Raw genomic sequence first — 543,571 nt, 5'->3', positions numbered from 1 at the left:
GAAGGGAAGGCTTGGTTGGTAGCGTCGGCCGATCGACTTATGCTCCAGCGGATACGAAGACAGAGCCTGCTCAGCTTGAGGCGGGGGGGAGGCAAGACTTGAGGCTACCTTTTGCATCCCGAAACTTTGCGTCAAAGCAAGAACTGGGGCGACGGGGGATGAGAATACCAAGTGGCCGAGCATAGCAACGGTCGGCGGACAGCTGGCTCTGATACGGGCTGGCTGCGCTTAGGTCAGGGATTCTCACGTCGAATCCGAAACACTTTCGTTGCAGCTCCTGTTGCTCCCGCTGCAAAGCGGGGATGTGAGATGATGGGAGGTGATGGGATGAATGCGTTGGTGGAAGCATGAGGAATCTGGTTTCTTTCTACACCTTGTTCATGGGTAGGTCGTCTAGCACCACGTACCAGGGACTGGGAGGCCTTTCTAATCTGCACCTCGGCCGGGGTTGCGCTTATCTGGGTAAATTGTCATTATTTTTGGCCTCGCGGAGCCGGCCAAGCAGAAATATCCATGCTTGCGGTAAGTACAAGGAGGTACGAATATCCAGTAGCGGGAAATACATGTACAAACCTTGTCATGAAGTGGGAGGTTTTCTCCGTCCTTCTGTGGACCAACGTTACTCATTGCACCCGTTCCAACCGACATCACTCCCTCCACAGACCTGCACATAGTGAATCATTATCAGTACAGAAAGATCACTGGACAACGTAAGGTATTGCTCAAGACGCCTTACCTACCAATGTAGTAGGTGTACTGACCGATCCCCATGATGGGAGCCCAGCCGACCCTTGTCCAGCCGACTTCGAGCAATCTCAACCTCCTCCTCAACCGTGTCGGGAATCCTTCACATCATTCTTTACTTCAACCTTGCCGCATGTCCCGTGACCCATCCACGAAGCATGCGAGGCACGATACGTATCTGTAGAAAAGTTGAGTCGTCGTCTTGTTCGTTGCTGAGGCAGTCTGGCAAGCCGACGGCATGACCCCTGTCCCCAAGCGGGGCGGAGGTCGACGAAAGCCATGGGCAAATGCACCTGGCACGTTACGCACTCTTCCCCCTCTCAGCGTTCATTTGTGAATGTGAAAACCCCTTGCCACCTTGTAGGCCGTTTGATGGCAGAGCATATTGGTTTGCAACATCTCTCAGGAATAGGCTGATTGATGATCAACCATTCTTTCCGTGAGCGTCTACAGCAACTGTAGAGCCTGTTTTCTCTCGATTTTCCGTGTTAGGAAATTGGACCAATGGGCTGCGGTGTATAACGGCTATGCTCGTCGTCGTGGTAGCTCATATATAATGTATATACAAAGTAGCATACGAAGCAGGGAGGCGAGTTCGAGGGTTACCTATAGAGGTCAACGCAGAAGTGAAAATTGTACCTGTAATGCTTGGAGGGTTGTACTCGAGTGCAGCTATGCCTGTGGCATCTCGTTGAACCGCGTGGCAGGAGAATTCTGGAGACGCGTTGGGCCTTGAGCTAGGGGAGCTATGGAACCTGCTGGACTTTCGGGGAAGAGAGCATTAGGGATTCCTGGACAAATCGGTATGATAGCGATGGAGTTCTTCGGACAAAGATTTTAAGCGCCTCCAGATCCGTGATTGCTTCTTGGCAGACGTTAGAAAATGACGGATGGTATCCATTATTTTGAAGATGGTGTCGAAAGGAAGAAGCTAGGTACTTTGCAGAAATAATATATGTCTTGCCGGTTGCTAAAGAGCGGCGAAGGCGAGAATGGCAGGAGCAGATAATGGCTTAGGCAGGCGCCAATGTGCAATCGCATAGGCCTTTTATTCCTGGATTGTCGGCGTATTTACACTCTCCAGATCTCCAGATGCGCTCTATCCTCGACAGCATGAGATTTCGACCATGTGTCATTGCCACACAAGCGACTAATATAATCTTGAATGCTTGGACCTAGTTGTCCTGGAAAGTTCTTCTGCTCGTTGCAGTTCCTTGCTAACAGCAACAACAACTCGACAAGATGTGCATACGTGATGAGCAAAATAATACGCGAAATGGTGCCCAGTACCTCCTTCTCTGTGCGCACTGTACAGGAGAAAACCGCTAGCGATCGATAACGCGCAACGTGACCACCCAAGCATGATTCCCGACCTGGGATCAAAGTTGGGGTCAAATCATCATCGTCGTCGTCCTTCGGGAGTTCATTGCACACCCCGACTTAGACCACTGTCATGTGCGGCTTCCAGTCTTCCTCAAACAACTGACTGATGAAATAGAAATCGTTCTCGCAGGCGCCCGAGTCCCATAACTGCCTCCATGCTTGTCCTGCATCACATCATGCATTCGTTAGCGCTGGCCCGCGCGAGCCCGAGAATCCGGTCGAACTGAATGGACTCGAGACTCACGATTTTGACCGCTGACATATCGGGTGGCGTGGACAAATTGGATCTCATCGTCACTCAAGTCGGCCAGTAGCCGCAGATCCCTATCGTTGCATTGGTCTGAAAATGGGTAGTAGCCCTTGTTGCAATAATGGAAGTGTGCCAGCAAGATGTTGGCCCCTTCCAAGTTGGCGACGGCCAGTATCAGCTCTCATGCTTGGACATAAGCCTTAGAGGGTTTGACGTACCCGTGTGATACTCTTGAACCTTATCCTCCCGCGCAAAGCGACGCTGTCACGGTGCGGTATCGGTTAGTCGCACTCAACGGTCCAGAGTCGGCCTTGGAGGCCTCGCCTATACACTCACCTTCATACCATGCTTGCGAGCATACCCAGCATCGTGAGCTGTGATCAGTGACGTATTGTGCAGCAAGATAAAGGTCACCAGATACGCCACAAACCACGTGCTCTGCTTGTTCTTGAGAACCATCTTCTGCAGACCGTCGAGAACCTCTCGTCGAAGTTTGGATTGAATATGATGGATCAGCACGAGGTCTAATTGTGCACCCAGTACGGGAGGGATCGGAATCTTGCCGCTGTGTGGGCTTGTCGTGTCCAAGATGGTGCCGGGCATTCCTAGCGTTTCGTTCCCGACGATGAAGCTCGAAGTGGTCGAGAGCCGAATAGATACCCACAACGTCAGCGTTTGGCGGAGTAGCCAAGAGGCATCTGCTGGCACGAACGCGTCCATCATTCGTCTCACAGCCCAGAAATAAGTCTTGCGCAACAGTCCACCTGCCGAGTCCTGCAGGACGTTCTCGAGTGTGTCGGTCATGATGTCGTGCATATGTGCCGTGTAGGCTGATGTTGTTCTATTCAAGTCGATCAAGGCGTATGGAGGTATCGTCACAGATCTTCTCATCCCCTTGTAATCCCAGGTACGGGTGAGCTTGTCGCCGACCTGGGGAACAAATTGCCGGACTTGAAGCTCGATGTGTTTCTTCGAGCAACTGCTGGATACGTGGATTACTTTGACCTCGTTCGACTCCCACTGTTGGATAGGGTCTGTAATGCTTGTCTTCCATCGACTAGTCCATTCGTACCCGGGAACTTGACCAGGCTTGTAAAGCTTTACGTCCGTGAGCTTGTACCTCAGACACGGCACGCGCACTGCCTTCGTACTCACCGCATTCGTGCAAGTCAGACATTTGCCTCCAGGATTTGTGGGATCGGATTCGCACTAGAATAACTGATTAGAGAGAATCGGTGGTGGTGGTAGAGGTTTGATTGCGCATCGTCGAAGCACCCTGGAAAACATACTCGGATACGCTGAATCCTGCATCGAATGCATGAGCCTGTCCTTCTCGTTTGTGCTGTTTGCTCACGCAGCTTTATATCTTTAAAAGGACCTCTCTTGCCGGCACGCTGATGAGGGAACATAATGTCAAACTGGGATGTTTCATGTTGCGCCAAGGCAGCTCCTGGCAAGTCTCCGAATCTTGTGGGATGCAGCATGCTGAGATGAGAGTCGCCTGCATTGAATGGCATTTCGCGAAAATGAATATCGAAAATATCAGTCGGGCTACCGAGTGGTTGTATTTGGCTTTCATGGTTCCAATATCCCGCACGAAATTCTGCAGACTCTTGGCCAATGTAGTTATTGCCGTAGCGTCCTGGGACGGGGTTTGCATGTTGGATCATTGCATCATCGACAAGGCCTGGCTGCCAGGACTGATCCAGATTGTCTTCCGCTGAGAGGCTACTAGGGGGCTGGAACGAGGGAAACGTCTGGTATTGAAAAGTACCGTATTCAAAATTATCCAGCAATGCCAGGTCGCCCCCTCCGACGTGTGACAGCATGGATGGCTGCTTCTCGGTAGCATAAGGTTTGCTCGGATCATTTGCCAGTATTAGTTCATTGGGAAGCGTCGTGTATTCTGAAAGCTATGTCAATGGTTCAAGCTACTGGATATCGAGTTCCAGCGGTCATGCGAGATCACGACATTGGTAAAACATGGGGGAAAACGTACCGCTTGATGGCGCCCAGCCGAACCCGGGGCAGCCGCACAGAAAGCGACCGAGAGTCGTCACCTGGTCAGTAAGTGGGAATCCTATACATTCTGATGACTGCGTGTCTGGGTCCGGCCAGTTTTGTGACATCCGTGACAGGCCATTGTCGAGCTGGGTCAATGGCTCCTCATTTGCAGACATATCGTGGCCGCTTTCTTGATACGAGACACTCGTGTGAGGTATTCGGTCACCGTTGTCCATCTTTCGTCTTTTGTTCGAAGAATATGTCAGCTGAGAGTCGTGCTGGGTCTGAAACTCAGAAGAAAGCAGGCTCGTCGACGAGACTTGGCATGGCACAAGTTGTTCCAACGGCGTGTTCACCAAGGGAATCAAGGACTGAAATAGAAGCTCGTCTTCCTCCGTCGAGGAGTAGGACCAAGGCCTCTTGTGAGGCGAAAATTGGTAAGGTTCCTAGAATACTGCGAGTCAACAAGAGTCTAATGGTGGACGAAATTGGCTCGGAGACTGGGTTGCAGAGGTGGGCATGAATTCCTGTGCTACTTGCGAGGCGGCCGTGCACTCCTGCGTCAACGCACCTTGACGAGTGGGCTTACGGATAGGAGGGGAGCGAGGCAGTAAAGAGAGGTTTGGAAGGAAGGAGTCTGGACGTTTCTTACGATGCAACTTGCCAAGTGTTGGGGTGAAAGGAGCATCTCTTACCATGACGGCCCGGGAAGCGAGGCCGAGGTGGACAACATATGCCTTTCAACACCAGTACAGGGCAAGGGCCAAGGTACTGGCACGTGTGACAAGGTGACGAGAGCTATCGAAGATATACATGGGACAAGGGGCAGGTAGAGGCCGCAAGGTTGGAAGATGGATGAGGACGAGCGGCTGGGGAACCGGGGGAAGGGTTGCCAACAAGACGCACAAGGATCCACCCGAATCAGTGCTGGGATCGACTCAGCCATCCGACTGCTCATTCACCAAGGTGGAGTGAGCTAGAGTGTGCCGTGGGCAGGCGGCGGCCAGAACAGGAGACATTTGCTTCTGGTGCGATGGCGGACGATTTCACAGCATCGATCGCCTGCGTCGGAGCCCGGAGAGACTGGCGGAGGTTGAGGCAGAGAGCTATTGTTGGATGTCAGCATGGATCCGAAACGCCGGCCGGTTGGTGAAATCGCTCACCAGCCGACGCGAATGCTGCCAGGGGATCGGAGAGGCCCTCTATTTGTTTTATAATTATTTTTGCGCTGCGTCAACGAAAGGCGCCTTGTATGGTTCCAGGTCAAGAACTCTGTGGAGGCGGTACTTCTGCGGCGGAAGGGCAGCACATGGCAGGTGCCTAACTCTGGGGTCGCTGATATGCATGCAGTGGCTGGCCCTCGAAATCGTCAAGAGAGCAAGGACGGCTTGGTGAGGCCATCAGTGAGGCCAAAGGCATGACGGAGACATGAAATGTTCAGATCAGACTGGGCGATGCCTCCAGGGTGATGGGAGAGGCAGCCGTCAGCAGCTGTGAGCGGGCTCCTGGTTTTTGCCTGTCGGCTTCGTTGAACCACAAGCTGAAAGACGCACGCTCGAAGCTGGCCCTTTGCGCCAATTTCCAAGATGAAATCAAGTATTTAATTTTCTTCGGTCTGATTTCACACTTCCGTACAATTTTTCGCCAACTATTGGTGCAGGCATTTCACCTCGAGTGACCGACTGCCAGTCGATAAACACAGTGGTAAGTTTCGTCCAGTTGGATTGGGTACCCATGCACATCCATGCCCAACGGCAATGGCGGTGAGGCTCCAATATCGTCCATATTTCCGCACATTGCATGTCCTATGCGCTGTCATTGCAGTTCACGGTCATGGTCACCATGATATGAACCGCTCGTTGCACCGCCGTACACTGGTCGAAGACGGCAGAGCCATGCACGACACAGACACGGTGGCGCAGATGAGAAATCGGGACTGCCATGGTCCCCCGCCACGTAGAAAAATCATGCCCTTGACCGTAAGGATTATTGTTCAGCTTTGTTGCTGCGATGGTACATGTGCTGCCCTGGGCGTCACTCAATGTTCCCTGCTCGTGTATGCTCCTACAAGTCGGCATTATCCAATCGTCCTCCCGCCTATGAAACCTTGGGTCAGCCGGCCATCAATGAGATATAGTCACGGGAAAGCCAATCGTATCCTTGCCGGTGTACGAATACTGAGGTGTAATCAACGCTGTGAGACTGTACGAGACCGGTGAGCGAGAACTATCGGCATGCCTGCGCATGCCACCCAACAAAGTGCAAGTGCATGTTCTGCATGATTGCGTCTGGTGAGGCAATCGAGGTCCAGCCGCCCTTACGTGGCTCATGAGACTCGGTGACCAGCCAGGGTGGGAACGCGGTACGACCGCGCCGCAATCATGCTGGACACATTCAGAGGCGTACAACGCAACCTTGGTCTTTCTCCACTTCGCCAGTCTGCTGGTCGCTCAAGTATCATAGAGTAACCCAACTAGACTAGACAGTCGATTTCGAGTGGCTTCTCGGTGTGTTTAAGTGCTGACAGTGATAGGATCGGCCTTCACTGGACGGCTTACTGCTCATGTGCTCACTCCACGGCTTCCGTTTCCACAACCTGCCCAAGGAATGCACGATGATGTCGTCCGAGCTGTATTTTATCTTTGCGTTTACTCGTACGAGACCCTTGTCCGAGGTTGATTCGAATTCGAACCCTTCCAGCTGACACACTGAGGCGAGCCTGGGCGGATCTGGGCTTGCGGGAAATCGCGTTTGGATTGTGTTTCTTGCCTCCGGCTGGGCCATGTTGAAGTTGATTGTGTTCTTATAATATACATGATGAGCCGGGTGCCTGTAGGATGTAGATTCACCGCATGGAGAGGCATTTTGCACCGTGCAAGAGGTCTGGTCTCAGTCCATCCGAAAGGTGGTGGGGACCTTCTATTGAAGTCGAATCCTTTCCTCCTTCCCTAGGGGGACGGTACCAGAGAACAACTGCTAGTTGTCGACCCTACCTAGGTCTAGAGTTTCTTGCTTCTTCATATCCTCATATAGAGTGAGTCTTCGTACCTTGTTTCCTCCCTCAATGCCACTCACAAGCGGCAGTCAGTCCGTTGGGATGCAGGAAGCATACATGTACAGTTCACTCACAACGTGCGCAATCAATCCACACAAATAAATTTGTCCTACTCGAAATCTGTCTTGCGTTTGTTAGCCCAAAAATCCCGACTATCGGCTCCTCATCTCACGTTCTAAACGTCGAACAGCCAAGGTTACTTCACAGCAGACTCTCGCTCCAGCAACCCAGTCGCCTCAGGCGCCTTCGACAACGATCACAGTCCTATCCGAGGCGGCAGCTACTTGTTCGGACCTATTCTCGCCGACCTCCAGTCGTTCTTGGGGGGGGGGCCATTGTGTCTGGTGCCGTCATGGCATGACCATGTTGCATCTTGAACTTCCGCCTTTATAGATGGCCGACAGTTGCGAGCCCGCCCTTGATTGTTTCCGCCGCTGCGCCTAGTCTTTAATTTGAACCCTTGGAAGCGATATTTTCTGGCAGTTGCAAGGCTGGTCATCGTCCATGACCCCTGCCCACGTCGAAATTTCTTCTGGCCACTTTCGAGGTTCCGTAGTCGATACTACCACTTAAGACACGCCCTTTGCGCAGAAAATCGACACGCACTAAAAGCTGGAAACCCTCCGTTGCAATATCACTTACGATTTGATAACAATTACTTTGCACACGCCTGGCACTACTGATACGGCGTTGCGGGCTTGTCTCCTGTTCCGGGACCGAGCAAATGCGTAACTTCAGGAACGTTTCGTCAGTCAGCGCTCGGAAGATGATTATACGCTTGGGACAATGTTCGGGTTCCTCTCCCAAAATACAGACTCCTCGTCGCCTTCACTCCGAGCATTTCGTCACCAGTTCACCAAATCGCGGTCTGGGATTCGGCGGGGAAATGTGAAGGAACAAGGCTTCAGCTTCTCTCCCAAGACGTTTACAGCCTTGCACTGCTCCAAATTGACGGGCAAGACATATTACTTCGCTGTCTTCGAAATATCATTTGTTGTTGAGTGTTTCCTTTCCGTTCAGCTCATTATACTTCGAACACTGCTGGTGCTCATCATACCAACGGTTTCTGGTACGGAGTACCATGTGGCCAGGTTCAGGGGAGCAAGCTCAACCAAAGGAACGCAGCTATTCTCATGGCTAGATGATTTTCGTCGTGCAGTCCAGCGCAGCTTTGCGGCATGTTCGAGAATAATGTTTGGCGCTGGAACTGGCAGGTTGCACGACATCAGGTGGGCAAATGGCGGGCTGCACGATGTGCTTTGCGCAATCTGAACAGGGCTCTATGACGTTGTCAGTCTTACTAGTCATTTCAAAAGCGAGAGCCCACGCACTTTTGAGCAGGACGCACAGCATGAAGATGGCCACGCCTCACTAGCGAATTGATGAGGAAAAAAACATACAACGTTCAGCGTGGTCCGTACAGCACGAGGACTTGGCGAGAAGCTACAAGCGAAAATCTCACGACCTGTTTCCCTCCAGGAGCCCTTGACTTCAGGCATCTTCGCTATATGCTAGTATAGCAGGATCATGGTGCACGGCAGATGCAACCGCTTAAGCCTGACGATTCAGGTGGCACCATGTCACTTCTGGCCGGAGACTCGAGAGTCGGTCAGTACATTTTAAGTGGCCAAGACATCTGGTTATAGACTGGATGTGCGATGCGATGTGATGCGATGCGACGACATCCAGGGTCGTTGCATCGCCCAATCAAGGAGTCCATCAATCATGTGATTAATCATTATCAACAAACGAATCGAACAAGTCAGGCAATGTCTCTCAGATTGCTTGCGAATCACATCCGGGCCAATGCCCAACGCGAGGCCCCCAATTCACTTTGCCTCGGTCTCGGCTCATGGAATCGCTCATCCTGCTCAGCACAACCAAAATCGAGCTCGACTCATTCGCCTGCCGCCTTTCATTCTCATCAAGGCATGTATCGCGCTTGCGCAGAGTATCGATACTCAATAAATATCGGAAATCCTTTTGGACACTTCCATCCTCCTCTCAAAAGCTCCGTCCGCCGGCAAGTGCTGACTTGCTGATATTCTCTGTGGTTTACCCCGATCCGGGCACAATATCCAATACATCGTTCGACCGTTGATCAACGACGCCATGGAATTGAACCAGCAGTCCATTCATGATGTCATTCATCCCACGGCGGCATTCTCTACCGTGTTGCCTCACAACAACGAGGGCAAACACTCTCCGCCGCCGTCGCCCATTCCGTGGAGTAATTCTTGGCTAAATCCAAAGAACCGCATCGACAGCCTTGATCCTCCTGCCAATCCTCTTTGGCGCATTGACGGCTGCACTGCTTTTGGTACTCAGATCTATGCACTTCCCCTCTTCCTCGATCCCATTCGGCCCTACCGAGTTGATGTGTTCATTCCAGAGCCCGCCACGCTCTCTGGAAACCTTCGCGAGGTTCTCGGACTTGATGCCGCCTTCTACACGCGGGAGTCGTCCCGAATTTCACATCTTGGCATCGTACCTCATGTTCTCCGCATTCTGCAGCACTGGACGTCGACTTTGGACGAGCCGTTGCAGTTATACGAGGGCCTTCCATTTGGATCCAGGATCGTCTTCCACAGCCTGTCGGAAAATATTGCCGACACTCGCATCACCATCGCTCCGACATACTACCTAGAACGTCAGATGCTGTCCTTGACGTCTTTGCAGACGTTTTGGAACGATGTGGTTGATTTTCCACCCGCCGTCGACATTGACGACCTGGAATATGTGGCACAACTGCATGATAGTGTTTGCTCCGTCAGGTTCCAAGGAAAGAGCTTCATATTCAAGGCCATCACCAGCTACACCAAATACCTCTATCACGAACTGAGGCAGCTGCTCATCATGCCGCATCATCCTAACATCATTTCGCCACCCGTTCACTTGGTCACCAAAAAATGCAGCTTCGGCAGCAAGGTTGCCGTCGTGGGCTTCACCTTGGAGAATCACACCCACGGCAGCCTGCGAGATCTCATCCCTTTCCTCCAACTACATGGGCAGGTGTCTCTGTTTGACAAAGTAAAATGGTCTGTCCAACTGGCTGCTGCGCTGGCACATCTTCGCCAAAGTTCACGAATATTTTATCCCGACCTGCGACTCGACAACATCGTGCTTTCCAGGTCATGGGATGCCATTATGATAGATTTCGAGCAGCGCGGTGTTTGGTGCGAGTTTGCCGCCCCCGAGGTCAACGCCATCGACTACGTGCGCCTTCTCGCCATGGATGACGAGATAAATCCGAAAATTCGGGCCATCTATGCCGATATCATGACGGAGATTCTCCCTGGCTGGCAGGAGATGACCGAGGGAGAAGATTACACATGGCCCACCGAAGGTTACAACATTCCATGGTTGTGCCTCACCGAAACTGAGCGAGAAGCTTGCGAGGTCTACATGCTTGGACGGGTACTCTGGTGTATATTTGAGGCAAAGAGCGCTCCTCAGAGAGCGTCGGTTTGGCTGTCGTACCGCTGGGAGCCACTCGTTGAGTTCCCTTCATATACGACGACACCCCAACCTATTAGGGAGCTCATTGACTGGTGCACCAGGGGCCGGCAACCTGGGCTGAGCAAATACATTGTCCGAGAGAACGACAAGCTCGTAATACGCAGTCTCGAGAATACGGGCAAGTCGACAGCGCATGAGGTGCTGGAGACGGCGCGTCACTGGTGGGCTCAAGAGATTCAGGCTTCAGAGTCTTGGATTAAGAAAAGGGCGGAGGGCATGTCAAAAGGCGACTGGAACGAGAATTACTACGAACGTCCTAGCCTTCTGGAGGTTCACCAGGCACTCATGGTGTTTCAGACCACCAACACGGATTGAGGAGGCATAACCAGGACCAACACCATAGGATACTCCCACGATGACAAAATTCAAATGCGCGTACTTGAAACCCATACAAATACGTGGCATAATTTACCATCCGATAAGGTTAAGAAAAGTATAATGACAGTTTTAGACTTGACAAAAGTGTCAAAATAAGCCGGTGCGTCTCCTGTACCCAGGTATCCATTCAGTCTGCTCAGTGTAGCACAGCTGAGCACGAGAACATGTGCAAGTAGACGGAGGACAAAGTGGAGAGGCTGCCAGCCTACTCAAAGGGATGTGATGTCACTTCAACGGCTATTACTTTGTACTTAGGTGAAGTCGTAGATGGGTTGGGGCAAAGCGAATCTCGCCGATTCGAAAGTATCACTTCCCGTTTTCCTCCACGTCTTTTTCTGTCGTCGGCTCCTCTTCCAAACTCCCAAAGTGTTAATCGCTCTCTTCTTGAGGGATATTATCACCGACGCACGATAGGCACCGCGTCCGGGAGCGGCAGGTAGGGGAGGCCAACAAGGGCACACGATGATATCAATGTCAACAAGGCAATACACCAACTTTAACGGCAAGAGGCTCTGTGATGCGTTCGGTCTGCACTATTTACCTCACGTTTGAGTCAATGCGTCATAGGCATACGAAATTAGCTTCCAGGACCCAAACTCAAACGCCCAATCGCCGCGGTGGCCGTGAGCGAATATCTACGCGTGCAGTAGCATGCTTCGGATACTGCCGCCAGCATATTATCTCCGACAGGGCCGACTCTTTACGGGAATCTTTCCGGATCCATCTTGCATCCCATCGCCCTCCATGTCCCCATTGTCACGCATGTCGGGCGGAAGGTCCCCGTCATTCGGTCCGTCATATCACACCGATCTCGCCGTCAAGGATTGGTGAGGAAAGCTGTGTTGTGATTGCAAAAGTACCACAGTCATAGGAAGAGCAACTCTCTGGAATCAGGACTATCTCATGCAATAGGCCAATATTCCTTCCGCCCAAACCAGCGCATGGCCACGCCTAGAAAAAAAAAGGTCAACTCATAGTGACTTGCTGTCTCGTCATTTATCGACAAGACATATCATCCCCAGCTCAGCTCCATCTATACCCTCCATCGCATTCCATAAGCGGTATCTTGGTCGAGGCCTTCCGCAGCTACATGGTCGCGCGCGCTAGAACCATCGAGACGAAGAACCAACCCCGAAGACGGCTGCTTCATAGGCAGAAAATGACAGATGTGGGCACTCAAAATAGAATTTAGGCGCATACTGGAAGGGCAGTTCGCATGCAATTGAGGAAGCGGACTGTGCGCCCGCTGACGTGTTCCTTCATCCTGCTGGCCGGCGCCGTGACCTGTCGAAAGATCGTCTTCGGGTGCGATGAAGCGGTCCTGGATGACTTCGAAAACCGGCCTGCGGGCGAACATGACGTATCTTGCAGGCTGTTCACAGGCCGGTCTGATTGTCAATCGATGCCGTGCTGCTTCTTGAGTTGAGCTAAAGACTCGCGACGAGCCTCAAGGTCCTCTTTTGACTTGGCCATCTTGTCAGGTTGATGATACAGAACTAAAAGGTCCGTCAGAACAGTCCGTATGGATGGAATTATCCCATCATGTCAACGTACCAACAAGGTAGCGGTTCTGGAAGTTGAAGCCGTTGAGCTTGTCGCATGCCTGCTTAGCATCCATCACGTCCTCGTACACCACAAAGGCCGTTCCCTTGGTCGAAGTAGAGATGCCCTGGCGAACTTGACTACGGCGAGGGTAAGTATTGATCGTTGATTGGAGAATGACGATGACAACACGAAGCGTACCGAATTGGGCCGAATTTTCCAAAGAGGTCAAACAACTCCTCTGGAGTGACGTTGTAGCTAGATCCATCGCCATTAGGCTCGACGTTGACTTGCGTTTTCAGACACTCGAGGCTGATTTACCTCAAGTTCTTGACGAACAGAGCTCTGCAGACTTCGTTAGCAGGGATGGTCAGGTAACGGAGATGACGGGAGACAGCTCGGGCATCGAGGACGAATTATTGCAACGCAGGCGGCTGTGGACATACCGGTTGACATCGGGGGCAAGTTTCCCGCCACGACTACTCATCTCTTGGATGATTTCAGTGACGATTATCAGGATCGGTTGGTGGGAGGCGGTGACGACGTCGTGGTCGAGGACGGACAGGTTTGAACGGAACGGAGACGCCTGTGGAATGGATTGGATTTGGGGAGATAGACCGGTGCTACACGTGACCACAGTTGGTTGCGCACTGGCAGCAGTTAGTACAGCTGGTTGGTCCGTTGGGCGGCGGCTCATAAGAAGTGGGGGGCGAGATAGCTGCAAGGTCGAAAATATTACGTAACCCAACCTACGCAATACCATGGTGCGTACTCCGTAGTATTACTTGCACCAAATTGGCCTGTTCATGGCGGCAAACTCCATGGTCATTTCAGCACGGTCGTGGGAGGTCGTGGGCATGAATCGCCAAAGTTCGATCGCACATACTTACGCAGCCTACTGTGTTGTTTGGATCCTACCGCAAGGCTGTTTCGTCACGCTTTGGTATCTGGTGATGGTTTAGCCACCTCCACAAGCACGCGACGCCGTGTGTTGCTGGGTAATCCGTGATATCCCCGTATCTCGCGCATCACGGCACGGGTTCAGTCTCCACTGCCGACGGCAACGCCCTCACGTCACGATGCACGACAGCCTCTCAGCCTTGGAAGAGTCCCATCCTATGCATACGGAGCCTCCGCCGCAATGACCACCTCATATGGTGAGGCTATCCTTTCCGTGTTTGAGGTGTGGGAGGAAAGCAGAGCTTTTCTGGCCGACTTGATCGAGTCCAGGATAGCAGATGACGACGAAATTCAAGCGCTCCTTGACAAGAGCTTGCTCGCAGGGGCTGAGGATTGGCATTTTATGATTCATTGTGCGTCGTCGATGCAATTCGTACACGGCCATGATCCGTGCAGCCACGATGGCACCGACGTGGCCGCCTATCTCTGGAACATCTTCTTGGCCGTCGATCGCAACGGTCCCGCAAAATCAGCACCTTGGGAGGAAACAGACAGACTCATCGCACGAGCCAAAGCATTGGAGAGCGAAGCAGCGTTCTTTCGGCCGTACCCTTCCGCGTCCGGGTGCCTGGAGGTTAATACTTCACCTGGTTCATCCAAACCGCGTTCGGCGGGCACGGTATCGCATTACTGGTCGGACCGATATGAAGATCACTCAGATCCCGAGACGGCAGTGCGTTGCTTGCTCTCTTCCCAAGCTTGCCACCTGCCCCCGCGGGACGCCTCTTATTCAGAACTTTCGAATCGGCAGCTGCCTCAGGCTCCAAACCACACAAGCGAACGCTCGTATCACGGCTCACTTGGACCCGTCCCTGCAGTTCGGCTAAAGAATTTGGTCGTTTCTCCTTACTTCTCGACGGCAACGTCGACGAAGAAGACTGACACCTCTACGCGGCCCCCGCCTGGTACGGTATCCTCACTTCAATTTCCCCCACTGACTGCCTCCCATTTTGGCCTGCTCCAGGAACAAGTTGCACATGAACCCTTCTGGCTGCTCATTGCCGTCACCTTTCTCATCAAGACCAAAGGCAAGCATGCCATACCGATCTTCCACCAGGTCAGGAAGCGATTTCCCACTCCCCACCAACTGGCCGATCCAGGCAACGCCGAGGAGCTCTCGAACATGATTCACCATTTGGGGCTCTCCGTTATTCGTGTCAAATATCTGCAAAAGTACGCCAAAGCCTTTGTGGAAAACCCACCGCGGGTCGGTGTTCGATACAAAGTCAGAAATTACGACAGGCGGGATATATCTCTACTGCCCGACACCGTCGACGGCTCTTCGGACGTAGTCAACACCGATAGCCTTGCTACATTCAGTCAGTGCGACGGAGACGCTGAAGCGTGGGAAATCGGCCACATGACACAAGGAAAGTATACCATCGACAGCTGGCGGATATTTTGCCGTGATGAGTTCCTCGGGCGAGCCAGCGATTGGAATGGCAAAGGCAGAGAAGCCGAGTTTCAACCAGAATGGATGAGAGTTATGCCGCTGGACAAAGAGCTTCGTGCGTATCTGCGATGGATGTGGATGCGGGAAGGCTGGGAGTGGGATCCGATGACAGGAGAAAGAAAGGTGCTACGAGAAGCGACGAGGAGAGCTGCGGATGAGGGCCGAGTTGTGTACGACGATACTGGAGGGCTACGGATAGTAGGTACGTCGAGTGACGTAGAGAAACCCGCCAATGAGGGGTGATGAGAATGCTGTGGGCATGTAGGATTTGTGTCAAGAGAGTGTTGTATACTCGGATATGGACGAGCGAGCATGCGGTCTCTTGGGTGGGTATGTGGCACACATTTTGCAATTTGTTGCAGAAGTCGAGATTCGGCGTGTTCGCAATTGTCAGCCCTCGGCCGACGCAACATGCCAAGGGGTTTTGAGAATTGGCATCGGTCCAGAATGCCCTTCTTGCTTCCACGATAATAAGCCTATCCAACATGCTCGGTACCAGCTGCCGTTGTACCCTCCTCGTTGAAGGAATGCGCATGGTCATTTTTGACTGCAGAGTCCAGCCCGCAGTAATTCGAGCGTGTGGTTTGCTGACCTTGCATGCATCTCAGTTGTATCGCCAAATATTGCGAGGAGTGCACGTATTCTATTCGAATAATATTCATCATGGAGTCTGCTGCAGATGAATTGCTCGGCTACATGTGCGAGAAACCTGGCTCAAGCTGGATTCGCCCATGGCAGCCTGTTCTGATGGCGCGTGATGACTTTGGCCAATATGTTACGATCAAGTCCGCTGGCGGGTCACTGCCACAATGATGATTCATTCTCTCGCCGCAAGAATTTGTCTCCTTGACAGAGCTCGTTCCCACAGAGAATGTCGGTGCGCTTGGTTTGCCATGGCCGAGAATGGAGCTTGGTATGGAGAAAGCGGTTCTTGGGTTCGATCGCACGTGCAGCGTGATGATCTGAAAAGGCAGACGGTGATTCATACACTAAGTACAGTACTCCGTACATGTACTAAAGTATACAAGTACAAGTAAGTACTTACAGTAAGTACTTAAGTAAGTGCGGATACGGAGTACGGAGTATTAAGTACTTACAGTAATTAAATATTGTTCCCGCTCACAAGCACGGGTACGAGCCCCTTAGGTGAAGGGTCACAAGAAAGGTGGGTACTGGCGTGAATGTCACGGGACTAGTAAAGGACACAGTTACAGAATACCTGCCTACCGACCTAGCTACTTGTACCTAACCTACCTACCTACCTAAGCTGCTGCCAGCCACCGCTCACCATCGGTAACTAAAGTACCGTAAATCCGCAAGTGATCCTTGGGCCCATCCAGCCAGGTCGAATTTTCTCGAATTTCCAAACACCTCCCTCCCTGGTGTCGTCCACTCGTACCTGCTCCTCTTCATCTCTTCCGCTCGGCATTATTACACTACGTTGCCTGTCGACAACACCCGCCCCAGGACGAAATCCTTATCCACTCGTTGCAGCCTCGGGCCAGTTCCTCCTCGCAGCCCCTGCAGCGGTTCCCTCCCTGCCCCGTCATTGTGTAGTCAGCGACCCCAACGTCGTCCCTACAAGAACCTTCATTCTTCCACGGCCAGCAGGCACAATAGCGTCCACGGCAGCGCCGCGAAGCAAGCAAAAGAATACAGTCGGACAGCATGTCGCATCGTGGTCCATCCGGGTACGGCCTAAGCGGTGGCGGTCCTGCTCCGTATGGCCCTGTGCCGTCGGAACAGTCTGGCAGCATGCTCGATCAGGTTCGGGCCTACACGAGCAAGTTTGAGGATAAACTGGACAGCCTCAGCGAGCCCATCAAACCGTGAGTGCCACCAAGTCTTGGTCTCGCTCATCGGTGCCACCCTACATGCCCATTGCCCCCCCCTCACCCTAACTCGAATTCGCTGACTCCTGGCTCCTCCTCCCCAGCCATCTCCCCGCCATTGGCCGATTCTTGATTGTCGTTACCTTCCTGGAAGACGCTCTTCGCATCATGACGCAATGGAGCGACCAGCTCGTATATCTCCGTGACTACCGACACAGTAAGGCCTCACGCGTGTGGGTGGATCGGCCTCTCTGCTAACATGTATCCGTCAGTTCCCGGCGGCATCACGCACCTGTTTCTGATGGTCAACGTCATTGCCATGATCTCTTGCTCCGTCCTCGTCATCATCAGAAAGCATTCGGACCATGCCGTCGCCGGCCTCATGGGTGTCGTCGTCACCCAAGCCCTTGGCTATGGTCTCATCTTTGACCTAAATTTCTTCCTTCGAAATCTGTCCGTCATCGGTGGCCTGCTCATGGTCCTGTCCGACTCGTGGGTTCGCAAATCGAAGGCGTTTGCGGGACTGCCCCAGATCGACGAAAAGGACCGAAAGATGTATTTCCAGCTGGCCGGCCGTGTTCTCCTCATCTTCCTCTTTATTGGATTCGTCTTCAGCGGCCGGTGGTCCATCTGGCGCGTCATCGTCTCTCTCTTGGGTGCTGGTGCCTGCGTCATGGTCGTCGTAGGTTTCAAGGCCAAGTTTAGCGCCACTCTTCTGGTTGTCATTCTCAGCATTTTCAACATCCTGGTCAACAACTTCTGGACCGTAAGTATCGACGGCACCCTTCACCTGCGCGACTGTGCTAACCGCCGTCCAGCTGCACGAGCATCATCCCCATAAGGACTTTGCCAAGTACGATTTCTTCCAGATTCTCTCCATTGTCGGTGGACTCTTGCTCCTCGTCAACAGCGGCCCAGGCCAGTTCAGCATCGACGAGAAGAAGAAGGTCTACTAGGACTCACGAGAGACCCCGGCCTGGCTTCCAGGTGTGAGATGTACGCCGATGATACAGAATTCGAACTCGGCCTCTTGACATGGCAGCGATTGTATCAGGCATCAGTATGGAAGACTTCTCACAGAACATGATGACCAAGACACCCTCGACGAATTGTCAATATTTGGCGCATATATAGAAAATCTGTTTGAATGGCGAGGGTGGGGAGAAGGCCAAGGGAGAATGACTAGTTCCCTTTCAGGTTAACCGAGGCCCGTATCGGAACTTTGGTGCCGAGTGATGTTGTGCAAGTGGAAATGAGCTGTGGACATGATAGTCTTGGCAGAGAAGCGCAATCTCTCCACGGAGTACGGCACTGCAGTATAGGCAATGACGGTACGGAGTACGGAGTAAGTAAGTGCTTGCACCTACTTGTACAGTACAGTACACCTACATTTACAGAGTTCTGTAAGTACATGTAAGCACTCGTACATGACTTGACCCTTCCAGATAACCCACCGTAAGAGAAAAAATTGTAACAAGCTTGTTGACGGCAACTTGGCATTGAAAGAGTAAGTACAGTAATAATAGTGGATGTCAAGGTCAGAAATGCTCAGTCAATCATCCGAACACGCGTGAGGTTCGGTCTGCAGGTTTCCATCACGTAATGATCAAATGCATCGCGAAGGGGCATATCTTGCAGTGCGACGTTGATGGTTACGAATTTGCACAAGCAACTAATGCAAACACTGCCAACTCGGCATGTACAACCGACAAGCAAGTAATACAGCACAGGTGACAGTTTCATTAGCCAGGTTTCTGGATCATGCATTGGAGTTTTCAACAAGGCGTTTGGATGAAGACATACATACCCGAGGGGAACAAAGAACTCGATTTCTTGTTGGGGCTCCTTTCCAGTTTTTTCAGTCAAAACTCGTGACCATCCAGTAGCAGGAACTGCTTACGACAGCGGCGACTCGACGCCCAGGGCAAATCCAACTTCCTCTCTGAACCAAATGGAGAGAGCATACGGACATGAATCTGCGTTATGCAATGTTCATACCGCAAGGATGGCGACTATGATGCTCGAGAATACGACAGCACCCGATGAAGCACGGGGACTACGGTGCGATTCTGCACTGGAGATGTGTCATACTCCGTCGAGCCGACAGGGCACGACAAAGATGAAGCAGCTCGAGAACAACTGGCTCTGAGATGAACGTTGAAATGCAACACGTGCATTCTTTCTGCAAGAACACATGTACATGCCTACACACCTTCGCTTGCCCTCCGTCGCCCCAAGCAACCCTTAGTATCCCTTACACCCAGGCCCACGCATTACCCAATGCCGGCTTCGAAAAGAAAAATGGTGAACAAAGTAGGTGGAAAGAATAAAAGCAGCAATGCACAATACACCATATCCGATCCTTGGTTTCTGCCGCGCTCAAAACCCAGCCTGTCACGCCTCCATCCGTGCCGTCGCAACAAGGTTAGTTGAGAAAAAGGACAAGAGTCATGAGCACACACACGCTCATCAAGACAGCCCACAGCAAACCGCTAGCGTCGCGAACCTGGATTGAACGCCCCTCCCAGTTATATATGCCAAAGTCGTACGTGAATCGTCAGTGTCGTCACAACGTGCCCACGCACGCCGTCGCCGCGGGATCACCTGCTGCCGAGGTAGCTAGGTCGAAGTAAGTGGAGGAGGAGATTGCGGAGAATGCGGTGATCCCGGTGTCGGTAGCCTGGCCGTCATCGATAGTTTCGGAGAGGGCTGGTGCCCTACGATCCAGACACCTTCCGCGCTGTCGAAGCTGCCGTGGCCGACACTGCCAAGCTGGCACTCCCGACACGGCCACTGGTCTTCCGGACGCCGGCCGAGTCTTTCGTCCTCAGGGGTGACTCGGGCCCCGTTCGCTTGCCGGTGCGCACCTTTGTCAGAACGCCTGGTGTGCTCGCGATGCGTTCCGATTGCTTTGTTTTGATGGAGCCGATGTTTTCGGCGTCTCGCGAGGAGTCGTTGTCAATTATGTACGAGGTTGACGTCGTCTGGCTGACGGAGCGCATCTTGCCACTCCGTCCGGGCGATTGGGATGGCCTCCGATGGCTCCGCATACGGAGGTGGATCTCCTCATCCGACTCGGGCCCCTGCGTGTGCCGCTGCATGGTGACGATCTCGGTTTCGGTCTGGACGCCCGTCTCCTCCTCGACCGTGGTCTGGTGAGAGACGGATCGGTGGTATGGGTGGTGGCGATCCGGCCGGGTCGTCTTCCGCGGCTGGCCAGGTGTCGGGGCGGGAAGATAGTCGTCGTGATTGCCAACATTGCTGCGCTCGTGGTCCACCTCGCTCAGAGGCGTGCGGTTCGAGGGGCTGCGGTTGGGGGGCGTCGACGTTTGGCCGTTGCGAAGCGTCGTCTTCTGCATGGCGCGGATGGGCGTGCTGGGCAGCTGACTGGTGGCCGCCAGCTCGCGGCGCAGCCGGCGCTCGACGCGCTCCTCGATCCACCACTCCCGGAAGGTGCCCTGATTCAGACGCAACCAGTGCTGCTGGGGGCCGACCACCATGCCCGGGCGCATGAAGCGCATGAAGGAGATGACCTCGTCGGCGGCGAAGCCGTGGCGGTAGATGAGGTAGGCGCCGATGAGGCAGCCCGTCCGGCCGAGACCAGCCTTGCAGTGGACGGCGATGCCCTTTTTCTTCACCGTGATGGTTTCGTGCGCGAGGCGGATGAACTTGCGAACCGTGGTCAAGGGAGGGCAGGTGCCGTCATCGAAGATCATGTCAAGATGCTGGATGCCGAGGGCCTCAAAGTAGGAAGCCGAGTAGAGCTGCGAGTTGAGGCGGACGACGAGCCCGATGTCCTTGTCGACAAAGTGGCGCAAGACATTCTTGAAGGGCTGCGGGAGCGTAGGGTGGTCATCGACGGCGTTCAGGTCCCGAGGGAGCATCGCATACTGGTCCGATCCCTCGGCGATCTTCGTCACGGGGCTGTGCTGGGGCGAGGCGAAGGCGAGGAAGTGAGGCGTGATCCAGTTGAAGTCGCCGTGCTCGACGCGCTCGTATCGCTCGTACATTTCGAGGTCAAAGTTGTCGAGGTCGCAGCACTTTTCCTCCTTGGCCTTCCAGACGCCGTACACGACGTCCTGGACGGTGATGCCATAGTCGGCCTGGCTGTAGCCGGCGTCCCGGAAGGGCATCAGGGGGGGGTCGACCTGGGCGATGGGCGCCAGGGCGAGGTGCGGCGGCCAGTTCTGGATGAGGACCATGTAGCAGGCCAGCATGCAGGCAGCATTCGCGCGACCTAGATCGAGGGCAGTCGAGCGTCAGCAAGGGATCCGTTCTCTTTCGCTAGCCGGCGCGCGACTCGGCGACTCACTCCTCGGGTCGGCGGCGCTCCAGAAGACGACGGGCCGATCCTTGTTCTCCTTTGCGCTCAGGATGTCATGGAAGCGGATGGCGAAGCGGTAGAGGTGACCGATGTGGAGCGGACCAAAGTCATGGTGAAAGGCGTTGTACAGGAGGGTGTCGTCGACGGTGAAGTAGCAGGGCGGCACGCGGCTCTTGGTCGCATCCGCCGCCCGCTGCGACCGCTTCCTCGGCGAGATGGGAGACTCCGCGGTGGGGAAGAGCGTTTCGGACGTCGGAGGGTGGACGTAGGCGGCGAGATAGAGCCGGTCTGCGACGGGTAGCTGTCAGCATCGGGCCCGGGTCGGTCACGCGGCCGGCGACGGTGGGCGCCAACGGGTCGAGAAGTCGAACGGGTAGGTTCTCGAGCCTGACCGGCGATGCCACCGGAGTTCCAGCTGATGCTGGGGGGAGATTGCAGGAGGTGTCGATGGGGAAGAGGCGGCCTACCTGGGATGTACTCGATGACCCGGCCCATGTTCTGCGAGTGCCGCGAGGCAGGAGCCATTGTCCGAGTTCTCGACGGCTTCGCAGCGCAGAAACAGACTCGGCGCTAGCTGTGGACTTGCCTCGGTCGGCCTCCGGGACGCAGGGTCGCAGAGACGCAGACGCAGGGAGGGCGAGGGCGAGGGCGAGAGCGAGAGGGTCGGACAAAGCAAAGCTGAGTCGGACGAGCAGCGGCCAGGTGGCAGAGGAAACCAAGGGAGCAGAGCGGCGGCGGAAGGTGATGACGAGTGGACCGTCGGACAGGCGCTGCGTCGGTCGTCAGCATGTTTTTGTACGGAGATGGAGATTTGGGGGGAGCCAAGCTGTGTTATTTTCCTGCCAAGCTGTCGCACCCCGGCTCACAACAGCGCAGCCGGTCGACCAGTGAGGTGAGTGAGAGAGCGGTGCAGCACTAGTGCACTGTGCAAGCATGCTTGTGCTCTGGTGGGTCTCTGACGTTGCCGGAGCAACCCGTCCGCCCCATCCGCCGCCCCCTCCCCTCCCCACACAACCTGCATCGAGGCGGCAACCGGCCAAGGGACAGCAAGGCTGGCAATCCACAGCCTCGTTGGCCGCCCGTCGGCAACGGCCACCGCCACCCACGCACGCTGCTGTAGCACCTGTGGCTTGCGCGCCCGCCGAGCCAACGCCACCCGGCACCTTACCACATGCTAGTGCGGGCCTACCCTACGGTACTTGTACTTGGATTTACAGCACGAGGACCAGGCACGACATGTACGGAGTACATTCACATAACATGTGTACAGTACTGTACGGAGTAATAATGTGTACTGTACGGATCAATGCTGTGTACTTACTGTACGGAGTAATGCTGTGTACTGTACGGAGTAATAATGTGTACTGTACTGTACGGAGTAATGCTGTGTAATGTACTCCGTACTTGCTCCGTACTCCGCTGTACAGTGTAAAGTACTTGTACTGTACTTAGATGCAGTAACTAGCCTCGTCTCTCCCCTCCGTCCCGCACACATACTTACTCCTGCGAGCACACCGCCGCATTACGACAGGCCCGATTTCATCAGCATTCCTCCCGCCGAGTCGCGCCCCGATTGTTCGTCGCCTCCCAGCGATGCCTCGGCGACCGACATGATGCCCACCGCAACCTCCATCCTCGACGACGCCGCCGTCGGCCAGTTCCCCTGCTCCCTGTAGGTTGCATTCCTCTGCTCCCACCACCTCCCTCTCCTCCGCCCTCACGTCGCCCGGCAGCGTCTCGCCTCGGCCGTGGCCAACACCGCCAACGGCTTTTTTTTTCTAATCAAGCCATAGAACGCTGCGAGTCCCCCTGCCCACGGCGAGGCTCGCCTCCACGGCCCTCGATGCGCTCCGAGTCGACGCCGAACTCTCTCCCCTCGTTCGACGCCAACTCTCGGTCGGCAGCGACGCCGATTCCGCCTCGGTCGCGGCCCCCGAGCCTCGGGTCCTGCACGTAGCGTACCAGGCCACCACCAACCGCATGCTGCGGGTGGCTGTCAACTCGTTCATGGATAGTCTTCAGCTCGTCCTCGACGTCATGGAGCACCTCGATGTCGACGTGCTGCCTCACGAGGCAGGCCAACAGCCGCCAAGTTAGAATACAACCATGCGTAACAGGCGCTCGCGTTCTTAAACGTGTTGATATTGATTGTGCAGGCGTTCCCACGCGAGCAGTTTTACGTCTATTCTCCCGTCAAAAAAACGCCCGTCGCTGCCCGCTTCCTGTTTCACCAAAAAACCTGTCTTACTTTGCCCCCCCCCCGTCCGTGGCCAAGGCATTGTCCAGGGGTGCTGGGACGTGGGCTGCAGCAGGGACAAAGCCCGCCGCCCGCCTTCATTATGCCCCGCCACGTGCACGGCCAGATGTCAAACCTCTTCCTCCGACAAACTCCAACCTTCTCCCGCACGTGTCGACGGCCCATTCGAACCGGCCATGTCCGTCCCAGGACGAGGATGGCCATCTCATGCCCTCGGCAACCCATGCGTGCATGTCGTCGAGTTCGTCGTGCATCGGTCCTGCTCACGGATGGGCCGGTGAATCTTTCCGCTTGTCCAGTTGACACTTCAGCTCCTCGACTTCCTGTTTCAGCTTGACATTTTCTTGTTGCAGATTCTGCATGTGCACGATGGCGTTCTCCACCACGCTGGCTTTGCTGTTCGGCGCGTTGCCTTTTCCGTCCTTGCTCTCCGCCTCCTCGGCTTCGACATTTTGGCCGTCGGGTAAAAGGGCGGCCATGGTCTGCAGCGCCGCGTTGATGCGGTTGCGTCGTCCTTGCTCGGCAATCTTGTGCGATGTTCGTTTGGACGTGAGGTTCGTCGACAGCTCGGTGGGGTACGAGACGCCGGGGACGGTGTTCCCCTCCAATATGTTCTGGTAGTTGGACTTGGACATGAGCATCCGCGACGCCGTGTCCTCGGCCGATATGCCGCCGGTGCCGGGCAGCAGGGGCTTGATGTGGGGGGATATCCTGGGAAGAAGCGCGGGCGATGCGTGCACGGAACTGGTGGAACGCTTCCTGCTGTTCCTCGACGACAGCTGCGGCGTCCTCCTCGCGCTCGGCCCCGAGGAGCCGGGGGGCAGCGGGGGGCTCCGGTTGGCCGTCGCCGCCTCCGACGTCCGGATGCCGGGCGAAGGCAGCGGCTGCAGGGCCGAGCCCTTGCTTGCCCTTGATTCGAGACGGGGCGACGAGGCCGCGAGCGCGGCGCCGACAGGAACCAGCGGCCGTATCCTCGAGACGGACTCGGGAAGCTCGAGGCATTCAATCGTCTCCGAGCCCGTCACGTCCTCGTCATGGCTGCTGGGCGCCAGCGTCGCCGCTTTCGAGGCCGGGAGCCTCATGAGCGAGGCGGGCGTCGCGGGATGGGCATGCCGCGGCCCCTCGACCAGAAAGCTCGCCTCGGCCCGGCGCTTCTCCGGCTGTCCATTCTGCGGGTGGATGTAGGGTGATTTGCTGCTCGACCGACGGTTCGGCACCGGCGGTGGAGGCATGTCGGTCAGGTTCTCGGGCGACACCGAGGCGTCCTCGGACCCGTCCGTCGACGTCGCCGGCATCGGCAGCAGGCCCTGGTCGCCGGGGCGCATGTTTCGCTCCTCCACCTCGCTCAGCACCTGCGACATGATGGCGGGGCTGGGTCCCGTCTTTCGCCGTTGCGGCTTCGTTATCGGCGAGTACTTGACGCCGCTCACCTTGCCCCTCGCCTTGGCCGCGTTGTTCTTCCTCGCCTTCTTGGACAGGTCCTGGGCGGCGGCGGGCGCGACGGCGGCTGCCTCGAGGTCCATCTCGACGGGCGAGCTGTTGGAGTGGGTGCCGAGGTCGTAGGCCGACGGCCCGTCGTTTTGCGCGTGGAGGGCAGGTGAGGTGAGGGGGCTGAAGTAGGAGCCGGGCATGGCGAAAGCCTGCTCCATGTTGAAGTGAGGATCGAGGGGCGTCACGGCGGGGGACACGAGGGGAGTGAAGGCCATCTGCGAAGGCGGTGTCAGCTACGGATTCCCCGTCGGCTCGTCTCCTCGGCCGAGGACGAAGGCGCGGTGCCGCCGCATCGGTCGACTCACATCTTGCTGCTCGGCCATCCGCTGGTGATGGGCTCGGTCGTAGGAGCCTCGCTGGCGCGCCTGGTCGGGCTGGGAGAAGAACTGGCCGCTCGACGGAGCCATGTCGAGGCTCTGGGGCGTCGGGGGTATGGATTGGCCGTGGTTGGAGAAGAAGGTGGCTCGCTGCTCCTGAAGCTGCCGTTGCCGCTGCTGGATCCTCTGCTGCTGGAGGTAGTGAATCTGGGCGTCGATGGTGGATAGGGGATCGGCGGGCGCCGACGTGGCCATCATCTGCGCCGGCGACGTCATGGCCGGTGCGTAGTCGGCGAGGAGGTTGTCGGCTCGGGACAGGATGCCCGCCGGGTTGGAGTTGCCCATGATGACGTCGGCCTGCTGGCGCAGCTGCTGCATGACGAGCTGCGCGGCCCCGTCCTGGAAGCCGTGGAACTCAAAGGGCATGCCGTCGGCCACGCTTCCCATGCCGCCGACGTCGGGGACGTTGCCGACGTTGCCGATGCCGCCGAGGTCGAGGAAAGGGTTGAAGTCGTCTTCCCTGGCCGAGGCCATGGGTTGGTCCTCGGCGCCCCATGTCGCGGAAGACATCATGGCGGTCGCAGCGGTCGAGAGGGACCGGTATCGGCGTCGGCCGGCTCTCTGGGTTTTCCGAACGAGCGGCGGAGTATCGAACGTCGTCGTCGGCTTCGTCGTTGTCGTCGTCGTCCTTGTCGTCGTCGTTGTCGTCGAGGTCGCCGCCCAAATTCCGGCCTGTCGAATCCCGATGACGCCGCGCTATTGCCCTGCACTGGCTCGCACGGAACACGGCGGCGGAAATGGAAAATTCCAAGGATCGGGTGCGGGTGCGCCTGGATGCTTCGCCGCGGCCGATGCGAAAACGGCGCTCGCAGATGTCGTTGGTGCCGTGACGGTCTCGCGGGAGGGGTTTGCCCCAGCAGGCCACAACGTGCCCGGTCGGCGCAGTAAAGTCGATGCGAGGGGCGCAAGACGAAAACGCGGGGTGCGAATGGGTGCCGGGTCGGATGATGGCCGTCGGCTCGCGGGAGGGGTGAGGGAGCAAGTGTTGATGCTGTCGGGAGAAGAAGCCAGAGCGAGTTGTTTCCGTCTCACGTCGGCGAGCGGCCAAAGAAGATGGGATGGACGAGGGCTGGCTCGCTTTCTGTTGTGGTGCTAAAGGACGGATTGATGGGCAGGGAAGGGCGCCGCCGCCGCATGGTCCACGGTGCTAGCAGATAGCATGAATGCTCGTAGCGGAATGATGGCCCTTTCGCGTTGGTCGGATTGATCCAACAATTCCACTCTCCTCCAGCGTCCATGGGCGGGGCCACGACGCTAGATGCAATTGAATTTTAGCGACCAGTCCTCGATATCCATCCCCGCCATCCGCGCACTGTTAAACATTAATACTGCTTAATAGGCATTACAGTACTGTACTGTACCTAGTACTTACTTGCACCCCTTGTAGGTGGTAGGCACTCGGAACAGCACGGAGTACAGGTACGGAGTACTTCTCACATGCAAGTGCTGCAAGTGGCGGTACGGCGCGATACTTGCTGCAACTTCGTACTGGACAGAGTACAGTACGAAGTATTACTGCCGGCGCGTGCGGAGTATTACTTGCTTGTACATGCAAAACCAGAGTAGCCGACACCGTACTCCGTACTGTGTCTCGTGAGTACCTAGTAGTTGGGGAGCATTGGCAGGTACAGCTAGGTACCTACCGATTACGTGCATGTACACGACGTGGCTCCTGGTACAAGTAAGCGTGGGTGGGTTGGCCAACGACTAGCGGCACCTAGTGCTTAAGGTACATCTGCTGCACCCCGTTCGATGCATTGAAGCAGAGTGACGGCAGACCTACGTCCTTGGACGTAATACCTGTTCATGTATATGAGCAAGTAGCGTGCGCATGCACATGGCATGTACGCTTGCTTGTACTGTTGTAGAGCTAGTTTGTGCCGGCTCCTGAGGACTGCCAAGCTCAGCACGTGCGCTCTTATAGCACCAACGTACGGAGTACAAACGACTAAACAAATATTACTTGCCTGCTTTGGTACCTGAGTGCTGCGCTTGCACTGTACTTAGTTGTAGGTGTACGGTTATTTTGGAGTACCGTATAGTTGCATTCACCTGTATCCACACGTACCTGTACTTAAGTACACTCCCAATAAGTACAAGTACGGAGTACTCCGTACTACAGCCCTTGGGGTAATCTTCTACCTACAGTACTGTACTTGATACTCCGCAAGTACGGAGTACTGTACTTACTAAGGTGTATTCAGATTTATTAGTCTATATGCAGCTACTAAGGTATTACGCCTTGACAACCTTCGTACGAGCTTGCACGCCTGTCAGGGCAATTCCATCGCTGCACAAAGTACTCGTACTAATAGTGCCCATAAGTACAGTAATTACATGACGTTCCAGTCCTGCAATTACTCTCACTGTCCTGTAGGGTCAGGCGAAAAATGGCATCTCATACTACTCGGCTGCATTTGTTTCGGTGGCTGCATTTGTTTCCCTTGCTGCGAGCAATCCTCGTCCTACATGTAGTCGTATGCTGTATGTTCACTGCAAGTACAGTACTGTACAGTAGGTGTATTCGCCAAGCGGACATGCAACCGTTCATGGACCCAGCCCCCGATGTGGGACGCGCATGCATCAAGCGCCAAGTTGACCCCCCAAGCGGCCGCTCTTTCATCTGGCTCGCATCGGACGGAGCCAGCTTCCAACCTCGGGTAAAGCAACGCAGCCATCCCGGCTCCTCGACGACTTCCTGTCGGCGCCAAGGAGCCACCGCTCACGACGGGGGACGCTCGCCTCCACCGGTCAACTGCCAGCAGTCGTCGCTCGTGCGAGCGGACGGATGGATGGATGCGACCGCCGACGTTGCCCCGGGATTCGGCCGCCGAGGGCGCTGCTACGGTGAACTGGACCATTTGTGGGAAATGCAAAACGTCCCGGACCATATGTTGGACCTTGGCGCCGGCCGCTCATCGAACCGGCTCGGCAACGTGAGCATTTCAAGCATGACAAGGTTGGAGCGTGCCAACCAGAAGTGGTCAGCATGCGAGCACCTGCAAGCGGCATGACTGCGCTCTCCGCGAGGCCCGCTCCTCGTCCTGCCCGCCCACGGCAGTCGTCCCCTGAAAATGCCTGGCGACGACGAGCACGAGCACGAGCACGAGCGCGTCGGTGCTTGCATGTAGGTGCGTTTACCGGTGGCGTCAAGGATGCTTGCGAATAAAGATGGCATGACCAAGCCGAGTCAACGGAGCCGGCAAAACAAACGGACAGCAGGCCAGGCGGCGTCCGGACCAGCAGCGAAAGGCATTCTTCCACCGTGCTGTTCTTCGACCGCACCTCCTGGACTCTGTGAGCATCACGGGGTACACGTTGGAGCATTCGGGGCTGTGCGAAGACACTTAGCATGCCATGTGCAAACGACCAGAGGATGGGTGCAGTGCTCCTCTGTGCACGCACTGTACTACGGCGTACGGGGCGAGGAATACATGTACTGTACTTGGACGGTGAGAGCATTTTACGTGCGAGTACAAGTAATACAAGTACGGAGCACACTTGGGTGTACTTACTGTACTGCAGTATATTACTTGCAAGTAATTACTTGTTGGTGTACAGTACTGTAGGTGTACTTACTTACATCTACTGTACTCCGTACAATCCGGAAAGCATGGGGTGGGGAGTAATACAAGCAACACATGTACTTGCAACACTCCAACACTCCGTACTTAATGTACACTGGTAATACTGCATGTAAAATACGGCATGTGCTTGTAAGTACTCCGTACTGTAGGTGTACTTACTGTATGTACTACGACGGCGCTGTAAGTACGGCGCAAGCTACTAGGTAATTACAGAGTACTCCGTACCAAGGTACGAAAATGGCAGTGCTTACTTCTGCATGGACTTAATACTTACTCTACAGTACAGTAAGTGCACAGTATCGGTAGCGAGCAGTGGTACTGGCACAATCAAGCGCAATGCCTGAGAAAAAACTGCACACACCTCCCATTCCGGCTACCCCACCACCGCGACTCACCCACCAGTCGTCCAATTTCGAGTCATGTCCTGCGTTGCGACAGAATCGCTTCGAGGATTTGTTTTCAGCATCGATTCAAGTACTCCGTACAACCACTTCCACGGCAGTGGCTTTGTCGTCCATCAAGCGCCTGCCCCATGATGGCCATGAAGAATGTGATTTGGGGAGGGATGAATGCTTCGAGACCCCACTGCGCTTAAGCCATACTTACTTATGTGCCAGGGACTTTGTTCGCCGGACAATGACTAAGTTTGAGGTCTCGCACCGAAATACTCCGTGCATGAGATGCCATGTCTTTGTCTTTCTGCAGAAGCGCGGCGCGTGCTATCAGTTACTACTAGCGGGTGGCCTGGAGCCACTGACATGCACTGCTCCCCAGCTACCTTCGGCACCTTCGGGGTATCTGCGCCCTAGGGTGCGGTGACAACGAGGTCATGGCATTCATGCGTCAGTACAGAATATGGTATCGGTACGTGCATCGACACGACAGCCATTGTAGCATGTCATCGTCGCCACGATGCATCATGGCATGCACAAGCACGCAAAAAAGTCCGAGTCTCTCATGTCGGCAACTTCCAGGCCGCTAGCCTCCCCTCCCCCCCCCCCCCCCCGAACCCTCCTCCCCCACAATGGCGAAGCCTCTCTCACCAGACGCGCGCGACCGCGCACGGCGATCACCGAGCGGAAGGATGCGCGCCATCACGATAGTACGCCATGATAATTTCTTCCACAACCCGTTGTCCTCCCGCAGCAAGTCGGCGACGGGCAGGCAGCGCTTCATCCCGTCCCATGTGGGGCTCGCTGCCATCACGTTCGAAGCCAGTGCCAACGCCTTCGCACCCGATGTCAACGAGCTACCCTGCACCTGGCATGTCACACGCCACACCTCAGGCCACCGTCGGCCTCAGTTGTACGTCGTGCGTAGTACGCAGCAGAGGCAGCCCCCGAAGTCTTTCCGCCCATGAGAGTCGCAGCACAGGCAGCCCCCGAGTCTTCCCGCCCATGAGAGTCGCAGCTACCCTGCACCCAGCATGTCTTGCGTCACACCATCGTCGGCGTCCATCCTACGTGTTGCGTACGGACGCAGTATGTTGCCGAAGCAAGGTCAACGCTTGCGAAAGAGGCAAACTTGATGAAAGTCACCATGCCGTGTGCCGTGTGAGACGAGAGCAGTGCCCGTAAGCCCGGCCGTCGTGGGTTGGTATTGAGCCTCAGGGAGGTACCGACACCTTCGCCAGACGCGTGATGAATTGTTGATACCCAACCTCGAATGATGCCATCGCACCCCACCTCGCCGAGAACATTGATGGAGCGAGTTTTGGCGAGAAACCAGTCACCGGCATGAAGTATGTTACGGATACACGACCGGCAAGATCAAATAAGCTCAACTTGCTAGACTATGTACTATTACCCTACCAGAACGTCACTTGGTTGCCCGCCGCCAGGAGCAACCTGCTACCCCTCAGACCGTCGCCTGCCTCGTAGTCCTTCATAAAATCATCTCGACGCACACAAATCCAGCGCGAATGACGCAGTGCGGTGCAGAAAGCCGTGGTGGTATCGTGGCCGCAACGCGACAAACCGAGGTAATGACCTAGCCCAGGCCGGAGAATAGCATGTACAGAAGAACAGATGGATGCGATGACGCTGAGTATGAACCAATATGTCCAACGAGAGAAATGTCGACGCCTACCGATGCCTCGAGTTGTGGTGAAATTGCCCAGGGGCCGTGTCCGCTCCGGGCGAAATGTGACGGGATAAATGGCGACAAGGCCGACGTCGGCGCCTTATTGCGCCTGTGAGATCCGGCGCGCAACGGATCCGCACCGTCGACGATGCGAACAAGTGCAGCCGTTCGTCGCTCGGCCTCGGCGGCAAGGAACGGCCGTGACGATCCCCCGCGGGAGAAACCGTGCCCACAAAAGCCCGCCACGTCCCAACATGCATGCATGCATTTATGCATGCCCGCCGATTGCCGTCGGCCGTCCCTACAGTCGACTCGTCTGAGATTGTGACTGATCGCCAAGATTGAGCCAGCTCATGTCGGATGATGTGGCGGCCATGGAAAGCTGCGGCTGCTGGCTCACTCCCGAAGGAGGCTGAGGCGCGGCAGAAGTGTCGGCATCCAACGTCGCTCCGTAGTAGTAGCTCGGCACATGGGAACCGTCGGCCGCTCCGTCGGCGCGCCACGCCTTGCCCGCCTCGGCCGGGTCCCAGTGGTCGTTGACGCTCTCGGGGATGCCGCTCGAGTAACCCGACGAGGTCGCCGACGCCGGGCGCTCGATCTTGCCCGACAGCCCTTCCGCGGGCAGCTTGCTGGAAAACTCGGCCACCACGGGGCTGCCCGAGTTCACGCTGTTGACCGAAGGCCGTCCCTCGAACCCGTGGGCTTCAAAGTTCAGGGGTGGAACCGTGGCCGAGTCCTGCGTCGCCCTGGAATGGTTGCTCGGCCCTTCCGAGTAGTGCGAACTGTGCTCCGACGTGCTCGTGTTCCTCTTGCCCGAACCGAAGCCGAGGATCTGGAGGGCGCTGCCGCCGGACCAGTATTTGTTCCAGCCCGAACTCCTTCGAGTGCCGTCTCGCGGCTCCAACCGGTCGTTGCGCGGTCGAGGGTCCACCGACGGATCAAAGGCCACGCCCCGGTCATCGACGCCGGCAAAGGTTGGCTGATCCGTCGTCTGGAGGATAGGCTTGCTGATGGTGCTCTTGAGCTGCTTGCGTTCGGAGCTGGCCAAACTTCGCATCGAGTCGTCGCTCGCTTTCCTCGACAGTCCCGTCCTCTCCTTTCCCATGCGGCCCATCAAGATGGCCATCGAGTTATACGAGTCCTGCGACGCTTGCGGGTAGTGCCCGCGGAACTTGCCGGCCAACTTGGCAGGCTTGGTGCTCTTGGTGAGCCCGGCCGAATCCTTCTCGCTGAACCGCGCACCGTTGCCGTGGCCTTCCTGGCCGCCGCTTTCGGCATGCTTCTGGCGTCTGGCACGACGTCGAAGGAGCAGCAACACGAGACCGAGCAGTGCCAAGAATCCAACAATAGACCCCAGCGTGATGCCGAGAATGACATTCGTGCCCGGACCAGAGCCTTCGCTTTCGGAAGCCGAGGCGGCGAGAGCCGATGTCGTCGGCGTGGCCGCCGCGCCTTCGATTGGCGGCGACGAGGTCGATGCCGGTGAGAGGCTCGTCGACGTCGACGAGACCGACGTCGTGGTCGAGGCTTCGGACAGAACCGTTTGTGTCCTGTCTCCCAACAGTTCGGTGGCGTTGACCCATGCATTTTTGCTTGTGTCGAAGATGGCGAGTGGCTGTTCGCTGTTGCCCCCGGAGAACACGACCATCCCGTTCGGACCCTGAGCGACGGCAAAATTCTTTCTCGTCACCGTCGGCGCGAGCGTGGCGTTGTACTCTGGCCAATCGTCCAAGGAAAGATCCCGTTTGCCTTGGGTCCCCGAGGCAGCACCGGTACTGTTCGTGACCGGTTTCGCGTCGGCAATCGGTGCACCGTTGGCCGCCAGCAACACCAGACGGTCGACCCGGTTGGGCGACTGGCCAAGATCGAACGTGTACAGGCACTTGGACCCGTCGTCTCCGGAGACGAGGACGGCTTGCATTGATGTCGCATCCTTGAGGGGACTGGCCAGTCCCGCACCCGAGTCTCTCCAGCGAGCGGTGGGATTGAATAGCCAGACCCTGGCATGCAGCAGATCGGTTCCGCCACCTATGACGGCGGCGTCGGCAGCAGACCAACCCATCAGGGTGGGGGAAATGGCGGGAGGCGCAATCGACTCGTACCCGCGGACAGCAAACGGCTCCGACGCCTGAATGGTAAAGGTTTGCGTCGAAGGGTTGCGCTCGCGGGCCTGGCTCCCGGCGTAGACGAGAATGGAGTCGTCGGCTTGGATGTAGGTGGACGCGTGCCATTGCCTGTCCTTTGTGACCTCGTCCGTGAGCTCAATCGTCGTCCACTTGCCGGTGGAATACGTGTACTTTTGGAGGCCCGAGTAGTCGCTCGAATCCGCCTTGCCGCCGACGACGTAGAAGCCGGCCTGGCTGGCGTTGGTCGGCGTCGACCCGACACACGTGGCTCCCGTCACCTTGACACCCATCGGCAGCCGACTCCACCGCGCACTGTCCTCCAGCGGTATTGACAAGAAAGCATTGCGTGAGTAGGAATAAAGCGTGTTGTCGTAAATGGCAGTGCAGGAGTTGTCGAGAGAAGCCGGTGGCTTCGGGACCGACATCTTTGCAACGCCCCTCCCCCCTCTCCAGGGCAGGTGAGCAGATGGTGCCGAGTCTGGGCGACGATAAGATTAAATGAATTTGTTGGCTCGCAAATGAGTGCTCATAGCATCACCGTCTGGAAATAGAACTCTCGAAAGGCAGATACGTTGGCGTCGTGAGCTCCGGGGTACCATTGGCGACTGGCAAGCAAAGGGGACCGGGATTGCCGAGAATTTCAAAGTGGACAATGGCAGGCCACGGCGACGACGAACCAGAGGCAGCGACGGAAAGCAGGCTTGGCACGCGTATAGTGGCGTGATTTTGGCCGATCGGTGGCAATGAACAGGCGCGTCGGTACTTGGCTGAAGTGAACGGCAGCGGCAGCGGCAGGGAGCGGAGGGCCAACTGGGGGACCGACGTTGAAGGGCGACGCAGAAAAATACCGGATGAGCCTTGGAGGAGGACCTCGACGCTTGGGAGAGGCACAGGGACACGCCTGGTTGGTGGGTGGCGGAAGCAATGGCGAGCGATTCTCCGTCGCGTTTCCTCGTCCTTCCCTCGCCGTGCCACGAAGTCGGTCGGATGGAGGCTGAGGGATGCCGTGATATGCACGATCAGGCTCGGATCACTGGGGCGCGAGAGCGTTGCGGACCCGAGTTGTTGTCGTCGAGGCGAGCGTCAAGCGAGCCAAACAGAAAGGCCGAGATGGCTCGGCGGGAGGGCGGCGGCGGATGCAGGCTGTGCCCCGACAATGCCACGGTGGACGGTGGAGGATGTGATCAAACGTGTGATTGTCCAACGTCGGATTGCTTGCGTCGAGGGGACGCGACAGATGTCGGGGGATGATATCAACGGCGTCCTTGGACTGCCGGCAGAACGGGCAAAAGGCTGGAGGATCGGACCGGCAGAAGGCTCCTCGTGGAGTGTGAAGAGGGAAGGAGGAGTCAGTGAAGGATGAAACATACGAGCGCGGCAAGGACGCTGGGCCGTTTGCGAGGCAGGATGGAGCAGGAGGAGAGGGGAGCGAGAGGAGAGTGGGTGGACTGGCGGGAAGCTCGAGAGGACCGATCCCCCCCTGGCATGGGAAGGCTGCGAGACACGAGGAGGTTCCGCTGTGCCTACCCATTCGACAGGGTGGGGATGCCCTGGACGAGACGTGTGTGTGTGCCTGTCCGGACGAGCACAACTCTCGCTGTTCCTGCCAGGGCGCCGAGGTTCCCAGCCAATGAGCGTGCGTTGGTGGCGTTCCATTGCGCTGTGGCACAAGGTCCCGCACAACAACACGGTACCTCGCATTCCCGCGCTAGCGCAGCGGGGGGGGGCATCGGTACCGCGTCGGTAATCGGTAGGGGGCACTCGAAACCTGTGCAATCCCTGTCTTGCCTTGCGGCGGTGGCGACGAGTGTTGCTCGTGCCTGGGGGCTGGCGTTGCGAGTCTTCCGCTCGACCCCCCTGGATTCGAGAACGAGCGGCGTGTCCTCTCATGGCCTCTGATTATCCGCAGCAGGCGCAGGTACGGAGTATTATGGATTGCACCAGTTTGGAGCACTGTGCTCGCAGCGCACCCACATGCATGGGGTACGGAGTACGGTCCTCCGTGCCCGTATTACTTGTAAGTACTCGTACATATCCCTCGCGCTCGTGCTCCGTCCCCCAACACCTGCAGCACCTGCAGCACCTGCAGCACCTGCAGCACCTGCTTGCAAGTACACCTACAGCGCAGCGCAGCACTGGCTGCAGTGGCATTGTTGTTTTGCAAGCACCAATCGTCGGCCTATCACGGTCCGCCCGTTCGTGCCTTGACGGCGCAAGCTAGTGTCCAGCCATGACTGAACTCGGTGACGCGCTTCCCGACCAACAAGATGGGATCATGCATTCATGATCCATTCGCCATGGCGGGCGCAGGCTCAGGGGTCAAAGGGTCGGCAGCACGGCTGACTGATGCACGCGGCCGGTCCCCTCCTGGTACCGTGCAGCAGGCAGTAACCATCTCGCCATCACGGACCACGTTCACAGGTGCCACTGCGCTGGATCCGCCATCCATACATAAGGGTACTTACTGTACTCCGTACATGCAGAAAGGTACCGTACATATGTACATATACATGCGCTTGCTCTACAACTTGCACCTGCAAGTACATGCTTACTTACCAGGTGTCTTGGGCACGCTATACGCCGTTTTACTGGCCTATAGTACTTGAGAGCTTGCATGTGCAGTGCCAGACCAGAGTACCTACTGTAGGTACTAAGGTAGGTATCTACAGTAAGTAGAAGTAGGGGAACGAGCATGGTGCGCGTGTACTCGCACGGAGTACGGAGCAACGATGGAATACCAACTACGGAGTACAAGTACAGTAGCTGTACCAGTAATACGTGCAGTAACTGTACTGGTAGTACGTGCGAGCCCCTCCGCCGGTTGCAAAGGGTGAGGTACTTTGTCTACTGTACAGTCGTCGGATGGTGGGCGGAGGAGGCTTGCTTGCTTCTTCTTTCCATTGCGACCAGACGATGCACGATGGAAGCCATAACTCGTGTGGATGCTGGTGCGAGCACGCTCGTTCGTCCCTTGGCACCCGTGTCTCATGGGGCCTATGAAGAAAAAGCACCGAGCACGGAATACCGAGGACTACATGCCAGACTTTGGGGCAATATAATATAGGAGCCCTATCGCGACCGGCTCGCCGCTTTCCCGTCACCGTACTCGTGCACCCAAGTAGTGCTGTAAGTAGGTACCGTACGGAGCACGGTGGGATGACGCCCCATCGCATCGCCTGAAGACGCGACAGGCCACACTGTCTTTGTTGACCAAGCACACGGTGAGCGGGCCATATCAGCGAGGAATTCGAAAACCAGCGATTGCCATAGATGATTGACGGAACAGCAGCTTCAAGACTTTGGATTGATCATGATGGCTGGCGTCGAGCATGGCCATGCCGTGAACCGACCGCCGTGGCATCAATGCACTCATCCAAGCAAGTACGTGGGCAAGGAACTACCTAGTACTTAAGGTACAGTAGGCATATAGCAGGCAATAGCATCAGTGCGCAGCACCTAAGTACTAGTACTCATGCCACGACCTTGCAGCGTCGGTGGTTGGTTGTGCTTGCATGTACTTCGCACTTGTACGCAGTAATTACATGCGAATGCTTAGGTACCTAGTAGTTGCCTGTACCCTCATTTAGCTGCTGTTTCTTGCGTACGGGCAGCACCGAATGCCGCATAATTACAGGTACCTAGTACGTACGGTACTGTACCTACGACCATGGTAGGCGACAAGGGTCTCGCATGCTGCACTAAATCCTGAAACACGCCAGGCCAGCCAGGGCGCCCTGCCCAGCAGAGTGGGAGTCACCACCCGTCACCACATATTACCCCGCTATCCTTTTTGCATTGTGCGTTGTCTAACAGTACAGTGCTTGCAGTACCCCGAACGGTTGGTAGAATCCAATAACCTTCATGAGACCGAGGTGAGCATGCGGGCTCCGTCCTTGCACTCCGTACTGTACAAGAATTTGGTGTCCTGTACTTCATCGCCGGCTCAAATGAACGTGGAAATCTTGGACCCTTGTCACACGACCTTCAATACCTTGTAGCCTGCCAATGACAGACCACACCCCCTGCTGGCAACCAATATGGGGGAATACAGTAATTACGGACTGCTCCGTAAGTGTAAATGTACATGTGCTGCTGATGCAGGAGTAGACGGAGCCAGGCTGGCGGGCTCCAACCTTGTGTGCCGGTACTAGGTATTACAGTACTAATTTATTGGTTGGGCATGCCCTGGAGCACTTAAAGCAAAAGCTTAAAGTGCTTAGTACTTAATAGTAGGCACATTAAGTACATGTAGGTGTTGTAACGGCTACTGCCTAGCGCCGTGCTCTGTACATTGTACGTGCTCGTACGGAGCACTTGCAGTAATCAAATACTTAAACCTGCTTGTACTGTACTGTACTTACTGTAGTGCGGAGTAAACGTGCAAGTCATCCCCAGTGTGTACAAGTAAATATTGACGCATTTCAGTACTCCGTCCGTCAGCGTAGAGTACAAGCATTGAGGCATCTTCACGGCAAAGAAATACGGATACTCATACTCTTCTACTCCTTACTGCCGTGAAGTGCTCCCACCGTGAACCCACAGTACGTACTACCAGCACCTGCTTAGTCCTGCAACAATAATAATTGGGAGAACGTTGCATCTCGTACACGAGTACACACGAGCACTCGAATGCAACTTTCGCTTCCGCTTCAATGGCTGTGCAGCATTGTGAGACTACGTGCCGCTCGGTCATCTTCCATCGCCTTGATGAAGTGTGGGTGAGGAGCGACGAGACAGACGCACAGTCTCAGCCACAAACTCGAGCCCACCAGGATGCTACTCACAGACTGTCCGAGCGAAATCGCTTTGGCTCACCTCCGTTTCCCCTGTGTGATTTGTGGCATCCTGCCCACGAAGCCAGCAAGTCACGAAACTGCATCGAATGGCCGTCGAGCCGTCATTCACAAGCAGCAACATCACCCATCGACCTTGACTCCTGGCTGCATCATTCCTCACCAGCTGTCCGATGTCCGCTGTCCGCTGTCCGCTGTCCGATGTCCGCTGTCCGATGTCCGCTGTCCGATGTCCGCTGTCCGATGTCCGATGTCCGCTGTCCGATGGCCGCTGTCCGATGGCAAGCTCCCCCCCCGGAGAAGCCGCGGCACGGCAGCCAGCATCCAGACTCCGAATCGCGCCACACACGAGTGAGTGATGGGGTTGGCGGCAAAGCAAGCCATTGTTTCTTTTCAAGACATGACCACGTACGGAGCAATGTTCGCGGTTCTCAAGCTCAACCAATCTTCCAGCCGCTTCTCGCAAGCAACCGATTGGCACCTTGTCCAGCGTTGTATCTCGCCTGGCGAGCCTCGTTGCCCTTGCCATCTCATCTGTTCTTGCTTTCATTCTTGATCATGTACTCTCTATCCGCACATCTCTCAAGCACAGGTAACCTAGCTCTTATCGTGCGGCGTGTAATCTGATGTCGGCCATTCCTTGCAGTTGCCTGCCCATTCTCTATGAACCCATCCCCAATGCAGCCTTCAGAAACCGCACTACCCCGCTAGGCCTCTAGTTGTCGTCTCTTCCTCCCAGTCGCATCGTGGCGTAACCAGACATACCCAGCCACCGAATGTGGAAATCGTCGACATCCGCGAACCCGCTTCGCCATCCATCCTTGTCGCCCGTCAACCCATGCCTTGGCCCGGCGAGACATCAAGGAGCAAAAGCCTCGGCCGGCAGCGACGCCTGCAAATGTCCGTCAGTGGTTTGATCATGCTTCCCCGCTTCGCAGGGACGAACCTTTTTCTCGTTGAAGATGACCAGTGCCTTGTCAAACTGCCATTCGACCTGCGACAAGCACATCTCCGAGTACTCCGGCACCATGCCCGTTTGCCTTGAAAGCTCGGCGATCAAGGTCTGGTGTTGGTCGTTCACCGCCGGCACCGGCGCGGCGGCCGGCGCGGCAAAGACGTTCGGGAGGGCACTGTACGCTCTCAGGGAGAGCATGTCGCTCACCACGCGGATCGGCCCTCTGCTGGCGTGCCCAGGGCCGAGGACGAATGTGCGTGAGAAGCTTCTCTTGCCCGTCGTTCCGGATCTCTGATCGTATTCGTCAAACTCTCCGTGGACGGCAATGATCAAGCCATCAACCCCCACCCGTGCTTGCCCGTTGGGATCGGCCAAGCCCGGAAGGGGATGGCAATCCATTATGTACTTGCTCAGGTCCTCCTTGATGTTGGGGTGCTTTGTGAGCGGAAGACTCTTCCACAGTTCGTGGATGACACTGGCGCCTTTGAAGAGTCGCTGCACGCGGGCGTTCTGATGAGTGATCTTGATCAGGTTCCTCGAGACTTTGATGTAGGAAGCCCACGGCAGCGGTGCGGGCGCATTCGAGTCTCTAACCGATTGCGTATCGATTGCGACCGAGAATTGGCTGTCGTCGTCGTAAAGTCGGGACGCCAAAGCTTGCCGATCACCGTCGTACGACGTGAAGAACTCCAAGAGAAAGTTCTCCCCGATGCCGTTGACGTCGCGAAAGTCCGGTCCGCTCTGCGGGATTGGCTTTGGTTTCAACGAGGCCTCGAGCTCGGCAATCTGCTCCGCCGTGCGTACTTCTGTACCGTTAATGTTTTGCAGCTTCGGGAACCATTGCAGAAGGGTGGCGTGGCAGTTGGTGTCGGCAGTCTCGATGGGGTTGCCGGCCATGTAGATGGTGACTAGTTCTCTGAATTTTCCCTTCCAGCAGTCCATGGCCTGCATGCTGGCTATCTGGTTGCCGCTCAAGTCGAGATTCTTTAGCTGCGGAAACGTGGTTGCCACCGTCTCGACTTGCGAGATGTCATCGATGCTGTTGTTGGCAAGGCTGATGCTTTCGACGGCTTCCTTCTTCTCCGCAAGCGTCTTGAACAGACTATCGCATATGGCCATGAGCCCCTTGAAGGTCTTGAGCGCCCTGTCACGGCTCTGGAACATGCCAAGCGTCACCAGCTCCGCGTCCGTGGATAGCGCGTCGAGCTTGAGCAGCTTGCTTGCGCCAATGTATCGTTGGCTGAGGATTGACTGCAGCTTCGCCCTCAGCTCCTGTGTTTCCTTGGATTCGGTAGCCTTGTTGGCATGCGGAACGCTGTCGTTGGATTCGACAATCTCAAGCTGCGTTCCGGCAAAAGTAAACGAGTTAAGCTTGATAAGCTCATCCGCATCGTCTTTGCTAGCTCCGATGAAGACGTAATCGCCAGCAGCGTGTGACTAAGGTCCGTTAGCAACGTTGCGGAAGTGCGGACAACGCGGGGAGGGAGTCGTGGACTCTGTTCATTTCAGAAAAATCCGAGGCACGAACTCGTTCGAACTGCTGAAAGTATAACTAGTATATTTCGGTGCGTCGACGCCCTGAAAGTTGTCATCACGTGGACTTACCCTTCGAATCATGACAGATCGAGAATGTTGTCCGCCAGCGAATGAGGACGCCTTTCTCTCCAGGAAACTGAGCAGATCGCTTAGCCCCCCGTCTTGATTTCTTGCCGCTTTGCTCTGCTTCAGGCCGCGGACACGTAGGTAGGTCAGGTCGGTGGCCCTTCCTCTGCCTCTGGCTGACCTCGTCGTCGCCGGATCCGAAATTCGGGAGGAGAGAGTGGAAGAGTCGACGTCCTTCAGGTGCCTGACGATGTTTTGGGACACCCTAGAGGCGCCTCGCGGGTTTCGGCTCGTTGCGGGACGTGCAGACTGCCTGGCTCTCGGCGCGCTCGACTCAGCATTTGTTCTGGCCCGCTTGGCCGCCGTGTCCATGTCCAGATCTCCGTCGCCGTCGATTTTGGTTGCACCCTTGCGCTTCTGAATGCCGCCCCTCGAGCTAGGCTTTGCGGAGCCACCTCTGGCATCACGACCGGGCCTGGAGGCTCTGGGTCCGCGTGGTGCCATGGCTGTTGTTGTTTGTTGGACCAAAAGCTTCTTCGATATCCACCTGCCGAGTGAGAGCTGTTGCAAAAGTGGCACAAAAGTACGATGCAGCGCAGTGCAGCGCAGAGCAGAGCAGATAGGGCGTGAGCGAGTCGTGCTTGCAAGATTGACCAGCAAGCTCGAACCGGGGTGTGTGTTACTGCCTCCTCAGTGGATGTCGGTTTGCTTTGCTGGTCGCTTATATTCTTCGACGGACGAGGGATCCGGCGACTTAATGAGATTGCTCAAAGGCGGACATGAGCATCCTCGCGGTGCTTCGTGGTGTGAACGAGGAAGGCCTTGCACGAAGATTGAACGACGGCTAGTCGAGGATGATACCGGAACGAGCGGACACTCCAGGTAGCAGACAAGGAGCGATTCTGCTCAAATCCGTCTCTTTTTTGGTGCTTGACGCAGCAGCGCGTGTGGCGCAGAATGATTATCGTTGTGTTGTTTGCGTGAAGAAGGATGGAGACGGAACCAAGACTGGCTTTGCAGTCAAAAGCCAATGTACTAATGTTGGGTGACGTTTTCCGAGCAACGCAAAGCCCCACTTTACTCTGGCAAGTCACCCGATGCCTTGTTGCTGCTGCTGTTGACTCACTGCTTCCTATCAGCAGAGAATAAATACAAAAAGTGAATTGAAATTATTTATTAAACTTATAATCCTATGTAATTTTCCGTGCTCAATATGCTGGAAATAGAATAGGTTGGTCCGCGAATGACGGAAGAAGGTTTGCTGAACTGATTGCTCACGTGACAGGGCATCTCTTTCGTGTCTCAACCATCGCATTGCGGTGCTGGCCCAACCACGTCCGCGCGTAGAGTGGATGGTAGCTATGACCACCAGCGCGTTTGCAGTATCAAAACTGCAACTGCCTGCCATCTCCCCTGATTCTGCCGGCTGAAATTTGCGCCAGAGAGATGCGAAATCATACCTCGAACTTCCGGTACGGCCTTGTCACCGGGATCCTCTTGGGAGCAGCCTCCATTCTCCGCCATGGCCAACGATGAGTTTGACGATGAGTTTGACGACGACATTGATGACCAAGATTTCCTCTCGGCCTTTGATCAAGTTGATTCAGGTATTTTCAAGAAGCCAGGGACACAGAAGAAGTCTACACTAGGGGCGAATGCTACCCAGCAGATTGCACATCCCAAACCTGCCACCGCGGCCGTCGCCTCGTTGGTGCTCGACGGCTTGTCATCCGGTGACTTCTGCGCTGAACCTGAGCGACAGGTTCCCGCACGAGTTTCAGCAGGATGGATGCAAGAATCCAATCGGCCATCAGCGCGCACTGGGCTTACCCGTGCCAATTCCTCGACATACCGACAGACAACACTCTGGGGAACTGACGCATTGGAGGGGCCCACACAATCGTCTCAACCAGCCGGTGCAAGAGTTTATAGGGGAGACCAAGCGCGTGAGGAGCCTAGCCATCACGAGCTTGACCTTGAGGCCATGAAGACTTGGGTGTTCCCAACCAACCTCGGCACCATTCGAGACTATCAGTTCAGTATCGTCAAGAATGCACTGTTCAACAACACGCTCGTAGCGTTGCCTACTGGCCTTGGGAAAACCTTTATTGCCGCCACAGTCATGCTGAACTTTCACAGATGGACGAAATCGGCAAAGATTGTCTTTGTGGCGCCAACGAAGCCGCTCGTGGCACAGCAGATTGACGCGTGCTACCATATAGCTGGCATCCCCCGGTCCGAAACCACCCTCCTCACGGGAGACATCCCGCCAGCCTTGCGAGTGGATGAATGGGCAACGAAGCGCGTCTTCTTCATGACACCGCAGACACTCCTCAACGACCTCTCACATGGTTATGCCGATCCAAAGAGCATCGTGCTCATGGTCATTGACGAGGCTCATCGTGCCGTCGGAGAGTATGCGTACGCAAAAGTCACCAAACTCATCCGTCGATTCTCAACAAGCTTCCGCGTGCTGGCTTTGACTGCAACCCCAGGCTCCAAGGTAGAGACCGTCCAGGAGATCCTCGACAACCTTGGCATTTCCCACTGTGAGATCCGGACGGAGGATTCCATCGACATTCAGCAGTACGTCCACCAGAGAAACATTGACCAGATGGTCCTCGAACCGTCAGATGAAATGAACCTTGTTAGCGAGCTCTTCACGGAGGCGCTGAAGCCTCTGGTCGACAAGCTGAGCGCCCAAAACATATACTATGGACGAAACCCAATGGCACTTACTGCGTACGGCCTAATGCAGACACAGCGGGAATGGTTCGCAACGCGCGGGCATACTGCCAACCAAGGCATCCAGTTTATGATGAGAGCAATCTTCGGCGTCCTTACGAGCCTGGCTCATTCAATAAAGCTGCTAAACTATCACGGCATCAAGCCCTTCTATGACAACCTCGTCGACTTCCGCAGTGAACAGGAAGGAAGGGGAGACAAGGGATCGAAATATAAGCGACAACTCGTCGAGCACCCGAGCTTTCAGGACATGATGAAGAAAATTTGCACCTGGCTCAAGACGGACGGCTTCGTCGGGCACCCGAAGCTGACGGCGTTAGCGGACTGCGTCTTGAACCATTTCATGGATCGGGGCGAGGGCTCAGGAACGCGAGTCATTGTATTCAGCGAGTACCGAGATTCCGCGGAAGACATTGTTCGCATGTTCAACAAGCACAGGCCACTCATCAAAGCAAGCGTCTTCGTCGGTCAGGCCGACGGCAAACGAGGAGAGGGCATGAAGCAGGCGCAACAGATTGCGACGATTGACAAGTTCAAGAAGGGCGAGTTTAACGTCTTGGTCGCCACGTCTATTGGCGAAGAAGGACTTGACATTGGCCAAGTCGATCTAATCGTCTGCTACGACGCGTCGGCGTCCCCGATTCGAATGCTGCAGCGGATGGGTCGGACCGGCCGAAAACGAGCCGGGCAGATTGTCCTGCTCCTGATGAAGGGCAAGGAAGAAGATCAGTTTGCCAAGTCCAAGGATAGCTATGAGAAGATGCAACAGCTCATCTGTGAAGGGAGCCGCTTCGAATTCCCACGAGAGCATTCGAAGCGCATCGTTCCTCGAGACATTCGCCCCGAGGTAGACAAACGACAAGTCGATATACCGGTGGAAAATACCCAAGATAATTCGCTGCCGGAGCCCAAGAAGCGGCGAGTGCCAGCTGGGAAGAAGAAGCCACCGAAGAAGTTTCACATGCCGGATGGAGTGGAGACTGGCTTCCAGACACTGTCGCATTTCATGGGCACGGGAAAGAAAGCCAGGAAGGCGGAGCCGCAGCGAAACAGCGAACTGGACGACGTTGTGGATGTACCTGAGTTGAGGAGCGTCGTGCTCACGCAAGAACAAACGCTGGAGTTGGACCGCTCTTACCGAGATTTGCCATTCAATCACAGCGTGGTTGAGGAGGCGTCCATGCCCAACCTGGCGGCATACCCTAAGCTGCAGAGGACGCTTCAACCGGTCGTTAACGTGAAGCACGGCCAATTTACAAAGCGATGCGTGCAAGCTTTCGGCAGAATGGGCACAACGCCTGACGGGCTGTTGAGGCCTTGCCGGACGGTCGACAGCAGCAACTACCTGGAGGTACCGGCCAAGCCGTTTGTGAACTCTGATGGGGAAGAGGAGACCGAGCATGGTTCGAGAGGAGGGGACGAGAGGCAAGTCCACATGACCGGGAAGCGAGCACCACCGCATGCTCGTTCTCGTGGTCGCGATTCTGAAGATGAGCCGAAACGGAAGAAAAGGAAGACGGCCGACGGCACAGCTCCCTTGCGTCCACCTCGAGAGGAAGATGTGGAGGACACGGATGGAGATGATGAGGAGACGGACGAGCCTGGCTTGCCAAAACGACTCAAAGGGCGGCGCAGACCTCCGAAGGGTGGAAAGGCCCAGGGCAGATATGGCAAGGGCGGAATCAACAGCGACGAGTTGGGCGATGATTGCGTGCGAGACAGCGACATGATGGAAAGCAGCGGTTCGGACGACGGATCGGATCTGCAAGATTTTGTCGTGGCCGACAACCAGGCAACCTCGAGCATGATGAACTCGCAGACTACGTTGGCCGCTTCTCCGTCAAGCCAAAGAACACATCTGCGGCAACAAGACGAGCCATTCTTTGTGCCCACCCATTTCTCCGCGACACAGGACAGCGAGGGGATTCCGGACGTCGAGACGTTGATGGGCACGACGCAGAATAGCAGACAAGGCGGCATCGATGGTGACTCGGAGGCCGAATCGGCGAATATTACGGCTCGAACGGCTCGAACGGCTCGGGCCAGGCGTCAACTGTTGGACAGCGACGGCGACAGCGACGCGTAGTGGGCATGCACCCCTAAGTCGCACAGCACGGCCTATGGATGGATAGCACGGCGGTTTGGCACGCGGCGGAGTTGATCGAAGGTATCCTAGTGGAACATGTATACATTGACCAGGATACAACTATCTCGTTTTGGTTTTTGAAAGGTAACAAATGCCGCGACACGAGAACGAATCTCGTGCGGCAAATGTGGATATTCAGACCTAACTATCTGGACATGGTCAGCACCAATATTCATTGAGCGCATGCATGGGATGAACGAGAGAGCAACGCCAAATGGCAGACAAGAAAGATCTCGATATCAGAAACCCAGTTTATAAGCACCACTCCCCTCGCCGCCACCAGCAGGCCGACGCTCGAGGATCCTCAACGCCCACCCAGCTGGCACCTGCATATGACGATGCGGGAAGGACACAACCGGGTGTTGGTAGCGGCGGGATCAACTCGAGGCCAGCTTCAAGCCGGGGCAAAGCATAGGGGCGTCTCAGACGGCTCTTCCTGTAGATATTGGTAGGGTTGTAGAAACAACATAATTCATCATGCGAGATCAAACGGAAAGAAACGACGGTGTGTGCAAAGGGAATGCAACTTACAAGTTGTAAGCACTCATTGCGCGGCTGGAGGTGGGAGCTTGAGCAGAAGTTGAAGGAAGCAGGTTGGAGAGCAAGGATGGAAAGGAAAAAAATAGAACAATAGGCGGGGAGCTGGGTGTGTTGAGGGTGGAGCACGAACCAACCACTCATATCGAGTTCTCCCGCACAGTCACAAGTATTGTGCAATTACTGTAATTAACACATTTATGAATTACAGTACTTGCTGTAAAATTTATACAACTAAGTACACCTACAACATACTGACGGAGTACTTGCACCTATAATATTACTTAGTATCATAGAAACACGCTTTTGTAAGCACGGAGTTTTGTAAAAACCGTAAACTGCTGCAGTAGACAGACAGAATGTCGAGTACCTTCTAATGTTTCGTGCTTGAAGCATCATGTTAGAAGGGTCCGCCACCCACAGAGAAACCACAGGTCGTTGGGGCTATATTAAACACAGTATTAATATATACTCCGTACTCCGTACATGTATATACATCGATTGCAGAGCGACGAATGTTGGAGTCGGAAAAGTAAATAAAATGGAATAATAATGCCTGGCCACGTTGACTCCCGCACACCAGTTGTGATTCGTGGTAGAGATGGATCGCCAGGCTTTTCGTACGCACTTCGTTTGAGGGAATACTGGCTATCCGATAATACTACACTATGAAAGAAAGCGTTACTAGCATGATACCATGCAGTCTGAGAAATAATCGGTATGAAGACTTCCTGAAATGTTTTTCTAAAATATTGCCCATGGAGTTGAGTGGCCTTGGCGCACAAGTGAACGAGGCATAGCAGGGAATTCGAGAAGGCCATCGTCCCTCGGAGCGCACGTACAAAGAATATGTACATGTGCTGTAATTAGCTACTCGAACTCGCTTGGGTCATGCATCTTGGTGAAGTAGCATGGTGTACGGAGTACATTGTAAAGCACATGTTCGGCCCGGCTCGTGTCACTTGTCAGGTCGCCGTTGTCAGCCCCGCCAGTCCCTTCTCTCCCATCCTCAACTTGTACTACCGGGCTTTGTAGTTTTCAGGTGGAAAGGAAGATAAACTGATACGTCTCCGGACCTGTTGTATTCGTGTCGACATCATGGGAGACGGGACGAAGATGGAAGATCCGCTCCTCCGGGGTGCCGCATTCATCACCGGCGCCGCCTCCGGTAAGCCTGACATACCGGCAAAGTGTACCTATTTGCCTCCAAAATCCAAGCAAAGACTCACGAGCTCGGACCAGGTATCGGAAAGTATACGGCCCTCGCCTTTGCCAAGCATGGCGTCTCCTGCCTCGCACTCGCCGATGTCAACCTCGACGCCCTCAACGCATCCGTTGAGGCGCTCAGGGAACAATATCCCCACGTCGAGACGCTGACGCTTCACATGGACGTCCGCAAGGCTGAAGAAGTGCAATTGGCTGTCTCTCAGGCTGTCGCCAAGTTTGGCCGTCTCGACATTGCCGTCAATAACGCTGGTGTCGGCGGAAAGACCCTTCTGACGCATGAGCTTGACGAAGCCGAATGGCAGCGTGTCATTGACATCAATCTCAACGGCGTCTATAGGTGCCAAAAGGAGGAGCTTTCCGTCATTAAAAGCCAAGGGTACGTTCCACACCTTTTAGTCTTTGTCTCTTGTCGCCCATGATCACTTGTCGTTCTCGTTTTGTCTCTTGTCTTCCCTCTTTAACCCTCTCATTGCCTTTCAGTCACCAACCTTCTCCAAACTACCCCCATCTACCTCAATCTCTCCCGGTCTCCTTCTCTAGTCACATAATTCTGTTTGCTCTTCGCAGGGACTTCGGTAGCAGGAGAGGACGCGGAGTCATTGTCAACGTTGCCTCCATGTACGGCTTGGGTTGCACCCAGAAGCCCCCTGTATCAGAGCGCATACACGGCAGCCAAACACGGTGCGTCATGAATATATTGCCACTTTTATAACACTGACGAAGAGAATGTGCACGCAGCCATCCTCGGATTCACCAAGGCTGATGCCAACGCCTACGCCCCAGACAAGATCCGCATCAATGCCATCTGCCCTGGATACGTCGCCACGCCGCTCACCCTCTGCGCCCCAGCCGACAGTCCGATCCACGAGCATGTGGCACAGACACCCATGCAGCGCATGGCCATGCCCGAAGAAGTCGCTGACAGCATTGTCTTTTTGGCCTCGCCAATGAGCAGCTTCATGCATGGTGCTGGGCTCGTCGTCGACGGAGGTTTCACCAGCATCTAACTCGCTCGCAATCCAAAACTTGCGGCACCAACGTGGAAAGCAATGGAGTAGTCTAGAGAAGGAGGCAACCGTTGCGTCGAGTCCTTGATATGTTTGTGCTGACTGATGCCATGTCGGCGTGGACTTTATTACTCAAACTTCATGGCCGTTCATGACACAGATATGTGGATGGAGGAGTCACATGGAAGATTTATTGCTGGCAATGCCTTTCCTGGCATGCTGCAACTTCGCTGCTGTGATTTGTTGTCATGGTGTGTGCGGCGGCATTGTTGTGATGAATGAGACTTTGTCGACCGAGAGCCCTCTCTTCAGACGGATAGCGCAACGCTGGCCGCAGTTTGTTCCATCCCGTCTGCTCCAACCTGCTATGGGCCAGTGCCCATTTGCTTCGCATGCGCCAGATGGTCAAGTTCCATGAGCCTCTGTTCAACCTACCGAGATCTCCTCCACGGGGTCGAGAATGCTCTCGATGTGACAGATATATTCGATGCCCAGGAAATGACATGAACTTGATGCTATGCCGGTGTTGTAGCCTCCCCTGCTTCATGGTAGACAAAATGGAGAGACCACAAGAGGCGCATTCCCTCGGAGACTGTGTTGTCCAGATACCCGTAGTGCATGATTGTACCGATAGGAAGTGTCGAGACCTGCACCTGGTCCGTCTTCGACCTGCTCGCCTTCTGCACCGCGTATACCTCCAGGACCCAAGCTTATTCATCACTCGACTCTGGGGTCGTTTCAGGCGTCCGTTTCGTCCATTTGATCCGCTGGGACAGTTTTAGGCATGACCTTTTGATCGTGACCCAGCACCACTGCCCTTTGTCGTTAGTATGACGCTTTGGGTGAGGAAGCTCTTGTCCGGGGTATATAGGCTCACATCGATCAAACAGGTAGTAGCTCGTCACGAGCAGAATAGGCAGCGCAATAATGGACGACAGCCATCTCCTCGCCGCCACTTTGTACCTCTGCTGATAGCTCTCATTATCCTGTCTCCGCTTTGAATCCTGCAGTTCCTTGTCGTTTCGTTCGGCCTGCCGCCTGATGCGTGCCGCCCGAAGGGCTGCTTCGCGCGCCACTGCTGCTTCTGCCGCGCATCGTCCTTCGTTGTCTTGCGTCGTGTCTGCAGGCCGACGGCTGCCTGCTACGCGCCCCGAGACTGGTGTGTTGCCGTTGCCGCCTCTGTTCATCGCTGGCTTTGTTGCTGCATTGCTATAAAATCGACCACTGCCGAGACCGCTGGCTGACTTTCCCAGCCGAGTGGCTGGTATCCGCAAACGCATCCGCATAGCCACCATTGTTGTCATGTCATCTGCGGCTGCTCGGCAAAGTTGTGAACCAAACACGTTCAGCGACGCCGTGGAATGATACCTGTGGCACCCAGCTCCCGTTATCTCCTCTTGTACGGAGTGCTGTGCTGTAATCACCATTGGGTAGGTTGTCATGATGGATGATCGTGGATACAATCGTGTCACGTGATATCGTCGTTATTTCGTGACGCTGCCATGCTTCGTCCAAGGGTCGTGCTCTTTTCTCCAAATGAGGAGGTTCTGATAGTATTTATTGGGATCCGAAGAGGTACATGAAGCTACATTATCGGAATGTGTACGAGATACTATCCGCACGCTTCCATACCAGAGATGTGTCGGGATATCAAGCATCGACGGTTACATGGATTCTCTGCCATCATGTTTGGAACCAAGGCCAAACTCTACTCCAGGGCCAATGAGCTTGATGGCAAAGACCTGGCTCAGACTCGACCCTGTCCCGGCTTTCTTTGGCCTCACAATGAAGATGCCTACCCACACAAATGACGCGTCAACGAAATTGCTCTTAAAAATCGTACATGCATGCTGGCGCGCCGCGTTGATGCCATCTTCCTCACCCCACCAGCAGTGTTTCCATGCCGCTACTCAATCGTCATCGGTATATCTCGGTCCGCTCGTGGCCGGAGTCCCTGGCTGCCCGCTGTACGCCGGTGTTGGTGCTTCGTAGTAACCGCTCCCAGGTGTCGGCGCCGCCGCCGCCGGAGTCGGTGCTGATTCCATGCCCCATCCTCCCTGCCAGCCTGCACCCGGCGTCGGTGCATTCGCCGCAGGCGTCGGCGCGTTGGCGGCAGGCGTCGGGGCCGAGTAGACACCTGGCGTCGGCGCGTTCATTGAGCCGGGAGTTGTTGACCCCAAAGGACCCCCCGGCGTCGGCGCATCGTACGCCGCCGACGAAGCAGCACCGGGTGTGTACCCCCAAGACTCGTTCCCGCTGGCCCCAGGCGTGGGTGCACTGACGCCCCACGAGGGTGTCTTGGAGCCCGATGCCCAGCCGTCGGCACCGCTGGAGCCCCCGTACGCTGGCGTCCGAGACCCGGCCCCAAACGCGTCGCCGACTGCGGGCGTCCGCGCTCCAGACTGCCACGCCGGCGTCCGCGACCCGGACCCGTAGGCCGTCCTGCTGCCGTCGTAGGGATTGACAGTCCTCGAGCCATCGGCCCAGGCAGGAGTCCGTGATCCAGACTGGTCCTGCGCTTTCCATGCAGGTGTCCGCCCGCTGACCGCAGCCGGTGCTGTTACATGCGTCAGTCATCTTCGAGGTCTGCCAAAGGAGGCGAGAGAGATGCTTACTACGTGATCCCCATGCGGGCACCCGGTCCGAGTTGCCCGCACCCATGGGCGTGCGGGATCCTCCTTGCCAGCCCGGCACCCGGTCGTTGGATCCGCGGCCGAAGCCTCCCGACGGTGGAGCACGCCCTCCTCTGCCGCTGATGTCGATGTTGGCGCCAGTCAACTTGTCCTTGAAGCTCAGCGACTCGCGGGGTACCGTAATGGTCTTCCCCTTCGTGTGAAGCTCGACTCTGGCATGCGTGTCCGTTGTGTCCTTTACGATGCCCAACAGTCCCTTGTACGGGCCCTTCTTGATGATGGCCGTCTGGTTGATGGCTCGATCGCGACCAAACGTCTTGAGAGGCTGCTGGAGAGCCTTGTTTTCAGCCCCGTTCTTGTGGAGTTTCAGGGCTGGGTTCATGGTGCTAAGGTCGGGGCCGGAAGCGGCAGAGCTGACGCGGCCGCCCTTCGCCGCGACCGTGTTGACCATGCTGGCCTTTGTAACGAAGACGCCGGCGTTTTCCGTCGTGTCGTTGGTGTGCAGGAAAATGTATGATCGATGTATGTGGATGATCTTGCCCTGCCGCTGCTGTCCAGTATACTCCTTGACTTTGTCGTCAAGCCGAATCTCCGAGCCGTCACGGTCGGCCGCGACGGCCTGCTTTCGCTTCGGCAACTTGTTGGAGATCTGCGACGGCATCACCTGACGCGGGTCACCGTACTGGTCAAGCACCACGAGGGATTCGCGGTCGACCTTGACGATGCAGCCTACCGTCGTGGGGTCAAGCTGGACCAGATCGTGAAGTTCGTACTGGCCGAGAGAGCCTTGACCGCCAATGTCGCTTGCCTCCCGAAGGTCCTTGCTGAAGACTGTCACCTCCGTGTTGGCCTGGTCCGTCAGGAGGGTGACGCGATCCTCCGAGATCTTGACCACGGTACCGACTTCGTCGCGGAATTTGCTGCCGCCGATGACCTTGACGTGATCGCCAATCTTGAAGCGCTTCCGCAGGGCCTTGGTGGGTACTTCGATGGTCTGGCCCTCGAGATCGCCCTCGGTGACCGACATGGTGACGATGTCGCCCTGGACGTTGGTTGCCTTGCCCACCACGCCCCTCTGCTCGCCCGAGTACACCTCGACGATGTCGCCCGGAAGGTAGGTGACGAGAGTGTTGCTGTCCTTTAAGCTTGCCGCCAAGGCCTTGAGATCGAGGTTTTCGGTGCCGTCTTCCGCACCCGACGCGAAGCGAGTCACCTCTTCCAACGATGGATTGACGTCGGTGACGATGAGCTGCTGGATCCTAACATCCTTGACTTGGAAGCCGTTCTCGAATTCATCACCCATGTACGACCAAGTGTTGGTTGTTGGGTTCCCTTGTATGTGGCGAGGGTGACGCTTCCTGGCCTCGACCTCGCTGAAGAGGCGCTGAGGGGGACGGGGGCCTGCCGCGCCGCCAGGTCTCTTCCTCTTGCCATCGGCGCTGACGGCTGACAGGGCATCGTCCCGCATGCCGTAGTCCAATCGCGGTATAAACCGTACCCTCGCCTCCAGCCCATTCTCGGTCACATCAAGAACCTGGGCCAGATCACCGGCGTGCTTGGCAGGGCGTCGCAGCCGGACCCAGGCACCGGGTTCAAGAGTCGGCGTCTTGGTGACACGAAGGAGTTCCGGCCTGTCTTTGATGTCGACTAGCGTCATCTTTGATCGTGGGTACACGTTGAGCATGCTGTCGAGGGCCACGAGAATGTCCGTTTGGCGTTGGGCCTCGACGTAAATGAAACCCTTCATGACGGACTGCGTGCCGCCATGCTCAAAGGCGGCGGTGATTGAAAGTTCGTCCTTGGTTCCCAGCCGCTCTTCGATGCGCTTGGTGATGGACATGATGACCTCGCGCTCCTTGCCCTCCTTGCACCTCACCGCCCAGATGCTAGGGTCATCAACGCTGGGGAGAAGGAGGCGCTTCGGCACCACGGCCGAGTCGCCGAATCCCTTTGCCGGACCTCGCTTTCCGTATTTCTGACGCAGCATCTCGGCCTGCTTCTCCGCATCCATGTTTGATTCCATCTCACGACGGCGGTCGAGCTCGCGATGCCGCCGGTCATCGTCAAGCCGGGCGCTCTCGGCGACATCATCAGGATGAGCGTTGTCGATGAAATCCTCAATTTCCTCCCCATCCTTCTCTTCGTCCTCTCCCTCGTCTTCATCGTCGACCTCGGCTTCGATATCAAAAAAGGCATTGCGTCGATCTCGGCGTCGCTTCCTTCGATGCCCCTGCTTGAACGGTTAGATTCCGACAACCGCGGGGAGGACCGGGTAAGCGAACCTGTTGCACGTCATCCTCGTCATCCTCGTCCTCGTCCTCATCCTCATCCTCGTCTTCCTCAATATCATTGTCAGCAGACTCCTTGGCTCCGACGCGAGCTCGAGCCCCCCCGTCATCATCATCGTCGCCATTGTCGTCGTCATCCGCTGCATCGTCGCGATCGGCAGGAGTGCTGTTCCGAGACCGTGATTTAGCCTGCTGCTCGGGTTCATCATCGGACATATCAGCTGGCGCAGGGTTGAAGTCTTCCTCGTCCTCCGAGTCGTCAAATCGGGGCAGCTCGTTTGAAGACATGATTATTGACCAGCTGGCTATCCACCAGGCAACACACGCATAGGCGTAGCGATAAGGGCCAAGTTGGGGATTAGTTGAAGTGGCAAGGGAAAATGATGTGTAGTAGATGAGTTGGCATGCAGAGTTGATCAGGCACCTCGACGAAGCCTTTTTATGAGGTGAGGATGCACAGCACTGATCAGCAAGAAGAGCAAAGTGCTGTAGGAAGGAAAGGTACCTAGGTACGGAGTAGGAGGAATCTGGTGAGCAAGGAATAATGTAGCCAGCCAGGCCTGATGGTAGGCATACATGTACTGAGTGAACCTGCTACTGGGATCGTGCAGAAGGTTTGGCGGCTAAATCCCGGCGATCCACAGCGGGTGTTCTCCTACCCCGTACTGAGTAAGTGCCCTTTAAGTACTCCATAGGTAGATAATTTCTACTTATACTCACTCGTTCAAGTACTGTAAGTGAATTCATCCTGAAGTGTATTTACCCCGTAATACTCCTAATTACTTCGTACGGTAAAGTATTGTACTGTATTGCACATTCAAAATCACCGAAAATTACGCGCAAGGGCGCACGAGAATCGGTACTAACGTGATAGAATAATAGTATCAGGTAAATATATGTACTAAGGATAATGAGTGCAAGTTCCCACCCGTGGAATGTGCACTGTATGTACTCCGTACTTAAGTAAGCATACTGTAAGTACAGATTTCGGTCAAGAGATTCCACCACTCCACCACATACCAAACGATAGTTCGCCATCACCTGAAGCTAGGCAAGTTCCCGGAGCATTGCATACTTGTACTTACAACCAAGTATACGGAGTACGTGTACACTTACTTGCCTCCGATGCATATCCGCAATGCCAGCTGCAGGGTGTCCCGTATCCAGGAAGCTCTCTACCTTGGTTGGACGAAGGATGGCTCTAGCAATGCTTATCAGGAAGTACCAAGGCATGCACGCTCAAGTGGATCGACGAACTGTACTTACTGTACAGTATTGCGTACGGGCAACTGGGACCAAGTTATCGATGCGGCAATGGGAATTACCCGGTGCTCGATGCTGGATAATCAAATGCTCAGATCATGTTATATTGCTTGGCCTATTTGCCACATGCTTATGCTACGAAGGTGCCAGATTCTTCAAGGTGTTGCCTCCAGGTCAGCTGCATCTTCCATCTCGGACACCATGCACGGAGAACTCAACCCCCCCCCCCATGGCATCGCACACTGCATACCGCGACGCCATAACTCTCATCCTTTATGTCGCTAGCCTCCGGCACAAGCAGGAGGATTCGTCCCGACCCGCCCGCCACCACCACTACATCATTCGGGTTCCAATAGCCGATGGAAATCGTAGTAGACAACCTTCTGGCCCTGTTCAACGCGTCGGCGCAAGCCATCACCGGTACTCCCCTGCTTGGGAGAAGACCCAAAGTTGGCAGGTCCGGGGGTCCTGGCCAGGGAGGGAGGGCACTCAAGACCAAACGAAAGAGAGCTGCATGACATGAGACGGTTGATCTCATCGACGGCCCTGCCGTCCCGGCCCGACCGCAATTTGGACATGGTGGATTCTCCAGCACGATCCATCACATCAATCGTGTACCCCAGATGCCACGGCCGGCACTGACGCCGAGCCATTCGCCGCTGTCGGAATTTTGTAGGTGAGGGACCCAACCAAGATTGCCGACCTCGTACTCGCAGTCCCAGCAGGCCACAGGACTCCTGTGGCTATCCTGCTGGGATGCGCCGTTGATCGACGGTCCGCTCGTGGCGGAGCCCGAGGTCAGGAGATCCCACACAAGCACCTGGCAATCATCGCCGCCCGAAGCGAGGGTTCCTCGCCGCAGCGGCGACCACTCCAGACAATTTATGGCGCCAGTGTGGCCTCGGAGCTCGAGCAGTGCCTGACCGGGCTGCCGTACATCCAGAACTCGGATGATGTTTGAATCGGCGGCAAATGTTGCGAGGAGATGGGTGTCGTGGGGAGACGTGGCCAGCCGGAGCAGGGGTGGAGGCATCGCCATGGACTGCTGTGCGGCCGTCGTGGGGCTTGCGCAGGCCCCCCCGCCATCTGTCATGACGCGTTAGCATGTGGCAGGCATCGTTTTTGGTTCGTCCCGCCAACGTACCCTTTTCCTCCTTGCCAGTTGGCTCGTAAATGATGGTGGAATGCTCCAAACTGCGCAGATCAAACATGCGGACGCTGCCATCCTGGCCGCAGCTCACAAAGACGTCGACGCTGTTTGCGCAGAACCGTACATCGTAGACTTCCTTGTCATGCGCGATGAGCTGCGTCTTGGCTGTTAGGGACGGGATGTCCCAGATGGTGCAGGTCGTATCGATGCTGGAGGTGATGATGAGACTGGGGGAAATGGTGTTCCAATCGAGCGACGTGAGCGGTGCGGTGTGGTCGGGGGTCTTGGAGTTGGAGAGCAAGGCGAGCGGCGTGAGCTTGGTGGTCGCGGCGTCTCGCGCACCCCTGGTGATGGTATTGCTCGGGTTCGCCGGGGTGTCTGACGGGAGCGACCAAAGTCGTAGATGGTCGCCTGAGGTAGCCAAGAGGTCGGTGGACTGCTTCTGAGACGAGGGAGGTTCCCACAACAGCCGGGTGACGGGATAAGAGTGTGTCGCTTCGGCAACCTTGGTGAAGTCGAGACTATACTTGGACGTGCCAGGCGTGTACACGTCTTGCGGTGCCGGGACGACATGGCTGTCGAGGATTTGAATCTGCTTCGGTCAGGGACAAGACATTGCCGGGCGGGGTGCGGGCCGCACTCACAAAATTATGGCCGTCCTCGAGGTAGCTACCGACGGCTAGCTTGCCAGCACTGTTGCCCTGAGGCCGCCACTTGCACCAATCGAAGGCGTAGACGGCCCAGGGTGCCAGATAATTGCTCGGGCTCGGTCGGGCGTTGGCCAGGTCGTGCGCCGCACCTGGTGCGCCGTCCGACAAGCGCGAATCGGCACGCGGCCGGATGTCGGCAAGGCCCAGGGGCGTGTTGGAGAGGTTGCGCTGCGAGCCTGGGACGTTGTATTTTGCGATATCAACCGGGGACATGAACTGAGAAGAGGAGCCGCTGGATGTCGTGGGCGTGTATGTGTGGTAGGAAGACGAGGGAGGGGCGTCATATCCGGCGGCCGGGCTGGACCGGGAGTACGAGTGAGTGTGCGGCATCGCGAGCGACGACTTTGTCGGAGTCTGGCCGTATTCGTTTGACGTCGGCGACTTTTGCTGCTGGGCCTGCTGGTGAGAGGCGGCAGCTGGAGGCATGGATGTGTGTATCGTAGGTAGGGTTGGCGCCGTGTTGGCGGATAGGACTGGTGGGCGGGACACCAAGCTACCCGGTTGGAGGGCGTTGGGTATCGCGCCTTGCTGAGCATGTTGATGGTGCTCATGCTTGGTCTGAGGGGTGTAGTCGAAGGCTCGCGACGATGGAGGCGGTACCTGCTGCCGTCCGGGGGCATTGGGGCTCGTCGGCATGGCCGCCGCCATGTGCAGCTCGTCTTGCTGGTCACCGCCAGGAACCGCCGCGGCGCCACCGTACGGACCTGACCTGACAGGCCTTCGTGTTGGAGGGAGCTGCTGTGGTTGGCTCATCGCGACGCTTTGAACCGTTGAACCCTTTCCGTTCTGGCTTCTTGTGCCCCAACCGCGTCGCTGTCGGAGAAGACAGGTCGAGGTTGACGAGAGGAGGGGGCGGCGAAGGGGGCGTCGATTCCAGGTTCGGGCACGGGCAGACTCGCAAAGCGGCAGCACGACAAGTACCCAGTCCCAGGGGGAGCGAGAGCGCTGTAAACCCAGGGGGCCGCTGCGGTTCGTCGTTGGAGGAAAGGCGTAGGATATCACCGTTAACAAGTCGGGGAAGCGGGTATTGGATTAGTATGCTGGTTCCGAGAGCATGCGAATTACATAATCGGGTGACACCACTCTGTTCAAGGACAACACTCAGACTCGGTAATAATTAATATGGCGCCTTTGGATTGTCCGTTGGGTTACCGTCTGTAAAAAGTCTCATAAGAAGGTAGAAGTACAAGTACCCCCGCACAGTTACAGTACTTGTACACCTACAACATAGTACTGGATTACATGTACATAGGCACGGAGTACATGATACTTTGAGTACTTGCTGGCGAAAGTACTTAAGTACATGGCACCGCCCTGACCATAGTACTCGCAAGCTTCAGTATTACCGTACACCCAACTAAGGTACTAGAGGTACCTACCTAAGTACCTATCTATACGGAGTACTCCGTACGGAGTCCTCGCAGAGTATTCATACACCAGCCCTTACCTACATACTACTAGTAGGTACTTACTAGTACCTACTTAGTAGTAAGTACTAGGTACCTATTTACTTACTGTGCTTAGGTACTGAGTGTTACTCCGAGCTCCGTATCCCGTACAGGTAGGCGTACTTACATACCTACTAGGTACTTGAGGTCCCAATCAGTACATGTACTCCGCACAAGAACAAGTAATTAAGCACAGTAATCTACTAGTACCGAGTACTTATAGCTAGGCCCCTCCCAGTACAAGTCAACCTTACGGTACTCCGTACAAAGGCGATAGCTTCCTTATCAGTGCAGTTAGCAATACTCCGCACTCCGAACCTACATAAGAACTATTTTGCTGGGTGCCTTGTTACGTAGGGTTTACAAGGACATAGTACTGGGTGCGTAGTCCGGAGCGCAAAACTACTATTGCCGTAGTTCTCAAAACTCGAATGGGCTCCTACCATCTATAAGTAGGCAGGAAATGCCTAATTCTCATGATGCCTAATTCAGTGATGGAAGCGTCGCATGCTCGGGTCCGTCGAAGGGATTACTTGCATTAGTACGGAGGGCCCTGGACAATCTGCAGGGAGGAATTGCCCTGAAAGTTTATGATGGGTATGGCAACTTACTGCCTGGTTATTAGCTGGTGCAGTGCAGGGCCAGGGGGGGACTGAGTTGTCTCGCAGCTGGATGATGTACATGAAGTACTCCCTCCGTACTGTAGCGTAGCAATAATACTTACTGTAGTCGTATTGGTGACCAAGACGGTGTGCACACTGGTCTAGGCTCCGCGTCATACCACGCGCACATACTTACAGTACTTGTACAAGGCCGCCACGACTGGTCTAACCGTTGGAAGGGTAACGTGCACGTGCATGCATATAGGCACGTATGTAGGCATGTGTAAGTATTTATTCTCCGTAACTGCTGATGCCAACGTGATCATGCCATCTCGCAGCTTCTCCATGTTCACTCCCCTTCCGAGCCAGCATCCATGATGGGCCTGTCGTTTCCTTCCATGCTCGACCGGTTCGCTGGTGTCACCAGTCGATCGTCACCCCATCCATATCCATCAGAAAGACCGTCTCCAAGCGAACACCAGCTCGACCAGTTCGACGAGCTTGATCAGCTCGACCCACGACCCAACTACATGGCGGCGTACAAGGATGATACCACTCGATCCCGACCGGGACCAACCACGGCTCTCGAATCGAAACGCGGCCACTCCCCCGGTCCTTGGCTGGACAGACCTAGCCCCTCCAGCTCACTGTCCAAGCTGAGTCGTCCATCGCCCATGTTCGCGGCCCCCCCTCCGCCTATAGCCGCTTCCATGGTGATGACGGGCGACGTGGACCCGCGGCGATCGGAAGTGAATCACCAAAAACCTCGGCCCGGATTCATCTCTCTCGCCCGCAGCGGAGCTTTATTCGACCGCAATGACGAGCGCGCGTCTCGGAGATCAGAATCGGCGTGGCGGGGACTGTGGCGACGAGAACAAGCACTGGAGCAGGATTTCCAGCAGCTGCTCGATCTTCAAGCTGCAGGCTTAGTATCGGGCTACGCAAAGCAGCTGAATGCGGGTTCGAGCGGTGGCCTGGATGGACACAGCGATGCCGGAAGCAGTACTCCCACCGGCACGTTCTATTCCACGACCAGTTCTACATCTCGGATGCCTAAAAGTCTCTACTTGCCACCCAAGTCTACCGCCGATGGCAACGTATTGCCGGTTCGGCAGCCGACGAAAATTAGATCTGCGGGGCTGCGAGGGGCACGAAACGGGCTGAAAAAGACCATGAGAGCCCTCATTGACATCAAACTAGAGGAAGACGCCCATATCGATGCGGCATTGTCGGAGCGCAAGTTGGCGCTTGCCCGAGTCAATCGTCTAGGCACGAAAAGGACAGGAATCCACAAAGAGCTCCAGGCATTGGACAATGATGAGCATGAGCCTTTGGGCAAGGAGTTACGGGAACTAGGAGGCACAGTCGAATCCATAGACAGGGATATTCGCCTGTTGGAAGAGAAGCTTGTTGGGATGCGAAACCGACGCCGCTTCCTCAAGGACAAGATGGACGATGTCAGAAGCAAACGCGATGCTGGGCTCAGTGGGTACCGCGGGGCGCTCAAAGAACTGGATGCCGAAATCTGCACACTCTTGCGCCGCCCTCCTATTCAACCACTTGATCTGGATATTCTCACTCAAAGCGATGTACCAAGTGGCGGCCCAAATTCCGATGAAGGGGCTGAATTCCTGCGCCTCATCCCCGAGCGCCGCACCATGGAAATGGCCAAGACCTGGTGGGAATCCGAAATCGACACGTTGCAGCGCAGGAAGTTGCAGATAGAAGCCGAGCAGCAGGCTCTCGAGGATGGAAGTGGCGTGTGGATGGCCGTGACGACCTTGGTGACCGATTTCGAGGCCAACCTTCGTACGGTTCTGGCATCCGGGCCGGACTCTTCTGCAACGTCCAAGATCAAGGGCAAGGAGAAGGTGCCAGCATTGCAAGAGCTTATTCGTGGCCAGCTCCCTCGAATGAAAGAGGTCATGACGGAGCTAGAAGAGCACATGCGAGCGGCCGAGGAAAAACGTTGGAATCTTCTCATTTGCGCCATCGGTGCCGAACTCGAAGCCTTTACGGAGGCGTACGCCATGCTCGGTAGTCTAGCTAGCGACCAGGATGCCAATGCGTCCGCTCTCGACGGTACCGCGGAGGACTCGGGGGAAACTCCATACGACCAGAAGAATACGAGTAGTGTAATGGACAGCCCAGTTGAGGGGGAGGGTTTCAGCAGGCAAGAGAGCGACAACGAGGTACCACCGGATTTTTTAATTTCGCACCTGGCCGATAGCCCTGACGAAACCCACTGTCAACTGCAGATGCAGGAAAGCGATAGTAGGACGACTGTCGATGTCCTAACCGGGCTCGAAAAGCAGGATTGAATCTACGACTTGATGAATAAAACACAATGCGGTCAATATTATGGCCATCTAGTGCCGTGACTTGCTGGAGTTCTGCTGTTTTTTGGTCCGAGTCGAAGAGTTGAGATTTCCAATGATTGTATGCTCCTCCAGAAAAGGCCCCAGAGAGCTTGCGTTGCGCTCTTCAGCATACCCTAACGTCGTTGCGATTTATGAAACAAAAACCCCCTCAACGCATCAATCAGCCTGCCTAAACGCCACAAAACCAGACAATGGATATGATTCCTCGTCGTCTCATTTGCCCCAGCCCAATCTCCATGGTGGACACCCCTTCAGAGGACCTATCGCATCGTAGTGACCAAATGCAATGTCGATGATAACCAGCAGCTTCGAGAAGTGAGCCTAGGAATTCGAGAAAAGATCGATGGTGGGCCGTCTTGCAAACAGCACAGCCGAGCTCATCGCGTCCGCTCAAAGAAGCCGCTGGAGCCGGCGATGGCAACCGACTGATCCATTACCCACTCGCCGACACCGAGATATTTATCGATCCACTTTGATGCTTCCTTGTTATCGCCGGCGACTTTCTCGGTCTTGAAACTAGGCCTAGGCCATCCCACAAGGGCAAGAATTAGGGGCCGCTCATGACGGGGGTTGTAGTAATAGAGGGCACTTACGTTAGGCCTGTCGAACGTTTCATTCCTGCAAGAAACGCAGAGACTAGGAAGAATCCGGGTGAGCGATTGACACGATGAATAGAAGGGCTGGGCTTACTGAGAACGGCGTCGAAGGCGTAGTGCGTCAATCGTCCGACCTTTGACCAGAGTCCCAATGTTAGTAGGTTGAGGAGCTGCGTAGAACTTAGACCTTTGAGACTACGAAAGGGTATGCTCTTGGTTCTGGGGGCGAGAATGGACTCGAAACAACGCTCGCGACGAGTCTATTGATGGGGCGACGTTATGGGGCACAGTTGGGGAGGGTGTACATACCACCATCGTGGATAGTGCAGTTGGCGAACAACGAGTCGAGAGGAGACGAAGGGTGAGCAGCAGTTGCTTTCTTGGAGTCAAATATGTGCAGCGGATTCTGTCGTGGCGGTGGTAGGGTCGTAGTGAAATGAACCAAAGGTGCTGAGTTCACTTGTGTTGGTCGTCGGACGTTCCGATCATGCACCGTTGGCCAGGAGAGGAGAGCACCCCACCCCCACGTGAGGATGTTTTGGCTTCAGGCATCAACGCTTGCTCTACTGCTGACTCAGCGACACACCAGCGGCGACCAGTTTGTGCATACAGTAAGTACTGTAAGTACGGAGTAATTTACAGTACAGTATAATACTTCGCACCAAGTACTCCGTACGCAGTACAGTGTAAGGAACTTGCGTACCGTACTAACTTTCATGAGTGGCTAGGCCCTTTTCAAGCACCATAGTGAGCAAAGTTCTTGTATTAAAGTATGCTATAATTACTCTGCCTACAGTGAACATTCTTAGTTTGTACTCTGCATGTATTACTAGCAGCAGATTTACTCGAATATCATCAGCCAGCACCACTCTAAATGAGGGGAGAGAATGTCAATAGAGTTGGAGTGACGTCGTTGGATATGCAAGCTGCAGCACCAGTACTAAGTACTGTACAGTAGTAGTGATCAGATGGACCTCCAATTGGTGCAAGGAGTGCTCCGTAAGTACCTAGTACTCTGCACTGTAAGTAATACTATACTTACTTACGGAGTACAAGGTACGAAATAAGTACATGCTGTGGAGTACGGAGTACCCGTAGTTTAGTTGTAATTACTGTACTGTACTCAAGTACAGGTGGACACCATTTTTCTATGCTGGTTGTGCGGGAGACTTCATGGAGGTATTGTTGAGAACCAGAATCCGCTCCAGTCGGGGTCGAGGAGAAGCCAATCCCTCCTGGCCATTACAGATCATGTTCCATTGGATGAGAAAGAGATGCTAATATTGCGCTCGAGTGTCCCTCAACAGCGCCCCTCCCCCCCTTTAGATGTAGGTACCTTGGTATTAGCAGCGAGGCATCGTCTCGGGCTTGTTGCATACGAACCTAAATGCCATTCACAAGCACTCCAGCGTTTGGCGAGAACTACGCCAACATAGGCGAGTTGTGTGGTCAGCGCTTATGCTTGTCCCAAGAAAACATTCATCCAAATTAATTTGCTCTCTTTTGACGACGATTGACCGTATTTACTCAAGTTGAACAAACGTCAACCCAGCCAGAATGAAATCGTTGTACATGTAGATAACGATTTTGGCGTCACCGTTCTCGGCCAAATCAAAGTTGTGAGGCGGGGCATTTTCTGTGCCAGAGACCCATTAAGTACGTACACCCATGCAGCACGGCCTGCACCACCAGTATCTACTTACTTACAGTACAAGTACAGTAATACATGTAGTATACTTACCGACCTAGCACCTCCACGCAGGCTTCACACTCCTCCCCTTTGCACACTCCCGCTCTCCCCTTCCTGCACCGTCCATCCTGCACTCTGAGAACTGCTGTTGACTCTCCAACCGTCGACGCCAATTCCGTTTCGACTCCTCTGAAAACCATTCTCCCGCGTGGAAACGGTTTCCCTGTCGTTTCAAGAGCGCAAACAGGCCAAGTTGTGTAGGTGTGTCTCAACGAATCCGCAAAAGTCCGCCATCGTTGCCTCTCGGCGTCTGACAGGCAGCAACCTCAGCCAAGGCGTCTTGTGTTCCACCTGAACCACCTCCAGACGTCAGCGGGTTTACAAAAATTCCTCGGTAAACCACCGTTCTGACTGCTCTTCCCACCATCAGACATGGCCGCCCCAACTCGCTCGCGCTCATTTAGCCACATGGCCAGCACTCAGCAGGACCATCTCGATGTCGGAGGCCGTATCAACTGGCTGGCCTCTCTCGACACCGCCTACAGCCCCGAGCGCAACTATCGTCGCTCATCCATCATCTGCACCATCGGCCCCAAGACCAACTCGGTCGAGGCCATCAATCGACTGCGCGATGCGGGCCTTAACGTCGTCCGCATGAACTTTTCACACGGTTCCTACGAGTACCACCAGTCCGTCATTGACAATGCCCGCAAGGCTGTCGATACACACCCCGGCCGCCCCGTCGCCATCGCCCTCGACACCAAGGGCCCCGAGATCCGCACCGGAAACACCAAGAACGATGAGGATCTCCCCATCGCCGTTGGCAAGGTCTTGAACATCACCACCGATGACAAGTACGCCACGTCGTGCGACACCGACAACATGTAAGCATGCATCTCCTTTCGCCCACCCGACGCGGCCTCGCTGGCTGCCAGCCACTTCTCCGCTCATGTCCATGCCAGGTATGTCGACTACAAGAACATCACAAAGGTCATCCAGCCTGGCCGCATCATCTACGTCGACGACGGTGTTCTCGCCTTTGACGTGCTCAGCATCAAGGACGAGAAGACGATCGAGGTCCGCGCTCGCAACAACGGTTTCATCTCCTCGCGCAAGGGTGTCAACCTGCCCAACACCGACGTTGATCTTCCCGCCCTCTCGGAAAAGGACAAGGCCGATCTCAAGTTTGGCGTCAAGAACAAGGTGGACATGATCTTCGCGTCCTTCATTCGCCGCGCACAAGACATCAAGGACATCCGTGCCGTTCTCGGTGACGAGGGCAAGCAGATCCAGATCATTGCCAAGATCGAGAACCGCCAGGGCCTGAACAACTTCAAGGAGATTCTGGACGAAACCGACGGCGTCATGGTTGCCCGCGGCGATCTGGGCATCGAGATCCCCGCCGCCGAGGTGTTTGCCGCCCAAAAGAAGCTCATCGCCATGTGCAACATTGCCGGCAAGCCTGTCATCTGTGCCACGCAGATGCTCGAGTCCATGATCAAGAACCCCCGACCCACGCGGGCCGAGATCAGCGATGTCGGCAACGCCATCACCGACGGTGCCGACTGCGTCATGCTCTCGGGTGAGACGGCCAAGGGAAGCTACCCCGTCGAGGCCGTCCGCGAGATGCACGAGGCTTGCCTCAAGGCCGAGAACTCGATCCCTTACGTTTCCCACTTTGAGGAGCTATGCACCTTGGTCAAGCGTCCCGTTCGAACGGTTGAGTCGTGCGCCATGGCCGCAGTTCGTGCGTCCCTCGACCTCACCGCCGGCGGCATCATTGTACTGTCCACGTCGGGCGAGTCGGCCCGGCTGCTCTCCAAGTACCGCCCGGTCTGCCCCATCTTCATGGTGACTCGAAATGCCACGACCTCGCGTTTCACTCACCTGTACCGTGGTGTATACCCCTTCCTCTTCCCCGAGGCCAAGCCAGATTTCGACAAGGTCAACTGGCAAGAAGACGTCGACAGGCGCATCAAGTGGGCCGTCAACCACGCTCTGGAGCTCGGAACCCTGACCGTCGGCGACACCGTTGTCGTCGTCCAGGGCTGGAAGGGCGGCATGGGCAACACCAACACGCTGCGAATCGTCCAGGCGGACCCCATGAGTCTGGGCATTGGACAGTGAGCGATGTTGGGATGGCGAGCTGGCGGAAATTGATGCGAGGATATGTTGACGTTCGTGGAACCGAAGGAGTGCGAGTGCTTTGGTGGTATCACCATGTGATGAAGGCTAGGAAGCCCAGCATGAACATGAATCAAACAGAATACACAGTCCTTTATTCAGAAGCACCTCTGCGAAATGCAGATGTGATGTTGTTCCGTCCTTCGTCATTTGGCTATTTTTCTGCTGCATTGCGTCTGGCGGGCGAATCTGAGAGTGGCTTGTTCCAGGGATAGACACTGTTAGACAGGTACAGGCTAGCGTTGGGGCCGCATCGTCCCAGCGCTCCGTCGCCCCCACCTGCTCTCAAACCCGCTTACTTTTAGCACAAGCTTCAACGTCCCTTTCGACCTACATACGTCACAGCTGCCAATGATGCTGACCTGCAACGTCGCCGCCGAGATAACTCCTCGATTGCTGTTCCTCTGACGCGCCTCAGTGCCTCCCACGATGACCCTTCTGCCACTGCATCTGCCGCCATATTCGAAATGTCGCTGATACCTTATCACCCTCGCGAGGGCCGCGAGATCGTTCTGTAAGCCTGCGAGCCGTTCTCTCCATACCGCATCATCGCCACTCGGGATACTGATCGTCTACTTGCCAGCCGCCATCATAATTCCATCGTTGTTCGCGACCCATCCTCTCGCCGTCTTGAGATTCGCCGCACGGAGTGTCCAACTTGCCACCAGCCTCTTGGTCGCTCGTCATCGCCCGATCGATCATACGAACAGCAATACGACCTGAATCACGAATACGTCAATCCGGATTACTTTCGTATGCTGCGTTCCGAAAACCACAGTTTCGTCACAGACAATGGTCCGTCAAGCCCCATCAGGAGGTTTGCTCGGCCTGCCCTCGCTAGCGAGTCCTCCACCCGCTCGACACCAGCTCCCGACGCCGTCGACGACGATGCCGAGTTCATCTCCACCGCGTCAGGGGCTGGAAAGTTCGAGGGTAGCAGAATACGGAGAAACGCGTTCAGCCCCAACTATTTCAAGACCTTCTTCGTGGAGGAGACGGTCTTGGGGAGAGGCGGCAAAGGCGTCGTGCTGCTTGTGAGGCACCAGATTGATGGCTGTCAGCTGGGCCATTTCGCCTGCAAAAGAGTCCCTGTTGGGGACGATCACGCCTGGCTCGAAAAGGTGCTCATCGAAGTCGAGCTCCTTGCGAAATTGTCCCACCCGAACCTGGTATCCTACCGACACGCCTGGCTCGAGGACGTGAAGCTGAGCAGGTTCGGACCCAGCGTCGCGTGCGCTTTCATACTTCAGCAGTATTGCAATGGTGGTGACCTCCACCAATACCTGGTTGGTGGAGCAGCGAGAGAAACCACCAAGGAGGAGCTCAAGGCCCAGATGCGTCGCCGATCCAAGGGCCAAGCTGAGCCACCACGGAACCTCGTGCAGCGACCCCAGCTTCTCTTCGAGGACATTTATTCACTCTTCAAAGACATCACCTCCGGTGTCGCCCACCTACACGAGAACAACTATGTCCACCGCGATCTCAAACCGAGCAATTGTCTCCTGCACAAGGTAGGCGGCAAGATGACTTGTCTCATCAGTGATTTTGGAGAAGTGCAACCTGAAAATGCGGTGCGCAAGTCAACCGGATCAACCGGCACCATCTCCTACTGTGCCCCGGAAGTACTTCAGATGGACTCCAATGGACGTTATGGAAACTTTACTACCAAATCGGACATGTTCTCCCTGGGCATGATCTTGTACTTTATGTGTTTTGGTAGGCTGCCGTACCACGGAGCGAACGCCATACAGGAGGAGCTGGAAGACATCGAGCAGCTTCGCGCTGAAATAACAAGCTGGAAAGGATTCCAAGACGAGCGACGAGAACGACCGGACTTGCCGCCAAGGCTATACAGATTGCTTAAGAGGCTTCTCGCCTTGGATCCTGTGGAGCGTCCTAGCGCAAGTGAAGTATTGCTTGCCATGAGAAGCGAGACCAATTTTGACGGTTTCACTAGAGGTGGTGGAGTGTTGAATCCCACTTCTTCTCTGCGAGGAAACCGGGTGCAACACCTGGACTCCCCTGTCCCCTCTGTTGAACCAGTGCTTGGTACGTCCTGCCTATCCCATACGTCCAAGGCCCCCTCCTTACTGAATATTTAGAGCCACTCAATGATCAGCGTCGGAATTACTCTCCTTCGACTGACAAGGCCACTTCTTGGTCTGAAACGAGTGATGTCGGTGTCTCGCATCCACCAAACGGCAACGCTTCCGCTCTGTCACAGTCTGGCCTTTCGCAGCGGCGTAGATACATCGCAGTAGATGCCCAAGAAAACCATCACATTCCCCAGGAAGTCTCGGACATGGACAAAAGGTCGAGGGCAGAAAGTAACCGGCCGTTCAGCCCACCACTTCTTATGGCACCCCCTCGCTCAAGGGCGGAAGAGCTCCAGTACCAAACCGAGGTTGCCCTCCATCGTGTTTCCTCCCTCGTGGGACTTAGGCAAGGATGGTTGGCTTATGTCGGCCGCTTAAGTCTCTTCCTTGTCAAGCTCGCTACTCTCGGACGACCGTGCTGGCCTTACGTTGCTCGCCTCGAAGTGAGCGTGCCCTTGATTTTTGTTGCCGCCTTGGACCTTGGGATGCCATCTTCCACAGTCATCCCTGCCGGCGCGATGCATAGGCATGCTGGCACTGAAGCTATGGATCGACTTTTCTCCTTCACAGGACTTGGGAAAAGCGCAATGCTATTGGCGTTTCATTTTGCTGTCCTTTTGGTTGCTTACCGGTGGGAGGCGTTGTGTGTGGTAGCATCTCAAGATGCATGGGCCGGCTGGCATGGTAACGACTCCTGAGGGCAGTTCATATAGATATGGGACAGGGTCACAAAGTGGGAACTAGTGTATGCGGTGAAACTCTATAAAACTGAAAGTTAAAGATATCCATGGCACCATGCATGGCTGGGCCAAGGTTTTGAAAGTTCCGTGCTAAATATCCAGTGCTTTGCTTTGAAGCTATCACCATACCTGACGTGGACCAGGCTTGAAATGGAGGCCTGTGTACCGGACTAATTGTGTTCGAGGCATGTGATGCAACTTGGTGGCCTATGGTTGTTGTTAATAGATCAACACGAATATCACGGCTTCCGACGACTGTCATACACGAAAATCATTGATTGTTCAGTTTGCTTGGTCGCCAACCTGTGGAAACAGAACCACGCATTTCGGCAATTCTGGCAGGTTCATGTTGACTCGTGTCAAGGTATTTAGCCGTATCAGCAAACCCTTTGTCCTTTTCTCGAGTCTGCCTGACCATGCTGATGCTCCATCTTGGACTCGTCTCACAGACCAAAACCCCCTATCCTTCAACTCAAACCTTGATTCCATACGAGCGGACTACAATCCCATCATACATACACATCAAATTGATCTGGCTCAACACAGGGTAGGGAGCAAGAACGGCATGGTCGGAAAATTTACCTCCACCCCATATCAAATGAACGCCCGTATCGAAGCTCTTGGTGTTCGGTGATAGCAAGACCAAGGCAATGCAAGAGTACAGTAAGAACGGGGATAACTCATTCAACTCACAATGAGTAGACTGGATATAATTTCGTCGATTCAAGTCGCCACTAGCAATGGGGAGACTATTGGAACGAAAATACGAGGATCGAGATATCACTTAAGTACTGTTTCTAACCTGAACGGTTGTATTCTATAAAACAAGATTTATGTACTATCACGTCTGGAGTACGAAGAGCCTTCAGCTATGACGTATCCTGTGAACCAAATCGCCAATGCTGTTTCATGCTTTCAACCTGTACACGCGGAAGCTCAATGAATGAGGGATCTTCTTCACGATGAACCCACACAAAAATGCCACAGAAACCAATTGGTTGGCTCTCCTACTCTTGGAACCAGCACTGTATGGGCTGTAGCATGGTTAGCGGTTGCTTCACTTTCACTGGTAATGAGATATCCTGAGGCATACAGAGAAATACTGTGATTTCCGGTTATGTTAGCATATCGCTTTCGCGTGAACAGTCCAAGAGAGTACAGAGGGTAGGGGGAAACTAACGCAGTTTTTGAACCTTCGATTCGGCGCGGGAGCTGGCGAAACTGTACTTTGATAAGCGTCAAACCGCTCTCAAACTTGTATTCAAAGTTCCATGCACTTACGGGATGTCATGCTGCTCGGAGGAGTGGGTTGCCAGTCGTCCTTCTTTATATCCCCATGCCAGGCTACTTTGAGGTGGGGACGCGGGTCTTCGGCCTCCTCGTCACCAAGGGGCAACCACAGGTTCAAGTTTTCCCACCTAGAATTTTTGAAATGAATGTGAGTATGAGCATCGCGAATCTCCAACGAAATATCTGACGACGAGTTGAATTAGTCACATTCTCAAGAATTAGGAACAGCTCAAAGATTAGCCGGAAGCTCGGGGATGCAATCTTTTCCAACCTACCTCGCACTTGATACTCGTCATGGCCGCTCTGATGCACGATATTGACATGACGCAAAAGATCCAAGGAAACGACTTTGCTCCGAAACACGCGATTGAGATCTACGTTGATTTCGGCTTGATCTCCAAACCAAGGCGTGTCGAAAAGTTCGTCTAGCTGGAGGCTATCCGTCGAATTTCCAAAGTATGCATATATTCTTGTCCCTGTTCCCGCTCGTATGTCGCTGCCAAGCTTAACGCGCATTTTCAACATGTCAAAGTACTGTCCATCATTACCCTGGCTAGTTGATGACGGGTAGCAAGTCGGGATTCCGGCGTTGAGATTGCATGCGAGGCCGTGCATGCACGCCCATTTGTTGATATTTGTAGCGCAAACTTGCGGATTTTGATATTTTTTCTCCGGATCTCCATATGCTGAGTTGGCAAAATGTTCTTCATGCAGGAACGGAATCTTACGTAGACTTACCGTGGCCCTTGGAGGCACTCGCCGTGCCACTGACGGGCGTTGGTCCTGATACGGTATGAATAAGCTGATTCAGATCTGGGTAACAGCCAAGAATCTGGGACGAGAGCGTTTGTCTTATTCCCAGGGTCGATAAGAATTCCTGGTGGTCTTTTGGCTGGTCCAGGCATATGGCTCTTGAATCGAATGTCTCACTGTTCAAGAGCTCGGTCGAGTCATCGCGGTCCTGCTCATTGGTGAGAGGCTGAACTTGGCCGGCCAGCGGGTTCGCCCTGAACGGCGCTGGCACAGCATTCGCACCAAGAAGCAGGGCCAGAGTCAATGCAAAAGAAAGCATGCTGGGATGAACTTAGTTGCGGGAAATCGCCCAAGGGCCTTGGAAATCAACGCACCTTTGCGATTAATATGAAATATTATTCCACTAATACGTGTACAGGGAAGGAGGTATGGTTTGAGCGGGCGAAAGTTGGGAATCGGCATCCGCTGGATGGGCCAAGCTGAGTGAAATAGGTGTATACCGGCACGGCGCAAGTCTCCGGGCAACAGAGGCAAGCCGGCGCCGTGGGTATACTTGTACTTACTCGCTGCACGTACAAGCAGTGTGCATACCAGAGTACTTGCAACTATGCAGACGGAACATAGTGACGATTCCTTCCGAAGTTCAACTAGCTATCTTTGGGTTGTGACCGAGATCTTGGGAGGGATTTTTGTTCCTTTTGCGACTCGCATCCTCATTAACCCATTTGCTCTACAGTACAGTATTCCCCACGCATACGAGCATGGGCGTACTTGTAGGGTACTTGTTCAAGGTAGGAGTAGGAAGGATGGGAGAGCCATCGTAGGAGCAACTGACTGTTTCAAATTGCAAGCAAATAAGTATACACCTATTTGCCGTACTTATTCAGGGCTTCTCGTCCCTGTTAGCGCGGCATGGGTAGGCTGGAATAAGTGGCGAGGGTACTCGTTAGCACGGCATGGTCTAACAGTGTGCGAGGAGGAGGAGTCATTACTCGGATCGTAACGTCAAAGTCGGGCACATGTACTCCGTACTCCGTACGGTTTACGGAGCATATAAATGGTACGGAGCACATAATAGTTGTACTGGTACATGTACTGTACACGTCGATGCTTGTTGACGAGGGTGCGGTGCTGATCGAGTATAATGTTCGAGTACTCCGTACAACACTACCGGTATAATCAACTCATCCGCTGGCTACACATGTCCTCAGTTGCAGTCCATGGACTGGCAATACAAACAAGAATGGATCGGGGACAGGGCGAGGATTTGCGATGAATAACAGTTGTATTTACGAAACAGCATAACATTCTGTACTTACGGTGTCTCACGGGAGATGCCGAAGACGGCAGTGTCCTAGCGACATCGGTTGGGAATATGGCTCACGGGCGAAGCCAATCATCGTCCTTTCTATTACTGTACTCGACGCACCTTGGCGTCCAAAAATTGCCATGGGATGCATGAGCGTGGGCCAAACTACGGAGTGCAAGAAGGATCAATCATGATCGTGACTTGTCTAGACATGCACATTGTATTACTTGCTTGGGTGTAGGTGCACATGTTCCACAAGCATCAATAGTTTGTAATAATTATTACTACAGTAGTTGCTTGTATGAAATTCTTGTGGTATCGAGGCACGTACGTACAACTACAGTAGGAACTGCAAGTAATTATTACAGTAAGTAGGTGCACATGGGCACAAGTGCTTGCAGTGTGCCATATACTTAGGTGTGCACTTGGCATTAAGTACTGTACTTGCACAACTACTGTAAGTACGTACAGTACTGCAATCAAATACGGAGTATTAATAATATCGTACGGAGCACTCCGAACGAAGTTCTTACGTGGATAATTAATTGCATTACGTACTGGGATCCTGACTCGACGGAGTTTTAGTCTCCATCGGGAAGCAGCTCTCCCATTCACCGAGTACAGTCCGGGGGCGCACAAAGCATTAATTAATACTGTACCTATTCATTACGAGAACAGAACAGCCGCAACTTCACACTCCTATAACGTACATGTACAAGTAGGGTAGCAACAGAGGATGATGGCATCGTCGGAGCTGGGGTCGTCGCTAGGGGAGTCTGTGATGTGATCGGCAGACTTGGTCAGCCATGAGTAGATCTAGGGCACCATTACGAAATGAAGACTACTCAGCCAAGGCGCAGAAAGCACGGCAAGATTGTAATAATACTGTACTTGCATGTGCCGAAGTCGCAGCCTAGCCTTGCAATCATCCATCAGAAACCAACTTGGTAGAACCGGGAGTCAGTACTCACTCGTATTTGGAGCCTACAGTACGGAGTAAGTACTCTCTGTAAGTACAAGCAATACAGGTCGGAGGCAGGACAGATCGTGCGGCAGGGGGGGGGTGGCGGGTGCAGGAATTACCGCGGGTAGTTTCGAGAGCGCATATCAATAATAACGCACGTGTGTACAGTAAATAAGTAAGTAGAGGAGGGAAAGGAATGATTGACCAGAATGGTGCCCACGCCGACAAAGTCTTCACATCGACAGAGGCACTCCGAAAGTATGCGTGAATCCATGCCTGGATTTGCAAGTTCCATAAGCTGTATTTATTATTCACTCGGTACACCGCACTAATACCAGATAAGTACGAGTAGGAGCAAGTACTTGCATGCAATCGCCGGTGTACTTGCTTGTTCGTACTCCGTACATGTTCTTGGAATACTTTGAGTATTACACGGTACATGCAATATGCATGTACCGTAAGTATTAGGCTCGGTGCTCCACCGTCTAAGACTTCATCCCGCACTGGTGTGTACACTACGGTACTTTACTGTACAGTTAACTACAGTACTTACAATAACTTTCAGTAGCTGTATAATATTACTTATGTACTTGTATTGTGTAAATGCATATGCACGACTGCACATACAAGTAGGTGTAAGTATGTACGCATGGAACAAAGTACTGTAATTACTGTACAGTACTCACAACTACGGAGCACATGTAGATGTACAGTATGGATCTACACCGAGTACTGTAGTCGTAAGTAGTATTGCATGCATGTACTGGTACTGTACGGAGTACGGGTACATGTGCTTGCATTCACCTATAGAAAGTAGTCCTTGCAAACCAAGGTTCTTGCACTCGGCACTTGTAGTATTGCGCGGAGTACATGTATACAGTACAGTACTTACAGTGTACGGATGCACTCAGTGATACTGACAAGTGCGAGCAGTGAAGAACGTGTGCTTACAAGGGTTTAGTTGTACTTACAAGTTACAAGTAGTAGAGATACAAGTCAAGAGGAACCATGCCTGAGTAAATGTACTCGGTAAGTACTTACTCCGTACGTATGTACATACACCTGGTGCGCCTACAACGGACCATGGTAAACAACTGGGGGTGCAAGTACTGTAGCTACTAGACTTACTATTACCAGCTACTTGTACTCCGTGCTTGGACCGTGCAGGTGTCGTGTACGGAGTATAGGGTACTCTACTTACAGTACAGCACACACTGAACTGGTGCAAGTACGTGCATATGTGCAAGTACTTAATACCTAGTAGGGTTCTAACTTCTAAGTGATATACTGTAGTTGTACAAGTATTACGGAGTACACCTATTTACATAGTACCTAGCATACAAGCAAGTAATACGAACTGTAGCGTCCAGGGACCCAAGCGGCACGCCACCAGTACATTTACACTTACCGTTACACCCATCTGCTGTACAGTAATACGGTGTACTGCACAACACGGTGCCTGTCCACGTATTAATCGCAGTAGTTGTGCGACCACAGCATCACCAGCATTTCCCTCCGTTATTGCTTCGACAAGGACGTCATCGCGCGACTTCTGGAGCCTTGTTCGCAACCGCGTGCTGCCAGACCTCGCTCTCCAGAGTACCGTACATGGAATCACGGCCATTGGACAAAAGAGACAGGCCCGACCAGGTGATTTCAAGCCGAGACGATTGCCATGGTGGATGGAGCTACTTGCTGCCGTTCCATACCAACGACGACCGCCTACGAACCGCACGCACCGCAAGTACGAGAGGCATTCATGCGCAGCAAGGCAGTCATGCCCAATGTCCGTCCGGCATTCGAGTACCGGGGGACCCAGAAATGACTGGACTGTTCCATCCGAGGTCCTTGAACAGCCCTGGCCCAAGCCGCGCTTCCGTGTCCTTTTGGAGTTCGGCCTGCGCCCTGCGTTGGTGCCTGTGCCCGCAAGCCTGCCTCGACTCTCGTCCGCCGCCACCTGCTCAAGGGATCTGGCATCGAAGAAGAACGCATCAATCATCGCAATCGGTCCCGCGAAACGAATCTCCCATTTGTCAGCACTTTATGTTTTTGCATCCTTCGAGCCATTAAGCATGCGGCAGCTCTCTCCAGGATCCGTCAACAAGTGGAGTGACCTGCCTAAAATGGCCATCTGCACCGTGGGATGAGGGCCGAGACATGGTGGGAATACTTACAAGCGATGCATACACTTGCATCGCATGGAGGAATCTGCCGACGGCGGAAACCGATTCTTCAGCCCATCTCGAATCCGTCACCGGCTCCCTCGCCCCTTCCCACTACTTGTTACGGCATGGTCATCTGCGAAGCAAACTTTGCGCGACGAGCCATCTCCAGCCTGGCCAAGTTTCCGCCTTTACCCGCCGGCGCAATCACTTTGCCGTTCGTGATGCTGCCCAGGCCAAAATCTGGATGCCCGCCGAGACTCCCGAATATGTCGCCGATGTAGTTGGTCGGCGGGACTCCGCGCCCAAAGGTGCAATTCCACGCTCCGACGATGCTCTTGACGATCTCGATGCCGGCGTTGAATAGGTTGTCGACGGCAATGGACATGCCGTTTTGGTCAACGCCGGTCAGGTGCTGCAGATCCGACATGTCGGGCGGCGGCCGGTCAAAGTTGGAACCTTTGTGGTCTCGTGAGCACGACGGCGACGGCAGCGGTCGACGACGGCACCGACACGTACCTGACCGCATGAGAATGACCCTCGAGAAATCCGCGAGCCCCTCGACGGCGGCGCGGACGAGAACCTCGAGCGTGGCCGTGTCCTCCTGCGCGCTCATGCAGTGGACGCCCGTGCCGTTTGTCCAAACGCGGGTGGTGTTCTCAAACGCCTGGGCGAGCTTCGTGCCCGAATAATAGACGTCGCTCGTCGCGCTGTCGCACTTGACGACGCTCGGAGGCCTCGTGGCCATGGCGAACTGATCCTGGATTCCTGCATACCTGGCGCGATAGTTGCGGGGCCCCTCCTCGTCCGACAAGACGGCTCTGCTCGCGAGCTCAAAGGAAATGTCCCGCAGCCGTTGGCTGACCTCAAACACCTCGGTGCCGTAGGTGATGCAAGGGTACTCGAGCGGGTGGCGGCGGCCGTAGGGAATGTATCCCGTGGGCCAGTCTGGCGGCAGCGACCGGGCGTCAATCTCGTACTGCAGAGCAACCTGGACGGCGAAACGCGCCAGCGCGACGCTGCCGATGGTGGCCAGTCGAGGATTCACTCCGGCGATGCCGGCGATGAGAAAGTACGTCCGACGAAGATCGAAAGCCTTGGCGAGCACGAGGGCCGTCATGGAGACTGCCGAGTTGATCTCCCCTTCGCCGACCGTCGCCTGGCAGACACGTCCGTCTTCCGTGCAGAAGACGTGGGGGAAGAGCATGGAGAGGCCCGGAAGGGGCACGGCGAGCGAGCTGAGATTGCCCAGCCTCGACTCGTGAAAGCGCCTGTGCCAAACGTGCGACTCGGGCGTCCACTGGAGAATCCGTCAGCAGCCGCCGTCCGCGGCCGCCCTCGAGGCAGGCCATGACGGGAGCGCGAACCATGGAGATGATCATGACCCGGGGGGTTACTTTGCCATCAATCGTCTCCGCCACGACATGCCGTGGCAGAATAGGGGCCAGAACGCAGAGCATGTGGGCGAGACGCATCTTGGCCGAAGCGGACCTGCACCTTGACAGCTCTCGACTGCACTCGGACGCGCGCTCCCGTGGCGACTGGCAGCAGCCAAAGAAGAAGCAGCTGGCATTCGGTTGTGAGGTGTCGACAAGGAGAGCCTTCTCGACGCTCCGAAACTCGCCATTTGGACCCTCGTGCGCGGAGGGTCATGTTGAACGAATCGACCGGCCGACGGAGTGAGGCGCACGTCTCCAGCGGTCGACACCGAAGCGAGTCGACGCGACCAGGTACCGACGCATCCATCGACCGGAAGACTTTGCCAGCGTCCCGGGCCACGAGGGCGGAACGAACCAGCAGATGGACGGCCCCGTGGACGTTTCGTGGAAGCGAGACTGGCATGGGGTTCATGAGATGGTAGATGCCACCACCTGGAATCCATCCATCTGTGCGACCTGCGCTTGGCAAGGGTGCGCTTCCCGCCCGCAGCTCGCCTATCTCCGCCTCCTACTGTCGGAAGCATGACCAGACGACGACGGTTGTCGGCTGCGACGCCGCGGCCACCAAGCGCAGAGGCGAATTGGGAGCAAGTTTGCTCCGCCGTGCAAGGGATTGCTCGGTGCAAGCTGACGGGCCTCGCGTCGAAGGAGGTGTGCAGGCGGCATGGGCGGAACCTGTCTCAACACCATGGCCCATGACCAAAGACCTCATGCCACAGCTGCAGTGTGGACTGTACGTCGTGGTGATGCGGTCGACCGTGCACTGCTGCTGGAGGCGTTGCGAAGCGGAAAGGCGCAAGAATGGCGTGCTTCGGCACCAAGCGGTGTACCTGCCAGGTATCACTCAATTTGGTAATGGTTACCTGTACACGTACGAGTACGTGTACGATTACCAGCACAGGTAGGTGAAGATGCTGGCAATGGTGTTGGGGCGGCGAGGGCCATAGCCAAATGGCAGGTGATGTTCCACCAGCATGGCCACCGTTCGGGGTCTGGCTCAGGGACTAATGATGAACCTTGCCAATCCGGAATGGGATTCTCGTTGCACTACGACTACTAGTACAGGTACAGCAAGTGTAGGTGTGCGAGTGCATTTCATTGTTTGTGGTGGTGTGCGTCGTGGTGGAAGTATTACATGGTGGTGGTGTGCATGGTGTTGCGCGTGCTGCTTGCAATAACTCCAATAAGCCTACAGTACTTGCGCTTGTACATGTACTGTACAATGTCACACCTTCAGTGCTTGTACAATAAGTACTGTACTTAAGTACATGTGATACTCACTTACAACTAGTTGTACATGTAAGCCTGTAAGTACAGTACTTACTTACTGTACAGTACGGAGTACGGAGTATTACCTACAGTACGGAGTAGGTACTGTACTTGAGTAATCGACGAGACTTATTCAACGAGTACTCCATACTTCATGTACTATTGTATAGATAGGTATAATACTGCACTGCAATGCACGGAGCACTGCAATGTACGGAGTAATAGGTGCACAACTACGGAGTACGTGTACTTATATGCGGAGTACGAGTAGAGTTGGTAAAGTATGGGTAGGTACTTACTTGCTTGTGCTTGCACCTAAGTACATGTCATGTGTGATGCGGCGGCGGCAGCACTAGAATGGCGCGCACACGATTCTTACTTCCACAACCACATCCCCCCTCACTCGCCGAGGTGCCAGAGCCGACCCAACAACAAGAAACGATGCTGCCGAGTTCAACGAGAAGAGCGCCCGTAGGCTGCTCGACAAGGACGGCGCTGACCCTTGCCAGGCTGCGGAGCACCACCCGACCACCCTTAGGTACTTACATGCACTGGCAAGTAATCGATGTCCAGCAACTCGGAGTATGCAGTCATGAGTACAAGTACCTCGGACGACGCCAACTCCAACCACCACCACTCGTGGCCCCTAATAGGTAGGCAGAAGTCCTTGGCACGGCATATTTTTCGTGACAGGGGCCTTCGGGCTGACTTGCATGCAGCCACACGGACTCACCGATGTCGACCATTTCAATGGAGATGGGCGGGCTGCCTGTTGGCCCGCTCTGCTAACAAGGGTAATGGGACCCTGATAGGACCCTGCCGACGGCCTATCAGCGCTGCGTTGCTCACGAGAAGCACACGGGCGAGCCGGCCGCGGAGTTGTGCGAAGCAGCGGTGACGTTGACTTTGCATCGAAATATCCAAGTCGCGAGGGAATCGCCGGCTCCAACAAAGTGTGCTCGACTTCATCATCTCCTCGTCCTCTTCAGCCTGCCTTTTGTTTTTGTTGCCTCGTTCGGAGTCGAACCATAAATGCACAAGCGACGCCGCACGGCAATCGACCGCTGCAGAACAGACGGCGACGATCAACGCGGCCTGGGAAAAACTTTTACTTATTCGGTGCACCGTCCATCACGACCCTTTGATGCCGGCCTTGCCTAACTGAAATGACCTGAACTCGGCTCGTGCCGCTGCTCTCGAGGCCTCTGCCGAGACCAGGCTCTCGAGACCTTGTTCGAACGTGAGGTCAGACGAGCCGGAACGAAACGACGTCACCGGCCAATCTTCTTCGTCCCTTTCTGCTCGCTCGGCACGCAACTTGCGTCCCTCGCTGATGAATCCCATCTCTCCCGCGGCCGACGACGGTGCGTCTGTGCCCAGTCAAAAGGCCAAACCTCTCGCATCCGACCTGGTAGACGACTCGCCACCTCCCTCAAACCGATTCGCCTTCACGCCCGCCCAGCTGCACACCCTCCTCACCTTCCGTAGCTTGGCAGCTCTCGACGTCTTTGGCGGGGTGCGCGGCCTTGCTGCTGGCCTCCGCACCGATGCCGTCGCCGGTCTTGGAGTGGATGAGACCGACCTCAACGAAACCATCGCCTTCGACGAGGCCGTCTCTGCCGGCCGGCAAGGCCGAATGCCAGCCTACCAACCTCACGAGCCGCTCCCCCCTGTACCTCATGCGCTGCGGGTAGGTGATGGTCACGATCGGCCCTTCGCCGACCGGAAGCGAATCTTTGGCACCAACCAGCTACCTCGACGTCGGCACAAGTCCTTCCTCAAGCTGATGTGGATTGCCTTCAACGATAAGCTCCTCATCCTTCTCACCATTTCCGCATCCATCTCCCTCTCCATTGGCATCTATCAATCGACCAACACCAAGTTAGGATCCTCGAATATCGACTGGGTCGACGGCGTCACCGTCGTCGTCGCCGTTGTCATCATCGTCCTGGCCACGGCTGCCAACGATTGGCAGCAAAACCATAAGTTTGAGAAAGTCAACGAGCGAAAGCGCCAGCGCGAGGTGACCGTCGTCCGCTCCGGCAAGGCCCAAAAGATATGGTGCCACGACGTGCTTGTCGGCGACGTCATGCACATCGAGGCCGGCGACGTTGTCGCCGTCGACGGAGTTCTCATCCAGGCTTCGGGGCTTCACATCGACGAATCATCCATCTCAGGAGAGTCTGGCCTCGTCCACAAGACCGTCTTGGCGGACCACGATGCTGAGCATGCCGTGCTTGCCGATCCTTTCATCCTGAGCGGCACCACCGTCACCCGTGGCGTCGGACGCTGTCTGGTGACGGCCATTGGTGCCAATTCAACCTACGGTCGCACGCTCATGTCCTTGCGAGAAGATGTCCAAGAGACGCCCCTCCAGGCGAAGCTCGGCCGCCTCGGGAAACAACTCATCATTTTCGGCGCCGTCGCCGGATTCATCTTCTTCATCATTCTGTTCATTATTTTCCTGATGAGCCTACAGGAACCCCACCCCAGGGGCGCTTCCGGCCAAGCCGAGATCTTCTTCCACATCCTCATCCTCTCCATCACTGTCGTCGTCATCACCGTGCCGGAAGGTCTCGCTCTCAACGTCAGCGTCGCACTGGCCTTTGCGACAAAGCGGATGCTCAAGGACAACAATCTGGTCCGGCTGGTTCGCTCGTGCGAAATCATGGGCAACGCGACCTGCGTATGCTCTGACAAGACGGGCACTCTTACCCAGAACAAAATGACCGTCGTGGCTGGCCGTATCGGGTTGGAGAATAGCTTCGACGACACCGGCACCGTCGCCATTGGAATCGGCGAGCCTGCACCCAGCGTTGCGACGCCTGGGCGCAACTCATCATCGACTCGATTTGCCGCCTCGTTGTCGAGCGAGGTCAAAAGCCTGATCAAGGACAGCATTGCCCTCAACTCGACAGCATTCGAGAGCGACGAGACGTCCGATTCAGAGTACTTCGGTTCCAGCACAGAAACGGCGCTGCTCAAGTTTAGTCGCGATCACCTCGGCATGGGGCTGTTGAGCATGGAAAGGGCCAACAACGCGATCCTTACCATGCTGCCATTTGACTCAACTCGAAAGTGGATGGCAGTCCTGGTCAGGCTGCCCAATGGGAGGTATCGATTACTCGTCAAAGGTGCCGCCGAGGTGGTGTTCGAGTACTGTGCCTTTCTTGTCGACGATCCGACCTATTCTCTCACGGCCGACCGCCTTTCCGAGGATAATAGGACTGCCTTGCGCGAGACCATCATGGACTACGCCAACAACATGCTGCGACCGGTTGCCATCGCCTACAGGGACTTTGACGCGTCGGAGGTTTTTGAGAACCCAGAAGACGACCCCGCCAGCATCAACATTGAATGGCTGGCGTCCGGATTGATCTGCATCGGCATATTTGGCATCCGTGACCCTCTCCGTCCTGAGGTCGTCGAGTCGGTTCGCAAGTGCCAGGATGCTGGCGTGTTCGTGCGCATGGTGACCGGAGACAACTTCCTTACCGCCAAAGCCATTGCAGTAGAGTGTGGCATATTCACAGCCGGAGGTGTTGCTATGGATGGAGCCACATTTCGCAAGTTATCTCCCTCGCAGATGGACGCCGTGATCCCTCGACTGCAAGTGTTAGCGAGATCAAGCCCGGAGGATAAGCTGCTCTTGGTTTCGCATCTCAGATCCATGAACGAAACCGTTGCCGTCACTGGTGACGGCACAAACGACGCTTTGGCCCTCAAGGCTGCCGATGTTGGCTTCGCCATGGGGGTCCAGGGTACGGAGGTAGCCAAGGAAGCAGCCTCGATCATCCTGCTGGATGATAACTTTGCATCCATTGTGAAGGCGCTTAGCTGGGGGCGAACTGTCAACGATGCAGTGAAGAAGTTCTGTCAGGTATGCTGCAAGCTGAAGTGTCTCTTTCCGCTGCATAACCGAGGAAATGACTAATATGGTTCCGGAACCTCCTTTACAGTTTCAGTTCACAATCAACATCACGGCCGGAATCCTTACAGTCACCTCGAAGTTCGCGGGCGAACCCATCTTCGAAGTCGTGCAGCTGCTTTGGATTAACCTCATCATGGACATATTCGCCTCGCTCGGATTGGCGACGGACCACCCTTCGCCTGATTTCCTGAAACGAAAACCGGAGCCACGGGACGCGTCCATCATTAGTATCACCATGTGGAAGATGATACTTGGTCAAGCCATCTACCAGTTGACCGTCGTTTACACCATACATTACGTTGGGTGGGACATTTTTGATGTTGACACGCGCGGCGAGAAAGAGGCTCTGCAAACGATTGTGTTCAATATTTACGTGTTTATGCAGTTCTTTAACCAACATAACTGCCGCAGAGTCGACAACAAGTTGGACATCTGGTACCAGGGTGTTTTGCGCAACCCTTGGTTTATCGGGGTGCAATGCCTGACCCTGATAGGACAATTTATCATCATATTCAAGGGAGGCGAGGCCTTCAACACCGTGCCTTTATCTGGAGCGCAGTGGGGATGGAGTGTGCTCTTCGGCATCCTGACGTTACCATTAGGCGCCTTGATACGGCAAGTACCCGACCGTTATGTCCTGGCATTCTTCCTCTTTGTCAAACGAATATATCTCGCCGTGACAAGGCCGTTTCGCCCACTCTTTTGCTGCTTCTCGTGCTTTTCCAAACTGCGCGTACGAAAACGTCGCTCGTCGAATGGCCCAAAGCAGGAGATGGGCACGGCTGACGACATGACGTCTCAGAGGATCCTTTCGGCCCAGAATTCCAATCAGGTTCAGGATACGGCCGCAGCAGACGATTCAGAAATGACGAAGACGAAACCAACGGTGGATTTGCCAGGAATTATTGAAGCTGCCAAACTGGGAAGGTCAAGTGGACAAGACGTTTTGGAGCTGCACCCACAAACTCTCAAGGACGACCCCATACTTATGACAAGAAGCGACCTTACAGTACCCCCGAGCCAAGACCCGGTGCTCCAGAGGTTCATGGCTACGGATTTGGAGGCCGGAAACCGCAGAAGAAGCATGAGTATGACGATGACAAGGGACGTGTGGGTTGAGCCTTCGCAGGCTGCCCCAGCGCGGCTGCGTGAAAAACGAGGGCTGACTTGGGAGGGACTGTTGCGATCCAAACGGAGGTGACTTTAGGACGAGCTGAAACTGTCTGTATTTCAATCAAATCCGTCCATGACTGCCAACCAGTACATGTCACCTGCACATGGAGAGCTCATACATCCCGTGCACTGGGAAACCAGGTTTCGTTACTTATTCATAACAGTTGCATACATTTAGCATAGCAGCATCACACATGAACCATCAACGGAATGAAGAATCAGAAACTGGAGTATTTCATCTCAACATTTTATTTGTAGCAACATGCGATACTGTGTCATGACTAAATGAAATGCAAGTTCATGCGCTACGATCGCTTGCCTTCGAACCATTCGCCTCCGCTCAAAATGTGGTACAGGAGTCCTCTGGCCCGCAATAAGTCTTCAAATGTACCCTCTTCGGCATTCATGCCATTTTCGAGCACAACCATCCTGTCCGCGACCTGCATCATTTCCGTGCTGTGCGTGATGAGAACAACGGCCATTTTGGGATTTGACTTGCCCGGTCCATGCATAAGGTCTCGTATCACCTGCCCAATGAGTGCAGAGTTCTCAGAATCAAGAGCACTTGTAGGCTCGTCCAGGATGAGAAGCAACGGACGACGAATGAGTGCTCGTGCAATGGTCAGGCGCTGCGCCTGTCCGCCAGATAGGGTCTGGCCGCCGTCACCGACGACAGTGTTGTAGCCTTCTGGCAGCGAGGTGATGAATTCATCTAGCCCAACTGCCTTGGCTGCAAGGATGATGCTTTGGCTCTGGCGGTAGGGCGAGTTGGCTGCGAGGCCGTACACGATGTTATCGGCGATGGTGGCAGGGAAGAGAAAGGGTGCCTGCGAAACGAAGGCCATGGTTGTGGAGCAAAGGTGCTGCATATCGATATCGGCGTACGAGGCGTTGGCAAAGCTGAGCGGAGGTGGGCGCGGTTCGGGACTGAATGAGTGAGACGATGGCTTGTACAGACCAAGGAGGATGGAGGCAATGGTCGACTTGCCACAACCCGAGCGGCCGACGATGGCTATACATTCTCCGGGTGAAATGTCCAGAGAAACGCCTTTTAAGACTCCTTCATTGCTTCGGTGATAGTAAGAGAAATCCAAGTCGTGTAATCGCACGGGAAGAGGACAGTGTAGCCTTCGCGACCAACTTCCTTTCGCGGGGCGATCTAGAGGCAAGTTCGCGTAGCTTAAGAGCTGCGCCGCCGTAGCTTGGGCCATAGTTAGCTGCGGCATGGCACTGCAAATATCCGCAGCGGTTCCTATTCCAAACAGCAACAGGTTCACCACCTGCAGCATCTCTGCAACACCAAGTTGCTTGTCTCCAGCGAGCAAAACCATTCCGTAGTAGAACACCAAAGCTGCGAGAGGGTATGGCATGGACTGATACAGCCCGAATAGCCAGCTGGTATAGGCCGCACGCCTCATGCCAACACAGAGTGTCTCTTTGGCCGACTTGCTGTGCTTTGCCGAAAAGTGTCCTTCAAGGGTCAGTGCCCTCACAACACCGATGTTGACAAAGGCTTCCAGCATCACCGCACTGGAATTTTGTGCGCTGTCGTTGCACCTCTCTTCCCATCTGCCACTCACCGTTGCGTATCCTTGGACGGCGCCCAGGACCAGGGGTAATGGAGCAAGGGCTACCAGGGTGAGCCTCCATGAGATGATGGAGGCCCAGATGACTGATATCGAGAGAATCCCACACACGGCAATGACGATGGGTAAAAAACGCCCGACAATATTGCGCATCTCCTCGGCGTTCCTTTCCAGGCACTCGACCATGCGACCAGCGGAGTGGCCTCTCTTGTTGAACCACCATCGTGGTTGCTGGAGGATTCTCTTCATTGCCTCAAGCCGAATATTATCGACCCATGCCTGCCCTGAGCTTTCAAGGAGATATCGGCCTGCTCCTGTGAATAGGCCATCCGCTATTGCGACCCCGAGGAGTGAAAATGCCCAGTTCCTACCCCGGATTACCCTGTCACCGGAGGCCCACATGACGCCCAAAAGCTGTGCCAGGCAATATGAAAATGCCGGAGTTGTCACAGCTTTACCAAAGCAGGCCAGTAGACCCAGGACGAAGAACAGCTTATTCATCCCCTCCAGGTTTGGCCAGACAGTTCTCAGTGTCGACAAGACGTTGCATCCTTCATGTACCGTCTTGCCAAGGGTTTTGTCCGGACTCGGATTGTGATCATCAGATCGATGATGACCGATTGCCAAACGCAGCTCTGAAATGTTCGCCCGGCGCTCAGAGGCACCAAAAATGAAGTTCTCCTTTAATAAATTGAGCTCATCCAAGCCAGAGCTCGCCGAATCCGGGGAGTGAATGGGCTTTACTTCTCGATCCTTGAAAAGTAAGTCAGACAGGGTAAAGAACTTGGATTGGACGAATGTAGAAAATCGACACCGTTGTGTTTCCCATAATTTTGTTATTCTTTCTTCAGATGCTAGATGTGGACAGCTTGACATACATGCCGATGGTACTGGCGCGTTGGCATCGTCAACGCGACGCTCCGTGGTCCGCCAGGGTGCGGAGAGATTGCAGCACACGAAACTACCTCGTGGCTCCCATGAAAAAGAATTAGACGCTGACGATGGCAAAAATGACGAGGAATCGTTAAATGAGAGTGCACGGTTTCGATGCGTTGTTTTGCCGACATCAACTGGAGGATCGACCAGCGCAGCTCGCGGGGAGGAATCTTGAGAAGAACGGCCTTCAACCGTGCACGAGAGATGGCGCTTGAGACCTTTCTCAACTATGGAGGCATTTGCCATGACGTAGATGTATTCATCATCGTTGATCTCGGATAAATCGTGCGTGATGACGATGGTTGTCTTGCCTGTACGCCACTGTCGGACGGCGTTCATGATAAGCTCTCGATTGATACGGTCAAGGCCACTTGTCACTTCATCTAGAACCAGGATGGTGGGATTTCTTAGGTACGCGCGGGCCAAGGCAACTTGCTGCATCTGTCCTCCGCTCAAGCCGTGGCCGTCCGACCCAACATTCGTGCTGAGGCCATTCGGAAGATCGGCAATGGTTGATTGTAGTAAGGCGAACTGGCAGGCACCCAACACTTCTTGATGTGTGACATTTCGAGGGTTTGGGTGGCCAAGAGCAATGTTATTGAATAAGCTGTCGTTGAAAAGAATGCTTGACTGGTGAATTATAGTGACATTCTGGCGGAACCACGAGTTATCGAGCATGTCTATGCGTTTGCCATCGATGAGAATCTGGCCAGCAGTCGTGCTGTACAGTCCAGCAACAAGACAACCAACAGTGCTCTTTCCGGAACCACTCTCGCCGACAACAAAGGTTGGCTGACCGGGAGTGAAATGGAAAGTTGACGAGCTGAGCGCTTGTACAGTCTCGCTTGACGGGTACGTAAAGCTAACCTGAATAAATATCTGTCAACAACTGCCGAAAGCTGAAGTTGTGAAAAAGTTACTTACATCCATTAACTTCACGTGGCCGACACAGTTTTCGAGCCAAATACTGTCGTACTGTTCGAGACTGGGCTGGCTCGAGTCCGATGTCATGATAGACAAAGAGGCCCCGGCGGCCTTGCCTTTGGAAAGCACAAGCCAATTCGGTACCAATGCTTCGATTCCTTGAAAAGCTGCCAGTGCCGAATAAAAGGTTGTAACAACATGGCCAGGGGGCAGGCCATCATTGACGAGCACAATGCCATACCAGAAGCCAACAACAAACATGAAGACGACCCAGAAGCCGACGTATCCAATTTGTACCGAATTGCATCGGGCCTGCACGAGGTATCGCCGTGCCGCCAGCTGGAGTGCAATGGAGTACTGCCGCATATCGTGGCCTAGGCCATCGAAAACTTTGACGATGTCAATGGCGTTGATGGATGCCGTTGCGAGCTTGGAGGCTGTCGCCAGATAAATCCTCTGTGCTTGAATGGCAGGTTCCAGCTGTCGAGTGGCGAGAGCAAGGATGATGAAGGACACCGGAAGAGTCGAGAGTAATACAAGGGTCAGTTTCCACGAGTAGTAGAATGCTATGGCGAGAGATGCGCAAGCGGTTGCCATGTCGCAGACGAGGAAGCCAAACACCTGAGAGGAGGCAAACTGAAGATCTCTTGTCTGCCTGCGAGGACCAAGTCAGTGTTGCAGGACAGTTTCAGTGAGTCAGAGAGCCGAGACGTACGACTGAACGCTCACCAGGAGACTGGATATGCCCTGATCCAAGCCAGCAAACCAGGCCAGGTCACGGGAGAGTAAGCGATGGAACATTTCGCGACGGGCACTGTCCGCTTGCAACTCCCCGAACGCGACCCAAAGACCAAGAAAGGCAGTACCAGCTAGCCAGTTGCTGAGGCCAAGCCCAAGCAGGACAAGACACCACTGCGATACGGCCGTCATAGCACTATCGCCGTTTCGGGTTCCGGTTCCAAACTCGGAAATGATGTCAAATACTTTGCCCAGTATGATGGACAGGACGGTTCGGATGGCGGCAATGACCATGGAGGCCAGCACAGCGGCCATGAGCACGCCCAGATGCGATCGGCAAGTAAAGGAAAACAGGCTTCTCCATGAGCTGGTGGTTTGCCGGGTTGGGGTCGCAGGCGGCGATGAGCGAATGTGACACGGGACCTCGTCCACAGAGGATGCGTCTGTCGCACAATTCATATTTTTCAGGGGTTAGATTGTTGCTACGCTGATTCGCTTGGTATGTCCAGAGAGTGTCGAAGCCATCGAGATGCCAGCTATTCGCCCAAGGAAGATTGAGAAGTACGATGGAGAGGTGCAGCTTCTCGTAGAGTTGCTATCCATACAGTGCAATCACTGACGCATATGCCAAAATGACAACAATGCTTACCAGGAGAGACAAGCACTGTGAATCCCTTTGTCCCTCAGGCATTGTTCTCGTGAACCCCCTCCCCAGTGCGTGCGGAAGTGCAAGCGTACAACTTCAGCTCGTGCACTGCATTGCATGGCCAACAGAGGATACAATCGCCGAGGATAAGTGAATCAGGCAGGTACGAATCCGGTGCATTTCTCTGGTGGAGGTTAATGCTCTCAAGAGCGGCGTTGCGGCCAAAGCGATTGCGCCGCCATGACGGTCAGTCCGTCCCAGTCACACATGGGTTGCGTCATCCTTTCGGAGGAGAGCATGAACGAAGGAGAGCATGCCATTGCAGGTGAACAGATGGGCAATTCAACGAGCATGAGACAGTAATGTGGGGGAGAATTCTATTTGTCGAATACGCAGCGCGACCTGAGGAAAATATCGTTGGCTTCCAAGTTCGTAGTAGAAGGGGAGGGAGGCGGAGCAGGGCAAGGAATACATGAAGACTGAAGAGCTCAACAGTGATGGAGGCGCCGATGGGGGGTTTGGACACATACAGTGAGAATACGGACATAAGTAGTGTAAATACGCACTGTATTGTACTGTACGGAGGACGGAATAATACCGTAATACCGCTTGATGTCATTGAAGCTAGGAAACGAATTGCCCCACGCAGACTTAAGGATTTGACATTCTTCACGCCCAAGGCCCGGATCCATCAGCTTCGTTTTGCAAGATATCCGGTATCAAGCAAGCCGAAACTTCACCTGCCACCCATAACTGGAGACATCAGAGGAAGGCAACATCATGGATCCCATGGAGAGCATGTCGGGGGCGCCGGTGCCCAAGGACTTCAATGCCGAGGAGGCAATCAACATGGAGGAGGTGCGCGCATCGAAACTTCTGCAAGACCTCGCTGGTGATCACTGACGTTCAATGGTAGATGGAGAAGCAGTTTGCCGTCAAGGGTAACCCGTCCTTCCTCAACCACTGCTTCGTGCCCGGACGTCGACGTCGACAGCCGATGCTAATGCCTCGGCGACAGTGGTCCAGCACATGCAGACGTACTGGTCGATCCTCGAAAAGATGAAAGGGTCAACCCTTCGGTTGACCAAGATGGACGACGACATCTACAACCACCTGAAGCAAGAATTCCCCGAGTTCGACCCGGCTGCCGTCGTTGACGAAGATGAGATGAAGAGCCCGAAGGGCAAGGAGCGCTGGAGGAAATTCATGATGGCGTACGAGAAATTAATTGACGATTACAACTTTGGCACCATGGTCCGCAACAGCGCCAAGGTTGAGTACGATGAGGCCTCGACCATTTTCGGTAGGTGAAAAGCGGCCTTCAATGCACGTGCGCGACACCTGCTAATTTCGGCAGTCCCGCGGATGCAGTTTTACGCCATCGAGATTGCTAGGTATGTTGTCGCTGTGCTGGCGCTGTGCTGGCGCCGTGCTGACGTTCGGTCGAATGCACGACGGATGATGTATTGACTTGCCATCAGAAACAAGGCTGGTTTGAACGACTGGATCTACGAGCAGGCCCAGGCGGAGAAGCAAAAGGCAAAATGACGAACGCGGCGATCACAACGACTTGCAAGCGGCCCTTGACCAGAATCAGCAGCCACGCCACCCTCAGGCGGCAGCATAGAGGCCGGAGTTTGTACAGTTGCACGATCGGCATGGGCCCGGTTAGGGTCCGGTTCAGTTGGACAGAAAGAATGTACGGCGGAGTTCGGGATACTTGGGCTTCTGAGTCGATCTTTTCCGTGGACAGAAACTGAATAGGACATCACAGGCGCCGTACCCGCGAACACAGAGTGCCACCTGCGTGACAGTACAATGGAAGGACGCAATGCCGGTTTGCTGACGCAGCGCTTGCCTGGCTGCGTTGCTTACAGCTGCACATGCCAGTAATACAAAAGAGTCCAGCACCCTCCCACAAGGCTGTCGGTTATGTCACGAACACCTGGTTGTTATGTGCCGATGCAGGTGACCCTCAACCTGCATGACAGGTGACCGGCCATTCGATAAGCACTGGGAGCAAGCAAAACATAGGATCGACTCGAATTTCTTATCGGTGTCGCCTCTCGATTTCCACTCCAACGAAACGCGCGGCGGAAACATAATTGTTCGAGGTACGCTGCTCGTCCTCGGACTCGTTGCCATGCAACAAACAAACAGTCGCGTTTCATTCTCCGCCCATGCCCAGGTGTATTCTATCACTCTCGAGTCCCCCTCTCTACCGAGTGTCTCCAAAGTCGCGTATTGATAGGCAGTGTGGTCCAACGCGAAATCCCTCGTCGTTTTTCCGAGTTCCCTCTGGGAGTGGATGAAAGCTCCCAAACTCGGTGAGAACGCGACAGCCAGGAATAGCCATGGAGCCGAATCGTGCCCGGCGACGTGTCAGGCGCATCGTATCTACCGAGAAGCCGACGACAGGAAGGAAAGGAAACTCAATCTCGGCGGTCCTCGCAAAGCAAGAACCTGCTCGCAGGTCAGACCTCCCGCCTTGGGACCGAGTCGTTGATGTTGTCTACCATAGGCAAAGCCACAGCGACGAACGGCGCCGGAGCACGAGCGAGAGGGAATTTGAACAGTACCTCGACAGTTTCAATTGTGGCCGCGCCAAAAGTAACCGGAAGCTCCGGTCGAATAAGCTTGCTCGACTGCCGGTAAGGGCTAGATTCCGTATCTGTCAATATCTTGTTGCCACTCCGCGAGATGGCCATTCAGACAAGCCAGTCAGCTTGAACCGGCATTCGCACAACAGAGACTGCTGGGAAGCATCCGAATTTACACCTTTAAACGAAATCCTCTGTCATATGGGGCCTTTTCTGGGCATATCGAAAGCGTTCTCTGCGGATATCCTCGTCACGCTCCTCACGACACGCACCTTTCACGTCACCCTGTCGCCCTTTGTCGGACCCCGTTTAAGCCCCCTGGCTACGAGCTGGCTCAACAAATACGGTCCTTATATGCAGAGCCTGATCTTGGAAGTCGACCTGACGCGGCTCGGGTTGGGACCTCTTCATTCCGAGCGGTTACGACCAGGTTTGCGCAATCTCGAAACGCTACTACACGATTTCAGCATGTCGCAGTTGCGGAGGGACAAGGCCTTGCCGCTCAAAAGCTTTGTTCTGTTATGTCGGCGGTTCAAGACGGACAACGGAGACGGCGAATCAACCGGACGCTATCAGTCGGGCATCAACATCAAGGGATACTTTCCGACAAGTCAGGCTCACCGAGGTGATGATTCGATTATCGCCACCGATTGGGAAGTCGTCAGAGCCGCGAAAGAATCGTCCAAATTCGACAACGGCAGCATCGGTAGTGGTGATAGCTTCCAGCACGCCTCGCCGACGACAACCATAAGTTCCTCAGTTGCCTCTTCTTCGTCTGATGAACGAACGCAGCCACATCAACGTCAGGATGCATTTCGCATCTTCAACCACCTCGCTCGATTACGCTCCCGCATCGACGCATTACGCATCTGTGGTTTCACAGAGCCAGTCACTCACCAGATCCTCGAAATACTTATACCGCATTTTCGCAGTATGCCCGTCCAGGAGCACGGGTACCGCATTGCACCATCGACAGTATGGCCTTTGCTACCACAACAAACGGCGTACGTAGATGGAGGGCCCGGCCTTGGTGTTGTCCTGATGAGTGCCGGGAACGATACATCTCAACATCCGCACTGCATGCGCAGGGGCCCGTTTCTGCCGCCACCTCCAGTGGTATATACCGTTGTGGAAACGCACCAGCATGCAGTGGCGGATCGTGACGATGCACACAGAGGCGCATGTATGGACGAGAGGATGCACAGAGAGCCTAAGTGCCCCCCAGTCGTTGACGAACAGCTTCTAACGATCACATCAGCTCGGAGAGGAATGAAGAAGGGAAGAAATCAGCGGTTGTGGATGAGCAAGCACGAAAAAGACCGGGTAAGGGAGGGTGCCCAGGTGCAGGCCATCGCGTGTGCGATGACCAATACATTGTAAGCTTGGTGCTTCTAGTTCTACTCAGTATGTGCATGGCAGCCGGGCGTAGAACTTTCCCTTCTGAATCATTGTCGTTTGGCTCTTGGCAACAGTTAGATGAGAAGCCAAATTATCTTATACATGATGGGGTTACCACCCGGCGTAATATACTCTTTCCCGTTGCTGGCCTTTCGAGTTCATCTGCCCCTCGTACAAATAATGGCTCAGTCTCCATCTCAGAGATTGACCATATATTGTCGTGATGGAACATGGGTTTGGCTTGCAGCTTGGACCGAAAATGTCTGACGTGTGCATGAACTACATAAACGGATTGCCATTGGTATTGCTACAGCAAGCTTAATTTTTCCTCACCTGTACGTGCTCGGTTGCTTTCCTCAGATGTCCACAATCGATTGTTAATGTCTTTAAAAGCCGCCTCATCAAGAAACCCGAGAGCAGCATGAGGATCGAAATTCCGAGAGAACGGCCGCTCACCGTGGCTGTGTGGCTGCGGCAGCTTCTTGCTTAAGAGATTCGGAGCTCCCTTCCCTACTTCCCTCCCCGGTCCATTGCTGGATGACCGCTGGAATGGGCGTGGTGAAGTGTCTTGAGAGGGCTGGGTCAATAGAATCTAAAACTGTCGTCATGACCTTGGGGATTGAGATTGCGGCATTCATCAAGACCTCGTACGTCGTGCGTGAGCCGTGTTTTTCTTGAGATCGCTTCTCCAAAGGCTCCAACAGCCGGTATAGACAGCACGGTCTTGTTAAAGAGGCGAGGCCGTCGCAATCTACTGCAATGGATAGAAGTGTATGTGAAGAATAATGATATATTTCAGAGTCAGCTCTCGGTCGTCATTTTTGTCCTTCGGTAGCACTCTCAGATGGATAATCGGCCGTGGCCAACACCGAATTCACGATGCAGAGAATTGGGAAGTTTGCACAAGGAATTCGCCGAGTCGGTCGTGCTAATGATGTCGCCGCTCTGAGCATGCCGAGGCTTGAACGCATGGATGCATTGAATAGTGTCACTCCGGGAAGACTGAAGTTGGATAAACCTTCTTTTCCGCTGGTGCGGGAAGGAGATCATGCCCTTCAAACCGCATTGCCGGCTTTTGACGAATAGTGATCTAGAGCATTCTGCTTTCTTGGCGGATACAACGTATACTCGCCTAGTCAACATCGTTCAGTGTCGTCTCCTGCCATGAGTCTAACTTCTCTATCGCCTCGTCCGGAGCTTTCTCCTTGTTGGGCGACTCACGTTTCCGTCCTTTCTTTCCGCTTGCTGCCACGGCCCGCTCGGCCGCACCCTCCTTGATGAAGCCGTGCTCGTCGACATCCTCGTGGAGGAAGATGGTGAATACTAGTACCAGATAAACTTCACCTGTCATCTTATTCCGCAGGACGTATCTAAGTGAATGTGAGCGCCTGGAGGTGTGGTTAAATTGAAGGCTCAAACTGGCGACAGCAGCACAGTGGCATTATTGTGTAACATCATCATCGCCGCCGACAACTCACCTGAGACCCTGGCCGTCCCAGTACTTGACAATGGGAAGCTGGAATCCTGGCAGCCTGAGCGACAAGGTGGAAAAGTCGATGTAGGGGTTGAAAAAGTCGAGGCCGTACGTCTGGCCATACTCGAAGACCCAATTTTGCTTGCTGTCGTCCCGAAGCGCCCACTTCATGCGCGCCTTGCTGTTGTCAGGCATGCCTTTGTCGGCCCTCGCCTGTTTGCCTTTGTCATCGCCGCCCTCCTCGAACCAAAGCCCACCCTTCTCTTCGTCGTACTCGCCTTGTCCGACGTGGATGGCATTGAAGGAACTGAGAGCGGGACCATACAGGTGTGGCCGGTCCGCGTAAGCATCCCCATCGAGCCCAGGGTCAATCCACCACTTGACAATGCTCATGGCCGTGTTGAATCCCGGCGGCAGCCTATCACGGATGGGGTGGTCAAAGTCATTGCCGAACTGCAAGTCGGTTCCGCTGATGCCAATCTCTTCCGAGGACGCAGGTTTGTGCGGGGTGAATCGAAAGGAGATGCTGTACTGGTCTTGGTTGTAGGCATGTGGTTCCATCAAGAAATACGTCGACGTCGACGGCGACCCGCGAGGCAATCCTTGATAGTTTTGTATCCTCACGTTCAGCTCAACGTTGGCCACATCACTTTCGATTATGAGGGGATCTGCTCTGTTAACGGGGACGATGACGTGTGATGCCTCGTCGTAGCCGGCGCCCGCAGTGACGCGAAGTATGTATCTCTCCGCCATGTCGAGCCAGTATCATGCACAGAAGGTGGACTTTTGTGTGATGCAGCGGCCGAGTGTGCAAAGAAGGAACTGCATACGTCATGCCGTACGGAGGCTTCCCGGATGAACTTGAAGGTGTGCAACGGCAAGTCACGTGCCATGACGAGAACAACGGCAAACGAACTACAAGGCGAAGCCGAGGCTACACGGTTTAATCGACAGGCCAAATGGTAAGCCTAGGCAAAAATGATGCAGATTAGTTCAGGATATTCCTTCAATTTATCTGTTATTCCACGTCTTGAATATTACGCAGTTTAACGGTAGAAAGCGCCATTGTGCATGACGAATCAGGTGGGACATTCGCCCTGGTGATGGTGTTGACAGCATCTTCCACTGTATTCTGGCAACACCACCTTTTGCCAGGCCATCTCCTAGCTAGCGAGCATGCCTCACGGTCACTGTCCCCACCAACTTCGGATCTCTTGTTGGCTTCCCAAAATGATCAGCGATAGGCTCCATTTGACGCAGAGCCTGGCGTTCAAAGGCACCTGACAACGGGCCCTTGCAGTAAATACGCCAACGTCGCTTCCTTTGGAGAATCGATATATTCCTTACATCCTGCGGTGAGATTTAGCAACAGTATACCCGTGCGTCTAGTGGATAGTACCAGCTAGCAGGCATTCTGATTTCTTTAAAATAAATAGTAAAAAAGGGTTATTAAAATCGACGGGCATCTCACCTCTCCACGGGAGTAATTCCTAGTAACTTCATGCCATTTTCCAAGACTTGGCGGGCGCCTTCATAGAGTGCAGCTCGGCCGAGCATAATATAACGCCCCTCATTTGTTCCTATAACTTGTACTACGTCGTAGGACGACGAGAACTGATGTGCCAGTCGGAATAGGTAGGTAAGGATAGTGCTTGGCTCAAGGTTTCGTAAAGCTGTTGCGGTTACGTCTGGATACTGCGACATCAGACGCAGCAAGTCTACGCAGTGTCTCTTTTCCGTCCCGTTGTCGAGTGTGGTTGGATGGTCCTGGATATATTTGGCAATGTCCTCTTGCGCAAGTCCGGCTTTGCGCAATGTGGAATTCAGTCGGGCGTGGCAGTACTGAAGATATGTTCCCGTATTCCCCTCAAACGATGTCATGTGTGCGATATCGACTGGGTAATTGTTGACTCGCTTACCGGACATATCCTGCACCATGACGGCGGATATGCCGACAATGTCGGAAACAGATTCGGGGTCCTGCACCTGCGCGTACTTGGCGGCATTGCGGCGCATCACCTCGTGCATGGCTGCTCCGGTCTGATCAATAATGTCTCCAAGTAGTTTCACGTTACCTAGCCGTGAGGACATACCGATGACTTTGCCAAAGCTCACATGCTGCAGGCGAGCAGCAAGGTCGGGGCGTCCGATGAGCTAAAGAACTTTGATGACGCGCTGGAAATAAAAGATCTCGCTCGGACGAGACGACGTAGATCATCTTGTCGAAGCCGTATTTTTTCTCCCTCTCCAACACGGCCGCCACGTCCCGCAGTAGATATGTGGTGCTGCCGGTGCGCCCGCGGACGACGGCAATGTGGAGCGGCTTGGCATTGTGCTTCTTGAAATCTATAACCCACGACCCATTATGCTCTTCGTATACCCCCTTGTCCTTTAAATCGCGCTCGACCTCGTCGACAGTGGAGCTCTTCACCTGAGATTCGCCGGAATATTCGTCAAAGGCGATGTTGAGGCGTGTATAGGTCGACGTGTATCTCTCGATGCTGATGTCACGAAAGCGCCACCAAAGCGCCAGGGCCTCTGGATCACCATCTTCCATGCGACGGAAGTAGGCATTGCGCTCGGCGAAGATGCCACGGGACTCGATTTCGCTGGTATCACGGCCCTCGTCGCGGGCCTTCTTGCTCTCGTCTTGTTCAGGCTTGAACTGGGCGTTGATTTGGGCATAGACGTCAAGCAGATGTGTAAGTGGCTGGCGGGCTAGCTCCTCCTCTGAACCGAAACGCTGCCAGCCAACAGCCAAGAGGCCAAGCTGCTTGCCCCAATCTCCAAGGTAGTTGAGCTTAATTACATCCCATCCCATTTTCTCGTGTAGGTTTGAGATGAAGGCGCCGATGATGGTGCTCCGCAGATGTCCGGCGTGAAACTCCTTGGCGATGTTGGGCGACGAGAACTCGACGATAACCCGCTTGCGACCGGAGCGGCCTGCCGAAGGGTCATGGAGGCCAGCCTGCAGATCGTGTCCGTACGATCTCTGACGTTGGAAGACGAAGGGGAGAATAAGCCGATGGAGAGAATTTGAAGTGAAGAAAATGGGTAGATGGATCCCAGCGGCGTTGGGAATTTGGAAGAGTGGATGACCAGGCGGAAAATTTGCGGCGAAGTCGGCACATTGGTCGGCTGGCGACTTCTTTCCCTTGTGACGCAAACGTGGTACTGGTATCGTCAGATCGCCGTTGGTCAACGTGCTTCAGGTCTGGATGGCATCGTAGGCGACGCAACGCTCGCATCCGGCGAGCTTGGAAGGTATTTCAGCTAGGTAGACGCGGTAGATGTCGACGGGTCGGCCGAGTATGCAGGTATAGGGCAAGCCCTGGTAGGGATGGGATCCGTGCCGAGCCCTTGAAGCAGGGCACCGAGAGCTTCCGGTGTGAGAGTTGACATGTTGCGGCGAGTCTCTATGTATTTATAAATGCGTTGTCTTCTTGAACTTTCACAATCGATGGTGGAGAATTTGGAGCTTTTCAGCCGTTTACTTCCTTGGGCGGCGGTGTGCGAGTGTGGGGAGTCATCCTTCCCCGAGTATTATCCTTGCTCCGAATTCCGGGCTCGAGTGACGGCGGCGGCGAGTGGGAGACGCCTAGATACGAATCATGCTGTCAGGTACGCGACTTTGTGGTGTTGGTGGTGCAAACATGCGATATATGACACTACCTCCATGCCTGACCTCCTGCAGGGGTTATCCCTCATGGTTTCTGTTTGGTCCAACTCTTTCTAAAACTGAAAGTTTCAGGACAAGGCAACATTGAACTAGATCATGAATATTCTTCTGAGGGGGTGACGTTCATTTCTGCCTTGTTGTTTGTGTCGTCAATATGACTCACTCGGGTGCGAGACATGACGTCCACCTTCAACAGAGCAATCTAGGTGTAATAAGAGTTAGTTAGATCTGGAGGGACCCGCTCGGATCTGGTCCGGGGTATTAGGGTGGAGATTCAATAGGCGACATGGTACTGTGTAATACTCCATACATCCATCTGACAGCCTTCATGATCTTCATCACTCAAATACTTTGCCTGAGGCACCTCTTCCAGTGAATGTTTGTTGGTAGTACAGCATATTTAATCCGCTCTCTCGCCCAGGGGGTCGAATGTCCTAAGTCACGTGCCATGTTAGGGGGGTCAAGACCCAGATCGCCTGGTGAGGGGTTACTCTTTTCAAGCAAGCATGTGTGCACCTCTGTTCTTGTGACTATGCCCTCTTTGCAGGCCCTGCCATCGCCGTACCACTGAGATCCTAGTATCTCCTAACAGGCGGGGTTGCTCTTACGAGGCAAACCCCGAAACACCTTCTCTGCTTGTCATGCGAGGCTCCCAATCGAACCATCACCCAGGCAAAGACAAGCACCGAATCAAGTCGAGAGAGCTTCCGGCAAGGTCTAAGTACAACGGTTGCCCTCAAGGCCTCTTCTCCTTGACACGGCTTCGATGATTGGAACTTCACTTGCCGAATGGATATTCATCCGTCTCTCTGTCGCCTGCTTTCGCTACGCGCCGCTACTTTATATCGGCATCTTTCTGGTCATCAGATTTTTGTTTTGTGATTCCCAGCTTCTAGGATGGCCATATCTTCTGCTATGCAGTCTCCTAGCCGCCGAGGCGTTGTTTTACATCACAGTTCAGCGCCCCTACGCGCGGAGGTTGGGCCAAGCAGCGGTGCATCCAGAGCCGCTTTCTTCTCAGCAGCGACGTATCCTGTTCGACCGATGCATTTCCAACGTGCCTGATCACCAGCTCTACCTGCGGTGGTGGTTCCTCGGCGCCAGTATTGACGACATTTGCAGAGACAACCTGCGCGAGTTTCTCCTGTGGGCATTCTTCGACGCGACGGAGCAAGACGTTAGACATGACGACTCGATCCAGCAGGAACTGGACGAGTACATTGACATCATCGAAGGCCAACTCGGTCGTCGGCTGAGCCTCGGCCGCGGTGAGGCCAAGTGCCTACGTCTCACGCTCGACGGCATCACATCTACCTACCGAGGCCTCCTGTGGTACTCCATCGTCTTCCTTGTTGACCAGCTCACCCACTTGGCCATGCTCTCGCATGGCTTCCAGTTTTACGCCCGGTCTCCAAGCGTTGCTCTGAGGACGATCCCTCCAAGGCCGCAAGAGCTTATCGCCCTGCGTCGATCGCCCGTTTCAGACCTGAGCTACTGGTATTATCCACACTGCCGCACAAACGGAGAGCTTCCCATCGTCTTCTTCCATGGGATCGGCATCGGTCTCTGGACATATATCCGCTTCGTAGCCGACTTGCGCGCGGCCAAGACTCGGGGTGTCATTGCCATCGAGCTGCTTCCCATCTCCTTCCGTCTCACAGCACCGCCGCCCGACAAGTTGCGGTTCCTGCTTCAGATGGTCACAATTCTCGGTCACCATCAGGGATGGGATAAGTTTGCGATAGCGTCTCATTCATACGGTTCCGTTCTGGCCACCCACATGCTCAGGTCGCCAGCTCTGGGCCACCGCGTAGCTTCCATTGTTCTCATCGATCCCGTCACGATCATGCTGCACCTGCCCAGCGTCGCTTACAATTTTACCCGCAGGTATCCCAGCAAGGCAAACGAGTGGCAGTTGTGGTACTTTGCCAGCACAGACCCCGGTGTTGCGCATTGTCTCGGTCGCCACTTCTTTTGGCGCGAGAACATTATATGGAAAGACGAGCTGGTATCCTCCGGGAGAAGAGCGGCCGTTTGTCTGGCTGGAAGGGATCTCATCGTTGACGTCGCTGAGGTTCTGCAGTACCTGAAGTCCAACGACCAGGATTCGACCATTGAGGTGCTCGTCTTCCCGCATCTCGACCACGCTCAAATATTTGACGATCCCTCGGCTCGCAGGCGTGCCCTTGACCTGGTAAGCTCGCACTGCAACAGTGGGGCGTGATCATTACGCAGCAGTATGTCCGGGGCCGACATTGGCGAGCCATTGCTCACGTCAAGCAATCCGCCGTGCATGTTGGACCAAAGGGCGCACTGTAAGCTGCCATCGATCCTTGCCCCCCAACGGTGTTGACTGGTCTCGCAGCATATGTCTGGCCGAGCCGATGGTAGTACCACGCATTGAAGCCGTCGAGACTTGTTTGATGATGCATAATACCGTCCGAAGAAGAACAGTGGTTGATCCGTGAAAGTGATCGTAGGGGACCTTCATTCAGGAGCATGACTCCCAGTCGGTCATTCCGTCCGAATGTAAAGTTCTGGTACGGCGATGGAGTTGGCATCGGTAAATACTGACAGCTTCATTGAGAGTGAAGGGCAGGGCCAGATAATCCTGAATCGAAGCAAGCTGTGCACAATGCCCTACTCCCTGGCCTGCTCCCTGGCGGCACGCCCGTAAACTTTACGAGAGTTGCTTTGCATCGTATCAAGGCACGTGGCGTCATGCTGTCAGTCATGCGCTCCCATTACACATTTCTGTCTTCATTACCTCTAACCTCTAGGGTGCAAAAACACTTTGCTCCAAAATAGGTGACTGTCTGGCCAAACGAGTTGCGCAGCGTGATGCTGCATCGCCAACGGCCCAACATCCAGGCAAGTTCATATGATGCCCGCGACTTTGCAGACGGCCCGCGGAAAAAGTAGTTACATTCAATTCTGTGACAAGGAACTTCTACAACTGGTCGTGATTTCGTTGCCTCTATCTGCCATGATCGCTTTGCACTGCTCATCATGCTCACTTCACCCGCGAAGGTGCAGTGCCATTTCCCGCGCTTCATTACCCAGGGATCCCGAGGCCAAGGCCGAGGCGTTGGCCACCCCCAGAAGAACCGCCGATATAGGCGGCAGCTCCGTACGTGCTAAGAGTCGCCGCACCCCCGGTTGCTGACCTCTCCCGCATTCTGCGGCCGTCCATGAGGCCTCTCAGGCCTCGTTTCTGCAAACCGATGACACTGCTAAGCTCGGCGTTCCAGACGAAGCGTTCCATGTCACTGGCGCCGATCTCCGAACCCTGCTCGGAACCACTGACGCTGGTGGCGGAGAGTTCACCGCTAGACGGACGATTCTGTTGCGGAACTTTGGTGTTAAGGCTCAGCCCTCCAGCGGTTGACGCCAGATCCGACAGAGACGACCCGTTTGTCGAGCTACCATCTGCCGAGTAATTCGACGCCATTACGTGAGATTCGTTCTCGGAGCCGCTGATGAAATAGTTCGGATTCAGCGATCCGTCGATGCCTCGCCCTCCCCCGGCCGCCATGGCCGTCGCGTTGAAGACGGCGGCGGCATTTCTGCTATCCAGAAGAGCATGCAATCGCTCGACGATGGCTTCCAGGAGGCCGTCGACCCGGTAAGGTCGGGCAATCTGAAGCAGAGAGCACAGTATTTGCGGCGTGCAGAGCGGGGAAGTCGGCAGCGGAAGGGAGCTGGTGTAGAGAAAATGCAGCAACGCTTGCACCGTCAGGAACGTATGTGGCAGGTAGAGACATCGAGGCCTCCCATTCGGTGGCAGAGATCGCGGAGTGGGAGTGGAGTTTATGTTGACGGGGTTTCCGTCGCCGCCCTGGGTTGATCGGCCGCTCTGCGCCGATGTGCTCGATGTCGAGGCCGAGTGTCCCGAGTGCCCAGAGTATCCGGAGCCGCTCGGCGATGGTTCCGCCGTGGTTCTCGGACGAGGAGTCGCGGTCATCGCCGACGCCCTCGCAGCGTTGCTCGAGTGGCCTGAACGCAGCGTCACGGCATCGCTTCCGTCCTGGGTAGCGGTTCCCTCTCGGAGCAGCTGAACAAAGTACGGGCCCCATCGCCTCGCCAGTATCCTCGAGTTGACCGGTACACGCTCGCCAGCGATGCAGAGAATATCCATGTCGGACAGTTCTCGCAGATTGAGAGCTTTTTCTCCCAGCTCCTCACTGGCCCTGGAATGGAAGCGGCCGCCTGCCGTGTAACCGGCCTTGCGTGTCAGGCTGAAGCCGCCGCCCGAGTACGGGCTGCTCGCGGAGATGAAGCCCGACATGGGGTTGGTCTTGCGCGGATTGTCGTAGAACCCAAACGCTTCCAGCTCCACCATGCAGACATTCGAGAAGTTGATGCGCCGGTGGTTGTAGTCTTCCACGAGGCTACGCTTTCTGTTGCCCAAGATGACAAAGGTATTGCGACGATTCCACAGGACGCCCCTATTCCAGCTGCCCTGGCTGAAAACGCTGCCGCCAGCATCAATTCGACTCCAGGTAAGCGTCCTCAGGTCCAGCGCCCAAAGGGCATATTCTTGCTTGGAAGAGGTGAGATAGGTTCCGCTGACGACGAAATGAGTGTCGATGATGCCGCCGTTGGGGAAACGCAAACCGGGTGGCGAGTAGGTACCAGACATTGGTCGCTCCGTCAAGGACCCGTCCGAGGCACGGATCTGAAGCTCCAGCTTTACGTCCAGAAAGTTGTAGTTGGAGTAGATGAGCATCGACGAGCCGAGTTCACGCGCCTCCAGGCTGATGCCGCCATCCAGTCGCTGCGAAGCGCCTTGATTCGGCTTGCCAATCTTGGCCGTCACCGAGGGAGGCAGGGGAGCGACGACGCTGCGGTATGCACCGCAGCTCTTTCCCAGAGACTGCGTCGACGTCCATTTGAGGCTCCGAAGATTGAAGACGCTAATCTGCTCAATATAGTGGTTTGCGCCGTCCTGGCCGCCGACGACAACCATCTCGGCGCCACCGGTGCCGTCAATGTTGATGCCGATGCGGCCCTCGTTCGGGTTGGCCGATGACGGGTTGTGCTGCAGTGCGGACAGCGGAGCGTGCTTGGAGGAAAAGGCGGCCGCCGACGAAAGTATGCAAGCGCAGTGCGCGTACCGACCCTGGGGAGGGTCTTGGGCTGGCAGGTATGTCCACCTGTTGCTCCGCGTGTCATAGACGTAAATGTCGGACATGACGGCGACCTCGGCCTGCTGCTGCTCGCCGGCGGCGGCGGCGGCAGGCTGGGTCGGTGCGGGAGACATGCCGCCGTAGCAAACCAACTTGGTGTCGCCAAGCGGACACATGGAGTGAAAATACCTCGGAGGAGGCAGATCTCCCGCCGCCTCGAGCTTGGTCCAGTGTCGCCTGATCAGGTCGAGCTCGAACAGGTCGGCCGTCAGCGGAGCTGGACGACTCCTGGACAAGGCCCTGCCGCCAAAGACGTAGAGTTTGTCTCCCAGTATGGTGGTGGTGGCACCGACGAGCGGAGGGGGTTCCCGGCCCGTCGTGCGATGCACATTGCACATCAACCCTGACAAATGGGCCGAAGAACCCTGGGGGGGTCCGCCGATGGGGGTCGCGGCGGCCTGCGCTCTCTCCTGAGCGGTTGCCGCCGCCGTCGTCGCCGCTGCCGCCGCAGCGGGGCCGTTGGTTCGCGATGCCGTTCCATCCCTTGCTTCGTCGGCGGCATCATGCCTCACCGAACTTGCCAAGCTGCTCATGCTGCTATTCACGTCGGGGGCGTGCCGGTCCCGGGCGCCATACATCTGATTCGAGGAACCCGAATCCGTCGTGCTGGTCCGGCCGTCCATCTTGGGTTTGGTTGAGCGGCCTTGGAAGCGATCAATATTCGGACGAAGACGGTTGCCGACGCGACCGGTACCACCCGCCAACAGCGCGAGGGTCGTATAGGTCGGCGGAGAAGGGGGTTGCGGAAGAGGCTTGTCAAGACTATGCTTCAAGCTCGACTGCGTCGCATGCTGAAGTGCCGACGCCGACGATGATCTGCCAGTCGGTAGCCGCTGGTGGGAGTGGCTGGCGTTTGGCGAAGGCCAATCGAAGCCGAGAACGGAGCCTTTTCGGGGTTGTTGCCTTTTCCACGGCGCTTGCTGGACTCCCCGATAAACACCTGGGTAGCAGTCTAGGTCGTACGGGTCGGACGGCGGCTGGCGCTTGCGCTCGTGGGTGCCAGAACCAGGGAGAGAAGGAAGGCCTGTTCGAGGCGACTTCTGTTGGTTCGTTAGCCTTGCGGGATGAGCCATGGTGTCCGCGACGGCTGCGCCAAACGGCGCGTCATTCGAATGAGGGAAGCAAGCAAAGCGAGGGGAATGGAGATGGGATGGGCGATGGACGAGCACGAGATCTGCCGCCTGTCGCGATCACGCCTGTCGCGATCACGCCTGCCCTTCCCACAAGCAGACCAGGCTCTGCGCCGATGAAGGTGACGATGCGGATGCGACTTTGCTGCGTGTGCAGAGAAGTAGCAGGCACGGCCTTTGCACGCAACCGGTCAAACCACACTGGGTAGAGTCGATGAGGGGAGAGGGAGGGGGAGGGGGAGGGGAGGGGGAGGGGGGGGGGACGGAGGAGCGACGACTGCCAGCATAGACATGGAAAGACGGGAGTAGAGGAAAGCGTTGAATGAAGCAGCTGGGAGAGTATGAAGCAGCTGGGAGGGTGTGCACGGTGGGGAGAAGAATGTCGAGCGCAAATTGCAGGGGAACACACTGGCAAGCAGCAGAGAAGGCGTGGGAAGTCATACCGAAGTGGCTTCGCGGCGGCAGAAGGTTTCGAGAACGGCGCACGTTCACGGGGAGACGGGGACAAGGACGAAATGACGTCGCGGTAACGAGCAGAGCCGTGCCCTGTCGCAGAACAATCAAGGGTGCCGAGCGCGTCGACGGACAGGAGGCGTGTGCGGAGCGAGAAAGGGCCTTGCGAGTTGTCAAGGGTGGCGCCGCGAATGTCGTCTGTCCGTGCTTTCTTCTGGTGCTTTCTCTCTCGAACCCCCCCGGTCTCGAGCCTCGACGGACCGTCTCGTGCGTCGCAGGTACCGGCCAAGGGCAAAATTCAGAGGTACGCGAGACGAGGCTTTCGGGAGCGGCCAGCCGTTTCGCCACGGCGCTGCCTTGCTGGTGCGTGGCACTCGCTCGGACGGAGGGTGGGAGTCGGAAGAGGCGAAGGATTCTGGCGGTGAGTGCAAGGCTGGTGGATGTCAGTACAAGGTCGACAAACTGCCAAGCACACACTCTGGGCTTCCGTTGTCGGTGCTGGCGCTCTCTCGTTTGATGGGTTGAAACGGGCGTCGACGCACGGTGCACGGGCAAACACCAGCAAGTCGACGGTCGGGCGAGGACGACGAGGGCGGACGGACGATGAGCGGAGGGGGATGCGGCAGTGGCGAGACGATGGAGCGAGGAACTTGCGCATCGGCAACGAGATCTGGGAGGGGAGAAAGGTGGGAGTGATGCGGAGGGGCTACGATGCGCCGTTGGCAGCGACCTACGTGGACTTGCGTAGCACGAGTACATGCACTGTACTTAGTTGGACACCAGAAATTGCACGAAGATGAAGGGGAACTCGGTCGGCACAACGAGGTACTCGAATGTACAGACAGATAGGCAGTCTAGCAGCTAACAATAGCATGCCCCTACTGGCGAAACCGCCGCCCACCCACAAGTCTTGTGCGCGAGCGAACAAGTATCTGCTAACGTTAGCGGTGCCAGTGAGTTGGCACAGGGCACAACCAAGTACATGTACTCCGCAAATACAGTACAGTACATGACCCAATCCGAACGCAACTTGTCCAAACGATCTATGCTGCAAGGTCAAAGGTGCACTTTTTCCGTCGTCGTTTCTCATGGAATCACCATGGCTCATCCATTCGATTTTTGGCGAGTCTGTGCCGAAAGCCTGACGGCGGAACGGAGTGATTGGTCCCCCGGTGTGAGGGTTTTGCTGCCGATGCGAACTGAACATTTAAGTACTCCGTACTAACGGAGTACACCTGCATTTATAGTACAGTGAGTATACAACTACTTGCAGTACAGTACTTGCATGCAAGGACGAGTACAGTACTGCTGTTATACCGAGTTTGTGGTGCATGTATGGATGGAGCACTCCGCACTTCAGTACAGTACATTTGTACAGTAGATACGTACGGTAGGTAAGGTACGCACCCCTGGATACACCTTCACGGCGTCCATCAACTGTGCAACGTTTTTCGCATACTACCCACTAGGCATGTAACTGTGCAGGCGCGCGTAGCAGTCTTGCACTTGCGAAACACCGCCACTGACACAGTGATTCGGCACGGGCAGGATGGGAAGCGATGACATCCTAGAGCACAGGCATGCATGCCCGAGACGGTCCTACAGACAGACGGTCCTACAGGGTAGATGCCTGTCCATCACACGGTGCTAGGCTGCCCATGAATTCATTCGATTGCGGTGGCACAATTTGGCACAATCCGTCACACGCCTCACAATCGGCTCTCACATGCGAATTCACTGACGAGTGAATTGGGGGACAATGCAAGTGACCAATAATGTCGGCGCACAACGTCCAGCCCTTTGACGAACTCGGCACTGCCCTGTGCTCATTAGAATACTAGCTAGTGACAGCCATTGCTTTGCTCGCTCGACTTCTGCCCCCCGCCCCCGCCCCCGCCATCGTCGTTCATCACACACATACACGGACGTGGGCAATCCCGCGGTGTCGTAGGCTCAAGCCTTGGGGAGGGCAGTGTAGCGCAAGTATGGCTTGACGGTGCGGTGCTGGGGGAAGAGCTCCTTCGCCTCGTCCTGCTTGACGCTGTTGGCGACGATGACGTCCTGGCCGGGGACCCAGTCGATGGGCGTCGCAATCTTGAACTTGTCGCCGGCCTGGAGGGAGTCCACGATTCGGAGCACCTCGGCGGCGTTGCGGCCGGTCGAGGCTGGGTAGGAGAGGATCGTGCGGATCTTCTTCTTCGGGTCGATGAAGAAGACGGAGCGGATGGTGAGGGGGAGGGCGTTGTGGTCGATGTTGCTGGGGTCCTGGTAGTCGATCCTGCGCCCTGGTCAGCCGGTCATGACGCCAAACATCATGGCTCTCGCCCAGGCGGCGACGCACATGTCGTAAAGGTTGGCGACCTTGCGGTCATTGTCGGCCACGATGGGGAACGTGACGGTGCCGCCCGTGACCTCGGCAATGTCCTTGATCCAGCCCTCGTGCCGCTCGGGCGTGTCGGCGGAGAGGCCGACGAGCTTGACGCCGCGCTTGGCGAATTCGGGTTCGAGCTTGGCGAACGCGCCGAGCTCCGTGGTGCAGACTGGCGTGTAGTCCTGGGGGTGGGAGAACAGGATGGCCCAGTCGTTCCCGATGTATTCGTAGAACTTGAAGGGGCCGACGTTGCTGTCGGCCGTGAAATCCTCGGCCGTCGAGCCGAGACGAAGGGGAGTGGTGCGAGAAGCGGCCATGCTTGTGGAGGATCGAAGACGTAAACGTACTGCACGGGGCGCCGATGGATGATGCTGGGAGGGGGGGGGGGGGGGGGGTAAGCAAGGTGGAGGATAGGACGTTGTGTCTCGCCTCCACGCTGCGGGGTGGGATGCGCTTCTTATATCCTGCGCAACAACCCAGACGCAGGAGCAGGAGCCGCCTCAGCGCTCATCATGCCGTCCTTCCAGTTCGGTTCACAGCCATCATCTGCATTAGTAGTAGGGTACGTGCGTGGAGGTGCGTGGAGGTGCGTGGAGCTTGAGTTACCCCTCCGTCCGGGATCATCCGCCGTTGTCATCCAGCCAACTGCGAATGCCGCTGATGACCCCCTCCGCCAGCTCCGCCTCTACCTGGCGGTTGGGTCACACGTTGCTCTGCATCGGCAGTCGACGACGGCTCTCATAGATCCGTAGTCGTCGTCGTCCATCGACTAGTCGGAATCCTTCTTCAGGCCCCGGCAACGACGAGCCCTCGCACGTTCCGTCATCGCATCGTCACCCTCGAGTTTGCATCTTCACGTCGGCGACCCTGACGCTGGTGGCCCAGCTCGCGAGTACCGACGATAACTCAAGAAACGCCGCCAATGGCGTGCTGCTCCTCGGGGGCCTCATTGGCCAGCCGCTGCTTCTGCCATCGACGACGGCCTGACGCAATCGAAGCCTGACGCAATCAAGCCTGACGCAATCGAGAACTGGCCCTCCAGCGCCCCGCTAGTTTGCTTCTGGCAGCTCGCTTGGCCCACTTGGATGTGCGGAAGCTTGCTGAGAGAGGCACGGCGCGTCGGATGTCGGTTTAACAAAATGGTGTGTGTGTTTGCCTCCGTTAGCAGCGAGGTAGTATCGATTACATGCGAGTACTACTGCAAAGTACGTCGGCAATATTATGGCAATGTTCGCTACCACCAACTATTACCACTGACCTGCTTGTACAGTACTTGTATGTAAACCTACTGCTTACTTACTGTACTGTACGTACAGTACGGAGTAGGTAATATGTGGTATTATGAACTGTACTCCGTAAGTACCTAGGAACTACGGAGTACTGCATTCCGTAATCCGTACGGAGTAATACTCCCCGTACGGAGTACAAGTATTGTACTGTACAGTACTAGGTACTTTAAGTATAAAGGCCACGACCCATCCATCCTACAGAAAGCGGCGAAGATCGATTGCACGTATTCCGTATTAATTACCGTCTATTTATACTCAAGTAGTAAATAATACTTTTACTCCGACTCCTACCTCCAGTACATTTACGGTATGTAAGTAAACCTCCTGCACTTCATTCCGTGTACTCTATCAGTGTCTTCAAGGACTCTTCATTTTTCTCCGCAAGTACGCACACATTATTGACGGTAAAACGAAGGGCGAAAAATGTTGTCTCGCACCGAGTCGGGATGGAACCACCTCACTCCACAATCACACTCAATCACACCACCAGATTAACCTGCTGAGCCTGGCCGTTGGTGGTGGGTGGTCGCAACTCCACCATTTCCGCCAGCAAAACGGAAACACCCCCGTCCCCCCCTCCCGTACGCAAAAAGGTTACGATCACGCCAGGAGTCGAACCTGGAATCTCTAGAGAGCACGGTGATATCGGTTAACCGAAATCTAGCGCCTTAACCATTAGGCCACGCGACCAATCATATCGTGCCATAGGCGCATCACAGCATTATATTCAAGCCGAGTATGCACTGCACCTGGCTCGGTGGCAAGGCACATCGAAAATGGCATGTCCAACGACGCAACTGTCCATGTAATTTCCACTTCGTCACACCATCGCCTGATACCTCTTCAAGTGCCGAGTCCACGCCGAGGAATTAAACCCATGGGGTGTGGTGCTGCAGTTGGCACAAGTTTTGGAATACTTCCAATGCCCCGAACCAACTTGTCCTGTGGTCGCCCTCGCAACTCTTCATGGAACTCGGTGTTCGTAGACGCCCTGCCGGCGAGCAGCCTCGCAATGGCGAAACTTGCGAGCTCATCGTCGGCCATCAGTCGACCGAGCCAACCAGTCCATGACCAACGGATGCACGGGTACACTGGAACACTTGCCGTGCTTGCACTCCGCCGCATGGAATGTATGGGACACGCGCAACTTTCTTCTGCGACTAGGGCGTGCACGACGAGACAAACGACGTACGCATGAACAATAAACGAAAGCCATTTGATCCCTTCGCGAAATATTTCAAGCACTCTTGTACTTGTCGGATTGCATCACGTTGCATTCGAAGCATTGTCGCTTGCACGTCACTGCCCTTGTTGGCATTCAAGGTTCGTGGCATCCATCTCGTAGTAGGCAAAGATTGATCATCACTCCGTCTACTGCTTGGCAGGATGAAGGTGCCATTTTGCGTAGCGCACCGTTGGTCCATCTCAACGTCTCTCCCGTCTACCGATACGCCAAAGCCTATTTCCTGTAGGTGATAGATAATACGACCTCCTCGCGTGACCCGATGATGGGCGTTAAAAAGCTGCAAGAAAAAAAAAGACCAGATGCTTCGATGCAATGTCTAAAATCTAGAGCCACCTTTCGAGCGACTGCTGTAGATCGAGTGCAGATTGAGCGCCAACGTGAGCGCAGTCGCATGACCCTCATTCCGTGCTGCCCCTGCCCCTCCCTTTCGGGAGCACCTGTCTGCGGGGACCGTCGTATGGATCCGGGTCGCTCTCCTCCGTCGCGAGCTCTGCGTCCGCGTCGCTTGAGTGACCCTGCTCGCTCGTCTCCATGTCGTCCGTCGGTGACGTGGCCGTCCCTCGGGGAGAATCCGCACCTAACCACTGCATCGCCGCCGATGACTTGGACCCCGTGACGCCGACCGTGTTCCTCGACGTGAGCTCCGGCATTGGCTTCTTGGACAAGTCATACTGCTGTCCGAGTTGACCATCGCGTAGGTGAGCAGCCACACCTGGGACCCGTTGTTCTGGCACATGGACGTGACTCCTGCTCACTCGCTTCAGCCGCGGCTTGCGAACTGCCGTCGGCGAGTTTCCCCTGCCCGTCCGTACGCGCATCTCCAGGAGCTCTTCCTCGGCCGTGTCTTCGTCGGTTATTCCATCGTAAAACACCAGGCGACCATCGGCGAGCGTCCGGACGCTGCCGCCCGACCGCCGCCGTTGTCGCCTCTGCCTGATTGCTGGCGTTTGCGTCGAGGTGGACACGGCCATCCGGGCTCGGTTGTCGCAGATTTCCGAGCCCAGCTGTCGTAGGTCTCGCTGGCTCTCCGAGAAGACAACCCTTGTCCGCAGGCGATGCACGGCACGGTCCAATGCCAGTTCGATGGCACACCTGTCCCGGATCCGACTGAGCTTCGGCCACGTCGCCCGTTCTCCCAGAGCGGAAGACCTCAGCATGAATTCGGCCGTCGGGTTGCTCATGAGGCGCGGCAGGTCGTGCATGGTGATTTCCGGCAAGATGGTGATGTCGCCAGAGTATTTCTGGCTCAGTATGCTCCGACACTTGGTCATCAAGTTGGGGAACGCGCCGACGTCGGCCATGAACTGCAGCCTATGCAGCGCTTCGTCCTTGGCGAGCGAAGCCAGCGCATGCGTCCAGTCGAACTCGTCGCCTCGCATCCTGCCCCGGTTCGCTTTCGCGTCCGAGGGAAGGTGGTCGTCCTTGGACAGAAACGGAACGACGTGGGGATTCACCTGCGAGACGATGAAGTGGTTCACGTTGAACATCTCGGCCAGTCGAGTCATGGGAAGGTCGTTGTCGACGGAGCCGTCGATGAAGCATTGCGGCGTCGGATTCCACGGGTGGTGCTCGCCGGTGATGGGGTCCTTGACCAGCAGAGGGTGCGACGTGAAGACGAGAGGCACCGAGCAGGACGCGGCCACGGCCGACCAAATCATGACGTTCGGTGCCGTGACGTAGTTGAGCAGGCGTGGGAGCTCGTATATGGAGGCGGTTGAGACGCAGATGTTGAGGATGCGGCGCGTGCGATTGTACGCCTCTTGAAAGGTGAGGTCGCCCGTCAGGCTGCGCATGACGCGCGTGAGGTTCTCAATGTCGAACCAGCTGCCTTCCGTCAGGAGACGGCGCACATGGTTGAGGACGCCGAGCTGGGCGTCCTGGGACTCGAACACGGCGAGATCGCCGTAGGGGAACTCGGTGATGAGCGCCGGAATCTCCTCGTCAGTCCGGGTGCACAGGACGGCGCAGACGATGCTTCCGGCGCTGGCGCCTGAGATGATGCGCGGCAGCAGTTGCGCCTCGAACAGCGCCTTGAGGACACCGACGTGCGTCATGCCAAAGGTGCCTCCCCCCGAAAGAAGCAGGGCGCTGCGGCCGAAACTTTGGCGCGAGAAGAGCATGGCCTCCAGGAGGTCCTTCGAATTGATGCTCAACTCCACCACGCTTTGCGCGACGACCGTGTCGATGGTCTGCATGGCCGAATCGACATAACGTTCGATGAGCTTCTTCGTGCCCACGTACGAGTGGCGGTAGAGGTTGACGTTTCCCATGCCGCCCAAGTCCCTCGAGAGGGCGGTGCGGAGGAGGTGCATCATGCCACGGATGTCACCTCGCAGCCGGGCATCGTCGAGGGCACGCAGTCGCTCTTTGATGAGGGGGAAGTTGTAGTCGCTCGAGCTGTCGTCGTTCTTCCAGCCGTCGTTGCCCTCGAGGGCGTCGAGTTCTTGTGCCGCCGCCTGCCACTGCCTGTGCGTCTCGGCCTGTGCATGTCAGCCCTTGCTCCGCGGCCTGTGGTCCACGTCACATACCGTCTGCATGCGAAGGCACAACGAGGCCCTTTTCTCTTCACGCCTTCTCGCGCCCTCTCGCTCCTCCGCCGTCATGCCATCCTTCCACGACAGATACAGACCGCTCGCGCTCTTGTATGTTCGCGTGAGTTTGCCGGCAAAACTGACACCTCGTCCGGGTATGGAGGACTGCCCGTTTCTCTTCGCATCTTGCCCGACATGCCTCGCTTGCTGCCTGCCGTGGGCCTGCAGCAGCAAGTCGGCCATGTCGACGAGTCTCGACCGCTGGACCTTGGACGTTGAGAATGATGGAGGGCTCGGTGCGCCAGATCAATCCATCACGATCCCATAGCCTTTGGTGAGAGGTGGCCAATCGGCAGTTGGAAGAGGGATGGATTGGATTGACGGAGACGCGATGGCAACGAAAGCCGATCGGATCGGAGGGGGACCAAGGGAGGGGTGCTGATGCAACTTCTCGCCTGCCAATCGGGATTACGGGGGCTTCATCTACCGAGACCTGTGGTATGGCGATGAGAACCGACGAGCCGAGAGTCCGGGATCGAATGGGTAGCTTTCAAGCGAGATGCCTGGATGAAGACGATCGGCACGCAGAGATGTAAGTAAGTAATATTGCAGCGGGCGAGCCGCGTGGAGGTGGAGTCTGACGATGGAGTCTGACCGTGTCCCCGAGGCCAGGTTACGGTTTCCCTCAGGGGCCTTAGGTCCGAATAGGGAGTGGCATGTGAGACGCGGAGCGGTGTCTGCTGACCACCAAAACCCTCTTTTCAGGCCTGCTAGACAACCCCCCTCCAGTGGCGTGAAGGGCAGATGACGTTGGAACAGGCGGGTAATGCCCACTTTGGCCTCTGCATCGGCCTTCCCCCGTTCAGCGTAGCAATGAAAGACCCAATACCCAAGACCAACGCACAACGTACATGCAAATACGGAGTACTCCGTACAGGCATATGTATTTTCATGACATTCAACATGTCTGCAAGTGTGGGTGTACACGCAGAGTCTCGCTGTTGGTCTTGACGACCACGCACAATGTCACCAAGTCTTTTCTCGCGTTTCATTCTCAGGATGAATGCGATATTCAACGCCCCCCATGGGAGTGGCCTTCCAACTGACTCGGTACCAGACCTATCTTCATCTCTGTACCTTATATTCTTTTCTTCCCCGTCAGTCTATTCGTGCAATTGCCTTCGAGTCTATTCAGCTTACAGTACAGTGATTACTCCGTACTTAAGTACTGTACGTGGACGCTTCCAAATGTCCAACTGCTGCTGGTACTACTCCGTACGGATACCGCACTAATAGTGAATGGTGAGTAAGTATGAGTACATGTACATAATTATGCAGTACATGAATACACCTCCGTGTACTTGTATAGAGTTGTGTACTTGTAGCGTGTATTAAAGTACTGCTACCTACTCGTGCTGAAGCAAGTAAGTATGCGTACGGAGTACTCGAGCCAAGATTGCTGTGTCACATCACGTGCGCGGCGTCGCCGATGGCCCGTGCAGCTCCAGCCGAACAAACGACCTCCTGGTACTCCGTACTCCGTACTGTCTACTGTACTTAAGTACTAGGTACTTGCGATGTGCTTAACCCTGTGGATGTAAGTACATGTAGAGAGTACTTGTACTTTGACAAGTACTTACTCATCCAGGCTGCTTACCTTATGCCTGACGTGTAACATTTCGTGCCTAGTGGTGAATTGGAACAGCCTCAGAACACAGCTCCAGCTTAAGCTTTCGTTTTCTCTCCTCTCAAGCCGTGTACAATAACGTTGCTGTCATCACCGGGGCATTTATTTCTTGCGCGCCACCAAGTCCTCTCCATTCGAGTCTTCTCGCCTCCCTCGTTATCTTTTGCATAGCTTGCCCTTCCAAGCTCCCTCCCCTCCGTCGTCCCCCCTCAAAATGCCTGGTTTGGTCTCCGCGACAGGCGTCTTAGCCTTTCTCGCCGACGAGGAACCCGAACTCAAGGTTTTTGCCCTGCAGACTCTCAATGACGACATTGACACTGTCTGGACCGAGGTCGCCGGCTCCTTGAGTCAGATGTACGTTTCTGCCATCGTCCCCGACCCCGTCCCATCTCGGCCCGCGACGTAGGGAAGGCTGACCGTCCGTTGCGTTCAGCGAGGCCCTATTCGAAGACGACTCATTCCCCGAGCGGCAGCTCGCCGCTCTCGTACTTGCCAAGGTGTACTATCACCTCCAGGCGTACAATGACAGCATGGTCTTTGCCCTTGCCGCTGGCGATCTCTTCAAGCTCGAGGCGCCCAGCGAATTTGAGGAGACCATCATCTCCAAATGTGTTGACCAGTACATTGCTGTTACTGCCGCCAAGCACGCGAAGCCGAAAGCCTCCAAAACCGCCGAGCTGCCCGAGCTGACGACCTTTTCCCACGCCGCCGATGGCGCACTCATGTCCCCGACGACGCCATTCTCTCATACGACTCTGCCGTCAAAGTCACTCCTCTCCCGAGCGTCCCTCGACAACACGATATTTGAGGCTACCTTCCAGCCTCTCACCAAACAAGGACGTTCGAGCTCCATCGCCCAGCTGCCCGACCAAGCGACCGAAGCGTCTCTGCAGAGGGTGATTGAGCGGCTGTTTGAGAGCTGCCTCAAGCACGGCCGTTACAGGCAGGTGGTGGGAATCGCCGTCGAGTCCAAGAATCTCGAGGTTCTTCGTCGCGTCATCAAGCGTGCCAACGAAGAGCGCTCCAAATCCAAGACTCCAGATGGGGTCTCGAGCCCGGCAGAGGAACTGATGGAGTACGCGCTCGGCATCTGCATGGATATCGTCCAGGAGCGAGCCTTCCGAACCCAGATCCTGCGCCTCATTCTCGACTTGCTGCATGATATCCCGAACCCCGATTATTTCGCCATCGCCAAGTGTGTCGTCTATCTCAACTCGGATGACGAAGCGTCGCACATGCTTCAGACCCTGGTCGACAACGGCGATCGCACGTCCATCGCCAACGCCTACCAGATCGCCTTTGACTTGTATGACAACGGTACCCAGGAGTTCTTGGGCAAGGTCCTCGCATCCCTGCCGTCCGGCAAGAGCACCAAAACCGACAACGAGACCGAGGGCAGCGACAAGGAGAACAGCGAGAGTAAGCCTCTCCTGGCAAACGAGGGGCAAGGACAGGATTCGGAGGAGGAAGAGTTGCCCCCCAATGTTGCCAAGGTGTACCGCAACATTCGATCCATCCTCGACGGCTCCAAGACGATTCGCCTGAATCTCGAGTTCCTCTACCGCAACAATCACACGGATTTGAGCATTCTGAACAAGGTTCGCGATAGTCTCGAGGGGCGCAATTCCATCTTTCACACCGCCGTCACCTTCTGCAATGCCTTCATGAACCAGGGCACCACCAACGACAAGTTTTTCCGCGATAACCTGGACTGGCTTGGCAAGGCCGTCAACTGGTCCAAGTTCACTGCCACCGCTGCGCTTGGCGTCATCCACCGTGGAAACCTTTCTCAGTCCCGAAAACTTCTCGAACCCTACCTTCCTCGACAAGGAGGCCTAAGTAGTGGTTCCATTTTCAGTCAAGGTGGTGCTCTCTATGCCTATGGGCTCATTCACGCCAACCACGGCGCCGATGCGCTCGACTATCTCAAGATGCAGCTTGGCCAGGCCGAGGAGGAGGTGGTCCAGCATGGCGGTGCTCTTGGCTTGGGCATTGCCGGCATGGCCACGGGAGATGGCGAGATATTCGAGAAGCTCAAAGAGATCCTATTCCAAGACTCGGCGCTCAACGGCGAGGCTGTTGGTCTGGCCATGGGCCTCATCATGCTCGGCACCGGCAATGTCAAGGCTCTCGAGGACATGATCACGTACGCACACGAGACGACGCACGAGAAAATTGTCCGCGGAGTTGCCATGGGCATGGCTCTGATCATGTACGGTCGCCAGGAGGGGGCGGATGTCCTGATCGAGGGGCTCTTGAACGACCCCGACCCTACCTTGCGTTATGGCGGTATCATGACGGTTGCCCTCGCCTACTGCGGTACCGGCAGCAACAAGGCGATCCGGAAGCTCCTTCACACTGCCGTCAGCGACGTCAACGACGATGTCCGTCGCATCGCCGTCATGAGCCTAGGATTTATCCTCTTCCGCAAGCCCGGCAGCGTCCCTCGCATGGTGGAGCTGCTGTCCGAGTCGTACAACCCGCACGTCCGCTACGGTTCTGCCATGGCCTTGGGAATTTCCTGCGCCGGAACCGGGCTTGATGAGGCCATCGACCTGTTGGAGCCGATGATGAAGGACCCTACCGACTTTGTCCGACAAGGTGCGCTCATATCGCTGGCCATGATCATGGTGCAGCAGAACGAGGTGATGAACCCGAAGGTGGCCACGATGCGCAAGTCCCTCCGGAAGGTGGTCAGTGATCGCCACGAGGATGCCATGACCAAGTTTGGTGCATCCCTCGCCCTGGGCATCATCGATGCTGGCGGCCGCAACTGCACGATTGGACTGCAGACCCAGACTGGCAATCTCAACATGGCTGGGATCGTCGGCATGTCCATCTTCACGCAGTACTGGTATTGGTTCCCCTTCACACACTTCCTGTCACTAAGCTTTTCGCCCACGGCCATGATTGGCCTCGATCACGACCTCGAAATGCCCGACTTCAAGTTCCACTGCGCAACGCGACAAAGCCTCTTTGATTACCCGCCAAAGCAAGAGGTCAAGACCGAGGAGGGTCCTGCGTTGATAGCTACCGCTATTCTCTCGACCACTGCGCAAGCGAAGCGGAGGGCGCAGAAGAAGGAACGGGCTCAGCGTCGGGAGAGCATGGATGTCGACGTGCCACCACCGAAGACCGGCGACAAGATGGACGTGGACGAGGAGAAGAGACCCGAGGACCGGAAAGACGAGGATAAGAAGGACGACGTCAAGGACCACAAGGATGGGGAGGAGAAGGAAACATCGACAGATGCGAAGAAGAAACCCGAGAAGGAAAAGATTGGCTACGACCTGGAAAACATGAGCCGAGTCCTGCCTGGCCAACTGAAGTACATAAGCTTCCCGGCTGGTCGGTATAAGCCGGTGAAAAAGGTGTGTTTCGAATCCCCAATTCTACCATGGTATGCATGGAGGCTAATGATGTCGAAAAGCCCACCGGTGGCCCTCTGCTCCTCGACGACACTCAGCCGGAGGAGCCCAAAACACTGATTGAAGAGAAGCTGAAGAAGGTGACGACCGAGCGCGCGCCGGTTGCCGGGCAGCAAAACGCAAGAATAGGGGGCGGTCGATCGGGCGGCAGGACGTTGCTGGAGGGCCTCGTGGATCCGGCCCGAGGCTCAACGGGAAACCCGGTGATGGATCAGCTTCTGCGAAGCCAGGCCCAGGGCCGGTCACCGTTTGGCCTGCCAGAGGTTCGGGCAGGCGTTGATGGTGGTGTGGGCTCTGGAGCAGCAGCTGCTGCGGGTGTATTAACCGCCGTGGACGAGGACGCCGAGGGCGATGAGGAGGCGCAAGTCCCTGGCGAGTTTGATTACTTCACAGATGGAGAGGTCGAGGACGAGTAATGGTCATGAGGGCCATACTGCATGCCTTGTTTCAATGTGTACAAGTAGAATAGCGACGATAGAGAGATGTTGGTTCAGCTGACGGGGAAGGAAAAGGTTCGGTTGTGCGTTGTTGATACGCCCAGCTGGGCATTAATTTTGATGCCAACTGAGCATGGGCGGGCTGCAATATATTGCCCCTATGCGTGTCTGTGCGATGCCCTTTGCCGAGCTAATCACCGATGGCATTGCCATGCCATCGTCAGGATATTGCCAATTCTCGGCCGGGCTGGGGGTGAGCCGATCTGGTATCAGTCTGTGGCAAAAAGTATTGCCTACCCTTAGGTAATACATTCCTTGTCCAATCTGACCTAACCTATTTCGTTAGCATGACAACAATTAGGTGGCTACGGAGTACTCCGTACATAATTACGCATCGAACGTACGGAGTAGTAGTAACAATAATTACCTCAAAGCGGCCGTAACGATGCCTCGAGGCAAGGAATTATCGCCGCAAATGCGATCACGGATTTGCGAGTTACGGTCCCTTCGTTACTCATATAGGCAGATCCAAGCGGCCCATCCAGAAATCAAGCTCTCAACGATCCGTTATACTTGCCAAATCGAAGCAAAGCGAAAAGAATGCGTATCCCAGCCGCGTTCCGGGCGCCCAAGGTCTCTTTCTGAAGAGGATCGCGATCGGATTTACGATATCGTTACGCATAAAGATCCACACATCAAAACGAACGATCTTCTCGAAGCCATAGACCATAAAGTCAAGGCGCGGGCCCTCCGCATGATCTTACGCAAAATGGGTAGGCAAAAATGGCTCCAATAGCGCCGCCCGCATCTAATACCTCTCTCCGGCTCGAATAGGCAAATAGATATCAGCTATTAAGATTGAAAGGATATCGATTGGAGCGACGAGTCTATCGTTGAACGAAGCGCCGGCGCAAGGCCAACGTGGACCTTCGTACGACCGGTAGATCAACTTGCCGCTCACGATATCTTCGAATTTTATACAAAGGGCATAAAGCAGATGTTTTGGGCTGCCTTCCGATATAACGAACGAACGGATCTTATTCCCCTCGACGGCCGAGTCGATAGATTCGTTCTCTATCACTCCTTTCTATTCTCCTTTTTACGGCCTACGGATATCTTTATGCAAGATATTGCGCTGGTCCATACAGCCGGGATCGAACAAGCCCTATTAGAATACGAAGGGATTAATCTAATGATCTAGCTGCCTCTCTTACCGGACCTTAATCCAATAGAGAATCTATAGGAATTAATAAAGGCGGAATTTTATAGTCAGCACCCAGATCTTCGAGACGCTCTGTATAATGAGGCTATATTAAATAGGCTATAGGAAGTAGCAAAGGATGTATGGCAGGCTATTGATAGATCGATTCTTTCGAAGCTGATTGATACGAGGCCCTATTGCGTTGATGCTATTATTGCAGCAGAGGGGTGGTATACGAAGTATTAATTGTTATGATCGCGATGAATTTGGCTAGGCTAGGCTAGAAAATATTACCTGAAGGTGGGCAAATATCATGCCCCCCACTGTAGTCTCTCTGATGCAGGGGGCAAGCCATGCGTCCTTGAAAACAACTTCCCAATTGCGGAGTCAATGGCAAATCCGCACAAGAGCAGGCCTGGATGAGTTGAAAGCAGAAACGGCGCGAAGGGGAACCATTTGTCATTAAGGCTTCTTGTCATCGGCCAATGTGACTGCGCGGGAACCGGGGGAGCAGTCGGCACAGACCTGGACACGATGCCATGCCGTAGCCAGGTTCCCTCGTAGATTCCACGTAGCGGCATGACTCTCGGGTTGAGTGTTATAGACATCGTCGGTGGCCTTGGCGATGACTGTTGTGCATCGCCGAGGACTGCAACTGCCTTCTTGGTCTTGAAAGGCGGTCATGGGAATATCTCCGTCGAACCGCCAGCGTTTCCAGCTCCACGCACCATGGCCTTGGCCCGGCGACGGGGATCCGTCCTTTCCGACGCCGTCGGGTAGCAGTTGTGCCTGGGTCCAGGAGGAGCCACCGTCAAAGGAGATGTCGACACGGATGATGGACCGGCCGCCACCCGAGAAAGCGTAGCCGTTGAGAGAAATGCCCTGGACTGGGGCGGCTCCTTTGGTCGGCTTGCCATCCTTGATGCCTGCGGAGGCGCTACTTTCAGGAGTGTCCCTCCATCCTCGGAGTTTGACACCGGTGATGGCGCTCTGGACTGGCATTTCCTGGATGGCCGGGGCGGCATCCCAGTCGACCTTTGTCTCGTTGGGGCCGAAGCACTTGTAATCTTTGCGCTGCCACTGACTGGTGCTCTCCTCGTCGCTTAACGTGATTTGATTCAGCCACTTGACTGAGCGGGCGGCGACATGGCCGGGGACGAGAGCTCGTAGTGGGTAACCGTGGTCTCGCGGCAGAGGCTCGTCATTCATGGAGTAGGCGAGAATGACATCACCTTGGGGATCAACAGCCTTTCTAATGGGGATGGACGAGGCGTAAGCTTCAAGCCCGGAGAAGTGGACGTGTTTCGTTTCACTGGCACCACTGAGGCCTTCCTTGATGTCGAAGCCAGCATCGGCGAGGACGTCTGAGAGGAGAACACCCTCCCAGGACGCATTGGAGATGGCACCGGCCGCCCACTGCAGTCCGTTCGTAGACCGACCCGAACCCTCGGTCATGTGCTTCCTCCGATTGCCCGAGCACTGCAAGACGGCTGTGATCTTGTGGCTTGCGAACTTGGTCTTGAGTTCCTTCAACGTGTATTGTCGGACGGTACCATCGAGGAGCTCGATACTGAGCACATGGGCGTCCGCCGAGGCTTCGTCAATCTTTGGCACCCACATGTGATTGCGGACGTAGAAAAGATCATTAGGAGTAAGGAATTGAGCACCAAGGGCATCCTCGGGCGTCTCTGCGTTGCGAGGTTTCGCCGTCTTCGTGATGAGTGCCGGGTGTCTCACCGGGTCGTCGGCAAATGGGTCCTCGATCTGTTCCTGGGCAGGCTTGCCGTTGACGAGATCGGCCTGATCAACGTAGCCGATGAGATACTGGGAAAGAATATCATAGACATACTGGCTCTTGTGGATAGAGAAGATGTCCCAGTAAGGGTCGATAGAGCCACCGGCGGCACGGAGGATAACCTGCCCCCCTGGATGGGCCGGGATCCAATCGGTGATATCATAGACTTTGTCCTCGTGGATGACCCAGGGGTTCTCTGCACCGGCGCCATGTTTGCGGACCTCCGAGATTCTGAAGCGGGGCAGACTGGGGTCGCGCGCATCGGCAATCGATGGTGTCTCGAGCTCCGGGCTCGGGTCCGAGGCATACTTGTACACGGCGGATGCATCGAGGCTGGCAGCAGGGGTCGAGGAGAGATAGAGTAAAGCCAACAACGATGCCAGTCCCGTGGCCGCTGCAAGGGTCCTCGCTCTAGAAGCCGGAGCCGGAGCCAAAGCCGGATTTATGCTGTGATACGAGTGTCCTTTGCCCTGAGGAGCAAGCCGTGGGGGGGAGGTTTGGAAGGCCCTCCTATGCTGCTGCGGGTGTCGGCATGGCTGCCGAAATGACAGAGCCTTGCTTCGGGAAATTGGCTGCAGTCTCAAGGCGAGACGCATCGAAAATCGGGATTTCATGGCTCGTAGGTGACGGAGACAGACAGGGGCGGAAACAGCAAGTGCCTGTATTTGATCAAAGAGGCATCACGAATCTCGGAGTAAGGCTCCCAGAGTGACGAAGTAGACAATACCCGAACGCGACAAACAGGTAACCGGTGCAATGATATCCTTGCAGATCGAGTGTAGCTGCATGAGCGAGCGAGTAGTCGAAGGGTATCGGTTCAAGGTGCCAAAAAAGAGATGGTGATGGCGAACTGGTCGAAGGAGCGATGATAATCGATGAATGATATGCCTTTACGTGAGAGAAGAATCTCAACACAGAACGACCAGACGAGTGGGTCAGTTAATTAATTGTAGATTCAATCGTGAAGATGACGAGAAGGGAAGGAGGAATTGAATCTAGGGTTGAGGTGAAGCCATCGTGACCGTGATCGCTGGGCAAAAGCTAAGTGCAAATCCGATGGTTGCCGCGTCAAACCGCCGACGTCACGAGTCCTTCAGCCACTGACTGGCGTGGGCTGCATGCCATGAGACTACGGAGGAGAAATTTTCCGGTTACCGGCGGTCAGTACCAAGTGACGGATGTCTCAGCACCTGCGGAGCAATATTTAAGTATTATTACAGTACAATAATACCGGGATGGCGCTTGTTTGGTGGGCCGCATTGGCGTGCAAGTACTGTAGCATCACCAACAAACCACACCTGGTCGAACGTAGCACGCGCGCTCATTGACTGCCAGCTGCATGGGCAGGAGAACATGTATGCAAGTAAACTGATATTTGTAGCACGGGGATGCTGTAGAACCAGGAGATATGACCAGCGGCCTTGATTTGCACGTTCGGGTCGCTGCCTAAGGTACCCTTGACCTTGGTTGACGCCAATCATGCCGTGAACTCGGTGCCAGACAATTCTGCTCGCGTTGCACGACGACGAAAATGCATCATATTTTTTCTACGACTCACAACCCTCGCCCTGGAAGCTATCCAGTTGAAAATACTAGGAACTTTAGTAATTAATGCTCCATGATCTTGTGTCTGTTTCTGGAGGTAGTTTCGACCGAATGTAACTGGCTGTCTTGGGTACTACTGAAGTCAAGAACCAAGTTGAATGTCAAGTTCATGTCGTTTTGTCAAGTCCATGTTGGCCGTTTGAGGGGACTGGCCTGCTGAACCCCCACACCTGACTTCCATATCTCAATGAAGTGGACTGAATAGTAGTGCTGACCTCGCATTCAACAGAGTGCTCACATCGTGCTACCCGTCGTGGTCGAGGGTTACGTGGCGGAACGCGGCAGTTGCAGGTCCATACCGTTCCTCACGCCGCCAACGAGAAATGCGACGCAGGTTTGATGCTGGCGCATGGCAGGATTTAACCCCGTTCAAGTGCGACTGCGGGACGGGGAGTCCACGAAGACGTCGATGTTGGGACCTGCACATAATAACCCGTCGAATTCCTAAATGCAGTGATGCCTCATTCAACGTTCATGACTCCAAGCCTCCCCTATAGCTTCACGCTGCCCCGCTGAAGTGCCTTCCATTCGTTTTCGCCAAACGGCACATACGTATCACCCTTGAGCCAGAACATGCCGTCTGCGTCGCCTTTGCCTGGCTGCACACCCGCCTGACGCAGCGTGTGCTTTTGCTGCTTGTTCGTACCAGTCGTCTGACCGCCGCCGCCGACCTCGGGAACAATACGCAGGAACAATGGCACGGCGTAGCGTGGTAGGGCCTCGCGGACGTGCGAAGCCAGGCTGCGCAGGGTGTCGCGCGGCGGCGGGTTTTGGTCGAAGCAGATGGCGACACATCCAGCACGGCCATCGTGGTGAGGAAGCTCCACCCCATACACATTGGCCTCGCGAACGGAAGGGTGCAGGCCGACCGCTTGGCTAACCTCGACGGTTGATACGTTCTCCGACTTCCAGCGGAACGTGTCGCCGATTCGGTCGGTGAAAAAGACGCGACCATCCCCGTACCATCGAGCGACGTCGCCCGTTCGATACCAAGCGTCTCCCTTGGCGAAGACGTCGCGCATCACCTTTGCAACCGTGGCTTTCTGATTCCCGTAATAGCCTTGGAAAAGTCGCTCCAGATCGTGGACGGGCAACTTGAAGAGCATCTCGCCGGGCTCGCCACCTTTGACCTTCCGACAGAAGCCTGTCTTGGGGTTGCGGATTGGGGCATCGGTCTGCCAATCAACCGCGACGAGGGACACCTGCAGGCGAAGAAAGGCATTGAAGAGCCAGCCGTTGCGACCGATGGCTCCGGCGGTGAGGTCGTTTCGGCTGACGTTCCACGTCGCGAAGGGGCCTTCAGTGGAGGCGTAGAACTCTGCAATGGTTTCGATGCCGAAGCGGTCCTTGAACTCGTTCCAAATGTCTGGACGGAGGCCGTTGCCAAACGCCAACGTCACGCCGTGCTTGCGATCGAGGTTTTCGCCCGTGGTGGCATCCATCTGCGGCGGCGCAGCGAGCAAGTAGCGTAGCGTCTCACCGACGTACTGGATGGACGTGGCACCCGCGGCCCGGCACTCTTGCCAAAACACCTTGGTGGAGAACTTGCGACCGAGAGCCAGGGTGCTGCCAGAAGACACGGTGGCGCAGAAGGCAAGAATGCTGGCGGAGGAATGGTACAGCGGCATTGACGTGTAGAGGATGTCCTTGCTGCCACGGCCGAGGAGGACCTCGGGGACGGTGCTGCCGACGATGCACCTGGACCAGGACACGACGGCCGCCTTAGGCATGCCTGTGGTGCCGGAAGTGAAGATGAGGGTGGCCAAGGTAGATATGCCGTCTTCGTGGCGATCCTCATCCGGCGCTCTCGTGGGAGGACACGCGAGACATTCAGCCTCGACGTCTGGGGAGAAGACGAGAAACTGAACGCTGCCACCGAGCTTTTCCCGAACATGGTCGGTGACATGGTCGGCGACGGCAGGATCGACGAGGCACAGCTTGGTGTTGGCCGACTTGATGCAGTGTGCCAGAGGATCACCGGTCAGATTGTAGTTGATGAAGGCCGGTTTTGCGCCGATGCTCCATAGCCCCCACCACAGCATGATGAAATTGTCAGAATTTTGAAAGTCGATGGCGACAATATCCTTCGGCTTGATGCCCAGATGCTTCTTCAACCAAGCACCGTAGCGCAGGACGCGTTCATAGACTTGAGCATAGCTGAACCGGTTGCCTTCGAATATCAAGAGGTCCTTGTTTGCCGTGGAGGGGTGTCGAGCGCGGTCCTCGAGAAGGTAGAAGAGGTTGAGGCGGCCGCGACGCTCTCGAAAAAAGATGCGACCGGCGCTCTTGAAGGCGCACATGAAAAGTTTCCGATCATACCAGAAGCCGGTGCGGGCGTTGGCGTAGGCAAGACCAGCAGCCCAGGCGGGAGCGGCGAGAGCGAGCGGAACTGGAGAGGAGGTTAACCGCGGCGCAACATGAGATCATGCACGACTGGTGGTAGGGATGCAGCGTCGTGGTGATGGCGGATGAGGGACGAGCGAAGGTGGTTCAAAAGCGAAATACATACCTGGCATCGGCGTAGCTGTTCACGGCGTAGTGAGGCACAGCTGTTGACGGAGCGTGGGATCGATCAAGCCGAAGGACGGTGCAACGGGTTGTCACGACGACTCGGTCGGCGATCGATCGTCGGCCAAGCCTGGGGGTTGTAAACGGACAAGGAACAGACCGGGCCTGGTTATTCCAATACGTGTTGCGTCACTTGCGATGGGCGTGGTTGCTTGGCTGCCCGTCTGTGAGAGGCGGTATCGATGGGGGAGTATGCTGTGCGCTCATGGCTTGGGCCAGCTTGTCTGCAAGCCATATCGGCTAGCGGGAGGGGTATTTAATAGGCGAGAAATCAACAAGCCATTGCCATTTCCATCATACGGTGGTGGATGAGAGGTCACCGTGCTAGCGAGCCGGCGTCGGGGTGATATGCAAAGCCAAGTCCGCGTCGGGGAGATGCCTCGGCACGGCAGCAGAACGTAGCATGGAGGAGACGGCGTTGGAGGACGTGCGGGGTAGTACGGCATATACAGTAGTAATAATTAAGTAGTCCTTGATCAAGGGGGACGGGAGCCGAGAGCATCTGCTGCGGAAGGATTGGTGGCTCATTGAAAATGCATGTAAAACCTAAGAAAGGAGGTGCAAGTTCTCTGGCGTTGGCAATAAAATGGTTCACGAAATCTAACATGGACTTTTTTCAAGGAAAGAGGGATCGAAGTTGTGCATACCCTCCCAGAGCAAGACAGTAGCAATAATACTTAATTTGTGCGATATGGAGTACAATGCAAGCAATGTAAGTAAGTACAGTACACGTTAGTACACAGTACGGCCTATGCGTAAGTATAGTAGGTACTTGCGGCGTGTGTGTGCTTTGCGTGTTCCGATGCCGACGATACTTGCCTTGGATCAAATGCGACCAGCGCTTACCAATTTCACGACTTGACTTGCTTCTTTCCGTCGCGATCATTGGGATTCTATCACTTTGACTTTTTATTTTATTTCAAAAGCCGTATCCGTTCCAAGGACTGCTCATCATGAAGATTTGGTTCGGAACCAACTCGCCGTAAGTAGAACTCCCGGTGGGGGGTATGCCTTGGACTTGTGTGGTGGCTCCTTGACCGGTGGTGTTTGGTTCTCCACCACCGATGTACCGGCTACTGGGCAGGAACATGCGAGGAACCACTACAAGTACTCTGTAAGTACTCCGTGCTAGTTGTACCCGTGATTACTGCAGCACCGCTTTGCCATTATGCATAGCACTCCGTACAAAGTATTACTCCGTGCATAGTTGTACTCGGTATCAATACTTATACGGAGTAATTACTCCGTACGCATCCGAATCTTCTGCACAGTAATATTACGGAGTACGGAGCAGTACTTAATACCCCGTAATGCTCCTCTGTGGCCCGTATTACTTGTAAGTACAACTAAGCTAGTGCATTCCGTTCATGTACATATAAGTACTGTACTCGGGACATGTACCTTCATGTACTCCGTACTCCGTACTGTATACGATATATGACAAGTTCACCTGTGCGGAGTACTCTTCGAGTACTTGCACAGTATTTACGGGGTCGAGGGGAGCTCCTGTCTGTCGCCAGCAAGCCGATCGAAGCCTTGCAGCTTCATTCAACACCGAGGCCAGCCACACGTGACTCCGCGACCTTTCCCAGCCAGCTGCCATTTCACGTCTCAGGTGCCCATCTCGAACAGCCAACAAACGCAGAAGCACGAGTACCATCCGTCCGCGACCGCGACGGAGAGACGGAATCACCTACCTTCCCGTTCCGTCGATGAGCACCATCTGATGTTCGCGGTTTCCTCTGACCTCCTGTCACCTTGACCCTCGGGGCATCCTGCCCGTGACGCCGCCATGGCTTCAGAGCTGGCCGCGTCCGTACCAGCATCCGTGGCTGCGCCCGCCAAGCAGCCGCCAGCCGAGAAGCCGTCGGAAATTCGCCGTCGATCCCACATTGTGCTCTCCTTCTGGCTCATCGTCATCATCCTCGGCCTGCCGATATGGTGGAGGACGACGAGTATTTATCGGGCAAGCCTGCCGCTTGATCGCATGAACGAGTGGGCGGATGGCAAGGTGACGCTCCTGATCCGATCCCCCGATGGCATGCGGCTGACCGAACACTTAGGCCTGCCGACCCGTCTTCCCCCTCAACATCCATGTTCGTACCGAATCGCTCTCCGACCCAGAGGCTCACCACCTCGTCCGACTCACCCAGCTTACCCTCGACGATCTCAACGACTTTTCCGGACACCACCTGCGCTTGCAGCTGGCCCCGGACAAGGCGGCCGTCGAGCACGGAAAGGAGCCGGAGCCTGCCCTCACGATACACCTCAGGCCTGGCGAAACCAACACGGCGTTGCTGAACCCTCACACTCCAGACCTCGATGTGACCTACGCCCCCAACGCGATTCCCTCGCCCAACTCGGCCTCGTCCTCCCTCGCCTCCTTTGTCGCCGACCAGCTACAGTCAATCTTTGCCGAGGAACAGTCCATCATCGCCTATCTTCTCTCCACCTCCTCCGCATCGTCGGGAGCTCGACCGGCCCTGAGCCCGACGGTCGCCGGAACACTTGCCAACCGGACGACGAAGTCGCTGCGCTACGCCCCGACGTACCATCTCACCTTTTCGCTCTTCACCGATGGCGCCGTGCCCAACACGTGGGACATTGAGACGGCCTTGGACGAGTTCATGAAGCCCATACTTGACGTCCTGCGTCCCATCCACAACTTCACCATCGACACGCAGGTGCAGTTGTACGCCACGCCCGGAGTGCAATCGCAGGTGCTCGGCAAGGAGCACCTTGCTTCCTTTGTCAATGCCGCCGAGTGGCCGCTGTCGCCCTCCATCGGCGGCGCGCCCACCGTCAACTTTGTTCTCTTCGTCGGCAACCAGACAATCGGGCTCGGCTCGGACCTCGAAACGTCGCAATCGTGGATGATTCCGCAATGGGGCACCGTATACCTGTTGTCGATGCCAGCGACGGCGGCTCACGTTTCCGCCGAGACGCTGAAGCAGCCCATGCTGACCTTTGGCAGCCATCTGCTGTCGCTGCTGGGCACGCCGCAGTCGGGCTCCCTGCCGCTGCGGCTGTCCACGCTGTCGCGGATCCGCTCCACAGATCTGCTCCTGCGAGCGTCGTCGTCGCTGGGGTCGCTGGCAAGGCTGGCGCGCTCACTCCGATCCATCTCTATCCCTCCCAGCGTGGCGGATGGCGTATCCAAGAGCATGCATCATCTGGAGAAGGCCTGCACCAAGCTCGGCGAGCCCGAGGGCCTGTTGCACGCCCGCATAGCCGAGGAGGAGGCCGAGAGGGCCTTTTTCGAGAAGAGCATGGTCGGCCAGCTGTTCTTTCCGGACGAGCACAAAGTTGCCGTCTACCTGCCCCTTTTAGGGCCCGTCGGCGTTCCGCTCGTGCTCGGTCTGATTGCCGAGATAAGAAACTGGATCAGAAGCCGAAAGCAGAAGGCGGCCGAGGCCAAGGAGAAGAAGGCACAATAATAGTGTGTTGTACTAGTCGGACCATCGATGAAGGGCAACATTTGGATTCGTCATGTCCGGTTGCTGGAATGTTGCGCCGTTGAGAATGCTGTCATACCCCCTTCTGGTACTGCGAAGCTGCCATGCCATGCGACGATTCGAACTTTCAGGCTTTGCGTGGTGTGGTCACTGCCAGAAGAAACGCCGATTCTTCCTTGCCGTTATCGTTTCCTCGGTTATTAATTCCAGTTCGAGGCTACCCAGCTTACTAGGGAACGAACGATAATTCCACATCGATCATGGCCGTGTCAAGTATTGTGCAGGTGGAATAGCCCGTCCTTGGGGACTTTGCGCAAGCTGCATCGGCTTGTCTCCAGTTGTGGTATTCGTACTACGAGCACTGTAACTTACTTACAGTAGAAGTACGTATTACATTACATTACATGTGCTCCGTACTCCGTACATGCTCGTAATACATACAGTATTACTACAAGTTCCAGTGCTACAAGTAATGCTAGGTAATTTGAGCGCCACGCTGTCAAGCGTTAGGGCCAAACGTCCCACTGGTAGCTGCTATTAATTGGTCGGCAGTGACCTGACCTGAGCTGCCTTTTAGGGCCTCACTTTTACCCTGCTTCGCATTTCTCTAATTACACGCCAGACCCCTCGCAAGATACCTAGAAAACACGATTGCGCGACTTTGCAAGATGCGGCGAACAAGATGCTTCCCGATCCAGCCTTGACGCTGACCATACCAAGTCTGTACGATGGCACGACGCTCGACTGCCGCATCTACCATCCCGCCTCGCTGGCGGCGACGAACGCTCATGCTGCGCCATGGAACCGTCACGCAGCAGTGTTTGCGCATCCGTATGCGCCCATGGGCGGTTCATACGATGACGGAATTGTCGAGGTAGTCGCCTCACAGCTGCTGCGGACGGGCTACCTCGTCGGGACCTTCAACTTCAGGTGGGCAAGTTGGCCGAACGGCACACAAGGCCAGCACTGACGCGCAACAGAGGTGCCGGGCATTCGGCAGGAAGGACGTCATGGACGGCGAAGCCTGAGATCCAAGACTACGCGAGCGCTGTCGGCTTTGTGGTGTATTACGTGCAGCACCTGGATCCCTTCCGACCAACGTCATCACCCGAGACGAGAGCACGATTCCCGGTACCGTCCCTTCTCATGGGCGGCTATTCGTACGGCGCCATGGTCACGGCGCATTTGCCCCCATTGTGCGCCATTCTTGAGCCTTTCGAGTCCCCATTGGCGGACACGTATCCTGCCCAAATACGCCTCCGGGCTGAACACCTCGCCGAGCAGCAAAACGAGATCTTAGGCAGCATGCGCGCCGCGGTGATGGAGCAATATCAGAATAGACAAGAGTTACACCCGAGACATTTGAAAACGCATCGTGGGAGTGTGCGGATTGGTGGCGACGAGGGAGGTCCTTCGCGCAAGAGCCATGAGAGCACCGGCCGAAGGAGTTTCTCGCTCGATGCGGAAGATAGGTTGCGCAGGGGTGTTGGCGAACTTTTGGCCAAGAGGAGGACGAAACACCACCCGAGGAGGTCTACCGATGGCTCCGAACAGCCGACCGTGGCGACGATCAGCGGCCTTGGGTCTTCACCGGCCGTTGAACCTGCGAATGAGGTCGACACGAAGCTACCAAAACGGAAAAACATGGTAGCCCCGAGGGCAGCCTACCTTTTGGTGTCGCCTCTGCAGGGTCTCGTCATGCACCTCGCCACCATGGAAATTTTCCCCTCCGCCATCACTGCTCGCCGACATCATCAGAGGAAGCATGAGACAGCCGTGGAAGGACGGGAGGGACGACCTCCCGCCGAGATGAAGCTTGTGCAAAATCCGACGCTGGCCGTGTATGGTGACAAGGACATATTTGTGTCGGCGGGAAAGCTGCGCGCTTGGGTCGCGAAGCTCACGGCTCCGGTTGCATCGGCTAGCAATCCCATCAGCACGTCAAAGTTTCGTGCTCATGAGGTTGAGACGGCAGGACACTTTTGGGTTGAGGAAGGTGTGCTGCCAGAAATGAAGGAGGCGATTGGGAGGTTTGCGGCGAGCGTGCGAGATCTGGGTGCTGATGATGTTGCAGCGGCAGCTCAGCGGGAAGAGCCAGGGCGAGAAGTGAGAATATGACGCACGTCAAAGGTTCACCGCTTGAGACATGACTAGCCAGACAGACCTATGATTTCACCTGGCCGCTGGAAACTGATGGCGGTCGACAAGCATCATGGCTGCATCACGAACGTAGCACATTTTCGTAAGTCCTGCCCTGCTTCGGCCTGCTTCTTGGATGCGAAGTACCCGTTCAAAGCAGTAAATCGTATGATCCAAATGCAGGCGTACTTGCATCGAACAGCAATGCATGTGTAATTCTCCCGAACGCGGGTGCCACACCACGAATACCTGCAGATTGATGACGATCACCGCGTGTGGCTCTAGGCAGGCCCCGAATCAGTAGCGGCAGCCGGTCCAGAGGGTGACCTCCGAATACTGCGAAGACTAATGGTAGTAAAATAGCCCCTGAATCCATGCTCGCATCGCCGACACCAAGTGTTGCCTCCCCGAAATCTTCACCCACACGGCTTTGCCGGTGGGATTCTCAAGCATCTGGAGCATATGAAACCGACCTGACTCCGAGATTCAGAACCAGCCCTTACGTTTTCAACTGCGCCTCAGCAAGGGGAGCCCATCTCCCACCCTCGCGCTACCATGCTGGCACCCACTCTTCCGTCCGATGAGACGAGATAAGCAGCGCTAACGTCAACTACGGATAAGTTTGGAGCTAGGTAGTATCGTCGATTCACCATCAGATGTCATGACGGGACGGGCCAATCGGGAGATGTGGAGATCATGAAAGGACGATGCGTTGTGGAACCCCTGAAGCCACCGACACGCCTCGCTGGGCTCCAAGACTCGGACTCGTGGCCCAATGATGGTTTCATTCTCATCCATCCCAACGGTTCAGTTCAGTTCAAACTTCAGGCCAGCAAGAATAGAGTCAAGACCCGCAATGTTATCGGCCAACCACATGTAGAAGCTGCTTCAGCGTCTTTGGCAGCTCCCTTCCATGTGAAGGACCCTGGGGCTCAGCAAGCCACCACGGAATCTCCTACACACATTTCCTCAGCGGCATGTCCGGGATATGTGGATGGTGCCCGAGAGTGCTAGTTCAGGTACCCAGACAGCATGTCATCATTTAAGACCTACACGGAACCATCAGTTGAGCACATCTGTTCTGGTCTATTCAATTCTGTTCCCTTAATTGGTACAAGGGAAACGTTGAGAAACAATTTCCATACCAACAATGGCATCCGACACGCCTCCGTTGTCCGAAATGGCAAGTGGCTCGATGCCCGATTCCTCACAAACAAACTCCATGGCGACCGTACTGGCGATTCCAGAACTCTTGGAGGCCATCCTCCTCGAAGCCGATATGAGAACGTTGCTAGTGTCTGCTGCCCGAGTGAGCAGGCACTGGAACGGACTGATCGCCTCGTCGCCAATGATTCAACAAGCCCTATACTTCCGACCTATCAGGTCAGGGGCGTCGCAACCTACTCAGCTCAATCCACTGTTGACAGAAAAGTTCAATCATGTTTTCTTCGAAGTGTCTCAAGAGGAGGAAAAAGCACCGGTTGGATCCATGAAGAGAGCGGGAGACTTCGAAAAATTGCCTTGGTCGCGATCAAAGGGCAACAGCGTCTCGGCAGATGACGGCGAAACCCGTGAAAGCGATTGCCAGGCCTCGGAATACCAGGAGCGCTTCACTCGCAGAAATGCGAGCTGGCGCCGGATGCTTATCTCGCAGCCGCCAACTCGTCACATTGGCTACTTCGAGATAAATATCTGGAAGTGCGATGCGCTACCCTTCCGAGCTGGCTTGGTCCCACCACGAAGCAAAGGGCCCGGCGTGTGTATGGGAGACTTGTACGATTTGGTCCAACATCATGCCGGAAATCACTCAAGAAATTCAGCATGGTTCAGGGTTACGTGGGAGAAATGCAAGGGCCAAATGTTGTCGGAGACGGCCCAATCTCATTGCGAGAGCTTGTTGAAGCGAACTGGCATTCTTGTCGAGTTTCAACACACGAATGACAGGCTTCAGGTTCCTCGAGACCCCCCTAATGCCGACGCGGTTCAAAAGTTTGATGCGCAGTTCAAGTCGCAAGATTTTCAGCATCCTGATTTTCAACATTTAGAGGAGCATAAGCATCATGGCGAGCTGGTGTGTTTGCCATCGGCCACATACACAATACCCCAATAGATTCAAAGTAGACATATAGACGGAATTGACTACTTCATGTCCTGTCTGTATGGAAAAAATTCGTCCCTTGCCGTAGCCCGCCAACATACGTCATTTGCCGTGATATTCCGATCCCCCTTGTTCAAAATCTATCGCTCATACTGCATGCGGAGGTCCTCCGCACAATGTGCTTCAGTGTGGCACCAATTGGGCAGATTGACAGCAGGTATGAAAACGGCGGGCTATTAATATAGCGCTTGAAACGTAGGCTTCGGAATTTAGAGTTGCAGAGGCGTGCGTTGGGCCCATCTTGTTGGGGGTGCTCGCTCTGTCAGCCAGACGGTCCCGACTTTCCCCCCTTTGTCTTCGTAGCAGCCAGCTGAAGTGGCAAAGGAGATCATGTCCAATGGTGTTGAAGTCTTGAGCCGGCGTCACATTCCACCCAACTGGCGAACTTGACCATGTCAGGGTGGCTGCCAACTCTGCCGCCATCGCGTTGGCACCGCACAGTCGGGATTATGGACGTTTTACTGGGTAGCTGCAAGGACCGAGAATGCTTATAGATACCCGCAACCGCACGACAAGTCGATTCATGACCCAGAGCTGTGAAAATTCAGAAATCTCACTTGCTACACTCATTTCTGTTGAAATTCTGGCAGATGAGTGTCATTTCAAGCGCGTCGTCGCTGGACTGTTCCGGGACTACTCAGCCATTCCAGTATCCGATTTCGCTGACCATCCGGCGTCATCATCACCTCATGCGGCGTGACCGATAATGGGCGGACTTACCCCAGGCGATATCCTTGCCATCACCGACATCGAGCGGATATGTTCGGTGCTCTCGATTCTGGGCAGCATGTTCATCATCATCACGTTTTCCTGTTCAAAGTCCTTTCACAGGCCCATCAACCGGCTTGTGCTGTATGCCTCGTTTGGAAACATAATGAGCAATGTTGGCACACTCATGTCTCGATCTATGATATACCGGGTAGACTCCTTTGGGTGCCAGTTTCAAGCGTTCCTGATTCAACTGTGAGTAGTGCCCGGTAATGGGGGAATCCAAGTGCTCACATGGCGCACAGTTTTATGCCAGCAGATGCACTTTGGACTCTCGCCATGGCTGTCAATGTCTACCTTACTTTTTACCACAAGTTCGACGCAGAACGCCTGCGCAAGATGGAAAAATGGTATTTGCTCTGCTGCTACGGCATTCCCTTTGTACCCGCCTTCACCTATATATTCTATCGGAATGCCCAAGGGGAAAGAATATACGGTAATGCGACACTCTGGTGCTGGATTGCCAACCAGTTTGATGTCCTTCGCATTGCCACCTTTTACGCGCCGATATGGTGAGTGATCTCATGTCCGTAGTAATGAATCGTGCGTTGTTGGTATGGTGGAATACTCATCGTCTGCAGGATTATCATGCTCGTCACCATGTCCATATATGCCAGCGCAGGCCGCACCATTTTCGAGAAGCGCAAGCAGCTCATGGAATTCAACGCCTCTACTATCATTGTTGATGACCAACCGATGGCGACATTCAAGAAGACGGAAATTACGATCAGCAGTGACAAAGATGACAGGGACGACAATGAAGACAATGACCAAGGGTCGCACAGCCACATTGAACACGTGCAAAGGACACAAAGTAACATCAGCGCTTACTCGGTCAACATCTCTGCCGATCGACGCCGCTCATGCACCACTGCCGAGCTCACCATTCCGGCTGCAGTCTTTCAGCCGCCGAAGATGGCCCAGGTTCCGCCGTCGCAAGGCAGCTCGGTTCGCAGATACAACTACGAGGTGAACAATGCAGCGTGGTCCTATACAAAATGCGCCATACTGTTCTTTACCGCAATCCTTGTTACGTGGATTCCTTCGAGCGCCAACCGCGTCTACTCGTTGGTTCATAAGAATCAAGTCTGCGTGCCGTTGCTGTACATGAGCGCATTCGTGTTGCCATTGCAGGGCTTTTGGAATGCCGTCATCTATACCGTCACGTCGTGGGATGCCTGCAAGAGCTTGTTCCGCCGCTCCATCACGACGTCGAAACCAGTTGACGCAGGGATGACGAGACTCGGCAGCGACCAACATGAACGAACCCCTGGCATGTTGGAGGCTAGTTCTGGTTTCAACTTCTTCAATGAAAGCCCTAGAATATCCGAATCGGAGAGCATCCAGGAACTAGGCTTGGCAAGAACAAGGTCTTGTAACGGGAGGCCTGTTTGTTAATGTACTACGCTGCTTGCCAGACTTGGCCCTGGCAAGTTTGCATAATGCAGCTGTTCAAAACCATCAAGGCGTTAGTTAGTGAAGCATCATGGATATTAAGAAAAAAAGCTAGCGAAAATGGACAAGTTAATCTTCATAACACCTGGATTGGATACGAGAGCCAAAGCTGAGTTGTCGGCGTTCGGTCGGCTCGTAGGTTTGGGCGTCACGAGTGCGAAGTCCGTCCGCGGCGGGAGTCATGCGCACGCAGGGAGACCGTACAATACAGTACTACGCCACTCATGGAGGATTCTCATAGATCTCCCATTCCCATGCTGCTGGAACCTTGAGCTGAAGCTCGAGCATTTGGAGAGGTCCCCGCCTATCTCGTCACGAGCGAGAATACCTTGCACAATAGGGAAGGCAACTCTTGCGGAGCATCTATTTGGGCTGCCGCGGCGCAGGGCTGGAATCTCTCTTGAAGCCTAGATCTATCACTGCTGCGGTTGGGCATACAGCCACCACCAATGGAGAAGCGGCAGGTTGGAGATGCTGGCGTGGCTCCCGAGTGGAATGGGGCAGAGGCGCAAGCTACTCCTACCTGCAAGCGTGGCCCAAGACCGACTCCATTGGGGCAACACCACGACTCTCTGGTGCCACTCGAGGTGACAGAATATTGCTGGCGCATGCGCATGGCAGCTTAAGGTGGTCTGCCGTTCATTTCCGGAACCGTAGTGTGCGGTCTCGTACCTCCACAGAGAGAGAGAGGTAGAATAAGCTCGCGTACGCACCCCCGTCGTCTCGGAATGCCTGACCGTGGCTGCCTCTCAGCTGCGGGTGTGATGCTCTAGGACGATAGGTCGTGGCAAATCGTAGCCGACTCGTAGGTTATTGGTTCGTTCGACACCCGCTAACCCATCAGGGGTGGGTTGAGACGGCTAGACCTGGTCCCTTCAGCATCGGGACTGCGAACCAATGCCTCGTGGGCTCCTCCTAGCCATCAGAATGTCCATTTCGACTTGTCGTCCATTGCCTCTTGGGTGGTAATGCCTCCAGTCTTGAGAGTCCTGACCATCACTTGGACCCCTGGACGCTGACCTCTATAGCACTTCTGTCTCTAGACCGTACCTTGTCAACGGCCAACGACGAGGAGAAATAGCACGCTAGTGTGGGAGGCCACGAAACGATTGGGTTCTTTGGATTCGTACGCGCACAGGCGATGAAGTGCAAGTATAGCAGTGAGAGTCCTCCCCTCCCACTGAGGAGTAATACGACGAACCCATAGGGTGGAGGCGAAGTCATTGGCTGGGAAAGACTAGTTCACGGACAGCACAAAGCACAACGACGTAAGAAATCTTACGTGGACATGTACTTCTAGAAAGTAGTAAATGAAGACCACGCCTCGTAAGGAGTAGCTGCAGGCACCGCCCATCTGCCGAGGAATACCTGCATCATGTACTCGTACCTTGCTGTTGGCTGCCGGCTGAGGGTGTAGCGGAGATACGACGAACCCATAGTGGAGGCGGAGCCATTGGTGAAGTAAAGGGGATGATACCCCACAGGTTCAGCCGGCGATGCCCACTTGGAGGAACTAGGACCAGCCATGATGATTCGGACCCCAAATTTTGACCACCATCATTCTCGATCATCATCAGGATGATGTAATGAGCCGGCTTCATACTTTATTCATCATCAATTTGGCCATTTCACTTGGGGTCGGGGTGCCATGGAGTTGAACTTCGGACGATGCACGCATAGTTTGACCTGGGCTTGAATCGATCAACATAAAGTCGCAACGAAAACTCGGGACATCCGACGTCGAGAGGCAGCTGGGCAGAGCTGGATAGGTTATTTGATACAATAGCTGCCTCATCATAGTGGAGCCCCCAAAAAGTTCTTCAGCATCGCTGTTCAGGCTTAGGGCGCTAGCGGTGCTGGACGTGGACGGCGGGCAGGGCGAAGCACGTTACACCAGATCAGGTCGACTTGTCCCTTTGCCCAAGAAATGTTTCAACCCATCTCGACGGAAGCGATGTGGGTCTGGGTTCCCTGAGCCATAGCCTACTGGACCAGGCATTGAGTCGATAGTTGCAAGGCGGCTAGAAGGTTATATATTGGCCAGGGAACCATCCTCATTCGATGGCACTATCCATCCAATTCAGGCTTAATCGTTCATACTTTCCTTTCTTTAAGCATTTCTTCTAGTCATTCTTTTTCCCAGACACTCACTTGACACTTTCCTTTGCTCCAACGTTCCTTCCAGCTTGTATAGTCTTTCGTCTTCAAACGTTCCTTTTCTACCGTCGTCTCTCATCAATCATCTGCCCATCAGACAATGCTTACCGCTGCCAGCTGTGATCCCATGACCAGCCAGGGTTTCATCGATCTGTCGTCTTATCAACTCTCTCACACAATGGATTACCCTACCTTCTCACTGTCCCACCACGAGCCGCAAGAACGAAACTTCGGACACGACCTTGGGTGGGACACATCTCCGCCGCTCAACAAGACTGACTTCACCTTTGGCCTCTACGACCACGGCCATCTCGATCCCATCAACACGATCGAAACGGCCGATTTGGGATTCGAAAACCAGAATTACCTATGGCCCAACCACCACTTCCTGGGGCGAGAACCGCTCAGCGGCCCAGCGTCCGTCGACGGCAGTGCTACCGACATCACCCCAATCTCGCTTGACATTCCCGGCATGCGAGAGCACACACTTAGCGCACCTCCCGCTGTTTTGGGAAGTTCTACCACCGACAGTGTGGGCCGAGAAAGCTCTGTACTTCGACAGTCCTCCGCCGACGCCGATGCCACACCATCGGGAGGGCAATCCGGCACGTCCGGCCGATCGAAGAGGATGAGGTATGCCGTCAAAACCCCATCTCCGTGCGCTTGTTTGTGTTTCTTGTCCTAATCCTTTCCAGACTTACCCGCCAACAATTGAGATTTCTCCGGAGCGAGTTTGCCAAGCAGCCTCGCCCTACCAACGCCGATATCGATCGCCTTTCCAAAGTTGCGTCGATTAGCGGCTCTCGAATCCGAACTTGGTTCCAGAATCAGTGAGTTTCCGCACGATAGTGTCCATTCCTAGTCGTAACATAGGCTGACTCAAGCAGGCGGTCTAAGCTTAACGCCCTGTCATCCAATGATCGGCATCGAGTTGTGCAAATGTGGGCTGTTCCCGACAGCTTCAACAATGACATGGCGATGCAGTCCTCGGACTCCCGGTTTTCGAGCGCATAAGCGAATTCCAAGGACATAATGAAGCGGAAATCTCTTCATGTATCATATTTTCGTCATTATTTGCAGAGCATTTGTCATTGCAGCCATTCGTTATTTTACACAACTGCGGTTGGGTACTCGAAGCGGGAATTCTACGTTGAAAAATGGTAATTCGTCACAAAGGACAGGCAGAGAGAACAGAGCGAGGAGGCAGACAGAGAGAGAAGAGCTAAATTTTGGGAACAGTCAATATAGTCTCATGGCACAGAAGGGAATGCTTCGTCGTGCTGCACCATCCTGGATGCTCGCGCATGGCTTCAAAGTCTGTTGACTCTTGCAGCCCGGAAGCAAGTGGGTAGAAGGTCCGGGAACGAAGAATAGAATCCAAGCACTGGTTCTATCATAGTAAGGCGCGATGCATAATTATGCATCATCATCCCTGGGAGGATATGTGAGAGCAAATTGATAATATAATGAATACATTTGAATTCAACACTAGATTCTCTTTGCATGGCTCTATGACACCCAAACTTGCCCTCAATACGTCCTTCAAGTAATCAAGACATACTCAATATTTCTCTACATTGCAGCCATAGGATGACTACGATTAAGTGGTGAGATGAAAATGTGACAAATCTGACCTGGGGCAACGTTTGTCAAGCTCTCATACAAGTACATTTCAGTTGTTGGCTTTGGACAATCACAAATATCGCATGAAACATCTAGTAACCTGTTCGTCCATAAATTCACCTGATAAGTGTTCATGCTCCGTGGGCAGTGTGCCAAGACTACATCTGGGGACACCATGGTAATATCATCTGAACGTTCATAACCGCTTACAGGCGAACTTGGCACACTATTTTCAATGAATATTTTGAGTCATTTCAATCAATCAACACGTACGGCAAATGATATAATTAAGTTTCAAGGCACGGGAGCACCGGCACGCGAACTTTCGTCCTAATTTTGGTTACGTAGAGTACGTGGTACAGCAATGACTGACAAAGTCTTATGCTAGTTTTAGAGCCACTTCGAGGTTAGTTGGTTGATGAACTCCACCACCAGCTTACTTGGCAATGTCCTTAAATCCTCGACTCAACGCCACATGGCCATACTAGTAGGTGGCCACATCAGCGTGTGGCCTATTATTTAACTAGCCAGTCGGCTTCAGTCGAATTTTGGATCGCTCGTATCTCCACACACCCTGATTGTTCGAGTAGTACGCCTGATTGTTTCAGCCTTGGTCGTCTGCTGATCGAGTTCGGTTAACAGGTGGATGCCGACCTTGAAGATATGCGTGGGAACTAGTTATGGTCCCACGAGCATGTGTGGAAAGAGTAGCTTAGGTTAAACTAGAGTTGTCGTATTCGCGAGCTGTACTTCACACGTTTCCTTAAAACACCCGAGTAATTCATTATCTGATATATCCTCGGGCAGTCTGTGTAAAGGGCGTGATCGTATATCATCGATTCAACTATATCATCCATCTGGGGGCGACCGAATCCTTCATATTTTCAGCTGAAAGTCATGCCGAGATAGCTGGCCGAGAATTTTTGGCGCATCACACTCATATGCCGCCACGATACCCTTGAGTTTGATTTCGAGTCACTGACCAGATCTCGGCCGGTTTCTCTTTTTCCTTGCCGACAAGGTAGTTCTACGTGCATATAGAACACCGCAGGCTCGTCGCCGGACTTTTTTTCACCGTCTTGTTATTTTTGGGAATCAGTGGGAAGCTAGAATTTTGTGGCAACGGGGACCAGCAACATTCGATTCCCAAGAGGTGCGGCAGAGTTGAGAAACGATCGAGTTCGTCACGATTGGCTAAGGAATATGAAGACCCCATAGCTCGAGCATTTCCCAACCTTCAAAAACATGGATATTAACGTCGTAGGCTGTATAAGCCAGCCCACAGCTATGCCCGTGTCAGAATCCGAATACAGCGACAGTTTCTACTTCCCGCCCACTCCACCTCTCGACGCCTTCGACATCAACATTGCAGCGCTGGACGGTCGCGGGTTGCTACAGCCGCTCGGCAACCCGGTGTTGGTCCACATTGATAGCCTGAAGAGAGCCCAATCTGAACCCAGAAGCGCGGACCTGGAGCTGGACTATGCACTTAGCTTGTCTCCCAGTATGATCTCCAGTAAGTTGATTTTCATTTTCCTGTTTCCAAGCTGTGAGACCCCTGGTTGGGGAAGACTGTACCGATGCCAGTAAGGCTTGGAATATAAATCATGTTTGTCCATTGTGGAAACTCATTAAATGTCGCCGCTGAACTTACCCTCTGTGTATCGCTGACAACTTTCCGGCAGCATGTGCACATCCCGAATCGAATGCGTCTCCAGCTACGAGCCGACAGATACAGGTGATACGAAGTCATTCTCCCCGCCGTCTCAATACCTCTAATCACCCACCCCCGTATCCGGCCGGAACTGTTGCCGTCGAGTCCAACTTTTGCAACCCGCAGGACCTGGTGGCATTTCCAGCAGGCCCATTCAATCCGCTGATCAATGTTGATTCAAAAGACATGCCCGAAAATGTGGATGACCTGAAACCGGAGCCATCCAGTCCATCGAATCCCAAGTACGCGATCAACATCGCTTCCTCTCTGGGCTATGGTGCCGTCAAACAACCCCCCATGGCTAGCTTGAATTCTGAAGCCGGTGCCATTGTCGAGGTAGAAGAAGGCAGCATGCCTACCATGCAACACGCTGTGCAATCAAACGGCCTACCCACCGTTCCTATGAATTTCGTTAGCTGCTATGACTCGCAGGATGGAGAGATGGACCCGAGGTCAGCTGCAAACGACTTCTCACGGGGAGGCTTGATCAGTAACGGCAACCTTTTTGGTGGGAGCATGGAGGGAGGAGTCTTAGGGTTAGGCTTATCCGGAGTTGCCGACGCGTCAGAATATAGCCCAACCCAGGCCAGCTTCCCTGCGATGGCGCGCGCAACCTCCGAGTGCACGACGTTGTCGAGTCCAGAGAGCGCCTTCGCATCGGTTTCGGACTCAAAATACCGCACCAGCCCGAGACGTCTACTCGCCTGGCACACGTTTGCATGTCATCTTTGCAATAGACCATTTCGGCGCCAGGAACACCTGAAAAGACACTATCACAGCCTGCACACGAAGGAGAAACCCTTTAAGTGTGCCGATTGTGGAAGGATGTTTTCTCGCAGAGATAATCTGGTACAACACAGTAAAACCCACGGCAAAACAACACTTGTGCGATTTTCGACTAAAGCGAATGCGTAGTTCATAATGTGCAGTGTTCAATTTCCAAAGGGCAGGAATGTCAACGATCAGATAGTCCCCAGCATCATCACACTCTATAGCAAAGTTAGCCCGCTGCTTCATGTTAATATATACGATCATAAACTATTGCGGGTATCTATTTTGAACCTCTGTGGAAGGTTGTGAACAACCATTGTGACATATAAATGTACGGAGTACGGAGTACCCAATTCTATGTGCATAGCCAAGAATAATCAATTTATTTCTGCGATAAAAGATAATCTCGAGCTGAAATTGAACAATTCTCGGGCATAGTTGAAACAACTGACTAGGAACCCATTCACTCAATAAGTGTGGTAGCGCCCCGATCATGCAGTTACGAATCATCGTGGCTACTGCGAGCACTGAGGACACGACAGGAAAACATACTCGAAACGTTCCATTCATAACACGTGTGTGTACCAAACCAAATACCTTGTTACTGGGATTCCACCCACTAAGCTAGCAAGGACGCTACATCCATTCGAGAGTCTTTCTGTTTCGATGCGCCACCGCCCATACTGGGTTCCTTTGGATGACCGTATCTATGATGAAATCTAGGGTTGAGCAGCGGAAGATGGTGCGCAATATCGCCATGATTTCGTGGGGGAATACCCCAAAGCTGTGAGGCTCCCAATTCTGTCTCGATTGGGCTGAGCAATGTGGGCGACAACGGTCCTGTTGAAGCACAATCGACAGGGAGTATGGCTCGCACCCTCATGAGGTCGACACTTGTCTTGGCATATGAGGACCTAGGGTTCATATCTGGTGATTGCACGGAGCAACAGTCTCTCGTCTCCGGCTCTGACGGGGACGGAGAAAGGAGTTGTGACACTGCAGGCAAGACAGCTGGGCGTCGATGATCTAGCAGCCTCTGATGTGACTGGCTGCCATCCGTTTTGAAGAATGGCCTCCCTGAGATGAGACTGTCAGGTGAAAGGGGGAAGTCAGGTGTCATGCACCGCGCAGGACAAGCTCCTAGGAACGGTCGATGCGCACAACAAGAGCAAGGAGCACGCCTAATGAGATCATTGTGACCGAATGGCCGAGCCGGGGGGATCGACCTCGGGGCATCCAACTGGGTATGAGTAGACGTCCTTTGCGCCGCACAACGCTTCTCGTGGCGTTTGCGACGATATTCGTTGTTGTGCCACCAGTTCTTGATAGCGTTATCGCTGCGACCCGGAAGTCGGCGAGCGATTTCGACCCAACGCTTGCCAATCACCCGCACCAGTTGCTCTATCAGCTCGCCGTCCTGGCGGGTGATTGGACCATGGTTGAGAGTTGGGTCGAGGTGTTGAAGATATCGCTCCCGGCACTGCTTGGGTGTCCGAGAGCCCATCCGACGAGCGATGGAAACCCAATTTGGGTGGCCGTGCATTGTTACGAGAGATTTCAAGAACTGGTCCTCGTCCTTGGACCATGTGCTGTTTCGGTGACTTGCGGGAGGCATGTTGTGTGCGAATGACGGCAGCATCCCCGTGCTTGGAAGCCGAAGAGAAACGACGGGATACGTACGACAGGTGTATATTTAAAAGCCAAGAAGAACGAAAAATGGGCTACGTGACATGCACTTGATATTAATCGTCGGCAAACGTTTCAGGAAACTAGCCTGCTAGTGAGCATTTACTCCCTCACTGACCTGTTGGTTTGTTCTCTTCTATTATTACTTACTTCGGTGCATATACAAGCATTGTTAGACAAGGGTTGTCCCCAATCAGCGGGCCGCGACCCGGTTACGCGTTGACTCCCGGCCCGCCATGATGGGGCGGTAACGTTGTCGAGACTGCAAACAAGTCAACGCTGTTTGTACCACTTCCATTTCAGATGTGCCTCATTGGCTGTGTTAAGTGCGTGCTCCGTTTTTCCTCGTTCGAAGGATTGAAAAAGGGTGCCAGTTCGACTGCAACTGGATCCACGTTGGGCGGAAACGGCAATTTGGTGAAATATGATCCGGGATACTACGCTATTGGGAGTTCATCAATGCCACGGTCTGCTGCGTCCATGCCAATGACAGGCTAAAACCATGCATCCCCGTTTGTAACAACTCCACCCGGGCCGAATGATTCTAGCCCCACGATAATATAAACCGCCGCACAAGTACCGTGCCGAGCAGGAAAAAACCATGAGCCCGGTACGGAGTACTCCGTATAAGTACATGTACACATATGAGCACTTTACAAGCATTACTTACAGTACATGCACTGTACATGTAAATGCATTTGTACTTACATGTATAAGTACGTACAAGTGCATATAAGTGTAGCTGTGCATGAAAAGCACGAGTATTATGTATACCTATATGATCATATACATGTCTATATCATATGCACATGCACTTCCTCCGTATGCATGTGTACCATTGGCATAGGCACTGTACAACTCTGAACAAACTACGGGGTACAAATACAGGTACAGGATAGCTAAGTACTTACATGTAAATGTACAAATTATAGTGGTGATACAAGTACCGTACAAGCACAAGTACTTATATACTTAATCATGTACGGACTGCCAAGGCTTCGACGTTGTACTCGTAGGATCATACATGTACAACTAGTTGCCAGTATATCTACTTGTAGTTGTTCGTATACAAGCATAATTGTACAAGTAAACTAATACGGAGAACTCTGTACAACAATGTATTATTGAATACATGTACTCCGTTCAGGAATACATGTATTTGTAAACGAGTACTCCGTACTGTAAATACACATTGATTATGCTTACTGCTTTAATGCTACATGCTTGTGCTGTGTATGGAGTAATCCGTACAGATTCGTACATTATGCTCAATTCGTTTTCTCTGCGAGTTAACTCAAGCATAAATCTCGGTGACGATGAGGAAGGAAATTTTAACTGTGAAGAACTTGCAGCTCGGCTCAGGTTTTGCTGAGCACAATCAAAAACACAACATGAGGCACTAGCTAGAAATCTTACGATGACCAGTTTAATGCTATATCATTCACCCGGCAAAGTTTTTATACTTCTATATAAACTCATGCCTATCTTTTCGATCGAAGGAATAGTATTCTCGAAGCGATAAACCCAACAGCACCCTTCCACTCCATAATGTAGGGGAGTGGGTGAATTACCTGCATGTCGATAATATTCGTTTCTTCCTATTTATAAAAATTCCTCTTTTCTTTGATCCTGTCGAAGTTTAATTGTCCCATTCACATTGAACCCCTCTACTATTTTTGTCGTTGGAACATACTGTAGAGTTTCTTGTCAACTGCTTCCTAAAACCATACTTATGTGTTCGCAACCGTATCATCTGCATAATTTTTTGACCATGCAGCCGGTGCACATCTTGGCTTCCGCATGTCTCATGCCCTGATCTTAGATAGGTTGAAATCAGTCGCTATACATTCCACTTCAAGAGGAGCCAAGGTTTTTGATATTGTTACATACCAAACTAGGATCGGACTAATTGTATACGGCTATGGATACATTTGACACCATTATCGCTTTGTGTACAAATCAAACAATGACAGACTTTCACCCTGCAAGTTACAACTCTGTTGAACCTGGTCATTGTGGAGTCTGGCTCAACCGTGCGAACGAGGCCACAAACCAGTAAATGTTCCGGGTTAGACCAGGAAAGTATTGTTCAATGTTACAGGTTAGTTGTGGAAAGTAAGTACGAAGGTGACAGGTCATTGTAACGGATGTGATTTTGGCGAAGTGGATCTTGACCGCGCGATGCGTACTCCAAAAAGTAGCCCGGATTTGGTCTGCTCTCGCGAGCATCATGAGTAGTCTCCCCGAACTCACCGTCCACTAACGCAGTCACTTTCAATGATCATGCTGCAGACGCCACATCAAGAGTTCTGATATCTCATTGGGCCCCTGTTGACCATTCATATGTGCAGCAAAAAGTGTCGTATTACGTGAAAGGATCTCATGCATGCCTGGAAATGAATGATGCTTGGTAACATTCAAAACAAATGACTTTCCCAAGCAGGATTGCTATATAGACATGTATATAAATGTATACACATTACTAGTATATGTGGGTTCATAAGATATTCGTAGCAAAGTCACGTCATTGTACATACTGACGAGATTAATCATAACTATCTCCAGACAGGCTACTCCCCCAGCATGGTCCCTCATTATTTCCACGAGTACCTTACAAATAGCCTAAGCATCAATGGGTAGCTTACGCGGCTTTGGAGTTATACGTCGTCTGGCGTTAATAAACCAGTCGCAGATCTGACCTGAGGCAAACGGTCAGTTTCCCCAGTTCACCACTCGCATAGCTGTTAGGGAAGGGGAGCAGGGGAAGCTTACGAATGGAGAGTCCCGTCCTTATCATAAGCTGCTGCTTTTCACTTTCCGAGGGATAGGGGTAGTGCCAATGTGCCCTGAGCCATGCTCGGAGCTCCGTCTTCGTTTGCCTCGACAAGGGCACTCTCTTCTTGCGATGCTTTGTTCCACTAACGGGCCGTATGGAAATAAGATGACTGGGATCGCTGTATTTCATATCGCCATCATTGCTCGGCCTACTATATGGCCGAACTATTAGCTTCGAGATGCCGGATGATTTGCCGTGAGGGGAAGCCGGAACGTACTAGCATTTGACGTAGCCGTACGGGTGATCAAGTAGCTGATCCTGGGGGGCAGCGTCCTCTGAGAGTGGGTGATGATGTAGGCTCGATTCCGCTCGTTGCTTATGCGAGTTGAGAATTGTTGATATGTCTAACCGGCACTGGGACACAGGAGACAGATCCATTAGGGGCTCCATCTGATGCTCGTCCCCATGGTGCAGCGAGGCCCTGGATGGATGCGTTTCCGTCACTCCCGTCTCGATAGGAGGAAGACTCATAGTAACGGCCAATGACGGTCGTCTGTGATCAATACAAGGTACCGGTGGAAGGACATGCTGTCCATGCCCTCCATGTCCAGGACTGCCATTTGGATCCCAGTGCAGAGATGCAGAGTGTGCTTGCGGCACGAGCTGATGAGCTGACGTTCCAGAAGTCGGGTAGGTTTTGCGCCTCCCTATTGCCAGCAACGACGGAGACTCCAAGCGTGACAACGGCAACCAGGAGGCTCGATTCGGTGAGCAAGTTGCTGATGCTGGCTGTCTCTCGCCCAGGGCGGTCGACAATGGTCTGTCCAAGCAAAGGCCAGGAAACGTCTATCACGTACAGTCAGCGGAAATTCAGTTACAAACTTTGCTGATAGATCTATACTTGGTGAATAGACGGAAGGCTGGACGTGGAGCCTTGTGAGACGAGCGGTGAAATAAGCAAAGGCGGCAGGGTAAGTCCGTCGGAGGCATTTCGAGCTTGTCCTGGCGAGTGGACCCATTCGTCCATGTGCTTCGCCATAGTTGTGAATTGTTTATCTGATGGCCTTGATCTGATCGGGTTGGATGTTGGGGGCGGGGATTGTGATATAGGATTGTGTACGAGCGATGGATTGTTGTAGTTTGTTGGTCGACGTCTGAATAACTAAGGCAACGGTAACAGCTCGTTCGTATTTATAAAATTAAATATAATGATGCGGCGCAAAAGCAAAGTCGACGATGGCTCTATGCAGGTACGTGATAAAACATGAATTCTAACGAGAACAGCCCCTGTATTAAGGTCGTATTGAATGGCGTGTTGAGTCTATGAAGCACACCATCACGACCATATAAAATCGTCAATATCGAGGATAACAGTGTGAAATAAATGTCTGAGCTATGTATGCCATCCGTGATGAAGAGGGTGATGTGTCCTGACTGATCAAAAACCCATCGAGTGCCAGCATGGCTACTAGCCACACCGGGTAGAGTGAAAGGTGTCATTTACATGTCACTTGTTGGCGAGGGCCTGGCACTTCCCGTCCCGAACTTGGATAGGAAACAATCGGTGTAAAGGTGCTTTGTCACCCCCACAAGGCTGGGCGATAATGCGATACGTAGTCTGGTTTCTGGATCAATGGTCAACCTTGACCGGGACGTACGCCCATAAAAGGATTGATACCTAGTTCTAGACGTACTGAATGGATGCCCCAATCAAACTGATTCGGTTAAAACCTACGAAATATTGGAAACAATATTGGAAACTCCTCCCGTGGCAGTCAGTTAATTGTAAGTCGGGGTATTTATTATATTATTTCTGTGTTGTTCATCGAAAGACAAGAGTTCATTCAGTCATGCCAGTGCTCTCTGCCCACAAGAACGAATAGGACATTCATACGATTTTGCCGGACTGCACTTGAGACGCACCCCATGGGTTCGTTCCAAGATGGTGGCGTCGTCTTTTACAGTTCGTACAAAACGCCTAGATCGACCATCTAGTCGATGCTAGCTGGTAGTAGTTGCGGATATGTTCACACATAGTCTACTCGACATGGAATGGAATGGCGCTTGGCGCTTGTGAGCTGTACATGTTAATTCCAATACGACGACATGTCATATTAAAACTGGGGCGTTTCTTTACGGCTTGCTTCAACCTTCCGAAGTGGTTAAAAATCCGTCCAGCTTGGAGCGCGTGGCGGTTACATTCACCTGGTGTCCTCTCAAAAAGCTCCGAAAAGAGACTGGATTCTTGGTTTGCCCGCATATTCGACCAGTTTGTGTAGCGCGACATTTATAGTATGCTTTCGTGTCGTTTTTTTCCTGCCAAATACAATCTGCGACATATTAGTACTAATAGTCGTAAAAAGGTTGTGTGCTAAGCTTCTTCAAAATGCCAATTGCTATGCAGACAGACACAAATCCAATTGTCCATTTTTCTGCTTCTAGTATATCATAATATAGTGGCTTTCCAATATTCTCGACGCATCAACTGACTGCCTTGTACTCCGTATAGCATTTCCAGCTGCTAATTTTTGCGCGTTGTAAATGTGTCATGGTGGACATAGCCGCGATTGACCAGTGGTTCAAAATTTGCAACCACATGTGCAAATGCAAAAAACTCGCTGAAAACTTCACGACATAGAATCTCCGAGCGTGTGTTACCAGGTTAAATAGCCTACAGCTGGATGTACAAATGTATACAGCAGTATGAAATAAATTATACAACCCATAACGTGGTCTAGTCATAAACCCTCTCCCTGGCAAAGTAATGGCTCAGAGTCCATTGGGCTGCATCCAGTCGTTTCGCGTCATCTGCGCATCTGGCAAGTGATGTAGCTTCAGAATTTATGAATAGCCGCCATTGAGTACATGATTAGACAACATGTAAATTTGTGCGTAGCACACATCGCCCATCCTGATGTCAAGTCACCACCCGCTATCCGCATTAATTGCCGAAAAGAAGATTACCTGATCGGCATCGGCGTTCATGATATAGAATGATATTTGCAGAGCTATTCTAGATATACAACTGCCGGCAAATGAAGGGTCACGTCGTGTGTCTTAAAATATGGACAAATCTAGATGCTGGATGTTTATCCAACCGTATTTGCAGGGCAGGAACTTCGATAAAAGTCAGTGTAACCACACATTTTATGGTTTCCTTCACCTTCAATGGTCCGCGATAATATTGAAAATCAGCGCTTGGCACCATGCAGACTTATTTTTAGAAAAGAAAATGGACAGATAAACCAAAAATGATTTGCTTCCCTATCGTCCATCCTAGGCAGTCGGTCGGTGCCTGTGGAATAGACGAAAACTAAACACCGCAACCGCTTTAAAGGAAGCATCTGCCTCAATTCATCTCATGTCAATAGAAGAAAGAAAGTGAGTTTTAAACAGAATGAAGGCTGCTGAAGTGCGGGCAGAATGTGTGAGAAGAATATCAAGAACAGACCAGTTTCCAAAACTAGGCCTCTCAATGGTGCGGTGGACGGCGTCCATCATGCGAACCAATACAAGCCATCAGGATGATGAACACTAATTGATCACATTTCTATTAATATGCAGTCATGACCGCAAGTCGAAAAGTATGAACACTTCAGCTCTGTGATACATAAGTATGAAAAAACAACGATGGACCATGAGACAATTACATCATAGTCGCTTTGCAACCGAGATGGTGGATGAATGAATTGACCAAGTCGAAGAGGTAACTGAAACTACATTTGCAGCTCATATCCATCTGGCTTTACCATGTTTTGCCTATCAAAATACCTCGATGTACCTATGAAAATTTGTCATCAGTAAAGTGCTAAAACTCTGCAATCGAGGGAATGCCATACAGGAGTAACCCTTCCAGTCAAAATTTTCCGCAGGGTTGCAGGTGCAACCATGATCAACACGGTGCTGTTCCGACATTGGGCAGTGTACAAATGGGTTGTGCCGATAACCGATATTTTCGAAGAAATGGAGATCGGTCTTGTTCAACAATAGAGCGGCAGCGATGGAGTGCACTGGCGCATCTCCCCATCTCTCATAGAAAAAGCCCCCCTCCTTGTCGAGGGTCTCGAAGTAATCTGTGTAGGCTTGACTTCGAAGGAAATCGAGGCTGGCGATTTCAAAGTTCGACCACTTTCAAATGGAAAAGTCAGTTAGTTTATTCACAATGAGCTGGGGGTGTGAGGGGCGTTGGTGCATCACATACGAAATGACAAAGGTTGTAGTTCTCGCCTCCATCGTCGCTCACAAAATCCATCAAGTTGTCTTTCGCAATATGCTCCGGGTGGTTCGATATGAACTTCTTGACGGTTTTCCAGAGTGTTTCGATGGTTTCCCTATACTCGTACAGGCTAATAACAAAGCCGTACTGTTTGTTGTTCTCCTCCATCAGACGAAACGGGTCCTCGGAGATGTCGCAGTAGATATCAATTGATGGCTCCACCCGCCAATAGTACTTGTATTGGTTGAGCAGTTCCTGTCGGTAGAAGAAGCCTGACTGAAACCGGCACATGTGCCTGTAGGGAGCAGAGCCACCGTAGATGATCTCTCGTCGGGCAAAATCCTCGCGTGTTTTGGCCGCCTTATCCTGGTCTATCCAAGAAGGGAAGGACCAATGTTCAACTGGGATGAGACCGTAAGAGGTTTTCCCCGAAACTAGGGCCGAGGTGACCTTCTTAAACGTGTTATCGAAAGGCTTATCGTTAAGGAAGACCCAGTCGTAGTTGTATCGTCGGTTAAAACGGTCCTCAACCATTCGGATAGAGCGGGCGAGCTCCCAAACATCGCTATTTCTAGCGAGGGTGACAAAGGTGGCATTGGCTCGAGGGCCAGGCGCCTTTCCAATGAGAGGTGGAGGCTTGCCCAAACCGCTGGGGGTCGTCCCGCTCGATCCTGGTCTATTTCCATGAACTGAGTGCCATTCCGACTGGCCCTGGTTGAAAAAGGTCGATTGAGCAAACTTAGACCGAGTTCCTACATAGAAGAACCCCAATGCCTAAAGGTCCGAAGTTAGAAGGAAATATTTGCATTCCGATTTCAAGTACGTACGCAAATCAAAATGACGATGAAGCGCCAGTAACGCAAATCCTTTGATGCAATCATGGGGATGGCGTAGGCAGTAATGAATGATGGGCAATAAAGGGAATGAGGCCGTCTTAGTACCTCTCGTTTATCGGTCGATCCGTCCCGCGAGCTCAATCAATCATGCACGAAACTGTTGGAAATATCAATCGGTGGAGAGCATGGACATGAGACAAATGAGGGGCGGGCAAGATGCAAAAGACGTTAAGTTATGAAAGGGCAGATAATTCTATATTATACCGCGCCTCCAAGGCATAAAAGTGTCGAGCGCACACTTGTTTGGACGGTTTGGGTGTAAATCAAGATTTATTGGAAGCGATTGGGCGCCAGCAACAGGTCATGTTGCGTGGCACGCGCCTACACCAGTTAACACATCCGGTTCCGGTTATGAGGTCTGGTTGCGGCGATGAACTTTGTGAACTTTAAAATTGGCATGGCGGCGGGGGGGATGATGCTAACTGGATAGCCCCAAGAAATAGACAGGTGTTAGTTCCTGCCTACCACCCGCAGATTGGACCTGGCGGCGCCCGTTGAGAGGCAACTGTGTTATTACAATGAGCTGGCTTGGCTAAGAGTTAATAGTGAGTGGCGATGCACCTTTCGCTTGGCTGGCGTTTTGGGGCACACTCTTTACCAATATCTGGCTGATACTCGCTCATGTCCTGCTGATGCTGCTTCTTGCGTGCTGTTCCTACTGTTCACCGGACTGTAATAACTATGAATAGAAGGCTATTTGACCTCGCTGTGCCGTATTCCAAGCTGCCGAACACAATGACAGCTGCTGCATTACGAGCATTGCGTATCGCTAGAATCCATTTTGGGTTCGGCTGCCAGGATGGTCTTGTTTGCCATGTTCCTATTGGTGATGAGACTTGAGACAAGGATGACAAACATACGCACCATCATTTGGTGCCCACCCATTTCAGTTAGTGTACCGATAGTCAAGCGTGGGAGCTAACCTTCGTTCAGCATTTAACATCGCAAACTGGCGTCATGAGTGGTATCGATCCGCTGAGCGGGAGGTACCAGACGTGACACCATGCGGCACGTAGCACAGAAGCGGTGTTTGTTGCCACCCCGTTGCGCCTCGCCAGGTGTATGCATGATACCTGGACAAGGGCATATTGCTACTTCCATCACTTGCAGCATAGTTTTTCCTAGGAGGATAAACGACGTCTAGATGAGGCTGGGCCTTGACCATGAGACTCCAAAGTAAAGTGACTGACGATACTCGTAGTATGTGCACAGGTATGTGCACAAGTATATGTATGTAATGTGCAAACACATTTGTATATATGTAGCTGCTGAGACAAAAATAATGCCGACCTGCACGATTTACATATAGACAAGACAAAAGAGGAGGAAACGGTGGGACGGACATGCATCATAGTCACATTTCAACTGGGATATTCCACGGTACATATACATGTGTGACAATCTGGGCTGGGGGAAGAAGCCAATGGGCAAGCCCTTGCTGCTCTGTTAGCTTTTGCTGTGACGTATACAACGACATGGATGGCTGGCAACAGACAGGCAATTCTGGTGTGAGGCGACATGAATTTTTTCATATCTTCAGAATACGCCGAGTGCAAGTATTTACATGAGAACCTGCTCGTGTGCGGTGTATTTTCTTGGTTCCGAGTATTTACTGCTAGCGGAAGCCTTCGTACCAGAAAATGCCTTCTGACACAAGTACCTACAGTCGGATGGGAACCAGATGGACAGTCTCAAGTACGACGTATCCGACTACAATAGAACTGCACCCTGAAATTGTCGTCCGTTCATCTGCCTGGTCAACCCAGTTGTGAAGCAGGCCTACGCCTATCTTACACATGATGATGAATGCGGTCCCGACCCGACTTTCCCTTGTTGACTTGTCGAAGTCATCGAGTTAAACATGGTGGTTCTGCAACTTATGTTCTGTTGTCATGAGTATTCTGTTGTCATGAGTATTTGTATATTAATGAGATTTAAGAAAAGTTGAGCCTTCCCTTCCCGAAGCAGTTTCGTAAATCTGTAATTCGAGAGCCGGGCAATATCTTGTGACCATCACCACTCGAAGCCATATACATTTTTGCGCAGCCTGCTTTTTGAATCGTGAAACCAATGACCTCTGTCACATTGCATACTCTTGTGGTGGACACACCCATGTTGGAGGCGTGCCATTGATAGGAAGACATACCCTGCCGTTACAAACGGAGTGACCCATCTTGATCAGCGGCCACTCCATTGCCGCGTTTTCAATCAGAAGTCCTTTCGCGAACCAGTGAAGCCAACTGCGCCATCTCTCTACTAAGTATTACCGAGGATAGGCAATATGGCTACAAGAAGTGCGCATGTTTTTGTGAATCATTTTCCCTACTCGCCTTTGAAGCACCTGGCAAAGATCTAGTATTCATACACTCTCCCTTAGTCTAGGTCTTTCTTACAGCAACGTAATCAATTATGACGAGTCCTTAACTTCGAATCACGAGAGTAGGTAAGAAAGAAGTCTTTCGAAATGTTCTCATAGACCACGGGGAAGGTAATGTGAGATTGCACTCTGACGACATCTTCAACGACTAATGGTGTTGCTAAGCGCGGCAATATAAGCCAACACAAAGATTTACCCGTCACAATTACAGCGATACTGTGAAGAATAAAAAAAATGCACTAATCCATCGACCGAAAGTCTAAGGCACACGACGGGTGGCTTCACGCTGCAAGACATCGACGCGCCAAATGCATTCTGATGAGCCATGTAGGTCACTCTGTGCGAAAGACTAACCCTCTCAAATACGAAAGTCATGCATACATCAGTCCTTAGGTTTTTCGGCCGGCCATTAATATCACTGAGTCTGCAGTGCCATGTTGGTGGGAAAAGAGACAAGTGCGCTTGAACGGCATCAGGCGCCTGAATGCCCGAAAAGCAATGAAACAAAGCCATTTGTCTTTGTAAAATTATTGTCACTGAATGATTTTTGTTCACACTACGGAGTATTACTTAGACAACCCAGTATTAATAAAGGCAAGCAGTATTATTAATAGTTCGTTGGCACTTTGGCTTAGAGGTCTCGAAAACTCCAACTTCTGCAAGGCGTAAGTTAATGCTTACAGTGTACTTTGATATTAGTAGTGGTCAAGCGTAAAGCAAGTTTACAGGGTACACATCAACAAATTACACCCACTATATATTAATAGTGCACTTGGGAATGAGGTTGCATGTGTCATGCGCGTACGTTACGGCTGTAGGACCACTAAATAGCTCTACAAGTAAGTACAACTGCAAAACCTTCCTCGGGTACTTTTCGACTCAGCACTTCGTTATCGCGTAGGAGTTGTCAGCAGGGGCGTTGACCCCCTCTCACTCTCACATACAGTAGATGTACATGTAATTACAAGTGCAACTAAGTAAGTAATGCGTTGTGCCAAGACATGTATGGATAGGAAGGTGTACATGTACTTACACGTAAGTCGGACCCCCCCAAGATGGGCACCCCCCAAGATGGGCACCCCTCACGACGATAAGGCGGCAGACTTTAAAGCCGAAAAAAGCAGCATTTTCAGTACTGCAATATTAAAATAAAATATCTAGAGTATCTATTTAAGCTGCCATTTAAAGCAAAGGCTCTCAAATTCGTAACTAGACGTTAAGGCGGCTATTGGGGCCGGATCTAGCACCCGTTGTAGTCTTGCTCGAGTCTTAACGATCTGTTCAATCTGTGCGAAGCGCTCGTTGGGATCTTGGGCTACTTTTTGCTTCTTTAGAGGCTTAAGTCGATAGATTTGATATTCCAATTGAGCGATTTTAGCCTGGGCCTCTGCAAGGGTGGTGTTTTGGGCATCAAGGCCCCGGCCAATCTTCCAAAACAGCCGCCTAGCAGCCCGATCAACTTGGCCGGGCGCGTATACCTTTGCAATAAGGACTTTAACGTCGTACGATCTGTAGGGTGTTCGGAATGGATCGGATTCCTCCTCAAGCTGCCTTTTTAGGGCCTCGGCTTCTGGAACGGCTGGGGGGTCGGTCTGTAATAGAAGGCGGCTCATTAGAGGCTTTGCTATATTAACGGGCCACAACCCAGATCCCTTCCAGCCTCCCTTAATATTCCGTTCCGTAAGACCTTCCGTACGGGCCTTGTAATAGCATTGCAAAAAGGTAGCCTTGCCGATTGGCGTTGTATCGTTACTACCAGCTAAAAATGCAATAGCTTCAATAGCCCGGCGGTAGGCAGCCTTAATAGGTGAAAAACACAATACGTCGAGAGGCTGGAGGACGTGTAAGGCGTGTGCCGGTAGGAATAGTAGGAAGATACCATTATCGAAGCATTCGTACATAAAATCATCTGTCGTATGGCTTCCGTGCCCATCAACAATAAGTAGCTGTTTATTCGTTTTCGATGCCTTCGTCCCGGGGATAAAGACCTCTTTTAGCCACTTTAACGCAATTGCATCGCTAGTCCAGCCCTTATCGGTTGCTGCAAAGCGCCATTGATCCAAATAGGCCAATTTCTCCGGAAACCATTGGTGTTGAAGGTCTTTACCCTTAAAAAGGACCAGCGGCATTAGGGCCTGGCCCGTTACAGAGATGCACTCTATAATTGTAGTCCAACAACGCGATCCAAGCCGTTTTTTCAGCTGTATCTTCTTCTCTGAGCTCCCTAGTACAAGACCGTTGCTGCCGAGGCCTTCTAGGATCCCTGTTTCGTCCATATTCCATCGGTGTTGGGGTAAGATAGCCTGCAGTGCCGGCAGCCTTAGTAAATTGAACCAGGACTGGATCCGAGGGATAGTAGCGCCATTTAAACGGGCGCATTCGATAGACTTGCCTCGTACGGTACTAACTTCTGGGTTACGACGCAAAAAGCCGGCAATCCAGTTCTTACCGAGAGGTTCAAGGTCTCCTCCAGCAACGAGGATCCGGGCGGCAAAGACCTTTAGTTGATGATGTGACGGCGGTAGCCCCAACGCGCCTTGGGCAAGGACCCAATTGCGTAGGTGCTTTTCTTGATCATTTGAGAGCCTCTGCGATATCTCTTTTGCATCTTTTATTGGAAGGCGGCCGCGTAATCGATGTTGGAGCGTAGCGCGCGGAATTCCATACTGTCGGGCAGCCTGGATTTGCGATAGCCCGTTTCGAATAGCGTAGAGAGCTAACTGGACCGTTTCTTCGGAATAGGTAGGTAGCCTAGCCATTGAGAAAGCCGTATATAGCTTTTTTAATTGATTGTAGTTAAAATGCACGAGAAAACGCGGTTGTAATATCGTAGGTTGATGTGGATGAAGGTGCTAAATGGGGTGCCCATCTTGGGGGGTGCCCATCTTGGGGGGGTCCGACTTAAGTACGGGTACTACAACGGTAATTACCGAGCAATGACAGAAACACATACATAGTATCATGCCGATTTGTATATACATGTACTCCGTACAGGAATTTTTTTACTCGTGCATCGTGCGTGTGCCTATGCACGTGTTGACCGCATACCGCCATCTCGAGGTATTTTTCAACGTTGATGTTCAGTGTCTTGACTCTCGACCGATTTGCCGTTGGAGTAAACGCTGGGGGTTGGGGCTTGCTATTGAGTAATTAGATTTGTGATTCTTCAGTTCGTTTCTTGGATGTTACGGAGTACTTACTTATAACTACTTATATACGGGGAATTGGCGCAGAATATTGTACATGTACTCCGTACAAGTACAGTACTTGTACAGGTAAGTAGTCGTCGTTGAAAATTGGGGTGGCCCCCTTGCTCATAACACTCTGAATGAACCGCGGTGTACTCCGCATTACTTGTAGGATGGATGGTAGATTGGAGGGTAGAAAAACGTACGAGAGGTGCATGGGTTGGAGCAACAGTAAGTTGTTGCCAAGGATATTCTCAGAGGCTTTTGGATAGGTAGTCGCTTCTCGATGGCACGCTGTGAAACTTCCGAGTACGTAATACAATCATCAGGGCATGTGAAGGGACCAATATTACCTGCCGGGAGAGTTGTACAAAGACTTTAGAGAACTACAACGTATAATTCTAGGTGTACTTACATTGTCCGTCCACTATTACTGTCCACAGTATTTTGTTCTTACATGTACCTGTACAACTACTCCTAATTGTACAAGTATGTGCTTGTACACCTATTTACGACGTCCCGGCACATGCCTTCAATTGTAATATACCCGACTCGGTACAGAATGCTCTTAAATAAGTACTGATTGGTTCTCATATAACTACTTACTGATTTACGACTCGACTTGGTATGATAAATTTCACTGTGCAACAAGTATTGCGGGTGCTGCCTTGGGAGCCCGAGCCCGACAGAGGCATGGAATTCCCTTGCCAGTGCTCCGTATTTCGTAGTTACACAAGGGTATTTCTGTTCCTTTCATCAATGCGAATAGCCCATAAGTGTTCAGCCTTCTACTTGAATGCGTTTAAACATTGGCTTGAGGTGAATAAGTAGGTTCAAGTAGGCATATACATGCTATTCGAGCTCCATGACATCCTTTGACCATAGTTTTGAATTCTCACGAGCATTGAAACTCACTCCTGGGGGCGAAATCTACATATTATGGGGGTAGGTGACCATGCAGTATATATTTAAGACCACTGCTCGCGCTGCGCTCCGATAATCCACAGTATATACGAGATCCTTTTAGAGTCAACGTTGGCATTCATGAGCTGTCGAGTTGAGACATGTAACTTTCATTATGCCCTATGGCGTCCATTGATTCACACTCCAAGATCAAAACGCTGTTTTGCTAGCACTGAACCTGTGAGGATGAACATTGGACCGCCGGATTCCAATTATGCAATCTACAGCCAACTACTTGTTCTCCATTGATGGAGCGAACGCGGTCCTATATATGTTCCTGCTTAGTCTTCATATTACGCTATCTAGTAGACAACGTGTGAATACCAAGATCCAGACCAAATGCTCTCCCCGTACATGACTGCTAGTCCAAGATCATGTCGACCTGTCCTGCCAATTCGCAGGCTCGCCAATATTTTGGACCACAGCAAGTCTGAAATCCCAAGTTGTTCGAAATGCATGCAGCGGCAGGAATTGGTGCTACATCGGGAGCTGCCCAGATTATTAATGCAATACAGTATCTTGCGAGTACTTGATAAAGCCTCACTCCGGCTGTGAATTCTCTGCTCCAGGGACGGTGCGGCGATGGTGAAGGTGTCACGAACGGATGGTAATAGCGTGTGCGCCCAGGCAACTTACAACCTAGGACATGGGTGCGTATCACTGAACCAAAAAAAACATGCCAGAATTTTGCGTTGGAAATGCATAAATAATTGATCATGTGTAATCACTTGTATGCAGGCTCATGTCCTGCCTGGAACTGAGTGGATTGCTCAAAAACCCACGTTGTAGACTTCTCAGACCCTTTGGTGTTATGAAGCAAATACGATGATGCACGGTGATAGTAAATATCCTACGTATATCTCACTGGAATACATGCAGCTTAAGCAATAAAATAATGGTGCAATGCAATAATTAGCATAAGGGCAAGCTGTACATGACAATAATCGCTTCCCAAGTCAAGGTTCATACCAATCCAATAAATGTCCCTCTCATCTCAGGACTGTCGTTCTCAACTCACCCAAGTGTCGTGCCGCTGTAGTAAACAGGCCTATCTATCTCAGGAACGGGGCCGATATTCCACCAGTTATCTATTTGACAATCGTTCGTGGCTCCTCTGCTGCTGGGCCTGCTGCTTCCAGCCCCCCCACCGGCACCCGTGGCTTGCTCGGAGCAAGGAGCGTGCCCTGCACCCGTCGCTCCCATGAACAAGGAATCATGGTGGAGGGGAACCGGCTGCCAGGCGCAGCCGGGAGAAACAAGGGGTTCTGTGCCGTAACCCGTCGAGGGCGGCCAAGGAGACATACTGACGGCGGACGATCGCCTACGATCATTTTCCGACGATGCCCAGGCTGGGATATCCAGCGAGCTTGAAGAAACTGGCGGGTAATATGAGATGCTCTCCCTCCCGGGTGGATGAAACGGGCCTGCCTCAGTCGGAAGCCTGTCCATCATGGAGACAATCTCGTCCGGAAAGGAAAATGTGGCCGGTGTGGGTTCAGCCGAAGAATCGAGCTGGCTTGAGGGCGCCGTTTCACGAGACGAAGAACCTGAGTACGTGCCATTGTCATCCGGAGGAGATGAACCCAACTCCTCGTGTGAAAAGTGGCCAGCATGGTGTGATGATGCCTGCACCAAAGCGTCGATGTCGGATAATTTTTCTGTATTGAAAGGACAGTTAGCATTACTATTGACCTTTCCATTCGTGTTGCCGCTGCCATGTTAACTGCACATAGGCTGCGGGCGGCGCTTCACTTACCTATCTCGCCGTTATTGTAACGTTCCTCCTGTTGAGCGACGGCGAAGATGTTCTGCAAGTAGCGCTGCTTGCTTGCATTCGCCGTGGACTGGGCAAAAAATGCCGCCATCGTTTGCTGTGTCGTCTCCCCTAGTTTCCGCAAATTTAGATTGCTAAGCTTTGTCGTTTTGCTCTTGTACGACATGGTGGCAAGTCTTAAAATATGGATGAGGAGATGGATTCGTTCTGTCAAGAAAATAAAGCAGTTAGCATAGCATAAGTAAAGTCGGGGTAATCGAATGGCTTGTTCCATACCATGTTTGCTCAAGTGGTCAGGCTCTTTGTGTCGCACTTTCACTTTGCCCTGCGTTGGCCACCACTCGGGGGCGGTGTCTTCGTTTCCGGTATAAGGATACGTCGATTGTTTTCGAGGCTCGATCACTTTAACCCACGCCTTGGCGATTAGCTTGCAGGCCACCTGCTGGCAAGAGTCGAATTGCTTCTTATAAAAGGAGTAAAGGGATGGTGAGTCGATGATCTTGCCCCCATTTTGGGGAGGGGGCGTCATGAGCCATGAGGCGCTCTCGTCCTCCTCGCCAGTTTTGCATGCCTCGCCTGATTCACCTATTTCGCCCGCATCACTTGTATTGCACGTCTTTGGGCGCTTGCTGGGCGGCTGCGGCGCGTTGCCATCGTCGGGAGGGGGCAGGCTCTTCCGCCGGGTCGTATTTTTGGTATCGGGCAGGTCCAGCTTGGGAAGACTCCGCTTGGTATCATTGTTGATACTTCCGTTTGGAGCCGTGTCTGCAGATCCCAGCATTAGCATCTGTAGAAACGGTGTGACATGGCCACCTGCTGAATGCTTGGGCCATCGAGGATGCGTCAAGGGCACAAAACGAACCTTTCTCCGCTTTTTGCCGGTTCTCTGCCTCTTGGTCCTTTCCCACATCTCTCATCGTTTCTTGAAACCGATTTGTATCAAAAAATTGACGAATTCTATCTTGGCCAAAGGCACGCTGCGGCTTGAGGTAGATGGCGACCTCGCCGTTATCTGTGATGGCAGCAACGAAGAACTGTTTCGCACGGAATCGAGGTGGTGAATGCATCTTGCCGACCAACAAGATCCAGTCGTGTCGGTTCAGTAATATGGATATGAACCATCGAGGAGTGATAAAAACTGTTGTAGGATTTGTTGTCACCAGGGAACTTCGGCGAATGCTGCTCAGTTCTGCATATATAGGGCAACCGAATATGCCTCAAGGAGGATCGAAGCCTTGATGGGTCGCGAAGCTTGTAGTTCGAGTATAGTACAGTATAATACAATATCACATTTACAGTACACGATGTCACAGCCGCATGTGGGAGTGATCGAGTTTGAGGGAGTGACTGGCTGTGCTCGTGTATGTAAGTTTCGTCAGTAATCGAGCCCGCCCTCACATTCGACGGGAAGTCTTATAATGGTGAATTACACAATCCAAAGTATTGAGAGCCGGCCCGCAGCGTTCAGGCATAGAAACGGTCCGTGGTCGACAATTGAGCTGCGGACTTGGACTTATAAACGACGCCAATCAACGAGGTCTCCTGGCACCCCATCGATCGATAACGGTCAGCGCGTACAGGTAGCAGCGCATGAAGAAAAGAGCCGGAAAAGGAATGGCAACGGTCCCAAAGCGGTGTGTTGTGACAGCATGCACCAAATTAATCGTGAATATATCAACGATGAAAGAGTGAGTGGGTCGATCTCCTTGGCCACGGGGGCTCGTCGAGCGAAAATCGCAACGACAGGAGGGTTATGTCAGGTGTGCACGTAAATGTATCGTGGCGTGGTTAGAAAGTCTAGTGCGCAGTGGTTCCGTTTATTTGTTGGTAGTGTACTCCGTACTCCGTACTCCGATCTCAACTGCCCATGGGCAGACAAGTACGAGTACATTCATGTACTTCTTGTAGTTGAATATGTGTACACATGTTGCACATCTCCATTGCACTCGGAAAGCCTAAAGAGGGTTGGCTGGAACTTGGCAGTGGCTACTAACACGCTGACGAAGAGAGCGTATAAGGAATGTGGAAGCTCCACAGGAAGCCTTCTGCGGCTCCCACCCTTGCAAGCCTCCTATCCTGGGAAGTACTCTGCGGGAAGCCAAAGACTTATTTAGTGACCAATACAGATGGTACAAACGAGGCTTGCCCTCGGGGCTGTACAAGCACAGGTAGTGACGAGCATCAATGCAAACATTAGTGATACTGGGCACCGCTTGAAATGCGAAGTTCCGACATACATGTGAGGATTCGTAGCACAATTCCCATCGCGAAAATACGAGCACCAGTCTAGAAATTGTCGTAAATAGGAGAACCGTAGCTCGGGTAGGCACGACTATAGTTCACTTCACTCGACTGGCCTGCCCAAGCTAGAGTGAACTAGTGCTGTCAAGATGGACATTGGTCTTGGTTGAGCCCGCATGGGATCTAGCTGCTGCGTGGCTACGCACGAACCATTGACGATAGCTTATGCCTCGCTGAACTCGTGGGCCGTCGTGATCGTGGTCGAGTTAGTGCGAACACACCGTTCCATTGATTGAGTGGTTACGGTCCGCATTGACTTTTACAGAATAGGGGGACCGGACCGCAGTATGCGGCATGAGAGCAAGTGCACGTGCTGCATTTTAGCCTTCGGACAGTCGTACCTGGGACATGCCATGTCAATGTTGAGCACAGGTGTACACTTCTGGATGAGCGATTGAATCACGGATATGGATGCATAAACGTGGCCTTCAGCCACCAATTCCCGGTTGTTGCTTTGCCGTAGCTTGTCAATCCCGTGATAGCAAGGGCGGTTTGGGATTTTCGGTATCACTGAATCAGTTTTGAGATTTGGCCGGGAAGTAATGAGCGCGAAAATGGGAATCGAAAGCCAAGGGAATAAAATGGAAATGCAAGCAACTTAACATGGAAACAAGGGGTCAAGCTGGAAAAGGAAGGGTAGTCATGGAGAACGGGTCGTGTTCTGGCAGAGCGACTAGAGGAATCGCACCCAGGAAGGCGGCTGTGTCACGATAACAAATTACGGATACACCATGTTGACTGCCGCGTTGTCCATAACTTAGTCGCCTTCACTCCGAGCGGACCCCCCGGCTCCACAGGAATTTTACTTTCAGGCGGCACCGAGACGGGGGACTCGATGCGGCACTTGTACGGCCGAACACCCGGAGTTCTGGGCGGGCGGTAGCCAAGACTATTTGAACTAGACGTGACACTAGGATCGGGGTTCCATAATAATGATCTTACTGAGGCGGTCATATCCCCCCCATCACGCTGGCAGCGGCATGACTGCTCGCCCTAACACGGAACTACTGCCACTAACAGCCAGCCTTACCCGACCAATAGGCCCAGTATTGCTGACGAATTGCTCGTTCTGTGTGGGTGTATCCTACCAAGCCGACGCGTAATCGCTCTTCCAACGAGTACTGGGGTTGCAGTAGCAGTACTTATACTTACATGTACGTGAATGTACCTAGTTGAAAATTTGCTTCGGCCATCGATTGTCGATTTTAAACGAACTTGATCACCTGTTGCTGAGTTTTTGCCTTACACGTCGGTCATGGCAGATTCGGGACAAGGAAGCCATCATGCTTGCTGGTTTCTGGTGCCTACACGCCCAAGCTGAACAAATACCGCGACTTATCTGTCTGTTTCTTGATTGGGAAATAGATTACGATGGGCTCTGTCTGTTCATGTACATTCGTACAAGTGTAGTTGCGCCGACGGCGCAGGTGGTGTGGGGATGGCTGGGCCAGGGGCCTTTACTTGTAGCGCTGGCATGAAGCTAGGAGGCTAAGGCACGACCCTATTAATCCACCAACAGCAGCTGGGCCAATGTTGGCAGAGCGAATGAAATGGACCGTCTTCGGGAGGCTGTACACTCAGGTAAGAGGTATAAGTACTGAAACGTTATCATGAAGGCGCATGTAGTTTAACGAGGCCAAGCACGGCTTGGACTCGGACGATGCCAAGAGTCCTCCATTGGGTTTGGATACAAGGAGGGGTGCCGAGCCGCGCCTCCTTTTTCATGAATACTTCTCGAATTCCTACACACCCGAAGGAGATGGCCTACAGTTTATGTGGGCGGGTGAATAGCAACCTCTCGCCAAACCTCTCTCAGCCAACGCTGCGGACTTGCAATTTCCTCCCAGCACCATTGATCGCTGAGCCCCTTCTCACCCAGTACTCGATTTGTACGGCACGCCGCTGACATCTAAATAATAGCTGGCGTTGTCTTATTTTTATTTTATTTCTATTTATAATTCATGGTTTCGGTCAGGATGACATACTAAGTGCTTGACCTACGCGTAAAGCAGGAGCTGCCCAACAGTTTATCATGCGCATACTTGCACGATTATCAACCAGGTAAAATACATGGTCACTATAAACTAGTCATGGTTGCTTTTATGTTGCTTTTATTCAAGCTTATGTCATTGAAAAGTATGGCACAAACAACGTGCATTACTTGATTCGTAACCTCTGCCAGTGACCGAATTTCTCATCCACGCATCGTTCTTGGCGAGAGGGATGTAATTCATCATGGCTCAGCTTGATGTGCAAGTGAATTCTTGCTCGCTCTTTCAGTCAAGCGTCAAAGTGCCAAACCGCCTTCCTACGATTGTTTGAACTCTGCATTCCTCGAGGCGTTCAAACCTCGTGGAATAACGTATTGCGAATTCTCTCGGACGTGCGCAAATCTACGTGCCAAACCAGCCAGTGTCTGGCACAATGCCTTTAAACTGTTTGAGCCCCACGGTGTATGCAGGCTAGTAATCTCGCGGTGCCCTCGGACGGAGATACCTCCGGGAACTCATGGTATCGATGTGGCTATTTTCATTTCTGGCGTTATAGTTGCACTTGCAAAGGGGGCTAACGTCCGCTCCACCACGTTCTGCTAGCAGGTGTTCTTGTACTCCAGAGAACCAATGGATGAGTGAATCATGCGTTGCTCGGATTCCCAGAAATAACTAAATGAATAATAGATTCCGTTTCATTCCTGGCTGGCTGGTGCAAGATTTGAACTTTTGCAATTATGGCACAGCTTTTCTGGGGCGACACTGGCTAAGACCTACCAAGCAAAGCAACACGCACATCTTAGATCTCCAGTAGACATACATGGTGCCCATGCTGCCAGGGTCCGAAGCACTTCTGTTTCCATGATTCCACATGCTCCGTGAACTGTGCTAGATATCGCATGTGTCTCAGAACCCGGAGCATCCGTAATACTGAAAATGCCATCTATAATGGAAATCGTAGATTCTGTTCGGGGAGGCTAATCTTGTTTGACCAAGGATTCTCCAGGGGGTGCGCGCGACGTTTTACTGTTGATTGCTACCGCTTCGCATTCGCTTCCGCGTTTGGTTAAATAACAAAGCAGAACAAGGAATCCATACTCGAACATAGAACATAGATAGCTCTACATCGTAATGATTTAATTCCAATGAATTGTAACCACAAAGGTAACCCAGACACTTTCTTCTGGTTCAACACTGGTACATACAAGCGTAGCTGAACTCTTCAATTGGGCGAACAGTCGGTCTTAGATCTCCCACCCACGTCCAGGAAATAACTTTTACACGGAATTGGTTGTAGCTAAATCAACAATCGTGATGTGGTGAGAAAATGCTATGTTGCGAATGAGAAAGCTGGAGTTTACTTTCCTGTCTTTGTCGGGTCTATTTGACATTCTACAGATCATCATATTTAATAAAACTCGGTGCATTCATCACTGAAGAGAATAACCGCAGCAACAAGTGGATATGGAACGAAAGGCAAAATATCAATTCATTCTGGTTGGATCACTGTCGTGTATTTCCATCAACTTGAAGAGTGAAATGGTGCCTGATTCCGGCACTTCTTGGGGACAGATATAAGTATGACAACCAGGTCGGATATGGCTTAGCCGCCAATTCCATGCCGCGGCTTAAGTCAGCTAGGAGGAATATTCCGACCCTGTCCGTCTGCGAAAAGATCTACTGTACTGCAGCTGACAGACCATTACTGAAGTAGCGATTGGTTGATGTCTCGAGCTTTGGTAATCACTAATGACAAGTCCAGTCAAGCCTGCTCCCCGTACGCCCCAGACTTCGCACTCAGTCTTGCCTTCCAACCGTCGACCAGTCAGGAGAACCTTTGGACGAAATTTAGCATTGCTCTTGGCTAAATCCTTGTAAATGTATAATGTCCAGTTGGAAAATCTTATCTGTCAATGTAATCTCAGCTCTCGTTTCAAAGTTCACATTCTGAGGGTGGGAACATAATGTAACCAAAATTTATTACACCGTTGGTCCTTTTCGAATGGAGCCCTATTAAAGTCAAGATGGTTTCAACAAGTTGGAGTAGTCGTTTGACCATAAGACTCGCATGGTGTTGAACACTTGTCATCTGACCTCCGACCACGTATCTTTGAAATTGAATCAAGTCGCGAATGCATGGTCGTGGTTATCGACATGTTTCATTCAAACTGATCGATTTGATTGTGAAAATATATCTGCCGGTCATGGGTTCATGTGAAGATTGGCATACCGTACTTGTTCGTCTTAACGGACCCAGGAATTTCATGAACCATTTGGTTTTCCAACATGATCATTCTGCACATTGTTCATTTGTATTTAAAACGTTATGCGCATCCAATGGTCAATCAGTCGAGGTTTCTCGAAGTATTGCACCACCTTCATAGGCCATCTACCTCGACTTGCTTTGTCGCCGGGGATACACAGTGTCCTGGTGAGGCAAATTACTTCTCGCATTGCGCAATACATGTACATTTTTTAATGACGATAATTGGAAAAATGAAGTCGTCTCAAATAATTGCAAGAGTAACATATGATCTGCATTTTTAGCAGGAACAACTTCCCCGTTTTTGGATCTTTTCAGTGTTCCAACATCCACATCAGGATTAATTGTCAAACTAATCTAGCAATATGAGTATTGTAACGCGGTGAGACTCTAGACAGACGGCACTAACATGTTCTGTCACCATCAGACGTATTCGAAAACAAATACTGCAAACGGCACATATGGGCACTGACTTAAGAATAAAGGATGATGTTGAAATGCTGTAAGCACGAACTTGGAGACTGGAACAATATTTATCCTTGTCGAGCTGAGCCGTGTGATGCTACTGAGTAATACCAATGAATGGGTCAGCGACGTTCAAGCCGTTCCCACTTGTGGAGATGGTCAAACAAGGAAAATATGCCTGAACCACAAAGTGGAGCGCTTCCGGAACCATGATATCCAAGATTGAAGCTCTCACTCTGACCATTTTGCATCTTAGCGTGAATCTTTCGGTCCGCTTACGACAGACCAGTTATGGTGAAGTAAGCCGCCACTGACTGAGAGACTTTCACCGCCGTTGGTGTGAGCTGATGGAGTTGTGTAGACTGATAACGACTTTTAAAGTTTAGTTTTTAGTGAGATGGATCGTCTCACTTCGTGCTAGACCCTCCGTCTCAGCACCTCGTGACCGAAATAATAGCTCAAGTACATGACGGCCTAGGTTGTCATGACATGTATTGTATTTCTTAGTCCGCACCATGGCAAAACACTCGTCAGGCTATTGAATTTATTTGTACTTTGCTGAATTATGTGTGAAGACTCGGGACAATATGGGTGACATTGCACTGGCCATGGTAGGAAGTCAACATATCTTCACAAGTTCATTGCATTGAATGAATTCCTCATTACGACACTAAAACTAGAAGAAAAATTGTCTAGTATGACTACAAGAATATTGCATCATTGCTCCGCTTCTAGTTAGCTTCACATTGACTCCAGTGGTCTTGCAAGATCCGTGCAAGCCGAGCACAGGTGGAATTTCAGGCTTCTGTCTACTGGCATGGATGGGCTCAGGCACTTTCTGCTCGTCATTGGGACAGTTATCCACGAACAAACAATATTAACGGTACCAATCACACATCTTCGCGGATCTTCCAGGTGCATCACCATTTTATCATCGAAGGATCTTGGCTCCGTGCATTTTATTCGGCACGGGAGCATAATGCGTACACTGGGAGCCTTAGCCATAGCAACACACAGGGGCTGGGTTCATACCGAATCCACGTTCAACGATTAAGAATATGCACAATCATGATGAGTTTGAGGAGGAAAGACAATACTCATATCATTTTCTACTAAATGCAGGGCATTGTTCAGCTCAATACCACGCATTTAGTGTCAGTAAAGCATTCACAGATTTAAAAATTCGCATGGTATGTGTAGTAGAATAGAGGGTTTTTCATATTAAGTAAGGTAGCTAAAGATGGCTCCACGAGCTGATATATGGCTGTTTGCAATTGCCAACCTTAGCCGGGGAATGAACTAAATTAAGGCTGTCGGGGACTCGACTTTGATAAAGACATCCCTGGCGCTATTGGGTGAACTATCGGATGTCCCAGACTCAACTGGCGACATTTCGTACTTTCCTACACCAGGTGTGAACTCGTGATTGTCGGTCGATACATACGGAGAGGTGAGTTCGGTGGAGTAATCATCAAAGCTCTGATCGTCGGTACTGCTGGAATCTCCCGTCCGGGATTCTGATGAAGCGCGCGGGCACAATGTCTGCGACACTGAAAGAGCAAGAGCAGACTCAGGAAGCCAGCAGCCCATGGAGTTAATAATCTACAATGGATTAGAAATCGTCGAATGAATTGCACGGGAATGCAGGGGAAATACCGTAGATGTACCCTGCATGAGCTTTGTCCAGCTATCGCTGTTCTCGAGGATCAGCATATAGAAATCATTGCCGAGGTGTGCAGCAATGCCGATATCAGGAAACATCGACTTACCGGTCTGTGGCCTGCCAAGATAGAAGCACCGAAGCCGCTAAAATAGCATCGGAATTTTCGCGGGAGAATTCGCCGAGCGCTTTGTGCAGGCCAACAAACGCGAGCCCTCGGTGCTCGAAAGCAATGTTACTGACGAGGGGGCAATTGGTGTGAAGCGCGATATGTGTGGCGGATAGAGAACACAATGCGTGCATCACATATGTAGAGGTAGTAGCTATGCTCAGAAGTCTGCAGATTGGAATGTTTTGTTAGCTTATAAATAAATCTCACGGGAAAAAAATCCATTGTCATACGTTGGTATATTTTGGGTCCAAAATGATGTATAGACGTCATTATTTTTTTCGGCCAGTTGATCTTTCAAGCTCGCGAAGTGGTATATCAATCGGAGGTCTTCCGTAGAATAAAGTTGCGGGACTGGAGTCGGGTAAACTTGCAAGGATGGAAAGGGAAATTTGGAGGTTGTTTTCCAGTCTTCAATCGCTGCTTCGATCGTTGGCGTCCACATTAGGTCCGGTTTCGACAAACTTCCGGGTATGGTAGGCATATCATTATATGGACAACGGTCCTTGCGTTTGGTGCAGTTGGAACTAATGGTAAATGGGAAAAGAAATTAACAAAGTACATGCAAGTATCATCGGCACGTCGATACTCACCATTGCGGATATTTCTCATCACATCGTATGTGGCGAGTTTTGCTGCCGAAGTGGTGCCCGTCAGCCGAGCGTGCATTGCTAGGGTTAAAATAAAAATCAAACTGACCATTTGAGACATCCCTTTCGAGACTTGGTATGGCTATGTATCGAGTTAGCAAGCCATTGCAGGGAGACGTCAGTAGGCAATGAAGCATACCTGCGGCGAACGGCACCCAAAAACATTTTGACTACGCGTGATGGATTTGGTCGAGATTCAAATCAACTGATGATATGTCAGACACGGGAAGACTTGCGGGGGTGAAAGGAAAAGGATAGCGACAGTTTCGTACGTTCAAGACGGGAAATTGGCGAATCATTCCAAGTTCCAATAGGCAACTAAGCGATGTAAAATGGCGAAGTATGCGCTTCGTCTGGTGAAGTTGCAAACCACTCGCAATAATCCAGTGTCATATATTGTTCCCGAACAGTGGTATCCGTGCCAGCGATGTTTGGGGATATTTAGAAGTTTTGCACAACACGACCGTGCAATAAGTTCAACACGTAGTTGTCGGTGATATGGAGGTATGGCAGTCGGGTTGATATGAGTGGCGATGTGTCCTAGCTCTGTATATAACAATAGCTTGCCAACTAGCAGACACCTCACCATTTTAGCCGGGAGCTGAGAGAGCAAACCTAACAATGGCGGTGGCGCGTGGCGCAGAGGTTGACTGACGACTCCATAGTCTGCCAAGATAGAAACCAAGAGCCAGAGCTCCAGCACAAGCTGCAGTTGCGGGGAATCCTTGGCCCACACCTGACGCCAGAGGCTCCGGTGATCAGAGTCCCGTTCGCTGGCTTGGGTCCCGAACGCTCTATACAGCAAGTCACAAGCCTTTCGACGAGTGAACAACACCTAGCGAATGGTGAGGTTGGAAACAGTCGTCAAAATAGTCAAAACTCAATGTGAATGCACCTGCTCGCCTTTTTGATTGGCACATAGTTTGAGTACCGCCTGCAGACGTGTCGTGTGTAGCGAGGCAAGGCCGAGTTAACGAAGCCAAAGAACTGATCATCATGGACTGGACCGTTTTTCGTCCCATGAGCCTCTGCTTGCTATGCGTTTCGAAGACATGCCAGAACAATTCAAAATAATTCCCACCAACAGGATTCGATGCAAATGGCTGCAAAGGCCATGACGATAAGCAACAATTTGCAATGTGCGCAGTCCCATTTCCCTCACTTATTGTTTGTACTCCAATCCACCTTGGGTGTGAGAATGGTGGCTGGCTAAGTAAAGCCACTTTCTATGATTGTAACGGACCGAAAGAACAACATGACAAACAAAACAGAATCTACAATGAAACATCTAAAACAAATTTTCTCAAAAAAACACACAATCGGTGATCAGGATATCTAGATTGATGAAGGAAGCTTTTGTGCACAGGCGATTGCCCTTTGACGAACATCGCGGCATACATTTATCATGCAGACACGTGTCCCCTGCTTGTGTTTTTTTCGGAGGGAACGGCAGAAACACGACGAGTCATTGGTAAGTGATGTCGATAGTGCATTTCAATCATGGGGCGCGGAGCACGGGAAGGATGGGGTGTGGCCCAAGAAGGGATGGTGTCTGCTAGAATGAAGAACTGGTGGCTCTGCATGGACTGGTGAAATCCACAGTCACTTGTGGCGCTTATATCGGGAGAAGGGGGGGAGGAAACTTCGATGCAAGGCACCCGCGGAAGCCACTAATACAAAGGGGGTTCAATCTTTGCCTTACAGTATGTCAGAACAGGTCGGCCATTCTGGCCAGGTCAGTAGGACTGCACTACCTGAAACGATTGTAGCTGAGTTATTCCACCTGATTATGATTTCAACCGGAACCTCGCGGGATCACATCGGCAGCTCGGAAGGACACATGTTTACAACACGACAGACCTGGTGTACGTGGCATTCGCTTGAAAACAATCATTCTTGGCACACGAGAAGTAACATCGGAGAAAGAACATCATGCATCTCGCCTGTACTTTGTTTATTGTCTTCCGTCCCTCTTTTGTTTCTTTTTTTGGAATCGCCACTGCTATTTTTGAATTGCATATAATAGTACTAACAACCCGTACGGAGTACTGCTTTTGACATTGCTGCAACCGTTGTACTTGTTCAGAATCGTGTCATGGGATCCATGTTGTTTGGAAGTACTCTCCGTACTGGTTCTACCATCCACAGTTTATCGGGCTGCCCTTCACTCATGCTAGTGTGATCCGCAATCGAATCATATGATTGGTCTCGAATCATTTCCGCGGTGAGGTTGTGAGCATGGGATGAGTACAGTGCAAAGAGTTGCACAAAACCAAAAGTTAAAATCGTCCGCCTCTAAGTTCAGATCGTCAGATTCTAAATATGTGGCCTCTAGGGAGGTGATTGCAGGTGATGGCTAGACCAGAGTTCACAGGGTAGGGTATACCGCGACTGTCATGATGTGCAACCAGTTTGATTGGCATTTGTTTGATTTCCAGACCCATTGCTGCTATTGATGCGACAGAAGTTACTATCAAACGTATACAGTGGTAGCATGTCATCACCAATTTGACGCGAATGTATTTCCAATTCGCAGTGATCCTCATATGCGTCAAAGACAAGCAATTGGGCAGGTACTGCGGCATGGATAACAAATTTGTCGAAATGTGTCATGATTCATTACCCTTACTTAGACAATAGACATGGCACAAGTAATGTAAAACCGGCGCGACTGTCCCAACTCTTATGATAAGAAAACCCTGTAGACTTCCCCACGAGGTGGCAAATTTCGATCAGTTTTCGGAAGTCTACAAAACCTTTGATATTTACAAGCGGTGAAAGTCGTGACTCAATATAGGTTTGGATATCGCAGAAGTGCTCCAGCATCCCATACATTGACTCATTGAAAATTGAGCACACTATACCTAGACATCGCAGAGCACACAGCAGACAGCAGATGGGAACTGCGCAGGAGACATGATGTATAATATCAACGATGGTCGGCATGTCTGCGGACTTTCAATAGAGCATACACGCCTACGAGAAATGGGCACGGCTCAACAATCAATCAACTGCGTTTTTAATAGTCCTGTAGGGCCGTCCTCCGAGTTGTCATCCACAAGACGTCAATTACGACAAAATGCTTTCCAATCGTGTTTTGTTGCATAAGTATGCGTCCGTGATATAATTCACAAAATGTAAAGTCATTAGAGTAAACATTATGTTATGTTTTATTAAAGTCGTATCGTAAGAGTGCCTCATATGACTTCAATCATTTCCTAAAATATACATGACTCCCATGACCATTCGCCCCCACCACCCACTATCAAATCCATCTATGTTTAGCAGGCCCAGCAGATGCTCTATAAGACCAAAACGGCAACGAGTGGAAGCAATGTGAGGAAGCTGACCGCCAACGAATTAGCAGCAGCTGTCGGAACGGTTTCAGGGTTGCCTGCTCCGTCAAGTCCGCTGCTGCCACCAGCCGGTGAGCTTCCGCTTCCGCTTCCGCCAGACGCAGGACCAGGAGAGCCAGCGCCTGGAGAACTGCCGCTTCCGCCAGCGGGGTAGCCGGGAGAGCCTGGAGAGCTGCCGCTGCCTGGTGCGCTGCCGCTGCCGCTTCCTGGTGCGCTGCCGCTGCCGCTGCCTGGTGCACTGCCGCTGCCGCTTCCTGGTGCACTGCCGCTTCCGCTGCCTGGTGCACTGCCGCTTCCGCTGCCTGGTGCGCTGCCGCTGCCGCTGCCTGGTGCGCTGCCGCTGCCGCTTCCTGGTGCGCTGCCGCTGCCGCTGCCTGGTGCACTGCCGCTGCCGCTGCCTGGTGCACTGCCGCTGCCGCTTCCTGGTGCACTGCCGCTTCCGCTGCCTGGTGCGCTGCCACTTCCACTACCCGGAGCACTGCCACTTCCGCTGCCTGGTGCGCTGCCGCTTCCGCCAGCCGGAGTGCCTGGAGTGCCTGGAGCGCCTGGAGCACCTGGAGAGCTTCCGCTTCCGCCGGCCGGAGCACCAGGAGAGCCTGGAGCACCTGGAGAGCCTGGAGAGCCACCCGAAGAACCAGCTGGGCCACCTGGAGTGCCAGGAGTGCCAGGAGTACCAGGAGCGCCTGGAGTACCACCGGTAGTGCCACCAGTTGAGCCACCAGGAGCACCAGGGGTACCAGGAGCACCAGGGGTACCAGGCGCGCCAGGTGTACCTGGTGAACCGCCAGATGATCCTCCTGATGGGCCACCTGGACCGCCTGGACCTCCTGGGCCACCTGGACCGCCAGGACCACCCGGACCGCCAGGCGCGCCAGGCGCAATCCAGGCGGGACCACCTGGACCACCTGGACCACCTGGACCACCTGGACCACCGGGACCGCCAGGACCGCCAGGACCGCCAGGAGCGGCTGCTGCTGGACCACCTGGACCGCCTGGACCTCCTGGGCCTCCTGGGCCTCCGGGACCTCCTGGGCCGCCAGGACCACCCGGAGCGGCTCCTGGTGGACCACCTGGACCACCTGGACCTCCTGGACCTCCTGGACCTCCTGGACCTCCTGGACCACCCGGACCACCGGGAGCGCCAGGAGCGCCTGGAACGCCAGCTCCTGGACCTCCCGGGCCTCCCGGACCTCCCGGACCTCCGGGGCCACCTGGACCTCCGGGACCACCAGGAGCTCCGGGAGATCCTGGCGGGCCGGCGGGACCTGGTGCGCCCGGTGCGCCCGGTGCCCCTGGGCCTACTGGATGGCCTGTACCATCGGGTAGAGGGCAGCCTGCGCGTGTTAGATGGGTACGGACAGCATCAGTCAGGGTCACGTACTACTTATGGTTAATGTGGGTAGAGTGGTGGTAATGGTCTTCATCGCCCTGTATCTAAGACCAGGCTGCACAAGGCGCGGTTAGTATCGAACGGAAAAAACGATGCGAGGCCAACACGAGTGAGGATTGCGTACCGAGTCTACTGTGGTTGTGCCATCGTCATCATCGGCTCGAGGATGATGGCCGGGGGCAACAAGTGCCCCGGCAGTCGTGAAATACGCGAAATACGTAGGGAACTTCATGACTGCGGGAGGAGGGAAACAGCCTCAAGGGAGATAGAGATGGAAGGCGAAATCGACAGCGGTTGTGTGCTGTGAAGATTTGATCGTTGAAAAGGCCTAGTGTAGAGAGAATGGCCTTATATAAACTGGGACAACGTCAACGAAAGTTGATAGGCCGTCTAAACCTATACGTGGCTTCTACATCAATGCGCGGCGACCATATAATGCCAGGTCAGGCTTCGCTGGCGGCCCGTTCTACCCATAAAAGTAGATTCTCAAGTTATGGTGAAGTTGCTCTATTCACAATGCAGGAAATAAAGTTGACCAAGTGATAGGTCAATCACGCTACCACCCCAGGGCCCTTCCACCCCGAATGGAATAGACTACTACCTCGACTAAACTTTGAGTTAGTCTAGGGACTGGACGATCTAGCCTCCGTGCTAGCTGATTCAAGTAAACCGTACCGTTCTTTTCTCTCACCATCGACGAGCACAAAGGGTTCAATAAGCCTGATGGAGCCACAGCAAGGGGTAAAGCCCACGCACTCATCCAAGGCACACTTGGGTTTCTGGCGGCACTTCTGCGACTGCCAGCTGGCATCAAGATGCCGTAGCTGACAAGCTGGCTCGATTCAACACAATCAATATTGCCGGATGCCGTTGCGCGCCACCGACATTGTACGCAGCTAGGAAAATCCGCACCATGAAATATCTACATTGGGATAGCAAATGGAGCGTCTACGGAATGCTTCGATGAGGTCTCATAAGTCGAAGAATTGGTCACAATTGCCGCAATAGCAAGTTGATATGCTTTTTGCTTCGGCAGATAGGGAGGAGGCCCGATTGCATCAAAAATTTCCCACCTTGGCACATGGCCGTGCTTGCATTCAAACTCGAGAAGTCTCTACTTTCCATTCTGCCCAGTCATTCCGGCATGAATGTGCGAATCTTTCCCCATGGCGTCGCTCGAGCCGGTAGGAGTTCATGCCGATCCGGTTCGGCGGAACCTCTCCACCCCCTCCCCTGGCTCCGGGCGCCGCCTGGGGTTTCGCTACTGCTTGCAAGCACATGTTGCTGCAATGCGGTTGGTTGTGCGTGGGCGGATTAGCGACTAGCGTCCGCGATCTGGGATCGTAAACCCACTCCCTATAAGGCCAGCGGCAGACTCCATCCCATGAGAAGGCTAGATGGCCAGTACATCTTAAACCCCTAGCCGTACGGAGCTTTCGAGGCGAGTCGGCGGCAGGACTCGTAGATCAAAACCAAGCCCCCCTCCTCCGGGAGCCACTCACTAAGTCTCTCGAGCTCCCCGCAAATGAGTCCAGGGCAGGCCACAGATGGCATCAGACCACGGGCCACGCGCAGCAAAACCATGGCGAGGATGTCGGGACAAACTCTAAAATGCATACTATGCGAAGTCTACCAATAAGCCCATATACTATCACCGGGCTCATTGGAGTTATTTGTACAACTATTGTGTTCTCCTCTTGCCCTGTATTGATTGGCCTTGGCCTTTGTGTATGTATTTTTTGGGGGGTGGAGAAGGGGGCGCCAGGAGGGGGGAGAGATGTAGAAGACGTGGGAGATGTGGTAGATGCAGGATTCACGCTCGTCGCCCCGAGGTGTCGACATGTTTGATTTCAACTTCAAGGCGCGCACGTGGCCGGGGCTGTAATCCTGAAGTCAATACACATCACCCGCCGGGGCTCGTGAGAGCACGTCTGCAGTTTCATCTTTCTCTCGGCAAGGGAGGACAAAGTGTCCTCATGATCGTGAGATTCCGTCGTCCTACGGGAGATGGTTATTGGATTTTAGGGCAGACTGCCGCCATGAAACAGTCAGGGGCCCACGGTGACCGCCCAACTGACTATTAATACCAGCTCGATCAATCCAGATCCAACGCCGCCCCAAGACAGCTTCAGCTAGACGGCAGCCACAGCGCGGCTAGGCACAGATGAGGCAAGGCTCGGTCGAATACCTTCCATTCTTCGAGCCGTCCGTAGGTGCACAATAGCGCCAAAGGCCACCATCGGTTGATAATCAGTTCGTTCGAACGAAGCTCGGCAAGGACACAGGGCCAATCCGTGGTGGAACCTGGCAGCGGCTTCGTAACACCTGTTCATTCTTGGCCCAATCCATCATCGTGTTGCTCGCCCGCTCGGCGGGAAGGGACTGGGCCCAGTGTCGTAGCACGGTGCTTGATCAACGATCCGAAGCCACGGTTGCGGCGTGATCAACTCATCTGCTCGACCACGATTCCTGCACCCAGCTGTTCTGCGTGCTCGTTCAACGCAGATGGATGGCAGCGGCGAGGCACTTGGTACGCCCAAGTACGTTGCCGTACGGCGCGCGACACGATAGGAGGCCACGTGCGAGGCCCCGTTTCAGGGCGCCATAGCTGGCAAGCGGGGGCTGGCGTTGGCCTGCGAACGCCCGTTGTGATTGGTGAGGTTGTTGGTTAGCAGAGGCAACTCTGGACACTTGGCACGCCCGTTTTGCCGACCTCCGATTCCACCGCTCTCACCATGTATCTTGACCTCGCCCGCGCTCGTCGAAAAGGCTCAAAGAATGCGACCGGTACGGAGATGCGTCCCGCCTTGAGTTTGAGTAGTGGCCGGCGTGCCGAACTGCCGCGGGAAGTGCTCTTGGCTCTGCGAAGGCCCTCGCTGAAGGTGAAGCAGCGACCTGTTCAAGCAGCTGACGGCGAGAGCGACGACACGGCATGGTGGCGAAGGATGAGTACGTAAGCACACGGCTAACGACATCTACTGTACTTTTCAGTACTCCGTACTCCCTACTTGGTTGTACTTGAGTAATACTTGTACGCCAAGGTGCACAGGTCATGTACAAGTACTTAAATACGTGTACCGTATGTACTATGTGAGTGCCGTACTGAACTCCGTACTCCGTGCCTACAAGTAAATACGGTGTAATTACTCCATACGGATGACTGTATTCAATTCCCAGTACAGTATAGAAGTACTGCGTACGGAGTACTTGCTTGTAAGTTCTCCATATCATGCTATGGACTGTATCGCGGAGTACAACTGTGCGACGTGCAATGCGTGTAGGAAATACGTGTACGTGTATGAATTCCTCCAAATAATAATAATAATAATGTTACAAGTACTGTAGTACTCCGTACGTGCCTCGCAAATACATGTTTACATGTACTTACTGTACTGTGGGCGTGTGGAGTACCTACCGTATACTGTAACTCCGTACAAGTACTTGGCATTTAGCAGTGTCTGTACTCCGTACTCCGTAAGTAATACTGTGTACAGCAAGTACAGCATTCCGTACTTCTAAGTACTGGTACATGTAGATGTCTACTTGTACAACAGGATTGAGTATATGTACGGAGTAAGAAAGTGTGCTATACATCTACAGGCACTCCGTACATGTACAGCTACTTACTTACACGCTGGCAGTGGCTTGAAACAAAAAAGCGGGGATCTATTCACCATCCCTTGCTGGACAGTATAGTACACGTAGACTTCAACCACGTATCAGTGGCAACGTGTACTCCGTACATGTGCATGTTCCGACTGTCTCCCTCCCGACACCCTGGTTCGACCGAGGAATGCATACAAGGACATGTAATTACAAGAAAGTCCATACACCTAAGTGTACTTACATTCATGCAATTACTTCGGTGTACTGTACTTACTCCGTAAGTACCTACTTACAGTAGTATGTACACGCCGTACTCCTTAATTGACGGAATACTCCGTGCTGACAAGTAATAATAGTGAGGACCTTGTACTGTATGTACACTGTACAGTAACCTCATGCTCAACAGCCGAGTTCGTCTAGCCAAGATAGATTAGTCTATCTATTAGTCTATCTATTAGTCTATCTTGCCCATTCGGGCAATCCTCGCATTAGGCGATTTGAGGATCTTTGCCCAAATGTGCGTTTCGTCTCGTCGGATAAACCTCGTGAGAGTCCGTATCAAGAGATCCTCGCGGTCAGGATCTGCCTGGCCCACGATGTGCGTAATAATAAATTCGATGAACGCTCAATCTTTTTTTATTTCATCGCTTGCATCATGGCAGCGAGACTTGCATGTTCTGGATGACTTGGGTACCACTTCGTGACACTCTCGCTGCCCTGTGGTGGGAATACACCAGTTGCCATTCGGAATTATCGGTGCATTCGAGGTGACTTGCCACTCATATGTCCATATGTCCTTGACAGCATCCCACGATATCCGCCTAGCAGCGATGAATCATAGCGCCTGTCACCATGAGCCGGTGCCAAGCGGTGCCTCCATGTACGTTGAATGCAATGGACTTGGGGGGTTGCCGCGGACGCAGAGTCATATTGAATGCGTTTAGAGATTCACCGTACGTCTTGACATGCTTGTCGGTATGCCATATGGGGCTGCTGGCTAACAAGTTGAGGTTGGCTCACTGTAGGCACCGCAGCCCGTCGCTGCCGTCCGCGGGCATGCGTGGGGAATGTCATCGACTTCGTTGTGTCTCTGTTTTGCGGGATCGAGTCACAACAACTTAGGCTCGGAAGCACGTCCTTGGTTTGATACGCCGGCGATCAACGGCCTTTACAAGCGGCACTATTGAGTTCCAAGTTTTGAAAATCATGGCGGACGGGCAAAAAAGCAAGGGTTTTCATATCTCCATGACCATCCGTAGATATCATGGGCCACCTGAAGTTGACACGAGTCGCAAGCCATTCCTGGCTCTTTGTAGTCATAATTGGCCTCTTGTCCCACCATCGTCCAGCGTCAACTGCATCGATATATAATTACCACAATCGGACTGCTGGGAAAGGGTCCATAGCACTTGTCAGGATTCCTCCATCATTGGAAAAACTAGTTGTTTTGCTCGCGTCTCCAACTTGGTCTGTTGCATGCTTGACCGCCCTAGTACATCCATCAGCTCTTTCTTGTACGGCTGTAACCCAGACAGACACTGCAGTCCCATCACACCAGATTGTCCTCATCGGGTGTGTACCATTTGTTGTTCTGCCAGTCATTGTCAGCAATGAGCATGGGCATATTCATCATCCAAATCTGCGAAGCAACAAACGAATCGATTGCTAACCACGAGAGGCCATCTGGGAAGTGTAAGGCCTCGCCCTTCGGCTTCGGGGCCGTGTGAAGCTTGATAGAGAGTCTCGCTGCGGCTCAGCTGTGTCATGCTGGAAGAACATGAAATTAATCTCTAATGTCACGTTATAATTTGTGATTGTTTAAATTTGACCAAGAGTTCATATCGAGAGATACAATTTTCTTGAAGCCTGACCAATTCACACAGTGGTTGGATGCCAGTACAATTATTGAGGAGCGTTGGAAGCATTTATCAAATCATTATACCCCCATCAGGTGTACAGATCAGAGAGCTATCAGCTGCATGCATCCTGGCTCATCATGGGCTACTTGTTCGAATCGCTCCTCCATTTTCCTTGTTCATGACTTCTTTCCATCCTCAGAATAAGTCTCCTTTCACACAATTGATACACGAGAATATTTTCGTTTGCAGTTCATAGTACTTCGTTCGACACTTAAATTCGATCGCATCTTTGCATATCTTTGCAACTAGCTCCGCTACCTAGGCAGAGTCGTAATGCATGGCTGTAGGTGTTTTTATCCAGGAAGCGAAACGCAACAGGGATTAAACAGGTGGAACTCGGTTGAGCAAGCCAGTCCTGACAGAATGCTTGATCTTAGAAGCGAGTGCGATTCGCGTCTTGTTAGCTGTGTATATGGGCATATGCATACGTGTGTAAAGCAGCTTTTCATCGATTCAGTACCTCTTCGCGAGCTCTGCCTTCGATACCGCAAGCCGGAAAAGCTGAGAAGAAGATTTAGAGGCACAGCAGTCCTTTGATACAGTCGATTTCATTATCCTTGAGAGCAACCGTAGGGGCCAACTGAATGCTCCGTATTGATGACCGATGACTTCACGAGCAATATCTTGTCTCTTGAGTGCCTGAGCCGGTTATGATACATCCTATCACCTGTCATGCAATAGATATGTTTTGCCACCCGGCACGGACATCGCAACACGATAATCCAACACCCCCAGCATACAAATCGTGTTCACATAAATATGATAAATAAAGCCCACCCTAAAGGCACATAGAGTATAATAGGAGCATCGCAAGACTTGAAGTGACGACCGTGCAGCGCCCTCATTCCTGCCATCGATTACCTCGATGGGTCCTGAAGGATACACATGGTGGCCAGATAACTTTTTGGTTGATAATGACAGCCATTGTTCCTGCTCTGACAAACGCGACTACCTTGCGAGCTATATCATGAAACCCTATTTATCCAGGATAATGTTTAATTTCGCTCTCCAATGGATGACATACTTCCTTATGCCATCACCGCACCCATATGGTGATCCAAGATGTGCAAACAATTAGCACGTTTGAGCCTGTTTAGTTGAATGCGATGATGTGTCAAGATCGATGGCTAACAAGCTGTTTTTGTACCCGTTAACTGCTTGTGCACTCGTTGTGTATACTCCCTCGTGCATGTTGATGAGAAAGCCTACTTGAGGCCAGCTTTTGTCACGGTGTGTGGCCTGTTCATACAACACCAGTCAAGTACCACTATCTCAGCGTTAAGCAGCATATAAATCATGAATTCTCCGCCACGTGGAAGAAGAATGTGGTTAAATGGCTCCTGTTGTCTGGAGGAGAAGTCGTCTGTGTAGGTGAAGAGTATCAGCCAGCTAATAAATCGCCCAGAGAGAGTCCAGGTAATATCCTTTTCATCACACCATCAAATATGGAACGTTTCAAATGATGGCAATTGTATGTATGGCGAGTATTCTCTTGAAAAACCATGCCAATGTTTCTCGATTCTGCTTCGTAAATGCTGCGTCGGGTAAACATCCAAAACACTGCATGATTGCCACTCGTTGATCGAAATATTTCAGCTACCTCTCGTCAAATTCAAGGTTCTACACTACTCTAAAAGAAATTTCAGGCCAATTACCTCGTAGAAATACCAGATATATCACTTCGGTCTTCTGACACCATTCAGACTTGAATGCCAGTTTCGCCATGACGCGACAAGGAAGCTACGACGTTATGCAATGGCTCAGAGGGCACATGTTCAGCATCACAGCTGCCCATACGATACCAACATGCAATTACAATACAAATTGTAGAGGCTGCATTTTCAAGGTAGAAAATTAGGCGGAGTGTGGGTATACTTCCTCAGCATACCGGATATTATAATAGGAACACTGCATCGATCATCAAGTAGGCGAGAGTTGTGAAATTGCATTGAGCAATGGAACATCACCAAGTTTTCACCGAAACTGAGAAATCTTGAACTTTTGAGGACAACAAGTCAGGTCAGAACCAGCCATCTAAAGTTCGCTCATGACAATATACAGAATTGTGAGGAATTGATAGCAGCGAAGGCAGGAATTGATAGCAGTTGAAGGCAGGAACGCGCATGAAGGCCAACATTGTTGGATGCTCTGACCGATAGCGATGTACGTACACTATCTGCAGGTGATAACGGAGGATAGTTTGCAGCTAGATAGAATTTTCGAGGATGGAAGCTTGACGTGATTTCGATCTCGAGGATATAGAAACGCTTATTCTATACTGCCTTGCGTTGATTGATGAGTTCTTACCTTGGCGAAATTGAGACCGCAATCCTTATCAAACTCTGAGAGACAGAATTCGAGTGATTAGGTGCTTGATATTCTGAATCCAGTTTGCGACGCTCATGGAAGCCGAATTTTGTAATATTCCTGCGGCGACGACCAAGTTGGACCATGATAATTTATATTTTACTTCTGGCTCGCCACCTTTAAATGCTAGACTTTTCGCACATTTTGAGATACTTGATATTCCTTGGTCAATGGGTCTCAGTCTCAACACAAGTTGGTGGTATTAATTACAATGCAGCGTTGGCGCTTGAAATGACTACCCAGTCATCTCTCAACAATCCAGTTTGATGTTGCAGATGATCTCTGCAGGACAATCGAATACAAACAAGCTATCCGTGTAATCGGTCTGGCTTCTTGTGAGCATTATACACCGCCGGGGCCTTGGCCTTGAATTTGAATCAGGCTCCACACCCTTCCGAATGCATGGGTGTTGCTTCGTTGAGTGATTCAGTGAGAGTAGTTGTCCCAATGTCGTTCAAATGTATAGTGCATTTATGCAATATGGGCAACTGGGACAAAGGAATGGTTTCTGTGTTGTTGAGTTGATGGGTAGCGAAGCTCATTAGCGTACGTCATGCAACTGCTTCAAGGCAGTCATACCTTTATCATCTGCGATCAAATAGCAATATAATGTCGACGGAAGTCTTTTTCCAACGTAAATCTTTGTGGTGTATGTTGGATTCAATCTCGCGAATCGTAAAGTATATTCAGGTGGGCAATCTGTTAAAATAATGGCCATATTGGAATACTGATTCTGGCGAAGTCGGTGCATCATGTTGTCGTCCCCAAGCCAACAGCAAAAGAATCTTGATCCACGCAACAAAGACCTGGATCCAGAGAGAGCACTTCATGGTTTTGTCAAACGTCTCGATTCGGTCATGAACAGCGATCCGGCAGGGGTTCATCGAGTGTCTGTCAGGTTTTGATGCAGGGACCGCAACGAGCGAGAAACCTCAATCAATCCGTGGCTCGCATAATCACACGAGCTGTAATAATACCACCCAGAGAGAATTTTACGGGTGTCGACAAGCACCTAACCAGCCCTAGCCATATTCTTTGCAATAACCATTTCTATTCCGAGTCCCCTCACATTGAAACGGATGCTGGCAACTCATGCTTGACTGCGTATTGTCCCACAATAATGATGCCGATCAGTCGAAAAGCCAGTCTAATGGGTATACTTCCAACTATGTCATAGTGTTGGGCGAGCTCTGGTAATGCATTCGTGTGCCTGGTCACCCAAACCATCGCCCTGCGTTCTTGGCAGTTCGATGAAGTTGCAAACTCGAATGCGCCAGCTTGGCGTCAACCACGTATTAATGACCGAACAGTAATGTTGGTCTGTTGTCGACTTTTTAGCGTATGTTGATTTCCAATAGTACGGGCAACGAACTTCCTCATAGCAGCCCTAACAGACCCGAAATACCAACTAGCGTTCCTAGCTTGAGTTACACTTTAGCCACAAACGTCCCACCCGGCCAGGTTGATCGCTAGTACCTTGGGAGGGGCGGATACACGAGCACGACGAGGGTGGGGGAGATCGATCTCACGATTCGCAGTTCGGCTTGTTCGCGATCGTAACGTGGAGCACCATCTTGCTGATCAATCTCGCAGTATCAGGGGTCCAGAATCAATCGCCCTTGGACTTTCTCGCTGGTCTGCCAGGGAGCACCAAAGCAGTTGCTGAAATTACCATGATCGATCCAGGAAGGAATCCAGTTGGCTCAGCGACCAAGTCCAACGTAGCTGCTCCGGGGTGAAACAATTCACCCATCATGCCTCAAGCACCATGTATGGACGGAACATTTCAATACAGTTTTCTCTTACCGAGCATCCGCGCTCACGCTTTCATTCTGGACAGATAGATATTCGCAGAATTCTTGCAGTGGAGTTTACGATGAATGAGTTTTAGGGACGTTGAAGCATTACTACGTTTGTTTAGTTCGCGCTGAACTATAGAACTGTAGTACATACCACTGTCCCCTATTACCCCGCTATATGCTGTCGTCGTCACTTCCAACAAGTCTCAACGAGACGAGAGGCAAGTCCGTATGAATTGACACGGTGTCTTTCTTCCCAGCACGCAACACGTCACACATTATCGCACCCACACACACTCCGTTCCCGCGTGACCAGTCAATGATGAGTATTGATGGATAAGATTCTGTTTTACGGCGCACTTGTTTCCTCGTGGTGCCACCCGAGACAACGGGAACCGGCACGTTCTTTACAGCAACAGCGGCACTTCCCATTTCTTACCAACATGAAAAAAAAATACGAAACGAACGAAACTTCTTGCAATGTGATCAGTACATCTCCGCCACCGGCCATGTGTTTCTCACTGACGGAAATGCGGCCATGGTACGATGGACTTTTTACCCCAATTCTTCGAAGCGAGTATTCAGCTGAGAGGAAAGGTGTGTTAGCGTGGCACCGCATTTGTGAATAAGCTTTCCGCGTCTTACCCGCAATCCTTCCCTCAGCCCATTGAACCCTCCGCATTCGGATTGCGGCTCAGTTTGCATTGACAATGGCGTACATGGTAACATGTGGCCGTCAAATTCTTGCCCAAAAGAAGTGTTAGTAAAAAGGTTATTGTGGTACGCGTTTTTCACTTCATGTAAGGATCGTATAAGACAGCACATCACCTCCTTTCTCACCCGCTGAACGTCCTCCAACGAACCACATTCGTCCTGTCGAGACAGGAAGTGCTGCATCTGGCCCTTGCACTGCGCATCCAGTCTCGTTCACACATTCTGGACATTTATGACAGTCCCTTTTTAAGCCCACCTCACAATTTCCACAAGGGCAAGCTACACGATCATCTGCATCTGTGCAAATCGTCGTATAAATTGAATTTCATCTTCTCGCCGAAGAGCAGCTGGAAAATCCATTTATTCCGCATCGTACAAATCCAGAATCAATGGCTTCACCATACTCCATTCTGCCTTTCGCGGCAGTTTTCATCGCCATCGACGCCATTACCGTTAAATCTGTTCTCCCAAAGCGCAATCCAACCTTGCATCATGCAGACAAGGAGGCACTCGCTGGGCAAGACATGTCAAAATCTGGTGAACCCCTATCAGAGCGCCGCTTAGTTTATGAATCGAGAAGCTTCGGGGAAGTAGCAAGCGCGTTGGTTTTCGGCACAATCAGTGCACTATCGTCGACGATGGTCCTTTTGACCGTTGCGAAGTTTGCCAACTTGATCGACGCGCCATCAGAAAGTCAGGCATACCAAGTCATACAAACCTCTTTGATCGGCCTACTTTTCGTCTTGGCACCTTATCTGCAATTTCGCTTTCTAGTCGTCGGCGCCCACTGGATTTTCACATCGGCAAATTGGAGGAGACTGAACTGGGCCGCTCGTGGAATACAGTTGTTCCTCATTGGAACATGCTCTTTCATTTTCTGGCGTCTTGGCCGCACGGCGTTGTTCACTTTCGCCATGACTCTTCAGACCCTACTCTACGGATTCACACTCCTCAATGCGGTTTCAAAACCATACTTTGACGAGCTTCTTCGCAATTCCGTTCTCCTATTGGCTTTCCTTACTGGAATTTCAGCCTTGTCCATCCTGTGGCACACTGCTAGTGTTTCCTGGAAACGACACAACATTACCGAGTCGACCTTGGCGGCAGCATTATCCGAGTTGACCGAGGTTCGCGAAATGCTGTTTCCCAAGCGAAACGTACTGCGGGTTCTGGAGGCCAAGGAGCGCGACTCGGCGCCCAAGTACTTGCTTCAACCCCGCTGGATGAAGAGTTTTAGTTTCCAAAGGAAGCAAGACGAAGAAGCCGCTTCGTTGCGAGTGGAGGTGTCGGACCTCGAGGCTAGGGAGACGTTCTTGACTTCCTCCCTTGCGCTTATGAGAAGCCAGCACGCAGATATCACGCACACCTCGTCAACGATCAAAAAGATTCTCCAACCATGGTTCCTTCTCATGATATACTGCTTCTATCGAGTCATTTTGGCACCTCTTGCGCTCGGCTGGCGCACATCTTTCCTTCCTCGCAACGTCCCATACGATCCTCTTAACCTCCTCTGCGGTGCTTTCCTTCATGCAAAACTACCTGGCTACAGCGCTCTTTTCTGGGCATCGACATTGAATATCGGTCTCTGCAGCGTTATCCTTGTGGCTGGCGTGAATCCCGTCATCGCGGCCTTCCATCACGTCGCAAGATGGATTCCTGGCCTGTTGAAGCATGCTACTGCTGATATCAAGCTAGCTCTGGGCCACGTCTCGGCTATTTTCGTCATTTCTGGTTTATTCTACCTGCGAAACATGCCTATGTTGATGCCAACTGAAAAGTCTGGTGATGAGCCTTCCAATATCATGTCATTTGAATATTGGTTTCTTGCTGGCAGCGCTATGTCAGCCCTGGCGGTCGGCTTAAGCCATAAGACACATTTCGGAGGGGCAAGGGAGCAGCGTAGGTCTAGTCACGATGCGGATTTGGGCGGCATTAAAATCATGTAAGGTTACGACCATCATTGAAACCCCTTGTCTCTCTTCGATTTATGGGAGTACGGATGAAGACCAAGAAGTATTTCTCGTGTCTATAACAACATAATGGCCACTCTCCCGTTCTTCGTTTGATTTTGTATTGGAGCTTGTTAGTTTGACTGAATATTAAATAATCTCTCTAAAAGCCTATATCTCTTCTTATCTTGACGAAATTTCCTTTCCATTGAAGAAGGGTTGAGATTTCACAACACGTGGCATTGATCGCATTACAGTTGACTTTTGTTCGCGTACGAGTACCTAGCAGCAAATTCCAAGCTGGAACGTAGCAATGGCCACTCGAAAGTAAGGAACTCGCTCTCGCCCACCCGGGTCTGATACAATGCTGCCTGGTGTAAAACATGGGGACAAGAATAACTACAATCACCTTCATAAGTTATCAGAGTGTATCAGTATCTTGGTAAATCTGTCTCCTCGAATACAACGAAAATATGTTATCATGGCTGGTTAATGTTCTTGGAATTGAAACCAAACGAATAAACTACAGTGCGGGTTGCCTTGCTAGCAGAGTTTGCGAATGAATTATGCGCATGTTTCTGATCCTGGAGGAAGATCCCTGTCAAATAAACCATGTGCATATATGTGCAGTGCAAATTATTCGAAATGCGAATAAATTTCAAGTCTCAATTTCACGTGTCACATCATGATGAATATCGTGTCAATAATACTTGATTAAAAACCTGATTATATCCAAAAGGTCGCTATGTGTAATATTAATCAAGCCCAATTTTCTATCGCAATGGCGACAATGCTGAATTCGGAACTTGGGAACATTGAAGACTTTCTGACGAGCAACATGACATCATGCCTTTGTGGAACTCTGCTGAGAATCATGACGTTAGAATTCTCATGACTTCCTTTTGTCGTGCAGTCCCAGAAAGAGACTCGGGATTACGATGGCGGGAAGAGAGTATGAATCAGCCAGAGTCTATGAGACAGCTTGTAGATGATTGAAGTACAAAGCCAGACGGTGAGCGAGGGTTAGAATATGTGAACTTCAGCGATGTAGTTGGTAATTTGTTCGATTCATGTTGACAACTTTAGCTCGCTTTTATCGTCAGTCGTGAACCTAGTTCCATCCAGATTTCTCTATGCCAGAAAGGCATGGCGAGGTGATCTAGTTCTTTATATAAGTCCGTGTCGGTCACACGCAGATCCCAGTTTAGTAGCTTCAACATTTCTCTTTCCATCACGTTAATGTCGCCGATATCGAACCCAAAAGTATGTCCCGCATAGTACGTCATCGTAAACCTGGCCCATTGTTTGTTCTTGAACGCGGTATCGTATAGAAATTTATCGGCTAGGATGAGTGAGGCGAGAAAAATGCGATACGGTGTGCAACGTAAACCCCAGTGTCCGGGTTGCAGCTTGGCCTTCAGACGGCCCATGTAGACGAGAGCAGCTAACAGAGCAGGTGCGGTCACCTTGCACGCCTTGACGATATGGCCGATGAAGTCGTGCAGTGTCGGGAAATCATGTATGAAAACTGTGGTTGTAGAAGTATCCTGCCGCTTTATTGCATCGGAACGGTCTTTCGATGGCATCTGACGCGGATTAAAACAGCTAGAGGAAATGCTCGACTGGCACGTCATAACCCTGCTGGCAACGCGAGCAATGTGTTTAATCATTTGCCGGGTAATGGGTTGAGAGGAGAGTTGCTTGTGATGTCCAGCATCTGAGTGTTTGGCAACACGCCTCTCACTCCGCTTGTCTCCTCCCAGCGCCAGCATAATTCAGGATTTGTTGTAGCTACGCATGTGATGTATGTTCCAGAGTTGAACAAGGTGTGTTGGCTTGATTATGGCAACGTGAGTGAGGTATCACGAACACAAAGGTATACCGGGTTACTATCTCATATACGTATATGACCGTGTCAACCGGCTTATTGAAACATTTCGATATGCATCGTGTCCATTGTCACCCAGCCTCCGTCAGATTGAGAAGTTTAAAGTGGCAGTTCCTCGTCATGAGTGTCCGGATTGAGGGAAGCAAAGTCCGGGAATCGTTAGGTTGAAATTTAAAACTATCTGTACACGCAAGAGCGAATAAATAGCGGAGACCGCTAGGTTGGGTGAGTGAGCGATAGTTAGCACTAATGTGGCAACGAGTTGATCCTTACACGTTACACGTTCAATATCTTGCCTGCTTTGCCAATAAGATTACAACTATGACGACGGCCACTGGATATGAGAATAAGAATATCAACATCCGATGCTTGAAGCCAGCAGTCATCAAGTTGTAACATTGTAATTTTTCGTAGAGTATATCTTCGTGGGAATCAATCTCTGAATATTCTTGTCATCACAACTTTGTACTTCTGCAGCACTATCTGTCATTTGCCGCTATTGGCGCCGGGGGCGGCCGCCACATTATGCGTTACTGAGGCGGTAGCAGAATGGTCGCACCGCCTGCTACACTACGTCTATTATTCATTAGTGCACTCCCTTGTGGATGGTGGGATGCCTAATCAACCCCTTGGCTTGATGTTTAGCTCACCACCAACGATTTCATCAACACCGTCAGCTTCAGTCACAGTTTGTAAAACTACATTTCATACAACGTTGGTACAATGAAGTTTGCCAGAGGATATTCATCGCCCGTCTGTTGAACGTGACAACTGCTTGGACAAGGTAGACATTGATCTGCTCATGTTATGTCGTTCCTGAAATTGTGTATCGTAAACAGGGCACGCGATAGTCGCCAAACTCCAGCGCCTCCGCCGAAGCTGCCGCCTGGCTGTGACCTTGAGTGATGCAGGAGTTCCCGGGCATCTTGGCGGCAGTGTACCCGATAGCTCATTTCGGGTTCGGGGAAATGATGACAGCCTCTTGGGGTATGCTAGCTACTATCACCACCAATCACCTTATACGGGATATACACATTGGTCAATTTTTTGGATCTGTCACAAAGACCATGCTAGTTCAGCAAGGCAACCATCTGCCTCGAGAAATCACGAGAACTGGCCCCCCCCCCCTCGAGGGCCCACCTCCCCCGCATCAAAGGACACTATTGACAAGGATTTCCATCATCGGCCGAACTTTCCACTGTCGTGTTCGACATATTTGCTGATCCTTCCCAGCACAGCCGCGTACAGCTGAATGCAGCAAGCGCCAAGCTGTTCCTTCTGGGTTCTTGTGGTTGATAATGCATGCTTCCCTCATGTGTGTCAAGGATGGAAGGTTGGCTGTGAGGGTCAAAATCGGAATGTACTTGCCTCCGAAGTTTCGAGTCAGTTCTTAGTTCAGAAGCCGTCATCATGATTCAAATTACTAAGTAACATCAACATCTATGACCTACGAGTGTAACCGAACTCCACCCTCGTGTAGATTCATATTGGGTGGTGAATGGCCAACATTCTTTGCATCCACCATGCAGAGCATCTTCACTTTCATAAGTGGGAACACGGTTGGCATGCAACGAGTGGCTTCTATGCGGAGAAGACTACATCATATAGCGAATGGTATCTATAATAGTACAACCTCGTGACGCGAATGCGCTGAGCTTTCCTGTTGGTTTTCAGGAGCTTTGAGATGCTGTAAAACGGATGATCTGGTGGTATCATGTAGTGATAGTAGAAGAAGAAGAAAAAGAACGATGCAAGATGATTTGGGTCATATAACCACGCCAAAGACCTCTGTCGTCCACCTTTTTGCCGGGTGAGGAATTGCGTGATGCAGTCTGGTCATTGAATCATATATCCTGCTCAATTCGAAATAATTTGAGCAGTATATCAATAATCATTTGCGCATTTGATGCAAGAGCGAAAGTAGCAGCAGCCGTGAATGTTATCGTTAGGTTCGTCTGTAGATGTCGCGACCCAGATATCCATGTTCAAATGCTGGCGTAGAGCTTGCCAAGAGAACTAATGCTATTGGCGCTGGACATCAAGCTCCCAGTTTTGACCATGAAATAGGAGTAGGCATGTAGGTACCCAAGTGCATCCAGCTTGGGGACAACGCTCCTCAAGAAACCCTCGGTGTCACCCGCGGTAGGGGCAAACTCAGTCAGCCAAATGGGCTTACCACCACAAGCCTTGTTTGCGGCCTCAAGATGGTCAAAAAGGGTGCTGGCATACTCAGCCTCCGAGTACCAATGAACATTGCAGAAGTCGTAGTGGCACTTCTCCGACTGGCTATTGCAAACGCTCACAAAATTTTGGAGCCACTGGATGCCCTCATTGGCATTGCCGCTGTTGGTGATGGCGGGAGCGCCAATGAGAATCCTTCCAGCGTACTTGTTCATATACTTGGTGTGGCTGGCAGCGGCTTGTTGGGGAGACAAGTTGGCCTGACCGGTGTGGTCGGGTTCGTTGAAGCTGAATAAGGCCTTGGAGCCACTGGCGATTGCCTTCTCTGCATTCGAGTCCCATGTGCTCGCGCGATCCGATTGATCACCCCACAGCATTGGTACGTAGTTGAGATTGGAGCTGAGGCCAGTTGTTGAGGCAGCCCAGTCGTATGCCCAGCTGCAGGTAGGGCAAGATGCGCCGAGAAGATTGGCCATGGATACGTCGTTATATGCCAGACCTCGCTTCGAGGGAAACGGCATGGAGCTGTTGTTTGCGCCACCAACGCTGCTAGTTCCATTGCGATATGGGTTTTGCGTAGCCGCGGCTGCGGCCGACGTGGAGGAAGACGACAAGGCAACAGCAGAAGCATAAGATGCCGTCAACGTGGCCTGGGCCACATTGGCGGAGGATCCGTCAGCAACGGCCTGCGTTGCCGGTGTTACTGCGCCTTGGTGTACGATGACGTGTTTTGTTTCCCACTCTGTTACGATCCGAACAGCTCGCTTATCTGCTGCGTGCCGAAGGACGTAACGATATGGGTTGAACGCTAGCGCTTGTTGAGAGAGAGCCGTAAAGGCGACGAGCGTGAGAACGTTTTGGACAATCATGATGATTTATGATCGATATGTGACGAAAGAGGTGGTGAATACTCCCAGGGGAAAGGGAAATGGATGAATTGATTTTGTAATCTTTGGCGTCCAGGCCTCGTCCGATAACGTCTAGGATTACGCGCAAAGGACAGTGGATAGGCCTAATAAGGAGAGGACCGATGAGAATTTACCGGTGTTCAAGGAAGGGAAAGGGGATGTAAAGAGTTGGCCTAGCTGGCCAGACAATGAACCATCCGGTGAGTAGCAGCAAAATACCAACAAGGCTTCGATGCAAACGTCGTGTGAGGCGAAGGGAGAAGCTGTGATTCTGCAGCAGCCGTCATGTATTATTATAGTCGCCTAGACGAGTGCTCATGCACAACTAGTTAACCTCGAAAGAGGTCAAACAAGCAGAAGACAGGTGGAATCCACAGATGGATTGGGCATGAATTAGAGTTCAGCAAGGACGAGGACACGAAACCCGGACGGTGAAGGTGACTGATAGAGTCTGCTCAAGGCAGCATTAGACGACATAACTGGTCGTCAAGGCAATGTTTCCTGCTGCCTACAAGTGAGTACAAGTACGAACACGAGTACATGTCGCGTACCTCTTCTTCTTTTCAGCCTGCAACAGCTCATAGTCACCATCGCCAGCTCCGACTTCTCCACAATCCGAGCCTGTGCGGGTCCGGGGCGGACCCGAAGCCACGCCACCGACGGCAGCCAGATAACTAGGTGAATACTAATAGTCCGTTGCCCATGATAGTACCCTTTCGGCGAACCGGCCTGCGGCCAGAGGAGTGGAAAATAACAATTGCAAGTCCAGGAACATATCATTGTATGTGCAGCTATTTGTTCCTACTTAATAAAAGTACGTGCCTCCTGAGTGAAATTCACACTTCGACATTGCCAAATGCATACCCATGCCTACCTACTACAATTCCATTCCGTTGCGTGACAACCGTTCAGAGAAATATTGCAATTATCTCGCGTCTTGGACGAATCGTTTAGCACAAGTGCCAAGAAGCGGTAAGATGCTTCACCACGGACAATATCGGTGTGGGTGGGAATACGACGCGCGTTGAAGCCACGGACAACGCTTGGGATTTAAGCTCTCAGCCACGGCTCAAACATCGTAGAGTCGTTAGTCAAAGCGCCAATTTAGTTGCCTAGAAAGTCGACCTGTACCGACCCAAGCGACCGGCCACCATACCCTACTCGTAAGTCCTTGGGACCGCCGTCGCACCTTGTGGTACTGGGATGCTTGAGTCGGTCGCCACGTGGCTGCAGCGCCGAACCGTCACACCGGTTGCTTGTGCTATCACCGTATCACATTGGCCGCTATTTTCTCAGATAGACGTGGCCCGCTTCAGCGGAACATTGGCTACAATTGCAAAGGCCACGTACTTCGTCCTATGTTTTGCACGGACACCATGATGCAATACAGAAGGGCACACATAGTCTCTCGTGGTCTGTGAGTTGCATTACGTTGCCTCCATGCTTGCTTTCGTGGCAACGAGTGTAGTCATATGCCGTTCAATAGCCCTGCTTGCCATTCCCCAAACGATGCAGCTCTTGCTAGCGTCATAGCACAGCTTTAGGCATCGTTCAAATCGGGTTTCTCGGGGCATGTGACGGTTCAAACAACTAAACTGAAGCTGAAACGTCTCTTGCATATCACTTTTTCATTGCGATGACGTCTTGGACAGACAATCGAATCCTTGGAGCTCGTGGGGCGTGTGTGAATGTTGGCTCACACGCCTCGGAAACCAGCTGATCGCCACCGTTCCATGTACAATTAGGTTCATTGCATTCCGTGTTACCATCAAGACTGATTGATTTCAGCACCCATTATTTGGCATACTGAGAGAACTTGTGTTTGGCGGACGTCCGTCCGAAATGCGCTCGTATAGTATGCCTCCAAACTTTAGCTGTCGCTTCGGTTGTTGATGTTGTTCGAGACGAATTCACAAAGTTCGATGCGGCTACCGTGATGAGTTTCTGCAAATATGCAAACTTCGAAGATTTTTTTTGGAGCATGGGTCATGTTCGAATGGCAAACGCTAAGTCAGTGCTTCTGGAGGCTCGGAGCGCGAATCGTGATCGGTGCCCTCACGGTTTGGCAATGGACATGTCCAATTGGAAGCAGTGTACAGTATTCTTATCCTTCAGGCATTCCTTCACCTGTAGGTCATCCTCTTGATTCCCTTGTCAAATCTTCCACCGAAGTGTAGTTTCGTTCTGGATCGCCAGGGGCTACGCATCCCTGCGGAGGCTCAGTGGACTACAGTAACAGCTGATGCACCTGGCAATTGAAGTCAAAGGAAACTACCTACCTTTGGCATCGCTGTAGTGCCTCAATCAACATGCTGGACGTTTGAAGCTGTGATTATGCATGGGTTTCCCCCATAGCGTTCACCTAATGATCATGACGCATGTTGCGGCGGCAGCAATCGGTCCACGTAACGGACGCCATCCATGATTTGTTTTACCGCATGGTTATGTACAACAAGCATAGCAGCTCAAAATCCAATGGGAGACAGACATTAGCCCTCTTCTTTCCTGACCATTGACTCTTGTTGGTTAGTGGTTGAGACGATCCTCCAGCTACGGCTCTGTGACAAACCAGCTGTCAGCCATCAGCCACATTTGTACCTGGTGTCAGAGTTCTGCATTGAATTACTACCGCTGCAATAGCCAGCCAACTTCAGCCCCATTCGTTTCCGAGGTCATGATTATGCTATAATGTGCTGTTATTGGTGATGCTGATGAAGCCCAAGCTTGCGGCACACTGGCCAGCGGAGCTGGCAGCAGGAACAGCCAGATTCCAGCCCTGGCCTGAACCATCCCGTGAGTGATGCGCAATCTTTGATCTATTCCCTCGAAAAGAGGAATGATCACCACCATTGGACTAGGCAATATTGTTTGTCAGCTTTTTCCCCGCGTGACGCTATCACCAGCAAAAAGCATGGACAAGTGAAATCCGACGATTCAACTGTTCGATGTTTCAGTAACTGCGCCCCAATCGGGTAAACAATGTTCGAGCTGACCAATTAGTACCCCTGCAGATGATGTCCTTGCGGCTCAGAAATGTGTCACTTCTAAATATATCTGGGTAAATTTACCCCCCCTGACTTTATGATTACCTAAATCTCACCTAGCTCTCCTTCACCGCCATGCAGCTGTACTGTGTGCGCCTCACTCGGATGTAAGCATCACCGAGGGCTGTACATCGCAAAGGCCATCACCACGGAAGTTGGGAACGGGGTCATGACTATCATTTGAAGAGGTATATAAACTCTCGGATCGGTCCAAATCCTGATACTGTCATCACTTTCAACATTACTTCTAAATCAACCGTCATTGCACAAACAACTCCCTCCAGCCTAATAGCTTTGATTTACTTAACAAGAGCTTAACTCGGAACCGAGTCTCAAAAATGCGCTCTCATCGGACATTCGCGCTCGTTGCCCTGGTTGTGGCTGCCACTGTTTCCGCTGCACCGACTCTCACTGTTCGTCAAGATGCATCCAAGACAGTTCCTCACACGGGCGTCACTCACTCTGTCGTCGCCGGCCTTGCTGGTCTTCGCTTCGATCCCGACAACGTCGTTGCCGAAATTGGCGACGTCATCGAATGGCACTTTCTCCCGAGGAACCACTCCATTGCGCAGTCCAACTTTGGTAATCCGTGTCAGCCTCTAGCAGATGGTGCCTCATTTTTTGCCGGATTCAACTTTTTCACCCAGCAGGGCCAGGCCCCGGATGTGTTCCAAATTGTTGTCGAGGACAAAAAGACCATCTGGTACTACTGTCCCCAGCAGGGCGGCTCACATTGTCAGAACGGCATGGTCGGTGTCATCAACCAGAACTTTGACAATCAGAGATTCAGCCTTGCCCGTCACAAAGAGCTCGCTGCCATGACTGGTGTGTCCGTCATTCCGCCAGTTGTTCAGGGTGGAAAGGTCATCAGGAACCCAAACCCCAACGGGGGGTTTTAAGTTGATAAACTACCATAAATTGGGTTGGGGTCTAAATATATCGACGGCGGGACACTGCGCATGATGTGATGAGTTGTGCTGGGGTGTTTTGGTATGTTTTGAAGATCTTCTGGAATGCTGCTGAGTTTGAGTTATCATCGTCAACGGAGGGAATTTGAAGAGTAGGGAGTGGTGATTGCTAGACAATGCTAACTTACATTTCTGAAATCTCGCAAGAAATATGGAAACGGGTCACCGAGGAGCCAGAATAGTCTGATAGAAGTTTAATATTCGGCGTGAAATGAACATTTGTGGTGGAATTACATGTGACGGCATCCGCATGATTTGGGTGCTGTCAGTCAAGATTATCGTGTCTCTGCGTTATAGTCCATGGGCAGCGTACAAACATCGTCAAAGTTGATGCTTTAATCATATGCTATCTGTTTTTATCCATGGTCCGGGCACTAAGGTCTTCAAAGTCGATGCTTGTATCATATGCTATCTGTTATTATCCATGGTCAGGGTACTAAGGTCTTCAAAGTCGATGCTTGTATCATACGCTACCGGTTACTGTCCATGGGCAGGGTGCGAATGTCTTCAAAGTCAATGCTTGTATCATGTGGCGGTCTAGACAGTTTTCAGTTCCACTCTTTCCATTCTCAAGATTTATTTGCAACCCTTTGTCCCGGCAGGAATCAGGTCACGTCACGAAGCTAAAGCAAAACAGACTACTTCACGCACACCAAGTTACTCATTGGAATTACTGGTAGAATACCGTTGTTGGCGTGCTCCTGCAGCTCCCACAACAGTATCACTGTTCATCCAGCGGATAGGCCAATACTTTTGCACTTTCATCCGCCTGTTGCCGTGATATCTGGTTGTTGTAGTCTTGATAATGACTCATGGCATCTTGATGTACTTATACCCGATGTTTGTTGGATGCATGCGGGCCGCAACCTGACATGGAACTACAGTGAAAAGTGGATTAATAAGAACTACGTTTCGGTAGTCCAACTCCAGCGTCAACAGCCACCGATCAGAAACTGGTCCGATGACAGCGAGCGCAAGCCTTGATTCAGGTTTGACATCAACATCACCCGCCCCGTTATGGCATCGACCCAGTTCTTGGAGCACATGGCTGGTTAGAACAGGTACCAGAATACACACACACACAGGTACCCTTTCTTGTCGAACCTGCCTCGGACCATGAATGAGCCAGTTCTATTCGGGAATAGCATAGAAGCATGGGCTGTCTCAGAAGTTGTCTCGCCTCTTGCAAGTGTAAAGTTTATAAAGTGACAGGTCATTCACATATGTTGGCACAAACAATGACGGCACTTAACGATGCGGAGGCGGGGCGGGATCCATTCATCACCCCTCGACGGTCCACGAATGACACCACAAAGGCCTGGCCAGACCATTGTTGCAAGGTGCTCCAAGTAGTAGTATGTATTTTCTCCCAACAATACCTCAATCAAACGGAGTCCAGAGCAGCTACTTGGTTTCCATGGCCCGCAATGCGGAGCCTTATGGAAGCGCTGGCTCGTCCTAGCTCATGGGGTCTTGTGCCCTCCTTGGCAGAAGATCGTATCGACTCCATATATAATCCGATCTTACATACGTTTACTAGGTGGAAGGACACTTCTATTGCGGTTCATTCCGAACTCCTGGTGTGAACCTGGGTGCCATTAATTCGTCGCTCTTGACTGTCCGGTTTGCATATTATTGTTTCATCCGATTTTGTACTGCATGGGACAATAGAACACACTTGAAAGAAAATAGGAGCCTGGAGCTGTTATGTGGCGAAACCATTGGACTGTTGAAACAACACTAAAGGGAACCGACTTTCTTCCACCGTGATAAGAGTACTTTAAAGTTTTTTGTTCCCCACCCATACAGGCAGTCACCTTTTTGAGCGTCATCTCATTGGAGAGCGAGAGACGGAGCTGTCGCCCAGTGGAATGGGGAGATTGGGTCTCAAGACTGAACTTTGTCGGGATGTCCTGCCGTAGCGTGTCGAGGATCACCGACGCTACCTTAATGATGCCTATTCTGCGGAACACGTGTCTCAATAACAGTACAGAATCGCCCCATGCAATGCTCTTAATCTCATCAATGATGCCGACCTCGTTCTGTTCCTGGTATGCTGATCCCCTCTTGTACAATCTTCGCAGTTCTAATCCATTTCCGAGGATGAAATCCTGCAAATAGCTAATCGCAAAAGAGGCTGCTTGCAATCCAACTTGGCTTCCACCACTAATGACTGCGAACCAACCCAAGTACGTCTCGACAGAGATAATTTGATAAATTGTTGTATCAAATTATCTTATCATCAACACTATCTAGTCGCTCGTTTCGAACTTCATGACTCTTTCGCTTCAACACCCAGGCAGAAATCCGTCATACTGGAGAAGCGTTGTCATACCGGAACGGAAACTGCGTGCGTAAAATGTTAGCAAGGAGATCTTCGTCTCTTCAAGATGACGACCCTCGAACGGACAAGAGCGATGAGCCCGTGCGGGCCTCCGTCGTTTCTCTGCGGTATGAATTTCTTAAACAAGGGCAGCCACCGATACCGATTCCGCCGGCTCGCAATCCACTCCGTCCTCCCAGCACAGCCAGCACCATAAAATTTACAACGCAATCCAGTGACGCATCCAGGACTTGTAGCACTATCGTCGTTGAGCCGCCGCCACGTTATTATCCTCCCCTCTCTCCACTTCGAGCGAAACGACAACCCGGAAGATCCTTTTCTCCCGCAACCAAGTCCGTTCACGTGAGGCGAGACTCGGGTCACTCGCCCACCATGCCGACTCCGGGAGGTTTCGGGCGAGCATCCTTCTCTTCGAAATGCCCGAGCGAAGATGCCTATGTCGATACGAATACTAATACTGTGTTGCTGTGCGACGCGACATCGCCTACGTCCATCGCCGAGCAAGCGGGCAGGGGGGGTTCAATGGCCGTCGCGCAACCAGCAGTTCGGGAAGTGTCTCCACCAACTGAAGTGGCCAAGAGGCCCCTGGAACCCTTGCGATCGAGCTCAACAATGGACGATGCTTCCAGACCCTTACCCCCTGCGCCCCCTCCGCCGTCGGCGACGAAATTGTCGAAGAAGAAGGCCATCGATAGGCTATTCTCCTCTGGATTCTCCTTCTCGAAAAGAGGGAGCATCGTATTCAACCATTCTCACGCCTCGATGACCAATAAGCAACAATCACACTCCAGAACCATGAGCAATCCTCATGCTGCCAACGAATTAAGCGATGCGATAGATGCGCTGAGTGTTTCTCGTAGAGCGAATAGTGATGGCATGATTCGACCGACAAACCACCATCACTTCTCATCTAACACGACAACGGTAATTCAAGAGGAGGTGAGCGGGCATGAGTCGAATGAGGACCACAAGAACAACTGGGAGCCAAACCTGGTGTCCCAAGAGCCTAAAGCCAAAGCAGGCAACCACGGCGGAAATGCGGTTGCAATGACGAAATCAGGAGACTCGGAAAGGCCTGATTGTTACCGGACTAAGCCGAAGAGAAAACTTCGACGCAAATCGGCCCTTCGACCAACGGTACAAGGAGCAGGAACAAACTCTTCCGTGAGGAAGAGAGATAGTCAATACTCTGCGAGGGAGAAACGGCAATCTCGGATAATGAATGGCGACACTATGACCCCTAATATGCAGAGTGCATTTTTTGCAGCCTTGGAGAAACCGGAGACGGCTCCGCCTGTTACCCCTTACGTCACTCCTATTGACAGTTCTGCTCTCCCCCAGACTGTCACTCCTACCGTCGCCCCTGTCGTCGCTCCAATCTTTACTCCAATTGTTATTCCCCATATCAAGTTCACACCACTAGCGGTCCCTATTCCGACCAGGAGTCTCGGTGACGAACTCTACCTTGACAAATTTACATTCTCGAACCGTGGCAGTATGCTGCTTGGGGGCCGGCGAATGCTGAGCCTTCGCAAGGTACCAAGCCAATCCTCGAACGCCAACGATATGGGGCCTACACTCGAGTCACATGCAGAAGAAGATGAGTTCGTCTCTGAAACGCCACGGACATGCGAAATGCGCGGGAAATTGTCTCCTACACAAGAGGAACCACACGAAGGTGACGAGCCAGTATCTCCTACCGCAATATCTCAACCAGACGACTCTCTTTCTTCACCCAACAAAATGCATAAACCCGGAGCGAAAACGGCATTTTCGATGCTTCCCCGAATTAATACACGAGACATTGAAACTCTCCAAACTAGCCCAACCACTTCTACACACAGCGCAATGACTGCTACCGCAGTACAGGTATATCAGTCAGACAACGTCCATCCTTCTCCCACGACAATGCATGGGTCCGGAGAAGAACCTACATCGTCGATGCTTCCCCTAACTAATACAAGAGACATTGAAACTCCCAAAACTAGTCCAACCACTTCCACGCACAGCGCGATGAATGCTACCGCACCACCGGTAAATCAAGCAGACCACGCCCATCCTTCTCCCACAGCAATGCATAGGCCTGGAGCAGAAACTACATTGTCGATGCTACCCCGAACTAATGCACGAGACGTTGAAGCTCCCAAAACTAGACCAACCAATTCCACTCCCAGTGCGATGACGGCTACCGCAGTACCGGAACATCAAGCAGATAACGTCCTCTCCTCCCCTACTAGAATGCATAGGCCCGGATCAGAAACTACATTGTCAATCTTTCCCCGGATGCACGCCCGAGACATTGAAACTCACAAAACTAGTCCGACGGCTTCCTCTCCCAACGCGACGTCCCCTTTTGCAGTACCAGTATATCAGGCAGACAAGACCCTTCATTCACCCACTACCATGCATAAAGCAGGAGCAGAAACTACATTGTCGATCTTTCCCCGGGTTCACACCTTAGACATTGAGACGCCCAAAACTAGTCCGACGTCGTCTCCCAACGCAACGAATGAGGATACGACACTCTCCATTGACGATAAGATTTCAGGGGGCACCAATGGACATGTTAAGAAGGTACGGGCACCCTGTGGGATTCGTCATCCTTTTTGCAGTGTGTGAATCCACTATGTCCGAGGGCGTCCTCATCGAACTTCGCACGGGCGTAGTAGACGTGCATTTGCACTCTTTGGTTCATCTTCACTCTGTATCAAAGCGGTATGCTAACTAAACAATAGCGACGTGGTGGGTCAATCGTCTTCCGAATTCGTCACGCAAAGATCATTCAACAAATCTTCCATGTATCACACTAGCTCAAGGACAAATGGTGCCGGGTAATGGTTCAAGGAATGGTACCTATTAATATTGGTTGTACATTTAGTTCATTGAGCGAGCAGTGGATAATATCGCATATAGTGGAGCTGGCAATTCAATGTTTGTTCCCGTCTACTGTACATGGCTGGGAAAGAACGACGTGTTGTCCAGGCTTATCTACAAAACATATCCTGTTTGTGGAATGAATGAGCGAATTTGGCCGGGCTAACAAATTCGCTGTTTGTTTATCGAATGCCGTGATGCGAACAATATCGAGGCTAACAGTCCATGGTGCCAACGTGAGGCTCGGTATAGTCCGATCTACTCTGAGAAATCGGTAACGGTCACCCAAGTCGAATAAAATGCTGGGGGAAGAAGTCAGCGGGGTCCAAGCTAGAAGATGGTCATTCGCGAGGTGCGTGTGAGGTGTCCGGTCTATGCTGGCCTCCTTCACGGGATGGTTGGGTATCGGTGCCGGGGAACAATCCTCCACGTACCATCGGCAGACAATAACCCGTGCCGTCGCCGCCTCGCTCATCAATTTCTCCAGACCAATACTCCCTTTGCGTATAGGCCAGACACAATGCCGACTCCCCTGTTTACATCTCTCACAGCCGTGGCGCTGGTTGGGTACAACGTATCAAGATACAGCATTCTCAGGCCGGTCGACTCGCTCCATTCGGCGACCGCAGATGGTGCGTTTCCGACTGCGCAATACTCTTTCATCTCGCTGGACGCCTCCTCTAGCGCGTCTGGATCGTTACAAATGCGCCGCGTCTCCGTAAATTTTGTCAGAGCAGGTGGATGTGGATGGCCTGCGATGAGAAGCTTTCCCCCGGAGAGGGACATGTTGTCGGGCAGAAACGGAACGCGAATGCGGGATCGATAGGTGAGCGAACCGTCCCTCCGGGCATCATACAGGTTGACGACTGAACCACTGGTTGAAGCAACGGCGACGGTGGTGCTGTTCAGAATCTCGATGCCGTTGGCGAATGGTAGGCGTGCAACGACGCTGGCCCGGGTTTCGCCGCCGTGTGTTTTTACGTGCACGACGGTTCCTAAAGGCAGTGCTAGATAGGTCTCTACTTTGGAGAGCGCCTTGGACCAGGTTGCGGTGAAATAGTGGTCGTTGGAGACGTAAAACTCGTCACTGTTGATCAGCGCGATGGCGTTGGGGCCGTTGATGAGGGTATGCTGAATCGTCCGGGTATGGGTCGCTGTGAGCTCGCCGATGCTCAGCTTGAATGTCTCAATCCGTGGACCAGCTTTGGCGTGGTTCGAGACGTAGAGCGTCGACGTGGTCTTGTCGTATGCCATGCCGAGAGTGTGAAAGTCGGCGGCGGTGGTGAAGTTGACGAGCTCGATGCTCCGCAACGCGTCCTCATCGGCCGCAACCTTGTAGTCGTACACATAGAGCCCGGCGGCGGCGACGGGTCCAGGAGCAAAGACGCCCTGTGCAGGTGGATTAGTGAGACGAACAGGGGAAATATGGAACCATTCCCGCATCATCCGTCCCACTTACCATGACCGTGTTCCACCTCTCTCGACCAGGGTCACAGGCCAAAACGGCGATGCCCTCGTCCTCTAGAAGCAGCACATCTTCGCAGCTCCTGATGCGATCGGCGAATTTTACGCTGTGGCTTTTGAACGTGTTGATCTTGACGAGGCGTTCGGGAGCATTGTTGTAAAACATGACCAGCACCTGACTTCGCTCATAGAGGAAGGGGGTTAGGGCGGCGAGCGCCAAGAGCAGCTGCAGACGTCAGAGATTAGTATATTTTGTGTTGCTTCGACAGAGGACCTACAAATGCAGATGAAAGGCCCATCTTGCCGAGAGATGCTGCGAGAAGGGATCAAACTATGATCATCCAGAGGCTTCTGACGCGTTGGATAGGATGATGTGCGGGATAATGTGGAGGAATTAGACATTCGGAATGATCCGTGCAACTCGGGGCTTGCTGATGAGTAACATACAAGGAAATGATTTTTTTCGAGGAGGGGTTCGGCAAACGTTGAGTGTACGGAGTACATACATGTATATGCTGTGAACCGTGTCTCGGAACGGAATTTGACGATTGCTCTTAACTATGTTGATCCGAGGCCTGCGAATTCCGGCGCCTGCAAGGGTTGGAGTCCGTATACCAGTGTCATGTGCGGAGTACAGTCGACAAATGGAGAACCCAGCTGCGGCTCATCCGGCGCAATAATGATGATGGCCATGCTTGTAAGGAGTCCATGCAGACGATGGTAGATATGTGAGCTTGTCAAAATAGTAGCTTTGTCACTGTCAGTATATTGATGTTGATGCGGGGTTGGTTACGAATAGCAAACACTGCCCCAGCCGATGTCGTCCAGGGTACACCAGCAGCCGTCGACCCGTCTTGTTGCTTGCCGAAAGCCAGGAGCATGGAGGCACATACTCAACGAACGGTCCTCCGCCAGCCCTTCTATCCTCAATAGTGCCGTGAATGTCTGCAATATGCAAGGACCCATAGTCGTCCGACCGAGATGCCCGCAACATGTCGGTACCACTTGATTTCTGTGCAGACGTAAGCCGATCGAATTGACATCAATTTTTGCTGGGAGGGACGTTACTAATCTGAGGACGCCATCGCCAGTCTCCTACTGCAACAGTCGCGGCCTTTTCATTGCTTGCCATTAAGAATGCAGTATTCATCGCCACATGTTGCATTTGATTTGATGAATCGATCGTCACCGACACGGAGGGTCATTGGGAGAGCAAGCCGATGCTGTTGGGGATCCGAGGCACAGTTCAGTGGGTCATGATCAAAACCACCAAATCGATTCATGAACTTTGATGAACTGGCGAGAATGGCGCATTTTTCAAGATCTAAAGGAAAGAGGAATACCAAAATGCATCGGTGGCGCTCGAAACATAGGCAGTCTGCTCGTGGGAGTTGCAGTCTTGGACCTGGATTGATTTATGGTGTTGTCTCTATAGGGTAGCCGGAATTATATTTGTTCCACTGTATTCCGTACGGAGCACAGTATACATCAACGTGTGCGGAGCACAGGCACGGAGTACTTATTGCAGTGTACTTATGGAGTGCCGTGTGCGGAGTACGTACAGTAAGCACTCCGTACAGTAATAATATGTGATGGACACGGCCGCAGCTTCGTCACATGACTCCACTGGTGGGCCATGGGAAGCTTTCCATGGCGATGATCGAGTTTGCTCCTCAACCTTCTTCCATTGATTCAACAGCCTCGGCCGCGCGACAAGGAGTGACGAGCTCAACATGCTTGCGTCCAGCAGGCGATGATGCGGCCACCACCTCGAATCCCAGCCGCCCCCGCTGCGGACCTTCTTTGCCTTGCTCCTGGGCCAATTCGACGCGAGCTGAGACGACGACGATGGCTCTCGTCCGCCACGAGCTTGCATGCCCCGAGGCCCGTCAGCCTCCAGCCGCTGGCCGGAGCAGGTTTCTTTCTGTCCAATCGGCTGTTTGAGAGATCTGGCTGTCTCGAATCACTCGTCGCAGCTCGTCGATCTCGGGCGACCTCATCGTACTCGGCCACGACGACGACGGCCGACGCGCCGCCCGCTCCGACCGAGCTCCCTCCCCATCGTCGGCGACGCGCTCAGAAACAGGCAGAAGCCGGGTTGCGGTACCCCGACTCAAGCCTCCCCGCCAATGCCTCGACGACGCTGGCGAACCTCGCGGCGGCCCAACCCGCCAACTCCCTGCGACGCATCCTTCCGACCCTCTTCTCCCTCTCGAAGCCGCGGCTTACCGTCCTCGTCGTCCTGACAGCCATGGCCCCTTACGCCCTCTACCCAGTTCCCGAGATGCTGACGCCGCCGATGACCGACACGCCGAGCCTGAGCCCGCTAACGCTGCTCTTCCTCACCACCGGCACCGCCCTCTGCTCGGCGAGTGCCAACGCGCTCAACATGCTTTACGAACCCTCGACCGACGCCAAAATGTCACGGACGAGAAACCGGCCGCTCGTGCGAAAGTTAATTTCCACCCGAAGCGCCGCCCTCTTCGCCATGCTCGCCGGCGCCGCTGGTGTCTGCGCCTTGTTCTATGGCGTGAACCCGACCGTCTCGTTCCTCGGCCTGTCCAACATCGTCCTGTACGCCGGAATATACACGCCTCTGAAGGCGGTAACTGCCTTCAATACCTGGGTAGGCGCCGTCGTCGGTGGCATACCCCCTCTCATGGGTTGGGCAGCCGCAGCTGGCGAGGCGGCGACCAATGATGGCTCATGGAGGGAGTTGCTCTTCGCCGCCGACGGCTCATCCGCAGGTGGTTGGCTCATGGCCGCCCTGCTCTTTGCCTGGCAATTCCCTCACTTCATGGCCCTCAGCTGGGGCATCCGCGAGGAGTACAAGGCTGCCGGCCTGCGCATGCTCGCCTGGACGAATCCGGCCCGGAACTCGCGCGTTGCCCTGCGCTACAGCCTCGTTTTCATCCCCATCTGCCTCGGTCTCTGTGCCGCTGGCGTGACGGAGCCGGTCTTTGCGCTGACGAGCTTGCCCATCAATCTGTGGCTCGTACGGGAGGCCGTGCGCTTCTGGCGGTACGAAGGCCACAAAGGCAGCGCGCGGGGACTCTTTTGGGCCACCGTCTGGCACCTCCCCGGCGTCATGATCCTCGCACTTTTGCACAAGAAAGGCATGTGGAGCAGAGCCTGGAAGAGCGCGTTTGGCACCCCCGACGACGACGGCATGTGGGAAGAGGAAGAGTTGGAGGAGATGGCGACCATGACGGCAGCCAGGGTGGCCGAAACGGCCGTCAAGCCGTGAGTCGTTTACAGCCGTGTATGAGCGAAGCAGGAGAAGGTCGAGTCCCCTCCATGGTTTGTTTGTGGACACTACCAGCGAGGCTATAGACGTGCAGTCGCCGCAAAAGCCATGAACTGTAGTAAAAGGTCAATCGAGCGTTTTCATATTCCCTCCCTGCGCTGTTTTTAACGTACAAGATGACGCGTAATTGGCATATTAACATGGCTCATGAGCCGCGAGCCTATGACCCCCACGCCGGGATAGATGTCTCCTGTCGGACCCAATGCACACGACCAACTCCCAATTCCAGAACGCTCAGAATGCTTCATTTAGGCTTCATCGATGACAAGAAAAAAAAGAGGAGAAATGACAAGATGGGAGAAATGGGTTGAAACTAGAACCAGAGAAACAAGACTAATACAATGACCTCCTGGGCAGAAAGGAAGAATGAAAGGCTGAAAAGTCGGGCTCATGTCCCCCTACGCCTAGCCGAGCGGTTCATGGCCGTTCCGTTGCCCATGTCGACGCCAGAGATCCTCTCAGGGTCGATATATGGGCTGCTCCTCTCGCTGCTGCCGTGTGACGTGTACCGTCGGCTCGCTGTCGCTGCCGCCACCGCTGCCGCCATGCTCGCCGTCGAACTCACGCTTGACGAGTAGTCGTTTTGTGTGGCGTAGCCGGGCGGGGCGTAGGCGACTGCGTACGGACTGTGTTGCTGCATATGCTGCTGCTGCTGCTGCTGCTGTTGCTGCTGCTGAAACTGTTGCTGGGACTGCGGATAGCTGGAATAGGAGCTCAGGGGCTGGATTTCACCATCAGGAGTAAGGTCGATCCCGGACAGGCCGCTGTCGTCATCATATCCTGTGAAATGCGGGCCATTCTCGAGACGTTCACGCCGTGTTGCCGCGCGGGCAGCACTCTGCAAGTTCTTGATCCCGTTGGACATGCACTGAGGTGGAAGTGTCAGCCGGAGGCTTGGTCTCTGCATCAACATGTCCCTTTGGGAAAGGGATATTATGGTACCTTTTGTTCGACCACATTCCACTTCTCACCCGTACGAGCCGCCAGGCCGCTCCATATTTCCTTGCGCATGCCCATGTACTCCTTGGCTAGCCGCTGCAACTTGCGGTTGTCCCAGTCATCGGAACCTTTACGCTCCATCAAACGCTCGTGACGCTTGCGGCAAGCGTTGGGTGACTTTTTCGGAAAGTACTGGTCCTTTATCTGGCTCCAGTTCAGCCCTTGCATGCGGGCGAGCACGAGCTGGTTGTCGTCCTGGGGGCTCCAGGCACCGGAACTGGCACGGTGCGGTACCAGCGGGATGGGGATGGGAGCTGGAAAATCGTCGCAAACTTGCCGTTGCTGCTGCTGCTGAACATGGAGGCCCACGGAAGAATTTGAGTCGGATGTATCCGGTATGGCATAGTAGTTAGTGGTAACGTTGTTGCGTTGCTGCTGTTGAGTATATAGGACCGGGTGGCCGGGGCCAGCCGCGGCCATCTGATCGGGAAGGGGGGTGCGCGACCCGGTGTTGTTGGCATTTCGTTTCGGCATTCTGTCGGTGTACCCGAGGCAGAAAAAAAAGGCCGAACAGCACAAGTCCCGCTGATAGGCTCGTTTCGGAAGAAAGGAAAATATTATAATTATCACCAGGGTGCTGTTGGGAAATGGTGGCCAAACCGGCAGGCCGATGGATTGGTAGGGATGGGGGGGCGGGGAGATCGAATGATGCAACAGATTAGATGGTCAGGACGCGCCGAAAGCTGAGAACGGACAGGAAAGGAAAATAAACAGAAAAGGAAAGGTCGAAATGGAAGAAGATGCTGTGTTTGAGAAGCGAAAGGCCGAGGCCAGGAAAGAGGACAGGACGCTGTTTTAAGTTGGCTTGTGGATGTTGAGATGGCGCCCAATGCCAATCCCACCACCTGGGGATGCCAAGGTGAGACAGACACTTGAGACTTGAGGGGCATGAAACCAAGCTTCCGCATCCTTGCAGACAAATCTGGACGTGTCTGGCCGCTGATATTGGCCCAGTTGGGGGTACGGGAAAGGAACTGGCGGCAAGATGACGGGAGGCACGCGCCGGCGGCTACGGACCGGGGTCCGGGCTGCGGAGTAGGAGTCGGCATGTATCAGGAAGCGCCAACCAGTTGTGGATGGCAAGATGAACGCATGGCTTGATGCCAGGCTTTCACCACATCTATTATCTACCATCGTGAGAACACTTGTCGTGTTGGATGGCAGTTTGTGTTTTGTAGTCGGTTGATTGTATTAGACAGGGTGGTTAATTTCATCCCAGTCCGTCGACCAGCAGCAGACATATACCATCCTGTTGCTTCCTCATATTGTTTCAATAAAATCCTACATGAATAAACCAGTGGCAATGGTAATGCATAGTAAGTGAAGGAGGCTTGTTGCATTGCATTGCGGCAGACATGCACTGAAGCAAAGGAGGCTGGCGGTAATAGGACGATGGCTCACTTGACGGCGAAGTGCACCATCTTGGACATGCCGACTTGATTGCGACGGTGCCACCAATGGAGAGACATCCGGTAAGACATCACAAATACATGCACAAGAACCTCGAGAGCGATTGAGCGTTGGCTGTAAACGTGGTGTCGGATGGATGATTCGAGGAAAGCATGACAGGCAGACCCGGTAAGCGCGCGTCAATAAGCACGTACTGCACAACCTGAACAAGTACTGTATGTACAATGTACTTACTCGAATCCTCCGCAGCATCCCATACATACAAGTATTCGTAATAATAACCATCCAGCCATTCAAACGGCTTCTATTTTAAGCTCCACCAAGGCGGTTGCCCACGTGCTCCGATATACATATACATTCGGAGCGTAATAATGCAGGACTTTTCGTAGCACAGGCGGTTATGCAGGCATTTTTGCACGTATTCTAATTCGGTCACGCTTGGTGGTATTGTTTCGAGTCACAGATTCCATCCGGTTTATATCAAAGGCTCATGAGTTGCAATGACCAACCTGCATGAACCATTTCCTGCTCGTCGAGGGCATAGGCGTATGTACATGCGGAATGTGTGGGCAAGCCAAGTTCATTGAATTTTACAAGCAGCATCCATAGAAGTTGGAGGGGAAAGGGGGCAACCCACCCAGCATCAACCGTTTCTCGATACCATTATTGCACGTTGCTATCATTTTAGTGATGGGTCTTCATCCTCTCTTACCTCACGTCTCGCGTACTGTACACGCAAGAATTATTTATTATTGTACGGCGGTAAATAGCCCCTTTTCGGCTGTTCGACGCATTACCCCGCCCTGGACAGGAACCGACCGGGGGTATATAAAGGCACGCCGTGAGCATTCACGTGTTTCTTTGCCTTGTAGTGCGGCAGAGTTTCATCAACGGTTATTTCTCTCCGGAACCTTTGACGAATTGCAAAACATTTATCACAAAAATGGCGAGTAGCAGCACCATTGAAGGAGTATTCGAACAGGTCCACTCAGCCGGGAAGACATTTCCGGAAACCGTCGGGGCGCTCATGGAACTCGGGGTTACAAGGTATCACGTCGACTTTGTCAGCTCCAGCGTTACGACATACAAACCCAAGACTGGAGGTGGTAGCTATGAAGTCCACAGAATACCCATACCTTTATCGAACGGCCGTCTTGATTCGAGCTGGGATGGGGCCGGCATCGTCAACGCAATTCGCCTTATTCAGCAGCGGGTAGAAATCAAGACGTACGCTGAATTCACCGAAAGATGCGTCAACGCGGGTGTCGCTGGATACCAAGCATGCTTGACCGGAAAACGGGTGGTGTACTATGGGCATAACGGCGACATGCACGTGGAATGGTTTCCTGGAGCTGAGCCGGGGACCAAGTAACACAAAGGCACGGTGGACAGACAAGGCGGCATGCTCACAACTACAAGTTGATACGTTCCCTATATAGCCCTCTGAGCGTGGCCGTTGTCACATCTTGCCTTGGCGGATGATGGCAGATGGCTTTGGATAGTAAGTACGTATCCATAGAAGGATACACATGTCGACAAAACCACACGATACATGTGGATGACAGGCTCAAGAGATATTCATCTTACATTCTCCTGCCTGACATCAGAGCCGTGCCGAGTCTCTGGCATGTCCTCCTCTCCATGCCGCACCAGAACCGCGCCGGGCAGATGCTGCGCGGCGAAATGGAAACAAGAAAATAAAACAGGGATCAAAAATTGGTGAAGGAAATGCCCGCTAAATTACAAATGTGACTGCACCTTGCCGCCCCCGCCGCAGCAGGAGCCCGCCGTGGGAAATGCGTTCGTCGAAGACGCATCCCTGCTGAGCTGCGACGCCGGCACCCACAGCGCCGGATTCTTCTGGAAGAAATTGCTCGCCCGCAGCATCACGCTCACCGGCTCGGCCGGCATGATGGGGAAGTCCTCGGTGCGAGGGAAGTGCGTCAGGCCGAACTGGATGTAGCACACAATGTCCGTGTTCTCGATGCTCTCGTCCCGGTTCGTCCAGTCGAGCACGCTCAGGTTGTCCTTGTAGCCCTCGGCGCCGGTCGATTGGCAGACGTAGTCGCCGGCGGGGAAGAGCTCGTAGTCCCGGTAGGGGACGACCCAGAGGGCCTTGCGGGCAAATGCGGCGCGGTTGTAGACGGTGCTCCCCGGCTTCGCGAGCACGGTGGGGCACTGCGTGTTGATGATCTTGTAGGCCACGGGCTTCTTGGCTGCCGCGTGGAGCCGGTTGGGGTTGACAATGTCCCAGGCCCGGCTCGTCTCGTGACAGTAGACGGCGGCACCCTCCTTGGCCGTCCGGAGCGGCGTCTTCTTGCAGTAGAAGCCGTTGCCGAAGGGGTTCTCGGGCGAGCCGACCTCGGCCTCGTACGGCACGGCGTCGCTCTGGACGATGGAGTTGTTGGGGCCGTCCACCTCGGGGTCGACGCGGAGCGAGAAGATGTGCTGGTGGTTGTGGGCGTTGATGCCGGGGGCCACCTCGGTGCCGAAGGGCGCGGCCGACTCGCCGGGGGCCATGCAATAGGTGTTGAGCATGCCCGTCAGCTTCACCTCGAGCTTGTAGGTGCCGTCGAGGGTGAAGGTGTGGTAGAAGCCGTACTCGTAGTTGGCGGCGGTGATGATTTGCGAGATGATGAGCTTGCGGTCGCGCGCCGAGACGACGTTGGCGTCGCGGAAGTCGGTGTGCTTGTAGAGCAGGCCGTTGTCCTCCTCGTGGATGCAGACGGCGTTCTTGATGACGGCCGCCTGGCCCTTGTTGGTGGAGAGCATGGCGTCGAGGTAGTGGATGGCGCCCTTGCAGTCGCAGCCGAGCTTGAGCGAGTTGGTCATGAGGCCGGTGCCGTACTCGCCCACGTCGAAGGCGTGCTTCTTGTGGTGAGGCGGGTCCGGGTTGCCGTAGGGAACGACCATCTCGACGACGCTGATGCGGTTGAAGAGGGTGCGCTCGCGCCCCTCGTAGGGGTCGTCGACGCGGACGTCGGAGAGGACGATGCCCTCGCGGTAGTTGAAGCCGATGTGCATCTTGAAGCCGGCCCAGTGGATCTCGTTGCCCCTCATCTGGAAGGAGACGCCTTCGGGCTGGGTGATGTCGATGGGCTTGAGCCGCTGGGGCTGGTACCCGTCGGCGACGAACTCGGGCAGGTAGTTGTGCTGGGCGAGGGGCACCTTGGTGCGGGCGCCGTCGACGCGGCGGACGTCGACGGCGAGCACCTCCTCGGTCTCGGTGTCGGCGACGACGGTGAAGTCGAGCGGGTGGGCGTACTGGTTGTCGTGGGCCGAGGCGCGGTAGTAGGGGAGGCCCTGCTGCAGCCGGCGCTCGAAGCCCCAGCGGTCGTCGACGCCGATGGCCCAGGCGTCGAAGTAGACGGAGGCCATGTCGGTGATGCCGAGCTCGGCGCAGGCGGCGATGACGTGCGGATCCTTGCGGGCGACGCGTTCCATGACGTCGAGGTCCTCGAGCGTCAGGGTCGGGGCGACGTCCTCGAGCCCGCGCCAATCCTCGACGGCCGACTTGGCGAGGTTGACGATGACTTCGGCGACGTGGGGGGTGCCCTGCTCGAGGACGACGGCAAAGGCACGGCGCTCGGGCCGGGGGCCGAGACGGGACCGGAAGGCGGCATACTCGTTCTTCTTGGGCTCGCGTAAGGTGATGCAGTTGAACTTGACCTGCTTCGGCGCCGCGAAGGCGCGAATCAGGCTCGCCGCCGTCGTGATCTCGGCGGCCGAGAGGGGATCTAGGAGAGGAGACGACGACCGTAAGCACAAGACGGTGATGCTCCGGGGGGGAGGGGGGCGACGAGAACGAGGGCACCGATGCCGGCTTACCAAGGGGGTGAACATGGGTCTGGGTGGCGGCCGTCGCCGAGGGCGCACCGTCGACCGGGTCCGGGAGGATAATGTAGCCCGGGATGGAGGTCGTGTCTGGCTGCTGCATCGGGGCCTGCATGGTTGGTCGGCGTCGGCGGGCGTCGGCGTCGGTGTCGGTCTTCGTTTGTCGTCTCCTTTCGGCGAACGGCAGGGAGGGAGGGCGGGCGAGACGCTATATACAGTTGTCGCCTCAGGATTGGACGTGGTTGGCATTCTGGGCTGGAAGAATTTGGTTCCGCACGGCCGGATTACGGATGGGCAGGACGCGGGCCGCGGCGGCCGGAGGTCGACCGACTGTGGAGAAGGCGCGAACGTACGAGGCGCGGGGGAAGGAGAGGGCGAGGTGGGATGGACGGGTGACGCATGGCTCGATGTACAGGTGCAAGCAATGGCTCCCTCCTTCCATCGGGCGCCCGGCCGGAACAGCGTCCGGATGTACGCACACCGTACCTGTACGGTGCGAGGCAAGTATAGGACAGCTGCCACGCAGCCCAAGCTGGCGTGCTCGTAGAAGTACCTGTGCCCGGAAGAGCGTACAGGTACGCTTCGTGTACACGTCTGTGTGCTAAAGAACTCGGATGCATACGATCGTACGAGTACATGTACTTACTTGCGCATGGCCTACTGCCGCCCTGACTCTTCCAGGCACGACCTCTGTCGGCATTCCTCATTCATCATCATCCGTGCCAAAGGGCGCCGAGAGTGCGTCGCGGCCGGTAACGGTGCGGCGACAAGGCGAACGGAGGGCCAGCTTCGTCATCGTGCTCCTTTCCATGACTCGCTCTGTCTCGGTAGTTGCGACGAGTCAGCACTAACTGGCAGATAGGATTTATTTAGTGCTGAGCATCCCACGCTGAGGATTCAGGAGATGGGCCAACTTGGGCCAATCCTCCCTGGCTTTTTTTTTTTTTTTTTTGGTTTTCCTACCTTGGTACCGTAATATGGTGGGTGCACTGTACTCCGTACCCGTACAGTAATTCCTGCAATCCTTCCAGTTGCCGCCAGTGACTGGAGCAGTACGTGTGTGGCAGTGCGTACTTACAACGTGCACCTACTTACCTGTACGGGATTCCTCGTTCTTGTTGGTACCATGTATGGTGCTCGGCGCACGAGACGAGACGCCCACGGAAGTACACAGCAGTTAGTCGCCATCATTACCACCACTAATTCATACTCCGTACAGGCAGCGGTAAGTTAAAGTAAGTACATGCACACGCACTTATACTGTTGGCGTATTCCTCCGTACATGGACACAGTACGAAATGCGCCCGTGAAATTATATTGGTAATCCATGCCTGGTTCCTACTAAACTAATATGGTACCTACTTGGTACTACTGTGTTAAACCAATTGAACCATTGGACATGCGCAGGTGCAGCCCGAGTCAATCGGTACAGGAGGGGCAAAATGACTTGATCCCTCCGCAAGTCACTTCCCGTGCGGTCACCGTCGGGAAGCTACCTGGAGGATGATAGCGAGATGCTTGCAGTTGCTGTACTCGCTACCAGCAGTATACATGTTTTCGCGCAGCTGTTTGTTTGTGGAACATCAATTCCGTACGGATGCTTGCTCCGTACTCGGTACAGCAAGTAACATTACTGTAGGTATTACTTGCTTGGCACATGTACTTACACTGAAGTACTTACATGCAGTGCCAAGTGTACGTGTATATACTGTATATACTAGGTACTTAAGTACTTACAGTACGGAGTACTCCGTACTGTACTTACACCTACAGCAGTGCTGTTCTTGTACAACTTAGTACCTAGTACCTAGTAGGAATCTACAGCACTTACAAGTTACGGAGTACAGTATGTAATCACTGTATATCAGTACCTAGTACTTACCTGTACGGAGAATTTGTACGACAACCCACTACTTAATTAAGTACACTGATGAATTGCTGAGCCCATACCACCTATCCCACCAGGTACCTAGCAATTACCTTGGAACTCAATTGCAGTCCCTGGCTGTACTGTATCTCGCACGCTCTACTTTGTACTTGCATGTCTACTTACAGTATGCCGAACTTTGCCGACGTGATATTGCCCTACACTTTCTGTACCCAGTTGGCGATCGCACTCGTTCCTACGCCATCTCCATCCCCTCGTATTCCCATGGTCGCAGTCGGATGATGCGCATGTGCACTGGCGGAGAGAGCCGACCACCGGCGACACCCCGTATTGCTTCGAAAAAAAGTACCTGCTGCAGGTACAAACACGAGAGACTCCACGGCTGGTAACACGCGGAGCCGGCGATGCCACCCCTCCGGGCTCCGCGGATGCCCGCCATCACACCCCCTTTCGCAGGAACGGAATCGGGGATCTGGGGAAATGTCCTGGGGAATCTGTCTTAAGAACGCATACTATCGCCGACCCCTTCCCCTTCTCCCCAGATGAATCCGGGGGAGACGGGGCGCGCCCGAAGGCCACCAGTCGCCGGCATGTCGGCCGCCAGATCGAGCGTCGGCTTTCATCTAGTCGCCATCATTTGCGTCCGTGTCATGAGCGGTACCCTCCCTCCCACCTCGGCCCCTGTGGCTTGACTGCCCCTCCCACTCCGGCTGGCTGTAAAAAAAAAAAAAAAGGACAAGCGCGACGACGGAGGACGCTGAGCTCAACCGCAGACGCTTTGGTGGCATTGGGGATGGAGCGTTTCCGCGGGCTAGGCCTCCATCGTGCCGTCCAACTGCTCGTACCACGAGGTATCTCGCTGTCGGTTGGCCGTTAGCCACCGTTAGCCACCGTTAGCCACCGTTAGCGAGCCTCGGAGGATTTAGGTCCCCGAGTCGGTCACTGCCTGGGCCAATGGCAGCACCCCGCCCCTCCCCGCCAGCCTCTCGCCATTGGCCGCTGAGCTTCTCTCTAGCGCATCTCGTTAGCGAATCTCTTTAGCGCATCTGCAGCTGCTGCGATTCTCGGACGGCAGGCGGAGCGGCAGAGCCAACTTCCGCCACTCTCCTCCGCCGCTTACTCGCCCGTGCTCACGCACACAATCTCGCCACGCACACAAACAAACAGCACCCACAAACGCGGCGATAACGGCGTTCCATCCCACCCCATTTCGGGGCAGGGAGAGTTGCGACGGGAGGCTGTCAGCGCCGTTCTCCTTGTGGCGCCTGGTGCTCCGTTCACGCTCTCGACCGCCGATACCTGACGACGTAAGCCGACGCCAATAGCCGATGCGAGTCTCGTGAGGCGGCACCGCACCATCGTCGTTATTCCTCCTCCCTCCCCCCCCTCCGATGCCTGGACTTGCCACCATCGTTCATCGCTCATCGACCATCGTTTTCGCCTCGCCTCCCGCCGCTGCGCCATCGCCCGCCTGCTCGGCGGAAAGGAGACGGGACCCGACGGCCCGGCTGGACAAAATGTATGACCCCTATACGTCGTGCTGCACGCGGGGACGAGTCGGGAGATGAAAAGGGCGCGCTGCCGTGTTGCTTACCAGCCGACGGCCTTCGAAACGCAGTTGACTCACGAGTGTGACCAGCATCGGTATCGGCACGTGTCGGCACAGCATTCGACGGCATCCAACCTCCGCACCCGCCCATCCCCCTAGCCATCAGCGGAAAGCTCGACGGCGACGACGACAACCACCGTCTTACTCCTCGTCCTTCTTTTCCTCGTCCTGCTCCTCCTCGTCCTCGTCCTCCGCAACTCCATCATCGTAACCGCTCTCGCCACCGGAGAATGACGGTTGCCCCCCCGCGCGAGACAGCATGGATCAAGCCAAAGCCCCCCTCGACGGAAGCCGGCTCGACGTGACGGACCAGGCCACCCGCGACGCCGACGACCTCGCCGCCCTCGGTCACACCCAGTCGCTGTCGCGCAAGTTTTCCATATGGAGCATGTTCGCCCTCGCCTTCTGCGTGCTCGGCACGTGGTCCACCATGGCCCAGGGGCTCAGCAACGGCCTCACCAACGGCGGGCCCGTCGCCATCCTCTGGGGGCTCTGCCTCGTCACCTTCTGCAACACTTGCGTCGCCCTCTCGCTCGGCGAGATGTGCAGCAGCATGCCCACCGCCCTCGGCCAGGCCTACTGGATCTCCCAGCTGTGGGGCACGCCGGCCGGCCGGTTCGCCTCCTACATGTGCGCCTGGACCAACACGTTCGGCTGGTGGACCTTGACCGCCTCCCAGATCGCCTTCATGACCAATTTCATCCTCGCCATGAAGGTCATGTTTGACGAGCAGTGGACCGGCGCCTCGACCGGCTGGGTGCAGTTCCTCCTCTACATCGCCATGACCGTCGCCTGCACCCTCTTCAACCTCGTCGCCTGCCGCAAGGACGCCGTCCTGCCCATCTTCAACAAGTTTGTCGGCATCTGGTTCGTCGCCCTCTTCTTCGCCATCGGACTCGCCCTCCCCATCTCCGTCGGCACGAACCCCGACCTGTCCTTCCAGAAGGCCTCGTTCGTCTTCGGCCAGTGGCTCAACGGCTCCGGCTGGCCCGACGGCGTCACCTGGTTCCTCGGCCTCGTCCAGAGCGCCTACGGCCTGACGGCCTTTGACTCGGTCATCCACATGGTCGAGGAGATCCCCGCGCCCCGCCGCAACGCCCCGCGGACCATGTACCTCGCCGTCCTCTTCGGCGCCCTCTCCGGCTTCCTCTTCATGGTCGTCTGCCTCTTCTGCATCCAGGATCTCGAGAGGCTGCTCAGCCCGCCGACGGGCGCCCCCTTCATCGAGATCACGCTGTCGACGGTCGGCCTCACCGGCGCCTCGGTCCTCATCGGCCTCTTCGTCTTCAACGGCATCGGCCAGGGCATCAGCATCCTGACGTCGGCCTCGCGCCTGACCTGGAGCTTCGCCCGCGACGGCGGCATCCCCTTCTCCCGCTACTTTGCCCACGTCGACGAGAAGTGGAAGGTTCCCGCCCGCGCCCTGTGGCTCCAGGCCGCCATCATCGCCCTCGTCGGCGTCCTCTACCTCTTCGCCAACACGGTCCTGCAGGCCATCCTGAGCGTCAGCACCATCGCCCTGACCATTTCGTACGCCATGCCCATCATCGTCCTCAACTTTGTCGGCCGCGACAAGCTGCCGCGAGGCGAGTTCAGCCTCGGCCGCCTCGGCCCCGTCGTCAACTGGATCTCCATCGTCTACTGCCTCGTCACCACCGTCTTCTTCTTCTTCCCCACGACGCCGAACCCGAGCGTCAGCAACATGAACTACGCCATCGCCGTCTTTGGCGTCATGACCGTCGTCTCCGTCGGCTTCTGGGTCGCCCAGGGCCGTCGCACCTACATGGAGGTGACCGACCTGGCGAACCCCATCCTCTACGCCGAAACCATCGAGCCGGAGAGGAGCGTGTCGCCGCAGGAGCGCCGATCCAGCTCCGTCAACAAGTAGACCCGGGGCTGGCCTCGCGGACGGAGCACCCGCAGCCATGCCGGTCACCCATTCGCCGCCCTTGGCTTGTAGCAAATAGGAAATGGACCAAGTGTTACATTGAGTAATAAATAGTACATAGCCAGCCAATGAAATCTTGTTACATATGAATTCTTTGCTTGTTTCTCCCGAGCGCCTCGCTTGTAGACTGGATGGTTGGTGGATGCATGCCATCCGGGCACGTTGCCGTTGCCTCGGGCCCTTGAAAAAAATCTTCGTTTCACGTACCGCGTCGCAGCATTCCCTGTTGCTGCGTGCAATCCCAAAATAAAAGTACAGAAAAACATGCATCATAGCGTCGGCATCACAGTTTCGACGCCAAGTTTACATGAACCGCCTTCGTCTCCGTGTACGCGGCCAGTCCGGCTTCGCCCAGCTCCCGGCCGACACCGCTTTGCTTGACACCTCCAAACGGGACTTGTATCTCCGAGTCGTTGGACGAGTTGATCCACACCATGCCGGCCTCGAGCGACGAGGCCACTCGGTGGGCTCGCTCGATGTTCTGGCTGAAGACGGCGGCGGCAAGGCCGTAGATGGAGTCGTTTGCGAGCCGGACCGCCTCGTCCTCCGTCTCGAAGGGGGTCACGGTGACGAGAGGCCCAAAGACCTCCTCGCGAAAGACGTCCATGTCCTCGCTGACGGCGGAAAAGACGGTCGGCTCGATAAAGTACCCCTTGCCGTTGCCGATGGCGCTCCGGGCCGACCGTCCGCCGAGTTCGAGCTTCGCGCCCTGGGACTTGGCGCCTTCCACGAACGACAGGATCTTGTCGTACTGCGTCCGCGACACCTGCGGACCGTGCGTCGTCTCCTCTGAGAAGGGGTCCCCGATCTTGACGGAGCTTCTGACTTGGGCGAGGAAGAGCTGCAGGAACTTGGCGGCGACCGACGACTGGACGAGGAGGCGCGAGGTGGCCGTGCAGACCTGGCCCTGGTTGCTCATGATGCCGACGCAAGCCCACTTGGCGGCGAGCTCGAGGTCGGCGTCGGCAAAGACGAGCAGAGGAGACTTGCCGCCCGTCTCGAGCGTGATGTTTCGGAGACCGGTGGCGGCCGCCTTCATGATCTCCCTGCCCGTGGCCGTGGATCCGGTAAAGGCAATCTTGTTGATGCCGGGGTGGCTCGCCAGCGCTCGCCCGGCCTCCCCGCCGTACCCGTTGACGACGTTGACGACGCCGGGCGGGAAGCCGGCTTGGCGGACGAGGTCGGCCAGGTAGAGGATGGAGAGGGGCGTCTGCTCGGCCGGCTTGAGGACGACGGTGTTGCCCGTCGCCAGGGCGGGGCCGAGCTTCCAGGCGGCCATGGCCAGGGGATAGTTCCAGGGGATGATCTGGGCGCACACGCCGACCGGCTGCTTCAGCGTGTAGGCAAACTTGTGCCTCGTCGTCGGGATCGTCTGGCCCTGGATCTTGTCGGCCCAGCCGGCGTAGTAGCGGACGCAGCCGATGACCTCCTGCACGTCCTCGTTGAGGGAGACGAGGTAGGGCTTGCCGTTGTCCCACGTCTCGATGGTCGCCAGGATCTTTTGGTTCTTCTCCACGAGGTCGGCAAGCCTGTGCATGAGGAGGCCGCGGGCACCGCCGGTAAGGTCACGCCAGGCCGGTGCCTGGAATGCCTGCCGAGCCGCCTTGACGGCGCCGTCGACGTCCTTTTCCGATGCTGCCTCGACCGAGCAGATTTCCTGTCCGTTTCTGCAAATGTCAGCCGGGAACGGCATCGACCTCTCGGCGCCTGAGGACGTGGCGAACGCACATCGGGCTGATGCTCGGCAGCTTCTTTCCGGTGCTCGACTTTACGAATTCATTGTTGATGAAGAGTCCCGTCGGCAGGGAAAACTGTAGGCCGTTGGGAGCCTTGAGCTTGGTTGCTAACTGCGCCATAGCTAGGAGGGAAGACGGGACAGGGTTGTGTTGACGGGCCGAGAGTGCAAGGTGGCAAAAGAGTATCAGCGAAGCGGGAAGAAGAGGCGAGATCTGGAGGGGATTCTGGAGGGAGATTCGGATCCACTTATGATGCTGTCTACAGCACAGTACAGTACAGCACGAGCAGGTACCGCTACCTGTATAAGTACCGTGCCGTGCATGTGCTGTAGTTGTACCCTTACGAGAACACAGGCGGGTACGAGAATGTACCTCTGAGTACTTGCTGGAGGGACGCAGGTACCAGGCACCTACAGCACAAGTACGAGTACATGTTGATGTACTCGACGGCGCCGAAGACAAGTATCCCGCCTCAACGCTACATGTACATGTACACCTTCATCGATTTTCATGGGGCAGGCTTTGGTGGCAATGACGTACTGGTAACGCGTACCTCTACACTTGCTCGAATGATCTGGTACAACCTACAGTACATCTAGAGTACATCTACCGAACAGATTTACCGACAATTAGGTAGTATGGCACTGATGCACTCACAAGTACACCCATTTGCAGCACAAGAGCCTCTATGTACCCATTTGTACCGGCACGTACAATAATTGTCGGTTGATCGGCCCTCCGCGGGCTCCGATCTCGGCCCTTCCGACCCCATGGGCCGGAGCCGAACCGGAGGACTCGGCATTTAAGCCCCGCGCGTATGGCACTAGTTCCGGCGGCAGTCCGCGGGTAGAAATCCAATAGCCGGATGGTACGGAGTACATGTAGCTGGAAGTTCGTGTACTGAAGAACGGCTACACATACTTCCACCTACATCCTTGAACGGTAAAATGCCCATCCGATGGTGCTCAGCTTAGTTGCTGCATCTTGGATCAAGATTTGTGCCGTCTTCTTTACGAAGAACCAGTAGCGGCGTATTGACGGCAATTGTGCTCCGTAGTTGCCGCCGCTTTCGGGCTCGCCCGGCATTTGGCTTATGAATTTGATGAGTGACTGGTTTGCGCATGGCGCTTTCGTTGGTGACCACATCGATAGTGCCAGGGGCGTTCAAGGCATCGAGAGGATTCAATGAGCTTCTATGTCACCTCCATACCGGCCGCCAAGGTAGATGCTCGAAAATGTAGATGTGAGAATGCGACTACTGGCATCGGCCCAGTCTGTATTCTCGTCGATCGGCGGTATCATGATCTGATTAGCTCTCTCCTCTACCGGTTTTCCCCTGAAATCTCTTTCCCTAACGTGGAGTGTACGTGCGCTGTAGTCGCCATTCATCTACACATGATGCCAATCTTAATTACTGGTAGGCAAGCTGGTTGTCACGGTGCCAAGTTGGCAAATACTCCCTCCCTTTCTCCTACTTCAAGTCCTTTTCCTCCCTTACTTTCTTTTTAAATACCTCGCAAAGACGCATTCTTCACCTTTGCGACCGGCCCGGATTTGCCAAATGGCTCGCCATTGAGCGGCCCGTTGCTAGCCAAGCTCCCAGGCCGGTCACGCCCGTCCAATCGGTGAAGCTCCTCCGAGCCTAGTGGGGAGGTGAGTAACTGGCCATGAACGGCATCCCTCGCTGCCAAAAGCGGTGTCCCATGGGCATCTCAGTGATGGTAGGTGTACACACCACTCTGTACGCCTTTTTTTTTCATGTGGTAATCGTTTGTTGGTCCACGTCTGATTCTTGTCACTGTTTCCGGCGTGTTGCCAGGCGCATGGCTGTGTAACTACTATACACGTATGTAGATGCAGACATACTGTATGTAAAAGGGAACATAATATGTACAGTAAGTGTGCAAGCACTGCATAAGTAAGCTACTTTTGGAGATACCTACATTGTATACCGTAAGTAAATTCTGCTCCAACATCATTTGGCCTTGAACAGTCTTTTTGTTCGTGTTACTCAAGGGTAATAGCCCACAAGACGACGCAATATTTCAACAGTACTCCTTAGTACCACACCTTTTACTGTACAAGTCCTTACACGTACTAGGTGTGTTATAATTATAACTAAAAGTACTGCATGAGCCGTTAAGCAAGCTTGTAAGTACACGTATGCGGCAACTCCATCGCCTGTCATTCAAGTACACCTGCGTTAAGTGCTGTAAACGTAGTAATAAGTGCATGTACGTAAGGAGGTGAACACGGCGAATGCGAGTGTTGCACTTACTGTACTTACTTACAGGACAGATGATAACTCTGAAAGCCCAAAGACAATATGCAAGGATCGTACCTGGTCTCTCCACTCCACCTTGCCGGCCCGTCTCAACAAACCTGGCCTTTGGGTGCAGCAGAGTGGAGCCGCGGTACCGCAGCAATGCCCGCGTTCTCTGACGGAGCTTTGCCGACGAGAATGACGTCGCCTAGACGTCGGAGCAAATTTCAGACGTTGTTTGTGTCACCGAGAGGGTGTGTTGATTCGATGTGCGATGCCTGCAGAAGAACTCGTCCTTTGCCTCACCGAGCCATGATACCAGTTGACCTGCCTACCTCCGCAAAGGCGGCTGCCTGAGCCCATTGAACGACGATGGTAGACGGCGCCGTCGAACAAGCAAGACACCCGAAGCTTGGTCCGGGTGGAGCCCGGTGGAGCGGAGATCTCGGGTCTTGTGCTGCGCTTCTCCGAGCTCTGCAACCACTCCACCATTCTTCACCATTCCGCGCTGCTCATCGGCCCTTCTTGAAAAATTTGACCTTCCAATTTCTCAGTGAGGGAGGGGAACAGCAAAGTTTCGACGACGTTATTCTTGGTGATGCTACATGTAATGAATACTCGTACGTACTGACGCATACATCTCGATGCCGATCTCTGGCGTCGTGCTCGCTCGCTCCCTCTTTCGCATAGCCATGGACTCTGAAATTGTTGTTGGCTGTCGTCCAGCCTTTCGAGGCACCGCGGCAGACCCCCGACAAGCCTGGATGCAAGCAAAGATAGGTCCATTTGATCCGGCCCGTTGGCCTCTGAGCGGCCAGTTAGGAGGGGTCTTCACGACTCGCAATGAACAGAACTGGGGCCATTATTGCAGAGATCCACACTGAAGTTTGGTACTGTCCGTCCTCAAAGACCAATTCGGCCTTCGTGAGCGGCTTTCGTGACCTTTGTACTTTGTTCGAGTACCATCCATCCTTGAAAAGCAAATCATATCCATCCATGTCTCCCGGTTTCGCCCATGCATTGCTCTCACTGCGTTGCTGCATGAGCCTTTCCCCAACTTCCCCTTGTTCCCCGGATCCCGCCCCCGTCTCTCTCCCCTCATCTGCGACCAGGAAAGCGGCATATTTTGCAAGCACTTTGGACGAACGCGCACGACAAGAGCATCATGGGGGTGTTTAAGAAACGCCAGAAATCCTCGCCTCCGGCCGACCAGGTTTCGGAGGACAGCAGAGATGGCTACAAGCCGGGAGCTGCGCTCGAGGAAAAGATCACTTTGCTGGCCTGTGTGCTTGGTGCAGTCGCCAGTCTTGGCGGATTCATGTTCGGATATGTCAGGTACGTACGGACAAGCGCAAAGTCATCGGCCGTGGTGGCGTATAGATGAATGCCTATTCATTCATCTACATGACGTTTGTTGATTTGTTGAGTGCGTGTACGCGGGGCTGACTTGGGACCGTTGCAGCGGCCAAATCTCTGGCTTCTTCCTCATGAACGACTACGCCAGCCGGTTCGGTGAACTTCAAGCCGATGGCAGGTACACCTTCAGTGCCGCACGCCAAGGCACCATCGTCGGCATGATGAGCATCGGCGCTCTCTTCGGTGCCCTCATTGCCGGAAAGATGGCCGATCTGATTGGCCGTCGCCTCTCGATATCGGCCTCAGCCTTCTTCACCTGCGTCGGCACCGCCATCGAGATATCCTCGTCGACGCATTGGATCCAATTTGCCCTCGGCCGTCTCGTGACCGGCCTGAGCATCGGTTCTTTGTCGGTTGTCGTGCCCATGTATCAGTCCGAGAGCACGCCGGCCGTGATCCGCGGCGTCGTCGTCTCGTCGTACCAGCTCCTCATCACCCTCGGCATCTGGACGGCCGAGATGGTCAACTGGGGAACCCAGATGAAGGACTCCAGCGCCGCCTGGAGAATCCCCAACGGCCTGACTTTTGCCTGGGCCTTGGCTCTGGGAAGCGGCATCCTGTTGCTTCCGGAGAGCCCGCGGTATGCCTACAGCCGCGGCAAGATCGAGGAGGCTCGACAAACCATTGCTGCCTTGTCCGGCCTCGCTCCTGATTCGGACGGCGTCAACCACCAGATCGCCGACATCCAGAACAAGATGGATGAGGAGAGCGAGAGCACGGCCGACTTCCGTTGGATCGAAATCTTCACCGGCCCGCGCATGTTGCACCGCACCATCTTGGGCATCACCCTGCAGGCCGGCCAGCAGCTGACGGGCGCCAACTTCTTCTTTTACTTTGGCACAACCGTGTTTGCGGCTACGGGGATCAGCGATAGCTATGTGACCCAGATCATCCTCGGATCCGTCAACGTCTTCTGCACCATTATCGGCTTGTGGATCATCAAGCGTTTCGGACGTCGCGTCACCCTCATGGCTGGTGCCGCGTGGATGATGGTCTGTTTCCTGTAAGTGTTTTTTTCGAAGCTCGTCCCCGTGTGCTGATGCACCACGAAACTGACCTCCAACCTAGAGTCTACGCCTTTGTCGGCCAATTCGCCCTGGACCACAATGATCCCCTCCTCACGCCCAAGGCAGGATCGGCACTTGTTGCCTTTTCTTGCCTCGCCATTGCCGCCTTTGCCGTCAGCTGGGGACCGCTTGTGTGGACGGTCAACTCGGAGCTGTATCCTATTCGATACAGAAGCGCCTGCATGGGCCTTGCGACGGCCTCGAACTGGTTCTGGAATTTGTACGTGCCGCTCCTCCGTTGGACAATTCTCGTCGCGGTGCCTCTGCTGACACGGTTACCTTTTCGTTGTAGCATGATCTCCTTCTTTACGCGCTTCATCACCGACAAGATCGACTACCTGTACGGCCTCATCTTTGCCGGTTGCTGCGCCGCTCTCGTCGTCATCGTTTTCTTTTTCGTCATCGAGTCAAAGGACCGCACCCTCGAGGAGATTGATACCATGTACGTTCGTCGTGTCAATGCCATCAAGTCTAGCGACTGGGACACGAGCGTCTTTCAGCAGGAAGTACGAACCGGCGCAGGAAGCGACGACGAGGAGCAAAAAGGTGCGTCGTGTGACGGAGCAAGTTCCGAGTCCCGTTAAAATGCACCTCGCCAAATCCCCTGGAGAGTGGACTACTACGGATGGTTCGGAGGGATAGCATCCACATGAGTGGAATGAAGCTCCGCATTTGTATTCATCATGCAATCCGTCAGAACTGTATAGCTTATTTATTTCAGCTGTTGCGTACAGTGCAACCTCCAAATAGACGGGTCGGAGGGATGGCATCTGCATAAGTAGAATGAAGCTCCGCGATTTCATCCATCAAACTATCCGTCAGAATTGTGAAACGTGTTTATCTCAGTTGTCGCGTACAATCCCCAACACGTCCGTTTCCCATTCATTTCGTGCTTCATCGCCCTGGATTCAGCTGAGCAATACCATACTTTTTGCATTGAATAATTTCAAGTGACTGTACGGTATAATATTCCCCAAAAAGACCCGTCCTTTTCGTCATATGTATCTGGGCGACTCGGCAGCGAGAACAGCGGGTTTTAATACTCGGTGTCACATTTTCAATACTTGATGTCACAAGTTTCAAGGGGCGCCAATGCCAGTTGCAGTTTTATCCACGCCATTCATACATGCTATGCTCGCTTCCCCAACCCCTCTTCTCTCCGGATACCTCACTTCACCAGATGTTGGCCACTTACCCATCACATGGTAAACAACCTACCTTCAGTCTCCACCATTCCGATCCGACCCGATATTGATCCTGTTTCCTACTCCATGTACCTTCTCATCCTTCCATTCACCCTCCTCGCCAGCGAGTTTCCATTGGCTCCTCCTTGTCCGCCCGCAACTTGCTTTCCATTATCCTGAGAGCTTTTGCCACCAGCCTGGCTACCTTGGCTTTGACCTGCACCTTGGCTGTTGACCCTATTGCTCGGAGTCCCCTGACTTCCACCCCGGACGCCGTTTTGGCCGTTGCCCTGACCGCTACGGCCACCTTGATTTCCCCCTTGGTTTCCCCCTTGGTTTCCTCCCTGACGTCCATTTTGGGCACCGGCTTGACCGCCCTGCTTCCCCCCTCGGCCACCAGCCTGACCGTTGACTTGACCAGCTTGGCTTGCAACTTGACCGTTTTGGTTGGTTCCCTGGCCAACTGCATTTTGGTTATTGGCTTGCTTGGCTCCATTCTGGTTATTGGCTTGCTTGGCTCCATTCTGGTTATTGGCTTGCTTGGCTCCATTCTGGTTATTGGCTTGCTTGGCTCCATTTTGGTTATTGGCTTGCTTGGCTCCATTCTGGTTGTTGACTTGACCACCTCCGTTCTGGTTATTGCCCTGGACCCCTCCATTTCGGTTGTTTCCTTGACCACCTCCGTTCTGGTTGTTTCCCTTTCCACCTCCGTTTTGGTTATTGGCTTGGTTGGCTCCGTTGTTGGCTCCGTTTCGGTTGTTGCCTTGACCGCGTCCGTTCTGGTTGTTGCCTCGGCCGCGTCCGTTCTGGTTGTTACCTTGGTTGCCTCCGTTTTGATTGTTGCCCTGGCCCCTGTTGCCTCCGTTCCCGTTTTGGTTTCTCTGGCCGCCATTCTGGTTGTTGGCCGCCTGGTTTTGCTGTGCGGCATTGCCCCCCAAGTCAACGCTTGGCGTCTCCTGCGGGAAGAGGGCACTCACTACCGTGTTGCTCAGGATTGCATTAACACCGGCAAGGTTCTGCTGGGCTTCGTCGGTGCTCGCCCTCTCGTTGGCATCTACCGACGCCTTGAAATCCGCCTGGTTCCTCTGCACCTGGTTCAAGATTGGCTCCAGGTTGTCTCCCGTTTGAATGTTGCCGGGCGTGTTGGCCTTTGCCTGCGTATCCACTTGCTGGACGGCGAAGCAACCCCCGAACGGTCCCGCCACGGCATTGTTTCGACAACGGACGGTACATACGTTGCCGGTCGAGGCTATCTCGGTCGTCAGGCAAAACTCGACTTCCAGCACAGGACGGAGCACGTACCCCCGATGCAAGCCAAGTCATTGGGCATTTGTATCGTAATGTTGGACTCTTTCGTCTTGGCCTGGGATAGGCCGTTTGTCCCCTCAACATTGTTCGTCACGGTTAGATTCTTCAACGTGTCAGCTCCCCTCCGCCGCTGACATGGTAACAAGGAGTCTCCTCACCTGAAGGTTCAGACCTGTGTTGCCCGTCTGGTCAATATCACAGAAGAATGGGCCGGCGCCGTCGGCGTTGACCTGATGCATGGTCAAGGTGATCTCGCTACCAGCCTGAACCTGGGTCACCTGGTTCGCGGCGAGCGCGTTCTCCGTGTTCTCCCCGACATCGATGTTTCCCGTCAACTCTGTTCGGCCGCACTGGTTGACGATGTTGGCCGTGATTTCGGCGTCGCGGATGATGGTCGTGTCCTGCTGACACGGGTTTATGGTAATACAGTTCCGGGCGATGGCGGGATCAACTTTGGAGAGATCAGAGCTTGCTCGTCGACGTTGGTTGAGGGCGTTGCTCACCTCCAAACCCTACGCTCGCCGAGGAATTCGGGAGTCCCTGCGCATTGAGTAATACCACATGACCACTGGCCGAGGCAAGGAGAGAGCATGCCGCGAGGGCGTACAGGGAGGAAGGCATCTGGATATTAAACGAATGAAATTGTGCCTGCACAATTACCCAAGGAGCGAGGTTTTCTTAATCGGAAATGCAGCTGGCGCGATCTTAACCGAGAAGTGAAGGAATATTGAATCTATGGCGAAGGCGATGAGGCTGATGGGAGGTCGAACCACACGGGATGATGCAGTGATATATATAGCGACGCACGAGGACTGCATTCGCAAAAGTTCTGTGTCGAGCATCTGCTACAAACCTTGTCACAAGGCGGTGGAAACCAAGGGGTAGCGGTGTATGAAGGGGTTGTTGCTTGGTGAGCTCCGTCGCCAGCTCCCGCTCAAACGCAAAGGATGAAAATGCATGCTGCCACATGGTTCGAATGCTTGTCCGAACCAACCATCCTCCAAAGCTTCACAGGCGAGAGAACTTCGGCGAGCTTGACAGACAGGAGCTTCCCCACATGCGTGGCAGTCGTCGTGGAAGTAGGTCATGGCGCGAACGCAACTCAAGCATGGCTTCAATTGGGATCCGGGGGCTCCGAACGATGCGGCGCGTCATGAGCGACGAAAAGTCCACAATGGGGACACGACATGATATTGTGGGAGATCCTTGGGCATCGTCGATACAACACGGCCAGGGTCAGGCTGAGCTCGATCGGCCGCGGCGCCGGGTACCGACAACGCAAGAGCACTGGTAAAGCATGGAACCATCGATGCATGATCCATGCTCACGTGTGGTGTGTACTGAGGTAAAGCAAGTTATGCGGAGACGACAATGCGTGAGAGAAGGCCAATGACGGCTATTCGAGTGACAGCAATGCTGGATGACGGCGATCCCGAATCAGGGCCATGTGAAGGCGAACAAGCGCGCCTCCGCCAAGCTCCTCCCCACCGCCGGGTCGCCCGTCGTCCGCTTCCCCTTGGTCGGAGTCCTCCACGCAACCCGAGGTCGCACTCGCTTGGCAACGACGACGGTGAAATATCGGCACCGGGTACAGGCTTTCGGGCATGCATGTGCCCGGCGCCTGTCGCTCCGAGCATACGCCTGTGCCGTGACGAAGAACGTTTCGGCCGTTTCGGCTGCCGGGGTGGGCCGGCTTCGTTCGTCTAAACGTCTCAACGGGTATGAATGCGCACTCGGACAAGGAAATGTTCATCTCGGCAGACCATCTCTTCACAAGGCGCGATGACGTCACGTGAGCGAGTCAAAACACTTGATTGATGCATGCCGGCGGTTTGGTTCGCGCAAGCGCAAGTACGTGCGCATGGTCGTCGAAGAGAATGGTCGGCAACGGCAACAGTCGCGTGTGACGTCAAATGACGCTGATGAAGCCGTTGGGGCACAATTCCGAGGCTAAAATGCGCCATTGGGACCATTGGTGAAAGAGAACGGGATGGGCGTCTGGTCGCTTCAGCTTAGTTTGTTCCGTCGACCACATCCACGGCTTGCCAACGGCGGTGTAGTGCAGGATGTCGGTTTGATTGTTGTACAGCTCGTCCAGCTCGTCGTCCGAGGCGTCCCGGGCCCATGCGTCGGCGGGGAAGGTCACGTTTCGATCGGTCGTGAACCAGGTGGGCACCGTTCGGTCTTCCCAGTGGCTGTTGAGCGTGACGTAGCTTCCGGAGAGCCGGCGGGCACGATGGGCGAAGAGATCGTTGAAGATGTCCATGTCGTAATGCTGGGCCGACGTGGTGTTGATGGCGCCCTCGACCTCTTCCCAGAGCGTCGGGTTCGGCTGGATGAGCATGCAGGTGCTGGCCAAGGTTCCGGGCGCCAGCCAGTAGGCAGACGGCGCGGCGACGTCGTCGGTCAAGCGGCGATCGAGCATGAAGTCGATGTTGCGGACGATGAGCTGGTCCGAGTCGAGGACGAGCAGCCGTTGGACGGTCGGGTCCAGCAGATGCATCTTGAAAGCCACCAGCTTGAGGAGGCAGTCCTTGTAGTAGTAGGAGCCCCCGTCGGGTAGCTGTGGCGGCGTCTGATGGAGCACCGTCGCGTTCAGGCCGGCGAAGAGGTCGAGGTACTCGGGCGAGACGTCCTCGGAGACGAGGACGACGATGCGATGCCTCGTGTTGAAACGGTGACGCAGCCGGTGGATGTTGATGACGGCCGAGCAAGCATAGGCGTTGGCGGTAGCGTAGAAGACGTAGGCCGCTGGGGACATGGTCGGTCCGAGGAAGTCGAGGGCGTAGGAGGCCATGTAGAGAAAGTGGAGGACGGTGACGACGAAAACGACAGCGCCCATGGCGACCTCGCGCACACGCTTGTTCCGATAACGCCACATGACGTCCCACGATGTCGTCCGAGGGGAAGAAGGGATGCACCGGCCTCGTCGTCGCCCGTCATTCGTCGCCCGTCATGTCCGTCGACGAGGGTGGCGAGCCTGGCCTTTTATCCACGGCCATGAAGGTGAACACGTACAGCCATGGGCACGGAGTGGCCGCCCACCCTCAGGTTCAGTAGGTGCAGTGCCAACGGCAATATTAGACTCTACACCTACTTGCATACCAGCCCAAGCCACCAATGCACCTACAAGGGATGGATGTGGCGCCGACGGTGGCAGGCGACGCACATACGTCACGCCCGTTTGGTATTATCGATCGACCCATCGCCGCGGCACCGATACGCCGTACTCCGTTCCGTACGCCGCGTAGCGAACCTCGCAGCTGCGCTTGAAGCATTCTCTGCCGGCGCAGGGCGAGCTGTTCCGTAGACTCTTTCCGTTTGCCTCGATACGGATTCGAGGTGCCACTGCGTTTGACGATGCCAACGATGGGGGCGCATGCTTGTACTTAAGTACTTGTACTTACTTGTAGTTGTGGACGTACTTAGTGCACGGTACGGAGTACTGTAGGTTCAGTCTACGGTACAGTGCTCAATACGGATTTCACACTGTAGGTTCAATGGAGATACGTACAAAGGACGGAGTACAAGTACAAGTACAAGTACAAGTACAGTACAGTAATTCTTCCTTGACTTTGCTGCAAGTACTCCTGCCTTGCACAAAGGGACTGTACAGTACTTAAGTACTTTCTGTACACCTACGGGTACAAGTACTCCGTACAGCTATACAACTACAGTAAGTACAGTACATTTGCCCACAAGTACTTACGTACATGTAGGCGTGAGTACTTGCAGCACGGAGCACTCTGTACAGTACTCCGTACTTGTAGTACTTGTACAGTATTTGTGCTCGCTCGTACTGTACTGCACACCTGCTGTACAGTAGTAAGTAGGTGCACCAAGTACTGTGCGCGTAGGTACCTGTACTGCCATGGAACCAAGTAATTAAGTACATACCGCTTATGCTCCTCATTGCTTACTTATCCTTGCGGCACCCGGCACGCGCGTAAGCCGATAGATCAAAATCTTCCCACATCGTGCGCTACGGCTTTCGTGGTCGTCGATCAAGATTCAACAGAGCACCACCAGTAGCCTTAGCCTTGGACCTAAACCAGTTCCAGCCCAGCCCCTCTCCCCCAGTCAGCCATGAGAGCCCGTCCTTGACACGACACGTCAGAGGGGAGCAGGGTAGCGACGCCGTCAAGGGCCGGCACGAAAACGCCCTACGCCCTAGACGCGGGTCTGGGGTGCTCCCTCATCTCGTCTGCCCTGGCTGAAGCGACGTGGCCGGCCGCCGTCACCGTTGCTGTTCTCCCCGCAAGCAAGGTCCGCGTCCGCTCCGCCCAGGCAGGTCGGGAACACCACAGCAAGCAGCGCGTTCCACCAAGCGGCAACATCAGTCGACCTCCACATCGTCGAAATCCCTCCTCAGATGCAGGTTCTGAGCAGCTCCCCGCGAACCCGGCGGGCGCGCATAGCTGCCATCACCCTCCTCGCCATCCTCGTCGTCCTCACCTTGACAAGGTCCCTCCGCTCCGCTCCCGTCGCCCCCCGCGTGGCTGTGGCAAAGGGTGAGCGCCAACCCGAACCCGCCAAGATCGTCGCCGACGCCGACCAAGGCACGCCCGCCCAAAGAGAGCCAGAGGATGTCGCCGACCAAGAAAGCCTGAAGCAGCCTGATCAGCTGTCCCAGATGGCCAAGCAGCAACTCCAAGCGGCTGCCGATCGTGTCAAGGGCAGCGGTGACAGCAGCCAGGGCGACGGCAGCCAGGAACAGCAACAGAGCCAGCAGGAGAAGGAGCAGGAAAAGGAAAAGGAGCAGGAAAAAGAGAAGGAAAAGGAGCAGGAAAAGGAACAGGAGCAAAAGCAGGCGCAGGCGCTGCAGCATGAGCAGGAGCAGCAGAAGCATGAGCAGCATCAGCAGCAGCAGAAGCAGGAGCAGCAGCAAGAGCAGACGCATGAGCAGCAGCAGGGGCAAACGCACCACGAGGCCGAACCCTCGCCGTCGCCAGCTGCGCCTCCGCCGAGTGCCCCGGCGGCCGCTGCTCCCCTGCCTGGCCTGCCCGAGTCGCCATCCGTGGTCCGGACCAACGAGGGGTTGGCCTTGGCGGTCGACAAGGCTGCGTCTGCATCTCCCCCCGGCACCGAACGTCCAAACTGCAGGCGCTTCGAGGAATGGATGAGGTCGAAGCCGACACCCTTCTCCGACGGCAAGCGTCAATTTCCAAACGTTCGCCCGCCGCCCGAGTGCCGCACGTTCCGCCTGCCGGCCCTCGACGCCCTCATCGAGGATGTCAAGGGCACCATCGGCGACCCCGACCTGGCCCGCCTGTTCGAGAATGCCTACCCGATGACCCTCGACACCATGGTCAAGTGGCGCGGCTACGCCAACGAGACGGATCCGAAGACGGGACAGTCCGTCGTCACCGACCAGGAGCTCGCCTACATCATCACCGGCGACATCGACGCCATGTGGCTTCGCGACTCGGCCTCGCAGATATACTCCTACCTCCCCTTGCTCGAAGCCTCGTCCGAGCCCGACTCCCTGGCGAGCCTCTGGCGCGGTCTCATCAACTCGCACGCCCGCTACATCATCATCTCGCCCTACTGCCACAGCTTCCAGCCGCCGCCGGAATCGGGCATCCCCCCGACGGCCAACGGCGCGTACCACCAGAACCACCCGATGCCGCCCTACGACCCCCGAAAGGTGTTTGACTGCAAATGGGAGCTGGATTCGCTCGCCTCCTTCCTTCAAGTCTCGGTTGCCTATTTCGAGAAGACTGGGGACCACGCCTTCTTCCAAAAGTACAACTGGATCGCCGCCGTCGGGGCCGCCGTCAAGGCCTCCGGCGCCATGCGCCTCGGCACCTACGCCAAGGATGGCAAGGTCGAGAAGTCGGCCTGGACCTTTACCGGCTGGACGAATCGCGGCAGCGAGACGCTGACAAACGACGGCATCGGAAACCCCATTCGGGAGAACGGCATGGTCCGCACCGCCTTTCGACCCTCCGACGACGCCACCATCTTCCAGTTCCTCGTGCCGGCCAACATGATGTTTGCCGCCTACCTCGAATCCGCCTCCGTCATCATGTCCAAGCTCGACGGCGAGCTCGCCACCAAGCTGACGCAGGATATGAAGGACCTCGCCGCCGGCATCCGTCGGGGCATCGACAAGGACGCCATCGTCAACCGCCCAGACTTTGGCGACATCTTCGCCTACGAAGTCGACGGCTACGGTGGGGCCAACGTCATGGACGACGCCAACATTCCCTCGCTGCTGGCGATGCCGCTCTGGAACTTTACCAACGCGAATTCCCAGGACACGTCCACGGGCAAGCCTGCTCGGGACTATGCCGAGATCTATCGCAACACCCGCCGCTTCATCCTCAGCGAGCACAACTCGTACTTTATGCGCGGCCCCGTCTTGTCGGCAGTCGGCGGCCCGCACGTGGGCCCCGGCAAGGCGTGGCCCATGGCAGCCGTCGTCGCGGCCATGACGGCATTGGACCCCATGTCGGGCTTGGACGACGCCGACGCCGAGGTCGAGAAGCAGGTGCGCATGATATTGGATTCGACCTCTGGCTACGGCGTCCTGCACGAAAGCGTCAACTCCTGGAGGGGGTTCGATTTCACCCGTTCGTGGTTTGGATGGGCCAATGGCCTGTTCGGGGAGCTGATACTCAAGATGCGCGACCACGAGAAGGGGGGCAAGGGGAAAGGATTGCTCACGAAGAGCTGGCAATAGACGGCCCACGGCTCATTTCCCATTCTTGCACCTTGCATCGTTTTTTTCGTGCATGTATTGAGATGAAAGATTGCGTGCGTAGAACCTGGTGGGAAACCCGGCGCGGGCAAATCACGCACGACTGAATGGACGGAAACATGGTCGAGATTCTGACACCCAGACGGAACGATGCTGGCTTCGGGCGCATGCGTTTCTCCATGTAAGAGTACCCTCGGGGAGTGGATACAAGGCGTGGGCAGCCAATCTTGCTCAGCTCCGAATATGCGCACCATTCGTTCTGTCAAGGGGGGTGCAAGTAACGAGTTCCTCGGCAAGAGAACGCGGGTGGCCGCGAGAAAAGCACCAAGTGCACCGTCATGGTCAAGTGGAGGAGGCGAATATTGGCTGCTCCATGCTTCGGGATTTGAACGCCCGACATCGTCATGGGCGGAGATGTTTTCATTCGTGGTATCAACTTGGTATCCGTGGCGCAAGTAGTTTCACGCGTCGGCGACCGCAGGGTTTGGTTGATTAGCTCCCGGGACGCCATGCCTTGATATTTCCGTCCTCCCCGGCCGTGAAGACCAGCTTCTCATCGTCAAAGAAGCAAAAGGAACGGACAATCTCGTCGCCGTGCGCCCGCGGCAAGCTCACGCTATTGCCTCGGTCCAGAACCCATGACGGCTCGGCCGGGTGGCGGGCCATGAAGATGAGCTCAAACGTTTGCTTGCTGCGCCGGGACATTGATGTTAGTTTCGCCCACCCAATTTCGACCGGCCTCGGGTGCACCGATCGACATGGGACGGATCGCTAGATCTACGAAGATGCCGAGGGCAGAAAAAAAAAAGGGGGGGGGGGGGGGGGTCAGGAACGCACTCTTGTGATCCGGCGCCGATGATGGCACCGCTTCCGTCCGTCTTGGGCGTCACGCCGGCAACGTACTGGGTGCCGCCGCCGAGCGTCTCGCGCAGGTCGCCAAAAGTTTGCGAGGCGTCGCCCGTCGGGTTCTCGTCGGACACGTCGTAGAGGGCAAAGTGCTCATCGTGCGAAAGGGCAAAGATCTCCGTGGCGGAGAGAAAGCCGGCATCGTGGATGGAGGCGTTGTGGTTGAGCGTCTGCAGCGTCACCTCGTCTTCGTCCGGCTGGCGCGTGTCGTAGACGTTGACGAGGCCGTCGGTCGAACCGCTCAGCAACAGTGCCGGGTCTGAGGGGTGGAAGCGGAGCGTTGTCACGTCGTCCGAGTGCACCTCTTGGTACTCTGCCTTGGGCGACGGCGTCGACCGTACATCCCACAGGTGCACCGAGGCCACGTGGTTCGCGAGCTCGGTGCCCACAGCAATCGTCTGCGTGCTCGGACTGCAGGCCATGCTCAGGATCGAGGCCGCGGCGGCTGACGATCATCGTCAGCACCACTGCTCCCTGCCGTCCATACTGCGACCTCTTGTTGCGGCGTACTTTTTCTGCGGCATACTCCTGTAGTCGCTCCCGCCGTGTGCTCATCTCATCGTCCTCGGGTTGGGAAAGGGAAATAAAAACACACCTTTGAACTGGGCGACCCGCGCACCGGGGCCGCGACTCCTCAGGTCCCACACGCCGACGCTCCCATCCTCGCCCGCGGTGCAGACGAGACCATTGTCGGCGTCAAAGACTCGAAGCGTCGTCACGTTGCCGTGCTCGACCTGCCAGCTCGCCGCGGGGCCGCCGCCGCCAAACTGTGTGGGATCAAGCAGTGTCAGCTGCTGGTCCGAAGTGATGGCCGCGAGCCCCGCCGACGTCCGGTGCAGGTCGAGCACATAGACGTCTTCTGTGCCCGAGAAGTGGTGCTTCGCTACGTTGGAGAGCGTGTACATGTCGCTGGCGAAGGGAAAAGGCCAAAGTGGCCTCGATGGCGATGCGGTGCGTGTGTTGAAGTCGGTTTGGTGACCCGCTTCGTGACGAAATCTTCCCACCAGCACTACCAAGCACTACTGCCAATACTCCATACAGATACGTATAAATGCTTGATAAAGCCAAACTGAGCCATTCACACCACCGATACAAAAGACTACAAATGGCTGGCTCGGTGGATTTGTTTCGAGAACGATGAAATATTAATCCTTTTTTCCCCGTCGCGTCGCCGAACAGAATGGGAGATCCATTTCTGTCCAGCATAGTTCGTGCTGCTGCTCGCATCGACCCTATCCAAATATGCTTGTATACACCAGCGAGCGGAGGGGATAAATAGTACGTGCGTACTTATTTGACGTTTCATGATCCGTCGGGATGCCTCATTCACATCATGGCATGGAAGTATGGAAGAAGCATGTTTGTGTTCTTGGTGATGTGTCTACCAGCTTCGGGTAATCGTACACGGTCTAATCTATGGCCAAAATCACCATCAAAATACATCGCACCCGGCCGCTATTTGCATATCAAGAGTGAGTCGCTACGAACAGCCAAACGCCATGCCCATGCCGTACTCTGAATCCCCATGTCGAGTGCCGCTCCTGGCGGCTATGAGCCTTCGTCCTGCTGCACCGCGCGGGCATTGACGCCCCGGAATACTCGCTTGCCGACCTCGTAGCTGCTGATCATGATGGCGCAAGCGGGTGCCACCTTCAGCGTCCTCGGGATCCAGCCTTTCCACAAGCCCGAGATGCCTTCGGTTTGGAAAATGTGCATCAGCAGCCGCACCATGCTTCTCTCCTCGGGCGCGCGCGTAGCCGTCGCGGCCGATGCCGACGACCGGGTCGACTCGTGAAAGACCTGCGTTCGCGTCTTGCCCACGTCAAACGGCGTCGTCACGATGGAAGCCAAGGCGCCCGACAAGGCGCCCGCGCTGAAGCTGTCGATGAACGTCTCCGTGTGCTTCTCGCGGCTCTGAAACCGCAGTCGGGCGAGCTGGGACGAGTCGGAATGGGAGACGGATCGACCCTGTTTGTCTTTGCGCATCTCCGTCAGCTTCGACCGAATCGTCTCGTAACCCCACCAGTATATGCCGGAGAAGGGGACATCCCGCCAGAGGGTCAGGGTCAACCCTCTCCAGAGCGAGGTGTAGCCGTGGACGGCAACCATGTCCCGGATCCCGTCAAAGGCCTCCAGCAGGTGGTTTGTCGTCGACGACCCGGGCGCCGCTTGCATTCTCGTCCGCACCAGCTCGATGGGTCCGACAGCCGTCGCCGCCAACATCCGGGCAACCATTCCGGAGGTGAGGGGGGCATAGTCGGCGGAGAAGGCGGAGAAGGGGCTCGTCTGGTTGTATCGAAGCCAATCGTAGCCGGTAAAGTAGATGATGTTCGCCGGAACGGCCATGGCCAGGGTCGGCGACAGTCCCCTCCACAGCGTCAAGACGCCCTCGTTGCGGGCGATCTTGCGAAAGCCGTCCATGGTGGAGTTGTACGTCTTCTTCTGGACCTCCTGCACTGCGCAGTCGCTGGGGGGCGAGGAGTTGGCCGCCGCCAGGCCTCCCATCCTCGGCGCCGCGACGCAATACACGGCGGTGTTGCCGGCGAAGAAGACTTCACGGCAGCAGGACGTGATGCCGAGCTCGGCCGTCTGGGCAGGTGTGAGGGAGTTTGTCGTCAGCGCGAGGCGGGAAAAGTCAACCGAAGGTGATGGCATCCTCTGCGACTGCAGTCGGACCCGGACAACGTCGAGGGGGGTCACTGGAGCCGTGTCGGTCAGCAAGCACCAAGACGTTTCGCAATGGCAGGGCTCGGCGCACTCAGCAGCGACGTAAGCAGGCTTCCCGACATGGCCGAGATCATCTTTTGCGACGCCGTAATGTCGAATTCGAAGCGGCCCTCTTCTCCCTCCGGATCGGCCGTGCGATCCATGGCGACCTCCTTCCTCTCTATCCTGTCGTGGTTTTGACCCTTGGAGCTGCCGTGAGGGATGGTGGGCGAGGCCAGGGGCGACATCAAAACGTCATCCGACAAATCAAGTGCCGTCGCTCGCGAACTCTGCTGGCCGAACAAAGATGGGATGGAGATGTCGTTAGTGTGGGCTATCGGGATGACGGTGCGGAAGAGGAAAATGGCCGTGTTGCGAGGGTGATGAAGTATGAGAAATGGGAGTCGTGGCGGGAGTGGGAGTCGACGGAGATTTGTTCGTCTTCTGCTATCACAAGCCGGACCATTTTTGGGGCAAGAAACCACCCTCCCCGTCGTCGGCGATAAGCTCAAACGGGGTCGTCATTCGAGTTCCCTGCACCGTCAGAATCGACATCTGATTGGCCTTAAGTTTGGAGCTAAAATGGTTCCTATCGATAAACTTCTTTTGCTATCGATACGCAATTTTTCCAAAGTTCTCTCCGTCCCTGGAGGGGCTGGTGCATGACTAAGCGAAAAGTTGTCGATTTTGATTTTGCTCGCCGATTTGAAGTCGCCGTCCGTCTGCGATCGGTCAAGATCATCGTCGCAGAGCACCTCGCGCCAGCACCGAAGATGCGGTACGTTTTCCTTCCAAAGCGAATAGTCATGATCGGCGCTGATGTGGCTTTAGGATCGAGCCCTGTTATTTTTGCGGGCGGCCGTCCTACCCGTCCAAGGGCATCACGTTTGTGAGAAACGATGGTAAGACAAACTCTCCCCAGCCGGGGCCCGAGCCGGGGATGACCTTCTTGTCGGTTGGACTGACAATTTTCATGCGATAGCCAAGGCCTTTCGTTTCTGCCGATCGAAATGTCATCGCAACTTCAAGATGAAGCGCAACCCACGCAAGCTCAAGTGGACCAAGGCGTACCGCCGCAACGCCGGCAAGGAGATGACGGTCGACTCGACGCTGCTCTTCGGCGCCAAGCGCAACGAGCCCGTGCGCTACGACCGCGAGCTGGTTCAGAAGACGCTCATGGCCATGCAGCGCATCAGCGAGGTGCGCAGCCGCCGCGAGCGCGTCTTCTACAAGAAGCGCATGGCTGGCAAGCGCGAGCGCGAGCTGGCCGTGGCCCGTAAGCTCGTGGCCGAGAACGAGCACCTGCTGCCGCGCATGCGCGGCAGCGAAAAGAAGCGACTCGAGGAGCTGGCGCTCGAGACGGGCGCCGACATGGAGGAACTGGTCGAGGAGTCCATGGCGGCGACGGCCAAGAAGAGCAAGGTGTTTGGCGGCGAAAAGAAGAGACTGCGGGTCAAGATTGACGACGACGACATGGCCGAGGACGGCATGGATATGGACTGAGACGGCGGCGGTGCCCGTGCGGAGTTGTTGGCCGGGGGGGGGGGGTTGCAAGAGCCCCCTACGGATGCTTTTCACATACCATGGTCTTGGGGACTCTTTCCACTTTGCTACATAGCGCTCAGGGATCTTTTTGATGGATGAAAATGGAGTCTTGTTTGTCTGTACGGAGCACAGGCTTGAGGTACGGTGACCTGGTCAGGCCCGAGGTTTGGACGAGCATCCACAACGCCTACGCCGTCGCTTGCTTCCTTGCGTCCACAGAAGGGTATTCGACGCACAATGCAATGGGTCATCTTGTTCTGTCCACTGGCAAGCGCAACATGGCCGGTATCCCGCCTTGCTCGGCATGACATGCTGCCCGGCACAGATTGTCCTCCGTGGGCGGCGTCCAGAAGCAGGCTCGTCAAGGTGAGACGAAGGGAACGGTGCACGTACAGTACACATGTATGCTTGAATGACTAAGCCGTATAGTTCTTCATGGTAGCATCTCCGTGTCGAGCGATCTTTTATTTTTGTTACTTGGACGTGGTGATTCGCAAAACCATTGGCAACAGAAATGATGAAAACATCTTGTTCGCATCAAGTGCCTGTCATCGCTGTGATTGGCGGGAACAACACTCACCACAACCGTTCAGCTGTACTGTACTATACCGTAGGTGTACTTACAGGGACAGCCAGCTACTACAGGTACTAGAGCCAGCGCTGGTCCATGTCACTCGTTCTCAGCGCAGACATCATTCAACCTAAATCCGTCCCTCAACGACTCAACTTTCCTCCTTTTATCCTTTTATCCTTTACTCATCATAGAACTGCTCCTAGATTATCTCTCCATCACCCATTCCTTCCTGCTAGTCGACATATTTAGCCATCAGCAGACGTCGGAAATCCCCGTGCTGCATCGTTCAATCCCAGCTACGGCAAACGTGCCGTCACACCTCCATGGCTCCAGACTCGGCAGCACCTTTAGGCTTCGACTCGGAGCTCGACTCCTTTCGACGGCAATGGATCTCCGACTTGCTTTCCAGGAATAGCCAGCCCTCGGCACCCCCTGCTGCTCGTCCACCATACACAGACGCCAGGGCCGCCTTGCCGAAGGCGACGTCACCAGCCCCTCACGGCAGGCATGCCACGTCATATCTCGATGATGGCGATGACGATTACCTCCAAGGTCGAACGTTTGACGACCCTCCGCCGCTCTCGTCGTCCGGTCATGCCCTGAGTGAATCGGTGAACCCGGCGCAGGAGCCCCCCAACGATCTCGTCTCGGCTCTCGACCACTACGAGGCGGCGATGGAGAAGGAGGCGCAAGGAAACATGGGCGACAGCTTGAGACTGTATCGTCAGGCTTATCGGGTATGTAGCTCTTGCTCTCGTCTGCCATGACGAGTCCAGGAATTGCGCTGACGAGACAAGCCAGCTGGACAACCGCGTGGACAAGAGATATCGGGAGAAGCACTTTCCCGTCGTCGTGTCGTCCGAACCCAAGCCCACACCAGCAGCGTCGTCGTCGACGCCATCATCGGCAGCAGCAGCTCAGCCTTCACCGTCAGGAATGGCATCCGATGCTCCTGAGCCACTTTCCACAGCCGACCTCGTCGCCTCTTTCGCCAGCCTCTCCATACAGCCCGCCCCGCCATCTGTCGAAAACACCCCCCCTCCACCTTGCCCCATCTCGCTTCTCCCCGCGGAAATCCTCATCCACATTCTCTCCGACCTCGCCGCCCTCGATCCCGGCGCTCTCTGTTGTTCCGCCGCTCTCGTCTGCAAGCGCTTTGCTTACCTGGCCGCCACGGAGGACTTGCGCATCTGGCGTCGCGTCGCCCTTGATGGGCGCTTCGGCTTCGGAGGCATGCACTACCGCTTCCGCCGCTCTGTCGACTGGGACCCCGTCGAGGCCGGGGGCGACAACGAGGGAGGTGGAGCGGCTCCGGATGATGCGGTCCACCAGATGCTCCACGAAGGCATCGTCCCTGCCATCCTCGACACACAGCGCGACGGGCAGGACCGGCTGGCCCATGAGAGCCTCCTGTTCAGCCGCGCCCTCATCCCCAAGGCATATGCCTCGTGGCAGCACATGTTTCGCGCGCGTCCGCGCGTCCGCTTCAACGGCTGCTACATCAGCACCGTCAACTACATCCGCACCGGCCAAATGTCCACCAACCAGGCCACCTGGGGCGGCAGCCCCGTCCACATCGTAACCTACTATCGCTACCTACGCTTCTTCCGCGACGGCACCTGCATCAGCCTCCTCACCACCTGCGAGCCCGTCGACGTCGTTCACCACCTTACCCTCGAACAACTCCGCCTCCACCGTGACCGCGAACACGCCCACGGTCACTTACCCTCGGCCCCGATGCGTTTGGCATTAAAGGGCCGATGGCGTCTTTCCCCGTCCCTCGATAGGCCGACGAGCGGTCGCACCCCTAGCTTGCTGCCACCACTGTCCTCGTCTCCGTCGTCGGCCGCCGCACCTTGGGGTATCGACGGCGAGCACGAGGGCGACCTCGTCGTCGAGACCGAGGGTGTCGGTCCCAAGTACATGTACAGGATGGATCTCGCCCTGCGAAGTGCCGGCAGGGCTGCGCGCAACAACAAAGTCATCTGGCGCGGCTTCCACAGCTATAACAAGCTGACGGATGACTGGGCCGAGTTCCGTCTCAAGCACGATAAGCCCTTCTTCTTCAGCCGCGTGCGTAGTTATGGCATGGGCGAGTAAGTCACAGAGGACGTAAGCATCGTAGCAGCGCCAATGCGTGGTGGAGAAGGCAAAGGCATTCTCAAGGCGACCGTGTGTGCCGTGGTTACGCATGGGCACGCAACTACGCTCTCAACGTTCCATGTCGTCAATCTCGCAGCATCAACGACACGGATTCAAGCCCGGGGATAATTCATCATTTCCATTTATCAACGCCAGCATAGAGTCCTCCTCCACGCAGCACCATCGCATATAACTTATCCAACAGCCCCAGCGCCCCATGTGGCGTGTGTCTATTTGCGGAGGAAGATTCAAAGGGAGCCGAGGCACGGATGCTCGACAGATAAAAACTCGCTCAGATATCGCCGCGACGGTGTCGCGGCTCGCTCGAAATGGCGTATATGTATGTAAAGATTATGTTGCTTCGATTTGCTTCGAACAAGCAAGTCCAAACTTGCAAACTTTCTCCCGTTCGTCCGTCGAGTGGGTAAAGGCGGCGGGCATCGTTATCGTCTGCACTCGTCCGTGCCGTCGATGGCAACAAAGTCGTTCGGAGGCATGGGTGCGCGTGCCCAAGCGACGCATGCCGTCGCGTCAATCGGATGAGGTGGGAGGGGGGCAGTTCCGGCTGCCGCGCCTCGGCTCGCTCATCCACGGATCCGCTTGCCGTCGAGGAACTTGGGCGTGTTGGCTTCGTAATAGGCATCCTGCTGGACCATCGTCTTCCGCGCCTCGAAGGCGGCCTTCTCATCCTCGTCGAGGCTGAAGGCTTTCTTGATCCAGCCAAAGGCGCCCTTCTTCTTCTTGCCCCGCCCGTCACCATCGCCGCTCTGCGATCGCGCCGACATGGGGACGGAGTGGCTGTCGTACGTGGCGGAGCTGACGCCGCCGGCCCTGCCCGGGTCGCCTTGCGGCTGGGGGTGGTTGTACGAGTAGGCCGAGCGGAACTGAGGCGGGCGCGGACCGGCGGCGGTGTGAGGTCGCTGCTGGAGCGGCGAGTATGGCGAGGCGTGGACGGGTTGGTAGTACTGGTGGTGGTCGGAGCGGGGCGAGGGCAAGGCTTGCGAGCGCTGGCTCGAGCTGGAATTCGCCTTGGAGGGCTGACGACGAGGGCCAAAGTCGGCGTCGGATCCGTAGGCGGCGTCGAAGGCCTGCGAGGATGTGGTCCGGGGCGTCGCGTGCTGCGCGTGCACCGCTCCGTGCATGATGGTGTCGTTTGTCGCCCTCGGCGGGATGCGGATCGAGTCGGGAATGTTCTTTCGGAGAGTCGCCCGCTTGCGCAAGGACCCGTCCCCCCGCTCCCGGTCGTCCCACGAACTCTCCGTCATGCCACCCGACGCCGACGTGTAGGGTCGCATGTCGTGGCTCGGCAGTACCATCGGCGGCTCCTCGAGCATGGGAGACAGGGCCGGCGGCTCCGGGTGCCTCGGCGTGTAGGTATGAGGCTGCAGGACATAGAGCGGCTCGCCGCTCGTGGCGCTGAGCCGATCGGCCACATAGTTGGCATCCCCCACGGCCGGCATGGCCTCGGGCGATCGCGCGCTCGACTTGGGGCCGCCGGGATTGTTCACCAAGGCGAGGGGCAGAACGGGAGGCAGCCCGCCGGGCACAGGGAACTCCATGTTGTCGCCGTTGACGGTGTACATGGTTCCTGGCCTCGTGCCCGACGGACTGTAGACGCTGAAGGATTGACGCGCGGCATCCCTCCCGCCCGATTGCGAGGAAGAGCCCGAGGCCGTCGACCGGGGGTGGCCGCTATCCTGGGAGCCGCGGGCGAGGTTAAGAGGGACGGTGAAGGGAGGGATGGAGGACTGCGGCGGCCGATCAGCTTCCTGGGCATGACGCACGGTTCGGCACGGCACCCTCCCGGCGAGACTCACCCACGTCCTTCGGCTGACTTCGCCGGCCTTCTTCTCCATCTCGGCGACGATGGTGGTCAGGTGGATGTTGAGGTTGATGACCTCCTGCGAGCGCTCGTTCATGTCGTCAAAGGTTTCGAGCCAACCCTTGGCGTTGCCCTTCATGGCGTCGAAGACGTCGGCGAGGTCGGGCCTCGGGCTCGCGGCGCTCTCGTCGTCGAGCCAGCTGGTGAAGGCGGCGGCCGAGCGCAGGCCCATCTCGATGTCCTCGTCCCACTGCTTCAGGGCGGCGTTGGTGCGGGCGACGACGTGGTCGATCTTTTCGTTTCCGTCGAGAATCTCGCAGCGAAAGTTGCGGTCCTCGAGCAGCTCCTCAAAGGCCTGGCCGTTGGACAGCGGAAGCTCGAGGTGCTCGGCGCGCACGCTGAGGTCGTAGACGGTCTGGTCCAAGTCCTGGAGGGCCACCTCGAGGAACTGGTCGACCTCGTCGATGTGGCTCTGGAGGATGCTGAAGACCTGGTCGTTGCTGCTGGCCATGCCGTTGATGAGGAGGTAGACGCCAAAGGAGATTTGCGCGAGCAGCTTCAGGAGCTCGTGCTGCTGCTGGCCGGGTCGGTACCGCCAGGTGCTGCCAAAGGGCGACGCGTCCTTGTCCTGGGCGAGCAGCGCCTCCCACCTGGACTCGGCATCGAGATCCTGAAGCCTCGGCTTCTCGACGTCGGTGCCCTCGGTGGCCTCGTCGAGGGACTCCCTGAAGGCATCCTGCAGCAAGGGTATCGGGTGGACGGGCGCGGCCTCGGGCGGCGGAGGTGGCGGTGATATCAAAGGCGAGGGCGAGGGCGAGAGCAGGGACGAGGGCGAGGCGTCGCGAGGCGTCGACGAGGCCGGCTGGTACTCGGACTCGGGCCACGTCGACGGAGCGGCGTGGCGTCGTCCGTCGTCGGCGTCGGCGTCGGCGTAGACGGTGCTGGGGAGCTTGGGGGCGAAGGTGTTGGCCAGGAGGCCGAGGGTCGGGGATGGCGTGTGCGAGGTGCGCAGGCCGCCGTCCTCGGTGTCCAAGGGCGGCGGCTGTGTCGGGGGCATGGTGCTGCTCGGGCCAAGATGCTCACCGCCGCGTGGCGGGTAGGCGAGGGCCCTTTTGGAGGAGCGGCGAGGGGTCGCCGGCGGTCAAGCGTCTCGTCGCCGGGCGGGATGGACGGTGATGGACGGAGAGAGGAGGGGCGGCGGCCCGGGGGGGCACAGACGGGACAGACGAGTGACGATCGTCCGGCCTGGCATGTGCCATTCTCTGGCGGCACGAGGCTGGGTGTTATATGCTCGGCAAGCCGGGCCAAAAATAGGCCTGCCGACCGACAGGAGAGACGTGGCGGCGTGAGTGTCTCTGGGCCTGGCGCGACCGGGGGCGTGGAACAGGGCGTTGCCGATATTGTGCGGCAGGGAGGGCGTGGACGGACGTCGACGCCCCGACGGGGACGGGCAGTGCCAGCGGCGACGGTGACGACTCTGACCCGGGTCGCGAGGCGGGCGGCGGGCTCTGGGCGAGGGAATCCTGGACGCAGCAACGGGTGGGATGTGGGAGGAGGAAGAAGGAGAGAGCACGGTCTTGAACGGTGGAGGTGCGAGATGGGAGGCAAGGGCGTTGCCTGGACCGAATAGCAAGAACGGACGGCGTGGGTGCGCCGTCGAGTCTAAGGCGCCCTAGCGGTGACAATGGCGCTGGAACTCTGCGCTTGGGGTGCGAGGATACGGATCGACACGGTCCGCACGCGCGTACCCGTACCTCGCCTCACCGCTCGAGATGCACGGCAGGGTCGGTACAGGTACATGGAGCCGAACATGCGTTCTTCCCACGGACTAGCACACCGCTAGCACGGTAGCCGCACCTCGGAGCATGCGCGCAGCGCTCAAGCAAGTAATACGGAGTACCCGCAGCGCACACGCCTGCTTGTAGTTGTAAGTACTTGCAGTACGTGCCTCACCTCACCCGCATGCTGGACGCAATGCTGCTTGCTTGCAAGTGTACAGTACGGAGCGCTCCATACACTGTACCTGCATGTACGGCACGACAACAGCATTCATGCCGACAGTGATCAGTATTCGGGCGGAGAGGTTCGCTGCGATGACGAGGTTCGCTACGTCGAGCGCCATTGGGCTGGCTTGGCAGCATCCCGTCCCAGCCGCATTACGAGTGCTGAAGCCAATTCGCGCGGGCACGACGGTCGCACTCCTGCGCATTTCGTCCGCAGGGACTCTGCACATGCCACGCAAGTCGAGTACGAGGACCGACCCGCAGTGGCCGCAGTGGCATGTTGCCGACGTACCGCAAGTGCCTATTGCCAACCTACCCAAGTGACTGTTGCCGACGTACCCAAGTGACTGTTGCCGACGTACCCAAGTACCTATTGCCAACGTATCCAAGTACTTATTGCCGACGTACCCAAGTGCCTGTTGTCGACGTACCCAAGTGCCTATTGCCAACGTTCCCAAGTGCCTGTTGCCGACGTACCCAAGTACCTATTGCCAACGTACCCAAGTGTACATGCATGCGTGCCTCATACGAAGTTCACGTAACTCGCACCGGAAATCACTTGCAACTGGTTTTCTTCCTGATTCCTACCAGGAAAGGAAATAGTGGCCATCACCCATGGACCTGGACGCACGTACATGCAAGTACAGCACACCCACAACGCCGTGCTCCGTACCTACTCGGTACTCGCTCCGCACCGGCTACTCCCCGCTAGGCCCGGTACAGCAGAATGCGCTACAATGTAATAATGCCTTATTAGTATGTACCTAAGTAGTACAGCACAGGCGACCGTGCAGTTGCTGCTCGTATACTTACTACCTTAGTAGTAGGTATCTACTGTCATGATGGCGCCCTTGTGCTTACGGTACGCCCAGCGGCATCGGCATCAACGAGCAATTTCAGGGACTCGTACACCTGCTGTGGTCGTTCGTCGTCCTGAGCCGCCCCAGCCTCTCGGTCGCTCGGGCGGATTGTCGAAGCCTCGCAGCCTCAGCGAAAGTCGATGATGGCACCTGCGACCACGGCGTCATGGCGACGTTCCTAACAAGCGAAAAGGCACCAGTCGCCACGGGTTCGACTTTGGCTCACACACTTTGCCGCCGACGACGTTGTGCAATGTCCGAGACAACGGCATCACGAGCGTCAGGCATGATTTTGCTCGACGACATGCGCATGTGTGCCATCGAACAGAGCATGCACCTACGCCGCGCAGGCGATGCGAACAAGCACGCGGCTCCGTACAACCAACTGCACGTACCGCATGCATGCCTGATCCGTTCAGTACTTACTCGTCGTGCTGACCTTGCATGTATCCCCGAGCGTACATATCGTTTGTGTGCGGTCATGCGTATGTCGGATACAAAGCAAGGCCGGCATGCGGTGAGATGGAATCGTTGTGAGTCAAGTCTTTGTTTTATTTATTCAATACGAGCATTCGACTCTGTACCCTTGGCTCATGGGCCATAGCGCATACCAAGTGCCTGTACGGGTCAGAGTAAGGTCGAGTACGGCACACTTGGCCCTGCCACATCCATCGGTCCAGTTGCTTGCTCTCACTTGCATGTGCACTCGCATGTCTCTTGCATGCGCACCTACACTTGCCATTGCCATGCACGGACGCACTGCTTGATTTACGAGCACAATCGAGCGAGCCCTTCGTGAGCGTATTCCGACTGCGCCGCGGTACCTGCTCGCCGCTGCAGCGGTAGGTGTATGTATGTATGTACTGTATTTAATACTTGCCGCAGTACTTGGGTGTGTCTGCGGCGGTGCTTTGTAATTAATACTTGTACCCTGACAAAGACGGGACACAGCATCTGAGCACAAAATATCGGCAGTAAATTGCAACCCCACAAGGCTCTCCAATAGGCTGCTGCACTGGCCAAATACAAGTAATTACAGTACATCTTCAAGCGCCGCCTCTACCTATAGGAGCTACATAGTGTAATTACTAGCGTGCACTGTACTTACTGTAGGTAGGTGGTATCTTGTCCTGCGCGAGCCCTGCAAGCAAGTACAAGCATTCCTGCATATCAGTACGAAGCCCATGTGCCTACAAGAGTAGTACATGTACTCCGTTACCCGTACACTTACGGTACAGTACTTGTATTGCCCGGGTACTGTGCTATTCATGAACAAAAGTGTAATCTTGCTGATAACACATGAGCATTCGCACTGTTACTAGCTGTGAGCCGTGCACCCCTCCCTGCCTTACACGCGGCTAGTACAAGCACTCCGGCACAGCAAGTGACAAACACACGTACGGCAGATAGGGGCATGTGTGCGGAATCTCGGTCGAATCTTGGCTCTTGGCAAACGGAAAGGCCTCAAGCAATCATATTGTGTACGGCGACGCGTGCCCGGTTCGTCCGAGCTCTGTCCGCTCTCAATCTCATTCGACAACTCGTTCTCGACGTCTGCGGTAGCACGAGTCTCAAAGGTGTCTACTTGCACGTCTACAAGTACGTCAACAGGCACATGTACAAGTACGCTCACATTCAAGGTGGTACAGTTGCGATGGCGGGTCCTTCTCTCCATTGCTGGTAGAGTTTGAAGCATCGGGGATCTCGTGCCGTCAGCTCATGCCATGGCCGCTGGCAGAAGCGTTCGCAAGTACATTTACGTGTACTCCGTACCTTGCCATGCGTTGTACAGTGCGGAGGTGGTGCTGGAGAAGACCAGAATTTCTCCTCCACCGAGTTGCGTCACTGCATTGGTGCTCCGTCCTGACGAGTACTGGCTCCTAGTACCTAGTACCGAACGTGAGTACTGAGGTATGTGTACAAATACAACGTACAAGTTCGGTTAGCTGGTGTGCTACCAAGGTAGCCACCGCCTCCATAATTTAGCGTCCCATCCATGCGTTTTCCAGGGAACATGTGCCGAGGAATACCGCCCCACGCAAATCGAGTTGCCTCCGAAGTGGCGCAAGTACGGTAATACGGAGTAAATAGTCCCTCGAGCCAAGGAAGTGCGAAATTCCAAGCACCTACCTGAGTTAGGCACTTGCTGACTGCTTACTAAGTACAGTACCTAGGTACTAGGCACCCAGGTCCCGTAAGTGCTGGACACGCAAGTGTACTGTACTTAAGTAATTACAAGTAACATTAGGTACTCCGTACATTAGGCACTCCATACAGTAAGTACTAGGTAAGTACTAGGTAGGTAAGTATTAGGTGCAGTGTACTTGTGCAGCACCCTCAGTGCATCTGCCCAAAGGGACCAAGTATTATTTCCGTTGTTACTTGTTGTGCTAGAAAGGATTGACAGTGCTGTACTCCGTACTACCTTGTAGATACGCTTACAACAACTAGGCGCCGTATGACATTGCGACCACCCGCCGTCGTCTGTCACGACTCACTCACTGGGGGGGCCATATTTATTCCGGCAGTGCCACTGCCACTGAGCGAGCACTCTACCCTACTTGTACACGCAACTACTCGCTGCTTGCGAGTAGTTCTACTGTACGCGAAGCTCCTACCGCTGTGTCGGTATGTGCCATGTCCAACAACCCGAGGCAATCCATCCCCATCCTGCTCCCCCATCTCGTCCAGGGTATTACTTGCTAATATCCTGTATCTCCGTACGTGAGCGTGCATGCTATACGAGCAGATACCTGACAGTGAGCCATTCTCCACGTGTCGGCGACGGAAACCTCTCAAGCCAAGTCCCGGATACCTAAATAAAGATCATGACACTGCCGAGTCATGTTCGCTGGGGCATTTCAGCTACCCTGCCAACTACCTAGTACTTAACTACTAGTGCCTAGTACTTACTTACTACTAGTACTTACTAGGTACTAGGTAGTTTCCTAAATGTACAAGTACAAGCACCTGGCTGGCTGCCACAGGGATGGCCTGTGCCCTGTTGGCTCAGCACAAGTACAACTACAGGTATTATTACTTACGCCCACGGCACTTGCTTGCACCGTAGTAGTAAGTACCTGTACTGCCGCGGTGCCACCCGGATGGCCTGTCCTGTTGGCTCAGCACGAGTCCTGGTATTGCGCAAGTACTGTACTGTACTCCGTGCACGCAAGTAGTTGTACAGTACATGTGCTGTACGTTTAGGGTGATTACTTCGTATTGATACATGCGTGCATCGTGCGCTGTGCAATGTGCGCTGATTCAATACCTCTATCCATCCCATCCCATCTATTTACAGTACAGCATAATACTCCGTACCGCCTCTGCAGATGTGCATTTGCTGCTAGTAAGTACTGTATATAGTTCCTAAGTATACTTACTTGTGCGAAGTACTCCTTACAAAGCACAAAGTACAAAGTACAGTCTACGTGCAATAACTCGGTACAGTGTGCAAAGTACTAGGTACAAGGTGTAGAAACTTGAGGTACATCAAGTCCGCTGAACAGATACTTGCCAGGTGTGGGTAGGTTGCGGTATCTGTGCGGAGCGACTAGCGGGCGCTCCCCATGGTTCCGAATGTGGCTTGCACCGAATGTGGCTTCTGCTAAATCCATCGTCAATGCCAATAACTCGTGCAATGTCTCGCCCCCATGCCAGCACAATTTAAATGACCGACCATGGCCGCCAACATGCGCATCGCCGCGACGCGTCGACCCTCCCCCTCCCCTCCGTGCAATCGAATACCAGCCGTCGTTCGTTTGGGCTGCCTCGAATCGTTCCCGAGGGAGGAAACTTGGTCCATCCAGCCGGCCGCCACCTTCACCCTGTAGTGCTACTCTCTCGATACCCCCCATTCGGCCCTCGCGACGCCCTCGCGGAACGGTAGACATGCCGTGCTCCAACGCCTTCTTCCGCTTCGGTACCGACGTCTGGGACCCGTCCCACCGCTTCGAGACCTCGTGGCTCGTCGGGCCCTGGCTGCTCTTTGCCTGTCGCGCCCTCTTCGTACGTACTTCCATGGCGTCGCCTCGGCCGACGCCCTGCCCTCCGATGCTCGCCCCCCCTCGTCCCCTCTGACCGGCGTTCCGTCCTAGTCCCTCTACGCCTTCACCACCCTCTTCTTCACCCTCGGCTGGACCTGCGAACACGACGAGCTGGGCGGGTGCGTCGCCGCCGCCCGCTCCTTCTCCTACTTCACCGTCCTGACCTATTGGGGTCTCGCATTCTACTTTTTCGTCGCCGCCCTTCACACCTTCACCTACGCCTCCACCTCGCGGCCTCTGCTCGACCGGTTCCCGCGCCCCCTCCAGGCCCTCCACGCCTTGTTCTACACCACCATCGTCACCCTGCCCTTCCTCGTCACCGTCGTCTTCTGGGCCGTCATTTACGATGGCCCCTGGTTCCCCATCCCGTTCAACGCCTGGCGCAACGTCAGCCAGCATGACCTCAACGCCCTCTTCGAGCTCGTCTTCGCCAGGACGGACCCGCCCCTGCTGATCCATCTCCTCTGGCTCATCGCCATTTTGCTTGCCTACTTGGGCGTCGCCTTCATCACCCTCGCCGACAAAGGCTTCTACGTCTACAGCTTTCTGGACCGCGAAAAGGTCGGCAGCCGGGGCCACGTCGCGGCCTACGTGTTCGCCATCGCCATCGCCATCGTCGTCGTCTTCTTCGTCGTGTACGTGCTCATCTGGCTGCGTAGGTGGGTGACGGAGACGAAGCTCGGCCTCAACGGCAAGTTCGCGCGCCCGCAAACGTATGATGAGCACGCCGAGATGAGCACCATGGGTGCCAAACCCGACGCCTCGGTGCAGGCGTGACGTGAGGGGGAGCATGCAGGGACCGACAAGGAGGACGGCTGTCGATCCGTCGGTCGTGAGTCGTGACGGCAAGATACCCCGTGGGAAGGATTGGATTGGAAAAAGAATGTTCATGGCTCCCGACTACAGTAGTGTACTTGCACGTCCACGCTTGGTGGAACCAGCCGTCCCGCCAACCGTGCTACCGGCGCGGCGGCTGCACGCTCCGCGCGATGCGTGTGATGTGCATGGAGCAATCAACACTTGACAGTGACCCCCTTGCGCCTCTCCGCCTCGCGAATCTCAAACATGACTTGCACGCCCACGAAGAGACACGAGCACGCGACGACGAGGAACACGACACCTATGCTCCGCGTTAGTCACAATGCCACGCGCGCGGAATGGCCACGTCCCAGGGGCCGTCGCTTACCCGAAAAGTCGTGCAGGATGCCCTTGACGATGCTCTCCAGCCCGTCCAGGCCGACGGCGAAGCCGACGAGGTTGGCGGCCATCATCATCAGCACGTTCACGACGGCGCCGACGCAGCAGAGCATCCGGTACTCGGTCGGCCTGCTCTCCCACTTCCGCTTGGGGAATAGGTAGGCGGCGATCCACTCGGGCATCATGAAGAGCACAATCAGCCAGCCCCAGATGAGCAGCCGCAGCTGGATGTCGTGCCACAGGGCGACAAAGGTGAAGACGAGCAGCATCGTCATGATGGACTTGGCCGTGGCCCTCCAGTTGCGGAAGGAGGAGCCGCCGAGAGGGATGTATATGTACCGGATCAGCCAACGGTTGTACGAACGATGCCACGCGCGCCAGAACAGCTGGGTGCTGTAGTTGTTGCTCACGCAGCGGACCATGTTCTCGGGCGGGTCGATGCCGTCGATGAGGGCCCACAGACGGAAGAGACGCCAGGGGAGGAGCAGCTTGAGCCAGATGATGTGGAGGTTGAAAAACGACAGCATGCTGAGCTGCGCGGGCGAGTAGTCGCTCCATATCGGGGCCGCCTTGCTGATGGCCCCGACGTAGTCGTAGTGCAGCACGAGCTCCATGGCGAGGAGGACCAAGATGAAGCGGACGCCGTAGCGCAGCGTTCGAGGCCGCTCGATGCTCGCGGCACGGTGCTTCATCTGCGCGATGTAGTCGTTAAAGGTCAAGATGGGACCGGCGAGGTAAAGCGGCGCGTAGATGGCATAGGCGAGGTAGTTGCGAAAGGTAAATTCGTGCACCGCCGCCGGCATGGAGATCCGGTCTCGCTCCGAAAGGTTCGCCGGATCTAACTGCTTCTTCTTGGGCACATCAGCTGCGCTCTGGCCCCCCCCCCTTCTCACGGCGTCAAGCGGGTCGTTGTGGTTGCCTTACCTCCAACGAGTTGGCACTTTGCTTCTCGATGCTCCAGTAGTAGTCCATGTTGAAACTGATGAGGCGCAGGATGGTAATGTTGAAGAGGACCTCCCACCGCGACAGGAGGCCGCCGTATCCGTCCAGCCAGGTGCCCCAATGCACCAGCGCCGAGTCGGGGCCGGCAACGTGCCTCGCCAACCTGCTCAGCCTGTAGCCCTCGGTAAGCTCGTTGGCGAAGAGGGTCGAGACGTTGAACAGCCAGGTGACGACGGGAATGTACTTCCTAGGCAGCTTCATGGCAATCTGATGGTTGATGCACAGAATGGCCAGCACCTTGAAAGCAGAGACGCCGTGCAGGATGAGGAGGTACAGCAAGGCAAAGGCAAAGTCAAACGACGCCCGCTGCTCCAGACGCGCCGAACCGGTCGGCACCTTCTGCCCGGGCTTTTGGCAAGCAAAGTCCCACGCTCTTCTCAGGACCGGATGGCAAAGCAGCAGCGCACCCATGTACGGGAGGTTGCCTCGAAAAGTGTGGTACTGGGCATCGGATATGTCCACCTTGCGCCCAGGGATCCAGCCGTCGGACAAGTGCTCCTCAAACTTGTGGTATCTCGGATCCGATGCTTTTTGTCGCGTCAGCAAGCGTCCTGTCATCGGTCAAGAAAAAGCCAACATACGGCGCGAGACGCTGTAGGGGATCCAGAACATGACGGGTACGGCCAAGACGAAAACGAGGTAGTAGAGGTAGAACTCGGACGTCTGCCATCTTGACGGCTGGGTGCGAGGCTGTCCTTTGGCCGACGACTCCTTTTTCGCCGCCGGGTCGGTGCGCGCGTCGATGACGGTTTGGTAGGGGACAGAGGAGGTATTGGTGAAGCGAGTGTCGAGTGTGTCGAGATCGTAGACTTGACGAAGAAACGACGTCGCGCCCATCGTTGCGGCCGTCGATGGGGGGGCTTGTGGGTGAGTGAAGATGTTCGGGGGGACGGTATCATGTCATTGTGATGATGGACGGTCGTCGAGCGGACTGGAGGCGATGATGGGACGCGGTATCGACGATGGATGAAAAGGTGTGATGCTCGCTGTTGCTGGAACGTGTCGAAACTCGCAAGATTTGTTGCGAGGCATCGGCGGGGCGGAGTGGCCCCCTGAAGCTCAAGCCCGAACTCTGTACTTTGTGCTGTACACGACATTCAAGTACAGCACTAACCTACTGTATTAATACCTTGTAGCAATACTGTACTTGCTCCATTCTCTCGTACAAGTACTTATAGTTGTAAGTACACATCTGTTCTTTGCTGGCACTTGTAGGTACTTGCACGCGCTAAGACCTATCCGTTGTGCTACAAGTACTTGTATTAGGCTATGCTTAATTGCTTCCGAGGTGTACGGAGCAATACTTTCTTGTTATTGAACTAAGACTCGTGCTACATATCGCCAGCAAACTACGGCGGAGGATAATTTATCAAAATTTGCATTGCATGTCTTCCGTTGTCAGCTGGTGGTGGGTGGGAGTACGAGTGCTTACTTTTTACGGCTATGGCCGTTCGATGCGCGAACGCGAGGAAGCGTACAAAATAAAGTACCATAAAATGGAGAGCTCAAAATGGCACGGCCATGCCGCTTTGCTGTGCATCAACGACAAGTGAACTGTCTTCCTCCTAGTCTTCAGTGAGTGCAGAGATTTGAAATTGTTCTCATATTCAAGAAACAGACGTTGCGTCGTTGTGAACCACGTCAGTCGCACCGATATGGTCCACCAACAGTTGCCAGTCTCCTTCGTACTCCTTGACTCTCGATCATCTCGATGCAGAGAATCACGGAACTGGCAGGATGATTTTGTAGAGGTATGAAGGGATTCCCGGTAAATGGTGGCATTGTTCACTCGATGCGTCATGGCACGCGCGAGTCGATGCCGTCCCCATCATGACCAGTGGGGGTGCGATGCCACCACGACATTTCGGTCCGCAACGTTAGCAAAAACAAGAACAGACCTGCCAGATGCGACACAGAAACGATCGTATGGGTACTTCCGGGGCCCAGCAGCGAATCGCGTCGACAAGTTTGATCAGTCAAGACCGGCCATGACCCTCAAAGACGGAGATCGCAGCCGGCGTGTCAACTGGCTCTTGGTGAAGCCGAGATATCATCTCGCCGCAGGGACAAAGTCAAATCCACATCACGACAGTGACCAGACGAAAGGACTAATCCATGGTTTGGCCACCTGCCACCGCCTCTAGCGTTTCCATGTTATTCTCAGGTCGTACGCCCTTGCACGCCAATGCGATGCGCCGTGGGGCGGGTTTTGCGGCCGCCGGATGACTTATATTAAAACATGCCGAGAACACGCTGCAGGGATTTGGATCGTGTTGTTGGGTTGCCTCGATTCTTCGGAACACAACGTCAAGGAAAACGTTGCACTGAGCGGCCGGGGCAAGTCTGGTTCTTGGGCATGAAATTCCCTCCTCCTCCCGTGCCCAACCTCTGCAGCCACTTGTATTGTAATGTCCATGTCGAGAGAGGGTTGTGTATAGCCGCCCCAAATCGTTTAGCGAGCGCTTTATTGTCGGGTCGGTGTTAATCTGTACAGTATGCGGTGATAACTGTCGTCTGGTGTTGCCGCAACAGCCCCTCAGCACGTTCAGATGCACATACAGATACACATACATCGCTCTGCATGTTCATCTGCATGCTCATCTGCAATTTCTTCGGCATGTACACGTACATGCCAGCAGGGGGGCGGGGCCAATTCACCTAGTTTCCGGGTTGTGTTGGACGCTGGATGAGACGACGGTATCGGGCATTGCATGTGCGGATTCGTTGCAGGTCCTGGTGTCGGTGCACACACTTGTATGTGAACGAAGGATCATGTATACTGGGTTGGCCTTGTTGGACCAAGACTGACGCGCCAGTGCTTGAAGAAAATGAAAAACTAGTAGAAGCAAGGTCCAAGGACATACATGTAGCTACACATGGAGGTTGGAAGAAGGAGCGGTATCAATCGATGTAGCACGTGCTCAACCCCGTGCCCACGCCTGTGCCCGTGTCGACGGCGCTTTTGTTCCTCCGCACAGAACATGCTGGTGAGAGGAAACGCGATAGAGAAATCACTTGTGCCAAAGATGAACCAAACTCGGATCCTAGCCCACGGACATGTACATGTTCAAACATGTATGCATGTACTCCGTACGGAGTACATGCTTCGGCGATATAATGCCCTCTGCATACGATCTGTTGGGCCGACAACGTTTCCGCCGGGATGCTGGCGTGTCAAGTCACTGCGCCGACTCGAATTGCCCCCCCCCCCCCCCCGTTTCTCACCCACACCGGCCAACGGAACAATGTCAAACGCAGACCGGGCAAGCTCGACGATCCATCGCAACGTGGCTTGCCCAAATCACAGTCCTCATCCGTGTCCAGATGCGGGTGAAGAAGCCACAGATGTTCGCATGGGGCACCAGGCGAGCTCCGTACATCGTTTGGTGGCAACTCGCCCAGCCGCCGATATGCGGTGTGAGGGCCATGGACAGGTCTTCTCCGACATTATCGAGTCGTACCGCCGTCCTGCTTCGGCATGGATGCCTCGGGATGGATGCGGGAGCAAGTTGGGCTAGGGAGCCATGCCCTCCCACAGACATATCAACCTCCACCGAGAGACATGTCTTGGATACCCTCGGCGACGATGGAGTTTGTGGAACGGTGTAAAGTCTTCGCTCATGCATCAATGCTTTGACCAGTTCGCTGGACGCGGCACTTCAGGACATGACGGTGCAAATAGCAGCACTTGCATGCATCCCATCGCCACACCCGCCCAACTTTCCTCGTCACCGGGCGAAGAGGGACGCAGCACGTCGAGATGACTTACTCGTACAACGGCCAACGCCATTTATTCGTCTCAGGAGCGACTTTCTCTCTCGGTCCCTCGTCAGCAGTGCCGCAGTGTCGCGGTATGGCAGCATGACAGCCGGCAGCCGGCAGCAACCCACCTAATTACCCACCCCTGTCGGTCGATACAGGACTGCGCATGCCCATCCGAACGATCCAACTCGATAGGTGGCAAGCATGCTTCCGGCACGCAAATGCACCTACCCTGGCTGTTTCGTCGTCTGTTGGCTCGCACGGTAGCCGATGCCCACGCTCAACCAAGTTTCGTTCCGAGTACATGCAAGTATGGTATACATGCCTTCGAGGACGCCGAGCCGCGGATTATCGCCGACCAGGAAGCCCCAGTGCCAGTCACGCGTTCCGGCGGCCGATGGCGACCGACGACGCTTGCTGCCGATGGCTGTCTCGGCCCCGATGGCCCTCCAGAGTCTTGAGCCTCCTCACGACGGCGTTTGGCCTGGCCCGCACCGACAGCACGGACCGACCTCCAACCCCCGAGCCGCACTGCCTTGCGATCCCTTCCACCGGTGCATTGCGCTGGCCGCCCTGCTATCCTCATCTCCTCCTCACCTTGCATGTTCAACTTCTCCTCGCCGCTTGCAGATGCCCAACCGCATACACACTGGCAATGATCCAGGTGGACGGACCGACGGGCGCAATATCGGGATCGCATATCCCAGAAGCGCACCACGGTTACGGCTACGACGCGTTGCTGGTACATGGCAACCCATCGGCTTTTGTCTGTCCTACCCCGTGCGCCGTGGTACAATATGTTCGAGCGATTACGGACCTCGGCCGAATCAACTCATGTCGAGTCCTCAACCCCCGCAGCCGAAACCACGGCCTCGTATACTTGACCCTTTCCACCGCGGTCCGCATACCGCATACCTTTTGCTGATGTGCTGCGCTGTCAGGTCAAGTTGCCGACGCATTATATACATATTGCGGCCCAGCCTCTCGCCCTCGACCCTCCACATTCAAACCCGATCTCGTGCTGTATTCCACAAAACTGCTCCTTCTATGAAGTGTCTGATCACACACACTCCTCAATACGTGTGCTGTCTCTTGTCTTTGAGTCGAATCTTACCAAACTTACCTGCTGACTACTCAAAACTATCATCAACGGTCTTGTCTTTCTTGTTCAGTATCGTCGCCTGCCACCCATTGCCAGCTGCGTAGTTGACAACTTTCAGCATTGCCTGGCATCCAATATCATTCAACTGTCATCGTAGCAGTCTCCCGGTAAGCGTTTGAAACGTTACATTGTAGGTCGATGCAGACTCATTTTCACTTCGTCATCCTTTTCACTCCACATGTCTACCTTTGTTGATCTGCCAAAGTACCGGCTTTTAACACAATGACCTTGGCATTGCACAGCAAACTATCACACATACCTTCCCTGTTTACCTGCATAAGTTAATGTGTGGGCTATATCCATCCTGTTCAGTGAGGCACTCTTCCGTTGTCATTTCCTTCCTCTGTGATCCTCCCTTATGCGTCCTGCTAGTAAAATAGGATCGCTGGACCGCACCCTCGTCCATGTCTCGGGTCACCTCTACCATCTTGATCACCTGTGTCTAACAATTCGTCCAGATGGGTATGAAGCTCGCACATGAGCCAACATCACAGATATCTTACTTTCGTGATAGACAACAGAATGAAACGACCGAGTCGCCCAACTGCCATGAATCCAGTCAATGACCTCAGCACCACTCACACAACCGTCTCTGCCGACGCTGGCCAGTCAAGATGTAATTTTGAGTCATCCTTTGTGAACATTGCTCACAGCACCGGCTTCGCAGAGTGGGCTGCCCGGGCCGATGCGCAGAACCAGCAACTTGGTGTAAGCTCATGGTCTCGGACCGAGCGGGATAGAGCCATGGCAACCTCTTCGGACGAAAAAAAACACAAGTCGTCAGCATTTGCAAAGTTGTCGCAGCCGAAGAAGCGCAATGACGGCGAATTGGAGAACCTAAAGGCAGGGCCAAAGCTGTCCTGTAAGGGCGAGGAGAGCATCGATGGAGATGAGGAAATGGACGACGTCAATGCCCCTGATAACTTTGTCGCCCACTATGCCAACTACAACTCTATGGACATGGAGCTTGCCATCCTGAAGAGGGCGCTTATGCAGCGGCGACGACACTCGTAGTGACCTCGGTTTAGATGCCCAGCATTGGCGCAACATGTTTCGTATCATCTTGACTTTGTGATGATCGCAGGCTACTTCCATTCCTGTTTCCCCCGAGTTATTCAGGCAGAAAATTACCCCTTCGCTTTATCATGCGGTTGACATGGGAGTATGTACGTTGAACCATCAGCTCAGATTCCCTGGCAACTGGAGCAAACGAAATCCACCTGTTAATGACTATTTTATGAGAAAATAAGCTTAATTTCAAACCAATGCTAGATTGTGTTCGACATGAACTTGCATATTCGATACTTCAATAGTCATTTTGTATTGGATCGTCCTCACATCGGTCACGTTCAAGAGTATGGGAGGGAGATGTTGAAGATACAAACAATATTGTACTTCTGGGGAAGCAGTTACTCGGTCCTTGAACACTTTGTTCCCAGCAAGGCGCAACATGAAGAATTGACTTGAATGAAATGCGTAAGACGGTGGAGAGGCTCAATAAATCTCCGATGCCACAGCTGTGCAAGTACAGTATATACTGGATGTAGGTGTATTGATGATCATACTGCAAGGTTTTATTTATACATGTACTTACTACATGCACTCGCTACTGTGATTACGGAGTATTAAGTATTACTCCGTACTCCGTATGTATTACTTACTTAAGTAGTTGTACATGGAAGTGTAGTAAGTACCTCCAATACCCTGCACAAGCACAGTATTACTTATTACCTACTTACTGTACATCCGTGACTTCTAGTTCTTTCGTTCGGGTGGCAAAAAAACTTCAACCCACCAACAAGCGGGTCAAAAAAACGTGAGATCTCCAGGGCGTGAATCGAACACGCGACATTCCGATAATCTGAACATTTACAGTCGGACGCCATGAACCAACTAGACCACCCGGAGTTTTCTCAGAAGAGCTGTTACGCTCTCAGATGCCTGTTGCACCGCTGAGTTATACCATATTATATGCATATACTACTTACTATGTTTTCTAGCATGGCAAGACGACCGCCCAACTTGCCTGTCGAGTAATATGGAGCGATGCACCAATAGCCTGCTGAGAACATCATTACTCGTATTTAGAGATAATGCAAGGTCTCGTACAGGATTTACAGCTCTGGTGACGCATGGAAGCTGGGGGGAGGGGGGCCGTGAACGTATCAAGCCAGTCTTCAACAATTGTTGTCGTATATTTGTAATCATCCCTGGCATTGCTGCAGATTATCAAGATATCTCATATTGGCCCACATCATCTCGTCATGGGCACTCACGCAGGCCTCCTCGCTGCGCTTTCGAGTCATCAAGCTGCCAGTGGAGATGAAAGAAGTAGGTTCTAGCAATCAGGGGCGTGCGCGCGCTCCGCATCCGCCGTGTTGCGAGGCGATCCGAGCCACAACGGTGCAACAACCTGCAGCAATCCAAAAGCTTCCCAGAAGCACGCTGAAACGCTGAGGGAAACAAAAAAGAAAGAAACCAACAAATTGCTCGAAACTCCGTCGCTGATACAAGTCCGTATGTCACATGAATCTTGTTTGGTGGCTGATGTATAAACAAGCAAGCGCTCCTGCGGATACAACGGTGTCCCGGCTAATAGCTAAAATCCACATTCGCCATGGGCGGTGTCGATTTATTATTATTCAATGAAGATGGCGACGCATTCCCATCGTTGTGATGCATCGTGATGGTAGAGGAGTTGGAGTCGCCGAGCGTGCTTTCGGCCGTCGAATGGGACGAAACAGCCTCCAAGGCGTGGTTGGCTTCGACGGCGCTTGGGGACCAACCCTCATCGAGGATCTGCTGGAAACTCCAGCTGGGCTCAAACGTTTTGCTGTTCCAGGCATGGTTGACGCGCTCGTACATCTCGTCAATCTGCTCCAGGCTGATTTTGCTCGTCTCGTAAACCATGCACCAGACGAAGAAAACGGCCAAGATGCAGAAGGCGCCCCAGATGAAGAAGATCTTGGGCCCGAAGCCCGCGTTCCCGGGTCCCGTGCTGACCATGAAAGGGGTGCTGTAGGCGATGCCAAAGTTTAGGATCCAATTCGAGGCCGTCGATAGCGACATGGCTTTCGCTCGGATCTTGAGAGGGTATATTTCGGACGTGACGACCCAGGCGACGGGACCCCAGGAGGCGGCGAAGAAGAAGATGTTAAGGGAGCAGAAGACAACAAGGATCGTCTGGGAAACGTCCTGGAGATCCTGGCCGGCGGCGGCGCTGAAGGAAGCCATGAGGAGTTGGCAGACGGCCATGCCCATGGCACCGACCATCAACAGTCGCCGTCGACCCCAGGATTCAATGATCAACAGACCCGGGATGGTGGACACGACGTTGATGATGTTGATGACCAGCGACTTGGTGTACGGGCTGGAGACGCCGACGCCGCCGAAGAAGGTGGTGCTGTAGTACATGATGAAGTTGATCCCCGTCAGCTGCTGCAGCATCTGCAGGCCACATCCGGTAAAGGTGCGGCGGCCGAGGTGCGGCGTGCCGACGAAAACATCCTTGTACGTGTCCGGGCCGAGCGTGAGCTCATAGCGGTGATTCGCCACGATTTCTCCGAGCTCGTCGACGAGAGCTGGATGGGTGATGTCGAGACGCCGCAGACGACTGAGCGATATGCCAGCCTCCTCCTTTCGGCCCTTCTTCACCAGGAACCGTGGCGTCTCGGGGAGGACGAGGAGACCGGCGGTGAGGACGAGGGCGGGTGCGATCTGCAGACCAAGCGGGATCCGATAGGCCGACGAGTTGGGACGGTTCGCCGTTATGATGTTGATGACGGAGGCGGAGAGCAGGCCGATGGTGATGGAGAGTTGGTAGGCGCACACCAAGGTGCCTCGAATCCACTTGGGCGCCATTTCGGATTGATACAAAGGTACGAGGACGGAGATGGCGCCGACGCCGACGCCAGCCAAGGCCCTGTGCCGCCAAGTCAGCGACGGAAGGGTTCGGAGGGGAGAAGGATGGGTGGAACGAACCTTCCAACGAGGAGCAGCGGGATGGCGTCCGCGCAGGCCTGACAGATGCCGCCGATGCAAAAGATGCCGACGGCGATGAGAAGGGTGATGCGGCGGCCGATGGAGTCGCCGGCCGGGGCGGCGAGAAGCGACCCGACGACGGTTCCTGCGCTCAAGATGGCGACAATGATGGACAGGTCCTTTGGGCATATGTCGGGCTGGCCGTTTGTCTGGCAGGTGGTGGCGAACTGATTCTTGAACTCGGGCATGGCGAGGATTCCGTTGATGGCTCTTGAAGAAGGCGTAAATCAGCATAATGGACGGGGCGTCGTAGATGGTCACTTACCCTGTGTCGTATCCGAAGAGCAGTCCTCCGGATGCCACAAAAAGGCCAACCATGATGGCTGGCGCTGACGAGCCTGCGACATTGTCGGGCTTATGCCAGCCCATGGCAATCGCCATGGTTGCGGACGGTGGGACGTCAGTCCACGGTCGCAGAGAGGAATCGCACGGGTCGTCCTGGTGGGCGTCGATGTCCTTTGCAGAGCACTCGTCGTCGTCGTACGCGGCGGCGGCACGGGAGCGGCTGATCGGGTCGAGCTCAGGCCGGCCGGAGGGTGAAATTCGAGGGCCCCTCGACGACGGGCGACGGGTGAGCTGAGTGCCGGCTACAGAACCATGCGTGCAACGGGTCGGGAGGGTTGACTCTGTCGGGAAGGGCGTGCCGCGGTTCGGTTTTCGAGGCAAGGGAAGACGAGGAGAGGAGGAGAGGAGGAGAGGCAGACGACGAGGGCGAACCAGGTCGACAGAGGAGGGCGGAGGAGCGTAGGTTGCACAGGGTTGGCGGAGGGAAGCGGTCGTCGTGGCCGGGCAGACTTGTGCGTGCAGTCGTGGATTTTGGAACGAGTGCGGTACAGTATAAGTACGGCAGCGTACGGTACGGAGGAACTCGACCATGTACATGCACAGCGGACAATGGATGGAACTGAGGACGAGCCAGACGCTGGAGGGAGAGAAGAAGAAAAACTGGGGGTCCCCGGGGGGGGGACTGGGCGATGCGGCGAGCGGGACGCCTGAGGCGAAAGGCCTGGCAAGAGGAGCGCTGATTGGACGCCGGCCGATGCTAGCGTCAAGGGTTGGCCTGGGCTGAGGATGGCGCTCTGCGTGGCGCGCTGCTCGGTCGCTGAAAGGCCTGAGAGTTGCACGCACCGGTGCAGCGCAGCACATCCTGTACTGCACTAGACGGAAGCACACACTTGAGCGCTGTATGCCGCCTAGTCGGTGCTGGGGGGAGGGGGGGGTCATCGGCAGGCCACCCAGGCTGCCCGCAGTGCATGGTCCACAATTCGTCGCTGACGCCTTGCTATTTTAGGCATCGGCGCATGTTTGGAGAGGAATGGGGTCATGAGATTCCCCTTGCCTCTCTTGATCTTGTACCTGTCATTGTACGGGGCGCAGATATATTGACAGCCTTCCTCGTACTGCAGCACTTGCCAGCACGGATGCCTGCACCGTATGCATGCACACACACGTACGGAGTACCTGCAGAAGTCTCGTGCACCGTCTTGTACATGTACTTGCTTGCTTGCCAACTTCACACCGGTACTCCAAAGGCCAAGGAACAGGCCTGCTCTTGACCTCGTTCGGGAAATCCTCCCCCCCCACCACCAGAGGTTCCCCGGAGGTGACCAAACGCGCGTTTCCAGCGCCGTGGCCGCGCCCAGAACCAGTCTTTCGTCAGCTGCACTGGTCGTTGGCCCCTGGCGGCTTCTACAGTGCCGAGTATATTCGCACTGTCTGACCGTTGAAGCCATCACGAACACATGCTCATTCCGTCACGGCAGCAGCGCAATGCCGCTTCCGTTGCCGCAACGTATCATGGAGCGACGAACGGTCCATTTCTGGGGCAAAATATTCATCACGATCGTGTAGCGTGCGACTTTGATGCCTCCGTCGGCGCACAAACCTCTCCAGGTCACGGCGACGGGGCAAGCAGTCGTTCCCGAGGAGATGGATTTGGCCGACGATGCAAGCGGGCGAGGAGTCGCCAACGTATTTTGCTTTTTGCCTTTTCTTGCTTTGGACATCTCGCTTGAACCGGGACCCGACGCTGCAAGATTGTCGAGGAAAATCAATGGCTCGACTCGCCATGATCATGGTCACTGTGCATGAACGCCGCAACCAAGAGTGAAGACAACAGCTTGCCACGGAATTCGTTTGCCTGTCGGTCTGGCGGCCCGCTCACGGAAGCCGAGGACTCCACGTCTGAGCGCGTCCTCCGCATTCTGCATACGTGAATCGATTGCCATTCGAGGGTGACAGACTACTTGCAAACAACAGCAAGGGGGAGGCCGTTCAGACGCAACGGATAGTAAGACCAACAGGTACTGGTTATGCGACAAGCCCAAGAGGTCGCGAGCATGATGGTTGATTTGGACACATTGCAGCTTGCAGAGCACCGATGCAGCGCAAGCCTGGCTGCTGGCCGTTCTGCCCATGCCGTACCCGGACGGTGCAAGTTGGTGCTCATCACCATGCAAGTAGTACCAGTATTTACTTACGGAAGTAGTAGCAAAGAGGGTTACTGACTTCGTGCATGCACAGTACCTGTACTGTAGCAGCATACGGTGCGGTGACTCGTCCTCGGCCGACGCCCTTGCACTCCAACAGTCTGGTCCAAGCTCAGTCAGTGGCTTGCCGGTTACGAGCCAGCGGCTCCGGGACTTCAAGGACCCTTCTTTGGCCTTCGGCATTCGACTGAGACCTTTGCGTGCCGTGCGCCGCCCTGCAAAATTTGGTGGCGCAACGAGGCGGGCGTGGGGTTGCTGTCGGGTGTGTCATGATACAGGCTGCCAAGCATGACCATGTAATTTGACTCGAACGCATTGCTTGTTCTTCCCTTTGCGATGCGACTCGAACACACGCATCAAGGTCACAATGCCGAGAACTCACTGTCCTGTCCCGGCACAGACATCATCAAAGGGATCTAAATGCACACCTGGGTGCAGAATAGAATACTCCCTCGGCACTGGGAAAGAAAGACATTTCCCAACGAGGAGGGGAGGGATGGAATAAATGGTCATTGACGACAGGAGGGTAGGGTCGGCACTTTTGACCACGAGAGGAGGACTCTTAGTTGCCACATTTGCTTGCGTGTACTGTACTTGCATGCAACACTAACCAGTACTTGTCTTGACAAGTCGTCGTAGGTGTACTGTACGAGGCGGTACCTAGCGTTGTGATGCCTGTGCTTGACTAATACGCATACATAGGTACTTACTTAATTACTCCGTATTCCGTACTTTGTACGTTCGCATACCAGCAACCAAGCAATTACGGAATACGGAGTGCTCCGGAATTATTGTTTGTTACTGGCGTACGTTGTACTTGCAGTGCAATTGTACCCAACTAGTGGTACAGAGGCAGGCAGTTCGGCGTACCCTGCAGTTGGAGCTAGGGGAGGCCCTAGGCACTCTGTCGGAATGACATCATTCTCTGCATGCTTCATCAAAATGCTTGAGTAATCATGCAACCAAGAAGATGGAGAGCACCAACTCCGTCCATGTGACTAGGATCCAAGGCCCGCGTAGATATCCGCAGCATGGCCGTACATCGATGCGCGTACGAATTTGTCTTCAGCGGTGAAGACCTCCTCAAAGTGCATACTTGTACTACAAAGTACTGATGCACTGGGGGGCAGGAAGGTGTATATCGCATCGAAGTCGCTTTTCCTGGTGTGAACGTGGGGAAGATACCTGGCTGGCGATAGAGACATATTTCTACTCACTGTGCGGAGGATCTGCATGTACGGAGTAATTAATCGCATGTGGCTCACTTCGCCCTGAAACCTTCTGGCACAGCAAAGTCCATCTGCATCCTTCCATCCATTCCCTTGCCGAGCAAGATGCAGCGGCTCATTCCTCGTCAACGACGACCGGCATGTGGAATGCAAGCAGTAGCTCATGAGACGGCAAAATGCCGAGCCGCAACCTTGATCCCACCAGCGGCAGTCATATCCACGGCAAGCGTGGCTGGCTGGTCCCCGGCACGCATCGGGCGAACAGGTGATGAGTCTGTTGATGGCCCCCGGTCGTGGCAACCTTGCCGTCGAGTGTCATCGATGGATGCATCGTCCAAGACAATCCCGAGCGAATTGTCCCCACCCTCCGCAAATGGTGTCGACGATGCCTCTGACCGGTCAACGCTGGCCATCCAAGAAGCAGATGGAATATCATGCACGACCAACTGTGCACCCTCTCTGTCTCACACGCCAGCCTCGTCTGTTCCACCCGGGGACCTCCATGTGCGAACAAGCTTCTAGATTGGCAGCACGCGGCTTCTTCCTGTCTTCATGCCCGCAACCCGACTCGTCCTTTCGGCCTGGATACCCCACGCTAGACTTTGCTCCGGCCGGACTGTGCTTCACGGACCGTGCAATCACGCCCAGGCCGTTCCTGCATCGTTCCGTCGACACCTGTTCATCGACATTCACGCAATGCCCCATTCCGACGGCGCTGGACGGGCACGAGAATGCCTCCGGGTTGGATGATTCCGCGGAATCGGCTCTTCGGTTGACGGGCATGGCATCGTCGGGGCGCGTGCCAAGGTGAGGCATCTTTTCGTTCCGCTTGTCCAGCTGCACGGTCTGCTCTCGACGCATCACGCAAACTTGTCGTGCTTGCCCTTGACCTTGATGTCCAGAAGCTTCTCGTGATAGTCTCCCTCCCGACGCGCCCTCTTGAGCACCTTGACCTCGTCCTCGTTCAACCTTCGTCCGGCGGCGTCCTCGAGCTCGCGACGGCTGATCTTGGCCAGCGACTTCTCTTCCTTGGATGCTTTGAGCTTGGGCTTGAAGCGCGCCTGCATGCGGATGCGCAGCGTCGTGTTGAAGCTGATGGTGTCGGCGTCGCCACGCACCTCGGCCGGCGGCGCGTTGGCCTTGGACGACGTCGACGGCTTGATGGCCAGCAGCGTGTCGCGCAGCGTCTGCAGCTGGAACGTCCCGGGTGTGTCGGCCGTGGCGATGACGGAAAAGCACTCGAGCGGCGAGACGGCTTCCGACGTGGCCGAGAGTATGCCAATCTTGTCACATGAGAGGTACCTGCGGTGTGGGCAAGCCAAGTCAGTCATCGAGCTGCTGTCGGTCCTGCCCGCCTCGGTACCGGCTGGGGCGAGGGTGAGGTGGCCGACGACGTACCGTCCATGATGCCCCTTGAACCGATGGTGGTCCGTCCCGGATATCTTGTGCGCCACCCAGACCTGCCGTACGTCGTGCGGTTCGGCCGTCGTCGGGTTCCCCTCGACCGTGTTCTCGATGGCCATGGCAAAGACCTTTCCGCTCGCGTCGCATGCCAGCGCCGAGGGCTTGTCCGTCGGCAGCACGATCATGACGGGCCCTACCACGTCGAGGGCCACGTCGGCAGAGACCCAGCTGTCGTCGCTCGCCTCGTCGCCATCGTCCGTCTTTTTCTGCAGCTGCTTCGTCCCCCTCGTGCCGTCGTCGTCATTGCCGGCCTTGTCACCGTCCCTCTCGCGCTTTCTCTTCTTCGCTTTCTTGTCGCCTTTGAAGGTCAGCGGCTTGACCATGGTGACGACTCTTCGCTATCTTGGCGGGTTGCGTCGGTATTGGCGATGCTGGTCCTGCCATCGACGTCTCACCTGGCGATCGGGATGCGGCGAGCTCCATCCGTTCCTCGTTACGTAAGCAGTCATTAATTGGCCGCCAGCCATGCCCCTCCCCCGCTCCAGGCTAATATGCTGTCACTCGGGAGGCAGGAGCCTAGCTCGACATGGCGGGTTCGTGGCGCCGAAGTCGACTGACGGCGGCTTGGGCTCGTTGAACGCTTTGCTGATCGGGCAACTTGGCCGTGTATTCTTTCATTCTCTAATCTTTTTTTTTTGCCCTCATGATTCTCTCCCGAATTTATTTCCTTTTCTTTTTCTCTCCCACCAAATCCCGATCCCTTCGTCAAATCTCGGCCGCCCGAAAATGACAACGCAAGCTCAAGCTGTGACGGTGTCTCTCGAGGACCTCGTTCGAGGTATCATCACGACCCCACCACCTCTCACTCTAGCCGGGACGAAGTAGAGCATGTCGCTTACGGTATGCTGCCACAGGTTCCGTCTCCTTCGAGACCCTGCAGCAGGCCTTCGGGCCCGACTCGCTCGGCATCCTGGTCGTCAAGGATGTGCCGCAGGAGTTTGGCCAACTCCGACGCATCGCGCTCTCATACGCATCGTACCTCGGAAACTTGCCTGCAGCAGAACTAGGTGGGGACCCATGACGGCTGTTCCGGCTCGCGCGATGGGCCATCATGCACCGTGCTGTGCTAATGCTTCGCGGCACCAGAAAAGCTGGAAAACGTCAAGGCCAAGTACCTTACCGGCTGGTCTCTCGGTAAGGAAACGCTGGCGGACGGGCGGGCAGACACTTTCAAGGGATCCTACTACGCCAACTGCGCCTTCTACGTCGACGCCAGTCTGGAGTGCGCCAAGCCCACGGCCGACTTCTCTCCGACAACGTTCCCGGAGTACCTCTCGGCCAACCTGTGGCCGTCGGAGCAGGTGCTCCCCGGCTTCAAGCCGGCGGTGACGGACCTCTGCAAGCTCATCATCGACGTCGCCGTCCTCGTCGCCCGTGCCTGCGATCGTTTTGCCGAAAAGGAGATTCAGGGCTATCCCAAAGGCTACCTCGAGCACGTCGTGAGCACGTCCAACACGACCAAGGCACGCCTGCTGCACTACTTCCCCCAGGGGCTTGACCACAACGACGGCACGTCCGAGGATGACTGGTGCGCGACCCACCTCGACCACGGCTGCCTCACCGGTCTCACGTCTGCCATGTTCATCGACGAACAAAAGGTCTCCCCGGCCGTTCCGGCCGACGTCGCCGCCGGTGCCGCCGGTGCCTCCCTGCCACCCCTCGACGAGCTCGCGGCGTCGCCGGACCCGTCGGCGGGGCTGTACATCAAGTCTCGGACGGGAGAGACAGTGCAGGTCAAGATTCCGCGGGATTGCATCGCCTTCCAGACGGGCGAGGCGCTCGAGCGCATCACGGCCGGGCGGTTCAAGGCGGTGCCGCATTTCGTCCGGGGCGTGCGCGCGAGCGTGAGCGATGGCCGCGTCGCCCGCAACACCCTCGCCGTCTTCACCCAGCCCAACCTCGGGGAGGAGGTGGACATTGAGCAGCACCTGACGTTTGGCGAGTTTGCGCGGGGCGTCGTGGCCAAGAACACGGTGTCATAGCTGGGGCCTGGATGGGAAAATAACTATATTGAGGGCAGCTGTCTCATGAAGCGGCTATGAAGAAAAAAAAGGCTATCTATCTGCATTCGTCCCTACGCAGTTGCATGCAACCGCATGCAGAGGGTGTGGTCTTTGTTGGAAAGACCGCCGTGTGGCTCTCTCACCTATCCATCGCTGCATGTCCACGACGGCGACGGGCAACGTGAGGGCGAAATCCAACATGGAAAATGACAGTGGACACGCTTGCGCGGCAAAACGTACGACACGATGACGAAGAGTGAATGTTGATGGGCGGAGTGTCGGACTCCATTCGGTCTCATCCCGGAGCACACGCCATGCCAAGATGGCTTTGGACAAAAATATCATGCTGGTTTCCGCTCGCGGCCCCTTGCAGACCATGGCGCAGAGAATGGCGCTCGACGGCCGCATGATGGCTCCTGCGAGCAGGGCAAATGCGAACATGTACGCTTTCCATTCCCTCTACTTCCGCCACCATCCCTTCCGTTACGCCCACGCGCCGACGAGGCTCATGAAGAAGGCGCCGAGGAAGACGAGGATGCAGGCGATGACGCGCTGCTTCCCACGCAGGTACCTCCAGCTCTCGTCGCTGAGAAAGTCCTCGGAGAGGAGCTCGACAAGCGAGGCAAAGGTCAGGAGACCGGCCGAGATGGCATTCATGACGCCGACGACGATGAGGCCAACCTCCGAGTCCGGGCTGTAGAGGGTGTGGGTGGCGAGACCGATGGCCTGGCCGAGCGGCGTGGTGCAGCCGTAGGCGAGGGCCATGAGCCAAGGCTGCCACCGCTTCCCCTCCCACTCGATGGCGGCGATGCGTGAGCCGAGGGCGAGACCTTCAAAGGTCTGGTGGAAGACGATGGCGATGAGCAGGACGATGAAGTCGCTGCCGATGGAGACGCTGAGGGCCATGCCGATGAAGACGCTGTGGAAGAGGATGCCCATCTCGAGCAGGATGCACTGGAGCCGCTCCTTGCGGCGCTTCATCTCGGGCGAGATTTGAGGCTCGGCAAAGGAGCCGTTGCTTCCGTCCAGACTGCTGTCGGCCTTGGCGTCGGGCGTGGCCTTGGCGTCGACGTCGGTGACGTCGTCCTGGTCGAAGACGACGGCAATGTCCTCGCCGGCGACGGCGCGTTGGGCTCGGGGGGGCGTCTGGTTCATCTGGGAGAGTTCCTGGCCCATGCTAGATGAGCGACCGCGGAGGGGGCCCATGTCCCGGAAGGGGAGCATGGCGGTGCTGGAGCACATGTGACCCGCCTTGGACGGCGGCGCCTGGGCCGTGGCATGGCCGTTCCCGTCGACGACGGGACCGGCTTCGATGGGCGGAGAGGACTCGTGGCGAGCGGGGTGAAATATCATCTCGATGACGGTGATGAGGAAGATGGAGGCGAGGGCAATGGCGCCCGGCATGGCCTGGTAATCGTTGGTCCAGAAGCTGCCGAGGCACGGGTTCCCGAGCGAGATGAAGGCGGTCGGGAGCAGGTGGACAAAGGCGGTGGCGATGAGGACGCCGGTGCCGAAGTGGCGGATGGCGAAGAAGAAGCGTCGCGGGATGCGCAAGCCCGGAAACTTGGTGGCGAGGAGGGGGAACGCGCAGCCGAGGGTGGAGACGAACCAGATGATGAAGAGGGCGCCGGCGTGAAGGGGTATGTCGTACTTTGTCTTGTCGACGCCGCCCGTCGCGCACGTCGACCGTCTGCTCAGCCCGGCGAGCTCGGGAGGCTCGAGAGGACGGATGGGCCGGCCATGGTGGCGAGGACGAGGGTCGGGGCCGATGTCGGCAACGTCGTTCCGGAACGTCGAGCCGATGCGGGGGGCGAGGGACGAAATCAGGCAGGAAAAGAAGAGAACGGAGAGGATCCAGGTCGTCCAGCTCCAGAGCCGGGACGATGCCCAGAGAAGGCGAGGCTCAGCGGCGGTCACCTCGTTGGGATGCGAGGACAGTCCTGGCAGACGAGTGCGTTAGCGGACAGCCGTCGGCGGAATGGAGGGAACGCCCATCTCACCGTCAGACCGTCGTCCCGCATCCGGCACGGAGGCCAGACGGTCACGCCGCAACTTTGCATCCGATGCCGCGGCCGCTCCAGGGCCCAGGGCACCGACGCCGCCGCCGCCACCGCCGACGTCGTCCTGGTCGGCGGCGACATATTCGCGCAGGTTCGAGATGCCGTTGAGGTCCTGCCGCGTCGTCTGGTCCGCAGCCAGCGCAGGCGGGCTCTGGTTCCAAGCGAGATGCCTGAAGGTGCCCTCGTCAGCCTTGTTGAGGCAAATCATGGTGCTGCTTTGCGTGCCTGGACGCCTGCTTCCTCCGTCCGGGCCTGCGTCGATTCTTCCTGTCGAGTGGTGTCGAGCCTGGGCCGATGCGGGTTCCGAGGGGCCGACGGAAGGTTAGGCGATGTGGATGTATATAATATATATATATATATATATCCAGATGAAATTGCCTGTATGGTATCGTATATATATATATATATATATCGGAGTCGCCGTGTCTGCGTGTGCAGGTCAAGGCCGAGGGTATCGACGTTGCGAGGTGGGCGATGAGGTGTTTGAGGGGAGGGCAGTGGGAAGAATTTCAATCACGGCGGTGACGTGACAGGCTAGGCCTGTACGGAGTGCTGTAAATGCTCGAAGCGCACCAACACATGAACAATTTATAGCCACTTGCAGGTACATGAACGGTGCTAGTACGTACTGCTGTTAGTGCGCACTGCTGCGGTACTAGCCCGCCCTGCTACGTGTCGCGGTATCTAGTGGTACTAGGTAGCATCGGTGCTAGCAGCAGCAAGTCCTTTTGCTCCCCGCAGAACCTTGCCTGGACGGCGAACGAGGCGGTGACGGTTAGCCCGCCCGGCGGCGGGGGCGTGCCGGAATTGGCCCCTCGGCTCCTATTCCACCCGAAGGAACCAGTGCCTAAGGTGGCCAAAACCCCAATCGGCTGTCGCTTACGTGCATGATACGCCCGTCCGTTCTGTCCCGAAATTCCTCATTGGCAGGCTATCCAGCGACGAGCTGCACGACCTGTTCGCCGCTCCCTTCTCCCTTTGCCAAAGCAATCACTAGCACGGCGTAGGACGCATCCGATTCGAGTCCCTCCCGATCCATGTTCGCTCCAACCAAGCCACCTGGCGCCCAACAGGCGTCGACACCCGACGGCTGAACGAAGCGAGGGAGAAGCGGAGGAGACGGCGAGGACTCTGTCGAATGAAGGGCGAATATTGTCGATTCGCCTTCCTCGATCATTCCCTCGACGAATCCATGTCTTCGGACTCGCCCTTCCCCTCCCACCGCCTAGCCTTCCGTCGGCTTGGTCGCGCGAGTTTCTACCGTGGAACGACCATGGTGACGGTGTGCATCGCCCGTCGCCGAGGTTGAATCGCGCGTCGTGGATGACCGAGAACCGACCAGATAACCATCTCCGGCCGATGTGCCTTGAGCAAGACTGCTGGCCAGAGCCAGAGCAGCACCACTGAGGCGTGCTCTTACCGCAAGTTGAACAGCTATGCACAACAAAACTACCCCTCTCCATGTGACATGGCCGGCGGGAGATGGAGATGGCCGAGCTCGCAGCCTAATCGGTCTTTTGGTAGAGAAGAGGGAGCCCATTCCATATGGACGGGCAAACACCGAAGGCGACAAAGGCTTGCCGTAGGCGTGCCTGGATGGTGGAGGTTGCATCGACTGGAGACTCAACCTGGCTCGGATCACGAACGTGCCCTGGCTTCTCAGGACTGCGTACACCTTCAGCACGACCAGTACAAATACGGGCTCATTCTCAGGCCAAGTGTGAATGTACCTTGACGCGCGTCTAAGGATCCAGTGTCTCCGGGTTGTCTGCTCCTCGTTCGTTGGGGAGCCATCACGCAGGCCTCGTTCTCGTCCCAGCGACGAAAATGGATAGCCGGCCAGGTCAAGCCGGCATCGCGTGGGCTCGGTTGCATCCATTACGGATTGAACGAGCAAGCAGCAAGGCCAATTGGCTTGGGTCTGCATGTGTGTACCACCAGCGGCATGTGCATGCGCTTGCGAACGGATGGTTGGCGCCGGCGACAAGATATGGCATCCCTCTCCGGGCGCTCGCTGAATATTTCCAGAGGATGCCTACGGGCATGACAGCAGTAGGGCGACGGCATGGGCATGCGAGTGACAGCTCCTCCGTACGTCGCACATGTGCTGCACGCGTGCATGGTACTTGGTGAGCTTGCCCTCCATCCGCCGCGATGGGTAGCTGCCAGCGTCCATTGCAACCGCGTAACGTCGCAGATGCGACCCCGGAAGGTTGCAGCGGGACCAGGCACCCACGGATGGACGTGCATGCGCGCGGAAGTGCGCGCCGTCGATTGAACAATTGAACCCCCCGAAAATCGACGGGAGAAGGGCAGCACGCGCAACAAGTTCCCGCAGTTGGGCCTGCGCGGCAGCAGGACCAGGCAGCCAGCAATGTTTCTATATCAAGAAGCAGATGATGACGATGGCGATGATGATGATGACGATGATGGATGATGATGATGACGATGACGATGAAGATGATGATGTTGTTGATGGATGATGATAACTGTGTTCTGAGCAGAATAAGCATTGCGTGCTGATTGAACAGGACAACCAGGGCATGCTCATGAACAGGCCAACCAGAGCATGCTCATGAACAGGACAACCAGAGCATGCTCATGAACAGGACAGACGAGCATGCCCATGAGCAGGATAAACATAGTGCGGCGCGCTCTCGGGGACCATGGGCGTCATACCCCGATCGTCGTCTACAGTGTATAAGCGAGGAGGGGGATGACCATCTCAGCCACCCAAGCCGCCAAATGCGGTCCAGCTCCACGAGAGCACACGTCCCTCGAGTCCTTACCGACAAACACGAAACACTTTCCAGAGGAGTCGCATGCGCTCCGCGGTATCCGTTCAATCGCCACCGACGACCCGTCCATCCATTCTTCACCACCCCTCTTCACCCTCCTCAATCCCGGCAGCACAGCCGCCAACGGGCAAGCACCAGGACCACCCTGTTCGTCCGTGACCGACCCTCGGGAGAAGGCGACGGGACGCAGGTCGGCAGCGCTCGAGGAGACGAACCACTATTTCGAGAGCTGACGGATGTGACGGGGACAAGGATCTTCGACGACTTGATGCATCTCACCGGCTGCCGTGTAACGCTGTCGTGGAATAAATACATGTCCGGCGGGAAAGGTCAGGACCAGGACGCAAAGGCACCGCGGCCGACGGTACGTCCCCTGTCCCGATTTGGCAATTCTCGGTCGGACCTCCAGCCGAACCCCGGCCCAAGCCTCGGCCACCCGCCGGGTCACCACGCTAGCGGCCGGCATCCTGCTTATTCTGCTCGTCCGCCACCGTCCACGAGCAGGCCAGGCATCGACATTTTCTGCCCCCATCCGCGACAGCAATGGCCCTCATCGCAGCAGCCTTGCACGGAAGCCACAATTCCCCCAAATCGGTCATCTTCTGTTCCTGACTCACCAACCCGTCACCCGGTCCGGCCGCCACAGTCACGAGCCTCTCGAACTGCGGCGGCAGAAGCAGCAGCAGCAGTCACCGGCATGACATGGGCTCCCGCTCTTCCAACATGGAAACAATGGGCACGTCGGAAACAAGCCTGCATGGGTTGAGGGACTGGCACTTCATACGATGACCCTGTCGACATGCGTCGAGGGACGACTTGCACGTATGCTTGCCACAATTGCCACACGTAAGTAAGTACACACCCACACATATACGTACACGTTCACATTCACATAGATACATATTCACATACACATAGATACATGTTCACATTCACATACGTACTTACATGCTCACCTACACATAGATACTATTCACATTCACATACGTACATATCTCATCCACATAGATACATAATCACATACACGTACACACGAATACTTACATGCACGCACGCGCACACACCCTCGTCCCCTTCTCCCACCCCCCGCTCCTTGGCAGCGTGCGACCGTGGCAGCCCCTGTCTGGAGAAAGAGTTCGTGCCTGTCGGCATGGCCATCAGCTGCGCTCTCGCATGCGGCTGATGCAAGGGACGCAAACGCTGCGCTTCGCCCCTGATTGGTTCCCTCGGCAAGGCTGAAATCGTCCTCAGCTGGTGTTCCAGCCAAACATGTCACCGCACCGACGTGGCCAATCTTGCCTGCGTCCTCTCTCCCGCGAGCACCGCTCGGGGCCTCTTCAACGCGCCGTGGAGCGAGTTTGCGGTAACCACTCCCTCGGCGTGGCTGGCGCGGGAACCTCGGCGGTACGAGGCCGACGACGGACGGCAACAACGTCCAAAATGCTGAAATACACCCCCATCACCTGCGGTTGGCCCTCCCCTCCCCCTACCGACCGACCGACTCCCCATCCGACTCCCTACCAGACGCCTACTGACCAAGGTAGATGCCCATCCGACCGCAGCTATCCGTCCGACCTGCGTCTGCGCTCCGCATGCGAACCCCCATCGTTGGGGTCGGAAGCCTTTCGCACCGCAGCTGACCTTGGAGACAGCCTCGCATGGGGAGGCGAAGCTTCGGGCACGGCGTTTCCTTCCTCGACACCGATGGAGTCATTGATGGCGGGACGCTGCGTCTCAAACTCAACGTTGTATCGTCGCAGAGCCCGGCGCCCATTCCTGACGGTCCTATAAAAACCAGTCTCCTTTGCCCCGGCGTCGGCGCGCTTGCCTGCACAATGTTAGAGCAAAGCGAGAGAAAGAACGGCTTCGATGGCCAGCATGAACAATAGCCACCTGTTTTCCCCCTCTTCTCCTCTCCCCCGTCCGGCGGGAGCCACGTTCCATGACCTGTACCTGCTCGTTCCCGCCTTCACCACCATCCTCCTCCTGTCCCTCTCCGGCTCGGCGAGGATGGCTGCTGGGGGGAATCGTTCCCGTCCGAGGCTGGCCGCCGCATCGTCACGCTCCTCAGCGCGAACGGGCCTCCCCCACGTTTCCTCGGCCATCCCGTGGGTTGGACACGCGCTCAAGCTCCATCGCGACGGCGGACGGTACGTCGACGGCCTGATACGCAAGACGCGGCAGCCCATATTCAGCATCGACGTCCTGTCCAAGCGGCTGCTCGTCATCGATCCCTCCCTCGATCGTGTCCTGGCGAAGCACGCGCGCCACACGAGCTTGATCCAGCTCATCGCCCTCGTCGGCAGACGCGCCCTTCACCTCGGTGACAAGGCAATTCGCATCCTCAACGAGTACGACCCGCGGCCCTTCCACGCCCATGCCCTCTCGAGCCCTCAGGGGTCGCTGGAGCTTGCCGAGGCCTCGGTCTCGTACCTCGGCGAACGGTTCGGCAAGCAGCCGCGGGTGCAGGAGGTCCCCCTCGGGCGCTGGCTGTTCGAAATGGTCGCCTGCGCAACGGCACGGGCCGTCTGGGGCCCGGAGAACCCGTGGGCGGAGGACGGCGAGTTCATGGACCAGTTCATGTGAGTGCCACGCGTCCCCTCGCCCCCGTTTCGCCGTCTTCGCGTCCTGATTGGGGCCCGGCAGCATCTTGAGCGACGAATTCGAGTCCTTGTGCCGGCCCTTGCCCTCCATCACGGCCAGGGCGGCATACCGTGCCCGCGAGCTCGTCGTCGGCAAGCTCGTCGCTTTTCACCGCGCCCACCGCTCGGCTCGAATGTCGAGCCTGGCCCACCGAACCAACGCGATATACATCAACGATGCCGACTGGGAGACCAACCTGGACTACTACAAGTTTGAGCTGATCGAGGCCTTGGGTCTTTTGCCGACGGCGAGCACCGTCTCCGTCTGGCTTGTCCGGTACCTCCTCGTCAACGACGAGCTGCGGCGGAAAGTCGTCGACGAGATCCGTCAGCTCAAGGCAACGACGGGTGAAGACGCCGGCCGTGGCTCCGCGCTGGGGCATCTGGAAATGAGCAATATTCGCGAGACTTGCCCCCACCTCGTTGCCGCTTGGCATGAGACGATGCGCCTCTGCATGACCATGGTGCCCCGCGTCGCCTCGAGCGATTTCACCCTGACCCTGCCTCCCTCCTGCGCTTACCCATGCCCGCCCGTTGCCGGACCGATATCCATCTTCAAGCACGACGTTGTCCTCCTGCCGATGCTCTCCTTCAACCTCGATCCCAAGACATGGGGGCCGGATGCCGAATCCTTCAGGGCCGAGCGCTTTCTAGATGATAGTGGGAGGCTGCGCTGCCAGCTGACGCAGAAGGTACGCGGCTTTGGCGTCGCCGGCAACTTGTGTCCGGGCAGGCGCTTCGGCTCCGAGACGGCCCTTTTGACGGTGGCGACGCTGCTGAGAGACTTTGACGTCGAGAGCGCGACCGGCGCGCCGTTTCCTCCGCCGCCAAGGCGGGAAGCGATGAATTTTGGATTCGACCGGCTGGGCGACGAAGTGCAGGCGAGACTTGTGAGAATCCGCTGAGCTGTCACGGACTGTTTTGCTGTTTCCTGGAGTGTTGGAGTTGGACTGGTCTGGGGCCGTACACGGGATAGCAGTCGTTTGGGCGTAGACGATGGACGATGGACGATGGACGATGGACGATGGACGATGGACGATGGACAATAGACAATAGACAATAGACGGTGGACAATGGGCCATGGACGGGAGATGATAGACCATAGATGGCAGACGATAGACGCCGGATAGTAGGCGTTGGGCCTTGGACAGTGATATCGGGCACCGGCGTTGATGAGGTACAGTCTCTGCTGAGCGTTTATTTCACGTCGAAGAGAACGGCGAGGTTATTTCTGAATAGGTACAGGTACACCATACTTGGCACGCATCTTTTTTAACCCGCTTCCCGATGCTTTGATGGGACATGTACTCGTCATGTACTCCGTACACTGTATGTAAGTATGTACTGTAAGTAATTGTCCATCCTAGGAAGGATGTTACAGCGCTTTCACTCGCAAGTAAGTACGGAGTACCTATCTAAGCTTCCCCCCCCCCCCCCTCGGCCCCTGTGTTGCCCCTCACTCTCCCCGCCCCAGCCAAGTCGACAAGTCACTGACATCATCACGGACATCATCACCTACATCATCACGACATCTCGCATCGTATCCCCAATATCGTTCCCTTCCTAGCCTCTCTCCCCATCGTCAATCCGCTTCGTCACACCCACCCTCCCAGGTCGCATCATGGCCGTCCCTCCCAAGTTCGCGGCCCACAAGCTCGAATTCGCCTCTCCCACCACCGCGGCGTCTTCCTCGTCGGTGCCGCACACTACGCACACGCTCGAGCTCTACCTAGACTACTGCTGCCCCTTCTCTGCCAAGATGTTCGGCACTCTCACCACGGCCGTCTTCCCGCTCGTGCAAGCCAAACCCTCCTGGGCCGCCTCGCTCTCCGTCGTCTTCCGCCAGCAAGTCCAGCCCTGGCACCCCTCGTCCACGCTCATGCACGAGGCCGCCCTTGCCGTCTTGCGACTCGAGCCTTCCAAGTTTTGGGAATTCAGCTCCCTTCTTTTCGATGAGCAAAAGGCCTTTTTCGACGTCAACGTCGTTAAGGAGGCCAGAAACGAGACGTATAAGCGTCTCGCCAGTATCGCCGCCAAGGTCGGCCTGGACGAGAGCAAGGTTTGCAAGATGCTCGAAGTTTCCGATCATCCCGGACCCGATGGCTCCTTGAACGTCGGCAATGAGGTGACGAACGATCTGAAGCTGCTGACCAAGATGAACCGCCTGATTGGCGTCCACGTCACGCCGACCGTTGTGTTTGACGGCGTCGTGTGCGACATCAGCTCGAGCTGGACTGTCGACCAGTGGAAGGAATGGTTGACCAAGAACGTCATCTAGGAGTCCGGACCGTCATCAGTTGGGGATGGAAAGGTAACTACATTCAAATCTTACATTATTCTGCTCGAGATCAGGACCAACTGTTTCTGATGCCGTAAACGCTTCCGCCGTGATCCCCATAATCCGGTTGTTTGAAGATTCCTCCCACCGTGTCGGATTTGAAACCCATGCATACATGATGTTGGTCCACTTTGTTGATTCAACTGCTTCGTCCATGTCACCCGCGCAATTGGCAGCATTGCGGGAGGGAAAAGGAAGCAATCACCGGCAATGCTTCGTGGTGTCAGCGGCTCCCAGCGTCCCGAGTGGCCGCCTTTTGTTCCCGGTTCAATTGGAAGACCATATACCGATACCCTACCACGGAATTGTAGTACTTTAATGGTACATTCTGGCCTGTGCTAGGTATGCCATTTGATTCTGGACAATAGTTAAATGCATTTGGCGTGTCGGAACTTTTATATGAACTGCGTCGGGCGTAATGGGGTAGGCTGTAGCTTGAAATGTGTAAAAAGCCCCAGTCTAGGGAGAATTGTGTAATTCCAAGGCAGAGCTAGGAACCATGACTAAAACTACTCCATATAGATGGAACGGTATATTCAAGACGTATGCCTTTTGGCTCGTCGGGGTATGCGTTACAGGGTAAGAGCCTGACAGCTACTACCCGACTGTTGACACGCTGGCTCTAGGGTAGGCATCAGCACTTTCCACCTGTCCTGAACCACGTAAACGCGCTGGGCAAAGTTAACCTCATCTCCCCTCCTCCTTTCATCAACCTCGCCTTACACTAACCCAGCGCAAATCAACGAATGATGCTTTCGTTTAAAGCAACTACCTCTAGAGTGTGCATGCTCACAAAAATCGTCAGCGTACTGCCCTCCAGAAAAGTCTGCGGCACCCAAATATTGCGATTACGCGTAGCGTTGCTGCGACCCCCCCAACGACGATGCTACGCCCGTCCAGTCACGACAAGTAGGCGTGTGGAGGAGGAGGAGCTGAAGAAGCAGGCAAAGACGGCAGCGTCACAGGATGCCAAGAACTACGGTGAGAAGTGGCCACCTTCGCATTGCCATGCAGTCCCCTTCCTTCCCTCTGACCTCACTGACCTATATGCGACGCGACTTCAGCAATCCCCGAGAGACTCATAATATACCACGCCGGCACGGGCCGAGTCACATTCCTCGCCATGCTCAAGCTCACGAGCGTTTTTATAGGCGCCTTCTTCTGCTTCGTAGTCGTGCCTGCATACGCCAAGTCTGAAAAGCCCTTGACCGACGCAACCGGAGGTATATCCGTACCGCGCCCCGAGTATTCGTCATCCATCAAGAAAGAAAACGGCCTGCTGATGAGATCCTTCAGTCGTACTCTGCGGCATCCTGCCCATCATCTTCGTATCTTACACGACGGCCCCATTCGTTACTCACATTCACATGCACCTGCCGCCCGCCGCCCGCACTTCCCGCGCCGTCCTCGAGCGCTTCGTCGCAGCCCTACCGCCCTCGACGCCTCTCACCATGACTACTATGAGCCTCATCGCCAAGCCCCGGTACAGCAGCTTGAATGCCGGCGACCTCGCACCCGTCTCCAAGCGCTTCGGCCTCGTCAACTACGTCCGCGACACGGCGAACGAGAATAAGGCCCGCAGCTGGTACAACCATCGAGCCGTTAGCCAGTTCTACGTTCAGAGCGGTGGTGCTGACGTCAAGAAAACGACGAAGAGCCATCGGCCGGGCACTAGGAAACGGGGCGTGGTGGATGTGTGGATTTGGGACGCGCTGAGGGAAAAGCTGGCGAAGAGGGCAGCATTCACGATGGGAAGCGCAAAGTGTGACCGTGTCTGACGACTCAGCAAACCCATATCGAACAACTTATACATGCCTTAGGGTTACTTCATCTAATTATTTGGGTATAAATAAAAACTGCCTTCACTATTTCCTTTGCATGCCCGCGAAAGAAGAGCTCAGATCGGAAATGGCCCTGTAGTGATATGACCTCTACCATATCACATGCCTACTTCAGAAACCCGACTGGGGAGGGGGGGGGGGGGGGGGGGGACCAAATCGACGATTCAATAATTCACCCCCAATTTTCTCGAGTCTGCTGGCACCCAGCATCTGCACTGTATTCAGCTGTACCCTTCCACAGATCACGTAGAGCTGCCACAAACATTTCACCTCGTCGGCAGTTTCACTCATTACAAATCACACAATCACTAGGAATATACCACAACTCTGAAGACAAACATGTGTATAATTTAGAACAAAGGCCCTGCCTCTATTTCGTTCCATAATCTCATCGCGTGCCATTTGTGGCAAGATATAAACCAGGAAATCCTTCAGAAATCCACCAGAAACGAACCATGCAACGGTAGACGCCCCGAGAAATCTTCACCAAGTTTCAACCAAAAATCCACCGATACCTTCCGATAAAACCAAAGAAAGAAATACATATACATAGGCAGGGAATAAGCCAGTCACCGGCTACACGAGAACACAAAAAGCAATCATCGGATCGACGATCCAGCCTCGAACGCCATGAACCGACGACCAAGGCTCCTTCACGCACAAAGAAAGACATGCCAAGCACCTCAACGTTGATGGCGCGCCGGGAACGCTGGTAAAATCGTGGTGACGTTGTCTGGCGGCTCTCATCCCTTTCGTGATAAGAGGTCACGCTGACAGCTGGCGGGATGTTCCAAAAAAAAAAATTCCACCGTGGAGGAATACGATGTCGACGAGCCAGCTTGCAGTGCAGATGGCTAGCTAGTGACGCTTGGGTACCCCTATCGCGTCGTAGTCCCAGGACCGTTTGAGCCCACCTTCGTAAACGCTCGCCACCGACTCCTGCCACATGGCCGGCGTGATGAAGTGTGGCATAGGTGCCGACGTGGAGTATTGTTGCGCCGGCACCTGCCGGGGAATAGACGAATTTACCTGCTGAAAATCGTGAACTGTCGACACTTCCGAGGCACTCGAAGAGGAAGCGGTAATGTTCATCGGATGTGTTTGAGTCGGCGAGACTTGCCCCGCATGAGTCGGAGCGCCAAAGGACGTGTTCCATTGCCTGCTTCAAGTCAGCTCCGGGTCATCTCATTCGTCATCAACGACATACTCAAAGATCCGAGCCGGGTTCCACGAGGGCTGGCTGCTCTCCATCACCAGGCCGTTGGAAATATCCGATGCTGGGCCTTCAGGCATCATGGCCAGTGACTGGATGATTGGCGAGTCACTCTTGCTGTCGCCCGGATCTGCCGAAACCGGAGACATGGGATGGCCCGAGTAAGACATTGTCGGGGCATGCGCAGCCCCCAAGTGTTGATCCATGGAGCCCGTCCTGTCCATCGACCTGTACCCATGCTTTCCTCGCGGGGGGCTCGAGTGGCTCGACGAACGTGGGCTTCCGTACGGAAAGGATGGCTTGAGCACAAAGGGCCTGCTGACATCGGCCGAAAAGGCTTCGCGGACGGCGTCGACCTGCCTTTGAAGCTCCGGCATCGGCCACGCCTCCATGGCCTTTTCCAGTATCCTCATGTGGCGAGTAAAGTACTCGCGTGCGTCAGTGTTGAAGTCAGGGTCGGGCGATACGATGGCCACCTGCGATGGTTAGAAGAGGAACAAGGCGTCGCCGAAACAAGGATCTTACAAGATGGAGGACGATGCAGGATAGCCCGGCGTAAACGGTAAAGCTGAATCCTCTCTGCATGCTCTGAAGCCCGGTGAGGCCGTACGACTGCAGCATGGCCTCTTGAAGACGGCAGAGTGCCTTTGCCGAGTTGTAGCAGATCAGCATGTGATGCTTCCACTGCGACTCGTTCGCAGCCGGGTCGAGAAAGGACAGCACGGGGCGGTAGTAGAGGATGAGGACCAGGTAGTAGTACGAGTGCAGGTTTCCGAGAAACGAGGACGGCAGGAGCGGCGGCGAATTGTCGGGCGGAAATGTAATCGACATGTCGGCAGGCAGCTCGGTCAGAAACGAATTGATGCTCTGGCTCAGCTGCTGGAACTCCGGGTCCATGCCCCAGTCCTTTTTCCTCCTTATCTTGGAGTAGACGTTGCTCATCTTGCCAATGTTGCGCACGAGCCGAGCGAAGTGGGTAAAATTCCGCGCAACGAGATGATCGTCATCGCCACCTCCGCCGATTGGCTGGGGGAGGTCAAAGTCGACAGAGTCCAGGTCGACGGACAAGTTGTGACGGCCTGCAAGCAGTCAGTGTCTGGCGGGCGCGGACGTCGGTAGGAGGTGCGAGTACAAACCTTGAGGAGTGCTGACCATGACTTCGCAGACAAATACCGTCTGCCAGATTCGGGTGCGAAGTTGGCATTCCGCAGCGCTGTGCTCGCAGGGCTGGCCGGCTTGGTGTTCGTCGTGGTGCTCCTCGAGCCCCAAATCCTTGCCCATCTGGACGCACTGGATGACGGTCATCCAGGAGCGATAGTAGTAGCCCCGTTTCGGCGCCGCCTCCCGCGCCTTGAGAATCATCAACAGAGCCTGCAGGGTGCTCAAGCGGGGAACGTCCATGAAGGCGTCGGCATGTCCTGCATCTGGTCAACCGGCCGCTCCGTTGGGAGAAGAGAGTACGAGCGTACTTGAAGCGAGAGCAAGCCACTGCTGCCCCTGGGTGGGATCGTCGGCCAAGCGGCTTCCAATGGCAAAGAGTGCCTCGAGAATCAGGGGTGAAATCGTCTCCCGAGCCGTGCTCCACTGGCGATAGAACTGAGCTTTGTCGAGAACGGGAACGTAAGGGTGCACGTGGACAAAGTAGAGATCAAAATAGTGCAGCGCCGAGGCGTCGTCCGGCATCAACTCCAGGGGGATTCGAACTTTGTGGCCTGGGCCAGAGGCAATGGGGGTCAAAACGCTCCCAAAGCCGTCATCATCCTCAATCGCCGGCTGCTCCTCACGTCGAAACGATGCCTTGTTGCGCAGATAGGGCGCTGTGCGCGTGTTAGGTCCGACTTAAGCACGAGGCCGGTGCAACTACCACGTACCTGTTCCCAACTCGTTCACCTTCAAGCCACCCAGAAGATCGGCGAGATCTTGCTGCAGGTAGGAATCTGTAGAGTAGGCCCCCGGGGACGAGTCCTGCCGCGGCTCCTGCTGCAGAGGGGGGGTGGGAAAGGCGTTCTGGGGCGCGTACTGCTGGTCCATGACGGATACGGAAGGCGGCGGGACCGTGGTGTAATGCAGGTTGTGCTGCGACTCGGATGCTTCGAAAGGAAGTGCGTGAAAGTTGGAGGCGGCCGAGTCGGGGTAGGAGCCGTGGTGGGTGTACACGTCCTGAACGTCCTTGCCGTTCGTCTGAGGTTGCAGCGACATTTGCTGAAACTCGCCGGCGGAATCTAGAAAGGCATCGTACATGGTCGAGTCGGAGCATTCGTAGCCGTTTGGCCGAACGCAATGGAGCTTGAGCCTGATGCAGGCCGAGCAGGGCCAAGTGTTTGTCGTGGCGGCATCGCACTTGATTTTTCGTCTCCGGCAGCCTTCGCAAGCTCTCATGACTGGATGGTGTCAGCCAGGAGGCAGGAAGGACCATGGAGGAGGACGAGCAACCGCACCCTTGAGCCGCTTGTGGCGGTTGTGCTCATCTACAAAGACGTAGTCTGCAGCCAGACGGTTAGACGGGAGGTCTCGGGCAGCGACATCAAGTTCCGTGCCGGAACGGTTGGCTTACTCTTCCGCACTTCTCTCGGAGGATACTGCTGCGGCGCAAAGGGAAAGGAGCCCATCTGGGCACTCTGGGCGTCCTGCGGCAGGATGCGACGTACGGTCGAATCGCTCGACATGGCGGTAGGGGGCGATGGACGGATTCGTCAAGTCTGGGAGATGGGGGAGGAGGAGGAGGAGGAACGTTGTGAAATGGAGCCGAAGGCGAAGAAGAAACAAACGATCAGCCTCTCGCGAGAGTGCCGACCGGAGGCGAGTTTGGAAGAGAGGAAGACGAGAGGCTTTGACGGAGGAAAGGGGAGAGAGAGATGGATGGATGGTGTCGTAAGGACGACGGAAACAGAGGTGGGGAGTAAGCCAGCACGGCAGGTATTCATATGAAATGGCTGATAGAGCATCCGATGTAAAGACGAGAGGAGCCTCTGCCAGTGGCGCGCGGCACTGCTGGACGGAGTCCTCGTGCAGGGATGGAGCACCTCCAGCCCACGATCCTATCCGTACGCCAGGAGGGTCAAGCTTTTCTCGAGGCGTCAGTCGACCAACGGCGGTTCTCACAGAGGGATGTGAGGGGGGGGGGGGGGGACGTTCAAGGAAGACGTGGGCTGGGTTTTGGAACTAAGTACTGTACTAGGCATGGCAAGGTTCGGGTACCTTAGCAGAGAGAGAGTGCCTGATTTCCCGGGTGGGTGGTCCCTTGCCACGTTGGTAAGTACACCTACAGGCAGGTACGAGGAGGTACGAGGCAGGCGCGAGCACGAGCTCCTACAGGTGCTGCGGCGGATGGGAAGGAGTCAGAGCTGCGTTCGGGCGTCGTGCTTTCCGTCCTGTCGGGTGTGCCAACATGAAAAATGACGGTGGGATGGAAGCTTTGTCGGCTGCTGCCGGCCGAGATTGTCTCGCGCTTGTACGGAGTACTCGTGCTTGTACTCTTCTCGTATACTGTACGAGTATGGGAAGCAGGCAGCAGGCGGTGGGCAGGACAGTTGCCGCGCAGGTAATTACACGAACAGTACATGTAAGTACATACAGCACATGCAAGTATAGGTGCACCGTACCTCAGCAAGGTACACTTGCTCCAGCTGCTGTACTACTGATACATACTGTACAGCGTGCTAAGTAATACTGCATGCGCACATGTGCATTAGTACGTACCAGGAATTAACAAGTAATAAGTACTCCTCCGTAAGTACGGAGTACAGTACAGCGAATGTATTGTAGTTGTACTGTAAGTACTTCATGCTTCTGTAATACAAGCAAGTACTGAGCACTACTACTGTACACTGCCCAAAGTCCTCTCCGCACCCATTTCGTAGGAGAAACGAATGCCTTAACCAACAGCACCACACCATCCATCGTCCCACCACGAGGGTCCATCAACAGTGCAGGGATTCATGGGGGTGTTTGGCAGAAACTCCTACCGACCCCGCTAATTATGCCGCCCAGAGGATGGACGCTGGAACCCACGCGTTCCACCAAACCAAACAGAACCCGCTTTTCCCAATCCTATCCCTACACATACAACGTATTATATGCGCAATGGTGCACAGTCGCGGATGTGTGTTGCATGCAAGTACGTACTGTACTTGCACATGTACAGTCATATGTACTCCGTGCTTGGTACTGCCTGCATCCAAGTTTAACGTCAGTGTCTCCGTACGGTGTACGCGTAGTATTAATACTACATGTAGTACAAGTATGGGACAGCCAGGTCGGGACCAAGAAGAAATATCAGGCTGACGTCGCCGCTCGCATCACTAGACCGTACAGAATTCGATCGGCGTTGGCCGCCCGCTCATCATGTGGTGCTTTCCCAATCGACACTGCGAATTTATTGGAGCGTTGATGACAGCATTCCCACCCTTCATTTCTGTGGATTCAAGTGGATAAATCCGTTGATACAAACGTCCAGGTACTCATACTACCAAGGTTTGTCCGAGGTTTACTTGCCACGTACTCGTATGTCGATATTGATTAATGCTCTTACCGACCCGGCACCGATGAGTACATGTACACCTAGGTGTACTTGTGTGAATGACAATACGCCAATACATGCAGGCAGGTACATGCACACGTACGAGTACTTGTACTTGCTACGACAAATGCACCACGCACGACACTGCGCAGGCGAGTCCACCTCCAATCACTTACATGTCGGTACTATTAGTACCTAAGTTCTGTAAGTGCTTGGTATGTTAGGTGCGGTAGGTACTCCGTACTCTGTAGTAAGTATTTACGTAGGTACTAGGTAGGTAGCTTGAAGAATCACGAGCGCGCTGCATGCAAGTAGAACCAGCGAATAGGTACCGACCTACCGTTTGGCGGACCGCAACACCTCGCTTCCCTGCCTTGCTTCCTTCTTGTCGCCACGTAGATGTTGCCACTGCATGTACAGTACAGCCAGCCAGTGCGTCATCCTCCGCGTCCGTGGCGACCAGCTCGACCCATTCATGATGGAGGAGTACGAGTGCCTTTCACTATATCAGCACCGCACTGTACTTGCTGGCATGTACTGTACAGTGGTGAGCATGAAAATGTACTTAGTATTTGGTAAAGCACGGTCACAAGTACTGTACAAGTAGGTGCGAGCACTACGTACCAATAATACTTGATGCTTGGTAATTGATTGTCTTGTCCGAAGGTACCACCAGTACTGGACGGTGTATTACGCTACCTCTAGCATGAAAGCAGAGGTAATTACAGTAGTGCTAATACCAGGCAAGTACACTCAGGCGTCCCGTCCTGGGAGCAGCAGTCGGAACACCTGCCAGTACACAACGCATGGTGGGTGTACATGTACTGAAACGTCGTCCTCCAGATTATCACCTCCACCTGACACTCGCATTGAACTCCTCAATCCCGTGGCAGATTCCTCCCGCCGGGTCCCACAACTATTGCGACTCGCTCGTGTCTGCCCAGCGAGATGGGAGCCGCCGTCCCCGAGTGTTTGATCCATCTCCGTGTCGACAGCTCGTTCATTTCCAGGCTCCAGCATGGAACGGTTGGCTTCCCTGGGTGCGCATGACCCCCCCCGTTGGTGTTGTGCGCTATGCGCATCGTACCAAACTTGACCTTCCAAGTAATATTACTGCACTCCGTAGCTACGCACAGGACACTTGCCGGGCGTGCGAAACAGGTACCAGTAATCTACAGTACTCGCATGCATGTTGGTCTCAATTTCGAAGCCACGTGGTACTTCTGTCATGCATCGCTTGTTGGTTGGTAGTCGCACTGGGTCTCGTTCTCGTACTCGCGCCTGCCCATGAGTGTGGCAAGTTGACAACTGACGACATTCAGGTGCCGACCTCGCATCGGTGTCGGTGGGAATCTGCGGGTTACAGGGCGTGTACTGTAGGGTACTCTACAGAAGTTGTACAGTGCTGCAGGCAGATGTGAACAAGTAATTACTACTATAAATAAGCAGGTGTACGGAGTGCATGCACTGCAATTGCAGTACGGAGCACGGAGTAGACAACGCGGTAATAACGTCGTACTGGTCGGAGCACTGAACATACTAGTCTAAGCACACCCAGTTACGTACTGTATTAATACCTTTGCAAGGTAAGTACTTGGTACGAAGTTGGAACAGAGTACAGTACTTACCTCCAGACCCAAGTACCGTTAGTACAGAGTATCAAGTACCTAGTACTTAGATGCTGTGCAGTTGGACGAGTGCTTGTACTCCGCACGCCGGTCACCAATAATACAAGTAAGTACATGTACAAGTACAGTACGTACGCGCAAGTACAGGAGGATGTACTATACAAGACCCAGGTGTACTTGCTTGTAAGTACTCCGTACTGTAGCTGTATTTCTCCGTACTTGTACATACTCGTACTCCTCCGTCTCGTCAAGGGATGCTCGTACTTGGCGGATGCAAGGACGATCAACAGACAGCGTGTGGGTGGATGAATAATACGCGCGGTATAGGCAAGGCCAGCCGTCGGTGGACACTTGGCTGGCTGGCCACCTATACTTTAGGTGCTAAGCTCATATTCCTATTCGGCCAACCGTCGGTGGTTGCCGCCAACAGACCGAGAAATGAACGAGTACGAGGTATTGCGACCGCGAGTAGCAGTCGCGCTCCTTATTGCAATGAATGGACGAACCCACGACCTCGAGAAAGGCGATAGAGGCTGGCGCTGGGAGCCGAAGGACGACGGTGCCAGGCAGTTGCTTTCCGGTGCGGCAAACCCACCATTAGTTATTACCCGCCAAGTACGGAGTACAATGAGCACATCTCGCCACGGCCACTGCTAAGCATGCGAGCGGCAGTGACAGCGTACTGTACCTGCCGTGGGGGATAGAGGGAAAGTCGCCAGGTGCAAAAGCTACGGACGGAACGGCTAGCCCAGACCCCAAACAAAACAAAAGCAGGTTGGAATTATTATTATTATCATTGCTTGTACGGAGTACGGAGTACACCTACTTGGGCCGTCGGATTGCATGAGGAGGCCAAGACAACGACGGAGTCAAGTTTACGTACAAATGCGGGTCAAACGGCGACCAGGCAAACAAGTTGTTGGCACCAACTGTACTTGCAGGTACTAACACAGATAGATGGCAAGTATTAGATATCACTCCGCACTCCGCACTCCGTAGCCAGCAAGTACGTACAGTACTTGCAAGTACATGCATTATGTAGATGGGGGTTTGGTGGTGACAACATCGACATCCTCCATCCTCCATCCTCCATCCCCCTCATCCAACATCCCCGGTTCCGCCTCCCCGCCTCCCAGATAGGTGGGCGAATGCGGGTGCCGAGCTTATCTGCTCGGCAATCACAGGCTTGCATCCAGTCGGCAGTACCGACTCGGGGGCTGGCTGTAATACGGAGAGTTTCCTGAACTAGTCCGTCCAACGTGCGCGTGATGGCATCGGTTGTGCAGAAGACCCCGAGGGAAATAGGGGGGCTTCAAGGCGGAGCCGAGTAAATCGCCCCTGGCTAGGTCATGTCGACAGCTAGCAAGCCGTTCGAGCCATGCACACCTCCGTTGGCTGTGGAGACTGGAGAGGTTGCAAAAGGACCACCATGCTGTCCATGTTGTCCATGCTGTCCATGTTGTCCTGTGATGCCCCAGCGGTCATTCGCCAGTCGGTCCTCCAGTAAAGGCAAAGAGACGACTCCATCGTCCAGTGCACTCTTGAAGCGGAGGACTCGATCACCATGTAGCGCTGCGCTAATACGTGCGCCTACGCATTTTCAGTCATGCGAAGCTGTGAGCAACGAGAAAGTAGCCAGCCCGGTGGGCTGAAGGGACCTCCAAGCGCTGTACGGAGTACGGAGTGCATGGAAACGCGGGAGCACATGCATGTGCGGTCCTCCGTACGATGCACCAACTGCGCTCCGTTCAATCGCTGTAATACTGCTAGCGATGGTACCTAGTACTTTATGCTTGGTGCGAAAGAGCCAACAGTGCTTACCCCTGGAGTCGCCCGGCTACTGCCTAAGGTATAATGGTGCCTTCTCGTAGTACTGTAAGAACAAGTATTACTTTAGGTGCAAGTACTCCGTAGTTGTACGCAATGCACATGTACCCTTACACTTACAGAGTATTACATTTATACAACTACTTGAGTATTCTCCACGCATACTACTGTAAGCACTGTACATGTAGGTATCTTTTTGGTCGCAAGGTCTGACAGAGAGCTAAGAATACCAACCTCCACAAGTAATACAATGGAGTGACAGGATCAGTACTCCGTACCCCGTACTTTACTCCGTACCCCGTACTTACTGTAGGTGTACAGTAATTAATTACTTACTAGGTGGATTTGCACCAAACAGGTACCATCGCAAGTACCATTCACAAGTTCTTGTACCCCCTCCAGAATGTTTGGCCTTGGGGGTGGGAAAGGCCCAGATTGGGCACCGTCTATCCGTACAGTGTACTTGAACTCCGTACAACTATAGAGAACGGAGTATTACCGTACAATCCTTTCTCATCACCGCCATCTCCGTTCCTGTGCGTACTTACTGTATCCTCTCTGGTGCGGAATCCCGGCGCGACCCCCGCCCCCCCTCCCTCCCCCGGCTTCGCGACCCTGGCTCCGCCAGCGCATCTCGGCGTACAGTATGCCCTCATGTGACGGAGTGACTGAGCTGCGATGCATCACCAGCCCGCATCCCACCCTACGCCTCCAGCCACTGAGTGGCGCTCTTGGTCGACTGGCGTATGGCTGATGTGCAAAATGCAATCAGGACGGTCCCCTTGCATGCATTCGGACCAGTCGCTTCGAGCCTGTCTCGCTGGACAGGCAATGACGTCTCATTCGTCATGGCCGCGAAAGCCGCCGCCGAGCCGGTTGGGAAAGGCACCGCGGTTCCGCATAGCCTACTCTACCTGCGTACATCGCAGACTTTGCATCAATAGCCTCATATCCATGGGGGTACTTGGGGGTGAAATGATCGCCCCTGCCCCCTGGATCGCGGTGCGCAGCCCGCCCCGGCTGGCTACTAGGTAATAGTGACGATGCAGGATGTCGTCGTCGACACCCGGCGCTTCTGCTGGCTGGGGTAATTACCTACCTAGTACAGTAGTACCTGCAATTGCAGGCATTGACTCTCCCTCCTATGAACGCTATGAACGGCGACTGCCCTGGCGCGGGGTCCGGAGGGTCTGTTCCAGCGCCAAAGTACTGTACGTACATGCACTCCGTACGGCCAGGACACCTAGAGCCTACAGGCCCGGCACAACGGGCACGTGAATGCATGCGCCCAGTGAGAGCAGCGCCGGCCAAGGCCGCCGGAACCCTTGAATGTTTGTTCATGGGTGACAGGGACGAGCCAGGAGGCGACGATGGCCCGTTAGCGTTCCGGACCAAGACTAAGCCAAGCCCGCTACGGCGTTGAACCTAAGGAAGTGCGACTACTCGCCATGTTGTGAGGGGTCCTTGTCATCACCGCCGCACACCGGCCGTCGATCTGGAACGGCGACAAGGCCTGGCATGAAAAACACCCTGGCCAGCCAAGAGGGTACCCAGTCGCCTTGGTAGCCGATCCGCACTCCGCACACCAGCACCCCAGCTTAAGTGGAGGAGAGAGCGTGCTGTGCCCACATGGAGCGTCGTGCGGGGAAGAGGGAGTGCGCACGCGCAAGAGCGCGAGAGAGTGAGGCGAAGCACCGACCTCCTCTGCTCGATTCTTGGCCTCCATCTCCAAGCACGAAGCGAGTGGCTGGCGTTATCGCTGGCCAGCCGTCACGCTGGCAGCCTCCCACAAAGGCTTCTGCCGGCTGCGTCCATCCCCCTGCATCCCATCGTCATATCGCGTCAGGGAAGCAGCACGATACTTTTTTGCCCACGCCGGTGGTTGTTCTGACCTGTCATCGTTCCCGGCCGCGACAAGTTTTTCTCGCCGCCCTGGGGAGGCTTGCCGAGCACACAGCACACCTTCACCAAAGTACCAACTTACGTGCGAACGGTGGATAATGCGCTACGTCGTACGTGCGTGCTCCTTGCACCTACAATACTTGCACAATGTACGCGACTACATGCAAGTACATGCAAGTGTACGAGCAAAAAGTACGTGCCTAGTATTTGAGTAGGTGTCCTGCAAGCAGGTGTAAGTACTGTAAGTACAGTACGAGGTAGGTGTGCTTGTACTTGGGTGTACAGTACTCTAGGTGTAGGCGTCCTGCGAGTGTCCTGCAAGTGTCCTGCAAGTGTCCCGCTAGCACGGAATACTTACATACAAGGTATAGGTTAGTGCTGTACTCTGTACATGCGCCAGCAGGTATTCATCGTTCCGATGCCCGTTGCCCACCGCTAACCCCTGTTCCTGGTCCATTTCACTTGCCGCACAGACGGGTCCTTTGTCGTCAAAAGGGCAGCGAGGAGCAGTTCCTGGGCGGTCCGGTGCGGACCAGCAGCCATGACATCTGTCGGCTGCACGCCATCTCTCGCGTCGATCCACCACTAGAAAATCTCATGGAACGGCGACGTTCGACGACTGGGAAGATGCGACCGACCGATGGCCGAGGCACGAGACACGTACCCGCATGGCGTGAGAGACGACGGTGTGCAGCACGGAGCACAGCGCGCTGGATCCTTCCGCACCATTCGCACGATTCAGAAATGACAATCATGTCCCATTCTCGTACTCGTACTCGGCGCCATGCGGCCGCTGCATCAGTCGCGGGGACAACACCTACTCCCCTGCCTTCACATGCCAACCGGTGTGCGAGTCCCAGCATGCGCAGGCAAGTACAGGTACAAAGTGATGTGTGCAGTTTTTGGCTGCCACAGTCATACGAGCGAGTGCCTATACATGGTGTCAAGCGATTGTCCATAGGTGTATTCCGTACGGAGTAAGCATTACGGGTACGGGGATGTAGGTGTACATGTACGTACTGTAGATGTATACTTACTTGCGGCCCCAGCATCTGCATGCACTTGTGCTCCGCACATGCATGCTAATTATACCTACAGTACTAAGTATTGCTCCGTGGTACGGAGCACGGCGGTGCGTATCCGTCCTGCTCGCGATGAGAGTCGACAGGAAGGCCTCGATTTGCCGAGGTCCTCGATCTGTGTCACCGAGTCGGCCTAAAGCGGCTGGTCGTCTGGGGCGGCATCCACAGATCGTCACCCAACCACCATGAAGGCAGGCCGCGAAGGTGGTTTCATGGCTCCGCAAAGCGACAAACAAGCCACGCGGCGCTAGGAAGCTAACGCTCTTGAGACCTGTGCCTGGCCTACCGGGAGGCTAGGCGGAGCAGATGTGAATAGGTCGTCAGCGCTAACCATCAGGCTACGGGGAGAAGGAGTTTGAAAAAGGGGAATAATCATAATCAAGCAGGGATCCATCAAGGCCGGACCCAGACCAGCGTCCGTCAGGCGGCGGGCTCCGAGGACGCCGCCAAGGAATGGCAACGAATTCACGATTCCGCATTACGAGCGCTTCCAAGCACGTCCGTAATCTAATAATAATACACGTACGGAGTAAGTACTGCACGGGAGTAATCGTAATCGCAATAATACCCAGTACGGTGACAAGCACGAGTGCATATACAAGTAATACTGTACACGCACGGACTACGAGCAATACTTGCATGTACTTACTTGGACTTGCACGGAGACCGTGTTTACAGGTGCCTAGGAGGTAGGTGTAGCTAGCTGGACTCCGTACTTGTCGTACCAGCGCCACATGTCCTGCACTGTGCCACATTGTCCGGCACCGGGCAGCAGACATCAGCAGTTGTACATCACACATCTACAGTGCACAGTTCCACAGTACTGAGTTCAAGGGCTGCCTGAATACCCTTCGCAGCCGTCGACGGGTCGACTTTCGGAGAGGCAGCGAGGGCATGCCGACATCCGTACGTACTCGACGATGCTGCACCATTCTCTTGCGAGGGCGGGGCACCATACTTATTCGCAGCCGTCGTCGCCCAAGCACGTACGCCAGCAGGTGTTGGCCAACGAATGTCAGGAAAGGCCCCCATCGCGGCACTTGGATCGTCGTCCCGCACGAAGCTGCTGTCGATGAGCCGACCGATTTGGGGTTGCGCGGAATGCATCCTTCCATCCCCATCCAGCAATGCGTCCGAAATGTCTTCATGTCGGCACTCCGTAGAGGCAACCTCGTCGACACCGTCCGCCCGCCCGTCAGCTTCCACGCCGCAGGGGTGGCCGACCGTGGCAGCTTCTGCCGCGCTTCCAGAATCTCGCTCTGGCATGCGGCTTGCGCGTGCTGCCGTCCAGGTCCGTAGAGCGAGCGCATGGCCCATGTCTTGTCGGCACGTGAGGCGAGCTACCGTCACGTCACCCGCCTGGTCGAGAGCGAAAGGACCGGAACTTTCGACGGGCGGACCGGCGGCTGAGGTTGTTTTGTTGTTTTCGTCCCCGAAGAAGTTGGTCCGACCCCCCTGATTCCGCCGAAGGAGGTGAAGGATGCACCGTCTTCTGGGAGTCAACCCTGATCCACCCACCCAATCAACCATCAACCCACCAACCCGCGGCACCGCGAGAAGCCGGGCGCCGGCAGGCAAGGTCATGCGCAGACCAATCAGCAAAGGACCGTCGGTTGAGTGAGCAGATAAGGGAGGGGAGGCGGGGTCGCAATACCGCTGGGAAATGATGGCTACCAACGAAGACGATCGGAGTGGTGCGGGAATAAATCATGCGCTGGCGCTTGTGAGCGCCTCTCTGGTCGCCTCGATTGATTGGCGGTGTCGCTGGGATGGATTGTGTCTGCAGGTGAATCCGGACTGCAAGTACGGAGCACGGAGCGGAGGACCGAGTACTGTAATTACAGAGTACGTGTGCTGTAAGTAAAGTAGATGTACTAGTACTGTTGGTGCAAGTAGGTACTTGCACCAACAGTACTTGTACATCTACAGTACAGTACAGTACATGTACAGCATTGGTACCCAAAGTCCGTACCGAGTACGGCGTACATACTTACTTAGTGCATTGTACAGTACGGAGTAAGTCTACTTGGTACCCGTAATTATGTTCTAGTATCCTGTGCGGAGTGCACCTTTCATGCGCATGTGCATGTACATGTACGCGCACTCACTTGTCGGTGTGCGACTACTTGTACACCGTAAAGCACGAGTATAGCAAGTAGAGAAACGACAAGGGTTGGCGATCCTAAGAGTCTCGACATAGGTAGGGCGAGGATCAATAGGCGGAGCCAACAGGCATGAGAGTTGCACGATACGAGCTACGACCCCATGGGGAGAGTGCCACAAGCGCCCGAGGAAGAGCGCAAGATTTGGCGTCGAATGAAACGGGCATCAACAAGGACGAGGTACCTCGCCCTTCTGGTTGGTCATTTTGGACGGCCCGATAGTTATTGCAGCCCGAGTGCCGAGCGTCACCCTCGCACACGCTCGCCCACACACTCGCCCACACACTCGCCCACACACACTCGCTCACCCGGAACCACACCCCGCGATCCGAGGCAGTCATTTGCCTCGACGATGCTGCCCTAGCACCGTTACATCAACTCTGAATCGTTCCTGGTGCTCACGCCTCTCGCGACCACCCACTCGTCCCGTGCAGCGCGCCGAATCCTTCCGACCTCTCTGCCCTCTCCGGCATCATCTTCTCTGCCTCGTCTGCCACCCTTGCTCGCATCGCACCAAGCCGCGTCCGGCCCTTCTCGCCAGCAGCGGGACCGGTTGCCACACCCAATTTGAAAACCCTTCCCCTCCCGTTGCCACCCCCACCCGGCAGGCGAAGCAAAGGAAAGCAGAGCGCAGCAAGGCAGACCAAAGCAAAGCAAAGCAAAAACTGTCCCTGCCATACGCCAAACTCTGTCATCATGGCCGTTGCTCTGGACAACGCCAACCCCACGATCCTCAGCGCCTCACAGCTGCCGACGCGCCAAAACGAGTCGGCAGCTCGAAGAGGGCCCGACACAAAATACGACCATGACATTTTATCGCGCCCAAGATGCCTGTCGCGTCCCTTTTGCGACCTCGATGTGCCGTGGCCCCACGGCGACCTCGGAGAGGCCAAATGGAAGGCGGAACCGATAGACGAGCAGGAGATATACGGTAGGGTCTCGTTCCCTTTCGCCGCATCATTCATTGTCCTTCACCAAGCAAATGTCCCCCCGTCGCTCTCCTCCCTGATAGCCGCAAAGACTTTGTGGCCGCCGTCGCGAAGCCCAGCCGCGCCCCCGGACCGCCGGTCCCCCAGTCACACCACACCTCACGCTCGCGGCGCCGTCTGCCGGGGCTACTATTTTTTCTTCTTCTCGCATCACGATATATTATGGCCGATAACGCTAACGTGACATGTGCAGATCTAATCCACAGCATATCGGATCCCGAGCATCCCGTGTCCCTCGGCCTGTTGTCTGTCATCAACCTCCCCGACATCCACATCACCCCCTCGCCCGCTCTTGGTGTCCCGGACCAGAGCACCATCGTCAACGTCCTTGTGGAGCTCACCCCGACGGTCACCCACTGCTCGCTGGCCACCGTGCTCGGCCTCGGCGTGCGAGTTCGGCTCGAGCAAGTGCTGCCGCCCAACTACCGCGTCGATGTCCGCTGCAAGGAAAATAGCCACAGCCAAGATGACCAGGTGAACAAGCAGCTCGCCGACAAGGAGCGGGTGGCGGCGGCGCTCGAGAACGATACGTTGCGGGGAGTCATTGACAAGATGCTGGAGACGTGTGCCTGAACGGCGTTCCTCATGGCCGCCTGATGCCGTCGAAACGTGACTTCCGCAGTCGCTCCGAATCGGCGCATGCGCGCGAGCTCCTCCCCTTCACCTCACCCTTTCACTCCGTGACCAAGTCTCGTGCACATACGACCCGGCATCCTCGCGGGGCATCTGCCCATGGCGTACAAAGCTGCCTTTCGCCACGGCATAAAGTTGCCGAGGCCTGCGTCGCGCGCGAGTCGGGAAGAGGGCCACCGTCCTTCGCCGTCGCGGGATGCAGGCCCTGGCCGGCGCAGCTAGCCAATCCGGCTTCGAGTATTACCAACAGACGGCCACCACGTCCAACTGCCGACTCGAGCCGATTAGGCAAATTGATGGATCGCGTTCTGGAGCTTCGCCTGATGGGGGTGCGGAGCACCGTTCCTGGAGCCTGAATTGTGGCCAGTGCTCGCGGAGCCGGCCCTGAGCGGCCGGCTCGGAGATGATTCAACACGGCACCGCTGGGGCATTTGTGTCCGTGCAACGCCATTCGATCCCGCCGTCGGGATCCTTTCTCTCCATTGCTCGTACTTGCTCGCCCCCGGGCGGAGTGCGCCATCTCCCGCAGCCGGAGCAAAAGACGGACATTGGATCACGCACTCCTTACTTACTTGCTGGCCGGTCGACGACGGCGAACCCTCCCCAGGAGCGACTAATGGGTCCCGCGGGTTCCTTGGTGGTGCCGAAGGGCTAACCAACGAAGATGCCGTGCCATTGAATACTTGCTGGGTCATGGTTGGTGTGTGGATACTCAGGTCAGGTTGGCCGGTATCGGACGAGTTTTTTCCGAACCTAACAGCGGAACGCTACATCAAGCGGCCCTATTATTATTATTCTCCTTATTATTACTACTTCGCACAACATCCTGTACGTAATCACCCAAGTATACTGTGCACCGTGTACATGTACAGTACTGTGCCTGTAGGTCTACTGTAAGTACTGTATATTCGCTCGTGGCATTGGATAACACTACTATTTTGGTCGTGGGATGCCGACGGGCACGGCATGCAGTGCCGAGGCTGCCTGCCTCTGTTCGGACTTGAGTGCTTTACTTGTTCTGATCCAGAATGACGTCCGCCGCCTTCTCGGCCACGAGGTACGTCGACACGGCGGTAAAGGTACCGGGGATCTTGGGATAGACGCTCGCATCGACGACGCGAAGCCCCTTGACGCCCCTCACGCGGAAGCTCGAGTCCAGAACGGCCATGGGATCGTCATCGCGGCCGATGGCACACGTTGAGCTTGCGTGATGACCCCAGGCCGTGTCTCGCGCGTAGGCCTCGATCTGCTCGTCGGATCGGACGCCGTCGCCGGGCAGCACCTCGGTCATGGCCACGAGCGGCTGGCGACGGAAGGCATCACGGGCGAGGCGTACGCCCTCGCGGATGGCACGCAAGTCCGCCTCGGCACCCGCGTCGAAGTAGTTGTAGATGATGTCGGGCACGTCGAGCGGATCGGCGGAGCGCAGGGTGACGGACCCGGCCGTGTTGCGAGGGTGCGCCTTGAGGATGGCCCAAGTGAAGACGTCGTGCCTGGCCGTGATGTTGACGCTGTAGCCGGGGAAGTAGCCCCGGAAGTTGACGGGACCACCGAAGGCGAAGACGTCGTACTTGCCCGTCTTCGAGGCCGACGACTTGTAGAGCATGGCAACGGCAAGTCCGTTGGAGGCGTAGCTTCCCCTGTTGCCCAGCACGGGCCTTTGCCACCGATGCAGGCACGGGTCCTCGTCCGGGTCGTCGCGGAAGGTGCAGTCGGCGACCGAAGCGAAGGGGGCAGGCGCGCGACCCTGGACGGCAACCTCGTAGTGATCCTGCAGGTTCGATCCGACACCTGGCAAATCTTTCACGAGCCGGATACCGAACCGAGCCAACTCCTCCTTGGGACCGATGCCGCTGAGCTTGAGCAGCTGAGGCGAGTTGTACGAGCCACCGGCGACGATGACCTCGAGCCTCGCCGACGCCGATCCCGCAACGCCCTTCCCCCCGCTCCGGGCTCGCGGGCTCGCCCGGTAGAGGTAGGCACCGTCGAGGAATTCGACGCCCGTCGCCCGCGGCTCGTCGCCGCTCTCGTCCACGACCACCTTGGTGACGTGGCAGTTGAGACGGACGTCGAGCGGGTACTTCTTGGTGCCGTCCTTCTTCTTCGCATCCCGCACCGCCACGACGAACTCGCGTGAGCCGACCCTCCTGCCGCCATCGGTCGATATCGGCGTCTGGAAGTAGCCGCCCTCGGCATCACGCCGCGCCGAGTCGGCGTTGGCGTCGCCCAAGAGCACCGTCCCCAAGTTCGACACCGCCTCGGACAGGTTGCCGAGCGCAAACGCTCCGCCCGACACGAGGCTCAGCAGCTGCGGATCCTGGAGCGGGATCGTCAGCGGCGCCGTCTGTGTGCCCAGCCAACCATCGTACCCGTGGCCCTTGGCACCCGGCAGCAGGTAGCGGTTGCGCTCCATGCGCACAAAGTACTTGCGCATCTTGTCGGGCGCCCACGACGCATCCCCCGTCAGTGCTGCCATGTACTCGAAGTCGGACCGGTGCGGGTACACGGCCACCAAGGCGTTGTGCGCCGTGCACCCGCCGAGCGTCCCCGTCCGTGGGTACAGCGTCCCGAGCATCTCGGCCCCTCGCGGCGGGTTCAGGCCCGTGTAGAGGCCGCCGTCGCTGGTGCGGTATGACGTCTTGAAGTCCCGGGCCTGGCGCTCGTCGTCGGCATAGTGTCGGACGAAGAAGTTCCACGCGAGCGCTTCGTCCTCCGACGACCGTGCCGAGTAGGCTGGTACCGAGTAGTTCGTGCTGCCACCTTGGTCGTCTCCCGCTTCCAGGAGGAGCGTCTTGTGCCCGGCGAGGGCAAGCCGCGCGGCCAAGGGGCCACCGCCCGCCCCAGAGCCGACGACGATGAAGTCGTAGCCCGTGAGGTGGACTGCCGCGACTGGCTCTGCCAAGAGAAGGGCAGCAAGGGAGGGGAACAGCGGTCGCATCTTGGAATCCACACCGTCGTGAGCGCTCGAGAGTTGCTCTGTGCTTTCCCACCAACAAGATGAGCACGACTTATCAAGGGTATGGGGGTCTGCTCGCGTCGTAATGACGTTCCTGGCCAGATTCCAGGAGGCGCGAGAAAGTACTACTCGGACCAAGGCAACCCAAGTCACATCGACCAAGCTGCTGGTCAGGGGCATTGCCTCGGCATCGCCGCGAACCATGGGCCTTGGCTGGTCCGAATGAGCCAATGCAACCTCATCGCTGGATCCAGCATTGCAGCTAGCCTACTGGCCCTCTGGCTCGTCTCTCTAGACTGATTCATTTCCACCGTGGATATCACCTCACACGATTCGTCGTTCGTCCCGGCCTCCGTCCGATGCTGCGTTCTGGCGCAGGCGTGTGGGCCCTGCCGTTTCCAGATGACAATATGCCTACTTGCAAGTACGCATGTTGCGATTCCTCCAAGGTCGGCCGGGCTGGTTGAACGATGTTAATCCGCTGTGAATCTTGGCGGTTGAATTCGCACTCAAACCCAGTCATGATCGCCTGACATCTCATTGCTACATTACTCGGCCTGTGTCACAACAGGACGAACCCAATTACAACATGGTTATGGTCTGTTGACCATCCTTCCCATCAGCAGCGCCATATCGGAGGGGCGGGAGTGAAAGCATGAGTCGAGGAGGCGAGAATCACGAGCATGAATACATGAGAAAAGCGTACCGGAATCTTACTCCGGAAAACCCCCGACGTGCCGAGGCTTTGGTCGAGAGATTCTGCCCAAACTGTTCAACATACTTGGCGGCCATTCCGCGGGGTGGGGTAGGTAAGCAAGGCTAGGCGTGCAGTAACCAGTCGTACGTAGATCGGTGTACGAGGGTTATTACGAAGCGATTTATTTGCCTCGTCCAAGCCTTCTGAACGACAAAGCCAAGCGTGTAGCTCGACGATCGTTGCCGCACGGACAGACATCAGAAAGACTGGATGACGCCATTCACGCTAAGAGATAAAAATGCCCTCTTGCACGTGCGTTAGACGAACGATGTGGACATGGTGTACCCCCGTCTCCATGAAGCTCGAGGGAAATAACTTGTCGTCTGGAACGCTACTGATGCAAATCTGCGGAGATGATGGTTCCCGGGCCCGTCGTCATGCCGCCAATCCCCGTTCACCCAACTTCCCTGAACGCACGCATATGTACAAATGACAAGTGGCAAATGGCAATCATATCCCGTTACCGATTGCAGCCAAACGACTCCGCATCGCCGTTACCTCCATGTGCCCGCCCACGCCAAGAAACCGCGGTGGAAAAGCGGCGGTCAAGCATCGCCCAGCATGCCGCTCTCCATCAGTGAACTGTAGAATTCGGGCTCGAGGAAGGTCTTGACGCTCACGTCCTCGCTCAAGCCCTTGCGTCGCCTCGTCTTGAGCACAAAGTCTCTCGCCGTCGCCTGCGTCGAGGCCGGCTGCAGCGGTCGTATCACCTGCTCCCGGTCCAGGGGGTCGCCCGGCACGATGCTCCAGCTGTCGAACACCATGCTGACCATGGAGCTGCCCTGCGTCTTGATCCGCAGATCCGTCTCGAACCCGAAGCTGTCAATCACCGGCAGGAGCCCATTGACGCGGTAGAGGGGCGTGCCGGCCACGGGGCCGTCCGACAGCACGTGCCCTCGCCGCCGCGCCAGCACGTTGTACACTTCCATGTAGGAATCTTCCGGCCCCGTGACGGAGACCGCGTAGACGGGCTCCATGAGCCGTGGGGACGCCATCAGGAAGGAAGAGTAGCACGCTCTTCGGGACGTCGGGATGATTTGTCCACCGCCGCGGTAGATCGCTTCGTTGGCCAGCACGACATCCGTCACCTTGAACTTGGTGTTGCGGATGGCTAAGGTCGTCAGCGCGTGAACTGTCAAGGTCGTCGCCATCGTCGGCACACTTACGTTCCTCGCACAAGGGCCCCTCGCGCGTGGCCCAGCTGAATCCCTGCCGGATGGACTCCCGAACGGTGCCCAGGAGCTTCTTGTCAATCTGCCGGCTAGGTTAGCCCTTCCGTTGCACCCTCGGGCGTTGCCGTCGCCAAACTTACATCCGTGGGGATGGTGTCGTCCTGCAGGATATTCGGTCCGTTGTCTTCCGGCCCAAAAGCCCAGATGCTTCGCGCCGCCAGTTTGTCCCATCCGTGCTGGTCCTCGAAATGCTTGGCCGTCTTGCGAATAGGATCCTGAATATTGACGGCGCCGGTCTCAATATCGGTCGAGATGCCCTTCTCGAGCTGCTCCGCCACCATGGTGATCCTGTTCTTCTTGTTCGGCGTGATAGCGTAGCACTTCGTCGCAGACGTCTCCACCACCGTCTCGCAGAATCGGGTGACGGGATCGGAAACCTTGATGTCCATGTCGGCGTACAGACGCCGCAGGTCGTGCAGGACGCAATCCATGTAGAGTTCTCCCGTGCCGATGACGATGTGCTCTCCCGACTCTTCCACCTTGGTGTTGATGAGCGGGTACGACTTTTGAATCTTGCGCAGGCCGTCCAGCATCTTGGGTAGTTCGGATGGGTTGATGGGCTCGACGGCAATTTTCAGGACGGATTCGGTGAAGTGGGTGACGGGTCGGAAAATATAGGCATCTTCGTCATCTGGAAGCTTTGGCGCCATGATGGTGGCCGACTTCACGATGGAGTTGTCGACGCCGCCGAGGAGAACGAGGTTGCCAGCCGGGACGCCATCGGTCGGGATGTTGTATCTCGTTTCGCCGATGAAAACCTCGCCGATCGACGACGAGACCATATCTTCTTCGTCGTCCAGCGAGTACCCCTCGCCCAGAACACGCACGGGCATGCCGGGTCGCGCGGTGCCGCTCAAGACGCGGCCAAACGAGTAGAAGCTTTTGGCATCTGAACTGCTGAACAGCTTGGTGACGTGGACGACGAGTGGCCCGTCGGCGTCGCACTCCTTCATCGAGCTTGCAATCTTGGTGTCCAAAGGGCCGCTGTAGTAACGCTCGAGGAAGCGGTCGGCCCCTCGGACGGGCGACGGAATGTGCTGCACCACCATGTCGACGAAGCCGGTGGATGGGCCGAAGAACTGCTCGCAGACGAGCTTCAGGATCACCTTGGCGTCAGCCTTGTACTGCGAGGGCTTCAGCTGAATTCCAAGCTTCTCGAGAACCGTTTTCAACTCGGCAGGGCTGTCGCTGATGGAGTGGGTGAAGAGTTTGTAGACGGGCTCGAGGATGAAGTGAAGAAAGGATCGGGAGGCGTTGTCCTCGACGGGCTTTCTGGTGAAGCTGCGCTTCTTGGGATTGAAGAATACGTCGCCCCAGAGCCGTCTCGCGAATTCGTCGACGTTCACGTCGCCGTACTGGGTGGCATACATCTTGGCAAAGGACTGGATGGTGAAACACCAACCAAAATCGGTGCAAGCGAAGAGGACGTTCCCTTTCTCCGGGCTGATGCGGTTGGAAACAGCCTTCGCCGGGGCGGCGTTGGCGATGGCCGTGTTGACCTCTTCGACGACATGCTTGAGCTTGAAGTAGGCATCCTTGGGGGGGAGTTTCAACTCGAGGATGAGACGATCCATCTTGTTGATGATGAGGGTCATGGGCATGTCTTGCAAGACGGCGTGCTTGATGATTTGTTCCGTGTTGACCTGAACGCCCTCGACGACGTCGACGACGAGGCAAACACCGTCGACGAGCCGTAATGAGGCGGCGACCTCGTCAACGAAGTTGACGTGGCCGGGGGTGTCGATGATGTTGACGAGGTGGGATTTTCCCTTGGTACTCTGCAGGACGAGGCTCATGGGCGCCGATTTGACCGAGATGCCCCTCTCACGCTCCAGGATATGGGTGTCTGTATATCGCAGCTTCTCGTCGCGTTTACGACCGCTCCGCCGGTCTAGTCTGTCGGAGATGTCGTGCGTCTCCATGACAAGCATGTCCATGAAGGCCGTCTTTCCGTGGTGCAAGTGACCGGCGAGCGCGACGTTTCGCGTCTGTTCCGGAAAGTTCATCAAGTCCGACATGAAGCCCCGGTCGAAGAAGACGGGGGGAAGGTCCGCCTCTTCGATGTTGAACTTTTTGATCTCGACTGGTGCGATGATAGGCTCCGTAAGGGGCTGGGCATCTTCGTCTTCGACCCGCGTTTCGACTTCTTCGCCGTAAATTTGCTGGGCCGTCGGGTAATACTGCTTATCCTCGTGCAGGATGACGGCATTGGACGGGCCATCTATGACATGTCTCCCATCAGCATCTTGAACCAGTTGGGGTAGCAACGGAGTGGCGGATAGGCACCATCGACTTCCATCAGCTCATCGCCTGCTCCCCCATCCGGTCTGTCGGCTTCGTCATCGTACAGGTAGTCGCCTGCGTTCACGCCCGCCTCGGACGCTTCCTCGGACGCGGCCTCCTCGCCGATGAAGTTGCCAAACCTGTTCTCGGTCAGCGATGCCACGATCCGCAAGGAAACTCTCGGCTCGGGGGGCCTAACTCGTCATAGAGGTCATCCATCTTGCAGGTGACGGGATGGTACGCGCCGAAGGGTCGTTTGACTGGCGACGCACAATCGAAATGGTGGTCTCGCCGAGGGCATGAAACTTGAGCTTCCGTAACTTTTTCGAGATCCGAGCTGCGAGGCTGTGTCACGTGTGGCGAGCTCCAGCCAACAATCCAAGGCCGAAGCGCCCCGCCTGCGGCTACCGAGAATGTTGTCTGTGGCTGAAATGGGTGGCGCCACAGTGGCCCGGCCTTGGAAGAAAGCCGTTCGATCATCCGTCTGACAGCGGCAACTTGTAAGGAGTGTCCTGAACAGCCCGTCGCCCCCCACGACTATTGATGGGCTTGTCGTGTTGCACCGCGTACGACCCATCGTCAGTCACGATTTCAAAGGGTTACCTGAGTGTTTTCTACGACGGCACATGGTTCCGCTGCAATGTACATGTGAATGTAAGTGATGAACACTAATATGGATTCCTACCCAGCACTCCGTACGTAGGTGAAGTGAACTCTGTACAAGTTTTCTGCTGTAAATACATGTCCTCTACAGCACGGAGCACAGAGCACGAAGTATACTTACTCAAGTAGAAGTTCTATCAGTGCATGTACTTGTAGTTGTGCCTGCCGCAGGTAGACAGTGGATTCATCCACTGAAAACGATCAGGTACAAGGCCTAGCAGTCGCGGTAATTGTGCTGAACATGTCAGAGCCGTCACAATACGAATACGAACTCGAGCAAGAACAAGGCGTCCCAGGTCGATCAAGCACAGGTAATTATTCAACGAGCACATGTAGGTCTAAGTGCATGTGTGTAAGGTAAAATACGTTTCATTTACATGCACATTGTAGATGAGCATTTCATCAGGACTTATCCTGTGTTCTCCGAACCGTGCAGGCTTACGCTGTAATCAACCGCGTTGGCACTCGCAAGGAGGAATGTACAGTACTGAGTACCCGTCACTAATTAAAGAGTATAGGTACTTATTACCTACCTGCTGGCTGCAGTAGGGACTGGAAGTAAGTGCTGATAAGTACATGTACGCGATCTGCCGCGTGAGTGGACTGCAGACTGCAAATCAGACAAGCCTCCCAATGACCCACACAATCCACTATTGCATGCGCGTGTTAATTAACATGGAGACATTTCGGATAGACACGCCATGCTGATGGCTACCGCTGGTTGGCACTCATGTAGACCTCAAGTACTTACATGCATCTGCGGCTGGTTTGAGAGAGAATCGCGATCGAATCACGCGGGCGTATTGTTTACGAGCCCCGGCTGGCAACCAGTCAATGTACCGATGGTTGCTGTACGTTGAGTCTCCGTTCGGGCATCCTGGATACATCACCTGAGGGATCGATCTCTGGGATTTTACATGCATGTACTTCCTAGTACTGTAGTCTGTACATGAGGAAGTACATATACGTACTTTCCCTGTTTTGAGTATCGGTCCAGGGAGACCAGGAAAGCCAACGTGATGTTGAGACGGGGTTCTGCCAGCGCATAACATACTAACTCTGTTGTTCTTGTTCTTGTACTACTCCGTAGTCCTCCGTAGAACGTGCACCTATCTGTTACAACATTTCCATGGTACATGCGACCGGTAGAATAATGTACGTGCCTATCACGGTATTGCATGAAAGTATACTGTACGTATTTCACGTGTTCACATGTAATAGTTAATACTACCTGTACTCCGTACTCCGTGCTTGTACACCTGCTTCGTACAAGTACTTTGTTTGTGGTGCAGATTGTACTGTATAGGCATGAAGTACTTACGTATACTGTAAGTACGTACTTAACTGTACTTACAATTCGTACTGTCGATGTCGCCGATGCCGCTAAGCCAGAAGGAGCCCCGCCCACCCCAACGCAACCGCTGGTCACGACTCACGACTTTTGCTTGGTTTTGATGAAAGCTCTCTCACGCCCACCACCTTCCTCCGATTCCATCTTCGCTGTTCCAATACCTCGTCTTGATTTATCCCTCCGTCTTTATCGACAGAGAATCGAAAAGCAGTCTACGCCCACCATGTCTGGACTTCCTCCTGTCTACATCGTCTCTGCTGCGAGAACGCCGGTCGGCTCGTTCCTTGGGTGAGCTTCTCCACTACGCCGTCCGACTCCGGCCGCCGTCACGTACACCGACCTTGGCTGCAGTGCTGATGCCAAGCCGTTGCAGCTCTCTGTCAAGTCTGAACGCCACTCAGCTCGGCTCTTGTGCCATCAAAGGTAGGATTCGGGAAAAACGCCCGACGAGTTCACGGAACTTGCAGCCAGGTTGACTGTGACTAGGCGCTGTCGAGCGGGCTGGCATCAAACCCGAGGATGTTGACGAGGTCTATTTGGGCAACGTCTTGTCTGCCGGGTAGGCCTCCCCCATTCTGTCCTTCCTCCATGCTCTCGGGGGACCAGAGAGCTTCTTTCTGCATTCTGCCCAACTAACAAGCCGCAGTCTCGGCCAGAGCCCGGCCCGCCAGGCTGCTCTCGGCGCCGGCCTCCTCCAGTCGACCGTCTGCACGACAGTAAATAAAGTCTGCGCCTCGTCCCTGAAGGCCATCATGCTTGGCGCACAAGACATCATGCTCGGCACCGCCTCCGTCGTCGTCGCCGCCGGTGCCGAGTCCATGTCCAACACGCCACACTACCTCCCCAATCTCCGCACCGGCGCCAAGTACGGTGATCAGACTCTCGTCGACGGCGTCCTCAAGGACGGCCTCACCTGCGCCTTGAAGAAGGAGCACATGGGTCTCGCCGGTGAGCTCTGTGCCTTTGAGCACCAATTTTCTCGCGAGGCCCAGGATGAGTATGCCATCAACTCCTACAAGAAGGCCCAAGCCGCTACCGAGGCCGGCCTCTTCAAGGAGATTGTCCCTGTCGAGGTCAGCGGCGGTCGCGGCAAGCCTGCCATCAAGGTCGACCGCGACGAGGAGGTCAAGAACCTGAACGTCGACAAGCTCAAGGCCATGCGCCCGGCCTTCAAGCCTGACGGTTCCATCACCGCTCCCAACGCCGCCCCCATCAACGACGGTGCCGCCGCCGTCGTCCTCATGTCCGAAGCCAAGGTCAAGGCGCTTGGCATCAAGCCCATGGCCAAGATTCTCGGCTGGGCCGATGCTGAGCGGGAGCCAGAGCGATTCACCGTCGCCCCAGCTCTCGCCATTCCCAAGGCCATCAAACACGCCGGTCTCACCGACAAGGACGTTGACTTTTACGAGATCAACGAGGCCTTTTCCGTCGTCGCCCTCGCCAACATGAAGATTCTTGGCCTCGATGCGGAGAAGGTGAATGTCTACGGCGGTTCCGTTGCCATCGGTCACCCTCTGGGTTGCTCCGGCGCCCGCATCGTCACCACCCTCACCTCCGTCCTGAAGGAGAAGAAGGCCAAGATTGGTTGCGCTGGCATCTGCAACGGTGGCGGCGGCGCCTCTGCCCTTGTCATCGAGAATCTGCAATGATGGATGGATTGTTTGTGGAGACGCCCCCGTCGTTGGCGCGTCCTTGTCTTTGAAAAACGGCTGGCGGTACGAGTATATGTAGTGCAATTTTCATTGAAGGCAGGTCCCCAGCGTCTGCCGCCCTGAGAGGGAGGAGAAAAAGTCTGGGCAAAATTTCACCTCTCATGTTCCCATTTATCATGCTCTTTGCAACGCCAGCGTGGACATCATGTCATAAAGGCTAGCGGGTGGCAAGATTCCACCATCATTCGGGTGCACGTGCAATAGACAGGCTCGACGCTTCAGGACTTGACTGCGTCGAAAGTAACGCTATTACCATAGAAGCACCTTCGCTCTAGAATCATACAACAATAAAACATTACGCAGCGCCCAGCCCATCGCATACGCCACATTGTCTGGAGGACAACACCCCGTCCCTGGATCAACCCCATCCTGCCAGCTCAGCTGTCCAGTGCTCGTCGTGAAGAAAGCCATGGCGTGCGCTCCCACACTCGATTGCTGTCAAGGGTGGCATGACGGCATTCGCAAAGGGAGACTGGGGACCAGATAGCGCCCTACTGCGACGCCCCCAAGGGTGCATCGCAAACAGAACGGCGGCCAGCCAGTCCACACAAAAAGAAGAGCGGGATATCCACAGCTCCAGACGGTATCATCCCAGAATTTCACCTTCCCTTGCGCGCTTTACTCCGCCCGGCTGGCCAGGTCGAGGACGACACCCTCGTCCTTCCATGTGGCAAAGTTGGTGTTGTGCTCACGCACCTCCTCCTGGCTCATGTCCTTGGCCCAAGGCGGATTGTGCACCAGCTTCTCGAGCAGCTTGCTCTCGCGAAGGCTGCTGAGCGCTTTGGAGACCTTCTCCTGCCGCTCACGCTTCTCGGCCGTCCTAGGCGATTGGTCGTATATGAAAAACTCGGACGTGCCAGGTGCCCAGACCATCTTGGAAGTCCGAAGGCAGATGCTTGTGGTAAGGTCTTCCTGGTATGCGACCGGCTTCGGGATGTGGTCCTCGTCCGACTCGTTGTCGCCCGAGGGCAAGTTGCGGGTGAGCACCACCTTCTGCAGCTTCGACCGCGGGATACCCTCGGTGGGCTCCACGCGGATGAAGGACGAAATGTAGTATTGCCAACGCTCACGCATCTGCATCTCGTCCATGTAAAAGGTCGTGTCGGAACGCTGAAGCCAGCGCACCGTGGCTTCCAACTTCTGCGGAAACTGCATCGTGTCAGCGCCAACGCCTCATCTCTCGACCTTTGCCGTGTACGTACCCAGCAGATGACGAAAATATCGCCATCCTTGACACATTTTTCCGCAAACTTCCGCGCGCTGATCTCGGTCTGGTACGAGGTTTCCTCCTTCTCGCGGTTCGCAAAGTACTGATGGATCAAGTCCGGCGTCTTCTCCTTCGCGTCGGTGCTGCTGCACGTGAGGGCCAGCCGGCAGAGCGTCTTAAGCTGGTCCTGGATCGTATACAGTTTCCAACCCTTCTTGAGGTAGTAGTGGCGAAGCACCTCCTGGTACCGCGTCTCATCCACGTCGCCGGTGATGTAATCCTCCACCAGCTCAACCGTCTTGGACCAATACTTCTCCGGCTCATCGCTGGCGTCGAAGTAGTTCATGACGGTGTCGGCGAAGCCAATGTCTCGCGAAGGCTTCGGCTTGCTCAGCCGCTCGACTTCACGGGCCACAAAGTCCTTGGAGCCCTTGAGCTCCGACAGTCTGTTGTAGACATTGTGGAGGATGCTGAAGAAGACGAAGATTGTCTGGTTGGAAAAGAAATTGTACCAAGGGCGGCGGAAGAAGCCGTCCGCTTTCAGCTCGCCGTCGGCATTCAGAAGGTTGTCGTCGTCGCCGCCGAAGACGACCGCCTTGGGCACCGTCGGCATCCAGCGCTCGTTGGAGACTTCGGGTCCAGCATTCTCGTCGGGCGCGTCAGGCATGTCTTCCTCGTTTACCGAGCCAATGTCGGGCGTTGTTTCCTTGCTGCCATACGCCACGCTGTCTTCCTTGTGGCTCCGCGGCTTGCTGCCGTTGCGGCCGGGGTCGAGGACGCCTCGAAGAAGGTCTCCCTTCTTCCCGTTTCGCCTGCTGCGACCGTTCGTCAGCTCCGCGGGTACAGAATCCTCCACCTCCTCCTCGGCAGAGTCGGGCGGAATCTTCGGAACGCGGTCCTGCACGACATCCTCGTTCAGGTCGAAGAAGCCGGTCATGAACGACTCGAAAAATTCGAGAAGCCGCTCCTTCTCCTGGGCGCTGTGCTGCCCGCTGTGAAGAGGATAGAGCATCATGAGTCGAAGTATGTCGAGGACGAGGTCCTTGTCGCCAAAGTTCCAAACGAGCTGGTGGCGTGGCGACTTGCCGTGCAGGGCGCGTTCGCGGCGCTGCTCCTCGTGCTTCGTCTTGATAACATCAACCAGATGCTTGGCCGTCAGGCTCTTCTTGTCGTTGTTCTTGACAAGAATGCCCATATGGTCGAGGCTCTTGAGGTACATGCTGTCCGTCTGCGCGTGCCAGACCTTCTCCCACTCGCGTTGCGAGAAGCGCCACTCCTCGTCCTTCTGCTTCATGCGAGCGAGCAGGACCGGAACGACGTCGAACGGATGGCTGAACATGTCGTTCACCACGTCTATGCCCTTCTCGCCGTAGATCTTCTTGCAGATGCGCTTGAAGATGGACGTGCTCTGGCCGGCCAGTGCAGCGGGCATGTGGAACGTTTCTCGCTCAGTCGGGGTCATGGCCAGCATCTGCTGGGCGACCGGTTCGAGGAGCTGGATGCACTTGAGGTTGATCTCGATGTTGAAGTCGTAGTCGTGACGCTCCTCTTCGATCCGATGCAAGCCCTCCTCAAACTGGTTCTTGCGATGGGCGACAAATCCGGAGTCCTCGCTCGCCCAGGTTGGGTGCGAGGCCCACTGGTCGTTGAGGACCGAGTTGCACAACTCATCCCGGCCGCTGCAAGCCTTGAGGCGTTCCTGGCGCACGTCAGTCAGGACGGGGGAAATCGACGTTGGGACGACAATCGTCTTACCCTCTTCGGCAAGAGCCTATAGCTGGGTCCGTAGCCGCGACAGTTGCTTAGCGACAACTTATCCGTCGGCGGCGCGGGACGGTTGTCGATCATGACGTCGCCGGACTCGACGCCGACAAACGACTTCCAGAAGGCCATCAGGTCCGGGTTGGCACCAATGAACAGCGCTCCCTTATGGAACAGGGTGTTCCTGTCGATGATGTTCTGGCTGAACAGGTTGCACAGCTTGAGGAACTCGTTCATCGACGACCGATTGCTCAGGAACTTTTTGACGCGCTCGAAGAAGGCGATCTCTTCCTGGCTGGAGGTGACGGTCGACTGCGGCGGGTAAGGCTCGGGCATGACGGGTGTAAGGGTCGGCTCCATGGCCGAAGCGTCACCAGCGCCCCTGGCATGAGTCAACTTGGCTCGTTTGTTGCCGTTGAGGCCAGGCTGGGGGAGGCGGCTGGAGGCTTCGGCTAGCAATGCATCAGCATTTTGACCCTGCTTGTCCGCGCGGGGCCGCTTCTTGTTGTCCTTGCTCGCGCTCGCGGGAGGCGCGAAGCTTCCGAGGGGTGGCATCTTCTGGCCGTCTCTCATACCGGGCTGGGGAGTGTGGCTCGGTCCCGACGGCGCGCCCTCGTCCGTTCGTCCAGGCGTCGCCTTGGCCTGGCCGGCCGACTCGGGCAGGAACTGCTTGAAGTCCTCGAGGAGATCAGGGGCCGAGTTGAAGAGGGCCGTGACCTGGGCATAGACGTCCTGGATGGGCTTCTGCTCTCTCTGATAGGTTTGCAGGATCTCGAGGAATTGCTTGTAGATCTCGGGTTTATCCTGGAAACGATTCTGCCGCACGTCAGCTCCAAAACACACGAGGGAAACAGGACGGCGGGGGGCAGAAAGCAAACCTTAATCTTGTTGACGTAGCTGATGGCGTGGTTAAACTCGACCGGACCTCGGCGTTCGAGGTTGGCCTGGTTGAGGGCTCCATTCACACCTCCAGGGCCTCCGGCGGGGACCGGTGTTTGGGCTCCGCGCGCGTTTGGCCCGCCGGCGGCACCGGCAGCACCCAGCACTTGAGCGGCCGTTCTCTGGGCGGCACCTTCGAAGGAGCCGCTCTGGGCTGCCGCCTGAACGAAGAGGCTGCCGCCATTCTGAGGAGGGGTGCTGAAGTTGGCCTCGGGGCTCTCGATGCTGTGCTGCGGGCGCTGCTGCCACTGACCACCACGGTCTGGGAACAGCGGCTGGCCAGGAGGGCCATCACCTTGGACTCCACGACCCGCAATCGACTGCACCGTAGTACCCATGGGTGTGGTGACACGGATCGTGTTGGGATCGTTTCCGGCACCACACTCGATCCTGTAGCCGGGAGGGAGGAAGGTATTGAAACCTTGAATCAGGTTGGGATGACCGGCGAAAAGTTCGGATACGCGGTTGATGACGCCGGGTGTGTCGATGCTGGGTTTGTCCCGTCATGTCAGTCCTGCTCTCGCTGGAACTCGAGGAAGGGGCAAAACTCACGCCTGGCTTTTGAAATCCTTCATGATGTCAAGAAAGCGATTGTACACATCCGGCTGGTCATGGAATTGCACCTTGACTTGATCGAGGTACGTCAGGGCATCCTGTGCGAGTAAAACATCAGCTTCCGTTCCATGCGAGTCCTGCCATGCGCTTGACGACGGTGATGCCATGTCGAATCTCATGTTGAAAATGATCGTCGCAGACAGACCTGCATCGCCTGGCTGGCACCGTGGCAGAAAGCACCGTGCGGCACATCGCCGCAGGGCGACATATCCTCGAGCAGAGGCATCATCCGTCACAGGCCACTGGCTCGAGAGGCTCTAAAGGCTCGAGAGCGACTTGACCAGAGGTGTTGGTGACTGCGGTACCCTCGCCTCGGTAGAGGGGGGCCGAAAGGATGTGTGGTGCAGAGGAGAAAGGGCTGGGAGGGGCAGAGGAGGACAGGGCAGAGTTCTTGTAATGGAAAACGGTAGGTCGGACGAAAAGTGGGTGGTGGATGCAGTGATAAACGTCAAAAAAAGGCCACCAGACCAGGCTAGACGTGTGTTTGTTCTTTTCGGCCACCATGCTCATATCGGTTCCTGGGCAAAACAAAAAATGGAGAGAAGGTTCAAGGGATGAACGAAAGGTGACGTACGTTTAGGATCGGCTGCTGGCCCTGCGTGATGCCGCCGGGAATCTGGTGGCCAGCAGGCGTCATACCCACGATGGGGGCGGCGGGCGGCTTCGCGCCTCGCTGGCCGTCCTGCTGGGCTTGTTGAGGCGGCTGCGACTGCGTCGACGGCGGCGGCGGCGGAGGCGGCTGCTGCTGCTGCTGCTGCTGCTGCTGCAACGGACCACCGAACACGGCGGTCGGTCCGGTCGGAGCAGTCTGGGGTGGGTTGGGAGGAGGCTGCGGGTGCGGTATTGGCGCAAACATCTGGTGCTGCGAGCCGGCTGCATGCTGTTGCATGGGGGGTCGGTTGTGCTCGCTCTGCAGGGGCCCGCCAAAGTTGGCCATTGGTCCCGGGGGAGCGCCGAGGTGTGTCGAGGGAGCACCACCATTGTGGTTCGCCAGGAGTCCTCCAGGGCTGTGTATGGCACCCGGTATCCTCGAGGCCACAGGTTGGTGGATGGGGATGGAGCCGGCGCTGCTCTGATGGGGGGTTGATTGGTATCGGTCGGCAGGCTCTCGGTCCCGGTCTCTTTCTCGATCGCGTTCGCGCTCCCGTTCTTGATCACGTCGCATTTCCTCGTGTTGTTGCATGGCTCGATGCCGATCCTCCATTTCGCGCTCGCGCTCGCGGTCGTAGGGCGGCGCACCGCCGTTGCGGCCGTGGAGGTTCTGGTTGTTCATGCTCGTGGACTGGCCAGCAAGGACTAGGGCGTCAGCCGACGGGGTTCTCGACGGCTCGACAAAGGGGAAAGAAAGCACATGGATCGGCGAGGTGATTGTCCGCTCGGGAGGCCGCGTGGATTATCGTGGCCGCCTGAAGCAGCTCCGAGATGGCGGCGCGATGCGAACGCAGATGATGGAGACGGATGGGAGCGGCGCGGCGCAGCGCGGTAGGGACGTTTGGAGGAGGGATACCTACCGCTTGTCGGCTAGCCTAGGCCTGGAGGCATCTACATGAGGGCAGATGACCGAAAGGCAAAAGGCTGTAGGGGCGTACCGAATGCTTGTCCCAAGTCGGCAGGACCAGACACGCAAGCAAGGTGTGCAGGGTGAAGAGGCGAGGCGGGGAGAGACAAAATGGGTGCAAAGTTGGGAGCTCTCCTGGCTGGCCGAAAGCACCAACCACGACACTTCTGACCTTTGCTAGTCGCCTTATCCATCCGCTACTGGGCCGCTGCGGGAGATGCCGCATCACGTGGTGATAAGAGCGAATCCCGATACGTGTACGCAAGGCCTGTCACGGTTCGGGTCTGTGCCTCCACATTGTATCCACAGACGAATCATCAGCCTTGTTGTCGGTTTCTCCACATGCCATCTCATTGGCCATGTCGTCACACGCTGGCTTTTTGATCGCAGCGATCCGTCATGTACATGTAATGTAATTGAACACATTCATGCAGTCAACATCTGTACTATGCATATGAGTGCCTGGAAGGCTTCTCGTGCAGTAATGGCATATGTGTAACTAGAGCTACAGAGTAGAGTAACTACTGTGCTAGGCAGGGTAGTAGAGACGGATCCTCCAGTCACTTGCTGCAAGTACATCGTATTATAGCATACACGCGGCTGCTTTTCATGTTATCAACGGGGCGTGCCCGAGGGATCGTCGTGGGAGGATAATCCCATCCTAGTTGCCGGTGCTCCTCATCGCATCTCCCCTGGGTGCGCTTGAATACAGCTGGAATACAGCAGACTCGTCTCGTCGTGGAGGACCGTGGACGTCTGCGTCCTTTGTTCATCGCCGCACCCTTTACCCTCTCATTCTAAAACTCCGGTGGTGGTGGCGGTGGTCGCGGCGGCGGCGGAAGTTGGGGTAAGGAAACTGGTTTGCGCACAATTTTGATCTTTGGACGGGCGCTCGCGGGCGTGCCAGTGACCGGGCTCGCAGCTTTGGCTGCCGGCGACGGGTGTACTTTGGTATCGATGGACAGCTTGGGTGGCTGATGGGCCAGAGGAGACGATACGGCGGCGGTAGCGCTGACGCTTCCGTTTGGCAAAGGCTTTCGACCGCCATCACCAGTTGGAAGCGGCTTCCTCGCCGGCTTGGCCGCGATGCTGTCCTTGGAACCTCCTGGCGAAGGCTCCCCGGGAGGTTTGCTAGGCAGCGCCGTTCTGCCCGCGGGCGTTGCGATAGGGCTTTGACCGAGAATGACGGCGAGCCGCTTGGGATTCTTCGTCTTCAGCGTGACCATACGCCGAGTCACCCACGGCTTGTCATCGTTGAGACTCGACGACAGGGCCTCCGTCTTCGGTCGCTTTGGTGCCGGTGAGCCGCTGTCTTCCTTGCCCACACGCGCTCTCTTTGCCGATGAGCTGGACGGCAGATCCGTGTGATGAGCACCGCCCCCGGGAGCTCTGTTGAATTGCTGCAGCTTGGCGGGGATGAGATGGGCAACAATGGTGTCGACGCTGCTCGGAGCCGAAGCGATCGGCCGCTGCGGGGTGACATGAGCGGCAGGTTTGGTGCTGATCTTGATCGAGGACGTTCGTTGAAGCGGCGCAGGCTTCTTCGCTTCTGGGACGATCGGAGGCGTTGCGATGGAGCTTTTCGGGCTGGTCTTGTAGTAGGACTTGAAACTGACAATCAGCTGTCGAGCGTTAGCCAGGTTGCTTGCCAATGGGACGTCCGGGGCGCATACTCGATCGGCCAGCTTCTGGGCGGGCCGCTCCACCTTCCAGCCCTTGGGCAGATTGACGGTCAGCACCCAGCTCCTTGCCTCCTCAAACATCATCGAGGCGAGATCGAGAAGGCTTTCGAGCTCCTCGCGACCGAGAGATGGGTAATCCAGCGCCTTGCGCATGGCCGTGCTGTAGTGCCGCTCATCGCCCGCGTAGCTCTCCTCCATCTCTCGCCGCAGTGCCTTGAGCGCTGCGTCGAGGTTTTCCCTCCGCGCGAACATTTCCTTCCGCGCCTCAATCTCTTGCGTGCTATCCTGCACGAGGAGAGGATCCGCTTCGTCGGGGGCAGGCTCGTCCTTAACAGCCTTGGTGTGCTCCCCGAAGGCGATCGCCGCAAGGCCGCGCGACATGGCCTGGATGAGCTTGGCGCGCACAAAAGGCGATCGGTCCGTCGTCAGGGAGAAGAGGAAAAAGGTGAAGAAGGTCGGGTCCATCATGGCGCCAAGGTCGATGAGGGCCTCGAAGGCCTTGATGCGAACGAGGTCGCGGGTGCCGTCGAGGAGATACTGACCAAAGTCTACGTACTGCGTCGGGATGACCTCCGCCTTCATGAGCCGCTGCTTGGCGTCTAATCCGGCGATGGTCCAGATATTCTGGTACGAGTTGGTCCACTCGTCTCGTCGCAGAACGCGCTCGATCTGCTCCAGGGCTTCCTCCAGAAATTGGCGTTCCTCCTCGCTCGGCGCTTTGTTCTGTCGCGTGAACCAGTCATCCTGCTTCGAAGGCACGAGAGATGTGGCGAGGACCTCGACCAGATGAGCGATGTAGAAATGGTCCGAATACGGATTCAGCTCGTTGTTATTGAATAGCAGCTGGTCGAGGATGAAACGGCGAGCCTCAAGAGGACATCGGTAGGTGTGGTCGCGCACTTCGGCGATGGCCTTGATGATGGCAATCCGAACGGTGTACTGCTGCTTGTCATCGAAATCGTTGGGCCTCGGCTGGTTGGTCGGATCGAAGCAGAACGATTCGCGAAAGGCCCTCATCAGCTGCCGCAGGCCCAGCATCGGAATGTCCTTGATGTTGGCCTGCCTGGGTAGCGCCTGGGCGGCCATGACCCGGATGCCGTGGAAGTAGCGGCGGTCGACGAGCGTTCGGACGAGGAATCCGGAGGCGATCGGGTGGAGCGGGCCGTTGGCAAGGTACAGCATCGCATCCTGCTGCGCAACAACGTCCCTATCTTGCTGGAGCTGGGAGACGTACATGTACGGTTCTAGCGTCCTCTTCAGGTCGCAGGCCCACTCGAAGTCGGCGTCGATTCGGATCCATTCGTAAGACTCCAAGTCCATCTTACGCTCCGTCTCGGGATCCCATTCTATCAACTCCCACGTCTTGAGTTCATCGGCCGTCTGAAGCACGTCACCGAGGCAGTAGAGCAGGGCATCGTCCGCGTTCTCCGCCACCTCCGCGTTGGGACCGACGTGCTTTTCCTTCAGCCGTCTCGTCCGCTTCAGTCGCTTGTACTTGGTGTTGTAGGGTATCTCGAACTTGGTCGACCGGGTGGCGTCCTCGCGGATCTCGAGAATATGCTCGTACGGTGTCCCGTCGGCCTCGTGGATCCGAATTGTCATGGGACCGGTGAACAGGGGCTGGACGTCGCCGAGCTTGGCGCCGGCCCGCCGCTCCTTGATTACCCGTAGAAAGTCCTCCTTTTCGATCTCCTGCCTCTTGCCGGCCTGGTACTGGATTTGGTTCAGGGTGAGCTCGACGCAGAGTCGCTTCTTGTTGAACTTGGCCTTGACGTCGAACCTCGGACAACCTGAACCGTAGACCCACTGGTTCCAGAACGTCTCCAGCCGGTACCTCGATCCCTTCTCGCACGTGGCTCTGAATTTCTCCGTATCGAGGATAGTGGATCGATCGCTGCTCTCGATCTGGGCTTTGGTGAGGAACTTTTGCAGGATTCGAGTCAAGCCGTGGCCTCCCGACGCCTTGATCATTCGCTTGTCAAGTATGAAGAAGACGACGGAGGCCTTGAGTGCCATGAACTGCATCTCGGCCTCGCTGAGGTGGAGAACGGGACCGAGGTCCCAGAGCGAGGGACGGTCGAGGTCGAGCTGGACGAGCTTGTCCGACAAGGTCTTTATCCGAAACCTGTGCTCGTTGTTGCCGCAAATCTTCTTCATGAACAGCTCCGTCATGTAATGGGCAACTCCGAGAACCAGCCAAAGGTCGTTGCGCGTGTTGGGTATCATGTTAATTCCAATCCACTGATAGGTCAAGGTGAAGACGATCTTTCTCGTGACATCGACCTCCGTATCGATGATGTCTTCCGGATACAGCAGTCGGTTGCTGATAAAGGCCAAAGAGTGTAGGGGAACGGCGTCGTCGATCATGTCGTCGAGGAAGCAGAGTTTGAAGTTCCCAAAGGGGTACTTGGCAAACGTGTAGGTCAAGAAGTCGGCCGCCATGGTCAACGCTGCCGCCGTGTTTCGCACCCAGTCGGCTCGATGGGGGAGGCAGTAGGCGTGTACCTTGAGGGCGCTCATGCCCAGCTTGACCTCATCTTCCTCGGTCCGAAACTCGGAGGAGAGGTCAATGTGCTCAAAGGGACCGACGGCGAAGCCAAGCTTCTGGACCGAGACCTTCTTCTCGGGCTCAAATATCATGATCTTCTTGCGGTCGTCGGCGGGATCGGCAATCTCCTCCATGAGAAAGCCCGAGCAGACGACGGTCATCTCCCTCAGCTTGTCCTCTTCCGCCAGCTTCATGATCTTGTCCTGGCCATCGGCTTGCGTTCCGCGGGAGCCGGCGGAGGGATTCGACTCCTTCTGCGTCGCCAGTGCCTGTTGGAGGGCGTCGCCGAGTGTCCTCGGGTGCTTGATGGAGATTCTCCAGTCGCATCGGGCGCCGTGGTCGTCGATGCAAGGAAAAATGCAAGAGGCCGTGCCAGGTTGAAGAGTGTGGCGGGTGTACATGTGGGTGAAGCGATTGTCGAGGAGGTCAACGCCGACAAAGTGCAAGCCATCGCGAGGGTCTTGGTTGCGAAACGGCACGGTGATCTTGTATTGCTTGTGCGCCCTGTCCGCGGGGTCCAAGGCCAAGGATGACTTTCTCAGAATCAACCTGGGCCGATCCTGCTCGCCCTTTCCTCGCAGCGAGAGCTTGAGGGATGCGTAAACGGGCGTGCAACCCTCGAGCTCTCTGTTGTCGGCAGGTACATCGGTCTTGCGGTTGTGAAAGACGCTTCGAGCGCGGATGCGGCGCAGGTCGTGGTGTTCGGCCCTCCAGTTCCAGCCGCCGGGGTGGGCCAGCTTCTTGTACGGGTCGGCGTACTCGGCCAGCGCCTTTCGCCTCTGCCCCTCGATCTGCTCGCCGTGTGCCTCGCGTATCTCGGTCAGGGTGACGTTTTCCGTGTCGATTTCGCAGTGGGCGGCGTCGATGAAAATCTCCTCGACCCTTTCGCTGAAGGTGACGAGGTAAATGTCGGTGGTGCCATCGATGCGTCGGTCGCGAAAGTTGATCTCGAGGTTCACCTCCTGCTTGACGACAAAGTACTCGAACACCGGTCTGTCCTCTATCGGGGGCAGGCCGTCGTCCCCGTCGAGCAATGGATGCGGGGAAGCGGCAGCATCTTCCTCCAGCGACATGGCGGCGGGTGCGCTTCACCCTCGGCGGGTGCGACGAGCAAGGGCACGACCCAGGCGGCGACGATGGAGGGACGATGGAGCTGATGGGTGGAAGATTCTGCGGCTCGGACGAGCTCACTTCTCGCACTTGGGTCACCTTGCGACTCGCATCGATGAGCTGTTTCCTGCACTGCGCGAGCGCCTCCTACGTCGTTCGTGCACGTCCAACAATCCAGGGCATCCTCGAGCAAGGTGTTGGGTGGTTGCGGCTGGATACGGTTGGCGAGGTCGGCGATTTGGCAATACTGAACAGGCTTGGATTTTTTGGTCAAGAAGGCGGCACGCCACCATCCGACAGCCTGCACGAGAATGCTGATCGATCGCTCAAAGGTTGCGTTGAGTGTTGGAGATAACGTGGTCCGGTTCGGACCAACGGCGGATTGTTCGTGCCTCTGCGAGGAGCGATGCTGAAGGAGCACGGACCAGCTGTGAGAACGAGAAAGCTTTAGGTGGAGCCGCGGGTGGAGAGAAATAATGGCAGCCGACCACCGAAATACAGCTGGGAGCGTTGCAATCTATTTTGTCACCCTGGGCAGCGCCACAGTTAGCAGCCACCCGAAGAGTTAGATGGTGTGTAATACATGGCTGGTTGCGAAGGAAAGACGCGAACGCGTGACTCACCCACTCTATTTCGCATTTCGTGCAGCTCAACGGAGTAGAGGTTTCAGACAACGGTTGGATTTGAAAGGTTGGATTTCGCGTTGCATCGGTTCGATGCGCTAATTACATCAGGTCCATGACGACCAGTCCGGCAAGCTATGCTAAGGGTGCCTACCAATTCCAGCATCCATCAAGAAGCGCCCTAAGTAGAGGAGATGATGCCCAACAACGCCGCGCCAGCGCAACCGATGGCCTTGGAAGCATTTTCTCGTACAGATACAGGCCAAAAATTTAAAGTCAAAGAAAGGAAAGGAAAGGCAAGGAAGGCAAGAAAGGGCAGCGGACGCGAGTGTGTACGTCATCAGCCCATCAAGCCACTACACATACATGCAATCAGGAACGGGTACCACGCTTGTCCCTTCGCTTCTTCCTCGCCCGTACGTTGAGCGTCTCCTCATCTCGGTATCTCGATGCGAGGACGTAGTCGGCCTCGTCGAACTCGGGCAGTGGCAAACCCCATGCGAGGACCTTTCGACCCGTGCGGCGGTTCCGGTTGAGTGCGGCCTCCCGCTCGTGCCTCTTTCGAAAGAATGACTTGAACTCGCGCGGCGGTTCCGACGGTCTCGGAGGCGTCGGCCGCGTGGACGCTCGCGGCCTCTTCGAAGCGGCCATGCGGGACCTAGCCATGGCCTCTTGTCGAAGCTGCTTGGCCGGTGAGGATGCTTCGCTCGCGTCGTCCTGGGACGTGGATGAATCGACGGATCCCTCCCGGTCTCGGCCGTCCTCGGCCTCGTCCTCGACCCCGTTTTCTTGGTACTGCTCGGTCATGCCTTGCTCCTCGGCGGCTTGCTCCTGCTCCGCTACCGCTCGTCCTCTCTTCTGCTTCCGCTTCTTCTCTTCCAGGTTCCAGCTTTTAAACTTGTCCAGTATCGCCTGGCATCCCTTGGTGAAGTAGGCACGAGCCGGCTCAAAGGTCTTCTTCTTCGTCTCCGTAATGCCGCTGACGCCCATGATTCTCAGCCAGTCGTGACCCTGCAGGCCTTCCAGCAGCCTGACAATCTGATCTTTTTCATGTTGTGCGCGCCCCTTTTCCGAATTCCGTATGGATCGCTCGAGTCGTTGGGCTCGTCTGTGGATGGGTTGAAACAGGCTGTCCGGCAGCGGGTCTTGAACGTTTTTGCTATTCTGCTGCGTCTCGAGGAAGCCAAAATCGATCCGCTGGGCATCCAAGACATCGGTGTAGAGGAGGTCACCGTATCCTCGGACGGGAAAGCCGAGGCTTTGGCTTGGTTGGTGGTGGTGGAGGAGGAGTTTCGCAGCTCCGCGAGGGTTCGTGTCGACGATGACGATGGGCGTCTCGACGTTCAAAAGGTCTGCAGTCGAATTAGCACGGACGCGGAGCAAGGGCGAGTCGGCGGTGCGAAGCCGCTGCGCACGTACGTTGTTCCTTGGGGTCATTGCCGATGACCTCGTCGTAGTCGGGGAAGTAGGCCGACAGCTCACTCTTGAATCGAGTCGCTTCTCGCGAGCGAAGCTTGCGGTCGTGGTACTTAATCTCGACAGTTTGCGGCTGCAGTTGATCAAGTTCGTGCTTGATGCCTTTGATGACCTTGGTCTGGTGCTTTGTGAGGTTCGTGTCGGCTTCGGTGAGGGTGGTGGTGGGAATGGGCTGTCGCCGTGATGACGGCCTGATGGTGTTTGTCCGTTGCTGCTGTGGCAGCTGCTGGTGCTGGTGCTGGTGAGGCTGCAGTTGCTGCCGCTGTTGCTGCTGCTGCCGTAGTGACGGAGGGACCTTGAACCGAACGCCGTCGTCGGGGTGGGCCTTGGGCAATATCTCGACGGCGATGCGCGTCCTCTTGGCCTTGAATGCGTCGATTTCAACGTCTACCGACTCGATAGCCCGCTTCTGGAGGCCGTCGCTGCGGTACAGTGTGGGCGTGGCGAGACCAGAGCGCGTGAGGGGGCCGCCGACGGGAAGACCTCGATGAGGCTGGTGCAGGCCTTCAGCTCGCCGTGTGGAGCGGGTGACGGAGGCCATTGGCGATGGTGTAGGGGCCTGGCATGGTCTTGTCGCTCCCGCAAGTAGGACGACGCGTTTGGGGGTCGATGGTTGATGAGTTGTTGGAAATAAAAAAGTTCGAACGGTCGACCGTGGCCCGTTTGCTGAGCGCCGAATGCTTCTGCCGTGTTTTAGTGGCGCATGCGGGTTGCCTGCAGGCGGCAGTGAGGGACCCCCATCTGGCCGTCGGTCGTCGGTTCTACTACCTTAAGCTCCGGCAGTGCTGTCTGGCAGTGGCAGCATGTGCTGGCAAGCTACTATCGTTGCCACCTAACGAGGCACCAAGCTCTACCTACGCAGCGGGCATCAGCACTGAACGAATACCATGTACTACTTACTCCGTAGGGAGTACAGCACTGCGAACTCTGCACTAGTGTACCACACCTGCACTAATTGTGCAAGTGCTTGGACAAGTACGAGTACCTACTTCGTAAGTTTGCAGCATGTAAGTAAGTATTCGCATGACTCCGTACTCCGTACTCCGTAATTACTTCATCCTTGAATTGCGGTTACTCCCTACCCTACTGACAGTGGAGAGCTCAAGCACTTCCACTTACTTAAGTAATTGCATGCACTAAAAGCACAAGTAAGCATACATGGCATGAGGGATGCAAAGGCAAGGCCATCATCCACTTCCTACCCTGCACCCGACCGTTCGTGTTCGATGCCATCGACAATCAATTCGGGGAGAGAAAAGGGTTCACACGGCTCAAAATGTTCCTTCTATTCGCAGCAGTATGCGATAAAATATTCTGTTCGATATGCCGTCGTGGTGAAAGTCCCGTCGGCTGCAAGCTTGACCAGCGCATGCATTAGGCGACGGTCGACTTTTCCGCTTGGGTCTCGGTCTTAATGTGGGATGGTATTGCCATCAGCTTTTCCGTCAACTTATCCCCAGTGCCCATGTCGGCTCTCGCAGATTCCTCCTCCCGCCTTTCCTTATCGAGAGCCCCCCCCCCCCCCTTTCCGCGCTTCCGCTCTCGTTCTTCTCGTCCTGCTTCTTCACTTCTTCGGGAGCAATCATCTTGTCCCGGCGGCGAATGAGCTTGTCGACGATGTCCTTGCTCTTGCGGCGCGTCTTGACGTACGTCTCGAGGCCGACGAGCACGACATACGACTTCGAGATGGACACGTGGCTCGTGTCGGCACCTTCCTCCTTCAGGTTTCGCACAAAGGCGCGGAAGTTGGAGGCCGGGGGCCGATAGTGACCGCTCAGGGGAGACAGCGACGTCAGACGGCCGTTCTTGATCTTGACGAGGCCGGCGGCGGAGATGCGGCTGCCCTGGAGGAACGAGGAGTGCTGGAAGGCGCCCGAGTCCTTGATGCCGACGTAGAGGCGGAAGGAGGTGTCGGCGACGAAGATCCACGTGTTCTTGCGCACCGTCTTGCGCAGGAGCTTGTTGAAGATGGTCGATGCCGAGATGTGGGTGACCTTTCGGAGGCCGTGGGACTCGTCAAACTCGGGCGCGGCGTACTTGGCCGCACGGTCGGCCTCCCGCCTCGACTCGGTCGACGATTCGGAGCTCGTGTCGGTGGCGCCGCCGTCGTCGGTCGGGTGCGGCCGCTGCGGCTGCTGGGAGCTGGTGAAGGACGGGGTCGGGTCGTCGACGGGGACGATGCCGTGGATGCTGTCCCTGTACTCCTCCGTCGTGTCGATGCGGGCGCCGGTCCTTGCCCAGCAGAGGCGGCCGTCGCCGTCGACGGTGGCGAGGTAGTACTGGCGCTCCTCCCGCGACAGGTACCGGACCTGCTCCCTCGCGAGCCGGTCCCTCGGGCAGGTGTCGAGCTCGATGCCGGCGCCCTCGCCGTAGTCGAGCCAGTAGAAGAAGTTCTCCTTGGTCTCGGACTTCTTCCACTCCTCGTGGTACATGCGCAAGTTGCTGCCATACCGATGCTTGGAGTCGACCATCTCGAGGAAGTACTGCAGGCCCATGGTGCGAGCCGCCCGTCGGCGCTCGGCCTTGGCCTTTTCGCGCTTCCGTCTGAAGGCGGCCCTCTCGTCGGGGGACATGCCGTCGAGGTCGGAGTCGGAGTCGGCGTCGGAGTCGGAGTCGGCGTCGTCGTGGCCGGCGCGCAGAGCCACGAGGCTCGCCTTTCGCCAGTTCGTCCTCGCCGTCGACGGCCGTGTGTCGACGGGGTCGTCGAGAGCCGGATGATACAGGCCGCCAGCCTCCTCTCCGCCGACCCTGACGCGGGGTTTCGTCGACTGCCGAAACTGGGCTTCCCGAATCGCCGTCACCCAGCGGGTGCTGGCGTCGAGGCTGAAGCCGTCCATCTCCCGGCGGGCGCGGTACCCGCGAAAGGTCTTCTGGATGACCCTCGCGGCATCGGCGCGCTCGTCCTTGGCCTCGACGAGACCGCTGTGGCCGAGCGAGGAGATGGATCGTGACTTGCTGCGACGTCGTTCCTTGGCCCTTCGTTTCGCTTCCTCCTCCTTGCCCGCCTGCACCTGGGCGATGTGCTCGAACCGGTCACGGTCCGGAGGAACGAGGGAATCCATGTATTCTCTCGTCTTGGGTACGCTCTCGACGAGGACGCAGCTGCTGAGGCTGTCGTCGTCAATCGACGACGTCCTCGGCTGGCTTCTTGTAGCCGCGCTCGTATTTGTCGTCCCGTCCTGCCTCTGGCGGGGGATCGTTGGGTATGCGGTAGCGGGGTGGCTAGTGGCTGCCAGGGTTGGCATTTTCAGCATCACCTGCCCCCCGGTTGGGCTCGGATCCCTGCTCGTCGTCTGGCTCGGACGAGTAAAGATGTCTGGTATCTGCGCCGCACACGCTCGCTGCGTACTTGCATTCGAACGAGCACGCGTCCGTACGAGCGCCCGACCTGGCAACGAAGCCTTTCGTTGCCGTCGTGTGCCTTTGTTCGATGCACTACTGCGAGCCTCGATCAAGGCGCGGTCCCGCCGACATCGGGGGTGGAATCGAAGATGAGATGCGGTCGTCGGCAAGCAGGCGATGAATGCGTCAAGAAGGTGCCAATGACGACGCGATGTGTATGTGCATGAGGAGCACGCAGCTGGGTATCCGCGTGCAATCGAACGGGAGAGATGAAGGAGAGAGAAGAAAGTCGACGAGGATGATGTGGTCACAAGTGTTGCCACCTCTGGCGTGATGGGATGGATGGCAAAGGTTGGGCAAGGTACGGGGTGTCCGACGGTTGTAGTGTGGGATGGTACCGGCGCTCTCAGGAACAATTCGAATACTAATATTTCGCAGAAAGGAGCCAAGTGTAAAGTCAATATCGGCCAAGGTGAAGGTAGCTCGGCATTGACCAATGCCTAGTATCAAGTACCGGGCGCCGGCTGTGTGTGGTCGGCTCGATGAATGACGAATGCGGCAAAGCCACCAGACCCGGTTGTTGCGGCAGCCCTGCGAGGCGGAGCATTTGCACGGCGTGGGGCACGGCCCGGAACCTGTCCGGACAACGGCATAACATCCCCCGCGGTAGGACGAACTCCGTCTCGAACTGGCTTTCAAGGCGTGCTGCGGTGTTAATGTATCGCTTCATTACTGTAGTACCGTCATGACCGCTTGGAACCCGCACAAGGCAGACTTGTCTCCTGAGACATGCGTCCAGAACGACGACTGACCTCGGCGCAGCGGAAGGGCCGCGTTCCGAGTGTGGTGGTGAATGCAACCCTCCCATTGACCGAGCGGCCAAGCAACTAGCCAAGCAGCCAATCGAGATATCCGGCCAACCAAACCAACAAGCCAGAACATGACAGGCCTACGATACATGCGAGCACTCCTGCTGACCGCTATATACTGCACATGCAACTAGAGTGTGCATGCAAGCGAAAGGAACACGTACTGGCGGCCGTCATGGCTCAACCAATGCCCATGATGAGCTCTCAGGCGAACAAAAACTCCTTGAGCACCGGCGACCCGGAAAACTCTGGGTTCAGGATGATGCAGCTATCGAGGATCAGTCGGCGCTCGCCATGTGCACGCGAAAACAAGACGGCACACAAGGTGACGGACACATACTTTAGAAAGTACTGCAACCCCGCCCGCCTCTTCTCCAGAAATGTTGGCCGAAACCTGGAGATGATGCTCTTGGGAGGCAGCACGGGCATCGCGGCGGCGTAGTTGGGAAACGACAGGACCAGCTGCCTCCGAAGCTCGTCAAACTCCGAGTATCGCTTTCGTATGTTCATGTAGCTTCCCTGCAGGACGGGCTGTCAGTACGCCGGGGCGGACTCGGAAAGGCCGATGACAGGGCGCCGCGCACCGTAAGCGTCTCTACCTTGACGATCCACACCACGAAGGCGCCGATGTTGGTCGTGCTCCCGTTGACGGTTGTGTAGTCGACAATCTCGACGCTCTTGGCCCAGCAGGCGTCGCTGCGGTCGTTGCCCTCGGTCGTGTCGTTGTCGCAGAGCGTGATGGCGCCCGCCGGGAGGATGGAGTCGACGGAAAGATTGGACGTGCTTCGCTGACCGTGCTGCACGCTGGAGTTGAGCCAGTAGGGGGGCGAGGTGGGAGGGCTGGATGCGGACGCAGCGAGGTCGGCTTCCGTCGCCGCCTCCGCCGCTCGGCCGGCCCCGTCGACTGCTTCGCCTGGCCGCGCGGCGATGTCGAGGTGACGCGGGGAGGAGGAAGCGAACGGACGGACCGACGAGATGGACGTCTCGCCGCCGTGCATGCCGGCCGCCGCTTGCCGCTTGTCACTCAATATCGCCGACGCCATGCAGCCATCGAGGGTCTTGGCTCATGCGCTTTCGAGGCCCCCTGCCGGCACTCGCTTGGTGTCGGCTGCCGGTACTCGCTCGGTGTCGGCTGCCGGTTATGCCTCGGGCCTTGGGGGTGAAACTGGAGGTGATGAGGTCGCTTCCGCCGGTGGTCTCTCAGTCGACGTCCAAGTATTGGGTTGAGAGGCCTGCGAATACTGTGCGACTTGTGTGGTGACGACGAGAATGCAGTAAACGGACAGCAGGAAAGTTGCCGGCTTGGCACCACTTTTCACAATGCTGAACCAATCCGAAGGAGAGATGAGCAGCCAGAGCAACTGAAGTGGGCTCGATGAAAAATGTGGGACCAGGGCACTCTCAACAAGTACTTGTACAGTACATAACATTTGCACCTGCTTAAGTACCTAAGTAATACTGTACATGCACTAGAGTTGGTGTACTTACAGTGCTTCAGTGCGTGTACTCCGTAGGTACAGTACAGTAATACTCCGTACATGTAAGTACGGATACATGTACAGTAATTACTCCGTACTGAGTAGGAGTAAGTACAGTACTTGGCAACGTTTACAGAGTATTACAGTACGGAGGACGTTCCTATACACGCACACAGTTGCTCATACCTGTGCAAGTACTGTAAGTAAGTAATCCGGAGTACGGAGCACAAGGTACTACTAGGTAGTAATAATCAATAGTCATTATTACTGTTGTCCTGGATTATTACTATACTTGAAAGTACTTAAATGTCCTGATAGGTGTACATTTAGGTACGTATTACGAGGCGGGCATCATGTCTCGTACACCTACTAATACGCCTTGTACGTAGGTACATGCACGTTTAGTAGTATTGCCAACGTCACTTTACTAGCACCGACACCTTCGCTCGTACGTGCAAGGAGTGCCATCATTCGTTGCGCCCTCGACCATGACTCTTCCTAATCCTAGTACTACTGTGTTTGCTCAAATACCATACCTTTGTTCTTGGCACCATGGCATTGGAGGAGCCGAGACATGTAATTAATAGTTGCTCCCTTCCTGTCATGGATTTTTCAGCATCCTCCAACTCAAACAGTCCGTCGACAAACGAATGCTACCTAGTAAATTACTTTCCACTGCATTAAAAAACGATAGACCGATCTTGCTTTCCGCATAGAAAAGAAGAAGAGTGGGCAGAACGTTCTAGCTTGCGCGATTTCTTGGGGAAGACGGTGTAATACTACGGTGTACTAATGAATTCCAAACCATGAACCGTGCATGGCTCGTGACCTCCTGTGATCAGTGTCATGCACACTGTCGTGGTGGGGGCACGGACGAGAGACGTCCAAGCTAGCACTCTGTACTCGTACGAACTCCATGGGGGTTCTGATCGACGTAATGACAACGGATGTTCCGCGCTCTGCATCGCTGCAATGGTGCAATAGCCAGCCTGTCCGCCGGGGGGTATATGACGTACCGTTTGCTCGAAATTGGCATTACTAGGATGCGAGTTAACGGCACAAATGCTGACCTCTGTTGATAATACTACAGTAGGTTGTAGATGCTACGGAGGAATTGTCCTGCCGAGTACGGAGCACTCCGTAGTTGTACAAGCAAGCAATACATACGAGTACAGCGCTCACCAGCACAGGTACTGGGTACTAGTAGGTACCTCTAATACCGGTGCATATGTACAGTACGTACGTAAGTACTGTACTCTCCGAGAGACCAGGTGCCTGTGGTAGGCGGTAGAGGCTTGCGCATGAACTTATGATTTCTTATCTACTTCCTTGGTACCAATGTACCTATGGAGTACGAGAGTGCATGTACGCCATACAGGAACGCGTAGCTGCTATTATTCACCATATCCACAGCGTCTGACAAGCATGCGGACACGTTACTCCTGTTCGCAGGCGACAAGTGCTTCGTCCGAGTGATGACCCAGCCCTCATGTACAAGCGCATGTACGTGCGCAGGAACCCTGCACCAGCTCTTCCTCGAATCTCTGGTATTTGCCATGCCGAGCTGTCCGCCATGCTCGTACCAAGTCTGGGGGTTGATACCGCTGGCCAGCCGCCTGTGCGCCACAGGAGAGAAGCCTGAGACTCCCCCCTTGGATACTACGAGCAAGCTCCAGTTAATTCCTGCCCAGCACCCAAGCTTGGCTGCATTCCTTCACCACCTGCTGCGCCATCTCGTGTTCAAGCAGGATTCCCCATGGCCAGGGCACGGAAGTCCATGATCAAGGTGGTGTCGAGTGACGTGGTTGTTCTGCAGTGCGTTGTCCGGTTATCGTACCCACTGTGCCTACCTGTACCAGCACGCCTACAGTACGTACACGTGCAGTACGGAGTAGTGCAGTAGTACTTGTTGCCGTACTGTAGAATACTTGTGCACCGTACGGACTACTCCGTACGGAGTACATGGGCATGCATTGCAACCGCACCGCCAGAAGTCCAATGGCAAGTGATGTCACAGCCTGCTCCGAATTTGGAATCTGTACTCCTTACTCCACGCAAGTAGGTACAGTACATTCACTGCACTCCGTACTTACTCCTTGCAAGTGCATGTAATTACTCCGTAGTTGCAAGTATGATTAGGTGTATTTGTACTGTATAAGTGCCAATGTACTGTACTGCACTGTACATGTACAAGTATTCATACTGCACAGGATTAGGTGTACTCCGTACAGTAAATACATGTACTTCGCACTCCCTCCGGCGTAATATTTAATTGCTGGTAGTCGCATGTACAGCTTGCTCGAGCGTGCTGGGACAGATGGGGCCTCGTCCCTCTAGTGTGCGGAGGATGGGATGCCTGTCCCCTGCTCGGAGGGGCCAGCCGACGAACGGGACCACTCGCCACACCATCACACACCCTTCGTTGCGTGGAATACGAAGGTGTGAACGGGATGGTGTGCATACTTACTGTAGACTCCCGGCATGGCACCTGCACTCGCACATCCATGGACTGGAAGATGCGTTGTAGGTCTATGTATTGGCAACGCAACGATATGTTGCTGCACGCAGGACATGTGTGCGCAATCGTGCACTGATCGAGTATGGCGCTGGCTCGCCGCTCATGCTGCTATGCAAGGCTGCCTGCTGGTGCTAGCTTTTGTCACATCATCAGTGTTGATGTTGTCTAAAAAAGGAACGGAATTGTGGCGGCGGCGGTTGGTATTGTTTACCTGACATGCCCGATTCCAATTTCACGTGCAGTTCTAGATGTACCTGTACTGCAATGTACGGAGTACAACTGCAGTACATTGTACCAAGGGCATGCTCCGTGCGGAGTGCCTACAGCAAGTAGTTGTATACTTGCATGCTAGTTGTATTCGTACCTTAACACCTAGTACTTACTCCGGACTACTAGTACCCAAGATGCCTGCGCTCACTCACATTGAGCACAGACACCACCTTGGTCGTACCATGCCAGGTCTTATGCACCTACGACGAGAAGCTCAACCGCAGCACTGGCCTATGACATAGGCAGCACAATGCTCGAGCACTGGTGACGAGCACGATGATGTATGCACGAGTTCACGTACATATACGAGGCCTATTCTTGGAGTCTTCAGTGCCGGTGCTACGTACTGACGACTTGACACACATGCATGTACATGTGGAGAGAACGGAAGATGTACATGTATGTACCCATGAAATGCCCGAGATGGAATGCGATGACAGCGCTTTGGTTGCTTGAACGGATACTTGTACGGTAATTACATGCAGTGTTAGTGCAGATCTATGTAATTGTGCCCATGTACCAGTACAGTACTTGCACTCTTGCGGTGGTAATCGTCCTCTCCGCCCGGCGGACTTGGTTCGTCAAGGCTGGCTGCGAGCACTGGCCGCATGTACAAGTACTTGTAATTTACGACCGAAATGGCTGGCGCTGGCTGCCGTCGACAGGTCGCGGGAACCCAAGTCGTATCATTGACAGGGGTCATCTTGGCAAGTTCGGATTAGGGTCTCAGAAACGCAAGCCTCCCCCGGTGCTTTTTGCTTCTCGCTGTCTTGTGTCAGAATGCTCAACTAGTAATATTAACTGCGCGTCTCCCCTCTCATGCCGTGCCCGTCCGTGAACTTGTCCGTCGTTTGCTTCATCGTTTCTTTGCTCACCTCCTCCATCCGCTAGCGTCCATCCTCCCCTCTCCTCCTCCTCCTCCCCCGTCCTCATACATACGCTCCCGTCTCTCGTTACCTGCTTGCCCGCCCGAACGAGCCGTGATGTGAGTCTCGCCTTCGCCACTCTGCTGGGGAAGCCAGGCGCCATGCTTGGCCCGACGGCGCCCTCGACGGCGACCCTCCCCCGTTCGTGCCACTCCTTGTGAGCCTCCCATGCTGATACCACCATGACAAGTCGGACGATTCTTTCAACAAGCCAAGGTCGTCCAGATACCGCGAGTTGCTCTGTTCCGTCGCCATGCCGTCCTTCCTGTGCGCCGTCCTGTCCACCGTTGCCACCTTGGCATCGGTGGCTCAGGCAGACTACTCCATCGACCCCAAGAGCGTGTCGGCCAGCATCAGACGTGAGCTACCTGAAGTCGGCGGAAACGCAGGCGGGCCCGCTAACATTCGAACAGAGGCTTGGTGCCAGAGTGAAAGGGCGACATGCCCCATCATCTGCCAGCAGACGGGGCCGGGCACGACGCTCGTCAACACTTGTGACCCTGTAAGGCCACATGGCAACCGGCCGACGGCCGACGTTCGCGCGGCCGAGTGCTGACCTTGACCGCAGGATTTGCTCACCTACGGCTGCCTGTGCGGCGACAACAAGCGACCCAACGTGTCCGAGTACAGCCTGACGCTGCCGTACTTTATCTGCCAGGAATGGGGCAACCAGTGCGTAAAGGCCTGTGGGAGCAACAACAAGTGCTCATCCGACTGCCGCGAGAAGAATCCCTGCGGAGCCCAAGAACCGAAAAAGTACACGTCCACCGCGGAGGCGCCCGCCGCCACCTCGACCGACGCCAATGCCATATACACCAACCTCCCTGGCGGCCCGGCCACCATGGGCAGCAGTGGTGCCGCCGTGGCCGTCGAGGCCGGACGGTCGTATAGCCTGGCCGTTGTGCTCGCCGGCTTGTTCGCCGGCTTCGCCATGCTCTAGGCATCACCCTGGCCATGGAACGGCCAGAATCGAAATCGATGAGGTCCGGCGGTTGTGCGGTCTGGCCGTCATGCTCGCCGACCCGTTTGACGCCTTCGCCATGCTCTGGCCATCATCCGACGGCACGGCACGGTCAGAATCGGAATCGACTCAGCCGGAGGCGCATTGACATTTGCCTGGGCATCATGGTCGGCATCGCCGCGGGGGGACAACTGGACTCGTTTCGGCGTTTGATGGTCTGCGTCGCCATTGTTCGACGCATTTCTTCTGGATACATTATTTGCACGCGTCCTTGCACACTGGCCCGCGGGGAGGAGGCAAAGCGGGAAAGGACAGGAGAACAGAGTGGCTGCCCGTTAATATTTAATCGTCGATGAGCTGGTATTTGCTTTGCACAACGCGGCGGCGGGAGAAGTGGCACTGGCCAACACGCTAGATTGGTAATAATCGGTAGTGGAGGACGGCGGCGATGGGCGATGGGCGATGGATGGTGGATGGTGGAGGCGACTGTGGAGGCTCACGTTGTCCCCAGTCCTCCGTATCCGTCGTCCAGGTGGCTGGCTCTCTGTACCCGCTGCATCCAGATCTGCAAACAAACGAGGTGAATGAATCTTCCTGCTATTTTCAGATGCTCAAACGAGCCAGGCGGCCGTCCCCTCCTTCACCGCCATCTCGTCATCATCGTCTTCACGTGCTGCCAGAGTCGCTCTCGCCCCTCCTTCCCTTCCCCTCACCCTCACGGCGACGGAGCGCAAAGGTTCCCCTCCCTGGCTTTCTGACGTACGATGGCTTGTGGTGTCGTGATTTGCCAGAGCCATAAGCGTGCTCGAATTGGCTTCGCCAAATTCCCGAAACGACATCGTTCCCGAGCATCGGCCTTGTGCGGCTTCGGCCTACAGGGGTTCGTAGCCTGGCCTCGCCCGCCAGAAAATCGCGGCCCACAGGCGACCCAACGACGCCATGCAGTAGGGAAGCATGTACTCCGTAAGTGCATGGGCCATTCTCAACGAATTGGCGACGAACCATTTACAGATTCCCGCAGGCCCCGACCGATCTTATCCAATCAGTCAATTACCGCCCCCCCTCCAACGCCAACAAACTCGCAGTGCCCCTTGCTCATGTGCACCGCCCTGCACGCTGGTTCATCACCGACTAATACTAGTAATTAGTATTTTTTCGCCTCTTCCCCGCGTGCTCACTTCCCCGCCAACGGCAATCTGAGCTTCCCCGGCGCGGCGTTCGCATACCGAACTGTACTCGCACCGTACTCTGTACTAGCTGCCAGCTAACCGCACTCGAACACGCCTGCTTGTGCCTGGAAAGCCAATGGATCTATAAATCTTGCCGCACCCACCCGCCTCGTCCCGTCCCCCCTCGCCTCTCCTTCTTGGCCATGTCTGGCGGCGAGACGCTGCCGCTTTACGAACGCGAAGACATCAGTACCATGGCACCCAACAGAAGTAGGCCGTTGCCCGCTCCTCGCCCCCCTCCTGCTCCCAACCCCCGCGTTCCGGCGCAGGTGCACGCACGCTGTTGCTGAAGCTGACGCTTCGCAGAAACAGCCATCGCAGAGTGCATCTCTGACGAGGCACTCATACACCTCAAGTCGTACAAGTACTCGAGCGTCGACAAGTCCCCCATATCAAAGTACATACTTGGTCCCTGGGTGCGTTTGACTCGCCAACGAGGCTGAAGCCTCGTCCACTTCTCCCCCAGCTTCCCCCGAGCCTTCTCCCCGAAACCGAGCGCCGTCCTCTCGTCAAGGTGGAACACGACACTGACGAGGTCCGGCTGCAGTGGAACGCCTTTGTCGAGATTCTGCCGTTATGGATCGCTCCCAACATGGTCACACTTCTCGGCTTCTTCTTCATCTTGGGCAACGTCCTCCTGCTCGTCATCTACATGCCGGATCTGGTCGGCCCGGTGCGCATCCATGCCGTCCGTTGGACGGGCTCCACGTCGCTGATACATGTCGATAGGGGCCGTCATGGCTGTACTTTAGCTTCGCCTTCGGTCTTTTCATGTACCAAACCATGGACAACGTCGACGGCAAGCAGGCCCGGAGGACCGGCACCTCGAGCGGATTGGGCGAGCTGTTCGACCACGGCATCGACTCTCTCAACTGCACGCTCGCCAGCTTGCTCGAGACGGCGGCCATGGGGCTCGGCACGTCGCACGCCGGCATCTTCACCGCCCTCTGCCCCTGCCTGCCCATGTTCTTCTCCACCTGGGAGACGTATCACACCCACACCCTCTATCTCGGTGTGTTCAACGGGCCCACCGAAGGTCTGCTGATTGCCTGCGCCATCATGATCGTCTCCGGCATCTGGGGACCCGGAGTCTGGACGCAGCCGCTTGCCAACCTGTTCGGTCCCCTGCTCCCCGGTCTCGGTGAGCGGCTGGGCGAAACGACCATCAGGGACATTTGGATCGGCATCATCGTCTTCTCGCTCCTCGTCGGCCACGTGCCCTTTTGCGTCCTGAACGTTGCCAAGGCCCGCCGCCGACAGAATCTCCCGATCGCGCCCGTCTTCTTCGAATGGATTCCCATGGCCGTCTTTACCGTCTCGATTGGTGCCTGGGTCTTCTCGCCCCACAGCACCCTGATGCACGACAACCACCTCGTCCTCTTCTGCATGACAATGTCCTTTGTCTTTGGCCGCTTGACGACCAAGATGATCCTTGCCCATCTGACACGTCAGCCCTTTCCGTACTGGACCGTCATGCTGACGCCCCTCGTCGGCGGCGCCGTCCTGGGAAACCTGCCCATCTTTGGCCTCCCCAAGATCAGCGCCACGACGGAGCTGTACTATCTCTGGGCCTATTTATTCTTCGCGCTGGTGGTGTACTTCCGCTGGGCGTACCTCGTCATCACCAGCATTTGCAATTTTCTCGGCATCAATGCCCTCACGATCCCGAAGGAGAAGCAAGCGGCCAACAAGCAAGCTCGAGCGGCCACCAAGCTGCAGGAAAAGAGTACATGAACAGCTGCTCCAGATACCACCAGCATACGACCCTGAGCAACCCATCGGCGTCGCGACGCAAACCGTTGGAGTTTCGACAAGGCATGACGAAAGGACCGTTTCCACACTTTTGAAGTAGAGCCAGCCGTCTCCCCTCCTGGAGGAAGATTGCTCGGCCGGAGTCGAGAAGGTACCTTGAGAGCTCCATTTCGAAAAGACGAGGGGATGAATGGTTTACAGTGGTTCGGGCATGGAAACGGTGTCTAGGTCGTTGGTACCCTTACGTGTTGATCATTTTGGGCTTGCATCGGTCTGGTCTGGTGTCGGGTAGAAATAGCCGAATTCACGAGCACGAGGCGCATTGGGCACGACGATATATTATGAGCGCGCATTGAATAGAGGACAGATGCTTAGTTTCTGTCAAGTCCTTACAGCAATGGAGCCGCTCTGAGACGGGCATGAGCTCGTCGCTGTCTGCGTCGTAGGCGTGCAACAACCGTAGGCGTGGAAGGCCCGGTCGGACCGTGGAGCTTGCGTGCATTCAACAGGAACATGGGGCATCGACACCATCAAGGGCCAAGAAAAAAATACGGGCGGCGAGGGTGGTGGATTCAATCGCGGTTACAGCATTGAACACGCCGCTAGCTTCTCGTCGAGAAGCTCGTTGAACCATTTGGCCCTCTCCATGATGGGCGCGTGTCCCATGCCCTCCTCAATCAAGGCGACGGCTGGTTCGATGACGTCAATCAGCCTCTGCCCGTTGTCCGTCGACAGCATGTTATCAGCTGTGCCGTGAAGGACGACGATCCTTTCGCGACCGACGGCGTCGGCCATGTCGCGCAGCTGGGCGTCCGACTTGTGATGCCAACCGGCCGCTATGAGCTGACACAGGAACCCATGGACGGGAAAGGCACCCTCGAGGCGGCGCTTCGCCAACTCCTGCGCTTGGAAGCGCTGAAAGTTGGAATCAAAGAGCTTGTACTCGCCGCCGTCGGAGGGCGGGCCGCACTTGGGCGTCAACGAGGCGGAGGGAGGCGTCTCTTCGTCGGGAGCGAGGAGCCAGTCGGGAACGAAGAGTTGCTGGGCCGTGTCGGCTATGGCCTCGCCCTCGGGCTTGGGCTTGAGCATGGGGATGCGCTCCCAGAGGGCCTGCGGAAGGGACTTGCCGCTCCGAGCGTGAGCCGTGGTGCAGAGGAGGAAGAGAGACTGGAGCCGCTCGGGCGCTACGCAGGCGAGCTCCTGGGCAATCATGCCACCAAGGGAGATGCCGATGAGGTTGATGGTACGCGGATCCGTCCAGCCGACGTGGTCGAGAACGTCGAGAACGTCGCGGGCCATCTCCGAGGTCGAGTACCGGCCCAGCGGTTTGTCGCTGCCACCGATACCTCGGTTGTCGAGGAGCAGAACAGAGTAACGATCGGATCGATCGTGGCCGAAGTAGCGCGTCTGACGCTGCCACGCCGTCTTGAGACCAGCGAGGCCCATGATGAACTGCAGCAATCAGAATGGGAAACACTCAGGACCGGGGCACCGGAGTTTGGCCACGGAGAAGCAAGGTAGACATACGACCAGCTTAATGGGCCCCTTGCCGTGAATCTCCCACGCAATGTTGATCGGCCCACCTCGATCCTTTGCTGCGGCACAAAGGCCATGCTGCTCAGGCTGTAGAGCCCAGATGGCGTCCGGATAGGCAGGATGTTTGAGCGTCTCCTCAACGGACGGGAAGCGATGTGATCTGCAGAGGAAAATTCAGCGCATGTACAGATGCAGAAGAGGGCGAGGAAAGAAATAAAACGGTGGCCGAAGAACACTCGTCCGAATCAGCGCGGATGAAGCTCTGATACGATTCCTCCTCATGGTGAGGGATCCGAGGTTGCGCCTTTCACATCAACTTGGAGTAGAATTTCACAACCACCAATATCTGTGACGTCGAATACTAGAGGCATCGACTTACATATCTGCTGCCATGTTGGGGCCTATGATCAGAATATTTTGGGTGTTGTATTGTTGTGGTCCAGAACAGCAACCGAGGTTACATTCTGGGTATTTCTTAGGTACAATGCGCGGATAGGTAGCTTCGTTGCCTTAGTAAGTATGTAGTTGCACCGGCTTAGTCGGGAAATTACCAGTCCTGGTACGGAGTATGATAACTACACCTATATCAATTGGTGTTAGTTACTTACCTTACTGGACGACCTGAACCTCCAGCGTTGAGGAATGGCCAACGCCGCTTATCCCATCTCAGCGCGGCGTCAAGTGTGCGACACAAGCCGTACCAAAGCGGATGGCAGCCGATGGAATGACTCGAATCGAATGGTACAAGAGCAATGCAGGACAGACCGTCGTCGTACATGTCGAGAATCAACAAGCTACGAAGCCCAAACCAAAGATAGTCCAGGCAGAGTGCTACGGTGCACTCCACGCTCAACGGGAATAATAGTACAAGCTTGATTGCAGGATTGGCTCCGTCTCTCTCTACCTACAATCTACGCCTTCAAGTGTGCGTGCTCTCCTGCCTCGCATTCTCTTGGCTCGTGAACACCTTTTTGCTAGCCCATTGACACCATTTTGCTGGCCCATTCATCCACAGCCGCCACGTGCGCCATGGAGACGGACTGCATCTCTGGTTCTTCGAGAGACCCCGTCCCTAGGCCCGTATCAATCATCTCTTGCCTGCCAGTCGTCGACGCTGCACCTCACCAAGAGCCCTTTTCCCGCTTTCCAAGGCGACAGCGGTGACAAGGACGATGGCGGGTAGAGTTTGGAAAAGCTTCCAATGGCAGTAGTACATGGTGAAGACGCCTTCCATGGCTAGGATGGAGGCGAAGAAAAGGATGTGAGAGACTGGAGCGCCATTAAGGGCGTTTTGGAGGTGATTCACGTTTGCGCCGAGATGGAACCACTGCCTCGGATTAGCACCTCTTTTCGCTCTTCTGGGACTTGTGGGATTCGATCGCTTACGCCAACGAGGAGGGCTGGAACGGTGGCGAGTACTGCGACCGAGAAGACCAACGAAACAATCTTCGGTGGGTTCTTTGGGTCTTCCCGGAAGATGTGATGTATTTCGGGGAGCCGGCCGTATCGCAATGGTGCTTCGTACGTAGGCGACATGGCAGCGGGGTCGCGTGCCAGGGACACTTCGAAAACCGTGGTCAAGGATCCTTGGTCCGACCCGGAGGAGCCGAGGACGATGGAAGCCTTCAGGGTTGAATTCGACACGACAAACTGGACAGGGAGGTCCTTTTGGCCCTGCGTGTCTGTTAGCCCGCTGCTTCCCGTGGACGGCGCTTTCGTTGAGCAGACGTACAAACTGGACTTTGCCTTCCCCCGACTCCTTCATGGTGAACGGGAAAGGTGCCTCGAGGCCAGAAGACTCTTTGAGGATGAGGAATGCTTGGTGAGGCCGCTTGGCCGTGGTGCCGACTTTCGTCGTCAAGGATACCTTGAGGATATCGCGGTCGCCCAGTCTCAATGGGTCACGTACTTGCTCGGTATCGGAAAACCTGCGGCGAAGCTTGATTAGCAATTTACCACGAGAAAGGCGACAATTCAAGTCTCGTCAACCGCGCAGGTGAGCTCAAGTGCTTACGTCTCAGTCACGTCGTCAGCCTTTTTGGAAGTCAAGGTGACCGTTCCGTCCGAGAAGCTCCATGACGCAGAGGTATGTACTGCACCCGCGAGGGCAATCAGCGTCGAGGCTGTCGAGAAGCGCATCGTGAGGGATGGGGTGCTGAATGTTGGCGTTGGGGCTGCAGAGGACAGCTTGGAGCTACGAATTCCTACTTGACGTTGTGAGGGATACGTGGTTATGGCACGCGGCCATTGATTGGCTGGCTGGCGTCTGCAATGCTGTACTCCGTACGGTGCGCCGTATTGCCTAGTGGCACAGTAGCGGTCGGACCCCTGGAGCTTCAGGTCATGACCGGCGTCGGAATGCCGAAACCGAACCGTGCGTTCGACGGTAATTACCAGAATGACACCGTCTGCAATGCGGTGTAAAAAAAATTCACGAGCTTCATCCGTCGGATTCCCAGCACCACCTACGTTGGATATTGGGATGGCATGGAGGTCGGATAAATTTGCACGTTATTAGGTAGGCGGCAGCAGTATTCACTTAAAGTACATCTCGTGCACCCGAGAACAACCGCCGTTTCTACGGATTGTTTCACCAGCCATGAAAGGTAATAATGAAAAAGGCAAAAGCTCGCTACAGCTCCGTTTTCATGCTCGTGACACTCCTAGACACGCTACTCTTCTCTCCGGTGACCACCTTCTTAGGCATGTGCCCCTTCAAATCTAGCCACTCGGCCGTGAAGGCGGTGACAATTTTAGCCCAGTCTTTTGTTGTCGGGCCATCGAGATTCTCACCGTTGTCCTCCATCTTGTGCCAGACATCTGGAAAGGGCGACGGGATGATGTGTAGCACATTGACACCACGCTTTATGAAGGGCACGTGGTCGTCGGAAATGGACATCCATCCGCTGAAAGCTTCATGGGCCTTCTCCATCTCCGGAAGGAAGGGCTTATCCGATTTGCTCTCGAGGAGACCTAGAGCCCTCATGCGCTTCTCGATGCCCGCCATGTTCTTGTAGGCCCAGTGGGTCGTCAGGAAGTATGAGGGAACGCGAGGATTTGTCGAGCCGAGGAGGTCCAGCAAGACGAAGAGGTCGATCGAATGGAGGGGTGTCTTGTGAGTGGACTTGGGCGGGTAGGCCTGCGATTCCCATTCGGCGGCCAACGACCTGTTGAAAAGGTAAGAGAGAGCACCCGCCGCGGCCTGATGGCTGTCCTTACCTTGCCCCGTACAGGGAGTCGTCATCTGTCCAGCTGACGAATGCCTCCTCGCCATCGAGCAAGATGATCTGCACGCCATTGGCGCCATCCATCGCGTCGTACCCCCCATCAGAATCCCACTTGGCCTTGAGGGCATCCTCGATGCTTCTTGCCACGTGCAGTAGCATGGCGCATGGCGCGGCGCTGTCGATGGCGCCGAGGAAGCCGGTTGGCTCGTACTTGCTGTCGTAGTGGGCGACCAGCGTGAGCCTCGATATATCGCCAATCGGCGCACCGGGGGGGTCGCGGCGGAAGATGAGGTTGGAGAAAGGAACGTCTCGGTTGCCGGTCGCGGGCGTCTTCGACGTTGAGTTTTGCCATTCCAGCTCCCAGTTGGGGAGCTTCGTCTTGAAGAAGTCTACAAAGTGCCGCTGCGCCTTGCGGGAGCCCTCGGATCCCGGCACCCGGGGGATCAGAATCGGAGCGAGAAGGGTGCCGTTGCGATAGTCCAAGTCGCCCCCTGGGGAAGGGATGTTGCGCAAGTCATCATCGTCGAGCGTCGTGACGGCGAGCGTGCCGCAGACGAGCAATAGCAGCGCTGCTAACAACGGGAGGGAAGAGCTGCGCAGCGGCATTCTCATTGGGATTTCTGTCGTGGAGAATATACGCGCATGACGTTGCGCGGCGCGAGTTGACGCCAGCTGAGAAGGGAAGACGGCTCAATCGCAGGCTGAACGGGGAAAGTTGATCGGTGAAGACACGCTCGCCCGAGGCATCGACAATACAGTGTAGCTCCTGACTATGGCGTACAAGTACGGAGCAGCACGGAGTTCGGAGTACAGTACAATTAAGTAGGTGTACTGTACTGTACTGTACTACAACTGTACATGACATGTATTACTCCGCACATACACATGTACACCCATGTACTTAAGTACTCAGTAAGTGTACAATATACATGGTAAGCAAGTACATACTTACGTACATTTGAAGTACTTATGCGTGTGCATATAAGTATTGTATACGGAGAACTTGTACTGTGCAAGTACAGTGCATGTACTTACGAGCCGCGCCAGGAGGCAGATTACAGTGAGGTACCCAAGTACCTGCAGTAGCTAGGTCTACATTACAGTACACTTTCGTGTAAATGCTGTACTTGTGCATGTATGGAGAACACGTACAACTACATGTAGCTACTTGTATTTGCATGTAGTTGTACAAAGGAGATGTAAGAATATTACTTGCTCCGTTGTAGCCGTAAGTAAGTACTTACTTATGTAAGTAGGTAGGGAGAGATGTTCGAAAAAAAAAACGGAGTCTTTAAGTGGGCCCAGGGACATGTGGCGCCGGCCCATACTGTACTTAGAATCGAGGGTTCATTCGCCTTTATGGAAGGATTACCGCTCCAGCACCACTCAGGAGTGTCAAGTACAGTAATATTAATATCAAGTATGATGCAGAAATACGGATAATACAAGTAATTACTTGTAAGTACTTACGGAGTACACCCAAGGAGACATAGCAGTTGTACGTACGGCGGTGATGATTCCGTCACAATGTCTGTAGCCATGTATTCATGTACTGTTCATGGTGGGATGATCCCCGGATAAGCTTGTTCCTCCATGATGAGCAACGTCCAACTCTCGCGACCTTGCAACGGGCCTATATCTGGCGATTTGGTTCCCCCAGTAGTATTACCCATACTCCGCACTCCGTACAAGTACCGAGGAGGGCATCATCATACGCAAGGACGCGTAAAGCACGCCCAATGAGTACCAGGTACCCATCTACACCTAGGTAACGCTATTGCTACTGCCATGGTTGTAATCAATGAGTTTACTTGTTGCGTGCCAGCTACTGATTTAGTTGTCGCCATGCACCTGTACTGTAGATCAAATTCGGCAGGGTACCTCTTAATTACCAATATTTCCGTACTTGTAAGTACGTATTTGTTACCTTGCAGATACTATTGGTAGTAGTTGTCTGGTAGTGCTGAGGTACATGGTAGCAAGTTCATCTCCTGGTTTTCCCCTCCAACGTTGGCACAATAAGTTGCACTGTATATTTGACAAACGCCTGGGCCGGGTACTAACCTTGATGATCTGCTGTAAAAATCCGGAAGTGACGAGGCAGGAGTATTTTACCTAGTACTTCGTACATACAAAGATGTACATGTATAAGTGCCTACAAGCATGTGCTTGCTTGTGATTTTACAAGTGAAGTGAGTGCTAGTACGGAGTACTTAAGTACATGTACGTGTACAGAGTACTTGCATTTGTGAATGCTTGGTACTTGTACTCCGACCGGAGTAGTGGTGGTAATAATTAGTACGCGTGTCTTTGGCACCTTGGCTACGCGTACTGTGTCTTATCCTGCGGGTTCGCCAGTCGCACTGTGGATGCTGTGGCTACTGATAGCCTGTCACCCAGTAATTATCCCTGAATTGTGGCTATGCGGGCCTTTCGTTCCAACCACGTTCATAGTGACCCTCCCTTTTTCGTGGCTAGGCAAGCTCTTCATCACATATTAGTGCGTTGGCTCAACGTGTTCATCGCGACCGTGCCTCTCTCATTCTCTTCATCAGCCTTCACCTATCCGCCATCCGCTACGCACCCGGCGAATGCACCCATCATTCGTTGCACCACTACTCAACTTCCTTTAGCACCATGGCGGACAAGAAGAGCGACGACTTCGTCGTCCGACTCCCCGACTCCGGTGTCATGGACGAGTCCGAGAAGGGCCATTTCATCCCCAAGACTACCTCGCGGAGGTCAAGCAACATGCCGGGCCAATCCTTTCTCAAGTCCATCGAGAGCAGCGGTGGCGTCTCCGTCCTCGCCTACTGCCTCTCCTCCATCAGCATGACCCTCGTCAACAAGTATGTCGTCTCGGGCAACAAGTGGAACCTTCACTTGCTCTATCTAGCCATTCAAGTAAGTTGCGTTTCGGCACATCGCGGCCAAACGGCGCTCATTTTTTCTCCAGCATATTGTCAGCACAACCGCTATCCTTGCTGGGAAACATATGGGCCTGATTAGAGACCTCGACGCCTTTGACTCTCAGAGGGCCAAGAAATGTATGTGTTCATTTCCCACCCAGTCTTCTCGCATCGATTAACCCTCCCAGGGTTTCCCATCGCCCTCCTCTTGGTCGGCATGATTTTTACTGGCAACAAGGCCCTCCAGTTCCTATCTGTGCCCGTCTACACCATCTTCAAAAACTTGACCATCATCGTCATCGCCTACGGAGAGGTTCTCTGGTTTGGGGGCAGCGTTAGCGCCCTCAGTCTCGTTTCGTTTGCTCTCATGGTCCTCAGCTCCGTTGTCGCCGCCTGGTCGGACTTTAGCAACGCCCAGGGCGTCAGCTCAAACGGTGCTACTGTCTCGACCCTGAACGCTGGTTACGCCTGGATGCTGCTTAACGTATTCTGCGCCGCCATGTATGTGCTGAGCATGCGCAAGGCCATCAAGGTCACCAACTTCAAGAACTGGGATGGTGAGTCCAACTCTCCTGTCATGCCTGCTCGTCGACTCCATTGTTGACTTACCCATCTAGTCATGTTTTACAACAACGTCCTCACAATTCCCGTCTTGCTGTGCGGGTCCTTCATCATCGAAGACTGGTCGTCGGCGAACTTGCTTCGGAACTTCCCCGTCGAGTCGCGGCAAAGCCTCATGATCGGAATGATCTACTCCGGCATGGGCGCCATCTTCATCTCATACTCCACCGCCTGGTGCATCCGCGCCACCTCTTCCACCACCTACGCCATGGCCGGAGCTCTGAACAAGCTCCCCATGGCCATTGCCGGCCTCGTCTTCTTCGCCGATCCCGTCACTTTCGGCAGTGTCAGTGCCATCTTCCTCGGCTTCATCAGCGGCCTTCTTTACACCCTCGCCAAGAACAACAAGTCGAAGCAGTCTGGACCGACGCTGCCGACGACAAATCAGCCGCCGATGAGCGCCAGTGCCCGGAGCGAGAAGGACGCCTCAAATTAGGCTGTTCTGTCGACAGCGTGATCCGAAGCTACTTACCCTTGGAAACTTTACGAGCACACGACTCGGACAAAAGGAGTTGGTCATTTCAGGTTTAACACATGTAACACATTCGTACAACAAGATTTTTTGCGCTCGAGAAAGGAAACAACGGTGATGCATCTACTGTGTGGCCCCGTGCCAGACAATACAATGAGGATTATCCGGCGAAGGGTTGACGACTTGGCATGCAAGGCAACGCCAAGGTTCAGGGACTGCTTCTGCCGATGGGCGTCCTCACTGCCTGCCCATGACAACTTAATAGTGGATGTCGACCGCATCCAACGACAGTCACTCTTGGGATCGAGCCGGGAGCTTTTCCTGGGATGTGCGATACGCCCGACGTGATCTTGCAGCGTCGACATGTCAGGATTTGGTGCCTTGAAGCAGGAGGTGGCAGTATTGACGACATCGGTGAAGGCTGATGTGAGCTGGTGCCAGCGAGATAAGTAGCTGTCGGCCATGAGCTGGCCGATGTTCCCTTGATGAGGATATCATTTGTGATGGAATGCCTAGAGCGCGCAACAGTGACGGTTTCTACTTATGAGAGTCAAATTGACAGTCTGCGTTGATTTACGTCATGACAGGCCACTTGCGAAACGGGGCGACTTCACAGCCTGTTCCTCACATCCATCAGTCCAGGTGCGTCGCGGAAAACAAGACGGGCATGTGCAGCCAGCACGCCCAGCTGGATTTACTGGGTAATTGCGGGGTTGGTATATTGGTGATCAATGAACAACGCGGATCGCAACCCGAGTGCTGAGGCAAGTCCAAGATGCGATGCCACGTCTAATTGAAGCTCGTGTCGTTCGTCATGAGAGCTATGATCAACAAGGAAATTGAATGCCTCATGTTCGCGTCAAGGCATCACCAACCCAATGCCGCTAAGCCTCGCTTCGTCCAGCTGGTTTTTCTTGTCTACGCCGCCCCCGATATGGTTCATCTTGTAGTTGAACAAGTAGTAGTGCAGCTGGCCGTCACCTCCGCCAAACTTTTGTTGCTCGAGGAACAGGGCGTTATCCATAAGCGAGAGTGCGTTAAATACGTCCAGCTTGGCCTTCTTAGCCAGGATGAGGGCATCGTTGATGAGGCTGTTGAGGCGGGTCTTGAGGGCGGCCCGGTCGAATGGCTCAGTGAGGGCCGTCTCGGAGGCGTAGTAGAAGAGGTAGGCGACGCGAATGACGTCGTGCTTGGGGTTGTTGATGACGGAGGACTCGACGCAGAAGAAGGAAAAGAAGTCGGTAATATTTTTGTTGCCGTCCTACTTGGCGTCAGCATGATGGAAGGCGTGGGGATGTTAGGGGTGGTCAGCCAGCGTACCTCGACAACATATGACCAGATGACCTGCTCGACCTTCGGCTTGGGGATGAGCCAATGCCTCAGCTCCTCCTCCGAGAAGTCGGGGGCCATGTCGAAACGGCTGAGATAGCGCTTCATCAAGCTCTGGACGGCCGGGGTGTCGGCCTCCTTCATGGGGCGCAAGCCCTTGGTCGCCGTGTTCTCCGGTAGCGCATACTTGCGGATCTGGTACTGCGGTTTGCTACCGGCCGGCAGCGGGCTGAAGCCGCACTCGTTGAGCTTCTGCCAGTTTATGGAGCGATGGAAGTAACGACAGGTGCTGACGGGTTTGGGAAGGACGATGCCGGCAGTGAAGAGCCCCTGCCAGACGCCGTTGAGGTTGCTGATGCGTGTGATCTCCTTGATGAGCACGGGTGCTAGGCGCTTGCCACGCAACTTCTTGTGGATGCAGAGAAAGTTGACTTCAGAACACATGATGAACTTTTCTCGCACACGCAGCCTGCAGGGAATGGCGGAGATGAAGGCAACGAGCTTGCGGGACTGTGTGGCGCGAACACCGACATGGTACCGTCTGTGCCAGCCGGGTGCCATCATGGCCCTGTATGAAGTCAGCGACATTAGTCATCGCGGCACAGGATGGGATGGGATCGGTGGATAGATGAGCGTACCATCGGAGGATCTCGGGCGAGTAGTTAAACCGGAACATGGCTTCGTCGTCCTCGACGTAGTGGCCGTTCAGCAGCTCGTAGACCTCCTTCATCTCCTCGTCACTGGTGAGATCTACCGTCACCCAGTCAAAGCCAGCAACGAGCGGTTGCGGCTCCTTGTCGACCTCCTCGATCGTCTGGACCCTGACGGGGCCTTCATCGACAATCTTTCCCTCGTCGCCAAACTTGGGCACAGGCTGGGTCTGCCAGAACTTGTAGGCTCCCATGTCCTTGGCGTTCTTGCCGGAGGCGGCCAAGCCTGTCATGATGTCCTGCAGGTTCATGTTCCTGAGGAGGTTGGCCGTCTGCTCGGATGTCGGATCGTCGCTCCCGGGTGCTTGCGAAAGCTCCTGACGCAGGCTGGGATTGAGGGCGAGCAGCTCCTTCATCTCGTCTGGTGTGAGCCCGCCGAGGGCTTTTTTTATCTCCGACTCTTGTTCGGTTGAGTGAGTCGTCAGGAGGGCCTTGGCCTTGCTTCGCTTCGACTTCTTCTTCTTCTTGCCGCCGGTGGGTGCGGAATCGCCAACGGCGCCATCGTCAACGGCTCCATCGTCAGATTCGGCCTCGGCTTGCTTGCCATCCGCATTGTCGGCGACGGGCTCGACGGGCTCGACGGGCTTGGACTCCTCAGTGGGCATTTTGGGAGCAGCGGCTCGTGGTGGCATGTGGAAGTTTCAACTCAGTCAGTCCAAGGCGCTAGAATTCGACAGCCGGGGCTTTGGAGCTTGGCACGATGTTGTGCGAGTGCGAGTGCGGGTGCGAGTCGTGGTGGTGGTGGTGGGGTTGAGATGGTTGGTCGGTCCAGTGCTGCGGGGTTTCCAGCTGAGGATAGCACCGACTAAGGATATAATATTATTACACCTACTTAACTTCCGTACTTATAGTACAGTGCGGAGTAGAGTACTCGCATACTTACCTTGTATTACTGACTGTAACACAAACTCACTCTACGTATGTATCGACACACCTAATGCACGAAAGCCGGATTGCCGGTTACGAAGAGGCAATTGATTTCCAGCGTTTCGTAATGATGAGGAAATTGCTTGAGCTTGATGCAGACATCAGACCTGCATTATTACGTAGGGAGGTCATTGTCTCCGTTGCACGGAATCGGGCGGCGTTAGCATACTGCAGCTGGAAGCAGGCCGGCAAATCGATGGCAGCCACCGGAGCAGTTTCCCAGCACCCTCTGGGCATCTAGAACATGTCAGAATCCTGGAGCATCGTAGTGCATATAAGAGCAGCAAGGAGTGGCAACAAGAATGGGCTGTGGCATAGGAGAAAGGTGCTGATGCCCCAATTTTTCTAATGCCGCATTACTACGTACGATCGATCGTATGGACATGATACGAAGCGCCATTAGTGATCTGACGTTAAGCGTGCTTGTGCGGCCCCTCAAAGTTCGAAGGATCTCATGATGGCAAGCGAGACTGGCGCAGATGCAACGATGGGATCGTGGCCTGTTTATGTCATTGTCAGGATACGGTCCATCAATGGGAGAGATGCCACCAGAGTAGATGCCCACCTCCATGCGCGCATAATTCTTGTCGAATAATTATACCTCGCTCTGACTGCCACGTCGTGACGAATGCACCGGCGCCCTTGTGGACGGTTCTCTGCTCTTTCCATGCGGCAAATTCGCCGTCATCTAGCGTACCCGTACCCGCTGTTTCATTCGTCGCAGCTCGAAAAAGCTTGTTGTCCTCGGTCCACGGAATATCTCGGTCATCTCTGGCATGAACAAGGTTGAGGCGCAGTCTATTTTTTGTGTGTCGCACAAGGTTGGCAAGCCGATTCGCTGAATGCCACTTGTCCGTGACGAGGCTGTCGAGTATGCGCAGAAAGGTCGACGATGACGCAAACGGTCCCAGAATAGGGATGATTCCGCCGATGCGGTATCCGGTTAGCATGGACACGAGATCGCCGAAGCCCGCGACGAGGACGATGCCGGCAAACTCGACCCCCTTGAGAGCATACCTCTCGGCGACACCGCTGACGACGGCGGTGCCAAGGCTGTGCCCAAGGAGCACAATACGACTTGATGGGATACCGGCCACTTTCACGGCCCACTCAACAAGCGTCGATGCGTCCGTTAATAGTCCCTCCTCACTCGGGACGCCGGTCGAGTGGCCAAAGCCTCGATAGTCGATTGCCACGACATGGTAGGATGACGTGTCGGTCAATGCGTGATATATGTAGGGCCTATAGGCTTGCGCGATATGACCTGCATTCTGCCCCTCCCGAAAATAGACGTAAGCAGTGAATGGTGACATTGCCATCGTCCAGTTGAGGAAGGGTTCTGGATCATGTGGCGTACCCCGTGAACTATCAGATGTTTGTCAGCTTGAAGAACACGTCCGGTAAGGCGTGTGTCCTGGCATACAGTAAAGAACCAATCTAGCCTCGGGGTCTTCCTTCAACAGCTTGAATGACTCCGTGTCGGTGAACGTAGAGGAGGGTCCTGTGAGCTGGGTTGCGAGTGCTGCCTCATTCCTCAGGTACAGGGGCAGTGGCAAGATGTGCCAGCTGTAGAGTCTTTCCCCGTCAGGCGTATTTAGGTTGAACGGCGTGACTTGGTTGGCTGCCATATTCCATCAGAGTCGTTGACAAAGGATGAAAACCGGTTCTTTCAACCTACTCGCGAAACCCCATGCCTCGGGATGATTCACGTCTGACCACAGCAGAGTGTTGATCTTGTGAGCGTAGAGTGCACTACCGTTCCCGACTCTGTCAACGGCCAGGTACACCAGACCATGGGCGCACCGCTCGCCATACGTACTGTCTTTGACCAAAGGGTGTCGCCAGCAAGCCAAGGAAAACGCTGTAGAAGGCAAAGGGGGCGGTGACGAGTCCAACGGAAATCCACAGCAGCTGCTGCGGAAGGAATGCCATATTTGGGACCCGAGTTCGAGACAACGATGACAATCAAGTCTATCAAAAGCTCGTGTCTATCAAGTGTATACGAAAAAGGGCAGCGGGTAGGTTGGCAAGCGGAAGCTTGCTCGAGAGGTACAGCCGACCTTGGGTTGGTCTGAGGAGGGAGGGGACAGGGTACATATTCGAGCTGCTGTTTAATTACTGCGGCACCGACATGTCACTCTTGGCCAGGCGAGGACAAGTCCCTTCAAGCGTCGGTTCCTGAGACGGGGCTCCACAGGCACGCAACGGGTGCCTACTAAGGGTATTATTAGTGCGGAGCACGGAGTACTTTAGTACCTTAGCACTTGATTGCTAGTACAAAGGTACTAGGTAGCTGCCTGGATTGCCACAGCAGACCAGCCATGACACCAGTAATAATGAACACCAGTACCAATAACGTGCTGGCTTGAGCAATATCAGCCGCCTTGTGTTAATACAAGACGAGATCCAGATGCACTCAACCGACTACGACCTGAAAGTAGTACTATTTCTTGACGCAAGGAACAGTTGACACGCCTTCCTTTACCCTCATATATGAGCCAATAATTATCTTGCCAATTTCTTTCTCATTTATCGTACTTTTCCTATTTCCTGCTGTTGTCTCGCCATTCGGATTGTCTCCAGTTGTCGGCGACGACTCCGCCTCGTGCACAGGACCAATCATACGCCGCATACAGCACCAACCTCGACCTCAGAACTCTCACACCCACGCATTGCTAACCTTTCGCATGTCAATCAACTACACCTCACCTAACCTTCCTCACTCATTGCCTTTCTATTCGCTTCCCGTATAACCTCCTCTACCACCGCTACCGCTACCATCCAACACCCGAGCTCCCTGCACCAGCCTTCAGCAGCATCGAACCCACCGATTGGGCCCTCGGTCTTCTCCGCAGAACACCAGTATGACTTGCTCATCCTAGCCGGCCTCTCATCGAATTCCACCACCTCCGTCGAGGAAGCCGAAGCACGTAAGATGGAAAAGAAGAGGAAACTTCCCCCCCGGGCAGCGGCACGAATGGAGCTCGCTGCCAAACGTCGTACTTCGCTGCGAGAGCAATCGTCAACCCCTGCGCCGCCGCCCGAGCCAGTACGCGAGCCCACACCGGAACCTTCACTGCCGCCGCCGCTTCCCACTTCCATACAGGTCGGGAAGCCTTTGCCCACTGTCGAGGACCCGCAGCCGGGAAGCTTGTCCTCCAAAGAATTTCAGTCGGTAACGGAGAGGCATGTCGCGACCAACCCCCCCCCCCCCCTTCCTCTTCCCATGAGGTGCATCAAAACAGGCCAGCGCTGATGACGCATGTCTGCCAGTGGTGTTCTCGCCGAGTCGCTGTCCCGATCCCGTCATAGGTGGATCAATGAAGGGCTGTTCGAGAAATACTGGACCAAGCCGTACAAGCGAAAGGGCGTCCTGCACGAGGATCCCAAGAATCCACCAAAGGACAGCATGATGAAGGTCGGCGCCGTCACCATCACCATCGAGCCGCACATAGTCGAGGCCACAATGTACGCTGTCAAGACATCGAAGCTACCTGAGCGGCAGACACCAGCCGCTGGGAAGCAGCAGCAGCAACCGACGCCAACGGCCAGCAAGCAACAGCAGACACCAGGCACGAAGAAACAGCATCCGCAATTGCAGGCGAAGAAACAGCCCGCAAAAGTACGGCCAGTCCTCCAATACGGCCCTCCCAACGGCTACATGCCCCCCCCTCCATCTACACCAACGCCCATAACGCCCATGCCGATGATTGCGGCAAAGTCACCTGTATTTGTCCCATCACCGAGTCTGACGACCCGACAACTCCAGCCGTCGCCATCGCCTGCGCCTCCGCCTGCACCTGCGCCGCAAATACCGCACCAACCCGTGTCCGGGACTGAACTCGTCCACTCTGCTCCTGCAATGCACAATGCGGCTCCATCTGCGAACCCTGGAATGACTCCCCGGGCCTCTCCGGCAAGTTCCTCCCTACCAAGAGCAGCTCCTCCGCTGGCCGCAGCGAACCAGCCTTTGCCAAACCCGCCCCAAATACAAGTCGCTACCCCCCCGCCAAGCAGCACACCTCCGGTTCACGCTACAGACCGACCTCCCGGACCGGTTGGTGCAGCTCCGTCTCCTTCGGTGGCAAAACCGGCAGCGCCGGTGGCAAAACCCGCCGTGAACGATCCTGTCATAGCCCTCTTGGCCCAGAAAGCCTCTGGTGATCCAGCACTGCGTGACTTGATGAAGCGAGTGGCCGTTGGGCAGGCGAGAGAAGGGGAGCTGGCGCAGTTTCAGAGGATCATTGATCAGCTCAACGCCGAGTACAAGCAGAAGGGTGGACAGCAAGGACCGTCGGCAGATAGGCTGCTGGTCGATGGTCGGACGGTGAAGTATTTTGCTGATGAGGTTCGGACGATTCTTGACATCGTCCTGGCCTCTAATCCGCACCAGAAGTCGAGCGAGTTGCGCCCTCCTCCAAGAAGCGACCCCCTCGTCGTTCTTGTCGTAAAAACGGCACTGGAGGACCAGAGGACGAAAGACATGATTCGGCGCGTCGCCGATGGACGACCGGGTCCTACTGATGCGCAAGACCTGAAAGATATTCTCGATCGACTGCACCGGGATGCGAAGATTGTCCCGAAGGCTTCGATTCCTCCAGCCCAAGCGAGGCCGCAGGTGCCCAATGGGCTGCCTAATGGTCAGGTGAAGGCCGCTGGTGCTCCCGCCATGGCACAGCCAACTCCGCAGCCGCTTCGCTCCAAAGCTGCTCCACCCGTCTCTCGGCCCGACATATCGGCAGTCATTTTCGATTTTGGCACCGGAGATCGGTATCTGTTCCCCAAGTACAGTGTGTTGGAATTTCTGCCGACGCAGACTGGACAGCAAGTTGTCGCTTCGTTCTTGATCGTGCGCAAGGGCAGCACCTCTGACTATGGCGGAGACCCAGCGTTGGATTACTACCAGCCAGTTACCATTCGACTTCAGTCCAATAGCGGCCGGCATCTCGAAAACCTGGCAAGGGTCGTGGCTCCGCAGGATGAAGTGCGTTGGTACATGGACGACATCATGGATAACATGACACGGGCCGAGTATGTCCTGTTGGCGATGCGGCTTCCGAGGAGCGAGCAAGGTGGCGGGGACCAGCCGCCATCCGCGGGAGAGGAGTCGAAGAATGATACCCCCACCCCAAAGCCCGAGTCGGAAAGCGAGAGAAGTCAGTCGGGAAAGCTGGGGGTTCTCTGGTCGACGACTTCCATCAGAAAAGCACCACAGCCGACTGATATGATGAAATTCCTCGACCCAGAGCAAGAAAGCCAGTCCCAATATGAGCGTCTCATCCAAGCCGTGGTGGAGAAGCAGGCAGAAGCGATTTAACAATGCATTGCAACAACCCCTCCCCACCCCCCTTCCCTGGTGCGCCCATTTGACGTTGTCTGGCCGGAGTCGGGCGCAACGTGGTAAAATTCAGTGTACTATTGTTTGAAAGCATGCATCTTCTACTTCGAACTGCTAAATATACCTATTTGTGTGTATGAGCCTGTCATGTTTGGCGAGAGGAGACGAGGTATTTTGGCTGCGAATGGAAGGAACGTGCAGATACAGCAACAAACGAACGGCGAAGGAGGTGAAGACGAGAAGAGAATACCAAATGTTGCTGGGAAGCCGTGTATCTGGTTTGAATCGAGTCGAATGCATTTGGAAATTGTTTCAATTACGATTTCTCGTGCACTAACCTGAACGAACGCCCGCCGGGCGTCCGGCTTGATTGCCACCCCTTCCTTCATAATTGTCCTATCATGATACCTCGCCTCGAGTTCTCAGGTCTTGCACGGACTCTGCTTCCGCTGCAGGACACCCGCAAGATTGACTTGCTGTTTCATCCTCGTTCCATTTTATGTAAGCTCCGCGCGTCCCCATATTCCCGACCTCATACATCTTGCGCACCGTCTTCCACGGAATATCATTCAGGTACTCCGGCGCCTCTTCGCCGCTTGTGTCCATGATGACGCCAGCAAGAAACTGGTGTATGTATCAGAAGTGCTTCGAAAAGGGAGAAAGCAAGGCAGCAGGATCGGGGAGGTTTCATACAACGGTGCTGACAAGTGTGCTGAGGACCTCAGTGTAGACAGCTTCGTTCCAGCTCTTCAAAACGGAGCAATGGGATCGTAATGCCTCTGCAGCATCGTGCATGGCCTTGTGTGCCTTTGTATTTGTCAGCGGTTTTGCTTCTAGCCCCGAGATGATACTGCCTATCATCATAGAATCAAGAGATTTCACCTCGAGATACTCGGTTCTTAGGACATCGGCGCCCTGATTCGACGTGAACTCTTGCTGCAGTTTCTCCCATCTCTTCTGGACAAAGGGTATCAGAAACAAGCGCATCGTGAGCATGGTGTAGTTGCAGTGGTTGGTGCATCAGGTTGTCAATGAATAACGACCGAATCGGCGGTTGATATAGCATGTGTAGGCACAAAGTGTAGCATAGATGTTAGCGCACTTACTGATGAGTTCTCCCAGGCTGGACACGGCTTTGCCAAGACATCGCTGATCTTCGCATGAGCTTTTACGATACTACCGATTAAAGTATTTGAGATTTCGCTATGCATCTGCCATTTCTCTTCCGGATGATCGAACAGGAGGGGTAATGACGTGGATGGGATTTCATCATCATCAGAGATGTTGGTAGTCAGGAATGTTGTGCTTCTTCTGCCTCGACGATGCCGCGTTGAGTTTCCATTGCCCAACTTGCCAGGTACATACGCATTCATAGAGTTGTTTGTGTTGCCCTGCATGCGAAAACTGATCTTTCCCTTGTATTTCCGGTAGGAAGCCTTTTGGCCTACCGGTTCAGGCGGAAAGTATTGCTCCGTACGCAATGTAGTAACTACGCAGATAGTAGCGATGAACAGAGCAGTGACCAAGAAGAAAATAAATTCCATGGTGGCTACGAGTAGAAGCCCAAATCGGTGTCTTCAGGACCCAGGGAACGAAATGAAATCAATGAATGAAGAGTATGAAGGGGATGAATAGTATAGAGATGCGCTGCGGGCTGCACGGCCGATGTAAGAAATCGTGTGGTTTACAAGATTGGATGCCCATACCAGCCATAAAATTATTTATTTATTTGTTCGTGATATATTATTTATTCTGATAAAAGTACTCCATAGATTGTCTTTAGCTGTCTGTCAAGGTTATTTGAACTGTGAGTGATATATGACGCGAACATCTCGTAATGTCCTCACAACCACGCCTAAACTATAATTTTTTTTCTTTCAAAATTAAGCATTTGTTTGCATTTGTTTGCCATGACGCGTCAGTTTATGAGTTTCTCGTGTAAACAATGCAGCCTAGAGCTCTGTTTCCATCTTGCAGGGTCGTGTGATACCACAGTTTCGGCAACCACAGGCCTTGCGGTCAGCCAAGCGTACGAGAAAGAACAGGCGGGCAAAAGTGCCTCAGAAAATTACATTGTGCATGAAAGAACCCTGGGTTTCCTGCTGCACTTTTCCCCGCTTGTTCTTTTTCTCTGTTCATTGCTATTGGTATGCTCCCAACTGGGTTATGTTGCGTTAGTTGGCTTGCGTTGCTTACGATCATGGTACAAATGGCCTCAACTCCGTTTTTATGTTTATATGTACAAAAGAAATAATGACAGTTAGAATTTTAACATGATCTACCGCGTATACTTGGCGAGAAGCGATCTTCTGTTTGTTTTTGTTGGGGGGGGGGGGGGGGGTGGTCTGGCGTGATAGATACTCACTGTACTCCTTAAAAGTGTTATGGTCGTGCCACCACCTCCCCTCCTCTCCAGCGGCCCATTTAGAATAGGAGTGAAACACGATTGTTCCCCGTCATAAGCAATTATGCGGTCTATTGAATTTCTAATTTTACTCACCCTTAGCCTGGCTGCATCTTTCTCGCAGCCAGATGCCGACTCCCTAAGCCGTCATCGGCGCGGATCACCGGGCAACTATGAGATTTCCAGCTCGACAGATATCTCGAAGGATGAGACTAAGGGTAGAAAAGTTGTCGGATCTAAACCGCACAAAAAAAAGGACAACAGTTGGGGTGGGATCGATCGTGATTCAGAAGTTTACAGTGACAGCTATCCCGACAACGGGTTCTCAGGACGAAAGCGGATCGAGGCTCCCATCCCAAGGATGTACTGGAAAACGAAAAAGGCGGCACCGATCAATGACAAAGATTTCTGCATAATTTTGTACGGTATGGGCTGGATGCTTGAAAACACCCAGCGAGACTTGGCCAGAATGAGAGAATGCCCTGGAGTGGAACTTGGGGTTACGGGAGCAAGTATGTGCGCGATTACGCAGGAGGTCCAGGTAAAACACCCAGCCGCAAAAGGAAAAGAGGATATGGATTTATCGGATAAAGAGAGAAAGGCATTAACGGATAAAAGATTGTGACCCGTGTCCTTTCCACTTGGGCGTCGTTGCTGCAGATGTTCGCGGAGGAACTGGAATACCTACGGGCGTTACCAGCGCAGACGAAATGCGCTTATTGCTACATGAAAGTGAGTGGTAAAAAGGGGGAATCGAAGGAAAGGAGCGAAAAGGTCAGATCTAGGAACGAAAACGCTGACGATGATGACCATCCCGATGACTAGTATGCGCAGCAAGTGAGAAACTTCACCGATGCGCTGGAGAGCGAAGCGCACAAGTTTGCAACGACGAGTCTCGGGCGCCACCTCATCTATGACGGGCTCCAGAAGGTCGATAAGGCTCATCAGGTAGGGGATTTTTCGTCTTCTTGCGCCGTCGTATCGATTGGTGACTGAGCTGGTGAAATATGATAGCTCGTCAACCAGTACATGTTCAACCCAGTCACCTTATGGTTTATCTACACCAGCTGCGTTTTCTACTGGAGAGTCCCTCAGTACGACGTCACGCCCTGGTCCAGGCGACTGTGGGAATCGTACGGCCTGAAGCCTGGGACGAATCTTAGGCAATGGATTCGAAGGAGGAACCCGATCAAACCGGAATCCAGTTCGAGCTCCTCCATCACTCAAGCGCGACGAGTATGGAGGAAGAGCCATGCGACCGACGTGTTGAACAGATGCGAATGGAGGGAGCGTTTTGCTCACAGGATAATGCCGGCGAGAGAGAGAGGCATCGACCACGCCTCCTGGTTTACGTGCAATTCAACTTTCATGTACAACTCGACTTTAGCACACAACGTGACTTTTTCGGATAACACGACCTTTTCATACGGCGGCAACAAGAATAACTTAATGTTTTTACCACCTGCCCGGCCTCATTCAGCTGCACCAAAGGGGAAGAACAAGGTCAGAAGGCGACCAGGCAAGGAGAGCGATCGGCAATTCACTCCGCAGACCATCAACGTGACGGAGCTGGTTCGGCAGGTGCAGGCAGACAAAGAGGAGGCTCCTGGCGGGAATCGGCAGAGCACCAGCCTCGAGTCCCTTGATGCGGAGAGAGTCGACGTGATGCGGATGCAGTGGGAGAGGGGTGTGAAAGCTTCCACGGCGTCACGGCGAACGAAGGCGAGCGGGGCGAGGGCGGCAGGTCTCGGCCCGAACCAGAAACCCCCCTTCCGCTTCGAAGAGGACGGGGTGGTGATATTGACGGGAATGGAAGCTGGCGATGGTGATGGGGGGGTTCGTTACTGCAACCAAACACAGCGGTGCCAGGAGCCGCTCAAGCGTCTGATCATCATCTGGATCAAGAGGGAGGTGATCCCGCTGTGCAGGGAGAGTTGCTCACGAAGTTGCCAACGCCCCGAGCTCGTCTGCACCGTCGAGGTGGTCAAACTCGTGCTCCAGTTGCAACTGTGGAACGGATACAAGGAGTTTCAGGCGTACATCAATAAGCGAGAGAAGAACAAGGCCACCGGCAATGTCACGTCGGCCGAGACGAGGCCGGGGTACAAGAAAGGTGTCGTCGAGCCGGCAGGTTGACTTTGATGTTGCTGCGAATGCTGACGGGGTGAGCTATGGCGGGGAGAGAGAATGTGAATGAAGGACCATGGCCATGACCATGACCATGACCATGGATGCATGCATGGGCGCGCCGGATCAGATCTTGTCAAGGAACCTGCATCGTGGAGTCGGCATTGAAAACCACCGACAAGTGCACATGCGAACGGATGCAGTATGTCTCGTTGCCAAAAGCACAAGGCGGACTTTCCCGTTCAGCCTTGTTCGTTCATCCCGAACTTTCACGGAAGTCGACATGGTCGCCGTCGCCCGTCGAGTTGGCCTATGTTCGCAAGGGGCCTGCCATGGTACGCGCTAGCCAAACTGCCATGACCGCATCCTAGTTTCGCCTCTGCAGGACGAACAATAAAGATGTCGCCATGAGAGGTGCTGTACCTAGGTGTTCGGGTTGAGCATTGATGGCTGCCAACGTTGGTCAAAATCTCACGCTCGGTCGAGTGAAGAGAATGCACGAATTTGCACTTGTCCTTAATACATGCAGTTGTGCATGTAGATGCAGGCCTGCTTTGTAAGTACACTTGTATACGGAGTATATATGGTAATATAGTTCAAGGAAGGTGCATCTCTCATTCCATTCTGCTAGTGCACGTTGTCTAGAGCAGGCGCGATCGAGACACTAGTGGCACGCGTGGCGCTCCTGCCGCGTTCTCCCATTCGTGCCGCGGAAGGAGGTGTAAGTAAACTGCAAAGCATAGGCAGGTATAATGCATTTTAGTGTATGTACCCCGTACTCCGTACACACTGTAAGTACACGTACATGGCATCTAGTGGTCAACGAGTGGTAAATTGACTTGCGGTGACCTACTCGAGCTTGTTGGTTGGTGGCGGCAAGAACGAACGAGCGCGTTGGAAGGCTCGGGGCAGTCAGAGGCCTTGGCACCGTCCCTACTTGGGAGGCACGACCCTACTAGTGCCCAACATACTCACGACACGTCGATGCAGGCACGTACGGAACCATAGCTGTGCCAGTACTTGCACCGTATAACTTCACCCGAGTCTCGACGTGAGGTTCCCCTACCTCTGTCCTGGCATGTCCATCGCGGTGCCGGTTTGAAAGAGATGCGCGTCGACTAGGCTGCACACCATGGGCCAGTCCGTGTCGGATGAGCGGCCGCGCCATCGCTCCCGTGAGGACCTGACGGCAGAGCTCGTGAGCTTCCACCCGCCTACGCGCTCGACGGCCGACTTGCTTCATGCTCGCTAACCGACAGCTAGGCTCTTCGGTTCAAAGATAAATGCTTCACCTCGCTCGAGTACTACTCGCTCAAAGATGTGTTCAAAAGCCTCGCCGATCATCAGGCCTCGGTCAAGTACCTTAAGGAGGACACCATCTCGCGCTACCTCGAGATTCCCGACATTCTCGGCGCATCTCCCGTCATCTTCCAGATGGTTTCGTACCTCGGAGCGTTCCCCTTCCTCAAGGAGGCGCCCGTCGTTCTCGAGCTGCCGCAGATGATCATGGTCGTCGTCATCATGACGGAGCGCTACCGGCGAGTGCTGGCCAAGGGCGCCTCCGACCGGACGAAGCTGCTGTTCAAGAGCCTCGCCGTCTACGACCGCAAGGCCTCCGTAGCCGGTACGTCGTCGCCTCTGCCCAGGACGGAGCGCCTACCATCGACGATGACGACGCCCCATTCCGCCGGCTTTGCCGTCGATGCGCCGGTGGATGACGACGACGACGGCGACGACGACGAGCTCGTCCTGACCGCCTACGAACTCCTCGACATCACCGAAGCGGTGAAGCAGGGCGACGCCCCTCCCTTTCACGATGCCATCATACCCACCGATAACTTCCGAAAGCTCATCATGCTTCTCCTCCTCGCCGCGCCCTTGGACCCCCAAGAAAGCCTGTCGCAGTACTCCGGTCGGGTGTCTGGCCTCCAGCTTGACGCTCTGCGGTCGACGGCCGAGAACATCCTCGCCTCCTTCGTCGACGCCGAAACTTTCCCCGGCATCAGGTATCGGCACTTCAAGACCATCATTCCCGTTCTCTTTCCCTACCTTTTCAACGGCTTCAACGGCCTCTTTGAGCACTTTCTCTTCTCCAAGAACCTCGACTTCTCCAAGGGCCGAGAGGATGGCAAGAGATCACCCACCGGCGCGCCGCCGAAGCCAGTCCAACCCCTGCTGTCGGACCAAGCCGATATTCTAAACGATCACGTCCTCTCGCAAATCTCCATGTTTCTTCCCGGCTCTTCCCTCTTCCGCAGGGTGAGGCTCCTGTACTCGGGCAACCAAGACGGCTTCTCCATGGGGAGCTTCGAGTCCAAGGTTTTCAACTGGAGGGCACCCACCATCCTCCTCGTCCGCGGCACCCGCCTCGGTGACGTACCCGACGGAGGCCAGGAGACTGCCTTTTTCGCCTCGCTGCCGTCGAAGCGCTTTCCTCACGGCAGCAAATCCGACTCTGTCACCTTTGGCGTCTACGTCAGGGAACCTTGGAAGCACACGCACAAGGAGTGTTTCGGAGACTCCGAGTCCCTTCTCTTCCAGCTCGAACCCTGCCACGACGTCTTCTCCGCCTCGACCATCAACACCGACTACGTCGCCTTCACGAAGCCTCCGAACAACCAATCCTGCCTCTCCTTCGGCTGCCCGCACCCTAAACCCTCCAAGTCTCATCGCCGAGGCGAGCTCTACACCCTTGGGCCCGTCTCTCTCCTTCTCGACGAGTCATTCGAGTTTGCCGTTTTCAACCATGACTACACATCCCGCGGCGGCGCCTTCCACACGAGCATAACGCGCCAGTTTGACTTTCAGGATCGCTTCCAGATCGACAGCCTCGAGGTCTGGGGCTGCGGTGGCGAAGATGAGGCGAAGGTGCAAGCCGAAAGGTGGGCTTGGGAGGCGAGGGAGGCCGAGGCCCGGAGACGGATTAATTTGGGAACGGGTGACATACAAGCCGACAGAGCCTTGCTGGAGATGGCCGGCCTTGTTGGCGGACACCAGAGCGGGGGATCTATGGGATAGGGACCCTTCGCCTCGCTAGTTGCCATTGATGCACCCGTGGCGGCACTCCGTCCCCCTTCCCCCGTAGACCGATCGTTTTGAGTGGCAGCCTGCCGTGCGAGAGTAGAGCTATCGTAGCGAACGCGTCCAAGACGTAGTATATCGTACATTTTGTATCCACAGCCAACGCAACAGCGATCTCTTATTTATTTCTTCGGTGGCTCCTCATTCTTCCCAGCGGCAATGGCTTCCCCGATCATCCCCAACGAGCTCCTGGGGTTGTTCCTTTTTGGCCTCTCGTCGGCTTCCGCAGCCTTCGTCGCCTCGTTCTCCGCCGCTGTCGTCTCGGCCTGCGACCAGAGTCCCATTTTACCTAGTATTCCTCCCGTTCCCTGCGTCCTGGAGGAATCTGCTTCCATCTGGGCTGGCGCCTCCCCTTCGGACAGAGCCCGGTTCTGCTGTCGGCGCTGGCTTATCATCGCCTTCATCGCCTTGTCCTCCTCATCGCGTACCTCGAGCTCGCGAATCCATTTCTGACGCTTCTCCTCGGCGTCGCGCTCCTCGTGGAGTTTGCGGAGTTCCTTGCTTTTCTCGCGGTCACGGCTGTAGTACATGCTGCCGGCTACCATGGCGATGACAGTAAAGCCTTGCGCGGCGACTCGAGCGCGGAACATCTTGTTGGCTTGTTGAGAATCGCCGCGGCGGAGGGCGCGGTAGGCGTTGACAAAAGCGAAGACGGTGAGGCCGATGCCTGCGGTCGCGTGAGGGTTAGACGGGTGCAATGTCTGGACTCGTACGCCGATTCTATTGCACGGCACGTACCAAGAGGTACAAGAGGCTCCTCTTTAATCTTTCGGAAGATCTTATGCATCGGTCGCTCATTGTAAAACTCCCTGCGCCATCCATCATATGAGCTCGGCTGTTGTTGGCTTGGATCCCATCGAATCGAATCGAATCGACATTGGGCCACGGGGAATGCGCGCGTACTGATCATCGTCAAACGACGAAGGCATGGATCCCGAATAGGGAGGTGGCAGTTTGTTCGCCATCTTGAACTGCGACTCAGCAGCGTAGACGGCGAGGAGACGGGTCGAGGGGCGTTGCGGAGCAGAAATAGTTGATTGCCGAAGCTATTGTCGGATAATGATGTCGAGCAACGAAACGGTCAATGTCAATCAACAGTCATTTTACAAGTACAGACTCTGACCCACCCACCGCCTACCGTCACACTGTGAGTTAATAGCGGCAGCTTGCCGCCTGGAATCCCGCCAAGGTTCGTCCACTGGGAGTGGCGAATAATGGACATTGTTCATGCCTGAAGATTCTGGGTGGAGGGTCCAGCGAGCTACTGGCAACGGCTACTACGTGGTACTAATAGGTAATACCTACCATAGTATCCGGACAGTACTGTACTTATTATTGCCAATACTACTACATCTAAGTACTCTGTACTTGCGGAGTACAGTACTTCGTAGCTGTACTGTACTTACTTACTGTACTTAGTTGCAGTAGCAGTACCACCAAGTAAGTACATGTTAGTACGGAGTACGACTAGTACATCGGAAATGTTCGGAGGCGTGCACCTGCTAACTCTACGGTACTTAGTACTTAAAGCAGTACAAGTACAAGTACAAGTACAAGTACTGCAAGGATAGGTGCCTGGTAACTTTCTCTCCTAATGCCACTACGTCGTCAATGATTGCTTGCTTCAACCTCCCTCTACAAGAACAGGTATATAGCTCAGCATTTTTCCATCACCGCTCTCTCCTCGGAACAATACTCAAATATTTTGTCACATAATTATCCTGAAATTCACCGCAGCTGTTATTCCTGAAATCACCTCGATTTTGATCACCAAATCTCCTGTGGCGTACCAAACGCCAACTCATGTTGGGGATCGATCCCACCATCGCGCCGTCCGCCGACAACCACGATGCTGTGAGAAGCCATGTGGCCTTCGACTCCTTCGGTCGACACCTTGACTCGGCCGCGGTTGGTCGTAGCATTAGTGTCTGCACTTGCCGCCGCCTCTGTCGGATACTACGCCTACCAGTCTCGCCAGACGTCGACAGCACAACACGTCCATATAGGGGGGAGCTTGCAGAGGAGCAACGCAGTACGGCGCTCGAGCCGCCGGTCGCAACGCAACGACGCCGAATCAAGCTCATCCTCGGAGTATCAGGGTGACGGGAGTTCAGTCATCGGCCCTGCTCCCGTGCCGGACGATGCCGAGACGGTAGTCGAAGCGGCCGAGGATGAGTGGTGGACCGACACGTCCGGGATTTCGACAGCCCAGCGAGCAGGACACAACATAGTCAACTTGCTCTTTCGGGTTTCGGAAGACAACGCGAAACGAAATGGTTGTGTTCATAGAGGCTGCCAATGCAATTCTTGTGGCATGGTGCCCATTCGCGGGGTTCGGTACCGATGTGCCAACTGCGCCGACTTTGACCTCTGCGAGGCTTGCGAGACGCAAGGAGTCCACATCAAGACGCACATATTCTACAAGATTCGAGTGCCTGCCCCTCCTTTTGGTCCTCGGCAGATGCAACCGGTTTGGTACACTGGCGACCCGGACACGTGCCGCCGCAACCTGCCGAGGGGGTTGATGGCCAGGTTGGTCAGGGATACTGGCTTCGAGAGGCCCGAGCTGGAGGCCTTTTGGGAACAGTGGACGTTCATGGCTAACACGGAGTGGAGGGACGACCCGGACGAGCTGCGCGTCGCCATGGATCGGAAGACATTCGAGAGGTGCCTGGTGCCCACCGGTGGATCCCGCCACGCGGCGCCCAATCTCATTCACGACCGAATGTTCTCCTTTTACGATTCAAATCACGATGACCTCATTGGCTTTGGCGAGTTCCTCGACGGACTCTCCTATCGCAAACGCAAGGACAAGCTGCGCAAAGTGTTTGAGGGCTATGACATTGACGGTGACGGTTACGTGAACAGGCGCGATTTTCTGCGAATGTTCAGGGCGTATTACGTCTTGTATAAGCAGATGCACAAGGACATATTGGACGGGCTGGAGGATCAGCTCCTTGCCAGCACGGAAGCACAGCAGCTCGTCACAAGCCGCCAGCCGTTGAGCAGCCTTTTCGGCCGCGAAGGACGAGTGCCCGCCGCAGATGGCAACATGCGATTCGAGGGCAAAATGTATCGCCCCGACGGTAGCGTTGATATTGACGCAGGATACAATGGCGCGATCGCCGAAAACCGGGGTGATACAACGACTCGAGAGGACATTCTAACGAGTTTGTTTGCCTACCTCACTGCGCAGCGACCGAGACGGCGATTCACGAGTAGCGGTGACACCGACAGCAGCTGGCAGGCGGTCCATCGATCGAGCGTCGACGACACATACCAAACGTACCTAGCCACCCTTCTACAGCCGCCGAGTAATCTTGACGATCTCCCAGAGTTCCTGGCCGGAATCAGCAACCCCGAGGTCGGCGAAACCGATGACGAATTGGATACTCAGGACGAGGGCGACGGCGATGTGGAGGGTCATGACCACGATGCTCATGGCAACTGCATTGACTCCGATTCCACGGCCCCACCGCAAAACGACAGCGAACGTCGAGCCCGCTTCCTGGCTAATTCCCGTCGCCGAGCGTCCAAGCTGGAGAAGCGACGGCGAGACATGGCTCGAGGCCAGCTTCACGAACGATGGAAACGGCGGCATTTCTACCTCGACGAGGAGGAAGGTGGTCTAGCCCCCGATGATTGGGGGAGCGACGAGGACATTCTTGCCAAGCTAAAAAAGGCGGCCGATAACTCCAAGTCGGCGGATAGGCCAACCGTATTCACTCGGTCGCGGTCAAGTTCCAAGGTGCGCTTTGCCGAGGACGTCGATGACTTCGAGATCCGTTCCAACCCATCCACCTCGTCCAGGAGCATTCCAGAGAGATGGGGAGGCATGGACATTCCTGACGCCGAAAGGGACGCCGGCAAGGAGATACTCTATCAGGTGACGCAGCAAGCATTCAACGAGCTCCTCGACATCATTTTTAAGACCGCCGAAGACATGGCCATCGAGGCGGCAGAGACGAAGGAGCGGAGAGAAAGGTTCAAGACCGACATTGAAGCGCTAGAGGAGGCCAACGAGAAGGATGAAGTCGTCAAATCTGTTCCATCGTCCGAAAGGCGCGCGGCTGATGAAGGTGCTGTGGCCCCAGCGGCCCCAGCGGCCCAGGCTGCCGCTACGGCCCCAAATCTCGAAACTTCTGGCGATAGCTGCACTGCCGTGTTGGAGCCGCGAAACGCGCTGGAAATTGATGTCGACATGTCCTTTGACCTGTCCGACTACAGGATTCCGTCTGAGTCGTCTGTGGCCGATGATGCCGAGGTGGGGGAGTATCGGGACCCAACTCTCCCGCAGTTCCGGCCTAACAACGACTCATCCCCCGACGACACGCCAAGCCCGAAGAGGTTAACATCTACAGGAGTGCTGTTTGAAGAATTCGTGCATGAATCTGCTTCGGCATCGGAACGGTCGACCGAGAGCGAACCAAACGCAGAGATGCTGCAGAGGTGGAAAATGCTGAATCTGGCTGAGGCCAAAGCCGCGGAGAGGGGCGGCTGGGGACGACTCGGCTTTGAGGAGTTCGAAGCCATCTACAGAAACCAGGAATGCCTGGGCAACAGACTGGACTACCTCGGCAGCTGGATCGATTTTTGCATCCCTTGACACTTTCGCCACCACCTATATGGTCCATGATGATCTAGCAAGCGGAGGCGGCAGATGGATGACTGCCCCCACTGGTAACGACAAGCCAGGATCGAATCATGTCATTTTGCTTCATCCATGACCTAGACCAAAAGCGGACGAACAAAAAACGGAAGAGCGTAGTATATTTATGTTCTATGAGCCAGTTGAGCTCGATTGGATGAGGCGGACATGCTTATCCCCCTCCGTCCTGAGCATTTCATAACTTCGTGAGCAAGCCCTCTCTGCATCGAAAGTGAAACGAAATTTCCCCAACGCCATGCTCCAAACAAATCAATGCCAAAATTTTGCTTTCCTATGAGCCGCCAGTGTCCAGTGATTTTACAATGAAATAGCTCGTGCCTGCGGCCAGCATGCCAATGACGAGCGTCTGAAGGGCGCCCCAAACACCTGCTTTGTGATTCCGAATAGCGACGTAATTCTTCACGTAGCCGAAGCCCAGTAGTATGATGACGGTGACGGCAACGGAGACGAGGAGGGCTTCGCGAATGCTGGTCATGATGAAGTAGGGAACCATGGGTATGAGGCCGCCAACGAAGTAGCTGAGCCCCATGGTGACGCCGGAGACCCAGGCGCGGTGCACTTCCGGTTCGTCCATGTGGAGGTCGAAATCCATCTTGAAGCGAACCCACTGCTCATCATTGGCACAGAGCTCGTCGACAAGAGGTTTGGCGGCGGGGCGGGAAACACAGTACTTGTCGAGGATGGCGTAGATGACCGCGCGCTGGTGCTCGACGGGGAGCTGCGGACGGCAGCCGTTGTTGTGGTGCAAGAGGGAGTCGCGCTGGGAGCGATAGTGGTCACGCTCGGTGATGGCGGCGAGATAGGCGCCGAGGCCCATGCTGATCATGCCGGAGAAGAGTTCGGCGAGGCCGCCTATGATGACGAGTTTCGTGCTGCCGAGGGAGGAGAGGCCTGCGGTGAGGGCGAAGGGGACGGTGAGGCCATCGGAGAAGCCTATGATGACGTCGCGAAGGGTATCGCTAAGTGCGGCTGACGACATGGACGAGGAGTTGGTGGAGGAGGAGTCGAGGGACGATGGGGACGAGTCCCAGTGTTTCGAGTCGAAGGCATGCGGGAAAGGCAGCTCGACCGGAGGCTCCGGGAGAAGAGGCGAGGATTCCGTGGCATAGGCCATGATGGAGACGGGCTTCCCTGTCACAGGGTCTGGGCGATGCGACGATGGAGGGAATACCGTTGGGTCTGCGAGGCTTTGGGTTGCAACGATTTTTGGCGAGGGCAAGTCCAGCTCAGAAGGCAGGCCACGGGTCAAGCAGAAACCCTAATATATATACCGTAGGTGAGTAGTTCCCTTGTTCCCCTCAGCCAAGATCTAATTTTTACAGCGAGCAAGTGTCGTGTAAGTCAATGCATGCAGGTACTTAATATGATGGTGCGAGTTTCGGATCCAGAGGGGGGGGGGGCAGACCAATGAGGGTGCGTCTTTTAGTCATCCGCCACGAGCGCACCGCACGTCAAGTCGTCGGGGGCGATGTGACGGTGCCCCAGTACCGTACAGGTACGGCGCAGAGCGGAGCACAGGTGGATGACGACATCCATTCAGAGGCTTCGATCGTCGCGACGTCGAGTCTTTTGGCGGAGCTGCGGGCTTCGGTTGGGCGCACATGCGACCTGTACTGTAGGCGGCTGGTATTATCATATTAGTACTGTACCGTAGGAGTCCAGGGCCAACGGCTTGGGTCGTCCCGTCCAAGGAGGGGGGATGGAAGGTGTGAATATTGAAAGGATTTTCCGAATACTACCCGTCGATCCATCCAAGTACTCATATATGTACAGTAAGTACATGTAAGTATTGTACAGTACTTACAGTAGATGAATCTACTGTGCTTGTACTCCGTACCTACTTGTAGTATTATCCACTTCGTAGCTGCTGGACGATGGATGAGGCATCCTGTGTGTTTCGCCACGAGAATTTTCGGCGTCCTGTCGCCCATCTGGTTTGTGATTGGTCGTTCGGTTTCTCCTCGCTGCTGAGAGGGCGGTTTGGTGGTTGGCTGGCTCACACAGCTAGGCAGTACCCAGCTCTCCTACCCTGTCTCGTCGCCTCTCTCTTCAGCGGTCTCTTCAGGCCATATCAGAAAGTCGTCGAGCGACAACGAAAGCGGGGAGCGGGCACTTCCACCCTCTGCAACCGAGGACACGATCTCGCTCGACAGCTCCGTCGTCCAGTTCGCATCCTCGAGGCTGGCGAGGTCAGATTCGGAGAGCTGGTGCTGTGACGGCGAGGTTCCATCGACCATTTGGCAACTCCTCTCTCGTGTCAACTTTTGGGCATGCAGGTACTGTGATGGCGTCACGCCCATGCACTTCTTGAACACCTTGTGGAAGTGCCACTTGGACAGGCCCGCCCGCCGCGCCATGTCTCCGAGACTCAAGGCGGTGTCACCTTCGATGCAACTGCCTGCCCCGTCTCCATGTTGTCGCAAAAAGTTGCGTATTTTCTGCACCGCCAGGTCGTCGGGCATGAAACCAGCCTCACCGGGTTTGCAGCGCTTGCAAGCGCGGAAGCCAGCAGCTTGAGCCTCGGTGCCCGTGGTGAAGAATTCCACATTGGCGCGGCGCGCGAGACGGGCTTTGCAAATCGGGCGACAGTAGATTTTGGTCGTTTTGACGGCATAGACAAAGCAGCCATCGGCGACGGCATCACGGGTTACAACCGCTCGCCACCTAGAGGAGTCATCGGAGAAGAATGAAGATGACGGGTTGGAGAGGAAATGGTCGAATGCAACTCCCATGGTGATTCCGTCTGCAAGTGTCGTGATCCCTTATGGTCTTGAATGCGCGCAGCAATGGCATATGGCCGCATCATCGTACGATGAACGCCGGTACAATGAGTGCTAGTACAATTGATAGGGATTACCTGGGCTGAACAAGCAAATACCAAAGGATTGAGGGTATCTGTTAGCAAAGAATACAGACGAGGGCGTTGCGGGATAAGTGGCCAATAGCCGCCCTGAATGTCGCTACGCCGGTGCCTGGTGCTGGCAAGCGCTGACTTAAGTGAACAGCTTAGTAATTAAGTACAAGTAATTATACTTCGTAGGTATACAGTACGGAGTACAAGTACGGAGTACATGTACATGTACTGTAATGTACTTAAGTACTCCTACTCCGTACAGTATTATTACTCCGTATAACACTCTCAACACTTGTACTCGCACAGGCAAGTCCAGTAATACCGGTTATGATTATGCCTAAGGCATTGATAAATATGCGCCTCTCTCACCTCCCATCCAGAACCAGCATATAGCATAGGTGTGCAACATCCCAAAACCCGCCGACCACCGCGGCGGCATCCTTCACTGGTAGCTTTTCTGCTGCCTCGTCTTCAGTAATCTTGGCCCTTTCCACCTTCGCTTCTCCCGCATCATCATGCTTACCTCGCTGCCGCTACTTCACAGTTCTGCTGCCTCGTCTTTCTCCTATCCCATGCTTCTTCTGCTTCCTATCTTACTGCCGCGTCATCTATCGTGTCATATATCTTGATTCATAATCTCCTGTCTCGCCCCCCCCCCTGTATCATCGACTTCTGGCCCATCTCGATACAACCCGGTCACGAGCTCTTGTCCTCCAGAGTGTTGAAGCCGATCCAGATGCTGATGAGACTCGCCACCTCGTCGCTGTTGGTTTCGAGAAACATGAGGTGTCCATTGCCGAAAATGCCGTACTGCTCCAATTTTATGCTGAGTGCGTCCACGCCGGCTTGCTTGAGGAATTCGGTCGTCGCCCAGTCGTACGTCGAGTGCGAGCTGGCCGGGGCCGTGACGATGGCGTGACGCATCTGCTGCAGGTTCACGAGCTTGCGCGGGTCGCCACCATTCAACCACCGTCCGCCATGGAATGACGCCGGGTCGTTTGCGATTAGCCCTCGGCATCTATGCTGCAGGATGCAGGTTTGCTGCTGGCCATCATCCTTGTAAAAGGTATGGGGTGAAAGTTCAGGCGCGCAGTTTGGCGACGGATCAAACGTCAGCGGAATGTCGGCAAGGCCATACTTTCGCATGCCGGGTTCGAAGCGGATGTGCGAGCTGAATCGACGAACTCCGTCGGGCCCCTGGCTGGAGTTTGTCCCGGCTGGCGGGCCCGCCGGTTCGGCGGCGACAACGGCGGCGACGAGATCCGGTCTCTTGTCAGCGGCAAGCCATGCCATCGTCGCCCCGGTCCCTTCCCCGACAAGGATGGTCTTCCCGGTGCGGTCCAGGAGGCTGGCAAGAGCTACTTGTGCGACATGCTGTCGCTCTGCCTTCTTGAGCGGGAGAGGCACGAGCGAGGCACAGTAGTTTTCGAAGAACACGTCTCCTGGCCGGCCCGTCTACGGCAGGTCAGTCACCGTTGCCGGGACGTTATGCTTATAAGAAGGCGACGACGAAGATGATACGTACTCCGGGCCACTTATTGTGCAGGTGGGCCGTCGGCCACGCCTCATGATTCTGCTTCGCCGGTGCCGTCAAGTTCCTCTCGACGATGCCAACATCCAACGTGTTGAGTCGCATCGCCCGTTGCATCCGGCTCCCGTCTGAAAGGGTAGACCGACCACAGGGGGGAAGGTCGACGATGTACACCTGATAGCCCTGGAGGACGAAGAACGAGGCCCAACCTGGCTTACCGTCCGGCTTGGTGTTCCAGATCTAGAAAAGGTAAGCACACTTTTGTCCTGTCGTATCACTGCCGTGTCGCCTTCCAGTTACACCGCTCATCGCCATCGACTTACCTGGCCGGTGTGCCAGTCGCCATGGATGAGGACGATGGGGAAGCAGTGGATGATATGCTCGGGCTGCAGGTGCTCGACATACATTTGGCCGACCACGCCGGTGCTCGATTCTTTCACATGTCGCGTCGGCATCTCAAAGTTGACGAAAAAGGTGGTTCGCATGTGGCTCGCGCCGTTCGGCGGCTGATCGAACGGACCGTACGGACCGTCCGGAATCAGTGGCTGCAGAAGCGGATAAGCGAGGTCTACAACGCCAGAAGCAATGGAGATTCGATGGGTTTCGCCGAGTTCGATGGAGTCTTCGAAGCTGACGAAGTCGTCGACTTTGTTGACGTTGACGTTGACGTACGGTCTTGGAGATGCGGGCTCCAGTGCAATCATGTCTGCCTCTGGCGAGTACTCAGCTGCCTGAAATCTTGCCATGATGGCTACGACGCATTCGTCACGACGTGTTTTTTTGGGGGCCTCCGACGCAGACCGGTCGGTCATAAGCACCTAGGTTGAACGTTGCGAGGTGTTTGCGTCTGGTTCTGGTGTTCTGCCATGGCAGGAAATAATTATGATTCAGGTAACATGTTTGAGCAAAAAAGGCTGGCCACATCATACCTTGGGCAATCATCAAACGGTCACCAGCCGGCGAGATGGAGCTTCTGTATGGCTTCTTGCGCAAGTAAGCGAGATGAAGCAGATCGGAACCGGCAGAGATGTTGGTTCGGATGAAAACCTGGTAGAGGCCGCAGGGAGAGGGAAGGATGAGAGAGAAGCTTGGCCGCAACTGGTGCCAAGACGTCTCCTAGCATCCCATCATTTGTTTTGTTTCAAGAAAACGCAGTATATGTGTGGAGAGGATGAAACGATGATGGCACGATGATCGATGGAACGGGAGAGGAGGGATCGCCAGGGCAGCGTGTGACGCGTTGCGCTGGCGATAGCAGAATAGCGTTGATTTGCCCCTCAAGATGACTTGGAGTGAAGTAAAGGGAAGGTAGGCCGCAGGTGCTGTGATTCATCCCCTGGGTAGCAGCAATGAACGGATGAATGTTGGTTCAACCGCAAGCGCGGCTGATCGATTCACGGAACCCGGTCATCTGATTCGGTATTAAATGGCGATTGATTGATTGCTGATAACGACCAGATAGGGCAGATGAACCGCTGAGATGCAGACAACCCATTCAGGTTCAACCCGGCAACGAGTCCAAGTTTGCCTGCCGTACCAGAGCAAGTATCTATTCGTCCGTTGAGCATGTGAGGGAGCATGTGTTCCAACAACTCAATGCAATACCGTCGACAAATGGGCCCATTTCATCATGGGACAGGTGATGTCGATTTTTCTTTGTCTCTCCCGCTCTGTCGAGTGCTCAACAGCGTGTCACTCCGTCCCAAGCAGCTTCGCCAAGCGAAGTTCCGTCCGCAGCCAGTATGCCAGGCGGGTCCGAGGCAACATGTCCAGCGACATCTTACATGTACACAACAAGCGGCATCCTCCAGCAGGTCTGCGGGTGTATCGATACATGCGCTGACGATCATGTGCGTTGGCACCCCATCATGAGCCATCGGCCCCGTCAGACAGGCGACACGGGTTCCGGTCCTTGGTCTTGCATATCCGGCACCCACCCGCTCGGTCTCTCGCTTCCCCTCACCACGAGGCCGTAGCCCAAGTTCTCGACCTTCCTCACGCTCTGACGCATTGTTTCCATCTTGTTACGGTAATCTTTGGTCGGCACGTTCGGCAGCATCTCGAAGGCGCAAGCCAGTTCCTGAATATCCCTCAGGATCGTCCTGTTCTGGCTGTCGCCGACGACGAGGGCGCGCTGCACCGTCGCGAAGCGCATCATCTCACCGAAGAGGTCGAAGACGCCGAACATGTAGTCGTGGGCCGTGAGCCGGATGTCGACCGGCACGGAAGCCTGGGCTTGCTCGAGGGTGATGAGCCGCTGGTGCTGCAGGTAGTACGCAAAGGAGAGGGCCTCGACGAGCTCCTCGAGACACCGCATCGGCCAGGTATAGCGGTGGCGATTTAGAGATTGCAAGTCAGGGGCGACGGCGGCGAGCAACCGGGTGATGTCGGCCATGCGGGCGTCAATGTCCTTTTGTATGTGCGGCGGGACATCTTGGTTGAGCGTCTTAACCCTGATGCGATACGGTCAGCCATACGACGGCGTGCTTGACGGAATGAGCTTGGTCGGCGAGCTCGCGGCGCCCGGGTGCCGGTACCTCTGTAGAGCAAAGATTCTGTAGGTAGGACGCCTCGCGTTAGCCACAAGCCGGGGAGTCCAGGGGTGGGCTTGGATGGTACAGATGCAGGGAAGGGAAGAAGGTTCTCCCACATTTTCTTGCTCTGAGCCGTCACGTCGCGACTGGTCTTGACGATCCTCTCCCGGCGATCGTAATGCTCGTCCAGTTCGTCGCGGAAATGCTCAAACATGGTGTGGAAGCGTCCCCGGGGGGCATCAGGCGCCAGCGCCTTCTTCATGCGACCGTCACGGTCTCGCTTCACACCGCCACCGGACATGACGGCGAAGGATCGATGTTTTCGAATGTATCGTTTTTCAGCAGGGGAGGGCAGCTTCGACAGGATGGAAGAATGACGCTTTGCATTTCGTGACGATGTGCGTCGCAGGTCGTGGAAGGTGGAACCAACCAGGGACCAATTCATCAAATTATGAGTATTATTACTTACTGTACTGTACACTATTTCGTACACTGTACTCTGAATCGGTACGACCATCTGGCTAAATTTGCTGATGATTTTGGTGGGGGGCCCGGTACTTGCGATGATGTATCTACAGTACAGTACTCCGTACAAGCAGACAAATAGTATTGTTGTAATAAGGCCTGTCATCTGGCCTGCGTTTGCTCGTTCCGTTGCGTGGCTCGAGCTCTCGGCTCGACCGTCCGACATGCGATTAAATCGGTTGATCGTTCTATTACTTAATGGTCCAAAACACCCCATTTCGAACTTTGCGGCGCGTCTCTACACCTATGCATCCTCAGGCCGCCTTCCAGCTTGAAATGCCCACCCCGACATCCGTGCTCCGAGCCATTGCAGCAAGACAACGGTCGGAGGGACAGACGGAGAGCAGCCGAGTAGCAGTGCACACCAAATTCGATATTGCCATGAGTTCCATCTGACGAGTCGACAAGCCGATGAACTGTACGGGGTTCGAAGTACAGTATCATATGTACATAAGTGCCCACCTTGTACGGAGTATGGAGTTCATGTAATTACACTGTAGGTACTTTACGGATAGAGTCAGACTAAGTACCTAGTACTGAATGTTGGTACTACACGGAGTACACGGAGTAAGTACTTACTTCCATCACATTGATACTGCACACCTACTAGGTACTTAAGCACTTAACAAAGTACTCCGTACTGTACACCTACGGTGCTGCATGTTCCCCGCAGGCCAAGTACAGCTCAGCTCGTCCAACGTTCTAGCCCAGGTCGGTCGGCAGGCACCTGCATTTGCGCTCTGCAGGTACCATTTGCCTCGATACAACACTCCACCACGAGAAGCTTCCCATCGACTGTCGAGACACGATAGGCACACGCACCCGCACACGAGCACGAGAACGACGCAATGGCAAATCCTTAATCGGTCAAGGGCCATAGAAATACATACAGCCAGTCGACCACCGAGCCATGCGTCGAGAGGCACCGCCTCATCGTCACATACTTGGTCCCTAGCTAGCCCACCCACGTCGGTCCAAATCTCGACGTCTGCTTGTCTTGTCGCTGTTCGTCTCCAACCCCGATGTCCGAACGGCACACCATGGGCCTCGAGATCTCGCCCTTGCTGCGCCCGGCGCCTCTCTTCCTCGTCGCCGCTGCCCTCCGTCTCGTCCTGCTTCTCTATGGCACCTGGCAAGATGCCCATTCGGCCTTCAAATATACCGATATCGATTACCTCGTCTTCACCGATGCCGCCCGCTACCTCCTCCCGCCGTCGTCGCCTTCGCCGGCATCCGACCCGGTGGCCAGCCAGACGCCTTACGCCCGCGATACCTATCGCTACACGCCCCTGCTCGCATGGCTCCTCCTTCCCACCGCCCTCCACCCCTGGCTCTTCTCCTTCGGCAAGGTCGTCTTCGCCCTCGCCGACCTCCTCGCCGGCTGGCTCATCCTCCGTATCCTGCACAACCCGCACCGGCCGGCCATGAGCCCGCGCCGCGCCGCCGCCTTTGCCGCCCTCTGGCTCTGGAATCCCATGGTCGCCACCATTAGCACCCGCGGTAGCTCCGAGGGCCTCCTCGGCGTCCTCACCATGGCCCTGCTCTGGGCCGTCGAGGCGAGGCGCGTGACCATCGCCGCCGTCGTCCTCGGCCTCGCCGTCCACTTCAAGATATATCCCTTCATTTACGGCCCCGCCATCCTGTGGTGGATGGACGAGGAGCATCTGGGAAAGCCGTCGAGGCCAGCGTCGACTTCCTTCGCCGAGGCCGTCGTCCGCTTTTGCTCGCCCGAGCGGAAACGCCTCGTCGTCATCAGCCTGGCCACTTTCTTTGCCCTCAACTTCCTCATGTACTCCATGTCCGTCTCCTCCTCCTCGCTCGAGCCCGGCGTAAGCCTTGGCGACCGTTTGGGCGGATCACTAACGATCTCCTTAGGTACGGCACCCCGTTCCTCGTACACACCTATTTCCACCACGTTACCCGCGTCGATCATCGTCACAACTTCTCCCCCTACAATATCCTCCTCTATCTCACCTCGGCTCATCCCCCCTCGTCGTCCTCGCTGCGCATCGAGTCTCTCGCCTTCTTGCCCCAACTCGCCCTCTCATGCGTCCTCATCCCCTTCGTCCTCGCCAAGAAAGATCTCGCCACGTCCATGATGGCGCAGACATTTGCCTTTGTCACCTTCAACAAGGTCTGCACCTCGCAGGTAGGCAAGCCACTCGTCCGCCAGGTGTCGCATGAGACGTGTTCGCTGATGTCGACAGTACTTTCTTTGGTACATGATCTTCCTGCCCCTCTACCTCCCCCGCTCATCCTTGCTCCGGAAACCCTTCCTGGGAATATCCGCCCTCATCCTCTGGGTTGCATCCCAGACTGCCTGGCTGCAGCAGGGCTACGAGCTGGAATTTCTCGGCCAGAGCACCTTCTTTCCCGGTTTGTGGCTCGCCTCCTTGGCCTTCTTTCTCGTAAATTGCTGGATTCTCGGCATCATCATCGGCGATGCCGAGCTCGACTACAAGTAAATAATTACGAAATCTCGAGGTTATGTGATTCTCCGCACCTGTTGCTTTCGTGGCCGTCACGTCGACAAATCACTCTTGTCCCGCGTTGACGGATGCATCTACACCAGCGAGCATCGCCTGCCCGGCCTTGCCGCCACAAAGAACCCGTACTCCTCGCAGTTATAGTCACGCATTCATTAAGGGGTATCTACCACGCTGTGCTGATCATGGAAAACCCCACATGTCCCAAAAGTCCAATCTTGCGCGGGCGTGAATAAGCGCCCGTCGCGAGTCCCGGACTGAATTCAAGGCCCAAAATAGAGAGCAGAATGGTCTCTGCGCCCGTGTCCCAGATCTTGTCCGTACCATACCCATGTATCCCAACGCCGCCTGCTATCCGAGGAAATGCTGCCCTCTCCATGGGCGATGATGTCGGTTGAAGCCGAATAATGCCTTCTCAATCTCACGAGACTCATAATGTATGCAAAACAGCCGATCAAAGTCCCGTCGTCGCAGGGCCGGCCGGCCGCCTCGTCCGCCAGGGTCTCCTCCACTAATGGATCGGCATTCCGTTGGCGAGAGTTTGGTAATTGCTAAGCTTCAACGATGAGATCCGTCCCGGTGGTTTCTCGGGATACATGATCATTCTCCCCTCCTTGCTGAAGGAAATGTTGCCAAAGGTCTCGCTCAGCTCGGCAAAGGTCGCGCTGGGCCTGACGCGGGCCATCTCGGCAATGATGGCATTGCTCCAGACGCCCGTGCATTTCCCTTGCTGAAGCATGAAGTATGGATTCAGAGGCGGTAACAGGGAGTCTATGAGTAGATAGGTTAGCCTGCCGTTTGCGAACGCGGTGGATTGCTGGCGTCGGCGTACCCAGATCGACGAAGCGGATCCTCAGGAACTGGAGCAACTTGTGCTTTTCGAGGAATCGGATGGCCGAGACGACGAGCAGCTCGAACGAGTCGATGAAGCCCATCTCGTGGATGCCGGAGCCGGAGCCGACGAAGTCGTGCGGATGGTCAACATCACGACAGCAGTTCTTGACGGTCAAGTCGACAGAGCGAAGCCTCGACTCGACCGGGTTGCCGAGGCGCGCGGCTTGATCAAACATGACGTGACAAACTCGTCCGGTATACGAGAAATGCTCCAGCTGGGGCACAATCTGGCCGAGACCGCAGCAGATATGGGTGCGCATGATGACTTTTGTGTAGAAGCTGGGGGTGAGGGACTCTCGCCGATAATCGTTCTCCATGCATAAATTCAACCTTTTAACACGGGGCGGAAGGGCCTCGATATACTCGGACAGCGTGATGTAGCTCTTGGACTTGGGTCTGCTGTAGGAGGCCTGCCACTCTTCGAGGTTGGGCAGCGCCTGCATGATGTTGGCCATGTCTTCCTTGGCGCGCATCAGGTTCCACTGGCCGCCGGTGACCAAGGTGCGGACCGATTGAATCGGCCGCAGGGCCTTGGCCGCGTGCGTGTCCTGGCCTCGTTTGTTGTTGAAATGGGCCACCATCGGCGCCTTTCGTCTCTCGCCCCCCTCGAGGGTCAGAACCTGGGCCTCTGGTAGTATCAAGGTGATGAATCGAAAGACCTCTTCGAGCGTGCAGTTGTCGGACGGCAGGGCGTAGGTCGCATTCGTCAACCCGCTCGAGGTAACCGTCGGCAGGGTCATGGCGGCCGAGGTGGCGAGAGGGCCGTACATTGGTTGGAAGACGGGGAACCATATCTCGACATGCTTCACGTACGGGGCGAGATGCTGGCGGGTGGCAAAGTGGACGATGGCATCCTCGACGTAGTCGACCGTCGCCTTCAGCTTGATATGGCGGTACAGTCTCTGCTGGATCAAGTAGGTCCACCGCTTGTTGACCAAAGCAAGGCTGGAAAGTTCCCGGCGGCGTGAATGGCGCAGGGCGCTGCCCCAGCTCTTTGTCAAGCTCGCGATCCTCGTCGCGCTGTTGGACGTCGGGGAGATGCGGAAGCCGAAGAGATGGTCGACGATGGCCTCGTGGACCTCCATGGGCAGTTCCTCGAACTGGACCGCTTCGGAGCGGGAGGGTGGAGATTGGTCAGTGACGGGGAGAGTTGGGCGGGACAGGTTTGCGTTCGGATCCATGTCCGATTCGGCGAGGCAGCACACTTGCTGGCTTCGATTCTCGGGGTGGGGGAAAGGTGTGCTGCTCGGTCGTGTGGGAGGCACAAAGGATGACGAGGGCTTTGCCTGTCCGCTTTCGGCGCCATCTTGGCCGGGAGATGCCGGGCTCGATGATGCATCGACGAGAATGGGCATGTCCATCATGGATGCCGTCATGAGAGGTGGGACTTGGTTGTCGTTTATGGCGACGCTCACCTGGCTGCGGCGACCCGGTTCCCTCGGCGGCAGTTCACTGCCAGCAACTGGGCCGTCCGGCCGTCTCTCGTCGTCGTCGCTCGGGGTGCGAGCAGGCTCGTCCATGCCGCAGGGTGCTTCAGGTGGATGGTGATGATGCCGATGCGGTTGGTGGAGCGGGCATTCTCGAGTTCTCCAGGGGGCCGTAGGGACGAAAGGACGAAGGGCGGGTGCTGGTTGGATAGGCGGGCTATCACAGTTGACACGGGATGGATGGCGCAAGAGGGGCGGGGACGACGACAGTCGACTGTTGGCGGTTTAGCAAATGCAGGATAGGGGCGACGCCGAGGCCAGGACGAAAGATTAAATGACGGTGTCGGGGAGCGGCGGGAAGCGGCCCCGTCAGGCGATGACTGTGCAGGAAAATGGTTGTGTGAAGAGCGGCGATGGCGGCGAGGCAGTAAAGTCGAGTGAGGATGTGCAGGTGGGTGGTTGCGCTTTCGACAGGAGGTGGTGGTGCGAAAGGATGGTGGTGCAACTCGGTGCAGGTGATGGTGCAAAGGTGTTTAAGAGAGGCCGCAACTAGAAGTGGAGGTGCGGGTCAGCCCTCGCGTGGGGCAGCGGGCGGCCGGGCAATCTTGATGGGAAAGACGCTAATTTGTCGGGGCCTGAACCTGGCTCCAGGTTGCAGGCTTGTCGAGGATGGAAGAATGGAGAGAGTGCAGCAGGCAGCCGCGACAGAAAAGGAGCGATGGATGACGGGTCGAAGTGGCGGCGAAGCGGGGTTGGAGGGGAATCTTCCGGTCTCCTAAGCGGACGACTATTCCGTCGATGGGGAGGACGAGAAGAGGGAAGGACGAGCAGAGTAACGGGACGAAGGTCAGAGGTCAGAGGTCAGAGTAGGCTAGAAGGCGGACGAGGGGTTTTGGATTGGTTGATGGGGGGCCGATGGATGAGAATAATTCGATGGTGAATGGAAATGGCAAATTGGCAGCCAGCCAGCCACCGAGGGCGAGGTGCGTGCACTATCGCCGATGTCTTGGGCGTGTTGGTGAGTCGTCGTCGCTCGAGCGTCGTTTGTCGGAATAGACTTTGGGGGTCGGCAATGAAGGCCGACGCAAGCAGAGGACGAAGGCTATTTGTTTCGAGGGGGTGGAGACGAGGAAGAAAATAAAGCACAGAGGTTCGGTCGTTCTGGGCAGGTGGTAATTCTGATTCGGCAGATGGTAGGAGGAAACGCGGGTGATGACGGTGTAGGTGACGATGTAGGTGACAATGTAGGTAGGTGACGACGTGTCCCGATTATGTCGTGACACGTATCTATCGTTATCAATGCGGCCGTGGTCGAAGAGCGTGAGAAGGGGATGAGGATGAGGGAGTGCAAAACAATTATCAAAAAAGTAGCAAAGGAGGGCAAGTGGTGAAGCGAACAAGCACGAGGATGACTCCTTCTGTCTTGCAATCACTCATTCGCATGCAGCGGTCGCGGGTCGAACATACGATGAACTAGCGGTAAAGCCGTTGCGGGCGCTGAAGAATTGGGCGCGGCAACGACCAACGACAGCCGAGATGGATAAGGACGGATGGATGGATGGCTTGAAGGGCTCACGCGATTTGGCGAACTGCGTCTGCATTGTTTGTCGGAACCTCTCAGCCTCGGGATGGGATCGGCAACCACTCCAGTGGAGAGACACGAATCGGGACCTCTACTCCACTGGCCGTCGGCACTGGAGCGCGGGCCACGTGCATAGGGAGGATGAAGCCCCACCTCTGTGGCAGTTGGTGGGGGTCCGGCAGGGGGGTGTAGAGTTTGGGCTTCGCTGTACTTGTACGTGTGCTGTACTTAGGTGCAAGTACCAGTCCACCTACCCCTATTTGTACAACTACAGTACTTGAGTACATGTAAGTACATTTCCATCTGCAGTACAGTACTCCGTACTCCGTGCTCTGTAGTTGTAAGTTAGTACAAAGTAATATACTGAATGGAGCAGGGTACTTGGAAATTTGTACGGAGTACGGAGCACTCCGTACGCTGTAAGTACTGTAAGTACATGTGCTGTAAGTACTGTAAGTGAATATTAATACTACCTACCTAGTAGGCAGGTGTACCTGTACAACGAAGTGTGCATGTACAACTACAACTATTGCTTTACTTACAGCGACCAGTAAGTAATATACAATACTGTAAGTATGTGCGGAGTAAGCAGTAATACTTGTGCCCAAGTACAACTACTGCACTCCGTACCCTGAACGAAGAAATAACTACAAAGTCAGTACTCCGTACTCCGTAATAGCTCATAAACATACTACTAGGTAGGTAGGCAAACTGCCGACTACTATACGCAAATGTGTTCATGTCGCCGCAAGCGACAAACAACCATCGCCGTCATGGATCAATCAGCCAATCAACCAACAAAACCCGGCCAAATCTGCGACCATCTCGCAACATTGGCCATCCATACTGTACTCTGCCGTGCCCGGGCAACACGCACACCCACCCCTTCTGCGGGTGACCGCCAGATCGATGCTGCAGTTCGCCTCCGTCCTGGTCAAGCGGTCAAGATTCTCCTCTGCCCCATCCTTCCATGCCTTTCCTTACCTTTAGTCATTTACCTCAGCTCCTTCCGTCACCAGCTGGACATTAGATGACGGCGAAGCAAGGTCGGCGTCGTCGCCGAGTCTTGCGTGTCGAGAGCAAAACGTCCTTGCAGTGACAGGCAGGTCCCGAAGATACGAAGCAAATGGCCTTGGACTGCCTGCGACCATCCCCCCCGTATGGAGAGTGGCATGCTGCGAGGTATTCTCGGTGTCCTCCGGAACGCGTTCAATCTTCGAGTCGTCCCTCACCATGGCACGCGAGGTTACGAAAGCCATGCAGATGTCGTCCTTGTCCCGTGGCCGACGGCAGGTCATAGGATGCCTTCCAGGAGGTAAGGTCGACAGGTACTCGCAATGTCGAATCTCGCCAGCCAAGTTCTGAGAGATGCATAGGACACTGACGGTAGTGACCATGGTGAAACGAACGATAAACGGAGGAAGAGATTAGTCAACCCATAGGAGCCTCCCGGCGCGCTGTTCGCCACTGCTGTTGCATCCTTGCCTCGGCCTTCTCTCACACTCGATTTGATCTCGATCTACCTACCTCGATGCGTATCTAGTCATGGCTGGCCACCGACCATCAGTCATCTGCATTCTGCACCTGGCGTTGTCCCCATGTCCCCATGCAACGGCAATGTTTGTGCGCTTCGCAACACGGCATCACGGCGGCCTCGACCGGTTTGCTCCATCATGATGCCCTTCACGGCAAGAATCTTTTTCGAAGACGGAACCTCGGCTGCCCGATCCGCCGCATAGCCATGACGAATGCACAGAAAGTAAGTCACTGAGGTGCCGCTATGCAAAGAACAAGGCTGGACAGTGCGTGCCGTCGACAGCCCTGCGTTGAGTGGACGTGACGAGGGGTACGCGGTCGTCGACGGAACCGAGAGCGGGACAAAGTCTACGCACCATGCTCCTCTGCCCTTGGAGACTGATCACCACCCTGTTCGAGCATGACACCGTGCCCATCGGGTTCGTCATGGCCGCAGTGGTTGCGTTTCAGGCCAACCAGCTGCGCATGCTGACGTGCAAAAGAGCCCGTGCTAGCCGGACGCGGCAACGGCAACTAACAACCGGCGGAGCATTTCGTAGCGCCCTTCGGCCCCTGTTTCTATTTGGGGGGTCCTGAGCCAACCCCGAAGCGCTGAGACGTGCACCACCTGCGAGGGCGGCAGGGGTAATTACAGGGGGTGGGGGGCCACGCTCCACGGCCACTACCACAAGTACTGTAGGTCCTGTGCTCGTCCAGGAACAGGCGCTGTGCCGTAATAAGCACTAAACCAACCTAGCACTCGCACTTTACTTACAGTACTCGCTCAAGTCAAACGCTTCATCCCAGTGCGTACTCGTACATGAACGAGAAGGGAATCGCGATGCCGCAACCCGCTGCCGCAACCCGCCGCCGTCGTCCCGCTTGGCACACCCCCTGGTCGCCATTGCTTCTGTCTCATTCTATCTGCACATGTGTGGAGTGCTCCGTACCTTCCTTGCCTTTCCATGGTCGTAGTTTGCTTGTCCGTCCTTGAAACGATGCCGAGATGGTAGGCGGCAAAAGCGAAGCGTAGGCCGTGGTTCCTCTGCCGCCCAGTTGCCGCAAAGGTCATGGTGGAAGCCAGTGATGGAATCACACCTTTATCCACACCTTTTGCCCTCTCTCGTGACCAGCCAGTCTGTCCGGTCTTCTTATCCATTGGTGAGCTCATTCTGTGCAAGACTACCCAGGCGGCCTGTGTGTGCGTGCACTCTTGTCCCAGGCATCATGGTATGAACCAGCCTCCTGGCCGTCGCCGTTACGTTCCATGTCTTGTCGTCACCCTCGCTGTTCTTGGCTCTCCGAACTCTTTTCCTCCGCAGCTCCTACTCCGTGCTTCTCACTATATTTTTCATCGTCATTATTTCTTTCTCGTACCGCATGGGGAGGGGGGGTAAACTGACAGCCGTTTTCCAAGCGCCCATGGAAGATCGCGGCCCCGTCCCGTTCGCCGAGGCGTCGGTGGAGCGCGCATAAGCACGTTGGGTGACTTCCACTGTGGCAAAGGCTCCGCCTTCATTACAACAAAGCAAACAGCTCTTGATTATTCCTCCGTAGGCATAAACGTCTCTCCTACGAGTAACTCGCATCTGGGCCAGCCGCAGCCGGGAAAAAACAAACGATCTGCCGCACGAGGATTATTCCATCGTCCAAATATGGGCTTCCTACTCCGTACTGTGCTAGTAGCACTTATGTGATGGCCCATGCTGTAATGCTCCTTGGAGATGCATGTGTACTGTAGTTGGACATGTGTACGGTACGCAGTACGGAGTACCGATACGATACATGTACTCCGTATGTAAATATGTAGGTGTATGCTTGCAATTCGTGTGTTGAAATACCTAGTATGTGTACTTATACACTTACTTGTACATGTATGCGTAAGTACCTATATGGCACCTACATGCACATATACTGTACTCCGTATGTGTACTTACCTACAAACAAGTAAAACTACTTGTATATGTGCATATAAGTAATCGTTTGCTTGCCTGTACTTGTATATCATGCAAGTACACTTGCGGAGTACATGTACTGTACAGTATGCACGGTGCACTGTAATACCCGGTTCGATCCGCTGCAAGTAGTTGTATGTGCTTGATGCACCAATATATTTATTCAGAACTCAAGTACACACGCTTGGCCAGTATGCAACCCTCTGTATGGCCAACGATACAATAAAAAAGAATCCTACAGGTAAATGAACAACATCATTGCCGTCCTCCGTTAACTGAACCACAGTCCACCATCTCGTGCATTCGGTGGCAGTGCAACGAATATGTACTTCGGTACGGAGTAAATGTGCGTAAGTACAACTACTCCGTACGATTACCTGCGATTATCGTCTCCCATACGGAATACTCCGTACATGTAAGTACAGTAAACGGCTCCGCCAGTGGATGCTAAGGATGGACATGGAAACCCCCCCCCCCCCCCTCCTCGACGTCAAAACAAAGCAAATCAACCCCCCCCCCCCCCAGGGTTTCTCCTCCACACCCGCTTCCAACGTCCGCAGCAGCACGCGCACCTCGTTAGGTGCATGCACGCGTACGGCTGCTGCGCGGCGATATGCATGCCATCTCCATCGCCGTTTGAGGCGCTTCTCTCCCAGCCAGTCATTCCCCCTTGTCAAGCTCGTTGCGCCGTCGTCTCAACCCCGGCAGCCGCCCGAGACCTACCATGTTTGCATCTTGGCTCCAACTCTGACCTCCTCCTGCCGCCAACCTCTGCTTCTTTCCTCTCCCCTACCCCTCCCTTAAGTGTGCGAGCATGAGGGCGATGATGAGTGCCGCCCCTGACCATTTCTAAACGCTAGCAGTCGCTGCTGACCGGTTGCTATTTTCATCGTTTTCCCGGGCATTCCCTCTTTCCTCCCGCCGGAGCGAGCTGTTCATACATAAGCAGATAGATCTCATGCCGTCACGGTCACCCGTGAGCCGTTCGTGCCCGTCACTTGGTCCGGACGCCGTGCCGTGATTCCGTCGTTCCGTGATATACATCAACCAGAATCTGTATCATCAACCTTCTCGCAACCATTGTTCACTTCTCTGTGAATTTCTTCTTCCTTTCCTTCTCATCCGCCAACCCTTGCTCATGTTCGCCTCATTTTCAGTACCTCTGCCGTAATCCAAACACCCATCTCTTTCCACATGCGTGCTTCTCCATCCCCATCGCCGTCCCCATCGCTATTCCGTCTTTCCTTTCCTCTCAACCGCCTTACCCCTTTCAGTCTCCTCTCCGTTATCCTCACGCCCCCCTCATCCTGCTTTATTACCCAACCGAACCTCTGCGCCGTCCTTCCTCTTCCAACCAGCCGTTCTTCCTCGCTTCCTCACCTCCTCTCTTCCACCTTTGTTCTTCTTCCAACCACCTTCGAATTCCGCCTGACCCTCGACGGCAGATTCGCTGGTTATTCACACTCGTTGTTGTCCTTCTGTTCAGCGTGTTAAGTTCCGTCATATTGCTTCTCGTCTCGTCACGAGCGTTGATCGCCTGCTCGCCTGCTCGCCTCGATATCTTGCGCTGGTACACACAATCATTGCCGCGATACATTCATACATACATACATCCATCCATTCATTCATTCATTCATTCCTATATTCCTATATTCATTGCCTCACTCCGACGTACACTTTCTCTCCTTCTCCTGGAAGAAGGGGCTGGCAGGATCAAACCACTTGGACACCACGCCGACGGCGACTCGTTGCCCCCTCCCTCCACTCCCCTCTCGTAGCCTATGCCCTCGTTTCCGGCAAACATGGTCCCGTCACTTCTTGGACTTGTGCTCCTTCTCCTGCCTCTCGTCGCAGCCCTCCCGGCTCACGTGGTCCCTCGCTCCGGACCTCCCATCGTCAACGCGGGCGCCAAGGACATCATCCCCAACAAGTACATCGCCGTCTACAACAGCTCCTTCAGCAGTGACGCCATCAACGCCCACTTCACCAGTTTCTCCACGGCTCTGAAGAAGCGCAACCTGCATAAGCGTGGCCTGAACGGTGTCCTGCTCTCCACCGATGTCGTGTCTTTTCACATGGCGGCCTGGCACGCCATGGCCTTCGAGGCCGACGACTCCACCATCAACGACGTCAATAACGCTGACGAAATCGCCTATGTGGAGGCTGATCACTGGGTCACCACTCAGGAAGCCGTCATGCAGACGAACTCGCCCATCGGTCTGAACCGCCTCTCTCACGCCCAGGCTGGCCAGAAAGGATACGTCTTCGACTCGTCGGCCGGTGAGGGGGTGACCTGCTACGTCGTCGATACCGGCGTCATGACCGAGCATTCCGAGTTTGAGAATCGTGCCAGCTGGGGCGCCAACTTTGTGGACCTGATCAACCGGGATGAGCAAGGCCACGGCAGCCACGTTGCGGGAATCATCGCTGGTGCCACTTTTGGTGTCGCGAAGAAAGCCAAGATTGTCGCCGTCAAGGTCCTCGACGGCAGTGGTCAGGGACAAAACTCCAACATCATCAGGGGCCTGCAGTTCGTCGCAAATCACGCGACCCAGAACAACCTCAGGGGCAGGGCCTGCATGAACATGTCGCTCGGAGGTTCCAAGTCGCCCGCCCTCGACGCCGCCGTCGAACAGGTCGCCGCCGCTGGCGTCATCCCCATCGTGGCCGCTGGCAACGAAAACGTGGGTCCCTCTCCATCTCGAGCATTCGTCCTTTTCCCCTCGCCTTTCCTTTTACCTCTTTCGTCTCTTCCGGGACCAGACAGCTGGCTGACCGATCCACCGCTGGATGCAGCGAGACACGGCAAACATATCGCCTGCCTCTGCACCAGCTGCCATCACCGTCGGTGCCATCGACGCCAACACCGATCAGCGGGCCGGCTTCTCCAACTTTGGTCAGCACGTCGACATCTACGCCCCCGGCGTCAACATCCTCTCGGTTGGCACCCGCAGCAACATCGACCAGCGGGTGCTCAGTGGCACCAGCATGGGTAAGACAAGATACCATCAACCTTGCCTCTTGTCCTCGCCGAGACTGTGACGGCTAACCAGTCGCCAGCCTGCCCTCATGTTGCCGGCCTCGTCGCCTACCTCATCACCCTTGCTGCGAAAACCTCGCAGGGTGCTTATGGTAATTTCGACATGGGTACTCTGCTTAAAATCCTCGCCTCCCGGACAGGCGCTCAAGTAGTCAACAACGTCCAGGGGACCACGTCGCTCATCGCCAACAATGGCAACGCAAAATAAGTATTGATGGCTTATCCTCTTGTGTATATTGCATATTTTTCTTCTTGCAGACTCTACATAGATAGAGCGGGCCGCTTGGATCAAAGATGGGGCATCATCACTAGACCAAGCTTGCCATTGCGCAAAGCTGGAAGGCTGGGCCAGCACCATTATATAGAAAGGAACGATTTAAATTCATTCGCCTTGGCTCTGCCATTGAAAGGGCGTGAGCCATCAACGGTGTACTAATTGACAGGAGAAAAGGGTGTGGGTGGTGTTGCAGTGCGGGCTACCTCGCCACGGCCGAGACATGTTTGCTCTCCAACGGAGGGTCATCCCCGTGATTTCAGGGGTCTCCCACCCCATCGCGCCGCCCCGCAAGGGGAGGCCAGGAGCAATGTGAGGTTTGGTTTTAGCACTTCTTCGGCACAACCACAGTCATGAAAGGACTGAATTGCAATTTGACATCCGTGCTGCCTATCGACGTAGGGCTTGGGGCTTGATTAATGGCTCAGCGGCAAAGTCGGAAGTCAGAGTTCGCAGCTCGTGAAGGCGGCCGCTCCTGAGAAATGATTCATTGGCGGTATCATTAGTTATACATGCCGTCGCTCGGACCCGCAGGGACTCGTCGGCAGAAAATATGTACAGGTGTCATGAGAAGAAGAAAAGGCGAAACGGCTGGGGGGCGTCACAGCTCGTTTCGTCCGGTAATGGAAGGCTTGCTGCCAGGAAGCAGGGAACCAAGATGCTCGACCATGTCGGAAACGATGGGAAATCTTGCACCCATCAACCAAGCCGCTCCAAGCTGGGTCATGTGTAAGCACGTCTCCTGGCCGCATAGCCGCAGAAAGGCCGGCCACTCACCATGATACCCGACACAAAGAATAGAGAAAGGGCGACGATGCCAAACATGACGAGGCTCTCGCCAGGATCCGCTGCCGAACCCTTGGCTTGCCTTTGCGCATTCTCGACTGCGAGCTTCTCGGGGATTTGCCGCGGGTAGAGGGTCTCGATGAACTGCTCAATCTGCGATGGCGTCAGCTAAAAAAGGTGACTGCACGCATAGGCGGTGGCCGGTGTGTACCTTGGCGCATCGGACGCTGATGGCGAGGTAGTTGGGATCTCGCGGATCATTCTTCGCTTGAATGCGTCGGGCATATCTTCGGAAGACTTCGCAGACGGTGTGCAGGTTCTGGGTGCACTCGAGCATGATCTGGCAGGCATCTCCCTTTGTGATTTTGATGTTCTTCTGCAGCACGTCGGGATTCCGGAAAACAAGCTCGAGGGTGGCAATGGCCATGCCTTGCGGGATGGCGACAAAGTTGAAGACGCTCTGCTCCCGCATTCCTGCCATGTAGAAGAGGCACTCCTCGACGTGCTTGAGGGCATCGAGCACCATGGCGGAAATGCAGTGGATGGCCTGCTCGCGGTGTTGGGCGTCGAACAAGTCCTCCCACCGGTCGACGTGCTTGCTCCAGATCTCCTTGGGGTACCACCGTCTGCCGTCTTGCCAGTCCTCGTGAATATCACGGATGATATTCGTCTTTTGAAGGAACTGGCCCATCGACTCGGTCAAGGACGGTCGCTCGGCCAGCTTGGGGTTGCCGAGCTCGGACGTGACGAACAGGCGGGTCAACCCGGCGCCGACGAGTCCGGCGACATAGTGGCAGTAGAGCTCGTATTCCTCGATCGTCTGAACGCCATTCTTGATCATTTCGCTGTTTTGCGCGTAATCGGCCATGCCGTTGCCCATCTTGACGGTCATGTCCTTGATGATCTCGTAGTAGGGTTCCTTGATCTTCTTGAGCTCGGCGATGACGACGTCAAACTTTTCCAGCAGCTCTCGGTCCTTTTCCTTGCTCTCGTGGAACTGCCAGCCATCGATCTCCATGGTGTTGTGGAAATTGCGCAAGAGAGGAACCTTCTTGTCGAGGGGGATGGTCATGTCATCCTCGATGGTGTCGAGGCCTCGCAGGACGAGGTAGAAGAGGGTGATGGGGACAAGCAGCTCGTGGTCGAGCTCTTGAATGACGGTGGAGAAACTTCGGCTCGTCAGGTTCAGAAAGCGAAAGCATTCCGAGAGCGTCTCCGACTCTGTCGCCGGATTGCGCGTGTGTACGGGATTGTGCCACAGCTTCCTGCAGACGCGGGTCAGCGAAGACATCATCCCAGACGAGCGGCAGCGGTACACACCATTGAATCATGGAACGCAGCTGGTTGGGGTGCAGAAGATAGTAGAGGGCGCCCATTTTGGCTAGGTACGGGGGGGGGGAGGGCGAGCAAGGCAGAAGTAAAAGGAGGACGAGGACAAAAGGGGGGGGTTGATGAAAATTTGAATAACAAGGCAAGACCGTAGGTTGTTGTTCCACGGACGAGGAGCAGGCAATGCGTAGTGGAAAGAAAGAAATGTGCCGTCGACCAGCGAGACACGGACGGAAGGAGATTTAGCGTCGAGAATCAGTTTGTTTTGTCTTGCGGGTTATCAATGCTTCTCTGCGCATGGATTTGCAGGAGAGAGACTAATACTTGCTTGTGGCAGAGAGGAAATGGGTTTTGCTTTCACATGGCGGAGTTTTTGGTGAGGAGCGGCAAATTAGGCGCACACGGGATTGGGTGGGTTGAATCCCTCGCACGTCAAGAAATTCTCCATCCACCAGCCAGCCAATCTCGTACTCGTACTCGTACTCGTACTCGTGTGCGCGTACGGAGTACAAGTACTTGTACTGTACCTAAGTACGCCGACATCTAAGTACTCCGTAAGTTACATTCTTACTTGCTCCTACTCCGTAAGTACAACTACAGTACGCCGTACAAGTACAACTACAGGTAATAATGACTCTACTTACTAGTACTTACAAGTACTGCACAGTGCAGTAGGCAATTCAGTTCATCAGTACGGAGTACCTTACAGTACGGAGTAATTACTGGTATTACTGACAGTGCAGTATGTCTGTACTTGCACACTCCAATACCAAAACACTACGGAGTACCTACTAGGTACCTAGGTATGATATAAATATTGTGCGCCGCTGCGTTACCCAATATTACATGGCGTGGCCTGCATCGTTCAGTCTTCGAAATACCCCAACTCGGCTGCTGTGCGCAGCTGCTGTAAACTTCCGAGACATCCCTTCGACCCTTCGACATGTGACCAACGATACACCCATGGAACGTGGCCAACCACTCGCAAGGATATTCTCATCAGCTGGTCGCGCCAAGGTCCCTGAGCCTACCTCGACAGTAGTGCATTCGGTTGACCACCCACTGCGGCACCTGGTTCCCCGTGACCAAGATGCAGTTGACGAAATCCGCGCAGGGTTTCGGCTGGCTCGGACTCCAATTCCGTAGAGGAGCCATCTCGGAAGATGGCAATGGTCAACCCTGGATCAGCTTGCTCGTAGCTCCTGGCTGCTAACGGTGACCTAGGTATACATGCACCCTTCCATGGTCGTCCGTGAACCCTGCTACTCGGTGCGCACAATCTACTTCGAAACTGCATGAACCAGGACAGATCTGCTCCGAGATTGTGTTGGCTGGACTTGGTTTGATATGTCGTCAGTATATGAGCAATGCTTCCTTGGAATAGTCATCGTTAATGGGTGATCTCGTATCGACAAGAAGCAGAAGGGGAGAATGCAGCTACAGGCCCGTGCAGTCGTCAATAATAACAGAATAGATCTATATAGGCTTCCCATATTACACTCTTGCCCCTCTCCACCAGTACTTTGTATCCGTCTGGTCCATCCTGGCCGCCGTCGCCGCCTACGCCTTCGGCACGTTGGGCGCTTCCGCCGCCGCCGTCTCGTCTGCGCTATGGTGGCGGTGGCCCTTCTTGTCCTTTTTGTGCTTTGCATTGTCCTTGTCCTTCTTGATGGCAGCCTCGGCGACGAGCTGCTCAAAGACGAGGTAGTCGCCTTCTTCTTCAGCGGACCGTGCAGCCTGATGCGTGACAGACGGGGCCTCGTTAGTTCTTGTTCGGCATCGTACTACACAGACCAGGAATCGAGGAAAGAGGCGGAGGGGGGTTCATTCGTACCTTGCTGAAGACATCGCCAATCAAGACGAGCGCCTGTGCCCGTTCCAGCCGCTTTGCGAGCGGGACTTTCTTGTCGTTGAGGACAAAGTCGCAGACCTCGCGCAGGACGCTTTGAATCTCAAACTTGCTGCCCCTCCATGCGGCCGTCAGGATCTTGCCCGTCACCCGGCGCTCGTACTCGACCCGTTTCTCGTCGGTCCACTCCTCGCCGCCCTTCTCCTCCATCTTGGCCATGTCCTCCATCGTCTGCTGGGCGTCGATGGCGCTGCTGATGGTGTTCCACGTTTCCTTGACGAGCGTTCCCTTGTCCTTGATGCGGCTGAAGAAGCCGCCGATGCCGAGGAACTTTTGGCTGCGCAGCAAGGTCGAGGCCTTGGAGACGTACGTCTGTCCGATGGCGTGCAGGATATCGATTCCGAAGGATTCCATCTTGAGGTTCTCGACCTCGAGCCGCATCTTCTCCTGGAAGGCCTTGGTGACGTCGGTGCCCTTGTCCGTCTCGGTCCAGACGCTGACCCGATCGAGCAGCTTTCTCGACAGCGTTTCGACCCGCTCCTTTCGGATGCGGGCCCGCTCCATCTCGTAGGCGGCCAGCTGCTCGCGCTGCTCCTTGCTGAGTCCCTTCTTCTTCTCCTTTTGCTTGAGAGCCTCCTCGGAGAGCTCGCCCTCGGTCGTTTCGTCATGCTCCTTGTCCATCAGGGCGGGCCGGAGAGGGATCTGGACCCTGCTTCGGGAGCTCGCCGAAGGAGCGGGCGAGGTTGCGTCCGATCGAGCGGGCGGCACGACACCGGCCGACGCCGACGCCGTCGCGTGGGCGGCGCCCTTGTCTTCCTCGACGACGACCTTTGGCAGCGGCGCCGAAGGGGCAGCGGCCGCACCCTCCTTGCTCTCGGCCGCTTGCTGCTCGTTCAAGCTCTCCTTCTTGGCCGCCTCGGTCCCCGGAAACTCTTTGTCGTCCTCTGCGCCCTTTTGTGCCTCCGCTTGCGCCTCGGCCTCGGCCTCGGCCTCCATCTCCTGCATGGTGATGTCCATGGTGGCGGTGAGGTCCTTCATCAGGCTGATCTCGCCGATCCAGTCGACAAAGGCCTCGCCGCCGAATATGGAGGTGAAGAACTCGGCCGGATCGGCAAAGCCCTCTTGCGGTTTGGCATGGTCCTTGCCAAACTTGTCGTACGCCTTGCGCAGGTCCGCGTCGGAGAGCACCTGGTAGGCCTCGCCGATGGCCTGAAATTTTTCGTGTGCCGTCGGATCGTTGGGGTTCTTGTCTGCTCGCCACCGCGTCAGTGCCGGTTCCGGTACGGATGCCGCTCCTCGCCGGCGGGGAAGCGGCGTCGCGGCCAAGGGGGGGCAGGCTGACCTGGGTGGTGGATGATGGCGAGTTTGCGATAGGCCTTCTTGATCTCGAGCTCCGTCGCCGTCGGCTGGACGCCGAGCGTGTCGTAGTATGCCGTGTCCACGACCATGTTGGGCGGATGTGTAAAATGCGCTTCTGCGATCGGGTCGGCGGGCAGGCGAGAGAGAGGAGCTTGGATCTTCGACTTTGACGGGCCGGGCTCGAGTCGGTTGCGAAGCTGGAAATTTTACGTTCGGGTGCCTATGCTGGGCTGAGCCGGTCGCTACGTAATGGAGGGGGCGGTGCGACCAAGGAAATTCCCAAATGGTATTATTCCGTCATGCTCCATAAACTATTTATTACCACACGCGTAATCGCACTAGCAGCCAGACGCGGGTCTACCCGAGAGTCGGAAATGACAATAAGCCCATCGCCAGAGCCGTTCGATCCGTCCTGTTTGTTGAAAAATGAACCAGAAAACAACAGCAAGATATCCACAGCATGCAAGGTAACCAGAAACACAGGAATGTCGCCCGAATCCCTGCGGCCAGAACCAAGGTTATACATGATCGCTCCGTACTCGGACTGTCCAGACACATACATGACTCTAACCGTGGCTTCCTTTGTTGAACCTCCACATACTCGAAAACCGTATTGCTGCACAAAAACACACACACAGGCACACAGGCACACAGGCACACGCAAACGCACACACACGGTAGCACTGGATGAGTGTCTACCAGTAAGTAGGATTATTATTGCATTGTTGCGGGTATATCTAATCTGTAGTTCCGGTATCCGTGCGTCGTCCATCTACGATGCAGGTATCAAACGCACCACATGCATCAAGGACATGCGTGCGCGCTCGCCTAGTCCATCTGGTCCATCTCAATCTCCGACGCGCCAGCCGTCGGCTCCTCCACCATCAACCCCACCAAGCAGGCTGCGAGCATTGTCTCGTAATTCACCCATGGATGAATCTCTCCAAAGAGCTTCGTCCCGTCGCGGCCCGCTCCACGCATCAGCTCCGGCACACCGCCCGGGTGAAAGTCGACGTAGGGGGTGACATTGTAGACCTTTCCATTCAGAGCCATCCAGGCATCCTTGCCCTTCCGGCCTGTCTGCTTTTTCAGCATCGAAGGGGTGACACGGATGTAGGGCGTCGAGGGCGGTAGACCGCGGAGGTCGGCATCGGGGCCCGAGATGCGTGCCCAGTCGAGCGGGGAGTGGCCCGGATCGAGTACCACTTTCTTCGATGGCTTCTGCGGCTTCGACGCGAGCGTGGGAGGGGGAAGCAGGCCGCCACCGCCGGCGAGGGAAGGTAACGAGCGGTTCGGGGCCGGACCGCGAGCCCTCTGGGCCGAGTTCGCCGCCGGGAATTGAGCTTTAGGGAGCGTCGGGATGCGGCCGCCCGATGGACGGGAAAGCGGCGGCAGTGGAGGTGGAGGCATGAGAGCCGAGGGAGTCGAGGATGGCTCATCGATGGCAGGAGAGCCGACTGTCAGCTTCGGCAGGGGAGGTGGCGGCATCGCCATCCTGTCGGGAGGCACTCCGTTCCGCCGAGACGCCCCTGTGAGGCGTGGCGACAGCCCCGAGCTTCTGGAGACCGGTTTCCCATCCTGTATCCTCGGCGCCGTGTCCAGTTCTGTGTCTGCATCTCCCGCCTTGTCGTCCTTCCCGTCCTTCCCTTTCGCCTCGGCGGCGGCTCCTACAAAGGCTCGCCATCGGGTGAAGACGAGCGACAAGCATGCAGGTCGGCGAATGAGGACGTAGGCAAAGGAAGCGATGATGAGCGACACACCCAAGAGACCCATGGTCGCTGCGAGCGGAACAAAGAAAAGGAAAGGCGGCGGTGAGATCAAACCAGGGTCTAGGAGTCAGAGTTGTCGTAGGCATTTTGCTTGGGAGTCGCAGCCAATCCGACGAGGCGGAGCTCACCTGACCACGGTCACCATGCACCCCGCATGTACAAGAACTCTGTACTATTAATACCTTGGTACTCCGTACTCACTTAAGTACAGTGGGGGTCGAAAAGTATTTGCCTACCTTCAGGTACCATTTTCTGCCATGTTAGATTGGACTAGGAATGTGGTACCTAAGGGTAGGCAAATACCTTTTGCCACATACTGTAAATTGTACTGGTAATTAATTAACTATAACTATTACTGTATTTTCCGACGAGAGAGGCACAGTACATACATGTTTTCGTACGCGATGAGCAAGCAAACTTTGCTCGATTGAATTCTTGCGATTGAGAACAAATTCTATAGCATAAATTATACATGTGTATACTTACGTCCATGCCTACATACATATATATATATACACATGGCACCAGCCTCACCAGCGTGGAGGGATCTTCTCGCTCTGACCTGATTCTCGGTTATGCTTTCCAGCAAATCGACAATGGGCGACCGCTACTGTACAAGTAGGTACGGTATCCTGAGACTGGCATGCGGCTGTCCAGTACGGGGGTCGTACGGAGTATTACTAGCCGCCAAACTAGTTGCCGTTCCTGCAGCAAGCATTCAAGTATACGCACGCGGGAGCGAAGCAGCAGTCCGAGTACAGAAGTTGGCCTCATATTGGCACATGATTTCAAAATTTCAATACAGCGATAAAATGCAGGCGCGTGGCTAGCAGCCAAGTCGTTGGTGAGGATAAAACTTGAGCACCTGTCTCTTTTCAGTCCGACCTTAAATTCGGAGATTCAAATCCAGATGCAACCCGCGCTGGGCTAGAGTTGCCCATTTGCACGTATGCTTGCGGATGACGCGATGACAAAGGCTGCACAAGTCGTTGATAGAGGGCGAGTTATCCTGGGATGGCACCTGGTACGTGCATGTACTTGCATGCATATTTACGGAGGTGTGTGCTGGTACACCTGCGTGCAAGTTCTCATGAGCAAGACCTGCACAGCAAGCCGGACATGCAATGGTAGTTGTACTCTGGTATTCAGTGCTAGGCAGATCAGACCTTGACCTTCTGTTGGTCTCGTGACAGTATCCATCTTATCCATCTTAAAAAGTAGAGGGAGAGACATGCACGAGCGCTGCGGTACAAATATGTTCTGCAGTGAGGACATGGTAGGTACTGTATGTACATTTACCACAAAGTTAAGTATATTCCGTAGCATGTACTCCGTATGTACTCTGTACTGGACCTATTGTTCAGATTTGCGACGGGACACGCCATGGCGTCGTGCACGTCCAAGCCAAGCACAACTACGCTTCGTGCTGAAGTAAAAAAAATACGCGTTGCTCATGTTGCGAGTTCTGAATGGCACGTGCAGCAAAGTCGCGCGCGCGTTGAGAAGCAGAGGGCGCTCGTGAGAGCTCACATTCATGCGCATCAATCGCTGAGCCGGCCATAGCAGCACGGGCCACAGCAAGGTGGGCTAGCTAAATCCTACTTCCCTAAGTACATGTACTCTGTACGAAGCCTTTATCTTTTACATGTGCTGTACATGTAAGTGGAGGTACTTGTATTAGACTTTTACATGCTGTATGAAATACAACGTAAGTACTTACACTTACTCCGTGCTGTACGCGAAGTTGTAATTACAACTAGGTACCTTAGGTAGGACTCGTCCTTGACCTTCTATCACAGTGCTTGCATCTGTACTCCGTACTCCGTACTCTACCCATTGTAGGGGTAGGCATCTTGCTTACAATCAGTTTTTCTTTTTGCCATTACCTGGACAACAGGTGGAAGTTGCCCGCGCAAGATTGCTTGTGGATCAGGGTGGGTGGAAGGGAGTGACCAGGCTTCGTGTTTTCGATGAACGAGGTCGATAACTGATGTTCTGTTCCACCATCTCCAGGAGAGGCGGCCCACTCGAAACACTGGAAATTGACAGAAAGTGGACAATCGAAATCTTGCATGTAAGCTTGTACTGTATTTAAGCACAACTATTACTGTACATGTAGGTGTACTACTACCAGAAGCGTATGCTTGCACCTACATGTGCATGCACATCAAGTGCAAGTAGGAATCAGAAACAACAGCTGATACAAACTATTACTGTATTCTCCCCTCAAACAGTACGTGCAAGCAGTACAGATTCGAACTAGCACAAAACCTAGCCGCATGATGAGCCCATCGCGACGACGAAGCTGTCGCGTACCGTGCAAGTGGTGCCACGGCATTCTGAGCCACCTCTGTGCCAAGATAGGCCTAGTGAGTGACTGGGCACAGATAGCGCTCGACCTCAGGCTGGCACTAGTACACGCCCGGAGTAGGCCGGCAGTGAATATTACATCGTGCGGCGGGGGCTCTGAACGTACTACCGCCACCGTCACCACTTTTTTTACCACTTTTTACAGCGGTTTACCGCCCCCGACGGGTACTGCACTTGCGTGTATTGGCACTAGCTTGTAGTGGTACACTTCCACCCGGCCCTCTACGAGTTTTACTTTCCGTACTGCGTAGTAAAAAAAAATACAGGACTCTGTACTCCGTAACCCTACTGTAAAATACAACTACTTACCTAGTACTTGCTTACTTGTGCTTGTAAAACCGCACGTACCGTACTTGTACACTACCACTTGTACCGTATGCACCTGCTTGTACTATATTGCCGCCGCGCTCTGGACTGTAAACACTAAAAACACCGGCCCAGCACTCCGTACTCCGTACATGGGAGGTACAAAAGTCACTGTGCAGTACGCTTGACAGTAATACCGAGCAAGTACCTACTAACTTACCTACTACCGTACGTTGCGCCAGTCTTGTTCCGCCGGACCTCCCTCCGCAGTGTCTTGCGGTAAACGGCAAAACGAAATGCCAATCTAAACTCCTCCAGTGCTCCACCAACGCGGCGTTCCATCCACCTTCCATCCCCATTTGTTAGCCGCATGCCACATCAACACCCTGCGTGCCAACGAATGGGCGGGAAATGCGTCGCCGAGACAGCGTCAACAACCCCTCCAAAACACTGCCGTCAACAACCCCGACCAAGCGGCTTCATCCCTCGCCCCGCCTTCCCTTTGCAGCATCCTTGGGAGAGAGACGAACGACGGCCATCGTCAGCAGACCGCCCTTTCTCGTCAGACGATCCGGAGGCCAGCAGACGCCGGTTCCGGTCCCGGCCCATCGACCGACGCTCCCTCGACCCTCGACGAGCAGCAGGCGACCCCAAACCGACGTCCCGACGCCCCCTTCGGCCCGCCCGCCGCTTCGTCTTCGAGATCACAATCGACTGCACAATGTGCCGCTTCTGACGTCGACCACCAGCCGATCCACCGTTGCGAAAGCCGCCGCCAGAATGCCCGTCGATCGACCGCGGCAGCGCCAGCCGGCTCCTGCCGTGGCCAGACCCGTCAACCGCACCCCCATCACCCCCAAGATTGCTGCCAAGGGCCCGTCGCCGACTACGCCTCTGGCCAGGAGACCGCAGATGAGAGACGACGTCTCCTCCTCTCCCGCAGCCTTCGACAACGTGACCCCTCGTTCCGGCCCACGTCAACAGCGCGTCGATAGCGTCAACACCACGCCGAGCGCCTACACGATTTCGCATACGATCGTGGAGAGGGGCGATGGCTGGGATGCGAGTAGCAGGAGCGGCTTGGGAACGCCGAGCTCCGACCTTTCGCGGATGAAGATCGACTCCCCGGCCGAGATGGGCGACTCCAAGTTCTTCTACGCGAGCGATGCCAAAACCGTGCAAGGCGCCACCCTCCAAAGGCCCCCTTCCTCTCTGCCGCAGAAACCCGTCACCTTCTTCTACGCGAATGGCAGCTCGGCCGATAAGCGAACGACGAGCCCGCTGATGAACCAGAACCATACCTTGACACCTACCTTGGCCCCGACGCCGGAGCCCGTCGCGACCAAGTTCTTCTACGCAAACGGAACCCCTGACGTTCTGTCCATGAGACCGCCTCTCGGGCCCTCCGCATCCCCTTCAATCGTCGCGGCCACCAGCTCGAGAGTGGTTCCCACCCGCTCTGCCACGACCACTTTCGCCCCCGCCATCGTTCCATCGGCCGTTCAGCGTCCAGCATCTCCCATCAAGGCGGCTTCGTTTTCGACCATGCAGACGTTGAAGACCGGCCCGATGAGCACCCCGTCACCTATTCCTATTCAACAGTCTCCCACAGTCTCCTCTCCACCCTTGACGTCGGCAACACCAATGGTTGGCAGAAGGAGAGTGAGCGTCGACGCACCGCCCGGGGGGGTGAAGAAGGGTCATGTGAGGCTGGAGAGCGTGCCGAGGGTTGAGCCGGCAGCGGTGCCTAGATACGTCCAATCACCGAATCCTCACGACGTCGTTTCGCCTCCCCTCAGTCCGGATGGCTTGCAGCAGCCCATGACCTTGATTTCGGTACTTCAAGCGGCGGACGAGCTGAAGGAGCAGGATGAGGGGAATGACGACGTCTTGTCAGATCTCCAGGGCTCCAGCAAGTCCGCGGCGGAACCCATCAGCGAACTCATCGCCAACGCCAGGCGAGAGCGCAAGGTGCAAGATCTCGAAATCACCAATGCCTCACTCGAGGCCATAAACAGGACCCTGGAGAGGCAGCTGCGGAAGCAGACGGCGGAGCTACGCAGATTTCGCCGCCTTTCCAGATCTGGCCGGATATCCTTGGCCTCCGGTATACCCAGCCGAGCAGTCTCCGACGCGCTCACCGACCCTCCCGTCGATCTCACCGACATGATGGAGGACGGTGACTCGGAAGAGGACGAGGACGAGAATGACTCGCTTGACAGTTTGGACATCTCTAGCAACGATTCCATGTCGGCCGATCACACCCTGTCCCCGGACACGAGACTCAACGCTCGGCGCAAACGAGAGGAACGACGACTCCAGCTCGACCTGACCAAGCACCAAGAGTTGCTCGTCGACAGCCAAAAGATGAATCAGAGCCTCAAACGATGTCTCGACTGGACCGAGAATCTCATCAAAGAGGGCCAGAAGGCGCTCGAGTACCACGTGAGGGTGTCGGACGTGGAGCTGGGCGGTCGAGTGCTGGCGCCGCCGGACGAAGACGACGAAGATAGCGAGTCGCTTGTCGTCGACGCGACCTCTCGCAGCTCAGACTCGGGGCTGGAGCAGTCAAGAGACAAATTGGAGACAGATCCGGATAGCGGTGTCGAACTGCCCGTCGATAGCTTCTAACGGCAGGCGGTGCGCCTTGACCATCAGCGCTTCCCAAACATACATACGATCAACCATGCGGCCAGGATGCCGCACTTTATACCAACAAGCATTTCATACGAGGGCTACATCTGGCACCAGCATGGGTAACAACCATTTCCCAGTCACCTTTTTCGCGGCAACGGCATATGCTGTTCTGCACGACTTTGTATTATCCTTCCATTCCTCTCCATCTTCGTTATCCAGTTCTCCCAGGCATTTGAACTGAGGCAGCATCTTATTCAACGCCCCTCCTCTGCGCGATTTTATTTACACGACCTTGTTCCCTTTGTTTCACCTTGCCGCAGTCTATTTGTGCGCCTTGTTCATCAAGAAACTGAGATACCAGATACCCCGGATGCAGGACAGAGATATAGGGAGGGAGTGAAATATCCATGGCGAGCGCTTGGGTACCTACCCAGTTCACGCGAATGAGAGATTGTTGCAGTTGCAAGTAGAATAGTTGTGCTTAGGATAGCATGTTCAATCAAAATGAGACGAGGACGAGGCATCATCTGCATGGGTGTGAGAGCGTTACTTGTTGCGAGATTTGGGTTCCACATCATGGCGAAGCTATCTTCTCCGCCCAAACCGGAATTTGAGCTCATCGTCGCTATCTTCGCTGTCGGCCACTTCGAAGGCTTTTCGCCTCGGTCTCTTGCTGGCTTCAGAGGCAGCAGATTCCGGCGCCAAGCGCTTCGACCGGCCCTCGCTCTGACCCTCGCTACGGCCCTGGCTCTCTTGGGTCGTGGTGGTCCGTTGTGACTGCGTGGCAGTAACCTTGGCGCTGCGGGTGCCTCGAGGGCCAGATTCACTCAGTGGCACAAGGCTACCTTGGTCCCCATCGTCGCTGTTGTCCGTGGCGGGGGCAGCAATGCGACCCGTGTTCCCCTGTTGATTCGGTCGCGACGAGGCGGCGATTGACGCGCTGCTCGCAGACTCTGGGATGGGGAGGCTTGCTGCTGTCGAGGCCGCCATTTTCCGCTGGTCGGTCTCCTCTTCGAGCCAGTAATTGTCGCCAACGCCAAACTCCTTGTTCTTCACCTGCGTCAGGGGCACGATCACCCTCGGGGATGGCCTACCGTGCTCTTCCCCCCTCCGACGGAACTTTTTAAAGTTCTTGACGCCGTTCCATTTCGGGTCCCAGCGACCATCTGCAATGTCTTGCTCGAGGGTGCGGCCGGCGTTGGCACGGCGGCGGAGGGGCATCTCTTCAACAATGGTAAGGCGACGGATCTCGGCGAGGTCGACATCCTCGGGAAGGGTGGCGAGGTATTCCTTTTCCGCCCGCGCCCGCGCCTCCTCCTCTTCGCGGTGGCGGCCGGCGAGGGCAAGGATGTCGAGCTCCTTGTTCTGCTTCTTCGGTCGTGCTTTCGTGGGCGCCTCTTCGGGCTCGGGCTCGGGGGAAGGAGACGCGAAAGCATGAGAATTCTCGAGTCGCTGTCGCTTGAAACGCGCAAATCCAGGGGCCAAGCCCTCCATGAGGTCGTCCTCTTGCAGCCCCGGTGCCGGTCGCTTTCGCGACTGGCGCGACTGGCGCGACTGGCTGCCATTGTCGATTTCCGGTATCGGATGTTGGTCTTGCGAGACAAATAGACCTCCTTCATCTTCGCTTTCTGCCAGGTCCGCCGTCTTCGCGGGCTTGGGAGGAGAGTCGGCCATGTCGGTGTCATCGTCGTCGGCAAAGCCGGCAAACCGTCGCTTGATTGGTTTTCTTCCCCTCCCTCTTCGGGGGGCAGACTCTTGCTCCGCCTCCTCGATAGGCTCCAGAACCGGCTCTTGTTCATTCCGAGCGGGCGGAGAGCTCGCAGCAGCTGGCGGCGGTTGCTCGGCCGATCTCGTTTCTTGACTGGGCATGGAGGACTCCAGCTCCAATGGGCGTCGCAGCTTGCAGGCGTCCTTTATGAGTATGGCCTCTAGAAACTCATTTTGTTCGATGGGCCTGTGGTCAAGTCGCAGCGATACGGCGGTGACGAAGTCGGTGTACCAGCCGATGAGATCTCCTTTGGCTGGCAGATAGCGCACCAGGACAACCCCCTTGCCCTCGCTGCCGTCGTTGAAGCTTCCGAGGCCCTTCTCTCCGGCGACGGTCTTAACATAGCGGACGAAATCGTCGACTTGCTCTTCGCCCGGGGTGATGGTGTGAATAATTGCCTTGCCGCAGCCGTCGGTGATGGGGGCCATGAGGTTGCTGTACTGGGTTTTGTCGTACATGATGAAGGTGTATCCGTCAAAGACATCTTTCCGGCCTGCGTCAGGCTTGTATATTGAATCTGGATGCGAGACGGGTTCGCCACCGCGGGGAGGCAAGTGTGCCATTGCATCTGGCCAATACTGGTCAAAGTCTTGCTCGAGGGGACTCGGCCTGCTCGCGTCTCCAGGGTCGGGCGGTTCGGCAGCTTGTATGACGGCGTCGAGGAAAGTCTCCGTGACGAGATGTCGGCCGTGTATCAGAGCCTGGAGCCCTTTGGCAGTGTTTCTTTTCTTGGACACGACATGGGTCGTGTGTTGCACGCTGTACTCGATGGAGAGCTTGATATCAAGATGCTCGAATCGCATCTTTAGGGAATCAAGCGGCTGGTATCGAAGCTCTTTATTCGTGAAGGAAAAGGTGAATGCTACGGGGAACCAGCGAAGGCTAGAGGGACTGTCAGGTTGCCTTGCCCAGCGAGGATTGGCGACGGGGGGGGGGGGGGGGGGCGACGTACTGGAACGAGTCGGGACACTTCCCCATGACAATGTCCGCCTCGTCGCCGACGACGACATGCTTTTCGCCTCTAATCTTCTGGCCGTTGACGACGGTACCTATCTTGGTTGCGAGGTCCTCGATGGTGAGTTTTGATCGACTCGTCAGCTGCTGGGCGGCGCCGGGTTCGACATTGTCGACGGTTATCGTGAGGTGCTTTCTCGAAATGGTGTTGTGCGAGATGGCGAGCTGGCCGGCTTCAAAGACGGTCAGAAGACTTTACCATCGTTCCCACCACATTTGTAGAGTGTTTTTTTGCCTTACGCTCTGCTGCCGTCCTTCCGAAAAGATATGTCCTTCCAGGCCTCAGCCAGAGTCGACGGCCTGGATGACAGGTGAGTCGGTTGGACAGTAGGTGGGTGGAAGCTGGGCCATGAGGGCTTAGCTTACCTTTGAAGGCTTCGGCGTTCTCCAACAGCCACATGTCGGACGATGGGTGCCGCCAACGGGCGCACCTCTGTTCCGGGGTTCTGTGTAGCAAGCGAAGGACAGTTCTCGGTATGAATGAATCTACGGTACGGAACACTCCGCAGTGACGTTGGAAATTGGCAGCAGCCACGAACTGTGGTGGGGCGCTGGACGCGTCAATGACATTTCCCACCGACGCCTGTTCACGTGCCGTGCCACTGCTGGCTGTGCGTATGAGCTGTCTGATCAATTCTGCCAACCTTTGTGCGCCCGCAAGACCATACCAGAGGGATCACGATAGAGATTGGTATGCGAGAATTTTATGCGCATATGGAGATATTTGTATGTGAACGCCAACACAGCAGAATATCACATCGGCTCATGGTGTTGATTGGCCTCTCTCTCCCAGGTCATGCAGTGGAGCGCCTGAGGCGTTTGTACCGCCTGGAGCATACACTGATGTCTTCAACCTGCCAGAGAGCGAACGTTGATATCTCCTTAACGCATCTCATGGATGGATATTGACTATTTCCTAGCACCGTATCGGGACACCGGGTGGGTGTTTGAATTCCCGAGCAGACTACCCAACCCTTGCACATTCATTCACTTGGTCCGCTGTGTCACGAAAATGCGCCTTCGTCCAGCTTCAAACGAGGGTCAAGCTCAACGAAGGACCATTGAAAGAGTTTTCTCAAGATTAGAGGGAACAGATGCTCTTCACGACCGTGCCATTTCGTACTCTGAAGAGGTATGTCGTGTATTAAATATGACCAAAATGCTGCAGTGCGCCATGCCCATGCCCATGCCCATTCCCATGCCCATACTCTGTCCTGGACCAACCTCTGACGTGGTACGGAGTAGACGTGGTTCTTTATTTCATTTACGTGCCGTGACGATACGTTTGTCTTTGATGTCCTTGATGCTATCACCATCGTTCTATCCTTCGAAAATGGAATACATTCCGAACATGTCGTACCTATCGTGCCAACTTTGCTCGACCGTCCGTTGGTTCGGGAATGGAAGGGATGCCTTCGAGGAAAGAAAGGTCCACGACCAGGCCTCGGAGGCGAGAGAAGCACTACACCATGCGCTGCATGCTCTGAACTGCAACACCGACCGGACCGAGGAATCGCTGCGCCGCTCGTGCGCGGTCAAGCCTGGGCTTCGGATTCGAGAGCGCGGCAGCCTCCTTTGCGGATGGGTTCGGTCGAAGATTCGGTTCGATGCCCCCGGTCGCAAGGAAGTCGACGCAGCGAAAGTCGATGCAACGAATACGGATGCAAAGATTCCAACGCCGCATGAGAGACTTGGAATAATCTGCATTGCCGGCGTTGAAATGGCTCCTCGGATGGGGGGAAGGAGAATGGGGGGTTGCTCCTTCGCCCCATGCTCGCTCAGATGAGTCATCATCGATCAGTGATTGATCGGCCGATTGCTCGACTGATTTTGATCAAGCAACTCGGTAGCCAGCCGACCCAAGGTAGGCAGAAGATCAACACCCCCCCGGATTGGAAGGGAAATCTTCCTCGCATCTGCACCGCTTACACCTTTGCTAACCTCAGGCAGTCGGCCATCATCCTCTTGCGGCCCGCCACACTGCTTTTCGCCATCAGCTCTTCGTCGTCATCTGTCTTGACGGGGTCGATGTGCTCGGGTGCGTCGTGCTTCAGCCGCGCCATCTCGCGCATCTGGCCGGCCTTCCAGCCGCGAAGCACGACGAGGCACAGGGCGGCGGCGACGAACATGAAGCCGGTGAAGAGCTGGGCGCCGAGGTAGCTCCCCGTGCCGGCGACGATCTGCAGCGCGATCGGCTCGCTGAAGAGGCAGGGCAGCATGATGGCGAGCCAGACGAGGCTCAGGGCCGACGGCACGTGCTTCAGGCCGACGACCTCGGCGGCGACGGGCCCGATGGTGGTCCAGAAGGTGCCGCCGACGCTGCCGCAAACGATGGCGAAGACGATGAGCACGCCGCAGTCGTGGGCGTTGACCCAGATGACGAGGGAGAAGAGGCCGGCGAGGAAGGTCATGAGGGCCGACATGTTGATGCGCCCGGTGTGGTCGGAGAAGTAGCCGATGAGCGGCCGTCCGATGCCCTGGCCGAGGTTGAAGAGGGCGCTGACGAGGGCCGCCTGGGAGGCGCCGAGGCCGATCTCGTTGGCGTAGTTGGCGAGGCTGAAGATGAGGACGACGTAGCCCAGCATGCTGAACCAGCCGAAGGCGAGAAGGAGGAGGAATTCGGGCCGCCGGAAGAGGGTGGTGTCGAAGGCGAGCTGGCTCGAGCCGATGATCTTGTTGCGGTCCCGGAGGAGCAGGGTGCAGACGGTGTTGACGACGAGGGCGATGATGCCGAGGATGCGAAAGGCCCAGGCGATGCCGAGGTTTCGGATCATGGCCCCGGCGGCGAACGAGTACAGCAAGCCGCCGAGGCCGGAGCCGGAGGCGGAGATGCCGTTGGCCAGCGAGCGGCGGGTGCTAAACCACTGGGGCACGATGCTCACCGATGGCGTGAACAGGAAGCCCATGCCGAGGCCGAAGAGGACTCCCTGGGTGAGGAAGAGCTGCCATATGCGGGTGGCGAAGCTAGCGCACAGGAGACTGGCCGACTCCATGACGACGCCCGCCAGCATCGTCGGCTTGGTGCCGAACTCGCGGGCGCATATCGTCGCGAAGGGAGAGCTCAGGAGCGCGCAGCTGATGCTCAGCGACCCCACGAAGGCGTACTCGAGCGCCGTCGCGCCCGGGAAGGTCCGGTCGGCGAGGTAGTGGGCCAGGAAGACGCTGTAGCTCGAGTTGAGGCCCCAGGTGTGGGCGTTGACGACGCAGACGCAGGCGGTGCAGACCCAGCCGTAGCCGCCGTTGGGAGGCGGCGGAGGGGTAGCTGGCCGGACCGACGACGACGACGACTCATCGCCACTGTCCTCCCTTTGGTTTTCGACGGCCTCCTTGGCTGGCGTTTCCATGCCACCGTTTGCGGCCGCGAAAGCCTTGCTCTCCAAGGCCGTCATCGTCATGGTGCTGCGGGTTCGCGAAGCCTGATGCTCATTCACCTCTGCTGCCTGCGCTGTGGGAAAGTTCAGGATGACGGTGTATCATGGAGGCTCTCGGAGCGGCTCGGACTACGGGAAGCGGCAACAAACAAAGGAGAGTTGTTTGTGCGACGCCAGGTTCGCAAGATGTGACGAAGGAAACGGAAACGAGAGTCATCAGGCCCGCCGGTTGGGGTGATGAAAAAGCTGCCATGGTCACCCCCGGGAGCAGAGGAGGGGACGGGGACGGGGACGGGGGGGGGGGGCCAACATCAGTTCCGCAGCAAGCCGTGTGTCGTTGAGCCGCGTCTTAGCAGACCGGAGAACCACTTTTTACTGCGCAGAGAATTCCAAGTTGGCACGAATTTGCAAGTGGACGACTGCTGGGCCGGGGGTCGGGGGTCGGGGTGGCGGCGGAAATACAGTCCGGGAATAGGCTATGACGCTCCGGATTGCCGAACCGGACACGGGTTTAGCACCAAATTGGAGTACATGCAGGTACATGCACATGCACGTATGATACACCTTTTGACATGTACGCGCATGTACTTGCTGGACCGACGACTCACGCGAGCGATCCGACGATGAATTCAGCCAGAAATCTAACGTGAAGGCGACCCGGCCGTCTGGTCTACCGCAGTGCAACTTTTCTTCGATCTCCATTGCAAACTGTGCCGGGCTTAAAATGAAAACTCTCCACTTCGTTCTAGAGTCTAATCAGTTATCGGTTGAAGAAATCGACGGCGGAGTCAAGTGGGTCCATCTCGGGCCTCCTAGCTCCTTTCCGAGACAGGCCGGATCCCGATTCCCGGGTCTCGGCCGAGCGCTTGCTTACTGTCGTTTAAAAATCTTGGCCGTCTTACCGCACCGGTCTGTCACGTCCCACACCCGCAATACTTGCTTGCAGAATAATTGCATGTGCACGTACTTGCACGTCCATGCACATGTAGCGATTCTTCAAGATGCACTTGTACGGAGTACGGAGTACTCCGTATTCCGTGCGGAATACCTCCAGCCAAGTACACTTGTATGGCATCGACCACGACGTCTTTGTACGGCAAAACACTCGGTATTCAGCTCGGCCTCGGTGCCCGTCCTCAGGGGCGGCAACTCGAAATGCATTCATATCAAGGACAAGCATTATTTTCAATCACCGTATTACCTGATTCCAGTCTTGCCTACAGGAAAGTGAAACGGAAAGGGATAGGGAAAGAAAATGAAACCTCCTGCCCGTAAAGATGACATCGGATCGGGGCGCGCCGGTGAGAGATAAACTCAACGAAAAACAAAAACAAAAAAAAAAGATCAACTCCGTCCGGAGCAGTGTCCGATATCGACATTCGCACGCCTGCCCATTGCTGTCGCGATTTGGCGTGGAAATAAAGCCCGAGGCTTGGGTTGACTCCACGATGGAGGGGGAGAGAGGGCATGTCTCGGTCGTCTCGCAAAGGTTCCAACTTCCACGCCCCGCTTCCTCCCGACGCTCCCGATCGAGCAGATGAGAATGCTACGGCATAGAACCCACCAGCCATACGACGACGGAAAAGGGACTCACTGAAACGAGGCAGGGGCTCATCTGTGCCGTTTCAAAAACCCTGCCGTTGCACCATCAACGTTGCCAGAGAATTATTACCAGCCGGCGGAGGGGCCGTGCTGGCTTATGGATGGGCCTCAGGGCCTTGCTTGCTTACACCCCAACTGGGTACGATATTCGTATAGCACAGCACAGCACAGTACAGCACATCATATCACACAACACAAAACACACAACAGCGAACATGCACGTACGGATGTTGCACGCAGCCTCATGGAAAGACCGCACTGCGCAATGGCGAAAATAGCAAATAATCATTAGTAGGGTATGGAAATCTTCATCGTAAGCGGGCAGTACGTGCGCAGCGCGTACAGCACACCACGGTCGGTCGTGGCGCCAACCTCCCTTGTCGGTTCGTATCAGGTATCATCAGTCCGCATTTTTTTTCCCATGCCCCATGACGCGCAGCGCCGCTCATACCTGCGTGCGCTCGTTCTTCAAGCTGCGGCGCTCCATGCCCTTGTCGGACCAGGGGAAGTGGAGGACGGGGACCTGGAAGAAAGAGTTGCTGTGGCAGGTTAGCGGATGGAACGAGAGATACAACGCGACGACATGCCCAAGGGGGGTGGGGGGGGGATAGCAAGAAAAAAAAGAGAAGAAGAAGGGCGGCGGGGAGACCAACCTGCTGTCTTGGATGCCGGCGAGGGCATTGTACCAGGCTAGGAAGGCGGCGAGGAAACCGAAGAGGCCGCCGGTCTTCTGGAGGGCGAGGCCAGCCTCCTTGTTGCCCATGTCATTGGCGAACTGCTCGCAGGCGAGGAAGAGGAAGGCGAGGTCGAGAGTCAGGAAGAGCAGGAAGAAGGTCACGGTGGAGCGAAGGGTGCAGAGCAGCAGGAGGGTGGTGAAGATGAACCATCCCATGAGGAAGAAGCCGAGGACGCTGGAGACGTTTCCCTCGTACGGTCCGTCGGGGGCGGTGATGCCCCAGCTCGGGGTGAGGAGGATGCCGTAGGCGATCCAGAAGGAGCCATAGGACGTGAAGGCGGTGGCGCCAAAGGTGTTGCCGCAGAGCATTTCCCTGGGGCGCGTTGGTCAGCAGGTGCCTGGAGGCGACGTTGCTCGCGGACGGCCGGCCACTTACCACATGCCGGCGAGCAGCTGGGCGAGACCGCCGTAGGCAAAGGCCAGGGGCACGGCGATGTTGGGTGCCGAGACGCCCCGGGCGTGCATGTTGACGGCGGAGAGGACAAAGGTGGTGAGGGCGAAGGCGCAGAGGCCCAGGGGCGCCGGGTTCGCGAGCTTGCGGTGCTCGTACGGCCTCCAGACACCCGGGTGAAGGGTGCCGGCGTCGGCCTGGGCCAAGCCGGAGGTCATGCGGGAGTAGTCATGGTGGTGATGGGAGTGGACGTTGCCGGCGTTGCTGCCGTCGCTGCTCGTGTTTGTGCTGCCGTCCTTTTCGGCCGGCTGGAAGTTGGTGACCTCGGGCATGTCGACTGTTGCCGTGGGTCCTTGTGGCGCGGGTACTGGGCACTGGGCACTGGACGGCGGGCACGATGCTTTCCTCTCGGCAGGTCGCTCACGGGCAAGGGTATATAAGACGATGGAGGATGCTGCTCTGATGCGAATCGACGACGATGCAGGCTACGGGGAAGAAGGAGCGGAGGAGGGGGGAGGATCCCCTCTAATAAATAAGCAGCCGCACTCGCACATGGAGGAGCAGATGAGGAGAATCGAGGCATGGGGGTTCTGCGGTGAAACGGAACGTGGGGAACGGGAGAAATGTACGAGCACTGTAGGACGAAAGGATGCGATCCGAGAAAATGTGCAGGGCAAGCAGAGAGTGGGTATCGCAGGGTGGAGACGGCAGCAAGCAAGTACAAGCACAGTGACGAGCACGAGCACTCCGCACAGTGGGCTGCACATGCACACTCGTACACTTTCGCAGCAAGCACAGCAGTAATTGCAAGTACCTAAGTAGTCTCTACAGTACCATGAGCTGTGCTGAGCGCCGCACTGCACCGTACTCGGTGTGCTTGTACCCCCCCTGCGGTGCTAGGTGTGCGAGTACTTGAACACGGTAGCGCGCGGGTGTCACCTAGCCCTGCGGGTAAACGGGTGCTAGGTAGGTAATACACCGTATCCGTGCTCCGTGCTCCGTCTGAATGCGTACTAGGGTAGCTTGTAATACAAGACTTTTTTGTCGTACAATTACTTACTTATGCATCCACATGGGGGACAAAATGAAGAGGAATACGAGCGCACATGTGCTTTTACGGCCTGATTTTACATGCAAAGTGCCAGCACCGTACTTGCTGTACTTGGCTGTAAGTACACTTGCAAATAGTGCATGCAAAGTACTTTGTACGGAGTACGGAGTACAGTAGATGGTAATAATAATGTTCATCCATCTGGGATGAACGGATGAATGGCTTGGCGGAGAACCAGCAGCCTTTTGGCGATTCATTCGACCAAACAGTTGGGCCAATGATGTGCCCGTACAGGAGCGTTGCGGGGTTCCCTTGGTGCGGGACGGGGCCACGGAACCAACCAGGTGGGTCCATTCTACATCCGGACTAGCCTCCTGTACTCCGTACTTGCAGTTGCTTCTAGGCAAGCACAAGACTAGTGCTGTCATTTAGTACCTAAGTACTTAGTACCTAGTAGATAGCTAGTGGTGGCAGGGTACTACTTACTAGGTAGGTACCTACAGTAGGCATTTGGGACCTATCAGTCGCGCTCGGTAGGCGTGTTCTGGGGGTGCTTGGTACACCGAAAGTAGTCGTACGGGACCTAGGAGTGTCCCTGCTCCCTGCTCTCACAATACTTCGTAATAATTACAACTCAATTGCCCAATACTTACTGATGTACGTGTACTGCACAGGTACAGTACTTGCCTATGGCTGTACACGCACCCGTACTGTATGCTCCGTACTTGGTAATTGCACGGCATTTGCGCACCTCAGCAGCATATGTACATACATTACATGTACTTATATGCGTAGTTCAGCACATAAGTATGCTGTAAGCAAGTACAAGTACGTAAGTACAAAACACGCTTGGTTATAACCATGCTAGTACGAGCCGGCATGAAGCCCGTACTATTGAGCACCCTTTCGTAATATGTGCTCATATTTTTTTCGTCCAACCAACCCGTGACTTGGCGGAAAGCCAAGCTTCAGCACTCGTCTCCCGTCTTCCCGCCGCCCGCCTCCCTTCCTTCACCGGCCGGACAAGGGGAGACGACGGCTCCGGCCACGGTCACTCGCAGCGTTGCGTTGCATGCACGTGCAGGATGCATCCTTGCTTTCCGGGCGAACGCTAGACACTGCCGTTGGCTAGTCCCAAACCGCGACGTGCAACGTACGACGGGGCTTCCGAGCAGGGCTCGCGAGCATCCCGTCTCTTCTCTCTCCAAGCTCCATCATCGGCCAGCCACGAGCGAAGATGGCACAAAAGAAAAGAAAACGATTGACTACAGTACTCACTGTACTTTCATGCGCATGTGGACTAGTTGTTCAGTTCTCGTCCCCTCTCCTCCTCACGACGGCCGAGCCGCAGAGTTTGTCACATCGCATCCGTTGCTATTGTCGAACCCCGTGACCTTCCACTCCCTAGTCAGCGATACACCTGAGTGTATGCGAAGCAAACGATCAACGGCACGACACGATGGGCCCTTTCCACCATGTCGGCAGCACGGGGAGGACGGTACCGCTGCACAGGTTGACAGGTTCCTTTAGGGTAGCTGGCCGCCTGCGCAAACTGTACCAGTCGCGGTACACCGAGCCGGCACTGGGCGGGAGCGGCGCGGCGAGGCGAGGCGAGAGTGTGCTGTGCCTGCACCTTGCCATGCGACGAGCGCCATTTGCGCATGCAGGTGCCTTGCACGCTTTGGTATCGCGAATGTCGAAAACGGCATCTGCGTCGAGGAGGAAGCATAATGCGGCATGGCGCCGTAAATACGTGAAAAGAAATGGCGGTGTGGTATGGCGAGAATTCGACGCTGATGCGGCAGGATGCCACAGGGGGGCCGTTCGGTAGACGGGAGTGCTGCATCGCCCCCGCGGAATGGTGGACACCCTCTGGCGCAGGCGAGCTGGGCCGTCTTTCTGATTCGTGCTCGTACGAGCGTCGTCGCCTGCGCTACCGTCACCTGCGGCGCTACCGAAGCACGCACTGAAGCACGCTGCGAGCTCGGTAGTTGGTGCGCTGCAGTGCAGTCCATGCACGAGTACGGAGCCGTGGCGACGTCAACGGCAACGACGACGACCTCTCGTCACAATGACGGGGCATACTTACTTACATGTGCATGTACTTGTACACTTACCGGCCGGACATGCCATTTAGACTGTGACTACTTACTTACTGTACTTGTGTCGCTCTGCCTAGAGCCATTTGTAGCCGAAACATTCGGCTCCCCGCCGCAACAGTCCACTTGCCAAGTTGGTTAGTGCTGGATTTGTCGCAGTAATTGTCACGAAGTAACCTGCACCGCATCCCTTGCCTGCCACTGCGGCACGTTCACGTCGACGTAAGCAACGACAAGAGACACTCTTGCTCGTGTGCGTCGTGCACGTGGTAGAGTCTCGGACGTTGCGTGGCATCCTGGACAGGAATAGCACCGTACGTGTAAGTAAAGGGAAATGCATGTGTCATCATGGTACTGCTCGCGTTGCGTCACCGTTCATCGTCGCCATCTTCACCGACAATTCATCGCTTCGTGTCCGGCTTTGCCGCCGCCGGTTTGCTCCCGTGACCGGTACGCGGCAGACCTGCGAATGCCGGAGCAGCATTCGCCTATTGCCGTCCGCTCATGAAAGACTTGGTCTTGCATGTTCTCGACTGTCCTGATGGAGCCATCGTCCAAGAGTCCGGACAGCGCTTTGACAAAATACGAGCCGTAACGTACTTGGCGCTGTACTGTGGATGTAAGTATTTACATGCCCGTTGCCCCAACATCCATCCAAAATTTTCTCAATTGTATTATTGCTTGCTTATTCCTTTGTAACGGAATGACTTATTATAAGTACCATCCGTATATCGCAGGAAACACCCAGCTCATGGTGTAAGTACAACGAGCACAAGTAGTTACCTAGCACAAGTACACGCAGAACGTACATGTATTACTACTTGTAGAGTACTGTATACTGTAGGCAAGTTCAGTAAGTACATGGACAGGGCACAAGTATTAGCCGTACTTGTCCTTGCGCAGTACGGAGTAGAGGCCCTGTAGTTGTAGTTGCATGTACAACTACGGAGTAAGTACGGAGAAATTACTCCGCACTATGCATTGTAATTAAACTAAGTAGTTGTAAGTATTGCTTTAGTACTTATGTACAGTAGATAGGATAGAGTATTAGAAGGTATCCCTATATATACTCCGTAATAGACTGACTGTTAAGTTGGTTGGGGGCGGGGCCAGTTAAAATGCCAGTCTATAGTTGTATTTCTTGTTCTTTGTTGTGCCAGCTTCCAGGTACTTGGAACTTGACACCGTACAGGTAATACAAGGAAACGTAAGCATTTGCGCACCTGCAGACTACGCTAGGTTTACAATAGCAATACTTATATTAATGTTACAGTACATATTATGGCACACCAAAAAGGCGCGTCAAATATGAAAATTCGTATCCGTTCAAGTACATGTAAATAGAAGACTCCTCGGCAAATTCAGTTAATACAAGTACGTATGAACCCAAACAGGTGCACATGCATCTACGGAGTGCTTGTACTGCTAACGTACAGTACATGTAAGTATTTCCAAGTACGAGATCATGTGCTGTATCTACGGAGTTCTTGTAATTACTGCCAACGTACTTGCATGCATTTCCAAGCAAGTACGACATCATGTGCTGCCAGCGCAGGCACATGGCATATCCTGAGTGGTGGCTCAAAGCACACAGTCCACTCCTTGGAACTCATCATTCCCGAGCCTCGTCCTTGGTCCATATAAGTACCGTAATGCCAGCACTCTACTGTGCACTCGAGCAGCAGCAAAACTGTCTTCGTTCCTTTACACCTCGTGCGTGAGTACCTACAGTATATGCTCATCGACCTTCGCCACCGCTTACCTCTCGAGCCACTCAACCTGACCCGTTTGCGCCACAAAAGCTCCATCGCGCATGGCCGCCATGCGTCTCATGCTCGCTGCGCTGCTGCTCACGTCCTCCCGCTTTTCTCACGCCCAGTTTATCCACCGATACGAGAATGCTCGTAACCTGACCGTCAAGACCTACCCGGGCAACGTCACCGTGTCGTTCAAGGAACCTCGTGGAGTCTGCAACACCGCTTCCGATGCGCAGAAGCAATACACGGGGTGGGTTAGCGTGCCCAATGAGTATCCTACCAATATATTCTTCTACTTCGTCGAAGCTCGCAACGCAACCGATAACCTGACGGTATGGATCAACGGCGGGCCCGGCGCCAGCTCCATGTACGGCTTCTTCACCGGCAACGGGCCTTGCGAGGTTGTCGAGAGAGGGCTCGACGAGTACGAGACCGTTGCCCGAGAATGGGGCTGGGACCGGGCTTCCAACATGCTCTTCATCGATCAGGTACGCCGATGCGCTCACCGCTGGCATGTTCCAACCCCCTCGACTAACCCCATCCATTCCGACAGCCCGTCCAGACCGGCTTTTCCTACGACGTACCCACGGACGGTACCCTGTACAGGATGAAAGCCTCGACAGTGACGCCGCCCATCTACAACCCGGACACGGTACCCTCTTGGGATTTGGTCAATGGCACTTTCAGCAGTGGGAATGTCAACAACACAGCCGGCACCAGCCAGGAGGCGGCCCTGGCGGTTTGGCACGTCATTCAAGCCTTCCTAACCACCTTGCCCGAGCTCAAACTCCCCCTGAATGCGTCGACTCTGGAGGTTAGCCTTTTTGCCGAAAGCTACGGCGGCATTTTCGCCCCGATATTTGCCGAGACGTGGCAGGCCCAGAATCAGAATCGAAAACGCCTAGCTGGCCATGCGGACGGGCCTTTACCGGTCGAGATACGCCTCGCATCGGTAGGGATTGTGAGTGGGATCATCGACATGGCGACTGAAATCCCCGCCTACCTTCGTTTCCTCAACAACAATACGTACGGCATCGAGCCACTCTCCGGCGAAGTGACCGAGTCCCTCCTGCGGAACTTTACGGCCGTCGGCGGCAGCCAGCAGATTCTCGCTCAATGTGCCGCCAGTGCCAGGCAGAGCGAGGCCGGAAGAGCAACGAACGAGACCGAGGCCGATGATATTTGCACGCAAGGGTATCAGAGCTATGCCGAGATACTCAGGGCGTTTCGCCGCAAATATGGACGAAGTTGGTACGACATAGCAGAGCGATTCTATAGTCCGTTTCCATCGCTCCACTTCCTCGAATACCTCAACCAAGCCGATGTTCTGGCGGCGATTGGGTCGCCCGTGAACTTTACCTTGACAAGCAACGCCGTTTACGACAACTTCTACTACAAACGAGGCGACAGAGCTCGGGGTGGTAACATAGATCGGCTGGCGAAGCTCCTCAACAGCGGCATTCGGATAGGGCTCATGTATGGAGACAGAGACTTCATGTGCAACTGGGTGGGAGGTGAGGCCGTTTCGCTGAAGATTGCTCAGACGGCAGGGGGTGAGTATGCCGCCATGTTTCCGGCAGCAGGCTACGCTCCCATTGCCACCAACACCACCTACACCGGCGGCGAGGTTCGCCAGTATGGCAACCTCTCCTTCAGTCGCGTATTCCAGTCCGGCCACGCCGTAGCCTCCTACCAGCCCGAAACGGCATTCAGCATCTTCTCGCGCATCATGGCGGGCAAATCCATCTCGACGGGGGAGACTGTCGATTTGCATTCCTTCGCCACGAGAGGCGGCCTGCAATCAACCACAAGTCACACGCTGCCGGCCGCATCCGAACCAAAGTGCTCCGTCCGCAACCTCCATTCCTGCGACGATGATGCCTGGGATCTGGCTTTCCATGGAGGCGGCGTTCTTATCAACGGGGTTCTGTACAACAAAGCCGAGGATTGGCCTCTGGCTACGCGGCCAAGATTGAGATGACGACATCTCGTTGAGCGGAGATGATGTAGTGCACGAGAGCACTACGACGTCTGTTATTTCTACCATGTTCAAGAAGGGAAATGACCATGTATTTTGTATTGATCAGTATACATAGTGTGTGTCAATGAATACGGAGTAGATTCTACATGTACAACTAATGCATGGACAACCAAGTAAGTGCGTAGATGGACAGTAAATATTCGAACTGTGCACGAATGGACGCACGACGGCATGGTTCCCTTCACATGCATCGCACCAGTACTAGTACGATTGGTGAGCAAGTAGCTTCACTCGGGCATTGATATTCTCCTTATTCACATGCATGCACCGAGTGCCTGTATCCATGCTCATCACTGGTAATGTACTGTAAGTACATGTTGTGATGAATCGTCACATCATCTCCCAGCACCGGGAGCTAAAAACCCCGTCCTATCTACTCCGTACGGAGCATTTACTGTCACGCTTTTGCATCCCTTGACCCTCTCTCTGGCACTCACAGCTTTGGACTAGGTATGCACCAAGCTTGCATTGCGTTGTTCCCAAGCACAGTAGTGCAAGTAGGTGCGGTATCTCGACGGAGTAGAAGTATTCGTGCTATTCCTCGTGCAACACCTGAAGGAATCAGTGGTATTACTAGCAGTTGTACATTTCCTGTGCCGCGTACAGCATGAGAAGCCTGCATGTAGGTGTAAGTATTACCTGTAGTTTTCATTCATATTGCCCCAGCCTCGACTGGGCATATTCGACTCGGTACGGAGTATTGTCGATAGCACATGGGGAATATTACATGTAGGAGCACTGTATCAGTAAGAACGTACAGATGCACCTACAAGTAATTACATGTACGTGTAGGTGTACAGCGAAATACTGCAAAATCCTCCGTACTGTACCTGCACTTACTTTACGTACACCAATCTCGGGCGCAACGTCGTATTCGAAGGAACAGGTAATATTCCCGCAGTGCATACCAAGTCCAAGTACGGAGTACAGTAAGTATAGTTACACCTGCATGTACTTGTACAAATACTGAAGTACATCAGAATAGTGCCAATAGTACAGAGTACGGAGTAGCTGTACAGTCCGCATTCGCAATAGGATTCCGATACAAACCACACGGCTTCCACTTTCCATTACCTTCCCAGTAAGTAGATTTGCTCTTTATATTATTTACTTTCTGAGAGGCTAGAGGCCCAGACACAGCACAGCGTCTATGGCGGGCCGCATAAAGGAGTATTCAAGAATCGATTCACTTGTTTCGCCATCGTCTCCGATCTACTTGAGGGTACGAAGAGTTGTGAGAGTGTATTCATGTACGAGCGAGTGCTGAGTAGTGTGTATCTATCCGTATTTGCAATCCTCTTACACCTACTCCGTACATATACTTACTTAGTACTGTGGGTGCACACGGCATTAGTTGCATACTTGCACAATCTAGCAGCGGGGGCCCTTGGATGCGGAGCGTATTACGGGTTGCTTGGTTCTCGGTCCAAGAATGCAAGGTATAATGAAATAATACCCCGTTCATTTTTACAACCATTTACGGAGTACAACTACAGTACTTACAACTACTGTACTGTATATGCAGGTGTACATGTATGTACATTTCTCCATGGAATACTGTTCGTGCGTATGAATGGGATATCGATGCGCACCTAATTACCTTCATAACAGCATATTACTTGGTCGAAGAATCGTAGGATTCTAGTATATATTGGCAAGATTCTGCCCCAAACGCCGCACATCTGTGGACTCCATTCGAACGAGCCAAGCAAGGGTGGCATCTCCTCCTTGAAAAACAAAAGAAAAAAGGAAAAGGCAGCGAGTGTATATCTGGGTCGACTTGTTGGCAGCGGTAGGTTACGCTATCATGCATAGCCTCGATGGCTACTAGCTAATACTGGACATGCAGGTTTCAACATGCATCAATTCGCCCTATGGGCTCCTTTTCTGGTACGAGCATACGGCGCGCTACCAGTGCACTCGAATGGCTCCCTCGTGAACGGCAGTGGAGCGTGGGAGGGTGAAAAGGCCAGGATTAAGGAAAACGGCTTCACCAAGAAACTCTTCGAATGCGTTCCTGACCTGCGAGCGCAACTCAGGAAGCCGTGGCCAGCCAACTACAGCGATGCGGTAACCGGTACGAACCACGAGGTCGCATCTGGCGAATCCATGGGCTGACGCAAACGTCTCCGACAGAAACCGCTTCCTGCAAGGACATGGTCAGGATCTGGGGGCGCGACCGTGGCCTCGATTGCGACTATGTGCAGAACTGCGTGCCCGTGGCGGCATGCGTTAGTGGCAAAAGCAAGGCGAACGCAGGGTGCGGGTATCATCCATGCGGCAAGCGTTCGCGCGAAATGCATTGCAGAATAACCAACAACGAAACAAGATTTGACGGGCTGAGCTTGCATATCCAACTTGGCCGGGATGCCGGCGCTCTGGGTAGATTCATCGCAGACCTTGGGGAGAGAAGACGCGAATCGGTCACGTCGTCCTATGGCATCGCCATGGCCAGCCACGTCGAGCACTCGTTGGACGTGGCAAGGCTCTACGGAGAAAAGGAGATTCCCATCCGACGGCTGCGCGACTTTATGTTGATTTTCGATCCCAAACTTGACCGTCCAGTGTCGGGCGGCCACGCGTACTGCAACATATTCCAACTCAAAAGTACGTACGTCCGGCGCAGTGCAGAGGCCATCATCTTTTGCCTTGGCTAACCCTTCCTCTCGACAGCCGTCCGCCTGCTACTTCACCACGTACCCAGCGATCTATACTTTGTCCATTTCGCCGTGGAGGATCTGCGTACGGTTCGCCGCTGCGGGGGCCACCCCTATCCAATCGTAACGTCGCCGCTGCCGCTGGGAGGCTGGAACGCAACCATCGGCGGTGTCCTCAAGCAGCCGCTTTGGAGATGCATTGTATGTCGATTCGGCTGGTCGAGAATGACGGCGACTGCGGGGCGTAACGGGATGCTAACGTTTCTGGACGTAGGAGAATGGTATGAAAGGTGAAGATTGCCACGCCGTATTACGGTACGGGTGACCGCCATGCATACCCCGTAGTCACGGACTACCCAGTACTCTTTTGCCGTTGCACGCTGCAATGGCACAGCATGAACACCATCGGAAGATACCTAGCGAGTAGTGCTTGGCTGCAATGGATTCGGGCTGTACACTCGGCGGTAAGCATCTCTGCGTAGAACTGGAACGGTTGTGGCAAGACGGCCGTTGGGGGGGTCAAGCTGTCGACACACTTGTGTGTGCTTGTACGTGTGCCGCATGCTGTACCATTTCCCATGACGGGCACATTCCACTGCGACTATTCCATGCCACAGCAGGATGCAAGATTCCGCGAATCGGCCCACGACTCCAGCCGTTGCCAGTAATAACGATCATGCCATCCGGTTCTTCGCGTCGAAGGGGTGCGGGCGGCAGGTACCGCTGGGACGTCCGGCCGTGCTAGCCAAAAGGCAAGCAAGTACAGTACGGTGCTCGAGTGTACAGTACTCGTACCCTATCATCATAGTACATGCATATGTACACGGGCGGTGCGAGCACGGGTGTGAGATGATCGACTCGGAGATGCGACCGATATTACGACGAAGAGGTGCCCTGGTTGGGGCGGGGAGGAATAACGAGGAACCCTGGAGAAATAGCGGGCGGACCCGGCAGGTGGTGGAAGTACGTACTACCCCATACTCCGCACTGTACGTGTACTGTAACTACCTGTATTGTTAGGTCGTTGTACTGAGTAAAGTAAGTAATAATACTTAATTACATGTTGGTGCACGTACTCACTCCAACCACATGTAAGTACTCTGTAAAATAATGACAGCACATGCATGTCCAGCACATGTACGGAGTAGCCGTGCTATATTATTTATTCATGACATGCACGTACTCCGTACAGACGGGGAGCTGAAGTACCTTTTCGTGTACACCTACAAGTACACCTGCTTGTAGGTACAGAATGGCATGTACAGCACTTGCATAGGTAATCATCGCAATCTGTGCCGACAGCGTACTATTGTCGCCCAGTCAGTTACAGCGTTACGTTATCCTGGACGAGTTCTGCCTAATGTCAGTATGCTGTGTACCTAGGTGCAAGCGTACAGTACACGTACCGAGTGCCCTGATCCAATCCTCCGCACAGTACTACTGTATTACCTAGTAGGTACTAGGTAGGTACTTGCTTACTATTACTACCAGAAACCACAGAGTACTTACACTATTACTTGTACTCTTGCACAATAATAACGACATGTGCTGTATTGCCTGTACTTACCGCAACCACATGTACGGAGTACGGAGTAACACCTCCATGGACTCTGTATAGGTACTTGCATGCACCTACTACAGGTACTTGTTAGCAATCCAGCCGTACACTATGCTCGCAAGTGAACATGCAGGCGTCATGTCGACACTCTCTTCGCACTAGTACTCTCTAGGTACCTCAAGCTAGTTAGTACCTGAACACCCAAGTCAACAGGGACGGACCGCCCAGCGCCGTCACACGCTCTGAACCGCCACGCATTCTTGCTTCGTCTGCCTCGCTCCGTTCGTCCGTCCGACCCCCCGACCCCCCGACCCCCCTTGCCAAGACGACACCCCGGCGGACACGATTCGGATCAATGGAGCTTCCCTTGAGCAACTCGACCACTACGAGCGCCTCCGTCAGGCCATCTCGTCAAAAGGCCGTTTTCGTCCGTCTCATCCGCCCCATGTGATGGCCAGGCCGAGGCCCTTGGCCCGCGCGAATGGACCAACGAGGCATTCGTCAATGACAAGATTGCATCGGCGCGGCCCTCGCAGCCTCGAATTCAACCATGAGCCCTTGGCAATTGGCAATCAATACTACTCCGCATGCGCAGCCGAGACCTGAACCACGCAATCACGCACCAGCCAAATTATCGGATCCACCATTCGCAAATCCTGTCATGTCCAGCTGGCAAGCGACATCGAGCCATGCAGAATTACTCCGTAGTTGTACACGTACTGTAATGCTTGTTGCTGCGTACGCTTGTATTTGTGCAAGCGAGATTTTTGCTTCGTCGTTCCGCTCTGTGCCGCCACACACATGGGCACCATCGTGCTCAGGTTCATGGAATACGACCAGCGATGCCTTCCAGCCACGACCCTCCCTCATCATCGGAGCCGTCTTGGTGACAAAGGGTACCATTCACTCCATACTATTCACTGATCTTACAACCGTCATGCCCATATATTGTGACTTGCAAACGAGCCCCAAAAGTGCCAAAGACTGCCCATCCATAAACTAAGATTGTTGTTCTTCCACAACGTGAATGCTTCAAAACAAAACCTCCTGTGCGTAATAATTCGCGCCGGTGCCGGCACTTTGACGTCCGCTTGTGCCCTCGCCGGCAAAATCACACCCGGGTGTCTCCGCTTCTCTAGCGGCCTAGTCGTTCGTTGATGAGCAACTGAGCCAACGGCCCATACGCTTCTGGCTGTGCCGTGCTCGGTTCTGCTGCTGGTGCCACCGGCGCTTCTGACGCTACCGGTGCTTCTGGTGCTGCTGGCACCGCCGGCGCTGTGGCGGGCGACGGAAAATGGGATAGCGGCGGGTTCCCATACTTGGGTGCTTGCATCGAAGCAGGAGAGGGTGCCGAAGCCGGTGAAGGAGCTGGTGCAGGGGCTGGCGCGGGAGCCGGGACAGGAGCCGTTGCTGGAGCTGGCACTGGAGCTGGAGCTGGAGCGGGGGCCGGAGCAGGAGCCGGGGCTGGAGCAGGAACCGGGGCTGGAGCCGGAGCCGGAGCAGGAGCCGGTGCAGGAGCCGGAGCCGGAGCCGGAGCAGGGGCCGGAGCAGGGGCCGGTGCGGGAGCTGGTGCGGGAGCGGGAGCAGGAGCAGGGGATGGAGCAGGAGCAGGAGCAGGAGCGGGAGCAGGGGCCGGAGCAGGGACCGGAGCAGGGGCTGGAGAAGGAGCCGGAGCAGGAGCAGGAGCTGGGGCCGGAGGAGGAACCGGTGCAGGAGCTGGTGCAGGAGCCGGAGCCGGAGCCGGAGCCGGAGCCGGAGCAGGGGCCGGAGCAGGAGCTGGTGCAGGAGCTGGTGCAGGAGCCGGTGCAGGACCTGGGACTGGGGCTGGGGCTGAAACTGCAGCCGGTGTGGGAGGCGGAGCAGGAGCCGGTGGTTGGGTGACCGGCACTTGCGGCTCGGCATACGTGGGCGCCTGGTTGGAAGCGGGAGACGAAGCTGGTGCCGGAGCAGGCTGCTCGGTGACGGGCACTGGCGGCTCCGCACACGTAGACCCGTCGTTCAAAGGTGGTGGCACCAAGGGGTTGGGCGTTTGGCTTGAAGCGAATGAAGCAGGGGGAGTCGATGCTGGAATGGGTAGCTGAGGTTCGGGAAATGGTCCAATCGAGGAAGTGGGTGCCTTGCTCGTCGCCGATGGTGCGGATGGTGCGGATGGTGCCGTTGTTGTAGTTGACAGCTGGCCGTCGGGAACCTGCTGTTCCTGCGACTTGATTTCCTGGCTCGGCGTTGGCGGCAACGGTGCGGTCGCGGTCGGCAACGTTTGCACTTGTGGCCGTGGTGCCACCTCCGATTGATCCGCCTGGTTTGCCCTCATGTAAACCGATATGGCCCAATCGCCTCCGCAACATTGGTCGACACTGCCCTGACAAGGCATGTCGCATGAGCCATCTGGAAGTCGGACGGCATCATCGCGGATCGCGACGCCGCACCAACACTCCTTGCCGCACTCTGTGCCGGCAAAGGGATATCCTTTCGCCGTGCAATGCTCGACGCATGTCAAAGTAGACATGTCCCCTCGAAGGTAGTCGAGCGGCTTCGACCCGACAAGCGTTCGGTTGATAGCGTCCTGGAAGCATCCAACGTGGCTCCAACCACCAGCCGCGCCGCCTCGACCCTGTGCGGACGTGTCTGCGGGACCAACGTTCGTGCTCGCACCTCCCGACGATCCCGGTGCGTTTGTGCCCCCGGTTGGAGAAGCAGGACTCGGCGTGGAGGCAGGGGCCTGGGGAGACCCGGGGACGCAGAACCATCCGGATGCGCAATGGTAGCAGGGCCATCCTAGCCCGCACGGCACGACCTGTGCAGGAGTTTCCTGAGGAGGGCAAAACCACCCGTTGAGGCATTCGGCACAATTGAAACCGCGTCCCGGGCAGAGCCCAGCCTGCTGGTCCATCGTTTGGCTCGGACCGGGGCACGCCTTGCACTGGCAGTCGTCGCAGGCCGGACAGGTCGGACAGTTGGGAGGCTCCGCGGGGGGGCAGCTAGTCGGCTGCGCAGCCATTGTTCCCGTCACGACGGCGACCGAAGGGATGGCTGCTGTCATCATGTTAGTAAAACCTCGCCCAAAGTACCTTGGCTCCTACCTGGTGGAGACGGAGATTCTTGAGCGCCGAGGCTAGAATCAACTCCGGTGACTAAAGGGGCATTTGCCGGAGGTGGAGGGTTCGCGATGCTCGGCATTTGGGTAGGAGTGGCGTCACCGGCTGGCCGGCTTGATAAGTCGTACGCCGGAGCACCAATGAGGGGAGCAAGGGTCCCGGATGGTGATTGCAGGGTAACCGAGCCCGCCGCTGGCGTCATGCCAGGATTCAGTGTGACGATGTTGGCCGATACAGGGTCGGTGCAGGCGGCAGAGCACGGCATGACAGCCTCAACGGCAACACCCTGAATGGTATGACTGACGGCGCAAATAGGCTTGTTCAAGCAATTGGCCGCAGCGTACACGACCACGGCAACCTGATCGAGAATCGCCTGAAGTCGCGCGTCCGTCGTAGATTTCAGCGAGCTCGTCATCTGGTTCATGACGGACATGCCTTGCGAGACCACCTGATCCATGGTTCCCATCACATCGTTGGAAACTGCCGCCGTGTGGCCGGCAATTTCTTGACCCAAGACGCTCGCAACAGCGGGAAGAATCAGGGGAAGCAGCTGGTCCATTTTGACAGATGCCTGACCCGTGACCTGGGGGAGGCTTGCGGCCACGGCGGATGCGTCGACAGGTAGAGCGTTCAGGACCACATCGGCGAGTTTTGCTGCTGCCCCAGCATCCACTCCAGCAACCTGGGCAACGAAGTTGGATAGAGGGCTCAACATGGAGAGCACTCCCTTGCTGGGTGCTTCCGAGACGCTCTTGGGACCCGAGGGAGCATCAGTCTGACCGCGGGAACCATGCTGCATAGATGCGAGCTCGCCCAGACCGCCGAGAAGTCCAATAAAGAGATCGATTTCAGGTTTTTCATGTGCCAAGTTCGGACGGGATGCTGTCGTCGCTTCGGACTGGGTGTCGGCGCCGCGTAGGCTTGCTTCGTGGCCAGCTGGCCGGAAAGGTGACGCCGCATGATGCAATGTCCGGGCAGCCGCGGCCAGAGACAGCCCGTCTGCGGCAGATCTGAACCTGCCGGATGCGTATATGCTGATGGGATTCGCCGCAGCTGCTTCGGTGAGTTGGCCGGGTGTGCCGATCGCCTTTCTCAACGCTTCGGTCAAGGCCTCAAGCAATGCTTTTGACGAGCCCAGGCCCTGGTCAGTGCCCGTAATGTCGCCCATGGAGGTCGGCTCAGGTTCGGTCGCGACCCCTGAAAGGAACGGCTGCATGGAGTTTTGAGGCGTCGCATGACTCTCACGCCATGTTCCCGATCGGCTTGACAGAGGGTCCGGTTGCCGACTAGCTGTGGCGGATAGTATCGACGACTGAACTCCCGTGGTCTCCTGGGAGAGTGTTTGCTTGGCTGGCTTTGCGATGAATCAGCGCGAGTCTTTTACATACACTTTGATCAATGCTGCTCGCTCACCTGACGAACATAGCCGCCGAGCATGCCGCCGAGTTGAAACTGGCGCTTGTCGTGGCTGCGTTGCTCCGAAAGAGATGTTTCTGACGTGATCAACCTGGCAGAACCGAAAACGAGGACGGCAAGAAAGACGAGTCCCGGAATCACAAAATATCGACGGTTGATGCCAGAAAACCTAGCAGACTGGCACGGATTCAGTTCGGCGTCAGGAAGGGGCGACATGCTGAAGCATCGACGGCCGTGGTGATGATTGTCGTAAAATGCGTTTCAAGATGGCGTTCCAAAAAGCGGTCCAAAAAGAGCCAAAACACAGAAAGCTAGCTGTTGCCTAGGGGCAGGTCTTGGTGGAGGAGGAAAGGAGGAAGATGCCATCATTTCTGTCTCTTTGAGCGAGGGGAGATGGGGTGGGCCAGGACGCAGCTCCTGCCCGACAAGAAAGCTGTGGCTTCCCTTGTTCTAATTCCGTAAGCGATGATCGTGGTTTCTATGAGCAGCACACCTTGCCCATCACAACGTTGCCATTTGCGAAGGAAAGGGCCTTTCGATAGGGACTTGTCTTTGGCTCCTGCGCCCCCTCTTGAGCCGTGTACTCTTTTCACTCGGCCAGCTGTCGATCGTGCCATCTCGTGTACGGTCCCAAGGAGCACTGGTTTCTCCAGATGTAAGCCGAGAAACCTAGCGAGCCATTGACCTGTGCCATGAGCCTGGATGTCAGTGTGGACTAGATCAAGGACCATGTCGGCCATGGAATTGCATTCAATGCTCCCTCTACCCACTCTATGCGAGATGCCTCTAACGCTTGCAAACGGGAGCGAGACCAATATCGAACAATCGCCCGGTGGTCATCTCATGCCATTGGTTGAGCCTCATCCTTGCCCCATCTCGCACTTTCGTCTCCCTCTTTCCACTCACGCTCTTCGTAGCCAAGCTCGCGCTTCACCTTCTCAACCAAGCTCTTGTCTCCCGTATTCTTGCCCGCATTATCACTAGGATTCTGTCAGCAAGCGTTTGGTGCATCTCAAGCCGGTGGACTTGGCTTGCCTAATTTTGATAGCCGGCCGGCCGGCGGCGGAGCTGAGTTTGATGACAATGTTCAGCGGCGTCGACTTTTTGCCCGTCTTGAGGTTGATGAAATCATTCGTCAAGTAGGTGCCAACGCCAAAGGTGGGTTGGAAGCCAAGCTCGTCCGAGATCTTTTTGTATTCGAGACAGCGCTCAATGTTGAGGGAGTCGGAGAAGACGATGACTTTCTTGCTCTTGATACCCTCCTTGTCATAGTATGCCTTCATCAGCTTTGCATATTCTTCCGGGTCCCCGGAATCTTGTCGGACGCCGGTAAACATCTCGGCATACGTCATCATGCTCCCATCCGGTTTTTGAAACGTTTCCGCCGTGACGCTGCCCTTGAGGGGGCGTATTGGTAGACTGAACGCGCGGAGGAATTCTCGGGTGCCAAACGTATCCGTCAGGGCGATGGCCAGGTTGGAGCCAAAACAGCTCACCCAATGGCGCAAGGCCTCTTCGGTGGCCGTCTTGTAGTCGTCGATGATGGCTGCCGTACCCATGAACCACTCGTGCGCCACGGTCCCCACCGGGGGGATGCCGAAGCGCATGGCCAGGTGGACGTTGCTGGTGCCCGACAATTTCCCAGGGAAGCCCTTGGCGGCGGCTTCCTTGGATGCCCTGACGAGACCCCTGAACACCAAAGCTTGGGTGTGGTAATCGCGTCGTCTCCGCGTTCCAAACTCCGAGGTAACGCAGCCGGCCTCCAACAGCTTCATTCCCTTTGCAAAGGCTTGCTCCTCCTGTCCATTGTAGTTCCAGTCCGTGTCTATGAAGCGAAAGTATGCCTCGGACGTGAGAGCCAGGATGGGAATCTCGTAGAGAATGGTGCCGGACCAAGTCCCCCGAATGTCGACATGGAAGTCGCCCAGATCCGAGTCGGCGCCCGTGTCATGGCCGATGGGTGTAAATGTCGCCTTGACTTGTTCTCGTGGCCGAAGGCGAAACTCCTTCAGGTACTCGAGGTACTCGGGCGTGAGGTAGTGGCAGTGTGTCTGCAGGAACTTGAATTCGTCGACGGAGAGAGATATGTTGCCAAGTTCTGCGTGAAAATGCTCGTCAGCTTCGTCGTAGGCAGGCCCGACAAGCATGCACGACGGTAGCTCTCACTCTGGATCTGCTCGTCCAGCCACCGGAAGGCAGCTCTGGAGAGTCTCTTTTCAGGCGTTCGGTTTGTGAAGGCGTACGACACGGGCACGTTTCGGAAGAATTGATAAACGGCACATTGCATGGTCAGCTTGTACAGGTCGGTGTCGAGGAAGGAGATGACTCCCTCCGGCAAGGGTGACGAGCTGTTGAAGTCCATGGCGCAGGGCAAGCCCGCAACGTAGCCGGGCGTTGCAGCGATGAGTCAAGGCCAAGAATTGGCAGCAGCACGAACACAAGCAGAAGCACAAGACACTCGCCGAGAGGTGGCCGGAACGGGTCTCTCCAATAATTAATCAATCAGGCTCCCGTGCCGGAGGACGTGTTGTGCGCTGTGAAGTTGCTTCGGACGGCAAAGGGAAGGAAAGAAAAAGATCGAGGGCGACCAAGGTGACGGCGGATAGTAGGTGAGATGTTTCCTGAGAGGCTACTGTACAGGTAAACGTAAGTAAGGTAATTAAGTACTTGCTTGAATGCAACCCGCGCCGGCGAACGACCACGCAACAAGACAAGTACTGTACTGTAAGTCAAGGCCAAGGCAAGGCTCTGGCTGGTTGGCAGTACAGGCACTTAGCTGCAAAGGCATTTGTAGTGGGGTGGAGGGGCAAACTACCTACTGACCGCAGCTTAATTCGCCAGCGCCATCATGAAGAAAAAAATCTAGACGAGGCTGCCAACTTTTTTTCTCGGCGGCCTGCAAGAATAAACCCCCTCCACCGCCTGCTCCCCTCCGTCCCGTCCGCCCAAAGCCACGCACAGCGCAACCGAAAGCGCAGCCTCGATCCCGGCAGCGTTTATCGGTACGGGGCCAATACTAGGCACCTTTGCAACGGTGCAGTGCGACGACTTGCGGCACGCCACGCCGAAGACCGTCTTCAACCAGACGCACAGGCACCATGGACATCCACCGTTGCCGCTTCGTTCCCTACAAGCCTTCGGCCATCAACGCCGTTGCCTTTTCCCATAGCAATCCCAGATCTGCCAAGCATGCGGCCATCGCTCGCTTGGCCATCGGCAGGGCCAACGGAGACATTGAGATATGGAATCCCTCCAACGGAACATGGCACCAAGAAACGGTCATTCGCGGCGGCAAGGACCGCAGCATCGACGGCCTCGTCTGGATCAACGAGCCTGACCAAGACCTCGGCGACGGACGGGTCGTCATCGGAAAGTCACGCCTCTTCAGCATCGGCTACACATCGACCGTCACGGAATGGGACCTGGCGAAGGGGAAGCCGAGGCGGCACGCGAGCGGCCAGCACGGCGACATCTGGTGCATCGGCGCCCAGCCGGCCGGTCCAGCTGAAGGTTCAAACAAGCTGATCGCCGGCACGATGGATGGCGAGTTGATCATGTACTCGGTCGAGGACGATGATCTCCGCTTCCAACGGGTGCTCGTCCGGTCCCCTACGAAGAAGGCGCAGATTGTGAGCATCACCTTTCAGTCGCGCAAGGTCGTCATCGTCGGCTGCTCAGACAGCACCATCCGAGCATACGACATCACAAAGGGCCACATGATTCGGAGAATGACGCTCGGCTCCGACTTGATGAGCGGCTCCAAGGACATCATCGTCTGGTGCGTCCGATGCCTGCCCAACGGCAACATCGTCTCGGGCGACTCGACGGGACAGGTTTGCATCTGGGACGGCAAGACGTACACGCAGAATCAGAGGATACAAAGTCACAAGCAGGATGTTCTCAGTCTCGCGACGAGCGCTGACGGAACGACCATCATGAGCGGTGGCATGGACAGGAGAACCTGTCTTTACAGGGAAAACCCCGCTGTCGGGCAGCGTTGGGCCAACGTCTGGGGGAGACGCTACCACGAGCATGATGTCAAGGCAATGGCTTGTTTCGAAAACGGACGCGTCAGCGTCGTCGTATCAGGAGGTCCGACAACCGTCCACTGCTCCTACCCATCGGTGCACCGCTGACGTGTCATGCAGGACCTGACGCCAACCTCATGGTCGTTCCTCTCAAGGAGATGGGACGCGAACACCACAGGATGATCAACAGTCTGCCGCAGCAGCCACCGATGATGAGCGCCTCGAAGGCTAGGTTCGTCGTGAGCTGGTGGGACAGAGAGGTCCACATTTGGGCACTGCGCAAGCCTGCCACGGAGCTCTTCGAGTCCGGCGCCGAAGGAGCTGACATCAACGACAACCGCAAGCTGCTCAAGACCGTCGTCATCAAGGGGGACTCGAACATTGCATCGGCGGCGGTCAACGAAGACGGCACCCTCCTGGTCCTGTCCACGGCAACCGACGTCAAGGCTTTCCGTCTCCAGCACCAAGACCCCGTGAAGCCTTCGGACGTCGCGATTCGCAGCATCGAGCTGCCGGAGAAGCTCACCCGTCTCGGCGCAACGCGCGTCGAGCTCTCGCCCGACGCCAAGTGGTTGTGTTTGGTTCGGGAAGGCTCTCGCGTTCTCGTGGCGCGCATCGACATTGGCGGAGACGAGGACACATTGGTGATGGAAGCCAAGCTTCAGCGGCTGCCTCGTCTGCGCCGCAATATCCCCCGATACATCCTCAATGGCGGCCTTGGCGGCTATGACAGGAGCATCACCCAGGTTGCGTTTAGCACCGACTCCAAGATGTTGGCAGTCGCCGATCTCGCCGGCTTCATCGACACCTGGACAGTGCGTGGCCACGAGGAGGCGCTGCGCGGGAAGGAGTTGGAGGCCGCCGATGATGCGGCCTCGTCGGATGACGACTCATCCGATGCGGACGACGCCGAAGCCGTCGACGCCGGCGAGCAGTGGGTCCGGAATCCAAACGCGAAGCTGCTTCCCAAATTGGCCGCCTCCCCGGTTGTCCTGTCATTCTCGGACGATGTACCCGGATCTCATGGGGCCGACAAAGACGAATGGAGGGACGCGGCAAACGACTACGTCCTGGCGGTCATCACCTCGGCCTGGAACGTTCTTGCCTTCCACCCCCGTCAAGGCTCGCTCACGGCATGGTCCCGGCGCAATCCACGCAAGTGCCTACCGGCGCCCGTGCAGGACCTGCTGGACCTGCCCAAGGGGGTTCTGTGGCAAGGCGCAAGGCTGTGGGTGTACGGTGTGTCGTTCTTCCTGATGCTGGACATGGCACAAGATCTTCCCAAACACGTGCCGGATGCCGAGAGCCCGGCAGAGCTGCAGATGGTGCACGGCACGAAACGGAAGAGGACCGGGCCGACGACGGGAGCGGGAGGCAAAATGAAGCGGGAGAGCCTGGCACCGCACAAGATTCAAAGGCACGGGGAGGGTGAGGAGTTTGAAGAGCTGGACGTCGGGGAACGGCCGGTCGCGGACGAGAGCGACAGCGACGATGAGATGGTTGACGCGAACGGCGAGCTTTCCCAGCTCCGCAACGGCGGCAACAAAGGCGATGCCGAGTCGGAGCTGACGGTGGGTGAGCGCAAGAAGTGGTGGATAACGTACAAATACCGTCCGATTCTTGGCGTCGTGCCTCTTAGCTCGGGAGACCAGCCGCTCGAGGTGGCACTCGTGGAGAGGCCAACGTGGGATGTGGAGATGCCCGAGCGATACTTTGCTGGCAACGAGTGGGAGAGATAGAAAGAGTGAGGGATGCGACAGACAGAGGCGGCTACGCCGTGGCGAAGAGCACGAGAGGAGCGTTGATGGTCATTTCCCTGACCTCTTTCTCAAGGCATATGACTCGGAGGGCAATATCATCGTCTGTGGGTGACACGAGGCCTTCCGATGACGCATGGCATCGGGGGCGAGGCCCAGACGCGCGATGGTTTCATACAATTTTGTTGTACTTTGATATCATCATCCTGCCCCGTCTAGGCGGGCACTCAGTATATCGGCTTGAATGATTTGGAAACCCGATTTTTCCCTCGCCTGTTTGAGGGCGTTATGAGGCACATCAGAGATGCGTCTCGACGTGAGTGGACGATACACTGCAACAGCAATGTGCAAGTCAAGCAGAGTTGCGGCTCTGTCTAGCGGACGCACCAAGTTCACGGACTTGTGGATGGCTGGAGCTCGAATTCTACCACCGAGGAATATTCAATACTCCAACGATGCAGGCAATGGATGGCTTGTGAGAGAAACAACACCATCCAGACGAGACATACGCAAAGCTCTGGTGTTATGCGCGGCTGTTCCCCCCAATCATGCCTGCAGGACAGACGCGAAAGCAGCTGAGCTGCACAAACTCAATTCGCCAGCTGCTACCGTCCATACTCTCCGTTCGCGACGACTGCTCGAGAGCTTCCAAGGGGCCAACACCAATCACCTGTGCAAATAGATTGGGCCGGCCGAGATGGTGCGCACTGGATTGCGCGGCCCCCCCTCTTCCCGTCGCCCTCACGGCGATGACCCCCATCCACGCCGTTGAGCAAGGTTTTCGTGGTGGAACCCAGGACTTTCATGCGTACAGAAGAAAAAGAAAGTGCCGGCGATGGCGTGCCATGGAGGAGAATGTGTGCGATCATGGGCGAGGCTCAGGTGATATGCTGCGATGGCCGAATATCCGGAAGAGACAGTCGCCAGCTGAGGCTACTCTTGCGCAGTGGATTTCCCGCCACAGGCAACCAATACTGTTAGAATGCTGGACGGTTCCTTCGTCTCGTGCTACAGGAGGCGGATGACTTTGAGGTGTAGCAGCGTGCAGGCTAGCACGCCCACGACGACCAGCACTTGCATCGGATGTCAGCCGGGGCCAAGCCGTCCGCACGATCGTCTCGTCTTCGGGGCCAAGGTAGGGTTGGGTCTAGAAGCCGAGTTGTGTCAATTGGTGCTGCCAGCCAGCGGCAGATCCACAGGGCAAGGAAGATTTCAACGCGACAAGAGGACCTTTGTATTTCTCGTTCGGTTCAACCCGATTCCCGAGACACAGGCGGGGGGTGTCAGCGCCCAGGCGACAGCGGACGGGACTCCATCGGAGAGAATACGATCCCGTCCTCTCTCATGCTGCAAGCGAGACAAGCGGCATGTGCGAGATACATGCACAGGATACTCCGTATACGCCCAAGCATCGCAAGCATGCGTTGGAGCTTCGGGAAGTGAAAGAATGTCAAGACAGGACTCGCATGAGCCGACCTGACAGACTCTCGCATTCGGTCAACGATGGGTACATGAGAAAGGCAGCATGCATTCACTTCACCAGTCGTTGCGTCTGGCTGTACGAGTTGCTGGGAGATGGTTGTGCCACTGAATCATGGTCGTTCGTGTCAGGCAAGTTGTGATGGGGGCACCCGATGACGCGTCCCGGAGGCATAACGTGCCCGATCGCCAACATCTCGGCTGGTCGTGGCGGCATTGCGGCCGCTTCATTGGACGAAGCATCCCGTGGGAGTCTGTGCAGTCGACATGAGTAAGCAGGCAGGATGAGCAAGAAACACACACACAGAGAGAGAGCGTCGAGGGATTCGGGTTTCAGTTGACGATCAATGAATGTCACTCGATGGACCGAGCAGCGAAAGGGGACGATTGGGCGTCGCTCCATACTTGGCCCACGGAGTAATAGTGCAAGCATATGACCTGTAGATACGTCCACAAGCAACATCGTGACTAGGTTGCATGGAAAAGGTACGCTATGCGGCTCTCCAAGTGGCCATGACATGTCGGAGCGAGTAGGTGCCTGCATGCAGCCTTCTGTCGTGCCGTGCTGCCTCGTGTTGAAGTTGCCGGTTGCCGGTTGCCGCGTGTCACTGCTCGGAAGTCGGAACGAAACTTTCCCTTGCCGTGATGCTGTGATCCCACCGATGCAGACGGCAGGGGGACTCGTTCGCCATGCTGGTCGAGGAGGCTTGAATGTAATTTCCGTGGCGAATCGGCGGCGGGGGAAAACTTGGCTTCCGTCCCCTTCTAGCGACGCCGCCGAGAGTTGGAGGAAAGTACCTGTCACTGCCGGCAAGCCAAGACCAGCAATGATCAGTCTGGTCATCTTGATGGGGAGTTTCGAGAATGGAAGCGTGCCAAGCAAGGCTTCATTCGGCATTGGCGATGACCGTTTGTTGATGGTTTCTGTCGGCAAGACGAGGAGGAGGCTGAGGCGGCGCTTGCGGCTTGCGCCACACATCAACGAGCAAGCCACAGGCCGCAGCAGCTGACACTGGGCCCTCACAGATGGAGCAAGGCACGGGAGCCGACATTGCCGTCTCCCTCCCAAAAGCGTCTGACATTCAATGAGCACATGTAGGATGGATGTAGGATGGATTTTTGATCTTCGAAATCTGCCAAGAGCAAAGCTTGTGGGGGCGAGAATGCCTTTGCCATGTTGACGCCTGTCCCGAAGATTTGGATCCATTTCACGAGTATGAGTACATGGAGCAAGTACTCCGTACGTGCCGCCAGTAATACAAGTACTTACTGTAGGTAATTAGGTGTACGTTGTACTCTGTACTCTTGTGTACTACCTACCTAGTAGCATGTAAAGTATTAATACATATTCTCCGCACCAGCACTGAAGTGTACATACTATCCAGAGTGCTAGCACGGTAATGTGTTTACAAGCAAGTACAGCAGTAAGTATACGTATATGCAGTAAGTACAAGTATTGTACACGGAGGATACAGAGTACGTACCACCCAGTTCTCTTTGCTGCTACTGAAGTACAAGATACTTACATGTTGAAGGGAGTATTACTTGTACCAGTATATTTGTATGTTCTTAATGTACTAGGTACGGAGTAGCGTAGATGTAATAAGTACTCCGTAAGTACGGAGTAATTACCAGGTCGTGCGCTTACGTGTTCGTGGACCTCGCACGCACGTTCCCAGCAATGTGGCCTGCACCTACTCTGTAATTACTGTACATGTACTCCGTACTCACACAATTATTCCTGTACTGTACCTGTACCCGGCTCTCTGCTTGCCTACTGCCTACTAAGTAATAGGTACCTAGTAGGTACTTGGCTGTCTGCTTGCCCTTGATGAGACAAGGGACTGCCGCGCGGACATGCATCGATGACTCGCAGCCGTCCGTCCTCGGGCGGATTAATCGGAACAGCGTCTAGCCGACGGATCAGCACCCCCAGGGCAATGCCTCGAATGTCAACCAAAGAATCCGAATTCCCAAGCGTGAAAAGAAGACCGGATACTCCTTGTCCCATTCAGTCATTTTCTTCAAGATGCAGGCCGACTGCGAACACACTCGCACCAATCATGGCTGGTGTGCTGGAAGCCGAACACGTAAGTTATTAGTACGGATACTTGCGCACGTACTAATCGTACTCGTCGACTCATACCTATGTACCTACTGTAGTACGGTAGATACGGATCAAGTACAGTACTTGAAGTAGGTACTCTGCGCGTATTATACTAGAGGCTATAGCAATCTCATTGACCTCTGGCGGTATTACTCCCTACATTGCTACGTGGACACCTGCAGGCTGCTGTACTTGTCTTAAGCTATTTATTCTCGTTCAGGATACAATTCTTGTACATGTACGGAGCACTCCGGACTCCATACAAACTACTCCCTGGGTGTACTGTACATGTACGCCGGCATCGACGGCCTAGTGCGTCGTCATCACCCCTTGAAGCAACCGTCGAAGGTGGAGCCCGAGATTGTACCAGCTAGTTCAAGTACATGAACAAAGTACCTCCTGCGAGGGCTCGTTCGCAAACTCCTGTTGTATGCTTACGTCTGTTCTCCGTCGCTCTCTGGCAATGAATACTGCTACGATGATGCACGCACACTCCCACGAAAAATGCGTCCCGTACTAGGTCATGGTTGGTGCCATAATAGTAGGGATGCCGCCGCTTGGAGCGGTTCGTCCGCAGGCTGCGAGACGCTTACCTGGGCATCAACGAGCACGTACTGTACTGTACACGTACTTACTCCCTGCCAATAGTTACCTTCCCGACCAGCACAAGTAGTCGTGAGCCTAGGTACCACGATCGTATCCGTACCTATCCCAATGCACATCCCTGCTGTGACTTGCGGGAGTCCAGGTGGCCGTGCCCTCCCGCTTCCGTACCCAGGTATGCATTGCGAGGACATTGTGCGTGTGCGAGCAGGCGAAAAGTACAGTAACACTCCCTCGCGAATCTCGCATGTCGAATCTCGAATCGCCTTTCAAGATCTAGGCAGATCTAGGCCGACAGCCTGCCTGTAGCGCGAGGCTATAATGAAACACGAAAAGCAACAGATGGACGGTAGAATGGGCAGGCCATCATGGCATCGGAACGACGCAGCAGGATGAGCAGTCGACATGCGCTCTGCACTTGGGAGCGAGCGACATGGTCCGGTCCATGCTGTGCCGTGGTAGGTGTACTAATGAACACAAGTGATTGATAGTAGGAATAGTATGGAGTAGGCAGTCCTACCAAGTAATACACCCCGGAATCCTGCGGCGCACGAGGCAACACAGATTGCGCGTTGAGTTGTCTGGAACTGGGTACCAGTACTTGGTGCCAGGTTAAATGCTCCGTACCTACTATTAGCAGCAACCCTGGCAGTGACGAGACCCGAAGTAGCGGTACCCTGCCAATGCCATCCGTTTTTTTCGAGGCCGCCATCACCCAGTCCACCCCACTGTGGCCCGTTCTGATTGGCCGGCCTGCCAAAGGCTGACGCGTATGCAGACCGCCATCGACGAGTCCTAGCCAAGGCGACAAGCGAACTGACGACAGCTTGCCCGCTAACGCCTTCCCCTGCGGCTGGTCCGGCCCAGGCCTTGGATCCACTCTCCAGCACACGCACGCAGCGCTGCGACGGCACACGAGGTCCAGTCGCCACGCAACTCGATGCGCTAGAAGTAATGCTGCACATGGTCGCGCATGTACATGTACATGCCGCGGCCTCTACCGACACTCTACACACGAACATTGCACCACCAATCCATGTACAGTACATGTACCCCGACTACTGTACACTTGGGCGTGCTTGGGCGTCGGGGTACGTAAGTACTACATGTACCAACTTGCCATACTTACTACATGTACATGTACCGTAGTACTGGGTACATGCGATCTCGTACGTAAGTACACCTACTCTCAAACTGCCTCGAACCCGCCGCAGTGTGCGCCCACGGTCCACGCCATTCTCCGTCCCCTCACCTGCTTGCTACCTTGGTATTCATCATCCGCCTCCTGCCGTCCGTCTCAACCGCCACGTCGAGTGTTTTCCTACCACGGGCTCGCCGCTTTCAACCTCATCCTCACAAGCAGACCTCTCTCTCATCCGTTCCACTTTGTCTCCCGCGACGTCCAAAGACGAGATTGAACGACGGGGACCCCCCTCCACACGACGACGACGACGACGACGGCCTCCGATCTATGATCCCTCCTCTCCTCTCGCCTCCGCTCCGCTCCCCTCTGTCGTGACCGCCTCACCAAACCAAGTGCCTACCATCCTCCGTCACCCGGCTGACGACGCTCGACAAGACGGCTACGACGCCTGCCGCCGGCTCCTCCTTCTCCTCCTCCTCCTCCTCTTCCTCCTCCTCCTCCTCCTCCTCTTCCTCCTCCCCCTCCTTCCCTCGACATCTATTCTCCTGACAAACTTGCCCGTCCACTCACCTTCGATACTCTCTTTTTCCCTCACCCTCGATCCATTCCACGCCAATCACGTCACCATTCGCCCGCGCGCCGACCATCAAGTTGGATTGTGCGGCCTCCTCCACCCCCGACCTCACTCACCATGGCGGGTCGAGGCACCCCGTTCAGCCCGGAGCCCTCGTCCCGGTCGGAAGACTATGGCGAAGAGTGGGCGCACGACCTGCGCATTCGCTTCGAGGGTCTCCTGCGAGATAAGCGCATGAACGACTTGCGCTCCTGCTCTCGACACCACACGCCCGGGCACCAGTCTCCCGATGCGGGCGAGCGAGCGCTCGGTGCCTGCGCAAGAGGCCAAGGGCCGGCCACCCCCTCACAAGGACATGCCACGCCTCCTTCGTACTCGTGCATCAGGCACCTCCCCAAGATCCCGACGGCACCCGACGCGGCCGATCGTGATTCGCAAAAATTCCGCAACCTCCTCATCAGTCTGTCGTTGACGCCGACAAAGTACGAAAACCCTGGTCTACTCGACGAGGCTCTCCAGACCATCCCCCTCGATCGCATCTACGGAGAAGCGGAGGAAGAGAGCCAAGTGATGCAGGCCGAGGCCGAGAGCATGGGCGACGGCCGCAAGCCCGAGTGGGGGTACCAGGACTGCGTGATCCGAGCTCTCCTACGGTACGTGCTCTCCTTCCGCCCCGACGCGCTCCCTGCCGTCTAACCCCCTTTCCAGATGGTTCAAGCGATCGTTCTTTACCTGGGTGAACAACCCACCCTGCCCGGTCTGCCTGTCGCCCACCATCGCCCAAGGCATGACGGCCCCGACGCCCGAGGAGAGCGCGTGCGGTGCGCTCCGCGTCGAGCTCTACCGGTGCTCGGCCCAGAACTGCGGCGCCCACGAACGGTTCCCGCGATACGGAGACGTCTGGCGACTGCTCCAGACGCGCCGCGGCCGGGTGGGCGAGTGGGCCAACTGCTTCGGCATGCTGTGCCGTGCCGTCGGCGGCCGAGTCCGTTGGATTTGGAACGCCGAAGATCACGTCTGGACCGAGGTCTACTCGGACCATCAGAAGCGATGGGTCCACGTCGACGCCTGCGAGGAAGCCTGGGACAATCCCCGGCTGTACACGGAAGGCTGGGGCAAGAAGATGTCGTACTGCGTCGCCTTCTCCATCGACGGCGCCACCGACGTGACCCGACGATACGTTCGCAAGAGCGAGCAGGCCAACGAGCGTCACCGCTGCCCCGAGGAGGTGATGCTCTACATCATGCAGGAGGTCAAGAACCTGCGCCGAGCCGACATGAGCAAGGACGCGCGCTTCCGACTCGAAAAGGAGGATCAGCAGGAGGACAAGGAGCTGCGGGGCTACGTTGTGGCCTCCATCGCCCAAGCCGTCACCGACCTCGTTCCCGGCGCCTCCTCCGCCTCGTCGCACGCCCGCCGCCGCGCGGTTCCCTCGCCCAGCCAGGACGTGAAGCTGCCGGCGGAGCAGCCCGGACGACAGACGGGCTCCGCCGAGTGGATGCTGGCGCAGCAGCAGGCCCGCCACGGGCAATTTCGACCGCCCGGGGGCCCTCGCGAGCAACCATGACGCAACGCGATGCCACCCAGCCGCCGGCCCGGGACTGACCCTCCACGACCCGACGCGCATTCTCCTCCCCTCGAACCGACACACGGCTCATCCTACGTCGATGATGCCGACGAATTAATGAAGCGCCATCACGTCGACGACGCTTATACCTTTCCATCTGTCTATTTTTCTTCCACCACGCCGCGGCCACAAACACCAGCCGATAAGCCTGAGCATATTTATTGGCGTTTCTTTGTCCATCCATCATCCGCCGCCATCCGGAAAATCGGAGCGGCCTGTACCCTAGCTAGCATATGATTCTTTGTCACCATCTTTCTTTGTTTCTCGATTGGATAGCACGAGGCGTCCGGCGCCGAAGAGTAGCGATTGTCGCGGAATGCAGCCCGTCCTAGCGCCTGCCTGTCGGGAATGGGCAGCTTCCCAGCGAAATCTCCCTCGGTGCGTTGTTGCTTGTTTTGGTCTAGCAGGGGAAAAAGAGTTGGGACGCATAAGGGGGTGTAGGAAAGGGGGGGGGGGGGGGCGGCTTACCTTTGTGACGGCACGCTCGAGCTTCGTACGTACAGTAGAAGAGCGAGCCAAGAGATGAAGTTGGTCCTGCGAGCTGCCCTTTAATTCCTTCTTCGTCGACATGTCCGGCGTGCGTGCGTGCCCTAGCTCATGGATGTCTGTATTGCACAGAGACGCCAGAGTGCCGGGATGGACGCAAGTTAAGCCTGGAGATAGATATAGGTGGTGATGGCAGGAATGGCGAAAATCACAGTTTGTTCGCCGTGATGATGGTTTGTGCCACCCGTCACCAAGGCCGCCGTAACCATGCATACACGCACTCGTGCTCGTGTTCTTCGACAGGGTATTCTCCGCCTGAGCTCCGGAGTACATGGAGGAAACTCCGCCGGCGTGGGTGGACTTTGACATGCCCGTGTCGCTAGCCTGGGGGAATGGTACGCAAGTACAGAGTATTACTCCGTACTCGAGATGCGATTCCGCAGATGCTGTACTCCGTATTCCGTACTTGCGTACTTGCACGTATTATTACATGTACACAGCCAGGAAGAATAGGCGGTAATATTCAGGACGGACGGCCAAGAGCGCGTCGACGGCGCTGGGCGGACCCCCCGATCGGCCCCACCGGCGCCGATGTCCGCCGCCGCCAGGCTCCAGCTCGAGACACGAGGGACGAATGAGGAATTACTTGGTCGTATAAATTCGTGACGTAGCCCACTCCCCATGTTCCATCTTGGGATGGCAATGGAAGGTTGACGGACGTGTGGACAGCACGACCTTGCATGCACGTCACGCCATGGCACACACACCGCAGACGATGCGGTCCCTCGTCGCACCGAAGCGATGCACGCCCGCTGGCTACGAGGTTCAAGAGATGGCCACGGCGCAGATAACGATGCCGACCCAGGTGCTGATTCGTGTGCGCGCGGCCTCGGTCAGCCCAGGAGAGCTGCAGGCACTGGCGGGCATCATGTCGGGATTCATCGCGAAAGAGTACGTCGGTCCCCCCCCCCCCCCCCGGATCCCTCCTTGCGGGTGGTCGGTCGGCCAGTTCCGGGCTCCAGCCTCTAACCGCCGATGGCAGGTTCCCCTTCAAGATAGGCCTCGAGGGCGCCGGCGTCGTCGTCGCCGTCGGCTCCGAAGTGAAGTCGCTCAATGTCGGCTCCGAGGTCTACGGCCTGTGCGTGGACAAGCCCATGTTCCGGATGGCCGTGCCGCCCGGTTTCGCGTCGGAATACGCCGTGGCGGAGGAGCGATTCCTTCTGCCGAAGCCGGCATCGGTGTCGTTCGAGGAGGCGGCAGCGGCGGCCGGCTCTATCACGACGGCACTGCAGACCATCCGCCGCGGCCTCCAGCTGGGCGGTCTCGAGAGCCTCGAGGGCAAGACGGTGTTTGTCCCCGCCGGCTTGGGCGCCACGGGATCGGTGGCCGTGCAGATGGCCAAGAAGGTCTTTGGCGCGAGCCGGATCATCACGACGGTATCGACGGCAAAGGTGCCGCTGGTGGAACGGCTGCTTCCGGGCATTGTGGATCTCGTCATCGACTACAAGACGCAAAAGTTGGACGAGCTCGTGCCGAGGGGCAGCGTCGACTTCATGTACAACACGACATTCGCGACCATGGACGCCGGGATACCACTTCTCAAGCCGGACACGGGAATCCTCATGTCCATCGCGAGCGTGCCGTCCAAGGCGGTGATGCGGGAGATCATGGGCGCCGACAGGTTCCCACGCTTGCTGGGCCTGCTGCTAGACCTGTGCCAGCTGTGGTACCGGTGGAAGCTTCGCGGGACGAACATCAAGTACGAGTTCGTCTCCGGAGGCGTGCAGATTCGCGAGGACCTGGAGAAGGCGGGCGAAATTCTGGCGGTTGGCAAGGTGAAACCGGTGGTGAGGGGCGTCGACCTCGACGACTTGGAAGCGGTGCGGACGGGGTGCGAGGCCGTCAGGACGGGGAGGGGGGGCACGGGGAAGTTTGTCATCCGCCCGAAACCGATCTGAAGGGAAGAATGGATGGATGCATGTATACACGTCTTGCCTCGTCGTGTTCGAAGGTATTTTGTGCAACACCGATGGATGGACCTGTCGAGTCAGGTATGCCAGACGCAGCGTCTGCTCGGCGAACAGGCACGACAATCCGGCGTCTCTCGTTCCTCGCACATGCTCGATCGTCGTAAACGGCTTCGTGGTTTGCGTCTGGACAGGCCGACAGGCGGAAGGCAAAAAGTTAAAGAGACGTGTCTGCCCAACCGGCGGCCGACGATTGGTCTGGAGCAGGACGAAGGGAATTGGTGGAGGTTACGGCGCAGAGCCAACCGAGAACGGTGGCGGCAAGACTTGTGCTGTACACCACTTGTTTAATATTGCACCTATTCTACTATGAGATACTGTCTTATTCTACTATGAGATACTACTACGTATCTTATTCTTGTATGAGACACTCTCATACTGCAGCACAATACCAGCACTAGTACTTCAAAGTGAGTGCCAAGTACGGTGTACAATGACTATTGCTAGGTATCTAGTACTTACTGCTCTGTGCAGAACAAGGACTGTACAAAGCCGTCAGTGGATGTACGAGTACATGTAGCTGCAAGATAGTGAGTGCCGTATGCCTCGTAAGTAAGTGAGCCAATGTTCAGGTATCAAGTACGGGGTAGTTGTGCTACTCCGTGCCTATACGGATATGGACATCCACGGGTACATGCAAGTAAGTACTTACTCCGTATTTCCACCCACAAGTACTGTGCTGAAGCAAGTCTGTGAGTCTGTACTCCGTACTCCGTACAGTGCCTACTTGCATGCACAGTAATTAATACGGTGCAACTAAGTACTTCCTCCGCTGTACTGTATTACTTGCAGGGTCCTGTAAGTACAGACTACAGTACTCCGTACTGTACTTGTAACGTCGTGCGGGCCCGTGCCTCAGGGCAGAAGCCAATTTACGCGCTATCCCTCGCCCGGCGCGTCCCTTCGCGACTCACGTCCAGCCACCCAGCGGCCGCCTTGTTGACCCACCGGGACAAGCATCGTTGGTGTTGGATTTCCAGTACGAGCACATACTTAAGTACTTACACAAGCGCAGAGCTCCGAGGGCCTTCCTTGTGGCCGTCAGGGTGTTTCCAGCTTCCATCCCATCCTCATTGATCCATCACCTTCTCTCCTCTCCACCACAGGCTGTCCATCGCAACGCACATGCACCTTGCCGAGCCCATTGTCCCCGAAGCCGCGTTCCGGACGCGAAAGCTATCCGCCCATTGACCTCCAACACTTCGTCATGATCCTCAAGCGCAAGCGATCCGTCTCCGAACTGGGCTTGTCGCCCTCGCCGGCGTACGGCTCGCCGCCGCCGCCAAACGTCGAGCAGTTCACCATGGACGTCTCGCCTCGCACCGCCGTCTTCGACATCCCGCCGGCCCACCTCCCCAGCCGCACCTTCAAGCGCTTCCGCGACGGCAGGCCCTCGGACGACGAGGTTCATGGTATGTTCGCCGAGGCTTGGATCCGCCGAGGCGAGAATGCGCACTCACAGCCTTCCCTCCCCGCAGAGCATACTCTCCAGCTCCTTTTCTCGGCCCAGCATCAACAGCAACGGCCACCGGCGCAGCAACTTCAGCAGCACCTGCCGCTCCCGATTCGCCCCGGCTCGCCGCCTCCCGCCTTGGCCTCCGTCCCGGTGCAGGAGACGATGCCCCAGGGCGCTCCCTTGGCGGGCAACTTCCGACAGCAGCAGTCCTTGCACCGCTTCTGGGACATCGGCTCAACGCCGACCTCGACCCCCTCGACCCCCGGCGCCGGGCGGCCGACGGTGACGACGCCGGCCACAACCCCGACGGGCTGCGAGGACTGCGGAGCCAGCTTGCGAGATGGCTCGAATGGCGACGCGATGGATGTCGACGACGTCGACGCCCAAAGCACCCTCTGTGGCGCCTGTGGCAAACACGTCTGCTTCAGCTGCTCCGTGAGCAACCTCGGCGAAGGGAAGCGTTGCCTGCATTGCGCCGGCCGCACCCTCGGCATGGACCGCCCCGGCTGGCCCAAGGCGGACGTGCCCGTCTGCTAGGCACCCTGCCCCGTGCAAAAGTTGGCTTCTTCGACTTGTTCTTTTCTTCTTTTCTCGTGGGTTGTACAACGTTTGGCGTTTGGATATTGGCGTCGCGGACGGACAGATGCGGCACCGGTACACGGAGCCGGCCGGGCATCTGGACGATTATTTGGGTGCTTTGGGAATGGATAGCACTCGGCTTGCAGCGGAAAGGCAAAGCTGTCACCAACGCAGCGGAAGGGCGAATCACTTGGCTCCTCGGTCGCCTTCCGTTTCCCTTCGGTCAGGCATGGCAAGAGGTGGCAACTTGTACATAAAGATACTCTGCAATGATACACGACCAGTCTTCCCGTCCTTGGCCTTAACCGCGGCGTCGCGTGGTCGGGCTCTTCGTCGACATGGACGTCGCCGAACCTTTCGCCTTCTCCTGCACGGCCGACTCTCGGACCTTGCCAGGGGCCTGGGTGGAGGGTATGTTCCAGTAATAGACCATCTGCATGGCGAGGACGGCGTTGAGGACGAAGCCCGAGATGAAGCCGTAGAGGATGAGCTTATCGTCGACCTCCTGGAGGGTGGTGAAGATGCGCGAGAGGGAGCCGGCGAGGTAGTTGAAGACCTGGACGTCGCATCAGCATCCAAGAGCCGCGCCCAACATGAGGGGTCCGGGGGTCCCTACCGCAAAGGCGCTCAGCTGGCCCGTGCCGCCCTGCTGGTAGATGGCTAGGATCTGGGGCAGCTTGCTCGCGACGCCGAGGAGGCCGGCGCCGGCCTGCAGGAAGCTCAGCGTCCGCATGTCCAGGAAGCTCTGGGAGAAAAGGACGGCGGCGCTTCCGAACAGCACGGCCAGCAGGACGGCGGCGACGCTGGACCTCCCCGTGTAGTTGAGGACGAGGACGGAGATGATGACGTTCTGGCCGAGGATGAGGACCGTCTCGCCAAAGGTGCTAAAGGGGAACCCGTTGCGGACGTTGTAGGCGAGCGTGATGAGGTACGCGCTCGTCTCGAGAAGATAGGCGAGGAAAGAGATGCCCTCGGCCGACTGCGAATGGACGAGCTTGAGGATCTGGGGCACCTTGACGACGGAGGAGGCGGCGATGATGCCGATGCCGAGACCCTTGCTGATGCCCAGCTTGAGGCACTCGACGTCGTCGAGGTGCACGTCCAGAAGCAGCGTCTGGTAGCAGTGCTCGCCGATGATGGAGACGCCGAGGTTGCGCAACGGCGCCGGGAGGTTGCGCGTGATCGGCTGAACGAGTGGACGGAGCGCGTCCATGGTTGCGACGGAGACGGGCAGTGGACAGTAGCAGGTGGGTTTCGGGAAGGAGGGGGTGACGACGGCGGGTTCCTACAGCATATCGTTGCACCCAATCGTCAGCGTCGAGCCAGGGAACTTCCTTTATCCACGAACGAGAAGGGGTGTGTTGGGTCGGGAGCTGCCCACCGTGCGCTGCAGAACGGTGATGATGTTGGAAACTCGTCGGCTATCCAAAGGCGACATGGGAAAGCTCCATCAAACGACACGCGACCCGGATGGAACCACGATGGGTCTTTTTTTTAGCCGGGAATGCGACGTGTGAGGTTCGTTCAGCGTCCAGTCAGCACGTTCAGTGGGCCTCGGAGTAATTCGCTCCCGCTCCGGCGAAGAAGATGGACTGGCTTTCAGGTAAGCAAGTACGTACTAAGTAAGGGTCAAGTAAGTATGTAGGTAAGTTGGCAAGTAGGTAATAGTAAGTGAGTAAGTAAGTAAGTCATTGAGCTCCGTACTCCGTACATTGTTGCGATTATTACTTGTATTAATACGGAGTACTCCGTACTGTACTTGTAATAGCTGCCTGGAGTACGGGGTACTTACTAATAATTTCTGTCTTTCTTCAGTGCCTGCCTGCCTAGCCACTACCTAGGTAGTTACAGCAGCTAGTACAGTACAAGTACTTAAGTGTAGGCGTGCAGTGCACTACAGTACTGTAGCGGTAGTTACAGCCTAGGGTAGCGGTAGGTAGAGTAAGTACAGTAGGGTGGCAAAAAGGTCGATTCAATCTGTACGAGTAGCACCACCAAAGCTGAATCGCCATTTTTGTCGAGTCACTGTACTACTACGACACCAGTACCTACAGTAAGTAGTAGGTGTAAAAGGTAACTCTACCGCGGAAACCAATGGTAATAATCAACCATCGCTTGAAACTGCGCCTATGGATGGGCATTTCGCCCATCATCTGCCGCATGGATTACGACCATCACTGGCAAACTGTGATCTGAAAAGCGGTGGCAGCCTGGTGCCTGTTGACCTGTTGGGCCTTTCCTCTCCTTTCCATTTGCATCTACTCCGTGCACCTACAGCTTCTTGGTCTGCAGGTGAATGACGCCTGCATATGCTGGCTCAGCCACCTCCAGCATGTCTTGCCTCACCAGCTTGTCGACGAACCAAGCATCCAACTGCGGTGTGGCCGGCATGAGGGCGTCCGAGCAGGAGTGCAGCTGCACCGCACATGATGCAAGCAACGCGACCGTGTCCCTGCCAGCCTAGCCTCTCGGCTGCGCGGAGCGACCGACTCCTGGCCGCGCAGCATGGACAGATACTTGTATGTGGACAAATCAGCTGTAGCGTACCTGGAGGCGCCTCGCCCTTTGTTTGTGCATTCGGACTAGACATCGTCTGTGTGCTTCACCGACAAAGGCAACGAACGGAGCATGGATCCTGGACGTGTCAGCCCACGAGGGGTTGCTGGAAACCCCCCCCCCCTTTGGCCGTTGGGGGGTCATTGGATCATTCATCTGCTGGCACCTGCGACCCCTCCAAATCCCTGCCTCGCGGCCAACCCCCGTGCATGGCTCGCTCCGACCAGGCCTCCAAGACGCACGGGATCTGGGCGCCGGAGGCAAGCACGTCAGTCAATCATCAATCATCACCCTCCCTCCCTACCTCTTCCGTGGCCGAATCTCACCCCACACGAAAAGAATCCGGCCTGCGGCCCTCGTATCGGCGAGGCGTTGGCTCGCCGGGCCTCACACCGTAACTCTCTCCCCTTCCGCCTCTCCTGTCCGGCTCCAGGTTCAGCTCCAGGTCCAGGTCGCGGTTCCATCCATCATGTATGGCATGTCCAGACGCCTTGCTGCCACCGCTGATTCATCCGGATGCCCTATCCTTCGCATCTCCCCGCCCTGCCCCTGCTCGCCTGCTCACCAGCAGCACCTGCGGCTCCTTTCGCTCGATCGGTGAGCTCAGCGTTGCTCCGTCATCATGTCAACGCGGTCGGACGAAACGCCCGCCTCGGCCGTCGAGTACGTGTACATGTTCGAGAGGAACAATGCGCCGACCAAGCAGCTCGATGCCCTTCTCAGGGCCATCGCCCGTCATATCGTACGTCTCCTCTGTTCTGCCTCGTCCTCCCTCGTCCGAGACACCGTCCGAGCCGCAGCGTCTGGCTGACCTTGGGCCTCGCCGCAGATCGTCGAGATCGGCGACAAGCAAGATGCGCAGTTGACACCGAGCAAGCTGGCCGCTTTTTACCGGGCTGTCGGCGGCGACTACGACTGTACGTCGACCGAAGCCGTGCAGACACTCGCTCCCCTCTACCGCGCTAACATTGGGGTGCAACAACAGCCCTCTTCGTCGACATGCCGCACTCGTCCCTCTCCTACATCTGGCAGGTGACCGGTTGCCAACACTCGCTTCAGCCGACGACGGATGACTTTGCCGCTCCCTCGATCCCTGCCTTGACCTTTCGGGGCTTCTCCCGCTGGGAGTCCCTCGAGATTCTGCTCGGGCCCGAGGAGCATGTGCCCTTCCTGCAGTATGCCGTCCGAAACTGGGCACTGAAGCACCCCGACACGGGCGAGCCCTTTCCCTCCCACCTTCCGGTCGACGTCTTCCCTTCGCGGCCCGACACCGAGGTCGATCGCTGGCACAAATCCTGCGCCGACAGGCTGAAGAGCGAAGCTGCCTCCTCGGCCGAGGACGCGCCGCCCTCACCCAAGCCGTCGTCGCCTGCCGCCAATCATACGTCGCCCCCCCCATTCGCCTACGTACATTTGAACCCCTTTCGACCGCCGTCGCCGCGATCCAGAGCGCCCAAGTCGGATCATTTTTCCCGGCCGATGCCGTTTGCTCATGTGCCGGCCCATCCTTCGACACGTCATGCGGGCACCCGCCGACCTGGTCCATCCCCCCCTCGGGACGAGACGGCCGAGGAGCACGCAAGACGCAAGAGCTTCTCCGACTATGCCTCGCCCAAGGCCAACACGGAACCCCTCTACCACTCCTACTCGTCCGCCTATCTCGATCCCGGCTTCAAGAGGCCAGCCGCTCCGCGACGGCACAGCCACCCGAGGCACCACTCCGACTCGTCCGACTCGGACGTTGCGCCGCAGCCCACGAGCCATAAAATGAGGCAAAGGCATCATCCGCCGTCTCCGCCGCCGCCGCCTTCGTCCGTCCGTCGATTCGTCCCGCCGACAGCGCCCCCGCCGCCGCCCGCCCCCGCCGGCGGGCCATCCTCCTTTCGCTCCCACCGTTCCGACATGCACCCCGATGAAGCGAAACGAAGAAACGGGCCGAGCCCGCTGGGCTCGCTGCGCAACAAGCTGACCGAGACGGTGTCCAGCATGCTGCCCGGCGGCATGACCGCCGACCGACCACGGTCCGGCTTGCGGCAAAACGCGAACAATGAAGCGGAACGCGTGCGCAAGAGCCGCGACCAGTTCCAGCCGGCCCAACCGTCGCGCCTGAATCGGAGTTACTCCGACGATGACTCGAACAGCTCTGATGGTCCCGTCGAGGAAGATGTCCGGAGGCGTCGAAGGGTACGAGATGAACGGGACCGGGAACGTTTCCAAAGGGGCCGTCCTCGAGATTCAGACCGGGCTCGACAAGACGACAGGGATTCCGGAGGCCGACGGGACCGTCCCTCCTTCCGGCGGCCCGAGGCCCACAGGCGAACGAGCAGCCTCGACCGGCAAGGGGACCACCCGGCGTGGGATGCGCGCGACAGGGCCCGGCGGGACGACAGACGAAAGTGGGGGAGACGATCCCCCGAGGAAGGCATGGCAACGGCAACTGTCGGGGCGGCCGGTCGACGATACGCCGAGCCGGCGTACAGCTAGCCATCATGTTGGCACAGCGGGAGGCGTGTCCATTGACGGTGCACTGTGCCATCCATAAGCCGGCCCCGGTGCGCCATTTGGTTCCACCGCTTGCTGCCATGCAGGAATTGTGGCGCCAACGTACTTTGACTTGGCCATGCTCAGATGAACGTGTTTGCAGCTTGGTGATTTCAGCCTGACATGACAGGCTCGGTGGGAGGGTAGAAGCAGGAGCTCCTCTTTTCTCACGACGCATACATATAGATCAAGGTTTCTCCATGCAGCTCCTGCAACTTGTTACTTGTTCTCCTCGACGACACCATGTGAGCGGGTGAGTGGTGCGACCTCGCTGTTGGCATCAAGAGCAGACACCCATTACTCCAAAATGCGATGGGTTTTCGTGTGGTAGATGAAGCATGCAAGAGTTTCTGGCCAGATTTGCCGCCGGCCTGCGGCGGGAGGGGGCGATGCGATGTTGACAAGACACCTCGCTTGATTCGTGGCAAGGGTTTTGCTTCGGTGCTTGAAGGCCATCCATCTGTGATCGGATTTGCGGGACTATGGACACGTGGTCAGTCATGCATGAGTGACGCATCTCGAAACTTGTCTTGTTCATCTAGCATCAATCTTTGCTGTCACGCATGGTGCTCGCGGGAGACCGAAAGGGATCGTGAGCTCTCGCACAACTGCTGCCGTGTGCCTAATCGTACGGCACAAGTACTCGCAGTTTGTAGTGACTGACACGCCGCGGGGCGACGAATAAAATTTCTAGTTGCTTCCACCTACAGTATACTTGCGCTGCGCAGAGGTCAGGTACACCTAGTAGTAAAGAACATGTTGGGGAAACGGCGAATGCGAGTTGGGCTTCCAGGTATAACTGCAGCCAAGTACGGAATACATGTACTGTAATTATGCTTTGCGATACAGGTGCCTTAGTGCTCCGTACCAATACAGGTAACGGTACTAAGGTACGAAGGTAGTGTGCACGTACGGAATATGGAGTATTAATACTTGCAGCCTACTAACGCGTAAGGACAAGTAAATGTACTCCTTGTACGAGCACGAGCACTGTAGTCATACCGTCACTACTGCAAAGTAAAGGTGGTGACAGAACTTGCAAGTACTTATCCTTGTATTGCTGGTACCTAGTACTTACTGTAGGTGCAGTACTCGGAGTAAATCCATGTGTGTGCAACTGTTGGGGGCACAGTAATTAATACTCCGTACAGTACTGCACGTCACCGCTACTGATGTACAACGTAAGGAGTGCAAGAACTGTACTTACAGTATTGTTAGTACGGAGTTCTCGGTGCTTGGTACCTAGTATAGGTACATTAGTACTTGTGGTACTAAGTATACTGTACGTTATGCTTGAGTACATGTGCATACCAATGATGACGAATGGTGACCTGGGGTGGCAAGTCATACTTGTACTTCTCCGTACCCAACACCTGATTGTAGGCGTACTTACTTACTTACAGTAGGTATCCGTGCTAAGAGTGGGATGGTGGGTGCTTCCATCGGCCCCCACCCGTCATCGGGCCCCCCTCCCCTACATATCCCTCGCCCCAAGGGGACAACAGGCAACCGCCTGGCCACTCAGGTGCGACGGCAAACACCCTCCAGGCGGCAGCGCAAGGCACCCAAGGCACCATCCAGGGCCGTCATCAACAAACGGCGCCTCTTTTCCCGATCCATGCCACCTCCACCACCATCACTAAGCATCCAACAGTACTAATTGCATCAGTAGTTGCACGCTGTTTCTATGCCCTTCCATTCCTTCCACCTCCAACCGTTCAGCCGACCGATCGACTCCCCCTGTCCCAACCGGCAATCATTCGGCCTGAGCATCGTCGTCCTCTCTCGTCCACCACTGCACTTTTCACCCATCTTTTGGCCCATTCTCGGGCCTCCCGCCACGCTGTGCACAATCAACCGACCAGGCGTGCGGGCTGTTTGCTGCTGCCGACGGGCCAAAACCGCCATCACAGGCTGACTGTCCGGCTCCGCGTGCCTCCCCCCAACGCTCGCCCCCTCCCTCCCTCCCGCGGTGACATACGCCTCAGCAAGCTACTTTTTCAGCCATATGAACGTGGCCTCGAGAGACGACAGCCGTCCAACCGAAACACCTGCCTCCCCTCTCCGACCGTGTAGTCGGTCCTCTCGCCTGGTTCATCAACCCTCCCACCCCCACTCCCGCCGGCTTTGGTCCGGGGATTCGCACCGCTTTCCCGCGAGGCTGGCCATCCGACCGCTGTCGTCAAGATGAAGGGTCGCCCCGTTGAAGATATCGTGTACGAGCACATGTTCCCGAAGCTCAAGTCCAGCGATCCCCAAAACTTCAACGCCCTTCTCCAGCGCTACCTCATCCCCGAGGTCCGTCAGGAGACGCACGCTTTCTACGGTCACCTCGACACCCAGGAGGCCAAGTACCCCGGCCTCGACTACAACCACAAAACCCACCGGATCCGGCTCACTCGTTGGCCGTGGCATCGCCGTCTCATTCGCGCCTTCAACAACCTTGGACTTACCTGCCATGAGATCAACAGCCTCACCAGGTGGGAGGGCACAAAGTGGGCCAAGGAGAAATATGAAAAGGAGCAAGGCATCACCATCCATGACACCACCGACGAAGGGTTCCTGGATGGGACCGAGCCAGCCGATGTGGACCAACTCGCCATGAGACTGGGCCAGAGTGTAAGTCCGGCAACGACCATCCACGGCCTCGGCGAGCTGGATGACGACGACGACGACGACGACGATGACGACGACGTCGATGACGATGACGATGGCGAAGGCGAAGGCGAAGACGAAGATGACGACGCAATCGGCAACGAAGACGGCGACGATGACGACGATGACGACGACGGCGACAACGACGGAAGCGACGAGGATGTGCTCGAGAGTATCGGCATCGAACTCAACGAGCGGCTCCTCGTGCAGGCTGCGCGACGTGAAGCCGGCGAGACGTCGGCCGTCATGGACGAAGAGTGGGAGCAATGGTTCAAGCAAGTTTTCGAAACGGGCGAGCTTTCCATGCTCACGGAGCAAATGACGGGAACAGCAGAGAATCCACTCGAGGGAGCTACCTCTGGCTCGTCCAGTTTCCCTGCAGACGTAATCCCGAACAGCATACTTAGCGCTGCCCGTGCTGGCCAGTGGTCCGAGATTCCCGAATTGCTCCAACCTCTTCTTCGACGCACGCTCGAGGCCGTCAACTTCGACAACAGCCCACCTCCCGACGGATCGACTTCATCCAACATGTTTTCTCGCCGTACAGACGCTTGGCCCAGGCGAACCTACTCAGATCTCCGCTTGCCGGTCGGAGACGCCTCCGCCCCTTCACCCATCACAGAGGCATGACACGTTACCTTTGCTACTCGGTTTTGGTGACTTCATGAAGCCTTACGATTGCTTTTTTATTGTTAACCATAGACATCCCTGCAGCGTTGCCGCCTCGGATCCCGAGTTGGGCATTTCACATTTAAAAGATCTGCCGGAAGGTGTTTTGACTCCATCTCAAGAACTCCCTCCAACGAAAGCAATTTGACTGGAATGATCTCTCGTCCTTTTCGACCCGAAACCAACTCGGTGGATGTTTCGGGCGCTGGTACGGCGTTCTCCTGGTTATTCGGCGTTGGACCCGCCGCTATTCGCCCCAATATCTTAAGAATGAAAAAAAAAGAGAAAAAAAAAGAGAAAAAAACGCAAGTGGACGAGGAAAGACGTGCAAGGGCCGGCGGTATAGTGCGCGGTTTGAGGAGTCCTTGTTGGCCCAACGTCACACTTTCTCGTGCATCTGATATTGAACGGAAGGAGGAGAGGGGGAACATCGGCGGTCATGCAAGGACGCATGGTATGCAAGTGTCTTACAATTTGCCAGCCGGTTGTGCTTCTTTTTTTTTTTGAAAAAGGTAGCTTTGAAGGCGGGCAACGCAAAGCCAATATATGCCTTTTATGATCAAGGAACCAATGCTTTGCCTTGTATTCACTATTGGTATCACAAACAAAGATTTTCCAACTGAGCCGTTTCCGGTGACCGCGCCCCCCAATGAGTACAGAATACTTGGCAACTGTTCCGATGCCAGCAAAACGCAGTCTCAGGTCCCCATCAAGGTCGGCCACGTTGCCTTCAACGCCAATGAAAAGAATGCCCAGGCACCACGCTATTCGTCCATGTTTCCTGCAAAGTCTCCGCTGCACCGTCTAAAAAACAACCTCTCGCATCTCGGACACCCGGTTTGCTCGTTGGAGCCGAGGAAGAAGCGTACAAAGCACTACAAGTCACACGCTGTCGTCTGTTTTCCTCTGCCGTGACACCCTCAGGCGCGTCACCGGCCCTGGACGGGAACTGGCTAGAACGCTGGGGGTGAAGGAAGGACTGCGGTTGACACACCACAACGCTGGGGTAAAGCCCTACTTCTCCGGCTCGAGGTGTGACCACTCGGGAACGGCCTTGATCTGCTGCCACATGTACTTTTCCAGCTTGTTGGCCGACTTGGCATATGGCGTGTTTTCATTGTTGTACTGGCGGCAGTTGTCGAAGATGAGCTTGGCGTCTCTAGTAAAGTCCTCGGGCGTCGCGTACTGATCCGCCTCCAGCTTGGACTCCATGGTGCTGAGGTCCATGGGCTCCTTGATGACGTCGTAGTAGTCGGCCACGTCGTCTCTGTTGACGGGAACGAGAAAGGGCCACGCCGAGTTGTGGTTCTGCAAGTCGTTGAGCAGGTGCAGGAGTTGGTTGTAATTCGGTCCGTGTCGCGGCTGTCGGGCGAGCTCGTCCATGTCCGGCGACCAGCCTGATTCTCGGATCGCCGGAATGTCGAGCGGGTTGAGAGCCTTGACGCCGTTCTTCCACTCCTTGGGCGGCGAGTGAACGATGTGCGACTTGGAATAGGCACGAATCTTGGCCAGCACGCACTCCTTCTGCTTGAGCAGCATGCGCCCGACCTCGAGGTAGCGTATGCGAGGCAGCATGGTGCACTGCATGATGGTGCCTCCCTCGTAATCTTTAATATATCCCATCCAGACCTTCTTGTCCAGGGTGATCTCCTTGGTGAACCCCTGCTTCTTAAAATAGCCGATGGCGTAGTTGTCCGCGTAGGTGAGAAAGTGCATCACATCGCTGCTCGCCTTGACATAGTCCTTCAGATGGGACATCATGTGTGCGCCGTACCCTTTGACTTGCTGATCGGAGCTGATGGCGCAAAAGACAATCTCGGCGAACTGGCGACCCTTGAACGGTCGATATGTGATGCCGCCGACAACCTCGAGAGGTTTCTTGACGATGGCGATGGAAAGATGCGTGCGGTCGTAGACGAGCCGGGCGATGTAGTCCTTGGGCATCTTGGGAAGCTGCTTCTGGAAGATGCATTTGAGGCCGGTGAGAATGATGAGGGATTCGCGCTCATTGTCATTGTTGACGACGCGGAACTCGATCTCACCATTGCGCTCTTCGATCACAGCAGGCTACGCCGGTTAGCCAAGACGGCACTACCATCCGAGGAGAGCGGAGGGCAACTGTACCTTTTCCGGAAAGGGGATCGGTTTCATCATCTGCGTCACGTCATCGTTCGGTTCGGTCGAGTCGTCATGCTTGATGCGTTTCGATGCCGAAGGCGACGAAGGATCCTCGGATGCTTTGCGCTTTGATGCTGGAAACTTGTTATTCATCCAGCTGCACGAATGCTTGAGTAAGGGTGTGCCGTACTGTCATCCTTTCCTTCATCCATGTTAGCGGGCGGTTGAAGCTGAACTGTATGAATGGGAATCGCAACTGGGTGAGGCGTCACAAGTGGAGTTGCGATATTCGCTACAGGGGTGCTGAAGAGCAAGATGATGGATTGGCAGGCAGTAAAAAAAGATCAATCAGTTTAACAAACCAGCTGTAGCACCACTTGCACTTCCCTTTTGTTTCCCCTTTCCAGCACGTGCACTGCTTACGTTATGCCCTTGCGGCCGCCAGGTACGAGAAATATTATCACTAGTGCAGGCAATTGGGGGCATTTGCGCGCTAAGCCGCATTAGCTAATGGGCCACGATGTCCGCCAGGAACCAATGCAGCTCCAGCTTCGGTCGACCTACATCATTTCACATCAGTACACATTTTCACCGCCATACCGTCGATCTCTGCAAAGGAAAAGTCAATCAGTTCGGAATCAAGCTGTCGAGGCAGTTAGCTTTTTTTGAAATTTAGCACATGGATTCCTCCCTGCTCGAGGTCTGGCAAGCTTCTGCTGGCAGCCCGTTCCTCCCTGTCATCGGGAAGAACACGCAGTTTCTCGTTGCCTTCGTGCTTCTGCTTTCGGGTCTCATCGCTACAGGCGTCTTTGCGCTCAGTACGTGCTCCAGGGCTTCGCAGCCGGCCGTCGTACCGACACTGACCTTCGCACAGATCGGTCTCTGGCCAACCTTGTCGTTATCGGCATCCCAGCCTGCGCCGCGTTTGGGTACGCACCCTCGCTCATTCTCGTCCCCGATGAACGGTCAAGGCTAACATGGGCACGCACAGTATAGGAGTCGTATACATGTTCTGCGCCGTCGGAGTCTACGTCTGAGATTGAGCCTGCCGAGAAGCGTCGGGCCGGTCCATTGTACATTATTAGCTGAGTCGAAAGAAGAGCGCCGTTTGATCCACCGTTACCTGTCGAGTAATTTGTTTTTTGTTTCGCATCCGTGCCCCTATACGAGCACGAAAAGTCCGTTGCGTTTGAGATGGCGTCGGAGAGACAGCCCATCTTCCGGGCAGTGGCCACGTCTACGAGGCCGCTGTACCAGCTCCTTCGATGCATCAACTTTGCGCCCAGAGTTCACGTCCAGATCACGGAAGATGGCATTCGTTTCGCGACGGACCATGCACGAGTGATGCAGGGTACGCACGCCCTCGGCCGAAGGATGGGTTGTGACGCTGACGACGGCAGGCGTTGCTTTTCTGGACAAGGCACTCTTCACCGCCTACTCGGTTCGACTTCCCCCGAGTGAGTATGGCGAAGGGTCGGCCCTGCCCAACTTTCAAATGCCTCTCGAATCGCTGCTCGAAGTCCTTCAGATATTCGGTGCCGTCGACGTGGCGACGCGGGCGCAAAAGGCCGAGCAGGACCCGTACCGTGGCAACCTGCGCAACTATCGTCCCGATGCCTTTAGCAATCAGATGCTGGGCATATCGGGGACCTGCACGCTCGTGTATTCCGAGGAAGGGGATCCGTTCAAGATAACGATTGAAGAGTCTGGCGTGAAAACTACGGCTGGCTTGACGACGTATCTACCCGAGGTGCCTGAGGACATTCCATTTGACCGTTCCGATCTCATGTTCAAGATCATCATGCCGTCCAGGTCTCTGCTGGACTCGCTCGCGGAAATCCTGCCGACGTCACCGGAGAGGCTTACGATCACGGCGGTCAAGACGTCGCCCTATCTGACTCTTGCTGGCACGAGCGACCTCGGTAGCTCCGGCGTGGACTTTGCGCGTGGAAGGGACTTGCTGGAGATCTTCACCGTCGCCGATCGTTGGTCGCAGACGTACCGGTTTGACTTTATCAAGAATTCGACGGAGGCGATGCGCATCTCGAGCAAGGTCAGCCTTCGCGGCGACGGGCAGGGAGTGCTGAGCCTTCAGTTCATGGTGGACATGGAAGGTGGTACGAGAAGCTTTTTGGACTTTCGATTCGTTCCCTTTCTGAAGCACGAGGATGATGAGAGCGCCGAGGGGGAGGAATGAGAGGGGTAACGGCCGGAGACGAGCGTGGTTCTGATTCGGTCCTAGTTTTCTTTGACAAAAAAAAAGCTTGCTCTTGCCACATGTACGATGCCTTGTTCTGGATCGGAGGAGAGAAGGACGGAACCCGGCTGACGGGTGCTCATGTTGGAATGGATTGGATCTTGGAAGCATTGTGCCCTAGCGTGCGCGGTTCCTGCGGCGCCACCGGCAGGCTCTCGCTCGACGGTCAAGGTCGTGCTGCCAGCCACTCCCATATACGCAGGACACGTTCCGCTCACGGCCATGGCAGGGGTCTCCGCGGCACCGTGTGGCTACGTGAGACCTCTGCAACGACTGGAATGCGGCCGTGGCGGGGGGGGTTGAGCTGGCGCGGGGGTTGAGCTGGCGGAGGGAGCATCGGGCAGCTGGGTAGGCGTCGATGCTGGGCGAGGTTTAAAAGGCTCCGTGCCTGCGCTCGATCGCGCGAGCTGTTGCCAAGCTCATTCATTCGTTACACGAGCACGATTTGCGATCTGGCTGATCTGCGGAACCGTCGTACGGGACGTTGGCGTCGACAATCACGATTCACCGCATAACTGGACGACACCAGCAACCGCGATCCACCCCCCGGAAGCACTACTGGCGGACAACAGCGACCATGTTTCGTTCCGACAAGTTCCGACTGGACGACGAGGTGACGGAAAAAGCTGGTCCAGAACGAAGTTGCTGCCGACAATTGGCGTCGTTTCCGAGAGGAGCGGCCCGGGCGGTGGCGGAGTGGTTCACCAGCTGCTGCAGGTCGCGGGATGGGACGGAGGAGACGGGGCAGGACGACCGGCAGACGCTCATTAGCGAGCGACCCTTCCAGTTCCCGAGACAGGCGGCATCGTCGTTTTTGAGGCCGAGCACGCCGAGCAGGATGGACGTCGAGCCCCGGGTGGTGGCCACGCCGCCGCTGCGTCTCGAGCTGTGCGCCAAGTATGAGACGACGAGACCGCCGCCGACGAGACAAATGACGGAAAAGGTGCGAGAGATGCAGACGACAGATTGCCAACAACGGCCGCAGCCGATGACGCAATGTTGAAATGACGAACCATGAAGGAGAGAAGGGACATTTCGAGGGCAGATGAGGGGGCCAAGAGGGGCAAGTGAAGTGGCAGGGGTGGGGAAGTCGCCTTGTCACAAGTACACAAGCAAGAAAGCGACAGGTCTGAGGCTGAGAGCTGCAGCAGCAAGAGGTGAGCAGAAGCTGATGACGGTTACCGACGGGCCTGAGCCCCGGCATGGACGCCGGCCATGCATGTACGAGAACTGTGTGCGTGTACGTGTACCTAAGTGTACGAGTACCAAGGCTCGTAGTCTGGGTCGCAAGGGATGTTGGACCGAAAAAAGGTCATGCATAATATAATGCCCAGAACGACGGGCTGACGGGGCGGTAATACGATGTCGGCATCCGCTGCGAGGGGATCGGACGAATTTGGGGGTTGCCTTGGGTCACAAGTATACGTATTATTGCTTCTGTTTTCATTAGAACTGTGGGTATTATTCATGATTAATATACTTGCCTGCCCAGCTCTGTGCTACGAATACAGGCCAACAATGAGGAGTACGGTCGTCCGGGATCATGCCAACGAGCCACGCCGCCCGTACGCTTGCATGCAGCATTTCTTCGACGGGGACGGCTCGGCTTGGGCAGATGCCCAGACTACCAAGATGAAGTAGACTGCCATACTCCTTGTTCCTCGCGCCAGCACGTGCATCAGCCGACAAGGTGGTCGGTGATGATGTAGGATGGCCACGATGTGCAAACTTGATTCGAATGCTACAAGTGCATGTATTCTGTCGTTGGTGAGCCTCACTCGCTTCATCTTCTGTGTCGAGCTGGTCCCAGGAGGAGGTCCAAGGAGGAGAGGCATTTTTAGCCACTCCATTCAGGACAGTGTTTTACTGATGGTTTAAAAATAGAAATCGCAAAGCTGCCCTGCCCATTCAGCGACGTCGCGAACTGTTCAAAGCGAGGCCCGACGCGGCAGTCAACATTGTTCACGAACACAGGCGGCATAGCAGTAGACGAAGCAGAAGTAATCCTTGGGCGGTGTGTGCTGCGGTGTCTCTGGACCACAGAACTGTGCTATGCTGTGCCGTGCTGCGGTGTCTCTGGACGATAGGGCACGGTGCTGTGCTGTGCTGTGCTGTGCTGTGCTGTGTGCTGTCTTGTTCTTTGTCCACTGACGCCAGGACGTGCATGAACTTGCATGCGCATGACCAAGTAGGCGGTGTACGGCTTGGTGACGGTGACTGCCAAACGGTGTACCGTTCACAAACAACTTGTTTGTCCATGCGAGAAGCGTATGAGCCGTCGTTCATTATGTCCATCACTTCGACGTCTCCCAACGTTCGTTATGGGGGAGTCTACCGCAAATTCACCCCTGTGCCTTCGTTACGCAGTGCGAGAGTGTTGAGATGGCGGTTGGGGTTTGGTGCTGCAAAAGGCCGCCAGGCCGCTGAGGGTACTTTGCCTCGATCTCGCGGCCGTGCGCTCGAGCTCGCTATTTCGACCCCAATGGCAGGCTGGCTGACGAGCTTTCGAAGCGTGTGAGCAAACACTCGTGCCAACTCGATCGCTGTTCTCCTCGCTGTTACCTCGCTGTTACCCATCGTGGCACGGAAGAGGGGGCCACGGGGCGGCGTGTGCATCGAGTTGGAGACCTTGTCTCTAGGCTCCAAGACTTTGCTCCCACATCAGACGAAATGGGCAAGGTCTCCTCGAGGGCTGGATATGATTGCTGCACAGTACGTCGTGCACGTTTATGGAATATTGACTCGTGCATGCATGCACATTGTCCAACAATGCCGATGTACTTGGGCTTGGGCTTGCAATACGGAGCGCGGAGTACGGAGTGCGCAATGAATTATCAATACGCCAACTGCGATGTATTTGGGGGGGGGGGGGGGGGTCCCGGTATACAGTACTGGCACTGTACAGTAAGTACAGATTAGTACGGAGTACTGTAAAGTGCGGAATACGGAGAATCACTTCATACTGTACATTCATACTACAGCACCTGAATTTTACGAGTGCGTCGCCTGCCGGTGTAAGTAGTCATCTTCTCCGTCCTCCGCACCTGCACAAAGGAAAAACTCCATCGGCAAGCGGCGCCACCAAAGAGGCAGCAACGGTTTGGATTTGACTTAAACTGTTTGCTGTGTCCCAGGCAGCTGCCAAACTTGGCCGCCAACTTCGGCAAGCGCGAACCAAAGTGGGAGGGAAGGCGGGAAATGTGGGCGGGAAGGTGGGAGAGAAAGGTGGGCAGGCGGCGGTATTCGGCCAACCATCGCCGTCCAGTCATCTGGTCATGAATCTGGGATCCATGCCTCCCACCATCACATCACGTCGGTGGGCGTGTTGGCTCGCCAGCTCCCTCCCCTCATCCGCCCCTCGTCCATCCCGTCGATATGACTTCAAAAGTCGACTTTGCCTTTGACTCCACCCAGCGCATCGTCTTTTCGGTTGGTAGGCAAGATAGGCAAGATTGCCACGAATCGTCATGGCTCGCTAACCAATCAGCCCGCTTGCCGTGCGCAGTCATTCGTTTGCTCCAACCTTGAGCTGGGAATTCGGCTGCCTGCCTTCTCGTGTCTCTCCGTCGTTTCTCTCTTTTCCGCGCTGCTTCTCGTTTTCCACGTAGCCTACGAGTGCGGAGCGCGTTGGTGCTGTTCTATTCCTACCACGGGCGGATCTGGATCAAGCTGGCTCGCCGTCACACGAGCCGGACACTACGTCCTGCCATTGGTCGCAACCCGTGCCGTCGAATGTCCGTCGACGGCAATCATGCACCGTCGTCTTGTGGAGAGACACGGGTCGGTCACCAGCCGGGCTCGTCAAATCTGCTTCTCGGGCCTCTATCCGACGAGTGGGTGTTTGGTGGCAGACTGTGGCAGACTCGAAGCGGCCAACCAACAAAGACGGCCAACGCAGCCACGCGGCCAACGCGGCGGCTCTTGCAAGTCAAGTCCATGGTATGCATGTACATGTGTGTGCCAGCTGGCCATGGCGAGCGGAAGAAAGCGTAGAGGGGGGACCTTGCCAATCCCTGCGCCCGATTGCACTCAATGCCGCCTGGGGACAAGGGTGCGAGGCTCGATGCAGACGACGGCCACCGCTTCCTCCTCATGCCCGCCATCCGTTCGAAATAGCTATCGATCGAGAGGGGGGTGAGCTGGGGCCATAAGCATGAGCTTAGTCGTCGCCTGGGCTATCACTCGGCGCCGTACCGCTTCTCGACACCCATGCTGCCTGGGGCCAAGATCCAAGGGCAGACCGAAGCCAAGGTCCGCACCGCAGTCTTGCAGGTCGAGCACAATCCAAATTCTCTGGCCTCGGACACGGGCCAGCAGATTCTATATTAACCCTACCGATCATTCGTTGCTGCCGGTTGGTGTCGCAGGTTGCGTGCTTTCACAGGCACATTCCTTCAACTCCCATGCGGTCCTCTTGTTCTCTTGACCTGCCTCCTCTTCCGGAACTGTACCCTTCACAGCTCGCTTTGTTCTTGCTGTGGCGCCTTTCTGTGACCTCTATTTGAGCTCCTACACCATCTCCCAACTTTCTCGGCCGGTCCAGTCCTCGTCGCCCTTTACTTACAGCCGCCATGATGTTGACGGAGAAGCGCACATCCTACATGCCGAACGCGCGCTTCGCCATCAAGCGCCGGCACTGCCCATCCAAGTCCTTGGACGCCGACCCATGCTGCAAGCAACCACGGCCGTCGGACGACGCGTCCTCGTTCAAGTCGTCGAGGACGCTCTCCTGGATCCCCTCGCTCATCCGCCGTGCCGCGAATCCACCCGTCATGGTCCGGACCGGTCACGAGATGCGTCGAATCGTGAACCCCCTCCCCCCCATCCCTCCTAGCTTGCACAGCTCACCCTCCGACTCGGCGGAATGCCAAGAGGGCTGCCAACCTCTGGCGAGATGCTTGCCTCGCGAAACTTGCCGTCGCCTCCCGAGCATCGAAGGCCCCGCCCAAATGGACCAGAAGGAACAAGAACACTCGCATCAACGACTCGCACGACCTGCTCTTCCTTTCTGCGCCACAGGCACCAGCTTGGAAGAGCAAACACCTCCTCGTCGATCTCCCCCTAGCTCTCCCCTTCGCTCCCCCCCTCGCTCTCCTCCGACGTTTTCCGATGTCGACTTGGTCAAGACGTGCGGGCACGGCAACATGGTCGGCAAACAGGGACGGACAAGCGAGGAAGAGGAGGAGCTATCCGCCAACATCCGTCAACTGATCCAGGAGACGGAACGAGCATTCGAGGCCGTTGGCAACGCTCTCAACGACGTGCAACTGACGTCGAGAGACGTGCGGTTGCTGGAACCGGCCGCCCCTGCGCCCGTGGCGGGCACGCCCCCTTCGAGCGGGAGCTGCAAAGGGGTGCCGTCCCCGAGAACGGTGCCGACTCGCAAGTCGTCCGTCTCCAAGTCGAGGAAGCGGAAGCAAAAAATGGCAGGCAAGCAATCGAGCCCCCGAGCGGCCAAGCTGCAGGCCAAGGCCGCTCGGCTGGCCATGTCGGAGAGCGTCAGCAACCTCATTCAGGGCCAGAGGTTCAGGCGCATAGTGGCGGACGAGATGCTGACGCCGGCTCGGATGGACGAGATGAGGCGAGCGCGTGAGCGTGAGCAGGCCCAGTCGGAAACGACTCTTCGGTTGGAATGCCGCTCGTCCAACGGCTCGTGCCAGAGCGTCGGAACGGACCAGTCAGACACACCCTTGGAACCCTTTCACCTGGAAAGCCTCGTGTCGAGCATCGAGGCATCGTCGGAGCACACGCCGCCGGGGGCTGGGGAGCCTAAGGAGCAGGCATCTCCTGAGCAGGCATCTCCTGAGCGACCTCTACCGAGGACGAGCGAGCACGAGGAGCAGGCTCCGGCCGCTCTGACGGAACATCGCGTTTTCCGTGCCGACCATTCTCTTCAGCAGCGGGGGTCAAGGGAGGATGGGTGGAGGAGGGGGGAGAAGGAATCGGATGAGCGCATGACGCTCGCCGATTTTGCCTTTCCAGTCATCCCTCCAAGGTATGCCGGGCGACAGGGGTCACGAGCGCAGATGGCTCGACTGCCGACGATACCCGAAATCACAGGGTCGAACGAAGGCCAGACGACCGGCATCCTGGACGGCGATTCATCCGACAACGACGAGGCCGTCTTCTTGAGGGGCACGGCTCTATCGTCGGCCAACCGGTCGTTCAGACACGGGCACATCGTTTGCCACAAGCGGGGGGTGACGAGAGAGCAGGCCGAGGCGGAAGTGGACGAGACGGTGGACTGGACGGCCTTCCAGATGGCCATCCTCGGAGGCGCTGGAGATTTGGTGTCGGGCATGTACGAGGACGACCAGAACAGGATGGCGGATGAAATGGTGGCCTGGTTCGACACCTTTGGCTTCGAATCCCACGGCGAGCTCGTGTCGGGCGCCGTCTCGTCGGCGCGCAACTCGTCCCAAAGCGCCTCTTCGTCTTCGCCGTCGACGGTGCAGTCGGATACCGAGCTGCCGATCCCGGTCCAGAGCGAGAGCCGAGCGCGGCGGCACGGCTACGACGACGTCGTCCACTTCGGGTCCATGCCGGATGCCTTGGATGCACTCTCGATTTTCCGCGGCGACGGGCGGCGGCGCTGGACGATGGAAGGGCCGCCGAAGTCGTCGGCGCGCAAGGGGTCCGCCGGCCACAGGGCGCGGCCGAGACCGCTGGTGGTCGGCGGTGAGACGGTGGATGGCGAGGGTGTGGGTGTGCCGGAGCGCGCGGCGGAGGTGATACCGATGGGTTGCAACATGATGAACGACCTGGATGATTTTCTGCGATGGGAGGCGGCGTACATGCACGGGAGCGTCATCTGAGCGAGCGAGCGAGGGGATTTGAGTTTCTCCTTGACACACGGATCCTGGTACGATGCTTGATGACGCATGGGGTGCGACGCACGGTGTGCCAATAGCCATGCAAGCATTCGATGAATATCGAGCGTTGGCCACCTTGGAAGCATGAACGGTTAATCAAGTTCAATCCGAGGATGGGTGCAGGCGAGTGCCGGAGCTATTTGCATGCATGTACGGGCAGGGAAGATGGAACGACTCTCCCTTGCCGGCCTCACCGATGGGATGGATACCTGCAGGCCTGCACACCTGTATACACCACAAGGGAGGGCTTTTAGACGGCCAGGCACCAGCAGCAGTAATTGCATTGCACATGCCAGTGCTCGCATGGATCCGAGTGCCAACCTGGGTGGTGAAGGAGCGCCGAGGCATTGCTGCCAGTTTTGCCGACGGCAACGACGAGAGATGCAGCACGGGACGGACATGGTGCACTCCTACGTTTCGAGTTGTCCAGGACAACAAGACGCTGGTCGTTTGAGGCTCTATCGGTTGCATCCTGGACTTGTAGAATTCTGCACCCGTCTAAGAATACGCATCGTATCCTCGTCGGTGTGCCTTGAAGTGGCAAGGCCGCCGTGCTTACTGCTAAACTGCGCCTCAACCAACAGGAGCGTGGTAATTACTGGAGTAATCGCACAGGTACCATTGCTGCAAGTAATGTAGTAGTACTCCGTACATGCAGAAGCGTAGTATTAATACAGGACTGTATGAAAATAGCTGTGCTGTATTACTCCGTACTCGTACATGCATGCACCTGGTTGCAAGGACTCCGGTCTGTACAGTACTGTACTTGTAAGTTCAACCGAATGGGCATGTCAGAAATACTAGGGTGACCCAGTGGGCGTGCAAGCAACTGCATGAAATACTGTATTCCTTGGTGCTTCAGGTGCTGTACTCCGTGCTGTACTGTACTCCGTACCGTACATGTTAGTACTAGTAGTTAGCTTAAGTGTACTGTACATGACCAACTACTTACTGTAAGTAGGACATGGCATGTAAATATTACAGTTCGTATACGGAGTAAAAGTACAGTACTTGTCTGCAGGTGTACTTGCACATGTACTTAGGTGCTAAATACTATGGCTTTTAAGTACTTGTACTCCGTACATGTACTCCGCACTCTTTACAGTACTTATTTGTGTACCGCAGTTTGCAGGTGTGCTGTTCTCAAGAACGTGTCGCCCGTCCAGCGCCCGTACTCCGTATAGACCAAGAACTTGTACATGTACCCCGTTCTCCGTTCTGTATGTGTACAGTACGTGTGTATGTTTACATGTACTGTACTGTAAGTCAATGCACATATAGTACTTCAGTCTATGTACTCCGTAAAGTACATCGTCGCAAGTATTACAGTAAGTAGTAATTACCTGCCAAATGCAGACCCATGCTGTGGGGTTCCTGTACCCGTAGTGCATCGTGTTTGCATCAAGGACCTACCCCTACCACGTTTAGCGGGAATCTAGGGTAACTTGGGGGAACTTTGAATGGCCCTGACTTGTTCCCGTTTCCACTTGGGATCGCAAGCTAACCCAACGACCAACAACAAGGCGCTCAAGTCGGCATATCCCCCTGTCAGTAGAGTCATGATCCCTCGCTCTACCAGCCGGGGCGGGCGGCGACGTTAGTCGTCATGGGAGATGAAGCAACGGAACCAACAGAGCCCGCCTGCCTGGTGCGTGTTGGTTGTCATGGGACAGTTAGCCAGATGCTGGCATGGATTGATGGACAGTTGTGCGCTGTTTCGCAAACCGGTCTTCACCCTGCTACTTGTACGTACGAGAGAGTACTTCCACTACTCCGGTGCCTGACTCGAGTCTCGTCCTCGTCGTCTCTTTCTCCGTCGACAACGAGAGCGAGGTACTCCGTAGATAGATACAAGTTCCTGGAACGGTTCACTATACCGAGCCATTCTTCCTGTTCTCAAACTTCCAAAAGCAGGAAAACCCCCAGCGCAGCTCCCAACTCCCAGTTTGCAAGCGGCAAGCATCCACCTACAGACGATTCGACAAGATGAAGACGACGTTTTCGACAGTCGGCCTCCTCGCAGCCCTTTGCTGTAGCGGCACCGCCCAGGCGCGTCCTATACCCAAACACGCCATGGGCGTGCAACTCAGCAGCGGCAACCTGGCCATGACCACGACGGCCTCCTTGCTTTCCGAATTGCCCAAGTCCGACGAGTTCTATATTCGCGTCGACGACCGCATCGAACAAGTCATCAAGTCGACCTAGACGGACTCTGGGGCGAACGAGCTGTCGAGCGCTCGCCCGACCAGTGGCACGACAGCTAGCGGCCACTCCGGTCCGTTCTAGATCGCGAGTTCTCCAGTTGCCTTCGTCGTCGTCGTTTTTTTCTTCCCCGTCATTTTTCTTCTTAGAACCATTGTCGTCGTTATGTCGGGGCAGTTTCGAGACATCAGCTTCGGCGGTCATGGGACTCCAATCCTCGGCGGCGATGGCATTCCAGACTCTGCGGGGGACCCAGTAAGGATGGAGGGACATGCAGCAGGGCAGTCAAAGAGTGCTTGGCGACAGACGTGGTGCAACATCAAAGTATGCCGTGGGTGCATCGACCGCGGGTGCGTCTCTCGTGGGTGCATCTGCCATGAGTCCATCTGGCGTGCATGCATCTGCCATGGGTGCATCTGCGAGGTCTGGGCAGAGTCCGACAGGATAGGAGGAGGTGGGTGACGAGAAGCATAAGTTTTTATAATGGGAACATTGAACAGTTTTTGTTACATCGTATTGCATTGGACATTCCCTAACACGCAGCGACACGCCCTCCGGCAGCGATCATCTGCTCCTTTGCATGGTCCCTAAGCCGGCAGCCGAGCCGGCCGAGGTCCGTGACGATGTGATCGATGCGTTTTCCGCGCCCGCAGCCGACCATCGACTCGGCCTGCTCCCGAAGCTCGACGACATCGACCGACTCGCACGGGGCCGCGCTCAGCTGCCACCAGGCGTCGCAGGAGGGCGGAAAGTCTTGCCAGAGCACATCATCTTCCAGCACCATGCCGTCGGTGGTCAGCCATTGATCAAAGGTTTCGGAAGCCGGGCCCTCCATGTCGGACATGAAGAGGTAGTCGCTCGCATCCAGAGCCATGGGGAGCATGGTCCCGGTCATGGGCGGCAGCGTGCCGTCGCCGACGCCGTCGGGCCAGGGGCAAAACACGGGGAGGAAGTGGTCCGGCGCCATGCTCGAGGAGGGGGCCTCGCCCCACGTTGACGGTGGTGGTAGGTCACCGGAGGATGAGGGAGATGACGGTTGGTTGGAGCTTGAGTTGTCGGAGCTCGGGCTCGAACAGCAGTAGGGAGGCGAGCACGTCTGGGTGCTACGCCGGCGCCGAGACAGCTCCTCGGCCATCTGGGGGAATTGGGCGTCGAAGATGCGATTCACCTCCTCGTACTGGGCGAGCATCTTTGAGGCTTTTGATTGGAGCATTTTCGCATTCGTTGCCTTGATGACGCTGTTGCGCTCGACGGCGCCGCGCGTTCTCCTGCTTGTGCTTTTGGGCATTGTTGCTCCGAGTGTGTGTGTGTCGACTTTGTCGTTTGCGTAAAAGTGAGGTGTATGTGCAGATGTGAGGTGTAGATGTGAGGTGTAGAAGTGAGGTGTGTTGATATGAGAGATGTTGATATGAGATGTAGATGTGAGACGTAGATGTGAGATGTAGATGTGAGATGTAGATGTGAGATGTAGATGTACGTATGGGAATACGCGATGAGTGCGTGTTATGTGTGAGAATGTATAATACCATATGGGAGAGTATGGAGGTTTTTGGAGAGTATGAGGGTAAATATATGTTATGTGTGCGTGCACGTATAGGCAGGTGAGAAACACCTACGTGTCGTGTCGGTGTTGGTGAAAGTGCTTGAGAAGGAGCGACCGAGAGAAAGGTGGTTCCCGTGATGTGATGATGCAATATGAATGTATGTGGTTCCTGTGCTTGAGATCAGGAACAATTGCACTCTGAACGGCATGGAGTATTTCAGCGTCGCAAGTGCCGGGCACAAGCATCTTAATGTAGTCATCTGGAAGGCGATGTGTAAGTGTGCTTAAACGGTGTCAGTTGCGCATCGCAGCGAGCACAACGTATGCAACGCATCGTCGACGTCATAGTGCTTCACCGATGCAACTCCTCCGTCCCTGGTGCGAAGCGGAGACAACTTTCCACCAATCCCATTGGCAGGCCCTCGAGAAGGTGAGGGGAGGGAGGAAACAGCGACTGGCAAGGCGTCGTGGCGCCAGCGCCTGCCTGTTTCGCCAGAGGTACGTACCTGTGACTTGGAAACCGTCGGAAATGTTTGGAAACCGTTGGAAAGCGGGTGGAATTGTCCAGTTGGCTTGGAAGCTGCTAGGCGGTGGCTGGTAGCTTTGTGTAGTGATACATGGACAAGCAGATCTTGCCTGTCCTGACAGACAGCTCGCACGTATCACATGGAATGTCGCCTCCCCGCCAGTAAGCAAGCCAAATGAGTTTCATCCTGCGGGCGCTTTGCTCCACGGCGTCGTGTCATGAAGTCGTGTCGCGTATTCTTCTCCGCGCACACATACATGTGCATGTATCCCTGAGCACCCCGTGCGTGCGTATTGTATTGTCCTGCACACTTTCTCGGCAGATTGATTCTTCAGTGGCGGAAGCCATCTTGCTCTGATCCTATTCCACGTGGAAGACAATGGGCACATTGTCCAATATTTCCTACCACTAATACTGGGTACCACTAATGCATGTACTGTATAACATGAGGTAGGTAGGTACCTAGTAAGTGTGATACATGTACCGGGTGTTTGCAGTACAGTACTTATATTAATACATCTAAGCACTAATACAATCCTCAAGAGTCCTCCGTACAAGTAGGTATGTACTACAAGTTACCACTCGGTACTATGTAGCTGTAGCGTTTCGACTCCAAATACGCAATGCATTAGTGCTTATTAACACCTACAAGATAATATCTCACTACTAGGTACAGTGATTACGGAGTCCATGGTAAGTACAATAGTGCTGCTGCACTGTTGGGTACTGTACTTACGCACCTACGGACTACAGTACAGTGCATGACACTGGCACGGTTACTTGCGCATGCGCTGAACCCGTCCGGAGTCCTTCAGTAGTTGAACTTGTACAGTACGGATACTGTGGAGTAGATGGAAATACAGCTGTATCGCCCCTCATGTACCTGTGCGACGTTGGCACTCGGGAAAGTGACTTGTTGCGTGATAGCCACTGTGTGCCCCCCCGCTGTACTCCGAATATTAATTATTACTATGTACACGGATACGGAGGAGTACAAGAAATAAGCCGGAACACCCAACCTAGTTGTAAGTACTCCGTACTCCGTAAGTACATGTAAGCACTCTCCCGCACCACGCAGCCAGAACACTTGTACTTGATACGTACTGTAAGTGTACGTGCCTACCTCTCCGTCGTCGCCATATCCAGCAAATCGGTTCTCAAGTTCAGCATCACCACATAACCAAACCATCGAGGCCCCCAACACGTTGCGCGGCAATCAACTCCAACCTCAACCTTAGACTTTCCATAACCAAAGACTGAAATAAATAGATAAATAAAATGCTCCGGCGTCCACCCACGACCCTCACCATCACCGCCGAAGACGTTGCCGGCTACGAAGATCGTCGCGCCAGCGAAGCCCTCCTCGCCCAGCAGCAAGCCCGTCTAGTTGCTCAGCAGCAGCAGCAGCAGCAACAGCAGCAGCACCGAGAAAATGCTGCCGATTCCGCGAGGGCCATGCGCGACGAGAGAATCGGCGTCACGAGGAGGACCGGTCGCTGAAGCTGAAGCACCAAGTCGAGTGAGGGACAAGGACGACAACACAGCATGACACGGGCTGGCGCGGATATCGCTGTTTCTGCTTTGCTCTTTTTCGAGCCATTTGTTTTAGGGGGCGTCAAAATGCATCGGCTCGCGCGACGGCAAACGATGGGATGCCACAGCGACTGGGATGTCAAATAATACGGCGTACGGTTGAGTAACGGAGGATCGCGACAGGTGCAACATGGCATGCCCCTGATAATACATACTATATTACTCACTTCAAGACTGATTCTATGCAGCCTCCACCATCGAAATGCAATGTACCGCCATGCTAAGCGATAGTTAGCGCAAGCAACACTCCACGCGATCCCTCCCTCGAGCGCTCCTTCGGTTTCGCCGTCGAACAAATCTCTAGCAAGTACGAGTACAGGTGAACGTTATACAAAAGCAACGGTGCCCCATGGCCAGCCCCTCCCCCCCCCTCCCTCTCTCCCCTTCGTGCGCGCTTGTCGTCGATGGCTCCTCTATCGTTTCGTACATGTCCATCGCTCGCGCTCAACCCTGCTTCGCGAGGTAGGCCCAAATCAGGACCGACATCCAGGCGACCCTCCAGGCGGTCGTCCACAGCTCCCTGCCGAGGGCCCGAAGCGTCCGCCGGCCGCGTCGCCTCCGCCACGCCTTGTCGCTGCTGCTATCGTACGAAAAGGCGTCGTCGAGATTGATGCGCGGACCTTCGACCCCGCCCCCCCAGCCCCATCGCCTGGTTTGCCGGCTCTTCTTCGACGACCACCGTGCTCCTTCGGTTGGTCCCGCCGACGAGCTCCGGACGGCCGAGGTTGCGACGGCGTACATGCGCAACGGGAGGTCGACGTGTGCTGAGTGGTCCGGCGGCTCCGACTTGGCTTTGTCCTTGTCCTTGAACATCGGGAGCCCCAGCGGCCTGTGCTTCTCCGCTTCGAGCGCGAACGGCTGCAGCCGCAGGATGGGGATGAGGAAGGCCCATATGGAAAGGAGGACGAGGGAGAGGATGGCGTAGGTCGCGTACTGGAGGAACGTTCGCGTCTGGTTCGGGAGGAGACAGAGGTGCGTCTGCAGCGTCTTCTCCGGCGACCCGGGCATCGGCCTCCCGTCCGCGTCGACCGGGTTGTGGAGGCTCACCATGACGAATCCCGGCGTCGGGACGCCCATGGCCATGCTGAAGCTCTTGACCGTAATCTCCCGCACGTTGTCCTTGGAGCTCGAGTGCGTCAGCTCGCAGTAGTCGTGGTCGTCGCCGGAGAAGACGTGGACGACGTTGCCGACGCTCTTGACGAGCCTTTTCGAGTCCTCCTCGCTCAGCACGTTCTGGTACTGGTAGCCGGCCGACACGGTGATGGCGTTGCGGTGGTCCGGAGCCGGGTCGTTCGACTGCCCCTTGGCCGCCTTGGTCGGCGGCCAATGCTCGCGGAGCGGACCGCAGGGCGTTCCGGGCGAGCGGTAGAGCGGTACGTGGGTGAGGAGAATGGTCGGAAAGTCGGCCGCCCTGGGGCCGGGGTCTCGCAGGACTCGTTCGGTGCTCGCCGAGGCCAGCTCTTCGACCTTGTGACCGAAGAGCAAGTAGTCTCGGTCGACATCGTGCCACGTCCGCAGCTCATCCTGCACCATCTTCCTCTTCGTCGCCTGCACGCCCTCCAAGAACTCGTCGACAGGCCCGTGGATGGGCTGCAGGTTGTGCATGGCCTTCTGGGCCGACGTGCCGGCGCTCATCGATACCGTGTCGACCGAGACAATCGTGTGGTTTCCCACTATGTCGACCCGGTTGCCGTCGCCGAAGAAGGCGCTGAAGCGGTCGCGGACGGGGATCTGAACCTGGGCTCCGAAGCCCAAATCGTGGTTGCCCGGCAGGCTGGCCACCAGCTTCCTCCCCTTCTGCCACGGGCCCGGCGCGGCCCCGCCGAGGTACCACTTGTTGAAGAAGATGTCGCCGAATCGCTGGTACTCGCGCATCCAATAGTCGTCGCCGTACTTGCGGTGCCACTTCTCCACCAGCTTCTGCTCTTCCTTGGTCCGCGAGTTGCCCCATTTCGGATCGACGAAACGGCCCTTGCGCGTCTTCCACTCTCGGCCGCCGTCGAAGAGGTCGCCGAGGAAGAAGAGGCTGTCCGGTTTCAGCTCCCGCTGGAGCGCGTTGTAGCTGCGGCGCAGGTAGTTGTCGGTGATGAGCATCGTCAGCGGTCCCAGCGGCCAGGGACGGCTTGGGTACGAGTGAGGGTCGATGAGCTGCGGATCGGCCACGAATATCAGGTGGTGAGGCCTCGTCCCTTTCGGCTGCGCGGCAAACCAGGGTCAGCCAACCATCGTTGCGAGGAGGGGACGGGGCAGGTCCCGCCGCCGAAGCGCGACGTTCCCACGGCCTACCCATTTCTCCCAGTTCTGCCACCTGCAGTCCTCGACCTTGCTCTCGAACACCCAGCGCTCGCCCCAGAGCAAGATGACCATCCACAACAGGACGAGCGCGTGCGGGACGCTGAATATCCGCCGGGCCGTCAGGTTTCGACGCACTTGGTGCAGCATGGTCAGCGCCCCGACCATGACGAGCTGCCTGCCCGGGCCGCTTGCCCAGGCCCAGAGAAGCCGAGCACGTCGCAGGGCCATGGCGGGTAGCTTGCCGGTCATAGACACTGGTTGGCGAGCCATGATGTGCCCACCGCCATACCCTCCTCGCCGGGATAGAGGGATCGTCGACGCAAGGTCGAGACGGACGACTCGAGACTGGACGACAGAGAGGTTGACGGACGGAAGGCTGGAATTGGACGAGAAGTGGCAGGCAGGGAAAGAACCGACAACGCAACGGAAGAGTACGCGGTAGGGACAAGAAGGGCCGACGATGGATTGGCGGGAGGCGTGACGACAGACGACAGGTACAAGCCGAGATGTCTGTTAATATCTGGCGATGCCGACGACAAAAGTAAGGTGGATGGACATGATGAATGAGTGTTGAAGCTTTCGGAGGGGGGATGGAGTGGCTGCGAGGTGGAGGCCGGGAGTGCTTCATGGCCAATGAATGCCGCCCACGTCCATGGCCGGAATGCTTGGCCGCTGCTGTAGCCGATGATGGTCATTTCGGGCGTATCGTTTGGCCCACACATGCTGGTGGGTACCCACCTGGAGCTACCTCTGTACAAGTACTCTCCGTACGCAGTATTACTCCGTAAGTACAGTGCAATCCGGACTAATATCTCCTTCAGTGGCAGTTATCGGGGTACCTGCGGTGACATCATGGTACATGTACCGAGTAACGAAGCGTATCGGCAACTAGCAAACGTACACCTGCAACCCAGTACTCCTCCATGTACTCAATAACAGCTCTAACTTGTCTGGCTTTCTTCGTATCAACACCTGTCATGTGGAGAAGTTCAATCATACTATTGCCGACGCCCGACCCTCTCCGGCCATCCTTGCCTCGTGGTTTTCAACTCGTCCTGTCTCCTTTCCCAATTGCACAAGAATCACTCAGACTCGGAGCGTTCAAGGTGGCGTGAACTCGCCTTGGCCCCAACGCCAACGTCCGCAACGACAGACGTGCCGACCTTGACAGCTTCACGCAACTCGCCTAGCCCCGATGCATGATGCTATGTCCGCCGGACTTCCTCCTCGTCCTCGACGCTCGTAGCGTAATCCTCCTGCACCCGTGTGAACTTGGCCGCCTTCTTCTTGGGACTAAACAATTTTTGGAACCCGCTGGGCTCCCGCTGCAGATCCGACGCCGGTCCCGTCTTGGACGCTGTTCCCATCTTGGATGCCGCCTCCTCCACCTCCTCCTCCTGCTCCTCCTCTTCCTCCTCCGCCCGCTCGTACTCGTACAGCAGCCGGGGCACGAGCAGCCGATACGGCACCGTGATTCCCGCCGGGTCCTTCGCATTCACCTCGACGTTCAACGTAATGTCCAATCCGCCCTCGAGGTCGACTTGGAACTGCTCCACCTTTCGCAGCTGCTTCGTCGACAGCCCTGTGGGCGTCCTGTGGAATGGTCGCCGCATGGGGTCGTCTGCTTCCGCGGCCGCAGCGCTCTCGCTTCCCATAGTTTGTGACCTGCGCGTCGGGCGAGCGGTAAAGTAGGACTCGTCCCCTTCGGCGTATTCGTCCTGCACGAGGCCGCCGCGAGAGTCGGAGAGGTGCGCTGCCACCAGGGCGTGTGAAGGACGTCCCGCGTACTCCTCTTCGTCCCTCTCCTCCGGCCATCGACCGGCAATACCTCCATCAGCCCGGCGGCCCTCGCTGCCTCGCCGTCCGAGCCCAATGGTGTCCCTTTGGGCGCCCTCGCCGCTGCCAAGTGACTTCGTTCTCATGAGCTCTTTCGGCCCCTCGTCGTCGGCAGACTTCCGTCGCGAGAAACGGCGGAGCAGACCCATGCCGCCGGACACGGGAGGGCGATCCCCACGAACGGTTTCTCTTCCTCCGTCGACGCGGTCCCCTTTGGACTGCTTCTTCGATGAGAATCTGCGGAGAAGGCCGCCTCCTGTCGGTGGAGGACTGGGCTTACGCTCGTGCACCGACTGCGCCGGCGACGGCGACGGCGTCGACCCAGGTGACCAGGCACGGATGGAGCACCAGCTGCGATGTGGAAGGAGGTGCTTGTTGCTTCTGCTCTTGCCGTCCACTCCGTCTTGGAACAGCGGAACCATGCTCTCGTCCGTCTTCTTGTCGAAATGGTAGACCTTGTTCCGCTTGTTGAGCGCATCCGCCGTCGCGTCGGACGGCGGCATGTCCGACATGGCCGACGAGATGATGTTGAGCATGTATCGCGGGTCCTTGTGCTTTGCCAACCCCATCTTCGGGTTCGAATAAAACTGGCCAAGGGCGGCCAGGTGGACGTCGCCACTGCACTTGTCAGCGACGATCAGAACGTCGTTTCGTGCAGTACTTGCCTGAGGATTGTGATTCGAACCGACTTGTCAATGGCAAGGTCTTGCAAGTCTTCCATGACAATGTTCCGCTCGTCCATGTGGTTCTTGCCCGTCCAGTGATCGTTGAGGTCGTGCTGAACGTCAACCCTGTCGTTGGTATCATTCGGGGGCTTTCCAAAGACGGCCGCCTTGACGGAGCTCATGAATTTCGACGTCGATCTAGTCACGTCAGCTCGGCCCCTCCATCCATTGCGGGCTGAGGGCGCGGCACTCACGCTTTCTCCGGTCTTGCCAGCCGGGGATACGCCATGGGAACGCCAAGCAGCACGAGCAGATGCTCAACCTCGCCACGCTTGACCTCGGCATACATGCGGTTCATCACGTCATCCCACGTCCTGTCGGCAATCACCTCTTTCTCCGTCCTCTCCGTGCGGCAGTCTACGGCGAGAAGCGCCATTTTACCGCCCATGGACACGAATACGCTGCGGCTCAGCTCGTTGATGTACGGTCCGGGTTGGCTGCCCAGGATCCAGCTGGGCTCCGAGCCCTCTGTTTCGCTCACCAAGCTCTGGTGCTGGAACAGCATGTAGTACTTGAAGGCCACGGCGCCCAGTCCCCGGAAGACGGGCGACATCATGTCATGGTGGGGATAGCTGCCGTAGCCTTGAAAGATGTCATGGCCGCCGTGCATGTTTACCATGGGGATCTGCGAGTTTGCGAGCCCGAACAAGCCCTGGGAGAACCACATGCAGTAGCGTTGGAGGAAAAATGCCTCCATCTCGTCTTGCATTTCGGCGCTGAAGGCGGCATCGCGCTTCTGCGTGAGGTCCTGAATGTCGAGCCACTGGCCAAACAGCGCGCACTCGTCGGCGACGCAGTCGTTGTAGATCTGATCACCGCCACCGACCATGGCGTGGAAAGGTTTCGTCTGGTGACTGTTGAGAACGTCTCGCCATAGGGGGTCCGGTCCGCTGAGGTTGTCAGGCTCGGCGCCCAAGCTAAAGCCGTTGCAGGCGTGGAACATGACGTTCATGGCCTCCCCCCGAGGCGGTACCCAGAAACCCATGCAGGGACCCCGATTGACGCGGTAGGCGATGCGCTGCTGCTTGTCCCGCAGCTCGACCTCGATGTTGAATCGCCAAAAGGTGCAACCTCGCTCGGCGTGAAGCCGGAAACCCCTTACGTCCTTGTATTTTTGCACCTTTTCGCCGTCAACGTCGATTGCCTTCTTCCGATGACCAAACGACCCTGGAGGGTCCGTGACGCCAACGGCGGAAGGGATGTCGGGTGGGCTCATTGAACTCTCGAAGAGGCCGGTGTCGCTCTCATCCCGCGACAGGTCCTTTGCCTCCTCTAGAAGCTCCACGGGCCGCACGTACAGCGTCTCGCCGGTGCGGCCGAGCTTCGGGTGGCCAGCAACGGGGTCGACATATTCGGGCGGAAGTTCCCCGTCCACCTGCTCAGGTGGTGGCGGCAGTAGTTCAATCTCTTGCACGAAGAGGCGGACGATGGGCGCAATGTCGTAGGATGACTCGGCGTCCGATGTGATAATCATGATGCTGCCGCGCCAGATCTCACGATCCACTAGCCCGCGCGTTCTCGCCGGAACTCGCTCGCGCCGAATGCCGCAGTATCTCAAGAGAGGGCCACAACTGAGGTGTAGAGCCGGCTTGAATCGGGTCGGTGCTGGGACGGTTAGTAAGGGTCGGCCAACGTTGCGGAGCTACTCACCGCTGCTGTCATCGTACTCTCCGTCAAAGGCCTCGGCCTTGCGTTGGCGAGAAGTGTAACTGTTGCTCCGTGCTCGGCCGTCCACCTCCCACCACGGCTTGTCCTTATCAATCGTGGATAGCTGGGTATGGTCCAGCTCCAACAGCGCGCCGGCCAAGGTTCCAGTTGTGCCTCTTTTCCACTCATCCAGCCACTGCGGAGGTTTATACAGCCCTGCACCGGGCATCTTCCGGTACGCAATGTGCGAGCCATGATCGGAGGATTCGGAAAGACTGTCATGCGATGCGAATCGCCTTGATGCCCCGACATCCCGGATCACCCGAGGCGCCTGCGTCGGGTCGATGACTTGCCTTGCTACGGCCTTGTCATCCGGGGACTTGGGTACGTGTTCACCGGGCTCCGTGGCGCGACGTCGCATTTTAGTAGGTTGGGGTGCCCAAGATGGGCCGCCCGCCAGGTTCGCGCCCTGGACATGGACAAGATGAGGGTCTGCTATCGGCGATGTCGGTACAGCAGGGAATTGTTTGTTTCGCACCGACAACGGAATGGCCTTTGCAGGTATTCGAGATGAGTCAACTGGGTCCCGTTTCGAGTGTCGAAGTGCCCCCCCATCTGCACTCGTCTGCTGATGACGAGGGTCTGCGGTAGGCTGCTTTCGCAACTTGTTGGTCTCCTTACGAGGGACGATGGGGCCATTGTCGATCGCCGACGAAGATTGCGTCTCGTTCCTCGGAGACGTGGCTTCCGTTCGAGCAGCACGCTCGCGGAAGCTTAGATTTCTCTTGGGGATTCCCGAGTTTGCATCAGCTAGCGCTCGGGATGATGATGCCCCTCCGTGCTGCGGCTCTACACGGTACCTGCCCGAGTGCTCCTGCTGTTCCTCGGGCCGTTTTTCGCGCGGTCGCTGGTGCTGCAGGCCTGGTGGTGTGTCTGCTCGTTTCTTCCCCGCCTGGTGCTGGTCGCGAGCTGTCGGCGGCTGGGAACGAGGAAGAGGCTCGGCCTTTGCGGCGATTCTCTGTCTCGCCCTTTGCTCGGCAGCCTGGACACGGGCCCGCTTCTCTTCCTTCGTCATGCTGTCGAGCGTCAGCTCGAGCTTCTGAAGTGGAGATCGGTCGTGTGCCAACTTTCTGCGACGCTCCGTCGTATCAGCCGATGGTCGTCTCGGCTGGGAAGCATGTGCATGGTGGCCGTCCCTCGGCGCCGTCGCATCTCCAGCCGAATAGTAGCCGGGCCTTGTGGTGTAGTGCCCGTCGGGTTCCATGATGTAGTCTCCTTGAAAGGTGTGCCAATCGACCTGCTGCGGTTGAGCAGGTCTGAAGCTGGGGGTTGGATGCGCATCGGAACCATTATAGGAGCTACGAGGGAGGCTGAAGTAGCTGATGGGTGGTCCTCGCCGTTCGTCCGATGGAGCGGGCGGTAATGCCGAGGAGCACAAAGGGTCATTGTTCGGATGAGACATTCTCGCCTGTTGGTTCTCAGACACGACGGCCGCTCCGTCCACCATGACCCTTTGGAAGTCGGCCGGTCTGGGAGCCAGCCCTTGACCGACAAAGACGTCCACGGGCGAATGAGGGCCAAATGTCGAGTTGGTCGCCGTCGTCTGCACCGACGCGTGGTGCGTGCCCGTTCTGGGGTCGAGTGGCAAAGAGTACGAGTTGTCGTCGTTATCGTGGGGGGGGAAGGGATGATGGTCGCCAGGCAGCTGGCTTCTCTGGCCAACCACCTTGGGTTCGGGGAGCTGGCCCCAGTACGGCGCCGACATGGCGGTGACGAACGACGGCTTGCTCGAGGGAGAATAGCGTCGGCGGGATCTGGAAATGGCAGGATATACGCGGCTGGTGCGTGCAGCTTTACCAAGGTGCAGGTGCCTGATGGACAGATGAAGAAGGACGCTTGCCGTCGCCGTTGCTGCCGCCGCTGCAATTGCTGCTGCGCATGTCCATGTGCATAGTAGGTGCAGATTCACTACATGGCCCTCCCCTCTCCCCTCTCCCCGGCCTCTTCGCCATCGGACGTTGCCAACCCAGGCGCTCGATCCTTCCGCATCTCTCAAGAATGCCCGAGGGAGAAATGGCGCGGCTGTCTTCCTTGCACAGAGTACACGTACTCGGTACAACCGCTCATATGGTGTGATAATACCGAATTTCCGCAGTAGTACTCCGTACGAAGCCTCCAAGTTGGAAGACGTGCTGACGCAAGGATTGGCAAAGGCAAAAAAAGGGCCTGGGCCGTGCGATGATGCCCAGGTATTGAGGCCAACAAGCCAATCAAGTTTCTTTTGTCAGACTCGAGTGTGGAGGAGCGGTCGGACAGAACTCGAGTCGAGGTGGCTGGGATGGATCATGATCCAATCTAGCGAATGAATGGGTGGCGGTGCACATGCACAAGCACCTTGCCGGAGGTTGGGCGCAGGATTGCCAGCGGCGTGATGCCAACACGCACTCGTACTCGTACCCAGTCAATCAGCGAAGATTGTGTGCATCAGGGGCATGTACAGTAGAAGTACATATTGCCCATGGCGGTATACTGTACCTGGGAATGCAAGTATAAACACGAAGCACCTGTCTTTTCCTTAATAATACTTGTACGGAGTAAGTACTAGGTAAGTAAGTACCCAGCGCTAGTACGGAGTGCATGCTACATGTGCATGTCCAGTATCTGCCGTACTGTAAATACTTACTTAAGGAATACGGAGTATTTTGTATTACTCTTGGAACAATGGTGATGCTCCACACTGACTGCGACTTGTCAGAGGTTATTCAATATAGCAAGCAATCCCTCCTTTGCCAAGGCACTCCATGCAACCATAAATAATAATACATTGTGTGTGCGTATACAACTGGAGCACACCTAAGTACAGTACAAAGGACAAGTAATAAGTGTACTTAGATTAGTAGTCACTGTGCGGTAATCTGAGCACCGATCAATAACGGGATGGCCCGCCCCACGTGCTGCACAACGAAGTCGGTCACAATGCAGTGCCACATCTACCGAAGGAAGCATGCTTCAAAGGTTTGGTTTGTGTGTACTCCGTATTGCTGTATCCGTGATTGGGACCAACGGTAAGTGCAACCACACAAGCAACGGCATAAGGGAATTGAATTATCCGAATACTATCTCCTGGCTCACCAAGTAATTTACCCAGCTACGGCGCCGGTGTATTCAGTACAAACAAAGTAAGTGCTCATACATCTTGGGACGCGGCTTTGCTGTGTAGGGTAGCGAGAGGAGAGGCAGAGAAAGAAGTGAGCACGCAGTTATTAGTAGGCTGGCTGGTTTAATAATGCTCGCAACATCGTACATTATTTGTGCACCTGGACAACAGTGTGTGATAGTAGCAGTTATTATTATTATTAGCTTTAATAGTTTGTTGTACGCAAAGGGAGATGGATGTAGATGTATGCTTTGTGGATTCTGTCGACTTTGTTCCTCCCTTCCGTCTGTTCAGCACAGAGCAGACTACGACAACACGTGCAAATATGGGGGTGGCGCTTGTACTGTAAAGCAGAGCGAGTCCAACCAAAAAGAGAACTGGCCATGGGCCAAAAAAATGAATGAAGCACTCGAAAGGCGTAGAAGCTAATGCTCCCTACAGGGATCGAACCTGTGACCTCCGCATTACTAATGTGCTATTAGTACGAAGCTCTAACCAACTGAGCTAAGGAAGCCGTTCTTGTGCTTGTTGAAGGGTGGTGCGTAATTTTAAACTAAGAATGGATAGGCAAGTATTTTCCAATGGCGCATGAATCACTCAACCCCTACTTACTTATTCCACTCGCCAAATGTACAAGCGCAGTCCAACAAGCATACACTAAGAGACGTGTCGGGCCGGCAACACGGAATACACCAAACCATCATGCGACAGTAGTTGCCGAAGACACCATCGTCTAGCGTTCATGCAAATGGATGCTTGCTCAAGTGAGTCTGCATTTGGCGACTGGTAGAAGCAAGATTTAATGCGACACTGATGGAGCCATCTGGATTGATGCATCATCTTACCGTTCGGACTATCTGGACTATTTGCATGGATATTTGTGTGACAACGGTGCGGCTCGCGTAAGTAGATTCGAGAGAGTTTCATCTCCGAAGAATTGTCATATCCCACCATGCGTCTACGTCCTGGCCCGAGGCTAGGAGTCATCGTCATCCATATCCCTCATTACCAATCGCGTCTCATGAGCCTTAGTCGCGCCCCGTCCCTCCTCCAGCGAGCGGCCTTTTCGCGACCCCCGTTTCCCTTGCTGCAGGGGATGAGGGGGCTGTCCACCCTCCCCCGGTTGCCAATCTTCGAGGCCATAGCCGGACACGACCCCAAGGCCGTTGCCGTTGCCCACTCATCGTCTGGACGGAGCTTCACCTACGGTCATCTGCTCGCCGACGTCAGCCGCGCTCGGGACCGTCTGCGCGAGGCGAGGCACGGCGCGGACATGCTCGGCGAGCGCGTGGTGTTTCTTGTCGAGAACAGTTACGACTATGTCGGTACGCCAGCCAACCCGTCTCGTGCTTCCCCCCATCGTTCATTCTTCCTTGCTTCAACCTTTTCGTTCTCTCCAAGCCCTAAAGTGCCGTCTTGTTGACTCGGCCAGTCACGCTCTTGGCTTGCCTTGCCGCGCATGCAATAGCCGTGCCTCTCTCACCCGCCTTTCCCGCCCCCGAGCTGCAGTACATCATCAACCACAGCGGGCCGTCGTTGCTCGTCTCCTCGCCAAGGTTCACGCCCCAGGCGGAGCAAGTTCTTGCCACCGAGCTCACCTGCAAACCCGCCCACCTGCGACTGGCCAAGCATGGCTGCGGAGGAGAGAAGGAGGACGTCTCCCTCGAGGGCCCGGAGCGGTCTGGTGCCGGGTTGATGCTGTACACCTCGGGCACGACGAACCGGCCTGTAGGCTCATACCTTGGCTTACGAGCCGGCGTGCGCTGACTTGCGGCAGAAAGGAGTCCTCCTCCCCGACGCCGTTCTCACGGCACAGTCTCGGTCCCTCATCGAGGCCTGGCGGTACTCCCCCTCGGACCGGCTCCTCCACGTGCTCCCCCTGCATCACATCCACGGCACCGTCAACGCCCTTCTCACCCCGCTCTTCGCCGGCTCGAGCGTCGAGTTCATGTTTCCCTTCAACGCCGACGCCGTCTGGAAGCGCCTCGCCGCGCCATTTCTTGCCTCCGCCGGCCCTGAACCGGACAGGACCAAGGTCACCTTCCTCACCGTCGTCCCCACCGTCTACAGCCGTCTCCTCGCCACCCACAAGACGCTGTCCCCGGAGCTGCAAGCCGCCAGCCGGCAGGCCATCGCCCCCCAAAGCATGCGCCTCAACATCTCCGGCTCCGCGGCACTACCCACGCCCGTCAAGGCTGCCTGGTCCAGTCTCAGCGGCGGGAACGTGCTCCTCGAGCGCTACGGGATGACAGAGGTCGGCATGGCCCTTAGCTGCGGCCTCGACTTTGCCGACCGCGTCGACGCCTCCGTCGGCTGGCCTCTGCCCTCCGTGCAGGCACGTCTCGTGGACGTCGACACAGGACATGTCATCCGCGAGGGAGAGCGTCTCGACGACGCCGGCCGAGAGCGCTCGGGCGAGATCCAGCTTCGCGGCCCAACCATCTTCCCCGGGTACTGGCGCAACCCCGAAGCGACGGCCAAGGAATTCGTCCCCGACCCGGACGGCGGCGGCTCGTGGTTCAAGACAGGCGATGTCGCCGTCCGTCGACCCGTCGCCACGGCCGGTCACTCCTCCCAGCCGTGGGCCAAGGGATCCCTGTATTTTATCCAGGGTCGGCTCGCCGCCGATATCATCAAGACGGGCGGCGAAAAGGTATCGGCCCTAGAGGTTGAGCGTGAGCTGCTGTCGCTGCCCGAGGTCGCCGAGGCGGCCGTCGTGGCCGTGCCCAGCGGCAACTGGGGCCAGAAGGTCGGCGCCGTCGTCATCCTCGACAGAAACGTCGTCGAGCGATGGAGTCCCCTCGAGATGCGCCGCGCCCTCAAGAGCCGCCTTGCCAACTACAAGATTCCCCAGGTGCTCCGGGTCGTCGACCACATCCCTCGCAACGCCATGGGCAAGATCAACAAGAAGCAGCTCGTCAAGGCCATGTTTGCAGACGACACGAGCGGCGACGACGGTTGACATGGCCGCATGAACAGAACGGATGCCTACGGAGGAAGCATGCGTGTGTGTGAGTTGGCGTGTATGTGTATTATTATGTAAAGAGGAGGCGTCCAGACTTCTGTTCAGGTGCGAGCGAAACATGTGGAAACGAATCTCGTGTATTCGTTCGTCAATTTCATGGCATGCCCGGAATGCGGCAACATGAACACTAAAGAATAGCCTCCAAATAAGGTCGCGTGTGCCGGCCGATGCAGCCAGAGCGTCGGCCTCGTCAGCCCCGGTTCGAGAGCACGCCCAAGCATCCGCTGCGCGGACAAACGTCGAGCGTTCGAGCAGGGGACGCGCCATGGTCGAACATCCTCGCCCGACGCCCGCTAGTGCCCTCGCCTATGCAGTGTACTTGGCCTTGGCCCTCGTGCTTCCGGCATGGGCGCTGTCTGTGTGGCCGGAAAACTCAACCTGCTCCTGGCTGGGGAGTTCCAAGATGTCCTTGAATCGGCGACCGATGGTCAAGAGAATCTCCTTGCCCTTCTCGGTGGAACGGCCCTTTCCTCCGGCAACGTCGCCATCGCCGCGGTTCGGAATGCTCTTGCCTATGGTGCGAGTCCAAACACCGATGCGATAAAAGGCCTTCCGGACATTGACGACGACGCCCATCACCTCACCGTCCTCCTCATCCTCGAGCGTCTCGCCGATGGCGCCCATCATGACCTGCAGCCAGAGGCGGTCGATGTCGACGCTTCGCTTTTCCCTGTACTGGTAGGACCACTTGCCGCCATGCTTGTTCTGCGGGTCCTCCCACTCGGGTCGAACACCAGCTTTGAACATGTGGTAGTCGGCCTTTTGGGGGAGTTCGGAGACGGGAGATACGTTGTTCTGAGACGTCAGCACCGGCGTGGGCGAGCCGGACGGATGGGAAACTTACGTAGACGCCCCAGAACTCCTCGACAGAATCAAACGTGATGACCTCCTTCAGCAGATCGTTCCAGTTGTCGCCCTAGCACGTGTGAGCCGTGACGAAGCTTTCGGGCATGCCACCTTGGCGGCGGCGGCGACGACGACGACGTACCTTTCCGCTAGGGGGTTTGGTGAACCAAAGAGTCCACTTGTTCTGAAGGGGGTGCTTGACGTTGAAGTTGTCCTTATCGTGGAAGACGGTGACGGGTTTGCCATCACCCTTGGCATCGACGCCGCCAGCTTCCTGACCTTCGGGGGAGATGGGGATCGTCGAAAGGTCGACCTGCTGGTCCATTTTCGACGCCTCGGTCGCCACGGCCGCCATTGCGTGCACGGGGTTTCTGCGCTGCTTGGGGGTATGTGTGGCGGGTACACAAGAGAACAAGATGCGACGGGTCGCGGGGCTGCGGTCGAAGAAAAAAAAAGAGAGGCAGCCTTTGCAGCGGCAGGAAGCAAGAAGTAGGTCGACCACTCCTTTTCCCGGATCCTTCAGGTGCGACTTTGCTCCAGGCAAAAGTCCGAATTTTTTATGGCAGGAGGGCGAAGGAGACGAGGGGGCGAAATGTAGGCGTGAGTTTACATGTACCAAGTCAATTTGGTGGTTCGATCACAGTATTACTTACTTGTACTACTGACTGAGCCTAAAAATTTCCCTCTCGTAAGCGTCCCCTAGTCCCGCAAGTTGGAGCAACTCGGTGCCGTTGGCACGGTGCAGCGTACTGTACCTGGTGCGACTTGCTGCCTGGATGCTAAGGCAGCCCCGCAGCCTTTCAAACATCCTCCGTACGGAGTACTTACAACGTACGGAGTACTTACTCGTAAGTATAGTACAGTAAGTAAGTACAGTACATGTACAACTACGGAGTACTGTAAGTAAGTACATGTACGGAGCACTCATACTAAGTATTGCAGGTACGGTACTCCGTACTGTACTCCGTAATGATATTATACAGTACAATGTACTTGCATTGCAGCACAAGTAATTACCCTCAACAGTATGGTGTACCTTTACTGAGTACTTCTACTCTGTAAGTTCTGTATACTACAATACAACAGGTAGTAATAACAAACTTAACACCTACTTACAGTACTAGTATACTTACACCTGTTAAGTACACTGCTTGAGTTCACAAGTACACACCTAGTATGTAATAACAGTACAGAGTACTCCGTACAGTAGTACAACATGTACTGTATTACTGTATGTCCTCCGAGTAGAAAAGACGCGCCCATCGCGTACCGCTCTCGCCTTTCATCATCACACAATCATCATCGGATGCAGGCTGCCAGCCCCAACGGTCGACTTGCAATTAAACGATGGGGCCAGATTCACCCTCTACTCTCGTTTTCATTGCTACAGTACTTGCTCTTGACGGTGGGCCCGCCGAGCACGGATCTGAATCGTGTTGTGATCCAACCGTCGTCACAACAGGGTACCGAAAATCGCAGCGGGGTGTCAGATCAGCAAACAGATTGTTCCTGTACAATGCAGCAAAGTAGCCTCTACACCCTACAGTACTCCGTACCGCTCATACGAAACCAAGCCATGTTGATTTCCTCCCATTATTATTTTTTCATAGCTCCTTCTGCTGGTTTCATGAATGCCTGTTTTTTCAAGCATCATCCGTAGACGTGCCCCCATCGACGCAGCAGCATTGTGCCTAGCTCCACTGCTGTCGTGGATGGATTCCCTGTTTGTGTTGCCGTCGGTGACAAAACGAACGTATTATTACTTGATGCTTCGTATCAGGCGACGATTCCATGTACGTGCACCTGCATCGTTCGGCAAATGTCGACGGGGCCGCTTTGTCTGTAAGTACATGTGCCGTGCTCGGATGCTACAGCGTGCAGATGGCGAGGCTCGATTCTTCCGCAAAAGTCGCCTCTCGATTCTCCTGGGCAATTCAAACACCGCTCAGGCAGGCAAGCCTAGGTTCCTTGCTTTCGAAAGTCCCCGGACCGGACTGACGGAAACGGTGCATGCCGATGGGCAAGCAGAGTCGATTGCGCCCTCGGCCCAACCCCAAGCCAACCATGATCGTGTTGGACAGAGTTTGCCCCTGGCCTGAGAAAGCCACGGGCGTGCAGGGCTTGCAGGTGACTGCTGACCGCCGGCAGCTGGATTCGCCATCAACCGCCAATGGCAGCGGCGGCGGAGCGGCAACACCATCTGCAGACCGCATTTATCACACCGACAGTCCGGCACCTCAGATCTCTGGGCTCGCACAACGTATTGTTCGCACAATTTTCCACGTCCAAGCATGATTGTACGCATCAAAACATGAGCATGTACTCCATGCCGCCACACAATTGAGTGGCTGACCTGTTCCCATGCAGCCTGAGCTGCCTTGTGGAAATACATGCGCACTTGCGTAGGAGATGTTGCCTCGCCTTTTTCCGTGTTGGCCTCGCTGTTCGATGATGTTGGTGCCAGGGGCTCCCAGCGATTGCCTCCTCTTAGTGGTTGCATCGACACGTACCTGCGAGAATGCTGCTTTCACCGCTGGATGGCCCGCACGAACGTTCATTGGGTCGCCTTCTCGCCCCCACCACAGGGGGAATTCCGCAGCTGCAGCGGTCCTTCTCGGAACCTGTCGCAAGCGTCGTACGGCCTCTCCAAACCAACAAAGGTGGCAAACAACGCTGAATGGCGATTCGTAGCTGGAGGTTTCCTTGTCCTTGCTGATCCAGCCATATCTGCGGCTGTTTGCTTTTTCCCGGTCCCCTCAACCCATCCACCACCCCATCTTCTTCGCTGCTTCTCCTGGACACCTCCCCTCTTCTGGTCTTCTGATATCATCCTGCGTCCATCCTCCCCCGAACAGCGGGCGAGTGAAGCTTGATGAGAGAAGGAGAGCGCGAGAGAAGGCAGCAGTCAAGAACACATCGAAAAGAGGCCAAATGTTTCGACGATACACCCTGGGCTTTTCGACCGTCGGACGGCAGCTCTCCACCATGAGCTCGACGCCGATGGAGGATATCATCCGTGCCAAGGTGAGTCGACGCACGCCCACGCCCGCTCTCCTTCAAACCATTGATCAACGCCTCAGGTCACGGCGGCCTTCAATCCGCTGACGCTTGAAATCTACAATGACTCGCACCTGCATTCTCACCACAAGGCCATGCAGGGCAACCTCTCCAAGGAGACTCACTTTAGGTACGCGTCACCCATCCTCATCCTCATCCTCATCCTCATCTTCTCGGTATGTTTGGGTGCCCGTTGCTGATGTATGCTCAGGCTCGTCATCACATCCGACGCCTTCACGTCCAAGATGCTCCCTGCGCGGCACCGTATGGTCTACGCCCTTCTGCGCGACGAAATGAATGAGGTGGACGGCATCCATGCCCTTCAGCTGCGCACCCTGACACCTGACGAGGAGGTGCGCCAGCAAAAGAAAGCTGCGGAAGCGGCCGCTGCGAATATCACCAAGGACGAGTCCCAGGCGGTGCCGTCCGCAACAGCCAGCCAGACCTGAGAGGCCGGCTTGCCAAACGAGACTAACGAATGAAATCAAGGAGCGGTCGGACGGACGGACGGATGGACGGTTGAAATGCTCCTATCTGGCCAATGTTGCGGCGCTGTCGTAGTCGTAAGGGCCCAGCATCAAGGTCAAAACTCAATTTGTAATGAATGGAGCCATGAAACGGAAACTTAGATTGTTGTCACTCCCCAGGGAGGCTCTCATGTCAGATATTGGACCAGATGGCAACGATACAGCTATTGAAGGTCTATCAATATACCTACAGTCCTTACTCCAAGTCCTTACTCCAAGTCCTTACTCCAAACCCTCACCCAGACGCTGCACAATTATGCAGGCCGTAGCGGGCCATGATGCAATGACGTACTGTACAATTAAGTTCCGTGTTCCGCGTAATGAGACGTGAGAACTGGGGAAGCGGCCGCCATTGGTCAGCCTCACTTGCCTCCAGAGCTCTTGCGAAGTCTTCTATTTTTAAAGTGTTCTCGTAGCCGCGATTGCTCCTCCGCTGGCCGCTTCTTCGCCCCCGTCGTGGTATTGGTGGCAAGCTGGTCAAGCAGCCGGGATGTTCGCGAAGGCCAAAACGACGGCCTTGATGACCTCGACACCTGTGACGAGGTAGAAAAGGCTGCTGGTGATCTGATCCTTGGCGGTAGCGAGGTGTCATTCGAATCATACGTAAAGGTGGATCGGCTGGGACCCGAAAAACTCGCTGCTCGTGACGGTGCGCCGTGGGACTTGGATCGCAAGTCCACGTCCATGCCATCGGCCGAACCATGCTCCGATCCCGCCCCCACCTCCGGGGCAAGTAGTGACCTCTGGGCAAACGCAGGCTCCCTTGCGCGCTCACGCTGCTGGAAAGGCAACGCGCCAACTTCGGTCCGCCGATCGCCATCAATACGCTTCTCCGACGCCGGGGGAATGGAGGGCACCATCGTGCGCTCACGCTGCTGCGAATGCAGGGCCTGTCCTGCTTGTTCCTTCCTGTCCTTGAGCCTCGCCCGCTCTGGGCATGGTGGAGTCTTGGTTGGGGTTGTGGGCACTCGTTCGCCGTTCTGTCGTTCCGAAGGAGGCTTCTTCTGGTCTGCATTGTTGTCGCTCGCATCTCTGTTCAGGATCGAGCGGGCTCTGGCAACCTCCCTCGGGAAGCAAAGGAGCACATGATCGATGCACCCCCTCGTCACCACCATGCGGTTGTAGAGAGGTGCCCCCGGCAGCATGCTGAACCACTCGATGGCAGAGACCGCCTCTCGACCTGGACCCGCGGCGGCAACGTATTTCAGATAGCCGCTAGAAAAGGCCCTGATAAAATCGTCATACAGGCATTCTCTTAGCGCCATGTCTTTTTGAAGTATCTCCACGCACACGCAGCCCCTTACAAAGTTCCACAGACTCCCCGCATGATCCGTTCGATAATTCGGATACACGGCCGCAAACGCCTCGTACGGGTTCAGTTTCTGCGAACAAGGGCCAGGATCGCTCACAGGGGATGGATCCGTTGCCGGTGGTAGGCCTGCCGCTGGACGCGGGGAGGCGACCCTCTCAGGCGCCTTCTCTGCGTCTTCGCCAGACTGGCTGCTGAGCGCTCGTGGACCCGAATCCGCCACTGGCTCGATCGAGGGAACGACTGAACTCAGCGCCGAAGAGTTCGATGATGTTGCCGGAACAATGGAGCTCGATGAATTAGTATGCGAACTGCTCATATCCGTGACACTGGCAAATGCTTTCGTCGTTGGCATTTTTCTCGTTTCTGTAGCCCCTTTCTTAATGGGGCTGCTGTCATACGTAATCATCTTGTGCCGACGCCGCCGACCCTCAGGGTCAGGCCTGGACCGAGGAGGAGGATATTCTGCCTCTGCTGTGTCTGGGATGATGGGCTGGCTCATCTGGGCGCAGGGGGGCGTCTCGCCCGCCTCAAATGTCTGCTGCGGCTGAGAAGGGGTGGCCGTCGGTGGCGAGCGAGCTGTGCTGACGCCGACTTGTTCACGACGTTGGGACAAGTCCGTTTCCGAGTCCTCGTCGCTGTCCAGGCCATCTTCGTAGACGGGCGCTTGTTCAAGTCGAGGGGGTGGCAACGGAGGCGGGGCCATGGCCGGTGGCATCTCTCGAACGAGGGAGGCACTCTCCAACTGGGTTTGAGCCGGTGATGGCGACGCATCTTTCTCCAGTCGGACCCATTGGCGCCTTGCATTCCGCAGGCTTTCAGATGACGATGATTCCCAAGACGTCAGGGTCTCGGGAGACGAGGATGCCAAGCCGCCATCTTTCGTGGCTCCAACAACCTGTTCGTCCCTTACAGAGTCAAAGGCATCTGGAGCACCGCTGGGTATTGATGGCTGGTCGTCGCGGACTTGGCTAGCATTCTGGTACGCCGCCTTGACCGTCTCGAGAACGTCGCCGGGAATATGGGCCCGACTATCCAGCTTGCCCTTGAAGTCGACGGCCCATGAGCTTGGCTGCTCGAGAAGACTTTGCTGGTTCTTGGGCACGACAGCGACGTTTCGCCGCCTCAGCAGCCTTCTGATTTCCTGCCGAGGCGACGCTTGAAGAGACATGTCGTTGCTTGGTTGGGCCAGCCAAAAGGTCCAAGCGGATGACTGATGGTGAGTTGGCGTCACATTGGCGAAGGGGCTCGGGGGTTCTACAACGGAACTGCTGATTCCATTGATGCGCGTTCAAGGGTGAGGTTAGTTCTCGTTGTGGAAGCGTCACGACCTGCACTCCGTGTTGTCCATGCATGTGTGTGCATGCAAGTACTGCGTACCATCTCATACATTGAAGGAGAAGAAAGTTCTTTGTCACTCAAGTGGACCTAGGTGGGGCTCAGCGTTAGCATGCCGCAAGCTGCAAGGAAAGGCCCATTTCTTAATTACTACGTAGGTTATTGGCAGTGGCAGAAATCCGTACCCGCATGAGCGCAGTGACAAGTAAGTACTTGTACCTGCCGGTGTACTTACATGCAGGTGTACATGAACGTAGGTAGGTACAGATACTTATAAGTATGCCATTGCAAATGGTAATAATTCTTGCAATACCTACGGAGGACGGAGTAAGTACGGAGTCAGTAATTAATACAGCTACAACTACAGTACAGTACTAGGTACCTAGTAAGTAATAGTAGTTTGAGTACCTTATGACAGAGGAGGTGCATTACGCGTATTGCCTGCAGCTGTCCGCGCAGGTGCAACTGTTGTAAACTGCACAGTACGAGCATGCACCAGTAATACCTACGACTTTAGTACTGTAAGTAAGTACTTGAATGTATGTCAGGCCTGTACGGACTCGTACAGCACTCCGTACTGCCTGCCTAGTACCAAGGCACCTACTAACGCAAGGACCGCAGACTACCTACCTAGTACTAACCTACCTACCTAGTACTAACCTACCTACCTAGTACGGAACACCTGAGCGCGCCTGCGCTATAACTGTGCTGGAGGGAGAAGGTTTCTCCGAGGGTTGGACATATAAAAGCCCAGTGGGCGCTGCGGGAGAGCTTCCAAAGAACATCATACCCTGACTAACTTGTGCGACATTGTATTATATTGTTTTCTTTGGCACTGTCGAAGTGCCGGACGGAAGAAAGAGACATTCTAGCACCGCGCCTTACCTTGTACTTATACACCCCAATTTTCGTCATTCCTTCTCGGCACCGCACTGCACCAACCGTGCTGCGGCCTGCCTGTACTCCCATCACACATCATACAGCCTATGAGCACTCGAACAGTGCAGCAGCTTACGAGCGTCACCCAGACTCCCTATTACCTACAACTACAACACTCCCTACAACCACTCCCTGCAACCATTCCCTACAACGCCTCTCAACCCCGTCAATCGCCGCTCACAACACAACCTCCCACCCCGAGCACCGTCCTACCCGAGTTCCTTCGTTTCTAGAATCGACCTCATCACAGGCCATCGCTCTGGGCGCCCACCATGGTCGCGTCCCGTCGCCTGCGTTCAACCCGATATCAGTACAGCAGAGCTGAACAGTTCGCCCGCGAGCCGAACGGTCGATGAGCCTCTACATGCTGCATCCAAGACCGCCTCATCGGCATCGAGACGTCTCCCTGCCGGAAGGCAGCCTTCAAGATGGCTAGCAGCTCTACCTCGAAGACTGTCGACGACACCCACCCTTCTGGCTCGCTGGCGCCCTCCCTCAGCTTCGGACATCGACGCGGCTCGACCTCGACCAACTCGGTCACCGACAAGGAGCAGCTAGCGCAGGCTCTCGACAAGATCCACACCTCCGCGAGCCGCTGCGACACCTTGACGACCTTCAATGACTTTACCACTCCCCCAGAAGGCGCGCCCGCCTCCGAGAGCCGCGGCACGGCCGGCGAGATGGTTCAGCATGGCCTCAGTGGACTCTACAGTCGATTTCGGGAAGTCGTGGGCGCTGTCAGTCCGACCACGGCTTCCAAGGAGCCCGTCTTTGAGAATGCGGATAACTTGCCGAAAAAGACGGCCGACGGCCATTCCTCACGCCTATCCATATCCTCGGCCAACCGCGGCGAGACATCCCATACCACGATGGCCATCTCCTCGCTACCTGCTCCCATGACCGACATGTCCTCCTCTGCCGGCCTCACGACAACGACCGATAGCCGCTCTCAGATGCCCCCATCCTCCAAAGCGACGAGCATCAGCTTGATGACGGGCCAAAAGTCAACGACTTCGAGCCGCCAAAGCCTCCCGACCAACGCCACCAGTGCCGTCGTGGCTGCTGATCCCACCATCGCACCTCCTCTGTCCATACGTAGGGACAACAGCCGCAGCACCATTCAGACGGAGGAGAGCGGCGGACAAGGGTCCAGCCGGAGGAGCCTTAGTAGAGCCGAACTCCACACCCGACTGCCGACGGTTGACACTACCATGTCCTTGTATGACATCAAGGACGCACGAGACGACATTTCCAGCATCGGCGACATCGGTGACAAAGGCCTGAGCCCCATCAAGACGTCCGCTCCTGGCAGCTCGGCCCAGTCCCAGAACTCGCATGCCCGAAGCGTTTCGAACGCGTCCTCGATGGCCCCGCCCGATACGGAGCGAAGGACGCCCACGGTCATCAGCAGGATCAGCCGATCCATATCACCGAGGTATCCCGGATCGAGAGAATCGTCTCTCGATCGCGGAACCGCCGAAGTCAGTCCCATCAACACCACTGCCCACAGCTCCCTCCACCACGACACTTTCACCGAGGACCCCTACTTGTACAAGGGGCAATCTGGCAACGTGCACATCATGGGCACCATCACGGGCGAGGACAGAGCCTCGGATCAGATGAGCGCCCACTTGGGCAAGATGCGGATGCAGGTGTTGAGCAGGGAATTCTGGATGAAGGACGACACCGTCAAAGAGTGCTTCCTCTGCCAGGCGCCCTTTACCGCTTTTCGACGAAAACATCATTGCAGGACCTGTGGGTGCATTTTCGACTCCAAATGCACCACCGTCGTCTCCGGAGAGAAGTTCGGCGTCCAGGGCTCCCTGAGGGTGTGCAAGAACTGCCTCGAGGTTATCAGCAGACGAGTCGACGGAAGCGCCTCCGAAGACTCCGCAGACGAGCGCTCCTTCCTGCCCAAAATATTCGGCCCGAAACAATCGAAAGGATCCGGCAGCACGAGCCAACCGACGGTGAGAGAGCCGGATCCCACCATGGTGTCGGAAGGGTCCGAGGACGCGCGGCCAGTGTCAACGCCGATGATGGCGATTCCGGCGACTCGCCGCGTAAAGGACCCCAACAGCTCCTCGTCGATTTTGGAAATCAATGCGCCTCAGTTGAGTCGACCTGGCTCGTCTCGTTCCCTCAAGTCCCTGAGCGCCAGCCGTCCCCCGTCCTCGGCGGGACACAAACGACATCATTCCAAGCATGGAGTCATGAGCCGATACAAGGCTCCTGCTGATGACCGGGCCCCCTTCCGCAAGCGCATCGAAGAGGACAACGCGAGGAAACCAAAGTTTCCCGCCTTCCACGACGACAACATCATCGATCCCGACTTGGCTGATTACATGTCCGATGACTCCAGCGGGGATGAGCAGATGAATAGCATCTTCCAGACGATGGGAACGTCGGAGACGCACCCCGCGAGCTATGAGAACGAAAAGTCGGGCTTCGCATCGTACGCCGGAGCGAGGAAGAATCGTCATAAGGCTGGCGAGAAGAGCATCAGCGGCATGAGCTATGTTAGCAGAGGCGTCTACGACGATACCAACGGACCGGGGAGTCTGTTGAGCCACAAAAGGTCCGCCCGACGTCGCAACCTCAGCAACGTGAGCGGCAGCGTTCATCATTTGGGATCACCACGGCCCAAGTCGGTGGTGTACAAAGGCCCTTCGACTTCCTCCGAGATGCTCTTCCCTCTCGACTCAAGCCTGCCTGGCACCCAGCTGACCAGAAATGATTCGTTGCGGAGGGGGAGGGCGCCCAAGGTGGAACTGAACCAGTCGAGCCTGAAGCACGTCAACAAGCTGCTTCGCCAGCTTTTGACCGACGCCGAGATCCCCAGTCCCGCCGCGTGGCAAAGGTCTCTCGTGCCCATCCTGCTTCATCTCACGGATCAGGTGACGCCAGACATCGCCAAAGGCGAGGACATGGACATCAGACACTACGTGAAACTGAAGAGGATACCCGGCAGCAAGCCTAGCAAAACCTCTTACGTCTCCGGCGTCGTCTTTACCAAGAACCTGGCGCTCAAGAGCATGTCGCGCACGATCCTCAACCCGCGAATCGTCCTTGTCACCTTTCCGATCGAATACCAGCGACATCAACAGCAGCATTTTATGAGCTTGCAGGCGGTCATGGAGCAGGAGAAAGAATTCCTGAGGGTCGTCGTTCAACGAATCACGAATTTACGGCCTCACGTCTTGTTGGCGCAGAAGGGCATTTCCGGCGTTGCCATGCAGTACCTCTCCGAAGCGAACATTTCAGTCGCGTACAATGTGAAGGACACCGTCATTGAAGCCGTCGCCCGTTGCGCCGAGGCCGAAATTATCGAGTCGATTGACATGCTGGCCCTTCCCGTCCGCGTCGGGAGATGCTCCGCGTTCAAAGTCAGGACGTTTTTCAACGAACTTTACGTTAGCCGGAAGAAAACGTACATATTCATCTCGGGCTGCCGGCCAGATCTCGGATGTACCATTGCTCTCCGAGGTGCCAGCAACGTCTTGCTAGGCAAGGTCAAGAATATCATGGAGTTTATGGTCTACGTCGTCTACAATTCGAAGCTTGAGTCGAGCTTGCTAAGGGACGAGTCTGTCGAGACGCCGGAAGAGGCCGGCGAAAGCTCCATGTCGAATTCTGTCCAGGTGTTGCCCGATGGCCAGAGATCTTTGAGCTTGACGAGCGCGACGGATAGTCGCAGTGGTCCGACAACGATCGTGAATCAACCCTCGAGCGAGAGTGAACCTCCGTCGCAGACCGCTGTCGAGAGTTCCACCATCAGCGGAGAGGATGAGACCGAGGTGGCGAATCTCCCGACGCCTGCCACCGAGCGACTCAAGCTTGTATCTCTGCATGAGCATCACAGCCACGCGTCGCACGAGAGTCAGGTGCCCGACGACGTGCCGATGCCGACATTCTACAGCGACATGGTGGCCAAATATGAAACGAAGATTCTGTCGGCATCACCGTACGTAAAGTTTAAGCAGCCGCACCTGCTGATGAAGGCACGCGAGCAGGAGAGACGGCTCCTGTATCTCAAGCGGCTCCGCGACCAGGATGCCGTGGAAGAGGACTCGGAAAAGACTGATCCGCAGAAGTTCCTGCTCATCAAGCCGGAGATGGTGGAGAAGATTGGTCAACAGGCACCGAGACAGATTATGGAGATTCTTCATGCAGTCCACGACGCCGAATACGACAAAGCGCTCTACAACTACCAGACCCAAACCCGTCAATGGGAGACGTACATTCAAGGAAACCTCGACTTGTTTGACCCATACTCGCACCAGAACATTGTCGTCTTGTACTCTGTCATTTGCACGGAGACCAAGATACCATGTATTGAGCCGACCATAATCGCCATCAACTTTTATGACGAGCAGCATGTGGACACTGGAATGGATCCGGACTGCACCCTTGGCCAATACATAGTGGACTTGGCGTACAGCAAGAACGACATTTGCAACTCGAATGGCTGTGAGAGGAAGATGGCGGAACATCATCGGACCTACGTCCATGATCAGTATCGCATCACCGTCTTCGTCGAGTACTTTCCGAACACGGCCCCGAGAGCTCCCGAGCTCGGCGACGGCATAACCATGTGGACGTACTGTAAGCTTTGCAAGAAGGATTCCAAGGAAATGGCCATGTCGGAGGCGACGTTCAAGTATTCGTTTGGAAAGTACCTAGAGTTGCTGTATTGGGGTCGCGGGCTGAAGATGAAGGATGCTGTGCAATGCTCTCACGATCACCAACAAGACCATGTCCGCTACTTCACTCTCGGCGACTCCCGGATTCGAATTCACTGGGATCCCATCGACCTTCTCGAGATTGTGGTGCCTCGCGCGCGAATCACGTGGAAGGTTGTGAATGATCTCAAGCTCAAAAACGAGATATACACCAAGATGGAGGAGCGTTGGAGCAAGTTCATGGCATCCGTTCGAGCTCGGCTCAAGAGCATTCGGATCGACAGCGTCCTTCCCGAAAAGGCTGAATCATGCAAGGCCGAAGTCGAGCGGTTGACCAAGAGGGCACAGGAGGAGCAGCCGAAAATGGTGCGGCAGTTGCAGAGCATATACGTCAACTCCAAATACTACGAGGTCGTGCCTTTCAACAGCCTCGTTCGAGATATGCTCGAGAAAGCAGGTGACTGGGATCAGGCTTTTGCCAAATTCGAGGCTGATTTCTTGGGCGACAAGGATATGCGTCAGCTCACCATGATGCAGCTGAAGAAGATGTTTACGGACAATGAATCCAAGGAGTCGCTTTCGTCTACCGAAGGGACAGGACCGTCCACCGAAGGCGACGACCGGACTTCCCAGCCCTTCACAGAATCAGAGGACAAGAGTACACAGCCGACAGAGTATACCGGGACGACGGCGGCCAGCACGGCGTCGAGTAAGCTGGGGGATGAAAGGGAAATGGACGAGAAACTGGCCATGGATGAAGATGGAAGGATCGAAACCCCGGCGGAGTGTGCCGTTGAACGAGCGGAGCCCCTGGACCTTTCAGCGTCACCGACGGCCCTCAGCTCTTCTCCGAGCAAAGTGCTCCCACCGCTCATTGACAGCAACGGGAGCTCCCGGCGGGCGACATCGCCTCGACCATCTGTCTCCTCAACGACAATGGGGCGCAGTCCTACAGAGTCGTCGCTGCCAGACCAATCGTTGTCCGAGAAGGTGGAAGAGATGCGCCGCGAACGGACGGTGCAGACTGGACAAGCGGCTGAGCGCGCTGACGTGCCTGCGGAGGCCTACAAAGCAGCCCCTGAATGTCCCGCTAGAAGGTCTGGCACAAACGTATCGCCCCCCATGGTTCGCACCATCTCACATCCCGCCCGGGTGCTGCCCCGATCGCAATCGATGGGCAAGAGCGGTGTTAAAGACGCCAAGGGTGGGTTGGAAACGCATTCCGAGCAGGCGTCCGACGTGTCGATCAAGGGGGATAAGAAGCTTTCTGATCGCCTCGGGCTAAATGCTCTGAAGAGCCGGTCGAAGGCGACAGCGTCTGGGATTCCGAGGCTCGTGCATAAGAAGCGGGAGACCAAGGTTTCGAACCTGGCTCGGCACTTTGAGCAACTTAGTCGAGAGTTCGAAAAGGAGCGCATTCGCGATCGCAAGGAACGAGCAGCAAGTCTGCGGCAGCCTAGGGCACGACTTCCCAGAACTTCGACGAAAGCGATCGTGCAGGTGTACGACGATGTGAATGAGGCCTTTGAGGAACCTGCTGGGCCGGCCGAGCAGACGGCAGAAGGCCAGAAGGCGGGTTTTGCTGCGGCTCATGCCGCTTCCGAGCCTCCCCAGTCCGATATGCCGCCGGAGAAGATGGCAGAGAAGGAGGCGAAGCCAGAGAGTCAACAGTCCGAGGACCGCGACGATGGCAGCAACAGCAACGCTAGTCAGGTTGCATCGGACGACGACGGTGGCGCCAGCGACGGGGAGGAGGCGACAGTGTCGGATGACATTCTTCCCGGAATCGAAGAGCTTGCCGATGCGCTCGAGCCAAGCACCGAGATTCCACTGGAGCTCCCCAAACACCAAAAGACAAGCCTGATGAAGTACTTGACGAATTTCTGGGCCGAAAGATCGGCCAGCGGGTGGCCGCCGCTCGAGTACCCGGTCAACTCCACCGATCACATCTTCGTCGACTCGGATATCATCGTGCGAGAAGACGAGCCAAGCTCTGTGATAGCACTCGCGCTGAGCAGTGATGATTACAAAGCGAAGCTGGCGAACATCAGGAACGAGGCTCAGCAGATGATGCAGCGAGAGAATGAGAGTGCCGAGACGGAGCCAAAGTCGTTGCCGATGTCGGACTTTGGGGACGGGATGGTAGATGAAGCGGAGCTCAAAAAGAGCCTGCTGCGGACCATGGGCACGCATCTTAGGTACCAGTTCAAGGAGGGGGCCGCCGTGATGACGTGCAAGATCTTCTACGCCGAACAGTTTGATGCGCTCCGGAGGAAATGCGGCGTTGCGGAGCGAGTCGTCGAGTCCCTGTCTCGCTGCATGAAGTGGGACTCTCGGGGCGGCAAGACAAAGTCCGTGTTCTTGAAGACGCTGGACGACAGGCTTGTGCTCAAGGTGCGTTTCCCTCCCCTTTCTGTTGAACTCGTTCGCCGAGCGACGACCGAATAAAGGCCGTGACTCCCTGTGCTGACGCGGTTGCCGCCCTGATCAGTCCCTCTCGCCCATCGAAACGTCGGCCTTTGTGCAGTTCGCACCGGGTTACTTCACCATCATGGCCGAGGCACTCTTCCACGATCTGCCGTCGGTGATTGCGAAAATGCTTGGATTCTTTCAGGTCATCATCAAGAACCCGTCGACGGGGACGGAAACGAAGCTCGACCTGCTCATCACGGAGAACCTGTTTTACGACCGGTCGCCAACGAGGATCTTTGATCTCAAGGGATCCATGCGCAACCGCAAAATACAATCGACAGGAGAGCAGAACGAGGTCCTGTTGGACGAAAACATGGTCGAGTACATTTATGAGTCGCCGCTGTTCGCACGGGAGCATTCCAAGAAGCTGCTTAGAGCGTCAGTATGGAACGACACGCTGTTCCTCGCGCGGCAAAACGTGATGGACTATTCGCTCATGATTGCCGTCGACGAAGAGAGGAAGGAGCTGGTGGTTGGCATCATCGACTGCATCAGGACGTATACTTGGGACAAGAAGCTGGAGAGCTGGATCAAAGATCGCGGCTTCGCAGGTGGCAACCGAAACAGGCCGACGGTGACGAGCCCGAAGGAGTACAAGTCTCGTTTCCGCGCGGCCATGGCGAGGTAGCTTTCTCTATCACCGCCGGGAAGCGTTTCCGATTGCTGACGATGGAAATGACAGATACATACTTCAAGCACCAAACTGCTGGCACTTGTTCAACAATCCGCAGTATCCCGTGTACTCCGGACGGGCACGGTTTGAGGAGGCCGAAGGGTAGGCAGCTGGAAGCAGGGATGAGGGGAATCGTCGTCCGGGCAAACGCGTCACAATGAGAACAAGGCAAAAAACCGATATGGGTTTCGAAGCAAGAGACCAGTCGGGCAGGGCCGAACTCTGCAGGACGGGCGTTTTGTGCGAGACGGTGCGATGGGAGGAGAAGGATGAAAAGTGGGAGATTTCCGCCCCCCTAAGAAAGCATACAAGTACTCCGTATATACTTAGATGGCGATTACGTTGGCCAGCCTTCACCACATTCATGACGTGGTAGGCACCAGGTAATAGCCACAAAAACAAGTACTTGTATTACTTAACAATGGCCCATTTTGGGCGGTTCATTTCCGGTTGATATACTGTACTGTCGGTGGATGGAGATGATTACAGGGAGTTGACTCTAATAGTGTAAGTACATGATATTATGCCTTACGTACGGAGTATACAGGAGACCGACCCACTGGTGACATTACAGTACAGCGGCCAGTCCCGGTTTCCCTTCAACCCCAACGACCCGAGAATCAGATAAGATAAGAAAATACCCCAGGTCGCTTGTGCCCCCCCCCCCCCCTTCCGACTACAACAACTAGCATCTACAACAGTACGGACGGTCTCTGCATCACTACCACTCGATCCCGATGCGCCCATGTCGATTGACCTCGATTGGGAGACGCTTACGCAGGGCCCCGACGGCGATGCCCTTGCGGAACGGATCCGCAGCTTCGTGCACGACAAGTTCCAGACGGTGCCACTGCCTCGCTTCATCCGCGCCGTCAACGTGCACGGTTTCGAATTCGGCACCATTGCGCCGGCGCTCGAGCTGAAAGACATCACAGATCCGCTACCAGACTTTTACGAGCAGGAGTTGGATGATGATGAGGCGTCCGAGGGGAGCGACGACGACGGCGACGGTGGCTCCTTCGCCCCCCCTTCCGCCTCGGCGGTGGATTTGGGTGCTGAGGCGAGGCTGTTGGACAGGCGACAGTATCGGCAACATCAGCAGCATCAACAGAAGCAGCAGCAGCAGCAGGATCAGCAACAGCAACGCCGGCATCATCCGACATCTCTGAAGACGGCGCTGAGAGGCGGCGATTTTGCAGGCTACGACCTAGGCAGTCCGTTCCTCGGCACCTCGACGCCTGGCATCCTTGGTGGTCCGGGCCTGAACTACTTCCAAAGTCACCTCGGGACGGGCACTCACACACCGCTGGCTGCCGTCGCGGGTGCTCACCTCGGAAACGGTGGTTGGATCGGCTCGTCGACGCCCGTCCTCGACCTTTCGTCCTACTCTGCCGCTGACGTCGGCACAACCAGACCGAGCCACAGTCGTCAGCGGTCCGAGAGCAGCATCATCTCCTCGGTGGATAACTTCCTCGACCACCCGCAGCATCCAGCCTCGCAGGCGCAAGCGCACGCTCAAGCTGAGCAGGCGCTGCGCGAAAAGTCGAGCGTGTCCACGCTTGCGCCTACTTCCGTGAGCACGTCGCGTCCGCCGACGCGGGATACCCACATCCTCGGCTCCGCAGCTGGCGGGGAGGGCGATGACGACAACGACGACGACCTAGCTGGACGGCGGAACGTGAGAGAGGCCAGGGTGGAGGACGTTCAGGCCGTCTTCAGGATCCGCTACGCCGGCGACATCAAGCTCAACTTGACAGCCGAGATTCTCCTCGACTACCCAATGCCCAGCTTTGTCGGCATCCCCCTCAAGCTCAACATCACCGGCATGTCCTTTGACGGCGTCGGCGTGCTCGCAAACATCCGCAAGAGGGTGCACTTTTGCTTCCTCAGCCCCGAAGACGCCGCCGCCGCTGTGGGATCGGACGAGGCCGGGCCGGAGGGTGAAACTGAGGGCGGCGGGAACCAGCTGCCGCCCAAAGGTCGCCTCGGTGGCCTGCTGCAGGAGATTAAGGTCGAGAGCGAGATTGGGGAGCGAGACGGGGGCAAGCAGAGCTTGAAAAATGTAGGCAAGGTTGAGAGGTTTGTGCTGGAGCAGGTGAGAAGGATATTTGACGAAGAATTCGTCTATCCGAGCTTTTGGACCTTTTTGGTCTGATCTGATGCACGATACCTTGCAGGGTTCGACCCGCATGGTGGATGGATGGCGGGTGCTACGTATGAGCATGCATATTTACGTACGAGCAATGAATGAAACCTTTTTGCATCATTTCATTCACTTGCATACCTGTTTGCACTACCAGCACTGTAATACGTCCTCCGTACCCAATTGCGCCATCACCTTCTGCTTGTTCCTCAAGTCAAACCAGTACCTTCATTGAGTAGTCAGTCAAGGATGACAGCGAAACCCGGGTTCCATCTCGCTTCTTCGTGCCGTGCAAGTCACTTTTTTGACAATGGATAGCTGGAACTGAAGGGCTTTGTGTCGTAATTTGTCAACCTGGAGATCAACGTACTTCTGCCGTAGAATGCATTCTCGTCGTTGAATGACGTTTTGGCATTGCTTCGCCTCTTTAGAATCATGGCCCTTTGGTGAAGAAGGGTCATCGTTATAAATGAACCAGAGGCGCCTGGAAGACCCTGCATCGTGATTTGTGCAGCTGAAGGTATCTCGCATTCTAGCGGACCTGCTACAAACTTCCTCGAGGGTTCAAGGTGTCGTAGGCCATTGTAGCCTTGTGCAGGAAGAACGGTCACTGCGTGCGGCATGTAGATGTAGGATCCTACCTCTGGAGAACTTGGGCTTGTGGTTGAACCCCTCGCTCTGTTGTTCAATACTGAAAAAAATAACCGGCTTGGCGTCGAGTTCAAGTCCTGCATCATGACAGACGGGTCCCTTCTCGCAAACCGTTGGCGGGAAGACCTTCCTAGAGATGCCTTCCTAATACGGCGCTGCATTCAATTGTTCCCAAGCGTAAGCTTGGCTGGAACAATATGACAGGGGTGAAGGGGAGATAGAGCAGCAGCTGGAGTGAAGAATTGCCAATGCTAGCTCGAGCCAAGTAGCGCGGAGGCGACCGGAGTACATGAACGCGACGTGATGTCTTGTCAACCAACATCGGTCCACGTTTGTCCGGCAACTCACGTCAGGGTTCGACGGAAGCCTTGGTATGCCTGTTGGATATCCAGCTCCAGCTCCCTCGCTTGTTGTTCGCTCAGCTCCTCCGTCGCTTTCATCTGATTCAGAGTGATGAGCCATTGGACGATTTTGCCCCGGTGGTCGAAATCGACGTCGGTGACGCGGTTGACCGACTGGATAACGTCCGAGAGGAGCGGGTGCAGCTGGTCCTTGGAGAGCATGCCAAGCTTGACGGCGTCGAGAAAGGTGATGAACTCTTGGGTCGCTTCGAGGATGAGAACTCCGCTCGTATTGTTGGTGGTCGAAGGGGCCGGCGCCGTCGACGAGGACGAGGCCGTTACCGTCGTCGATGGCATCCCGACACGGAGCCGTTCGGTGGCCCGGGGAGCCTCAAGCTGGGATTGTCAGCGGGAAGGGAAGCTGGATGATGAGAAAACGCTGCCTACATCCCAGCTGGACTTGAACTCTTCGAGACCACGGAACTCGCGTGCGATCGTCTCATCGGCGAGCAACGCTTTGTACTGCCGCAGCGAGCGCTCGCAGATCTCCGTGTACTCGGCCTCCGGGATGGCATCTTTGAGGAAGGCCTTCTCCAGCTCATCGAGGGTGACGATGATGCTGAACAATTCTGCAAGTGAGTCTTGCAAGTCGCGTTCGGCCCGCGAGTTGGTGAGCTTGACTTCCTGCCGAGGGGGGTCAGCGAAGGTCGCATCGGCCATTTGCCGGCAGAGGGACCCTGCTTGCCTCGTCGAGGTTGATGGTTGCCGAGAGGCTCGAACTAGGAACGTAGCTATGCGGCGTAGGCGCATAGGCTTGTCTGTGCATCATGGAGCCTAGTCGAGATGCTGCACGGATCTGGGGCCGACGAAATGGAGGTAGGGAGGCACCTTGACCATATCATGTGTAGGTGTAGTTGGCCTCATCTACACACATGCACATGCAAGTACATCCAGTACTCCGTACTCCGCGTTACCTTGGAACGACTACAGTAATAATACAATCCCAGCTACGTACAGTAATTAAGTATGCTTATTACTATGTACTTACTTACTTGTACTGTACTTGCTTAATTAAATTTACAAGCAAGTATGTACAGTACTGTTATACTGTACATACAGTACATGTACGCCTTGGAACACCAGAGGGCGGGGGGACGCAAAGGTGACGCCAGGCCCAGCCTTTCCCCACCAATCTCACCGCCTACCATTTTCGCCCATCATCTTCAGTATACGTACGGAGTACGGAGTATTACACTAGTACTATAATGCCCACTATCCAATGCTTATCGATAACCAGCAAATCAACCCGATTGCTTCGAAAATTTTTGGCATCAGTGCAACCAGTGGCCGTCCAGTTGCCGTCCCTGTCTGTCCATCAATCACGAACAAGGCTCAACCGCAACCGCGCGTGCCCTCGACCGTTTATTGTCACCACCCATCGCGGTGTCAAAGTCGCCGCCATGGCTCCCTCCAAGAAGAACCTCAAGGCGACGAAAAAATTCGAAAAGAGGCACCTTACTGGTGTTCTCGACAAGCGAAAGGCCAATGCCAAGATCAAGCAGCGACGCCAGCTGCAAGACAAGAAAAAGGCGAAGCGCACCAAGGATGCTGAGTTTTTCAAAGGGTCAAACGAGGGTGCCGAGGATGGCGAGCCCAAGAAACCTGTGGCCGTCAAGGGTAAGAAGGTCACTGAGATGAGCGTCGACGACTTCTTCCACGGCGGCTTCGACGAAATCATTGATAGCAAGGCCGATGCTGGAAAGCTCGGCAAGCGGAAGCGTACCAAATCCCAAGCCAAGTCTCTGTCCAAGTCCGAGGGAGACGCCGAGGCGAGCGATGCCAGCGATAGCGATATGAACATGTCGCTTGGTGAGCAGCCGGCCGAGAGCGACAGCGAGGACGGAACCGACGACGAACACGGCATGAGCAAGGAGACCATGGACAATCTCGCCGAGAAGGACCCCGACTTTTACAAATTCTTGAAGGAGAATGACCCTGAGGCCTTGGATTTCGATGACAACACCGATCTGGCCGAAGTCGACGAGCTTAGCGAACATGCGTCGGACGACGAGCAGCCGAAGAAGAAACGAAAGAAGAGCAAATCCGCCGAGGAGGAGGAAGAGGAGCCATCGCAGAGCAAAGAGTTAACCCGGGCGACCGTTGCGTCGTGGAAGGAATCGATGGCTCAGACGAAATCTCTTCGCGCCGCCAGACAGGTCGTGCTCGCTTTCCGCGTCGCCGCCCACTTGAACGAGGCCGACGAGGACAACGAGACGTCGATGCGCTGGACCATCAACAGCCCGGAAGTCTTCAACGACGTCGTCGTCCTCGCGCTCAAGGAGATTCCCGTCATCGTGAGCCATCATCTCCCCATAAAGGAGTCGGCCGCCGGCAAGGTCTATGTGCCGACCGAGACCAAGAAATTCCGGACGCTGTCTCTGCTCCTCAAGTCGTACACCTCATCCGTCATGCATCTCCTCGGAACGCTCTCGGACGACCAGACGCTCAAGCTGACGCTCTCTGCCCTCACACCCATCCTACCCTACCTGCTCTCCTTCAAGAAGCTGATCAAGGCCCTGGCCAAGTCGGTTGTGAACTTCTGGGCCCAGCCGGCAAGCTCCGAGACGACGCGGATCACCGCCTTCCTCGTCCTCCGGAGACTTGTCGTCATTGGCGACAAGGGCATACGCGAGACCGTCCTCAAGGCCTCCTATCAAGGTCTCGTCCAAGGCTGCCGGGTCACCAACCACAACACCATCAAGGGCATCAACCTGATGAAGAATTCTGCCGCCGAGCTCTGGGGCATCGACCCCACCGTTGGCTACACGACGGCCTTTAGTTTCATCCGCCAACAGGCGATCCATTTACGCAACAGCATCGTCAACAACAAGGACGATTCGTTCCGCATGGTCTACAACTGGCAGTTCACCCACTCGCTCGACTTTTGGTCCTGCGTCCTTGCCGAGCACTGCAGCCCGCTCAAGGAGGCCGAGGCTGGAAAGGAGAGCCAGCTCAAGCTGCTCATATATCCCCTCGTCCAGGTCACCCTTGGCGCCCTGCGGCTCATCCCCACGTCCGTGTACTTCCCTCTACGCTTCCACCTCATCCGCTCCCTGCTCCGCATTTCCCGTGCGACCGACACGTACATTCCCTTGGCCTCGTCTTTGCTCGAGGTCCTCTCGTCGGCCGAGATGAAGAAACCGCCCAAGGGCACGACACTCAAGGCCTTTGACTTTTCCGTCGCCTACAAGGCCCCGAAGTCGTACCTTCGCACTCGCGTCTACCAGGACGGCGTCGGCGAGCAGGTCATCGAGCTCATGAGCGAGTACATGCTCCTCTGGAGCACCTCCATCGCCTTCCCCGAGCTGGCCTTGCCCATCATCATCCAGCTCAAGCGCTGGCTCAAGCAGTCTCGGTCCAAGAGCCAAGGGAACAAGAACGCCAAGTTCACCACCCAGCTCGTCCTTCTCGTCCAGAAGCTCGAGATGAACGGAAAGTTCATCGAGGAGCGCCGGGCCAAGGTCGACTTTGCGCCGAGGGACCGCACTCAGGTAGATGCCTTCCTCAAAGGTTTTGACATCGCCAAGACACCGCTCGGTGCATACGTCGTCGGCCAGCGCAAGGCGAGGGAGGAGAGGGTCAAGGTGCTCGAGGAAGCGAGGAAGGAGGACGAGGCGAAGAGGAGGGAAGAGGAGAGGGCGGAGCTGGATGGTGATGGCGAGAGCGAAGACGAGATGGAAATGGAGGACGACGAGGACGAGGACGAGGAAGACGATGAGGGCGAGGACGAGGAGTAATGTCAAGACCCCAAGACCTGGTCAGACACCTACCATCAAGGATACCTATTTTCTGTTCTCGTCACTTGTTCATATCGCTATGGTTCCGGTATCACGCGGCGCCTACAAATTGCCGGCACATTTCTCATCATTCATTCTCGTTGATCGTTGCGCCAAGATCCAACGTGTGAGGCTTTGTTAGCCTAGAATAATACACATGAATCCAACAACAAAACAGTCGCACGCCAGTAAGGAAAACTGATGCGACCCTCCCATTCGCCAACTCCGTTCCAGATGCAAACTCCGCCCAATTAGCCAAAGCACGCTCATTCCCCGGGCAGGCAGACTACAGTTGGTGTCGCCGTGAAGCAATTTAAACCCGCCTCGCTCACCCTGGCGGTCCCTGGCAGATGAATGAAGCAAAACACCAGACAGATGCCGTATAAAATACGCCAAGTCGCCATCGTCATGAGTGGCATCTTTTGCGAAAGCCCGCTCTGCTCCGGTCCGATCCATTTATATCATGCAGAGGGGAAATGGTGCGCTCAGACAACATCTTGGATGCCGTCCCAGGAAGCATTCTCGCTCCTGCTCGTCACATCCCGGACCGTCATGCCCGTGATGTTGAGCACCGTCACCTCAATCTCCTCTTCGCTCATGGCCTGGCCCGCGGCCTTTTGACCCTCGAGAACATCGTACAAGCTGTATATCTGATCATTCTTGACCTCAAGACGCTTCAGAAGGGTGCGGATGCCGTCGGCGAGCTTGAGCCTCTCGCGTCGGCCGAGGGACTTATCACTACCGTTGTACTCTGCCTGCACGCGTGACAACTCGAGCTGTATGTGGCGTGACTCGTCCTCGAGACCCTTAATGACCAGTGCGAGGGCGTGGCCGGGTGACTGCGAAGGCCGGACAGTGGCGTCTTCGGCGGAGACGTCGCGATCGCTGACAGGGACGGGACGAGGGACCAGAACCCGCTTCTTCCCCGAGGCAACATCGGAGGAAGCGACGACGCCGCGGTGGGAGGTGATGCGAGTGCATACAATGCAGTTTTGGCAGCTATGCTTGCACAGGACATCCAGGATCTGCCGTGCATCGTCCGACAGTGCAGGGCAAGTGTCCCTGTCCAGTAGACCCTTGCTGGCATCTGTGCTCGGCTGAGCCTCCAAGCGGACCTTGGTAGCGGGTCGAGAAGATGACGGTGCATGCTTCTTCCGACTCTGTTTCATCGCGTCTCGTGCCTGCGACTGGCGTTCATCCTTGAGCGAGAGGTTCAGGGAGATGACCTGGTCCTGCGTCGTATTTTCGACAGACTGAATGCCAGTCGTGTCGTCCCATTCTTGGAAAAGGTGTACGACGGACCCTCCGTGACCCTGCTGGGCGCCGGCACGGCTCCGCCGCTTGCTTCCTCGGTTTGCGACGTTTCTGTCGCTCGCATCGGACTTTTCAGGAATGGAAAATGAAACCTTCTGGCCATGAATTGCTTGACTGGTCATCTTGGCCTGTTTCTTGGTCATTGACTGCGTCGGCTTCGTCGTGTCCCGTGTCTCCTGCTCCGAATCGTTGCGGGCAGCCGTCATCTTGTAGCTTTGGGAGGTGAGATCGATCTCGAGCTCCGAGGGTGCAGGCATGTCCTTCGTGTCGGTGACCTCGGGGCCAGACTCGTTCGTGTTGATGGTGATGTCCGGCACGAAGAATGCCGACGTCATGTTCTCCTCCACTTCGTCATCCAGGCGGGCGGACACATCTTCCTTTGGTAGGGGCCGGCAGTGACCCAGCTGCTGCTTCAGGGCGTCACACTCGGCCTTGATCTTCACGTTCTCATCATGGAGGTCGTGCATGCTGCGCTCAAACCCCGAGTTTTCGCGCCGGAGTATCTTGTTCTCGCTGAAATACTTGTCGTTGTGGCGGACGAGACTTTCGTTGTCCTCCTGGAGAGTTGTCCTCTCCTGGGTCATGGTCTCGACCCGGCGTCGCAATGTCTCGACATCCTCGCGAGCGGCGTCGAGCTCGTGCTGGACCCCGTCAAGGTTCTCGCGCAAGTCTTCGTTCTCCGCCTCGAGAGATGGGTTGCTCGGCCGGGGAGCTCTGCTTCGGTCGGCGAGGGAGTCGCCGGCGTGCCGGAGGCTGCTGATGTCGGAACGCAGGCGATCGATTTCGGCGTGAAGCTCCCGCTGCTTCCTCTGCAGCTCTTCGTTGTCGACGCGGAGAGAGGCGTTTTCGCGCTCCAACGCCTCCCGACCGTGCTGGAGGGAAATGAGATCCCGGCGAAGGGTGTCGTTGTCGTGTCGCATCTGATCCGTCGTCTCGAGCTGCTTATGCGAAGACTCCAGTTCCTTCTCCTTCACGCTCAACTTGCGGGTGAGCTTGCTGATGTCGTCGCAGGCGCTCTGCAGTCTGCCGACGGCGCGGTCTCGCTCGTGGATCAGTGACATGTTGTGGAAGTCCTTATCGCTGCACTTGCGGGTGGCCTCCTCCAGACGGGTCTGCAACGTTGCGACTTCCGTTTCCAACTCTGCAGGAGCGTGTCAGCGGTGGCAGAAGAGGCGACGGCGGGCAGGCGGTGGCTTACGGTTCTTCCGGGCCACGAGCTGGCCATCCGACTGGTGACCATCGGCATACTTGGATGACCTCAACTTTGCCTCGAGCCTCTCGACTTGCTGCTGAAGATTCTCGGCGTACTCCTGCACCTTGTCGTGATGCTCCTGGAGGGAGAGGATCTCATCGCGAATCATATCCATCGATACGAAGATTTTCTCCTCGTCCCGCGGCACCTCGATGGCGTCCACCTCGGCGTGGGCGCCGGCGGAGGGCCTCTCTTGCCGGTCGTGCACCCTGCCATGCTTGACAAAGATGGGCACGCCATTCTTCATGGAGCCGCTAAACTTGAGGGTTCCGGTCACGAAGTCACCGAGGTGGGAGACGTCGGGCATGAAGAAGGAGCGAACATGGGACACATTTTGACCGAGGTTGTTGACGGATTCGGGCGACGAAGGAACGGCCGTCAAGCTGGACTTGGCCGAAGAGAGGAGAGGAGAGCCGCCGTCGCGCCGGCGTTCCCTCTGGTCGGCGTCCTCACCGACGGCCGAGTCACGGCGCGGAGGAGGATGGGGATGCAGGGCGGCGGCGGCAGAATGCCTTTGGTTGAAATCCGAGGCTCGGCTGCGTAGCCGGGAGAGGGGGCTAGGATTCGGCGCGCTCTTGGAAGGAGCCACGGCGGCGGGGGCCAGGGGCGACTTGTCGAAAATGGAGGAGATATCCGATTCGTTGTCGACACGCGGCTGCATGTCCGCACGCTTCTTCCTCGAGACTTGCCAGGCGTCTTGGGTGGAATCGTCGGCCAAGGCCGGCGGCGGCCTGTTCTCCTTGGAGCCCGGAGGTCTCGCGTCGACGGCGTCGCGGGGAGGCAGAGAGAAGAACTCGGGCCACTTGCGGTGAGCGGCCTCCCAGTTGATGGGGAGCTTGCGGGGCGCCGTAATTCTCGCCATGTCGTTGTTGAGCCTGCGCGTCGACTCGCCCTCGGGGTCGGAGAAGACGGAGGACATGGTCGGGCTCACGGTGCCGTGGGAACCGGTCGAGGAGGGAGGGGAGTTGAAGGGGTTGGCACGGTTTGCGTTCATTTCTCTAAGGATGCGCGAACGATACCTGCTGGCGGTGTCGGCCTCCATGGCCATGGCTCATCTCACGCGCCGGACGCGAGCTCAAGCAGGAGGAGAGAGGGGGCGAGGCTTGTCGAGGAGGCGAGGCGAGCGAGGCTTGCCGTTGGACGAACGCGTGCCGACCTTTTAGGCAAGCAAGGCAATGAGCATGGACGGTAGACTACGCGTTCGCAATGGCGTGCAAAGGGTGTCGACGTCTCGTGATGCAAGAGCCGGCGAGCACTTGGGTGGTGCAGAAAGTTGGCTCGGCGTGCGGAAAAGCGTGGAGAGGAGCGGTGCGGGAGCAGGGGTCAGAGAGGTCGAAAGTAAACAAAGGCTTCTTGCCGTGCCGCTGGAGCTCTGCTTGTCTGACGCGGGCACTGTGGGGCGGGGATTGGTACTGAGTACTTGTACTCCGTACGGAGTAATACTGCTTGTGCACTTGCATAAGTATGTTGTACATGTACAGTACACTCAAGTACACGTACTGTTCTTGTGTATAGAGTACTTACAAGTGTAAGACAACCAGTACCTGTACTTACAGTATAAGAGCCTTGTAGTATTACGACTCCCAAACATATCCCGAGCCGCCGCATACTGTAATACTGTACAGCAGCATGTAGACAGTTGGTAATTACGGAGTATCCGTACGGAATACTCTGAGTATTAATAATTATTACATGCTACTACAAGTACCTAGTAATACTCCGTACCTGTTGGTAGGAATGCACTGGAGGCACTGAAGGTACAAGTACGCTTACAAGTGGCACATGTGCACACGCAAGTACGGAGTACTGTATTCCAGAGTACATGTACTTACAGTACACTGAAGTACTTGTGATGCACTGCAATTGCCAAAATACTGGCACTCCTGGAGCATTAATACCCCCGCGGCAGACGGTACAGACATACCTACGGTCAGCAGTGTCCCCTGAATTTTGTGACTTGACATTTATGTTTCAGCCGACGGACGTGCGAGGCACTACGTTCCGTGATGCCTTGCAATATCTGCAGCCCTCCATTTGTTCCAAATTCCAAGGCAAGGAAGGCCCTGCACTCCGAACATGTACATGTACAGTACGGAAGTATATTGATATGTAAATTTAGTCCTTGGCAGTAATTCCGTTTCATGATTGTACTTGCATTATGAATTAGTATCTAAGTACTGACATGTAATACCTGTTTTCCGTAAGGAGTACATGTACTGTACAATATCTTGAGTACTGTACATGAGTCCTGAACATGGAGTATGCTTATACTGCACATACAAGCAAGTACTTGAAGTAGTAATACTACTTGTACATACAAGTACTTGGGAGTAGCAATACTTGCTGGGGTGCTGCACGAATTACCATATATTAGCATATTGTACTCCGTACTAACACGTCTTGATAACATGCGTGCACCAAAGTGCACTGTAATTAATACCTGGTTCCCCGTATTTGCATGTCACCGCGCCATCATTGCCATCTGTCCTGGAACCCCGACGTCAATGATGTCGTGCGAATTTTTCGCCTCCTCGTTGTTCAAACCAAAGCAAGGCCACCGTAGCCACATTGAACGCTGTACCCAACAGGATGGTCGGATGTCGTTTTGATTCCCATCCATGCAGCGTCACAACATGACAGCGTTCACTCATCACCGTCTCCGACCTCTCCACAGGTAGGTTGCCGCAAACCCTTGGGGTCATGCCATTGTTGCCTTTCTCGTCCTGGCAAGCAATACTGTCCGCTGTCGATGGTACACGCAAGTAATTCCACTGCAGAGGGGATTATCGCGGCTGCTCCGCTGCTAGAGCATCTCCTGAATGATGGCCTGCCGGCGAAGATTGCGTAGGGACCATTTCGTCAGATGAATCGTACTGGTGGTGCCATTAATATACGATGTACTTACTCCGTCCTTTTACCTGCACTCGTTGGTAGGAGACATGGGTACGTCTTGGTGCCAGAGGTGTGGCTCGCACAAGTTACAACAGGCTCTTACCATCACGGACATGTTTATACTTGGAGGGTTATCTGCCATACTTAATAAGTAGTGCAATTATGCTGAAAATTTACTCTATACTTTTATATACATTAAAATAAAATTATGCCCCGTGGTGAGCTGGCTGGTCCAACCCGCACTGGGTATTACAGGGCAAGTGCTCGTTGTAGTTCCAACCGGTCAACAGGGGAAATAGGGCGCTACACCTACTCCGTTTTGCCTCTACTGCGGCACTCACCACCATCATTCTCTCGCCATCACCCCAATCCGGCTCAATCATCGGATTGACGGGCCGACGACCGGATAGTAATACAATAACAAACAAAGAATGGGGAATTCTCCATACGGCGACGGAATGTCCTGCTCGGCCGAGAGAAAGAATGATCAGAACGGAACCGAGAAGAAGCCGGACGAGAGGGGTGATGGCGACAAAGGCCAACAAGGTCGGAACTCCGCAAGCGGTGCCGAAAATTTTTACAGAAGCATGACGACAGCAGCACCGACGAGAGCCAGGACGGCGTTGACGGCGACTTGGCCCGCGCCGCTGACAATGTTGGGACGGCAGCTCTTGCCCGAGCAAGCCTCGACGGGGACGCTGTCGTTGCCGTTGCTTCGGCACCCAACACCATCGCAGCTCGCCGGCGGAGGCGGGGCAACGGTTCCGTCCTGGGGCGGGAAGTCGTCGTCGTCGATTTCAGTGTCTGTAAAGTCACCCTTATCGACGACGTTGTCGTTCTTATCGGCCGGGACGTGATGGTTGTTGTCGTTGCTGGGCAGCTCCGGTCCGACATGAACGTTGAACGGCGCAGGCTCAGGATGGGCCGAAGGCGTTGCGGCGGCGCATCCGGGACAATTCTCGGTAACGACCCTGCCGATCGGGCAGTTTGGCACCGAGGGAGGGCACTTCGTTATGGTGTACACCTTTGAAATCTTGGCCGTCGCCGTCTTGGCACTGGGTGAAACCGGCGAAACCGGCGTAGGCACGTCCACGGGGCTGACGGGGCAGAGGGTCGTGTACAAGGCCATGATGACGGTGGTTGTGTAGCCGTTGGCAGGGCATTTAGTGACCGTCTTGGGGCAGTCGGTGACGACGTAGACATCCGTCTTGTAGACGGTAGAAGCCGTCATGGGGACCGGTGCGGGCGTGATGCCAGACGTGAAAGCTCCATGAGAGTTGCCGCTTGTGGTGGTTCCGTTCGTGTACCTGCCAGTTTGGACGGCCGAACTGGAGACACTTCCGCTCACGGATCCAGTAGGTTTGAAACCCGAGCTGTAGTGGGTTCCCTTCACCTGCCGGGTGGGTTCAACGGTCGAGCTGGAGGAAGCAGCATCTTCCGGAGTCGCTGAAGGTTCGGCGGTAGAGCTAGGGATACTTTCGCCCATGGATTCGGAGATGGTAACCTCTGGGCCGAAGCTGCTAGAGGTCTCACTCAGTGCGATGGTCGAGCTGGAGGAAGCAGAGCTCTCTGTAGTTTCCAAGGGTTCGGCGGTCGAGCTAGGAATGCCTCCGTCCATGGATTCGGTGATGGTAACTTCAGGGCTAAGGCTGGCGGTAGTCTCACTTGGTTCGGCTGTGAATTCGGTCATGGTCACTTCTGGGTTAAAGCTGTCGGTGGTCTCACTCGGTCCGACGGTCGAGCTGGAGGAAGAGGCGCTCTCTGGAGTTACCGAAGGTTCGGCGCTCGAGCTAGGGACTTCGTACCCGGAATCGGGGATCGTGACTACTGGGTCAAAATTGCCAGAAAACTTAAAGGGGAGCGGCTCGTCCTCGTCCTTGGTCGAGCCAGGGGTGCTTCTGTCCTTGGATTCGGGGGTCTTGGCTTCTGAGTTAAAGTTGCCGGAAAACTCGAAGGGGAGCGGCTCGTCCTCGTCCTCGGTCGAGCCAGGGGTGCTTCCGTCCTTGGATTCGGGGGTCTTGGCTTCTGGGTTAAAGTTGCCGGAAAACTCGAAGGGGAGCGGCTCGTCCTCGTCCTTGGTCGAGCCAGGGGTGCTTCCATCCTTGGATTCGGGGGTCTTGGTTTCTGGGTTAAAGTTGCCGGAAAACTCGAAGGGGAGCGGCTCGTCCTCGTCCTTGGTCGAGCCAGGGGTGCTTCCATCCTTGGATTCGGGGGTCTTGGTTTCTGGGTTAAAGTTGCCGGAAAACTCGAAGGGGAGCGACTCGTCGGGCGAGGTGGTGGGTGGCGAGGCTGTGGACGGCGAGGTGATGGACGACGAGGCGTTGGACGGCGGCACCATGGCTGGTAGGTCAATCGTCGGCCCCAAGGGATCGGATGTCGCGGTGGTGGATGGCGTCACCACGGCCGGCAAGTCAATTGTCGGCCCCAATGGATCGGATGTCGCGGTGGTAGTTGGCGTCACCATGGCCGGTAGGTCAATTGTCGGCCCCAAGGGATCGGATGTCGTGGCGATGGACGATGAGTTGGTGGACGGCAAGGTGGCGGACGACGATGGGATGGACGACGACGGGGTAGAGACCATGGACGTGCTCGACGACGAAGTCACCTCCTTCTCCTCAAAGTACCGAATGTCTTTAATCTTGAAGTAGGACTCCTTGAAAGCCTCGGGGTGCCTGTTGACGTAGTCGATGCAGGTGGACTCGCCCGTCTTCACCTTGCACGAGACGGCATCCTTGCCCGGAAAATCATCCCAGAAGAAATTCTCGCCAGTGGGGCTGCCGCAGAAAGAGAGGTAGAAGACCATCTTCTGCTCGCCGAAATGACTCTCAATGTCGCAGTGAGACTTTTTCAGGTGGACCGACGGACTGCCCCAAGACGACGTGTCCGGCTCATCTTGGTCAATGTTCTTCGGCGCCAACGTGAACGGCCAAGAGTAGATCTTGATGAAGTCCTCGTTCCACTCCAAGGCCTCTGTCATCATGGTTAGCCACTCTTCATAGGAGGCCTGGGGGCGGACAATGGGAATCATACGGATGCCGCCATCTGGGGAGTTCCAGATGCCGTTGCTGACTTCTTCCGAAATGCAGCCCTGATTCCTCCACTGCCGAGGAGGGTCAAAATACGAATTGTCGCAGTTCGTGGCTGAGGACGGGAAAGCGGCCTGGTCGTAGCCGTCCAGGACGCATTTGCCAAATTTCGATTCCTTACCGACGTGAATGGACGGTTTGTTGGTCGGGCTGTCGTTCCAGCCCTGGAGCATGTTGATTTCACCGGTGTTGGGCCATTTACCGCTCTGACCGAGCGTCAAGCTGGGAGGGGCATGGTTAGAACACAGGGGAAGGAGGGGATGGATGGCGAGGGAAGGGAAAGGCTTACAATCCTGGGCGGGAACCGCAGACGGCCGGGGGGATGTGGCTAAAGCGGGCAACGATGAGGCCCTTCTTGTAGGCAGCCTTGGATTCGACGCGGAAACTCGTGCGGCCGCCCCCGAGGCCAGACGAGCCCGCGTAAGGGTGCATCTCTGGGGCATCGGGCAGAGTAGTGTTGTGATCGACGCCTAAGTAGATTTCTCCGTTGCGGAGGTTGGTTATTCCGAGGTCAAGAGCATTCGGCAGGCTCCGAAGGTCGGTGTGTCCCTTGGCGGAAGCCGGTTTCTACATGAGACTCCCCCGTCAGTTTTCGGCTTCATCACGATGCCACGGGAGGTTTGGGGCATGGGAAACGAACGGTGATGAAATCGAACTTGTCGTAAAAGTTGGTGTGATCATAATTTTCGGCGACGGCGTATTTCCTACCAAAGGCGGTGCCGGCAGCAGCCAGAGCGGCTGTGCCGTAGGTGGTGATGCCGACCATGATGTCCAATCTGTCTACGGTGAGAAGAAAGAAGGAACGAAAGGAGGAAGGAAGGAAGGAAGGAAGGCACTCGGTCCTCTTCGAACAGAGGTTGAAACAGAAGGAATGAATAAATCAAACGAGGACGAAGGAAGGAAGAGGAAGTGTTCGCCGACGGGAGGGAGGAAAGCAGGACTAATAAGAGAAGAGGGTGAGGGTGAAGGTGGTCATCGGCGGACATGGTATACAGACTTGCCATCGCTCCTATTGGCTGGCAGAGGCAGGCTGCCGGTTCGTGGAAGAGTCTTTTTCACAAGAAATGATTGATTGACTCAAGAATGGGCGGCATAAACGCTAGCACGTTGATGCATTTTGCCGCTTGGTTTGCTGCTTTTCGAGGGACCAAACGACAGGCTAACACGCTTTAACGCAACGCGTAGGTACTTTGGTGCAAGTGCACACCTTGTTGAACTCATTGTCGGGCACCGAATATTTCAAGCGCTCCTACGAGGGCGGGTAGGAAGTGCTCAAGGGCGGTGGCAATTTCAAGCAAGCGTAGAAGAAAAGAGCGTTGCATGATTGGTGACGCCGATGTAATCAACGACGCCAGTTCCCCCCCCCCCCCGCCCGCTTCATCAAAAAGAACGTCGGTAGGAGGAATTTCGGAGCACGGAGAATGATGGCTGTAGACGATCGATCACGCACGAAGCGTCCAATACGAGTACGAGCAGATACCGCAACACGGCGCGGCTACATCGACGAGCAGCTGCAGCTAGGGACAACGAGATCGCTACCACGTGGGCGGGCCGAAGGCTGACCGGCTAGCAGATACGATGAGATACGACGAATGGGCACGAGTACTTTGTAGGATAGACTGACTTGTACCTTTCGAGGGGGGGGGTTGGGTTGGGCTCGTTACTTGCATTTTTCGACTTTGTGTTCCGCACGTGGTCGTACTGGGATAGTATAGTAGTGTCATACACGAATGCCTGAGTTCTGGCAGAGCAATACAAAGGGGCGCAACAGCACACTCACTGCAAGTACGAGATGTGTAGGTGTAGAGCGTAGGCGTACGTAGTTGTAAGTATGTAGTTGAAGTTGTCCGGTGGACAGACGGGCATGTTGTCGACGAGTCATAGGGCTGGTCGGCTTGGTGGAGCGCGATCGGACACCCCAGGACGGGTCGGAATCCATGGAGCAATAATGCTTGCAAGTAATAGTAAACAGCCATGCTCGGTGCTTATAGGTGTTCGTGTACATTTACTCCGTTCGGGCAGCAGAACACATAGGTACCTATGGAGTACTTGGTTGCACACGTGCTGTACGGAGCACAAATTCTTAGTTGTACTGTACTTACGTTGTACTCTGCATGTGCCGTCGATCTGCTGGGTACAGGTTGAATTTTCGGTGGAGTATCCCATGTATTAGTCTGCACGTGTACGGAGTAAGTACTTTGAAGTCTAGGTACAGGTGCTGCTGTACGGTGCAGTGTCACTTGTAATTACAGAATTGCTTGAACGGGTCTGACGAGTACTCCGTAAGTGCAGGTACGCCTATAATTGCACTGTACTGGAGGACGCGGTACTGAATCACTACGGACTGCTTGTATCCAATTAGTAATAGTGAACGCGGGCTCCCCTCAAGACGCTATAGTGCCTCGTTTGGAACCATTACAACACCTGTTTGTACTAGGTAGCTTGCTGGACCCCCTACACGCAGGTACTATTCAGAGTATCGCCGCTGGTAAGAACGGCGCTACAGATACGTGAAGGCATCATCTGTGCAGGTGGCACTGAAGTGGCAAGCAAACACGTACCGTAGACGGGAGCATTCATGCACAGGTACTTGCACGTCAACTACCATACAGTGAACAATGCCATCGGTGCACGGCTCAAAGCACAGCGCCGTGCAAATGCGCATGCACTAATAATACGGAGTACTCCGCAAGTGGTGCCATGCATTTCCGCTGCTTCCGTTCCGAGCACTAATACTCGTACAAACAACCGAGCACTACGGATTACTCGTCCAAACAATGGCTGCGAGCACGAGTCTTGCTTCGTATTGTTTGCGCACCCCCGCGTCTCGATAACAGCTCGACCGTCTACTCGTATCTGGACGACTGATCAGCTGTACATGTAAGTACATCGAGGAGGAGGGGACTGCCCCGTCTCGGCGATTTCGGCCAAGCACGGAAAAGTACATGTACATGCAGTTTGTTGCACAAGAGGAGCCATGACTTTGTTCGTCCTGTGCACGTAATACTGCCAGGCGTGCTTGTAAGTAATACAAGCCACCAGTATGTAGTTCTAGGGCCGTAGAAAGTGTGTCGCGCCGACGCGTCAACAGGCCTGTAACGGGGTTAAAGTCCGGGTAGTTAGTTACGTAGCGGTGTCCATATCTGCGCCTATTTAAGCAGGCCCAGAGGACACCTTGTGGTTGGCAACAACATCATCAAGAAGAACACCAATAGATTGATTCTAACCCATCTCACGATCCTTGATTCGTTGTAGCCCTAGTCAGGGCGGACCCCCTTTTTCCTCTGTTGCATCAAAGTGCTTACGGAGATCGCCTGCATGAAGGTAGGTACACAATGACATCTGGGTCTTGTTCAGGTTTGCACTTCGTAGTCCATCACCTTCCTTCACCTCACGGGCGCAAGCCGAATGCGCTTGATCAATGCGGACGATCTCTGTCGAAGGTGTGCTCAATCCATGGCGGCATCATTTTCAATCAAGCCCGCCGTACCTTGGCCTTGCGAGCGTTCGCCAAGTCCGTGATTTGACAGCACAGCACTCGCGGCACTAGAATGGTACCTGTTCAGAATGACTCGCTGAAGCGCGGCTACCTCGCACTAACGTCGCCTCACGCCTCGTGCTCGTTCGCCATGATGCATTGATCGACCGTACGCTAACTGTGCCGCTATCTGCTCGCCAGCGAATGTCGTACTTTTTCAGATTCGCTTTCCGAGTCTCGCACCGACCCCGACGCCCTCGAATATGACCTGCGAGATGGGGGGGAAGAAGAGTCGAATATCGCCGAGTAGGATGCCACCACGTTGTTCGACCGCGACAGCGGCTCACGGCACCATCCGATGTACTTGGATGCGTACAGGAGTAGTACAACCGTATATAGGTCGTTTTCAATGTGCCTGATGATGCTTCACCTCGTCATGTTGCATTGTGCATGGAGTGCACATGGGGTGTATCGGCACTACCTACTGCCCAGTCATTGGTAGGTGATAGGTCCTATGCCCTGGCCTTGGCCTTTTACGCCGACCGGCCTGATGCAGAGCAGAGCCGGGTAGGGATGGCAGCAAACGTGACGAATACAATACACGTTTGGTACCAGATGGGTACGAAAGATACTTACGTTGGCAACTCGGTAATTACTAAGTGCAGGCACGCGAGCACGTCCACTTGCATCATGGTGCACAAAGTACAGGGTAAGCAAGTACAGTACGAAGTGGTATGGATGCCCTCTGCTTCAGTACTGGGTACCAAGGTGCAAGGTGTATTTGTAGTGTAGGCGCAGATTAGTACCAGGTACGATGGATACGTTATTATGAAGTCATACGTGCTACGGAATACCATAAGTAAGTTGGTACTACCTTGCACATCTGCTGGCAGTAACACCCCGTACGGTGAGCAATTACAGAGCACAGTACGGCGTGCTGGTCACGGCTGCCAGCACCGCGAGATAGCTCCACAAGAGGTACCAAGTTAGTACCTACCTTAGCACCCAAGGTAGGTAGGCACTGTACAGTAGGTAGTTAGATGGTGTGCATGTACAGTAGGTGTACATGCACATATACATGTATACAAGGCATGTAAGTAAACAAGTAAGTAATTACTTACAGTACTATGTTCGGAGCGAGCCGTGTTATTGTACCTGCCGGTAATAATGCAAGCGTGGTCGCGGGTTCATGCATGTACACTGACAGCGCTAAAGGGCGAGAAATCGTTCCATGCCATTGCCTGTTCTCATCGAACCCCGCTAGAAGCCTGGCAGCCAGCAAGTGCATGCTCGTAGTTGTACATGCACGATATTAGTACTTAGGTACCTAGGTAGGTAGATACGTACTAGGTAGGTACCTAGTAATACTCAGTCATCGTAGCTTGACTACTAGGTGCTCCGTACGGAGGTACTGCACCTAGTAAGTACTTGTAACTATTGCTACAGTACTCCGTACTTGTACTTATTACTCTGTACAACTATTGAAGTACTTGAAAGTACTCCGTACTCGCATGGCATTAAACTAGTACTAGAGGACCTACTAAATGTACATACCTACTGTACTTGGGTGCCTATTATGGACTCGCTCCTTTGGGAGCAAAAAGCGCCTATCCCCGAACAAGTCACTACCCCTGTTTTTAAGGCCAGGAAGATACATCAACGGCGATATAGACATGATGCCCACCGCCGCCAGTGCCATGGCCCATGAAAACCCAGCTGAGTCCTCCATGCATCGCTCAAACTCCTCACCCCTGATGCCAATCGACTCGGCACCGACGCAATGCTTCATCCCAGTCGCATAACCTGCTCTGCCACCCCATCATCGGACTCATCACCAGTATGGAAGCTGTAGCGTCTCTCCCGCCCTCGCCATCGCCGTCGTCTTATTTCTCGCCGGAACGCCATCGAGGCTGAGGGCGAACTTGGCGGCGGCGTACGCGGCCGCCCTGGAGTTGGCCACGACGGCCTGCTGGCTGACGTTGTCGATGTCGTCGCAGGCCTCGTGGAAACAGGGGTCGGGCGGGTTGTCGAGCGGAAACATGGTACCGGCCGTGATGCCGGTGGTCGGGATGCCTAGCTTGATGAAGCCGTAATAATTGGACGACATAGGAGAATACGGACTGCCTGACGTTAGCGCCCGTACGCCCTCGCTTCCTCCCGCGGGAGCCGAATGGATGATCCCTACACAATCTTCGCCGGCAGGCCACCGTGCAGGAGGAGGTGCTCGAGAAGCGGAGCTGCGGCGATACGATCGGCATCGTCATTCGCCTCGACGGTATAGTTGGGCCTGCGGCTGCCGATGGTATCGAAATTCATGTAGAGCCGAATCTTGTCCGCCTCGGTCTCGTTCAAGCTCGAGGCGTAATGGCTGGACCCTACCAGGCCGACCCTATGTCCAGAGTAAGAACGGCAGCCACTCCCACGATCCGACCTGCGTTACTCACTCTTCCGCTCCCCACCAGGCGAAGCGAATCTTATTCTTGAGCCCGGTAAACTTCCTGAAGGAGTTGACCATTTCGAGCAGCGCGGCGATGCCGCTGCCGTTGTCGTTGATGCCCGGCCCCGTCGGCACGCTGTCCAAGTGGGTGCCGATGAGGACGACGTTGTTCGGGTCACCCTCTCTCGTCTCCGAGATGATGTTCCAGCACCGCCTCGGCTCGGTGATGGCGTCCACGATGAGCCTGACCTTGAGCTGCTCTCCAGCCGCCAAGCGCTGGCTCCAGTTCGAGCCCACGCCGGCCCCGACGCCGCCGATGGGGACCAGCTTGCCGGCATTCTCGGCGGTGAGATAGGCGGGGTAGTTTATCCCGCCCGCCTCGCTGTAGATGATGACGGCCAGGGCGCCGTGGGCGGTGGCGAGCTTGGCCTTGGCGTCGACGCTGCACTTGCCACGCTTGATGAGGGCAATCTTTCCGCTGGCGTCGATGCCATTCCACTGGTCTGCAAAACATGCCGAGCCGCGGTCATCATCCACCGGTATGTTGATGAGCGGCGCTGTTATTCCGTGCGGCCGAGGTGTTGCTGCATTGTAAATCATGGAGAAGACGGGGATGTCCTGACCCTCCGGACCCGCGAGGGAGATTTCATTCAACTGGTAGTACAGTTGGGTAAATTCTTGCACCTCTGTATGGAAATATTTGTCAAAGCGTATCCGCACCCGCTGGAGCACATAGTCCATTGAGAAACGGTAGCCGGGCAAGCCGAAGGCGCGGTTACCGCCGTGGTTCTTGGCAATCGTGTACAAGTTGCCGAGTACGTTCTTGAGCCTGAGCGAGTTAGCACCCGGAAACGTTACTCGCCAGCAGGTAAAGCGTAGCGGAACGGCCAACGTACCCGATCCAATCGACATCAGCCGCGACGGCTTCTGGTGTCAGTTGAGGTCGTCTTGCCGCCGCCGCCTCTGCACCGAGCAGCGATGTACACAAAACACCAAGGGAGAGCTTCATGATTGGCAAGGAGAGAGAGGCGTAAATTCTTGTCTTTCGTCTCCAGTTTGGAGTGGTTCTCAACCAGCTGGCAGGACGTTTATTTCATTGCGCTCCAGCACCAAGTACGTGTAATTGTGTCAACGGCGACCATCCGTTATATATGTGTACTTGTGGCGCGCCGCAATGTGCCGGCACCCCACTCCGTACAAGGGCAAGCAAGTAATACATCAGGCCTTGAGTATTAATTATATCAGACCTTTTTTGGATGAGCCGAGTCATCTTGGCAAGCCGCGGCCGCGAAAGCCTACAAGTACAGTACAGTACAAGTACGGAGTAGGTGTACATGTATAACAAAACCCATTCTATAGTACGCACTGTACAGGACTTAGTTGTGCAAGTACTTGTACGGAGTATGGAGCACTTGTACTTAATTACATTGTAGGTGTACGAGTAGGTGTACAGTAAGTACGTGTACTGTACGGAGTGCAGTTGAAGGTGCACAACTACTGTAAGTGCAAGTACAACTACTGTAAGTGTAAGTAATACTTAGATATTTTATTTGCCTTGGCCTTGTCATTGGCTTCGCATAGCGACCCGATATTCGCTGGATAATGTGCTTGGTGTTAAGCTGGTGGATACATTATGTAATGGAGAGTCGGGTAATTACTGTAATTTGTCACACATGGTTTGCTGGAGCCGCTTCGTCAAACTACAAGCATGAATATCACAGCAAAGTACTTACAGTATTTGCAGTACACTCAAGTACAGTACAAGCACACGTAATGGTACGTACTTACTTACATACTGTACATTTATAAGTACTGTAGTAGGTATCAGGTGATATACTTACTTACAAGTACTTAATTTTAGTCCGGACATGTAATAGTTGCAGTTGTACTTGCTGTACTATACTTGCAGTACTTCACCCATGTCTGGGACAAGTCATAAGACACAGCATCGTAGCACCCTCTGTGGTAGTCATTTTTGTCATGTACTCATGTAATACTTACAAACACCCGTGACGAGTACTCCGTAGAGAGCACTCCGTACTTATACGCCCATTTACAAGCACGCGTACACCTACCAAGTATACCTACTACTAGACATGCAAGTACGACTACTAGTTATGAGTAGCATTTGTACGGAGTATTACTGCCCCATACATGCAAGTCGAATTGGTACGTTCCATCCTCGACCAGTTGCGGAGTACCCTCCCTCGGCTACTGGGTCGAAACGGAACATAAGTAATAATACAGTAATACAACGAAAGTGAACTCGTAAAACGTAGCCGCCCAGACATGCTCCTAGCATCGAAACCGGCCGTGATAGTTTTCCCACTCTTACGAAAGTACAGCACACCTAGATGCAACCTAGCGCACGTCAGCAACAATATCAGCGGCCGGTTCTGTGATTCTGCCTGACCGAAATCTCCTGGTCCTACCCGCAGAAGGCTTGGCACAGACCACGGAACTGCAGGATGAGGAATGGAGTGACACTCCAACTTTGCGACACTGCAGCACTGCGGGTATGCCACTCTTTGAACGAGAGTATGGCTATTTCGGAGTGTTCTGGTCTCAAACCACCAAGCCTGCGTTGCTTATAACACAGTTGGAGCACGGTTGGTCCGCCGGCACGCTCGAACATTGATCCGAAGCACCTCCCAATGTCCGTGTAATGTCAACGCTCCCTGCGGATGACAGCTTCCATCGCAGTAATGGCCATCAATCGGTAAGCTGCCATGCCGCCAAAACTGAATCTCGTTGGTCGACACCCCATCACGATCGACTCGGCCCTGGAGGAAGAGAAAAATGTCATAAACTGGGCCTCCTATGGACCCGCGACTGACAAGCTCTACGATCATCTTTGGACGCAGAGGCGAGCGATCGAGGCTCTGATCCAGCATCATTTGGCGCTAGGCAAGCGAGACACATGCACCGTGCTACCGCCACAGCACTGGATCCGAGGCAGCTTCAACATTTGCATCTTGGTCGAGATATACTCGGCCCTCCCATCGAACAAGGTACTCTTTCGTTGCCCCATTCCGCACAAGCTCGCCGAGGCCAGATACCCCGGCACGATCGACGAGAAATTGGGCTGCGAGGTAGGGGCGTACATATGGGTTCAAGAACATTGCCCCGAGATTCGTTCGCCCGACCTCTTTGGCTTTGGATTCCTGGACGGTCGCCATGTAAGCCTTGCCGATGGCTTGTTCTCGCTCTCGCTCATCAAATAGTTTACGCATTCGAAACACATGCCCTTCTTCTCTCGCCTCACCCGGCGGTTCTGGCGCACAGTCTACAAGTTGTTACGACTTCCGTTGCTTTCCCATTACGTCTGGAACCCGCCGAGCCGTCAGGTAGGTTCGGCATACATGGTGTTGGAGTACCTTGGCCCCGAAACCGGTCGGATGCTCTCCGATACCTTTGAAACGTACCGCGACGATGAAGTGCGGAGGCAAACGTTGTTCAAGGGCATATCGCGGATAATTCTCTCCCTCGCGCGCATCCCTCAAGCGCGAATCGGCTCCTTCCAGTTCAACAACGACAGCACCGTCACGTTGACGAATCGGCCTCTGTCTTGTTCGATGATGATCTTGGAAAATGACGGCGCGCCAAGGACGATGCAAAGGGAAGATACGTACAGTTGCACCGATGCATTCGTATCCGACACCCTCACCTTTCATGATGACCGTTTCCTGAGCCAGCCAAACGCCGTCTATAGCGAGGACGACTGCCGTGGCCAGATGGCTGTCAAGGCTCTGCTTCGAGTATTGTCGCACGATTTCATTCAACGAGAACTCCGGAGCGGGCCGTTTCTGCTTCAGCTCACCGACTTTCACGCCAGCAATATTCTAGTTGACAAGCAGTGGAACGTCATGGGCTTGATTGACCTAGAATGGATATGCGCCCTTCCGCCGGAAATGCTCGAGGTGCCGTACTGGCTGACCGGCTGCGCGATCGACCAGATTAAAAACGAGAAACTCGATAGGTACGACGAGGTGCGGCAAGAATTTATGCGCGCATTTCAAGAGGAAGAGAGAGCAACCAAGGCCAAGGCCAGGCACGGCATTCAGCTCTCAAAGGTGATGCAGGGTATGTGGGAGTCGAAAGGAGTGTGGTTCTGGCATTGCCTGTCGTCTGTGAATGCCATGTACTTCCTCCTCGAAACGCATTTGTATCCGCCAGAGTCTCTTTCACTCGATGCCGAGATGATTGTATCAAGCTTCTGGTGTAGAGACCCGGACGATGTTGTTCGGAAGAAGATGGCGGACAAGCAAGCGTACGACGATGAAGTTCGAAGCTTGTTCTGTGACTGAGTACCTGAATGGATTGTCACGGAGCCCTTGAGGCCCAGCGTCACAGCTGGTGCAAGAGTTTTGTGATTGCAGGAATGCCAGCACACGCAGTCCGTGTGGTGGATGGCGGTCCTTGGGGATTTTTGCTATGCTGGCACCAAGGTCCCATCATTTCTGCTGCTCATTCTCTCCTTCCTTGGTGGCCTTTGCCTTCTTGTCCGCCCTGTTTTGACGTCTCCTTTCCTGGGCACCCTTTCCCGAAGAAATCAAGGCGGCTATTTCCTTTCCTTTGACGCATATTGCCACCTTCCCCTCCTCCACTATGCCACTGTATTCTCCGGAAGAGTGGCCATCCTTTATGTTCTCAGGCATCCCCCCAGGGAAGATGGGGGTAGGACGAGGAAACTTCGGTCAGCTAGTAGCAGAAGTGCCACGCGCACAATGAGGATGGGAGGAATAACGGAGACAAGCTTGAAAGTGAGGAGACATTCCAACGAGATTCAGGCAAAACGTGTGAGACTATTATATGTTCATTCAGAACGTAAGCCGAGTTTCAGTGTAGGCAGCCACTAAAGAAAGGCCATCTTTGGGCCGGTTGCATGGTCAGACTCTTGCACTTCGGTGCTCTGCATCCTATCACAGCGATGAAGCAAGGAATGAGTTGCAGGCAACCGTTAACTTGGCCGGCTGACCTGCGACCCAACATTTCCGGACATGGATCCGTATGGTGCGATCGTTCGGAATCGACAGAACTGTCGAGTCTTCTGGGCCACGGAGCCGAAGCCAGATCAACGTAGTTTTATATGTGCGTACTCCGTAAATCGGCGGGTCATGAGTCTTAATTTCAGGCGGAGAATCGTCGTAATCTGGCGATTCACGCCGCGAAGCGGTGTCACATGTCACACCCCGTTGGCAAACAGCAGGGTGAAGGCAACGGTGATTAGGCAACAGTCAATCGTCCTGGGCTCTACTGAAACTTCAGCAAGTACATATGCAGAAATTGTATGCCGCGAACTTTGGACCGCAAGAGCACCACGTTGATGCATGATTATTTGTGAGGAATTTCGTGGTCAAGATGTGGCACTTTGGTTAGGCCAGCAGAAGCTACGTGGCGAAGACGGCAGCAAGGTCGGGGTGCTGTTTCGACGAATGGATATATCTGAAATACCCTGGCGCCACGCCGGCCAAGCAGGTCCCGGGTCTTGAGGGATGAATCATCGCCATTAAACAGCTATTCGTGTAAATAGAGGCTTGCAGGCTGCTGATGATTAGGAGTCAACGATTACAGGTGCTATACAGTCTAAGAGTAAGTGTGCGAGCACTGTGTTCTGCGTACTTGTACGGAGTACATACATGTGCTGTGCTCTGCATCTAGGTACAGTATGTACAACCACACCTAGATAGTCCATCGGTACTGTTAACCGTTCCGTTCGGAGAACATGCAACGTGAAAACTGAATGTTGCAGGCAGCATCCCAGGTGTACTCACGGTATGTGCTGCTCAGCCGTCGTTGCTCCAAGCCACGGTATCTTGTGGAGGTGGGTCATTGCAGCGCTAAAAGTTGACACGCGGCTGGCAGCCAACCCCTCCTTGTGCAACTTCCCCATCTTTCCCCCTCCAAGTTCGTTGCCCATGGCCATGTCTCGTTGTAATTATGAGCCTGCCTGGATCGAGAACTCGTGGCCATCGGCAGCATTGCTGTGAATATACCGAGAAGCTTGAAACTGCCGCTCTACTCTCGCCTCCCTCGAACCCTGTTTCGTCGCGCACCAACGGCTGGAGCCGGAAAACTCTCCACGGCTGGCTCTCGTGTCCCAGACGCAAGGTGGTCTGCCGCCTGCTTGCAGGGTGCCTCTCCGTTCTTCTTGTTGTGCATCATGTCTTCCCTGCTACTCTCCATCCTCTGACGTTGACCGTTACCGCTGGCCGTTTCTTCTGTCCAGCGTGGCATACCAAGTCAAGCTTGGCTCCAGATGCAGAGCCCCCAGAGAGTCGCTCGCCCAGCCAGGTGTCCGGTGGGACGCTCGAGAGCGTGCTGATTCTTGAAGATGCTTTTGCCGCCCTCTCGGTCCTGCAGACGACCTACTTTGATGCCCTCAACGGCACCTGGCCCTCGTCCATCGACTGGACCGGCGCCGTGATCGAGACGGTCGTCTCCGGCATGCTGGCCACGTTGACCCAGTCGCTCGCCGACGGAGATTTCGGCACCGGTGCCAGCTGGAGGCAAAAGGAGAACCTCATCTCTTCCGTGTACGGTCAAGTCGTCCACTCATTCTTCGGCCAGAATGCCGAGGCCATCAAGAACCAGGTAATGGGAGATGAACCGCTCGCACCGGCCGAAGAATGCTGTGTTGAACATTTTCAAGGCGTACGACGACATGCTCTGGGCCGTCCTCGGCTGGCTCGAGGCCTTCCGATTCGTGCGACTCCATGCGGAGCTGCACCACCCGGGCACGAAGGAGGATGACTGCACTGGCCTGCCGGGTCGGCTCGGCCAAGCTCTGCAGACCATGCCCTGGCAAGGCTACCGCTTTTTCTGCACCTTTGCCAACCGTGCACGAGACTTTTGGGACCGAGCCTCCGAGGGCTGGGACACGACGCTGTGCCACGGCGGCATGACGTGGAACCCGCGCCTGCTTCCCTACAAGAATGCCGTGACCAACGAGCTTTGGATTTCGGCCTCGGTCGCCATGTATCAACACTTCCCCGACGACGCCTTCGACGCGTCATGGGTGGCGAGCAAGGGCTTCCCCACCAAGGATCCCGTCTACCTCGCCGCCGCGGTCGAGGGGTACAGGTGGCTCCAGCGCGTCGGCATGACCAACCGGCAGGGACTCTACGTCGACGGCTACCACGTCGACGGCAGCAGGCCCGGCAACGTCGAATGCGACATCCGCGACGAGACCGTCTACACCTACAACCAAGGCATCATCTTGACGGGCCAGCGTGGCCTGTGGAGCGTCACGGGGAGCTCGTCGTACCTCGACGACGGCCATCGGCTGGTCCGCTCGGTCGTCGAGGCGACCGGCTGGAATCTTGCGGCGAATGCTCCCGTCGACATCATCGACGATTTACCGCCCGGCGAGCTGCCGCCGTGGCGAGGCATCGGCCGCGGCGGCATCCTGGAGGAGCGCTGCGACGTGCGGGCCACCTGCTCGCAGGACAGCCAAACCTTCAAGGGCATCTTCTTTCACCACCTCGCCGGCTTTTGCGCCGCCGCCGATGCCGACGGCTCGGGACGAGGTGCGGCCGAGACGACGCCCAGGCCCGGCCTCGTCCGACTCTCTCACGACAAGGCTTGCCGCTCCTACGTCGGCTGGGTCAAGCACAACGCCGACGCCGCTCGCAGAACGCGCGACTCGAGCGGTCGATTCGGCATGTGGTGGGGCGCAGGCATCTTCCACGACCCGCTCGTCGGCCGGCACGACGACGGTGGCAGGCCGGCCAACGCGACCGACTACCGCAACGACGGGACGCCGCTGGACGCCATCTGGGGCACGGATTCGAAGTGGATGCCTGGCATGCGAGCCCAGGGGCCGGGCTGCCATGATGATATGCGGCGTCCGAAAATGAAGGCTCGTGAGGCGGCCATGGGCAGTGCTGGGTCAGGGACGGCCGCCGAACCCGAGCCGACGTTGTCGAGCCGTGCCTCGGACCCGAACGCTCGCGGCAGGGGACGTACGGTGGAGACGCAGATGGGAGGGCTGGCGCTGTTGAGAGCGCACTATGAGCTGTCGAGACGACTGCTGGACACGCCGTAGAGGCGAGGCAGGCATGCGCCGGCCGCGTCAGACGAGCGGCTGATGAGAAAGGGAAAGGGGGGGCTGAGACGGAGACGGCTGAGGGTGATGGCGAGTCTGCCTCGCCAGCAACTTTGCCTCCCTCCAGTACGAGCCTGCCATCAATAGCCCACCGCCAATGGCCCCCCGCCACTAGCATACCGTCGGCCATCGAAAGGCATGACACGCCGACAAGGCAGGTCCTTTGCTTTGTCAACGAGAAAGTGGCACGGGCATCCTCGCCCATGACGGTGCTGGCACTGCTGAGTTGCCGAGTGATGGCAGCCCCGCAATTTGCAGCCTTGCAGTAAAGTGGGGGGCCTCGGCATCGCCCTTGCGCTAACCAAAGCGGGATTCCGATTCGAAGCCGGAGGCTGTGTCTTGGCAAGCCAGCTGCGCACAGGGGCTCAGTCTCCCCTCCATCTCCATGGGAAAGCACGGAGTTGCATGGAGATGGACGAACGGAAAACGAATAGAAATCGCAAGGACTTGCATGGACGGGAATCGACGGGAGCAAAGCCGGTTACCGTTGATTCCATGACGTAGAATGGCAAGGGGGTTCGAGGAATATAAATACGACCGGGCCGCCCCCCTTGGAATTGTTCTCATCAAGCATCTTTCGAGACTTTGAGACAACCCTTCCAGGTTACGTCACTGCCATCATCAATCTACTAGACAACCGTCTACAGACAGACTTAACATTACTCACCACCCGTCGACGAAATTTTCGACGGAAAACAAAGAAACGACACATACCTTTGCACCGCTACTTGCACCTATTTCCACAATGGCCTTTCTGCTCGGCCTTGCCGGTCTTGCGCTGAGATCGACTCGCCACCACGACGGGTACGGCCAGGGGTATGGGTATGGCCAGCCATCGATGCACCAGACGCGTGCAGACTATTACTGCCATTTGCCCGTTTCCGCCGTCAACCAGCAGGCGCGGGCCGACTATTACTACCGTGCGCCCGTTTCCACCGTCAACCACCAGACGGCGGCCGGCGGCAACAACATCAGCACCGGATACTATGCACCGCGGCAGCGGCGTGGCTGCTGCGGGCGGAAAGCACAGCGCCGCTATGAGCGCGAGCTTCGTCGGGAAGCTCGATCGGCACGACGAGTGGAGCGCAAAGGATACCCGTCGCAGGTCGCGCCGGCTCCCGCGATGAGGAATGACGGTGCGAGGCCGACGGCTCCCGGCCGGGACGTGTTCGTGACCGAGGTGCGGCGCGAGACTCGGACGATGGGGGAGGCGCCGCCTACGTACGAGGAGCTGGAGCGAAGCGGAAGGATTTGAAGGCATTGATTGGCTCACGACGGTTGAGGACTATGACCACTTGGATGACTGTATACTACTTGCACTGTACTTGTATTACCATATTTAAGACGACGAAGAGTCGGCATCACACTTTTTGCGTGCAAGCCGGACACTGGTGGTGGCCTTTTCCATGTGCCAGCGTTCCATCCTACATGCCCGGGCCGCATCAATCGAAGGGGATTTCATCGCTGGTGCTCGGTTCGCCGCATCGCTGCTGGGCTTTGTTGCGGATGAACAATAGTATGAGCAAGTGCCACGAATAGGACTTTCACATAAGTACAAGTACTCGTGAGAACGGAGAAGGTGTACACAGTATGGAGTACAACTCATACTATATTGCATGTGCCTCTATTTACAGAGGACGGAGCACTGTACTTACGGTGTTCCTAGTACTCTAAGGGCATGACTACTAGGTGCTCGGTATGTATTGGCCTACAAGTACGAAGTATTACTCGCTGATACTTGCAGTAGATGTAATTGCTACGTAGAGTACAGTTACGGAGTACAGTGAATGATGTGCCACTACTCCTTAGTACAGTGGGATGGCAAAAATGTCGATTCAATTTGTACGAGTAGCGCCACCAAAGCTGAATCGTCATTTTTGTCGAATCACAATATACTTGCTAGTATCCGGTACGTACAGTACTTGTACATGTACTTACGGCGTACTTGATGCACAAGTACTGTCTGTACCTATTGCGCTCCGTACATGTAGGTGCATGAACGGAGTGTTAGGTACTCCATAGCAGTACACCTGCATGCAAGTCAATGCCGGCAAGTACTTATTGATGCCGTAGTACTTACAACTACATGCACGTACTTACATGTGGTTGCACGTACTCGGTACTTGCTGGACTGTACATAGGCGTACACCAACCAACGCCCGGGCTATCGACGGATGTGATCCCGTGGAGGGGGCACGACCAACGCCGAAATCGGCCGTTGCAAATTGTGCGCGAGACAGTCGGGACTGCATTTGTTGGTCCCGTGCCCATTGAGCACGCGACACATCTATATTCATCCTCGGGAAGGCGAGAAGGCGGCCAAGTCATGCTGAAGCGCAACGGAAGCGTGACGGTGCCTGAGCGAGCAAGTTGGCGGCCCACGTGGTGATTCCACATGTACTGTAAGTAATACTGCAAGTACTGTAAGTAGTTGTACAACCACTTGCAGTACATGTACGGAGTGCTTACAGTACTTACCGGGAGTTGTCGTGGCCAAACTGGCGGGGTCGCAGTGGTGTCCCACCGCATCGGTCGTCCCATTAGTACCGGTACCGGTACATGCTCGCCTGTGAACCCCTGCGCCGCCAGCTCGCCCCGCCATCCGAAAATCTTGGGCAGGCTCCAAGAAAGTAGACTGGGAAGGCTTGATGAATCTGCCCCCCTCCCCCGCCCCAACAGCATCTCCCCCATCCATCGACGTCCGGCAACAAGTCAACATGCCCAAGACCAACGGCATCGTTCCGGTGCGATGCGACACGAATGGTGACGTCGACGACGTCGACGGCCAGGCCAGACCCGAGACGCCGTCGGGCGGCATGGCCCTCACCGAGTACTGCGCCAACCCGTCGCCGTCATCGGAGGAGAAGCGGCAACGCATCCGCGCCGTTGTGCCCGACGACTACCTCCTCCCCAACGGCTATCCTGATGTGAGTGGCCCTCGGCGATGCCGGTGCCCTCCTCGAGAGGGCGCGCAGCTCATGGACGTCCGTCCGTCTAGTACCTGCGGCTCATCGCGAGCGCGACGTCGCGCGTCTACGAAGCTTGCCGGGTGACGCCCCTCACGCACGCCGTCAACCTCAGCGACCGGCTCGAGTGCACGGTCCTGCTCAAGAGAGAGGACACGCAGCCCGTCTTCAGCTTCAAGCTGCGCGGCGCCTACAACAAGATGGCCCACCTCGACCCGGCGCAGAGCTGGCGGGGCGTCGTCTGCTGCTCGGCCGGCAACCACGCGCAGGGCGTCGCCTACTCGGCGCGCAAGCTCAAGATCCCCGCCACCATCATCATGCCCGAGGGCACGCCGAGCATCAAGCACAAGAACGTGGCGCGGCTCGGCGGCCACGTCGTCCTGCACGGCGCCGACTTCGACGCCGCCAAGGAGGAGTGCGGCCGGCGCGAGAAGCAGGACGGGCTCATCAACATCCCGCCCTTCGACGACCCCTACGTCATCGCCGGCCAGGGCACCATCGGCAGCGAGCTCTTCGGCCAGGTCAACATGGCCAAGGTCGAGGCCGTCTTCTGCTGCTGCGGAGGCGGCGGCCTCATCGCCGGCATCGGCCTCTACGTGAAGCGCATGGCGCCCCACGTCAAGGTCATCGGCGTCGAGGCCCGCGACGCCAACGCGCTGGCCCAGTCGCTGAGGAAGGGCAGGCGCGTCGTGCTCAAGGACGTCGGCCTCTTCGCCGACGGCGCGGCGGTCAAGACGCTCGGCGAGGAGACGTTCCGCATCGCGCGCGAGGTCGTCGACGACGTCGTCGAGGTCACCACCGACGAGATCTGCGCCGCCATCAAGGACATGTACGACGACACCCGCTCCGGCCTCGAGCCGGCCGGCGCCCTCGCCATCGCCGGCCTGAAGCGCTACGTCGCCGAGCGGCCGTCGCAGGAGGCGGGCCGGACCCTCATCGCCGTCACGTCGGGCGCCAACATGAACTTTGACCGGCTGCGCTTCGTCGCCGAGCGCGCGACGCTGGGCGAGGGCAAGGAGGCGCTGCTGTCCGTCGCCATACCCGAGCGGCCGGGCGCCTTCGCCAAGCTCATCGACAGCATCACGCCCCACGCCGTGACCGAGTTCTCGTACCGGTACGCGAGCGGCGAGCGGGCCAACATCATGATCGGCCTGTCGCTGACGGCGCCGGCGGCGCAGCGCAACGACGAGCTGGCGACGCTGATGAAGCGCATCCGCTCCGAGGGCATGAGCGTGACGGACCTCTCGGCCGACGAGCTCGCCAAGAGCCACGTGCGGTACCTCGTCGGCGGCCAGTCGCACGTCGCCAACGAGAGGCTCTACATGTTCAGCTTCCCCGAGAGGCCCGGCGCCCTCGAGAAGTTCCTGACGACGCTGCGGCCGCGCTTCAACATCAGCCTGTTCCACTACCGCAACTACGGCGGCGACGTGGCCAAGGTGCTGGCGGGCATTTCGTGCCCGCAGGACGAGGCGGGGGAGCTGTCGCAGTTTCTGCGTGACGTCGGCTACCCCTTTGAGGACTGCACCAACTCGGACGTCTTCAAGACGTTCCTACGCACCTAGGCAGTTTCGGGAGCCGTCGCCCCGACGTCCCACGGCGAACCATGGCGGGACGAGGCGCACGGCTGAGAGCATCGATAGACGGTGCGTTGAGCATGCACCATCGGGCCCGAGTACCCTTAGACGTAGCGAATCGTACATTTCTGCATGCCCGTGGCATCGCTCGCCATCCATCGTCGACCGAGGCGAGGAAAGGCGGCGATCCGATCGGCCGCCGGCACGAGGACTGGACAAGGCTGCCATCGACGGCCCGTTCCGTGCAGGCTTTGGAAGCCCATCGCCACATCTGCCAGGGCGTGCGCGACACGGTGCTGGCAACCGGCGAGCATCACGGCCTAGGAGCATGGGCTGGTTCCTCGCGGCGCGCCTGGATGAGCGACGTGCTCGAGGGCTGCGGCGGGGAGCGCAGGTTGCGGTTGAGGGCTGCAGCAGGGAGCAGGATGGGGTGAGGGAGCGAGGGATTTTTTCTCGGAAGCATGGCCCGCCGCTGTCCGTCAGATGAGGTAGTTGCTGCCGAGACATGCACAGTACAAACCACAAAGTGCCCCGTAGCTAGCAGGTACTTGTGAGGCATCGAGTTGTATCGGTACCTATCCGCCGTTAGACTTGCCAATGAATAGTAACAGGAGGGTAATGCATGGCCGGCCGACCTCGATTTTGCTGCTGAATGTAAGTAAGAGGGAGCCGGACATGCGTCCAGAATACTCTGTACATGCAAAGTATTTTATTGACCTGTCAACGACAAGCACGGAGTAGGTGAAACAAGGAAGGGTGAGGAAATACCAAGTATTATTGGATGCACAAACGTGATCAAATGCACGAACAGTACGGAGTCTTACTCCGTACAGCAAGTACAAGTACAGTACAGTACAGTACAGTCGGTGTCACCGGTCCACACGCATCCAGAGTCTACACTGTACAGCTACAGTACATCCGAGCATATGTGACGGATGAACAAGTACATGTACAGAGTAATAAACAGCAGAATCATTCCGAACAGCAATTATTTCCTTATACATGTACTCCGTGCACATGTACCGCACCTGTACACCTACGGCATAGCGCAGCTACGGGGCGGAGTGTACTACAAGCACACTGGGCGAGTACATACTAACCCAAGTACGGTGTTCAAGTACGCAATACGACGTGTAATAAACAAGTAGGAAAAAAAAGCAAGTACTGTAAAGAACGTATCTGCGGAGAGCCGAACATTAGCTGCGCATGTACGGAGCAAGGCGCACAATAAGTACAACTGCGTACATACTTCGGCGTCCATGTACTCACAGCAAGTGACCTACGTCTCCTCCGTCCTGTACTTAAAGTACAGTAGTTGTACTGACAAAACTCCGTACTTCAGCGCACAGGACCGTTCCGAGTACGTAATCGCCCGCTCCATTCTCCGCATCATGCCGGGCAGTTGCTCCGGGGGCGGTGCGTTCCGCTGCGACGGCGCAGAGTTCAATGGAAGCTGGTATCGCGAGCGACAGTGGCCTACGGCACATGTCCCGCGTTGGATGCACGTACCTGCACCGCGCATGATGCAAACTTCCGCGTCGTTGGCTTGCGGCGGTCGCGCACCCAGACCGGCGTCCGGCGGCTGCAGCCTAGTTCGCCTACGGACGAGGATGGACATGTTCGGGCCAACACGTTGCTGGCCAGCAACGCAACCTCGTGGGCCCCGTTTTACGCAAGCATCCAAGCCATCGTCGGCCAACCGTTGGCGGCGCCGATTCGATGGAGTGGGTCACCCTCGTCGTCCGTCCGAAGGTGGGGGGGAAGGGGGGCCGAAGGGTAGGCCTTCCGAGGTGAGACTTGGGGTCCGAACGGCTAGATGGGTTCCATGGAGCTTCCAAGCTTCCATGACATGGTGCAACCTGGTCACTCGTGCGGACATCATGCAGGGAGCCGGTCCCGGTCGAGCAGCGGCACAAACGCCCCGTAATACAGCGCTGCCGACCAGCACGCGTCTCGGTCGACCTGCCGCTTGCCCGCACCGAGGGAGCAGGGAGCCCGGCGGCGAATGAAGCTGGCCGGCGGCAGCACGGGAGGTGGGCGAGGGCTAGGAGCTGCTCCGTGCGGGGCGCGAGGGCATGATTGGTCGTGGCCATCTCCGGCAGGCCATGGCCATGCTACTGGTGGCCATGCTACTGGTGAGTGAGTACTTGCATCTACAGCACTCCGCACAGCCAAGTGCAAGTACCGTCTGTCCTGTTAGTAGCCTCCGGTAGCTTTGGCGGGCTGCGCTGTCCGCCAAAGCCATTTCGCCGTCTAACATCGCGGGCGACAAAGTGGAGTGCAAAACGCCGCCGCCGGGCTGGCGGATGGTCCGTCTTCTCGTGCGCCGTACGTGCCAGCAGGTATCGATGCCGAGTGCGGGTGCGTGTGCAACTATAACTCGGCCTAGCCACGTACCGCATCCGATGGTGCTGCGGCAAGTTGCATGGCTCGAACCCTCATCAACTGCCGCGCTGTTGGCCCTGCACGCGCTGCACGGGTACGGGCCAGAGCGCCGGTCCAGACTTGCCGCTTCTCGCAAAGTCCCACTCCGTGCTCGGCGCCTACACGAACTGCTTGCTAAGTACATACTGTAATGCAAGTAAGTACTTACACCCACGATCGCCATGCGGAAATCACCCATCCGCATACGGAGAACGGATACACCTTCATGGCGTACGAGCAGCATCCCGACGATGACTACGGGCTGGCACATCATTCCTACCTAGGATCCGAAACGTGGGAGTACACCTGCTTTACTAGGTATTTCTTGTAGGCGTGCACTACTGTATTCCATGTTCTCGTGCGAGAAAAGTCGCAGTCCAGAACGCCTCGGGGCTTAACCCATCTGAGCCTGCATGTATTAATACTTGTGCTCCGTACTGTACATGTAGGTACAGTTGCTGCAGTACGTACTGTACTTACTGTAACGTAGTACTACATGTACTTGGGCACAATGGTTCGTACTGTACGGAGTACTGTACAGTAGTAAGTAATTAGGTGTGCAAGTACTCCGTACTGTAGCTACTGGTCCACCTACGAGCACGGCGCCCTGCAATTACGGAGCTGGGGTACAAGGTCAGCTAGCGCCAATGCGCATGGCAGAATGTACTGACAGATAAGGAACCACCAGTCCAGTACAAGTCAACTATGACTACTAGGTACTTAGGTGCAGGTACTAACTAGTCCCTATTGATTCCCTACCTATAACGGTGTACATGGCAAACGTATGGCAAGCCCTCGTAACGACTTCGTACCTTCCTAGCTCAGTAGTTGCCCCCCCCGTCGTCGTCCGTCGTCGATTGCTCATCGAGAGAACTCGGCCGTCACTTCTCACCTTCTTCCATCTTGCCTCCCGCTCGTCTCTCCCTTTTCCATCCCATCATCGCCCACACCTCCCGGCGGATGCTGAATCCGGCCCGAGCCACCCACCGCCCACCACCCACCGTCGTCACGTCGTCCTTCCCACCGCCGACTCGCTGCCTCGTGGCCTGCGTGAAGTGTGCCCGCCGCCCGCTGGCGTCATCGTCCCGGGGGCTAATCCTTCTCGTCGCTGCAGCCTCGAACCTGTTCGCGACCGCATCCCATCCGGCGCCGCCCCCAATCACCCACCAGCGCCGGCAAACGACCCGACCCCGACCTGACTTGGCTTCCGAACCGCCCGTCCTCTCCCGCGTTTGCCGACCCTGCCGGCGCGTCGTGGCTCGACCCCTCTCTCGCTCGCCGTTTCGACGCATCGCTTCGACGCATCGTGCTCCGTCCTGCTGATCCCGCCACGTCGCTGCGCGCACCGCTTCCTGCCTTGGCGCCTGGCTCTGACGCTGTGCCGTGGCCGAATCGTTCGTGGCCTCCCTCATTCCTGCCGACGGACCGACAACTGTGCCAGACCCGGGCTGGGGCCCGTGCGTTGGGTCCCTCCCCGATCCTGCTTTCGCCCAGCACAGGGCGTGAAAGCTGCTCGACGGCGAAGCCCACCTGCCCTCCGCGCTCTCCACCCTGCTACCACGACGGGTGCGAGGCCTGAACGCTGGCGAAGAGACGGCCACGCGCGAACCCGCCCTCGCTGCGACGACGACGACGACGACCGACCGACCGACCGACCGACCGACCGACCGACCGACCGACCGACTCAGCCTCTCATCGGCGGCCGGCCCTCGTCGATCCCTACCGAGCCGAGCTCATCATAGCCAGTCTTCGTCCCCGCCCTTGACCATCGAGAACGTTTCGAGTCCGACGCCGACGCCTACGCCCGTCGGGCCGACATGAAGCGCGGGCGCTCTCCGACCTCGCCCTCGCCCTTCAGGGCGCTGGCCCATCACCAGCAAGCAAGCTCGGCCGCCACCATGTCCAATCCGACCTCCCTCATCCGCTCCTTCGATGTCGAGAGCAACCCGTCACGCCCCGTACGGCCCTCGCCGCTCGCCGCCTCCACCATCCGCGACATGCCGCTCGACCTCGTCCAGCGCATCCGCTCCTTCCCCCTCTTCCAGTCCGCGCCCGAGGACTTCCTCGTCGCCATCGGCAATCATCTGAAGCCGCAGATCCACGGCTCCAACGATCACATCATCACCGAGGGTGACGATGCCAAGGCCATGTACTGGCTCGTCCGAGGCGTCGTCGCCGTCACCTCGCGCGATGGCGAGGCCGTCTACGCCGAGCTCAAGCCCGGCGCCTTCTTCGGCGAGATCGGCGTCCTCATGGATATGCCGCGCACCGCCACCATCTTGGCCCGCACGAAATGCCTCCTGCTCGTCCTGAAGAAGGAGGACCTGCGGCTCGTCATGCCCAAGTTCCCCGACATGGAAAAGGCCATCCTGGAGGAGGCCCAAGAGCGGCTGAACCTGCTCAAGAAGAAGCGGCGCGAGGGTGCCGACGCGACCCTCGAGTTGCCCAAGCAAGACTTCCTCCCCCGCGCGCCCACACCCGGCGAGGCGAACAGGGGCGAGACGGGCGCCATCAAGGACGGCACCGTCGTCAACTCGAGGAAGCGCAAGTCGCCCAGCCCCAACCTCTTCGACGACCCGGCCGCCGGCAGCATCATCGGCAGCGGCGTAGTCAACATCCGCAGGACCCTCAAGGAGCTCCCGCTCTTCTCGACCCTGCCCCCCGACATCCTGCACTTCCTCGGCCTCAACGTCCAGCCCAAGACGTACCCCCCCTTCACCCAGATCCTCCAGCAGGGCTGCGCCGGCAAGGAGATCTACTTCATCGTCCAGGGCGAGGCTGAAGTCGTCCACGAGGAGGCGATTCAGTCGCAGGCGCAACCGCCGCCTCCGCCCGAGCGCCAGCCGCGCCCGCGCCTCCGCTCCGGCCAATATTTTGGCGAGGTCACGAGCCTCGGCCTCTCGCCCGACCGGACCGCGACGGTCAGGTCCATCACGACCGTCGAGTGCCTCGTTGTGCCCGAGGACGTCCTGGACGAGCTGTGGCGCCGCTGCCCGCCCGGCATCCGCTCCCAGGTGGAACGGACGGCGAGGCTGCGGTTCGAAAGCCTCGACGAGGAGGACGTCGAAATGGGTGACGCCGCCTCGAAGCAGCAGCATAAGTCGTCCCGGCCGCCGGTGCTGAAGACGCCGGCGGCCCAGGAGATACTGCCGAGCCTCGAGTTCACCTCGACCTCGAAGTCGGCCTCGCCGGCCAAGGATGACTCCGACTTGATGGAGCGCATCGACCCCGACCCCTTCCTGAGCGTCAACATGGAGAACCTGAGAAACCGGCGGCGGCAGTCCTTGGCGCCTCCGACGCCGCCGCTCGACAGCCGGCTGAACGGGACCAAGTCCCTCGTTGACATGGCGCCCATGTCGCTCGCCCCCTCGCCCTCGCCCTCGCCCTCGCAGCCGGAGCTGGAGCCGGGCGTGAGGTCGAAGCGGGCCCGGACCCTGCAGCGAAGCGCGGCCGAGACCGAGACCAGAGCGCGGCTGTCGTCCGATCTGCTGGCCCGAATCTTCCACCACCTCGACGTCGGTGCGCTTTTTCGGCTGCGCATCGTCTGCAGGCACTGGCGCGACATCGTCACCACCTCCCCCGAGCTCTGCCATGACGTGGACCTGTCTCGCTACAACAGGCGCGTCAACGACGAGACTATCGGTCGCTACATCGCCCCCTTTGTCGGCACCCGCGCCGTGAGCATGAACCTCAGCAACTGCTTTCACATCACCGACGACGGCTTTGCCGCCCTGTGGAAGCACTGCGGGAAGAACGTGAGACGGTGGAAGATGCGCTCCGTCTGGGACGTCTCGGCGAACCAGATCCTCGAGATGAGCGAGCAGGCCAAGGGTCTCGAGGAAATCGACTGGAGCAACTGCCGCAAGGTCGGCGACAGCCTCCTCGGCCGCGTCGTCGGATGGGTCGTCCCCGCCTCTCCGGCCTCCAAGAAGGGTGCCGTCGCCTCGAGTTCCAACGAGCCTCGGAAGCGTAGCCCGAAGCAGGACGAGCCGCGGCCGGTGCCCGGGACGGTCTTCGGATGCCCCAACCTGAGCAGACTCAACCTCTCCTACTGCAAGCACATTACCGATCGCTCCATGGCCCACCTCGCCGCCCACGCCTCCGGCCGGCTTCAGTCTCTCGTCCTCACCCGGTGCACCTCCATCTCCGACGCCGGCTTCCAGTCCTGGGCCGCCTACAAGTTCGAGAAGCTCACCAAGCTGTGCTTGGCCGACTGTACCTACCTCTCGGACAACGCCATCGTCGCGCTCGTCAACGCGGCCAAGGGCCTGACGCACCTCGACCTATCCTTTTGCTGCGCCCTCTCCGATACCTCGACCGAGGTTGTCGCCTTGGGCCTCCCCAAGCTCCGCGAGTTGCGGCTCGCCTTCTGCGGCAGCGCCGTGAGCGATGGGAGCCTCGAGAGCATCGCCCTGCACCTCAACGAGCTCGAAGGCCTGAGCGTGCGCGGCTGCGTCAGGGTGACGGGCAAGGGCGTCGAGAACATCCTTCGAGGGTGCACGCGCATTCAGTGGTTGGACGTCAGCCAGTGCCGCAACCTCGAGCCTTGGCTCCGCACCGGCAGCTTGCTGAAGTGGGGTTTCGACGACCGCCTGGCCAAGCCGATGCTGCGGACCGACATGCCGGTGATGCTGCGCGAGGGTGCTGGGGAGACGCCGATGCCCAAGACGATGAGTGTCGCCATGCTCACCACGCCCTTTCTCCCGCGCGTCGGCCGGAACTTCGCCAACAAGCGCGCGAGACAGCCAGTACGGTTCATACTCCAGAAGGGCCTCCAGGGGCTGCGATGACCATCTTCGTCTACGACGCGGCTTGGGACGAAACGACGGACATGAGACGAGACGGCATGCATCGAGGCTGGCACGGAAATGATGCATGCGCTAGGATGGCGGGCGAGTTCGGATTGTGACGGCTTGTGTAGGATGACCGATAGCATGATACCCTCCTTGCGCAACCAGGATCTGCGAGGCATGATTGGACACGGACACATTTACTACTGGACGGAAGTCTTTTGGAAATACTCTTCATTGCTGCTCTTGTTCAATCTGGATGTTGGTCTGCTGCACGCTCGGATGTACGGATTCTTAGCAGAATCAGATAGGAGCTGCCCATTTTGCCAAAGTTTTGCTTTTCCGCAGCAGAAGAGAACACATATTAGCGTCAACAGCATGACCAGGTATAGGATGTAATGTACTCTCAATTATAGCGCTCAAGCTCAGCAGAAATCGGTCTGCTTGGATGACTCTCTACCCTCTATGGCAAACGGTGGGGCGTAGAATAGCGTCGTCTGATGCGTGCACGTCCAAGGACAGGCTGGTAGTGGCAAGGGTTGGACGAGCCGTATTCCTTGACGCGATGCATGTTTTGACGATTTTGTGTCACTTTTCTACAATAGAACAACTTGTGAAACACCACTACTAGTATTTGTTACTTCCTAGATCCCAGTTGTTGAAAGTGTACGATGCAGGTGCGCCGATTATTTTAATCCCCGTCCAGCCCCTACAATGGCTCCGCATATCGTCGACACTGTGCGTCACGGTTCATCAATTTCAGAAAAAGGCACGACATGACCTCCTACCTTCTTGCAACGGCTTCGAGATGATATAGTGTCAAGGGCATAGACAGTTCGTGTAATGATTTGACATAAAAATCTACAAGCTGGGATCTACGTGCGTATCTGGATCATACAAAATAGGTGCCAGCCCTTTCCAACATTTTGCGCGCTCACTCAAATCCAAGCAATCATCCACAACAGAATGCCTTTTCTCACTTGCAGCCCGGACAGACAGACACATACTGGGTGACAAGCGGGCCAGGCACAGTAAACACGGACGTGATGGTCTCCGTGACGGTTGCCCCGGTGGTGCACTGGGAAGGCTCGTCGTTCCAAATAATTTTGCTGTCGACGGAGGCTTCGGGTTGCTCGGGAAGGTTCCTCGGAGGTTCCTCTTCAATCGTATTAGACGGCTCCTTAGTGGTGTAAGCCGGCACTCCATAAGGAGAGGAAGGCGGCTTCTCAGTAGGAGGCTCCTCTTCAATAGTATTGGATGGATCATTCGGAGGAGGAAGCGGCATATTTGAAGTTGTGCCCCCCTCAGGATAATAAGGCTGGTTCTCATCAATGGTATTGGATTGGTCATTAGGGGGGAGCGGCTCGTTAGCACCAGAAGGCGGCTGTTGGAAAGGAGGAGAAAACGGTTCCTTGAAAGGATAAGGAGCAGTAGGCGGCTCCTCCTCAATTGTATTAGTTGACTCATAAGGAAGAGGGGTTGGCTCTTGAGGCGGCACCGGAGGGGTCTGACCAGGCTCAATGGGGCAGATGGTCGTGCGCCAGGGGATGGTTTTGGTGACGATCTGATTCCCATTGGGGCAATCGGTGACTGTGGCTGGGCACCCACTGATAGTTTGAACGCTGGTTTTGTACACTGTCGAAATACCCATCTGGGGCGGGGGTGCCTCTGGCTCAGGAGTCCCTGCCTCAGGGATGATTTGCTCAGATGTTTCTGCCTGCGGAGTCCCTGCCTCAGGAATGAATTGCTCAGATGTTTCTGGCTCTGGAGTCCCTGCCTCAGGAATGAATTGCTCAGATGTTTCTGGCTCTGGAGTCCCTGACTCAGGAATGATTTGCTCAGTAGTCTCTGACTCAGAAGTTCCTTGCTCAGGAGTCTCTGGGCTAGGAGTGTAGGGCTCGGGAGTCTCTTCAGTCTCAGGAATATGTTGCTCCGAAGTCTCTGGGCTAGGAGTGTAGGGCTCAGGGGTCTCGTAAGTCTCAGGAATGTGTTGCTCCGAAGTCTCTGGCTCAGCTGGCCTAGGAGTATAAGGCTCAGGAGTCTCTTCAGTCTCAGGAATGTGTTGCTCCGAAGTCTCTGGCTCAGCTGGTGTAGGAGTGTAAGGCTCAGGGGTCTCGTAAGTCTCTGGAATGTGTTGCTCAGAAGTCTCTGGCTCAGCCGGCCTAGGAGTGTAAGGCTCAGGAGTCTCCTCAGTTTCGGGAATGTGTTGCTCAGAAGTCTCTGGCCCAGTCGGCCTAGGAGTGTAAGGCTCAGGAGTCTCTTCAGTTTCGGGAATGTGTTGGTTAGAAATCTCTGGTTCAGCTGTCTCTGGCTCAGGAGTCTGCTCGGGGATCTCTGGCTCGGGGTTGATCGGCGACTGGGCAGGGACAATGGGAGTCTGCTCAGTGTTGACAGGGCAAATAGTTGTAGATGACGGAACTATACTTGTAACAAACTGTACATTATCCCGATCGGGGCAGTTGGAGACTGAAGATGGGCATCCCTTGATAGTCTGGACGCTAGTAGAGTAGATTGTAGAGATTGTCCTCTCTGGCTCCGGAAGAACTGGCTCTGCAGGTACTCCTGGCTCCTTTGGGTTAGGGAAGACTGGCTCTTCATCCGGGTTTTCTACCTGAGGCTTCTTGGGCTCAGGGGCCAATGGCTCTTCTGGCTCACCCTGGTAGTTCGACTGGTCCTCGTTGGTATTAGTGAGGTCCGACTCTTCGTAGTGGTTTGCTACCTGGGGCTTCTTAGGCTCAGGGGCCAATGGCTCTTCTGGCTCACCCTGGTAGTTCGACTGGTCCTCGTTGGTATTAGTGAGGTCCGACTCTTCGTCGTAGTTTTCAACCTGGGGCTTCTTAGGCTCAGGCACGACTGGCGCTTCATCCGGGTTTTCCACCTGAGGCTTCTTTGTCACAGGGGCCAATGGCTCTTCTGGCTCACCCTGGTAGTTCGACTGGTCCTCGTTGGTATTAGTGAGGTCCGACTCTTCGTCGTGGTTTGCTACCAGGGGCTTCTTAGGCTCAGGGACGACTGGCTCTTCATCCGGGTTTTCCACCTGAGGCTTCTTAGTCACAGGGGCCAATGGCTCTTCGGGCTCCTCAGTATCAGTGTTCGATGACTCCTCCTCTGGGTAATGCTGAAGGCTACCCGGGGTAATGGGAAGACCGACGTCATGGTGCTCATCTGTGCCAGAATTGTGATTTTTGACCTGACTGGCAGGGCAGACGTAAACGTAGATGGGAATCATCTTGGTAACAACCCTGACTTTGTTGGGGCAGTTGGTGACCGTTGTCGGGCAGCTTGTGACAGTGACGACGCAAGACGAGTAAACAGTTGAGGCAACCATCGGTTCGGAGTTGGTCGCCATCATCCAGCCAGACGAACCAGCGGGACGGTTTTCATACTTGGTTGACAGGGGACCATTGGGAGTGACCGTTTCCACCTCTGGCATCTCATCCGAGGGAGCAAGTTCCGTGTCGATGCTCTGGTCGGCTTCGGAAGAGGACATGTCTGCCTCCTGGGACGACATGTTCAGCTTGTTGGACGAAGCAGAGAGGCTTGAATCCGGGGTCATGCTCGGCACAGGCATGTCATCAGCAATGGCGTTTTCATCTTCAGCTGCAGCATCCTTGTTAGGTTCCGAGTCATCAACAGGAGTAGCTTGGTATGAGTGAGTTGCATTTCCTTGAAGAGATTCCTCGTCAAGTTCCAACTTGTTGGCCAGAGCGGGCTGGTCGCCAAGTTTCTGGTCTTTCATAGGAGCTTGGGGGGGATAAGCTGTGCCATTAGCGGCAGCAGGCTCCTCATCAAGTTTCGAGTCTTCCTCGGGAGCATAAGGGGCATCGGTCTTGCCATTAACGGCATCAGACTCCTCAACAAGCTTCGAGTCTTCCTCAGGAGCATAAGGGGCGTTGGTTGTGCCATTGCCAGTGGCAGTCTCCTCGTAAAGTTTCGAGTCTTCGGCAGGAGAAGTAAGAGCATCTGTAGTTGTGCCATTTTCCGTAGCAGAACTTTCGATGGATTTCGAGTCCGAGAAGGTCGACTTGGAGGAGTCCTGAAAGTACCGGATATCCTTGATCCTAAAGTAGGTATCCTTGAAATCGGCCGGGTTCTTACCGACGTAGTCGGCGCAGACAGCCTCCTTCGTCTTTGCCTTGCATCCTTGGCCCCAGAACACGTCCTGGGCAACGGGGTTGCCGCAGAATGCGATGTCGAGGATGATTCTTTGGTTGGTGAAATGACGATCGATGTCGCAGTTCTCGTTCTTGAGGAACATGGATGGCATGCCCCAGGTGGAGGTATCGGGGCTGTCTTGGCCAACGTTGGCAGGCTCGCTGCCGGTCCTCCACGAGTACAGCTTGATGAAGTCGCTCGTCCATTCCATGGCGTCTGCTTTCGGTTAGGAACATGCCAATGGGGATGGAAAAGGAGTGGCGAGCGACATGACTTACAGATACCACCCTTGGGGTCGGCGAAAGGGGCCTTGGAATCGGAGGCACCGCAGCCCTGAAACTTGTATTGGTTTTTTTGCTTGTTCTCATACTGGTTATCGCAGTTGAAGCTCCTGATGGACGCGGTTGAGTTGGAACCTTCGATCATGCAGCGACCGTACTTGCTCTCGGGTCCGACGTGAATCACCGGCTTGTTGGACTTGTCCATATTCCAGCCTTCCAGCATGTTGACCTCGCCGCCATTGGGCCACTCCAAATCACCGAGGGTCCAGCTGGAACGATGTTAGGCAGGTTTCGGTCGAGGAAGGATGGGATGAGAGCGACGTACAAGGCAGGCCAGGAGCCGCAGGAGTTGTCCGGCAGATGGGTGAATCGGGCAATGAGAAGGCCGTGCTTGAAAGTCGTCTTGGATTCGATTCGGAAACTAGAGCGACCGACATCTCCAGCCTTGACTATTCTTTTGTGATCAACGCCCAGGTAGACCTCGCCGTCTTCGTAAGCCGCGATGCCCTGCTTCTCGGCATCTTCCTGGCTCAGATACTTGACGTATCCGTTGTTGTAATCTTTATGCTGCCACGAACGTTAGATGCATGCAGGGATTCGGCGGATGGAAGGATGGATCGTGGCCGTACCGTCATAAAATTGAACTTGTCAAAGAAGTTGTGAGTGACATCGTACGTGTCGGCTAGATGGTACCGGTTGGCGAAGACACCGCCAGCGCAGGCCAGCGCGACCGAGCTGATGGAAAAGAGTGAGGGTGCCATGTTGGCTCTTCACCGAGTGGGGGAAAATGCAGATGCAGTCAGCAGCAGTGGATGGCACTGGGCAGCAGTGGGAAAGGAACGAGAGCTGCGCAGAGAGTGGTTAGTATGTCCTTCGGTATTAAGGAGTGAGACCGAGGAGAACGCAAAAAGAACGACGAAAGTGCAGAACGGGACAATGACGTCTCGTGGGCGCGCGTCTTGGTTATATAACTCTGCCGCACGTGGTCTCGGTGTCGCAGATATGCCAGATGGCTCGACGACTAGAAACCAGACATGCATAGCCACCTCGCAAAGCCAGCAGCGATAGTGCGGCAGACGGACCGAGTCGGTCGAGTGCCCAAGGGCATCGCCCATGACGGCGAGGACGGGCATGCTTGGTAAGTAAAACGCACCAGGGATCGACGCCATCCCCCTACTTACATGCCCTAAGGGCTGCGGGTAGGTACCATCTCCTGGACGAGACGACGGCGAGTCCCCACCGGACGGGCTGGTGTAGCGAGGCAAAGGAGGAGGACGAGTCCAGCTAGGCTAGGGGTGCGAACGTGGAGAAGTTTGGAGGAACAGGAACGAGGCTGCTGTCAATCCCAAACGCATTTCGGGACGACCTACAATGCACAGCCTATGAGCACAGGGAGCCTCCTAGTCCTATTCTGGCGAGCGACCCGCCAGGAGCGGTGCAGGTGTCTCGCGGTACATGTACATGAAGGTGCGCCGTACGGAGTACCGTACATGTATCTACCGCCGGGGGGGGGGGGGGTTCTCTGTGCTCGTTGCCGTACATGGTACAGAATCGCCCGCCCATGCGCGTGTACGAGATGGTGTATGGGGTACATGGGCCAGTGCAGTTCACGGGCCAGTATTGTACGGTTCATGTACTGCAATGTAATCGCAGGCGCCTAGCACAAGTACCCGTTCGGAACAGTTACTTGAAGTACTCGGAGTATACGTACATGTACAGGACAAGTACGGAGTGCCTAATAATAAGTACTTGCCGTTTGAGGGGGGACCCGGAGGTTGTCTCCGCTAATTGTGGACCGTAGATCGGTGGCTTGTTGTTGGAGATTCTCCGCATTACCCATTTCGGCAGTGGCTGTTGACGCCCATCACGTGACTCTTCTCTGTGTGTACACCCCAGGTACTTGATGTGGCTGGCACCTACAGGCCCACGGCCACGTACACGGAGTGCAGGGCGCAGGTAGTCGGTACTTGGGCAGTGTCCCCACTCTTTCCGTATTTGAAACGCCCACTGCCCAGCCTCGACCCGCCAAGGGAAGGACGCCTTACCGAATCGTACTTGTGGCTGCGGGACTCGACAACCGCACGCTTCCTCGTAGCCTTCTGCTAGGCCAGAACAGGCCGATGTTGTTCATCCAGACCACCATCATGGGCATCTGAGGTAGCCGATGATGGATCGTTTCCGAACCTTGACGAATTGGCCCGCTCGATAGCTTCGTACCTTGAACAGGCCTCCACATGAACTGTACCGGCACGCCGTGGTGGTGAAGAACCTGGCAAACAGATAGCGATTGAAACACAGAAACAGAGTACACTCTCGGCGCTAGACATCAAACAAACCGGGAAACAACTTTGACACGTTGTTTTCTTTGGACGAAAATTGCGAATGGTCTATCGGTACGCATATAACAGCCCGAGCCTGTTCAAAATTCAGTCCAAGAAACCCCAACATGGCGAGGCGAACGTGTTGCCATTTGGATGGGCTCGGTAGGATAAATCGGTGCTTCGGTGTAGGCGAGGAGGCCATTCGCAATCGGTCGTCATGAAAGAAATAATAATTTAAAAATCATCAAATCATGAAGGGATAAGTGCCGCCTGGCCTCGGGCAGCACACTCGTGCAAGAATTGTAGATGAGGGAATAATGCCTACCGTGGACCTGTGTATTGGGAGTAGCTTGTGGGAGAGCCAGCGGCCGTTGATGACGAGAAACACCTCCAACGGGGTAGAAGTAGGCACGGAAACAAATTGAAACATTCTAGCCCTCTGACAAACTGACGAGATTCAGAAGTGTTCCGCCGACTTTTGACTGAGTGCTGCAGTGGCAAGAGATGGATGTTGTACAAGTACGTGAGGTGAAGTGCCATTGGTGGTGGGTGTCAGTACAAGAAACCGTACGGATTAATGCGAGTAAGACCAAGTGGGGCCAAGTTGTCGCGGAATAGGAGGAAAATATGACTGAACAACCTTATGTGAGACCATGAGGGTCGTAGTTGTACCCCGTATTTCATGGTACTACTCCCTGTTCGTATCGTCGACGCGCATTTGCAGATGCACTGAGACGCACATGCTTGAAGGGGAGTATAGGTGCTTGTTCGTCAATAAGAATGCTGCTACTGCATGTACTGGCTAGAGTAGTGATTGTTCCAATTATTCATCCTGCATTGTTAATGAATAGAAGTATGCAGGCGCAATGGTTGCGATACTGCAACATGGACTCGTAGTGCACCTCAAAGCCGGCAACAACAACGGGCAATATTTTGATGGTGCGTCCCCTATGGCCAATAAAACTCTCCTTGATGCATGCTTCCGATCCAAGGCGAGGGTACGGAGTATTGGTGCAGCAATCGGGCCTTGGGTTGACCCAGCACGAACCCTTCCCACCATCTTTATTACGAGTCAGAGATATTCTATACTGACTCATCCCTCCAAAATGTCAAGGTACCTTTGATGCATAGGCATGCATGCTATTTTTATTGTAACAGAGCGGTTTGAGTTGCAACGACAGCGAGTAAAGTTCTCCATGTGCATGCAGAGTTCCGATCTGTCGTTTGTAGCCAGGTGTGCTAGCATTGGTACCTTTGTGCCGATTCCGTGATTGGAGTAGTCAAGCGGAGGGCACTACACTATGATGAAGCTGTAAGAAAAGTGATTATTGTGCATCGATGATGGTGCGATTGGCGATGCAGTGCAGAAACTCGACTTTTTCATCGTCGCTCTGCGCTCTCTACCTTGCTTTCGCTCATGTTCGATCTCAAAAAGGAAGTTTGACAAATGTCATGGCATCGGCCGTCAGTTGAATTCGCTGGCGGTTTACGTCGTGAAGGATCCGACTCCAGGACCTACTCCTCATCGCAGGGTTAGAGCTAGCCACGAAAAAAGTAGTCCTGGGTGTAAGGGCAGTGAGTGCCAAGATTTGTATGTAGTCGCACCGCAGTACACATAGGAACCGATCATGGTATATAGCAAAAGGCTAGCCAAAACAACAACTCCACACCCTCCACGTTCAAAATGCCGCCTTCTTCAATCAGTGATGGATCAAGAGGTCCTCGGGACCATCCATCTATCTCCTATCCCAGTCAATCAGTCACTGGATGACGTACCTCGAGTTTTGGGGCGAAAATGGAGGGGACAAGAAATTCCGTACCTTCGAACATCGTGCTCCAAGAGGTTGATGACCCGTTGCTGTCGGTCAATCAGCCTCTGCTGCTCATCTTGGCGCTTTGCCGCCCGGTTAATCTTGTTCTCCAACGCTCGGATAACCTCTCGGAGTTGCTGGCATTCCATCCGCCGTGTCTCCGAGAGAATACGGCAGTATTCGATCAGGCCATCAGAATTGGAGATTGCGATGGAGGGCGAGAGGTCAGCCGGCGTCGTGTTTGTCTCTCGTGAGTCGACGGAAACTTCCAGAGTAGACGGTTCCTGCATACTGACGCAGTTGATCTTAGGCGGTGTTGGTTTCGGGGTTTGCGTCGAAGGATAGTTGTCGCTATCGAAGCTCTCGGAGAAGAACATGGATGCAATTGTGTGGAAGTGTTTGAATGGCTAGTTGCTGTTGAATATTGCCAATTGTCGTCAGCACTTTTTCATGGAGACTTTGATGGATTCAAGAAGGTCAATGGCAAGAAAAACAAGTCCCATATTGAATCATATTATATACTCTTCCTATCACTGGGGAAGTGAAGTCGTTGTCGTCGACGCCTGGACTGAGACAGCCTGGTGTCACTGGATGGGTGATTGCTGCGCATGAGCCGTAAAGGCGTGGCGATGGGTAAACCTGCGGCAGTATTTGTAGCAGACTTGAACCTTTAAATCTAATTCACTTTACCTAAAGTGAACGCAGAGCAGGATTGCTTCATCAAGCCAAGTAAAGCATGTTGACGAGGGATGCCGGCAACGAAGACTTGACTCCATGCCCCACCAGCTGCTGACAGCTTTGTCAAGACACCAGGTGGGACCGCCATCACCAGCTGGACGAATATTTTGACTTTGTCCCGAATAAGCCAGGTAGATCAGCATCATGCGCTTTCCACTGAGCGAATGAATTGGCTCCACCTGAGAGGGATCACTGACCCAGCCAAGGCCACAGTGGTCCACGCAGCCCTGGTGAATTGACAAGCTTGATGGGATAGAAGAGTCCTGACGATTTGTGCTCATCAATATGATTCTCAGGTCAAATGCTGGAATTGTGACTTTGATCCTTCCTGCCAGTCTGCTGTACAAAATTTTGGTAATACTTTTCCGTCTCAAAGCTCGCTGTGAAGCCCCTGTTGGGAAAAGGATTCCTTGCTGTCGACGGATGCCGCCATATGTCGATGTCACGCGTTCGGGTTTGCTCAGGCAGAAAAAAGCGTGCTGTTCAAGTAGATAATCTGGTGGATCAAATTTGTCTATTGGCAAGCACTGACACATTTCAAGGATGCAAGACTAGGGTATGTCCTTGAAGCATGGGTCATTGCGTCCATAGTGACAGATGCAAGGCTCGGTGGTCGGACGATTGTGCAGGCTTTTGGCTCCGCCGTGTTCAATGCTAGCTGTTCCGTTTCTAAGAACTTGGCACAGTATGTTTGTCGAGTTTCGGACGATATCATCCGGAATCATGCTGGTCATTGAAAGTTGCATGGCAGGGCGATGCCACGAGATGTGAAATGTGAACGTTCGGGACCTCAAAGATTAATGCGGACTGTTGTGTTTCCAAGAGATTAATGCAATATAATTGTGCCATGCCTTTGGCATAACGTCACGAATGGTGAAGGAGAACAATGTGTCAATGCTGTGCAGCATGCGCATAGTCATCAGGAGCAGAAGATGATGACGCGAACCGATGTCGAGTCCTGACGGGGAAGGGAGGGAATTGTCCGGAATGTCTCGACCACCACGTCACCGGCTGCGAGTAGATATTTGAAATCAGGCGAGCGGTCTCGAGACCCCTAGCAAGTGTTACACCACCTTTCACAGCCTTGGCTCATGACTCATACCGGCAGCAGTGGTCGGGAGCCCACTTGTTCTTCTCTCAGCAGCCAGAGTGGTGTCGCCTTGGGAACTCTAAATGGAACAGCTGGCAGGAAATCTTGTTGACAATGATCAACTCGGGAGATTGGTGGAGCGCTGGGTGGTTCACATTACGGTGCGCCTACAATGTTCCCACATGGGCCCAAGGAGTTCTGTCGTGAAGTTTCTGGACCGAGAGGGAACGCCGGCTCCGGAAGCAATCGAGGTCATCTCTTGATTACATTTTCGTCGTGCAATCTTTGAATAGGCGATCCGAGGCTCCTAACCAAACGACACGACGTGCATTATTTGCACGGGTTAGTGGTGGTGCTCCAATGGCCAACGTCAGCCACCCAACAAACGAATGCGGATTCAAGGTCATGACAAACTGCCAGCTTGGCTCCCGTGCAGACGAAGCTGGAGCAAAGTCTTCGCTATGTCCCTGCCGGTTTTCATGGCAAAAGTCCACGTCGAGTTCAGTTTTGCTCGAGGACATTGTAGCAAGGTTGGTGGTAATTGGTTGGTATTCATATATCTTCGAACGTTGGATCTTGGAGCAGACGGGTTTGGGCCATCACCTGAGGATGGTTCCACGCTGATGTCGCCATAATATTTGGCATTGGCTCATAGCTCGTACTTGCATCGGGTTTTGCAGTCGAACGTGACGGTAGGTGGCCATGGTGCTACATGGCAACTCCGAGATGGATGCTGTTGGTACATTGATGTTGGTGCATTGCACAGTAAGTTACCTCACAGATCGTATTTGTAAGTACTTACTGTATTAGTGTGTACTGTACAAGAACTACCGTCCATACGGAGCAATTAAGCACACAGCAGAGAGTTCTCCGTATTTCTCCGCGCAAATACGTCAGCAGTGCTCCTGGGGTGGGGTAGCACTGGATCGGAGTCTGGTGCTGTGGAATATTCCGGAACGTTGTCGTCTTGCCCCACACGTGACGTGCTGTACGAGTGAAGCGGACTTCGGACTTTGGACTTAGTCAGCAGAGGCCTCGCTTCATTTGCGCCGACAGCTGCTGGTTGCCTAATGCTGCGATACTTCCCCCCTCCATCCCTCAACCTCCTCCATCCATCTTCATCCTCACGCACTCCTGGTTGCACACGGCCAAAGGATCACGATGTCGTTTACGCTCAGCATCCGGCAGGGCCCTGCGCGCCTCGCGCAGCGACTGCCCGAGCTCTCCAAATGTATCCTTCGGGGGCCGATGCGGAGCTTCCACCAGTCGACAAAGCCAACAAGCGGCTTCTTCAGCTCGCGCATCGCCACGTCGGCGGCGACCCGAAACGGGTTTGCGCGCGGCGCACGCTCGTACCACCCACAGGCAGCAACGCAGCAGGCGAGCGGCACCGGCACGCGCAAGCTCCTCGTCGGCGGCGCCATCTTTGGCGGCACCCTCGTCGCCATCAACATGGTCTTTAACCGCGAGACGAGAGATGACGGCGGCATGCCCGTGTACGAGCGGGACTACCTGAACAACACATTCCTGCACACGGGCCTCGGCGTCGGCATCATCGGCCTGACGGCGAGGCAGATGGTGAATACGGGATTCGTCTACCGACTGATGGTGACGAACCCGTGGGTCGTGGGCATCGGCGGCCTCGCGCTGTCGTTTGCGACGATGATCGGTACTCGATCCATCAGCCCAGACAAGTACGTTGCTCCGTCCAGTGGCCGAGTGATTTCGAGATGATGGATACTGATTCGCATGCAGTTACATTCCCAAGTACGCCCTTTGGACCGCCTTCAACGCCACCCAAGCGGCCTTTGTCGCCCCCTTGCTCGCCTTTGTCCCCGGCGCGCTCATCGCCCGCGCCGGTCTCTACACCGTGGCCATGATGGGCGCTCTGTCCGTCGTCGGTGCGACGGCGAAGCAGGAAAAGTACCTGTACATCGGCGGCCCTCTCCTGGCGGGCGCGGCCATCGTCGCCGCCTCAGGCTTTGCGCCGCTCCTCATCCCCGCGACGGCGGTCCGAACGCTCGCCTTTACCGAGAACATCTGGCTCTACGGAGGCCTGGCCGTCTTTGGCGGCTTCACGCTCTACGACGTGCAAAAGGTGCTGCACCACGCGCGGCTGGCACAGGCCGGCATCATCAAGAGGGACCCGGTGAACGAGAGCATCTCGCTGGAGCTCGATTTCTTGAACATCTTTGTACGGATGGTGCA

At 55.5% G+C, this 543,571-nt stretch overlaps 154 protein-coding genes, 3 non-coding genes and 2 pseudogenes across 157 annotated transcripts in view; 71 read left to right on the top strand and 88 right to left on the bottom strand.

Moving 5' to 3' along the window:
* Nucleotides 1-2,184: 2,184 nt before the first annotated feature.
* Nucleotides 2,185-4,617, bottom strand: DCS_04692 (tetratricopeptide repeat domain containing protein; the record flags this gene model as incomplete). Its single annotated transcript, XM_040801999.1, has 7 exons — nt 2,185-2,291; nt 2,372-2,467; nt 2,596-2,638; nt 2,714-3,475; nt 3,533-3,586; nt 3,667-4,283; nt 4,377-4,617. The coding sequence occupies 7 exons, from the start codon at nt 4,615-4,617 to the stop codon at nt 2,185-2,187; spliced, it is 1,920 nt and encodes a 639-aa protein (XP_040657032.1).
* Nucleotides 4,618-9,548: 4,931 nt separating this feature from the next.
* On the top strand, nt 9,549-11,270 carry DCS_04691 (Protein kinase-like domain protein; the record flags this gene model as incomplete). The annotated part of the gene is made up of 1 exon (XM_040801998.1): nt 9,549-11,270. The coding sequence occupies one exon, from the start codon at nt 9,549-9,551 to the stop codon at nt 11,268-11,270; it is 1,722 nt and encodes a 573-aa protein (XP_040657031.1).
* Nucleotides 11,271-12,728: 1,458 nt separating this feature from the next.
* DCS_04690 (uncharacterized protein) lies at nt 12,729-13,572 on the bottom strand (the record flags this gene model as incomplete). Its single annotated transcript, XM_040801997.1, has 5 exons — nt 12,729-12,829; nt 12,888-13,015; nt 13,077-13,133; nt 13,197-13,220; nt 13,322-13,572. 5 exons carry the CDS (start codon nt 13,570-13,572, stop codon nt 12,729-12,731), a joined length of 561 nt encoding a protein of 186 aa, XP_040657030.1.
* A 444-nt stretch (nt 13,573-14,016) lies between these two features.
* DCS_04689 (methyl-CpG-binding domain-containing protein 4) lies at nt 14,017-15,531 on the top strand (the record flags this gene model as incomplete). Its single annotated transcript, XM_040801996.1, has 1 exon — nt 14,017-15,531. One exon carries the CDS (start codon nt 14,017-14,019, stop codon nt 15,529-15,531), a length of 1,515 nt encoding a protein of 504 aa, XP_040657029.1.
* Nucleotides 15,532-16,956: 1,425 nt separating this feature from the next.
* Nucleotides 16,957-18,076, top strand: DCS_04688 (COPII-coated vesicle protein SurF4/Erv29; the record flags this gene model as incomplete). The annotated part of the gene is made up of 4 exons (XM_040801995.1): nt 16,957-17,117; nt 17,225-17,337; nt 17,393-17,886; nt 17,939-18,076. The coding sequence occupies 4 exons, from the start codon at nt 16,957-16,959 to the stop codon at nt 18,074-18,076; spliced, it is 906 nt and encodes a 301-aa protein (XP_040657028.1).
* Nucleotides 18,077-19,837: 1,761 nt separating this feature from the next.
* DCS_04687 (uncharacterized protein) lies at nt 19,838-22,379 on the bottom strand (the record flags this gene model as incomplete). The annotated part of the gene is made up of 4 exons (XM_040801994.1): nt 19,838-21,357; nt 21,433-21,732; nt 21,923-22,214; nt 22,311-22,379. 4 exons carry the CDS (start codon nt 22,377-22,379, stop codon nt 19,838-19,840), a joined length of 2,181 nt encoding a protein of 726 aa, XP_040657027.1.
* A 675-nt stretch (nt 22,380-23,054) lies between these two features.
* Nucleotides 23,055-23,541, top strand: DCS_04686 (uncharacterized protein; the record flags this gene model as incomplete). The annotated part of the gene is made up of 2 exons (XM_040801993.1): nt 23,055-23,116; nt 23,238-23,541. The coding sequence occupies 2 exons, from the start codon at nt 23,055-23,057 to the stop codon at nt 23,539-23,541; spliced, it is 366 nt and encodes a 121-aa protein (XP_040657026.1).
* A 423-nt stretch (nt 23,542-23,964) lies between these two features.
* Nucleotides 23,965-26,082, bottom strand: DCS_04685 (Phosphorus acquisition-controlling protein; the record flags this gene model as incomplete). Its single annotated transcript, XM_040801992.1, has 2 exons — nt 23,965-25,407; nt 25,498-26,082. The coding sequence occupies 2 exons, from the start codon at nt 26,080-26,082 to the stop codon at nt 23,965-23,967; spliced, it is 2,028 nt and encodes a 675-aa protein (XP_040657025.1).
* A 5,457-nt stretch (nt 26,083-31,539) lies between these two features.
* On the bottom strand, nt 31,540-33,789 carry DCS_04684 (pre-mRNA splicing factor CLF1; the record flags this gene model as incomplete). Its single annotated transcript, XM_040801991.1, has 1 exon — nt 31,540-33,789. The coding sequence occupies one exon, from the start codon at nt 33,787-33,789 to the stop codon at nt 31,540-31,542; it is 2,250 nt and encodes a 749-aa protein (XP_040657024.1).
* Nucleotides 33,790-39,016: 5,227 nt separating this feature from the next.
* Nucleotides 39,017-41,218, bottom strand: DCS_04683 (mRNA export factor mex67; the record flags this gene model as incomplete). The annotated part of the gene is made up of 3 exons (XM_040801990.1): nt 39,017-39,049; nt 39,104-40,549; nt 40,718-41,218. 3 exons carry the CDS (start codon nt 41,216-41,218, stop codon nt 39,017-39,019), a joined length of 1,980 nt encoding a protein of 659 aa, XP_040657023.1.
* Nucleotides 41,219-42,236: 1,018 nt separating this feature from the next.
* DCS_04682 (ATP-dependent DNA helicase mph1) lies at nt 42,237-45,545 on the top strand (the record flags this gene model as incomplete). The annotated part of the gene is made up of 1 exon (XM_040801989.1): nt 42,237-45,545. The coding sequence occupies one exon, from the start codon at nt 42,237-42,239 to the stop codon at nt 45,543-45,545; it is 3,309 nt and encodes a 1,102-aa protein (XP_040657022.1).
* Nucleotides 45,546-47,240: 1,695 nt separating this feature from the next.
* DCS_04681 (short chain dehydrogenase reductase family oxidoreductase) lies at nt 47,241-48,376 on the top strand (the record flags this gene model as incomplete). The annotated part of the gene is made up of 4 exons (XM_040801988.1): nt 47,241-47,310; nt 47,361-47,745; nt 47,937-48,018; nt 48,095-48,376. 4 exons carry the CDS (start codon nt 47,241-47,243, stop codon nt 48,374-48,376), a joined length of 819 nt encoding a protein of 272 aa, XP_040657021.1.
* Nucleotides 48,377-49,114: 738 nt separating this feature from the next.
* DCS_04680 (uncharacterized protein) lies at nt 49,115-49,818 on the bottom strand (the record flags this gene model as incomplete). Its single annotated transcript, XM_040801987.1, has 2 exons — nt 49,115-49,188; nt 49,254-49,818. The coding sequence occupies 2 exons, from the start codon at nt 49,816-49,818 to the stop codon at nt 49,115-49,117; spliced, it is 639 nt and encodes a 212-aa protein (XP_040657020.1).
* A 468-nt stretch (nt 49,819-50,286) lies between these two features.
* DCS_04679 (transcription initiation protein spt5) lies at nt 50,287-53,585 on the bottom strand (the record flags this gene model as incomplete). Its single annotated transcript, XM_040801986.1, has 3 exons — nt 50,287-50,933; nt 50,992-53,239; nt 53,292-53,585. 3 exons carry the CDS (start codon nt 53,583-53,585, stop codon nt 50,287-50,289), a joined length of 3,189 nt encoding a protein of 1,062 aa, XP_040657019.1.
* A 1,313-nt stretch (nt 53,586-54,898) lies between these two features.
* Nucleotides 54,899-57,173, bottom strand: DCS_04678 (WD domain containing protein; the record flags this gene model as incomplete). The annotated part of the gene is made up of 4 exons (XM_040801985.1): nt 54,899-55,219; nt 55,264-55,646; nt 55,705-56,302; nt 56,355-57,173. The coding sequence occupies 4 exons, from the start codon at nt 57,171-57,173 to the stop codon at nt 54,899-54,901; spliced, it is 2,121 nt and encodes a 706-aa protein (XP_040657018.1).
* Nucleotides 57,174-58,844: 1,671 nt separating this feature from the next.
* On the top strand, nt 58,845-61,125 carry DCS_04677 (uncharacterized protein; the record flags this gene model as incomplete). The annotated part of the gene is made up of 3 exons (XM_040801984.1): nt 58,845-59,146; nt 59,309-60,761; nt 60,844-61,125. 3 exons carry the CDS (start codon nt 58,845-58,847, stop codon nt 61,123-61,125), a joined length of 2,037 nt encoding a protein of 678 aa, XP_040657017.1.
* Nucleotides 61,126-61,228: 103 nt separating this feature from the next.
* Nucleotides 61,229-61,762, bottom strand: DCS_04676 (duf1748 domain containing protein; the record flags this gene model as incomplete). The annotated part of the gene is made up of 4 exons (XM_040801983.1): nt 61,229-61,373; nt 61,445-61,487; nt 61,542-61,581; nt 61,757-61,762. 4 exons carry the CDS (start codon nt 61,760-61,762, stop codon nt 61,229-61,231), a joined length of 234 nt encoding a protein of 77 aa, XP_040657016.1.
* A 1,807-nt stretch (nt 61,763-63,569) lies between these two features.
* Nucleotides 63,570-68,115, top strand: DCS_04675 (Pyruvate kinase; the record flags this gene model as incomplete). Its single annotated transcript, XM_040801982.1, has 5 exons — nt 63,570-64,021; nt 64,100-65,260; nt 65,740-65,835; nt 65,905-67,370; nt 67,424-68,115. The coding sequence occupies 5 exons, from the start codon at nt 63,570-63,572 to the stop codon at nt 68,113-68,115; spliced, it is 3,867 nt and encodes a 1,288-aa protein (XP_040657015.1).
* A 949-nt stretch (nt 68,116-69,064) lies between these two features.
* On the bottom strand, nt 69,065-70,519 carry DCS_04674 (uncharacterized protein; the record flags this gene model as incomplete). Its single annotated transcript, XM_040801981.1, has 5 exons — nt 69,065-69,191; nt 69,251-69,383; nt 69,439-69,630; nt 69,723-70,133; nt 70,186-70,519. 5 exons carry the CDS (start codon nt 70,517-70,519, stop codon nt 69,065-69,067), a joined length of 1,197 nt encoding a protein of 398 aa, XP_040657014.1.
* A 4,237-nt stretch (nt 70,520-74,756) lies between these two features.
* On the bottom strand, nt 74,757-76,110 carry DCS_04673 (purine nucleoside permease; the record flags this gene model as incomplete). Its single annotated transcript, XM_040801980.1, has 2 exons — nt 74,757-75,935; nt 76,003-76,110. The coding sequence occupies 2 exons, from the start codon at nt 76,108-76,110 to the stop codon at nt 74,757-74,759; spliced, it is 1,287 nt and encodes a 428-aa protein (XP_040657013.1).
* A 2,566-nt stretch (nt 76,111-78,676) lies between these two features.
* On the top strand, nt 78,677-82,475 carry DCS_04672 (P-type calcium ATPase; the record flags this gene model as incomplete). Its single annotated transcript, XM_040801979.1, has 2 exons — nt 78,677-81,223; nt 81,303-82,475. The coding sequence occupies 2 exons, from the start codon at nt 78,677-78,679 to the stop codon at nt 82,473-82,475; spliced, it is 3,720 nt and encodes a 1,239-aa protein (XP_040657012.1).
* A 277-nt stretch (nt 82,476-82,752) lies between these two features.
* Nucleotides 82,753-87,090, bottom strand: DCS_04671 (uncharacterized protein; the record flags this gene model as incomplete). Its single annotated transcript, XM_040801978.1, has 3 exons — nt 82,753-85,836; nt 85,894-86,548; nt 86,609-87,090. 3 exons carry the CDS (start codon nt 87,088-87,090, stop codon nt 82,753-82,755), a joined length of 4,221 nt encoding a protein of 1,406 aa, XP_040657011.1.
* A 967-nt stretch (nt 87,091-88,057) lies between these two features.
* DCS_04670 (DUF757 domain-containing protein) lies at nt 88,058-88,825 on the top strand (the record flags this gene model as incomplete). Its single annotated transcript, XM_040801977.1, has 5 exons — nt 88,058-88,135; nt 88,194-88,218; nt 88,272-88,580; nt 88,635-88,671; nt 88,759-88,825. 5 exons carry the CDS (start codon nt 88,058-88,060, stop codon nt 88,823-88,825), a joined length of 516 nt encoding a protein of 171 aa, XP_040657010.1.
* An 806-nt stretch (nt 88,826-89,631) lies between these two features.
* DCS_04669 (uncharacterized protein) lies at nt 89,632-91,257 on the top strand (the record flags this gene model as incomplete). The annotated part of the gene is made up of 1 exon (XM_040801976.1): nt 89,632-91,257. One exon carries the CDS (start codon nt 89,632-89,634, stop codon nt 91,255-91,257), a length of 1,626 nt encoding a protein of 541 aa, XP_040657009.1.
* Nucleotides 91,258-92,407: 1,150 nt separating this feature from the next.
* Nucleotides 92,408-93,502, bottom strand: DCS_04668 (uncharacterized protein; the record flags this gene model as incomplete). The annotated part of the gene is made up of 2 exons (XM_040801975.1): nt 92,408-92,663; nt 92,754-93,502. The coding sequence occupies 2 exons, from the start codon at nt 93,500-93,502 to the stop codon at nt 92,408-92,410; spliced, it is 1,005 nt and encodes a 334-aa protein (XP_040657008.1).
* A 714-nt stretch (nt 93,503-94,216) lies between these two features.
* DCS_04667 (arginyl-tRNA synthetase) lies at nt 94,217-96,151 on the bottom strand (the record flags this gene model as incomplete). Its single annotated transcript, XM_040801974.1, has 3 exons — nt 94,217-94,903; nt 94,956-95,955; nt 96,033-96,151. The coding sequence occupies 3 exons, from the start codon at nt 96,149-96,151 to the stop codon at nt 94,217-94,219; spliced, it is 1,806 nt and encodes a 601-aa protein (XP_040657007.1).
* A 1,043-nt stretch (nt 96,152-97,194) lies between these two features.
* Nucleotides 97,195-98,652, top strand: DCS_04666 (alpha beta hydrolase fold family; the record flags this gene model as incomplete). Its single annotated transcript, XM_040801973.1, has 1 exon — nt 97,195-98,652. The coding sequence occupies one exon, from the start codon at nt 97,195-97,197 to the stop codon at nt 98,650-98,652; it is 1,458 nt and encodes a 485-aa protein (XP_040657006.1).
* An 831-nt stretch (nt 98,653-99,483) lies between these two features.
* DCS_04665 (regulatory protein ral2) lies at nt 99,484-102,690 on the bottom strand (the record flags this gene model as incomplete). Its single annotated transcript, XM_040801972.1, has 1 exon — nt 99,484-102,690. One exon carries the CDS (start codon nt 102,688-102,690, stop codon nt 99,484-99,486), a length of 3,207 nt encoding a protein of 1,068 aa, XP_040657005.1.
* Nucleotides 102,691-105,153: 2,463 nt separating this feature from the next.
* DCS_04664 (thiol peroxidase) lies at nt 105,154-105,888 on the bottom strand (the record flags this gene model as incomplete). Its single annotated transcript, XM_040801971.1, has 2 exons — nt 105,154-105,478; nt 105,542-105,888. The coding sequence occupies 2 exons, from the start codon at nt 105,886-105,888 to the stop codon at nt 105,154-105,156; spliced, it is 672 nt and encodes a 223-aa protein (XP_040657004.1).
* Nucleotides 105,889-107,457: 1,569 nt separating this feature from the next.
* Nucleotides 107,458-107,550, bottom strand: DCS_t52. Its single transcript has one exon. It is a non-coding gene; the product is annotated as a tRNA-Arg (tRNA).
* Nucleotides 107,551-108,504: 954 nt separating this feature from the next.
* DCS_04663 (Patatin family phospholipase) lies at nt 108,505-110,880 on the bottom strand (the record flags this gene model as incomplete). Its single annotated transcript, XM_040801970.1, has 2 exons — nt 108,505-110,586; nt 110,635-110,880. The coding sequence occupies 2 exons, from the start codon at nt 110,878-110,880 to the stop codon at nt 108,505-108,507; spliced, it is 2,328 nt and encodes a 775-aa protein (XP_040657003.1).
* A 1,658-nt stretch (nt 110,881-112,538) lies between these two features.
* DCS_04662 (Armadillo-type fold protein) lies at nt 112,539-116,168 on the top strand (the record flags this gene model as incomplete). The annotated part of the gene is made up of 3 exons (XM_040801969.1): nt 112,539-112,678; nt 112,758-115,695; nt 115,755-116,168. 3 exons carry the CDS (start codon nt 112,539-112,541, stop codon nt 116,166-116,168), a joined length of 3,492 nt encoding a protein of 1,163 aa, XP_040657002.1.
* Nucleotides 116,169-117,852: 1,684 nt separating this feature from the next.
* Nucleotides 117,853-119,799, bottom strand: DCS_04661 (putative Sulfite oxidase; the record flags this gene model as incomplete). Its single annotated transcript, XM_040801968.1, has 1 exon — nt 117,853-119,799. One exon carries the CDS (start codon nt 119,797-119,799, stop codon nt 117,853-117,855), a length of 1,947 nt encoding a protein of 648 aa, XP_040657001.1.
* Nucleotides 119,800-121,281: 1,482 nt separating this feature from the next.
* DCS_04660 (long-chain fatty acid transporter) lies at nt 121,282-123,306 on the bottom strand (the record flags this gene model as incomplete). Its single annotated transcript, XM_040801967.1, has 2 exons — nt 121,282-123,179; nt 123,300-123,306. 2 exons carry the CDS (start codon nt 123,304-123,306, stop codon nt 121,282-121,284), a joined length of 1,905 nt encoding a protein of 634 aa, XP_040657000.1.
* Nucleotides 123,307-125,150: 1,844 nt separating this feature from the next.
* On the top strand, nt 125,151-126,795 carry DCS_04659 (uncharacterized protein; the record flags this gene model as incomplete). Its single annotated transcript, XM_040801966.1, has 2 exons — nt 125,151-125,369; nt 125,422-126,795. 2 exons carry the CDS (start codon nt 125,151-125,153, stop codon nt 126,793-126,795), a joined length of 1,593 nt encoding a protein of 530 aa, XP_040656999.1.
* A 700-nt stretch (nt 126,796-127,495) lies between these two features.
* DCS_04658 (uncharacterized protein) lies at nt 127,496-129,966 on the top strand (the record flags this gene model as incomplete). The annotated part of the gene is made up of 4 exons (XM_040801965.1): nt 127,496-127,743; nt 127,794-128,919; nt 128,976-129,055; nt 129,609-129,966. 4 exons carry the CDS (start codon nt 127,496-127,498, stop codon nt 129,964-129,966), a joined length of 1,812 nt encoding a protein of 603 aa, XP_040656998.1.
* A 136-nt stretch (nt 129,967-130,102) lies between these two features.
* DCS_04657 (uncharacterized protein) lies at nt 130,103-131,062 on the top strand (the record flags this gene model as incomplete). The annotated part of the gene is made up of 1 exon (XM_040801964.1): nt 130,103-131,062. The coding sequence occupies one exon, from the start codon at nt 130,103-130,105 to the stop codon at nt 131,060-131,062; it is 960 nt and encodes a 319-aa protein (XP_040656997.1).
* Nucleotides 131,063-131,816: 754 nt separating this feature from the next.
* DCS_04656 (G-protein coupled receptor) lies at nt 131,817-133,321 on the top strand (the record flags this gene model as incomplete). Its single annotated transcript, XM_040801963.1, has 4 exons — nt 131,817-132,073; nt 132,124-132,390; nt 132,460-133,248; nt 133,297-133,321. The coding sequence occupies 4 exons, from the start codon at nt 131,817-131,819 to the stop codon at nt 133,319-133,321; spliced, it is 1,338 nt and encodes a 445-aa protein (XP_040656996.1).
* A 2,347-nt stretch (nt 133,322-135,668) lies between these two features.
* Nucleotides 135,669-136,504, top strand: DCS_04655 (uncharacterized protein; the record flags this gene model as incomplete). The annotated part of the gene is made up of 3 exons (XM_040801962.1): nt 135,669-136,123; nt 136,186-136,320; nt 136,378-136,504. The coding sequence occupies 3 exons, from the start codon at nt 135,669-135,671 to the stop codon at nt 136,502-136,504; spliced, it is 717 nt and encodes a 238-aa protein (XP_040656995.1).
* Nucleotides 136,505-138,400: 1,896 nt separating this feature from the next.
* DCS_04654 (uncharacterized protein) lies at nt 138,401-139,564 on the top strand (the record flags this gene model as incomplete). The annotated part of the gene is made up of 3 exons (XM_040801961.1): nt 138,401-138,629; nt 138,799-139,238; nt 139,403-139,564. The coding sequence occupies 3 exons, from the start codon at nt 138,401-138,403 to the stop codon at nt 139,562-139,564; spliced, it is 831 nt and encodes a 276-aa protein (XP_040656994.1).
* A 653-nt stretch (nt 139,565-140,217) lies between these two features.
* DCS_04653 (uncharacterized protein) lies at nt 140,218-141,141 on the bottom strand (the record flags this gene model as incomplete). Its single annotated transcript, XM_040801960.1, has 1 exon — nt 140,218-141,141. One exon carries the CDS (start codon nt 141,139-141,141, stop codon nt 140,218-140,220), a length of 924 nt encoding a protein of 307 aa, XP_040656993.1.
* Nucleotides 141,142-147,776: 6,635 nt separating this feature from the next.
* Nucleotides 147,777-149,157, bottom strand: DCS_04652 (putative mannosyltransferase involved in N-linked and O-linked glycosylation; the record flags this gene model as incomplete). Its single annotated transcript, XM_040801959.1, has 4 exons — nt 147,777-147,841; nt 147,900-148,188; nt 148,262-149,050; nt 149,104-149,157. 4 exons carry the CDS (start codon nt 149,155-149,157, stop codon nt 147,777-147,779), a joined length of 1,197 nt encoding a protein of 398 aa, XP_040656992.1.
* A 3,558-nt stretch (nt 149,158-152,715) lies between these two features.
* Nucleotides 152,716-154,308, bottom strand: DCS_04651 (uncharacterized protein; the record flags this gene model as incomplete). Its single annotated transcript, XM_040801958.1, has 1 exon — nt 152,716-154,308. The coding sequence occupies one exon, from the start codon at nt 154,306-154,308 to the stop codon at nt 152,716-152,718; it is 1,593 nt and encodes a 530-aa protein (XP_040656991.1).
* Nucleotides 154,309-156,714: 2,406 nt separating this feature from the next.
* DCS_04650 (uncharacterized protein) lies at nt 156,715-158,541 on the bottom strand (the record flags this gene model as incomplete). The annotated part of the gene is made up of 4 exons (XM_040801957.1): nt 156,715-157,358; nt 157,457-157,681; nt 157,751-158,239; nt 158,337-158,541. 4 exons carry the CDS (start codon nt 158,539-158,541, stop codon nt 156,715-156,717), a joined length of 1,563 nt encoding a protein of 520 aa, XP_040656990.1.
* Nucleotides 158,542-165,793: 7,252 nt separating this feature from the next.
* DCS_04649 (uncharacterized protein) lies at nt 165,794-167,138 on the bottom strand (the record flags this gene model as incomplete). The annotated part of the gene is made up of 7 exons (XM_040801956.1): nt 165,794-166,096; nt 166,151-166,187; nt 166,264-166,491; nt 166,557-166,850; nt 166,917-166,958; nt 167,023-167,055; nt 167,113-167,138. The coding sequence occupies 7 exons, from the start codon at nt 167,136-167,138 to the stop codon at nt 165,794-165,796; spliced, it is 963 nt and encodes a 320-aa protein (XP_040656989.1).
* Nucleotides 167,139-170,275: 3,137 nt separating this feature from the next.
* Nucleotides 170,276-171,951, bottom strand: DCS_04648 (uncharacterized protein; the record flags this gene model as incomplete). Its single annotated transcript, XM_040801955.1, has 3 exons — nt 170,276-171,663; nt 171,711-171,774; nt 171,844-171,951. The coding sequence occupies 3 exons, from the start codon at nt 171,949-171,951 to the stop codon at nt 170,276-170,278; spliced, it is 1,560 nt and encodes a 519-aa protein (XP_040656988.1).
* A 2,503-nt stretch (nt 171,952-174,454) lies between these two features.
* Nucleotides 174,455-174,745, top strand: DCS_04647 (uncharacterized protein; the record flags this gene model as incomplete). Its single annotated transcript, XM_040801954.1, has 2 exons — nt 174,455-174,668; nt 174,711-174,745. 2 exons carry the CDS (start codon nt 174,455-174,457, stop codon nt 174,743-174,745), a joined length of 249 nt encoding a protein of 82 aa, XP_040656987.1.
* A 7,768-nt stretch (nt 174,746-182,513) lies between these two features.
* DCS_04646 (uncharacterized protein) lies at nt 182,514-184,070 on the top strand (the record flags this gene model as incomplete). The annotated part of the gene is made up of 1 exon (XM_040801953.1): nt 182,514-184,070. One exon carries the CDS (start codon nt 182,514-182,516, stop codon nt 184,068-184,070), a length of 1,557 nt encoding a protein of 518 aa, XP_040656986.1.
* A 1,085-nt stretch (nt 184,071-185,155) lies between these two features.
* DCS_04645 (uncharacterized protein) lies at nt 185,156-185,845 on the bottom strand (the record flags this gene model as incomplete). Its single annotated transcript, XM_040801952.1, has 1 exon — nt 185,156-185,845. The coding sequence occupies one exon, from the start codon at nt 185,843-185,845 to the stop codon at nt 185,156-185,158; it is 690 nt and encodes a 229-aa protein (XP_040656985.1).
* A 2,101-nt stretch (nt 185,846-187,946) lies between these two features.
* On the bottom strand, nt 187,947-189,011 carry DCS_04644 (uncharacterized protein; the record flags this gene model as incomplete). Its single annotated transcript, XM_040801951.1, has 1 exon — nt 187,947-189,011. The coding sequence occupies one exon, from the start codon at nt 189,009-189,011 to the stop codon at nt 187,947-187,949; it is 1,065 nt and encodes a 354-aa protein (XP_040656984.1).
* Nucleotides 189,012-192,432: 3,421 nt separating this feature from the next.
* On the top strand, nt 192,433-192,993 carry DCS_04643 (plastocyanin-like domain-containing protein; the record flags this gene model as incomplete). The annotated part of the gene is made up of 1 exon (XM_040801950.1): nt 192,433-192,993. The coding sequence occupies one exon, from the start codon at nt 192,433-192,435 to the stop codon at nt 192,991-192,993; it is 561 nt and encodes a 186-aa protein (XP_040656983.1).
* Nucleotides 192,994-195,778: 2,785 nt separating this feature from the next.
* On the top strand, nt 195,779-198,216 carry DCS_04642 (uncharacterized protein; the record flags this gene model as incomplete). The annotated part of the gene is made up of 2 exons (XM_040801949.1): nt 195,779-197,980; nt 198,142-198,216. The coding sequence occupies 2 exons, from the start codon at nt 195,779-195,781 to the stop codon at nt 198,214-198,216; spliced, it is 2,277 nt and encodes a 758-aa protein (XP_040656982.1).
* A 538-nt stretch (nt 198,217-198,754) lies between these two features.
* Nucleotides 198,755-200,043, bottom strand: DCS_04641 (Six-bladed beta-propeller, TolB-like protein; the record flags this gene model as incomplete). Its single annotated transcript, XM_040801948.1, has 3 exons — nt 198,755-199,669; nt 199,740-199,970; nt 200,023-200,043. 3 exons carry the CDS (start codon nt 200,041-200,043, stop codon nt 198,755-198,757), a joined length of 1,167 nt encoding a protein of 388 aa, XP_040656981.1.
* Nucleotides 200,044-201,500: 1,457 nt separating this feature from the next.
* DCS_04640 (protoheme IX farnesyltransferase) lies at nt 201,501-202,991 on the top strand (the record flags this gene model as incomplete). Its single annotated transcript, XM_040801947.1, has 1 exon — nt 201,501-202,991. One exon carries the CDS (start codon nt 201,501-201,503, stop codon nt 202,989-202,991), a length of 1,491 nt encoding a protein of 496 aa, XP_040656980.1.
* Nucleotides 202,992-203,439: 448 nt separating this feature from the next.
* On the bottom strand, nt 203,440-204,524 carry DCS_04639 (myb family transcription factor; the record flags this gene model as incomplete). The annotated part of the gene is made up of 2 exons (XM_040801946.1): nt 203,440-203,919; nt 203,994-204,524. The coding sequence occupies 2 exons, from the start codon at nt 204,522-204,524 to the stop codon at nt 203,440-203,442; spliced, it is 1,011 nt and encodes a 336-aa protein (XP_040656979.1).
* A 1,879-nt stretch (nt 204,525-206,403) lies between these two features.
* Nucleotides 206,404-206,832, top strand: DCS_04638 (uncharacterized protein; the record flags this gene model as incomplete). Its single annotated transcript, XM_040801945.1, has 1 exon — nt 206,404-206,832. One exon carries the CDS (start codon nt 206,404-206,406, stop codon nt 206,830-206,832), a length of 429 nt encoding a protein of 142 aa, XP_040656978.1.
* Nucleotides 206,833-207,200: 368 nt separating this feature from the next.
* On the bottom strand, nt 207,201-209,409 carry DCS_04637 (peroxisomal copper amine oxidase; the record flags this gene model as incomplete). The annotated part of the gene is made up of 2 exons (XM_040801944.1): nt 207,201-209,197; nt 209,289-209,409. 2 exons carry the CDS (start codon nt 209,407-209,409, stop codon nt 207,201-207,203), a joined length of 2,118 nt encoding a protein of 705 aa, XP_040656977.1.
* Nucleotides 209,410-213,050: 3,641 nt separating this feature from the next.
* DCS_04636 (uncharacterized protein) lies at nt 213,051-214,679 on the top strand (the record flags this gene model as incomplete). Its single annotated transcript, XM_040801943.1, has 1 exon — nt 213,051-214,679. The coding sequence occupies one exon, from the start codon at nt 213,051-213,053 to the stop codon at nt 214,677-214,679; it is 1,629 nt and encodes a 542-aa protein (XP_040656976.1).
* A 343-nt stretch (nt 214,680-215,022) lies between these two features.
* DCS_04635 (aldehyde dehydrogenase) lies at nt 215,023-216,432 on the bottom strand (the record flags this gene model as incomplete). Its single annotated transcript, XM_040801942.1, has 1 exon — nt 215,023-216,432. The coding sequence occupies one exon, from the start codon at nt 216,430-216,432 to the stop codon at nt 215,023-215,025; it is 1,410 nt and encodes a 469-aa protein (XP_040656975.1).
* A 3,471-nt stretch (nt 216,433-219,903) lies between these two features.
* On the top strand, nt 219,904-221,805 carry DCS_04634 (hexose transporter-like protein; the record flags this gene model as incomplete). The annotated part of the gene is made up of 4 exons (XM_040801941.1): nt 219,904-220,073; nt 220,201-221,157; nt 221,223-221,441; nt 221,514-221,805. 4 exons carry the CDS (start codon nt 219,904-219,906, stop codon nt 221,803-221,805), a joined length of 1,638 nt encoding a protein of 545 aa, XP_040656974.1.
* Nucleotides 221,806-222,514: 709 nt separating this feature from the next.
* On the bottom strand, nt 222,515-224,334 carry DCS_04633 (uncharacterized protein; the record flags this gene model as incomplete). The annotated part of the gene is made up of 5 exons (XM_040801940.1): nt 222,515-222,868; nt 223,023-223,654; nt 223,708-223,816; nt 223,872-224,164; nt 224,217-224,334. The coding sequence occupies 5 exons, from the start codon at nt 224,332-224,334 to the stop codon at nt 222,515-222,517; spliced, it is 1,506 nt and encodes a 501-aa protein (XP_040656973.1).
* Nucleotides 224,335-225,622: 1,288 nt separating this feature from the next.
* On the bottom strand, nt 225,623-226,594 carry DCS_04632 (uncharacterized protein; the record flags this gene model as incomplete). Its single annotated transcript, XM_040801939.1, has 1 exon — nt 225,623-226,594. One exon carries the CDS (start codon nt 226,592-226,594, stop codon nt 225,623-225,625), a length of 972 nt encoding a protein of 323 aa, XP_040656972.1.
* Nucleotides 226,595-228,085: 1,491 nt separating this feature from the next.
* DCS_04631 (uncharacterized protein) lies at nt 228,086-230,398 on the top strand (the record flags this gene model as incomplete). The annotated part of the gene is made up of 1 exon (XM_040801938.1): nt 228,086-230,398. One exon carries the CDS (start codon nt 228,086-228,088, stop codon nt 230,396-230,398), a length of 2,313 nt encoding a protein of 770 aa, XP_040656971.1.
* A 510-nt stretch (nt 230,399-230,908) lies between these two features.
* Nucleotides 230,909-232,227, bottom strand: DCS_04630 (uncharacterized protein; the record flags this gene model as incomplete). Its single annotated transcript, XM_040801937.1, has 3 exons — nt 230,909-231,107; nt 231,254-231,767; nt 231,918-232,227. The coding sequence occupies 3 exons, from the start codon at nt 232,225-232,227 to the stop codon at nt 230,909-230,911; spliced, it is 1,023 nt and encodes a 340-aa protein (XP_040656970.1).
* Nucleotides 232,228-232,870: 643 nt separating this feature from the next.
* On the bottom strand, nt 232,871-234,276 carry DCS_04629 (Mitochondrial carrier domain protein; the record flags this gene model as incomplete). Its single annotated transcript, XM_040801936.1, has 2 exons — nt 232,871-234,021; nt 234,081-234,276. 2 exons carry the CDS (start codon nt 234,274-234,276, stop codon nt 232,871-232,873), a joined length of 1,347 nt encoding a protein of 448 aa, XP_040656969.1.
* A 414-nt stretch (nt 234,277-234,690) lies between these two features.
* DCS_04628 lies at nt 234,691-235,531 on the top strand (annotated as a pseudogene).
* A 939-nt stretch (nt 235,532-236,470) lies between these two features.
* On the top strand, nt 236,471-238,247 carry DCS_04627 (uncharacterized protein; the record flags this gene model as incomplete). Its single annotated transcript, XM_040801935.1, has 2 exons — nt 236,471-236,884; nt 236,949-238,247. 2 exons carry the CDS (start codon nt 236,471-236,473, stop codon nt 238,245-238,247), a joined length of 1,713 nt encoding a protein of 570 aa, XP_040656968.1.
* A 626-nt stretch (nt 238,248-238,873) lies between these two features.
* Nucleotides 238,874-241,168, bottom strand: DCS_04626 (uncharacterized protein; the record flags this gene model as incomplete). Its single annotated transcript, XM_040801934.1, has 1 exon — nt 238,874-241,168. The coding sequence occupies one exon, from the start codon at nt 241,166-241,168 to the stop codon at nt 238,874-238,876; it is 2,295 nt and encodes a 764-aa protein (XP_040656967.1).
* Nucleotides 241,169-246,865: 5,697 nt separating this feature from the next.
* On the top strand, nt 246,866-247,797 carry DCS_04625 (uncharacterized protein; the record flags this gene model as incomplete). The annotated part of the gene is made up of 2 exons (XM_040801933.1): nt 246,866-246,982; nt 247,072-247,797. The coding sequence occupies 2 exons, from the start codon at nt 246,866-246,868 to the stop codon at nt 247,795-247,797; spliced, it is 843 nt and encodes a 280-aa protein (XP_040656966.1).
* A 236-nt stretch (nt 247,798-248,033) lies between these two features.
* On the bottom strand, nt 248,034-250,056 carry DCS_04624 (glycerol:H+ symporter; the record flags this gene model as incomplete). Its single annotated transcript, XM_040801932.1, has 4 exons — nt 248,034-248,140; nt 248,207-249,089; nt 249,142-249,746; nt 249,801-250,056. The coding sequence occupies 4 exons, from the start codon at nt 250,054-250,056 to the stop codon at nt 248,034-248,036; spliced, it is 1,851 nt and encodes a 616-aa protein (XP_040656965.1).
* Nucleotides 250,057-254,665: 4,609 nt separating this feature from the next.
* Nucleotides 254,666-255,157, top strand: DCS_04623 (uncharacterized protein; the record flags this gene model as incomplete). Its single annotated transcript, XM_040801931.1, has 1 exon — nt 254,666-255,157. One exon carries the CDS (start codon nt 254,666-254,668, stop codon nt 255,155-255,157), a length of 492 nt encoding a protein of 163 aa, XP_040656964.1.
* Nucleotides 255,158-255,965: 808 nt separating this feature from the next.
* On the bottom strand, nt 255,966-256,051 carry DCS_t51. The gene has a single exon. It is a non-coding gene; the product is annotated as a tRNA-Tyr (tRNA).
* A 684-nt stretch (nt 256,052-256,735) lies between these two features.
* Nucleotides 256,736-259,330, bottom strand: DCS_04622 (putative RCO3-probable glucose transporter; the record flags this gene model as incomplete). The annotated part of the gene is made up of 3 exons (XM_040801930.1): nt 256,736-258,065; nt 258,125-258,394; nt 258,450-259,330. The coding sequence occupies 3 exons, from the start codon at nt 259,328-259,330 to the stop codon at nt 256,736-256,738; spliced, it is 2,481 nt and encodes an 826-aa protein (XP_040656963.1).
* Nucleotides 259,331-262,762: 3,432 nt separating this feature from the next.
* DCS_04621 (FRG1-like family protein) lies at nt 262,763-263,689 on the bottom strand (the record flags this gene model as incomplete). The annotated part of the gene is made up of 1 exon (XM_040801929.1): nt 262,763-263,689. One exon carries the CDS (start codon nt 263,687-263,689, stop codon nt 262,763-262,765), a length of 927 nt encoding a protein of 308 aa, XP_040656962.1.
* Nucleotides 263,690-264,092: 403 nt separating this feature from the next.
* DCS_04620 (uncharacterized protein) lies at nt 264,093-265,348 on the top strand (the record flags this gene model as incomplete). Its single annotated transcript, XM_040801928.1, has 3 exons — nt 264,093-264,144; nt 264,221-264,373; nt 264,453-265,348. The coding sequence occupies 3 exons, from the start codon at nt 264,093-264,095 to the stop codon at nt 265,346-265,348; spliced, it is 1,101 nt and encodes a 366-aa protein (XP_040656961.1).
* Nucleotides 265,349-265,852: 504 nt separating this feature from the next.
* Nucleotides 265,853-267,637, bottom strand: DCS_04619 (plasma membrane zinc ion transporter; the record flags this gene model as incomplete). The annotated part of the gene is made up of 2 exons (XM_040801927.1): nt 265,853-267,309; nt 267,370-267,637. 2 exons carry the CDS (start codon nt 267,635-267,637, stop codon nt 265,853-265,855), a joined length of 1,725 nt encoding a protein of 574 aa, XP_040656960.1.
* A 4,468-nt stretch (nt 267,638-272,105) lies between these two features.
* DCS_04618 (Cytochrome P450) lies at nt 272,106-273,774 on the top strand (the record flags this gene model as incomplete). Its single annotated transcript, XM_040801926.1, has 2 exons — nt 272,106-272,809; nt 272,874-273,774. The coding sequence occupies 2 exons, from the start codon at nt 272,106-272,108 to the stop codon at nt 273,772-273,774; spliced, it is 1,605 nt and encodes a 534-aa protein (XP_040656959.1).
* Nucleotides 273,775-274,490: 716 nt separating this feature from the next.
* DCS_04617 (uncharacterized protein) lies at nt 274,491-275,147 on the top strand (the record flags this gene model as incomplete). Its single annotated transcript, XM_040801925.1, has 1 exon — nt 274,491-275,147. One exon carries the CDS (start codon nt 274,491-274,493, stop codon nt 275,145-275,147), a length of 657 nt encoding a protein of 218 aa, XP_040656958.1.
* Nucleotides 275,148-276,330: 1,183 nt separating this feature from the next.
* Nucleotides 276,331-276,985, top strand: DCS_04616 (uncharacterized protein; the record flags this gene model as incomplete). Its single annotated transcript, XM_040801924.1, has 2 exons — nt 276,331-276,430; nt 276,504-276,985. The coding sequence occupies 2 exons, from the start codon at nt 276,331-276,333 to the stop codon at nt 276,983-276,985; spliced, it is 582 nt and encodes a 193-aa protein (XP_040656957.1).
* Nucleotides 276,986-277,906: 921 nt separating this feature from the next.
* Nucleotides 277,907-280,502, bottom strand: DCS_04615 (putative Cutinase transcription factor 1 alpha; the record flags this gene model as incomplete). Its single annotated transcript, XM_040801923.1, has 6 exons — nt 277,907-278,207; nt 278,256-278,737; nt 278,787-279,340; nt 279,398-279,679; nt 279,731-280,078; nt 280,133-280,502. The coding sequence occupies 6 exons, from the start codon at nt 280,500-280,502 to the stop codon at nt 277,907-277,909; spliced, it is 2,337 nt and encodes a 778-aa protein (XP_040656956.1).
* A 227-nt stretch (nt 280,503-280,729) lies between these two features.
* On the bottom strand, nt 280,730-280,927 carry DCS_04614 (uncharacterized protein; the record flags this gene model as incomplete). The annotated part of the gene is made up of 1 exon (XM_040801922.1): nt 280,730-280,927. The coding sequence occupies one exon, from the start codon at nt 280,925-280,927 to the stop codon at nt 280,730-280,732; it is 198 nt and encodes a 65-aa protein (XP_040656955.1).
* A 9,084-nt stretch (nt 280,928-290,011) lies between these two features.
* On the bottom strand, nt 290,012-290,803 carry DCS_04613 (uncharacterized protein; the record flags this gene model as incomplete). Its single annotated transcript, XM_040801921.1, has 1 exon — nt 290,012-290,803. The coding sequence occupies one exon, from the start codon at nt 290,801-290,803 to the stop codon at nt 290,012-290,014; it is 792 nt and encodes a 263-aa protein (XP_040656954.1).
* A 1,274-nt stretch (nt 290,804-292,077) lies between these two features.
* DCS_04612 (FAM96B-like protein) lies at nt 292,078-292,943 on the top strand (the record flags this gene model as incomplete). Its single annotated transcript, XM_040801920.1, has 2 exons — nt 292,078-292,312; nt 292,564-292,943. 2 exons carry the CDS (start codon nt 292,078-292,080, stop codon nt 292,941-292,943), a joined length of 615 nt encoding a protein of 204 aa, XP_040656953.1.
* Nucleotides 292,944-294,012: 1,069 nt separating this feature from the next.
* On the bottom strand, nt 294,013-296,163 carry DCS_04611 (GMC oxidoreductase; the record flags this gene model as incomplete). The annotated part of the gene is made up of 1 exon (XM_040801919.1): nt 294,013-296,163. The coding sequence occupies one exon, from the start codon at nt 296,161-296,163 to the stop codon at nt 294,013-294,015; it is 2,151 nt and encodes a 716-aa protein (XP_040656952.1).
* A 1,098-nt stretch (nt 296,164-297,261) lies between these two features.
* DCS_04610 (uncharacterized protein) lies at nt 297,262-300,450 on the bottom strand (the record flags this gene model as incomplete). The annotated part of the gene is made up of 5 exons (XM_040801918.1): nt 297,262-297,827; nt 297,883-297,970; nt 298,029-300,169; nt 300,235-300,371; nt 300,431-300,450. 5 exons carry the CDS (start codon nt 300,448-300,450, stop codon nt 297,262-297,264), a joined length of 2,952 nt encoding a protein of 983 aa, XP_040656951.1.
* A 2,018-nt stretch (nt 300,451-302,468) lies between these two features.
* On the top strand, nt 302,469-303,894 carry DCS_04609 (uncharacterized protein; the record flags this gene model as incomplete). Its single annotated transcript, XM_040801917.1, has 4 exons — nt 302,469-302,533; nt 302,619-302,668; nt 302,732-302,804; nt 302,892-303,894. The coding sequence occupies 4 exons, from the start codon at nt 302,469-302,471 to the stop codon at nt 303,892-303,894; spliced, it is 1,191 nt and encodes a 396-aa protein (XP_040656950.1).
* Nucleotides 303,895-304,575: 681 nt separating this feature from the next.
* DCS_04608 (histone deacetylase complex protein) lies at nt 304,576-309,752 on the bottom strand (the record flags this gene model as incomplete). Its single annotated transcript, XM_040801916.1, has 6 exons — nt 304,576-305,106; nt 305,160-306,863; nt 306,920-307,741; nt 307,804-308,353; nt 308,417-308,637; nt 309,054-309,752. The coding sequence occupies 6 exons, from the start codon at nt 309,750-309,752 to the stop codon at nt 304,576-304,578; spliced, it is 4,527 nt and encodes a 1,508-aa protein (XP_040656949.1).
* A 1,082-nt stretch (nt 309,753-310,834) lies between these two features.
* DCS_04607 (uncharacterized protein) lies at nt 310,835-315,340 on the bottom strand (the record flags this gene model as incomplete). The annotated part of the gene is made up of 1 exon (XM_040801915.1): nt 310,835-315,340. One exon carries the CDS (start codon nt 315,338-315,340, stop codon nt 310,835-310,837), a length of 4,506 nt encoding a protein of 1,501 aa, XP_040656948.1.
* A 1,032-nt stretch (nt 315,341-316,372) lies between these two features.
* DCS_04606 (uncharacterized protein) lies at nt 316,373-318,017 on the bottom strand (the record flags this gene model as incomplete). The annotated part of the gene is made up of 2 exons (XM_040801914.1): nt 316,373-317,352; nt 317,420-318,017. 2 exons carry the CDS (start codon nt 318,015-318,017, stop codon nt 316,373-316,375), a joined length of 1,578 nt encoding a protein of 525 aa, XP_040656947.1.
* Nucleotides 318,018-318,850: 833 nt separating this feature from the next.
* Nucleotides 318,851-320,721, bottom strand: DCS_04605 (uncharacterized protein; the record flags this gene model as incomplete). The annotated part of the gene is made up of 2 exons (XM_040801913.1): nt 318,851-318,976; nt 319,045-320,721. 2 exons carry the CDS (start codon nt 320,719-320,721, stop codon nt 318,851-318,853), a joined length of 1,803 nt encoding a protein of 600 aa, XP_040656946.1.
* A 1,170-nt stretch (nt 320,722-321,891) lies between these two features.
* DCS_04604 (px domain-containing protein) lies at nt 321,892-322,730 on the bottom strand (the record flags this gene model as incomplete). The annotated part of the gene is made up of 2 exons (XM_040801912.1): nt 321,892-322,206; nt 322,272-322,730. 2 exons carry the CDS (start codon nt 322,728-322,730, stop codon nt 321,892-321,894), a joined length of 774 nt encoding a protein of 257 aa, XP_040656945.1.
* A 4,402-nt stretch (nt 322,731-327,132) lies between these two features.
* Nucleotides 327,133-327,819, top strand: DCS_04603 (uncharacterized protein; the record flags this gene model as incomplete). Its single annotated transcript, XM_040801911.1, has 2 exons — nt 327,133-327,381; nt 327,448-327,819. 2 exons carry the CDS (start codon nt 327,133-327,135, stop codon nt 327,817-327,819), a joined length of 621 nt encoding a protein of 206 aa, XP_040656944.1.
* A 1,393-nt stretch (nt 327,820-329,212) lies between these two features.
* Nucleotides 329,213-330,803, top strand: DCS_04602 (uncharacterized protein; the record flags this gene model as incomplete). The annotated part of the gene is made up of 4 exons (XM_040801910.1): nt 329,213-329,279; nt 329,376-329,485; nt 329,536-329,742; nt 329,799-330,803. 4 exons carry the CDS (start codon nt 329,213-329,215, stop codon nt 330,801-330,803), a joined length of 1,389 nt encoding a protein of 462 aa, XP_040656943.1.
* Nucleotides 330,804-331,403: 600 nt separating this feature from the next.
* Nucleotides 331,404-332,750, bottom strand: DCS_04601 (uncharacterized protein; the record flags this gene model as incomplete). Its single annotated transcript, XM_040801909.1, has 3 exons — nt 331,404-332,273; nt 332,349-332,517; nt 332,737-332,750. The coding sequence occupies 3 exons, from the start codon at nt 332,748-332,750 to the stop codon at nt 331,404-331,406; spliced, it is 1,053 nt and encodes a 350-aa protein (XP_040656942.1).
* Nucleotides 332,751-333,444: 694 nt separating this feature from the next.
* On the bottom strand, nt 333,445-334,496 carry DCS_04600 (oligosaccharyltransferase subunit ribophorin II; the record flags this gene model as incomplete). Its single annotated transcript, XM_040801908.1, has 4 exons — nt 333,445-333,684; nt 333,744-334,031; nt 334,090-334,285; nt 334,372-334,496. The coding sequence occupies 4 exons, from the start codon at nt 334,494-334,496 to the stop codon at nt 333,445-333,447; spliced, it is 849 nt and encodes a 282-aa protein (XP_040656941.1).
* A 493-nt stretch (nt 334,497-334,989) lies between these two features.
* Nucleotides 334,990-336,196, bottom strand: DCS_04599 (glutaminyl cyclase; the record flags this gene model as incomplete). The annotated part of the gene is made up of 2 exons (XM_040801907.1): nt 334,990-335,524; nt 335,577-336,196. The coding sequence occupies 2 exons, from the start codon at nt 336,194-336,196 to the stop codon at nt 334,990-334,992; spliced, it is 1,155 nt and encodes a 384-aa protein (XP_040656940.1).
* Nucleotides 336,197-338,221: 2,025 nt separating this feature from the next.
* On the top strand, nt 338,222-339,550 carry DCS_04598 (UDP-galactose transporter; the record flags this gene model as incomplete). Its single annotated transcript, XM_040801906.1, has 4 exons — nt 338,222-338,488; nt 338,541-338,631; nt 338,682-339,050; nt 339,111-339,550. 4 exons carry the CDS (start codon nt 338,222-338,224, stop codon nt 339,548-339,550), a joined length of 1,167 nt encoding a protein of 388 aa, XP_040656939.1.
* Nucleotides 339,551-340,375: 825 nt separating this feature from the next.
* On the bottom strand, nt 340,376-342,257 carry DCS_04597 (Glycylpeptide N-tetradecanoyltransferase; the record flags this gene model as incomplete). Its single annotated transcript, XM_040801905.1, has 4 exons — nt 340,376-340,385; nt 340,462-340,847; nt 340,907-341,483; nt 341,554-342,257. 4 exons carry the CDS (start codon nt 342,255-342,257, stop codon nt 340,376-340,378), a joined length of 1,677 nt encoding a protein of 558 aa, XP_040656938.1.
* A 730-nt stretch (nt 342,258-342,987) lies between these two features.
* On the bottom strand, nt 342,988-343,871 carry DCS_04596 (uncharacterized protein; the record flags this gene model as incomplete). Its single annotated transcript, XM_040801904.1, has 2 exons — nt 342,988-343,052; nt 343,154-343,871. The coding sequence occupies 2 exons, from the start codon at nt 343,869-343,871 to the stop codon at nt 342,988-342,990; spliced, it is 783 nt and encodes a 260-aa protein (XP_040656937.1).
* A 1,658-nt stretch (nt 343,872-345,529) lies between these two features.
* Nucleotides 345,530-347,869, top strand: DCS_04595 (uncharacterized protein; the record flags this gene model as incomplete). The annotated part of the gene is made up of 2 exons (XM_040801903.1): nt 345,530-345,723; nt 345,826-347,869. 2 exons carry the CDS (start codon nt 345,530-345,532, stop codon nt 347,867-347,869), a joined length of 2,238 nt encoding a protein of 745 aa, XP_040656936.1.
* Nucleotides 347,870-348,289: 420 nt separating this feature from the next.
* On the bottom strand, nt 348,290-349,434 carry DCS_04594 (uncharacterized protein; the record flags this gene model as incomplete). Its single annotated transcript, XM_040801902.1, has 3 exons — nt 348,290-348,514; nt 348,584-348,847; nt 348,997-349,434. 3 exons carry the CDS (start codon nt 349,432-349,434, stop codon nt 348,290-348,292), a joined length of 927 nt encoding a protein of 308 aa, XP_040656935.1.
* A 1,586-nt stretch (nt 349,435-351,020) lies between these two features.
* On the top strand, nt 351,021-352,430 carry DCS_04593 (uncharacterized protein; the record flags this gene model as incomplete). Its single annotated transcript, XM_040801901.1, has 3 exons — nt 351,021-351,026; nt 351,120-351,242; nt 351,309-352,430. The coding sequence occupies 3 exons, from the start codon at nt 351,021-351,023 to the stop codon at nt 352,428-352,430; spliced, it is 1,251 nt and encodes a 416-aa protein (XP_040656934.1).
* Nucleotides 352,431-353,553: 1,123 nt separating this feature from the next.
* On the top strand, nt 353,554-355,439 carry DCS_04592 (TLDc domain containing protein 2; the record flags this gene model as incomplete). The annotated part of the gene is made up of 2 exons (XM_040801900.1): nt 353,554-353,619; nt 353,685-355,439. The coding sequence occupies 2 exons, from the start codon at nt 353,554-353,556 to the stop codon at nt 355,437-355,439; spliced, it is 1,821 nt and encodes a 606-aa protein (XP_040656933.1).
* Nucleotides 355,440-355,624: 185 nt separating this feature from the next.
* DCS_04591 (mitochondrial hypoxia responsive domain-containing protein) lies at nt 355,625-356,731 on the bottom strand (the record flags this gene model as incomplete). Its single annotated transcript, XM_040801899.1, has 4 exons — nt 355,625-356,169; nt 356,241-356,311; nt 356,406-356,548; nt 356,630-356,731. 4 exons carry the CDS (start codon nt 356,729-356,731, stop codon nt 355,625-355,627), a joined length of 861 nt encoding a protein of 286 aa, XP_040656932.1.
* A 635-nt stretch (nt 356,732-357,366) lies between these two features.
* DCS_04590 (EF hand domain protein) lies at nt 357,367-360,108 on the top strand (the record flags this gene model as incomplete). Its single annotated transcript, XM_040801898.1, has 1 exon — nt 357,367-360,108. One exon carries the CDS (start codon nt 357,367-357,369, stop codon nt 360,106-360,108), a length of 2,742 nt encoding a protein of 913 aa, XP_040656931.1.
* Nucleotides 360,109-360,442: 334 nt separating this feature from the next.
* On the bottom strand, nt 360,443-362,903 carry DCS_04589 (protein CCC1; the record flags this gene model as incomplete). Its single annotated transcript, XM_040801897.1, has 3 exons — nt 360,443-361,429; nt 361,665-361,794; nt 362,200-362,903. 3 exons carry the CDS (start codon nt 362,901-362,903, stop codon nt 360,443-360,445), a joined length of 1,821 nt encoding a protein of 606 aa, XP_040656930.1.
* An 818-nt stretch (nt 362,904-363,721) lies between these two features.
* On the bottom strand, nt 363,722-365,302 carry DCS_04588 (uncharacterized protein; the record flags this gene model as incomplete). Its single annotated transcript, XM_040801896.1, has 3 exons — nt 363,722-364,480; nt 364,551-364,796; nt 364,880-365,302. The coding sequence occupies 3 exons, from the start codon at nt 365,300-365,302 to the stop codon at nt 363,722-363,724; spliced, it is 1,428 nt and encodes a 475-aa protein (XP_040656929.1).
* A 1,139-nt stretch (nt 365,303-366,441) lies between these two features.
* Nucleotides 366,442-367,391, bottom strand: DCS_04587 (translin-associated protein X; the record flags this gene model as incomplete). The annotated part of the gene is made up of 2 exons (XM_040801895.1): nt 366,442-367,009; nt 367,207-367,391. 2 exons carry the CDS (start codon nt 367,389-367,391, stop codon nt 366,442-366,444), a joined length of 753 nt encoding a protein of 250 aa, XP_040656928.1.
* A 1,264-nt stretch (nt 367,392-368,655) lies between these two features.
* Nucleotides 368,656-370,080, top strand: DCS_04586 (glycosyltransferase family 50; the record flags this gene model as incomplete). Its single annotated transcript, XM_040801894.1, has 3 exons — nt 368,656-369,413; nt 369,491-369,764; nt 369,823-370,080. The coding sequence occupies 3 exons, from the start codon at nt 368,656-368,658 to the stop codon at nt 370,078-370,080; spliced, it is 1,290 nt and encodes a 429-aa protein (XP_040656927.1).
* A 532-nt stretch (nt 370,081-370,612) lies between these two features.
* Nucleotides 370,613-372,515, bottom strand: DCS_04585 (uncharacterized protein; the record flags this gene model as incomplete). Its single annotated transcript, XM_040801893.1, has 2 exons — nt 370,613-370,872; nt 370,934-372,515. The coding sequence occupies 2 exons, from the start codon at nt 372,513-372,515 to the stop codon at nt 370,613-370,615; spliced, it is 1,842 nt and encodes a 613-aa protein (XP_040656926.1).
* Nucleotides 372,516-374,990: 2,475 nt separating this feature from the next.
* DCS_04584 (uncharacterized protein) lies at nt 374,991-375,401 on the bottom strand (the record flags this gene model as incomplete). Its single annotated transcript, XM_040801892.1, has 1 exon — nt 374,991-375,401. One exon carries the CDS (start codon nt 375,399-375,401, stop codon nt 374,991-374,993), a length of 411 nt encoding a protein of 136 aa, XP_040656925.1.
* A 3,875-nt stretch (nt 375,402-379,276) lies between these two features.
* DCS_04583 (putative alkaline protease) lies at nt 379,277-380,722 on the top strand (the record flags this gene model as incomplete). The annotated part of the gene is made up of 3 exons (XM_040801891.1): nt 379,277-380,158; nt 380,271-380,466; nt 380,535-380,722. The coding sequence occupies 3 exons, from the start codon at nt 379,277-379,279 to the stop codon at nt 380,720-380,722; spliced, it is 1,266 nt and encodes a 421-aa protein (XP_040656924.1).
* Nucleotides 380,723-381,389: 667 nt separating this feature from the next.
* DCS_04582 (squalene synthase) lies at nt 381,390-382,950 on the bottom strand (the record flags this gene model as incomplete). Its single annotated transcript, XM_040801890.1, has 4 exons — nt 381,390-381,506; nt 381,566-381,727; nt 381,786-382,839; nt 382,895-382,950. The coding sequence occupies 4 exons, from the start codon at nt 382,948-382,950 to the stop codon at nt 381,390-381,392; spliced, it is 1,389 nt and encodes a 462-aa protein (XP_040656923.1).
* Nucleotides 382,951-384,463: 1,513 nt separating this feature from the next.
* Nucleotides 384,464-386,200, bottom strand: DCS_04581 (DNAJ domain containing protein; the record flags this gene model as incomplete). Its single annotated transcript, XM_040801889.1, has 3 exons — nt 384,464-384,640; nt 384,738-386,002; nt 386,095-386,200. The coding sequence occupies 3 exons, from the start codon at nt 386,198-386,200 to the stop codon at nt 384,464-384,466; spliced, it is 1,548 nt and encodes a 515-aa protein (XP_040656922.1).
* Nucleotides 386,201-386,939: 739 nt separating this feature from the next.
* DCS_04580 (heme/steroid binding protein) lies at nt 386,940-387,884 on the bottom strand (the record flags this gene model as incomplete). Its single annotated transcript, XM_040801888.1, has 1 exon — nt 386,940-387,884. One exon carries the CDS (start codon nt 387,882-387,884, stop codon nt 386,940-386,942), a length of 945 nt encoding a protein of 314 aa, XP_040656921.1.
* A 3,083-nt stretch (nt 387,885-390,967) lies between these two features.
* Nucleotides 390,968-393,187, top strand: DCS_04579 (uncharacterized protein; the record flags this gene model as incomplete). Its single annotated transcript, XM_040801887.1, has 1 exon — nt 390,968-393,187. The coding sequence occupies one exon, from the start codon at nt 390,968-390,970 to the stop codon at nt 393,185-393,187; it is 2,220 nt and encodes a 739-aa protein (XP_040656920.1).
* Nucleotides 393,188-393,778: 591 nt separating this feature from the next.
* DCS_04578 (uncharacterized protein) lies at nt 393,779-396,375 on the bottom strand (the record flags this gene model as incomplete). The annotated part of the gene is made up of 3 exons (XM_040801886.1): nt 393,779-395,843; nt 395,914-396,148; nt 396,342-396,375. The coding sequence occupies 3 exons, from the start codon at nt 396,373-396,375 to the stop codon at nt 393,779-393,781; spliced, it is 2,334 nt and encodes a 777-aa protein (XP_040656919.1).
* A 1,525-nt stretch (nt 396,376-397,900) lies between these two features.
* On the bottom strand, nt 397,901-399,370 carry DCS_04577 (monocarboxylate transporter; the record flags this gene model as incomplete). The annotated part of the gene is made up of 1 exon (XM_040801885.1): nt 397,901-399,370. One exon carries the CDS (start codon nt 399,368-399,370, stop codon nt 397,901-397,903), a length of 1,470 nt encoding a protein of 489 aa, XP_040656918.1.
* A 2,023-nt stretch (nt 399,371-401,393) lies between these two features.
* On the bottom strand, nt 401,394-402,407 carry DCS_04576 (GPR/FUN34 family protein; the record flags this gene model as incomplete). The annotated part of the gene is made up of 3 exons (XM_040801884.1): nt 401,394-401,487; nt 401,602-401,997; nt 402,061-402,407. 3 exons carry the CDS (start codon nt 402,405-402,407, stop codon nt 401,394-401,396), a joined length of 837 nt encoding a protein of 278 aa, XP_040656917.1.
* A 4,640-nt stretch (nt 402,408-407,047) lies between these two features.
* DCS_04575 (uncharacterized protein) lies at nt 407,048-408,963 on the top strand (the record flags this gene model as incomplete). The annotated part of the gene is made up of 2 exons (XM_040801883.1): nt 407,048-407,470; nt 407,536-408,963. 2 exons carry the CDS (start codon nt 407,048-407,050, stop codon nt 408,961-408,963), a joined length of 1,851 nt encoding a protein of 616 aa, XP_040656916.1.
* Nucleotides 408,964-410,880: 1,917 nt separating this feature from the next.
* DCS_04574 (uncharacterized protein) lies at nt 410,881-412,005 on the top strand (the record flags this gene model as incomplete). Its single annotated transcript, XM_040801882.1, has 5 exons — nt 410,881-411,100; nt 411,160-411,289; nt 411,353-411,630; nt 411,697-411,881; nt 411,955-412,005. 5 exons carry the CDS (start codon nt 410,881-410,883, stop codon nt 412,003-412,005), a joined length of 864 nt encoding a protein of 287 aa, XP_040656915.1.
* A 2,368-nt stretch (nt 412,006-414,373) lies between these two features.
* DCS_04573 (uncharacterized protein) lies at nt 414,374-417,965 on the bottom strand (the record flags this gene model as incomplete). Its single annotated transcript, XM_040801881.1, has 3 exons — nt 414,374-416,271; nt 416,319-417,687; nt 417,747-417,965. The coding sequence occupies 3 exons, from the start codon at nt 417,963-417,965 to the stop codon at nt 414,374-414,376; spliced, it is 3,486 nt and encodes a 1,161-aa protein (XP_040656914.1).
* A 625-nt stretch (nt 417,966-418,590) lies between these two features.
* Nucleotides 418,591-420,111, bottom strand: DCS_04572 (polyketide synthase; the record flags this gene model as incomplete). Its single annotated transcript, XM_040801880.1, has 3 exons — nt 418,591-418,729; nt 418,776-419,847; nt 419,916-420,111. 3 exons carry the CDS (start codon nt 420,109-420,111, stop codon nt 418,591-418,593), a joined length of 1,407 nt encoding a protein of 468 aa, XP_040656913.1.
* A 736-nt stretch (nt 420,112-420,847) lies between these two features.
* On the top strand, nt 420,848-423,516 carry DCS_04571 (Wdr1p; the record flags this gene model as incomplete). Its single annotated transcript, XM_040801879.1, has 2 exons — nt 420,848-421,841; nt 421,898-423,516. The coding sequence occupies 2 exons, from the start codon at nt 420,848-420,850 to the stop codon at nt 423,514-423,516; spliced, it is 2,613 nt and encodes an 870-aa protein (XP_040656912.1).
* A 6,042-nt stretch (nt 423,517-429,558) lies between these two features.
* DCS_04570 (PNGase family) lies at nt 429,559-431,008 on the top strand (the record flags this gene model as incomplete). Its single annotated transcript, XM_040801878.1, has 2 exons — nt 429,559-430,094; nt 430,150-431,008. 2 exons carry the CDS (start codon nt 429,559-429,561, stop codon nt 431,006-431,008), a joined length of 1,395 nt encoding a protein of 464 aa, XP_040656911.1.
* A 1,300-nt stretch (nt 431,009-432,308) lies between these two features.
* On the top strand, nt 432,309-433,512 carry DCS_04569 (uncharacterized protein; the record flags this gene model as incomplete). The annotated part of the gene is made up of 2 exons (XM_040801877.1): nt 432,309-432,505; nt 432,597-433,512. The coding sequence occupies 2 exons, from the start codon at nt 432,309-432,311 to the stop codon at nt 433,510-433,512; spliced, it is 1,113 nt and encodes a 370-aa protein (XP_040656910.1).
* A 1,276-nt stretch (nt 433,513-434,788) lies between these two features.
* On the top strand, nt 434,789-435,574 carry DCS_04568 (uncharacterized protein; the record flags this gene model as incomplete). The annotated part of the gene is made up of 1 exon (XM_040801876.1): nt 434,789-435,574. The coding sequence occupies one exon, from the start codon at nt 434,789-434,791 to the stop codon at nt 435,572-435,574; it is 786 nt and encodes a 261-aa protein (XP_040656909.1).
* A 343-nt stretch (nt 435,575-435,917) lies between these two features.
* DCS_04567 (polyketide synthase) lies at nt 435,918-436,829 on the bottom strand (the record flags this gene model as incomplete). Its single annotated transcript, XM_040801875.1, has 2 exons — nt 435,918-436,172; nt 436,233-436,829. The coding sequence occupies 2 exons, from the start codon at nt 436,827-436,829 to the stop codon at nt 435,918-435,920; spliced, it is 852 nt and encodes a 283-aa protein (XP_040656908.1).
* A 1,965-nt stretch (nt 436,830-438,794) lies between these two features.
* On the top strand, nt 438,795-440,656 carry DCS_04566 (uncharacterized protein; the record flags this gene model as incomplete). The annotated part of the gene is made up of 3 exons (XM_040801874.1): nt 438,795-438,914; nt 439,002-439,089; nt 439,158-440,656. 3 exons carry the CDS (start codon nt 438,795-438,797, stop codon nt 440,654-440,656), a joined length of 1,707 nt encoding a protein of 568 aa, XP_040656907.1.
* Nucleotides 440,657-442,900: 2,244 nt separating this feature from the next.
* DCS_04565 (uncharacterized protein) lies at nt 442,901-443,998 on the top strand (the record flags this gene model as incomplete). The annotated part of the gene is made up of 1 exon (XM_040801873.1): nt 442,901-443,998. One exon carries the CDS (start codon nt 442,901-442,903, stop codon nt 443,996-443,998), a length of 1,098 nt encoding a protein of 365 aa, XP_040656906.1.
* Nucleotides 443,999-445,051: 1,053 nt separating this feature from the next.
* DCS_04564 (putative histone acetyltransferase) lies at nt 445,052-446,367 on the bottom strand (the record flags this gene model as incomplete). The annotated part of the gene is made up of 3 exons (XM_040801872.1): nt 445,052-446,104; nt 446,162-446,289; nt 446,346-446,367. 3 exons carry the CDS (start codon nt 446,365-446,367, stop codon nt 445,052-445,054), a joined length of 1,203 nt encoding a protein of 400 aa, XP_040656905.1.
* A 467-nt stretch (nt 446,368-446,834) lies between these two features.
* DCS_04563 (DNA repair exonuclease rad1) lies at nt 446,835-448,352 on the top strand (the record flags this gene model as incomplete). Its single annotated transcript, XM_040801871.1, has 4 exons — nt 446,835-446,973; nt 447,030-447,084; nt 447,442-447,506; nt 447,556-448,352. The coding sequence occupies 4 exons, from the start codon at nt 446,835-446,837 to the stop codon at nt 448,350-448,352; spliced, it is 1,056 nt and encodes a 351-aa protein (XP_040656904.1).
* Nucleotides 448,353-448,989: 637 nt separating this feature from the next.
* DCS_04562 (uncharacterized protein) lies at nt 448,990-449,415 on the top strand (the record flags this gene model as incomplete). Its single annotated transcript, XM_040801870.1, has 1 exon — nt 448,990-449,415. One exon carries the CDS (start codon nt 448,990-448,992, stop codon nt 449,413-449,415), a length of 426 nt encoding a protein of 141 aa, XP_040656903.1.
* A 3,571-nt stretch (nt 449,416-452,986) lies between these two features.
* DCS_04561 (uncharacterized protein) lies at nt 452,987-455,227 on the top strand (the record flags this gene model as incomplete). Its single annotated transcript, XM_040801869.1, has 1 exon — nt 452,987-455,227. The coding sequence occupies one exon, from the start codon at nt 452,987-452,989 to the stop codon at nt 455,225-455,227; it is 2,241 nt and encodes a 746-aa protein (XP_040656902.1).
* A 1,953-nt stretch (nt 455,228-457,180) lies between these two features.
* On the bottom strand, nt 457,181-457,759 carry DCS_04560 (uncharacterized protein; the record flags this gene model as incomplete). The annotated part of the gene is made up of 1 exon (XM_040801868.1): nt 457,181-457,759. The coding sequence occupies one exon, from the start codon at nt 457,757-457,759 to the stop codon at nt 457,181-457,183; it is 579 nt and encodes a 192-aa protein (XP_040656901.1).
* Nucleotides 457,760-458,018: 259 nt separating this feature from the next.
* On the bottom strand, nt 458,019-458,774 carry DCS_04559 (uncharacterized protein; the record flags this gene model as incomplete). Its single annotated transcript, XM_040801867.1, has 1 exon — nt 458,019-458,774. One exon carries the CDS (start codon nt 458,772-458,774, stop codon nt 458,019-458,021), a length of 756 nt encoding a protein of 251 aa, XP_040656900.1.
* Nucleotides 458,775-460,833: 2,059 nt separating this feature from the next.
* DCS_04558 (uncharacterized protein) lies at nt 460,834-461,055 on the top strand (the record flags this gene model as incomplete). The annotated part of the gene is made up of 1 exon (XM_040801866.1): nt 460,834-461,055. The coding sequence occupies one exon, from the start codon at nt 460,834-460,836 to the stop codon at nt 461,053-461,055; it is 222 nt and encodes a 73-aa protein (XP_040656899.1).
* A 537-nt stretch (nt 461,056-461,592) lies between these two features.
* Nucleotides 461,593-463,671, bottom strand: DCS_04557 (cdc1-like protein; the record flags this gene model as incomplete). The annotated part of the gene is made up of 2 exons (XM_040801865.1): nt 461,593-463,344; nt 463,435-463,671. The coding sequence occupies 2 exons, from the start codon at nt 463,669-463,671 to the stop codon at nt 461,593-461,595; spliced, it is 1,989 nt and encodes a 662-aa protein (XP_040656898.1).
* A 977-nt stretch (nt 463,672-464,648) lies between these two features.
* DCS_04556 (uncharacterized protein) lies at nt 464,649-469,416 on the bottom strand (the record flags this gene model as incomplete). Its single annotated transcript, XM_040801864.1, has 4 exons — nt 464,649-465,897; nt 465,969-466,142; nt 466,199-467,609; nt 467,655-469,416. 4 exons carry the CDS (start codon nt 469,414-469,416, stop codon nt 464,649-464,651), a joined length of 4,596 nt encoding a protein of 1,531 aa, XP_040656897.1.
* A 1,821-nt stretch (nt 469,417-471,237) lies between these two features.
* Nucleotides 471,238-471,322, bottom strand: DCS_t50. The gene has a single exon. It is a non-coding gene; the product is annotated as a tRNA-Ile (tRNA).
* A 438-nt stretch (nt 471,323-471,760) lies between these two features.
* Nucleotides 471,761-473,770, top strand: DCS_04555 (2-succinylbenzoate-CoA ligase; the record flags this gene model as incomplete). Its single annotated transcript, XM_040801863.1, has 3 exons — nt 471,761-472,133; nt 472,241-472,536; nt 472,586-473,770. 3 exons carry the CDS (start codon nt 471,761-471,763, stop codon nt 473,768-473,770), a joined length of 1,854 nt encoding a protein of 617 aa, XP_040656896.1.
* Nucleotides 473,771-474,139: 369 nt separating this feature from the next.
* Nucleotides 474,140-475,034, bottom strand: DCS_04554 (uncharacterized protein; the record flags this gene model as incomplete). Its single annotated transcript, XM_040801862.1, has 3 exons — nt 474,140-474,628; nt 474,678-474,749; nt 474,822-475,034. The coding sequence occupies 3 exons, from the start codon at nt 475,032-475,034 to the stop codon at nt 474,140-474,142; spliced, it is 774 nt and encodes a 257-aa protein (XP_040656895.1).
* A 2,630-nt stretch (nt 475,035-477,664) lies between these two features.
* On the top strand, nt 477,665-478,185 carry DCS_04553 (BolA-like protein; the record flags this gene model as incomplete). Its single annotated transcript, XM_040801861.1, has 3 exons — nt 477,665-477,703; nt 477,760-477,866; nt 477,948-478,185. 3 exons carry the CDS (start codon nt 477,665-477,667, stop codon nt 478,183-478,185), a joined length of 384 nt encoding a protein of 127 aa, XP_040656894.1.
* A 440-nt stretch (nt 478,186-478,625) lies between these two features.
* On the bottom strand, nt 478,626-480,743 carry DCS_04552 (uncharacterized protein; the record flags this gene model as incomplete). The annotated part of the gene is made up of 1 exon (XM_040801860.1): nt 478,626-480,743. One exon carries the CDS (start codon nt 480,741-480,743, stop codon nt 478,626-478,628), a length of 2,118 nt encoding a protein of 705 aa, XP_040656893.1.
* A 1,534-nt stretch (nt 480,744-482,277) lies between these two features.
* DCS_04551 (phosphatidylinositol-4-phosphate 5-kinase fab1) lies at nt 482,278-491,831 on the top strand (the record flags this gene model as incomplete). Its single annotated transcript, XM_040801859.1, has 5 exons — nt 482,278-488,925; nt 489,023-489,627; nt 489,686-489,778; nt 489,845-489,987; nt 490,378-491,831. 5 exons carry the CDS (start codon nt 482,278-482,280, stop codon nt 491,829-491,831), a joined length of 8,943 nt encoding a protein of 2,980 aa, XP_040656892.1.
* A 983-nt stretch (nt 491,832-492,814) lies between these two features.
* DCS_04550 (uncharacterized protein) lies at nt 492,815-493,640 on the bottom strand (the record flags this gene model as incomplete). The annotated part of the gene is made up of 3 exons (XM_040801858.1): nt 492,815-493,207; nt 493,259-493,495; nt 493,548-493,640. 3 exons carry the CDS (start codon nt 493,638-493,640, stop codon nt 492,815-492,817), a joined length of 723 nt encoding a protein of 240 aa, XP_040656891.1.
* Nucleotides 493,641-494,271: 631 nt separating this feature from the next.
* On the top strand, nt 494,272-496,608 carry DCS_04549 (ribosome assembly protein Noc2; the record flags this gene model as incomplete). Its single annotated transcript, XM_040801857.1, has 1 exon — nt 494,272-496,608. The coding sequence occupies one exon, from the start codon at nt 494,272-494,274 to the stop codon at nt 496,606-496,608; it is 2,337 nt and encodes a 778-aa protein (XP_040656890.1).
* A 524-nt stretch (nt 496,609-497,132) lies between these two features.
* Nucleotides 497,133-500,207, bottom strand: DCS_04548 (uncharacterized protein; the record flags this gene model as incomplete). Its single annotated transcript, XM_040801856.1, has 2 exons — nt 497,133-499,073; nt 499,176-500,207. The coding sequence occupies 2 exons, from the start codon at nt 500,205-500,207 to the stop codon at nt 497,133-497,135; spliced, it is 2,973 nt and encodes a 990-aa protein (XP_040656889.1).
* Nucleotides 500,208-502,682: 2,475 nt separating this feature from the next.
* Nucleotides 502,683-505,957, bottom strand: DCS_04547 (uncharacterized protein; the record flags this gene model as incomplete). The annotated part of the gene is made up of 3 exons (XM_040801855.1): nt 502,683-505,413; nt 505,481-505,758; nt 505,832-505,957. The coding sequence occupies 3 exons, from the start codon at nt 505,955-505,957 to the stop codon at nt 502,683-502,685; spliced, it is 3,135 nt and encodes a 1,044-aa protein (XP_040656888.1).
* A 4,543-nt stretch (nt 505,958-510,500) lies between these two features.
* Nucleotides 510,501-512,115, bottom strand: DCS_04546 (putative aminopeptidase y protein; the record flags this gene model as incomplete). The annotated part of the gene is made up of 4 exons (XM_040801854.1): nt 510,501-510,789; nt 510,855-511,058; nt 511,114-511,935; nt 512,003-512,115. The coding sequence occupies 4 exons, from the start codon at nt 512,113-512,115 to the stop codon at nt 510,501-510,503; spliced, it is 1,428 nt and encodes a 475-aa protein (XP_040656887.1).
* A 1,720-nt stretch (nt 512,116-513,835) lies between these two features.
* DCS_04545 (uncharacterized protein) lies at nt 513,836-515,413 on the top strand (the record flags this gene model as incomplete). The annotated part of the gene is made up of 2 exons (XM_040801853.1): nt 513,836-514,285; nt 514,331-515,413. 2 exons carry the CDS (start codon nt 513,836-513,838, stop codon nt 515,411-515,413), a joined length of 1,533 nt encoding a protein of 510 aa, XP_040656886.1.
* Nucleotides 515,414-517,046: 1,633 nt separating this feature from the next.
* DCS_04544 (glycosyl hydrolase) lies at nt 517,047-519,153 on the top strand (the record flags this gene model as incomplete). Its single annotated transcript, XM_040801852.1, has 2 exons — nt 517,047-517,700; nt 517,759-519,153. 2 exons carry the CDS (start codon nt 517,047-517,049, stop codon nt 519,151-519,153), a joined length of 2,049 nt encoding a protein of 682 aa, XP_040656885.1.
* An 805-nt stretch (nt 519,154-519,958) lies between these two features.
* DCS_04543 (uncharacterized protein) lies at nt 519,959-520,468 on the top strand (the record flags this gene model as incomplete). The annotated part of the gene is made up of 1 exon (XM_040801851.1): nt 519,959-520,468. The coding sequence occupies one exon, from the start codon at nt 519,959-519,961 to the stop codon at nt 520,466-520,468; it is 510 nt and encodes a 169-aa protein (XP_040656884.1).
* Nucleotides 520,469-521,930: 1,462 nt separating this feature from the next.
* Nucleotides 521,931-523,741, top strand: DCS_04542 (threonine ammonia-lyase precursor; the record flags this gene model as incomplete). The annotated part of the gene is made up of 2 exons (XM_040801850.1): nt 521,931-522,140; nt 522,212-523,741. 2 exons carry the CDS (start codon nt 521,931-521,933, stop codon nt 523,739-523,741), a joined length of 1,740 nt encoding a protein of 579 aa, XP_040656883.1.
* A 1,271-nt stretch (nt 523,742-525,012) lies between these two features.
* Nucleotides 525,013-525,529, top strand: DCS_04541 (annotated as a pseudogene).
* A 2,546-nt stretch (nt 525,530-528,075) lies between these two features.
* Nucleotides 528,076-530,967, top strand: DCS_04540 (cyclic nucleotide-binding domain-containing protein; the record flags this gene model as incomplete). The annotated part of the gene is made up of 1 exon (XM_040801849.1): nt 528,076-530,967. The coding sequence occupies one exon, from the start codon at nt 528,076-528,078 to the stop codon at nt 530,965-530,967; it is 2,892 nt and encodes a 963-aa protein (XP_040656882.1).
* A 976-nt stretch (nt 530,968-531,943) lies between these two features.
* Nucleotides 531,944-536,164, bottom strand: DCS_04539 (uncharacterized protein; the record flags this gene model as incomplete). Its single annotated transcript, XM_040801848.1, has 4 exons — nt 531,944-535,338; nt 535,401-535,672; nt 535,729-535,970; nt 536,033-536,164. 4 exons carry the CDS (start codon nt 536,162-536,164, stop codon nt 531,944-531,946), a joined length of 4,041 nt encoding a protein of 1,346 aa, XP_040656881.1.
* A 3,296-nt stretch (nt 536,165-539,460) lies between these two features.
* DCS_04538 (uncharacterized protein) lies at nt 539,461-539,912 on the bottom strand (the record flags this gene model as incomplete). The annotated part of the gene is made up of 2 exons (XM_040801847.1): nt 539,461-539,467; nt 539,545-539,912. The coding sequence occupies 2 exons, from the start codon at nt 539,910-539,912 to the stop codon at nt 539,461-539,463; spliced, it is 375 nt and encodes a 124-aa protein (XP_040656880.1).
* Nucleotides 539,913-542,524: 2,612 nt separating this feature from the next.
* DCS_04537 (Bax Inhibitor family protein) overlaps nt 542,525-543,571 on the top strand; it is a gene marked incomplete at both ends in the record, with an annotated part of 1,081 nt that continues 34 nt past the window's right edge. Inside the window, 2 exons of the mRNA XM_040801846.1 lie at nt 542,525-543,057; nt 543,119-543,571. The exon at nt 543,119-543,571 is cut by the window's right edge and continues 34 nt beyond it. Coding sequence (XP_040656879.1) covers nt 542,525-543,057; nt 543,119-543,571 — 986 coding nt within the window. The remainder of the gene's footprint in view (nt 543,058-543,118) is intronic.

The sequence above is a fragment of the Drechmeria coniospora genome, chromosome 02 (genome assembly GCF_001625195.1).
Source record: "Drechmeria coniospora strain ARSEF 6962 chromosome 02, whole genome shotgun sequence".
NCBI lineage: Eukaryota > Fungi > Ascomycota > Sordariomycetes > Hypocreales > Ophiocordycipitaceae > Drechmeria > Drechmeria coniospora.
Note: the sequence above shows the minus strand (reverse complement) of the source record. Positions and strands in the feature narration are given on the sequence as shown.